The sequence below is a fragment of the Corythoichthys intestinalis genome, chromosome 22 (assembly GCF_030265065.1).
Source record: "Corythoichthys intestinalis isolate RoL2023-P3 chromosome 22, ASM3026506v1, whole genome shotgun sequence".
Classification (NCBI taxonomy): domain Eukaryota; kingdom Metazoa; phylum Chordata; class Actinopteri; order Syngnathiformes; family Syngnathidae; genus Corythoichthys; species Corythoichthys intestinalis.
Genome location: NC_080416.1, coordinates 30562498 through 31105320, shown reverse-complemented (window position 1 = coordinate 31105320; position 542823 = coordinate 30562498). Strand labels below are relative to the sequence as shown.

At 39.5% G+C, this 542823-nt stretch overlaps 7 protein-coding genes across 17 annotated transcripts; 3 read left to right on the top strand and 4 right to left on the bottom strand.

Annotated features, from left to right (window-relative positions):
• Window positions 1-12631: 12631 nt before the first annotated feature.
• gnrhr1 (gonadotropin releasing hormone receptor 1) lies at window positions 12632-40818 on the bottom strand. The gene is made up of 4 exons (XM_057828777.1): window positions 40595-40818; window positions 34046-34586; window positions 20602-20803; window positions 12632-13076 (listed from the first exon to the last, which is right to left on the bottom strand). Exons 2-4 carry the CDS (start codon window positions 34571-34573, stop codon window positions 12649-12651), a joined length of 1158 nt encoding a protein of 385 aa, XP_057684760.1. The 5' UTR covers window positions 34574-34586; window positions 40595-40818; the 3' UTR covers window positions 12632-12648.
• Window positions 40819-76226: 35408 nt separating this feature from the next.
• c22h18orf21 (chromosome 22 C18orf21 homolog) lies at window positions 76227-128323 on the top strand. The gene is made up of 5 exons (XM_057828627.1): window positions 76227-76431; window positions 89198-89220; window positions 89572-89792; window positions 126061-126245; window positions 126319-128323. Exons 1-5 carry the CDS (start codon window positions 76337-76339, stop codon window positions 126482-126484), a joined length of 690 nt encoding a protein of 229 aa, XP_057684610.1. The 5' UTR covers window positions 76227-76336; the 3' UTR covers window positions 126485-128323.
• Window positions 128324-128509: 186 nt separating this feature from the next.
• On the top strand, window positions 128510-153294 carry rp9 (RP9 pre-mRNA splicing factor). Its single transcript, XM_057828778.1, has 6 exons — window positions 128510-128811; window positions 132425-132455; window positions 132540-132669; window positions 143097-143188; window positions 143440-143501; window positions 152545-153294. The coding sequence occupies exons 1-6, from the start codon at window positions 128663-128665 to the stop codon at window positions 152720-152722; spliced, it is 642 nt and encodes a 213-aa protein (XP_057684761.1). The 5' UTR covers window positions 128510-128662; the 3' UTR covers window positions 152723-153294.
• A 40463-nt stretch (window positions 153295-193757) lies between these two features.
• elmo1 (engulfment and cell motility 1 (ced-12 homolog, C. elegans)) lies at window positions 193758-395435 on the top strand. Of its 10 annotated transcripts, none has more exons than XM_057827712.1 (24): window positions 193825-193929; window positions 229175-229332; window positions 295363-295497; window positions 304228-304268; window positions 304368-304437; window positions 304527-304577; window positions 308044-308213; window positions 310467-310502; window positions 315633-315732; window positions 315799-315950; window positions 323307-323385; window positions 323705-323746; window positions 325561-325611; window positions 325695-325817; window positions 331600-331728; window positions 331792-331896; window positions 334005-334113; window positions 359927-360063; window positions 379943-380106; window positions 388655-388767; window positions 388960-389067; window positions 392947-393029; window positions 393105-393182; window positions 394397-395435. In XM_057827712.1, the coding sequence occupies exons 3-24, from the start codon at window positions 295420-295422 to the stop codon at window positions 394595-394597; spliced, it is 2220 nt and encodes a 739-aa protein (XP_057683695.1). In that variant the 5' UTR covers window positions 193825-193929; window positions 229175-229332; window positions 295363-295419; the 3' UTR covers window positions 394598-395435. The 10 variants fall into 10 exon arrangements, with proteins under 10 accessions (XP_057683692.1, XP_057683691.1, XP_057683697.1 ...); XM_057827710.1 differs by having other exon boundaries at window positions 295360-295497; XM_057827709.1 differs by lacking the exon at window positions 229175-229332 and having other exon boundaries at window positions 193758-193929; window positions 394397-395434.
• Window positions 395436-401218: 5783 nt separating this feature from the next.
• pex1 (peroxisomal biogenesis factor 1) lies at window positions 401219-444505 on the bottom strand. 2 transcript variants are annotated; one of them, XM_057827706.1, is made up of 24 exons: window positions 444307-444505; window positions 439361-439510; window positions 439216-439299; window positions 439026-439140; window positions 436209-436816; window positions 431519-431637; window positions 430829-430959; window positions 428531-428643; window positions 428391-428470; window positions 426648-426783; window positions 421750-421846; window positions 421505-421675; window positions 421281-421435; window positions 417024-417213; window positions 416777-416943; window positions 416576-416710; window positions 413410-413474; window positions 413075-413217; window positions 410568-410671; window positions 410248-410424; window positions 406153-406365; window positions 402301-402468; window positions 402106-402236; window positions 401219-402033 (listed from the first exon to the last, which is right to left on the bottom strand). In XM_057827706.1, the coding sequence occupies exons 1-24, from the start codon at window positions 444406-444408 to the stop codon at window positions 401961-401963; spliced, it is 3627 nt and encodes a 1208-aa protein (XP_057683689.1). In that variant the 5' UTR covers window positions 444409-444505; the 3' UTR covers window positions 401219-401960. The 2 variants fall into 2 exon arrangements, with proteins under 2 accessions (XP_057683689.1, XP_057683690.1); XM_057827707.1 differs by having other exon boundaries at window positions 401220-402033; window positions 430829-430952; window positions 431518-431637.
• Window positions 444506-454081: 9576 nt separating this feature from the next.
• LOC130910987 (calaxin-like) lies at window positions 454082-463454 on the bottom strand. The gene is made up of 6 exons (XM_057828679.1): window positions 463397-463454; window positions 458795-458947; window positions 458622-458726; window positions 458407-458555; window positions 454214-454318; window positions 454082-454135 (listed from the first exon to the last, which is right to left on the bottom strand). Exons 1-6 carry the CDS (start codon window positions 463452-463454, stop codon window positions 454082-454084), a joined length of 624 nt encoding a protein of 207 aa, XP_057684662.1.
• Window positions 463455-486681: 23227 nt separating this feature from the next.
• On the bottom strand, window positions 486682-536586 carry LOC130910663 (synaptotagmin-like protein 1). The gene is made up of 13 exons (XM_057828149.1): window positions 536312-536586; window positions 524567-524706; window positions 521623-521774; window positions 513529-513661; window positions 513346-513397; window positions 507523-507630; window positions 507258-507427; window positions 498978-499080; window positions 498556-498717; window positions 495363-495441; window positions 495186-495282; window positions 488485-488690; window positions 486682-488420 (listed from the first exon to the last, which is right to left on the bottom strand). The coding sequence occupies exons 2-13, from the start codon at window positions 524701-524703 to the stop codon at window positions 488275-488277; spliced, it is 1545 nt and encodes a 514-aa protein (XP_057684132.1). The 5' UTR covers window positions 524704-524706; window positions 536312-536586; the 3' UTR covers window positions 486682-488274.
• Window positions 536587-542823: the final 6237 nt, after the last annotated feature.

Below are 542823 nucleotides of genomic sequence, written 5' to 3'. Positions count from 1 at the left end.
TTTTTTTTTTTACCACCCCCAATGGCTTTACAATATCAAAATAAAAGTATGTGACACTGCAGGCCGGATTGGACCTCCTTGCGGGCCACTTCATGTCCATAAGTAAATAATAAGTAAATAATAGAACATAATGCAAAAATAAATAGATAAATAAAAATAGAGATACCAATGCGAACCGTGTGTGGGCCTAAAAACCCTTATCAACAATAAGCCAATCGGAGAGCAGGATCATGTTACTGAGCATGTTGGGAAAGATTCTGACCAATAGGGCAGCAGGGTTTTAAAATTTTCTACATCTTTTATAGTCAGTATTATCTTTCGTAGGCTGAATAATCTTTCGTAATGTAGAGCGCAAAAGTTTTTTTCGGAAAGTGAAATTTTCATATACTGAAACTTTCGTATCTTGAGGTACCACTGTAGTAAAGTCTTCAATGTTGCACACCTCCAAAGAAAGCTACCTCAGAATGTCTGAGTCATAATTGAGAACACGTTGCTTGTCGCCAACCTACCTCACCCAGCAGAAAAAAAAACATATTCCCTTTTTGAATTCCTATTTGACCAGTGCCAATGCCAGGCCAGTCCTGAGAGAGCTCAATGGGTGGACCACCATGGGGAGAAACCGCAGTGGCACAGCCTGACCTTCTCCATCTCAGATGCCAAATGAAATGACTTTAACAGGCAGGCCACGCTGCCGAGTTGACTCTCCAGATGCCAAATTTGGTCGCCCTGGAATGCCTAAACACGTGGACTAGGCTTCTGCTTCACCATGTCAGCCTATCCAAAAAGTTTGATGAAAACCAAGCTAAATGACACCCAAAGACGTTAACATTTTGATGGTTTTCTTTCATTTGATTTTTTTCTTGACATGTTGTATTGTTCCTGTTTGAAAGGGGTCACCAGTCTTGCTTTAACTGAACATGAAACCTATTCTTCATAATTTCAAAAGAAAAAAAATCCTTCCTAGTGCCCCCTACAAACATGGAGCTGTTTTGTTTCTTCTGTTGTTTTTTTTAAAAAACACTACACACGTTTAAGAGTCACCAAATGAAAATGTCAGATATTTCGGAAGTTGTTTACATTGATATGAAAAAGTATCTGAACCTTTAGGAATTTTTCACACTTCTGCATTAAATCACCGTCAAATGTGACCTGATCTTTGTCAAAATCACACAGATGAAAAAACAGTGTCTGCTTTAACTAAAACCACCCAAACGTTTATAGGTTTTCCTATTTTAATGAGGATAGTATGCAAATAATGGCAGAAGGGGGAAAAATAAGTTAGTGAATCATCACAGTTAACATTTTGTGCCCCCCAATAACAACTAACAATAACAAGCAATAACTTCAACCAGACGTTTTCTGTAACGGCAAATCAGTCTGGCACATCGATCAGGACTGATCTTGGCCCATTTTTCTCTAGAAAAATGCTGTAGTTCAGTCAGATTCCTGGGATGTCTGGTATGAATCACTGTCTTTAGGTAATGCCACAGCATCTCAATGGGGTTCAAGTCTGGACTTTGACTTGTCCACTCCAGAACGTGTATTTTGTTCTTCTGAGACCATTCTGAAGTTGATTTACTTCTGTTTTGGATCATTGTCTTGTTGGAGCATCCATCCTCTTTATAGCTTCAACTGTCTGACAGACGGCCTCAGATTTTCCTGCATAACATCCTGATTTTTAATTCACTCTTCCATTTATGATTGCAAGTTGTCCAGGCCCTGAGGTAGCAAACAGCCCCAAATCATGATGCTCCCTCCACTGTGCTTCACGGTGGGGAGGAGGTGTTGATGTTGGTGAGTTGTTCCATTTTTCCTCCACACATGACTTTGTGTGTTAATCCCAAACATTTCAACTTTGGTTTCAACAGTCGACAAAATATTTTGCCAAAACTTCTGTGGAGTGTCCAAGTGCCTTTTTGCGAACATTAAACGTGCAACAATGTTTTTTTAGACAGCAGTGGCTTCCTCCGTGAAGTCCTCCCATGAACACCATTCTTGGCCATAGCTTACATATAGTTAATGTATGCACAGAGATTTTGAACGCTGCCAGTGATTTCTGTAAGTCTTTAACAGACACTGTAAGGTTCTTTTTTCCCTCTCTGAGTATCCTGCGCTGAACTTTTGGCGTCATCTTTGGTGGACGGCCACTTCTTGAGAGAAGCAACAGTGCCAAATTTTCTCCCTTTGTAGACAAATTCTCTGACTGTTGAGTGATGAACATCCAGACTTTTAGAGATGGTTTTGTATCCTTTTACAGCTTAATACAAATCAACAATTCTTGATCACATGTCTTCAGACAGTTCTTTTGACCGAGCCATGAAGCACATCAGACAATGCTTCTAATCAAGACAATTCTTACTAGGTGTGTGTTTTATAGTGGGCAGGGCAGCTTTAAATCACTCATCAGTTATTGGGCACATACCTGACTTAAATTGTTTGGTAAAAAAAATGGTTTCAATTGCTCTTTAAGTCTCCTTAGGCAGAGGGTTCACTCACTTATTTTTCCCCCTTCTGTCATTGTTCGCATGCTATCCTCTTTAAAATATAAAAACCTATAAATGTTTGGGTGGTTTTAGTTCAAGCAGACACTTTTTTTTTTACATCTGTGTGATTTTGACAAAGATCACATTTCATGGTGATTTTATGCAGAAATGTGAAAAATTCCAAAAGGTTCAGATAATTTTTCATATCACTGTATGTTCATACTGTATGGAATACTTATGTATTTGTTTCTTCTTCAAAGTAGTCAGACTTTCTCGCCAAAAATATTTAGATACCTCAAAGAATTATATAACCAAATACCTCTGGGGTTTTTTACCATCCATAGCCTTTACATTTATACTTCCTCACAACCAAAGCACAGAAATATGATGTTTAAAACTGGTTCTGAAGTTTTTTTCTAGATTATAAAGATAACTTTGTCTTTTTCCGAACACACCCGAAAGCTGTTAACTGATAAGATACCAAAAAAAAAAGTGTTTTTGTAGTGTGACGTTTGTAGTCTTCGAGATAGTTTTGTAAAGAATGGAAAGACTTTACTGCTTCTGTTTGGAATTTTTCCTACATTCCTTTTCTTCATCCTCCTTGTTAAAGAGGAAAAGTCGCCAAAACAAATGTTCATATTTTTTTGAATGTTTATTATTGTTGTTATGATTATTAGATTTGATACACTGGAATTATTTTCTATTGTGCGCCAATAGATTTTCCTTTCTATAGAATTGCAGAGTAGCGTTTGGGAGCAGAGTGAGTTTTCCAGAGAAATTTAAGGCTGATATATTTTTTTTGATAGCCAACTCACCTTGTGTCCAGCTACTAGTAGAGATAATAAACTTGTTAGGATGTAGAAAACGGGCAACTACAGTAACAAGGAGAAATGATGCTTTAATAATTCTTTAAGAGCTTCTTTGTTCTCTAAGCTGTCCGCTTATATTGAAGATTTGAAGAAAAAGCTTTAACTTGTTGTCACAGAGGTCTTTGACCATAATAATGAAAAGGTTGCAGACTGAAGAAAAAAGTTCCGAGGCCAAGCTATGACTTCCGTTTATTTTAGTTATCAATGCAATAACAACACACACAGTGTTAGCTCACAGATGGCACACTAAATTGAAAAATTGAGTCACTAACGGCAATAAGGTCACAAAATATTCAACTTTAAAAACGTCATCATAGTCACAATAAACTATAAATTTAGGTCAAAATATATGAAAAGTTGTTCATTAGTTTACCTTTGTAGTATCACACAATTTTAGAACTGAGCCCTTGTTATTTATTTATTTATTTTAAAAGGTCTTCCTACACTACAAACAAGAGCTTAACTAAAAGTGACCACTTTTTTTAACATATTGAAACCCTGAAAATATTTGAACTGGTTCAACGAAACAAACCCAACTTAACTCCTTCTGCGTAGCTTGGTCTCTGTTTTGTCTGGAAATGGTGTCTGAACTCCATGTCTGAACTCACAATTGTCATACACTCCAAAATGCCTAAAACCAAATAAAGACTTTCTGTATTCTGTGTCATGTGTATTTTATTTTCGCAAACACGTTTGGCCAGTTGTTCCACACTCAAAAAAATGCACATGCACTATTTTAACTTTTAAAGAGGTGTTTTTCATTGAATGTACTGTAATTTTCAGATAAACAACGAAATTACGTTCGATGAGTGAGCATCAGGCCGCTGAAGATGAACCGATGAACCAGGCTTGTGACAGAGAACACAAATACAGTGGGGCGAATAAGTATTTAGTCAACCACCAATTGTGCAAGTTCTCCTACTTGAAATGATTATAGAGGCCTGTAATTGTCAACATGGTTAAACCTCAACCATGAGAGACAGAATGTGGGGAAAAAAATTAGTGCTGCAACGATTAATTGATTAACTCAAGTGATTCGATTGGAAAAATGCTTAAAATCCATATTTGCTGATTTGAGTATTCGTTTAATGAGAGTGGCGTTCTAATGGTTTGTTTTGAAGAGTGTTTGCATTTAGTTTTATTGATTTGGATGGATACACTGCCCTCTTGTGACAACAGTAAATATGACTTAACTCATCTAACATGGCTGAATCCAGCTGCTCCCTGTTAAGACCAACATAAGCTAATATGTTTTTTGTTGATTTGTAACTTAATTATTGGTAAATTTAACTGTTTTTGTAGGAATATGTGTTTGAACAATTTGTTAAGCGTATTGTGAAAAAAAGTTAGCGTTTTATAACATTTAAGCTAGCAAACTTTTACTATGCAAGTTAGCCAGTTGTTCTTATGTTGTATTTAGATCCTCATTTATTTATTGTTTTTAAATAATGTTTGAGGCTAAGCTCAGGTATTTGGAATTTATTTTTAAATGATAGCACAATCCTGCATCGTTTCCATAAACACTCTTTTGAAAGTGCAAACTTCACTTACATCCGACATACTTACATCTCCTCAAATTATTCTGCAACGCATTAAATGTTCCGAATCCGATTTCTCGATTATTCAAACTATTTTATAGATTAATCAACTACTAAAATAATCGATAGCTGCAGCCCTACTTTAAATATAGTCTACTTGTTTACCTAAACTATCATCACCTTTTTATTATGTTGGGTGTGTTAGAGTAATACAATCAGTAAACCAGTAAATGCGGGAAAATACACTATTTACTTCAAATGGTTTCTTACTTTGTAAAAAAAAAAAAAAAAAAATTTAAAAATGAAATTTCATTACTGTTTAACTGTTTTCAGAGTCCCGTCATAATCTCAGAGTTTTTTTTTTTTTTTTTGCTTTGTTTTTTTTAAATAAAGTTTGACACACAATGCACCAAAAAGAAGGTAAGACAAAAAAAATAGCTACAAGGTAAGATTGTTTGGTCTTGAAGGAATTTAGTCCTCCCAGCCCAAACTGCACGGGGAGGCCGGCAACAGAATGGAAATGTGCTCCGCCGCTGACGCCCCCGCAGAGCCAGGCAGGAGGAAGCTAAACTCCGCGCGTTCCTGTGTTAACCCTTTGCACACTGACTCCATGTTTCAAAAGCTTGAAGAACACTCGCCGAAAACAGGTTGACAATTTATTCGTCGACAATGGTAAAAAACAAGGCAAAAACAGACGACGGAGGGACAATTCTGGATCCAAAACAAGGCTACATGTTTCTGAGCAGAAAAAATCTGTCTTATCTCAGTGTCCAGTCTTTTTGAAGTCTTTGCTGACGCGGGTCTTGTCGAAGGCGTTTCTGGGCATTGCTTTTGGGCCGCCCCCGCTGTGGCCGGTTTTGGGCGGCTTAGGTTCGTGCGCGGATTGGGACGCCCGCTATCAACTTTGCTGTCCGGGCTGGTTGTGCTTGTTTTAGGACAAAGCGCTTTGTCCTTGGAGTTTGCTGGGAGAGCAGATTTGCCAGAGTTGGTGCGTCACTCCTGTGATAAGACGGCATTGTGTATCTCTTTATATTAGTAGCGTAGTCCTACCGTAAATATGAAAATGATACTATTTCCTGATTAATTATATTACGTGTGTTAAAGTAATGCAAACACTTAGACGGTGTCATATGTATGTGTTAGACTATATATGTGTTAGACTAATGCAGACAATTATATGGTGTGTGCGATGACGATATCGTTTCCCCTTCAGTCTTTTTTGATATTGTTAGTAGTTAAGTTTATATGCCTACTTCTCCACCATAAATGATCATTAGCATAATGTGTAATATTACATGTTTTTAGATATTACTCAATAAATATTTTACTGTAAATTAAAGCGTTGATGGGGAAAAAAATGACTGAGTTATCATAGCATTTTACTATATTAAGCTAACTTTGGTAAATTTCCTTCATTACTGTAATGCATAGCTTTTATGAGAAATTGCAAAAAACAATGTCAAGTAAAATAATATTTAAAAACTGGGTCGGATAAACCAAGCCTTGTTTTGTAGCCAGTTTGACATCACTTTTATTAGGTACTGCATTGGATTCAACACATAATTTCCACATGATTATACAGTATCAAATAGTGTCTCATTCAGGAGAATATAAATTGCACACAGTATTTTGAGCATACAACGACTGTACCTCTATTAACAAATGCACAACAGGTTATCACTTGTTGATCCTTAGTTTAATACTGACTATTGACCAATGAGTATTAAATTTGCACATCACTTAACACATCCAGTTTTTCACAATCATGCAAGGTAATAGAAAATGTTAAAGAAATAGTCCTGCATATTTTGTGTGAGCACGTGTGCATATGTGTGGGGACTTTTATTACATTTGCCTGCCATAGATGTGTGCTTGATTGTTTTTTTAAGACAGGGCAAGCAGGCACCAGTTTAAAAAACAATTCTTTCAACTATTCCTTTGCCAAAACTGAATGACTGGGTGCATTGCGGCATTTACGATTCCTGTACGAAAAGTCGCATAGCGTTTAGATGACACTTTACAGAATAAACCCCTTTGACTTCCTCATTATATAAAAGAGGAGGGAAAACTACTGAGTTTAAAGCTCAACTGATGGTATACAGTGGTATGAAAAGTATCTGAACTTTTTTGAATTTCTCACATTTCTGCATAAAATCACCACCAAATGTGATCTGATCTTTGTCAAAATCACACAGATGAAAAAAAAGTGTCTGCTTGAACTAAAACTGCCCAAACTTTTATAGGTTTTTATATTTTAATTAGGATAGTATGCAAGTAATGACAGAAGGACGGAAAATAAGTAAGTGAACCATCACATTTAATAATTTTGTGCCCCCCCCCCCCCCCCCACCCTTTTTGAAAGGAATAACTTCAACCAGAGGGTTCCCGTAGCTGCAGATCAGCCTGCAGTCTCATCGATCAGGACTGATCTTGGCCCAGTCTTCTCTACAAAACTGCGGTAGTTTAGTCAGATTCCTGGAATGTTTGGCATGAATCGCTGTTTTTAGGTCATGCCACAGCATCTCAACAGGGTTCAAATCTGGACTTTGACTTTGGCCACTCCAGAACATGTATTTTGTTCTTCTGAAACCATTCTGAAGTTGATTTACTTCTGTGTTTTGGATTATTGTCTTGTTGCAGCATCCATCCACTTTTTAGCTTCAACTGTTTGACTGACTGCCTCATGTTTTCCTGCAAAAGATCCTGAAAAAAATTCATTCTTCCGTTAATAATTGCAAGTTGTCCAGGCCCTGAGGCAGCAAAACAGCCCCAAATCATGATGCTCCCTCCACCATGCTTCACGGTAGGGATGAGGTGTTGATGTTGGGGAGCTGTTCCATTTTTCCTCCACACATGATGTTGTGTGTTATCCCCTAACAATTGAACTTTAGTTTCATCAGTTCACAAAATATTTTGCCAAAACTTCTGTGGAGTGTCCAACTGCCTTTTTGCGAACATTAAACGACCAGCAATGTTTTTTTAAGACTCCGTGGAGTCCTCCAATGAACACCATTCTTGGCCATAGTTTTACATATAGTTATTGTTTACAGAAAGATATGTTGGACTGTGCCAGTGATTTCAACAAGTAATTGTAGCAGATACTCTGGGGTTCTTTTTTACCTCTCTGAGTATTCTGCACTGAACTCCTGGTGTCATCTTTGGTGGACGCCCACTCCTTGGGAGAGAAGCAACAGTGTCAAACTTTCTCCATTTGTAGACGACTTCTCTGACTGTTGACTGATGAGCATTCAGACTTTTAGAGATGGTTTTTTATCCCTACCCAGCTTTATACAAATCAACAATCCTTGATCGTAGGTCTTCAGACAGCTCTTTTAACCGAGCCATGACGTACATCAGACAATGCTTCTCATCAAGACATTTCTTAGCAAGTGTGTGTTTTATAGTGGACAGAGCGGCTTTAAACCACTCATCAGTGATTGGGCACACACCTTAAAATTGGTTTCAATTGCTTTTTAAGTCTTCTTAGGTACAGGGTTCACTTACTTATTTTTCCCCATTGTTTCATTGTTTCCATACTATCCTCAATAAAATATGAAAACCTATAAATGTTTGGGTGATTTTAGTTAAAGCAGGCACTGTCTTTTCATCTGTGTGATTTTGACAAGGATCAGATCACTTTTGATGGTGATTTTATGCAGAAATGTGAGAAATTCCAAAAGGTTCAGATACTTTTTCATACCACTGTAGCTGGGTTAGTTGTCACAATTTGTACACTTTCATGAATTATTTCCTCAGCAACCCATCTTACAATAATCATTCATTCATTACAGAGATGTTGAATAATTTGGGTTGGATGGAGCATTCCAACATTTTTTATTTATTTATTTATTTTTTATCATTAATGAAACTGTTGTTTTCATCAACGACGACGATAATGAAAATATTTCGTCAACGAACACTTTTTTCATGACAATGACGAGACGGTGACGAGTTAAAAACATGTTTAGTTGGACTAAAACATAACGATTCAAATGGCAGTTTTCGTCTGACGAGACACAAATGCGCAATAATTTCCTTTACCAAACAAATGTGACAACCAACCCTGTTCTGCCCTACCACCGCAAGTAGCGATTATGAAATTACCAATAGAAAGCTCACAAACGGTATTAATAACAAGTACACAAATAGTAGCACAGATGTATTTTAAAAACAGATTCATTATTTTCATACAAATTGTGTTTGATTGCTGAGTTGTTGTCACAGAGCAAAAGTGCAAACGAGATGAATTCACATCATATCACAAACCCCAGACATAAGAATAATTATGATAATATGCTAATTATACCCTAGAGGTTTTCAGCAGCATATTAATGACATCACAATAATTTGAGTATTGAGTTACTTCTAATGTAGAGGGCGCTTCACAATCGAAATTGGTAAAAAAACAAAATGAATTGTTTCAAGCCCACAACAAGGAAAACAACATTAAAAACTGCATTACAACAGCTGCATTGGAACCCCGCAAGTCAAAAATCAGGGATATTGCTGTTGCCATTCATTTGTGCATGGGGTAAAAGGTCGTGCAAATTCATAATTTGAAAAAGCAGTTGTCGAGAGTGCATTGTGATTTAGGTTTTATTTCTGTTTTCAATTTGTAAGCCAGTTGTTGCTGCATTATGATCAGAAGCAGTGCTCAATTTGTAAATCATAAGGTGCCGGAACGCAAATTACAAATGATAGCTCAGGGATGACAAGACGGGCACAGGTCCCGGAACATACGCAGAAAATGTCAGGGGCGTGATTTGTTTGTCCACCTTTTCAATACATCAACAAATCTCTGACTCTGTCAAATGACGCTAAATTTTTCTAAACACAATGCAATTCTTGGGATTTGTTCTGTAAATAAATTTGTGCATATTAGTTTTTTATTTTATACTGTAATGTCCGTAACTATGCACGGTCCCTTTAAGAGACACTTGGACTGGAGAGCTGTGAGGTAGTAGGCGAGAAGCAAAAGTTAGCGGTCGAATGTGGCGGCAGTCTGCTGTTATTTTGTTTATTGTTTTCTTACTGTAGCCACAATAAAGTGGAGAAAGCCATCAACGACTCCTCTCCTTTTTTCCCCCCATTTGGGGGTTATTACAATAAATTTTTTAAATACGTTTTTATATTATTATTATTATTATTTTCTACACACTAGAGGTGCCTGGTCTGCCCAAATAAGTCCTGGAACACAGGGAGGCCAAAATCATGAGGTGCCGGATTTTGTTCCAGCAGGATCCGGCACAAATTAACCCATGATCAGAAGTGACTGACTTTCACTTTTAATTAATCTTTGGTTAAATTCAATGTAAAGTTGTGTAATATGTAAATAAAACATGAATACAATCACAAAGAATGATAAAGTGAGGTTTACCACTTGGTGAATGACTGTGTGCATTAAAAAAAAAAAAAAAAGTGTTCTAGCTGGAAGAAGAATTTTTTGGGTCAATTATCAGTAACCACCAATGGTAAAACAATAAGAGTTCAAATACTTTGGCTCACTTTGTGAGTTTGTGTACATTCACTTATACTGCAGCATAGCTAAACATTTTTCAGATGATTATTACTTAAAACAGCCCCCATCAGATGCAAATTTATATAAAAATCATGTCAATCGTTTGTGCTACGTTTGTGCTTGTTTGTGCTGTAAAAAGTTTCCTTTGTGCTGCGAATGGTTTTAAGTTATTTATAATTCTTTTGTGGGTCAATCTGAGGTCAACCAGCTCCCCCATTTTGATTAAAAATGGCACCAATCATTCAGGCTTGGTTTGTGTTAGTTTGTCCTGTAAAAACTTATGTTTGTGCTGCTATCGTTTTTGAGATATTGAGATATTAATTTCGAGTGATGATGTCACTCGCAGCGTTTCCGTATACAGTGGCACCCCTTTGAATCCATTTTGCAGTAAATGGGGCTGCGAATCACATCATTATCCCCCATTTACTGCAAAATGGACCCAAAGGGGTGCCATTCATTTGTGCTAAATTTGCACTAGTGGTTGGGACACTCCTCTGTTATTGAGAGAGTTGGAACTCAGGTGGAGCCTACTTTTTAACTCACGCACTCTTCACTTTGCACTGTAAATATCTTTCACCACGGGCACCTACGCATTCATTCATGTCTTTGGGGAGAGTCGGAACGGGGCTGTACAGTCCCGGACCGGCTCTCCCTTGATTTTAATGCATCATACTGTGGGGTGTGGGGTGGCAGGGACCAGTTGGGGGCCGTTGATGTGACGGTTGCCTCTCATTCCCGCATACATTATACTGCATGGAAGGGCTTCGGTGAGGGGCAGTGGGATGTGCGGCTGGAAAGAACTTCTATGCGGCGGTTCCACTGCCCTCAGCTGGGCTATCCTATTTTGATGCATACACTGCACCACCCTTCCCACACAATCCCATTACGGTGCTGGGTAATGGCTGCCAGTCAGGGACCTAGCAGCCCCAGTAATAGGGCGGTAGGTGGGTCCCGGACATTTTATCCACGGTGTGGCTACTGGGGCGTGGCGTCCTCTTCGTCTGGGCTGGGAGTGAGAGGGGTCGGGTCTCCGGTCTCGGCCCGCGGCGGCTTCTCGACACTCTCCTGTTTCCGCCTTTTCTGCCCGGGTGTCTTCCTTGGGCTCTGGCACGGGTCGCTGGCTGAGTGCTGGTGGGTCGGCGGGGTATCGCCCACTCTGGGTGACCCTGTCCTGCCCCAGGCCTAGTGGGCCATGAGGGTCCCACGGGGTGCCGTGTCGGTTGGGGGGTTGCGGTGGTGGCTTGTGGGCCGGTGGGCGGTCGGTGGTGGGGGCAGACGTGAGGGTCGGTGGTGCGGGCAGACGTGAGGGTCGGTGGTGCATCCCCTCATCACTTCCTATTTCCTATATCATCTATTTTATAATTTGCACAACCTTGGTGTGTGATGCTTTAAAATCAAGGGGGAGCCGGGCTGGGACTGTATGGCCTCATCCCGACTCTCCCTGGAGGCACGAATGAGTATGTAGGTGCGAGGGTGAAAAATATTTACAGTGAATAGTGAGGAGTGCGTGAATTAAGAGGCAGCCTTCCGTAGGTGTGGCCCCGTCCCCAGAACCACCGGCCCCCTCATCCCATCCCTGAAGACCAGTTATTGGGGGCACGGATGATCCGTGGGACCACCCTGGATCCTTGGGAATGAGGGCAGTCCCCTTGCTGCGAGAGGAGGGATGGGCTGCGCTAGGTCACCTCCCCCCTCGATTGGCTGGGTAGGGGCTGCGACCCTGGTGCGGCCCCGTGGAGCATTTCCACTTGTCTGCAGCAGTATCACACGTCTGATAGGATTCACGCATGACTAGGTGCAATTCGACACACTCAATTAGAGAAACTATCAGTGCCAGGATTAGCGATCAAGCGGCATAGAATAGAATGTCAACATATCGATACTTACAAGTGATTCACACAATCACATCTCTTTTTGACCGCCCAGCCCCTCCTTTTTCTCCTCGGTCATTAGGCCCACTGCAGGGTGTCAACGGGAAATACAATTAGCTAGCGATAACACTATTATAATCATAGTTGGTGTAGGCGTTGAATGTATTTCTTCAAAAACTTTTTACAGCACAAATAAGTACAAAAAATAGCACAAACGATTGACATCATTTTAAAATAAATTTGCATCTGATGGGGGACAACTTCACGGAGGTTCCCCAAGCTTATAATGCACTCATTGTATTCCCTTGAGTATTTTTTTAAGAGACATTAGAGGTAACCAGGAAACAAATACAATTTCTTGAATTGGAGCTAAGCCTCTTGGTATCCTGGGTTACCACTGTGTGGGTTGGAGCTCAGGTCCGACTCCATCTCCCCGGCACCTCCGCCGTTTCTGCCCGAAAGCCGGTCCACAGAGCGCGGGGAGTCATTGCCGGCACGTCCGTGGCGGCAGCACGCCATCACGTCGGCCAGATCGGCCCGGAAGGAGGTTGTGTAGAAACCGTAGATGATGGGGTCGCAGCACGTGTTCAGATTTCCGAAGACAAAAAGTATGTGGTGCACATATTCTGGAGTGTGCTTGATCATGGCTGGTTGGAACCAGTACCAGATACCCAAAATGTAGTAAGGAGTCCAACAGATGACAAAGGAGCTAACAATCACTATCGTCATCTTGAGAGTCTTCATGCGAGCTTTAGGAATCATGTTTTTTCCACTACGTCGCAGACATCGCTCACCATCTAAAGACATAAACAGCGGTCAGTCCTTGCACAGAATATTTCACATCATAATTGTACTGAACGACAGCGATGCTTTGAGATACAAGTGTATTAAATCAAATCAAATTTAGAAAATTTTTCCAAATACAAGCTGTCAGCCAGTGTGCCTCAGTTGTGCCTCAAGAAATTCATATGCTCTGGAGTGCTTTTTTATCACAAGTTTTTCATGTAATGAATTGCGTTTTACATGTAAATCACTTAATTCGCTCCAAGCTATATACTAAAACACAACATTAAATTGTTTGTCTGTCTTTATTTCTAATGCTTTGTCACTCCTAGTGGTTCTTAAAGTGCCTATGACAACAAAAAGCATGTTTATGTCATATTTCAGGCGGTATTTTATGCTCCTGAATGAAATGGACCGCTTTGGTGTGTTTGGAAGCTATCGATTTATTCATCCAATTTTTTTAATCCCGCGCCATGAAAATGAGTGACTTCCTGGATTGAGGAAGGATGCGAATGTGACGTCAGCCGTGTCACCATCTCACAATAACGCCATTAGTAAGGACTGCAGTTTCAGTTGATTTTGCGGATTTTTGGGGGGGGCATCACTCCAGCCCAATGTGCTGCAGGCTTTTGTTGCTGCACCAGGGAGAGGCGTGTGAGCTTTTCAGGGTTTCAAAAAGTTCCCGTTCACTGAGAAGAATGGCCAAAACAAGTCCAACAATCAATACACAATTGGATCATTGGACCATCGAGGAAGTGAGTAAACTACATGTTTTGTATTATGTCAAATACTGGGATCATGGCACACGTTTTAATAAGGAGGTGGCCTGCATTTTGTGGGTGACATTGCTCCCTGTCCACCGAGAAGGCCACTCGGCCGACGACCGGCGGCTTGTCACACACCATGGTCACTTCCACCCTTTCGGTCCTCTTCGTGTGCCCGGGAATAGACCACTATGCTCGGCTTGGGCTCGGGCAGCCACACGTTCCTCCGACGTCGGCCGGTTTGTCCGGCAGTCATTCTCCAGCTGCGTCCACTGCAACGAACACTCATGCCCACAGCAGTGGAACAACGAGCTGAAACTTGCTCGCCGCCGGGGGCTGGCCGATCGGTGACGGCTGTCGCCCTCGCCACTGTGTGTGACATGAGTCGGGGTAGTTTTGTGTGATTTTTCATTTTCAAAAGGTGATAAAGATTGGAACAGCCGCTCAGCAGTCATTCCCCAGCTGCTTCCCCAGCAACAACCACTCCTGCCCACAGCAGGGGAACGACAATCAACCACGCCGCCGTGTAGGACATGAGTCGGCGTAAATTTGTGTGATTTTTCGTTGTCGAAAGGCGAGAAAAAGACTTGGAAAAGCCGCTCGGTTCAGATTAGCAAGTCAGCTAGCTGTCACGCCTCCGGTTTTGTTTACGCTCTTTCTTTTCTTTTACGCTCGAAGCCTGGGCAGGGAAATGACACAAGCCGTATTTTATCCGGTGGCATAAAATACCGTGCGGGAGAGGAAGAAATCGGCAGTTTTGACCATTTTGCAGTATTTTGCCCTGTCGTACGGAATAAATGCATTGTTAACATTTCATATTACATTTAGCACAAGACTGTTATTTGTCATTACCATACCATTTATTCAGCAATTGGGGAAAAATATTTAGATAAAAAGAATGTCCTGTAAAAATATTGGAGTAGAGATTGAAAGAATAATGACATTTTGCTGCTCTGTGTCGCATTTTCATCGTTCTGAATCTTCCCCCTAAATGGGCTGAATTCTAAATTAGCTGAAATCGTTAACCTAACGGCGTTATCATCCAGCTGGGGACGCTAGAGCGCTACAATGACAGGCGGGCCTAAACGGCAGATAAAAAAAGACTCATTTCTCGTCATCTACGCTTTGCCAAATATTTGTATATCGTCAAATTGTTTCAAAATATGATTTTAATTTACATTATAATGCTATTTAAGATTTTGTTATGCTGTCACAGGCACTTTAAGCGTACCTAGTTTGTTAGGTTCCAACTCATCCAACAGATGTTATCACATGACTACTCGAACTCAATGGAAACACGGAGTGCTAAAAGACGAGCTGACTTCGGTAGACATTGATTGCTATTTCATCTCGCTGGTTGCGTTTGGAAAAAGTGATATACATCTTTTGTGTCATATACATGAAACTTGTGTAGCATATTGAGGTGTGTATATTTCATTTGCTTACATTCATGGTAACAGTTTATTTGTGGTACGGGCATAACAGCTCACGCACGCAGTCAGATGGCGAATACATTTTTGAGTTAAAAAAAAAAAAAAAAATTATGTAGGAGTTAGTCCTCTTCAACTCCAGAGGGCGATAGAAGTAATGAACCGACAACAAACAACCGACACTGTGGGAAAAAGGAGGCAAACTCACTACAGTAGTACCTCTACTTATGTAATGAATTGGTTCTGAAAGTAGTTTCTTTACTTGAAAATTCTAAATACCCTATCCGTTCCAAGCCCTCCAAAATTGAGACATAAATCTTTTATAATGCATAAAAATGCATCAAAATATGTCACAAACACATATTACAATTAGATTATTGCACATTAAACATAAAATCTGAGTTGTGAATAATGTAAAAAAACAAGAATAGAGTAAAGAATCAAAGATAATACACTTATGTAAAGCGTTCGGAACACGAGGGGCGAATGAAGAGGACACTGGGATACACACATACATATACAGTAGAGGTCCCTCTTAGCCAATGGGATGCCAGGAATGCTAGGCAATAGCCAATGGCAGAGCAGCTATAAGTATGTTACGTTCAGACAACTATGGGAGCTGTGAGTAATACTGTATTTTTGCCTTTCGTATCCTGAAATTTCTTTCTTATAAGGAGGTAATATTTTCCCATTGAGTCGTGTCTTAACCTGAAAATTCTGTATGTAGAGAAGTTCTTAAGTAGAGGTACCACTGTACTAGGAAAGTTATGGCGAATGTACAGAGTGGGAACAACCAAATGCAGTATTACTTACACTTTTTGAAGTGTATTTATTGTGTATTTTCAAATTAGAAAATGTTTATTTTGCTCTAGCCCTAGGCTGATGTCATTGAAACACTGAGTGAGTATTTATTTTTGCATTAGTACAAGAGATGTTTTTTCAGTTTTGGAACTAATTGCACTTTTTATTTATTTTTAACCAATCATTGACTTCATTACCTATTAACGTGACACTTCGTCATTCTTTGCATCACGCCTTTTTAGAGGGGGCCGAGCTTCATTTAGTATAGTCAGGCGAAGACGGCACACACTCATGTCTAAGCTGGATTCAAGCTTGAATTTTTGAAGAACTACGAAAGGTGTACCGCATACAAAAAGAAAGGATTGTCTCAGGAGTGATTTGTTTGAGGTTTCAAGGTAAATATTTTTTTTTCGTACCATGCATGCGTGATTGAAGCATTTATTCGCAGGAATTTTCTTCTTTGTTTATACATGAGGCAGATAATTTTCGTAACTGACTAGCCACATAGTTGGCAATATTTACGCGAAATAAATGCTGCCTGTATGTTTTTTTTTGCTTTTAACCAAGAAGCGAGACTGTTTTACGTCCATATCTATGAAGAATTCGGGGATTTAAGCATTTATTCACAAGAATTTCTGCCAGAAAAGCTGTGTTTACGCCAGGCGGCCGCTAGCCTCATTCACTATCAGAGTAGCGTTGTACTTCAACAATATACGAAAAATAAACGCAAACTTAACGGTTTCTTTGCTTTTCACCAAGAATCGAAACTGTTTTATGTCCATATCTATGAAGAATTCGGGGATTTAAGCATTTATTTACAAGAATTTTTGCCAGAAAAGCTCTGTTTACGCCAGGCAGCCGCTAGCCTCGTTTGCTAACAGAGTAGCATTTAACTTCAACAATATACGTAAAATAAACGCTAACTACACGGTTTCTTTGCTTTTAACCAAGAATCGAGACTGTTTTAGTCCATCTCTATGAAGAACTCGGGGATTTAAGCATTTATTAACAATATTTTTTGCCAGAAAAGCTCTGTTTACACCAGGCAGTCGCTAGCCTCGTTCGCTAACAGAGTAGCATTTAACTTCAACAGTATACGTAAAATAAACGCTAACTACACGGTTTCTTTGCTTTTAACCAAGAATCGAGACTGTTTTAGTCCATCTCTATTAAGAATTCAGGGATTTAAGCATTTATTCACAAGAATTTTCACCAGAAAAGCTGTGTTTACACCAGGCGGCCGCTAGCCTCGTTCACTAACAGAGTAGCGTTGTACTTCAACAATATACGTAAAATAAACGCTAACAACATCGTTTTTTTGCTTTTCACCAAGAATCGAGACTGTTTTACGTCCATATCTATGAAGAATTCAGGGATTTAAGCATTTATTTACAAGATTTTTTGCCAGAAAAGCTCTGTTTACGCCAGGCGGCCGCTAGCCTCGTTCGCTAACAGAGTAGCATTGGACTTCAACAATATATGTAAAATAAACACTAACTACACGGTTTATTTGCTTTTAAACAAGAATCAAGAGTGTTTTACGTCCATCTCTATGACGAAGTCGGGGGTTTAAGCATTTATTAACAAGATGTTTTGCCAGAAAAGCTCTGTTTACGCTAGGCGGCTGCTAGCCTCATTCGCTAACAGAGTAGCATTGTACTACGACAATATACGTAAAATAAATGCTAACTGCACGGTTTCTTTGCTTTTTACCAAGAATCGAGACTGTTTTACATCCATATCTATGAAGAATTCAGGGATTTAAGCATTTATTCACAAGAATTTTCACCAGAAAAGCTGTGTTTACACCAGGCGGCCGCTAGCCTCGTTCACTAACAGAGTAGCGTTGTACTTCAACAATATACGTAAAATAAACGCTAACAACATCGTTTTTTTGCTTTTCACCAAGAATCGAGACTGTTATACGTCCATATCTATGAAGAATTCGGGGATTTAAGCATTTATTCACAAGAATTTTCGCCAGAAAAGCTCTGTTTACGACAGGCGGCCGCTAGCTTCACTCGCTAACAGTATATAGTGTATAATGATTATAAAGAGCTATTCTATTGTATAATAAGTTGTGATTGTATATAGAAGTTATTAATAATCTATTTACATATTATGTATAATTGATTCTCCTCAAGTATTACGTTACTGATGTTAAATTGAGTGATTTATTAGCTGTTGAAAACTTTTTAAGTAAATGAAAAAAAAATTAAGTTCCTATTTTGGTCAAAAACTTATAATGATATGTCAAATATTGATATTGATCCTGAAAATATAGGTGATTATCTCTGCATTTGGTGATTTTTGTGCATGTAGTGTAAAATCTGAGACTTTTACAGTCATTTTAAGTTGTTTTATACTTATATAAAAAAATAATAATTAGGATTTTATAAGGGAACGACTTTGAATTTTTTTGATGCCGCTGCTCTTGGAGACTAATATATGGCTAAGTTTGGTACCTTTTTTTGGTTTTAGGTTGGTAGTAGCTTTGGTTTTGTCCGTTTCTTGTGTCATGTCAATAGGTTATGAAGCCTATGACCCAATATAAAAATATATCTTATGTTTGAGTGTATATGCAATAGTAATGGTTTACAGTTAACTGTGTGTAATCCAGTACTTCTCAAATAGTGGGGCGCAGAGATACAGTTGCGGTCAAAAGTTTACATACACTTGTGAAGAACATAATGTCATGGCTCTCTTGAGTTTCCAGTTATTTCTACAACTCTGATTTTTCTCTGATAGAGTGATTGGAACAGATACTTCTTTGTCATAAAAAACATTCATGAAGTTTGGTTCTTTTATGACTTTATTATGGGTGAACAGAAAAAAGTGATCAAATCTGCTGGGTCAAAAATATATATACAGCAGCGCTAATATTTGGTAACATGTCCTTTGGCCATTTTAACTTCAATTAGGCGCTTTTGGTAGCCATCCACAAGCTTCTGGCAAGCTTCTGGTTGAATCTTTGACCACTCCTCTTGACAGAATTGGTGCAGTTCAGTTAAATTTGATGGGTCTCTGACATGGACTTGTTTTTTCAGCATTGTCCAAAAGTTCTCAATGGGGTTTAAGTCAGGACTTTGGGAAGGCCATTCGAAAACCTTAATTCTAGCCTGATTTAGCCATTCCATTACCACTTTTGATGTGTGTTTGGGGTCATTGTCCTGTTGGAACACACAACTGCGCCCAAGACCCAATCTTCGGGCTGCTGACGTTAGGTTATCTTGAAGAATTTGAAGGTAATCCTCCTTCTTCATTATCCCATTTACTCTCTGTAAAGCACCAGTTCCATTGGTAGCAAAACAGCCCCACAGCATAATACTACCACCACCGTGCTTGACGGTAGGCATGGTGTACTTGGGGTTAAAGGCCTCACCTTTTCTCTTCCAAACATATTGCTGGGCATTGTGGCCAAACAGCTCGATTTTTGTTTCGTCTGACCACAGAACTTTCCTCCAGAAGGTCTTATCTTTGTCCATGTGATCAGCAGCAAACTTTTAAGGTGCTGCTTTTGGAGCAAGGGCACGGCAGCCTCTCAGTCCATGGAGATGCAAAACACGCTTGACTGTGGACACTGACACCTGTGTTCCAGCAGCTTCTAATTCTTGGCAGATCTGCTTTTTGGTGATTCTCGGTTGAATCTTCACCCTCCTGACCAATTTTGCTCAGCAGCAGGTGATAGCTTGCGTTTTCTTCCTGATCGTGGCAGTGACAAAACAGTGCCATGCACTTTATACTTACAAACAATTGTTTGCACTTGTGCTCTTGGGACCTGCAGCTGCTTTGAAATGGCTCCAAGTGACTTTCCTGACTTGTTCAAGTCAATGATTGTTCAAGTCAATAATCACTCACAAGAAATTGCTAATTCGTGTTGCTGTATGTATATTTTTGACCCAGCAGATTTGATCACTTTTTCTGTTAACCCATAATAAAGTCATAAAAGAACCAAACTTCATGAATGTTTTTTGTGACAAAGAAGTATCTGTTCCAACCACTCTATCGGAGAAAAATCAGAGTTGTAGAAATAACTGGAAACTCAAGAGAGCCGTGACATTATGTTCTTCACAAGTGTATGTAAACTTTTGACCACAACTGTATGCTTGAGGTAGCGCATGTGACCTCGGGGAACATACTTTTTTACCATACTAGAATAAAGTGTATTTGCACATCCACTCAGCAGGTGGCAGTGGTGCTCTCTTTTCAGAGTGTGCACAGTATTGTATGTATGATGAATAATTTTTCATAATAAGAAGCGGGAAAAGCTTCGAAAAACCTTTTGTAAAATTTTCCGTATACTGAAAGTTTCGTATTTCGAGGTAACATGGTATTTCTTTGTTTTTGTTTTTTTTTGTTTTTTGCTTTGTGTTGCGAACGCCAACATGAGATACGAAGTCATTTGTCTAAACGGTATGTTTCCTGTGATTGCCTACATCACCACTATAGATATAATTTTAAAAGATTGAACTACATCTGAAGTCGCGTCTCCCACTTGCCATTTTGAGTCTGAATGAGTTTGAAATGAGACAACTTTCACACACCTTTGCTCTTGTGCATCTGCCCAGTTATCTTGGTGAGGATGCGTGTGTAGCAGAAGGTCATGACAAGCAGAGGGAAAACATATAGTGTCACAAAGTGAAACATGTTGTATGCCGTCTCCTGCCAGCGATGTTGGAAACTCCCGTGGGTCACACATTGAGTGAAGTCAGCTCCGTCTGCTTTAATGGCTCGAAAGATGAAGAGCTGAGAATGAGAGTGAAAAGATGAGGGATGCATGGGGTCACCGATAAACACTTGAGTTAGTCGCCGTTTGGTTGCAGTAAACAAATGTGACATTTGTTTATCTCATACAAACGTCAAAGAACTTTGAAAGCAACAGTTCTTTGGTCCGGTGTTGTGCATTAAATCCCTTTAATGCACATCTTTCATGGCGATAGTCTTAAATGTACAGGCTCAAAGCAATGAAAATATGCACTAAAAGGAAATATATCGCAAGGAAGTACAGTGACCACCTCATTATTGCAGGGGATAACATTACAGACCCATTGTCAATATAGAGAGAGAGAGACCAATGTTAAAAAAATGTTGTAGTTGTACACTACACTCAAAAAATACACATTCACTGTTTTAACTTTTAAATAGGTGTTTCTCATTGTATATTCACATTAGCTTTGTTTTTTTTTTTTTTTTTGGCTCATGACTTGACCCCGCCCCCTCCCACCACACAGACACACACACACACAGCCCCAACCGATTCATGTCGACAACAAGCCACCTTCTCCGCCCCTTTCGAAGAGGAGGGATATTCGAAGTTTTTTTGTTTTGTTTTTTTTCGGCCAGCAGCAGCCACTGTAAGTAATGTAAAAAGACTAGGTCTGTCAAATGATTCAAATTTTTAACCGAGTTAATCACAGCTTAAAAATGAATTAATCGTAATTAATCGCAATTTAAACCATCTCTAAAATATGCCATATTTTTCTGTAAATTATTGTTGGAATGGAAAGATAAGACGGATGTATACATTCAACATACTGTACATAAGCACTGTATTTGTTTATTATAACAATAAATCCACAAGATGGCATTAACATTATAAACAACAGAAAGACTTGTAATTCTTAAAAGATAAATGTGAGTACAAGTTATAGTAATTTTGATAGTTTGTATATTGTGACTAAATATTGCCATCTAGTGCATTTGTTCAGCTAAACGAAATGTTTGAATAGAGTTTGACCAACGTCTCAGTATTATTTTGCATAGCTATTTTGTGTGAGAATTCCAGTTCTCTTAGTATTGAGAGCTTTTCTTTTTGTGAACATTATTTTTTTGAGAGATAGAAATATTATTTTTGTTGTGCTTTCACTAAATGATACTGTAGTGACTTAACTGTTCTTAACTGGGAAGTTGGGCAACCATGACTGTCAGTGGTGGCTGCAAATGGTATATCTTCTCTGCATTGTGTTCAATATAGGGTGTTGAGAAAAAGATCATCTCCTGTCATTCTTCCCCACATCGCTCGCCACAAGAGTTATAATCATTGTGGAAGAGATGCCAAAGCTTATACCAATAAATAGCGCGGCTCCAATGAATGCCTGTATCCACTCCATTGCTTGTCTCTGCCTCTTAGCTCTCAATATACATAAAACGGCGCCATTGTAGTCTGTTCGCGGCAATGCGTGAGTGGGTCGTTCCGCGCATGCTTTAAATATTATAAAGTTTAAAGTATAAAGTTTTTAACGTGATTAATTCGAAAAATTAATTACCGCCCATTAATGCGATAATTTTGACAGCCCTAAAAAAGGCGTCAGTGTTGTGTAGATGGGGGAAACACCACTAATTTCGCTAAAGAAAGTCCAACCTGCATCGGAGTTAGCATAATATTAAACTGTGTGAACTTGCTGATGTGGGAAAATATTACGTGATTGTTTTATTCCCATAGCTAGAAGGCAGGGCCGGCCCAGCATATACGCAGACTATGCAGCTGCTTAGGGCCCCTGACCATGAGGGGGCCCCCAATCTGGCAATTGTTTAATTTATATTCTGTTTAATACAGTTTGCTTTATTTGACTTTTGTGAGTTTTGATACTTGATTACAAGCTTAAAAAAATAAATGTTCTTCCTTAACTTCTTCCTTTCCTCTTTTAGAAAAAGGTTTGGCGCCATCTACTGTAAGTTCTGACAATCATTTGGGGTGAGAAGTTTGAAGTATGCAGTGCAACAAAATCTGATTAATATACAAAATATGGACGTATGGGTTGGATTGCATGTATGGGTTTCACAGTACACTGTGACGAAATGGTGGGCCAAAAATATGGGCCCCTTTGCATTATTTTGCTTAGGGCCCCCAAATGGCCTGGGCCGGCCCTGCTAGAAGGTATATTGTTTTATTCCCATCGGTAGAAGGGATTCACACGAGATAACTTGTTTTGCACCATGGTATTGTTTTGCTTACACGCCTGGGTCCCATAGACTCTCACGAGATAACTTGTTTGGTTTTGACTTTAACCACTGGGAGCCTCGACTGGGGTGATTCTCATACCCTTACGGGAGGGGACTCGCACGATCTCGGGTGGTGCGTTTTCGTGGGAGCGAGGAGTGGCCACCCGCGCTCTCACGTCAGACGCACCTATAAGAATCGAGAGATTCCTCTGCCTCCCTGAAGTCTGCTGGCGGATCTGGTATGCAGCGTGTCCCTTTTTTTTGCCTTACTGGAGTGTTGCTGGCTTCCCACTCATTTTGTCACGGTAAGCGATTTGCATTTCTAAGGGACAACTTGGTTGAGCTGTAACGGTAACGCGGGGATCTGAGACTGACAAACCCAAATCTAGCGACCCGTTACTACTTTGCATGTCTGACCTGTTTTGATTGTGCAGGTTTGACCTGTTGATGCTTGCTTTTGTGGGATTGTAATCAATAAATCTCATTTATTCATTTATTCTGCATTTTCTAATGCAATAAACATCGTCTATCGAGCAAAAGTGTTTGCCTGTTGCTGACTCACCGCGAACCTAGAAATTTCGGAAAACACTTGATAATCTGCAAAGCTACTGCGGTCAGGCCAGCATCCACAAGGAACAACAAAGTTAAGCTAGCCATCCCTCATTTGGATCATTGTTTGCATAATGCCCATTACGGTAATGCAATGCGGTGGCTTCAGAGTGCAAGTCCCTTTATTTAAAAAAAATAAATAAATGGGGAGCTATCCAAGAAGCAGCTTATCTTTTGTGAGCATTATGGTCCTCAATAGTCATTCCCATTCACACTCGCAAAACCACAGGGTTGGATTGGTCCAATTAGCATCTTGAGTGTTTGTAGGGCAGGGGTGCCTTGGCTGATGGGGCAAGGGTAAACTGGTGTTATTCTAGCTGGCCTGTTGTCACTTTCAAGCCCAGAAGACAGGTTGTGGTGAAAAAGTCACCATGAACTAGACCAAACTACTGACAGGATGTGACTTTTGTTTTTAAGTTTTCACTTGTCCCTTCAACTCTTCTAGTTTTATCCTCTGTGTAAACCAAATGGAACATACTAGTTTGGTTTCTTTTTTTAAACTTAATGCATGGAACCATACTGTGGTCAGACTTACAGTATGTCTCACATATACTGTACTGTATGTGTGTGTAAACTGTATGGAGACAGAAGGGTGCCATTGGATGGTTGTCTGAGGCAATGAACACCTTTAGAGGTAATTTTCTCCCTCCCCTTCCGAATAGGCTTGTCCAGTTGGACAAAACAGTTGTTGCTTGTCGGGCAGTGGACCGCTCAGGCAGGCAATCAGGCGGACGACCTTTTTACATCTTCCAAAAGCTGCAGTTTGCCTACAGTACAAGGGACGGTGTAGTAAAAGAGCAAAAGATTTTTTACGTGGTGACATATGACACTTCGCCTTTTTAATGGGCTAGGTGTTATGTGCCTTCGCGCCCGCATGAAAGTGAGCCAATTCCTTTGCAAGACCCACCAAGAAGTCCATCCGTCTCTCTTATATTCAAGATGCTAATTGAAGCTATCCAGAGTGAAACCCCCCCTTTTCACCTAAGCAGTGACTCCACAGGAGTGGGTAGGGGGGTGGCCTGCTTGATTGCTTCTTTGAGTGGTCAATTGTTTGACAAAGCCCACTAGTCAGTTTGGTATCAGGGTCATTTGACACCTTTCTGGTATTTCTTCATATCCACCCCCCCCCCCCCCCCCCAAAGTAAAAAAAAAAAAGGATAGGGAACCAAGCGGGCGACATCTCTATGAATTTGTTTGGCTATGTGTATGCATGTAGGTGGGGATTCATATATGTGTGTCAGCACATTTCAGCATAGCAGGGCTGTCTCTGTTGCCCCTGACCTTGAGTAGGCAAGAGGCCTCCTCAAGACAAAACAAATATATAGGGTTAAAGCAAATATATGATAAACATCTTAATAATAATCTCATCAGGGTGCTCCAGTGTACCCCAGAAGTGGACCCACTCTTGGAAAGCTCCTCGTTTTTTAAATAAAGGTACTTGCACTTCAAAACGTTTCTTTAGTAGTTTTTGAAAACAAAGGTTTGAATCGAATGTTGTACTGCCTGAACCAATACACATGAAGGTTAGTATAAGTCAATACAGATTTATTTTTGCATTGATCATTTAGCCTATCAATTAATTAGGTTCATATTTGTGAGAAATGTAGCCCTGACCCTCGTTCAATAATCTGTTTGGTCTTATTAACTCATTTGCTCCCAAAAACGTATAAATACGTTCTATTTTTATTTTATACGTCTTTTACGTTTTTTATTTTTTTTACAAGCGACATCTTTGGGTTCTGATTCAATTTCGCTACAAAGCACAAAGCTGAAAATCCATTTTAAAGCAATAAAACTGGCCACTGGATGGCAGTAGCGCATTTGGTAAGGCCCGCAACCTGATTCAATGGCAACGAACGGCAGGGCCGCATGGCCAGGGCGCCGGCGGAAGACGACCGAATGGAGAACTAACTAGAGGACGCCCAGGATGCCAGGCACTGGACGACCGAGCAGAACGACCGGGACCACCAGAGCAGCAGACGATGCCATTGAGTCCGTGCTGCTCGCCGAGAAGACCCCGCAGGGACTAAAAAAAATCCATCTTTATGAGACAGGCGGCGATGACGGAAAAGTTTACTCAGCTGTCGCGGCCACAACAGCGTCATCTCTTAGTTAGTTATGTGTAAATAAATTGTTACTTTGCTATCAAAAGCTCTATTTGTCTTGTTGTCTATGTTATTTTGTAAAAGGAAAACATTATTCAGATGTTTGGGATGTAACTAAAGCAAAAAATAGCTGTGTTAAACTCAAAGTTATGTTTGAAATGTATGCTTTAACAAAAAGCTCAATTTCTCTGTTTTTTCATCAGAAATTGGAAAATTGCTCAAACTAATCTATTTTCCAAAACTGATTTCTGAAGAATGGAAAAAGATATGAACTTACTTTTTTCCTGCTGAAAGAAGAGAGTATAATCTTTCTTTTGGTGTGTTTCATGTTTATATAGCAATAGAACAGAATTTACTGCGGGCCTTGCAAAATCAGTCAAAATCCAGTAAAACGGCCGGGAGCAAAGGGGGTTGCACCGGTGAAAATGGCTGGGAGTGAATGAGTTAATGTCCCGTCCCTGGCAAAACGTGTACATACAGGCTATGCTGTTATATCGTCCCTACCAATGTTGAGACCAAACCTATATCCTTGTCTGAAACACAAAAAGAAAGTTGGTGTATTTGATCTGAGTAGTGCCTTTCTTTCCTCGACGTATTAAATTAAGGACCATCACTTGGACTTGTGACATGGTTTAGCTACTGGGCTTCAATTGACGCAGGCAGGGAGCCAAATGTAAACTCCTTGTCAGCCCATTATCCACCCTTCTCATCTATCAATGACTGAATCTGCTCGGGGCTTCAACAAGCTGCTCACTTTCTCTATTTTTAGCTCCTTGTATTCACAGAAGCGACTGCGGGGAACAAAGGCTGCAGAGGCCATGTGTCTTAGCTTTAACCTTTACAGGTATGCAGTACGTCATTTTTCAAGATGTTGTGTTTCAGGCTTAATCTTTACTATAAATTAGGGCTGTCAAAATCATCGCGATAACGGGCGGTAATTAGTTTTTTTAATTAATCACGTTAAAATATTTGACGCAATTAACGCACGTGCCCCACTCAAACAGATTAAAATGACAGCACATTGACATGTCCACTTGTTACTTGTGTTTTTTGTCTCCCTTTGCTGGTGCTTTGGTGCGACTGAATTTATGGGTTTAAGCACAATGAGCATTGAGTTATTATTGACATCAACAATGGCCAGCTACTAGTTTATTTTTTGATTGAAAATTTTACTAATTTTATTAAAACGAAAACATGAAGAGGGGTTTTAACATAAAATTACTATAACTTGTACTCAAATTTATCTTTTAAGAACTACAGGTCTTTCTATCCATGGATCGCTTTAAGAGAATGTTAATAATGTTAATTTATTGTTATAATAAACAAATACAGTACTTATGTACAGTATGTTGAATGTACAGTATATATCCGTCTTGTGTCTTATCTTTCCGTTCCAACAATAATTTACAGAAAAATATGGCATATTTCATCGATGGTTTGAATTGCGATTAATAACGATTAACTAATTTTTAAGCTGATTAACTCGATTAAAAATTTCAATCGTTGACAGCTCTACTATAAATATTTATTAGCCACATTTACCCACTACGAATAGAAATGATATCAATTAGGGTTGTCTGATATTACAGAGTAGAGATTCAGATTCAGTCATTCAATGATTTCAGATTCAGAGATTTATTTGTCATTGACACCAGCTCTCACAAGATGCAGATGTAGACAAAATAGGAGTCGCAGGCCTTGGGAAGAGATCAAGGGCAAGAGATAGGGCCATCTGCGCGGCTCTCTCCAGGAGAAGGGAGGGGTGGGGTAAGGGTGTTCGGGAAAGGGAAAGGAAAATTATAATCGAATTAAGCCGTATAATTTATATGTCCAAATACAGTTGGTCTTCAGTCAAATTCGCGCCCCTCATGCGTAGGCGAGATCTCAGGTCCCTTAAGTCATTGCCAATAGTTGTGCTCTGCCTCGATGGTTCCGTCACCTGCCCCTACAGCTCCGTCACCTGGCGCAAGGTAGCATCCACTTTCCTCCATCCTTCCTCGGTCCAAGCTTCGACTCGATCTTGAATCGCACTTTTTGATCCGTGGTCAAGTTTTTTGATTTCCTTCAAAGCTGCCGTCTTGGAAATTTTCCAGTCGAGCAGGGCACCTCCTAAGCAAACAGAACCCCACAACCGTCACACCAAATAGCCAAATATTCTCGATATCTCCACCGATAGGACAGAAAAAAAATCTTGAAAAAATCCCATGAAAATTCTTGTCAATTGCGCTAAGGGACCAACTACTCAGATCATTTTCGTATGAGAGACCAGCGCAATTGATACACAGAGGAAATACAAAAAAAGCAGAGAGACTAGACTGACGAAGATAGCAGCAAGCGGGAGCAGGGAGGAAACACGTCCGCCCCTGTCGAAGGCAGGAAGAAGAAGCCGATAATATCGGCTGATAAAAGCATTTTAAAAAGACACTGGATAATATTGACATCAGTTTTTCATTATCGGTTTTGGCCATATATGAATATGGCAGTGCTGTCATGTCCTCTTATTGCTTGCCTGTGTTTCTGGTGTTTTTTCGCCCTCTGCTGAATCTTAGGTGTTTTTATGTTTGATAATCCATGCACTTTCTGCTTGCGTAGTCATATGTCGACGCGAGCTCAATGCGAATAGAGAGAGCCAAATAGACGAGCAAGTCAGTACCCAATTGTGACGGATTGCTACTGAGCATGTGCGAACCCACGCCATTTTCTCTCGAGGGATGACGAAGATATAGATATGTACGTGATCAGTGTTGGGAGTAACGCCGTTATAAATAACGCCGTTACGTAATGGCGTTATTTTTTCAGTAACGGGGTAATCTAACTAATTACTTTTTCCGCCGTTACAACGCTGTTACCGTTACTGACGGTCAAAAGCGGTGCGTTACTTACTCTGAATAAATAGAAGAAACTACCAGCTGTGTCGAGTCGACTCTCTGCTCTGTTGATTTGTCATCCAAGACTTGGGGTGCGTTCAGGTTCGAGAATAGCGCACATACTTCTGACTCCAAGCTGTTTGTCCCTGCTCATTCAATTAGACAATGCTTCCCAAAGTTTGATAATGTTTCTCTGTTTGCTACACCTGATGCTAGCCTCGTTCCCATCCCCCACTATCAGCCAGCAATAATTCTGCTTCCATCTTGGGGACGGCAGACGTTTGGAAGGTGACGTGAATTGTCGGGAAACGAGCCTACCTAAATGCAGCCCCTCGAGAGATGCAATGGAAGTGATTGTGATTGGCTGAGGGTTAGAGTCCTATGTCGTGGTAAGCCAATCAGAGCCGGTGATTTCACAAGCAAACCGGAACAGCGCGTGCGGCAAACACACACACGCAAAACAGATGCACAGGGTCGGGATGGCAGAGCATTCAGGAGAAAAATTGTCCTTTAAGAGGTGGAGATATAGACACTATTTAAAGTTTGTCGAAATTAAAGGAAAGAACCTGCATGTAATGTGTAATTTATGTCCCCCAAAGCTTTTGTCGACATCTGTGGTAAGCAATTCAAATCTACTGAAGCACCTAACAAGTTAACTACCTGTCTGTTCTTCTCTATTCCACTGACTCAAATACTGCTCAGAAAATTTCAAATTCTTTGACATACAAGTTCTTTTTAAAGTAACGGAAATAGTTACTTTCCCTGGTAACTAGTTACTTTTACTATAGAGTAATTCAGTTACTCAGTTACTTTTTGGAAGAAGTAGTGAGTAATGTAACTAATTACTTTTTTAAAGTAACTTGCCCAACACTGTACGTGATAGATTAAACAATAAATATATTTTTTTTCTTTCTTTTCTTGTTTTGGGTGAAATTGGTCTCTGAAGGGTTTACTTGGGACGAGCGGAGTGGAAGACTGTTTAAAATGCACTGTTTAAATTCTTGAAAGACACTAGATGGAGGTATGCACCTGAAAGTTGCTCACTATCCGCTATTAATCAAAAGAAGATTATTTGTTTACATGCCGCGATGTTCCTAAGGTGATAAGGGGAGTCATGTGAACAGCAGGTCGCAATTCGGTAGCGGTACTGCGCACGCGCGTTAAAATTCTTCTTCTTGCAATCACTTTTCAGGTGCATACCGCCACCTAATGTACAAAATGTGCAGCACCCATCAGGGCTAGTTGTAGGCATCATATGTACACATCATGCTCCAGCACACCTCCCCTAATATTCCAACAGCGGAAACAGAAGTAGGCATCTCGTGCAATAGAATACTCCAGCCATGGTCGTGTGCGGAACCAGGCAGGAATTGAAGGATCTTAATGTTGTGCCAAATGCACGCTTTGAGTAGTTACCCAGTCTTGGTTGAAATTGTGTATTGTCATTTAAGTCACTGGGTAGCTGAGCACTTGTTGGTGGAGGTACAGGGTGTCGCAACCCAATGTGAGTATCGAAAAGATGTGAGTGGCGCATGCGTCGTAGTACATGCACAAGCTAACCGTGCATGCATTGATTTGCGACCTTTTTTCTGACAGTTTGGGTATGTGATGTTTTGGGGATTTTTTTTTTTTTTTTAAAACAGTGTTCATTAATACTTGATAATACTGATAATACTAGTACAAATAATAATGGCTGTATTTTGAGTTATTTTGTTGTTCTTTGTTCTTATGTATGTGTTTTTAATTGATTTGTTTGATTCCTATTTAGTACAAAATTTTATTTTGTTGCTAGAAAATGCAATTTCTTGGGAAATTGCAATGGTAGCTTTGGTTGGTATATCGGGTCAGTTCCTTTCTGAGGCATTTCGGGGTCACTTCCTGTTGATATCACATCAGTTCATGTTGATTTTGAGGGATGTTGGGGTCACTTCCTGTTCATTATGGGTTACTTCCCGCTGGTATGGGGACACTTCCGTATCACGTCACATTAAAATCGGGTTACAGTTTTCTCAATTGCTTTAGTACATTTCTCTGCTCAGACAACATTTAGTCATTTGTTCATTGCATAAGTATATACGTACATGCAAAATGGATTACCATGTTGTCAGAATATGTCAACATGTGTTACGTAAATTACTTTAACCAGCCAAAATTTATAATAGTTTGGGACAATGTTTCCACCACGCCAACACAATCAGGGAATGGTTTGCAACCCACAACAGAATGGTAATGGAGTTCCTCCTACCATACTCCCTATTCCTCAATCCCATAGGAGAATTTTTCTCCACATGTAGATGGTAAGTGTATGATCCCAGCCTCACACTCAGATGACTCTCCTGGATACCATGAATGCAGCATGCAGTGACATCACAGCAGATGCCTGCAGAGGCTGGGTAAGGCATTCAAGAAGATTCTCTCCATACTGTATAGACCCTACCCACATGACGTCACAACTCCTTCCTCCTGACTGGTGCCGCCCAATTGTCCGTCAACACATCATGTTTACCTGTTACGGCTACGTACATTCCTCCTATTTACGACGTGTTTTTCTGCTCGTTAACATTAATAATCAAAATGGTGAAGGCGTGTGTGGCGGTCGGTTGCAATAACAGAGAAGATAAACGGAGAAGACGGAGAGACTTGAAGTTCTACCGGATTCCGACAGACCCGGAGAGAAGAGAGCGAGATGGGCTGCTGCAATTCGACGAGAAAACTGGGCTCCAAACGATTACCACAGATTATGTAGTAGTCATTTTATATCTGGTAAGATGCATTTAATATATATTTAGAGGGTTTGGGGCTGACAACCACAATTAAGATCATTGCTAGGCTAATCGCTGACAACATACACGTATGTATGTAGTGAGAGTGCTATCGCTAAACCATATAAACATTAAAAGCAAACGACATGAAATACATTAGACTTGACAGTGGATGTTAGCAATAACAAAAGATTTTGAATTGAAAATTTCGTAACTCACCTTTCCAAGCACAAGATAGATTCCTGCCGAATTTTCGTGGACGAGGACCTGTTTCACCCAACCAGCAACGAAGTATTTATAAGACTCCAAGCTCTTGAAGTTTTTCAAACTTTCGTGAGAATAGGCTGATTTTGTGTGGACAAGATAGTTGTACATATCAGGGTAGCTAGCAGATGTCAGGCAAATACAGCGGAGACAGCAGGTCGAAAAACATCGATTTAGGCATCAAATATGGATCTGGCGAATGGATAAACTGAAGCTTTTCCACATAACGCCTTTTATGCAACGCATCAAGTGAGTTTACGGCATCCGAAAGCACCGGGTCTTCCATGAAATGCATTATAAATTGCTCGATCAATTGAGACCATTGATAATACAGACACAAAATGACGGACAAGGGGGCGGAACCATACAGCGGGCACATGATTTTGTGACGTCGGTGGGTAGGGTCTATAGCAAGAGAGGACATCTGTTGACGTGGATGAAAATTTGTGGCCAAACAGAGAGGAACGTCAAGATGTCTGGAAAGAATGGTTGAATAACAGCAACTGAAGTATTAGTGTGCTGATTGTCTTATGTTCACATTTCTAGTTTTTATTTATTTTATTTTTTTGTTCGGGATACTTTTGCTTTCTGTATCGCATTGACATGGTCTGTAAAGATTTTGTCCAGTCCCTTGCAATCAATCTCCCACACACAAAGGTGTAACTTGCAATTTTCATCAAAACTTACGTAAACCATCTTCAGCATCAGAGCCTTCCACCAGAGTAACTGTTATATTGAGAGCATGACAAAGCAATTTGACTGTGTTGTCTGCATACAATGAAACAAGGACTTTTCATTCAGACAGCACTGACGTGTTCATTGACACAGAAATTTAATTTGGAGCGAAAGACAAAGAATTATACTCACACCAAAAAAAGGATTATGCAGGTAATCCATGTTCTTTTGCTACTTGTGTGACGTGTTTTGAGAAATGCACAAACTCTTTCGAGAATTTAAATTCTCGTCTGGGAAACGTACTCAAGCAACTGAGAAAAACTGTAATATGGGCTATTGCTGGGCATTTTTATACTTTTGCTTGTGGTGTGCCTTGAAAATTTTTAAGGAAAAAATGCGCCTTGGCTTAAAATATGTTTAAATATACTGTAAAGGATATGGACATAATAAGAACTGTACAAATGTTAAATAATGTCTGGGTGGCAACTCAAACCTGGAAGCAAAACCAAGTGTACCCCAAACAATGGAAGGCAAAAACAAAAGAGGAAAAAAAACACACACAAAAAACACAAAAAAAAACAAAAAAAGTGACTCAAAGCCAATCCAAACAGAACTCACAAGGACATATCATCCGTTGGCTGTAAATGCACAGACAATTGACTTCAAATTCTTCAAATTCTGTAACGACATGGAACTGGTCGATTTGCCACTGTCCTGCCCAAGATCTTTACAATGCGGTCAGAAACTGGACAACCCACCTGCTCGGAAAACACCTTAAAGTCTGGATATTGTGGAGGATTGCTGGGGTAGATGGCGGCCGCTGTGTCTGACCACACTCGAAGTGGAACGATATTGAGGATGTTTCCTTTTGGTGCACTGCTGGCAGTTTCTGATTGTGCCAGGTGGGTCAGTGATCGCTGGGACGGTCCTTATGAAGTGCTTGCCGTCAGCCCGACTACAGTGAAAGGTGACGGACGCACTGAGTGAATTGATCCCAGTGAAAGCCCGGTTGCCTGAAGGACCTAGCGACGCCAGTCCCCCAGGCCATGAGTCCACAAACAGAATGGCGTTGCAACCTACTACGAAGCTGCGCAACCTTGAGATGAATGTTCGTCGGGAGTCAGCAAGGAACGAAAACTGCGACGAGGATTAAGTCGACAAAAGGAGGGTGTCGGACACGGTCCTCAGCTATTCCCTATCTTCTGGATTGAATCAATTGAATAAACTAATTACTGAATTATGAACTAATGTACTGGATCCAATCAACATAACAAGCACATTGCCACGATCGACAAGAGACTATTGGGAAAATGAACAATCAGAGGGGATGGTTATTATAGAATAAAATTTTTTTTTTTTTAAAAACCTGTGATGATGACAAAATCTGAATGTCAAAAATTGATGTTCGATATTTTCTGCATCCTATATGGTATACTGGGGACGAGTTTCAATAAGCTTTGGCTTCTCCCGTCAGCCCTTTTCTTTTCGGATTGAATTAATTGTAAACACATATAAATGCTGTATGTTTGTTTGGATTTGACATGCCTGAAGGGAAAATAAAATAACAAAATAAAATAAAAGTGACCAACAATAGTAAATTTGACATTTTGCATTTAACAAGCACCATAATCATTAAAAACTGTGCCTGTCTTTCATTTGCAAGACTGTATGGATGTGCCCGCTGAAGCAGACGTCTTTCGCTCACTCAGTTCGTTGTAGACTATGTGTTCTGAAATGTCACCAATAAGACTGATCGTAGCATACCTGTGGAGAGGCGAGCAACAAGCTCAGTGTCCAGGCGACCAGCAGCATGCGTTTGTTCCTCAGGCCAGCGTCCAAAGAATCCAGAGGATGAAGAATGGCACGATATCGATCAAGGCTCACCACGACCAATATGAATGCGGCCGAATGCATGGCAAACAGTTTCAAGAAGCACAACAGCTTGCACATGACATCTCCAGCATACCACTGGACCGTTATATTCCAAATAGCGTCCAGTGGCATCACCACGAACGTCATCACCAAATCGGCCGATGCTAAACTGGCGATGAGCGGGCGCAGGTGTGCCGCCAGGCGATAACCACGGCCCCAGCACACGCTGATCAAAACTGAGAGGTTGCTGAGAGCGGCAAAAACAAAGAGCACCAGAGTGGCAGCGACACGGCAGCGGGCGGCGACGGTGAAGGCTGGTGCTTCCCAGTGTGGAGAGGTGACATTCAGCAGAGAGAGGACAGAGCTGTTGAGTAGAGGATATGCTGTTGTGGAAACCCACACTGAAAGGTTTCCTGGCATCTTTGGAGTTTGACTGTGAAAACAAGAAATGTGTGTGTTAAAATCCAATTAACTTTTGGGCCCTATTTTTGTAAATTCCTTAAATGTTTAAAGGGAACGAGAGGCGCCGCTCTGATTGACGGTGAACAGTATCAGTATGGTTCACCGCAGCTAGTACTGCAATGGTTAATAGATTAAATCGAGTAATTCGATTAGAAAAATGCTTCGAATTCAATTTTGGTGCTTCAATTAATCGGTTAGTTAGAGTGGCATTGCTGTGGTTTGTTTTGAAAGTGTTGTACAGGCTTTAGTTTTATTCATTTTGGGAGGATCCACTGCCCTCTGGTGGCAACTGTGAATATGAGATAACTTCTGTCTGGCTGAAGAGCAACTGCTCCCTGTTAAAGAGAGCATAAGGCTCAGGTAAGTTTTTGTTAGAGCTAATATGTTTATTCATGCATTTATAATTTAGTTTATAGAGGAATATTTGGCATTTTTTGGTGGAAATGTGTTAAAAAAAAAAAAAAAGTTAGCATTTTATAGCATTTAAGCTAGCGGACTTTTACTTTGAAGTTATCCGTAATTTTCAGATTAGAAGTCGCTACCTTTTTCCTTCATTTTGAATCCTGCTGATTATAGTCCAGTGCGGCTTATTTGTTGATTTATTTGGGTTAATAGGCGACACGTGCCTCCTAGCATGCATTACAGAGCTACAGATGTAAATCAAAACAATAAAAATTCATGTTGTGTGCTAATTATTTATTCAGTTACTGTTCCAGTTGTTTCATTAATTGCTTGTTATGGTATTTGGTAACACTTAATTTGACAGTGGTGTCATAAGACTGTCATAAAATGGTCAAATTTATGACATGACACTATCATGGGCATTACTGAATGCTTATGACAGATTTCATTAGGTGTCCTTACTGCTATTGTTAATACTGCAATTATTGACATTCAATGGTAAGTTTGAATAACTTTCTCCTGAAAACATAACCAACACTATCGATTGTATGGGTCATTGATGATTTTCATGTGTGCATATGCGTTTTTTTATTGGCGTGCTATAATGGTGCCATTGACTCGCACTAGCTTAGCCACTACGAAGCCCTGAAACTGACAAATAACTTGCAAACCAAACGTAATTTGTTGAAATTACCTCCATTGACTAATTAAACCCCCGCTAATTAATGTAAAAAATCCTGAACTTCCACTTTAAGGATGACTGTGTTTCCCATGAGGACCAGCGCTGCATTTCCCACGAGAACCAGTGCACAACCGAACAGCGTCATAAAATCATGATCTCCCTGTCACCTGCAGATGGATTAAACAACATTTCTGTTTCCAGCAGCTGTGTGATGGACAAATAGTATTAAGGTAATGAATCCAATTGTGGCTAAACAATAGTAGGTGATGGTAAGCAACCCTGTGGCTTAGTGTGGCTAACCGGGTGGGCGGCACGCCAGCGAGTTAAATCCGGGCCCATGTTTATTCTGTATATCCTGGTAGCCTCTCTTTTTTTCCCTCCTCAGACCAAACTTTTTGTCTTTTTTGTTGCTCTGCCATCTTTGCAGAATTCGCGCGAAAGTGTTCACATCGATTTCCGTCTTTATAATCAATGGGAAAAGGGGGAAGTGACGTATGCCGTAAAGCAGTCAGCACATTTTTTTTTTTTTTTTTGGGTGGGGGGGCGTGGCAGGGTTCCTGCCACCCTCCTCAAAGTTAATTAGTGCCGGTGAAAGCAACACAGACCCACTCAAGATATAAAAGAGGTGTCATTCAACTAGTTGTCAGTCGACATATTATCACAAATGTTATGAAAATATTTTTATAAAGGTTGAAAAGTTACCTAGTGTTGCTTTAAACCAAGGTCGTAAGTTTGGTCTCAACATTGGTAGGGACGCTATTACAGCATAACCTGCATGTACAGTTTTTGCCAAGGACGGGACATTAATAAGACCAAACAGATTGGGGACATTTCTCAAAAGTAGCTGGTCACAACATAAAAATGAAAAAAGTTTAAAATTATTTTCATAGGGAGAAAGTCATTTTTCAAAATGCTTGCTTCTTATAAAGGAAATTTACAGTGGTTGTGTTTTTGTTGGGGGGGTGCATAAGCTGCAAAAAAAAAAAAAGTATTTATTTTCTACATCATTTTATATATACACTCACCGGCCATTTTATTAGGTACACCTGTCCAACTGCTCGTTAACACTTAATTTCTACTCAGCCAATCACATGGCAGCAATTCAGTGCGTTTAGGCATGTAGACATGCAGTTCAAACCGAGCATCAGTATGGGGAAGAACGGTGATTTGAGTGACTTTGAACGTGGCATGGTTGACTTGTTGGTGCCAGAAGGGCTGGTCTGAGTATTTCAGAAACTGCTGATCTACTGGGATTTTCACGCACAACCATCTCTAGGGTTTACAGAGAATGGACCGAAAAAGAAAAAATATCCACTGAGCGGCAGTTCTGTGTGCGGAAATGTCTTGTTGATGCCAGAGGTCAGAGGAGAATGGGCAGACTGGTTCGAGCTGATAGAAAGGCAACAGTGACTCAAATAACCTCTCGTTACAACCAAGGTAGGCAGAAGAGCATCTCTGAACGCACAGTACGTCAAACTTTGAGGCAGATGGGCTACAGTAGCGGAAGACCACGCCCGGTGCCACTCCTTTCAGCTAAGAACAGGAAACTGAGGCTACAATTTGCACAAGCTCATCGAAATTGGACAATGGAAGATTGGAATAACGTTGCCTGGTCTGATGAGTCTCGATTTCTGCTGCGACATTCGGATGGTAGGGTCAGAATTTGGCGTCAACAACATGAAAGCATGGATCCATCGTGCCTTGTATCAACGGTTCAGGTTGGTGGTGGTGGTGTAATGGTGTGGGGAATATTTTCTTGCCACTCTTTGGGCCCCTTGGTACCAATTGAGCATCGTTGGAAAGCCACAGCCTACCTGAGTATTGTTGCTGACCATGTCCATCCCTTTATGACCACAATGTACCCAACTTCTGATGGCTACTTTCAACAGGATAATGCGCCATGTCATAAAGCTGAAATCATCCCAGACTGGTTTCTTGAACATGGCAATGAGTTCACTGTACTCAAATGGCCTCCACAGTCACCAGATCTCAATCCAATGGAGCATCTTTGGGATGAGATTCGCATCATGGATGTGCAGCCGACAAATCTGCACCAACTGTGTGATGCCATCATGTCAATATGGACCAAACTCTCTGAGGAATGCTTCCAACACCTTGTTGAATCCATGCCACAAAGAATTGAGGCAGTTCTGAAGGCAAAAGGGGGTCCAACCCGTTACTAGCATGGTGTACCTAATAAAGTGGCCAGTATTTATATATATATATATATATATATATATGTATATATATATATATATATATATATATATATATATATATATACATATACATATATATATATATATATAACTACATTGGCAGTGTATCAAATACTTGTTCTCCCCACTATATATATATATATATATATATATATATATATATATATATATATATATATATATATATATATATATATATGTATATACACACACACACATATATAAATTAATTAATGAATACACAGTTAAATTAAAATTAACAGTAGAAAACATACAGGAAGACACCTCACTAAGTAGCTTTCTACTTGAGTTTTACAGGTTTGCAAGTTCAGACAGTTTAATTTTATGCTAACTCTGACGCATGTCGGACTTTCAATAGCAAAATTAGTGACGTGTTCCCCACCTCCACAACGCTGACGTCTTTTTACATTACTTACAGTGGCGGCTGCTGCTGGCCGAAAAAAACAAACAAAAAAACTTAATATCCCTCCTCTTCAAAGGGGGTGGAGGAGGCGGCATATTGACATGTATTTCTGTCGAGATTGCGTGAATGTGGGGGTTCTGGTAATCAGCCAATCAAACGTGCGTTTGAGGGGGTAAAATGGGCTGGCACTGCTAAATGTAACTGAACTCTTCATATAATGCAAAAAAGGTTGCTTAAAAGTTGTTGGGGACCATTTGAGCACCCTGAAAAGTTGGTAGTGTTATGACCCTACTGTCCCTAAGCAAACATACGCCCTTGCTTTAAACCAGGGGTCCCCAAACTATGGCCCGCGGGCCGGATACAGCCTGCCTCCACATTTGGTCCGGCCACCTGAACAATTTTTTTGTTGTTGTTTTTTTTTTTTGTTTTGTTTTTTTCAATAGTGTTATTTATTTCCTGGCTTTTTTCTGTGAAGAACCCAGAGAGGGTTATTTGGTTATTATCTATTTAATTAATATTATATTATATTATATTATATTATATTATATTATATTATATTATATTATATTATATTATATTATATTTCGGGCTGTCAAACGATTAAAATTTTTAATCAAGTTAATCACAGCTTAAAAATTAATTAACCGTAATTAATCGCAATTCAAACCATCTATAAAATATGCCATATTTTTCTGTAAATTATTGTTGGAATTGAAAGATAAGACACAAGACGGATGTATACATTCAACACACTGTACATAAGTACTGTATTTGTTTATTATAACAATAAATCAACAAGATGGCATTAACATTAATAACATTCTATTAAAGTGATCCATCGATAGAAAGACTTGTAGTTCTTAAAAGATCAATGTTAGTACAAGTTATAGAAATTTTATATTAAAACCCCTCTTAATGTTTTCGTTTTAATAAAATTTGTAAAATTTTCAAACAAAAAATAAACTAGTAGCTCGCCATTGTTGATCTCAGTAATTACACAATGCTCATGGTGCTGAAACCCATAAAATCAGTCGCACCCAAGCGCCAGCAGAGGGTGACAAAACGCCAAAAACCACAAGAACAAGTGGACATGACACTGTGCTGTCATTTTAATCTGTTTGAGCGGGGCATGTGCGTTAAATGCGTCAAATATTTTAACGTGATTAATTAAAAGAATTAATTACCTCCCGTTGGCGTGATAATTTTGACAGCCCTATATAATATAATATAATATAATATAATATAATATAATATAATATAATATAATATAATATAATATAATATAATATAATATAATATAATATATTATTTTTTATTTTATTTTATTTACTTTTGTTCCGTGACAAATTCAGAAAGGATTATTTGATCGTGGCTTTCTGAAAAACAATAATTTTTTACATTTAGGCACTCCTGCAATCGTCACACTTTTTCTGTTACAGACTGACCCGGCCCCTCATCAGAGAAGGAAAAAGTTATATGGCCCGCACAGGAAAAAGTTTGGGGACCCCTGCTTTAAACCCTTCATCCACCCCCAAAAAAATAAAACATTCTGGCTCCGTGGCGAGCTTTATGTCAGGGAGTTCTGGCAAGAAATTCTAGCCATATAATTGTCATGAATGTAGCCGAGAATGAGTTTGACATCGCTACAACAGAGCATCTTTGGGATGTGGTGGAACGAAGGATTCACATCATGGATGGACAAATCTTCAGCAACTGCGTGATGCTTTCATTTCAATATCGACTAAACTCTCTGAGGTACTGTACTGGTGCCTTGCTGAATCTATGGATTACGACAGTTCTGAAGGCAAAAAATGGTCCAACCTGGTACTAGTAAGGTGTACCTAATAAAATGGCCGGTGAATCTATAAGAATCAACTCATGTTTAATTGCAACACGAAGTCAACTCTCCTCCTGCAGTTGGGTTTCTGTTCTATACTATCAAATAAAAAACGGTGTAATAGCGCTCTCTTCTGGCGAACTGCAAGACGTCTCAATGCGCCAAAAGAAAGCACACGCAGTGCATGCAATATAGCACATTTACGGACGGTTACGTCGATAAATCCCTCTAAAAACGTGCCCACGCACCTACGATTGTGCTATTAAACAAACGGGGAAATTCAAGCCAAGCAGCCGAAAGGAAACAGTCCCCTAGTTATTCCACTCTTAAGAGGTCTGTGAATTAAACTGCATGAAATTACTACCCTGCTTCTCAAGATTGCAATCTAACATCGTCATAACTGCCATATTCTTACCTGTAAAATGTTCTTTTGGAAATTTACTGGTGGTGAGGTGACGTGAACACCTTCGGGAATCCGATTCCAGAAGGGAGCTGTCCAACGTGCTGAAGCATCACTTTGTCTCGTCTCTACTATCATCAGCCAATCTCGCGGTTTTTATCCACCTCTTAAATCATTCGTCTGTCTTTTTTTTTTTTTTTTATTGTTATTGGATTCGAAACACCTCTGTGGTCTCGGTCGTTAAGACCGCCTCCGGGCACGCGTTCTGTCCCTTCTTGCGATTTCATCGTGAAAGAGGAGCCCGGATAGATTCTGATTGGTTAATTGGGCTGCGTGACGTGGGGACTGCTGCAGTCTGGGCAACCTATGTGACATATTGAAGGTATCCAATTCTTGCATGGGGAATTTCCAGGAAAATTACTGCTGCTTTTGGGTAGAACTGAGTGGTGAGACTGCATCAATAAGTCATCAGTTTGATGCACATGCAGAAGAAGAGGGGGGGACAAACATAAATGCTGCAGTCTGGGCAGGGGTGGATTTAGAAAAACTGCTACAATGGTAACCAATCAGTGGATAACTATTGTCTGTTTATCTCAATCCATTTTGCAGTAATCTTTACTTCACAAAGAATGGGATTTCATTTATTATTTAAAGTAGGCTTTACTTCATATAATCAGTAGGTTTTGGTTGATTAGTCAAAGTAAGTTTTACTCCATTAAGAGTAGGGTTTAATTAATTACGTTAATAAAACTTTACTTCGTAAAGAGTAGTATTGAATTGGTTTTATAAAGTAATATTTAATGGTAACTTGCAAAGAGGTTTTATAGTAAATATTAACGGTCTGATTTGGACCTACTGTTACTTAATCATATTGAGGCAATCTTTCCGCATCTTTTTTTTTTCAAATAAACACTATATATTACAATTTACAGTGTACAGTATGCAGTAGTGGTGTTAAAACCCCGACACAATACCCAATCTTTACTGGCCCGCAGCAAAGGCAAGGCACTTTTATTTGTATAGAACAAATCAGCACAAGGTCATTCAAAGTGCTTTATATCCATAAGCAGAGTTTGACTTTTGTGGCAGGGGGGCAAAGCAACACTGTGTCAGGAATAAAATTAACTTAAAAGATACAGTGGGGACAACAAGTATTTCATACACTGCCGATTTTGCTGGTTTTCCCACTTGCAAAGCATGTAGAGGTCTGTAATTTGTATCGTAAGTTCTCTTCAACTGTGAGTGACGGAATCTAATACAAAAAAAAACTGAAAATCACGGTGTATGATTTTTAAATAATAAATTTGCATTTAATTGCATGAAATAAGTATTTGATACATCACAAAAATCGGACTTAATATTTGGTACAGAAACCTTTGTTTGCTATTACAGATACCAAATGTTTCCTGTATTCCTTGACAAGGTTTGCACACACTGCAGCAGGGATTTTGGCCCACCCCTCCATGCAGATCTTCTCCAGAACCTTCAGGTTTCGGGGCTGCTGCCGGGCAACATTGACTTTCGGCTCCCACCATAGATTTTCTATCGGGTTCAGATCTGGTGACTGGCTAGGCCACTCCAGGACCTTAAGATGCTTCTTACGGAGCCACTCTTTAGTTGCCTTGGCTGTGTGCTTTGGGTCGTTGTCATGCTGGAAGAGCCAGCCACGACCCATCTTCAGGGCTCTCACTGAAGGAAGGAGGTTGTCAGCCAAGATCTGGCGATACATAGCCCCATCCATCCTCCCCTCAATACGGTGAAGTCGTCCTATACCCTTGGCAGAGAAGCAGCCCCAAAAAATGATGTTTCCTCCTCTATGTTTCACAGTTGGGATGGTGTTCTTAGGGTTGTACTCATCTTTCTTTTTCCTCCAAACACGATGAGCCGAGTTTAGACCAAAAAGTTCAATTTTGGTCTCATCCGACCACATGACCTTTTCCCATTGCTCCTCTGGATCATCCAGATGGTCAGTGGCAAACTTCCGACGTGTCTGGACATGCACTGGCTTCAGCAACGGGGCGTTGCGTGCACTGTAGGATTTTAATCCATGACGGCGTAATGTGTTTCCGATGGTTTTCTTCGAGACTGTGGTTCCAACTCTTTTCAGGTCTTTGACCAGGTCCTGCCGTTTAGTTCTGGGCTGATCCCTCACCTTCCTCATGATCAGTGATGCTCCACGAGGTGAGATCTTGCATGGAGCCCCAGAACAAGGCAGATTGACCGTCAACTTGAACTTCTTCCATTTTCTAATAATCGCTCCAACAGTTGTTACCTTCTCACCAAACTGCTTGCTTATTTTCCTGTAGCCCATCCCAGCCTTGTGCAGGTCTATTATTTTATCCCTGATGTCCTTACACAGCTCTTTGGTCTTGGCCATTGTGGAGAGGTTGGATTTTGTTTGTTTGAGCATGTGAACAGGTGTCTTTTATACAGGTAACAAGTTCAAACAGGTGCAGTTACTTCCGGTAATGAGTGGAGAACAGGAGGGGTTCTTAAAAACGAGCTGAGAGCCGAAATATTTACTGGTTGGTAATGTATCAAATGCTTATTTCATGCAGTGAAATACAAATTTATTATTTGAAAATTATACAATGTGATTTTCTGGATTTTTGTATTAGATTCCGTCCCTCACAGTTGAAGAGAACTTATGATACAAATTACAGACCTCTACATGGCTTGCAAGTGGGAAAACCAGCAAAATTGGCAGTGTATCAAATACAGTACTTGTTCTCCCCACTGTATATGCTCAGTTAGTAGCTTAGCCCATGCTCCTAAATACAGGCATCCCAGCTATGTATGTGTGGGTGTGCGTGCAGGCGTGTGTGTGACCGCGTGTGTTTTTCTGTGGAGAAGTAGACGGAAACAGGCTGTTTAGGAAAGCAGGGCGGGGGGATATGACATATTATATATCTTTTTTTTTCACCGCTGATGTTTTTTGTGGGAACGAAGAGCACTCCCGTGCAAAGTGAGCACAAGTATTCGAAGCACTCATTTCTATTGTCATCGCATTAAGCATCTAAAAAAATAGTCCTGCAGAATGAAATGAATTACGCCATGAATGAATGAATGAATGAAGTGGTGTGACATTGTTGGGGCCGCATGGGTACTTTGAACAATGACCATTTTGAATTTGACTATGTTAGATCTGTTAATATTATTTCTATTGGCATGCTAAGCAGACACCATTCATTCACGCTAGCTTAGCCACTCCGGGGCCCTGAAACTAACAAAAAACTGACAAACTTCACAGAATTTGTGAAATCAACTCTACCGACTAATTAAACCCCCTCTAACTCAAGATTAAGCCTAACGTCAAAAATTCTGAACTTCCCCTTTAAACCAAAGACCTAGCCGTTAAAATGTTGTAAAAGCAATAAAACAACAAAAATGAATGAAATCAACAAGAACCTTTCAATGTATTTCACAATGGGTTATTTAGAGTTTCATTAAACCTCAGCTTTCAAAAGCTTCAACAACAACTGAGTTTGAACCGAGGATTGACCACGAACAGTGTCAAGATGTGTATATTTATGTACAGTGGGGCAAAGAAGTATTTAGTGAACCACCAATTGTGAAAGTTCTCCTACTTGAAAAGATTAGAGAGGCCTGGAATTTTCAACATGGGTGAACCTCAACCTTGAGAGACAAAATGTGGGGGAAAAAAACAGAAAATCACTTTGTTTGATTTTTAAAAATTTATTTTCAAATTAGAGTGGAAAATAAGTATTTGCTCACCAACAAACAAGCAAGATTTCTGGCTGTCAAAGAGGTCTAACTTCTTCTAACGAAGTCTAACGAGGTCTAACGAGTTACCTGTATTAATGGCACCTATTTTAACTCATTATTGGTATAAAAGACACCTGTCCACAATCTCAGTCAGTCACACGCCAAACTCCATTATGGCAAAGACCAAAGAGCTGTCGAAGAACACCAGAGACAAAATTGTTAAACTGCACCAGGCTGGGAAGACTGAATCTGGTGTAAAGAAATCAACTGTGGGACCAATTATTAGAAAATGGAAGACATACAATATCACTGATAATCTCCCTCGATCTGGGGCTCCCGGTGGCGTCAAAATGATAACAAGAACGGTGAGCAAAAATCCCAGAACCACACGGGGGGACCTAGTGAATGATCTACAGAGAGCTGGGACCACAGTAACCAAGGCTACTATCAGTAACACAATGCGTCGCCAGGGACTCAAATCCTGCACTGCCAGACGTGTCCTCCTGCTGAAGAAAGTACATGTCCAGGCCCATCTGCGGTTCGCTTGAGAGCATTTGGATGATCCAGAAGAGGACTAGGAGAATGTGTTATGGTAAGAAGAAACCAAAATTAAACTTTTTGGTAGAAACACAGGTTCTCGTGTTTGGAGGAGAAAGAATACTGAATTGCATCCGAAGAACACCATACCCACTGTGAAGCATGGGGGGTGGAAACATCATGCTTTGGGGCTGTTTTTCTGCAAAGGGACCAGGACGAATGGGGCCATGTATCGAGAGATTTTGAGTGAAAATCTCCTTCCATCAGCAAGGGCATTGAAGATGAGATGTGGCTGGGTCTTTCAGCATGACAATGATCCCAAACACACAGCCAGGGCAACAAAGGAGTGGCTTCGTAAGAAGCATTTCAAGGTCATGGAGTGGCCTAGCCAGTCTCCAGATCTCAACCCCATAGAAAATCTGTGGAAGGAGTTGAAAGTCCGTGTTGCCTAACGACAGCCCCAAAACATCACTGCTCTAGAGGAGAGCTGCATGGAGGAACGGGCCAAAATACCAGCAACAGTGTGTGAAAAGCCTGTGAAGAGTTTGGCCTCCGTTATTGCCAACAAAGGGTACATAACAAAGTATTGAGATGAACTTTTGGTATTGACCAAATACTTATTTTCCACCATGATTTGCAAATAAATTCTTTAAAAATCAAAAAATGTGATTTTCTGTTTTTTTTTCTCCACATGCTTGTACAATTAGTGTTTGAGTAAATTATTGAGTCACTTCCTTATCAGGAGCCCAAAATCATCAGAAAGTGACTGGTAAATGTCCCAAAAAGAAGAGGAAGTGAATGAAAATCAACGGGAAATGACGTGAAATGCCGCAAAATGAACTTACTGCCTGGCATTGGCTGCCACTGATGGCCATAGACGTCCAATCCGTTTGAAGTGGGAGGGATGGCAGCGAAGGAACATTCCCTCCCGCGATACAATAACGATGATATCATGATAGGGCAATACAACAATTAGCGATACACTGGTCAGGATATCATTCTACAATATTCTACTATACAAGTAATAAACAGAAAAATTTGCTATTTTCATCCCTCTGCTGTGAATTGGAATGAGTTTATCACGAGTAGACTTCCAATCCATTTGAACTGGGAGGGTCAAAATGAATTTGACGTCAAGCGCCGTCAATGGCATTCAGTGAGTTAACTTATTTGGCCAAAAATAAACACGTCCAGCCCGTATGAGATGGAATTGCCATGAATGTGGCCCACGAACCAAAATGAGTTTGACATCCCTGTACTTGACTACCCCAAGACCTGATCATAAGAATTCTTATGAGGATATGATGTGGCATTTCAAAATAAGAAATTGACTCATATTTGCTGGACCATTCTAATACTGAGATACATGAGAGTGGCCCATGTTATGGTTTGTAAAACTGAGGGGTTCCCAAATGCAAACAGACCACAGACTCATGAGCAAAACGTTTATTTGTTGTGAGCAGACTGATAAACCCGGAGGCAAAGGCCCAGGGAATGTGTCCGTTTCAGTTCAAGTACCGTCCGAGCATCAGAAAAGCCTGTGGGAAAAAAGTAGCAAATAGCACCATCTAGTGGCTTTATTTAAAAACACGTCACCATTAAACCAAATCAGAATGTTGCAAAATGGTGTTTATATCCCATGATTAGGTTGACAGTCATAACCAAATGTGGGTAGAGTAGTCTATTAATTTACTGAAGTAAGAGTAGCTATACTTCAAAATAAAGTTACTCAAGTAAAGTAAAAGTAGTCATCCAAAATATGTACTCATGTACTAGTAAAAAAAAAAGTATTTGGTGAAAAGAATACTCAAGTAATAAGTAACATTGTAGTAACATTTTTAGTAACATTAGTAGTAACACAAGTAACATTTTTTAAACAATAGTATTTTTTTCTCAGCACAAAGTTATCTTATTAAACTGAACAATAACTCATTACATCACCACAATAAGCCAAATAAATACAGAAAAAAAAAAATTATAATTGAATTATAGAATTCAATGCGAGAAGGAAAAAAAACTACAGAGAGGAAGCATCACTCGTCCAAGGAGAATGAGTGCCCTCTAGTGGAGAAAATAGTTCCTTTATAGTTCCTAATATGAAATTAAAAGGATCATATCTCCGTTTTTCTGTGGTCAGTCGGTGCCAATTAAAAACTGGGAGAGAGGTTAAAATCCGCACTTTTGAGTCATGTTGACGCCAGCGATCTGTGTCTAATACTTAAATTTTTACGGTGCTTTAAAGACGCCACGTGATTGAACAGGCTGGCGTGATCATAGAATGGAAAACTTGCATCTGTTTCGCATAATGGAGTCCTGTGATTATTGTTTCGACGTCTCATTGATGAAATTGGTAGCGCTACTCTTGACATCGCTGGCAAAAAAAATCTAATATGTGGAAGAGAAAAAAATGTAACGACTAGTGTAGCCCAAAGTAGCAGCGTAAGAGTAACATTTCTTCACAAATCTACTCAAGTAAAAGTAAAAAGTATGGCCTAGTAAAACTACACTTAAAAGCACGTTTTTCTAAAAAAGTTACTCAAGTAAATGCTACGCGTTACTACGTACAACTGGTACACATTTAGAGCGGAGTTTAGCATATTGCTATTCAAGTTTTTAGGATTGCTTTCTTGGTACGTTTTGTTGGTCTATTTATGGCAAGGCAAGGCAAGTTTATTTGTAATGCACAATTCAACACAAGGCAATTCAAAGTGCTTTATATCAAATGAAGATCCACGAGCAGAGATAAAATGATTTTCAAAAATCACATTAACTCAAAAGAAAGTTAAAAAAAAAAAAAAAAAAAAAAAGACAATTGAAACTGGAAAAAAAAATTATGCATAAAAATCACATTATCGCCAAAAGAATTTAAAAAATACAAAATTTAAAAAACTAATAATAATAATTGAAATAGGAAATGGAAATACAGCAACAATGAATAAAAAGCAAATAGCTTGAAATTTGAAATATATATACAGTACAGTTATAAATATACAGTAATAAACAAAAGTGTCTTTAGCCCAAATTTAATGGAGCTAACAGTTTGAGCACACTTCAGACCTTGTTCCAGAGGTGAGGAACATAGTAACTGCAGTGGTATGAAAAAGTATCTGAACCTTTAGGAATTTCTCACATTTCTGCATAAAATCACCGTCCAATGTGATGTGATCTTTGTCAAAATCACACAGATGAAAAAACGGTGTCTGCTTTAACTAAAACCACCCAAACATTTATAGGTTTTCATATTTTAATGAGGATAGCATGCAAACAATGACAGAAAGAGAAAAACAAGTAGGTGAACCCTCTACCTAAGAAGACTTAAAGAGCAACTGAAAGCAATTTTTACCAAACAATTTAAGTCAGGCATGTGCCCAATCGCTGATGAGTGGTTTAAAGCTGCTCTGCCCACTATAAAACACACACCTGGTAAGAATTGTCTTGATGAAGAAGCATTGTCTGATGTGGATCACGGCTCAATCAAAAGAGCTGTCTGAAGACCTGCAATCAAGGATTGTTGATTTATATAAAGCTGGGAAATGATAAAAAACCATCTCTAAAAGTCTGGATGCTCATCAATCGACAGTCAGAGAAGTTGTCTATAAATGGAGAGGTGACGCCAAGAGTTCAGTGCAGAATATCCAGAGAAGCATCGTTGCTTGTTTAATGTTTACAAAAAGGCACTTGGACACACAAGTTTTGGCAAAATATTTTGTGGACTGATGAAACCAAAGTTGAGTTGTTTGGGAGTAACACACAACATCATGTGTGGAGGAAAAATGGAACATTTGGGGCTGTTTTGCTACCTCAGGGCCTGGACAACTTGCAATCATTAATGGAAGAATGAATTCAAAAGTTTTTCAGGATGTTTTGCAGGAAAACCTGAGACAGGTTGAAGCTAAAAAGCGGATGGAACCTGCAACAAGACAATCATCCAAAACACAGAAGTAAATCAACTTCAGAATGGTTTCAGAAGAACAAAATACACATTCTGGAGTGGCCAATTCAAAGTCCCGACTCGAACCCCATTGAGGTGCTGTGGCATGACCTAAAGACAGCGATTCATGCCAGACATCCCAGGAATCTGACTGAACAACATCAGTTTTGTAGAGAAGAATAGGCCAAGATTAGTACTGATCAGTGTTGTTTTCTTTACCGATGACTATAACGAAAATATTTCGTCAACGAACAATTTTTGCATGACGTTGACGAGACAATAACGAGCTAAAAACGTGCTTTGGGAGACTAAAACATAATGAGACTAATGTCAGGTTTTGTCCGACGAGTCGACAACGAGAGGAAAATGCGCCATAGTTTTCATCATATGTTCATAATGTGTGACATTTTATGTGCAATTAGCCTGCATCGTAGCAGTGTCTGGTTGTGTCACTCATGTAACGTGCTGCTACTCTCCAGTCTTCAGGCTTGCACACACGGTAAGATTTGTTTTATCTTTGCTAGAGAGAATATGCCATGTTGCTTGAGCCTTTAAAGGTCTATGTTGAGTGATTATTACACACTAAATGTAACTCGTAAAGTTAGCATAGCATTCTCGTTTAAGGCTATGCTATGCTCATGTTAGCATTAGGCTAATGCTAATGGCGAGCGTAGTCTTAAACTTTCGGACAACTTTTTTATTACATACAGTTTGTGGCGTCCAGATGGGTATATTAGGGCTGTCAAAATTATCGCGTTAACGGGCGGTAATTAATTTTTTAAATTAATCACGTTAAAATATTTGACGCAATTAACGCACATGCCCCGCTCAAACAGATTAAAATGACAGCACAGTGCAATGCCAACTTGTTACTTGTGTTTTTGGGAGTTTTGTCACCATCTGCTGGCACTTGAGTGCGACTGATTTTAAGGGCTTAAGCATCCATGAGCGTTGTGTAATTATTGACGTCAACAATGGCGGGCTACTAGTTTATTTTTTCATTGACATTTTTACAAATTTTATTAAAACGAAAACATTAAGAGGGGTTTTAATATAAAATTTCTATAACTTGTACTAACATTTATCTTTTAAGAACTACAAGTCTTTCTATCCATGGATCGCTTTAACAGAATGTTAATAATGTTAATGCCATCTTGTTGATTTATTGTTATAATAAACAAATACAGTACTTATGTACCGTATGTTGAATGTATACATCCATCTTGTGTCTTATCTTTCCATTCGAACAATAATTTACAGAAAATGATTATTATATGATTACGATTAATAAATTTTTAAGCTGTAATTAACTCGATTAAAAAATAGAATCGTTTGACAGCCCTAGTATAAATAATTGAATTTTTTTTTCCTACCGAGTGTGTATTTTCACCACGTTGGCGTTGTCCTTGTAGACGCTACAATATGTGTGCGTATGACAATGTTTATTCAAAATAGTTGGAATCCTTAATTTTTGTTTTTGTAAAAAAAAAATTTAATTTACAAACAAAAACATTTCGACTAACGTCAACTAAAACTAGATGAAATTAGCCTTGAGTTTTCGTCAACAAAAACCAAACAAAGACCAACATATTTTGAAATGACTAATTTATGACTAAGACTAATAAGTATTATCGTCCAAAAGACAAAGACTCAAACGAAACTTCAAGTGCTGCCAAAAACAACACTGGTCCTGATTGATGTGCTAGACTAATCTGCAGCTACAGGAAGCGTCTGGTTGAAGTTATTGCTGCTAAAGGGAGGGCCACAAAATATTAAATGTAATGGTTCACTTACTTATTTTCCCCCTTCTGTCATTGTTTGCATACTATCCTCATTAAAATAGGAACACCTATCAATATTTGGGTGGTTTTAGTTAAAGCAGACACTGTTTTTTCATCTGTGTGATTTTGACAAAGATCAGATCACATTTGATGGTGATTTTATGCAGAAATGTGAGAAATTCCAAAAAGTTCAGACACTTTTTCATACCACTGTAAATGCTGCCTCACCCTGTTGGTTCTTTTTCTTGGAAAAAGGAGACCGGTTCCAGACGACTAGATGCTTCAAAGCCCCTTAAGTGTTTTGTAGACGAGCAGTAGTATTTCCTAGGATATCCTTTGACTCACTGGAAGCCAGTGTAATGATTTCAAAACTGGTGAAATATGGTCAAGTGTACTAAAGACTCTGGCAGCAGCATTCTGTACTAGCTGCAGCTTCCTGATTTTTTGTTTAGACCTGTATATATACCGTTGCAATAGTCCAAGCGACTAAAAATGAATGCATGCATATGTTTTTCCATGTCTTGTTTAGTCACAAGCCCCTTAATTCTGGCTATATTTTTTAGGTGGTAATAATCAGATTTATTGACGAACCTAAGATGCTATCAGAGTTTGGTCTGAGTGAATAATTACGCCAAGATTTCTGACTTGATTTGTAACTGTAAGTAGCATTGTGTCAAGGCGCGTGCTTATCTTTGACCTTTCCTTTTTTGGCCCAAAAATGATCACTTTTGTCTTCCCCCCCTTTCAGCTGGAGAACATTCTGGCACATCCATTCACTGATTTGATGAATGCATTTACTCAGGGAGACTAGGGACTATATTCATGTAGGGACACAGAAATGTAGAGTTGTGTGTCATCTGCATAGGTGTGATAGGAGATGTCATACTGTTACATGATCTGAGCTAGAGGAAGCATATAGATGTCAAATAAAAGTGGTCCAAGAATGAACTCTTGAGGAACCCCACATGTGAATTTGATACGTTCTGACTGATGGTTTCCGATTGACACAAAGAAATCCCTATCATGTAAATAAGATGTGAACCAGTGAAGAACAGATAGATAGAAATCCTTACAAGACATTATGTTGCGAAGGATTTTAACTCTCAAAGCCGATGAACAATTGATTGGACTTCACTATCCGTCAATTTGAGTTTTTAACAAAACTAACACATTTTTCTTATGTACTTCCTTAATCTAAGTACATGTAAGGCCGAGACTTGCATGGAACAACACTTCTTTATTCAGTGTGCTTCTCAGCATATACTATATCACCGAAACATCACAGAGATTCCTTTTATACTGCAATACCACACCCACAGGAAGTGCACACTATGGCAACAACAGTGTGACATAAATATGTCACATTTCATCCCCCCTTACATAACATGTCCCAGAAATAAACACAAAAATACCTCCTGTTTTTCCCCCATTACTTATTACTTATAAATCCAATCTATCAGGCGGTCGCCTATCGCGTGCAGGATAACGACGTTCAACAGTCACTTCCGATTTTTCACTTGTGGAAACAGGTTCCGATACCGTTTCAGGTTCCGTTTGTGCATTGGTTGAATTAGACACAATTACAGCAGGATTATTTTGGTTTGACACATCCGGTAAGCTAGACCTTTCTGGTATTTTTGGCACATCAGGTAAGCTAGACATATCTGGTATAATGACACTGCGAGCATCCTCACAATCAATAGACAGTTCTGGAGTAGTGTCTGGTGTTCCCAACAATTGATCCACATGGCGACGCCAAACACCATCAGCTGTCTGAACTGGCCCAGTAAACAGGCCCAGTTTGAGCAATGATGGTGGCAGGGGTCCACTTTTCCTTACTCTGATAACTCCGGGCCATAATAGAGTCACCAGGTGCAAAAACTCGGTTCTTTGAATGCAGGTCTCTGTACTTGACTCAATCGGGTTGTTTGCTGTGGGGGAGGAGAGTGATTGTGCCACAGTCATTGCGTGCTAAAATGCTTGCGCAACTGCATGCAGGTCACAGTGGTATTGTTAAAATGAAAGAAATGGCGAGAAGTTATTTTTGGTGGCCAGGATTAGATAAACAGATCGAAGAGACAGTAAAAAGTTGTTCATCTTGCCAGAAGATTCGCAACAATCCCCCTGCAGTCCCACTTCATCCTTGGGATTTTCCTCAGGACCCTTGGCACCGCATTCATATTGACTTTGCGGGGCCTTTTGAAAATCGAATGTTTCTGGTTGCTATCGATGCCCATAGTAAGTGGCCAGAGGTAGCTATCATGAAATCAACCACATCGGAAAAGGCAATTGAGAAGTTAGGGGAGATGTTTAGTCGTTTCAGAGCCCCTGCACAACTCGTGTCAGACAACGGGCCCCAATTTGTGTCACAAGAAATGGTTGAATTCCTGCAAGCCAATGGGGTTCAACACATTAAGTCGGCTCCCTATCACCCGGCAACCAATTGCTTGGCAGAGAGGTTGGTGCAGACCCTCAAACATGCTTTCAAAGTATCACAAGGGCAAAGTACACTCCATCAGAGACTACATGAATTTCTCCTCAAATACCGAACATCTGTGCATGCAACTACCAAGGTATCGCCAGCGAGCCTAATGTTTTCTCGAGAGATACGAACTGGCATGGATCTTCTGAAACCACCAACTCTGAGCGAGATTGTTCAAATGGATCAACGGAAACAAGTCAAGTACAGAGACCTGCATTCCAAGAACCGGGCTTTTGCACCTGGTGACTTTGTTATGGCCGGGAGTTGTCAGAGTAAGGAAAAGTGGGCCCCTGCCACCATTGCTCAAACTGGGCCTGTTTCCTACACAGTTCAGACAGCTGATGGTATTTGGCGTCGCCATGTGGATCAATTGTTGGGAACACCAGACACTACTCCAGAACTGTCTATTGATTGTGATGATGCTAGCAGTGTAATTATACCAGAAATGTCTAGCTTACCGGATGTGTCAAATCCAAACAATCCTGCTGTAATTGTGTCTAATTCAACCAATGCACAAACGGAACCTGAAACGGTATCGGAACCTGTTTCCACGAGTGGAAAATCGGAAGTGACTGTTGAACGTCGTTATCCTGCACGCGACAGGCGACCGCCTGATAGATTGGATTTATAAGTAATAAGTAATGGGGGAAAAACAGGAGGTATTTTTGTGTTTATTTCTGGGACATGTTATATAATAGCTTAGCTATCAAGCAGAGCAACAGTTTGAGGTGAACTGGTCATACTATATTTAATTTTCACTTTAACTCTTGTATAACATTTACATCCAACGTCACAAGAATGAAATTTGAAGGCTGGTTTAATAATCCAGAGGTGCGTTCGTCACTGTTGACCTTGTCAGGAACTTGAGAACTGCAGTCACAACTAAGAAGATGTTAGGCTTATTCATAGCTTAGCTATTCTTGGTAAGTATTACCATAGTGCTCACTTTTGCTATCAGTTTCATTTGTGAATGATGCATTGGAACCACCAGGTACTAGAGAATGTGAAAAGAATAAGTCAGATTGCAGAATATTTACACAATCCATACGGCTGTTTCCACTAAATGTTAACTTGGAAGTAATGAGGGATGGCCAATCCGCTGGCTGCAACACAAGACACGAGTGGAGAAGAGAGGCACAACACATGTCCTGTGTTGCAGCCCTCGGGCTGACCAATGGGCCACCTTTAGCTCCAAACGGTGACAACTGAAAGCCTGCAAAAAAAGAAAAAAAACAGATCAGGTCAATGACTGCTAATCTTATAGCAGTGTATTATAAGATTGTGTTTTATGGTGAGTAATACAGTAGTTGTCCTTGAAAAAACCCTTGAAGTGTGTAAGATGACTGCATCAAACCAAAATGGCAGACTTAATTTGTGGTTTTAGACAGACCATCTTGAAACTTTTTGCGAGTATATTTGGTGGCTGAATTTTAAAAAACTTTTTTTTAACCTTTCTGAAGTTGGCCCCCCATTAGATGCAAATTTATATAAAAATGATGTCAATCGTCTGTGCTACGTTTGTGCTGAAAAAAGTTCTGTTTGTGCTGCTATCTTTTTTATGATGTTTACATTTCTTTTATGGGTCGTAGACTTCATAATGATATTGACTGGTCAGATTCCATTGTCACTGTGCCACACCTTCAAGTAGGGGGCCATCCAACAATCCGCTTCAGTTATTGGCAGTGACACATGCAGCGATCCAACCAATTTATGTTGAAAAAGTACGAAAGCACTACCGCATACAAACTGGGAGGATTGTCTCAGGAGTGATTTGTTCGAGGATTCAAGGTAATTATTATATTTTTCTTTTTTTTTCACAAGAATTTTCAATGTAAAAAGCTATTTGTTGTAAGACTGCCACAACATTGTCTAACAGACTAACATCATTCTTCAACATATTTATGTAAAATAAATGCTAACTGCCTGGTTTTTCGCTATTTTAACAAAGAATCGAGACTGTTTCACATCCATAACAATAAAAAATTCATGGATTTAAGCATTTATTCATAATAATTTTCACCAGAAAAGCTCTGTTTACATAAGGTGGCCGCCACATTGACTAACAGACTAGCACTGTACTTTGACATATTTAGGTAAAATAAATGCTAATTGCACGTTGTTGTTTTTTTGTTTGTTTTTTTTGCTTTTAACCAAGAATTGAGACTGTTTTACGTCCATATCTATAAATAATTCAGGGATTTAAGCATTTATTCACAATTTTCACCGGAAAAGCTCTGTTTACATAAGGCGGCAGCTACATTTGCTTACTGACTGGCATCATAGTTCGCAATATTAATGTAAAATAAATGCTAACTGCACGTTTTTTTGCTTTTAACCAAGGATCGAGACTGTTTTATGTCCATATCTATCAAGAATTCAGGGATTTAAGCATTTATTCACAAGAATTTTCACCGGAAAAGCTCTGTTTACATATGGCAGCCGGTACATTGACGAACAGACTAGCCTCATAGTTCGCAATATTTACGTAAAATAATTTTTGGGTTTTTTTGTTTTTCTTTTAACCAAGAATCAAGACTTTTTTGCGTCCATATCTATAAAGATTTCAGGGATTTAAGCATTTATTCACAAGAATTTTCAACGAAAAACTCTTTGTCTGTGATTCCACTCGGTCAGCTTTGACGGCCACGCCAACAATGCAGGTCCCCTATCAATCAGCCCCGCGCCCGTCAATATCATTATGAAGTCTATGTATGGGTCAATCTGAGGTCAACCAGCCCCTTATTTTGATTAAAAAGGGCTAAAAATGGTGTCAATTGTTTGTGCTACGTTTGTGGTGTAAAAACTTTCATTTGTGCTGCTATCGTGTGGAGATATAAATTTTGAGTGATGACATCACGCAGCTCCCCATTTATTGCAAAATGGACCAGAAATGGTGCCATTCGTTTATGCCACGTTTGTGCTGTAAAATATTTTGTCTGTGCTGCTATTGTTTTATAGATATTGAGATATTTCTTTCGAGTGGTGACGTCACTCGCAGCTTTTCCGTATCCAACTCCCGTGGCTGAGGAAACGTACTAACTCTCTCAGTAACAGAGGGGTGTCCCAACAACTAGCTCAAACATAGCACAAACAAATAGCACCCCCTTTTGGTCCATTTTGCAGTAAATGGGGGGCTTAAGATATAAATTTTGAGTGATGACGTGACTCGCAACCATAACATTCATATAATTCATATAAGTCGACTCAAATTCCCTCACGCTTTGACGCACACACTGCCGAGAACAGCCTCTAGACAACGAAGATTGACCTAACGATGATTGACACATTTGTGCCTTTGATCGTAAAGCTAGAGCCTTCACTTGCCAGATCAAAGCTACAAACCGGTCAATCATCGTTAACTTTAAGTACCAAATGCAAGCTGCACTGGTGACCAAGAAACGAGGGTGAGAGGCTGTACAAGCATGAAGCAGAAAAACCTAAACATATTTTGAAAATCAAAAACCCGATCTTTTTCACCCGATTCCGATTCTCTGAAAAATGCCATGATCGGCCCGATTTTCGATTACGTGATCGGATCGAGACATCCTTATCCCCACCATAGGTGATCATTACTTTAAACATGTTTTTGACATTATACATTTTACTATAAAGAAAATATTAGGAAGCTCGAACTGTTGATGAAAAAATATGAGTGAATAATCATAGCATTCTGCTATTTAAAGTTAGCTTTCGGAAATGTCCTTCATTACCCTAATGCATAGCTTTCATGAGAATCACCCCACTGGAAAATTACCTTATACAGCCAGTTCAAACCAAAATAGCCTTTAGTAACATTTCGGGTATTTGTTTTTGTTCTTTCACCCATTGTGGATTTGACTAAGAAATCCTGTATGTTGCTAACAGAAACTGGCTTTCATGGACTTTCATGTTTTATGGACAGTCATGTGATGTCTAGAATTTTTGTTTGCCTTCATTACACAAGTAAATGTAAGTCATAAATCTTTCAAAATGAAAGAAGATACAGCAGCTTTAGTCCAGGGAAGCGTACCACCCAAAAATTGTCAACAATGATGAAGATTAACGACTGGAAATCTGATGTATTTCCGCAGTTAAACTCAACTAATGGGTGTTTAAAGGGTGTTGACATCTCATTCATCATTGGAGCACAGGCGAAAGCCTCTTTTAAGAGGAAACACGGCACAAAAAAAAAAAAAAAACACTCTTGTGACCCTAATTTCCTCAACAAGGTTAATGATGAAAATGGTCCTTAGAGGCAATGTTAAAAATGGAACCCAGAAACAGAGTAACAGATGAAGACTCAAAACTCACTTAACTGAGTTGAGTAATTAAAGGGCAACGAAGAGCTTTCTGGATTTTGGTGTAATTTTACGAATATAAACTTTGGACAAGTTCGTCAAAACAACCATGACATTATCAACGCATAATTCCAAGGATATTCAGCGTTTTTTTAGTTTTTTTTTTTGCACTCCGTTAAATGTCCCTTCCCAAACCCGGAAGTGTGACGTAAATTCCCCGACGCAACAGAAGACTAGTATCCACAGCTAGCATAGCAGCAACAACGATATCAGTGATATTTCCATCAAAGGTAACCATTCAGGATCGCTCTTCCGTGACGCTATCGATGGCAAAGGCTCCCAGGAAAGATGATCTACGATTAATTCCTACATGTTTGAACCTGAGGCGTCAGATGACGACGATTTACTTGACAAAGCAGACGTCATCATGACCCCAATTGACAACTCAACACTTTACGAATGGGAGAGTGAATGGTAAGCCTAAATCCAGCATCGTGATTTTTCTACTTGAGAGAATGCGATTACATGGTTGTATATTTTTTCCATGCTCTCCACATAGCTAAAACTCTTTAATTTTTCCAAATAAATGACAAAATGATTTTGCTTTTCAGGTGTTGCTGTAAACCTTCAAGTAATTAGCCTTCCAAGAAGCCTGTGTCATCAGGAGATCCCAGACGTGAGAGCCAAACTTGAGGAGGCTGAAGCACTGACAGGGGCATGAATTACGTTAAAAAATATAAAACCATACATTGTGAGCAACATTGACAAATTTTGTTGACTGTTTAATAGAGATGTCCCGATCCGATATTTGGATCGGATCGGACGCCGATATGGGCAAAAAAATGCGCATCGGTATCGGCTTGGCCAACACGGAAAAATTCCGATCCAGACTTCCGATCCCGTTTTTTTTTAAAGTCTGGTCCAGGTTTTCCAGCGCACCGATTTACATAATCCATTCCAGTTTTTGCTTCGGTTTCCCTAAAATCCGGTCCGTATTTTAAAGCACACCTTCAATACACTACATTTACATTACCGTCTCCCAATTTACCGAGAGACTTTATCGATAAAAATGTCAGCTGTGTGGGATCATTTCACCTTAAAGGACGACAAAGACGAAGAGGCAGAGTGCAACATATGCCACAATAAAGTCAAACGTAGTGGTAAAGCTGTAAGAAGTTTTAATATAACCAACCTAATCAAGCATTTAGCGAAATCCCACCACAAACAATATAAGAAATGGTTGTGTGTCTCCTTGTGCCCTGCGATTGGCTGGCAACCAGTTCAGGGTGTCCCCTGCCTACTGCCCGTTGTTAGCTGGGATAGGCTCCAGCACCTCCGCGACCCTCGTGAGGAATAAGCGGCATGGAAAATGAATGAATGAATGAATGTTAAGAAAACCGAAGACAAAAAGAAAGGTCCTACGCAACTAACACTGGCAGAAACTTTTGCTATGCGTGACAAACTGGCACTCGACAGTCCCAAACCCCAGGGAATAACAAGAGTCATTGCCGAAGAATTCATTCTGGATGACGAGCCATTATCTCTCGTGAGTAAAGACGCACCATCCAACACTTAGAACCACGGTACAACATGCCCAGCCGTCATTACATCCTTGAGCGATTCGGCCTTGGAAGGTTCGAGAACGAACATCGCAAACATCCAAATTCCGATTATTGAAATATGTCAAGTAAAGCGGAACTAATACACAGCGCGGTCTTCGGGACGCAATGAGAAACGGACCGCATTGCGCCCCGAGAGTAAACATCATTCTTGTCATAGACCCGGGTAATGCCAATGCTCAACTCACGGCTTTAGCTCAACTCATGCCGCTGGATAAAAAAACACAAGAATACCTGAATGCTGCTGACAGCCGCTACATACTACATCAACATCGTTTTACTGTAGATAATAGATATCATATGTATATAGAACTAGATGCAAAATGACAGACTTGACGGTGTTAGCAACATTGAAGTATTGAAAACTAGTTGCGTTAGTAAACAGCCGCCATCTTAAAGCAGGAGACTTCCCTAGTAGGCTGTTGTGAACCTTCCAAGCAAACCTAATTAACTTTTTATCTAAAATACTCCTAAATCGCTAAAATCACGACTTGAATCTATCTTCAAAACAGTTTTAAAACTTTCACATGTCGAAAGTAGACAGAAGGGAAATTATGGAATAACGGGAGCAATTTTAACAAATTTAACAGTTGATTCTCAAAATTAAATGAATTGAATGTAGTTTAAAGCTGCTGATACAGAATGGGGACTTGAGTATTTTATTTACTCTTTTAAAATGTTAACTTAATACTGAAATAGTTGTTTTTTTAAACGTGAGAGGCTTTTTATACAATTTTTGTAACTAATGCACGAAACATTAAAAGCATCTAATCGCTTGGGGGTTTGTGGGATTTTCCACTGAGGTTGTTTGTGTGTTTTGCTTTTTTAAGACAGTTTACAATATTATTTGCACGTTTTACTAACTGACTATGCCATTTCTGTTTGTTATTTATAATGTTTTGTGTTTGTCACTGAATAAACAGGTCAGTTTCTTGTTACCAACCGTTGTGTTATTCAAACTCACCTAATTCAGCTGGCTAGTTGTTATCAAGAGTACTAAAACCTTTTTCAACATGAGTCTGACAACTAAGTAAGGAGGCTAAATAACTTTAAACTTTAATACATGCTTAGATAGATCGGTATCGGCCAGTATCGGTATCGGATCGGAAGTGCAAAACAATATCGGTATCGGATTGGAAGTGCAAAAACCTGGATCGGGACATCCCTACTGTTTAATGTATTCTATTGGTAAATAATATATTGTAATTATATTGCATTATGAAACAACATTCAATAGGCCACAATAATAATAGTGATCCCAGATTCATGTTGAATTAGCATCAGCTTTTGCTGTCAGATTGTGACACAACATAGAAAGCTAAGTTATACCAAGCAAACAATGGACCACATCAAAGAACATAAATTTAGTAAGCAACACAAAGTTAGGATAGCAACGGACTAGCGCAACATTGAAAAATGATCATGGCAAAAGACGCAGACTGAGAAGCAGTTTAGAGTGGGAAATATGTATTTACTCTTTTCTGTAGCATTAAGTGTTCTCTATACAAAGATAAATCATTAAAATACCAAGGTAACTAGATTTTTCTTTTAAAAATGTGTACTGTATATATGACTAGTTTATGATTTCATTTCATTAAAATTTGCTACATTTATTTCTCCTAAGCCAATGTCATCTGAGGTCGCAGACGGAAGAAAGTTTCCGCCGCTTAATTTTTTATGTTTGGCTTCCTGAAGAAAAAATAATAATTACAGCAGCTTGAAAATATAGGATGAATCCTAATTTTAATAATTTTTAATAATTTCTTGGTGATCAAATAAAATGCCCCAGTCAAAGCAGCATCTATTTGATGCTATTGTTCCCTCTTCAAATAGGCAGACCTTGATGTTGATGCTGTAGTACAATAGTCATTGTTTTATTGAGATGTATTTGGTACATTAGGGCCTGGTAGGTGGATTGTTTTATATATAGGCTTTGTATTTACCCTGTGACAGGCCAAAAAACAATATGCCAAGGACCTACTGGGTGCTGGGGACATTTGAATTTACATAATACCTATTTATATATTCATAATATCTCATGAGTAGACGACCTGTCAGCAAACCTATCTACTTATGACAGGCCAACAGCAACAACAACAAAAAAAATGTCGCACTTCAACAAACAGGCAGTGGGATTCCCCCTCGTTTATCAACGGAAGTGCATCAAATTTTAAAATCAGGATAGCCAGTAAGGGTCTACTTACGTCTTTGTAAAACCAAGGTTGCATTGTTGTAGGTTTTCAAAGCTGTCGTCGCTGAAATGATGTAAACAATGAACCGACTGGGGACCTGTATGCATGCTCACAAAAACGGTCCAAACCTTTGCAGGAGAAGTTTTTTTTTTTTGGACCACTCATAGTCTCGAGTCTTCCTGTGAGCAATTCATCGCTACACATCAAGATGACGTGACGAATCTCGCGAGTAAAACCCAGAAAATGTTTGCAATATATGGCGAAGATAGCGTGGGGCTATATTTCCGTGTTCAGAGTGGTGGCGAAGTTCCCTGGAAGCTACGTCATCAGGTAGCGGTCGGCAGCGCGACGCGTCCCTCGTTGCTAAGGTGTTGCTATGGCCATAAATCAAAAACTACGCGGTCAATTATTATTATTTTTTTAATGTGAATTTTTGAGAAAGCGAATGATGCATTTAATACAATTCAACCGAGTAAAACACTCAAGAACGAAATCGAAAAGCTCTTCAGTTGCCCTTTAACAGCAGTGGTTTTGCTAGCATACATGGTGCCCTGGGCGACAAGACGCTTGCCACCCCCTGCCCAAAATAAAACCAACAACGGTTGACCCACCATAGACTTCATAATATATTGACGGGTCACTTTCACCAGACACTGCGCCATGCCTTTGCGTAGGAGGCCGGGCCACCCCACACCAGCTCAGGCCCCTGGCAGGGAGAGCAATTCTCAAATTCACTCTGCGTTCTAACGCCGGATTTATGTTGAAACAGGACAAAACTTAAGCCTAGAAGCAGGCACGAGTGTCTCAAGAGTAATTTGGTCGAGGATTCAAGGTAGTTATTATATTTTCCGCACCATGCATGCATTTTGAAACGTGAATACAATGGGAAAAATTGGCTGCTACTGCCACCATATTGGATTTCTCACTGGCATTATACTTCGAAATATTTTCGTAAAATGAATGATAACTGCCCAATTTTTTTTAATTTTTTTTTGCTTTTAACCAAGAATCTTGTGGGAAAGCCCATTGTGTGTGTGTGTGGGGGGGGTACTTTAGTTTAATTGTTGCGATGCTGGCCCTTAAAGAAGAACGAAGCTTGCTAGAGTAACTCTCTCCTTCCTAATTCATTCCCCAAGTTACCGTCATGTTTACTTACCATCTGAAAGTTGTGTGTAAATGAGAGAAGTATAGTGTTGAAGTGTGCCTTAACAATGTATAAACCCGTTTGGTTGATGACAGTTCCTCAGCTAACAATCCATGCTAGCCGCCCTGTGTTAATTGCTAATGCTAATCGTTGGCCGCTTTAACTACATTGTTGAGGCTAAAAGTTTGTTATGTTTCCAATTCACTTTTCAATCTAGGTTGTTATTCTAATTTCCTGCTTAATGTGTTGGCTGATTATTGTCCATGATGAGCATTATATGCATTATGGGAGCAGTATATATAATTCATATTTTTAATGCTGATCGTGTTAATTTAGGTAGTTATGTTTATACAGCATATGCGCGTGTGTATTGTATAACTGACATGTTGCATATGGTTATACTGTATTGCAGAAAACCACACACACCTATCCTCATCATTCTCTTAAGTAAACCAAAAATAAATCCTGAACGGCCTCTTTGAATCTCTGATCGGATTCACAACATCGGCTTTATTCCACGCACCCATAGAGAGATCCCAATCCGAATTAGCTCTCTTCAATCTAGACTGTTTTACGTTCATATCTATAAAAAATTCAGGGATTTACGCATTTATTCACAAGAATTTTCCCTTTAAAAAGCTCTTTGTTTTGCTACTTTGAAATATTTACATAAAATGATTGATAACTGCCCAATTTTTTTCCTTTTAACCACCATGGGGAAGGAGTGCTGCGTTGTGGGCTGCAAGACTTTCTACCTGACCAACAAGGCGGTTGACCAGGAGCTGGGGACCCTGATCAATCTCCACAAATTCGAGCTGCTTGCCAGGTCTCTGAAGAACATACAGAGGTAGGCACGAGAACGATGATCCAAGTGCCAAAAGTACTGCTGCTCTTTGAACTTCAAATAGAGAAAGGAGGTGTTGAGGAGGGAGGCTGTTTTAAATGCTGTTTTCAGAGGCCAACATCAAGTTTCTCCAGGAGATTGGTGAGATTTGCAAGGTATCTAACCACACTTTAGTTAAATTGAATCGACAGCAAGCTTTTTTATTTATTTTATAAAATGTTCCAGGTTTGGGCCAGCAAGGAAAAGAAAAAGAAGAGAGGGACAAAGACCGGCAGGCTGCCGATGCCCACCGCCTCGGCTCTGCCTCCTGCAGGGACATCATCCTCCGCAAGATCCCCGGGGTCAAGTACTGTATGTGTGCATGGGGAAGGCCAACTGTGAGCCGACGGGGCATTCTTTTGGCCAACGCCGCAACATGTGCGGCACCAATTACTGAACCAGCGTAAAGAACTTCAGAGTCAGCAATAGGCTGGCCCAGCGCCTGCACTTGCTAAAGCCCGTGGGGTTCTTCCCCGGGGACAGGCAGGCCGACCTGGACCGCATCAAGTTAGAGGAGACAGAGGATGAGATCTTGGCCGAGTTTGCCAGGGAGCTGGCCGACGAACGAGTTGCTCCTCGCCGCAGTGCGAAACTACGCCGGCTACCTGACCAGGAAGGTCCAGGCCAAGTAGGAGCTTGCCCAGCAGGTGAACATGGAGATCGCCGTGGAGCTCGAGAGTGGTGACCCGCCCTCTGTGATGTTCGACATCCGGGTCGAGCTGGTGGACAGGGGAAAGCTGGAGACAGGCTGGGCTGTCCTCAAGCGGTCATCTCTCCCCATGACCGATAGTGACATTGGAATTCAATAAATAATAAATTATGATAGTATATAGAATTTATAATTTATTTGTATATCATTTAGAATTGATTCTGCACGCTTTCCTCAACTATTACGTTTCTGATGTGAAAATAACAAGTAATTTATTAGTTACTGAACACTCAAATTTGCACTAATAAAAAACAAAACAAAACAAAAAAAAACTATTTTGGGCAAAAAATTATACGATATTTTAAATATTGCTAATGATCCTCAAAATATAGGTGATTATATCTGCATTTGGAGATTTTTGTGCGTCTAGCGTAAACTGAGAATTTTAGATTTGTTATACTTAAATAAAAAATAATTAATCAATTTCATTAGGGAATGACTTTGAATTTATTTTATACCGCTGCTCATGGAGACTCATATATGCCTAAGGTTATATAAAGCCTGTTTTGGTTTTAGGTCGGTAGCAGCTTTGGTTTTGATTTAAGTTTTTTTTTTTTTTTTTTTTTAAATATGCCTCCTATTAATCGGCCCCGCGCCCCGTGTCTCGTCAATTAATAGTGGAGTCTATGGACAAAATACAGTATACATAAGTATAATAAACAACCAAAACCCATTCGTAATCCGGGTTACGAACGAGTTCTGTTGCCACGCTGAAGACGTAACCCGAATTTCCGTGTAAATCGGAAGTACCCCGAAATACCCCCTAAATCTCAAAGTGACTATTCACAAACATGTATTATACGTTGTTTTACGCTCCTCGCCAAGACATTGGAGCTAAATCCTAGCTAGAAAGCGAGCTAAACTGTAATCTTTCCCCTCTCTCTTTCACTCAGCTGCGAGACTTCTTCGTGGGAGCAAATGGGCCCTTCCTTGTGTGTGTGCGTGCGCTATTCTCTAAATATGTTCTTCTTTGTGTAACATGTGCTCTTACTCGCGTGCAGTAGTACTACAGTACCTGCTCTACGCTTCCTGCACCGAAATAAAAGCATGCATCACAAAACAAAAGTCAACATTATAATCAAATACACATTTTTCCTAAGAACAGAAATCATACCGATAAAATAAAATAAAAAATAATCCCTTTCCCCCCCACATCCGTCTCCTTTTGTGGTTGCGTGCAGACATTAACGGCAGTCTGCAGGGGACGTCATTGCAACGCTAGGGGCGGCAATTATAATAGTAGACAATTACTCGCGTAAACCTTGCATGCATGTGCCCATAGTAATTTGCCGCCCAGTGCGACCGCCCAACCTGACCGTGCCAGGAACCACCATTGTTCAACAACTTTCATTACAAAAACAACCCTTTGGCCATGTATTCAGTCGGCTCTATAGCGCCCCTAACTGTGCTGTTCTGTTGTAGCTTGCTAAAATAGTTCCAACCTAGATTGAGAGAGAACAACTCTGAAGACATCAAAGGAGGTTAAGGACAAAGCAAGCAGAAGATAAATTTAAGATGCATTCAATTGAACTCCTCTGAGCTTAGTGAAATGGAGCACTTTCTTTTTTTCATTAGAAAAAAGATTGAAATATTCCCTGATTTTCTACTCCTTGCTTATTATTCTTCCCTTAGTGACAGAAACGTCTGTGTGAGTCTGCTCAATAAGCCTCTTTGTTCTCCAGTGTTCTGGATGCTGATGTCGTCCTAAAGTAAACACAAAGTAGTTAAAGCTTCATTTTGGATTATTTAGAGCCACAGTATTCGACGGAATAGCAAGTTTGAAAAGTTCTTCTTTCTGGAAAAACTCAAACTTGAGCTTGAAACTAAATTTTAAAGTGTGTTCATCCTGGGGAAATAACGTGGTGGCATTTGCGACCTAACATTTGGAGTAATTCAGCCACTGGAATAGAGGCTCAACAATTAATCGATTAACTAATCGACAACTAATCAATAAGCAAATTAATCGACAACTATTTTGTTAACCAATTAATTGTTTAGGACCTTTTTTTACCTTAAACTTGTCTAAATTCTTATTTTATTATAACATACATATAACTTATCAGTTGTAAACGTTATCAGATTTCTTCATTATATTTTGTTAAGTCAAGGTAGGACATGACAAAAAAAACGTTTTTTACTCTGGAAAACAATTCACATTTTTTGCCAATTTTCAGACATCTTACTGTCTTAACTACCCGTATTTTTCAGACTATAAGTCAAAGTTTTTTTTCATAGTTTGGCTGGGGGTGCGACTTATACTCAGGAGCGACTTATGTGTGAAATTATTAACACATTATTATATCAGTTCACATGTTATTTTGGTGTTTTGGAATGACACTGATGGTTTGGTAAACTTGTTAGCATGTTCTTTATGCTATAGTTATCTGAATAACTCTTAATAGCTACACTATGTTACTTTAACATACGTTCGCCACGTTTGCATTTGGTTGTTAATGCATCATGTAATATTGTCATACTGTACACTTATTCAGCATGTTGTTCTCTATTGTATTTTTATTAGGGCTGTCCAACGATTAAAATTTTTAATCGAGTTAATCACAGCTTAAAAATTAATTAATCGTAATTAATCGCAATTCAAACCATCTCTAAAATATGCCATATTTTTCTGTAAATTATTGTTGGAATAGAAAGATAAGACACAAGACAGATATATACATACAACATACTGTACATAAGTACTGTATTTGTTTATTATAACAATAAATCCACAAATGGCATTATTAACATTATTTCTGTTAAAGTGATCCACGGATAGAAAGACTTGTAGTTCTCAAAAGATAAATGTTATAGTTACAAGTTATAGTAATTTTATATTAAAACCCCTCTTCATGTTTTTGTTTTAATAAAATTTGTAAAATTTTCAATCAAAAGTAGAGTTAATATAATAATAAGAATAAAAATAACAATAATAAGAATTGAGTGACCAAAGTCTGAGTTATGCCAGTTCACTTTGCATTGTTGTTTAGCTGTGTCAGAATAGGGCCTCATTACTACAGACTGAAGTGCTTTTCTTTTTGTGAACATTAGTTTTTTTTGAGAGATAGAATATTAGTTTTATTGTGCTTTCACTAAATGATACTTATGTTTGTTGTGAAGGAGTTGCCGAAACTTATGCCAATAAACGGCGCAGTCCAAAGAACGCCTGTGTCCACTCACCTTTATAACAGATATATCTCTGTGCACATCTTACCCAAAATACAACAAGAGACACATAATTGCCACTAAAAGAAAGCAAACTTACCGAAATATGTGTTGAGCACAAATAACACAATGCAACTCACAACTCCTAATTCTCCCACTATTAGAAGGAATAACGTTAGTATGGAACGGCGCTGTGCTGCCCCCAAGCGGCCGGTGGCATTCTCTTCACTCTTAATGTCCATAAACGGTGTCATTGAAATCTGTTTGAGGCAATGCGAGAGCCGGTCATTAAATGTATGCGTTAATTGCGTCAAATATTTTAACGTGATTAATTTAAAAAATTAATTAACGGCCGTTAACGCGATAATTTTGACAGCCCTAATTTTTATTTCAAATTGCCTTTCAAGGTGACATACCTTTTCTATGTATTGGATTTGAGCAAGTAAATTTCACCCAAAAAATGCGACTTATACTCCGGTGCGACTTATATATGTTTTTTTCCTCTTCGTTGGGCATTTTATGGCTGGTGCGACTTATACTCAGGTGCGACTTATAGTCCAAAAAACTACGGTACTTGTCCAAAAAATGCAGCATTTTGGTTTAATGTGGCTATTTCTTGGTCATTTTTGCAATTTCCAGGGCTCATTTAAATATTTGTCCTTCATATTTTCTATTCATTCATTCATTCATTCATTTTCCATGCCGCTTTTTCTTACGAGGATCGCGGGGTGCTGGAGCCTATCCCAGCTAACTATAGGCAGTAGGCAGGGTACAAATTGCTACCAAACATGAATCGCCTAGATTCGACAGAAGGACTGAGGTAAATATCAAATTATTCACGTTTTTGTCATCCTTGTACACAAAGCATGACTTGTAATGAACAATAGAACTCTAATAACAGTTTACATATTGGATTTTACCCTAATTATGAACATTTTTAGAAGAATAAATCATAGAAGAAGAATAAAATACCCAAAACAGTTGGTAGGAGATGGTATGCCATAGACTTCTTAATGATATTGACATGACACATTCCCCAAATACTGCGCCACGCCTTCAAGTAAGGAGGCGTCCCACACTCCGCTTCAGTCGGTCCAAGTCGGTCGCAGTTATTCTCAAACACATGCAGTGATCCAAGACTGGATTTGGGTTGAAATAGTGGAAAAGCTGTACCGCATACAAACAGGAAGGATTGTCTCAGGAGTGATTTGTTCGAGGAGTCAAAGTAATTATTATATTTTTCGTACCATGCATGCATTTTGAAACGTTGTGAAAAAAATCAATGGGAGAAATTCACCGCTATGGCATTGGCGTCATAATTCACAATATTTACGTAAAATAAATGCTAACTTGCCGTTTTTTTGCTTTTAACCAAGAATCGAGAATGTTTTATGTTCATATCTATGAATAATTCAGGGATTTAGGCATTTATTCACAAGAATTTTCAACGTAAAAAGCTCTTTGTGGTGATAAGGAGGCGCCACAGTGGCTTAAAGACTAGAAGCCCATTTGACATATTTCCGTAAAATAAATGCTAACTGCCTGTTTTTTTTTTTTTTTTTTTTTTTGCTTTTAACCAATAATTTTCAACGTAAAAAGCTCTTTGTCTGTGTTTCCACTTGGTCAGCTTTGACGGAGATAGGCCCCCTGTTAATCGGCCCCACACCCCGTATCCCGTCAATATATTATGAAGTCTATGCAGTGACGTGCGGTAAGGTTCATGGTTGGTGAGGCACTGACTCCTTTAGTGTCAGATTTCCAAATATATAAACCAAAAAGGGTAGCTTATTCAATTGGCTACTGGTTATTTCATATCTCATCAGCATTCTTCACAAAACACGCGCACACGGTACATATTATCGATACGTAAAAGTAAGAAAATAACATGCATTTGCTCTACACCCTCAATGTGTTGGCCGTCGCAATTCTATAATTCATGCAACATAAATGAGAGTAAAGAGTGGTGTACAAAACCACAGAATTCACTTCTGACCTTTAGTGAAATATTCAGTTGTTTTTTAAACTTTTAATTCTGATACTTTAATCAATTTATTACAGATTGCTAAACAAAAAGTGTGAAAAGAAAAACAAAGGATATTTTATTTAAGTCCAAAATTCAGTTTTTAAATATTCTATTGTATTTTTCTTAATCTAAGCTCTCTCTCTCTCTTTTTTTTTATTTATTTATTTTTTTATGAGATTGAAATGAAAACTGTTTGTGGTCTTGCGCCTGTCCTTCACCACAAAAACCGCCGTTACTTTGGAAGGGCATAGGTTTGGTCTCAACTTTCGTAGGGACGATATAACAGCATAACCTGCATGTAGGTAGACTTTTTGCTGGGGACGGGACATTAATAAGACCAAACAGACTGGATGAAGGGGGCAAAGGGCCACATTTCTCATGTATATGAACCTAATTAATTAATAGGCAAAAATGATCAATGCAAAATAAATCCTGATAATAACTTTTACGTGCATTGGTTCAGATGATACACTGTTCGATTCAAATCTTTGTTTTCAAAAAATACTAAAGAAACATTTTGAAAACTTCCTGAATAAATGTCTGGTTTTTATTAGCAAACATAAACATAATGAAAATAATTCACTTAATAATGGTAGGATCAATTCTATCCTTACAACATATGGAACTATTGAAAGATCTAAATTCTCTATATAACTGAACATTATATCAAGCAAAAAAGGTAAGGTTGCTTAAAAGTTGGTGGGGACAATTTTAGCATCCTGAAAAGTTGGTAGTGTTATGTCCCTACCGTCCCTATGCAAACCTACGCCCTTCTTGTAAAAGTCCTCCTTATTTTCCTTTACTTTAAAAAAAATCTCTCCGCCTCAATGGAGAGGATTGCTTCAATTAGATCGTTCTGTGTTCTATTTGACATGGCAGAAAACACAGTGGATGTGTCCAAATGTCTAGCTAACCTTTCATCTTTCTTAGCAAAACCATGTAATCGTTCTACATATATGCCACGTTTAGAAGAGCTTACACGCTCATCGTTACCACGAAATGTTAACTCCTGTTTAGCTAGGATGCAGGTTGCATTAATGAGGTCTTTCAAACTCTTTCGGTTTTCCTTTACCTTGGGCGTTGTGGCTGCTACCGCTGAGCTTCCGCTGTTTGTCAAAGCCAAATCGATCCTTGAGCTTCCAAAAGTTTTTAAAGCAATCAGGCTTTAAATGTGAGTGGTCGAGCTCTCATGTTTGCTTAGCCTTCGTGGTAGTTTTTTAATGTCACAATATCTTGTGTTAGTCCAGACATTGGCAGAAGTTGAGAAGAAAAGGCAGGGAAAGCAGCAAGGGCGATTTTTCGAAGGACAGCCACATAGCCAGTCTTTTCGGGTGTACCACTCCGTTTGAAAACAGCGAGTTATCTTAGACTGTCCCGTAATTTGAAGCAAACCTTTTAGCTCCGGCGTTGGTCTACCTCTGTTAATCAGGTCCACTTTTGACTGAAAGTCCAGTTTTGAGAAATTTTAAAGTTTGGATATATAATCCTCTTCCATTTTGGGAGTCCGATGTAGACGTAGTAAACAATACAAAACGGCTCGCCGCAGTGCACTTGACTCGCCTGGCGCCGCCCATTACCTGTTGGCTCACGTACGCCCCCCTTCTGTGCGGCAGCGTATTATCTGCCGCAACCTGTGCCTTTTCAATGCGGTTTTATTTCCCATCAGCAAAACTAAATATGTCGCTAACAAACATTAAACTTTAAGGGTTAAAGACATTAGCCAGACTGTGGAAAATCAGGTCAAATAAACGCATCTGGAAACATTATAATGGCGACATGCAGATGTACGGCAACCAGCACGCTCCAATTCCATGTATCAACCCAGTTTGTTATGGATTGCGCAATCAGAGGTGAGGCTTTACTCGTTGCTGCCGCACCTCTCGTTTCATTTCGTTATTTGAACAGGAAATGGGCAAATTCTGCGATTTTGACTATAAAAAATGTTTGAAATGAGTCATACATTAAGAGCAATGGACAAATATTAATATAAATTTAATGCTATAATTATTTTTTTTGTCATGATGACAGGTGAAGCTCTGCCTCACCTGCCTCCCCTGACCGCACGTCACTGAGTCTATGGGTATGCAAACAACAACAAAAAAAATATTTTTGATAACAATGTATTTCATTATTTCAAGCTGTCATCCATCACAACATGCATTGTTGAGGGTCGGATTTAATGTCTACTGTCCTTTAAATAATACAAAGAACTTCTCCGAGGCACTTCAGACAACCTCCATTGTTTTACTCTCATGTTTTTGACGCTCTGACCTTGCCTCAGTGCTGTCTGTGTATAATTGATGGTACTGAAAGACAGAAATGAATGGATTCCAAAGCCTGCTGGGTGGAATAGTATTACAATTCAACTAAGGTGCATCCATAACTAAGGAGTAAAATGCCGTGCTGTGAATCATCATGCCTAACAGGCCGATCACAGTACATGCAGGCATGTCAGTGTGAGTAAGCTAAATGTGTGAAGCCCTGCGGGATGATGACATCACGCCTCTTCATCATTGCCACTTTGGTCACTGCGATTTAAGCGGAAATAGACAAAATGGTGTAAAAATGGCTTCTTTAGATCAAAATAGTAGACTTTCGGTATCTTTTGGGGCATAGGGTCTTGTATTTTTTAAATGGGCCTTAAATGGGCCTCTTTATGATAAACAAGGCTACCAAATTTGATGCTTTTTAGTGGCGTTGTCTGATAATGTCCGCTCATAAACGCATCTAAATTATTATCGGAAAATATCATTATGCATCTTGTACAATGAATATTTACAAGCCTGCAGCCTTTGTGCACAGGTTAGCAAAGCATCTGTGCTTAAAAGTCACCGCTGACTCTCTCCAAATAAAGATGCTTGGGATTTTTTTCTTGTACGCAAAGCACTGATATAAATTGTGTCAATGACTGATCTATTTTCTTTAAACAACCTAAACAACAAAGTCTAATAAAGAGGAGAGAAACTGTAATGAGTCAATTTATTTAATCAAACAGTTGTTCATTAATACAATCCAAATTCAACTTTAAAGCACACTCTCTTGTATGACAATTTACAGTTTGAATGGGAGTTTGTGTTGAAAGGAGACTTCAAGCCAGGGGTCGGGAACCTTATGTCTACGAGCTATATAAGGCTCTTTTGATGAGCACATATGGCTCTGTGCCAACCCTTCATCTTAAATGTGGAACTCGCCAGCTCGCATGACATGAACCATCTTTGATGAGCTGATGGCGCATTCGCACATAAATCTTGGACACTTCAAATATGCGTTGCAATAATATGCTTCAAGTCGGGTCGCGCGGAGATGGGCGAGATCGCCTCGTGCATTAAGTCACCACTCGGCCAGCAGCGGGGTCAGCCCCTCCCGACTCGATGCCGAGCAAACTGGAGTATATAAAAAAATACATTGGAGAAAATTAAACCATGAAAGGGAACCGCATGGTACCCCAAGTCACACTGACGCTTCACTTTCATGACTTTTTGGATTGTCAAATTGTCGCCACTTTTAGGAGAGCAAGACTCAGGAAACGACCGCCCCGAAAGGCTCCGCCTGTCTCGGCCACTGTTACTGACACGTCCCCCTGGTCATCCCCGATTGTGGTTTCCTATTCCAGGAAATATACGCGGCCCCACATGATGTTCCTATTTGTTATTTTCCTTGTGGTGAGTGCACAACTGTGCAACGATTGTAACAACCCAAGTAATGATGTTAGACCTTCTTTGTCGTTTTCTCAAGATTTATATCAATCGCAACTCGGCGACTGCTCGTAAAAGCAGAGCGTGACCACCCTCTGCCTCCCGTTTAATGCATTCAAATGCGTTCACGAAAGAAACAGTGCTTACAAAACGGACTCGGACAAGCTGCCAAAAGAACATAGAATATAAAGTGTGTGTTCATATACATACATACACATAGACACACACTGTATGGCTCTTGTGGAATCACATTTTAAAATATGTTGGGTTTCGGCTCTCTCTGTCTAAAAGGTTCCCGACCCCTGCTCTAGGCTGTTGCTGTATATGAACGGGTTTATGTGTGTGGTTTCTTTATAAAAAAAATAAATAAATAAATGAGACAACTTTACTCTCAAACAATACCTCAATTCTAATATGCTTCTCCAAAATGCAATACAAACAGACACTTTAGACACTGATTAGCATAATCGATAACTAGCTTAGCGCTCCGGGCTAAGTAGACACGTCTCATCAACAAAAAATATAAACGATACAATTGGCTTTATTTACTCACCTGACGGAGGTACACTGGATCTAACAACACAAAAGACAACCTAATCCTCAGCACTTCGTAATATTATTGATTCAGCATATTGATTTAGCAGTGAACTCTCTCTCCCTTGCTCTAATCACTGGCACGTGCGCAACCTCACATTACACACAAACAGGGGCACTGCCAGTGACTTTGGGTCCCATGAAAAGATATCACTTTGGCCTCACCACCAGTGCCGGGGGACACACACACATTCAGAGTATCAACTACGTAATTTCCTGCATTCTGGTGAATCTTTACACACTAATTTGTGCATTTTCTGCATTTAAGATGAAAATATATTTATTTAGACATACAGCGTATAGAGCAATAATGAATAGACTGATATCATCTATAAGAAATGTACTGAAGGCCATTTTTTACAATCCAAAATATTCTTATTGGAAATATTCTCAAAGGAAATACCATAATGAATAACTTAGAATAAATGTTTTGATTTAACTATACTGCAGTATACATTACAGTATACAGTATATAACTGTTTTAGTATGAAGAGCTTGCTAAGGGTTTGCCTGCTGGACTGATTAAATGTAAGCTAAAAGTGGAGCAAACACTAGCTAGCAAACAATTACAGTATTTCATTATGGAGTAGGCTTGGCCTCATCTGGAAACGATCTCCACTATAGGCTACAGCTCCGAAGCGATGTCCCTTGTTTAACAAACTAAATTCAATAAATTCTTGACAAACTGGATTCAAGACGATTTAAAAAAAAAAAAAAAAATTCCACACCAACTTTCAACATCTGTAGGATACCAAAAAATGCTGTCATTATTTGTAATTCATGTTTTTGAATAGGTGAATGTCGCTCATTGAGGCCGGGAAAAACCCGTATTTCTTACGGAGTGAGCTGGGACCTCGCTTCAGAGCTTTGTAATAGACATAGCGAGGTTGCAGATGGGACTGGAGTGGGCTAAGATAACAGGTTAATTTTCAGCACTACACTGACACAAGACACCAACCTTCCTTTGTGAAGTACTTTGTCACATCTTGTTGGCCTTTTCTACCCCTGTCTTGTTGTGCTGTCTTTTCTTTCCTCTTTTGATAACCCAATTTTGTTTTGAAAACATTTCTACAGTACTGCACACTCCGAGTCACTGACTGGTGTAAATGTGCACCGCTGCTCCTGGTCTGATCGAAGGAAGGGCGGACCAAACCATTTAATGAAAATACGGGGGTTGGGGGGTGGTTGGCAATACATATGCTCTCTGGGTGTTTTCTTTTTGCCAAAAACAAAACAAGAAAAAGAAACCCTTCGTTTTAGTCCTATTAAAATTATAATGATTAATATTTCAATTAGCAAACGATTACCTAATGTTCTAATTTTCTTTATGGGCCCCATTAGGGCATGGGCCCTTAGAATCAATATCACTTTTCTCCCCTATACGGCGCCCCTGCACACAAACAAGGACCCAAATGGGACTGCTCACAGCTACCGGGGAAAATCATTCATTCATTCATTTTCCATGCCGCTTTTCGATTATCAAATTCGTTGGCAACTAATTTATTAATCGATTTCAATTTTTTAAAATCGATTAGTTGTTGCAGTCTTACTATACGTGATCCAATTTCATCTTGCTGAAACAGTCTTTAAAAAAAGTCCAGGGGAGCTTGTTGCATTTCCAGAAGATGTTACAATCGATCTTATCAGTGCTGATGCTCACAGGGCAGATTACGTGACAGACCTCTACCGCGGTTAGATATGATGTGTCACATCATAAGTGCCATCTTCATGGCATATTACCAATTTAAAACAGGATTTCACACTCTAGATAGGGGGGAATTATCACCCGTGAGACTCCCAAGTCAATTTGAGTCTTCAGAGGAAAATTGTTTATCGGTCGATTATACACACGCAGGTACACAACCAAGCGCACACACACAAAGGAAGCCTGACAGCAACTGATAATGGTTAGATTTACTCAGCAATAAAACGAGGAGAACACTGGCCTTCATCTTCATCACTTTTGTGCTTCTGGCTGTGATTCAATAGAATCAAGTTAGATTCAGTCACCTGCCACAAAATTAGGAACACCTGTTAATCTAACCAAGTCCAATACATTGTTTTAAAATGTGCTTTTACAATGATTCACACTTTCATAAAGTTTTTTTTTTTAATATTAGGTCACCTTACATTAGAGGGTCAAAATATTAGAAACAACCATTATGTGCACCACACCTATATTTATAAATATCAATTTAGAAAAAAAAAATGAAAATTTGAATCAATTTATAACAGAGCAGTATGGCTGTACTAAATATGTTCAGTTCTACATGTTATCATGACACCATAACCACCATGACCAGCAACAGGCATGGAAATATGACATTAGTTTTACTTTTTTTGTTTTTTTGTTTTGAATTTGTCAAACAACGTACCTTTTGTCTGCAGATGCTTTGGAACTGGTCCTTGTCCTTATGAACCCAGACAGTGAGGTATTGTCACAGCTCCGGACCAAACTCCTTTCCCCAAAAGAGTTATTCTGGTTTCGAAATTGTTTGTCTTCACTGTTGATTAAGCTCTGAAGCGGGGTCTTTTGCTTGTCTTGGTGCTCACACATCGGCGGGCGGGGTTCACCTTCCTTCTTCTCCCGACTGCCGCCTCCAAATAGCCGATGACACATTTTTCCTCCCCGCAGTGTTTCACCGGGTGTCCGCCGGGAGTTTGGATATGTTAGAGCGACACCTTGAGTTGTCTCGCCGCTATCACAGCTCAGATTAAATTAAACGTACTTATTTACATTTATTAAATCACATATACTGTTTTGAAATCGAATATAGTGATACACCGTTTTTTAAAAAAAAATGATGAAATAAAACTGAAACGTTCCCCTTTCCGAACTCTATTTCCCAAAGTTCCAGTCGCTATCATACGTCATCGCTTCGCGACAGACCGTGCCTCCAGTCTACAAAAGCGTGAATACTAGGCCAGATGTACTCACGTACTTACTTCGTTTTTATGAAGGTTAAAAAAGCAACACCTCTGAAGAGTCTACTAGTGGAAAAATGAACTCGCACGAACAAAATTTGTCGGACTCCTTTCGGCTAAACGCGTCCATGCTGTTTCAAGAAAGCTGTCCGGAGGAATCCAGATATTTGCTGTAAGAAAACACAATTTCTCACTATTAAAACGTCACAATTAATACTCAGAGTCCTTAGTGGCATTAGTTTTTATTATGAAAATAAAGCACCAGGCTATGCACGGGGTTTTAAAAAGTTTTTTTTTTTTTTTTTAAGTGTTAAATCCAGTAATTTGAATTAAAGCCTAAAATGTCTAAAGTTATCCTAAAATTTCACAAAAGGTCTTTTATTTAGAACTTGCATGAACTTCAGTCTCGCTTTTAAATGTTTTGATTTTTTGAGGACGCTTTAACATAACTTCAAAGTGAAACTGCTTGTGCTGCTCGGTCGTTTTCTTTCATGTCTTCTGTACTTTTTTTTTAAATTAACGACACGACAGCATAAACAGCAATACAAACACAGAAATAGACAGAAAATAATCAATAATACAAACCAAAAAACAAAAGAACACAAATATGCCAGGGGGTACAGCGGGGAGAACAAGTATTTGATACACTGCCGATTTTGCTGGTTTTCCCACTTGCAAGCCATGGAGAGGTCTATAATTTGTATCGTAAGTTCTCTTCAACTGTGAGGGACAGAATCTAATACAGAAATCCAAAAAAACACATTGTATAATTTTTAAATAATAAATTTGTATTTAACTGCATGAAATAAGTATTTGATACATTACCAACTAATAAATATTTCGGCTCTTAGTTCTTTTTTAAGAACCCATCCTGTTCTCCACTCATTACCGGTAGTAACTGCACCTGTTTGAACTTGTTACCTGTATAAAAGACACCTGTTCACATGCTCAAACAAACAAACTCCAACCTCTTCACAATGGCCAAGACCAAAGAGCTGTGTAAGGATATCAGGGATAAAATAATAGACCTGCACAAGGCTGGGATGGGCTACAGGAAAATAAGCAAGCAGCTTGGTGAGGTAACAACTGTTGGAGCGATTATTAGAAAATGGAAGAAGTTCATGTTGACTGTCAATCTTAGTGATGGCCAAATGAAGCCTCATGAAGCAATGAAGCTTTGCAGCCAATTGGTTTGCACATGTAGCAAAGCTTCATGGTGCTTCATTTACCCTATGGCGCCATCAAGTGGTCTAGAAGCCCAAGAGGTCAACATTGTTAAGAATTCAATGGCTATTTGCTTAAGACAAAGATATGAATGTGCTTGTGTTAGTAATTTAGTATGTGAACAAAATACAACAAATGCTAAGGGTAATTAGTTATTCATTTTTATTTAGAAATAATAGCTTTCCCACAGTGGCTGGCTTTAAACAGTTTCTTTTTTTTTTTGGAAAATATTTCACCAGCTTTAGAAAATATTCTTTCACAAGGCACAGATGAAGCTGGGGTGCAGAGAAATGTGAGTGCCAGTTTATATAAATTTGGGTAGGTATTCTTTTGTGCCTCCCAGTACACTAATGGATTGTTCATTCTGTTGATGTTTGGTTCAGATAGGTACACACACACACACACACACACACTCACATTTATATTAAAGTAGTTTTTCTCCCTTACCTTATTGAAAGCAATCAAATCAAAATGTTCCCATACAGGGGAGGATCGCTCTTTTCGCGCAGGTTCCATCGCAAGAAAAGGACAAGGCTCGAAAAAAGATTGCACTGGTTGCACTGTTGCGCACAGATGTAACAAATACAGGAGCCCGAAATCCACAAAATGTGAGATAACAGGCGATCGCCATTGCGTTTTGCAACCAATTTATACCGTAGTCTGTCCTGTTTTTGCAATGAGCGCCAAACGTTGGATCACTTCCGAAGCACTCACGAGATTCAGCTGGCCGCCGGCGAGGCTTCCCACGTCATCATTTCCGGGTTTTGCCGAAATGAAGCGCGCCTCGCTACAAGCTTGGTGGAAACCCCCCTCCCATTACTCGACACAAGCTTCGGAACCTCGGCTCATTTCGTCCCATCACTAGTCAATCTGCCTCGTTCTGGGGCTCCATGCAAGATCTCACCTCGTGGGGCATCACTGATCATGAGGAAGGTGAGGGATCAGCCCAGAACTACACGACAGGACCTGGTCAATGACCTGAAGAGAGCTGGAACCACAGTCTCGAAGAAAACCATCGAAAACACATTACGCCGTCACGGATTAAAATCCTACAGCGCACGCAAGGTCCCGCTGCTGAAGCCAGTGCATGTCCAGACACGTCTGAAGTTTGCCACTGACCATCTGGATGATCCAGAGGAGCAATGGGGGGAAGGTCATGTGGTCGGATGAGACCAAAATTGAACTTTTTGGTCTAAACCTGGCTCATCGTGTTTGGAGGGAAAAAAAGGATGAGTACAACCCCAAGAACACCATCCCAACCGTGAAACATGGAGGAGAAAACATCATTTTTTGGGGCTGCTTCTCTGCCAAGGGTACAGGACGACTGCACCGTATTGAGGGGAGGCTGGATGGGGCTATGTATCGCCAGATCTTGACTGACAACCTCCTTCCTTCAGTGAGAGCCCTGAAGATGGGTCGTGGCTGGGTCTTCCAGCATGACAACGACCCAAAGCACACAGCCAAGGCAACTAAAGAGCGGCTCCGTAAGAAGCATCTTAAGGTCCTGGAGTGGCCTAGCCAGTCACCAGATCTGAACCCAATAGACCCTACTCACCTACGTCACAAAATGACGTGTCGCTGTATCCGGCCGCCATATTGTCTGTATTTTTTAGACCTATTCTCATTGTTTTCAATTAGTCGTGCAAGTTATAGAGCAATTCATGAAAGCCTCGGTGTTATCTGACGCTGTAAACTCATTGGATGCGTTGCATAAAAGGCGTTATGTGGAAAAGCTTCAGTTTATCCATTCGCCAGATCCATATTTGATGCCTAAATCGATGTTTTTCGACCCGCTGTCTTCGCCGTCTAAGCCTGACATCTGCTACCCTGATATTTACAACTATCTTGTCCACACAAAATCAGCCTATTCTCACGAAAGTTTGAAAAAACTTTAAGAGCTTGGAGGCTTATAAATACTTCGTTGCTGGTTGGGTGAAACAGGTCCTCGTCCACGAAAATTCGGCAGGAATCTATCTTGTGCTCGGGAAGGTGAGTTAGGAAATTTTCAATTCAAAATCTTTTGTTCTTGCTAACATCCACTGTCAAGTCTAATGTATTTCATGTCATTTGTCAATGGAGCTAGGGCTTTTAATGTTTATATGGTTTAGCGATAGCACTCTCACTACATACATATATAATATGAAGTGCGATAGCACTACTCCAGATTGTCCCTAGTTGAATTTGTTTTTTGGCTTTTGACCTCAATAGTGAAATTGTAAATTAATTGTATGACAAGTGTCTTATTATCCCCTTATAATTATATATTTTCAGGTAGTTCATTCACAACGTCTTAAGTGTATGTTGTCGGCAATTAGCCTAGCAATGATCCTAAAAGAGGAAAAATTGTGGTCAGCCCAAAACCCTCTAAATATATATTAAATGCATCTTACCAGATATAAAATGACTACTACATTATCTGTGGTGATCGTTTGGAGCCTAGTTTTCTCGTCGAATTGCAGCAGCCCATGTCGCTCTCCTCTCCGGGTCTCTCGGAATCCGGTAGAACTTCAAGTCTCTCCGTCTATCTTCTCTGTTATTGCAAACGACTGCCACACACGCCTACACCATTTTGATTATTAATGTTAACGAGCAGAAAAACACACCATAATACGAGGAAATTACGTAGCGGTAATGCATCAACAGTGACGAGTTGATGGACAATATGGTGCGGGGGCGTGGTTGTGACGTCATGTGAGTAGGGTCTATAGAAAATATATGGAGGGAGCTGAAAGTCTGTGTTGCCCGGCAGGAGCCCCGATACCTGAAGGCTCTGGAGAAAATCTGCATGGAGGAGTGGGCCAAAATCCCTGCTGCAGTGTGTGCAAACCTTGTCAAGGACTACAGGAAACGTTTGGTATCTGTAATAGCAAACAAAGGTTTCTGTACCAAATATTAAGTTTGATTTTTGTGATGTATCAAATACTTATTTCATGCAATTAAATGCAAATTTATTATTTAAAAATCATACAACGTCATTTTCTGGATTTTTGTATTAGATTCTGTCCCTCACAGTTGAAGATGTGATATAAATTACAGACCTCTACATGCTTTGCAAGTGGGAAAACCAGCAAAATCGGCAGTGTATCAAATACTTATTCTCCCCACTGTATAAACATACCAAACATTGCACATCAGAAGAAAAAATGAATAATACTATAAGCAACTATTCACAAAAAAGTCGCAGCTTTTCACAAACGTCAATTATTTTCTCGGCTTTCCTAATCTTTGATTTTTTTAACAGATTTATGTAGCATACCGTTTCATGTCTTCTGTACATATCGATTCTCGCAGTCGGCGTGATGTCACGATGACGTCATCTCGCATAGCAACGTGTCGCCATTTTGAGAGGGGGGCACGCACACGTAAACATCAGTAGACAAACATTGTCTGAAATTCATATATTTCAGCTGTGTTTTGCGTCTTTTTGTCATAAAAACGTCTTAAACATCGGGATGCCGATTGATCGGGACATCTCTAATTAAAACCCCTCTTAATTTTTTCGTTTTGATAGAATTTGTAAAATTTTCAATCAAAAAATAAACTAGTAGCTCGCCATTGTTGGCGTTGCCGAGCGGTGACGTCACATGGGCTCCCTGCCGTTCTTCCGCACTACAATGTCTTTCACTATGTAAGGTAGTGATTGAAATACACAACAAGGTGTCAATGGCGAGTTCTAAATTATTTAGAAATCAAGCCAATGAGTGTGTTTTGTCCCCCCGACTGATGCTGTAGTTCCCTGTTTACTTGTCCATCACGGTCATTTGAGTGCTGGCTTCACAATGTGCGAGACCTCTGATGGTTTGTATATTGTGACTAAATATTGCCATCCAGTGTATTTGTTTAGCTAAACAAAATGTTTAAATAGAGTTTGACCAAAGTCTTGAGTTTTATGCGTATTTTGTAGAGCTATTTTGATTGGAAATGCCAGTTCTTTACATTGTTGTTTTACTGTGTGAGAATAGAGCCTCATTTAAACAGATTGAAGCGCTTTTCTTTTTGTGAACATTATTTTTTGAGAGATAGGAATATTATTTTTGTTGTGCTTTCACTAAATGCTCCTTATGTTTGTTGTGAAGGAGTTGCCGAAGCGTATGCCAATAAACGGCGCGGTCTAATGAACGCCTGTGTCCACTCGCCTTTCTCTGCCTCTTAGCTCTCCATGTGCAAAGGACGGCGTCATTGTAATCTGTTTGAGGCAATGCATGAGCGGGTCATTCCACGCATGCGTTAAATGCGTCAAATATTTTAACGTGATTAATTTAAAAAATTAATTACCACCCATTAACGCAATAAATTTGACAGCACTAGTTGTTAGTTCATCAATATGTGTGATACAATATTTTCAAGCGAAATCAATTTGCTTTGGCACAACAGTTGATTAAGTTGACGTAAAGAAAATTTACTTTTACATGCGAAAAAATATATTTTTGTGGCAAAACTATCTTTACCACAGTAGGAGGAGGATCTCTTTTTCATGGACAAGGTGAATTGGTAGGGGCTTGAAAACATGATGGTTGCATGATCACAAATGTGCTCCCTCACTTATATACAGGGGGTGTCTCACTTTACCCCTGTCTCCCCTATGCTGGTGGGAAATGTGCTCTGATTTTTTCAATCCGAGAAAAGTTGGAGGGGGCTGCGTTGGGGGCGCCATTCCGCTAAATGCGCTGTCATCCAGAAATCTGCTGATACCATCTTTCCCGCTTTTCGCCACGACTAAACAGTGCACTTAAAAGGAGATGCGTGACTATGTAAATAAGGAAGCACTTGTTTATGACTCTCAAGAGCGACTCTGTAGTGGAAAAACAATTCTTCCTGGACTGGAATCAGCACTCCTTTTATAGATGTTACCTCCATGACTTGTTGTTTCCTTTTTTCTTTTTCTTTTTTAAACCGTGATATCCATTTAAAACGATATATCAGTTTTTGTTGGGAGCATATCGATAATCTTTTGGGATACAAATAGTCCCAAATGACTTTTTCTCCCGATTAGGCAGCAGACTTTTTAAATGATTAGTCGACTAATATATATATATTAGAGATGTCCCGATCCGGGTTTTTGCACTTCCGATCCGATACCGATATTGTTTTTCACTTCCGATCCGATACCGATACTGGTCGATACCAATACCAGCCTATCTGAGCATGTATTAAAGTTTAAAGTTATTTAGCTTCCTTACTTAGTTGTCAGACTCATTTTGAAAAGGGTTTTAGTACTGTTGATAAGAACTAGCCAGCTGAATTAGGTGAGTTTGAATAACACACAACAGTTGGTAACAAGAAACTGACCTGTTTATTCAGTGACAAACACAAAACATTATAAATAACAAACAGAAATGGCATAGTCAGTCAGTAAAACGTGGGTATACCATAATTTCCCTTCTGTCTTTTTTCGACATGTGAAAGTTTTAAAACTGATTTGAAGATACAGTCAAGTCAAGATTTTGCCGATTTAGGAGTATTTTCGATAAAAAGTTAATTAGGTTCGCATGGAAACACAACACAACACAACAGTCTACTAGGGAAGTCTTCTGCTTTAAGATGGCGGCTGTTTACTAACGCATCTAGTTTTCAATACTTCAATGTTGCTAACGCAGTCGAGTCTGTCGTTTTGCATCTAGTTCTATATACATATGATATCTATTATCTCCAGTAAAACGACGTTGACGTAGTTTGTAGCGGCTGTCAGCAGCAGTCAGGTATTCTTGTGTGTTTTTTATCTAGCGGCATGAGTTGAGCTAAAGCCGTGAGTTGAGCATTGGCATTACCCGGGTCTATGACAAGCATGATGTTTACCCTCGGGATGCAATGCGGTCCGTTTCTCATTGCGTCCCGAAGACCGTGCTGTGTATTAGTTCCGCTTTACTTGACATATTTCAATAATCGGAATTTGGATGTTTGTGAATCGTTCTCGAATCTTCCACGGCCGAATCGCTCAAGGATGTAATGACGGCTGGGCATGTTGTACCGTGGTTCTAAGTGTTGGATTGTGCGTCTTTACTCACGAGAGATAATGGCTCGTCATCCAGAATGAATTCTTCGGCAATGACTCCTGTTATTCCCTGGGCTTTGGGACTGTCGAGTGCCAGTTTGTCACGCGTAGCAAAAGTTTCTGCCAGTGTTAGTTGCGTTGGACCTTTCTTTTTGTCTTCGGTTTTCTTAACATACTTCTTATATTGTTTGTGGTGGTATGTCGCTAAATGCTTGATTAGGTTGGTTGTATTAAAACTTCTTACAGCTTTACCACCACGCTTGACTTTATTGTGGCATATGTTGCACTCTGCCTCTTCGTCTTTGTCGTCCTTTAAGGTGAAATGATCCCACACAGCTGACATTTTTACCAATAAAGTCTCTCGGTAAATTGGGAGACGGTAATGTAGTTTGTTGAAGGTGTGCCGTAAAATGCGGACTGGATTTTAGGGAAACCGAAGCAAAAACTGGAATGGATTAGGTAAATCGGTGTGCTGGAAAACCCGGACCGGAATTAAAAAAAAACTAGATCGGAAGTCTGGATCAGAATTTTTCCGCGTCGGCCGATCCGATACCGATGCACATTTTTTTGCCTATATCGGCATTCGATCCGATCCAAATATCGGATCGGGACATCTTTATATATATTAAATTAATCTCGCAATTAAGTTTTTGTTGACTCCAGTTAATTCACAAAAACATTTTGGAACATTTACATTCTTTATTAAAGTACAAATAAACACGTAAATAACAATAATAAATCACAGATAAACAATTAGGTCAAATGCTGTTAGCATTAACCATTGCAAAAGAATGGAATGTAAACCGATTCAGAACACTGATCACACATCTCATTTTTACTGATATATTCACTTGGTACTTTGTGTCCGATATAGATATTCAATAGGCGCATCGCTTCACCATTGTGGACGTCTGCATAGGGCTGCAGCTATCGATTATTTAAGTAATCGATTAATCTATCAGTTAGTTTGAATAATCGAGTAATCAGATTAGGAACATTTAATGTGTTGCAGAATAAATTTAAGGAGATGTTAAAAAAAAAAAAAAAAAAAGGCTTGCTAAGATTGCACTCTCAAAAGAGCATTAAATGCAAATACAAAATAAATTTTTTCAAACTATGCAGAATTGCTATTTCATTTCACAAGAGCAACAAATACATTTAGAAATAAAACACTTGAGCTTAGCCTCAAACGGTGTTAAAAAAATTAATAAATGAGGATCGAAGTACAACAAAAGAACAATTGGCTAACTTGCATAGCAAAAGTTCGCTAGCTTAATTGCTACGAAATGTTTTTTTTTTTTTTTTGCGATGCTCTTAAACCATTTTAACACATATGCCCACAAAAACAAAATAATATTGTTATAAAATAAATATACTTCTAAACTAAACTGACTAGCATAAACAATTGACATCATTTTTAGGCATTTTTTATCAAAATGGGGGGCTGATGATCTCAGATTGACCTAAAAAAGAATTGTAAATATCTTAAAAACGATAGCAGAAACAAAACTTTTTTCAGCACAAACAATTAACATCATTTTATATAAATTTGCATCTCACGGAGGCGTGGGGGGGATCAACTTCGCGGAGATGTTGGACTCATAAAAGAGTACATAGAAAATGCTGCAAATTACATTTAAAAGGGTATCTGGTTCCAATGTCTTTGAAATCCACTAAATCTCGAGCTAAACTTTTAATTTATGTTCTCTAAACAGTCTGTCTAATCCAAGTACAGTTTATTAAATTGGGACAGGATCAAAGGCTAAGGGTGTCCAATTCAGAAATGAATGATTAGATGCCAATCTTCCTCTGTCCTCGTACGTCTCACCTTCAGGCGTGAGAGCATCAACAAACAGACGCCACTGCAGCCGCTAGATTAAGTCCGACCCCAAACAACATCCAAGCCTCCCGACCGCACGTGCAACCTAGCTAAAAAAAAAAAAAAAAATCCCTTCATAGCTAATTTTAGGTTGACTTTACGGTGGCTTACTTCAATGCAAGCACAAATATGTCATCAGTGGGGCTCCAAATGTGGAGAGTTGATGCTTGTGATATATTTCGGTGGGTTGCCATGCATTGTTTGGCAGAATTCACGTTGCCATTCACTTATTTTAGACATGTGTATCCAAGTGTAGGGGTGTGACAATACATACAGTATATCGAAAAGGTGATATATCGTGTTACTTTGTAACCCAAAAGGTTATCGATATGCTCCCACCAAGAATCGATACATCGTTTTAAAAAGGTGTCACTATACAAAGAACTCCTGCCTGGCATTGGCTGCCAGTTACGGAAATAGACAACCAATCTGGATTGGAATCCAAACGGATTGGTTGCCTACTAGTAATAAACTCATTGAAATTCACAGTTCAAGGCAGAGGGGTGAAAATGGCTTGTTTTTCTGTTTATTGTTTTGTAGAATATCGTAGAATGATTTCGTTACCCATTCATCGGTTATTATTGTATCGCCATATCCTGAGACCATCGTTATCGGGAACCTTGTATCGCAAAAAATCGTGTCGTGAGGTACCCAGAGGTTCCCACTAGGACTGCAGCTATCGATTATTTAAGTGATCAAATCTAGCGATTAGTTAGTTTGAATAATCAAGGAATCGGATTGCAAACATTTAATGCGTTGCAGAATGCATTTTAGCAGATGTAAAACAAAGCAGTGTTTATGCCTGCAATAAAATTTATTTTGGCTTGCTAAGATTGCACTTTCAAAAGAGCGTTAAATGCAAATACAAAATAAAATTCCTGAGTGTGTGTTCAAAAAATGCAGGATTGCGCTTTCATTTCACAAGCGCAATAAATGCATTTAAAACAAATGAAAATACTAGAGCTTAGTCTCTAATGGTGTAAAAATAAAGGACGATCTAAGTAAAATAAATGAACAACTGGCTAACTTGCATAGAAAAAGTCTGCAAACTTAAATGCTATAAAATGCTAACCTTTTTTTTTTTTTTTTTACAAAGTGCTTAACAAATAGTTCAAACACATATTTCCACAAAAAACTGTTAAATATACTTTGAAAAACATCTCAAACAAATGCATAAACAAACATATTGGCTCAAACAAAAACATACCTTATGTTGGTCTTAACAGGGAGCAGCTGGATTCAGCCATGTTAGACAAGTTATTCACTGTTTGCCACTAGAGGGCAGTGTATCCACCCACCTAAATGCAACACTTTTAAAACAATCTATTACGTCACTCTAATTCAGGGGTCCCCAAACTACGGCCCGCGGGCCGGACACGGCCCGCCTCCACATTTGGCCCGGCCCCGTGAACAATTTATTTATTTATTTATTTATTTTACTTGTGTTATTTATTTCCTGGCTTTTTCTGTGAAGAACCCAGAGAGGGTTATTTTGTTATTATCTATTTAATTAATAGTGTTATTATTATATTATTTTATATTATATTTTATTACTATTTTTATTTTATTTACTTTTGTTCCGTGAAGAATCCAGAAAGGGTTATTTGATTGTCGCTTTCTGAAAAACAATACATTTTTACATTTAAGCACTCCTGCAATCGTCACACTTTTTCTGTTACAAACTGACCCCGGCCCGTCATCAGTAGGAATGGGAATCGAAATCCGATTCCAATTCAGAACCGGTTCCGAGTGTTTCGAGGCCTCGACACCACAATGAAAAAGCCTTAACGATCCCTAAAGACGCGTATTGCGTCGTGACGTGTCTTGTTGTCCAGACGCATCAAACTAGCATGGCGCCAAGAACCACTCGCTCCAAAGTTTGGCTACACTTCACCAGGAAAAAGGGTGAAAATGAAAGGTTATGATAGTTTAGCACGAGCGTTGCCGCCGTAAACATAACAATGACGTAGGTTCGAACGCTCGAAAGTGTGTCTTCACTTCACGAGGAAAATTTACAACAAAGCGACTTGCAGTCATTGCGAGATGGAAATAACTGCATCGGGAGGGAATAGACTGCACTGTCCTCACCGAGACGCTAAGGCTCAGTCCTGGCTATACAGCTAGCTAAACTCCCAAATGACGATGCAGAAGACGTTGGTATAATTTGCTGACTTTATTCAACCATCACTTGAAACTAAAAATAGAAATGAAACAAATCAATTTCGTCCCCAATAAGAAACAGGTTCGCATCAACGTAAATCAGCGATGATTAGCTGTAAACACAGTCATAACAAACAGTTAGCATGCGTTCGCTAGCATTAGCACATCGTTTAAACCACTACACAACTGGATTTAAGTGTCCGATCGCGAGTGGAAACACACAACAACAACACAGAAGATGATACATACAGGCGTTGGCTCTGTAGATATTTTACAAACATTAACAAAGAACGTAGGCTCGTGGCAGTGTTTCCCTTTCTCACTAACTCGCTCACTGGCTTGGATGCGGCATTTCTTCTTCTTTGCGTGAGGAAGCGCAAGGGCGCCACCACTTGAGCGTGAAAGCGCCATAAAAACTAAAAGGCATGCATTTCAATATACTGGTAAATAAAAACAGGGGTCCCCAAACTACGGCCCGCGGCTCCATATTTGGTCCGGCCCCCTGAACAATTCCAGAGAGCATTTTGAATTTTTTTTGTTTTTTTTCTCCCTCAGTAGTGTTATTTCCTGGCCTTCTTCAGTGAATAACTCAGAGAGGGTTATTTGGTTATTATCTATTTGATTAATAGTGCTATTATTATTATTTATCATTATATTGTTATTTTTATTTTATTTACTTTTGTTCCGTGAAGAATCCACAGAGGGTTATTTGATTGTGGCTTTCTGAAAAACAATAATATTTTTTACATTTCGCACTCCTGCAATCGTCACACTTTTTCTGTTACAAACTGACCCCGGCCTCTCATCAGAGAAGGGAAAAGTTATTTGGCCCTCACAGGAAAAAGTTTGGGGACATTTCCAAAGGCAGAACAATGATCTATATGCCAAAATATACCAATATTTTTTATTTCTATTAGAAAAATGTTTCAGTAAAATGTTACACATTCTTGTGCATTTGCCACTTATTGCCACAGTTAACATTGAGGCTTTGGGCCTCTTTTGACCTCGTTGTGAGTTTGTAAGGTTGTGACTTCTGATGAAACAAACTTGATGCCAATCAAAATGTTTGTTCTTCTTTTTCCCGAAATTAGAATCGATAAGAGAATCGATAAAGAATCGAATCGTTAAGCAATATCGATAATGGAATCGGAATCGTAAAAATCGTATCAATTCCCATCCCTAGTCATCAGAGAAGGGAAAAGTTATGTAGCCCTCACAATTAAACGAATCCTCTAAGCAGCAAAATTCGATTCAAAGCTTTTTTCTAATCGAATTACTCAAGTTAATCGATTGTTGATCACTAATTCCCACCCCTATCCAAGTGGAGGGACTAAAACTGGTGACTCCAAGCAAAAATGCAAATTTGTACTTTTAGCGACCTAGATTTATGTGTTTTTATTAAAAAATAAATTACACTGCTAGGACCAACCAAACATGACAAGTGTGAATACTTCTGTGGCATTAATTCTTGCAATCTTTTTGAATTAAACTTGTTATTGTTTCTTTCACACCGAAAATATTTTGATGTTCAACCAAAGACGTGGTCAACTTTGTTTTCAACCGAACCCAAAATGTCATGTGTGAGAGTTGGTCAATTCGACCTGCAATCTACGTAAATGTCTTTATCGAGATAATGGTGTTTTGTTCGTGTGTCTAATTTGTCCATTTTATTCTCCTTCACAGTGAGCAGTATTTCACGTGTCTAGGTGAGTCAACAGTTCACGCATCAGCATTTTTGTCTCATTTATATCAATGTTTGTTTTATGGTTTGGTGCCCTGCGGTCGTAAACAGCAGATTGCGCTAGCAAACGGTACCTTGTCAGTGTTGATAACCCTCAGTAAACCCACCAGCTGTCTTGGCAGAAAACTAACATGCACTCAGACTTGCGGCAGGCAAAATCACTGCTAGGCAGCGATGTGACGCTCAACTGCTTCGTCCAAGTCATATCATGACTGTTGACGCAACGAGTGGTGTGCCGTATGCTGCTAATTGCTAACATGAGATCATGAATTTGTTGTTTAGGATTTACTATCAGTTGCTATTCCTCATTCCACAGAAAAAAATTCGCCGGAATCCTTTGCATCGTTGGACAAAACTTCAGTGTGCCAGTACTGCTTCCAGTCGCTGCGGCCTGACAACCACCATGTGCGTCTACGACCCAAACGCCGGCCATCCATCAGGGTGCAGAGGCTCTTGCGGCAGATGGCCCAGGGTCGAGGGCTCACCCTAATGCAGAAACGCATCTTGCGACGCTTCTCAACGTCATCCTCAGTACTGGTGAGCTGTGTTGTTTTTGTCAACAATGACGATAACGAAAATATTTCGTCAACGAACAATTTTTCATGACGACGTGACAATGAAGAGCTAAAAATGTGATTTGGGGAACTAGAACATAATGAGACGAATGCCAGTTTTCATCTAACGAGACAAAAATGCGACATAGTTTCTGTCATATGTTAACAATGCTTGATATGGTGGTACCTCTACTTACAATTAGGGAGGTCCCGATCCAGGTTTTTGCACTTTCGATCCGATACCGATATTGTTTTGCACTTCCGATCCGATACTGGCCGATACCGACCTATCTGAGCATGTGTTAAAGTTTAAAGTTATTTAGCCTCCTTACTTAGTTATCAGACTCATGTTGAAAAAGGTTTTAGTACTCTTGATAACAACTAGCCAGCTGAATTAGGTGAGTTTGAATGACACACAACGGTTGGTAACAAGAAACTGACCTGTTTATTCAGTGACAAACACAAAACATTATAAATAACAAACAGAAATGGCATAGTCAGTAAAACGCGCAAAAATAATATTGTAAACTGTCTTAAAAAGCAAAACACACCAACGACCTCTGTGGAAAATCCCACAAATCCCCCAAGCTATTAGATGCTTTTAATGTTTTGTGCATTAGTTACAAAAATTGAATAAAAAGCCTCTCAGGTGTAAATAAACGACTATTTCAGTATCAAGTTAACATTTTAAAACCGTAAATAAAATACTCAAGTCCCCATTCTGTATCAGCAGCTTTAAACTAAATTCAATTCATTTAATTTTGCGAATCAACTGTTAAAGTTGTTAAAATTGCTCCCGTTATTCCATAATTTCCCTTCTGTCTACTTTCGACATGTGAAAGTTTTAAAACTGTTTTGAAGATAGATTCAAGTCAAGATTTTGCCGATTTAGGAGTATTTTAGATAAAAAATTAATTAAGTTCGCTTGGAAGGTTCACAACATCCCACTTGGGAAGTCTTCTGCTTTAAGATGGCGGCTGTTTACTAACGCATCTGGTTTTCAATACTTCAATGTTGCTAACGCAGTCAAGTCTGTCGTTTTGCATCTAGTTCTATATGCATATGATATCTATTATCTCCAGTAAAACGACGTTGACGTAGTTTGTAGCGGCTGTCAGCAGCAGTCAGGTATTCTTGTGTTTTTTATCCAGCGGCATGAGTTGAGCTAAAGCCGTGAGTTGAGCATTGGCATTACCCGGGTCTATGACAAGCATTATGTTTACTTTCGGGACGCAATGCAGTCAGTTTCTCATTGCGTCCCGAAGACCGCGCTGTGTATTAGTTCCGCTTTACTTGACATATATCAATAATCGGAATTTGGATGTTTGTGAATCGTTCTCGAATCTTCCACGGCCGAATCGCTCAAGGATGTAATGACGGCTGGGCATGTTGTACCGTGGTTCTAAGTGTTGGATTGTGCGTCTTTACTCACGAGAGATCATGGCTCGTCATCCATAATGAATTCTTCGGCGCAATGACTCTTGTTATTCCCTGGGCTTTGGGACTGTCGAGTGCCAGTTTGTCACGCATAGCAAAAGTTTCTGCCAGTGTTAGTTGCGTAGGACCCTTCTTTTTGTCTTCGGTTTTCTTAACATACTCCTCATGTTGTTTGTGGTGGTATTTCGCTAAATGCTTGATTAGGTTGGTTGTATTAAAACTTCTTACAGCTTTACCACTACGCTTGACTTTATTGTGGCATATGTTGCACTCTGCCTCTTCGTCTTTGTCGTCCTTTAAGGTGAAATGATCCCACACAGCTGACATTTTTACCGATAGTCTCTTGGTAAATTGGGAGACGGTAATGTAAATGTAGTGTGTTGAAGGTGTGCCGTAAAATGCGGACCAGATTTTGGGGAAACCAAAGCAAAAACTGGAATGGATTATGTAAATCGGTGCGCTGGAAAACCAGGACCGGACTTTGGAAAAAAAAAAAAAAACTGGATCGGAAGTCTGGATCGGAATTTTTCCGTATTGGCCGATCCGATACCGATGCGCATTTTTTGCCCATATCGGCGCCCGATCCGATCCAAATATCGGATCGGGACATCTCTACTTACAATATTAATTGGTTCTGGAAGTAGTCTCGTAACCCGAAAATTTTGTAAATAGAGATGTGTTTTACATGTAAATGCCCAATCCATTCCAAGCAAGTACATTTTTATTATTGGGGTAAAACCAGAATAAAACAACAGCCAAACACATTCGACTCATTCCATATACCTAATCTAACCATTAAAGGGAATTTAGGACTTAAAGACTTGTAGGCTCTAATAAGCCACAATTGTTCTCTTTTACTAAAATATGTTATAAGAAACACGCATATTATTGCCATTGATTTACAAATCCATAATATTTAGTACATGTTTTGACCTATGGAGGGCACCATGTTCTACACGCGCAATGCACGCTGGAGGTGTTGACGCGGTTGGGCTGGACTGGGAGAATAGCTGTGCTAAGCAAAGCTAGTATGACGACTGGCATGATTTTGTCACACTCTGCTGCTGGTCAGATTGTTTTGTTACAGAGCTATGGGATGAGTTCCCAATGTCGTACCTGCATCCAATTCCAGCTCTTTAGCAGTGTCTTTAAATCAATCATAGGCGGATTGCCAAGTATTGACTTGCTGCCATTTAACAGTTTGTTTATCCCTTCTTCGCTAGTTGCATCATTGCCTTGTCTTTTTCGTTTGTCTGACTCTCACCACAGTTTTCCCTCGTTTTTTTATTTCTTTATCCCGACCTGCCATCACAGACCCTTTTTGTGTTTTTTTTTTGTGTGTTCAGTTAACCCTTTTACGCAATCCCTATGTTATTGTTGTCTGCTGGCTTTCTGAAGTGAGCCGCATTTTCTAATTCCGTGGTCAAGCCAACCGCACTTTCTTATCACTTGCGTTTAAGGTTTTACTACACAGAGACCGACAACGAATGTGGGTTGCGATTGCTCTATAAGTAAACTCATGACTCGAACGTCACGCGGAAGTATAGTCCTGTGGTATACGTGCTTGCTGGAGATTCATTTAATTGCTTTTGCTGCTCTTTTTGTGAAATATCGACAGTGCTGTCCTGCTCATCACTTTTCCGCTCGTGTTCATATTGGTAGGGCAGAACGGACGACCTGTTTATGTAGCTGAAGAGTGACACTTTTTTTTTTTTTTTTTTTGTACACTGTGTTAGCCTGGCAGCACCACCCAGAGTGCATTGCGTCATCAACAACAATGTTGACCTACTATTATGACCTTTAGGGCAGCAGGATCTTATGGCGCGACATTTAAAAGCAGGAAGTACATATGCATCTTTTACAGTATTGTATAGTCTTTTCGCGTTTTGCGTCTTTCTATTTTTGGAACTTCTGAATTTTACAGACGAAAACATTTTGAGTAACTTTTAACTAAACTAGACGAAGACACATTTTGAAATGATTAAAATTTGATTAAGACTAGTAAGTATTTTTGTCCAAAATACTAACCAAAAATTAAAATGGCTGCCAAAAACAACACTGCTGGTGAGACTGCTGATGTCAGGGTTTGAATGCTGGCACTAATGTAACATTAGCGTTTTGACTTTTTACTTCATTGGTCACCAAGGACGACTGCCAGCTTCCTCGGCCGCAGGATTGGCAGGTTTGTCGTCTTTAGCAACTGCTTGTTTTTGCTTTATCGCCAAATGAGTTGTTTGTTTCAGATCTTTGGCTTGCAGGGTTTTCAGATCTCCACCCAAATTAACAGGCGAAGTTTGTATACCTTATATTGTTGTTGTGGAGATGTTCTCTTAAATCTGTCATTCTGCAACAAGCTCACTTGTCAACACAGATGGCGAGTATTTGCATCACGTGACTTCCTCGTAAACTAATACCCCTCTCTTAGCAGATATTTTTATCTTCTTTGGAACGCCACTTATTTAGCGCGTTTCGAGGCCAGCGAATCAGACCTCGTCTATATTGCTGGACCACTACAACTAAAAGATGGAATGCCTATCGACCACGTCAACACCAGATGACATGGAGATCATAATTAGTGCCCACTCGTAGCCTCTTAAAGAAAGGCGTGGTGTGTCACTTCAAATAGCTTAGCATAAGACATAGTATTGTGTTATTACAACTTGCAAACTGCTCTGGCAAAAGTCTAACATGGTATTTTGCTATGCTAACTGTTACTCGCGTATGTAAAGTATCTGGTGGTATAATCAGATTGACGGTCTTTCGACATTTAACAACATTCTGCAACAACATATAATATTGAAAGGCGTTCTTTGATCTCGTGTAACTCATTCACTGCTATTGACAGAAAATATGTACACTCCATTTTGCAATATTAATAGTATAGTTGTTTAACATTATCGGGTGGCCGGTAATATCGACCGATTAAGCATTTAAAGACCAAATGTGAAGTAAGGTTGGCCAACCATGTTTTTGAATAATTTTAATGGCTAAACAATTATAAGCATGTTTTCGTTATTTTATTTTTTAACGCAAAACTTCCAGATTCTTTGTTTAACCCATAGCAACGCCCTTGACAACGGAAATGCTTTTCTTCAACAATCTTTGGAAATGACGTCACACCGAGAACTGCGAGGGAAGTCCGCCATACACACAGTATTGTTGCATTGCTTCGCGGTAAGATGCCACGGCGGTGTGTGGCAATGTATTGTTCTCAATCTAAAGAAAAGTTGTATGAGTGGCTGAAGGATAGCAGGGCACGTAAATGGACATCTTTTGTTCGCACTAAGCGAATGAATTTCACGCCATCATCGAGTCGTGTTCTCTGCTACAAAGACTTCGAAGATACCTGCTTCCTCAACCGGTCTGCTTATGATCAAGGATTTGCAAAAAAGTAAGTGTGATTTTTGGATAGATGACTGATGACTTTGTCAAAGCAGAGCTGCCAACTGTTGTGGAACAGTGCTTAATTTGTAAATCATAAGGTGCCGGAACGCAAAGTACATATGACAGCGCAGGGATGACGGCACATGTACAGGTCCCGGAACATATTGTAATAGCCCGAATAGGGAAATAGAAAGGAGAGGAGTGAATGATGGCTTCCTTCACTTTATTGTGGCAACAGTTAAATAACAAATAACAAAAATAACAGCGGACTGCTGCAAAATGCGACCGCCAACTTCGCTCTCACGCCGCACTCTTCTCCTCACTTCCCGCTACGTCACCACTCTGCTGTCCGATGGCCCCTTCACGGGCCCGCACCCAGTTATGGACATTACATCATGCAGAAAATGGTGCTGAAAACAAAACGCAAATGCCCACTTGCCATGCTGTGGGACTTTCCTTTTTTTCTTTCTTTTCTATGTGCTTTTCTGACTCGTTTTGAACCATCTTCCTTCTTTTTGAAAAAAGACAGTAAATGCAACAGTCTTTTTGGCATGTTGAAATACCGTTTGATCCTGGCCGCTTGCTCCTAAGATGCCCCAAATTTCAAGTTTTTTTTTTTTTTTTTAATGTCAGGAGTGTGATTTGTTGGTCCAGCTTCTCAGTGCACCAACAAACCTCCGACTCTTTCATATGACGTTAATTTTCATAAACTACATGCAATTCTTGGGATTTGTTTTGTAAATAAATGTATGCATATTATTATTTTATACTGTAATGTCCTAACTGCGTGTAATATTCTGATGAAATGTTTTTCGAGGCACCCTGAAGTGCACGCAACGTTACTTTTGTTTTGGTCACGTGACGCGGGAGTGTGATAGAGAGGCACAGGTTCTATCTATCGCTCCGCACAGCCTGCTGAGAGCCCCAAGCTGTGTTCGTACTGTTAGCTCCATTTGTTAATAAAGAAACAAAGTTGTCAGCACGTCGTGTGTTCGATACCTTTGTCAACAAAAAGCTCATAACAAGACACTATGCACGATCCGTTTCAGAGACGCTGGGACTGGAGAGCTGTGAGTAATAGGAGGCGAGGGGGAGATGAGCGAGAAGCAAAACTTCGCGGTCAAATGTGGCGGCAGTCCGCTATTATTTTGTTTTCTTATTGTTGCCACGATAAAGTGGAGGAAGCCATCAACGACTCATCTCCTTCTTTCCCCCCCAACGTTTTTATATTATTATTTTATATGCACAAGAGCTGCCGGATCTGCCAAAATGAACATGAAGTCTGATTATTATATTTTTTAAACAATGTCATCAGATAGACAAAAACATAAAATTATGTGCAAATGCCTGCATCTTCAAATCATGAAAAAAATAACAGCCTATATCTTACTAATCTTGTAATCTCGAGGGGTCTTGTCTCCATTCCATGTCAGGTAGTCTAGGCACATTGTTTGCATCCTGATTAGCGTCTGGCTAATACATGTTAGGTCCAACATAAAATTCCAACCTCCTCTTCTTCCTCCAACTCTTCAAAAACTTGGATCTCCTCCCTTGCGCTCGATCTATCGCTTATATTGCTGCTTGAATCATTGTTTGAACGGCTTTGTATGTCGGCCGTATGGAGCGCTGCCATCGCTGTTCTCGGTGTGACGTATCACTTCCGGGTTCGTCCCCTTTCAGGCTCGAACTTTGGAAACGCGATTATTTTGTCAAATATACAACATATAAATTATTTTTTCATGCTTTATTTGTTGGACAATGTTTAATTACTTTGTGACCCTATTTGGCATGTTATGAAATTACTTCACATTTGGTCTTTAAAACAATATCGGAAAATATCGGCATTGATATTGCGCTATTATGTAAGTTAGCTTAAAAGTTAACGTACATGCCTGCAGGCTTTGTTTGTACATTGGCTGGTCACAGCTTAGCTCAGCAGCCAGGCTTGCATTTATGGTGCAAAAAGGAAAAAATAAAGAATTATAAACTCAACACATATGACTAATGTAATACCAGAAAGGAATCGTCACTAACAAAAGAAATAAAACACGTAATTTATATTAAGAAATCTGAGGAAAAAGGTTCCACTCCTATGATTGCCTGCCTGTTAGCTCTGTGTGAGCCATATGTGATGGCAGTGCCTTTTTACCACTTTGCACTTGCCATGATTATCTCAGAACATTCATTCATTCATTCATTTTCCATGCCGCTTTTCCTCACGAGGGTCGCGGAGGTGCTGGAGCCTATCCCAGCCAACTACGGGCAGTAGGCAGGGGACACCCTGAACTGGTTGCCAGCCAATCGCAGGGCACAAGGAGACATACAACCATTCACGCACACACTCATACCTACGGACAATTAGGAAACCGGAGTTCCCGGAGGAAACCCACGCAGGCACGGGGAGAACATGCAAACTCCACACAGGAAGGCCGAAGCCCGGGATTGAACCCTTGATCTCAGAACTGTGAGGCAGATGTGCTAACCACTAAGCCACTGTGCCGCTTATCTCAGAACATGATCCAAAAAACTGATGTTTGCACTATTTTAGGTTGAATATTAAATATTAGGGGTGTGCCATCTTAGGCACCCCACGAATCGATTCGATTACTATTCAGGGTGCTACGATTCGATTATTGAACGATGATCACGGTATTGACGATAATCACAGTTATCACTATTATCACGATTATCAATGCATCGTACATTACTAATTAATAGAGTAGCCAAACAAATTTATGTCCATTATTTATTTAAAATATCTTAATGATTCAACAGGAACGATGGAAACATGCCCATACAACAAAAAGCTGCCCTTAAGCTGCTTTTTTATTTTATTTTATTTTTTTACAAGAAAGTGCAAAAACATTAACCATTTTAAAGGGTGTACTTATTTCTCTCAACAATACAATAAAATTTACACAGGTGGAATGAATTCCACATTTTCTGGAAACAAGGTGTCTTTAGAAATAAGACTTCTTTTAACCAATATACTTTGTTTTCACAGATTTCTGTACTATTTCGCATGTTTGTAGCGTTACCGCTGTACTTAATCATGGTTTTACATGTTCTGCATATGAATAGGGAATGGGACGTACTACGTCATTGTTTGGACGCGCCTCCATGCTGGTAATATGATTCACTTCCGGTCCGGCAGACTCAATGCGGATTGTAACGTGTGGTAGTGCTAAGCTAATTCCTTCGGTGTATTAGAAAGAAATTATGAGTGTGTATTGTTGTGTTACCGGGTGCAACAGCTTCTCCTACGACAAAAAAAAAGACCGAGGAAAACTGGACTCACTTTTCACCGTTTTCCTGCATGGAGGACCAAATATCAGATCACGAAGGCACGACGGATGGCTGGGGCGCAGCGGTTCGTCGGAAAAGCATTTCTCTTGATCATATTTCTGCTGGAACGAGAGTGTGTTCCCGTCATCTCTACTCTTGTAAGTTGAACGATTTATCCGTTTTGGTTTCAATACGTTTTTTTGTTTTGTTTTGTTTTTTTACCATTGTGTAAATCTGCCTCGGTAGCAATGCTAACCTACTCCTCCTCACCTACCTGTTGTGTTCCTAGGAAAACCTGCATATGAAATGCTGACAACACATCCCGATTGGTCACCATATCTCTTCTTGGGTTATTCTGAGGTCAAACGCACCACATCGGAGCGTTATGAGAGGTTGGAAAGGCGAAGAGTGCACGCTGAAACTTCTGTTTGCTGTGCTCTTACAAACACGAGCCCAAGTGTTGTTGAGAAAAGTCAATAAAATATGAATACCAAAACATGACTCGAACAACTTCTTGACAAACTAACTGCTTGTTGTTTACTTCAGGTCTTCATAATAAACAGGTGTAATAATTACAAAGTCAGGTGACTTAATTTTGTTATTCTATTTGGAATATGCATTGACAATTTTTGGACAGTGTTGTAGACAAGAATTGGATTGATAAATTGCAATAGATTTATTTCAAGTAATGCAATTTCTCCAATACGATATTTGAATTGACAGTTTAAAATCTTTAAATTAGTGCAAACAAGGCCCACCCTCTGACGGGGGCAGCAAATATTATATAATTATAAGTAATACACAAATACAAGATTACAATAAACGTGTCTTTGTCAAAGCAGTTTAAAACACTATTTACTGGCCTTGGGTAAATTGCCAGACAGAATAAATATGTGCTTTAAAGTTCTTGCATTTCCATTTTAAGTATTGCAAGTACTAGTCTCCAACACAGTATTTGAACTGACAATTTAAAATCCTTTTAGTACAAAATGGCCCACACTCTGGCAGGGGGCAGCAAATATTATAATACATAATATAATACATTATAAAAAGCTATATACTATATAAATACAAGATCACAACAAAACCTGTATTTTTCAAAGCAGTTAAAAAACATCCAGTGGCCTTAGGTAAATAATGGTGTATAAATATGTACTTTACAGTTCTTGCATTTCTATTTTAGATATTGCAACTTTTCCAACACTATTTGAATTGACAGTCTAAAGTCTACATTAGTGCAAATAAGAATATTATCAATTAAAAATAATAATAGAATATATAAATTCAAAATTACAATGAAACGTGTCTTTGTCAAAGTGGTTAAAAAAACAACAACAAAAAAACAACACTTCACTGGCCTTGGTTAAATAGCCAGGCAGAATAAATATGTGCATTAAAGTTCTTGCATTTTCACAAGTTAAAAGCCTGCAGATTTTCGACAAGAAGGGCAGACCCAGATGGCGTCTGCTGCAGGGGCTTGTTTGAGTCCGACACAGGACAAATGGAACCACTCCATTGAACAAATTTTCTTTGTCAAATGATCCAAGAAGAGAGATGGTGACCAATAGGGATGTGTTGTCAGCAGGTTTACCTAGGAACACAACAGGTAGGTGAGTCGTAGTAGGCGAGCATTGCTACCGAGGCAGGTTTACACAACGGTGTAAAAAAACAAAAACGTATTGAAACCAAAAGTGGATAAATCGTTCAACTTACAAGAGTAGAGATGACAAGAACACACTCTCATTCCAGCAGAAAAATGATCATAAGAAATGCTTTTCCGACGAACTGCTGCAATCCAGCCATCCGTCGTACCTTTGTGATCTGATATTTGGTCTTCCATGCAGGAAAATGGTGAAAAGTGAGTCCATTTTTCCTAACCCCTTTTTTTTTGTCGTAGGAGACGCTGTTGCACCCGGTAACGCAACAATAAGCACCCATATTTTCTTTCTAAAACACCGAAGGAGTTAGCTTAGCACTACCACACATTACAATCCGCATTGAGTCTGCCGGACCGGAAGTGAATCATATTACCAGCATGGAGGCGCGTCCAAACAATGACGTAGTACGTCCCATTCCCTATTACATGTTAGCGAATTAGCTAATTAGCTTAGCGCTCGGCGCTAACTATTAACATCTCAAAAACAACTACAATAAAGGCTAAACAGTACATGTACGCACCTCTTATAGACGCACACGGGTCTTAGCAACACACTCAGCACACTTCTTTAAATTAAATGCCTTAAAACTACTCCTGAACATCTGAAAGACAAGGAGCAACGAACTATCTCTCTTTCCCTCTCACACTAAAAAAAAAAAAGCGGTCGCGCTTCTATTCCTGCCTTTCTCATACACAAATTTATTTTACAGTCTTTTAAAAAGGAGTAAATCGCTCTCTCCGTAACCGGCAGCATCTATCATGACGTTGTGCGTGCGTCTGTTAATGGTGTCCGGGAGGCTGACTCGTCTTGAATTTCTTTCCGCTACGAGCGGCTGTCATAAAGTTATGAGGGAAAATTATCGTTTTTGAACCTTTATGAATCGTAATCGAATCATCACGTGTCAAATCGCGATGCATGTAATAATAGGTTTTTTTTGGAACTCCTCTAATAAATATAGTTGTGCTTAGCACTTTTTGCATAACTTCAGTTGAAATTGTTCTCTTATTCTTCACAGAATGTTCATTTTATTTGGAAAACCTTGAAGTTGTTCCATTAGTCACAATTAAAGCATCTGGTGGGGCATCACAATACATTTAGCATAATATGTTAAATCCGCAACCATATATACGGGTACCTGTTTGATATCGGTATCTGATTTTTCGAGTTGGACAACATAGTGATATTGGTTATTGGTTAAGAAGTTATCGGACGACTCTTAATTATTACCATTTTGGTTTTAGGTATGTGATCAAATAAATTTCCCACAAAAAATGCAACTGGTATTCCAGTGTGTCTTATATATTGTTTTTCCCTCTTCTTTATTTTTTGAATGGTGTAACTTATACACAGGTGCGACTTACAGTCCAAAAATACGGGAAATTCCTCAATTTAGGATATGTAATCAAATCCCACCTCTGCTAAAAGCAAAAGCAAGCAGGAGAAAAAGAATAAAGCTGCTACAGACCGGTGTGGGCCTGTATGTATATAGGCCGCGAGGTGTGAATGTCTCTCCCATGGGTGTTATGGGACTGTCAGGATTCTTATCAGTCCCCGTGATGAAATTCTTCCATCCTCTGCAAGGTTGCTGGTCAGATTATCTCATAATAGGTTGTTAGTTGAACTGCAGAGAAAGAGCAAGAGACCATAAATGGAGAAAAAAACCTTTTCCCTGAACAGTGCAGGAAAAAAACCAACAATGGACTGAAGTTAAGTGGTTGAAAAATGCTGCATGAAAGAGCCGTTCCCTTCGTGAGTTGAGGTCAACCAAACATATGTAACAGTTTATTCCACTGCTACTTCACGACTGTCATTTTCTCATTTACCACGTATTCCGTAGCAATTTACCACAGCGCATCAGCCTCTCTTGCTGCCAGAATCCATCTGATTTGTTGGTTTTCAGAATAGTGCAAAGAACATCAGTTTTTTGGATCATGTTCTCACTGAGATAATCCTGGCCAGTGCAAAGTGTCAATAAGGCACTTCCACATCACATATGGCTCACACAGTGCTTCCAGAGAGGCAATCATCGGACCAGAGTCCCGACAATGCAAATGAGTGACAATTCCCAAGATACATTTTGCTGGGCTTTTGCGCAGTTTTTTAACTCATTCACTCCCAGCCATTTTCACCGGAGCAAGGCCCTTCGCTCCCGTCCGTTTTACTGGATTTTGACTGATTTTGCAAGGCCCACCGAAAATTCGTTTCTATTACTATATAAACATGGAACCCACCAAAAGAAAGATTAGACTCTCTTCTTTCAGCAGAAAAAAAGTTAGTTCAGATCTTTTTCCATTCTTTAGAAAACAGCATTAGAAAATAGCTTAGCCAATTTCTGATGAAAAAACAGAGAAATTGAGCTTTTTGTGAAAGCATACATTTCAAACATAACTTTGACTGATACACAGCTATTTTTTGCGTTAATTACATCCCAAACATCTGAATATTTTTTCCTTTTACAAAATAAGATAAACAACAAGACAAAGAGTTTTTGATAGCAAAGTAACAATTTATTTACACATAACTAACTGCAAGATGACGCAATTCTTGCCGCGACAGCCGGTTAAACTTTTCCCTCATCGCCGTATGTCTCATAAAGATGATTTTTTTTTTGTCTCTGCGGGCGCTTCTCGCGAGCAGCACGGACTCAAAGGCATCATCCGCTGCACTAGTGGTCCCGGTCGTTCTGTTCTGGTATCCCGGGCGTCCTCCCGGTTGTTCTGCTCGGTCGTCCACTGCCTGGCATCCGTTCGGTCGTCTTCCGCCGGCGCCCGGCCATGCGGCTCGGCCGTTCGTTGCCGTTGAATCGGGTTGCGGGTCTTACCAAATGCGCTACTGCCCTCCAGTGGCCAGTTTTATTGCTTTAAAATGGATTTTCAGCTCTGTGCTTTGGAGCTAAATTGAATCAAGACCAAGAGATGTCTTATTTGGAAAAAAAACGTAAATGGGACACTGAAACAATTAAATATAGAACGTATTTATACGTTTTTGGGAGCAAATGAGTTAATGATAAATTTTATTTTATTACTTTTTTAGTGACTATTTCTTCCTGGTACCACAGTAATATGTGATGAGTTTATTATATATATTTGTTCATTTCATTTGTGCACCATGAATACAAATGGCTTTTGTTCACTTCACAAATGCAAGCATCGTCGTTTGGAGACCTCTACAAGTAATTCTAAGCATAGCAGAATGAATAGAATAGTTGAATAGAATAGAATAGAATAGAAAGACTTAGTTATCATTGCTCAGAGTACAATGACATTTAAAGCTTTGCCATAACGTGCACCACATGAAAAAAAAAAAAAGCAAAAGTACAATAAAACCAATATCAAGAAACACAGGTTACAGTGTACACAGTTTGCGAATACAGTGAATAAGGGACTAGCAGCAAGTGGTGATGTAGTGGTAGAATTTCAATGCGTATATGACAATTTGCAGTACTCAGACTAGGAGGCAGATGGCTGACTTTGTTATGATAGTGCAAATGAGAATTTTTGCATAGTTATTGATGTAACAGTGCAAAAATGCTATAATGTCACTGTGAAAATATTGCATATATTACAAAGTACACAGATTAAGACATGTCTGAGAACATATTACTTAGTTAAACGCTTGTGACTGTGTTGTGGCATTAGAAGTGCAATGACAGTGTCGTTTCAGTGCAAACTTGAGTTGATGATAGTGACAGCTCTTGGAAAGAAACTGTTTCTCAAGCCCCTTTCACATACACCAAAACACAGTTTAAATCCTGGGATTTAAACGGGCAGGTCATGTATGTGAAAGCAATTTCCCGGGTCGACTGACACAGAGATGACGTGGACATTTACCGGGCCACATCTTAGTGTAATGTCCGGGACTATCCCGGGAAGCAGTGTGTGTGAAAGCAAGCGTTAAATTCCCGGGTCACAGTACGATGGCTGATGAAGTAAATATCATGGCGGGTCGATTGTCATTTCCTCTTTCTTCGCAGTAAGACGATAAGCGGTAAATTTCGCAATTATCAACATGGCAAACTAGAAATAGCTAAATTTAACTGAAAATGTAACAAAATTCAATTGCTACTGAACCGTATAGCCGAGGAAGAGAGTCCATCATCCTTCTTTGGAAATGTGTGGTTCATTTTGTTGCCGATGTTAGGGTCCGCAACTGCGGAAACAAGGTACCTCAAAGCAGAAATCAACGGAGGCATGCGTTCAAGGGTTTACTAAATACAAACAAAAATACACGTGATCGCGGAAAACGGGGAATAACACAATGAGTCTGTGACAGTAGGTCGACAGGGATCAATAATACTAACCTCAGTGGTAGGCTGAGAGCCAATAATACAACAAAACAAATACACTCAAATACCAGCGCAACAAGGGCGGCAGACAAACAAGCTAGCAAATGCATGAAATTCGAGAGTACAAGGTGACGAATTGCGCCCAGCAACTTAATATCTCGGCTGCTTTCTCTTGGATCACCTGGGCTTGAATACAGCCTTGATGAGCTTGAATTGGCTACAGGTACGACTTCGGGAATGCTCCCACAACAGCTCCGTAACAAAACACGATCGGACCAACACAATGTGACAGCCGATGCCAACCAAAAATGACGTACTGTCCGGGTTATAAAGCCAGCAGCCCTTCCCGCACAGAGAGCGCTGATTCGGCAACACGGGACAAGTGTCCAAACCGCGTCATTCCCAGGATCTCTCTCCATGTGTGAAGGCAATGATGCGAGTAAATCCCGCTTCACCTTACACGGGAATTTACCGGGATTTGTGTGTGAAAGGGGCTTTTGTAAGACGCATGTGACAATAGCCACGTTTACATGCTGACTTTTATTCATACCGATTCAAATCATTCCGAATGGAAATTTCAGATCAGCTGTTTACATGTCACTTCATCTATTCCGATCCAGCGTTTACATGTGACTGCCTTTATTCCGAAAGGACGTTTGACAACTACCGTCTGACATGCGCAGATTAATCAAAACAAAGCGTCATGTTGCAAAACATGGAGATCGATCGTCGGAGTGCTGCTGTTTTAACTTTAACCCACTTGTTGTGTTTGTGGGGTCGTATCCACTTCTGCTGTTTTGCTCTTTTGCCTTGTAGTAGCCGGTTTTCCACCGGTTTCTAATCTGGTCAACGCTCCGGTCTATTCAAGTTTCGTGTAACCTCTCGTGAACTTTTTTAAACAGTTCACTGTTCCTCGTTTTACGCCCGTCTAAGCGAGCAATTATATTCAATTCTTTTAAAGTTTGAATTAAATACAATCTTTCCGCCGGACTCCAGTTAGGTGCGCTGTGCTTGGAAGCCATGTTGCAAGTGACGTTACGTACGTCACAAAGTGACGTCACCACGTCAGTACGGAGCATGTGCAGAAAAAAACGCAACCAGACACCATTCCGCTTCCCTGTTTACATGATATAATTTTACTTCTAATCGGTTTGGGAAAAGGAATATTCCACCCCTGTGAATCGGAATGAAATTCCATTCGGTTTGGGCCTGTTCATTCCGAATGAGGTGTTTATATGGAACACATTTATTCGGTTTGAACAAATATTCCGATTGTAATTGGAATATTTGGCTCCATGTAAACGCTGTGCATTAGCTGTGCAATGACAGTGACGTTTCAGTGCAAACTTGAGTTGATTATGGTGACAACTCTTGGAAAGAAACTGCCTCTCAGTCAGTTTGTTTTGGCACTGAGAGTTGTAGATTGTATGCAAGGGATAAAGACTGGAGCCAATGACCTTTTGTGCAAGTGACAAGGGGGCAGACGTTTTCTCAAAGTTTGTGCATAGATATTGGTGTAACAGTGCAATAATGAGCAATGTAACTGCAAATATTTCATGTGCAGTACCCAGATTGAGACGGACTATTTAGACTTTACGACTCTCTAAAAGTGCCTTAGGGGTGTTTAGGAATGAGGAATGAGCTATCCAACTTATGCTTTACCTTGGCACTCATGGAACAAGGGTTGAAGCCTAGAATTCTTCTGACAGAATGCGGCATGACAACAGCGGTGGTGGTCCTTTGTCATTTTTTTTTTTTTTTTAGCTGTTGCTAACGAATAGTCCCAACTGTCCTCACGTGTGTATTTGTGTCTGGAAAAGCATTCCTGTCAAGTGCGTGCCAGCTGGGTTAGTCCCCGTTGAACACAATCCTTTGCGCATAAACAACCATGTCGTCACTTTCTGGACCAAACTAAAGCTACGCTTCCTACACCACTAATAAAAGTCAGCCGAGGAACTTGGCGTTCCCCGACGGAAGATTAACGGTTGGCACCGACGGAGGGGCCGGACTGGAGGGGCAATTTATGGCACATCGTCGACTGTAACTGAGCCTTACAACATGAGGCGCATTAATGGAATTATCCTGCTTTGAGAGCATGCACGTGTCGATAGCTACTTGCTAGAACTCCTTTCCAGATCCAAACATGAAAAAAGTAGGTTAAAATGTGGCAGAACTTTATTAAAATCAAGCTTTTCGCACCGAAATCCTGCACACGAAACCGGGCTGTCAAATGTACTGCTTGGGGCTCCGATCCGGCCCGTGGGTTTGTTCTGCACATTCATACTGTACATACAAAATCATATGCTTTTATGTTGACTTTGGAAATTGGGTCACAGAACCGTAGATTTGCGATTTTTTTTTGTGACTGAGGTCGTGCTTGGCTCATTTTAGTGTCCGCAGTTACATTCATTCATTCGCCCCCGCCCGGTCAAAATGGATTGGACATCTAGTACCGTCAATGGCAATAACAAGGAAGTCACCAAAAAATGGCCCATACCAACAGGAACCGACACCAAATCAAAAGTAAGTCACCTGGAAATGCCCGAAAAATCAACAGGAAATCATCCAAAATTTACAGGAAGTGAAACAGAAGTGCAGTGGTATGAAAAAGTGACTGAACCTTTTGGAATTTCTGACATTTCTGCATAAAATCAACATCAAATGTCATCTGATCTTTGTTAAAAACACACAGATGAAAAAACAATGTCTGCTTTAAGTAAAACCACCCAAAAATTTATAGGTTTTCATATTTTATTAAAGACAGTATGCAAACAATGACACAGGGGGGAAAAACAAGTAAGTGCACCATCACATTTAATATTTTGTGCCCCCACCCCTTTGGCAGCAATAACTTCAACTGATGACACCAAAGTTGAACTGTTTGGGAGTAACTCACAACGTCATGTGTGGAGGAAAAATGGAACAGCTCACCAACATCAACACCTCATCCCCACCGTGAAGCATGGTGGAGGGAGCATCATGATCTGGAGCTGTTTTGCTGCCTCAGGTCCTGGACAACTTGCAATCATTAATGGAAGAAAGACTTCAAAAGGATGTTTTGTAGGAAAACCTGAGGCCGCCTGTCAGACAGTTGAAGTTGAAGTTGACGTTGAAGTTGAAGAGGATGGATGCAGCAACAAGACAATGATCAAAAGCACAGAAGTAAATCAATTTCAGAACAATTTTAGAAGAACAAAATACATGTTCTGGAGTGGCCAAGTCAAAGTCCAGACTTGAACCCCACTGAGATGCTGTGGTTTGACCTCAAGACATGACAGACATCCCAGGAATCTGACTGAACTACAGCAGTTTTGTAGAGAAAAATCGGCTAGAAGTAGTCCTATAATAAATATATTTTTTTAATGTATATCAATCAGTCAATATCGTTGCGATGTGTTCCCCTGAAGAATGTAAACCCAACAGGTATTGTGCTTTGTCAGCAGATTAAACATTTGGTGCAACGGGAGAATAGACTTTTGTGGTCTTGGTCCATGAAACAACTTTCTTAGCCTGGCAATTATAAAACAGCAAGCCTATCAATAACCAAAAGGCCTCTCAATAACTTGTAAACATAACACTGTAAAATGCAAACATTTGCTAATTGCCATAGAAAGGTTTATACGTAACACAGTGAAGGAAAAATACGGCCTCTAGAACAGTTACAAAACTTTGCATACTGGCAAAACAGGAGTGGAAACAAACGCACACATCCCAATCCGACACCAAAAATATTATTAAAAGGACCGATAACATATATTGTTATTGGATTTATTGGGATGACGTCATAATTCCTATTATCGGACCGATAATTATCGAACCGATTATTATCGTGCGCCTCTACTTATTTTCACCCCATCTGTCATTGTTTGCATGCTATCTTCATTAAAATATGAAGACCAATAAATGTTTGGGTGGTTTTAGTTAGCACTGTATTTTCATCTTTGTGATTTTGACAAAGATCAGATCACATTTGATGGTGATTTTATGCAGAAACGTGAGAAATTCCAATTGCTTTTTCATACCACTGTAAATCTTAAAATGAAAAGGATGTCACGCAAAATTCAATTCACCTATACAAGAAGAACTGGCTGCGAATTAATGCTGCAACGATTAATCGATGAACTCGAGCAATTCGATTAGAAAAAAGTTTCGAATCGAATTTTGCTGCTTTGAGGATTTTTTTTTGAGTGGTGTTGCTATGGTTTGTTTTGAAAGTGTTTGCATTTAGTTTTATTAATTTGGGTGGATACACTGCCCTCTAGTGGCAACAGTGAATATGACATTACACATCTAACATGGCTGGATCCAGCTGCTCCCTGTCAAGACCAACGTATGGTTTTCATTTTTTGTTTGAGCTAATATAATTGTTTATACATTCGTAATTTATCATAGACACCTTGAGTACTTGTGTTGGCTATCACTGTGATCAACTCAAACACAAGCTGCGTTTTAACGATGGATTTAGGTGGAAATAGGACGAAGGTTTTACTGCATACAAGCAAGCAGGAGTGTCTCGAGTGATTTGGTCCAAGGTTCATGGTAATTACTATATTTTTCGCACCATGCATGCACTTTTAAACGTTGTGAATACAATTAAATCGGAAAAATTAGTGTAACTTTTGGCTTGAAATATTTACATATAATGAATGATAAATGCCTGTTTTTGTTTTTTTTTTTGTTTTTTTTTATTTATTTTGCTTTTAACCAAGAATCTAGACTGTTTTATGTTCATATCTATAGAAATTCTACGATTTAAGCATTTATTTACAAGAACTTTCAACTTGAAAAGCTCTTTGTTTTGTTACGGACGCCATGTTGGATTTTGTCTCTCTACAAAATAGCGGAATTCAACTTACCGTAAATAAGTTGTGATAGTATATAGAAAAATGCAAATTTTCCTTTGTTGAGAAAAGTTAAGAAGATTCTGCATGCTTTCTTCAATTATTGCATTTCTGATGTGACAATTGAGGGATTTATTAGCTGTTGAAAATTTGCACTAAAAAAAAAAAAAAAACGTTGCTATTTTGGGCAAAAACTTGTATCCTATAGGTAATATAGGTAATCATCTCTGCATTTGGTGATTTTTGTGCCTCTAGCATAAAATTAGAGAATTTTACAGCCATTTTAATTTTTGTTATATTTGTATAAAAGAAATAATCTGGATTTCATTAGGGAACGACTTTGAATTTTTTGATGTCACTGCTCATGGAGACTCATCTATGCCTAAGGGAGGTGCCTGTTTTGGTTTTAGGTTGCTAGTGGCTTTGGTTTTGAAAATATTTTGAAATTTAAGGCCCCCTACGTATCGGCCCCCAGCCCCGTGTCCCATCAACTGATAGTGAAGTCTATGGAGGTACAGTATATTTAGCAGTTTTTTTTTTGTGGGAATATGTTTTTCTATGATTTGTTAAGAGCATTGTAATAAAAACGTTAGCATTTTATAGCATTTAAGCTAGCGGACTTTTGCTATGGAAGTTAGCTAAATAAGCCAACTGTTCTTTTGTTGTGCTTTGATCCTTTTATTTATTTTTGTATACCCTTTGAGGCTAAGCGCAGGTATTTTAATTTTTGCTCTTGTGAAATGAAAGTGCAATTCTGCATATTTTGAAAAAACATTCATTCATTCATTCATTCATTTTCCATGCCGCTTCTTCCTCACGAGGGTCGCGGAGGTGTTGGAGCCTATCCCAGCTAACTATGGGCAGTAGGCAGGGGACACCCTGAACTGGTTGCCAGCCAATCACAGGGCGCAAGGAGACATACAACCATTCACGCACACAAACAATCGGGAATTTTATTTTGGATTCGCATTTAATGCTCTTTTGAAAATGGAATCTTTGCAAATCTTTGTTTTACATCTTCTAAAATGTATTCTGAAACGCATTAAATGTTCCTAATCCGATTATTCGAACTAATTGATAGATTAATTGATTACTTAAATAATCAATAGCTGGAGCCCTACTGCGAATGTTCATCTTCCAGTGCCATTGACGGCACTCAACGTCCAATCCAGCTGACTATGAGTGAACGAACGTCAATGGTAGCTCGTAAGTAAACCCTTAAAATAATGTAGTCTGACCAACATTAGCTCAAATGCCATAAATGTGGCCCGTGAACCAAAAACAATTTAACATCCCGCCCTAAAGTAGCTAGAATTTCATCTAATTTATAATTAGATTATAATTGAAATGATCTGTCTCAAGGAGATTTGTTTGAAAGTTGGATGGTGGTGGAAGGCCACAGCTGGGTGAACTGAACTCGCAGTCACATTGATCTGGTCTGCTTTCGCGCCTCTAATCGATATTGGCTTGGATCACTCCTTAAAACGTGGCACGGTTTGAAAACAACACCAGTGTGGCAAGGCCTTCATCCGCATCTTAATCCGTTACTCCGCTTTGGAAGGTCTCTCGGGTGGTACCGTCCTGCCAAGGTTAAATTAATCAACCCTCACTGACCCCATCACTGCACAGGGTGAAAGACAGGCGTTTATTAATAGCCTAAAAAGTCTGGTGTAAAATTGATTTATGAGGTTGGATTTGTGTGCATGTGCACATGTCTTTTCTTTGCTCCACAGGCAGATTATTTAGAATTATCGGAAAAAATGTGGGTGAGTTAGGCTATAAGCATGTGCTGGGATACCTATTCTTGGAAAAACGTGAGTGCGTGAAATATTGAACTGGTGGTAGTGTATCTCAGGGATGTCAAATGTGTGGTGCCCGGGCCAGAAACAGCCCACCACCTGCCTGTCTAATTCAGCCTGTGGGGCTGTTCTTCCTCAGATACACGTTGTAGCTCATTTATACTGTAGATGGATGGATGGATGGACGGACTGACTCAAGGTCCATATTACAACAACACAATACAGGGAAAATATTAAAAATAAAAACAATCTAATAGTAATAAAAAGTGAACAACAGAATCACATTCTTTAATTTTGACATAGGCGCCGACCATTTTTGTCCACAACTGCACTTGGCTCACTTGTGTGACCGGTCTCATGTTTGTTCATTCTGTCTAACGCCGTCAATTGCAACTGATGAATTAACAAAGAAGTGACCCAAAAACACCCACAAACAACAGAAAGTGGACCGAAATCAAGATGAAGTAATCTGGAAATGCCCCGAATCAACAGGAAGTGACAACTGAACAGGAAGTGGCACAAAAATGCCCTAAAATTAACAGGAAATCATCCAAAATGTACAGGAAGTGACACTGAGATAGCCCAAAATGTACAGGAAGTGACTTGGAAGTATGCTAAAATTACAAGGAATTGACCCAAAATTAACTCTTTGGGGTCCACCGACAACTGGCTGTGAATTCTCATATTTCAGTGCCATTGACGGCACTAGATGTTAGGACTGAGTAATATTGGTAAAAACTAGGGATGTACCGAACCTAAATTAATGGCAGAAAACCAAAAGGCCAAAAAATACACATTATTTTACAATTACTGCCCTTTGCCTTGGCATTGTTTCTACAACCCCAGGAAATTTAGTTTGAAAGGTGCCAATTCTGAAACCCAATGGGAGGGTGCGATGGCGGTTCTACGATTTTTCTGAAACGGGCCACAAATATTTTTACTCAGGCACCTGAACACATGTCTTAAGGCTCCCTTGAAACAGATTTGAGGTCAGTTGATTTATTTCCCTTCCAGGAGGAGCCTGTCTAGTAAAAAAAAGGCAGTTTCCTGTTGCCAGCTGGGGGCGCCACGCCTAATGGGTAATATTTTAATGTAGTCGTGTTCAGGCTGGGATACTTCACATACATGCCAAATATGAAATAGATTGAACGTTGTATGAGGGAGTCATTAGTCATTTTCTGAATTTGCTGTTTTGCCAAAAAAATGGCCGATTTTTGGCACCCCGCCCAGGTCAGGCCCTTGAATTAAAACACACCATTTTGACAACTTAGGATCTGTTATGTTATGCTATGCTTTTTTAAAAATTCAAGGGGGCGCAACTGAGCCATTTTGTTAAGTTTTTTCACAACGATGCAAAATTATCGAAATATACGCAAAGCCGCACATATGTGCAAATTTTGGTGAGTTTTTTGAGCAGGTTCAAGCCTCCAAATTGGCCATTTTCTTTTGCCGAGAAAAATTAATAATAATCCTTTGCATTACAATAGGGCTCTCGCATGCGTAGTGCTCGGGCCCTAATAATTATGATAAGTTTTATACATGTTACTGCCCCACCAAATTATTTTTAAACAAGAATAAAGTAGAAAAATGCTTTGTCTTTATTAAATGCTTCATTGAGTGAGTCCACTCACATCAGCTCAAGCTGCTCACTTACAACAAGTTGCCATAGCAACTGTTTAAAAAGTTAATGATTGACACATGCGGTGCTTTGAAGTTTCGGCTTCCAAGAGCCCATCGCAAGATCAGACCTTGTCAATAATCGTTAACTTTAATAAGCAACTCCAGTGCACTGCCTGACCAAGAAAAACGGCATGAGTGCGAGTGAGAGACTACGTGATTGGATCGAGACAGCTCTATAAACTACGGCATTTATTTATTTTTATTTTTTTTTAATTGGAAAAAAAAAATCCGCGATGGGCTGATGGCACAAAGTTTTAAGCGCAAAAAAGCGAGGGATCACTGTATAAAAGGGATCCATGATGCAAACATGCTGTTTTTATGAAGCAAAACAAATGTTACCAGGTTGGGAAAAAAACACACAAAAAAACGTGCATCCTGCAATGGGACTATTGCACGTGCGCACATCGAGATGTTCAAACTAGGGCTGTCAAACGATTAAAAATTTTAATGGAGTTAATCACAGCTTAAAAATTAATTAATCGCAATTAATCGCAATTCAAACCATCTCCAAAATATGCCATATTTTTCTGTAAATTATTGTTGGAATGGAAAGATAAGACACAAGACGGACATAAACATTCAACCTACTGTACATAAGTACTGTATTTGTTTATTATAACAATAAATCCACAAGATTGCATTAACATTATTAACATTCCTTTTGTTAAAGCAGACATGTCAAAAGTCCGGCCCTGGGGCCAAATGCGGCCCGTGGTCAAATTTAATCCGGCCCCCAGCCTCTGTCATAAATTCAATAGCGTCTGGCCCTCACACAGACTTAATAAATTGGTCAGCAGCAGTGCTACCAGCATATGAAGTAGCTTACACACTAAATGCTGCTCCTCATTTACCCACTAAAAGGCAGCAGCACTCTATACATTATTACCTTTTGTAACCCTTCTAATTTTCTAAAATGGCGATAATCAACAAAAAAAGAAAATTGAATGCGTTGGCCGACGCTTCAAGGATAGGTGGAAATTGGACTATTTCTTCACTAAAATACGCAACAACTGTGTCTGCCTCATTTGCAAAGAGACAGTCGCTGTTTTTAAAGAGTTCAATGTTAGGCGATATTACCAAACAAGACACGCTGACATGTACGACAAGATTACAGGGAAGATACGCGGCGAGAAATTGAAACAACTTGAAGCTAGTTTAATTTCACAGCAGTAGTATTTCGCAAGAACCCGAGAGCCGAAACAGAACGCCACAAAGGCTAGTTGCGAGATTGTCGAAATTATTGAAAAAAATAATAAATCAAATGTGACACACAGAATGGCTTGCTAAAATTTGCTTAAATATATTGTTACATGTAAAGGACTTCAGCCAAGGTCGGCCCCCCACATTTTTACCACACCAAATCTGGCCCCCTTTGCAAAAAGTTTGGACACCCCTAGTGTTAAAGGGATCCACGGACAGAAAGACTTGAAGTTCTTAAAAGAATTTGAGTACAAGTTATAGTAATTATTAGAGGTGTGCATCGACACCGCCCTCACGATTCGATTCGATTACGATTCGGAAGGCCACGATTCGATTCGGTTCGATTCGGCAATGCATTGCGATGCATTAAAGCCTGGGATGCATTAAAATTCTAAAGCAAAACATATTTTTTGTGAATCATGAGCCAACACAAGCGGACAGACATTAAACAACTTTTTATTGGCTCTTGTGTCACTCCTGGTCGAAGTCAAATGAAAATAGTATACTTTCATATATATCTTTGAAAAAAAAAAATCAGATCACAGCATTTAATTAGTGCTTATAATGAGACCAGGGCTTTCTCTTTTTTTTTTTTTTTTTTTTTTTTTTTTTTATACACACAGTAGCAGCCTTTCACACAGTGCAACATCTGAACTCCTGTGCAAAATCAGTAATAACAGTCACTGTATTTTAGTCACAACGGCACATCAATAAAAATATTCAAGTAAATATTAAAGAAAACGACAAAGAAAATATTGTAGTGCAGCAGTATCTTTATCGCAATATCAATCCAGGGATCAGTTCAGTTGCAAACAAAACATCAACTAAATTGCAATGTAGAACAAAAGTAAAATGTAGGCCTAGCCAATCTTATATCTATAATATTTCTCGCTCCCTCTTTCTCCGTTTCAGCCATTGTTATGTTATGTCCTATCTCTCTGCTCTCTCGATTACAACTGCGCTTGTCTGTGACGTTACTCCGGTAAGGAAGCGGATTTGGGTTCCTCGTCTCCCCTGCATAGAGGTTAGATCTTGTGCCCGAACCCGAACCGACCCGAAATGTTAAGCATTCACGTTTCGGTGGGTCGGGTCGGGCCGCCGCGCCAGACTAATAAAGTATTTAAAAAATAAAATAAAATAGTGCGCAGAGGGCTGCCAGCCCTCTTTTTCTTCTTCTCCTCCCGTTATTTCGTTGCGTGAATGCTTTTATAATTCTCATAAATATATGTAGACTATATAAATATTGAGTAAACTTGCGTTTTTTTCCTGCCAACTGAGAATTCGTTACGAAAGACACTTTTATTTACGCACACAAAGGCAAATGTGATCCTTTTGAATCTTCTCCTCTGTGTGTCTGTAAAACCGTTTATTTTTTTTTTTTAATCAAACTTTCCCAGCGTTATTTCGTTGTGTAAATGCTTCTATAAATTTCATAAAAATATGTAGACTATTTAAATATTGAGTAAACTTGCGTTTTTTTCCTGCCAACTGAGAATTTGTTACGAAAGACACTTTTATTTACGCACACAAAGGCAAATGTGATCCTTTTGAATCTTCTCCTCTGTGTGTCTGTAAAACCGTGTTTTTTGTTTTTTTTTTAATCAAACTTTCCCAGCGTTATTTCGTTGTGTAAATGCTTCTATAAATTTCATAAAAATATGTAGACTATTTAAATATTGAGTAAACTTGCGTTTTTTGTCTGCCAACTGAGAATTTGTTAGGAAAGACACTTTTATTTATGCACACAAATGCAAATGTGATCCTTTCGAATCTTCTCCTCTGTGTGTCTGCAAAACCGTGTTTTTTTTATATTAAACTTTCCCAGCGTTATTTCGTTGTGTAAAGGCTTTTATAACTCTTATAAAAATATGTAGACTATTTAAACAGTAAGAAAACTTGAAGAAATGAAAATAAATTGCTGCTGCTGCTGCTGCGTTTTTTTTTTCCGCATCACTCGGCTCGGGCATGCAAATCTATATTTAATTGATCTGGCCGGTCGGGCTTCAATACCAACGGCCGTGTAGGGTTGGGCTGGAATTTTTTAGGCCCGATCTAACCTCTACGGGCTTGCTTTGAATGTAAAGTAGCTCTCTCTACAGGTAAACATGAGAATAACAATACAAATGGGGAAACCAAATCCACTGCATCACCGGAATTGCGCAGGGAAGATTTTTGAACGTACTTATATATTTTAAAATGCGCTGAATCATTTCAGCGTGTTGCCCGCATCGAATCGAATCGTCCCTGCCCCGCATCGGGATGCATCGCCACATTGATTATTGTTGACACCCTTAGTAATTATGTATTAAAACCCCTCTTAATGTTTTCGTTTTAATGAAATTTGTAAAATTTTCGATCAATAAACTAATAGCTCGCCATTGTTGACTTCTCCGAGCGGTGATGTCACATTGGGCTCCTTGCCGTTCTTCCACAGTGTCTTTAACTACGTAAGCTGAAAGACACCACAAGGTGTCAATGGCGAGTTTTAAATTAATTAGAGATCTAGCCAAGGCAAAGTCTAAGTTTTATGTGTATTTTGCATAGCTATTTTGATTGGGAATGCCAGTTCTCTTTGCATGGAGCGTTTTTCTTTTTGTGAACATTATTTTTTTGAGAGATAGGAATATTATTTTTGTTGTGCTTTCACTAAATGATACTGTAGCGACTTAACTGTTCCGCTCACATGCATGATGGGAAGTTGGGCAACCATGACTGTCAGTGGTGACTGCGAATGGTATACAGTATGTTCTGCGTTGTGTTCAATTAGGCGTGTTAAGAAAAAGAACCTCTCCCGCTCCGCCCAAATGCATGATGGGAAATTGGGCAAACATAACTGTCAGTGGTGGCTGCAAATGGTATGCAGTATGTTCTGCGTTGTGTTCAATTAAGCATGTTAAGAAAAAGATTGTCTCTTGCGCCGCCCAAATGCATGATGGGAAGTTGGGCAACCATGACTGTTAGAAGTGGCTGCCAAAGCTTAAGCCAATAAAAGGCGCGGTCCAATGAACGCCTGTGTCCCCTCGCATTTCTCTGCCTTTTTGCTCTCAATGTGCTAAAACGGCGTCATTGTAAACTGTTTGAGACAACACATGAACAGGTCATTCCGTGCATGCGTTAATTGCTTCAAATATTTTAACGTGATTAATTTAGAAAATTAATTACCGCCCGTTAACGCGATAAATTTGACAGCCCTAGTTTAAACGATATATTGTGCAGGCCTAGTCTCGTCAATAGCAGCCAGTGAGTTAGCTTATTTGGCAAAAAATAAACTGGTCGGGCCCACATGAGATATAATTGTCAATGAATGTGGGCAATGAACCAAAATGTGTTTGACGCCGCTGGTTTATCTCACTACCCCTGTTAGCCTCAAGAAGAATGAAGCAGCTCGCTTTAAAAGTTAAATCGTCACGTGCCAGTCAGTTTCGGCTTTTTCTGAACTTTCACAAGGTATTAATCTATTGAATTGAAATAATAGTAGATACAGTTCTGTCATTATAACATTGTTTGTCATTCACATAGTGACATATGACAAACTGAAATATTTGGCTAACCTTGATGGAGCCACCGTTCTGTTTTTGTTTTTAAGCGCTCAACGTGTGGTCAATCTGAGGGCAAAATCCTCAGCCTAACACGAGCCAATCAAAGGTGTCACGTGCATGTATGCTCCATTTCAAGGGATTTAGAGGAAAATTAAAAGCGTACACGTGATAAGTGGCCACCATAAAGCCAAGGTATTATCTGGATAAAGTGGGTCGCTTTGTCTATAATCGAATATTTGATCGTTTCATGGTCATAAAAGGCAAACGATTTCAATTCTACAAGCTGAAGAGCCATTTTACACTCCGTTGTACTGTGTGGCTATGATGAGACAAATTTGAATTGACACTAATTGAGGCTCATTTGGTAGAAGTTCAGTAGCTGCACACATTCAATTGATTAATAAGTAATCTAACACTGACATGTTTGTGGCTTCAGACAAGCTCTAGGACAATGAGTATAAATAGGATGGTAATCTAGAGCCAGATTGCTGCTGTCCGTATATTAAAAAACTCTTCCAGCTTTATCTATTTCAACAGCTGTTGTGCCATTTGGACTCCTCGCGGTATTTTTTTTTTCTTTGCGACGCGATTGCAATCAGAGCCCAGCTGAGTTCTGCCAAGCTTTAGTTTGAAAAGGAAATAATGGGAAAACCTCCTTTGGTTGCAGCAACTGTTTTTTTCTTTTGCAGCGCAGGCTTATTTGTGATGAGTATTTTGAAAAGAGATTGCTTTTTGTGGTGGTTTTAGGTCCGATGTAAAACTACATTTTAGCTCGACAATTTCATCCTAACCTAAATTTGCTGTATTGATTTGAAGTAGCAGTTTTCAGGACACTTTTAAAGACCCTGTTCTAATTGCAACCAAAGTAGTTAGTAGAGTAGAGCACTTCTATGGTAAGACACCCCAAAAATATAATAAGCCATGCATCATACTATAAATTCTTCCATTTTGATTCCATTTTCATCATAGGCAGGTATCACTGAAATACAAACTAATTTGGAAATTCAATACCTGAAGCCAATTTCATTCAGCAACATTAAATTTGTTAGACATATCCATTATTAGTTGATCCTCAATAATTGGCACAGGAATCCATAACCGAGAAGACATACAGTAAGTGGTGTAGACCTGTGATTCTGGACCACAGCAGTATTTTTATGGTCATTTTGACCATTTACAGGAATCCTTCAAAACAAACTCCGGAGAGAGATCACTACCAAGTAAAGGTAGGCAGAGGGCAGTGTATCCTCCAACATTAAACAAAGTCAATGCTTTTGGAGTTTTTGGATAGTTATTTTCAACTTTAGGGGTACTTAACGGGTTAATTCCGATTTATGCGGAAATTCGAGTGACGTCGACAGCGTAGGAATGGAACTTGTTCAAGACCCGAGGACTACCCGTACTTAGCAGCATGGTATTTTGAAGAATGTCTATCTTGAATAGTTCTCACACCATGCCCCAAAAGGCAAGAATAGCCTACCATTTTGGTTTAAATCAGCCACTTTAGTCTAAATTTGGCCAATCCCAGAAACAAATTCATCCTAGAGAATAAGCCTGTTTTTTTTTGTTTTTTTTTTGAAAGATAACCGTCAGAAAACAAAGCAGTACTAGCATGGGTTGTATGCGAGTGCGCTTCAATGTTGACCCCCTTCCGGTTTACGATACGCTGTCCAAAAATAGCATTCGTGCTGTACGCAATTCAAGAATGAGTCCACTCAAATTCGCTCACGCTGCAGAGAACAGCCTCTAGACAACTAAGATTGGTTAAACGATGATTAACAGATTTGTGCCTCAAAGCGGCAAACCTGTCAATCATCGTTAACTTTCAGTAGCAAACTCCAGCTGCCTGTTGAAGAAGAAAAGTGGCAGGAGGGAGAGCGAGAGGCTGTACGAGCATGAAGGAGAAAAAACATGAATATATTTTTTTAATTAAAAACCCGATGCGTTTCACCCAATTCCGATCCTCTGAGAAATGGCACCATCGGCCCGATTTCTGATCACGTGATCGGATCGGCACACCTCTACACTGAAATGCCAAATATTAGCATTTTCATCAGTGTTTGGCAAAGTATGACCTTTAATGACTCATCATGAAACACAAAACTAATCAAGGCTGATTTATACTTCTGCGTTGCTTGGTTTGCGCCTCCAAAAAAATCCTAATTACGCGTCACGTCAATGCGTGGTGAACGTCAAAAGACTGTGATTGGTCTGCTCAGAATGCTGTCTCCGGTTCAACATTTCCATTTTCAAACATTCAAACACCTCCGCAAACGTGTTCTGTGTCGCCTACGCTTCAACATTTGTATTAACAACATTTGTTGTTCAATATTGATTAGCTGCAGCTCCAAATGCACGCGTTCCATCTCCGTTGCCATTGCTGATACCAGGGGAAAACTCAAGGAATTAGACAAGAGTCCCCCAAAACCGTACAAAGACAAAGACACACCCTTCGAGTAGGGGTGTAACTAGGGATGGGAATCTAAATCCGATTCCAAATCGGAACCGGTTCCGAGTGTTTCGAGGCCTCGACATCACAATGAAAAAGCCTTAACGATCCCTTTAACGATTCCTAAAGACGCGTATTGCGTCGTGACGTGTCTTGTTGTCCAGACGCATCAAACTAGTATGGCGCCAAGAACCACTCGCTCCAAAGTTTGACTAGACTTCACCAGGAAAGAGTGTGAAAATGAAAGGTTACGACGGGTAAGCACGAGCATTGCAGCCATAAACATAACAATGACAGCACGTAGGTTCAAACGCTCGAAAGTGTGTCTTCACGTCACGAGGAAAAATTACAACAAAGCGACTTGCAGTCATTGCAAGTTGGAGGTAACTGCATCGGGAGGGAATACGACTGCGCTGTCCTCACAGAGAGGCTAAAGCTCAGTTCTGGCTATACAGCTAGCTAAACTCCCAAATGATGATGTAGAAGGCGTTGGTATAATTTGCTGACTTTATTCAATCATCACTTGAAGAGTGAAACTAAGAATAGAAATGAAACAAATCAATTTCGTCCCCAATAACAAACAGGTTTGCATCAACGTAAATCAGCGATGATTAGCTGCTAATAACAGTATGGTTAGCATTCGTTCGCTAGCATTAGCACATCGTTCAAACCACTGCACAACTGGATTTAAGTGTCCGATCGCGAGTGGAAACACAACAGCAACACAAAAGATGATACATACAGGTGTTGCCTCTGTAGATATTAACATTAACAAAGAACGTAGGCTCGTAGAAGTGTTTCCCTCTCTCACTTCGCTCGCTCACTCGCTTGGATGCGGCATTTCTTCGGGTGCCCAAACTGTGGCCCGCGGCCCAAATACGGCCCGCCTCCACATTTGGTCCGGCCATTTTGAATTTTTTTTTTTTCTCAATCGTGTTATTTATTTCCTGGCCTTTTTCCTTGAAGAATTCAGAGAGGGTTATTTGGTTATTATCTATTTAATTAATAGTGTTTTTATTATTAATTATTATTATTATATTATTATTTTTATTTTATTTACTTTCATTCCGTGAAGAATCCAGAAAGGGTTATTTGATTGTGGCTTTCTGAAAAACAATAATTTTTTACATTTATGCACTTCTGCAATCGTCACACTTTTTCTGTTACAAACTGACCCCGGCCCCTCATCAGAGAAGGGAAAAGTTGTGTGGCCCTCACAGGAAAAAGTTTGGGGACCCCTGCTTTAACACATATTGCCAAAGGCAGAACAACAACCTATCTGCCAATATATACCAATATTTTTTATTTCTATTAGATAAATGTTTCAGTAAAATGTTACACATTCTTGTGTATTTGCCACTTATTGCCACAGTTAACATTGAGGCTTTGGGCCTCTTTTGATTTCGTTGTGAGTTTGTAAGGTTGTGAGTTCTGATTAAACAAACTCGATGCCAATCAAAAGGTTTGTTCTTTTTCCCCAAATTAGAATCGATAAGAGAATCGATAAAGAATCGAATCGTTAAGCAATATCGATAATGGAATCGGAATCGTAAAAATCCTATCAATTCCCATCCCTAGGTTTAACGGTACACAAAAATCTCGGTTCGGTACGTACCTCGTTTTGAGGTCACGGTTCGGTTCATTTTCGCTACAGTAAGAAAACAAAATGCAAAATATAAATGTGCTTGCTTATGCTTTCAACAATAGCAACATTAGCCTATACAAAGCTAGAATTCTGCTCAAAAAGTAGCGGGTATTTAAAGATAATCCAACAACAATTTGCCTTTCAGACACCGCGTATTGGTCAGCTTTCTTTCTCAAAGAAAGAAGAAAAAAGAAGTCCTGTGCTAAAGAGAAAAGGAATCCCAATGACAAAGATTTTAACATATATTTTACAAATGAAATGCCTCAATGAATCATTTTTTTTTCTTATGAACGGTTTTCAAAAGCTTTATTGGTGGATTTTCTCAAGTTAAAGCGCCACACAGAAATTAATAAATTTAATTGTGTAAGCAGGATCTGTGTATTATTCTTATTATTTGATTACAGGTGTTTTAGCTCATTTCCATTTATTTTATTTAAATGGGCTATTTTTTATTTTGTTATGTGTTTATATTTTACAAATGTGATGTAGTGTTCATTTATATTGTATATTTTATGTTCTATAACTTTAGTTCCTATGTGAATATTAGTTCCTATCTGTTTTGTTGTGGTAGGAGGGTTTTGTATTGAGCACGGGGCCGTGTTGGTTATTATTATAGCAGAGACGACGGCAGTAAATCAACAAAGACAAGTCCACTGTGCCCCGATCTACCACTCAAGAGATCTGATGGACTCAAAAAGTGGGTTACGATTGCATATTAGTTTGAAAATCGACCGGATCCACCGTATTTTTACACGAGTGACTTCCGGTCTGCCCGATCCAAGCTACCGGTTGTAGTATTGACCCAGGAGGGTCGCATCTCGCGTCAAATAACAAACTGTGCCGTTCTTTTCGCGTGCGTCGTGTTGAGCCGCTTCTGGGACGCGTCTAACACGCGGCCGCACTGCGACTGGCGTATATTGGCTGATTGACTTTAATGCCCGCGTTTCACTGCGTTCTTGCGGTGGCTACGTTGTCGCGCCGTTGACGTTTCTGGGTTATACTGTCCTACCGTGTTGGTCCTCATTATAGTAGAGAAGATGGAGTAAATATAATCTACACGAAGAAACTGTAACAGAACTTCGAATGCTCAATAGCGACATAGGTTCTACGTTGTTGCTCTGCTGTCAACAGAACGCAGAAGCGTACTGTGAATCAGGCCTTACTGAACAGCTTGAGGTCAGATCTTGAACAAACATTTCGTCTGTGATGACAGTCCTGCCGCCAAGACATTCGTAGTTGCCCACCCTGACGGTGACAGATCAAATGCAATTGTAGGCAATAGGTGCCCACCTCTGCTTAATATCAGTTAGGTTCTTTTTTTTTTTTTTTTTTTTTGCATAACCCTGCTTCCAAGTGCCAGTACCAAATTGTATTGTATTGTATTGTATTGTATATTGTACCTTTTAAAGACGTGTTTACACGTCACTGGACGAGTTTCCGCAGTGAGCAGTGTCGTGCTCAGTGCTGGGAATGCCACCAATAAATCCACCCCTGTGACAACGCACCGGCCAGTCGTTCCTGCACTGTTATCCCCCCCCCCACCCCCACCCCCGCCCTTCGTGGATAAATGGGTGGGCTCTTCAGCTATAAAGCTAGACTTGCACTCGCCAGCGTAGTAAACATTACTACAGAACAACCCAACGCTGTCACCTGTCGCGAAATGGCTACCTTTGTGTCGGTGAGTTTTTCCAACTGTTCTTAGCTCTTTGGTTGTGTATCAGCAGATGGTACGGTTTGACCCTTCTGACACTGAAAGTCGTCTGTGTCTGGATTTCACACTTACAATGCATGCTGAGGAAGTTCTGCACTTTCTGCAAGTTGTCAACCTCACCTTTGAGGTTGGCTCATTAAGAAGATTATCTGCTTAATGATTTTCTCTTAATCTGGTGCTGAGCGTAAACTGTAAAATCTGAATCTGATGCAAATGAGGGCCTAATTTAGATTGTGGAAGAGCAATGGCGCTCTTGGTTTTAACACAATGTTTATGGTCTTCAAAATAGGTTTAATGCAGTTTTTCCCACAAGGTTCTGAGAGTCCACCCGGAAAAGGTTGCCTTCCATGTTTCTGTTATAGCATCCATACCCCTGAATAGACCCCAGCACATAGCAACAGCCCCCTCTCATTCTCTCATTGGCTTGAATTCCAATGCATCCCGTCCCTCGCGGTCACTGTTTTCATAACTGTACGAAAAAGCTATGAGAGAATCTCAGCTGTTAAATGAATCACTTCCCGAGCTCCGTTGTGGAGCATTCCTCAGCAGCTCCAATGCTTGGAGTAGTGGTATGCGTCACACAAGGCTCATTAAAGCCCCTCTGTATAGGGTTTGTTGAGTCCCAGGGGTCTGAAATGAGTCACAACAAACTCAAAAGGCATCTACATTTGTTTACTGCTGCTTTCATGCTGCCTTCCTGGCATTTTGTTTCCCAATAGAGCTATGTTATGCTAGCAAAAATCTGCAAATAAAATTCATTGAGCTGATACTTATGCTAGTTAACGTTACAGTACAAAGGGACTCCACTAAGAGTGTGATGTTCATTTTGGTTGATGGGAGAGGGTGGTATTACTCTGTGTATTGTCTCATATCTGGCAATATGATTCGTATCACGATTCACAGGTCATGATTCGGTTCAATCCCGCTTAATCCGATACTACACTTTGAGACAATTATTGCGATATTTGTATATCACTTTAAAAAAAACTAATCAAAATGGACATAAAAGTCAAGTTTTATCAATGTATTACTGAAACCTCAACCAGCACTCGACATGTTTTTGTTTTATGATTAAACAACATATGACTTTCATTATAATATTTTCCCCTTTTTAGTGCAAACCTGCTTCAGTGCAAGCCAAGTTTAGTCCAAAACTGCTCAAATGCAGAATTCTAAATATTGGGGGGGGGGGGGGGGGGGGCATCTTAAAGGATATATAGCATGGCAACAGGGCTGTCAACAGACTTGCAGGAGCCCGGGGACAAGAGAACATTATGGGGACCCCAACCCAACCCTGCCACTGGCTTGTCACGACAACATACGCAGTACTTTTAACACTGACAATGACAGTGTACGTTTTCAAGTTATTTGATTTAAGATGGATAGTTAAATTTAACAGACCGTAATGTGATGCGACACAATATAAACAAACAATTTCCATCTATTGTCCCATTAGGCTACAATACAATACAGTACAATACAACTGAGAGTGCTATGCCTGCCTGCTAAGCAACGAAAGTGTAACTAAACATCCTTTGCCTGCCTCCTCCATATCCCTGGGGTTATCAAGCCCTCAAATAGTGATGCGCCTAGATTTTTTTGACAGCAAAGTCATTTATAACATCACTGAAATCCAGTTTTTGAGTAAGCTCACGGTCAATGGCGAGCATGGTGTTACCGGCATCCCCAAGGGGCCGCTGTCCCCTACAATATGACATGGCAATAATGAATAGCTATTTAATAGAATGGCAGGTAAAAACATTAGCTAAAGCATCCAGTTTTACCAACCACCTCGGGGCTAAAAGACCAAAAATAACTTGTTCAAGTTAGAACTGTGCAACATAGTGCAAGTCCATGCCTCAGTTTTTGCAGTAAAATCCAATCTGAGCCCAAATTTCAGACTTATACAGGTGCTTCAAGGCATCGCGTATCTCCATCTTCGCCATGTTGAAACTTTTGCTTCGTAGCGCCAAACCCCACGAGACTATTGTGCAGTGCTTCTCAATTATTTTCTGTTACGCCCCCCCACCCACAGGAAGACGTGAAAGTTTTGCACGCTCCCAAGTCTGCCGCGACTCTAAATAGTATTATTTGTCTATTGAAAAAGAAAAAAAATATACACAAACTTACAGTCAAGTATAACTTTATTAACGTTGTTTTGTCTTGTAACAGAAAAGACTTAAAGTCCATCAATTTTCTTGAATTAATAAATAAAAAAATTTAAAAATTGCGTCCAAACTGTAAAAATACACTCATTGTCCATTTGAAACTGAAAAATAAAATTAAATAAAATCAATAAATAATAATAAATTCCAATTGATTAGCAACATTTACTCATGAGGACAATATGGCAAACAATTTGACCGAAAGAACAAAAATTAATAGATCAAAAACGACAGTGTCGTTGGACAGAGGGACAGTTTTTATTTTTGCTGCAGGCAGTATCAGCTCCTTTGATATGGTGTGGGATTATTTTGCACTGAGCAACTTGGTATGCCACTTTGTATGATGCTAACATTGCTCGCTGGTTTACTGATGTAACACTGACAAAGCGGGACAATTGTTGGCAATATTCGACATGTTTTCGCTGAAAATCAAGAGGCTTATCAATGAAAATTGAGGTCTAATGTCTTTGTGACGTATTTATTTACTTGCATTCCTTCTGCAAACATTTTTAGACACAGTAATCAGACTTGGGTCTTTCCTCGTCTCCCACTGTATTAAAACTCTAAGCCAAACGCTACATACGCTTTGTGATATTTTCTTGTCTTAGCTCTTCAAATCTTCAGTTCTCTTTGCTGTGTGCTCTTGTTTGGTTCAAAAATTCTGCGCACACTCGGAAAATAGGATCGCCACTGCCACCCACTGAGTGGATATCTGTTCTAAACATGCACCACCATGGCTCTGCGCCCCTTGGTGGGTCGCGTCCCACCATTTCAGAAGTAGTAGTGTAAAGAAAATACCCGCGAAAACTCTCGAAAGATCTTGGTTTTCCTTCTGCAGATTGCAAGGCAAGGCTGCGCGCTGCCAACTAGTGGATGGGGGTAGAAGTGCAGCCACTGTATTGTTTATTTCCACCAAAAACACACGTGTAAGGATCAGTACAGTCCTTGTGTGTTTTTAATTTTGCTGATTGCAAGGCAAGGCTGCTGCGTGCTGCCAACTAGTGGATGGGGGTAGAAGTGCAGTCACTGTATTTTTTATTTTCACCAAAAACATGTTTAAGATCAATACGGATTTTTTCAACACCCTGACTCGACATAGTGGTGAAAATTGATGAACGAATGTCCAAGACTGGTTTTATAATTTCTTTTCATCCATGTTTCTCCTATATGTAGATGGCAACCTGCCACACCTGCAACAAAACAACCAGGTACAGAGGAATGAACCGGGATTATTTATCCACCTTCTACACCCCGGGCAGCAGTAGCAAGCACAAGACCCCGATGCCTGCTAACAGGACCCTATCAGCGAGCAAGACCAAGACCCCCAGCAAGGACAAGACCCCCCACCGTACCCCCAGGTGAGTTAGTCCGGCTGAAGTACAACTTTGACAAAACATAATAGATATTAACTACTTTTTCCTTATTGGCCAGGTCGTCCTCCAGCACACCTGGTTCAAAGTCCTCCACCACCCCTTCCAACAAGACCCCCTCCAAGGCCAAGAACTGGGTGGTCAAACGTCTCAGCAAGATCTTGATGCGTGAGGACAAGCCAGATAGCAATAAGGGCAGCTTGAAAGATTTCCTTTCCTCACTTTGAGTTACCTATTCTCCTTTTGTTAACAAAGTAAGCTGTTTACACAAAAGGAAGGGAAACTACTTTTGATTCCTGAGCTGCTACAGCGCCCTCACCGGGTGGGGTGTTGCAACAGTGCCGCCACAGACCTCAACGTGTCCTACTTAAGCAAGGATTTTGTTCAGAGGTTTTGGTGTGAAAATTCCTTCAGTCACCATTTGTGTTATACTTGAGGAATTGATCAGTATTGATCATCACCATGGGGATGGATATGCAGATTCTCAATATGCAAACTTTTGTAAGAAATATACAAGCGGTATTGCCATCTTTGCTTTATTTACTTTGAAAAAAATATTTTAGTTGTTTGTAAGCTTAAATTGGCACATTTGTTGTTGCTTTACAATATTGAGTTTATTTTTTTAAGTGAAGCAAAAAAAGTTAATTTTATATAATACTGTTTTGGGGGGAATGTCCCAGATCCAATCACATAGTTAGAAAACTGAATGATCAGGCCATTTTTCAGAAGATTGGAATCAGGTGATAAGGATCAACTTTTTAATTATAAAATATATTTTTTTAACAAAAATATACACTAGGGCTGCAGCTATTAATGATTTAAGTAATCGATTAATCTATCAATTAGTTTGAATAATCGAGGAATCATTAAAAACATTTAATGCGTTGCAGAATAAATTTTAGGAGATGTATAACAACAATTTATAGCAAAATTCCGCTTGCTTAAATGCTATAAAATGGTAACTTTTTACAGTGCTCTTAACAAATCGTAGAAAAACATGCTTAATATACCTCTAAACTCAATTACGTATGCATAAACAATCATTTTAGCTCAAAAACTTACAACTTTATGTTGGTCTTAACAAGGAGCAGCTCGATCCAGCAAAGTTAGATGAGTTATGTCATATTGACTGTTGCCACCAGGGGGCAGGTATCCACCCAAATCAGTAAAACTAAATGCAAACACTGTCGAACCATTACAACGCCACTCTAATTATATGAATCCTCAAAGCAACAAAATTTGATTCGAAGCTTTATTCTAATGGAATTACTCGAGTTAATCGATTAACGCAGTAGCACTAATATATACGTTTGATACTCTGCAGCACTCCCGGAAAAACCGGAAGTACTCTAAACTGTACAGTACTTTAACGTTTGGAACTTTTGTTCAAATAATAAAAAATATATTTTGAAAGTCTTTTTTTTTATTGTATCAGATCCAGACTCTGTATCGGCTGGTTCTCAAAATCAGGTGACTCGGGTGCAAAAATATGCGATTGTTTTTATATGTCACTGTGGGCTGTATGTGCTGGCTGCATATGATAACTGCTATATCTGCATTTGTTTTGCTTATATGTAAAATATAGAAATTGTTTTTTGTCATTTTTATTCTGTGTCAGGGTTTTTCTTTGTTTTTACTTTGGCCATATATTTGGATTTACGTTATTTGACTTACTGCCCTAAAATGCGAACATGTTTTTTTTTTTTATTGAATTTTGTAACAAATATACCTTTAATTGTAAGAGATATGTAAAACAAAGAGTAGTTTTTATTGTTTTTTTTCTTAATTGTGTGGGCATGGTATTGCCTTGCATGGCAGCAGCACCAATCACTGATCTATGAATATGTGCATGAATGGGTGAATGTGAAGATTTGAAGCGCCGTAAGACCTTTGCAAGCTCTGTCTATTTACAATTGACCATTTATTTGGCTGAATGTTTTCTTTTTGGTAAAAAAAAAAAAAAAATCAAAATTATACTCCGATATCTAGTTTTGCTGGTTAATGCATCATTTTTAATACCTCAAATGTATTTTTACATCACCTTAATGTGAAATAAAAACCTTTATAGAAACAAAATGGAGTTGCCTAATTATTTTTTTATTCTAAAATTAAGAAAATATGATAGTTACATCTTTTTCTTGAGCTTTTGTACAAAGTACGTACAGGTATTAGTACTAGTGCAGCGTCGTCAACTTCCTGCTGGGGGCGCTGGACTATTACGAAGCAGCTCTACTCACTCGCCGCACCGGAAGTTCACAACGTCACCGCATTGTTAGCATCACATTAGCGTAGCTGCTACTAGCCGCCGTTCTACTAGCTAGCTAGCCAATACGTCATGCAAAGTAGCTTTGCGCGTATTTAGCAATCATTTATATAATTATTGTATATTTAACGACAGTTACAAAATGTCGACTAGGAAAAGATCGAGGGAGCGCGACGACAAGCGCGAGCACAAGAAACACAAGACGACGTCCAAGGAAGACGACGAGAAGATAAAAAGTCAAATGAAGAGGCTCAACCAACAAGTACAAAACCTCAAACACATCGAGACATTGTGAGTCTTGCATTTTCGAATATCAAGCCAGTAGGGTTGGGTGATAAGGTAGTCAATCAAGATATGTATGTGGAAATAGTACTCAAAACATGCCCCGCCCCCCTTTTTCTAGGACTTGCATTATTGCTTTCTTGACCGTTTAAATTTTTCTTCTGAGCATCAGCTACCACAGGCATAATAAGATGTGTATTTTCCTTCAGCTAATACTTCAACTGCAAACATCCATGTAATACTATTAAATTAACTCACACTCGTGCAATTTAAGTTTATACACACACAAGCATAAAATTGTTGCCATTGCTCCGATCTTAAAAAATAGATCTTTAAAAAGCAAGATTGGAATTTGCCCAACTATAAGCCACAAAGGTTCTGGGCGAATGTTCGATATAGATTAAAGATGTTCAGTGTTTTAATTCCAGGTTCAGTTCGTTTGAAACCACATGCTTAGTATAGGTAGGGCGTATCATAGGGTGACCAAACGTCCTCTTTTGCCCGGACAAGTCCTACTTTCACGTAGTATCCTCGTCGTCCGGGCGGGTTTTATAAATTGATAAAAATGTCCGGTTTTTATGATTTTTCACGGGACCAATTCGAAGAGAATTTCTCCGGCCGCTGGGTGGCAGCAGTTGACATGGCTCCTACTAGAAGGGAGGGAAGGAGTAGTTCTTCTTGTTTTTGTTGGCAGTTTACCCCGATCATGAGGCATTACCGCCATCTATGGGTTGACGATTTGGCCACAACGCCTGCCCAGTTGTTCAGTTGTTAATGATAAATACGTATATAATGGCAACTGTTGACTTCTGTCGGAGCTTTGACTGTAAAATCCCGTTTGGTGTCGCATCATTGCGCTGCCGATGATTGTAAACTTTCATAGCAAAGTTTGATTTTTGCCTCAGCTAGCTATCAGTAAGCTAAACCACGCTAGGCATTATGGAAAACGTAGTTTTGAACTGCTACGTTTGGAAACATGCTGGTTGAATAGTTTGTCAGTTAACTTCTGTTATTGTTTGTCTGCAATCTAGAACATTGAATGAGAATATCAATTGAATGGGAATAACAATTTGCCAAGGACAATTGTCGTGATAGTAATTTATAAAAATGTTTAGTTGGCACATAGCCTACCTGTATGTAGCCTATGTGTATTGACTGGACTACATTTCCATGGGTCTTTATATATATATATATATATATATATATATATATATATATATATATATATATATTAGTCAGAGGTTGCACTAGACTTTTTCGTTGTCTGTCATTTTGACTGACAGGGTCCTAAAAATCCGGTCATAATCTATTTTTACCCGTCACTTAAATTTTTAAAATGATGATAATGACATTGTGGTGACCCTTTGTTTGGCATAATTCACCTTCCGTACTTGTGTGTCCATTTGGCCGAGCGTGTTACCGGTGTAGGTTCAAGCGCCTACACCGGCTACGACAGTCACATGACAGAGACACTTAAGAGCCGCGCGTGGTCCCCTCACTATCCAGTCGCTCTCGCTGTATGATTGGCCGAAGAGTTGAAATGCTCTCCCGTGAAATGCCTGTTTAAAAATGTTCCTGTTGTTACTTCTTGCGTTCGCTTATAAGTGCCCATTTAAAAAGGAAAAGCGATGGATGATACTACACACAGAGCGTATTATTAACAAATGTTAAAGTTGTATAATCATATAGCGAGAATAAGAAACGTCACTGAGGCCCCAGTAGGTAGGTAGCCTACCATATGTAGCATATGGAACAATTAAATTAACAGTTCACCTGCTGTGGCCTGAACGTAGTCTCACACTTTCCTCCTGGTGCGCATGGACTTGAATTGCGTGCCCGCTTGTGCAGTCCCTGTTTTTTCACCTCTTTTATCAACACCATCGTCGTTTTGGGGCTTTTTGAAGAAACTTCGGACACTCAGTTGTAGAGCTGAAACGAATACTCAAGCAACTCGAGTAACTCGAGTTTAAAAACTGATCCGAGTAATTTTATTCACCTCGAGGAATCGTTTATTTTGACAGCTCTAAGCATCACGTTTTGCTCGGACTACTTTTAATGCGGGACAACGCGCTGATGTCACGTGCGTAGAGGAAGAAGCAAAAAAAAAAAACTTACTGCAGCCGACAACCGCTACAAACGACGCCGACGTTGCTAAATACTAGCCCGCATATGCTACGTTAGTTGCAGGTAGCGTCCAATGAGTCTCATAGAGATCACATGTATGTTGAACTAGATGCCCAATGACAGACTAGGCCGCGTCTGGGCAGCGTTAGCAAACAGCCGCCATCTTAAAGCAGTAGAGCGCTAAGCGCTAATATATAAGATTAACGTTACTGTCACTACTAGCTCACATTACGTTAGCACTGCGGAGGGCTAGGTTTCAATTAATTAAGACCACTTTCAATGCGTGGCTAACGTGTCTTACATACAGGCTTTAACATAACATAGCGTTGTGGAGTGATGAGGGTGTCAAATAAAAACTCAATAATGCTAACTATCAATTTTAGCTCAGTAGTCATTGCTGGATAAAACACCAAGTAGCACTAGTCCCTAATGTGCTCCAATACAGCCTGTATCATACATTTATTTTGAGCAGTGCAAAAACTCAAAATCCTATCAGGACTTACAGTTTAGACTAACTTAAAACTTAACTAGAACTTAAAAATGGCTTGACACAAATAGAAATTCAATTGAAAAATGTGGGAAAAAAATCCTAACTTTTAAGTGATGTGTGTTATCAAGCGTAAAGGCATTTTTAGGTGTGTTTATATATATATATATATATATATATATATGTATATACTTTTTTAAAATAAGATCTAAAGGTTTTTTGAGTGAAAGCAGTGAATTAGTCTTTTTTTTTTATTCTAGTTACATCTGACATGCAATTGTTGGCTGTTTTCAACAATATACATAAAAAATAAAAGACATTGATTGACTGAAAATAATAAAATGTCTTGTTTTCTCATGTATATCTATAATTGCTCTTCACCTAAAAATATATTTGTTTTATCCGATTACTCGATTAATCGATAGAATTTTCAGTCGATTACTCGATTACTAAAATATTCGATAGCTGCAGCCCTACTCAGTTGCCTTGACATTTTTTCAGAGTAAGGCCAACGACGTCATGCATCAAGAGAGACAATAGCTAATTAATATGCTCACTCGCCACCCTGTGGTCTGGGGTGTGAATTGCAACCGGTCAAAATGACGGATGGACTTCAGTTTTTTCCGTCACCGTTTTAAAAAATCGGTCAATGACGGAAAATATTCGGTTAACGCGACCCGTGATATTAGTCATTATTTTTTTTATTTTTTTTCAAACTGCATTTTTCCATCCAGAGTGCGGGGGAACACTTTAAATATCTTTGAGTGAACTTCGAGTAAAATTTAAGTATCTTGAGGCCGCCGGGCTGAGTGTCCTCTTTTTTGGAAATCAAAATATGGTCACCCTAGCATATCTGCAGGAATGTAGATTGAACTACTGAAGCAAGTAAATTGATTTGTAAAGGGAAAAAAATGTCTTGAGTAAAATCACTTAATCATCCAGCCCTACCTATAAGTTTGGAGCTCAATTTGGAAAGTAACTGCAATTAACTTGTCTTTTGTTTTTGACTAGCTATGAAAAACCTCCACCTGGATACATTAAGGTAATATCATGATTCGCCACATTTGACCAAATCATGGTAGTGGTCTTGGGGTGACTCTGCCTCCTGTCCAACTTTGATTGAAAGGAACATGAGGAGAAGCCCGAGGACTGCATTCCTGCTGAACCTGGAAATGAGGGCGCGCGCAATTTCCTGGCCAATGCACCTACCAAGGGCCTGTGGATGCCGCTGGGCAAGGAAGTGAAGGTGATGCAGTGTAAGTGCTGTTCAGAGACCATGCGTTTCAAGTGCCCCAATTGAAAACAAGTGTTCAAGTGCACTTATTAAAATACTAATCAACTTTGGAGTGTTATTGGGGGCCATAACTAGAGTGTATTTTTAGTTGTATTCATTTTAATTTGATTGATGGTAGCCTGTAATGCAAAAGCTACGATCTCTAATATTATATTAATATACAGTGATCCCTCTTTACTTCGTGCACTCAGTCCATCGCGGATTTTTTTTTTTTTAAATTAAAAATAAATAAACAAATACAGATGACCTCTCCCGAGCCAATCGCGTAGTCTCCCTCTCTCCATCCCTTTCCCTGCTCTTTGTTCGTCAGAGAGTGAACTGGAGTTGCTTATTAAAGTAAACGATGATTGACAGACGGGTAGGCCTTGATCTTCCCAGAGACTCGACCTTCAAAGCACCGCGTGCGTCAATCATTGTTTAACTTGTTAAACAGTTGCTGTGGCAACTCATTGTGTGTAAGTGAGCAGATGGAGCAGATTCACTCAATGAAGCCTTTAATAAGAGAAGCATTTTTTTACTGTTTTAAAATGGATTGGGCGTCTACTTTTTTTCTTGTTTTAGAATAATTCTGTGGGACAGTAACATGTTTAAAACTTATCATTATTACATTTGAAGGGCTGAAAAAACATTTATTGAAAAATACATATACACACACATGTATATACATATATATACAGTGGGGCAAATAAGTATTTAGTCAACCACTAATTGTGCAAGTTCTCCCACTTGAAAATATTAGAGAGGCCTGTAATTGTCAACATGGGTAAACCTCAACCATGAGAGACAGAATGTGGAAAAAAAAACAAAATCACATTGTTTGTTTTTTTTTTTTTTAAAGAATTTATTTGCAAATCATGGTGGAAAATAAGTATTTGGTCAATACCAAAAGTTCATCTCAATACTTTGTTATGTACCCTTTGTTGGCAATAACGAAGGCCAAACATTTTCTGTAACTCTTCACAAGCTTTAACACACTGTAGCTGGCCTATTCCTCCATGCAGATCTCCTCTAGAGCAGTGATGTTTTGGGGCTTTCGTTGGGCAACACGGACTTTCAACTCCCACCACAGATTTTCTATGGGGTTGAGATCTGGAGACTGGCTAGGCCACTCCAGGACCTTGAAATGCTTCTTACGAAGCCACTCTTTTGTTGCCCTGGCTGTGTGTTTGGGATCATTGTCATGCTGAAAGACCCAGCCACGTCTCATCTTCAATGCCCTTGCTGATGGAAGGAGATTTTCACTCAAAATCTCTCGATACATGGCCTCATTGATTCTTTCCTTTACACAGATCAGTCGTCCTGGTCCCGTTGCAGAAAAACAGCCCCAAAGCATGATTTTTCCATCCCCATGCTTCACAGTGGGTATGGTGTTCTTCGGATGCAATTCAGTATTCTTTATTATTCAGTATTCACGAGAACCTGTGTTTCTACCAAAAAGTTCTATTTTGGTTTCATCTGACTATACCACATTCTCCCAGTCCTCCTCTGGATCATCCAAATGCTCTCTAGCGAACCGCAGGCGGGCCTGGATGTGTACTGGCTTCAGCAGGGGGACACGCCTGGCAGCTGTGGTCCCAGCTCTCTGTAGGTCATTCACTAGGTCCCCCCGTGTGGTTCTGGGATTTTTGCTCACCGTTCTTGTTATCATTTTGACGCCACGGGGGGAGATCTTGCATGGAGCCCCAGATCGAGGTAGATTATCAGTGGTCTTGTATGTCTTCCATTTTCTAATAATTGCTGCCACTGCTGATTTCTTTACACCAGGCGTTTTACCTATTGCAGATTCAGTCTCCCCAGCCTGGTGCAGATCTACAATTTTGTCTCTGGTGTCCTTCGACAGCTCTTTGGTCTTGGCCATAGTGGAGTTTGGTGTGTGACTGACTGAGATTTTGGACAGGTGTCTTTTATACCGATAATGAGTTAAAACAGGTGCCATTAATACAGGTAACGAGTGGAGCCTCATTAGACCTCGTTAGAAGAAGTTAGATCTCTTTGACAGCCAGAAACCTTGCTTGTTTGTCGGTGACCAAATACTTATTTTCCACTCTAATTTGGAAATAAATTCTTTAAAAAGCAAACAATGTGATTTTCTGTTTTTTTTTTCACATTCTGTCTCTCATGGTTGAGGTTTACCCATGTTGACAATTACAGGCCTCTCTAATCTTTTCAAGTAGGAGAACTTGCACAATTAGTGGTTGACTAAATACTTATTTGCCCCACTCTATAAATATATATACACTTTTTTTTTTAATTATACTTGATAAATCTCCAATGATAAATCTGAATAAATACATTGAACTCAAAAAAACTGCTTCGTGGCTTTTCACTTAACGCGGCGGGTGCTGGTCCCCATTAACCACGAAAAACAAGGGATCACTGTATATAATTATATATTAGGGCTGTCAAAATTAACGTGTTAACGGGCGGTAATTAATTTTTTTAATTTATCACGTTAAACTATTTAGCGCAATTAACGCACATGCGGAACGACCCACTCAAGCATTGCCACGAACAGACTACAATGGCGCCGTTTGAAGTATATTGAGAGCTAAGGGCAGAGACAAGTAAGTCGAGTGGACGCAGGTGATACCGGCACCCGCCAAGGGGGCCGCTGTTATTTTCAATGTGACCGGCATTGTCAGATTGAGCAGTGAGGAAGAAAATGGTCGAGTGAGAGAGGAAGCGAGAGAGAAGAGAAAGTGTGCAGTTAGCGCAGGCCCAAGTGCTGCGTCCCCCACATGCTTTTGTTTTGTTAATAAAAGTATTCACAAAAAGCCATCCAACGCCTCTCGGTGTTTATATGTACGCCGCCCATCTTCCTCAGGAGGAAATTGGACGAACTGAGCCAACCGACGACAACGAGCCAACATGAAACGCCAGTCCATAACACCGCCAATTTCCAAGAAGGGTGATGTTGGTAACGCAGATTATTGGCGCCGCGCTATTTCATGGAATAAGCGGTGGCATCCCTTCCACAACTGTTAAAACTATTGTGGCAAGCGACATGGGGAAGAATAACTGGAGATGATCTTTTTACTTAACACCATGTATTGTACTCAACGCAGAGAAGATATACCCTTTGCAGCAACCATTGTGACTCATGGTTGCTCAAATTCCCATTATGCATTTGGGCAGTTAAGAACATTTAAGTCGCTACAGTATCATTTAGTGAAAGCACAACAAAAATAATCTTCCTATCTCTCAAAAATAAAATAATGTTCACAAAAAAGAAAAGCACTCAATGCAAAGAGATCTGGCATTCCCAATCAAAATAGCTATGCAAAATAATACTCTATTCAAACATTAAGTTTAGCTCAACAAATACACTAGTTGGCAATATTTAGTCACAATAAACAAACTATCAAAATTACTATAACTTGTACTCACATTTATCTTTTAAGAATTACAAGTCTTTCTATCCGTGGATCCCTTTCACAGAAAGAATGTTAATGCCGTCTTGTGGATTTATTGTTATTATAAACAAGTACAGTACTTATGTACAGTATGTTGAATGTATATATCCGTCTTATCTTTCCATTCCAACAATAATTTACAGAAAAATATGGCATATTTTAGAGATGGTTTGAAATGCGATTAATTGCGATTAATTACGATGAATTAATTTTTAAGCTGTAATTAACTCCATTAGAAATTTTAATCGTTTGACATACCTATGATATATAATTTTTCCCTCAATGGCGTTTTAGTTGGCGCGCCGCCCAGCCAAAATCCATCGACATCATTCGGACACTAAAACGACTGGGATTCTCACGCGGCGCAGGCTCTCTTTCGTTTGACACCCCAAAAATTACCATTTGCTCACAAGCGGGATTTTTGGGGGAAAAAAGGAAAAATTCCTATCATGTCCAGTGGCCCTATTCTCCATTCATTTCAATGTCACAAAAACTTTCACTCCTATATTCACTGAACATTCACTCCTATTGATTTCCAACACACACCCTTAGAACTCATTGGTACACCTATAAAAATAACTCTATTGGTGGTCTATTTTTATTTTGACCAAAAACCTTCCTTTAAAGCCCATTGACATTCAACTGGGAACCTCGATTCAATTGACGCCCATGTACGTCCATGCCATTGATGCTTATGTACCTCCATGACCCAAAATTAACAGGAAATTACCCCAAAATGCCTTAAAGGCAACAGGAAGTCACGCGATATTAACAAGAACAGTGCTGTTTTCATAAACAATGACTGTAACGAAATTATTTAGTCAACAAACACTTTTTTCATGACGACGAGACAATAACGTGTTATAAACATGTTTTGTGAGACTGCAACATAACGAGACGAATGCCAGTTTTCGTCTGACGAGACAAGAACAAGATGAAAATGCGCAATAGTTTCCGTCACATGTTCACAATGTGTGACATTTTATATGTAGTTAGTCTGCATCGTAGCAGTATCTGGTTGTTTCACTCATTTAGGGTGCTGCACCCCTTCACCCCCAACTCGCCAGTGCCCTCTCCCCTCAAGGTTTGCACACACAGTAAGATTTGGTTTCTTATCTTGGCAAGAGAGAATATGCCATGTTGCTTCAGCCTTTAAAGGTCTGTGCTGAGTGATCGTCACACACTAAATGTAACTCTTAGCGTTAGCACAGATTTCACATTCGCATTAGCCTAATGCTAACGCTGCGCGTCCTCCTCTTAAACTCTCGGACAATTTTTTTTTTTTTTACATGCAGTTTGTAGCATCCAGGTGGGTATAATAATTGAAAATAATGTCCTGCTGAGTGTATTATCTCCAAGTTGGCATTGCCCTTATAGATGTTACTTTATGTGCTTGTCTGTCAATGTTCATTCAAAATAGTTGTAAACCTTTTTTTTTTCTTTAAAGAGTAATTTTTAAAAAAAAATTACAGACGAAAACATTTTCAGTATAAGTCGACTAAAACTAGACGAAAGTAGTCTTGAGTTTTTGTGGATAAAAACTAGACGAAGACAAAACATTTTGAGATTACTAAAATAGTTCATTTTCTTGTCATTAAAGTATTCTACCTTATTCATGAAAAAAAATCTATAAAAATAACGAGTAATGTTTTTTTTAAAAATAAATAATATCATTATAATTGAGATCTGCCATCCGCTAATATTGTGGTCTACATCACCCAAAATATAATGTCCACTTATATCTTTAACTGCGGTTAAAAGGTGACACTGCAAACATGAAAACTGTCTAATATTTTGGTTTTGCCCAAAAAAATTAAAATTTATTATATACACCTATGCATGGCGGAAAGAGAAGTGCACTTTTAAATTATTATTATTATTATTTTTTTTTTTTTTTTTTTTTTTAACGGAGTGTAAAGCTTACGGTTAGCGGCTTAGCGAACGTACTTCAGGTCAACATTTCAAAATAATACCACATCATGTTCAACATGTAAATAAAGATTTCTGGAGTTAATCTCACAGACTTCAGATTCTACTCTAAGAATAGTTTTAAAATGACACCCATTATGAAAAATCTGACTGGAAATGAATAATTTTGTTCCAAATTTGCTAACATGTACACTTTGCAGGACAAGATGACAGTCATTTTGGTTCAAATAAACACTTTTGATGGGCTCCAATTGGCAGAAAACAAAAATGGCGTTGAGTTTCTCACCTATTTCATATTCTGCACTTAGCTTGCTTTCAAATGACGTTATTCATTGTGTTTGTGTGTTTCTTATATTTTAATATTCATTGTTTTTAATATAGTTTGTGTTTTATTTAAGAATAGAATTGTCACTACATTAGTGGTTGAATTGGTTAAAAAAAAACTGACAATAATATCGGCTATCAGCAATGATTTATGAAACAATAAATCACCTACTAAAATTTGCTATCGCGACAGGCCTTAGTCTACATGACCCAAAATGTAATGTTCACTTATGTGAATGTCAGGTCTTTCTCTAATCCAATGTATTGTACAGGTTACATGTCACAAAAATTGTATGTGATGTCTCTAGAGCTACATTGCACAACTTGAAGTTGCGTTGAAAGCAAGGTAACAGCATTTTGGCCGTCTGCGACATGGCAGCCGCCTGGGAAAACAAAACAAACGTACAGCTGGGATCTTCATTGTTCTCCAACTGTCACACTGTAGTGCTAGCATGGTCTACTGTGACTCATATTCTCCTTCTCAGGCTTATCGGAAAGCCTCTGTTTGCTTTGTTGGAGGGAGATGTACTTACAATGGACTCTGACAAAAAATGGTATTGAACTAAGAACGGGATGATCAACAATCAATGAGAGGCTAATTTTATACTTATTGGCTGCCATTGACAGCGCTAGACATGAGTCAATTTTCTCTCAGGAAGTAGAGCTGAATCAAAACTCAGCCCAACGAATATCACGGCCTTTTACTTTTCTGAACACCCTACCGAACGCTAAGCTACCGCTACAAGTTACATTTAGTGTGTGATGATCACTCAGCACAGACCTTTAAAGGCTAAAGCGGGGGTCTGCAACCAGTGTTTTAAGAGCCACACGCGGCTCTTTAGCGCTGCCCTAGTGGCTCCCTGGAGCATTTTCAAAAATGTTTTGAAATGGAAAAAGTTAGGCGAGGGAAATGTATTTTTTTTGTTTTTATATTGTTCCTGTAGGTGTATGAGGACAGAAATGACACAAACATTCTTAACGTTTTCCAATGCTGTAAAAAGGTGTAGAATAAATATTAAATTTCTACATTTCTGTCAACGAAGATTTGCGTCATAGCCTGCGACACCTGTTTCTATCAGCAGGGCGGGATGCCAGTCAGGTGGCTATTGTAAACAAACCAGCAGCTGTGTGATGGGTCATGGATCCGAAAGGGAAAAAGATAAAATAACTGAGGAGAACAAAGGATTCAACGTTTCTTGAACCAAATCATTTGCATTCATTGCCAATGCAGAAGGATTGTCTGAACGTCTACTCTGTGGCGAGAAGTTGTTAAACAACAAAAAGAGTAATGTGGAAAGTGATTTCCTGGGAAGGCATGCTACGTTTGCAGCCGAGTACCCAGTTGGGAGTGAGAGCAAAAGTGCAGTGGCGTTATTTCGAAGAACTTAGAGGAGCACAAAAATAGATTTAAGAAGTGGATTGGATCGCCAAACTCCACTACTGCTGCAAGTTTTGTAGCAACCCAGGAGATAATAAAGCGTTGAAAACCATTCACAGATTGTGAGTATACGAAGGGGACATACAGTGTATCACAAAATTGAGTACACCCTCTTCTGAAAACGGTACACAAGAAAGCCCGCAAACAATTTGCTGAAGACAGCACATGGATTACTGGAACCATGTCGTATGGTCTGATGAGACGGGTGGGCTTTCTTCTGTACCGTCTTCAGAAGAGTCTTCCTCCTGGGGTGACAGCCATTCACACCAATTTGATGTAAAGTGCAGCGTATGGTCTGAGCACTAACAGGTTGACCCCCCCCCACCCCACACACACACACACACACCTCTTCAATCTCTGCAGCAACGCTGACAGCACCCCTGTAACGAGTCACATGACATTTTGGAGGGAAAATAACGAGCAGTACTCAATTTGGACGTTTAGGGATGTACGTTTTTTCAAAGGGGTGTACTCAACTTTTGTTGCCAGGGGTTTGGATATTAATGGCGATATTTTGAGTTATTTTGAGGGGAAAATAAGTGAACTCTATTATATAAGCTGCCCAAGACTACTTTTCATTGTGTCAAAGTGTCATTTTGTCAGTGTTGTCCCATGAAAAGATATACTTAAATATCTGCGGAAATGCGAGGAGTGTACTCACTTTTGTGATACACTGTACATAACTATATCAGAACACCTATTTTTAGACTTCAAAAACAAAACCGAGATAATACAGAAAATCAAAGACATGCCCAGATAAGGGGCATTTTATGCAGGTTCCATTTTGTTTTTCGAAATCTCAAAATAGAAATGACATGAAAAATCGGATTTCTTCATTGCATTTCTTTAATTTCATATAAGCAATGAAACAATTCATTAACTCATTCACTCCCAGCCATTTCACCCGGAGCAAGGCCCTTCGCTCGCATCCGTTTTACTGGATTTTGACTGATTTTGCAAGGCCCACCGAAAATTCTGTTCTACTGCTATATAAACATGGAACCCACCAAAAGAAAGATTAGACTTTCAGCAGGAAAAAAAGTAAATTCATATTCTTTTTCCATTCTTTAGAAATCAGCTTTAGAAAATGTTTGAGCAATTTTCCAATTTCTGATGAAAAAGAGAAATTGAGCTTTTTGTGAAAGCATACATTTCAAACATAACTTTGACTTAACACAACTATTTTTTGCTTTAGTTGCATCCCAAACATCTGAATAATGTTTTCCTTTTACAAAATAACAAACAACAAGACAAGAGCTTTTGATAGCAACTTCACAATTTATTTACACATACCGTATTTTTCGGACTACAAGTCGCAACTGCGTATAAGTCGTACCAGCCATAAAATGCCATACGAAGAGAAAAAAAACATCAGTCGCACCGGAGTATAGGTCGCATTTTTGGGGGAAATTTACTTGATAAAATCCAACACATAGAACAGACATGTCATCTTGAAAGGCAATTTAATACAAAAATACAATAGAGAACAACATGCTGAATAAGTGTACACTGTACAGTGCATGAACAACGAAATGCGAATATACTGTCCTCACCAGGACGCCACGGCTCGGTCCTGGCTATTCGGCAGGTTAAACTCCCAAATGACGATGCTGGACGTCCGTATAATTTGTTGAATCAATTTCATCCTCGGTACCAAACAGGTTCGCATCAACGTAAATAAATGATAATTAGGTGCTTTTACAGCAATGACAAAAACGGTTCGCATTCGTTCGCTAGCATTAGCACATCGTTCAAATAACTACACAACTGGCTAGTGTCCGATCGCGGTTGGAAAACACACAACAACAACAGAAAAGATGATACACACAGGTGTTGCCTATGTAGAGATATTTTACAAGCATAAACAATGAACATAGGTTCGCAGCCGTGTTTCTCTCTCGCTAACTCGCCCTCTCACTCAGAGCTACGTAGCTGTCGGTCTTCTTCTGGCGTGTGAGCGCTCTTCTTCATGTATACAAGTGCGAGTGCGCCCCCACGTGGGCGTGAAAGCGGCACAGACTAAAAGCATGCATTTCAATATAAAAAAGTCAATAATACAATTTAACACACATTGCCAAAGGCAGAACGTGAACGTGGCCATAGCTATTAAGTTATTCAGATAACTATAGCATAAAGAACATGCTAACAAGTTTACCAAACCATCAGTGTCACTCCAAAACACCAAAATAACATGTGAAATGATATCATAATGTGTTAATAATTTCACACATAAGTCGCTCCTGAGTATAAGTCGCACCCCCAGCCAAACTATGAAAAAAAACTGCGACTTATAGTCCGAAAAATACGGTAACTAACTGAGATGACGCTGTTGTGGCCGCGACAGCCGGGTAAACTTTTCCCTCATCGCCCCCTGTATCTTAAAGATGGATTTTTTTTTAGTCTCAGCAGGGTCTGCTCCGTGAAAAGCACGGACTCAACGACATAGTCCGCTGCACTGGTTGTCCCAGTCGTTCTGCTCGGTCGTTCAGCGTCTGGCATCCCGGGTGTTCTCTCGGTTGTTCTGCTCAGTTGTCCGCCGCCTGGTATCCTTCCGCCGGCGCACCGGCTGTGTGGCCCGGCATTCGTTGACGTTGAACCGGGTTGTGGGTCTTACCAAAAGCGCAACTGCCCTCCCGTGGCCAGTTTTATTGCTTTAAAATAGATTTTTAGCTTCGTGCTTAGGAGCTCAGTTGAATCAGAACCCAGAGATGTCTCTTATGGAAAAAAAAAACGTAAAAGATTTATAAATACGTCTTTGGGACACTGAAACAATTAAAAATAGAACGTATTTATACGTTTTTGGAAGCAAATGAGTTAATATTTTAAAGAAGTTAAAATTGAGGTGGCATCATACAACAGAGTAGTCACGTGGTGCGTTGGTTGCACTGCAGGAATCATTTTAATAGTAACACTGCTACGATGCCTGCTAACTGCACAAACGATAAGAAAATGTGATACATTGTGAACTTATGACGGAAACTATGGCGAATTTTCATCTTGTCTGACGTAAACTGGCATTTGTCTCGTTATGTTTTAGTCTCCCAAGTTTTTGCTCGTCATTGTCACGTCATCATCGTTATCGTCATTGTTGACGAAAACAACACTGATTAATAGCTAGATTTGTTTTGGGTTTTTTCCAAATGTTCTAGGCTCTGAGTCAGTTGTTGGTTACTATGGCAACTGGACCGAGACACGAAGGATAAAAAAAGATGATTGATCAAATGATTGATTTACTAATTAGTGTCACTTAAGGAGATTTTTTTGCGTCCTTTTATTTCATGGCAGGCTGGAGATGCAAACGCTACGGCCATCGCACAGGAGATCGCGAGTGTCCGTTTTTCATCAAAGGCAACCAGAAACTGGAGCAGTTCCGCGTGGTAAGTGCACCCAAAAAAAAAAAACGGATGTTGGCTGGTTTATCTAATGTAGCCTAATGGGACAATGGAGCACTCAGCCCCTGCAGTGATTACCATAAATGCAACTGTGTCATTTTTTCCCTCCTACCGCGAAAATGCTGAGTGACGGCAAAAAAAAGTAGAAAAAAACTAAATGCATTGCTTTACGAGGCCATTTCCTGGCTGCTATCTCGTCTCACGGGCGTCCATTTTGACATTTGATTCTTTCACAGGCGCATGAAGACCCGATGTACGACTTGATGCGGGAAAATGAAAGGAACGAGAAAGAAAGCAGGTAAATGAACAGTGATCCAAATATTATTGGGTGGTTGTGTGGTCACAGCCACAGCAGAAGCACACTGGTGTGAGTTGGCATATATTACAAAAAGGTCATTGAAAGGGCAGCCTTTGAAGTCTCCTGTGCATTTGTGTGCTCTACATTCAACATCCCTGAAAGGGAGTGAGAAAACCTCTCTTTCCAAGTCTCCTTGTGAACCAGTAATTAACCTCATTTTTAAAATTCATTTGGTGCCCTTTGCTATTAATATAAATGGCATTTTGATTCATTTCTGGCCTATATTTTTCCATAAAACCAGCTGTGAAACTGGCTGAAATTTCTTGCCGGAACTCCCTGAAATAAAGGTTGCCATGGAGCCTTATTTTGGGTGTGGGGCAAACATCCTAAAATCACGGAAATGCAAAGTAACTGACTTTGGCACAGTCATACCTACACACATAAATGCACAAATGTTAATGATCACTTTAGTCTAGGGCTCAAAACTTGTTTTCTAGTTACGGTTGCCTTGACACATTATGACATAATTCCCACGGAATTTGATTATTATTACAGGGTGTAAGCAAATCTTCGATTTTCCGAAATGAAGGCATTAATTTTCTTTCAAAGTACTCACAACATGTAAATCTGCCATGGAACGCAATAAACGTTGCTTTGTTTACTTAGAAGTTGTAAATATATTTTACTGTTCCTTGTCTGTCTATGTAGTGTATCAAAAACAATATCTGTAGATAGTGAAATATATTTTTGTCATAAGCTCTAGTGGTTACTGTATGTATACATAAATTTACATAAATTAGCACAAGCAACACACTTTGTAACCCCCATGCAATCCCAACTGCTCACTCTATGAAGTAATTTCAGATTTGTTTCAAAAGACTCCCATTGGCAGTGTATCAAATACTTGTTCTGCCCACTGTACATGTTTGAAGGTAACTGTTGATAATGTATGCAGAATGTGAACTACAGTGGGGCAAATAAGTATTTAGTCAACCACTAACTGTGCAAGTTCTCCCACTTGAAAATATTAGAGAGGCCTGTAATTGTCAACATGGTTAAACCTCAACCATGAGAGACAGAATGTGGGGGAAAAAAAAAACAGAATATCACATTGTTTGATTTTTAAATAATCTATTTGCAAATCATGGTGGAAAATAAGTATTTGGTCAATACCAAAAGTTCATCTCAATACTTTGTTGTGTACCCTTTTTTGGCAATAACTGAGGCCAAACGTTTTCTGTAACTCTTCACAAGCTTTTCACACACTGTTGCTGGTATTTTGGCCCATTCCTCCATGCAGATCTCCTCTAGAGTAGTGATGTTTTGGGGCTGTCGTTGGGCAACACTGACTTTCAACTCCCTCCGCAGATTTTCTATGGGGTTGAGACTAGGGCTGTCCCAAACGACTAATTTTCTCCCGATTAGTCAGCCGACTATTTTTACGATTAGTCGACTAATCTAATAATTATTTTTTTGTTTTGTTTTGTTTTTTTTACTAATTTAGCAATGAAATTTTTGTTGACGCTTATCAATTCACAAAAAACATATTGGAACACTCAAATTATTTATTAAAGTACAAATAAACACGTAAATAACAATAATAAATCACAAATAAACAATGAGTTCAAATGCTGATAGAATTAACTAGTGTAGCATCCCGATTGAAAAGATGGTCTCTTAAACTGATGGTTTACAACTTTTATTCCATCCTTGATGTGAACACACTGTAAGAGCTACGGTGCACACAAATAATTACCTTAATTTATTACCTTATCATTGACAATCTCTCCCTTGAGTGCAATCACTGTATATACTGTATATATTTATGACCTTTTAACCTTACATAATTTTCTATACCATAAAATAAACCATAACATGAAATAAACCTTTCAATTAGCATTAAGAACAATACTAATAGCACTTATAGGCCCATTGTCAATGAAACATTATTATTTAGTAAGGCGACAGCACCCTCTGGTGTACAAAAAAAAAAAAAAATACAAACTGCGTGAAGGCGCTTGAAGTGTTTATTCACGGCCGACGTGCAGCCAAGCTTGGCATTGAAGAGACAGGACAGAAGAGTGTACTCTCCTTTGTTTCTATGAAATAAGGCAATGTTTTGGACACTCTGGTGCGCTTTTTTTGGCTTTGTGCCGCTTTCCCCGCTTGCAAACAGAGCATCCGACATTCTAACTTTCCACGCATATATTTTTTTAACCCTTCATTAACCGTCGACGGGATGTTGTGCTCGTCGACGGATTTACGTCATCGATGACGTCGACTATGTCGACTAGTCGGGACAGCTCTAGTTGAGACCTAGAGACTGGCTAGGCCACTCCAGGACCTTGAAATGCCTCTTACGAAGCCACTTCTTTGTTGCCCTGGCTGTGTGTTTGGGATCATTGTCATGCTGAAAGACCCAGCCACGTCTCATCTTCAATGCCCTTCCTGATGGAAGGAGATTTTCACTCAAAATCTCTCGATACATGGCCCCATTCATTCTTTCCTTTACACAGATCAGTCGTCCTGGTCCCTTTGCAGAAAAACAGCCCCAAAGCATGATGTTTCCACCCCCATGCTTCACAGTGGGTATGGTGCAATTCAGTATTCTTTTTCCTCCAAACAAGAGAATCTGTGTTTCTATCAAAAAGTTCTATTTTGGTTTCATTTGACCATAACTCATTCTCCCAGTCCTCTTCTGGATCATCCAAATGCTCTCTAGCGAACCGCAGACAGGCCTGGTCGTGTACTTTCTTCAGCTGGGGGACACGTCTGGCAGTGCAGGATTTAAGTCCCTGGCGGCGCATTGTGTTACTGATAGTAGCCTTTGTTACTGTGGTCCCAGCTCTCTGTAGATCATTCACTAGGTCCCCCCGTGTGGTTTTGGGATTTTTGCTCCCCGTTCTTGTTATCATTTTGACGCCACGGGGTGAGGAGGGAGTTGAAAGTCAGTGTTGCCCAACAACAGCCCAAAAACCTCACTGCTCTAGAGGAGATCTGCATGGAGGAATGGGCCAAAGTACCAGCAACAGTGTGTGAAAGGCTTGTGAAGAGTTACAGAAAACTATCAGTTGAGGAGCAAAACGCACTTGTTGGCTGGAACTCTAATTAATTTAAAACTCGCCATTGACACCTTGTGGTGTATTTCAATTACTACCAATGATTATTATGTAGTTAAAGACACTGTGGAACAATGCCAGGGAGCCCATGTGACGTCCCGCTCGGCGACGTCAACAATGGCAAGCTATTAGTTTATTTTTTGATTGAAAATTTTACAAATTTTATCAAAACGAAAACATTAAGAGGGGTTTTAATATAAAATTACTATAACTTGTAGGCCTACTCACATTTATCTTTTAAGAACTACAAGTCTTTCCATCCGTGGATCCCTTTAACAGAAAGAATGTTAATAATGTTCATGCCATCTTGTGGATTTATTGTTATAATAAAAAAATACAGTACTTATGTACAGTATGTTGAATGTATATATCCGTCTTGTGTCTTATCTTTCCATTCCAAGAATAATTTACAGAAAAATATGGCATATTTTAGAGATGGTTTGAATTGCGATTAATTACGATTAATTAATTTTTAAGCTGTGATTAAGTTGATTAAAAATTTTAATCGTTTGACTCCCCTAATTGTATCCTTACTAGAACATATTACAGCCCTTTTCACACACATATCCAGGGAAATTCCCGTGTAAGATACGAGGGATTTACTTGCATCATTGCTTTTATGCATGTAGAGATGTCCCGAGAATGACGCGGGTACGACACTTTCATAGACAGTCCTGTGTTGCCCACTGCCGGTCTCTGTGCGGGGAAGGCTGCTGGCACGATTTTATAACCTGAACGTTGCGTCATTTTTGGTCGGCATTGGCTGTCACAATATTGGTCAAATCGTGTTTTGTTACGGAAGGAGCGTTCCCGACGTCGTAACTAAGCACTGGAGAGCCAGCCCGAAAGCCGCTGGGGGGAAGGAAGAATCCCGCTGGCTTTGTTTTGTTGTCTTATCGGCTCTCTGCCTACCGCTTAGGTTAGTATTATTGATCCTGTCGACCTACTGTCATGGACCCATTATGTTATTCCCCCGTTTCCGTGATCGCATGTATTTTTGTTTGTATTTAATAAACCCTTGAACGCATCCCTCAGTTGTTTTATGCTTTGGAGTACAACCTTGTTTCCGCAGTAGCGGACCCTAACATGGGCAAGAAAATAAACAACACATTTTCAAAGATGGATGATGGACTTTCTTCCTCGGCTCTATGATCCCGTAGAAATTTAATTTTGTTATGTTTTCAGTTTAATTTAGCTATTTCCAGCTTGCTATGGTGATAATTGTGATGTTTGTTTACCGCTTTTCGTCTTACTGCGAAGAGAGAGGAAGTGACAATCAGCCCGCCATGATATTTACGTCATCAGCCATCATGCTGTGACTCACGCACACCGCTTACCAGGAAAGTCCCAGACATTATACTAAGACGCGAGCCATGAAATTTCCACGTAATGTCCGTGTCAGTCGAGCTGGGAAATTGGTTTCACTCATCAGGGCTACCTGTTTAAATCGTGTGTGAAAGGGGCTCATGATTAAATTCGAGTTATTACAGACTTGACTGGGTTTTACCGCCTTATGCAGGACAATCTCCGTATTGCATTGTTGACTAAAACAAACACTGAACAAAGATGGCAGTGGTACTTGGCACCTGAGGGTTACACTGGGCCCCTTCTTGGCCCATTTCAGAATAATCCTAGAACTGCCACCGCATCCTCCAATGCGGTTTTAGTATCGGCACCTTTCAAACTAAATTTCTCGAGCCTCCAGAGTTGTAGAACCAATACCAAGGCAAAGGGCAGTAATCGGAAAAATAATGTAACAATTAAAAAAAAAAAAAAAAAAAAGAATTACCATAATTTTCGGGCTATAAGGCACCACCCACCAAATTTGACACGAAAACGGCATTTGTTCAAAGATCAGCTGCACAGGACTATAAGCCGCAGCTGTCCTCACTATATTATGGGATAATTACACCAAAAAATATTAACCGGTTACACTATATTTAACAGCAGCATCATATGACTGTCATAATAGCAAATGAACCACCATGAAGCTTTGAACCAATTGGCTGCAAAGCTTCATTGCTCCAGGAAGCTTCATTTGGCCATCACTGTTCCCTTGGAGGAGACAGTCAACCTCTGCTGCCACCTGCTGTCAACACTGTTCTTGTTCAACATGCTTCCTAGCATGCATGCATTGCAGCGCTACAGATGTAAATAGCAATCAAAAATAATGTTCAGTGCTTAATTTTTCTTCAGTTACGATTCTATTTGTTTCATTATTTTCTGGTTATGCAGGGTACCCGCGGGTTATTAAAAGTATTAAAAAAGCATTGAATTTAGTTTTGCATTATTAAAGGTATTAAAAGTATTAAATTAGCTGTTGTAAGTCTGGAATTTTTTCACCGTGGTCTTAATTTTCAAGAACATCTCAGTGCAACCTAAATTATATCCGTGACAAAGTTTTTTAAAATTTTTTTTAAATCCATAACGAAGATGACGCATAGAATTTTTACGATGCACTGCACTACAAATCGAAATGCAACTCGTGCGTGCCAAGCCAATCCATCCACTTCTACATCGGGAATGCGTCCGTTTGTCGGTGGAACGAAAACCCTGCAGGCAGAAGTATTGTGGATTCTGAACACCAAAACAGACCACCATTCATATACTTCAAATGAGTCCATTGGTGATCTGTTTCAGATATTACGTCATTTTTGGTCGGCATCGGCTGTCACAATGTTGGTCGTATTGCGTTTTGTTCCAGAGGGAGCGTTCCCGATTTCTTAACTGTCTTTTGTAACGAATTTTCAGTTGGCAGAGAAAAAAACGCACATTTTCTTCATGTTTAAATAGTCTACATATTTTTATGACCATTATAAATGCATTTACACAATGAAACAACACTGGAAAAGTTTGTTAAACATAATGTTGCTCAAATCATGTTTTTTTTCCGGAGGAAGCATTCCCAACTTCGTAACTGCAGCCAATTTAAGCTCATCAAGACTTTAAGATAGAGGTAAAATCGGGCCTAAAAAGTCCAGCCCGACCCGAACTGGTCCGCAGGTATTAAAGCCCGACCCGCGTTTTGTGTGATAACATTTGTGACGATGTCTGCATAAAAGCCTGTCTTTTATAACGAATTCTCAGTTGGCAGAAAAAAAACGCACATTTTCTTAATGTTTAAATAGGCTACATATTTTTATGATCATTATAAATTTATTTACACAACGAAATAACGCTGGAAAAGTTTGTTAAATATAAATAAACAGATGCGGTTTTGCGGACTCGCAGAGGGGAAGATTAAAATGGGCGTATAGGCACGCTCTGGCTCTGCAATGACTATAGACCCTACCCACGTGAGGTCACAACTCCGCCCTCCTGACTGGTGCCGCCCAATTGTCCGTCAACACATCGTGTTTACCTGTTACGGCTACGTACATTCCTCCTTTTTACGGCGTGTTTTTCTGCTCGTTAACATTATTAAAAATGGTGAAGGCGTGTGTGGCGGTCGGTTGCAATAACAGAGAAGATAGACGGAGAGACTTGAAGTTCTACCTGATTCCGAGAGACCCGGAGATGAGAGTGAGATGGGCTGCTGCAATTTGACAAGAAAACTCGGCTCCAAACGATTACCACATATTATGTAGTAGTCATTTTATATCTGGTAAGATGCATTTCATATATATTTAGAGGGTTTTGGGCTGACAACCACAATTAAGATCATTGCTAGGCTAATCGCCGACAACATACACGTATGTATGTAGTGAGAGTGCTATCGCTAAACCATATAAACATTAAAAGCCCTAGCTCCATTGACAAATGACATGAAATACATTAGACTTGACAGTGGATGTTAGCAAGAACAAAAGATTTTGAATTGAAAATTTCGTAGCTCACCTTTCCAAGCACAAGATAGATTCCTGCCGAATTTTCGTGGACGAGGACCTGTTTCACCCAACCAGCAACAAAGTATTTATAAGCCTCCAAGCTCTTAAAGTTTTTCAAACTTTCGTGAGAATAGGCTGATTTTGTTTGGACAAGATAGTTGTAAATATCAGGGTAGCTAGCAGATGTCAGGCAAATACGGCCAAGAGAGCGGGTCGAAAAACATCGATTTAGGCATCAAATATGGATCTGGCGAATGGATAAACTGAAGCTTTTCCTCATAACGCCTTTTACGCATCCAGTGAGTTTACGGCATCCAAAAGCACCGGGTCTTCCATGAAATGCATTATAAATTGCTCGATCAATTGAGACCATTGATAATACAGACACAAAATGACGGACAATGGGGCGGAACAATACAGCGATCACGTGATTTTGTGACGTCGGTGGGTAGGGTCTATACAGTGCCTTCTTTTTTTTTTCTTTTTTTTTTAATCAAAATTATTTATTTTATAACAAGTATTCCTCAGTTTATCATTCATACATCGTTCATATATAGTTATTTCAAAAAGTTAGCGAGAAAGAACCCTGGCCCGGCCCGACGTAATAATTGACATTTTAATTTTGGTCATGTTTTCAGTTTAATTTAGCTGTTTCCAGCTTGCTATGTTTATAATTGCGATGTTTCTTTACCGCTTTTTCTCTTACTGTGAAGAGGGAGGAAGTTACATCGGCCGCAGCTATGATATTTAAGTCATCAGCCATCTGCTGTGACCCGGGAATTTAACGCCTGCTTTCACGCACACCGCTTCCCATGTCAGTCGACACGGGAAGTTGTTTTCACACACAACTGCTGCACGGTTAAGTCCCGCGATATTCCCTTTGTTTTGGAGTATGTGATAGGGGCTCAAGTTACATCCAGATTCTTTAGGTTGCAGATTATGGGTATGCGAAGGCAGTGGACCGGCTTAACATTTCGGTTTGCCTTTCGAATGAGTGTGAATTTCGCCGTTTTAACTCAAGAGTTAGCCATGGTCACTGGGGTCTTGGTAGGTGCACTAGCGGCTAGCCTGTTACAGAAGATGGCTGGTCTGAGTCCTGTCCTCCTCCTCTTTTTGTCCATAATTATTGTGTGGGTGTTTAAAAAAAATCTGACAGACTTTATAATGTTACTTTAAATGTGTTTTAATTATATCTTCAATATATGTGCATTCTTTTGTCAAACACACTTAGTAATTGATTTTAAATTTGATGTTCAGTGCTTTATTTATTTAATATGATTCAATATGATCTAAATAATGGGTGCGAGAAAAGTATTAATTTTCAGTTGAAATGGCATTAAAAAAGGTCTTAAAAGTCTTGAATTTAGATTTATCAATCCTGGGGGGACCCTGTTAAGTATTTGCTAACATTTTATTTGACAGTTGCGCCATAAGACTGTCATAAGACATTCATAATTATGACATGACACGTTCATGAGCATTAATGAATGCTTATAACAGGCGTAATTTAGTGTTATCTAGCAAATTATGTCACTTTTGAATGGATGTAAAAGATCCAGGATGGACATAAATGACATAATTTGCCGGATGAGACTTAATGACATCTGTCATAACCATTCAGTAATGCCCATGATAGTGTCATGTCATAATTATGACGGTCATATGACACTGCTGTCAAATAAAGTGTTCCTATTAACCCAAATAAATCAACAAATAAGGACTATGGTGCAATGAGCCTGATTTCCAATCACAAGATCGGCTCGGGGACAACCCTTGTATGTTGTTATTATAGAAAGAATTTGTTGAAAACATTTAGCCACCACTTGTGTTTTGCAAGTTAAGCAGTCGCGAGGTTATGTTGACACGCGCATTTTAGCCACAAGACAGCCAATAAAACGCAAGAGATTCCATCTCTGATTTGAGCTAATCTTCCACTTAGTGGTTAAAATGCATCTCATGCTCATAAATCAACAAGTCCTCGAGCCAAAACTTTAAGACCGAGACGCGAGTAGACCACGCTGCGATCCCAGCTGCAGCTCGGACAAAGGAAGTGTTGCTGATGTTGTGTCTGACTCTTTAAACTATTCTCTTCTCCAGAATCCAGCAACTGCAACAGCTTCTCCAAGACACAACGTCATCCTCCTCGTCTTCAGACTCAGATAGTAGTGGCAAGAAGAAGAAGAAAAAGAAGGACAAGAAGAAGAAAGACAAAAAGAAGAAGAAAAAGAAGCGGAAGAAGAAGCATAAGCGCGAGTCGTCCTCCGAGTCTGACTGAGAAGGCAAGAAGACATCAAGAAATGTACTTTAGGAATTCTTCCTCCTACAGGTGACAACTTCCCTAGTGTCTAGTGCAAAACAGAGTGGACAAGATGTGACTCTTTTTCAGAACTTTACAGTCGTTTTTATAACCTCGCCATCTTCGGTTTCTGCGAAAACGCTCTGCGGAGTGCGCAACGGAAACCGCGCACCGCCACGTTCTGCAGTAAACCCTCAGGACGCGACTGCGCAGCATACTTGAGATGGTTTGAGGTTTGGGGGTTGTTTGCTCTGGAAAAGAGTTGACTCGGCGGGAGAGGAATGTACGCCAATGTTTCATGGTCTCCTGAGAATAAATACTTTTTTTTTTTCCATCGTGCTTGAAATCCCAACTTATAAAGATGTGACAAGGAACTTGCTGTGGCCTATATTTCATATTCTTCCATCTGGATGAAATTGAATGATCACCAACCCCCATCCCTTTATAATCTCTCGCTTTGTTAAGGCAGATGGTCATGTACAGTGGTATGAAAAAGTATCTGAACCTTTTAGAATTTCTCACATTTTTGCATTAAATTACCATCAAATGTGATCTGATCTTTGTCAAAAATCACACTGATGAAAATACAGTGGCTGCTTAAACTCAAACCACCCAAACATTTATAGGTTTTTATATTTTAATGAGGATAGCATGCAAACAAGGACAGAAGGGGGAAAATTAAGTAAATTAACCCTCTGCCTAAGGAAACTTAAAGAGCAATTGAAACCAATTTTTACCAAATATATTAAGTCAAGTGTGTGCCCAGTCACTGATGAGTGGTTTAGAGCTGCCCTGCCCACCATAAAAGACACACCTGGTAAGAAATGTCTTGATGAGAAGCATTGTCTGATGTGCATCATGGCTCGGTCAAAAGAGCTATCTAAAGACCTGCGATCAAGGATTGTTGATGTGTATAAAGCTGGAAAAAGACACAAAACCATCTCTAAAAGTCTGGATGTTCATCAATCGACAGTCAAAGAAGTTGTCTACAAATGGACAGAGTTTGGCACTGTTGCTTCACTCCCAAGGAGTGGCCGTCCACCAAAGATGACGCCAACAGTTCAGCGCAGAATACTTAAGAGAGGTAAAAAAAGAACCCTAGAGTGTCTGCTAAAGACGTACAGGAATCACTGGCACGGTCCAATATCTCTGTGCACACATCATCGATATGTAAAACTATGGCCAAGGATGTTGTTCATGGGAGGACTCCACGGAGGAAGCCACTGCTGTCTTTAAAAAAAACAAAAACATTGTTGCTCGTTTAATATTCGAAAAAAGGCACTTCGACACTCCACAGAAGTTTTGGCAAAATATTTTGTGGGCTGTTGAAAACAAAGTTGGATTGTTTGGGAGTAACACACAACGTCATGTGTAGAGGAAAAATGGAACAGCTGACCAACATCAACACCTTATCCCCCCGTGAAGCATGGTAGAGGGAGCATCATGATTTGGGGCTGTTTTCCTGCCTCAGGGCCTGGACAACCTGCAATCATTAATGGAATAATGAATTCAAAAGTTTTGCAGGAAAACCTGTCGCCGTCTGTCAGACTGTTGATGCTAAAAAGAGGATGAATGCTGCAACAAGACAATGATCCAAAACACAGAAGTAAATCAACTTCAAAATGGTTTCAGAAGAACAAAATACACATTCTGGAGTGGCCAACTCCACACTTGAACCCCATTGAGATGTTGTGGCATGACCTAAAGACCGCGATTCATGCCAGACATCCCAGGAATCTGACTGAATTACAGCAGTTTTGTAGAGAAGAATGGGCCGAGATTAGTCCTGATCGATGTGCCAGACAATCTGCAGCTACAGGAAGCGTCTGGTTAAAATTATTGCTGCCAAAGGGGGGACCACAAAATAATAAATGTGATGTTTCACTTACTTATTTTTCTCCCTTCTGTCATTGCTTGCATACTATCCTCATTAAAATATGAAAATCTATAAATGTTTGGGTGGTTTTAGTTAAAGCAGATTGTTTTTTCATCTGTGTGATTTTGACAAAGATCAGATCACATTTGATGGTGATTTTATGCAGAAGTGTCAGAAATTCCAAAAGGTTCAGATACTTTTTCATACCACTTTAAAGTGCATGTGACACGAAAAAGCATGTGTATTTCATAATACACGCGGTATTTTATGCTCCTGAATGATATGGACCGCATGGATATGTGTGGAAGCAATCGCTATAGTATTTTTAATCCCGCGCCATGAAACTGAGTGACTTCTGGCTTCGGTCTTGCATTGAGGAGGAGGGCGCTGTGACGTGTACGGGTAAAGGCGTCCTCTTCACTAAACAGCCGTACTGTTGTGTCTGAGGACTCGGCTGATTTTGCGGATTAATACGTTTATTTTTCGCATCACGCCAGCCAAACGGCTGCAGAAAAATCTTGCTTTATGAGGGAGAGGCGTGTGCGCCTTTTGGGAGTTTCAAAAGGTTCCCATTCACCGTGGATATTGGCCAAAACAAGCCCTACTACTGTGGGACCATTGGACTTACGAGGAAGTGAGTAAACATCTTGTTTTGTATTATGTCAAATATTAATACAGCGATTACAAAGTAAACACTACAAACTTTCTTTAAATAAAGGACTACTTACGTTTGATCATTGATAGGCATGTAAAAAGCTCTCCTCGTTCACATTAGCTGCACGTTAGCTGCACAACAACTGCAGCCGCCCTGTAAATTGCTCTCCGCCGGCGGTTTGCCGATCCGCGAGGACAATCGACAACCCAGTCGTCATGTCAAATAATCCGAGCTAGTTATGTGTGATTTTCCGCTTCGAAGACTTTGAAACATCACTCGGTTCGGGTTAGCATGTCGGCTAGCTGTCACGCTTCTTGGTTTGTTTACATTCTCCGAAGCCGGGGAAGGGAAATGACATATGTCCGATTTAGGTGTCGTAAAATATCGTTCGGGAGGTGCGACAGTAAAGGTGAAGTCGACAGTTTTGACCATTTTGGAGAAATTTTGCCATGTCGTCCTAAATAAGTGCATTTTTATTATTTCATATTCCATTTAGCACAAGACTGTTATTTGTCATGACCATGCCATTTACTGTATTTAGCAATTGGGGAAAATACTTGGATAAAACGAATATCCGGCAAAAATATTGGAGTAGAGAGACTGAAACAATGACATTTTGCGGCTCTCTTCGTCACGTTTTCCTCGTTGTGAATAATTCCCCCTCAATGGGCTGAATAGTAAAACCGATGAGCCCAGTCACCCGCCGACGTCATCCACCTGTTGGGGACGCTAGAGCCCTATAATGGTAGGCGTGGCTAACCGGCAGATTAAAACACTAATTTCCCGTCATCTGCGCTTTGCTAAATTGTTGTATATAGTTGAATCGTCTCAAAATATGATTCTAATTCACATAATAATGCTATTTAGGACTTTTTTTCTCCTGTCGTATGCTCTTTAAGTCTAGGTTTTTCTCAGAGGTTCCTTTTATTTTACCGTAAATAGCAGCAAATGAGGTATTGATCAATGGCGCCACCAGTGGCCAACAAATTTATAGAGGGGGCAGTGGCCACCCCCCTTGCCAGTAGAGGTAGTCCCGGTTTATGAACGAATTCCGTTCCTGCGCTGGCAATGTTACCCGGATTTCCGCATAAGTCGGAATTAACCCTTTAAATACCTCAAAACACTCTCTAAATTATAAAAGAAAAAAAAACTATCCAAAAACATGTATTATACGTCATTGTACTGTCCTCGCCAAGACGCTGGAGCTTAGTTCGAGCTAGAAAGCGAGCTAAGCTCCAGTAATGACTATGTCAGACATCCGTGTGGTTTGCTGACTTTATTCAGCTGCTCATGACATCAACACTTGGTAAATGAAACAAAAAACGAAATTAAATCAGTCTTATCTTCAATAAGGGCAATTTAAATTTTTGTTTACAAGTAGCTGCTGATACAGCACTAACAAACATTAGCATGTATCAGTTAGCGTCCACACATCATTACATACAGTGGGGAGAACAACTATTTGATACACTGCCGATTTTGCTGGTTTTCCCACTTGCAAAGCATGTAGAGGTCTGTAATTTGTATCATAAGTTCTCTTCAACTGTGAGGGACGGAATCTAATACAAAAATCCAGAAAATCACGTATGATTTTTAAATAATCAATTTGCATTTAATTGCATGAAATAAGTATTTGATACATCACAAAAATCGAACTTAATATTTGGTACAGAAACCTTTGTGTGCTATTACAGATACCAGACGTTTCCTGTAGTCCTTGACAAGGTTTGCACACACTGCAGCAGGGATTTTGGCCCTCTCCTCCATGCAGATCTTCTCCAGAGCCTTCAGGTTTCGGGGCGGCTGCCGGGCAACACGGACTTTCAGCTCCCTCCATAGATTTTCTATCGGGTTCAGATCTGATGACTGGCTAGGCCACTCCAGGACCTTAAGATGCTTCTTATGGAGCCACTCTTTAGTTGCCTTGGCTGTGTGCTTTGGGTCGTTGTCATGCTGGAAGACCCAGCCACAACCCATCTTCAGGGCTCTCACTGAAGGAAGGAGGTTGTCAGCCAAGATCTGGCGATACATAGCCCCATCCATCCTCCCCTCAATACGGTGCAGTCGTCCTGTGCCCTTGGCAGAGAAGCAGCCCCAAAAAATGTTTCCTCCTCCATGTTTCACGGTTGGGATGGTGTTCTTGGGGTTGTACTCATCCTTCTTTTTCCTCCAAACACGACGAGCCGAGTTTAGGCCAAAGAGTTCAATTTTGGTCTCATCCGACCACATGACATTCTTCCATTGCTCCTCTGGATCATCCAGTGGCAAACTTCAGATGTGTCTGGACATGCACTGGCTTCAGCAGCGGGACCTTGCGTGAGCTGTAGGATTTTAATCCATGACGGCGTAATGTGTTTCCGATGGTTTTCTTCGAGACTATGGTTCCAGCTCTCTTCAGGTCATTGACCAGGTCCTGTCGTGTAGTTCTGGGCTGATCCCTCACCTTCCTCATGATCAGTGATGCCCCATGAGGTGAGATCTTGCATGGAGCCCCAGAACGAGGTAGATTGACCGTCAACTTGAACTTCTTCCATTTTCTAATAATCGCTCCAACAGTTGTTACCTTCTCACCAAGCTGCTTGCTTATTTTCCTGTAGCCCATCCCAGCCTTGTGCAGGTCTATTATTTTATCCCTGATGTCCTTACACAGCTCTTTGGTCTTGGCCAGTGTGGAGAGGTTGGAGTTTGTTTGTTTGAGCATGTGAACAGGTGTCTTTTATACAGGTAACAAGTTCAAACAGGTGCAGTTACTTCCGGTAATGAGTGGAGAACAGGAGGGGCTCTTAAAAAAGAACTGAGAGCCGAAATATTTACTAGTTGGTAATGTATCATTTCATTTCATTTCATGCAGTTAAATACAAATTTATTATTTAAAAATTATACAATGTGATTTTCTGGATTTTTGTATTAGATTCCGTCCCTCACAGTTGAAGAGAACTTATGATACAAATTACAGACCTCTACATGGCTTGCAAGTGGGAAAACCAGCAAAATCGGCAGTGTATGAAATACTTGTTCTCCCCACTGTAAGCACGCTCCATGTATTCAACCCTCCTCTGGATGCTTCACAAGCAATAAATGTGCGCGCAAGCTGTCACCTCTGTCACTCAGCTGCTCTGTGTGTGGTGTGGGCGCATCTGTACATGGCCTCGCTTCCTGTTCTAGGCTTCCTGCGCCAAAACAAAAGTGCAACACAAAACAAAAGTCAACATTTAAAAGAAAAAAAACACGACAAGTCTCAGGCGTCGTAAAGTTGAAATCACGTAAGTTGGGTCCGTCGTAACCTGAGGACTACCTGTATATTGTAGCATCAGTTATTCATTTCATCCCAAATGCACAGCCAGGCAAGCCGCTTCTCCTCACCTTCACAGTAGTCACCCCACCGTGCCCCCGCTGCTGTTGCGCCCTCCGAAAGCAATGGCTCTGCGTGCGGCTAGGTAGCACAAATCGATGAGTACTTTATTTCAATGAGACACCAGTGAACGACACAAAAGTTCAGAGAGAAGGAGAAGACTACAAGTGAGTATATAAGCAGTGTTGTCACTAATGTGTTGCTAAGTACCGTTACTATTTTGTTATTGCCTCATAATGTATGTAGAATGAAAAATATTGTAATCATGTACAGTTGTAATCAAAAGTTTAAATACACTTGTGAAGAACATAATGTCATGGCTCTCTTGAGTTTCCAGTTATTTCTACAACTCTGATTTTTCTCTGATAGAGTGATTGGAACAGATACTTCTTTGTCACAAAAAAACATTCATGAAGTTTGGTTCTTTTATGACTTTATTATGGGTGAACAGAAAAAAGTGATCAAATCTGCTGGGTCAAAAATATACATACAGCAGCGCTAATATTTGGTAACATGTCCCTTGGCCATTTTCACTTCAATTAGGCGCTTTTGGTAGCCGTCCACAAGCTTCTGGCAAGCTTCTGGTTGAATCTTTGACCACTCCTCTTTACAGATTTGGTGCAGTTCAGTTAAATTTGATGGCTTTCTGACATGGACTTGTTACTTCAGCATTGTCCACAAGTTCTCAGTGGGGTTTAAGTCAGGACTTTGGGAAGGCCATTCGAAAACCTTAATTCTAGCCTGATTTAGCCATTCCATTACCACTTTTGATGCGTGTTTGGGGTCATTGTCCTGTTGGAACACCCAACTGCGCCCAAGACCCAATCTTCGGGCTGATGACTTTAGGTTATCTTGAAGAATTTGAAGGTAATCCTCCTTCTTCATTATCCCATTTACCCTCTGTAAAGCACCAGTTCCATTGGCAGCAAAACAGCCCCACAGCATGATACTACCACCACCGTGCTTGACGGTAGGCATGGTGTACTTGGGGTTAAAGGCCTCACCTTTTCTCCTCCAAACATATTGCTGGGCATTGTGGCCAAACAGCTCGATTTTTGTTTCGTCTGATCACAGAACTTTCCTCCAGAAGGTCTTATCTTTGTCCATGTGATCAGCAGCAAACTTCAGTCGAGCCTTAAGGTGCCGCTTTTGGAGCAAGGGCTTCCTTCTTGCACGGCAGCCTCTCAGTCCATGGAGATGCAAAACACGCTTGACTGTGGACACTGACACCTGTGTTCCAGAAGCTTCTAATTCTTGGCAGATCTGCTTTTTGGTGATTCTCAGTTGAATCTTCACCCTCCTGACCAATTTTCTCTCAGCAGCAGGTGATAGCTTGCGTTTTCTTCCTGATCGTGGCAGTGACAAAACAGTGCCATGCACTTTATACTTACAAACAATTGTTTGCACTGTTGCTCTTGGGACCTGCAGCTGCTTTGAAATGGCTCCAAGTGACTTTCCTGACTTGTTCAAGTCAATGATTCGCTTTTTCAGATCCATGTATGTATATTTTTGACCCAGCAGATTTGATCACTTTTTCTGTTCACCCATAATAAAGTCATAAAAGAACCAAACTTCACGAATGTTTTTTGTGACAAAGAAGTATCTGTTCCAATCACTCAATCAGAGAAAAATCAGAGTTGTAGAAATAACTGGAAACTCAAGAGAGCCATGACACTATGTTCTTCACAAGTGTATGTAAACTTTTGACCACAACTGTACAAAGAGCATTTTGAATAGAAAATGTAAGAAAGGTTCCCATTATGCGTTTGTTTCTATCGTAACCGCTCATAGTTACTTCCTGTTTTGGTCTCGAGTCACACGGGCTAAATGTTTTGGGACTGAGAAAGGCATGTATAGTGAGGGTGCACATTTGAGCCGAGTGCAGCCAACTGTTGAGATGTGCGAGGGAATGTTGATCTGTTTGCGTCCATGAATGAACGTAAGTATTTTTCCTTCATTCTGGAGGGTTCCAGCGATAGGATGGAGCAACTACAAGCACGGTTGTTTCGTAGCATTTCAGGGCCGGAATGCTGTTCCGAAAATATGACGGCAACTGTCAAAACGCTATGTTTAAAAAAAATGCTAAGCAGCCACACATGCATTTCATCTCCAGTAAGAAAACAATCTACCAACATCAGATTTACATACACAAGTGTTAACAACAAGCATAATAAAGTACTTGCGTAGCGTAATCTGTTTCCACCAATAGTTATTATTTTATTCAACGGACGGCATGGAGGTTTCCCCAGCTGCTGCAGTTATCTGAGTCAACAAAGCAAAACGCCTGGACTCATTTATCCGTTCAATTGGCTGACATACTGTACTGACATGTGATCCGCAGAGATAGTTACCTCTGATTGGTTTAAATGTGCATGTTTTCTGGAACGGCAAAAAAAAAAAATGTTCATTTCAATTCAATTTTATTTGTATAGCCCTAAATCACAACAAGGTTGTCTCAAAGGGCTTTGCAGAGGCAATATGATAACACAGTCAGAAACAGCAAATAAAGCAACAAAGATGAATAAATAAAGTTCAAGTCCTGGGCATCCCCCATCCTTAGACCCTCCATGTCGTCAAGGAAAAACTCCAAAAACTCCAGAGTCTTTGGGAGAAAATGAGAAACCACAGTCAGGAGAGATCCACTCCCAGGACGGATAGACAGGAAGCACCAGGACTGCTAATGGGAATTAGCAGGCGAAGTTACAGTCCGTAAAGATGCAGTGGAATAAAGGAACAAGAAGAGGTCCAGCTAGCCAGATGAGACGGGGGTAGCAATGAGGACGTCCATCCAGCCAGGGGTCCGGACAGTCAGGAGGCTGCAGCTGAAAAATAGCCCCTTCCCAGAGGGGAGGGGGGAAAGGGGACACCGGGTGATTAGTGATGAAGAGACTAGACAACGAGATATTAACATTGGAAAATAGAAATAAAGTAAGACAAGTGGTAGGTAGAGTGAGAAAAAGGAGATAGAACTCAGTGGCTGTACTTCCCCCAGCATTATAGCTTCTAGTGCAGCTTAGACTAAACTTTGAGTCTACTCTGACTTCAACTAGCCTGACCATAAGCTTTGTCGAATAGGAACGTTTTTAATCTAATCTTAAATGTGGAGACTGCCTCGGCTTCTTTAATATTAGCTGGAAGCTGATTCCATAAAACAGGGGCTTGGTGGCTAAAGGCTCTAGCTCCGACAGTACTTTTAGAAACCCTGGGAACTACCAGTAGACCTGCATTCTGAGAGTGGAGTGTTCTGTTGGGGCGGTATGGAACCAGAGCATCGGTGAGATAAGATGGCCCCAACCCATTAATGGTCTTAAATGTAAGAAGGAGGATTTTAAATTTAAATTCTAAACTCGACTGGAAGCCAGTGAAGGGCCTGGAGCCCAGGGGTGATGTGCTCTCTTCTATTGGTTCCTGTTAAAAGTCTTGCTGCTGCGTTTTGGACTAGCTGAAGACCTTTTAGAGAACTTTTAGGACAAGCTGCAAGTAGGGAGTTACAGTAATCCAATCCCGATATAACGAACGGGTGAATTAATTTTTCTGCATCGTTTTTAGATAAAATATTTCTAATTTTGGCTATGTTGCGCAGGTGAAAGAAGGCGGTTCTGCAGGTTTGTTTAATGTGAGCTTTAAACGATAAGTCAGGGTTGAATTGATGCGACTCACGTCGGGGAGTTCTGGCAAGAAATTGTAGTCACTTTCACACCTGATCTTTGGGATGTTTTGTTAGTCCGATTGAGTGTAATGTGCTTAGTTGCCGCCACATTTTGTGGCCAAATTGACCGCGTGTGTGTACGGAGTACTTCCGGGTTGTCCGCAGGCATTCGTGCCTACCCCCACTTTTCTGGTTATTGCACAATTCATTTGTTTGTAGTTGATTATTTTGCAGTCAGTTTGCATTGTTTTACATTGGCACTGATATGCTAACTCCTAACACGAAGTTCAGAATTTTTTACATTAGGCTGAAAGTGCCTGTGACGGCATTAAAAAAAATCTTAAATAGCATTATTATGTGAAATAGGATCATATTTTGACACGATTCGACTATGTACAACAATTTGGCAAAGCGCAGAAGACGAGAAATTAGTCTTTTAATCGCCTGTCATTTTGGCGCTCTAGCGTCCTCAGCAGGATGATGACGTCGGCAGGGTCACGATTTCATCTGATTTAGAATTCAACCCATTGAGGGGGAAGATTCAAAACGAGGAAAATATGACATAGAGCAGCAAAATGTCATCATTGTTTCAATGTCTCTACTCCAATATTTTTACAGGTTACTCTTTTTATCTAGGTATTTTTCCCCAATTGCTAAAATAAATGGTATGGTCATGACAAATAAGGCTTATGCTGAATGGAATATGAAATATTAAAAATGCATTTATTTAGTACAACAGGGCAAAATTACTGCCGACTACCGAACGGTATTTTATGCCACTGGAGTCATTTCCATGTTCGGCGTCGGAAACTGAGTAAAGATCATGAACAAAACAGGAGGCGTGACAGCTCGCAGACATGCTAACCCAAACTGAGCAGCTTTTCCAAGTTTTATTCTCGCCTCTCAGACTCATGTCTAACACTGCGGTGGGATTGATTGTCTTCACCGATCCCCTGCTGCGGGCAGGATTGTTCCTTGCCGGTGACGCAGTTGGAAAATGACCGCCGGACAAACCGGCCGACGACGGAGCGGGGCACTGCTCGTAGCCAAGCCGAGGAAAGCGCTTTCACGGCGGGCACGCCTTTATCAGCCGGCAACCATGGTGTGCGACAAGACTGCTGGTCGTTGGCCGTGTGGCTGTCTCGGTGGACAGGGAATATTTTCACCCACAAAATGCCAGCCACCTCATTAAAACTTGTGCCATAATTGACATAATACAAAACACGTACAGTGCCTTGCAAAAGTATTCGGCCCCCTTGAACCTTGCAACCTTTCGCCACATTTCAGGCTTCAAACATAAAGATATAAAATTTCAATTTTTTTGTCAAGAATCAACAAGTGGGACACAGTCGTGAAGTGGAACAAAATTTATTGGATAATTTAAACTTTTTTAACAAATAAAAAACTGAAAAGTGGGGCGTGCAATATTATTCGGCCCCCTTGCGTTAATACTTTGTAGCGCCACCTTTTGCTCCAATTACAGCTGCAAGTCGCTTGGGGTATATTTCTATCAGTTTTGCACATCGAGAGACTGACATTCTTGCCCATTCTTCCTTGCAAAACAGCTCGAGCTCAGTGAGGTTGGATGGAGAGTGTTTGTGAACAGCAGTCTTCAGCTCTTTCCACAGATTCTCGTTTGGATTCACGTCTGGACTTTGACTTGGCCATTCTAACACCTGGATACGTTTATTTTTTAACCATTCCATTGTAGATTTGGCTTTATGTTTTGGATCATTGTCCTGTTGGAAGATAAATCTCCGTCCCAGTCTCAGGTCTTGTGCAGATACCAACAGGTTTTCTTCCAGAATGTTCCTGTATTTGGCTGCATCCATCTTCCCGTCAATTTTAACCATCTTCCCTGTCCCTGCTGAAGAAAAGCAGGCCCAAACCATGATGCTGCCACCACCATGTTTGACAGTGGGGATGGTGTGTTCAGGGTGATGAGCTGTGTTGCTTTTACGCCAAACATATCGTTTTGCATTGTGGCCAAAAAGTTCAATTTTGGTTTCATCTGACCAGAACACCTTCTTCCACATGTTTGGTGTGTCTCCCAGGTGGCTTGTGGCAAACTTTAAACGAGACTTTTTATGGATATCTTTGAGAAATGGCTTTCTTCTTGCCACTCTTCCATAAAGGCCAGATTTGTGCAGTGTACGACTGATTGTTGGCCTATGGACAGACTCTCCCACCTCAGCTGTAGATCTCTGCAGTTCATCCAGAGTGATCATGGGCCTCTTGGCTTCATCTCTGATCAGTTTTCTCCTTGTTTGAGAAGAAAGTTTGGAAGGACGGCCTTGTCTTGGTAGATTTGCAGTGGTCTGATGCTCCTTCCATTTCAATATGATGGCTTGCACAGTGCTCCTTGAGATGTTTAAAGCTTGGGAAATCTTTTTGTATCCAAATCCGGCTTTAAACTTCTCCACAACAGTATCTCGGACCGGCCTGGTGTGTTCCTTGGTTTTCATAATGCTCTCTGCACTTTAAACAGAACCCTGAGACTGTCACAGAGCAGGTGCATTTATACGGAGACTTGATTACACACAGGTGGATTCTATTTATCATCATCGGTCATTTAGGACAACATTAGATCATTCAGAGATCCTCACTGAACTTCTGGAGTGAGTTTGCTGCACTGAAAGTAAAGGGGCCGAATAATATTGCACGCCCCACTTTTCAGTTTTTTATTTGTTGAAAAAGTTTAAATTATCCAATAAATGTTGTTCCACTTCACGATTGTGTCCCATTTGTTGTTGATTCTTGACAAAACAATTAAATTTCATATCTTTATGTTTGAAGCCTGAAATGTGGCGAAAGGTTGCAAGATTCAAGGGGGCCGAATACTTTTGCAAGGCACTGTAGCTTACTCACCTCACAATAGTCCCACAGTTGTCAGAATTGTTTTGGCCATTATCCGCGGTGAACGGAAACTTTTTGAAACCCCAAAAGGCTCACACGCCTCTCCCTGGTGCAGCAACAAAAGCCTGCAGCGCATAGGGCTGGCGAGATTTGAAAAAAAATAAATAGATAAAACGAAATAATCTGCAAAATAGGCTGAATCCGCAGTCGTTCTGCATACTGTAGTATTGGCTGTATACTGAAGATTTGCATTCTTCGTCAATCCAGGAAGTCACTCATTTGCATTGCGCAGGAAAAAATTTAATAAATATATCAATGCTTCCATACACGTCGGTTTCAACAAATTCCATGCTGTTAGTCAATTAATTGTTAGTTTCAGGGCTCCGGAGTGGCTAAGCTAGCGTGAGTCAATGGTGGTTAAAATCAATCCACTAATTAAACCCCCGCTAACTCAAAGATTAAGCCTTATGTGAAAAATTCTGATCTTCCCCTTTAAATTCAATGATCGGAAAGTCGATTACATGCGATGACATTTTTCTGTTGTCATTCTTATGTTGATGCAGCAAAGGGAGAAAAATTGGAAAAAGTAACCTATAAATTACTTTTAAAGTAACATTTACTTTGATAAGAATCAGTGAAGTATCCAGATTACTTTTTTGAGGCGTAATCAGTAATCGGTAATAAAATTACTTTTTCAGGTAATCTGTGACAACATTGTATAAATCAGAATATTCCTTTGTAAAAGAAGAAGGGGAAATATGTCCAACTGTAACGTGCTTTTTAAGAGCTAAATGGTGCTGTTAGAAACCTATTAGAGCAGCTTTTGACGTGTTTTCGACTTGAGTAACTGTGTTACGTAGCTGACACTAGCCGCTTCTGGTCAATTTTCAGACGATGAGACAGTCGACAGACATTTCTTTTTTTAAGAAGAAAATTAGCACAGAAGGAGAGAAAGACGACAAGGGAGCAACAGAGGCTTAGTGAGGAGGAGAGAAACAGACAGAGCAGCATGACAATGAAGCACAGCCAGCATCAGTGATAGAGCACAGTTATGATGAAAACAGCAGCAGAACAGCCAGTCAGCACCAACACTGGTCACAGAAGCGATGCAGGACGCCGCAAAAGCAGGTGTTAGACCTGTGCCTGGACCAACAGGTAAAGACTATGTGGCCCTTACAATGAAATTGATGGCTAATAGGGGTGTAACGGTAGACAAAAATCTCGGTTCGGTACGTACTGTACCTCGGTTTTGAGGTCACGGTTCGGTTAATATCGGCACAGTAAGAAAACAAAATACAAATGTGGCTTATTTTACTGATCACCCATTGATTACCTCACTTTTCTGCTTTCAATAATAGGAACATTAGCCTATACAAAGCTAGAATTCTGTTCAAAAAGTAGCGGGTATTTAAAGATAATAATCCAACAACAATTTGCCTTTCAGACCCCGCGTACTGGTCAGCTTTCTTTCTGAAAGAAAGAAGTCCTGTGCTAAAGAGAAAAGCAATCCCAATGACAAAGATTTTAAAACGTATTTTACGAATGAAATGCCTCAATGAATCATTTTTTTTCCCTTTATGAACGGTTTTCAGAAGCTTTATTGGTGGATTTTCTCAAGTTAAAGCGCCACACAGAAATTAATTAATTTAATTGTGTAAGCAGGATCTGTGTATTATTCTTATTATTTAATTACAGGTGTTTTAGCTCATTTCAATTTATTTCATTATGTGTTTATATTTTACAAATGTGATGTAGTATTCATTTATATTGTATATTTTATGTTGTATAACTGTAGTTCCTATGTGAACATTAGTTCCTACTTGTTTTGTTGTGGTAGGAGGGTTTTGTATTGAACACTGGGCCTTGTTGGTTATTATTATAGCAGAGAAGACAGCAGTAAATCAACAAAGACAAGTCAACTGTGCCCCGATCTACCACTCAAGAGATCTGATGGACTCAAAAAGTGGGTTACGATTGCATAGTAAGCCACGTTTACATGCTGACTTTTATTCATACCGATTCAAATAATTCCGAATGGAAATTTCAGATCAGCTGTTTACATGTCACTTCATCTATTCCGATCCAGCGTTTACATGTGTCTGCCTTTATTCCGAAAGGACGTTTGACAACTGCCGTCTGACATGCGCAGATTAATCAAAACAAATCGTCACGTTGCAAAACATGGAGATCGATCGTCAGATCAGCTGCTGTTTTAACTTTTCGAGTGGAAACAAAACTTCAGAATGACACGCCGTTCATTTAAAAAGTTGTGTGGGCTGGTGGAGGGATTCATGGATATAAACTTTCCGCCGGACTCCAATTAGGTGCGTGTGCTTGGAAGCCATGTTGCAAGTGACGTCCACGTCAGTACGGAGCATGTGCAGAAAGAACGCAACCAGACACCATTCCGCTTCCCTGTTTACGTACATGATATAATTTTACTTCTAATCGGTTTGGGAAAAGGAATATTCCACCCCTGTGAAACGGAATGAAATTCCATTCGGTTTGGGCCTGTTCATTCCGAATGAGGTGTTTAAATGGAACACATTTATTCGGTTTGAACATCTAAACCGATTCCAATTGGAATATTTGGCTCCATGTAAACGTGGCTTTAGTTTGAAAATCGACCGGATCCACTGTATTCCGGGAGCATCGGAGTGTTAGACCCGGTTCCCATCGATGCTCGATGCCCAACCCTAATGCCGCCTCCTCCGCCCCCTTTGAAGAGGAGGGATATTAGTTTTTTTCAGCTAGCAGCATCCACTGTCAGTAATGTAAAAAGACCTCAATGTTGCAGAGGTAGGGGAAACACTAATAATTTTGCTACTGAAAGTCCAACCTGCGTCAGAGTTAGCATATCATTAAACTGTGTGAACCTCCTAACCTGCAAGACTATTGCGGTCAGGCCAGCCACAACAAGGAACAACGAAGTCAAGCTAGCTGTCCCCGTTTGGGTCATTGTATTATGTCTCAATTCTTGGTTAAAAGCAAAGAAACCGTACAGGTAGCCTTTATTTTACGTAAATATTGCCAACTATGACAACAACAACAAAGACAAAATTCCTGCGAATAAATGCTTCAATCACGCATGCTTTGTACGAAAAATAATATTTACCTTGAAACCTCGAACAAACCACTCCTGAGACAATCCATCTTGTTCGTATGAGATACAGCTTCCGTAGTTAAATCCAATCGTAAGTAAATCCAAGCTTAAATCTGACATGAGGGCGTGCCGTCTTAGTCTATTACTAAATGAAAAGTAAAAAGTAAAAGAAAAATAAAGTGTTAAGTCAATAGATTTTTGAAGTCTATGATTGCGCTTTCAAAATAGCATTAAATGTTTACATTTAACGTTTAAAAATAAATTAAAATATTTGAAGTTAGCCTCAAACAGTATTAAAAAAAATAAAAGAGGATCTAAGTAATACAAAAGAACAACTGGGAAACTTGCATCACAAAAGTCTGCTAGCTTAAATGCTATAAAATGCTAACTTTTATTTTCACAATAGTCTTAACAAATCGTTCAAACACATGTTCCCACAAAAACGGCTGAATATACCTATAAAATAAATTATTTATGCATAAAAAAAATATTAGCTTATATTGGTCTTAACAGGGAACAGCTGGATTCAGCCATGTCAAGAGTTATGTCATATTCACTGTTGCCACTAGAGGGCAGTGTATCCCCCCCAACACTTTCAAAACAAACCATTAGAACGCCACTCTAATTAAAGGAATACTCGAAGCAGCAAAATTTGATTCGAAGCTTTTTTTCCTAATCGAATTACTTGAGTTAATCTAGTAATCATTGCAGAACTACTACCAATGTTGAGACCAGACCTACGCCCATTGTCCCTGATATCATAGTTCAATGTTTCGTTCCAAAGCCAAGGTCAAGAAAGTTACAGTTTGAGTTTAAGACTTGGTGCTATGTCCGAAAACATTTTGTCTTTCTAAGAGATGTTTTTTTGTGGGTTCATGCAAGATGTATGAATCTAAGCAATGGATACCACAAGAGCTGCCAACCTTTGTCGGTTACTTTCAGAGATAGAGTGGGGCAAATAAGTATTTAGTCAACCACTAATTGTGCAAGTTCTCCCACTTGAAAATATTAGACAGTCCTGTAATTGTCAACATGGGTAAACCTCAACCACGAGAGACAGAATGTGGAAAAAAAAAACAGAATATCACATTGTTTGATTTTTAAAGAATTTATTTGCAAATCATGGTGGAAAATAAGTATTTGGTCAATACCAAAAGTTCATCTCAATACTTTGTTATGTACCCTTTGTTGGCAATAACGGAGGCCAAACGTTTTCTGTAACTTTTTACAAGCTTTTCACACACTGTTGCTGGTATTTTGGCCCATTCCTCCATGCAGGTCTCCACTAGAGCAGTGATGTTTTGGGGCTGTCGTTGGGCAACACAGACTTTCAACTCCCTCCACAGATTTTCTATGGGGTTGAGATCTGGAGACTGGCTAAGCCACTCCAGGACCTTAAAATGCTTCTTATGAAGCCACTCCTTTGTTGCCCTGGCTGTGTGTTTGGGATCATTGTCATGCTGAAAGACACAGCCACGTCTCATCTTCAATGCCCTTGCTGATGGAAGGAGATTTTCACTCAAAATCTCTCGATACATGGCCCTATTCATTCTTTCCTTTACACAGATCAGTCGTCCTGGTCCCTTTGCAGAAAAACAGCCCCAAAGCATGATGTTTCCACCCCCGTGCTTCACAGTGGGTATGGTGTTCTTCGGATGCAATTCAGTATTCTTTCTCCTCCAAATACAAGAACCTGTGTTTCTACCAAAAAGTCCTTTTTTGGTTTCATCTGACCATAACACATTCTCCCAGTCCTCCTCTGGATCATACAAATGCTCTCTAGCGAACCACAGACGAGCCTGGACGTGTACTTTCTTCAGCAGGGGGACAAGTCTGGCAGTGCAGGATTTGAGTCCCTGGCGGCGCATTGTGTTACTGATAGTAGCCTTTGTGACTGTGGTCCCAGCTCTCTGTAGGTCATTCACTAGGTCCCCCCATGTGGTTCTGGGATTTTTGCTCACAGTTCTTGTTATCATTTTGACGCCACGGGGTGAGATCTTGCATGGAGCCCCAGACCGAGGGAGATTATCAGTGGTCTTGTATGTCTTCCATTTAATTGCTCCCACAGTTGATTTCTTTACACCAAGCGTTTTACCTATTGCAAATTCAGTCTTCCCAGCCTGGTGCAGGTCTACAATTTTGTCTCTGGTGTCCTTCGACAGCTGTTTGGTCTTGGCCATAGTGGAGTTTGGAGAAAGACTGAACGAAGTTGTGGAAAAGTTTCTTTTATACAGATAATTAGTTAAAACAGGTGCCATTAATACAGGTAACGAGTGGAGCCTCGTTAGACCTCGTTAGACCTTGTTAGAAGAAGTTAGACCTCTTTGACAACCAGAAATCTTGCTTGTTTGTAGGTGACCAAATATTTATTTTCCACTCTTAATTTGGAAATAAATTCTTTTAAAAAAAATTCCACATTCTGTCTCTCATGGTTGAGGTTTACCCATGTTGACAATTACAGGCCTCTCTAATATTTTCAAGTAGGAGAACTTTCACATTTGGTGATTGACTAAATATTTATTTGCCCCACTGTATTCCCACAAAAATGGCTGAATATACCTATTACATAAAAATTATGAACGCATAAAAAAAACATATTAGCTTATATTGGTCTTAACAGGGAGCAGCTGGATTCAGACATGTCAAGAGTTATGTCATACTTACTGTTGCCAATAGAGGGCAGTGTATCCACCCAACACTTTCAAAACAAACCATTAGAACGCCACTCAAACGAATACTCGAAGCAGCAAAATTTGATTCAAAGCTTTTTTCCTAATCGAATTACTTGAGTTAATCTATTCACCGTTGCAGAAGTACTACCAATGTTGAGACCAAACCTTCGGCTATGGTCCCCGTTATCATACTGCAATGTTTCGTTCCAAAGCCAAGGTCAAGAAAGTTACGGTTTGAGTTTAAGACTTGGTGCTACGTCCGAGAACATTTTGTCTTTCTAAGAGATGTTTTTTTCTGTGGGTTCATGCAAGATGTATGAACCTAAGCAATGGATACCACAAGAGCTGCCAACTTTTGTCGGTTAATTTCAGAGATAAATGAGCTGCTTTGAACTGGGCTTGGCTTGATGTTGCCATTGCCCCGCCTGGCACTGAAAGTCTCCCAGATGGAATTCAGGCCCCAGAGCGACACCGCTGTGAAGTTCAGTGAGATTTTATCCCGGTACTTTTGTCTTCTTCGTCAGATTAAGTGCCAAAACCGGGCCATTTTAGAAGACTGCAGGTAGAGTTTAATCTACGTGAGTAGAGCTGTTACTGTTAGTACGGGGAACAATGGACATCACCTTGGCAGCGGTACGCGTCCTGATCCAAGTGAAAGATTTCCACGCACTGGAACTAATAAAGCTGGCGTCTTGTTCCCTCGCAGCTGCGCTGGGCGTAGTGATTCGCTGCCTTTGACATCCCGCTGCGCAGCTTTAAATTCAAATGCGGCCCTGGATAGAAGGATTACTGTTGCCAGCTCTCGCCTCCAGTCAGAAAACATAGCCTCCATTTATGTTCCCGAACGCATCTGAGAAGAGAAGTGCTTTAGCATTGATTAGCGTTGATTGCCATGATGCTTCTTGAAGCATATCCTTAATCCTTTTTCTTGCATTTTTAACCTACCCGCTGGCAAAGATCATCAATATAATATAGTGTGATGTTTTTTTATGAATATTTAACAATATACAGTCATGTGAAAAAGTTAGGACACACTATGGAAGCCTGTGTGTTATATAACATATTTGGTTATATGGATATTTAATATCAATTTTAACAATGGAGAGATTCAAGTAATAGAACTAAAAAATTCAAACTAAACATTTTTTATAACTTTCTGTGAAATGTAATTTTAAATAAAGGCAATTTCTGTTGAGGAATAAATTAGGACACCCCCACATTCAATCCCACTTAAAATGGCTAAAATCAACACAGGGGTATCACATCAGGTGCACATGATTAGAACATAATTACCCAGTGTTTTGAAGGAGGCTTGCCTTATTTAAACCTTTCATTTAGTTTGGTGTGCCTTTGACTGTTGAAGTGAGAGAAAACACCATGGTGAGATCAAAGGAGCTGTATGAAAGAAGATTGTAGACGCTTATGGGTATGGTAAGGGATTTCAAAAGATCTCAAAAGAATATAAAATCAGCCATTTCACTGTCCGGAAAATAGTCTACAAGTGGAGGACATTCAAAACAACTGCCAATATGCCCAGGTCTGGCCGTCCAAGTTCACCCCGAGAGCAGACCGAATGATGCTAAAAATCAAGTCTCCAAATCCCCTAAAATGTCATCACGGAACCGACAGTAGGCTCTTGCAACTGTTGATGTGAAAGTGCATGCCTCTACAATCAGAACGAGACGTCACAAGTTTAACCCTTATGGGAGGTGCGTAAGGAGGAAACCTTTGATCTCCAAGAAGAACATGAAGGCCAGACTGAAGTTTGCCAGAGTGAATGTACACGACGACCAGGACTTCTGGACTAATGTTTTTTGGACTGATGAATCTAAAATTGAATTATTTGGACACCAGAACAGAGGACATGTTTGGCGTAAACCCAGTTTAGCATTCCAGGAAAAGAACCTCATACCAACTGCGAAGCATGGAGGTGTAGTGTCATGGTTTGGGGATGCTTTGCTGCCGCATGACCTGGACAGCTCACCATCATAGAATCTACCATGAATTCTATCATATATCAAAGGGTGCTCATAGACTTCAAAACCTACTGACATGACACGGGAAACGGGGTCGATTAGTAGGGGGCCTATTTTCAAAAACTTCAAATATTTACCAAACAAAGGCTGCTACTGACCTAAAACCAAAACAGGTACCTACTTTAGCCATATATGAGTCTCCATGAGCAGTGCCATCAAAAAATTAAAAGTCGTTCCCTTATAAAATCCCGATTAATTATTTTTTATATAAGTATCACACAACTTAAAATGGCTATAAAAGTCTCAGATTTTACACCGGATACTCAAAACGCACCAAATGCAGGGATAATCACCTATATTTTCAGGATCAATAGCAATATTTAACATATAAGTTTTAAACCTTTTTTTTTATTTACTGCAAGTTTTCGACAGCTAATAAATTACTCAATTTAACATCAGAAACCTAATACTTTAGGAAAACATGTAGATTAAATAATAAATAATATGTAAATAGATTATTGATAAATTCTACATACAATCACAACTTATAGAATAGAATAGCCCTCTATTATCATTTTACATTATATACTGTTCGCGAATGAGGCTAGTGGCCGCTTGGTGTAACAGGAGCTATTCTGGTGAAAATTCTTGTGAATAAATGCTTAATATATAAATGTCGAGACAAAATTTTAGACCTGCACCAGGCTGGGAAGACTGAATCTGCAATAGGTAAAACGCTTGGTGTAAAGAAATCAACTGTGGGAGCAATTATTAGAAAATGGAAGACATACAAGGCCACTGATAAGCTCCCTCGATCTGTGGCTCCATGCAAGATCTCACCCTGTGGCGTCAAAATAATAACAAGAACGGTGAGCAAAAATCCCAGAACCACACGGGGGAACCTGGTGAATGACCTACAGAGAGCTGGGACCACAGTAACAAAGGCTACTATCAGTAACACAATGCACCGCCAGGGACTCAAATCCTGCACTGCCAGAAGTGTCCCCCTGCTGAAGAAAGTACACGTCTAGGCCCGTCTGCGGTTTGCTAGAGAGCATTTGGATGATCCAGAAGAGGACTGGGAGAATGTGTTATGGACAGATGAAACCAAATTAGAATTTTTTGGTAGAAACACAGGTTCTCGTGTTTGGAGGAGAAAGAATACCGAATTGCATCCGAAGAACACCATACCCACTGTGAAGCATGGGTGTGGAAACATCATGCTTTGGGGCTGTTTTTCTGCAAAGGGACCAGGGCGACTGATCTGTGTAAAGGAAAGAATGAATGGGGCCATGTATCGAGAGATTTTGAGTGAAAATCTCCTTCCATCAGCAAGGACATTGAAGATGAGACGTGGCTCGGTCTTTCAGCATGACAATGATCCCAAACACACAGCCAGGGCAACAAAGGAGTGGCTTCGTAAGAAGCATTTCAAGGTCCTGCAGTGGCCTAGCCAGTCTCCAGATCTCAAGCCCATAGAAAATCTGTAGAGGGAGTTGAAAGTTCGTGTTGCCCAATGACAGCCCCAAAACATCACTGCTCTAGAGGAGATCTGCATGGAGGAATGGGCCAAAATACCAGCAACAGTGTGTGAAAAGCTTGTGAAAAGTTACAGAAAACGTATGGCCTCCGTTATTGCCAACAAAGGGTACATAACAAAGTATTGAGATGAACTTTTGGTATTGACCAAATACTTATTTTCCACAATGATTTGCAAATAAATGCTTTAAAATTCAAACAATGTGATTTTCTGTTTTTTTTTTTCCACAATCTGTCTCTCATGGTTGAGCTTTACCCATGTTGACAATTACAGGCCTCTCTATTATTTTCAAGTGGGAGAATTTGCACAATTAGTGGTTGACTAAATACTTATTTGCCCCACTGTACAAGAAACCCCTCAAACATCTCACCGCAGAATGTATTCTGCATTGAGGAGTAGGGCAAACTTTTTTCAGACAAATGTTAAAGACTGGTAGATGGCTACAAAAAGCGCCTCACTGAAGTTATTTCAGCCAAAGGGGATAACACTAGCTATTAGGTGGTACGGTGTCCTAACTTTTTCATCAGTTAGAATATGCATATTTGTTGATATATTTGGTTAAATGAGTAAAACAATGTTAATTTTTTGTTGTTTGCCTGCAATCAAATCACTTTATTCTCCAGAAATAAAGAAAAACAAGATCAGAAATTGATATGTGAACATTTTTTCACAAAGAACTGAATATTTCATGGAGTGTCCTAATTTTTCACATGACTATATGCTAATGTAGTCTTTTGTCACCTAGCATGATTAGCAAAAACAATCTAGTCAGGTTAATCTGCAACTTGAGGCAGAGGGCATTGCTGCCACCTGGACGAGTAGGAAGAGCATCTGTAACAAGATTTTTTTCTTCTTCTTCCTACCTGTCCTGTTCAACTGATTAGACACGTAGAATTGGAATCTGAGTGCCCTTAATTAACAGTTTTAGTGTGCCATATGGGAGTTTGATATACTCCCTTGGTGGTTGCTCAGATTGTTTTTTTTTATTAGAAGAAGGCAACGGACAGTAAGGACTGAGGGACAAGAAATTAAAGAGAAGAAGACCAAACAAACACAAAAAAATAAAACATTAAACCCTTATGCTACCTATCAACATAGCGCTGCTATTGTGATCTTATGATATTTACCAGTGGACACGGGAGGTGGGGGGGGCGGTGTGGGTGCTAACCAGCGGAAAAGAGGGAGGATGGTAAGTCAGAAAATAACATGATAGGCCATGGTGGAGTGTGCACAATTTCGATAACGTGAGTTTGGGAACCCAGTATTACAAAAATCATCTGAAAGTGTTGATAAGTTTACATCCTACTCTTTGCTACCTGATCGCTAATCCTGACACTGTCATACGTGGAGACTAGGGTTGTTCCGATCATGTTTTTTTGCTCCCGATCCGATCGTTTTAGTTTGAGTATCTGCCGATCCCGATATTTCCCGATCCGATTGCTTTTTTTTGCTCCCGATTCAATTCCAATCATTCCCGATAATTTTTCCCGATCATATACATTATGGCAATGCATTAAGAAAAAAATGAATAAAACTCGGACAAATATATACATTCAACATACAGTACATAAGTACTGTATTTGTTTATTATGACAATAAATCCTCAAGATGGCATTTACATTATTAACATTCTTTCTGCGAGAGGGATCCACGGATAGAAAGACATGTGACTTTGTATATTGTGACTAAATATTGCCATTTAGTGTATTTGTTGAGCTTTGAGTAAATGATACTGTAGCCATGCCCAAATGCATGATGGGAAGTGGAACCATGACTGTGTGTAGTGCTACCAATTGATATATCTTCTCTGCGTTGGGAAATAACATGAGGTGTTAAGAAAAAGATCAATTGCTACCTTGCTTCCCCACATTGCTTCCCATGATAATTCTACTCGTAGGAAGAGGTATTGTAAGGCTTTAGCCAATTAAAAAAGGGCTCCAAAGGCTGCCAAAATTCACTCTACTCATTTTACGCTGCCTTTTATCTCTCTATATAGGTAAAACGGCGCCATTACAGATTGAGCGCGACAATGCGTGAGTGGGTCGTGCCATGCATGCATTAATTGCGTTAAATATTTTAAGTTAACGTGATACATTAAAAAAATAATAAATAAATAAATAAATTACCGCCGTTATCGGGATAAATTTGATAACCCTACCTTAAGCCTAAACTAAAGACTCTGGATGAGTGTAACATATTATGTCTGTAACATTAAATACAATTAGAAAACGATTTAATTAAAAAAAAAAATATATATATATATATATATATATATATATATATATATATATATATATATATATATATATATTTTAAAAAAAGGCATGTCCGATATTTTTTTGCCGATTCCAATACTTTGAAAATGACATCGGGCCCGATCGATCGGGATGCCGATCAATCGGGACATCTCTAGTGGAGACACTTTGATGCGTATTAGTCTTCAAGAGAAATGGAAATAATAGGCGGGGGCGGTCAGGGAGCCCCGGCAACACCAACCAACGGGGGAGCGAGCGCCCCCTACTCACACACACAGTTTCTGCAAATAGGGCACTGCCATCTCTCCAGGACCCAGGGCGGTCCACAAGAGCATCTGCGTCCGCATCAACCAGACCTCAGGGAAAGGGCGAGGAGACATGCAACCACGCCCCTCACCCACCAGCACTAGTGCTGCAACAATTATTCGATTAACTCGATTGGAAAAACGATTTGAATTAAATTTTGCTGCTTCATCTATTCGTTTAATTAAAGTGGTGTTGTAATGGTTTGTTTTGAAAATGTTTGCATTTAGTTTTATTGATTTGGGTGGATACACTGCCCTGTAGTGGCGACAGTGAATATGACAACTCATTTCACACGGCTGAATCCAGCTGCTCCCAGTTAAGACCAACATGAGCTAAGTTTTTGTTCGAGCTAATGTTATTTTATTTATTTATTTTTTGCGTTCGTAATTTAGTTTATTTGTATATTTAGTCGTTTTCGGGGGGAATATGAGTTTGTTAAGAGCATTGTAAAAAAAAAAAAAAAAAAAAAAATGCATTTTATAGCATGTAAGTTAGCCTATTGTTCTTTTGTTTCTTGATGGAAAATTTTTGCCGTTTAGAAACCTTGACGTTTTTCATACTACGATATATCTCAAAACCGGTAATTGGCACATGTCTAGTCAGGGGTCTCCAAAGTATTCCACATAGCGCCGCAGTGGGTGCAGGATTTAATTTCAACCAAACCAGATTATACTTTTTCACCCATCTGTTTTTTTTTTTTTTTTACAAGTGTGATCAATTGATTGCAGACAGGTGCTGCTTGTTGTAGCAAAAACCTCATTGGTTTAACTGTCTGTGCTAGATTGATAGGACCAAAAACCAGGACCCACAACACCCTTGAGGACCAGTTTGGAGACCCCTGGTGTATGTGGTGCATCGATAGAGGTGCGGGAAAAATGTGGCTGGCGGCGGGAGGGAAACTGTCACATCACCCGCCCCGACCCTACCGACTTGGTGTATGGTGCAATAAAATTAAGGGGGAGCCAACCCGTTCCAATTCCCTCTGAAACCACTGAATAATGTGTATGTGCCCAAAGTGAAGAATATTTACAGTGCGTGAACATAGACTTCATAACCTGTTGACATGACACGGGAAACGGGGCCGATTCGTAGGGGGCCTATTTTCAAAAACTTCAAATTCAAAAATGTTCAAAACCAAAGCTGCTGCTGACCTAAAACTAAAACAGGCTCCTACCTTAGCCATATATGAGTCTCCATAAGCAGCGGCATTAAAAAATTCAAAGTTGTTCCCCTATAAAATCCAGATTATTTTTTATATAAGTATAACACAATTTAAAATGGCTATAAACGCCTCAGATTTTACACTAGATGCGCATAAATCATCAAATTCAGAGATAGTCACGTATATTTTCAGGATCTATCGCAATATTTAACATATTATATAAGTTTTTGACCAAAATAGCAACTTAGTTTTTGTATTTATTGACTGCAAGTTTTCAACAGCTAATAAATCACTCACTTTAACATCAGAAACGTAATACTTGAGGAAAACATGCAGAATCAATCATAAATAATATGTAAATTGATTATGAATAAATTCTACATACAATCACAACTTATTATAGAATAGAATAGCCCTTTATAATCATTATACACAGGGGTGCACATATTTTTTTTGCCCAGGTTCTCAGAGGAGGACCTGGAGATGTGACTTGGTCGTCATTGAGCTTGAGAGCCGACCCGCCTGATGCGATAAAATTATGACATGCTTTACTTAGAGCTAATTAACTTTAATTGATTATATTAACAATTAATGCTTGATTAACATCAACTGGCACAACAAAATTGCCATTACTTTGAAGTGAAATGTAAAGAAATAAACATAAAAGCTCCAATTCAAAATAAAGGGCATTATGCGACTCCCACATGAACTCCAAGCCTTTGTAAAAGTGGGATGTCCTCCTCATAAGACCTCATTGAACGTGCATGTTTAGCTTTGTAAAATGCGAGCAAAAACGGGTTTGTCAGTGCATGGCGCTGTTCATTACCTTTATTCCGCCACTTGTCCATAGCGCGAGTGGGGTCTTGTCTGACATCGATAGTTTGCTTAAATGCCACATGCTCTCTGTTTTTTTCATGCTTTTCAAAGTTTGGATGGCTGAAATTCTTTGACCCTACATAAAATGCGCTGCTCTTATCAGCGACATTGGGATTCTCACGGCACATTTTGTACCGCATTTCCGTGCGAGCATCATTTGCTTCTAGCCATGGTACCTCCTTCAGCCACTTTTCAGCAAAAGTCCTTTTTTTCGGTAGCTCCGGTGACGTCTCTCGTCTGTCTGTCTTTTGACGGGGGTGGGGGAACACGGAAATAATTACTCAGTGGGGTCTGCCTCTTCGACATTTTGAGAAGGTATTTTCTCGTGTCCGCCGCAAATACAGTGGTCAGCCATCGGTACGCAAAAGCGTATGTAAGCCATTGAGGGCCAGCGCGTTTGTCTACGTCCAGTACGCATGCGCGCATGCGGACCACTTATGTGCACCCCTGCTTAATTTATACACTATATACTGCTAGCGAATGAGGCTAGCGGTCGCCTGACGTAAACAAAGCTTTTCTGCAAAAATTCTTGTGAATAAATGCTTAAATCCCCAAATTCTTCATAGATATGGCGGTCTCGATTCTTGGTTACAAGCAAAGAAACCATGCTGTTAGCGTTTATTTTACGTATATTGTGGAAGTACAATGCCACTCTGTTAGCGAATTGGGCTAGTGGCCGCCTGGCGTAAACAGAGCTTTTCTGGCGAAAATTCTTGTGAAGAATATATATATATATATATAATCAACTCCATCGACTAATTAAACCCCCGCTAATTCAAAGATAAAGCCTTATGTGAAAAATTCAATTACATGCGATGACATTTTTTGTTGTCATTTTTATGTTGAGGCAGCAAAAGGAGAAAAATTGGTAAAAAGTAACTGACAAGTTACTTTTAAGGTAACTTAGTTACTCTGATAATAAAGTAATCGGTAAAGTAACTAGATTACTTTTTTGAGGTGTAATCAGTAATCAGTAATTAAATTACTTTTTTAAGTAAGCTTCTTTATAATGACAAAGCAGCGAATAGGAAGGGGCTATGGGGGAACAGAAGAAAAGAAACACAAACAACAACAAGAAATAACATTACAATAAAATTAAAATACATTGAACGCCTAACTACACTAGCTGCTAATATGTTGGTGCTATCTTCAGCTAAATGTATTTCCGGTTGAAACAATGTGGGAGGCCTGTTGACCTGGGAAAGAGGGGGAAGGGGGTAGGGAGTCTATAAGCTAAGTGATTGAAAGGGGTAGAGTGTACACAAATCAGCTCTGTGATCTAGAACCCAGTAATCATGTGAATCCCTTGTGAGTGTAGCCCCGTTGGCGACCGACCCTATGCCGCCCCATCGCCAATCCCGGCACCCATCGACCCATCAAGGACTTCAGGGATGGCAAGAGGGGACGCACCACCAACCCCACGCCCGTCCCTAACCCCGTCCGTCCACCCGGGCCACGAGCCACAGCCGCATGGCACACCACGGGGTCCCCAGCGGACCACCAAGGCCAGGGCAGGGCAGGGTCCCCCAGCGTAGCTGGCAACATCCAGCCAAAACACCGCCGCCCAGCTGGCGATCTGCGGCGGAGCACAGATAGGATACCCAGTTAGAGAAGAGAGGGGAAGGCGGAGCCAGGAGATTGCCGAGGAGGCGCCGTGGGGCGACGCGAGACCGGAGCCCCGACCTCCCCCGCGGCCGGCAGCCCAGGCAGAGAGGAGGCCACGCCCCGGGAGCCATACCATAGAAAAAAAGTGTGGGACCCACCTACCACCCTATTACTGTGGCTGCCAGGTTCCCGGCTGACTATTCCTAAATGAAGCTCGGCGGCTCGGCTCCCTCTGATAAGGCGTGACACAAAGAATGACGAAGTGTCTTGTCAATAGTAATGAAGTCTATGGCGTGAGATAAGAGGCAGGCTCCAGCTCAATGCGCCACCTGCTGGATCTGGTTGAGTACTGTCCCTCTTGCCCCTTCCCCAGAATATTGTGATGCTCCCATTAGGTTTGTTCTTATGTTTTGTTTTCTTTCTATTGCTTGACAGAAATGTTTGTTCTATTTCCGAATGATGTCACACATTTATGCGGTCACTTGTTACCCGCGAATCCACACCCATAAATGACTTTCATGCTTTTGTCAGTAAAGTGAGGGGAAAAGGACCTTCAACAGTAAAAGACATTTGAAAAAAGGCAGAAACAACTACTATGTGAGATTTATCCCTTGAAGGTAACCTGTAACTATTTGAATTAAAATATAAAACGAATCAAACAGTCATTGTGTGTAACGTGAGAATCACTGATGGCAGGTCATAGCCCGTTCAATAACTCTGAATTATTAAAAACATGGCGTCTCGCCAACCAAGCTTTTTTCTGCCATTACCAGTCGCTTAATTTGCGCTATCAGGTCCCTCGGCAGAGATTTACATTCGATTTCTTTACTGGATGTACATTAAAAAGGTAATAAATAGTGTAAGATGAATGGTCTTATTTTGCTATGCAGAATATGTAAGAACACACTCAACTGTTCTCTTTATGTTTTGTACACCAGTGCAACCATAGAAATAAATGGAAATTCATGATGAAAACATTTTGCTTGAATTTGTGAATTTTTATAAACAAAATTCTGACAATCAAGGTTTCAAAGAACGCAAAGAACTTTCTTAACATTTCTTTAGTTTTTCATACATCGTCATGGACTTAAAAAATTGATTACAACTAAGGGTGTAACGGTACATGTATTTGTATTGAACCTTTTCGGTACGTGGTGCTCGGTTCGGAACGGAGGCGTACCGAACGAGTTTCTGACGTAATGTAACCCTTACTTTTCGAGGCTGTGAGTCGATCGGGTTACAGTTTCTTTGTGTAGATTATATTTACTCCGTCTTCTCTACTATAATGAGGACCAACACGGTAGGACAGTAAGAAACGTCACTAGCGCAACAACGTGGCTGTTGCGAGAACCCAGTGAAACGCGGCCGTTAAAGTCAATCAGCCAATGCACACCAGTCGCGGTGCGGCCACGTGTTAGACGCGTCCCAGAAGCGGCTCAACGCAATGCACGCGAAAAGAACGGCAGAGTTTAAATTTTGACGCGAGACGCGACCCTCCTGCATCAATACTACTAGCTAACAGACCGGAAGTCACTCGTGTAAAAATACGGTGGATCCGGTCGATTTTCAAACTAATATGCAATCGTAACCCACTTTTTGAGTCCATCAGATCTCTTGAGTGGTAGATCGGGGCACAGTTGATTTGTCTTTGTTGATTTAGTTGTCTTCCTGTGTTCAATACAAAACCCTCCTACCACAACAAAACAAGTTGGAACTAATATTCACATAGGAAGTAAAGTTATACAACATAAAATATACAATATAAATGAATACTACATCACATTTGTAAAATACAAACACATATTAAAATTGATAATAGCCCATTTAAATAAAATAAATTGAAATGAGCTAAAAGACCTGTAATTAAATAATAAGAATAATACCCAGATCCTGCTTACACAATTAAATGTATTAATTTCTGTGTGGCGCTTTAACTTGAGAAAATCCACCAATAAAGCTTTTGAAAACCGTTCATCAGAAGAAAAAAAAAAATCATTGAGGCATTTCATTTGCAAAATACATGTTAAAATCTTTGTCATTGGGATTGCTTTTCTCTTTAGCACAGGACTTCTTTTTTCTTCTTTCTTACAGAAAGAAAGCTGACCAATAGGCGGGGTCTGAATGGCAAATTGTTGTTGGATTATTATCTTTAAATACCCACATTTATATTTTGCATTTTGTTTTCTTACTGTACCGAAAATGAACCGAACCGTGACCTCACAACCGAGGTACGTACCGAACCGAGACTTTTGTGTACCATTACACCCCTAATTACAACCCCAAAAAAATTAAAAACATTTGCTCCGAAAGAAGTCGATATGTTATATTACATTATAATAAATGGGTTGTTTCAGTCATGAAAACGAATAAATATTAAATTTCCAACTACATGATGTCGCAAAATAAAAGGTAAACCATCATTATTTTTAAAGACCAAATGTGAAGTAATTTCATAACATGCCAAATAGGGTCACAATTAAAGTAATTAAACATTGTCCAACAAATAAAGCATGAAAAAATAATTTATATGTTGTATATTTGAAAAAATCATCGCGTTTCCGAAGTCCGAGCCTGAAAGGGGACGAACCCGGAAGTGATACGTCACATCGAGAACAGCGATGGCAGCGCTCCGTACAGCCGCCATTCAAAGCCCTTCAAACAATGATTCAAACAGCGATATAAGCAATAGATCGAGCGCAAGGGAGGAGATCCAAGTTTTTGAAGAGTTGGAGGAAGAAGAGGAGGTTGGAATTTTATGTTGGACCTAACATGTATTAGCCAGACGCTAATCAGGATGCAAACAATGTGCCTGGACTACCTGACATGGAATGAAGACAAGACCCATCGAGATTACAAGATTGGTAAGATATAGGCTGTTATTATTTTCATGATTTGAAGATGCAGGCATTTGCACATAATTTTATGTTTATGTCTATCTGATGACATTGTTTAAAAAAAATAATGATCAGACTTCATGTTCATTTTGGCAGATCCGGCAGCTCTCGTGCATATAAAATAATAACATAAAAGCGTTGGGGGGGAGAAGGAGATGAGTCGTTGATGGCTTTCTCCACTTTATTGTGGCAACAATAAGAAAACAAAATAATAGCTGCCAGCTAGCATAATAATAGCTAGCACCACTGCCGCCACATTCGACCGCGAAGTTTTGCTTCTCGCTCATCTATCCCTCGCCTCCTACTACTCACAGCTCTCCAGTCCCAGCATCTCTTACAGTGCCTTGCAAAAGTATTGGGCCCCCTTGAACCTTGCAACCTTTCGCCACATTTCAGGCTTCAAACATAAAGATATAAAATTTTAATTTTTTGTCAAGAATCAACAACAAGTGGGACACAATCGTGAAGTGGAACAAAATTTATTAGATAATTTAAACTTTTTTAACAAATAAAAAACTGAAAAGTGGGGCGTGCAATATTATTCGGCCCCCTTGCGTTAATACTTTGGAGCGCCATCTTTTGCTCACATTCCAGCTGCAAGTCGCTTGGGGTATGTTTCTATCAGTTTTGCTCATCGAGAGACTGACATTCTTGCCCATTCTTCCTTGCAAAACAGCTCGAGCCCAGTGAGGTTGGATGGAGAGTGTTTGTGAACAGCAGTCTTCAGCTCTTTCCACAGATTCTCGATTGGATTCAGGTCTGGACTTTGACTTGGCCATTCTAACAACTGGATACGTTTATTTTTTAACCATTCCATTGTAGATTTGGCTTTATGTTTTGGATCATTGTCCTGTTGGAAGATAAATCTCCGTCCCAGTCTCAGGTCTTGTGCAGATACCAACAGGTTTTCTTCCAGAATGTTCCTGTATTTGGCTGCATCCATCTTCCCATCAATTGTAACCATCTTCCCTGTCCCGCTGAAGAAAAGCAGGCCCAAACCATGATGCTGCCACCACCATGTTTGACAGTGGGGATGGTGTGTTCAGGGTGATGAGCTGTGTTGCTTTTACGCCAAACATATCGTTTTGCATTGTGGCCAAAAAGTTCCATTTTGCTTTCATCTGACCAGAGCACCTTCTTCCACATGTTTGGTGTGTCTCCCAGGTGGCTTGTGGCAAACTTTAAACGAGACTTTTTATGGATATCTTTGAGAAATGGCTTTCTTCTTGCCACTCTTCCATAAAGGCCAGATTTGTGCAGTGTACGACTGATTGTTGTCCTATGGACAGACTCTCCCACCTCAGCTGTAGATCTCTGCAGTTCATCCAGAGTGATCATGGGCCTCTTGGCTGCATCTCTGATCAGTTTTCTCCTTGTTTGAGAAGAAAGTTTGGAAGGACGGCCGGGTCTTGGTAGATTTGCAGTGGTCTGATGCTCCTTCCATTTCAATATGATGGCTTGCACAGTGCTCCTTGAGATGTTTAAAGCTTGGGAAATCTTTTTGTATCCAAATCCGGCTTTAAACTTCTCCACAACAGTATCTCGGACCTGCCTGGTGTGTTCCTTGGTTTTCATAATGCTCTCTGCACTTTAAACAGAACCCTGAGACTATCACAGAGCAGGTGCATTTATACGGAGACTTGATTACACACAGGTGGATTCTATTTATCATCATCGGTCATTTAGGACAACATTGGATCATTCAGAGATCCTCACTGAACTTCTGGAGTGAGTTTGCTGCACTGAAAGTAAAGGGGCCGAATAATATTGCACGCCCCACTTTTCAGTTTTTTATTTGTTAAAAAAGTTTAAATTATCCAATAAATGTTGTTCCACTTCACGATTGTGTCCCACTTGTTGTTGTTGATTCTTGACAAAAAAATTAAATTTCATATCTTTATGTTTGAAGCCTGAAATGTGGCGAAAGGTTGCAAGATTCAAGGGGGCCGAATACTTTTGCAAGGCACTGTAAACGGATCGTGCATAGTGTCTTGTTATGAGCTTTTTGTTGACAAAGGTATCGAACACACCACGTGCTGACAACTTTGTTTCTTTATTAACACATGGAGCTACCAGTACGAACACAGCTTGGGGCTCTCGGCAGGCTGTGCGGAGCGATAGATAGAGCCTGTAGAAGTGGTGTCTAATGGCGTTAGGAAATGTAGTTTTTTCACACAAGCGAACAGATTACAAAGCACCACTTCAGTGTTGTCCCGAGACTACATTTCCCAGGATTCACTGCGTGAGCTGCGCCGCTCGCTGATTTGCTGCGAGATTGATTCAAGGGCTACGCTAAACCAACACGCATGTTGTCAACTGTCACCTGTCAGCGGCTCTCGTAAAACACAAACTAGAAGGCTATCATGCGATCACCTTGAAAGAAACGCCGAACCGTCCAAAAGCAATGCAATGCTTGAAGCATGAAGGTGGAAATACATAATACAAATACAAATAAATGTGCACAAACTCACCGGCGTTGTGTGTCTCTTACGGCAACGTGACCGTGAATTACCCTGATGCCGACCCACTTATATGCACATCCACACACCTTTCCTGATCTACAGTGGATTAACCCTTTCGGACAAGATCGTAGATGACGCACAATTTAAACACGCTTAACCTAGCGAATGCAACAACAACTATGATCGGGGATTGCCACGAGTTAGCTTTCGGCTAACGTCGCTAGCTTCTGTTCATTCCACAACAGTTGGCAGCTCTGCTTTGACAAAGTCATCAGTCATCGATCCAAAAATCACACTTTTTGGCAAATCCTTGATCATAAGCAGATCGGTAGAGGAAGCAGGCATTTTCGAAGTCTTTGTAGCAGAGAACACGACTCGATGGTGGCGTGAAATTCATTCGCTTAGCGCGAACAAAAGATTTTTTTTAACATTTACGTGCCCTGCTATCCTTCAGCCACTCATACAACTTTTCTTTAGATTGAGAACAATACATCGCCAAACACCGCCGTGGCATCTTACCGAGAAGCAATGCAACAATACTGTGTGTATGGCGGATTTCCCTTGCAGTTCTCGGTGTGACGTAATTTCCGAAGATTTCCGAAGATTGTCGAAGAAAAGCATTTTCGTTGTCAAGGGCGTTGCTATGGGTTAAACAAAGAATCTGGAAGGGTTGCGTTAAAAAAAATAACGAAAATATGCTTATAATTGTTTAGCCATTGATATTATTCAAAAACATGGTTGGCCAACCTTACTTCACATTTGGTCTTTAAATTCTTAAAAATTTGATGTATTTAAAATAGGGCTGTCAAACGATTGAAATTTTTAATCGAGTTAATCACAGCTTAAAAATTAATCATAATCGCAATTCAAACCATCGCTAAAATATGCCATATTTTTCTGTAAATTATTGTTGGAATGGAACGATAAGACACAAGACGGACATAAATATTCAACATACTGTACATAAGTACTGTATTTGTTTATTTTAACAATAAATACACAAGATGGCATTAACATTATTAACATTCTTTCTGTTAAAAGGGATCCCGGATAGAAAAAGACTTGTAGTTCTTAAAAGATAAATGTTAGTACAAGTTATAGTAATTTTATATTAACACCCCTCTTAATGTTTTCGTTTTAATACAATTTGTAAAATTTTCAATCAAAAAATAAACTACAGCAGTAGCTCACAACTGTAGACGTCGCCGAGCGGTGACGTCACATGGGATCCCTGCTGATCTTCCACAGTGTCTTTAACTACATAAGGTAGTGATTGAAATACACCACAAGGTGTCAATGACGAGTTTTAAATTAATTAGAGATCTAGCCAAGGCAAAGAGTAAGTTTTATGTGTATTTTGCATAGCTATTTTGATTGGGAATGCCAGTTCTCTTTGCATTGAGCGCTTTTCTTTTTGTGAACATTATTTTTTTTGAGCGATAGGAATATTATTTTTGTTGTGCTTTCACTAAATGATACTGTAGCGACTTAACAGTTCCGCCCAAATGCATGATGGGAAGTTGGGCCACCATGACTGTCAGTGGTGGCTGCAAATGGTATACAGTATGTTCTGCGTTGTGTACATTCAGCGTGTTAAGAAAAAGATTGTCTCTTGTCAGAGATAGGAATATTATTTTGATTGTGCTTTCACTAAATGATACTGTAGCGACTTAACTGTCCCGCCTAAATGCATGATGAGAAGTTGGGCAACCATGACTGTCAGCGGTGGCTGCAAATGGTACACAGTATGTTATTTAAATCAACAATTTATTTACACATAACCAGCTGAAAGATGACGCTGTTCCGGCCCCGACAGCCGGTTAAACTTTTCCCTAATCGGCGCCTGTCTCATAAAGATGTATTTTTTTGAGTCTCTGCGGGCTCTGCTCGCGAGCAGCACAGACTCAGAGGCATCGTCCGCTGCACTAGTGGTCCCAGTCGTTCTGCTCGGTTGTCCAGCGCCTGGCATCCCGGGCGTCCTACCGGTTGTTCTGCTCGGTCGTCCGCCGCATGGCATCCATTCGGTCGTCTTCCACCGGCGCCCCAGCCGTGAGGCTTGGCCGTTCGTTACCGTTGAATCGGGTTGCGGGTCTTACCAAATGCGCTACTGCCCTCCAGTGGCCAGTTCTATTGCTTTAAAATGGATTTTCAGCTTTGTGCTTTGGAGCTAAATTGAGTCAGAACCCAGAGATGTCTTTTTGGGAAAAAAAAAAACGTGAAAGACGTATAAATAAGTCTTTGGGACACTGAAACAATTAAAAATAGAACGTATTTATACGTTTTTGGGAGCAAATGAGTTAATTATTTCAAGTTGTAAGAACTCAAAGTAACCTGGATTATAGACAAGTTTCCTGAACGAAATATGGACGGCGCCATCTTGGAAAATGTCTGCTCCGAACTTCCGGTTTAGAAAGAACAACCTGAATTGCGGTTGAAGCAAGCAGTGTGTTGACAAAGTTAAAATTGCAAAATCAAGCCAGGGGAACCCACGGAATCTCCAAAAATGGATTCAGCACAAAGTAGATTGAGATTGTATAATTGTTCTTATCACTTCGTTGATCATTCGTTGACAAAATTATGACAACCTGTCAGCCTGTGTTGACGTGAGATATAGATTGATACGCCGGCCACTTCAGTGACCAAAATGAAGTGAAATTACACATTATAGTACATTTACAAATTACACATTATTATACTGTACTACAACCAGAGGTGTTTAGAGTAGCCAAATTTTTTTCTCAAGTATGAGTGGCGTTACTTCAAAATAATATTACTCAAGTAAAAGTAGTCATCCAAAAAATGTACTAAAGTACAAGTAAAAAAGTATCCAGAGAAAAGAATATTCAAGTAATTCTTAACATTGTGAGTAACTGCTTATTTTTGTTAGATTAGTTTTTTGTAAAAAAAAAAAAAAAAAAAAAATTCCCTCAGTACAAACTTATCTTTATGAACTGTTGTTATAATGACACTGTACAATAACCCATTACATAACCACATTAAGCCAATGATATGTATATTAAAAAAAAAAATTGAATTCCAGCAAGAGAGGGGGAAAAAAAGACAGAAATGACGCATTATTTGTCCAATGAGCATGAGTGCCCTGCCCTCTAGTGGAGAAAATAGTTCCTTGTTTGAATAGTGAATACTGTAATTCCTTCATTATGTAATTAAAAGGATCATATCTCCGGTTTTGCGTGGTCAATCGTTGTCTAATAAAAACTGGGAGAGAGGTGTAAATCCGCGCATCCGAGTCATGTTGAGGGCAGCACTCTGTCAAATACTTCATTTTGTACGGTGCTTTAAAAATGCAACGTGTTTAAACAGGCTGTCGTGATCATAGAACGGCAAGCTTGCGTCTGATTGGTGTAATGGAGTCATGTGACAATTGTTGCAACGTCACATTTAGTGAAATTAGTAGCGCTACTCTTGAAAATAGTATCGCTGGCACAAAAAAATCTAATATGTAGAATAAAGAGGAAAGATTAACGACTCTTGTGTAGCCCGAACTAGCGGAGTAAGAGTAACGTTTTTTCATTGCTAATCTACTCAAATAAAAGAAAAACATATGGCTTAGTATTGTACTCATAGAAGTCCATTTTTCTCAAAAAGTTACTCAAGTAACTGTAACGAAGTACTTGTAACGCGTTACTACCCACCTCTGACTATGACATATTACATAACCACGTTAGTTTTTCTATCCGTGGATCCCTCTCACAGAAAGAATGTTAATAATGAAAATGCGAGCTTGAGGATTTATTGTCATAATAAACAAATACAGTACTTATGTACTGTACGTTGAATGTATATATTCGTCCGAGTTTTATTCATTTTTTTCTTAATGCATTGTCAAAATGTATATGATCGGGAAAAATTATCGGGAATGACTGGAATTGAATCGGGAGCAAAAAAAAAAAGCAATCGGATCGGGAAATATCGGGATCGGCAGATACTCGAACTAAAACAATCGGGATCGGATCGGGAGCAAAAAAACATGATCGGAACAACCCTAGTTTAAAACGTTGTGAGATTAGTCACCAATTTGTAAGGGTCACTATTTGTAAGATTGCCAACCGTAGGCGGAGTTTGACTTTTGGGCCGGGGGGGGGCACATCATGCCAAAATGCAGTGTCAGCAATAAAATTAACTTTCAAGAATATTTATAGTACCGGTAATAAGTTGAAAATTTCCCATCATTCTTGAGGGGAATTCTAAATCAGGCTGCTTAGGACAGCGATACTTTTCGCCAAGATCGTCATCCAGTGAATATGGATTTGTGTTCTCACTATTCGATCAAAAAAAATGTGTTTGAATGCAAAAATAAATGTAAAACTCCCAAAAAATGCATTTGAAAGCAATTTTTCTTTGATTTTTTTTTTTTTTTTTTTTTTGATTGAAGCAACTTTTTTGATTGAAGTAATGTTTTGCGTTTGGGCCACATTTGTGTCTTTATTATTCAATCAAAAAATAAGTTGCTTCAAACAAAAAATATACATTTTCAATCGAAAAATCACTTCAATCAAAAAAAAAGAAAAATTCCAATCAAAGAAAAAAAAGTTTTTGAATGCGAAAAAATAAGAGACTCAAATATTTGCATTTGAACATTTCACACAATTTTTAATTAAAAAAGTTTTCTTTGATTTTAGCAATCTTTTTTGTGCTTAGGCCATATTATGGGTAGGACATTTAGTCTAAATCATTCAATCCCCAAAAAAGTTGCTTCAATTAAAAAAAATATTTTCAAACAAAGAAAAAATATCATTTGAAAAATAAAATTGCCCTCCCCCTATTTTTTTTTTTAATAATATGCAAAGGAAATAACCGTCTAAGGTGCATGCCACATGATCTGTTCGAAAAATAATTTTGACCCATTATAAAAATATCTTTTTTTGTTCATTTCTTTCATTTTTGTTGTTTGCTTTATTGCTTTACAACTTTTAGAAACTAGTCCTTCTCAAAAATTAGCATATTGTGATAAAGTTCATTATTTTCTGTAATGTAGTGATAAACATTAGACTTTCATATATTTTAGATTCGTTACACACAACTGAAGTAGTTCAGCAAAAAAGCAAAAAAGTCAAGAAAACCCAAAAATCCCTATCTCAAAAAATTAGCATATTTCATCCGACCAATTCAAAAAGTGTTTTTTAATACAAAAAAAGTCAATCTTCAATTAATTATATCATCTATGCACTCAATACTTGGTCGGGAATCCTTTTGCAGAAATGACTGCTTCAATGCGGCGTGGCATGGAGGCAATCAGCCTTTGGCACTGCTGAGGTGTTATGGAGGCCCAGGATGCTTCGATAGTGGCCTTAAGCTCATCCACAGCGTTGGGTCTGGTGTCTCTCAACTTCCTCTTCACAGTATCCCACAGATTCTCCATGGGGTTCAGGTCAGGAGAGTTGGCAGGCCGATTGAGCACAGCAATGACATGGTCAGTAAACCAATTACCAGTGGTTTTGGCACTGTGAGCAGGTGCCAGGTCGTGCTGAAAAATGAAATCTTCATCTCCATAATGCTTTTCAGCAGATGGAAGCATTAAGTGCTCCAAAATCTCCTGATAGCTAGCTGCATTGACCCTGCCCTTGATAAAACACAGTAGACCAACACTAGCAGCTGACATGGCACCCAAGACCATCACTGAGTGTGGGTACATGACACTGGACTTCAGGCATTTTGGCATTTACTTCTCCCCAGTCTTCCTCCAAACTCCTTGATTTCAGAATGACATGCAAAATTTGCTTTCATCTGAAAAAAGTACTTTGGACCACTGAGCAACAGTCCAGTGCTGCTTCTCTGTAGCCCAGGTTAGGCGCTTCTGCCGCTGTTTCACACATGCCTGTGCACGTTGGCTCTGGATGTTTCTACTCCAGACTCAGTCCACTGTTTCTACAGGTCCCCCAAGGTCTGGAATCGGCCCTTCTCCATAATCTTTCTCAGGGTGCGGTCACCTCTTCTGGTTGTGCAGCGTTTCCTGCCACGCTTTGGCTACGTTCATACTACAGGTCTTAATGCACGAATCCGATTTTTTCGTGCTTTTCCGACTTGAGTGACGCATTAACTTGATGGTCTGAACGTGACAAGTCGCATAGAACTGGACCATTTCAAATCTGATCTGGGTCACTTTCGTATGTGGTTCAAATCCGATCTGGGCCACATTTTTCCAGACTGTCGCGGCAGTCTGTACTGTCCAGTCTCTCAAATCGGAATTCATGCAGCAATTACGTCATCAAAAAGCGAGAGAGACGCCACGGAGCGGTGCAGCTGTGCGTTATTAGCGCCTAGCTTGCCTTGAGCACGGCTTTTTAGGAAGAGTCGAACTTGACAACAGTCATTAAAAAAAAATTAAAATGGGTTGAGGATAAGCCTGAGAATGATCGGTTTTCTGTCTGCTCCATATAAGCAATATTTCAACATTGCTTACACGGCCGAGAGTCGGGGCAAACTGCGCGTATGTATGTGTGACATGCACGGACAGTACGTGCATGCTATCGATCCATATACCTTGAATATAAGCCTAAACTGGGATTATTTATGTCTGTTATTTGTGTCCTCTTTTTAAAAAGCAAAATATGATAGCCCTGGAATGACGGATGACAGCCAGCGTGTGTGGTCATTTGTTTTGATGCTTCTGTGCATGCGGGTCGTCTTGCTCAGCGCGTGTCGGACTGCGAATTAGTGTGCATGCGTAATATTTGAATGGTCTCAATGGACAAAGGCAGTCTGAACGGGCACACCAAAACAACAGATATGACAAAAAATCGGATTCGTGCATTAAAACCTGTAGTATGAACGTAGCCTTTTTCCTTCCCACAGACTTCCCACTGAGGTGCCTTGATACAGCACTCAGAGAACAGCCTATTCGCTCAGAAATTTCTTTCTGCGTTAGCCTCTTTCTTGAAGGTGTCATTGATGGCCTTCTGGACAGCAGTCATGTCGGCTGTCTTGCTCATGATTGCGGTTTTGAGTAATGAACCAGTTTGGGAGTCTGGGAGTTTTTAAAAGCCTCAGGAATCTTTCGCAGGGGTTTTGACTTAATTCGTTGATTCAGATGATTAGGTTAGTAGCTTCTTCAGAGTACCTTTTCATGATATACAAATTTTTTGAGATCGGTATTTTTTTGTTTTTTCTTGACTTTTTTGCTAAAATCATCAATATTAAAACAATAAAAGCCTCGAACTACTTCAGTTGTGTGTAATGAATCTAAAATATACGAAAGTCTAATGTTTATCAGTAAGTTACAGTAAATAATGAACTTTATCACAATATGCTATTTTTTTTAAAGGACTAGTATATAGGAAAGTCAATTAAATGCAATGACACTTTTTGGCCACCAGGGGAGCCTGGCCCCCCCTTAAACTCCACTTATGTTGCCAACGGCCCCGGGTTGACAGGCATGGTTTCTTCTTCTTTAGAAATCTACTCAGGTAAAAGTAAAAACTACTCTCAGTAGTATATTTTTGTCAAAAACTTACTCAACTAAATGTAACAGAGTAAATGTAACGCGTTACTTCTCACCTCTTAAAATATTGAAAATGCATTCATGAATCTAAAACATTTTTTTTAACATTTCGATGATAATCAATCAATGTAATATCAATAAAAACATTCACATTTTGAATCAGCCTAGCAGTATCGGTATAAGAAAAATAATGCCGGTGTTCTGCAGTGCTATGCAATAGAAACTTGGCTTTTTCGCACACCAACACACCGCTGCATGTGATTGACTTGACAGATCTGCTCCTTTGTGGTTGTCATGAGGGAGTCGGCCTGCAGGGGGCAGAACAGATGAGGAAGTGCCCGCATCTCCACACGCACACAAACACAGGAAGAGAGAGAGAGAGAGAGAGAGGAGTGAGAGAGTGACACACGCACACACAACAGTCAGTCACACACACGGCACGCAGTAACTCCAGTTGAAGAAGTGTCCTCTCGTCGTTGCAGCAGGTACGTCGCGAATTTCTCCTCATTCTCACCATTTTATTTTGAAAGTGGTATTTTCCTTTCTCGACAAACCTTACGCAGCGGCGAGGTTTGCGCGTGCGCGCACGTGTGTTGCAGATTTTCACCGCTTTGGCGGACGCGCGTTTGCGTGTGTTTGTGTACGTCGCGTGAGACTTTTCCAAGTGACATTAGAAAGAAAGGCACCGTGCGAGTTGCGCCTTTCCTTTCTCTGGGTTTATGCTGCTGCGTGTGTTGACGCTTGCCTCTGCGCAAATGAAAGAGGTGGTGCGTGGAGCCCCCCCACCCTTACTTATCCCGCGTGTTCGTGGCTTTCTGTCGTCTTCTTGTTGTCATTCATAACATCCACCTTTTTTAAAATTACTTTATGACATCGTGGATGTGTTAAATAAGAGTGTGAGCTGCATTTAAAGTTTGTATGCGTCAGATTTCCTGTAAAATAATCATCTGGAATACATACAGGTGTGTAGGAACAAGTCAATCAAACGCACCTGTTTTAACAGGAAGCTGAATGTGCGTTATGCAAAATTGAAAATATTTATTGCATCGAAAGGAGATTTGGCTGAAAAAAATCGTTATACCCCTCATAACGGGTTTGGCAACGTATCTCTACACTTTTTAGCCCAAAAGGTTATTGATGTGCTGCCATCAAAAATCGATATATCGTTTTAAAAAGGTGTCACTGTATAAAAAAAAAAAAAAAACACCCAACAGGTTGTTCCAATAATCTTTCATTAGAACAGTGCTTCTCAATTATTTTCTGTTACGCCCCCCCCCCCCCCAACTCTCTGCCGCCACTGTAAATAGTATCATTTGTCCATCAAATTATTATAAGTACACCTCTGCATAACATTATGTCCTTTTAAGAGAAAAAGTAATACTAGTAGATCCAGGGCTCCGGACTATCATTTTTTTCTAGGAGCACTGTAGCCCCTAACTTAAAATTTTAGGGGCGCAAGCCGAAATTCAGGGGGGCACATTGGAAATCGAGGTGCTAAGTCAGGGGTCGGCAACCCAAAATGTTGAAAGAGCCATATTCGGCCAAAATAACAAAAAAACAAATATGTCTGGAGCAGCAAAAAATTAAAAGCAATATAATGAACGCAACACGTTGCATGTATCTATATTAGCCTAGTATTACAATGAGTGTAAGTTGGCTATAAATACATAATGAGCCTTCATGATTAAAGAAATAGAGTAATACAACACCTGGGGAAATGCTAATATTCCATCATTTATCCATCAACGCATGCCTTTTGGATTCATATCATGCCACTTTGTGTAATTACACACATCGCAACACCAAGAAAATGATAGAAATTTGGATCGATTGTCAAGCTAAAATGACTGGCGCCCGAGATCCCCGAAACTAGCATTTTGTGTGCGTGACGTCCCAACTAGGAAACACTGGGCTCAGTGCTTGGGTCCTGACAAAGTGCTAAATGGCGGCGATGATGGTGGACATAGGCCTGTCGCGATAACAAATTTTAGTGTGCGATAATTATTCTCATAAATTATTGCGATATGCGATATTATTGCGCCCCCCCCCCCCCCAATTTTTTAAACCAATTTACAATAACACAGTGCAAATACAGTATATATTAATAGATGAAGTACACCCATTTAAACGCGATATTTACTCTTAAATTCAAATATACTTTTTAAGAAATCCCAACTAAAAACAATAGACCATACCTCTTAAGTAAAAAACAACAATATTGATACCGCACAGAAACACAGAATAAATAAAATGTGTTTAAAAAAAAAAAAATTGCACTTAACAACTTCAGCATTTAGAAAAATGAAAACTTTTCCCGTCATAGCTTCTGCAATGGTGTTCCATAGGGATGCAATGATACAGTTAAGTCATGGTTCGGTACGAATTTTGATACGAGGGACACGATTTTCGATCCGATTCAATACATTTAATGCTCTGTAAAAAAAAATATAACAATTGTATTTTTTTTTTTTTTTTTTTTTTTTGCTAACGAGCAAAAATTAAATTGCCATCATATAAACATGCATTTTAGTGCATAATATTTCTGTGCTTACTTCTTACTGATATGAAAAAAAATTGTATAAAAGTGCTGAGAACAATCTTTACTGTTTGTAAAGTGAGGCAGGGCACACCGTTGATTGCTACAGCTCTCTTAGTAGCTAGGTTTACTACTTGAGCAAGACATCCTATTTATGGTCCAAATCCATTTGTGTCACGTACTGAATTAACAATATTTGCAACATTATCTATAGTCACTGGTATGGATTGATTTGGCCTTCTTAACCTCATGTGACAAATGACAGTTTAGAATTCATCGATGTAGTATATGGACTACATGTCCCATAATCACTCTGGGCTCACGTAGCCAATGGCATGGGAAGTAGCACATCTAGTTTGCCATTTCATGATATCTAGTGTGTGCGCGCAACCGCGCATTAAATAAGTTAGCAAGCGCCGCTGAAGTCACGTCTGCTCATTACTACACAACACCAGCATATGAGGGCTTTCATATACAGGACGAGTTTGAAGCACAGCGCTCTTACCGGTAATTTCATTCAGCTGTTCGTTGTCAAAGTGAGGTTATTCGTAGCAGCCAAGTCGGTAACAATGTTTTGGCAGACTTAATTGTAAATATCCAGCGTTGTGCTGAAAAATAGCCGCCCCGCGTGAAATGTCACTCCTGACGGGAGCGCCCACACGTCAACAACACCGGCGCGCCATAGATGGTCCACGGTCACTCCGGAGCACTGACGCGGCCGGTATACGTTGAACAATAGGATATAATGGGAACAATTGGCTCCGGCGCTAGTTTTTGGCGGACCTGGAACGAAGATGCATTTTGCGCAGTTGGTAACGAACTTTTAACAGCACGTCTGCCGCGCGCGCACACACACGTGCACGCGAGGCGATAAATCGCAGCGGAAAAGTTACCGCCTTCATTTTTATATATCGCGCGATAAATGGAATTATTGCATATTGCGACAGGCTTAGGTGGACAATTTTGTTTCTAGTTGCAGCGACGAATCCGACGTAACGGACGTTCTTCTAATAGTGTCGAGGAGAGTTTTGAACCTTTCTTTGGTGTTTTGGTTTGTCAATTTCAGCCCAAACGAAAGCCAATGCAGCCTAATGAAACGATCATTGAGGGGAGCAATCATCAGTGTTGTCACTTTTAAAAGTAATTTAATTACTGATTAGTGATTACACCTAAAAAAAAGTAATCTAGTTACTTTATTGATTACTTTATTATCAAAGTAACTAAGTTACTTTACAAGTAACTTATCAGTTACTTTTTACCAATTTTTTTTCCTTTTGCTGCCTCAACATAAAAATAACTGCAAAAAGTCATCGCGTGTAATTGAGTTTTTCACATAAGGCTTAATCTTTGAGTTAGCAGGGGTTTAATTAGTCAACCAGCCACTTGCCACGTTTACATGGAGCCAAATATTCCAATTACAATCGGAATATTTGTTCAAACCGAATAAATGTGTTCCATATAAACACCTCATTCGGAATGAACAGGCCCAAACCGAATGGAATTTCATTCCGATTCACAGGGGTGGAATATTCCTTTTCCCAAACCGATTAGAAGTAAAATTATATCATGTAAACAGGGAAGCGGAATGGTGTCTGGTTGCGTTCTTTCTGCGCATGCTCCGTACTGACGTGGTGACGTCACTCGGTGACGTAAGTAACGTCACTTGCAACATGGCTTCCAAGCACACGCACAGCGCACCCACACTTTTTAAATGAACGGCGTATCATTCTGAAGTTTTGTTTCCACTCGAAAAGTTAAAACAGCAGCTGATCTGACGATCGAGCTCCACGTTTTGCAACGTGACGCTTTGTTTTGATTAATCTGCGCATGTCAGACGGCAGTTGTCAAACGTCCTTTCGGAATAAAGGCAGTCACATGTAAACGCTGGATCGGAATAGATGAAGTGACATGTAAACAGCTGATGTGAAATTTACATTCGCAATGATTTGAATCGGTATGAATAAAAGTCGGCATGTAAACGTGGCTACTGACTCGCCCTAGCTTAGCCATTCCGGAGCCCTAAAACTAACAAACCACTGACAAATTGCACAAAATTTGTTTAAATCAACTCCAACAACTAATTAAACCCCTGCTAACTCCAAGATTAAGCCTAATGTCAAAAATTCTGAACTTCCCCTTTGAAATAAAGACCTAGCCGTTAAAATGTTGTCTCCAAAAGTTGTAAAGCAATAAAACAAACAATAACAATTAATGAAATGAACAAAAATCCTACAAAGTAAGGTTTTCATAATGGGTCAAAATCATTTTTCGAACAGATCATGAGACTAGCACCTCGGAGACTATCCTTTGCTTAGCTAAGCAAAAACTACACCAGAGGAGGCAAGATGGATATTTAGAATTTCTTTAAACCTAAGCTTTCAAACGCTGCCAACAACAACTTGAACAGTTGATTGAACTCGAACAGTGTCAAGATGTGTATATACATATATATACAGTATTGGCCAAAAGTTTGGAGACACCTGAAAGGTGGATATTTTGAAGAATGTAGAACACAAAACCTGTTTTCAGTTATTTCACTTCTTTTTTGCCGTTCCACATGTTCGTAGTTTTGATGTCTTCAGTGAGAATATACAATACTAGTGAAAATATATAAAACGCAAAAATCATGAAGTGTGTCCAAACTTTTGACTTTTGTTTCAGTCTTCAACATGCTTTTCCCCCAGTCCCACAAATGTAAAACTTCGACTATGATTACAAACTCTAAGTATAAAATGTACATAATTACACATATTATAAAGGCTGGTTACAAACTGTAGAAGTGCTGGCTGTCTCCGTACCTGTTGGCTTTGATTAGAGTTTTTTTGCATTGTGCTGTAATTCCAAGTGCTTCCTTGTTAAATTGGATGTCGAGTATATGGCGGTCGACAGTCTTTCTGAGCCTGCGCAGAGTTTGCAACGCACGGAGATATTTTTGGCATCTTTACTGGACGGATATGTGAAGTAATGGCTGTATCTCCATTGAGCAAATGTAGCCGTTTGTTGTATCTCTCCGGCTCCTTTACTGTTAGCATCCTGATAGGTAGCCACTAGCAAGGCTAAGTTGTTGACCGCCGTGGCAGACGGCGCGTGCACAGGCAGGATGGTAATACGCGTGACCCGTTTTTTTTCCCCCAGTTGAGAAAACGTGAGATGTGATGTCACTCCCAAACTCAAGCGCAGTATTTTCTTTTCAAATGCTCTTCGTACATAACATGACTACAATATTCTTCATTCGACATACAGTATGAGGCAACAACAAAATAGTTACGCACAGGCACCGAGGAAACTAACTTTAATCAGATTTCTGCCTTGGAAAAATGAACGCGTTAGATTGCTCGTTACTGAAAGAAAGTAATCAGATTATAGTAACGCGTTACTTACTGGCAATCACACTGATGAAACACTGGCAACAGATCGTGTGGGAAACACCAAATGGTTTGTTTTGCATTTCTTTTTGTGAAGCTGATACACAGTGACCGCAAAATAAAGTAATATATAGAATAATTATCATTTATTGTGCTATCATAGGTTTTCGCTCTGCCAACAGACACAAATATGAATGGGATTAAAGGATTTGTTGTATATATTTTACGAGCGATAATTTATACATGTGTCCAGTCCTATATCCAATGCATGATATGTTTTTTATAATAAAAGAGTACTCACTCCGGCCATTTCGAGCTTGGCTGCTCCCCTCCTTTGCTTTGCGTGGGGTGATGTGGTGGTCTCATCAGTGCCATTCGTCATCCTCTTTCTTGATATCTCGGGACATTTAGGTGCCTGCGCGTGTATGGTGGGCACCGCATCTGATTTCAGCATCAATTTCTTAGCAAAACCTGATTTCATTTGTCCATAGTTCGAATAGCTTTCAGGTGTAAAATGCGCACCACACAAAACTGTGGCTGGGTCTGCAAAATTAGTCCTTTTTGCACGGATGAACTTTACTCATTATCAGCGTAGTCCAGCTCTTTTTCTCGCGTTCAGGAACTCATGGGTACCACATTGCGACAAATGCCTATTTGTACACCACATAGCACGACAGGTTTGAACCATTTTAGCGATTTTTTTATTTTTTTTTATAAAACACGAGCGCAACTCTCGCGTCAATAAACAACGATGGCACCTGCCTCGACCTTTTGTTTCCTGGCTGTGATATCACAGCCCCAATCGGCTGTTTCCGGGCTACATTCGGAAATGTTCGTAATTTTCTATCTATTTGCGATAATTGCTCATGAATGTGATTTATTTTTTTGTTAACTTTATTAATATTTGTTATCTTGCCACATGACGGTTCTATTGATATCTCACAGCCCCTTAGTATTATAATTCTCTTTAAATGTTTATTTTCCTTGCGGTGCATTCTATATAGAATGACGCACGACGTGACTACTTGTTGTTGTCCGATACTGCCTCAAGTTTGACTTCATTACAATAGTAATGAATTATGTTTAATGGCTTTGCTAAAATTAAAGAAATGCAATAAATCAGAATTTTGATGTCATTTGTATTTTGAAGATTCGAAAAAAAAAACAACAAAATAGAATGTGCATAACGTGGCCCTTATCTGGCCAACAAACATCGTGCAACAAAACACAGCCTGCATTTATAAAAAATAAAACGACACCCTTTTGAAAAGGTAAAATATATAATCAGAGTTCATGTACCTGCATAAAAGCGATAAGTGTTCAGTGTCAATCACATCACACGACGCATCACAGAGAATGCTGCCGCTTAATTAATGTCCTTGATTTGCTGATTGGTGATGTTGCCCGCCATTTTTATGGCCCTTTTCTTAGTGCGAGAGGCATGTATTTGATTTTCTGTATTATCTCTGTTTTGTTTTTGAAGTCTGCAAATGCGTGTTCTGATAAGTTGATGATGAATGAATCCTTCATTTACCAGTCACCATCTGTGAACGGTTTTCCACGCTTTATTTATCCCGGGTTGCAACAAAACGTTTTGGAGATTGGAGATGCAATCCACTTTTTAAATCTATTTTTGCACTCCATTGATTTCTCCAGAAGTAATGCAATCGCACTTACTGGGTACTCTGCTGCCAAAGTTGTATGCCTTCCCTGTAAATGTCTTTCCACTATACTCCTTTTGTGAGTTGACAACTTCTCGCTGCAGAGCAAACATTCAACAAATCCTTCTGCATTGGCAATAAATGCAATTGATTGGGCCCAAGAAACGTTGACCTCTCTGTTCTCCTCAGTTTTTTTTTCTTTCTATTTTCCTCTTTGGAATCCATCATATAGCCCAGTGGTTCTCAATTATTTTCTGTCACTCCCCCCCAAGGAAGACGTAAATGTTTCGCGCCCCCCCAAACTCTCTGCCGCCACTGTAAATAGTATCATTTGTCTATAAAATTACTATTATAAATACGCATCTGCCTAACATTGTGTCCCTTTTTTCTAATAAAGAAAAAAAGTAACATAGATCAACTTATAATAAAGTATAACTTTATTATAAACATTGTTTTGTTTGTAACAGAGAAGACTTGATGTGCATCAATTTGCCTGAATTAAAAAAAAAAATTCACATCCAAACTAAAAAATACACTCAAGGTACATTTTTGACCATTTGATACAGAAAAATAAAATGTAATAAAATCAGTAAATAATACCAAATTAAAATTGATTAGAAACATTCACTCATGAGGACAATGTGCCAAAAAATTTGACCGAAAAAACAAATCTGAATAAAAGGGGGAAAAAAAGTGTCCTTGGACAGGACAGTTTTTATTTTTGCTGCTCACAGTATTAAGTCCTTTGCAATGATGTGGAGTTATTTTTCAATTAACATGCTAACAATGCTCACTGGCTTACTGATATAACACTGACAAAGCAGGACGATTGTTGGCAATATTCGGCACGTTTTCACTGAAAAAATCAAGCGGCTTAACAATGAGATTGGGGTCTAATGTCTTTAAGTGGCGTCTTAATTGATTTGGCTTCTTGCTGTCTGCTATAATTATTTTTAGACACAGTAAACAGTGGTCTTTCATCATCACCCACTGTATTAAAAGTCAAAGCTAAAAGGCAAACGGCACGAAAAAAGCGCATTCACGGCGGCCGAGGTAGAACCGTAGGTGAGGGCGGTCGTCGTGACGATCCCAAGCCGAAAATGGCACTTCTCGGGCGGCGACGTGAGAACCGGACAAGACAGTGGGTCGCTGCGTGAGTGAGTCCGGTCGGAAAACGGCTTTCGAAAACGGCGGTGGTACACTGCTCTTCATATGTGTTGTCTGTGTGTGCTGAGTGCTCTTCCTTAGTTCAAAAATACTGCGCGCACTCTGAAAATGAGAGCGCCACTGCCACCTACTGAGTGGATGTGCAAGTACACTTTATTCCAGTACGGCAAAAAAAAAAAAAAAAAAACACATAAAACATGTTCCCCGAGGTCACATGCGCCCCCCCTGGCATTGCTCTGCGCCCCCCCCAGGGGGGCGCGCCCCACTATTTGAGAAGTACTGATATAGCCGCTGGTGTTGTCTGTTTACAACAGCCGCCCTGCTGATAGAAACGTGCGTCGCAGACTATGACGCAAATCTTCGTTGACAGAAATGTTGAAATGTAATATTTATTCTACACATTTTTACAGCATTGGAAAACGTTAAGGTTGTTTGTGTGATGTTTGTCCTCCTACAGAAACCATGTTCTAACAAAAAATATATTTCCTCCCCCATCTTTTTTCCATTTTCAGACATTTTTGAAACGCTTTAGGGAGCCACTAGGGCAGCGCTAAAGAGGCGCATGCGGCTCTCAAAAATGCCGACCCCCATGCTGAGTTTTCCAATAATTTAACCAATAAGTACTTTCATAATAATTGCATAAAACGACAAACTTACAAATTTATTTTATTCTCTATCAGTTTTGACATCAACTAGTATCATGCTTACAAATTAGGTTAACATGGGAATTTTTTTTAGGGAGACCCTGCTGTAACATGGATGCGGAGTGTCCCATTTAAAAAAAAAATAAATAAATTTTATATATATATATATATATATATATATGAAAAAGAAGTTTAAAAAAGCTGAATATAAAGATGGTCATGGATTTAAGTCAGGGGTCGGGAACCTTTTTGACTGAGAGAACCAAAACACTCAACATATTTAAAAATGTGATTCCACGAGAGCCATACAGTAAGTGTGTTTGCGTGTGTGTATATATATATATATATATATATATATATATATATACACAGTGATGAGCAGAAGTATTTGCACCCCTTGTGATTTTGCAAGTTCACCCACTTAGAAAATACTGGTAGGTAGCGGTCTGAAATTTCAATCATAGATGCATTTCCACTCAAACTGACATAATCTATATAATTTTAAAATAATTTATTTGTAATTTACTGGGGTTCATAGGTATTTGTAGCCCTGAGAATCAACAATAATTATGACACTCAAAGAGTTGTCAGTCTACCTTTAAAAAAAAAAAAGTCCACCTTTACGCCATGAGGAGCGCCACAAAGCTGGAAAAATGCTATGGGACAATTGGCATAGCTCAGAAAGTTCTCCTGTTGAAGCCAGTACATGTGAAGGCCCGTCTGAAGTTTGCCTGGGACCATCTGAATGATGCAGAGGGGTCATGGCAGAAAGTTGTGTGGTGAATGAACAAAGAACAATCCCAAGAACACCATCCCCACTGTGAAGTATGGTGGTGGAAACATCATGCTTTGGGGCTGCTTTTCGGCAAAGGGGACATGACGACTGTACTGTCTAAAGCAGAGGATGAATGGTGAAGTGTATCATATTTTGAGCCAGTACGTCCTTTCCTCAGTCAGGGACTTGCAGTTGAGGCATGGCTGGATCTTCCAACATGACAACGATCTGAAGCACACAGCCAAGCTGACCAAGGAGTTGCTGCGTAAAAAGCATATCAAGGTTCTGAAGTGGCCTAGCCAGTCTCCACACCTTAATTCAATAGAAAATCTTTGGATGGAGCTGAAACTATGTGTTTCTCAACAACAGCCCTGAAACCTGACAGATCTAGAGAAGATTTGTGTGGAGGAATGGGCCAAAATCCCGTTTCCTGGTGAAGAACTACTACAGAAAGCGTCTGACCTCTGTTATTGCAAACAAAGGCCTCTGCACTGCACTAATATTCGCACTGATTTTATCAGGTGTACAAATACTTATAAGCCCCAGTAAATTACAAATAAATTATTGAAAAATCATTCAATGGGAGTTCCAGATTTTTTTTTAAAGATTGTATCTATAAGTGGAAATGCATCTATGATTGAAATATTACACCTCTACCTATGTTCTAAGTGGGTGAACTTGCAAAATCACATGGGGTGCAAATACTTGTGCTCCTCACTGTATATATATTCTATATTCTATGTTCTGTTGCCAGCTTGTCAGAGTAATTTTTGTGAGCGCTGTTTCTTTTGTGATTGCATTTGAATGCGTCACGTGGGAGGGAGAGCATGGTCATGCTCTGCTTTTACAAGCAGTCGTGTAGTTGCGATTAAAATCGTGATAAAAACGATGTTAAAATAGTTGCGTACTCAACACTTGGAAAATATCAAATAGAAACGTGTCAAATGTGGTGGGTGACTGCTCATAGTCCGAAAATTACGGTAATTGTCTATGCCAGAAGTGTCAAACCGGTCCTCAAAGGGCCGCAATGGGTGCTGGATTTCACTCCAACCAAACGAGATGAATACTGTTTCACCAATCTGGTGTCTTAAAAGTGTAATCAGTTGATTGCAGTCAGGTTTTAGCAGAAACCTCATTGGTTGAAGTGTCTGCTGGATCTGTTGAAACAACTGCGACCCTTTGTGGAATTGGTTTGAAGGCCCTAGTTTATGTCATCTTTAGGTTGCCATCACAATATCGATTCAAAGTGACTTTTGTGGTTACTGAAAATGTTTTTTATGTTGGCGTAAATTTTCATTTGTTAATTGTAAAGATTGATTTGAGCCAATAGAGCAGTTTTTTTGTGTTTTTCCCTGCTTTTAAAAAATGACTCAAACAAATATGCAGTATGCGGAATGTTCACTGCGGAATCTTCGCTTTTTTTTATTGAGAAACCACAGCAGTGACTGGCGTCAGCTCACGACATTCATTCAAGTTGTCTTTTTGCGGTCCTTTCATTATGTTCATTATTGTGGTTTTGGGAGGCAAACTGCGAACGCCGTCACATTCCGTCCACATTTTGGCGCGGAGACGTACGCTCCCCACGTCAACGACTGCTTTGAAGCCGAGGGGCTCTCTCGTTTGCGCACGCTTTGTGACGGAGCTCGGCGCGACTTTAGCCTGCAGACCCACGTTTGGCCGCGAACGCGGAGAAACATACAACTCGCACTCTTCTGTTTCAGAGGTTTCAAACTCATTTTGGTTCGCGGGCTGCATTTATGGCAATTGGATCACCTCTGTAAGGTTGGGCCCCCATCAGACACTAATTTATTTAAAAATTATGTCAAACGTTTGTGCAGTAAAGAGCTTTGTTTGTGCCGCTATAGTTTTCAAGACTTTTGCAATTCTTTTGTAGGTCAGTCTGAGGTCCACCGGCTGTGTTTTGATTAAAAATGGCTCAAAATGGTGTCAATCGTATATGCTTTGTCTGTGGTATAAAAAGTTTTGTTTGTGCTGCCATCGTTTTTGAGATATTGAGATATTAATTTTGAGTGATGATGTCATGCAGCACCCCATTTACGGCGGAACTTAAATGTAATGGTGCCATTCGTTTGTGCTGGGTTTGTGCTTGTTTGTCCTGCATAAAGTTTCATTTATGCTGCTGTCGGTTTATGGATATTAGGATAATAATTTCGAGTGATGACGTCAATCGCAGCCTCTCCGTAGCTGCTGACGGAGCATTCCAACTTGATAACAGAGGGGTGTCCCAACAACTAGTGCAAATGTAGCACAAATGAATGGCACGCCTTCAGGTCCGTTTTGGCAGTAAGTTACATCATCACTCGAAATGAATACCTCAAGCCCCCCATTTACTGCGCAAAAGGGACCCGAAGGGGTGCCATTTGTTTGTTATATGTTTGCGCTAGTTGTTGGGACACGTCTCTCACTGAGAGAGTTGGTACGCTCCGTCAGCTGAGGTAGTTGGATATGGAAAAGCTTCGAGTGACATCACTTAATTAGGGCTGCAGCTATCGAATATTTTAGTAGTCAATTCATCGATGGACTAGTTAGTTTGAATAATCGAGTAATCGGATAAGGAACATGAAAATTAAAATACATGAGCTGAGCCTCAATTTTTTTTTTTTTTTAAATGAGGATCTTTGTACAACAAAATAACAATTGGCTAACTTACAGAGAAAAAGTCTGCTAGCTTAAATGGTATAAAATAAGATGCTTAAGTTTTGTTTTTTTTTTCTTTTACAATGCTCTTAACAAATGGTTCAGACACATATTCCCACAAAAAAACAGCTAAATACACCTATAAACTAAATTATGAATGCATTAAAAAACATTAGCTCAAACAAAAACTTAGCTTACGTTGGTCTTAACAGGAAGCAGTTGGATTCAGCCAAGTGAAACGAAGCAGACCAGAGGGCAGTGTAATCAATAAAACTAAATGCAAACACTTTCAAAATAAACATGACAACGCCACTTTAATTAAACGAATACTCGAAGCAACAAAATTTAATTTGATTTTTTTTTTTTTTTTCTAATCGAATACTCGAGTTAATCGATTAATCGTTGTAGCACTGCTTTTAATATCTCAATATCTATAAAACGATTACAGCATAAACAAATGGCACAATTCCGGGTCCATTTTGCAATAAATGAATGGATACATGAAGTCATCACTCAAAATTAATAGCTCTATCTCAAAACCGATAGCAGCACAAACGAAGCATAAACAATTGACACATTTCTAGCCATTTTAAATGAGAATTGGGGCCTGGTTGACCTCAGATTGACTCATTAAAGAATTGTAAATATCTTAAAAACAATAGTGGCACAAGCAAAACTTTTTACAGCAACAGACGATTGACATCATTTTCATATAAATGTGTGTCTGATGGGGAGCTAACTTCGGGAGGTAATTGGATCTCATGTGTGAATGCCAGATAAGTTAACTCACTGAGTGCCAATGAGAGCGCTCCACGTCCAAACCATTGGGTTTAGCCTCCTCCCAGTCCAATTGGTTTGGACGTGGAGCGCCGTCAATGGCACTGGAAGATGAGCATTCACAGCCAGTCCTTCCAGTATAAGTGAACTGGACGTCTATCGCTGACATTGTAAGACGGCCCTGATTATAAGACGACCCCCTCTTATTCAAGACTCAAGTTTGAAAAAAGACTTTTTGCACACCAAATTTTTATACATAAAATAATTACAGTACATCTGAAACAAATAATTATAACAATATATTTGAGAGAAAAAGCATGTTATTTTGCCTCATTCAAATCTTAATATCTGAACATTTAAATATGGAAACTAAATGTAAATAAACCAATCTATTGTGATAAAACAACAAAATTGCAATAACTGCATTAACCATCAAAGTGAAGTCTCACTGTAACTGTAGTCTTGAAACATCTGAATAAGGAAAAGCATTGCAATAAAATAATGCAAACTGGTTAAACTAAAAAGAGTAGCTGAGATCTCTCATGACAGAACATGGCTTCAATGGTATCTGGCGCCATCTAGCATCGTGAATGCTTATAATGTCTGGACCGCAAATATAAGACAACCCCCTCTTTTTCAGTGTAATTTCAATGCAAAAAACACCATCTTATATCCGGGCCAATACGGTACTTCTAGGTCACTTCCTGTCAATTTTGGATCATTTCCTGTTGATTTTTTTTTGTGCTGATTCCTGCTGATTTTGGGGCGTTTTTGGGTCATGTTCTTGTTAACTCATTGGCTGCCATTGGAAGGTGCTAAACATCCAATCCATTTTGACTGGGAAGGGGTTAATGAACAAATGTAACAGCGGACACGAAAGTGAGCCAAGTACAGTAGTGTACGCACTCAATCACACAAATCTACGGTTTTATGGCGCCAATGTCAAAATAAAAGCATGTGATTTTGTGTGTATCATATGAAAGACCTACATGTCAGGCAAAACAACCCATACACTCCTATCTGTGCAAATGCGTGCGTGTGTGTGGCTTCACCGATACCTCAGTCTTTTAGCTGCACCGTGCCAGAAGAAATGTCCTTCCCCCTCGAGCTCAGGGGGGCTGCACGTCAAAAGGAACGCACGCAGATTTATTAGCTGCACTCCAATTAAATATTTTATTTGTCATCCCTCCAAAGTAAACATTGAGGCTATGGATACACCGCAGTAAGCTCGTAAAAACCGAAATGACTCTGTAGGAACTTTATAATGTGCATGCCAGGTAAGGTGATAGCGAAGACTTGGAAATAATATTTCCTTTGGTTTCATTTTGAATTTTACATGAATGAAGGGTTTGGGAATTGACTTATTTAGCACAGATTGCTCCGTTTTTGCCTAAAAACGGTGCTGTAAACCATTCAAAACCTGGAAAAGTCTGGGAAAATGATAACATTTTGTTGTGTCGTGACTTGACAACATATTTGCCAGATTTTTTTTTTTTTTGTGTAAAATTGGCAATGTGACGATTATAAAGCATGAAGGCTTTGGATTTTCCTCTTTGGGCTGCTTTGACATCCTAAAGCCAATTCATAATTCATCGTTATCAGGTGCAAAATATTTTTAAAATGATAAATAATACCGTATTGGCCCGAATATAAGACGGCCCTGATTATAAGACGACCCCCTCTTTTTCAAGACTCAAGTTTGGGGAAAAAAAAGACTTTTTGAACACCAAATTAATTTTTATACAGAAAATAATTACAGTACATCCGAAACAAATGATTATAACAATATATTTGAGAGAAAAAGTATGTTATTTTGCCTCATTCAAATCTTAATATCGGAACATTTAAATATGTAAACTAAAGTGCAATCACATTCATAAATGAATGGCTTCTGGTTTTTGAAATGTAAATTAAACCAATCTATTGTGATAAAACAACAAAACTGCAATAACTGCATTAACCATCAAAGTGAAGTCTAACTGTAACTGTAGTCTTGAAACCAATCTGAATAAGGAAAAACATTGCAATAAAATAATGCAAACTGGTTAAACTTGAGAGTAGCTGAGATCTGTTATGACAGAACATTGCTTCAATGATATCTGGTGCCATCTAGTGTCGTGAATGGGTATAACGTCTAGACCGCAAATATAAGATAACCCCCTTTTTTAGTCAAATTTCATTACAAAAAACACTGTCTTATATTCGGGCCAATACGGTAATTTTGCTGAGAACACGTGTGCCCGCAACATACTAACAGGCTAAGCACGCATGCCCTCTACTGGCAAATTCATAACCTACAGACAGCTACTCTTTACTGGATAGTAATTCTGATATTAATTCATCTGTCCTGATATTTTTTTAAATAGGGGTTTAAATTGGCATTCAAGGAAGAATAAATACTGGCCGATGCTACATAGCTACCAAGTTTCAAGATGATATGATCATGAATAATGGAGGTGTAAGACTTCAAATTAAGTGTCCACAAGAACAACAACCTTAGCGGCTTTAATCCTTGAAAAAAATCTCAATGTTAAAATGAAATATTAAATATACTTCAATTCTAGCTAAGCGTGTCACGATATGCATAAAGTGAATTTATCTCACGGTAAATAAAAATGAGGTCGGTAATCTTCATGACTGCGATTTATCACCGTGTGCGTGCGTGCATTTGTGCGTGCGTGTTCCTTTCACAGATGTTTATTGTTTCATGTCGTATTGTTTTTTTTTTGGGGGGGGGGGGGGGCTAAGATAAGCAAATGACCGTCTCTAAGGTGCTAGTCAAATGATTTGTTTGAAAAATAATTTTGACCCATTATTAAAAAAAAAAAAAAAAAAAAAAGGCCCGCAAACCGCATAGTAACATACATTGTCTCGTTGCCGAAACGGTGACAAAATCCGAACAGAGAAAGAAAAACGTAATGCACGAAAATACAGATTTTGAATGTACGGCGTACACATTTAAAAATCAGTGCTCACTTGTACAAATTACGCCGAAACCGTACAACTTGACAGGAAACGCTACTCTTACGCTGCTACTTTGGGTTTCAAGAGTCATTACGTTTTTTTCCCCCTTAATTCTACATACAGTATTAGATTTTACTTAAGTTTTTTTTTTTTTGTCCAGAGACGCCAACAGTGGCTCAACCAGTATCACCAGTGAGGTGTTGCAACAATAAACACATGTCTCAATTATGCCAATCACTCAAGATTGCTGTTGTAGGATCACGTAGGCCTGTTCAATCGTGTCGCGTAACAAATAGAATTTGACGTCGAGCGCTGCCATTGACATGACTCGAAAGCAGTCCCAGTTTTTATTAGCCACCGATGGACCACGGAAAACCAGAGATATGATCCTTTTAGTCTCATAATAGGAAATGTGTTTTCTCCACTAGAGGGTGCTCTGCTCTTTTAACAAATAAAGCTTCATTTCTGTACATTTTTTTCTCTCGCCAGAATTCAATGTTTTTTTTTTTTTTAATTGTATATCTTCGGTTTAACTTGCTTATGTAATATGTCATAGTCAGAGTTGGGTAGTAACGCGTTACATGTACTTCATTACATTTACTTGAGTAACTTTTTCAGAAAAATATACTTCTATGAGTAGTTTTACTAAGCCATACGTTTTACTTGGGTAGATTAGTAAAGAAAAAACGCTACTCTTACTCCGCTAGTTTGGGCTACACAAGAGTAATTAATTTTCCCTCTTTATTCTACATACAGTGTATCACAAAAGTGAGTACACCCCTCGCATTTCTGCAGATATTTAAGTATATCTTTTGATGGGACAACACTAACAAAATGACACTTTGAGACAATGAAAAGTAGTCTGTGTGCAGCTTATATAATAGTTAATTTATTTTCCCCTCAAAATAACTCAAGATATAAATCTATCCTGGCAATAAAAGTGAGTACACCGCATGGGAACTACGTACATCCCTAAATGTCCAAATTGAGTACTGCTTGTCATTTTCCCTCCAAAATGTCATGTGACTCATTACAGGAGTGCTGTCAGCATTGCTGCAGAGATTGAAGAGGTGGGGGGTCAGCCTGTTAGTGCTCAGACCATACGTCGCACTCTACATCAAATTGGTGTGCATGGCTGTCACCCCAGGAGGAAGCCTCATGTGAAGGCGGTACACAAGAAAGCCCGCAAACAGTTTGCTGAAGACATGTCAACAAAGCACATGGATTACTGGAACCATGTCCTATAGTCTGATGAGACGGGCAGGCTTTCTTGTGTACCGTCTTCAGAAGATGTAGAGTGCGGCGTATGGTCTGAGCACTAACAGGCTGACCCCCAGCCCCGCCTCTTCAATCTGTGCAGCAATGCTGACAGCACTCCTGTAACGAGTCACATGACATTTTGGAGGGAAAATGACAAGCAGTACTCAATTCGGACATTTAGGGATGTACGTTTTTTCAAAGGGGTGTACTCACTTTTGGTACCAGGGTTTTAGATATTAATGGCTATATTTTGAGTTATTTTGAGGGGAAAATAAATTAATTCTATTATACAAGCTGCACTCAGACTATTTTTCATTGTGTCATTTTGTCAATGTTGTCCCATGGAAATATACTTAAATATCTGCAGAAATGTGAGGGGTGTACTCACTTTTGTGATACAATGTATTAGAGCTGTCCCGACTAGTCGACATTGTTTGCCCGTCGACGGGTAATGAGGGTTTAAAAAAAAATTACATGCGGCTAAAGTTTAGAATGGCAGGCGCTCGCAATGCAAGCGGTTGCTACTGGCACCCCCAAAGGAACCGCTGTTATTTCAATGTGACGGACATTGTCAGATTGAGCAAAGAGGAAGAAAGTGGGCGAGCGAGAGAGAGGGAGCGAGATCAGTGAGTTGGGAAAGTGCGCAGGTACCGCGGAGTTCAGTGGCTGCATGCCCCACGTTTTTGTTTTGGTCAATAAAAGTATCCAAAAAGAGCCATCCGACGCCTCTCGGTGTTTTTATGCACACCGCCGCCTTCCTGAGGAGGAAATCGGACGAACTGACGACAACGAGCCAAGTGAATCGCAGGTTCACTCTTCACTAGGCGAGGAGTTGAAAACACCGTCAATTACCGAACAGGGCAGAATTGGTGACACGTGAAAGTGGCATAAAGCCAAAAAAGTGGACCAGAATAGCCAGAGCCTGGAATTATTTCAAGGAAAATATGGAGGGTGCCACTGCGTGTACTCTTTGCTAAGCTGAGCTCGCATACCATAGTAGCACGTCAGCTATGAACGAACACTTGAAGCGCCGTCACCGAAGTATAATTTTCGAAGACAACAAGAAACAACAAGCTAGCAGATTGTAAGTCCATACAACTTTTTAACGATTTTAAAAAAAAATGGAAGTTACCTTTATGTGCGTCGTATCAACGTGCATTTTTATTTAATAAAATAATTAATAGATATATATATATTCTTAATTATTATTACATTTATTAGGATCATGGAAGCTCCCACTTGGGGAATATATATACATATATCCTGTATATACATTCATTCATTCATTCATTCATTTTCCATGCCGCTTTTCCTCACGAGGGTCGCGGAGCTGTATATACATAATATAATAAGAATATCAGCACTGGCCTGCTTACTGTAATCCATGACTGCACTAATGTTAGTTACTTTATATTATAAAGTGTCATTGTGTATATACACATTATGTAGTATGCTATAAAATTAATACTATATATTTAATGTTTGTTACTGTGAGTATGTGTGCCTCTCATTCAAAATATTTGTGGTAATATTTCAGTGTGCCCTCTACTTTATCTATTTTCAGGTTAAAACAAACAAAAGTTTAACAGTTTTTCCCCTCCCCCAAAAATGCGGAATGCACACCAGAAAAAGCATCTGAACTCACACAAAGTATTCTGAAAATGGTTGTCTGGGACATTGCAATTCCATTTTAACATTTAGAACAATATAGACAATGACGTACCACAAAAAGAGTAAGAATTGTTTTGACTCCTGTTAAAGAGGTGAAGTCTTAGTGTTTCCGTTTACATTTTTTTCGCACTAGTTAATGCCAGCAGCATTTGACCTTATTGTTTGTGATTTATTATTGATATGTTATTTATTTATACCTTAATAAAGAATGTAGGTGTTCCAAAATGTTTTTTTTGTGAATTAATAAGCTTCAACAAAAATTTCATTATTAAAGTAGTAAAAAAAAAAATATATATATATATATATATATATATATATATATATATATATATTAGATTAGACGACTAATCGTAAAAATAGTCGGCTGACTAATCGGGAGGAAATTAGTCGTTTGGGACAGCCCTACACTGTATATGGACTACGTCTCCCATGATCACCCTGGGCTCACGCAGCCAATGGCATGGGACTTGGGGGGGAGATCTAACGTAGCACATCTACGTTACCATTTGACGATATCTAGTGTGAAGTACGTGAGTGTTGCCGGAGCATTAAAAAAAAAGTTAACATACATAGCAAAAGTCACATCTGCTCATTACTGCACAACACCAGCGTATGACCGGTGCCTGTCCCCATTTTGCGCAATGTGCAAAGAAGTTTTTAAATTAATAAAGATTTGTCTGCGAGCCAAATGCAGCCGTCAAAAGAGCCAGATCTGGCCTGCGAGCCATAGGTTCCCGACCCCTGGTCTAGAAGGTGTAGTAATTTCAAAATTTGCCATCAGCGAGTAATACGTTTCCGGTTCAGAGTTAAACCGCGCGGGCGATGACGTAACATATGAGGCTGCTATTTTCTACGCATAGTTTGCGTAAATGCAGGCGTACCTTGCAGAAGCGGGAGGGCCATAAATGTAAGTGTGGACAGGTATAAAAATAGTCGGCAAAATACCCTGGAGAAAATTATCTGTTGCCCAAGTGTTGTCATACAAATGCAACTGTGTTTAGTTACTAAAAAGCCTAAAGATGTATGCGGTGTCAGTTGGCATTTCTGAGAGCCTGGATTTGAAAATGTTCACATTTTCAAACGGCAACAACAACACTGTTCCTCAAAACACTTGAGAGGCTAAAATGGTGCCGCGTCTCCCCCCTCAGCTTGTTATCTTTTCTCATTAGCTTCCACTCTCGCAATATCCGACTGTCGTTCACGCCTGACACCCTCAAACCGCATCCCTCCGGTGTGTCGACTTCACCAGCTCTGTGCTACTTCCCAGCGGCGGGTGGCAGCTATGTAAATTGTTTTCCCCTTGATGTCAGCCCGGCCTGCTATCTGTCCATCTTAATGAACTCATTTCCCTCCCTCCTCCGTCCTCCCCCTGTGACTTTCAAGCAACAACATCTGACGACACACGCAAAAAAAAAAAGTTTTGAACGGCGCTGGCAGTTTGGGGTTACCTTCATTTGCAGCCCAACTTAATTGCTCCCAGCGGAAGCTAAAAAGGGTGACGAAATCGAGGGCGCGTGGGCGAGGCTAGGTAGGTCACGTTCTGAGCTTTAAATTTGTGAGCAAAATGCACGATTGGCGATGATTTACGATTCAACATGGGAAACGTTCACACGCTCCTCACGAGGATAAGCGAGCGCCGACGTCACCGGGGGCCCGGAATGACCTCGGAAAGTGATACGTCTCGCTGAATTCCAGCTGTGCCACTGCAGTGCTGGAAATGGGCAATTTGGAGGGAGGAAAGGAGCCGGGTGGGTGCAGTGGCGGGGTGTTCTGTCTATGTTACCACTTCACGCTGATATGCGGTATTTAGCGTCGCCCTGCTGAGAACTTGCAGCTATATAATCGTATTAAGGGTAAATTCAAAGAGACAACAAATAATGAAGTTGATAGATGCTAATGCCGTTGTGCGAGAAAACATGGCCGTGACGCGTTTTAAATAATTATTTTAAATTTACTGATTACTAGGGGTGGGAACCTCCTGGGTAGCTCACTATAATGATCTGACGATATGGCGATACAGGAAATGATTCTAGGGAATGCCACAAAATAGCTAATAAACTGAAAAACAAGGTGTTTTGATCCTTCTGCTGCGAATTGGAATGAGTTTAACACTAGTAGACGTCTAATCCATTTGAAGTGGGAACATTCGTTCATTCGCTGCCATCCCTCCCACTTCAAACGGATTGGACGTCTATGGCCGTCAGTGGCAGCCAATGCCAGGCAATGAGTTCATTTTGGGGTATTTCAGGTCATTTCCTGTTGATTTTTGGTCACTTCTTGTTTATTTTGGGCCATTTATGGGTCATTTCCTGGTGATTTTGGGTTACTAAATAGGAAGTGATTCAATAATGTCACCAAAAGCAACAGGAAGCAACCTGTAAATGCTGTAAAATTAACAGGACGTGACCTGTAAATGCCAGACAATGAGTTAATTTTGGGGCATTTCACATCATTTCTTGTTTTCGATCACTTATAGGGCATTTACGGGTCACATCCTGTTGATTTTGGGTTACTAAAAAGGGAGGTTACTCCAAATAATGAATAGGAAGTGACTCTGACAGGAAGTAACCTGTATATGCCGTAAAAGGAACAGGAAGTGACCTGTAAATGCCCACAAAAGACTGGCAGTGATTGCTCAGTTTTCAGTGCCATTGACGGAACTAGACGTCCATTCCAGGCAAAATGGATTAGATGTCTAGAGCCGTCAGTGACGGCCAGTAGGGCTGAATGGTATTGGAAAAAACTGACATTGCGATTTTTTTTGTTTTGTTTTTGTGTTTGTTTTTTTTGGAGGGTTTACAATATACTAGTATATTGCAATATTAAAACTAGAATTTTCTCCAGACTATTCAAGCTCTGTTTGGAAAGACTTTGGTTGACTCACTATGACCACATTTCATTAGAGATGTCCCGATCAGATCACATGATCGGAAATCGGGCCAATCGAGCCATTTTTCAGAGGATCGGGATCTGCTTTTTAATTTTAAAAAAATATATGTATTTATGTTGTTCTGCTTCATGCTTGTAAAAGCACCACACCCTCCCTCTGGCTAAGCAGTGCGGCCAAACTGTCCAGTGCAGCTTGCGTTAGGTACTTAAAGTTAACAATGATTGATTGATCTAGCCAGAAACGTCTCGATAGCTCTACGATCAAAGGCACAAATGTGTTAATCATCATTAAAGGGTATGTCATGCCCTGGGAAAATGTTAATATTCCATCATTTATCCATAAACGCATGCCTTTTGTATTCATATCATGCCACTTCGTGTAATTACACACAAGAAAATGAGAGAAATTTGGCTCGATTGTCAAGCTAAAACGACCGGCGCCCGAGATCTGGCAGATTGTGTGCATGACGTCACGACAAGTGAAGAGAGTGCCACCGGCCACTAGGGGGGCAGCGCCTGTCTGCATCAATATAATTCCTTCTAGTGAGGGGAGAATTAGGGGTGTTTTGAGCTGTTTATGCTGATGCATTGTGTTCGTCCTGCACATATTCCAGGTTCCCTCATGAAGAAACACCCCTCGTTGTCAATAAAAGAGAATTCAGAATTGACAGTGAGGGGTGTTTCTTCAACAAGAAAAAGGCTCAGTGCTTTAATACTGAATGGCGGCGATGATGGCAGACAATTTCGTTTCTAGTTTCAGCGACAAATCCGACGTAGAAGAACGTAACGAATGTTCATCTAACGGTGACGAGGAGAGTTACGAAGCTTTAATCGGTGTTTTACGTTACCAATTTGAGCCCAAACGAACGCCAATGCAGCGTAATGAAACGGTCATTGAGGGGAGCAATGACACTGATGAAACATCGGCAGCAGATCGTGTGGGAAACACCAATTTGTTTTGCATTTCTTTTTGTGAAGCTGATACACCGTGACTGCAAAATAAAGGAATGCATAGAATAATTATCATTTATTGCGCTATCATAGCTTTTCGCTCTGCCAACAGACACAAATATAAATGGGATCAGAGGATTTGTTCTATATATTTTACGAACGATAATGTATACATGTGTCCAGTCCTGTATCATGCGTGACATTTTTTTTATTCTAAAAGAGTACTCACTCTGGCCATTTCGAGCTTGGCTGCTCCCCTCCTTTGCTTAGCCTTAGCCTCCTTTGCTAGTCATCGTCCTCTTTCTTGATATCTCGGGACATTTAGGTCGCTGCACGTGTATGGTCGGCACCGCATCTCCTTTGAGCAGCAATCTTTTAGCAAAATCCGATTTCACTTGTCCATAGTTCGAGAAGCTTTCAGGTGGAAAATGCGCACCACAGAAAAGCGTGCCGGAGTCTGTGTCTAGAAAATTAGCCCTCTTTGCACAGACGAACTTTACCCATTGTCTGCGTAGTCCAGCTTTTTTTTTTTCGCGTTCGGGAACTCATGGATACTATATTCCGATAAATAACTATTTGTACACCACATAGCACAGCAGTTTTGAACCATTTTTGTGATGTTTTCGTCAAACAAACCCCAACGCTACTCTCTCGTCGTTAAAAAACAATGGCACCTGGCTCCGCCTCGACTGTCAATCACTTGTCGTGACATCCCCGCCCCATTCGGTTGTTTCCGGAACACTTTCGGGAATGTTCGTCATTTTCGATCTATTTTCGATAATTGCTCATTAATGTGATTGATTTTTTTGTTAACTTTATCAATATTTGTTATCTTGGCACATAACGGTTCTATTGATGTCTCACACCCCCTTTGCCGCTACATACCCTTTAAGCTTGATACACAGTCTGAAGTATGCAGTGGCAGCTCATTCATTGTGCAAGTGAGAGGCTGTTCTCGGCAGCGTGAGCGTCAAAGCAAAAAAAAAAAAAAAAGTTTTTGGTATCTGATCAGGACTGTATGTCAGCAGATTCTCAAAATCAGGTGACTCGGACTCTGGCGCAAAAACATGCGATCAGGACATCCCTAGTATTCATATAATACCTAAACATGTCAGGTAAATAAAACAACCTAAAATAATTGTCTGAGATAAAGGAAAATTTCAACTAATTCATGTAATATTGTTTAATTCAGGGTAAAGGGGGTCTGTCTGTGAATGGTCAAGATTGGTGTATATAAAAGGGATCCAGGAAGCCACGTCTCTGCACAATTGCTGCTTTTATGAAGAAAAACAAAAGTTTACATAAAAAACAAAACACAATCACATGTCCTGCGATGGTACTATTGCGCATGCGCACATTGCGATTGTGATGTCCAAACGATGTATTGTGCAGGTGTAGTGGCCAGTAAGGCAACATAGACACTATTCTGATAGTGTCTAGCAACCTAGCAACCAAAAGACCGCTAGCTTAAATGCTATAAAATGATACCTTTTTTTAAAATTTATTTTTACAAATGCTCTTTCCAAATTGTTCAAACACATAATCCCGCAAAACTGCTAAAGATATGTACCTTTAAATTCCAAATGCATAAACAATCTAATTAGCTCAAACAAAAACTTACAACCTTATGTTGGTCTTAACAAGGAGCAGCTGGATCCAACCATGTTAGATGAGTTATGTCATATTCACTGTTGCCCCCAGAAGGCAGTCTATCCAACTAAATCAATAAAACTAAACTCAAACTTTCCAAACAAACTATTACAACGCCACTCAAATTAAACGAATCCTCGAAGCAGCAACATTTGATTCGAAGCTTTTTTCTCATCAAATTACTCGAGTTAATCGGTTAATCTTTGCAGCACTAATTAAATATCTTGAACATTTAGCCAAGCAGCACTAAAATATTTTATTTTCCAATCCATGTCACCACAGCAAGTACGATTTAGCCATTTTTATCTCTGGAGCAGATATTTTCTAAAAATTTGTCGGCCAGTGATTTATTTGTATTTTGTTTTTTTCCATTTTTTTTTTTAAATCTACTTTTTAATGCATTTTGCCACGTTTCAAATATTTTATGGTACAAATGTGATTTTTAGTACTTTTCCCAGTTATATATTCAGATTATTTTGTAATGGTTTTTGATTGTAAAAAATGTATCTTTAATTATCTTAACTTTATCTTTATTAAATTTATATTTCATACAATTTTTTTGTTTTATGAAATTTATATTTCATACAGTTTATTTATTTATTTTTGTTTTGTTTAGTTTTTAAAGGGTAGTTGAAGAGCTTTTCGGATTTCGGTGTAATTTTACGAATATATACTTTGGACGAGTTTGTCAAAACAACCATGTCATTTTTAACTGCTAGGATAATTCGCGTTTTTTTTGCACTCCATTATTAGTCCCGTCTATTGAATATTTTAAAAATTAAGTATTCGACTGAAAATTTTATCGATTAATCAAGTAATCGGATAAAACATTTTATTTAGGTAAAATATTTAGGTAAAGAGCAATTATATACATGAGAAAACAAGACATTTCACCTAATATTGAACCATTTTCAAACAATCAATGTTTTTATTTCAGATGTACATTGTTGAAAACAGCCAACAATTGCATTTCAGATGTGACAGGAAAAAAAAACCCCAATAAATTCACGGCTTTCATTCAAAAAACTTCTAGATCTTATTAAAAAAAAAAAAAAAAATCTTATTTCTTACCTAAAAATGTCATTACGCTTGATAAAACACATCACTTAAAAGTGATGTATTTTCCCTACGTCAAGCTATTTTTTATTTTAAGTTAGGATTTTGAGTTTTTGCGTTGTGCAAAATAAATGTATGATATCTCCTGTATTGGAGCACATTAGGCACCAGCGCTACTTGGTGTTTTATCCATCAATGACTACAGAGTTAAAATTGACAGTTAGCTTTATTATGTTTTTATTTTACACCCTCATCCATCTACAGCACTGTGTTTTTACAGATTTAATAAAGCCTGTATGTAAGACACGTTGGCAAGGTATCGACAGTAGTCATAATTAATAGAACCCTAGCCCCCCGCAGGGCTAACATTACGTTAGCAAGGTACAGTAACGTTAATCTTATTCATTAGCGCTGAGAAGTCTACTGCTTTAAGATGGTGGCTGAGAGTCTGTCATTTCACATCTAGTTCCATATACATGTGATATCTATGAGCCGTATCAGACGCTACTCGGGCGCAGTTTGTAGCAGCTGTCGGCTGCAGTCAGGTATTATTGCTTCCTCTACGCACGTGATCAAATTTTAGAATTAGAAAAGCCACTAAGGGTCTACTTACGTCTTTGAAAAACCATGATTGTATTCTTTTAGCCTTTCAAAACTGTCGTTGCAAAAATGTTGTAAACATAGGCACGATCGGGGAGAAGTTCTTCCTCTTGACTCTCACAAAAGATGTCCAAATCCTTGCAGAGATGTGTTTTTTCAGCCACTCATAGAGGCTCGAGGGTTTGTGTGAGCAAGTCATCGCTACACATCAAGATCTCGCGAATAAAACACAGAAAATGTTTTCAATATATGGAGAGAAGAGCATGCTGCTATACTTTCGTATTTGAATGCTGGCGAGGTCTTGACGTCATCACGTAGCGGCCGGCAGCGAGGCGCGTCCCTTGTTGCTAAGGCGTTGCTATGGCAGTAACTCAAAAACTACGTGGTCAATTCAAAAAAAATTTGGGTAATGCGAGTTTTGAGAGAAACGCTCTTGAATTGAAGTCTTCACCTGCCCTATAAGTGCAACATGTTTCACATGTTTTACTTTTTTAAAAAGTATATTTGTGGGGTTTTCCCCACTTTTTTTCCCTAAAATATTCAATCTCTATATCCAGTAGTCTTTTTTTTTTTTTTTTTTTCCTATAAATTTAGCATTTTGCGATGGTATTTTGTAGGGGTGTAACGGTACACAAAAATCTCGGTTCGGTACGTACCTCGGTTTTGAGCTCACGGTTTGGTTCATTTTCGGTACAGTAAGAAAACAAAATGCAAACTATAAATGTGCTAGTTGTTTATTACACACTTTTGTGCTTTCAAAAATAGGAACAGTAGCCTATACAAAGCTAGAATTCTGCTGAAAAAGTAATGGGTATTTAAATATAATAATCCAACAACAATTTGCCTTTCAGACCCTGTGTATTGGTCAGCTTTCTTTCCGAAAGAAAGAAGAAAAAAAGAAGTCCTGTGCTGAAGAGAAAAGCAATCCCAATGACAAAGATTTTAACATGTATTTTACAAATGAAATGCCTCAATGAATCATTTTTTTTCTTATCAACGGTTTTCAAAAGCTTTATTGGTGGATTTTCTCAAGTTTAAGCGCGACACAGAAATTAATAAATTTAATTGTTTAAGCAGGATCTGTGTATTATTCTTATTTAATTACAGGTGTTTTAGCTCATTTCAATTTATTTTATTTAGATGGGATATTATTTATTTTATTATGTGTTTGTATTTTACAAATGTGATGTAGTATTCATTTATATTGTATATTTTATGTTGTATAACTTTAGTTCCTATGTGAATATTAGTTCCTATTTGTTTTGTTGTGGTAGGGGGGTTTTGTATTGAACACGTGTTGGTTATTATTATAGCAGAGAGGACAAGTGTAAATCAACAAAGACAAATCAACTGTGCCCCGATCTACCACTCAAGAGATCTGATGGACTCAAAAAGTGGGTTACGATTGCATATTAGTTTGAAAATCGACCGGATCCACCGTATTTTTACACGAGTGACTTCCGGTCTGCTAGCTAGTAGTATTGACGCAGGAGGGCCGAGTCTTGCGTCAAATAATAAACTCTGCCGTTCTTTTCGCATGCATCGGGCTGAGCTGCTTTAACACGCAGCCGCACTGCGACTGGTGTGCATTGGCTGATTGACTTTAACGGCCGCGTTTCACTGCGTTCTCGTGGCGGTCACATGTCGCGCCGTTGACGTTTCTTACTGTCTTACCGTGTTGGTCCTCATTATAGTAGAGAAGACGGAGTAAATATAATCTACACAAAGAAACTGCAACCCGATCAACTCACAGCCTCGAAAAGTAAGGGTTACATTACGTCAGAAACTTGTTCGGTACGCCTCCGTTCCGAACCGAGCACCAAGTACCGAAACGGTTCAATACGAATACATGTACCATTCGACCCTTAGTATTTTGAAAGATTAGACTGTTTTGTTTTTTTTCCCCCCTGCTCTCACAATCCAATCTCCCTGTCACACATTTCTTTATAGTGTGACAACAGTAATAGCATGATCCTTTTTGCTCAGTATGCTTGACGTGTAGATTTTTGATCATCACGAATTGCCCTCGTCAGTGATAACGCATTTATTTGCTCTTCCATTGTGTTGACTCGTGTGTCATAGCGGCGTGACTCAGTGATAAATGCATCTTTTTTTCGACCTCGCTTCCAAAACAATTATGCCTTCTCTCCCCTTCTAACATTTCGTCTAACACCCAAACAAGCTTATCGACCTTCAGCTCGTTGGCTTGCAAAGCGATTTTCTTTTCAAAGATATATTTGCGTGAGATCCCGGCGCATTTTCCGTTCGCCCGAATCCAGGCCACGCGTGAAGGTGATCCGACAAGGTCGCGGACGAGTCGACGGGGAAGCCTTGGCTTGAATGGCTTCATGACAGCTTGGCCTTTTGGCTGTCAGAATCAATCACAGCGCACGAGGACATCTTCATACCACCTTTTCTAAAATGACATTAGCTGTCAGGATTTTATGTGGGATTTTTTTTACTTGCTACGTTTTCCCCATTAACACACAAATGACAATTTGTTTTATTCAATGTTAACGTTTTTGGGCTCCAAAACGTTCTTGTCAAGTAAAGAGCGCAAATGTTCATTACATTTTGATGCATTTGACAGAAATCGAGTCACCTGATTTTGAAAATCTGCCGATACAGAGGCCCAATCACATACTGAAAAAAGTATTATCATTATTATTATTATTTTCTTTAACAAAAGTTCCAAATAGACTTGTGCTGATTACTGGTTTCAAGGTATACCGTGGTATGAAAACGTCATGGTTTTAAAACCACAAAAAATTTGTCATACTGTCCCTAGGTTATTAGCCATTTTTTATGTCCCAAAAATGCAGGGAGAAATCCCTCGTTTACAGCTGCAAGGCACAACCCTCCCCAGCTGGTTGTTGCTCAGTGTCGGTGATTCAGCTGTGCGACACGATGGCTGGAGGAAGTGAAACTCCAGAACTTTTTCCCCTATCGAAGAAAACGAAATCGCTGGTATAGGAATACTTCAGCTACACAAAAGTTACAGACGGCTGCGGCTTGGAAGTGGAGGGTCAACCAACATGTAAAACATGTTTGCGGAGGGTGGCTGCCGAGGAGGCAATACCTCCAATATGATTTTGCATTCATACAAAATTTTAAATTTCAGTTTGAAATACAAATGAGGGAAAAATGCTGGACCATAGATGATTGAACCCCACAGGAGGGCTATGTTGTAGCACGATAAACTACAGTGCAAAATAGTTTCATGAAATTAGTACGCAAATTTAAGAAACAAATGTTAATGAAATACATTGTTCGCAGCAGAAAAGACTTCCTCGAACAAGGGTCACTAACTCCAGTCCTCCAGGGCACTTTGCTTCCCACGTCTCCAACACACCTGACTCAAATATTCAAGATCATTATCAGGCTATTGGATAGCTTGCTGATGAGTTTACTACCCACAAAAATGGCTTTTTATAATGAGTAAACGCTATCATTAACGTTTCCTACCAGCTCCTAGAGTTGACTCCAGCATGTTTAGTGTGTCTAGCGGTGGTAAGACGTGTTTTTTTACTCTCTGGCAACTGTCTGTGTTGAGAAAGAGAGTGTGTGTGTGTGTGTGCGTGCGTGCGTGTGTGTGTGTGCGCGTGCGTGCGTGTATAACGTAAACATGGTACGAGTCATACACACGTGCTTTTTATGAAAAATAATTCAATTTTTTTTTCTGATTCTACTAATGTTGAGCTGTGGCTGTGGGTTTAGGCTCGCCTAAAGGACTGCATTTATTTTAATTGGAATATGTTATTTTTTTTGTTATTTATTTTAACTTAACATTATATGTACTTATGTTCAAGTTTGTTAATAAGTTTTGAAAAATCAAAATCCTGTTCAATGGAAAAAAGTTTTGAAACCCAGATATCTCTAACACATTTTAGAGCTGTAATTGCAATACTGTGATACCGTGATATTTAGGCTTAAGGTTATCATACTGTCAGAATCTTCAGGCATGAAAATCTCTCACCTTTCGGCGAAATTCGCCGTTTTGAAGTAAAAAAGGGCGACCTACGTGAATTGCGTAGATCCGAGGAGAAATTATTTTTGGGAGGGGGGGGGGGTCGGGAGGTTTTATTAAATTATTATTATTATTATCATCATGTGATTAACTTAGTACGTAAACTGATCGGTTCTTTAAAAAAGTGACACGGACAGTCAGCAAATCCTTCTAGATGCTTCGCTGATGAGAACCAATCATCGACCCAAGCTGCGGGCCATTATTCCAAACGCGCGCACTCATTACGTGAAACAAGGAGTGCTCGGCGAGCCTTTGGTTGCATTGCAAAGCTGCGAAAACAAAAAAGCAGGCCTTATCCACACCGGGGCAGACCAGAGCGCAGCATACACACTTGCCTGTATTTGCCAGCAGATTGAATTTGGTGAGTAATGGTTTCAATCGTTTTCACATTTTGCGAAATAAAAAAGTTAATGCCATTCGTTGCAGCTTGCGTTGAACACTGCCAGAGCTAGCCAAATCTCCCATGAAAAAAAATAGCTCCCGTTAAATTGGCGTCAAGCTTGTGTATTTAGCGGTAATATAAAGGAAGAAACACACTGTTGAGTCAAATTAAGCGGCATGCTCTCGGATTGAGGGGTCGCCTCGCATCGCATCGCTCCCGTCGTCCGCCTTAGACGCGTTATTTTCGGCTGGGACTTGAGCTGACGGCCGGTGTCGGCACAACACGGGCCCGACGAGTGGTGGGAATGACTCTTGCTTCTTAAAGCTTTTCAGAAATACAGGGATCCCTCGTTTTTCGCGGTTAATGGGGACCAGAACCCGCCGCAATAAGTGAAAACCGCGAAGTAGCCCCCCCCCATTTTTTGGTGTGTGTTCAATGTATTTATTCAGATTTTACATTGGGAAAAAAGATACATATATATGACATGTTTTTTCACTTTTTTCACCAAAGCATCATTTATAAATGGTTTTCAAGCACTTCAAAATGTAAGAATTATGATAAGTTTTAAACATGTTACTGCCCCACCGAATTATTTTCAAACAAGAATAAAGTAGTAAGAAAATGCTTGGCTTTATTAAATGCTTCATACTGAGTCTACTCAAACCCTCTCAGGCTTTGTTAAACGGTGATTGACACATGTGCAAACTTTTTCTTTTTATATATATTTTTTGTTTGAAGCAACTTATTTGATTGAATAATAAAAACACAAATGTCCTAGCCAAAATGTGGCCCAAACGCAAAACAACATTACTTCAATGGAAAAATTTGTTTCAATCAAGAAAAATAGTTTTCAAATGCTTTTTTTGTCTTAAATTTATTTTGCAATCAAAAACATTTTTTTTTTTATTGAAGTGACTTTTGGGATTAAAAGTATAACTGTTTTTTGATTGAAGCAACTTTGTTTTTGATAGAAGTAACTTTGTTTTTTGATTGAATAATAAAAACACAAATCTACCTCCATCGTTATTGAGAGAGAAAGAAATTAAGAAAGCTTTAAAACTAAAAGCCACCGGGGAGTCTGTTTTTTTTTTTTTTTATATATATATTTATATTTCATTACATAGACATGCCTCGTAGGGAAAGGAGATTGAGGGATAAAAAAAGGAGTTGGATGAGGCTGCTAAAGGCAGCGGATACCTCATCAGCTGGGTGAATAGCAGACCTGGTAAGAACAGGTTTGCAAGGATAGTCGGGTATTAAATACAATTATAAACACATTACAATGTTATTTTTCTATAAGATTTTATGTCATTGCTTTATTAATAATTAGGTGCTAGAGTTGTTAAGTATGGATAATAATGAAATAATAGTTTTGAGAAAACTGTGCTGTTGGTGGCTCAGTGACCATCTGATGTGGTTTGTTCTCAGATGAACAAGTTGAGGAAGGAAGTTTTGATGCAGAGGTTGAAGGAAGAAAAGTGCTAGACTGACTGAGTCACAGCCAGAAAGTGTGGATGACAGTTTTGATTTCTATTCACTGTTGCCCCCTCCCAATTAAAGTATGTCAGTCGCAGCCAATTATTATCTAAAGCTGGTTAAAATTGAAGTTATGTTGTTTTAAGGTGTATTAAATACTTGTCCATGTGCCCCTTTTGATCTACGAGCACCCGCCCCTCCACCGGTCTCTGCACGGCCCTGCTGAAACACAGTGTGGGTCGACAGAGCTCAATATTTTGTTGGGGTGTACAGTGTACTGGAACATATTTCCTCCACACCCTTCTCACCTTTTTAACCCCTAACCCATTTTCATGCCTGCTATACCGACATGTCTAGTTGTGAACATGTTACAGTACTGTACTTTTTACAGTATTTCCTCTTCCACTTTTTCCTATCTTTTAGCAATGCCATTTTATTCCTAGATTATTTTGTTACCTTTTAGTAGAGGTCGACCAATTTATCGACCAGCCGATATATCGGGTCGATGTATGGACCTTTTTCCAACATCGGCCGATTAACAACAACACACAAAAAAAGAGTCGATTAAAAAAAGGATTTTGATCAGGCATCTTTGTGGGCAACTGTGGCCGCCACTGACTGACGGTAGGACCCCGCAGCAGCTCGAAGGCTGTCTGCTATAAGAAGCTTCAAGCTTGCTTGTTTTGTAAATATTGTAAGATTTTCTTTTTTACCTTGCATGAGAGAATATGCAGTGTTGTTTTAGCCTTTTAAGGTGTTTACTGAGTTACTTTAAATCTAACTTGTAGCGTTAGCAAATCATTCGCTGCCATCCTCCCCCATGTAGAATGATTTACTGACCATGTATCGATCATAATTGCTGTATCGCAATATTGTGAGATTGTTATCGCGAGCCTTGTATAACGTATCATAAGTTACCCAGAGGTTTCCATCCCTACTTTATAATGTTAAAATGTTCCCATCCTTTAAATTGCCAGCAAATATTCAAGTGACCTAAAGTGTTAGCTTAATGTCGCCACATGTAGTATGTAAAGTGCATCAATGGTCCTATGTTTTCAAAAAGTGAAGTGAAAACGTTCACGAGGAATGTCACATGCTTGACGCGTCTCGTCCCCCCCCCCCCCGATGTTTCCACATATTGTACACAAACGGTATCCTGTTTTCTATTTGTGGCTTGAGCGCGTCTGTTTAGCACCTGGCTCTGGCCTGCGTGAGAAACCGCAAAGCTTGGGTCGCATCGGCGTCGCCTTTGGGCCGCATTGCTGCGTCTGTTGTTTTGTTGTCCGCAGGGAAACTCCCCCTTCTCCCCTGTGTATGTTTTGAATTTTTGCATATGAGTCACATCGGAATTTAGTGCTCGTATCCCAGAAGTGCAGGAAGTGCGGGGCAGTTTCACATCACAGCAAAGAAATGAGGAATCAGGAAGTGAAATGAGGTGAAGGTTCCGAACACGATTGACTAATCTCCTAATTAGAGACATATATTTTGTATTTTGCATCTTTTGTATATTGTTATTTACTTTATTTCTTTTGTTAACATGAGGACTAGTAATGGGGCAGACTGATAATTGAGAAATAGAAAAGTGGGGTAGGTTTTCACAAGCAAATGCCTTATCCTACTTCTTTTTTGTGATATATTGATTTAGACAGAATTAATAGATTCTGTTGTCATTATTATTACTGTCTTGTCTATTGTTGTTGTTATGTTAAGTGTCTCATTGGTTTTGTCAGATTTTTTTTTATTAGTTCTTTGTTCTTACATTTATTTCTTTTGGCATACAGTGGTATGAAAAAGTATCTGATCCTTTTGGAATTGCTCACATTTCTGCATAAAATCACCAAATGTGATCTGTCAAAATCACACAGATGAAAACACAGTGTCTGCTTTAACTAAAGCCACCCAAACATTTATAGGTTTTCATATTTTAATGAGGATGGTATGCAAACAATGACAGAAGGGGGAAAAACAAGTAAGTGAACCATCACATTTAATATTTTGTGGCCCTTCCCTTTGGCAGCAATAACTTCAACCAGAAGTTTCCTGTAGCTGTAGATCAGTCTGGCACGTCGATTAGGACTAATCTTGGCCCATTCTTCTCTACAAAATCGCTGTAGTTCAGTCAGATTCCTGGGATGTCTGGCATGAATTGCTGTCTTTAGGTCATGCCACAGCATCTCAATGGGGTTCAAGTCTGGACTTTTCCTTAGCCACTCCAGAAGGTGTATTTTGTTCTTCAGAAACTATTCAGAAGTTGATTTACTTCGGTGTTCTGGATCATTGTCTTGTTGCAACATCCATCCTCGTTTTAGCTTCAACTGTCTGACAGACGACCTCACATTTTCCTGCAAAACATCCTGATAAACTTTTGAATTCATTCTTTCATTAATTATTGCAAGTGTCCAGGCCCTGAGGTAGCAAAACAGCCCCAAATCATGATGCTCCCTCCACCATGCTACACAGTGGGGATAAGGTGTTGATGTTGGTGAGCTGTTCCATTTTTCCTCCACACATGATCTTGTGTGTTACTCCCAAACAACACTCCTAAACTTTGGTTTCATCAGTCCACAAATTACTTTGCCAAAACCTCTGTGGAGTGTCCAAGTTCCTTTATGCAAACATTAAACATTGAGCAACAATGTTTTTTTTAGACAGCACACAGCAGTGGCTTCCTCCGTCGAGTCCTCTCATTAACACCATTCTTGGCCATAGTTTTACATATAGTTGATGTTTGCACAGAAATAGTGGATTGTGCTAGTGATTTCTGTCGGTCTGTAGCAGACACTCTAGGGTTCTTTTTTTTACCTCTCTGGGTATTATGCGCTGAACTCTTGGCGTCATCTTTGGTGGACGGCCACTCCTTGGGAGAGAAGCAACAGTGCCGAACTCTCTCCATTTATAGACAACTTCTCTGACTGTCGATTGATGAACATCCAGACTTTTAGAGATGGTTTTGTATCCTTTCCCAGCTTTATACAAATCAAACATCTTTGATCGCAGGTCTTCAGACAGCTCTTTTGACCGAGCCATGATGCACATCAGACAATCCTTCTCATCAAGACAATTCTTACCAGGTGTGTGTGTTATAGTGGGCAAGGCAGATTTATGCTGGTCCAGGTAGTAGAGAGCATGTTAGCCCCCTCGTCCCTGTTGATGGTCCTCGTGCCTCGCTTGTGGATTTCAATGGCCTCCCTGATCCAGCGCTGATGTTTGTTTTTCTTCAGTGCGGATGACTTTGGCCTTTTCCCACAAGCAAGCAAACCGGGCCCGAGGACCATCAACAGGGACGAGAGGGCTTACGTGCGCTCTACTACCTGGACCAGCATCCTGGAAGAGTGTGAAGGGTCAACAGAGGACGTGACTCGCCTGTGTAATCTGACAGGTGAGTCACAGCAACGTCAGTGACACTGATGAGGCAGAAGTAGTCACTGAAATATGTCAGGTAAATAAAACAACCTAAAACAATTGTCTGGGTTAAAAGAAAAAAATCAACTAATCTATAAGTGTAGAGAAAATGAACTTAATACAGCTAAGGCTGGATCCAGCTGCTCCTTGTTAAGACCAACATAAGGTTATAGGTTTTTGTATGAGCTAATATGATTGTTTATGCATTCATAATTTAGTTTAGAGATATACTTAGCTGTTTTTTGTGGAAATATCTTTGAACGATTTGTTCAAAGCTTTGTTAAAAAAGAAAAAAAGAAAAAGAAAGTCAATTTTTCAAACTAATTTATAGATTGATTACTTAAATAATCCACAGCTGCATGCCTACTTGAGTTTCCTTGAAGACAAACATTGAGACATACCGAACGTAGCCTCTGCCTTCCTCAGGATTTTCCTACAGGCTGATGTGATAAAAGATGAAGAAATCATTTTTACAAAAATAACATAAAAAAAATATTTTAAAAAATAGGCGTGTTCCTCAGCCAATCCTTGTGGTAAGTGTCTTAAAGTTGCCACTGTTGTCATTTTGCACCCTAAAAATAAAGAACACAGAACAGGAATTGTCATTTGAAAATGCCACAAATTGCATGCTTTGCCTAAAATCCAACCACTCCCTGTTCGCGTGCCAAGCTAGGGGCGCACTGTATTTCTACCGTGTTTGACTCTGAGTAAGAATTGTTGTCTTTAGAAAGGATAGGACTCCAAAGTGCAGATACACACTATAGAAATTTGATGAATGTCTCAGACTTACAGCCATACACTACAATTACTACATACTATACAATGTGTACATGGCATGCTTGGATGGATGACATATTGCAATGACATCATATGCACAGCAACCAAAGACCGCCTTAAGGAATTGCTTCCCTCCTTGCGTGTGTGCGTGTCTGTCTCTGGCCTAGTGTGTGTCTGTGTGCATCCAGTTAACCCACAGAGACTAAAATGAACTCCTTGGAGTCCCAGACTCTGTAAATAGACCAGCGCGCCCACACCCACTTTGCGTTTTCCCTGCACGCTTTTTAAATGTGCCAGGGCGTGGAGGCAAGACTGGCACGGTCACCGTGGAGCATATGTTCAAATGCGTGTAGCCCGGGGGCATAGATCAATAAATAAATAATCGGCCAGTAGTCTAAAGTTGGAAAGCTGCGGCTCCGGCTAATTGATGGCTGACTGAATCCGCAGAAAGGGTGTGGATGGCAATTGTGAGTGTGCGTTTATGTATGTGTGAGAGAAAGTGTTTGTGTGAGCAAGCACAAGTGTGTATGTTGTGCCTTGCTTGTTATAGCGCTTCCTGGGTTGTAGACTTGTTACATGTTAGTGATGGCATATTAGCGTTCTAACGCAGGGGTGTCAAATGTGCGCCAGGGGGTCCAATGCGGCCCGCAGTGTTGGTCTGCCTTAAAGGAACGTTGTAGCTCATTCATAGTGTACATACAAATCGCTTGCTTTTTGTTTTGACTAGAGGTCGACCAATGTGGCATTTTCTAATGCAGATATCGATAGCTGAAAATATTTTCGGCCGATTGCTGATTTTGTAAGCCGCTATTTGATGCTTACCGTATTTTTCGGACTATATGTCGCAGCTGAGTATAAGTCGCACCAGCCATAAAATGCCCAATGAAGAGGAAAAAAACATGTAAGTCGCACCGGAGTATAAGTCGCATTTTGGGGGGAAATTTACTTGATAAAATCCAACACATAGAACAGATATGTCATCTTGAAAGGAGATTTAAAATAAAAATACAATAGAGGACAAAACATGAAGAATAAGTGTACAGTATGATAACGTTACATGATGCATGAACAACAAAATGCAAACGTGGCCGGTATGTTAACGTAACATAGCTATTAAGTTATTCAGATAACTATAGCATAAAGAACATGCCAACAAGTTTACCAAACCTTCAGTGTCACTCCAAACACCAAAATAACATGTGATATGATATAATAATGTGTTAATAATTTCACACATAAGTCGCTCCTGAGTATAAGTCGCACACCCAGCCAAACTATAGGGGGAAAAAAACTGCGACTTATAGTCCAAAAAAAATACTGTATACTTTTTTTTTTTTTTTTTTTTTAAAGCACATAGACTTATGCCTCTCGCAATTTGCAATAATTCCATTTATCACACGGTAAATAAAAATGAAGGCGGTAATTTTTCCACTGCGATTTTTTTGCCTTGCATGCACGTGTGTGCGCGCTTTCGGCAGACGTGCTGTTAAATGTTCGGCTTCCAACTACGCGAAATGCCTCTTCGTTCCCGGTCCGGAAAACAATAGCGCCGGAGCCAATCCGTTCCCATTATATCCTATTGTTCAACGTATGCCGGCCGCATCAGTGCTCCAGATTGACTGCGGACCATCTCCAGCGTGCCGGAGCCCACCGGATGTTTTAGGCTATTTTTTATTTTTGCGGGAGACGCATTCGTCAAAATGGGCGGAGCCGGGCCTGGAGTCAACAACCCAGTTGCTTATTCACGGTCTAACCAGCGAACATGGATGAAAAACGCTCCATCATGGAGGTGGAAAGTCACAAAGTGATTTACGATGCAGCAGATAATCACTATAAGCACAACATTAAAAAGCTGTATGGTGTCCTATTATGTGTTTTTCTGGCAAAGATATCAAACACACAACGTGCTGACAACTTTGTTTTTTTTTATTTACACACAGTGCTAACAACACTTCCTCAACCTGTGTCAATCCCTCTCTCATTACACATGGTGCTAACAACACTTCCTCAACCTGTGTCTCTCCCTCTCTCACTGCCGCGTCACATGAACAAAACAACATCACCGTTGCGTGTGCATCATGGTGCCGCGGAAAACATCCAATCAGAATATTACACATGGAACGCTATAGCAGAAGCTATGAGGGGAAAGGTTTTCATTTGCCTAAATGCTTAAGTTATTAAGTGCAATTTTTTTTTTTTTTCTTGAAAAGACATTTGTTCAGTGTTTCTGTGTGGTATTAATATTGTCTTACTGAAAAGAGGCATGGTTTTTAGTTGTGATTTCTTTAGTATTTTTTAATTTAAGAGTAAACATTTATCGCATTTAAATGGGTGTACTTGATCTATTAATATATATTGTATTCTCACTGTTATTGTAAATTGGTTTTTAAAAAAAATCTTGGGTAGGGGTGCAATAATATCTCGCAATAATTTGAGATAAATTATCGTACACTAAAATTTGTTATCGCGACAGGCCTACATAGACTATGAAATCAATTTTTTAAATAACATGCTTCAGCGCTTCTTATTTACAATGATAACTAGGACGTCACATCGAGATGTAAACAAGTGAGTTTAAGAGGATACTCGCCTTGCTAATGCTAACGCGAATGCTACGCTAACGCTACGAGTTACATTTAGAGGTAATTACTCAGTAAACACCTTAAAAGGCTAAACCAAAATAAAAAAAAAATCTAACAATATTTTCAAAACAGGCAAGCCTGAAGTTTCCTGTAGCAGCCTGCCTTCAAGCTGTGGCAGGGTCCTTCAGAGGTCCTACCTTCAGTCAGTGGAGCCCACAGTTGCCTGCACAGATGCCTGATCAAAATTCTTTATTTTTCTTTTTCTTTTGTTGTTTTTGGAAAAAAGTCCATACATCGGTCGACCTCTAATTTTGACATTGGTGCTGGTAAAAATTTGTGTGATCGAGTGCATGCTTGGCTGACTTTCGTGTCCGCAGTTACATTTGTTCATTTGCATGTGTGTAGGTGGCAGGAGGAGGCGCAGCACGTCACATGAGTGGCATGGCCAAACAATGCTAAGTACGTTCTAAATACACAAAAATAAGAAAATATCACACATTGTGAATTTATGACGGAAACTTTGACGAATTTTCATCTCGTTCTCGTTTCTTGTCGTCAGACAACAACTGCAATCCATATCGTTATGTTTTAGTCTCCCAAGACACGTTTTCAGCGTGTCATCGTGACGTTATCGTCACGAAAAATTTGTTGGTTGACGAAATATTTTCTCGTCATCAGCGAGTTTTTGTGTTTGAAGTGTCTCCTTTTAACCGCAACTTTGCGTTTTGGAGAAGACTGCCAATGTTTTATATCAGGCTAGAGTGGTTAGTATACATTGTCTTTTTTTCCATTAGCCTCAGTGTAGCAATGCTAACGTTTGTGTTACCTTATTTTGTACATCTCAACTTTAATTCTACGGTGTGTTGATGACCAATAAACATCTGTGAAAGGAACTGGAGTCTCATATGCTATCAACACGCACGTGTGCCGAGTACACGCAGCACATGCAAACATCCACGCACAAATGTACGCACGCGTGTGGTGATTAATCACAGCCATGAAAATTACCGACCTCATTTTTATTTACTGTGAGATAAATTAACTTATTGCATATTGTTACACGCTTTGCTAGAATTGAAGTATTTTTCAAATTTAATTTTAAGATTCAAATTTTTACAGGGCCACAGGTACATTTGCTAAGCCGCTAAACGTAAGCATTACACTCATGTTAAAGTGAACTTGTCAATTCTTGTCAATAATTTTTTTTTTTTCTCATCATTTGCAAATGCTGTAAACCAGCAAGTTTTCATGTTTGAAGTGCCACTTCTTAACCGCAAGTGTGTGTTTTGGAGAAGACTGCCAATGTTTTATAGCAGGCTAAAGCGATTAGTACATTGTTTTTTTTTTTTCATTAGCCTCAGTGTAGCAATGCTAATGTTTTACAATGTTTAATATAGATGTTTCCTTATTTTGTATGTCTGTACTTTAATTCTACAGCATATTAATGACCAATAAACATCTGTGAAAGGAACTGGAGTGTCACATGCAATCAACACGCATGTGTGCAGAGTGGACGCAGCACACACACACACAAATGTATGCACGCACGTGGCAATAAATTGGAGCCGGGAAAATTACCGACCTCATTTTTATCTACCATGCGATAAATTGACTTCCATATTGTGACAGGTGTATGTGAATGCTCATCTTTCACTGCCGTTGAGTTAACTTATTCTGCTAAAATAAACTATTCCGGCCTGTGAACTAAAATGAGTTTGACATCCCTGTTCTAAAGTTCAGATGTTTTAGTTCCTAGAAACACCAAAGATGTACAATGGTGTGTGTGTGGAACTGGAAAGTGTTGGCACTTGTCTGTGGGAGGAGATAGGGGCAGACAGCTGGCTGAGCAAGTGTGTGTAGTGTGTGTCCGTTTCAGCCACAGTGACTCCTTTGTTCCCGCTCGCTTGCGACATTCACCATCGTTGTCTGCTCATCCCTCAGGAGAGCAATCCTTTGACGGCCTTTAGTATCGGTGTTGCCTTCAAAAAAATCAGCTCCACAAGCCAGTTGGGTGTCATAACATGACATTTGGCGGGCATGTCTATTATGAGTAGATCCTTCAAAAAGTCTTAAACAGCCATGCCTGAAAAGACACAGGAAGACAATTGTTTTGGCGCTATTGCTTTCTATATTTGCTTTTAAAATTCTACCCCGAAAGACTGTTCTATATACTGTACTATAGTAAGAAACAGAAAAACAAGCTTTCATCCTTTTGCTGTGAATTGAGTTCATCACTAGTAGACGTCCAATTCATTTGAAGTGGGAGGGTGGCAGCGAATGAATTCGTTTATTTGCTGCCATCCCTCCCACTTCAAACGGATTGGACTTCTTTGGCGGTCAGTGGCAACCAATGAGTTTAATTTTGGAGCATTCCAGATCATTTGCTCTTGATTGTCAGTCACTTCCAGTGGTGCGGAAAGTGTGGTGCTGAGGGTGCTGCAGCACCCCCTGGTGTTGGGGAGAGAAAAGGGTTTTGGTAGACTTTTGTTGTTGTTGTTAAAAATAAATCATTGAAATATTAGCGTATTTATCTTTTGCGATTAAATATGCGGCGGAAAACACAGACAAGACTGAAAAAGCAGTTTCTGCCCTTGCACTTCTCTTTAAAAGTGCTGTATTTTACGCCAAAACAACTGCTGTGTTTGATAGAACAAAATGTCTATATGCTGCCATAGTAGATTCATTAAGCCCCCAAACTATTTTTAATGTTTCCGTTTTACCCTGGAAACACCGGTTTACAGACGTCGCGCAACCACTTTCGTTTCAACCCAGCCATAAAACGAAGGTAATTATATTTGTTATTCAAAATGTCTGTCATTTTTAGCTTAGAATCATTAATTGATGTTTAATATTTCGTTTAAAAAAAAAAAAATTAAAATTTACTCGCATATTTTTTACTTTTAAACAACGTCACAATGGAAAAAAATGGTGCCTGTAAAAAAGTCAAGATATCTACCTCATAACTATCACTTAATTGTATTTTTTTTTTGTTACTGTCACATTTTCTCTGATATGTTAGATGATAATCAATCCAAACAAAGAAAAATTGGGAAAAAAAAGTTTAAAATTGTAAATATTTGAAAAAGAAAATCTCGACCACTCATTGATGTCTGCGATTTCTGCATCGCGGCCCTTGTTATATTACCATGTTTTATCCATAAAATACCCCAAAAATCCAGTTGTGGCCATTCACAGCTGTGTCTTGACACTCGGTGATACATGCTATGATGCTACATGGAGTTTTTGGATTGAAACAAGGTTAAGTATGCGATATCTCGTTAGTCATGGCGTCTGTAATTCTGCTCTCGCGTGTGCTCACCTCCATATAGGGTTTTGCTGTTTAAAAACAAAAAAAAAATAACAAATTTAAATGCCCTCCTGTTCAAAATTTTTCCTCCCCCAGAAAATTGAGATTCTAAGCTTTCCAGTGATGTATCACACATGAAATTTGGCCATATTGGGGGTCTCAGAGCGGAACTTCAAGTCACCTGAGTGTTTTCTGCCATATATAATTTTTCCAATGTATATTCACCTGAGTTTTTGAACACCTGTAGGTCAAAAATAATAGTGGTGGATTCAGCATAGATTTGCCTTTGACCTAACCAGAATTTTCATGATGACATGAACATTATTATAATGAACAAAACAAAGACAAGAACACTTTTGACTTCAATTAATGTGCCCATATTAATATTTTCAAATAAATGTAATTTGAGTCAATCACAATCAATCAGTCAATCAGTCTTATTGACAATGTGTTCCCCAGAACAATAAGCACAGAACTAAAACATAAACCCAATAGGTATTGTGCTTTGTCAGCAGATAAAACATTTGGTGCAACAGAAGAGGAGACTTTGTTCGTCTTGGTCCATGACACAACTTTCTTAACCTGGCAATTATAGGACAGCAAGCCTATCAATCTCCAAAAGACCTCTCAATAACTTCTAAAAATAACAATGTAAAATGCGAACATTTGCTAATTGCCATAGTAAGGTTCATCACTCAGTGATGGGAAAAATAAGGCCTCTAGAACAGTAACAAAACGTTGCGTACTGGCAAAACAGCATTGGAAACAAACCCACACATCCCAATCCACCGATACCATGCCAAAAATAATATTAATTGGCCCGATAATATATAATGTTATCAGATTTATTGGGATGACGTCATAATTCCTATTATTGGATCGATAATTATCGTACACCTCTAGTTTTGGGGCATTTCAGGTCATTTGCTGTTGATTTTCAGTCACTTCCTGTTGATTTGGGGCATTTCTTCATCACTTCCTGTTGATTTTAGGTTGCAGAACCGGAAGTGACCTGGGAATCTCCTCAAACTCCTATAGCAGAAGAAACATCTTAAATAGCATTTTTATTGGAATTACATTTTGAGACAATTCAACTATATACAACAATTTGGCAAAGCGCAGATGACGAGAAATGAATCTTTAAATTTGCCGTTTAGCTCCTCCTGTCATTATAGCTCTCTGGCGCCTTCAACTTGGTGATGACGCCAGAGAATAAGCGATTTCAGCGGATTTAGCATTGAGCCTTTTTCGTCAGTCTTTTGGACGAAAATACTGATAAGACGTAGTCATATTTTAGTAATTTCCAAAATGTGTTCGTCTTCGTCTAGTTTTAGTCAACGAAAACTCAAATTTCATCTACTTATAGTTGACAATTCTCAAAATCTTTTTGTCTATTACCTAACCTGAATAAATGAATTAAGTTTCCAACAATTTCAAATCAACATGACAGATGAGTCTACAAGGATATCACCATTTTCATGATGATAATACATACTCAGTGAGAAAATTGCACGTTATTTGCAATTAGTTAACCTCACCTGGATGCCACGAACTGTATGTAAAATGTTTTCCAAGAGTTTGAGTCACTGCGCTAAATGCTAATGCTAACACGTCTCCTATGCTAACGCTACAAGTTAGTTTAGTGTGTTTATGTTGTGTTTATGCTTGCAACATTTATTTTGACTTGCCAAGATACCTTCAAAAAAAGCATTAAATGTGAATACAAAATAAAATTAATGTTTCTTCAAACTGCAGAATTGCACTTTCATTTCACAAGACCAATAAATGCATTTAAAAATAAAATTAAAATACCTGAGCTTAGCTTCAAACGATATAAAAATAATTGAGGATCTAAGTACAACAAAAGAACAATTCGCTAGCTTGCATAGCAAAAGTCGGCTAGCCAGTGCTTAATTCGTAAATCATAAGGTGCCGGAACGCGAAGTACATATGACAGCGCAGGGATGGCGAGACGGGCACAGGTTCCGGAACATAAGCAGAAAATGGTGCTGAAACAACATGCAAATGCCCACTTGCCATGCTGTAGGACTTGCAATCACAAAACGATAAAAAGCATAATATCCATTGCATAAATGTTATGACAACAGTTTAGAATTATTTAGGCTATACTCTGCACAGCATGGGCAATTGCCCACATAACCACAGGTGGAACTTACACAGTCGGCAATTAGTGTCTCAACAAGTCTAACTTGTAAAACAAAAAAAAAGATTGGCACGGCGGCCTATTTAGCTTACCATATTTAGTTGTCCAAAACATTCCTAGTTGTCGTTGTTACTTTTCTGACTCGTTTGTCTTTTAGGCATGTTATAATACCGTTTGATCCTAAAGTTTTTTTTCTAATTTATTTCAGAGGCTGATTTTTTGGTCCAGCTTTTGAGCATATCAACAAATCTCTTTCAAATAAATTTTTATAAACAACATTGTTACCAGCATCCCCAAGGGGCTGCTGTCCCGTTTCAGTGTGACATTCAATTCTTGTGATATGTTCTGTAAATGAATCTATGCATCTAACCATTTTATACATTTTTTAAAAATGTTTTTATATTGGAGCATCACCGGGGCCGCTATCGTAACAAGTGATGATAATGAGATCATCGCCTGTCATTCCCCTGCACATCGCTCGCTGCCATACTATCATTAATATCATTACACAAGAGGTGACGTATCGGACTAAATAAGTCCCGGAACACATGGAGCCCAAAATCAAGAGGTACCGGAACATGATCAAATTAACCCCTGCCGCTAGCTTAAATGATGTATAATGATATATAACGCTTTAACCCTCTTAAATGTTTCAAACACATATTCCCACAAAAAAAACTGCTAAGTATACTTCTAAATAACGAATGCTCAAACAAAAACATACCATATCTTGGTCTTAACAGGGTGCAGCTGTATTCAGCCTTGTTAGATAAGCGCTGGCGTTTTCACTGTTGCCACTAGAGAGAGACGTGTATCCACACGAATCACAAGTAAATGCGACACTTTCAAAACAAACCATTAAAACATCACTCTAAATTAAACGAATCCGCGAAGCAGCAAAATTTGATCCGAAGCTTTTTTTCTAATCAAATTACTCGAGTTAATCGATCAATCGTTGCAGTACTAGAGTGTTTTTGAAAAATTCAGTCCGCCAATGCGGTTGAACTTTCTATTATGATTGTACTAGTCCAAAAAGGTACAATTTCCCATTTCCTGAAGTATGTATCAGGATGAATTGAGATTTTTTTTCACTCGCTGCTAAATTTGAATCACATCTTTAAGAGAGATAGCCAAAACTAAATTGCGAGAAAGTTGAGTTTCGTTTCTTGGGTGTGGGTGGGTGGAGCGTGTCGGCCAAGCTTGATGACTCTCCATAAACTAGGTCACAAGCGTTTGCTAATGACTTCGCCGCTTGCGGGCCCGCCCGTTCGGCTGAGTTATGGTTTAATAAGTCGAGTAATTGTCTGCTCTGGTCAAGAGTGTGCTGTAAAGCGAGTTCATCACGGTCAGCTGGGAAAGAGAACGATTCCGCTTACCTTTTTATTAAACTTTCTCCTTTTGTGTGGGTGTGCTCACGTGGGCTTTTATAGCTCCCGGCACCCTATTGTTCACTTAATGCCTGAGCATCCCACCACAAAGAGGGTGCTGTACTGCTGTTCACATATAGATGGAAGCGTAAAGTTGTCCGGGATGCCTTGCGGCGATGGGTAATTAAGATCTGGGCTTTTGATTGATTCATTAAGGGATTCCCAAACTCACATGTTAGCCTTAATTATTACATTTTCAGGGGAAACCTCTGTAACCGACTCTGTTTCTGGCGTTGTGTCTGAGCCCTTTAGGACGAGTAAAAATAGACACAAATCAATCCCAAATGTTCCCTCCATGCTCTTTTGCATCTTAGCATAGGCTGGCGCTCAAAGTCAGCGGGGGGGATGGATGGGACGTGGCGGAGAAAAGCTTGGCCACGATGACTGGCGGGCTGGCACTTGGCAGCTAGTTTCATTTAGAAAAACATACCGGTGGCCCCGTTTTCTGAGCCTCGACACAGTTTGAAAGCTATTAAAGATGTAGTTGTGATGATGATGATGATGATATGACCTTTGGGTTATTACATGCTTCAGTGCGCATAGTAATCCTCTGAGCTGCAGAATTTAGCAAAGTGGAGAGCACGGCTCCAATGAGAGATGTGCGTCAAGTGAGCATGTATAGGTATGTACCCCTGCAGAGATGCTGCACGCCCTTTACCTGTCTAACACAGTTTTGAAATTTTATCGGTGCGTTTCTTGTGACCCGTGCGATTAAGTTAATGTGTACAGTATGTGGAAACTGGACCGTTTGCTTGGCATGTTTTCAGGTGAATTCTTCTCTGTTGTGTTGCTTTGTTGCATCTCTCCATTCTGGAGCTTTTTGTCGCTTTGTTACGTCTGGGGGTGGGAACGTCTGGGCACCTCACAGTACGATTTGCGATACAAGGCTTACGATAACAATGATCTCACGATATGGCAATTTGACAGTTATCGATACATGGGTCAGGATATCCTTGTAGTATGTTCCAAAAAAAAACCTAATAAACAGAAAAGCAAGCTGTTTTCATCATAAGCGGAGTTTAAAGGGGGGCCAGGGGGGCCAGGTATCATGACATGTAATTGCCTTTCCTATATATATAAGTTGTAAAGCAAACAACAAAAATGAATGAAATGAACAAAAAATATTTTTATAATGGGTCAAAATTATTTTTCGAACAGATCATGTGACTAGCACCTTAGACGGTCGTATGCTTTGCATATTATTTTTTTTTTTAAATTAGTGGAGAGCAATTATATTTTTCAAACGATTTTTTTCTTTGTTTGAATTTTTTTTTTTTAAATTAATTTAAGTAACTTTTGGGGGGATTGAATGATTTAGACACAAATGTCCTACCCATAATACGACCCAAACACAAAAATGATTGCTAAAATCGAAGAAAACTTTTTAAATTAAAAATTAAATGTTCAAATGCAAATGCTTGAATCTCAAATATTTTTTCGCATTAAAAAACTTTTTTTCTATGATTGAATTTTTTTTTTGTTTGAAAAAATATATTTTTTGTTTGTCCTGGCCAAAATGTGGCCCAAACGCAAAACATTACTTCGATCAAAAAAAAAAAAAAAAAAAAAATTCAAAGAAAATTAGCTTTCAAATGCATTTTTTTGAGTTTCAAATTTATTTTTGCATTCAAACATATTTTTTATCGAATATTGAAGACACAAATCTACCTCCATATGGCTTCCCCCAGGAGATACAATTTTTGACTGGGGTAACTAAATTGGCACGACACCGGCGGGCGTACCATATTTAATGGATGACGATCTTGGCGAATAGTATAGCTGTCCTAAGCAGTCTGATTTAGATATTCCCCTCAAGAATGATGGGAAACAAAAAACGCTCATTTTCAACTTATTATTATAAATATTCTTTTAAGTTAATTTTATTGCTGACACTGCGTTTTTAGGTCATCAACTTGCTATAGCCCTCCTGGCCGAAAAGTCAAACTCCACCTAGGTTTTCATCCTTCTGCTGTAAATGACAATTTTATCATTAGTAGATGTCCAGGCATGTGCTGGTATGAGATTTTGGAAGTGTGATAACATTAAGCAAAAATACAGCGGTTTCACGGTATTGCAATTATAGCTCTAAAATGTCTTATTTTTAGATTAATGGGTTGAAAAAACTTTTCCATTGAACAGGATTTTTTTTATTACTGAAGTTTTTAATGAAGGAAGACTTTAGAAAAGTAGGCTAATGGTAGAGAAGAAACTAGTTACCATCTTGGCATGCTAACTAGCCACGTTATCTGGCTCATTAACAAGCTTACGTATAGTATTTGTTTTACCGTCGCTAGACACACTCAACACGCTGCAGTGAGCTCTCGTAGCTGGCGGGAAACGTTTATGACAGCGTTTACTTAAATTTTGTGTAAAGTGACTGATGATGGTCACGTGAATGTGAAATCATGTTGGAGGTGTTGCGTTCCCTGGCAACCACCTTCTGCAAGCATTTTGGCTGTCCTTCCTCCTCTAAGCCACGGCCGTCTGTTTCTTTGAGGTTGTCGAAGTACTCCCATGCTAGCAACTTTGTCTTTTTTGAGGGCGGGCGAAAGCTCAGGTGTCATGTCACTAACAGACACAGGACAGCAAAAACCAGAGGGGGAGGGGTGAGCGCTGCCGCTCAAAGCCACGGATTTCTCGCTGCATTTTTGGGACATAAAAAAAGCTAACACCGTACTAGTGTATGACAAAAAAATGTAGTAGTTTTGTAACCGTGACATTTTTGTACCACGGTAAACATTAAACCAGGTAACCGGCTCATGCCAAGTTGGCGATAATGGCTGGTTTGCCAATGGAAAATACATGTAGAAGAAAACAGAAGAAAAAGAAGGTGGAGGTGGACGATGTGTGAAGTGGTTGCCGCTCGGCTGTCGGTGGGGTCTTCCCCTCCCGACTTGATGCCGAGCAAGCTGGAGTATTTTAAAAATGCGTAGGGGAAAATTAAAATTACCCCAAATCAAACAGGCATAAGATCGCTTTCACTTTCGTGACTTTTTGGACTGTCAAATTGTCGCCACTTCAAGGAGAGCAGGATTTGTGAAACAGGTGCCCGGAGAGGCTCCCCCTGTCTCAGCCACTGTTATGCACAAGTCTACACCTCAGTGTTTCTATTTGTTTATTTTTCCTAGTAAAAATGTGCCGATTAACGGTTTAACCCTTGAGAGTCGAAGGATGCGCCGGCGCGTCCTCAGCGCACGTCGTCTTTGAAGCGCCCTCACGTTTTAATTACATCACCCACATGCCGTTGGTTGGTCTAGTTTTAAAGTGCGGAAGTTGCGGTTTACTCTCGTTATTATTTGAAGTCAATCGACCAACTAAAACGTGAGATATTGTCATTTAAGTTTTATAGTTTTATTGTCCTCTCAAAAAAACATTAAAACGCTTCATGGATCATTTGTTTATGTCTATATTTCCATCATTTCTTGTCCTTTTTCAAAACGGAAGCTCCATGAAAAAAACACAAATCAAACGAACCCTTTCGAAGTCACAGTGGACGCACAAAATGTGTTTTTTTAATAAATATAACTGCCGTGCGAGGTTCCACCGAACGAGAGGGAGGAGTGTTCTGAAGCAGCGAGGTGGCGAGCGACGGCCATTTGGATCGAGCAGCGACTTTGTGTGACTTTGAGAATGAACTGAAAACTAAATTTAGCGCAAGCAATTGTGCTTTTTGATCAACTTGAGGAAGAGGATGGTCCAAATTCGTCATCATCGTCTTCTTTGGAAGAGTCCTCGAGTGAAGATAGTGACGGATTTGAACACGTGGGTGACGCCATCGACGAGCAGAAATAAGCAAACTCACTTTTTTTTTTTTTTTAATGCTGAAAAAGTTTCTTTTGAAAGTTTCTTTTGATATTGCAAGACAAAGTTAATTTTGATGCAATATAAGTGTGTGTTTGTGTATATAATAATAAAATGTGCATATCAGATCAAAGTCGTACGTGCACTGTGTGTATCCAAGGCAGGAATTTATAATTGTAGTGATCTTCTTTCTATATGAAGATTAGGAATGTAGCACATATTCAGCTATGGTATTCTTTCTATTGTCATACATATAGATTTCCATTATTATTTATTTCTGTATATATTTTTATTTTATACTTTATTATTTTCACAAATACTGACTTTTTTTCATATACATTTATAGTGAAAGTAAAGTGAAATGAAAATGGAAGGGTGGAAAGAGGACCGACACCCCATGGAAGTGTGGGCTGTGTGATGTCGCCCTGTGTCGAATTCCAGAATGAAACTGCTTTTCAGAGTGGCATGCCTGATAAAAATTTAACTTGTTTATTGTAAATATTTTTGAAAATACTTTTTTTTCCCAATGTTATATATATATATTTTTTTCCCCACAATCATTCTTCTCAATTTGTGTATATAAATGTGTGTTCAAGAAGCTTGATTGTGTGTACATAGTTTTCATCAGGTGATGGGCCGCAATACCTAAACTCATAAAGAGATGGCCTCTAAACACTTTTTGTGTTAGATGGTATATATTTTTTCACTGGTCGGTCTGCTGTATATAACCTGTTTTGACTAGAGCATGTATAAAGGCAAAAAACGCCTATGGCTATACCTGTTGTTTATGTTGAATTGTCAAATATAAGACTATTTATTCTAAATTTTTTTGGTTGAATGTTCATCCTAACATGTTGAATAAATATTACAAAGTTTCAAAACGGTTCGTTACGCATGTTTGGTTGTCAATTGGACATCAATATTAAAAATTTTGACAAAACGATTTTGGAATTTTTGGTCTTTTTGGGCCCAAAATGATGATTTATAATTGGTCAGTGAGGGAAACAACAGTTTGGACATGAAGTTCAAGGTGTCACAAAAAAAGGGACCAAACCAGGCCATCGTAAACAATTCTTTCTTTGAAATATAAAGGCAACTTCAAAGGCATGCAAAATCAGACAAAATAGGCCCAGACCTTAAAGGGTTAAACTAGGAGTGGGAACCTCTTGGTAACTCACGATACGATACGATTTGTGATACAAAGCTCATGATAACGATGATCTGACGAAATGGCGATACAACGATTATCAATACATTGGTCAGGAAATCATTCTAGGATATTCTACAAACAACTAATGAACAGAAAAACAAGCTTCTTTTAATTAGATTGAGTTTATCACTAGTAGACATCCAATCCATTTGAACTGGGAGCAGCGAACGTCTATGGCCGTCAGTTACAGCCAATGCCAGGCAATGAGGTAATTTTGGGCCATTTAAGGTCATTTACCTGTTGGTTTTGTTACTTCCTGTTGATTTTGGGCTATTTTATGGGTCACTTCCTGTTTATTTTGAGATACAGAACAGGAAGTGACCTGGGAATCACCCGAATGAATAGGCAGTGACTCAAACTCAACAGGAAATGACCTGCAAATACCCTAAAATCAACAGGAAGTGACATGTAAATGCCCCGAAAATCGGACAGAATAACTGTAAATGCTCTGGTTCCGAATGAACAAACTTTCCCAGTCTAAATGGACTGGGCGTCTAGCACCACCACTGCAGCCTTAAGATTTAACTGAGACACTATTATGGTGGAAGATTTTGGTAGCAACTTGTCGGTTCCTTTTTTTTTTTTTTTTTTTAAAACAGTGACACCAGTATCACGATATATCACCATTTTGTCACACCCATAGTTTCAACGTATACCGCGGTATGAAAACGTCGGTTTCAAAACCGCAAAAATTTTCCATCATACCGTCCCGACGGTATTAGCTATTTTTGTCCCAAAAATGCAGGGAGAAATCCTACACTTGCACTTGCAAGGCTCAACCCTCCCCCACCAGTTGTTGCTCAGTTTCAGTGACTAAGCTGTGCTACACAATGGCTGGAGGAGTTAAAACTCCTGAACCCATTCCCCCTTCAAAGGAAACGAAATTCCTAGTATGGGAATACTTCGGCTACAGAAAAGTTACAGACAGCCGCGGGTTAAAGGAGGAGGGCCAACCGACTTGTAATGTTTGCAGGTGGCTGCTGAGGAGGCAATACCTCCAATATGATTTCGCATTTATACAAAATTAAAGATTAGTAAACACTGTCATGAATGTTTCCAACCAGCAACGAAGGTTAACTCCAGTGTGTTTAGTGTGTCTTGCGGTGGTAAAACGTGTATTTTTTCTCTCTGGCAACTGCCTGTGTTGAGAAAGGAAGTATGTGTATAATGTAAACATGATACGAGTCATACACACGTGGTTTTTATGGTTAATAATTAGAGATGTTCGATCACGTCATTTTCAAAGTATCGGAATCGGCAAAAAAAAATCGGCCATGCCTTTTTTTTAATATATATATATTTTTTAATTAAATCGTTTTCTAATTGTATTTAACGTTACAGACTAGGCATGTGCCGGTATGAGATTTTGACGGTACAATAACCGTGAGCAAAAATACCGCGGTTTCACAGTATCACGGTATTGCAATTATAGCTCCAAAATTTTGAGATGTATGGGTTTAAAAAAAAAATAAAAAATAAAAATTTCCATTGAACAGGATTTTTTTTTTCAAAACATATTTGCAAATTGGAACATGAATATAATATGAAAATAGATAAATTAACAAAAAATAACAAATATTTTATATAAAATTAAAATAAATAGAACCTAGACTATACCCACAGCCACAGCTCAAGTTGCTCAATATTAGAGTAAGAACAAAATAATTGCTATAAAAAAGTAAAAACACTTCTAAATAAAAATATATACTGTATGACTTTTTTTGAGGGGGGAGCTCAAGTGAAGTTTCGCCATTTTCAGCCACTGTGTCAACTCTGGTCTACATGATGCCATGCCTTTGTGTTAAAAAGAACAAAGAATTCATAAGTTAATAATTTAGTTAAAAATGTATAAATTATTTTTATAAATTAGTTAAAATGTAAATATTGTCGAGGAAAGGTTTCATCTAAAAAAAAAAAAAAAAGTGAGGAGTGAGATCTCCTTTCTCAATTAGCGATCTTTGATGTGATCCTTTTTCTTTCCCCCTTCATTCAGGCTTGTTTCTCACTCAGCGGCTGTGAGACATAAAAGCTCGACGAAGCTGCTCTCCCAGCTAAGCCTAGCCTAACATTCGTCTTTGTAAGTTTTAGTTAGTTTGTATATTGAATTTGAAAGGAAAATGTGTGTTTTGTTTTTGGCTAACTTTTTAATGGTGCTACTGCTATCCTGTTGAACCTAATCACACGTGGAAAAATCGAATTGTACAACGTTTTAAACGTTTTCATTTGTATATTTCACCACGATTTGAGAGCTCAATAAATTGAAGAAAAGTACGCCTTGTGTTTGGAGGGTGTGTTTTTGGGTTTGCTGGCTGTTTAGCAGAATAGCGTCACTGACGCTCACGGCAACAAACGGGAAGGGTGAGCGCTGCCGCACCAAGCCACTTCGGCTGCATTTTGGCACATGAAAAATAGCAAATACCGTACTAAGGTATGACGGAAAATTTTAGTGGTTTTGAAACCGTGACGTTTTCACACCAAGGTAAACCGTGAAACCGGTAACCGGCACATGTCTATTACAGACATAATATGTTACGCTCTTCCAGAGTCTTTAGTTTAGGCTTAAGGTAGGGTTATTAAATTCATCCCAATAACGGCAGTAATTAATTTTTTAAAAAATGTATCACGTTAAAAGAGTTAATGCAATTAATGCATGCGCTGCACGACCCACTCACGCATTGCCGCGCTCAATCTGTAATGGCGCTGTTTTACCTATATAGAGAGATAAAAGGCAGTGTAAAATGAGTACAGTGAATTTTGGCAGCCTTTGGAGCCTTTTTTAATTGGCTAGAGCCTGACAATCCCTCTCCCTACTATTAGAAATATCATGGGAAGCAATGTGGGGAAGCAAGGTAGCGATTGATCTTTTTCTTAAGACCTTATGTTATTTCCCAACACAGAGAAGATATATCAATTGGTAGCACTACGCACAGTCATGGTTCCACTTCCCATCATGCATTTGGGCATGGCTACAGTATCATTTACTGAAAGCTCAACAAATACACTAGATGGCAATATTTAGTCACAATATACAAAGTCACAAGTCTTTCTATCCGTGGATCCCTCTCACAGAAAGAATGTTAATAATGTCATCTTGAGGATTTATTGTCATAATAAACAAATACAGTACATATGTATGTATGTGTTGAATGTATATATTCGTCCGAGTTTTATTCATTTTTTTTCTTATCGCATTGCCAACATGTATATGATCGGGAAAAATTATCGGGAATGATTGGAATTGAATCGGGAGCAAAAAAAAGCAATCGGATCGGGAAATATCGGGATCGGCAGATACTCAAACTAAAACGATCGGGATCGGATCGGGAGCAAAAAAACATGATCGGAAAAACCCTATTAATAATTCAATAATTTTTGTTCTGATGGTAATATTGAGCTGTTGCTGTGGGTTTAGGCTCACCTAAATTACTGCATTTATTTTATTTATATTTAGAAAATTTGTTATTTTAAAAAATTTTTTCATTAATTTTAACCCAACATTATACTTGTGTTCCGATTTGCTAATATTTTGAAAATGAAAATCATACTCAATGGGAGAATTTTTTTTTTTTCTCAAAGTAACACATTTTAGAGCTTTAATTGCAACACCGTAAAACTGATATTTTGGCTTACGGTTATCATACCGTCAGAATCTCATACCAGCACATGCCTAATTCCAATGTTAGGAGGTTTCATCTAATCTTTTTGTTGTTCATATATAGCATTAGTAGCGAACCGTTGCGCTTCCTTATCTTTGAATATGCTTATGCCTTTCTCCAAACCATGGCTGACCCTGCTAAAAGCAAAGTTAAATGTTACGCGTACATTTTTGACCTCCTGTACGCCTCTTTAGTGTGCTTTTACTGATTTTATTTATGACGCAAGGCGACTAACAGCTAGTTAGCACGCGTCGTTAGCGCTACTGGAGCTGTGGGTTATTCCCTTTTCGTTTGCAGTGCTTTGATTTCAAGGATGCCCGAATGTTGACCTTGTCCAAGAACTCCTTTACTGCTGGGAAAACCAGCAGCTCACACGTGTACGCGACCTATCCCGTCTACTTTTGCAGCGGAAATTTCCTGACCCGGCATGACCGATCGTTTACGTCCCATTTAACTCCACGACGCACATGCCAGCTTGCCACAAGCGTGTGCAGTTAAGCTCTTGACGTTTAAAAATAACATTAAAAAAGCTTTCGAATCATGTGTGCATTGTTAGCCTTTTGGCTTTAAAGCCAGCTAAGTCGCGTATAACACTAATGAAATCCTCAGTTTTGGGGATTTAGTTTGCCATTATGTGGCTTAAACAACAGATGAATAAATCACTTCATACTATCCTTACATAATCAATTATTTAAACGTTTTTGGATTAATTGTTAATCCAGAATGTTTTGTCTTCAAATATACTTGCTACTATGTTATCGTACTTGTTTATGACATTGCTCATGTTGTGACACTCAAAACTCATGCTAAATTCACCATTTGGTTGTGTAGCTACACTCCGACTGTTTTTTTTTCAAAGAAATGTTAAATCAAAACTCCCAAACAAGGATATTTGAACTAAAAAGTCTTGTTTGTATCCCAATGTGTTGAATGCATGCTCCTGTATTAGCAGAAATCTTTTTCAACAAGGTGCGTGCACAAGCGAGTGCTGCTGCGGGCCAGGAAACGTTACGTTTATGAAATGAGCCAAACTTAGCCTTAAGCTACGGCGTTGTTCTTGCATAAAGGCAGCTGAGTTTCTATTCCGGGAGGCGCACGCCACCTCATCGTGAAGATGGAGGCGCTTCTTCCACTCGCACCTGTCATCAACCGCCACCGCCTCTTAATTAGCATGTACAAGCCCCGCTGTCGTAATACGTCTTCGGGAATGTGATTATCTGGTTAAAGAATTGAACAAAAGATGGCATGTTGTGAATGATTCGGCTTTTTGTTCTTTTGTTTTGCCGCACCACTTTGTTTCAAAGCATTGTTACGCTTCGTAGCGCCGCTGGTTTTATTATAAACCACATGGTTAGGTTTCACGTTGAATTGTATTGGCTTGTATCATTTCATTAAGTTGAATTGCTTGGCCTCTGTCATGATGTAGTGTAGCGCTGCTTGGTTTTCGGGTTGTGCATTCATTTGGTTGAGATGCTTCTTTGTTACAAACCATAGTTATGCAGCTTTATTGCTTTGCTTTGTTGCGAAGCTTGTTTCTCCCATGTTGCACCACTTCTTCATGACGGTTTTCATTAATGGGGCCTTTTTGTGATACATACTTTGTCTTACACTTCTCTCTAAAGCTGCCATTTCCTGCACTTTATTGCAAAACTTCCTTTTAATGCTTCGTTTCTTCATAATACAGTGGTACCTCTACATACGAATTTAATTCGAAACCAGAACATTCGCAGACAACCTTTCCGATTTTCGGAGCATTTACTGGTCACTTCCTTTTTGAATTACTGGGAAGATTCGCTGGTCATTTCCTGTTCTGTAACCCAAAATCAACAGCAAGTTGCCCATAAACAGAGGTGGGTCTCTGCTTTTCCGTGGTCAATCGGCGCCAAATAAAAACGGAGAGAGAAGTTTAAGTCATGTTGAGGGCAGCGCTCTGTAAAATCATTTTTTACGGTGCTTTAACAACGCCACACGATTGAACAGGTTGGCGTGATCATAAAACAGTAAGCTTGCGTTTTAGTGGTATAACGGAGTCATGTGATTATTGTTGCGATGTCTCATTGGTGAAATTGGAAGCGCTACTCTTGGCATCGCTGGCAAAAAAAAAAAAAAAAAAAATCTAATATGTAGAATAAAGGTTAGCCCAAAGTTGAGGAGTACGTTTCTTGTTCACAAATCTACTCAAGTATAGGCACGAAACCTTTCGGTGAAATAGATCGGAGAAATTTTTTAAGGGGAGGGGGGGTGGAGAGATTTTTTATGTCGGACACTTGGTATGTAAGCGAGGAAAGTGGCACAAAGCCGAAAAAGCGCACCAGAGTGGCCAAAACATTGACTTATTTCAACGAAACAAAGGAGGGTTCACTGTTGTCCTGTCTCTTAAATGCCAAGCTTGGCTGCACGTCGGCTGTGAATGAACACCTAAAAAACCGTCACCTAGTTTGGAAGTCTATTTAACTAACTAACGACATGTTTTATTGACGTAGCTAAGCCTGTCGCGTTATGCAGTTAGTCCATTTATCGCACAGTAAAAAAAAATTGAAGGCTGTAATTCGTCGCGTGCGTGCATATATTGTGCATGTGTGTACACGTGCGTTTTGATGACATATGAGACTCAAGTTCCTTTCACAGAAGTTTATTGGTTATCAACCCGCCGTAGAAGTTCAAACATGCAAAATAAGGAAATATGTATATTAAACACTGTATACGTTAGCATTGCTACATTGAGGCTAATGGGGGGGGGGAAGACAACCTACTTTAGTCTGCTATAAAACATTGGCAGTCTTCTCCAAAACGCAAACTTGCAGTTAAAAGGTGACACTTCAAACATGAAAAATCGCTGGTTAACAGCATTTGCAAACGAAAAAAAGATTACAGACACCACATGCAAAGACAAAAAGTTTTTTTGCCGAGTGTAAAGCTAACTGTGAGCGGTTTAGCAAAAGTACTTCCGGTAAACATTTCAAAATAAAAGCATGTCATGTTCGTTATATAAATAACGATTTCTGGAGTTAATCCCACATACAGTACTTCAGAATTCAGATTCTACACTAAGAATTAGGGCTGTCCCGATCCAGGTTTTTGCACTTCCGATCCGATACCGATATTGTTTTGCACTTCCGATCCGATACCGATACTGGCCGATACCGACCTATCTGAGCATGTGTTAAAGTTTAAAGTTATTTAGCCTCCTTACTTAGTTGTCAGACTCATGTTGAAAAAGGTTTTAGTACTCTTGATAACAACTAGCCAGCTGAATTAGGTGAGTTTGAATAACACACAACGGTTGGTAACAAGAAACTGACCTGTGTAACAAACACAAAACATTATAAATAACAAACAGAAATGGCATAGTCAGTCAGTAAAACGTGCAAATAATATTGTAAACTGTCTTAAAAAAGCAAAACACACCAACAACCTCAGTGGAAAATCCTACAAATCCCCCAAGCTATTAGATGCTTTTAATGTTTCGTGCATTAGTTACAAAAATTGTATAAAAAAACCTCTCAGGTTTAAATAAACGACTATTTCAGTATCAAGTTAACATTTTAAAACAGTAAATAAAATACTCAAGTCCCTATTCTGTATCAGCAGCTTTAAACTACATTCAATTCATTTAATTTTGCGAATCAAATGTTAAAAGTTGTTAAAATTGCTCCCGTTATTCCATAATTTTCCTTCTGTCTACTTTCGACATGTGAAAGTTTTAAAACTGTTTTGAAGATAGATTCAAGTCAAGATTTTGCCGATTTAGGAGTATTTTAGATAAAAAGTTCATTAGGTTCGCTTGGAAGGTTCACAACAACCTACTAGGGAAGTCTTTTGCTTTAAGATGGCGGCTGTTTACTAACGCATCTTGTTTTCAATACTTCAATGTTGCTAGTTTGTAGCGGCTGTCAGCAGCAGTCAGGTATTCTTGTGTTTTTTATCCAGCGGCATGATTTGAGCTAAAGCCGTGAGTTGAGCATTGGCATTACCCGGGTCCATGACAAGCATTATGTTTACTTTCGGGACTCAATGCGGTCAGTTTCTCATTGCGTCCCGAAGACCGCGCTGTGTAGTAGTTCCGCTTTACTTGACATATTTCAATAATCGGAATTTGGATGTTTGTAAATCGTTCTCGAATCTTCCACGGCCGAATCGCTCAAGGATGTAATGATGGCTGGGCATGTTGTACCGTGCTTCTAAGTGTTGGATGGTGTGTCTTTACTCACGAGAGATAATGGCTCGTCATACAGAATGAATTCTTCGGCAATGACTCTTGTTATTCCCTGGGCTTTGGAACTGTCGAGTGCCAGTTTGTCACGCGTAGCAAAAGTTTCTGCCAGTGTTAGTTGCGTAGGACCTTTCTTTTTGTCTTCGATTTTCTTAACATACTCCTCATATTGTTTGTGGTGGTATTTCACTAAATGCTTGATTAGGTTGGTTGTATTAAAACTTCTTACAGCTTTACCACTACGCATGACTTTATTGTGGCATATGTTGCACTCTGCCTCTTCGTCTTTGTCGTCCTTTAAGGTGAAATGATCCCACACAGCTGACATTTTTACCGATAAAGTCTCTCGGTAAATTGGGAGACGGTAATGTAAATGTAGTTTGTTGAAGGTGTGCCGTAAAATGCGGACTGGATTTTAGGGAAACCGAAGCAAAAACTGGAATGGATTATGTAAATCGGTGTGCTGGAAAACCCGACCCGGACGTTGAAAAAAACTGGATCGGAAGTCTGGATCGGAATTTTTCTGTGTTCCGATCCGATACCGATGCGCATTTTTTTTGCCCATATCGGCGTCCGATCCGATCCAAATATCGGATCGGGACATCTGTACTAAGAATAGATTTAAAATTACACCTTTTATGAAAAATCTGATTGGCAATGATTATATATTGTAGTATACTTTAATATTAATGCCAGATATTTTTTTAAGAATTGTTTTGAATCATGTTGGAAAGGTGAAGTCAGTGTTCTGAATCTCTTTACATTCCATTTTTTGTCACTAGTTCATGCTATCAGCATTTGACCTCATTGTTTGTTTGCAATTTATTGTTATTTACGTGTTTATTGGTACTTTAACAAAGAATTGAAGTGTTCCAAAATGTTTTTGTGAATTAATAAGCGTCATCAAAAATTTCATTGCTAAATTAGTGGGAAAAAAAGGGAAAAAAGTATTAGTTTAGTCGACAAATCGTAAAACTAGTCGGCTGACTAACCGGGAGAAAATTACTGTATTTTTCGGACTACAAGTCGCACCAGCCATAAAATGTCCAACAAAGAGAACAAAAACATATATAAGTCGCACTGGAGTATAAGTCGCATTTTTGGGGGATATTTACTTGATAAAATCCAACACATAGAACAGATGTGTCATCTTGAAAGGCAATTTAATATAAAAATACAATAGAGAACAACATGCTGAATAAGTGTACAGTGTACAGTGCATGAACAACGAAATGTGAATATACTTTCCTCACCAGGACGCTACGGCTCAGTCCTGGTTATACAGCGAGCTAAACTCCCAATTGACAATGCTGGACGTCTGTATAATTTGCTGAATCAATTATGTACACGAAACCAAACAGGTTCGCATCAACGTAAATAAGTGATAATTAGGTGCTATTACAGCACTGACACACACGGTTAGCATGCATTCGCTAGCATTAGCACATCGTTCAAACAACCACACAACTGGCTTTAAGTGTCCGATCGCGGGTGGAAAACACACAACAACAACAGAAAAGATGATACATACAGGCGTTGCCCATGAAGAGATATTTTACTAGCATAAACAATGAATGTAGGTTCGTAGCCGTGTTTCTCTCTCGCTAACTCGCTCACTCACAGAGAGCTGCGTAGCTGTCTGTCGTCTTCTGACGTGTGAGCGCTCTTCTTCACGTAAACTAGTGCGAGTGCGCTCCCCACGTGGGCGTGAAAGTGCCACAAACTCAAAGCATGCATTTCAATATAAAAAAGTCAATAATAAAATTGAACACACATTGCCAAAGGCAGAACGCGAACGTGGCCATAGCTATTAAGAGTTATTCAGATAACTATAGCATAAAGAACATGCTAACAAGTTTACCAAACCATCAGTGTCATTCCAAAATAACAAAATAACATGTGAAATGATATCATAACGTGTTAATAATTTCACACATAAGTCGCTCCTGAGTATAAGTCGCACCCCCAGCCAAACTATGAAAAAAAACTGCGACTTAAAGTCCGAAAAATATGGTAGTCGTTTAGGACAGCCCGAGTTGTACGGTGTACCGGAACATATTTCCTCCACACCCTTCTCACCTTTTCAACCCCTGACCCATTTTCATGCCTGCAAGTAAAAGTAAAAAGTATGGCTTGGTAAAACTACTCTTAGAAGTACATTTTTCTCAAAAAGTTACACAAGTAAATGTAACGGAGTACATGTAACGAGTTATTACCCACATCTGCCCATAAATGCCCCCAAATCAACAGCAAATGACACAAAATGCCCCCAAATTAAACTCATTGGTTGCCATTGACCGCCATAGACGTCCAATCTGTTTGAAATGGGAGGGATGACCCTCCCAGTTCAAATGAATTGGACGTCTACAAGTGATCAACTCGGTTCAATTCAGTTTCTTGTATAGTAAAACATCCTAAAATGATTACAGTTGTTATATCACCATATTTTAAGGTCATCGTTATCAGCCTGGTATCGTATCGTGACCTACCCAGAGGTTCCCACCCCTATTTAATATCATGCAAGAGATTCTGCTATTGTGCGAGGAGCTTCTATTGATTTTGCCCTACACTCGCATGGTTTGACTGGTTACACAATGTGGAAACTAGAGCGAGTCATAATGACCTGCTTGTTTTTTTCCCCACTCCTCAAAGCAGGCCTCGTTTGCAAAGCAGTGGTTTTGAAAGCTAAAGTTAGCTTTCGCGTGGTTGTCCGCGTCCACTCGCCGTAATGGCGGGGGTGTGAGAGGACACTGTTTTATGATGGAGGCGGTTTTCCTCCTCCTGTTGTGAATGAAGAAGGCAACACATATATAGAGACGGTCAGACAATGGAACTATAGACCTGTTTCCATGACTTCCTCCTCCGCCCATCCAAAAAGAACCATTCATCCCCGCCTCGGTCACATGACCTGGCTGGATTTTTTTGGGGTGTGTGGTCTCTATCCAGCCCCACCCCTTCTGACACACACAGCCATAGAGGGTTCCTGTGAACTTTTTCATCCTTTGATGCGTGGCCTCCATCATTGTTGTTGCAATGATCAGTGAGTGGAAGTGCTGGCAGCGGGGGGGGACGAGGGGCTTACATCGAGTAAATGGGAGCAATGGGGGGGGGGTGTTCCCGCGAGGCAAACCATAATTAGTTTCTTCACTGCCAAAATGTCAAATCATTTATAGAACACGTTTTCATCATTTTGCGTGGTGTTTGATGGTCGTTCTTTTCATTATTAATTTGAACTCACTCATTAGTAGGGTTGTTTTCATCAATGATGACTGCAACGAAAACGAACATTTTTTTTCATGACGAGACGATAACTGGGTAAAACGTGTTTCGGGAGACTAAAACATAACGGGACGAATGCCAGTTTTCGTCTGACGAGATGAAAAAGCGCCATAGTTTCCGTCACATGTTCACAATCTGACGAGACGAGAACGAGACGAAAAAGCGCCATAGTTTCCGTCACATGTTCACAATGTGTTATCAAAAAAAAAAAAGTAAATTTGATCAAGTTATGATAAAGTATAATTTTATTTACATTTTGTTTTTGTAGCAGAAAAGAAAAGACTTAAAGCGTATCAATTTGCCCGAATAAAAAAAAGGTAATGCGGACCTAGACATGTGGCGATTACTGGTTTCAAGGTATACCGTGGTATGAAAACGTCAGTTTCAAAACCGCAAAGATTTTCCATCATACTGACCCAAAGGTATTACTGTATTTTTCGGACTATAAGTCGCAGTTTTTTTTCATAGTTGGGCTGGGGGTGCGACTTAATACTCAGGAGCGACTTATGTGTGAAATTATTAACACATTATCATATCATTTCACATTTTATTTTGGTGTCTTGGAGTGACACTGATGGTTTGGTAAACTTGTTAGCATGTTCTTTATGCTATAGTTATTTGAATAACTCTTAATAGCTAAGGCCACGTTCGCGTTCTGCCTTTGGCAATATGTGTTCAATTGTATTATTGACTTTTTTATATTGAAATGCATGCTTTTAGTTTGGCGCTTTCACGCCCACGTGGGGGCGCACTTGCACGTTTTTACGAGAAGAATAGCCATCGCACGCCAGAAGAAGACTGACAGTTATGCAGTGTCTTTGAGCTAGTGGGCGAGAGAGAGACACAGCTGCGAACCGACGTTCGTTGTTTATGCTTGCAAAATATCTCTACAGAGGCAACACCTGTGTGTATTGTCTTTTCTGTTGTTGTTGTTGTTGTTGTTGTGAGTTTTCCACCTGCGATCGGACACTTAGAGTCAGTTGTGTGGTTGTTTGAACGATGTGCCAATGCTAGCGAACGCATGCTAACCGTTTGTGTCATTGCTGTAATAGCACCTAATTATCATTTATTTACGTTGATGCCAACCTGTTTGGTATAGAGGACCAAATTGATTCAGCAAATTATACGGACGTCCAGCATCGTCATTTAGGAGTTTAGCTCGCTGTATAGCCAGGACCGAGCCGTAGCGTCCTAGTGGGGACAGTATATTCGCATTTCGTTGTTCATGCATCATGTAACATCATACTGTACACTTATTCAGAATGTTGTTCTCTATAGTACTTTTATATTAAATTGGCTTTCAAAATGACATATCTGTTCTATGTGTTAGATTTTATCAAGTAAATTTCCCCCAAAAATGCGACTTATACTCCGGTGCGAGTTATATATGTGTTTTTCCTCTTCGTTGGGCATTTTATGGCTGGTGCGACTTATACTCAGGTGCGACTTATAGTCCGAAAAATCCGGTAGCTATTTTTAATGTCCCAAAAATGCATGGAGAAATCCTTCGCTTCCAGCTGCAAGGCTCACCCCTCTCCCACCGGATGTTGCTCTGTGTCAGTGAATCAGCTGTGCTACACGATGGCCAGAGGAGGTGAAACTCCTGAACTTTTTCCCCCATCGAAGACAATGAAATCGCTGGTTTGGGAATACTTCAGGTACAGAAAAGTTACAGATGGCGCGGCTCAGACGAGGGCCATCCGACATGTAAGACATGTTTGCGGAGGGTGGCTGCCGAGGAGGCATTATCTCCAATATGATTTCACATTTATACAAAATTAAAGGTTGGCAAACACTGTCATTAAGGTTTCCCACCAGCTATGAGAGTTAACAGCATGGTCTTTTTTTTCTCTCTGGCAACTGTCTGTGTTGAGAGAGTATGTGTATAATGTAAACATGATACGAGTCATACACACATGCTTTTTATGGAAAATAATTCAATTATTTTTGTTCTGATAGTAATAATGATGAACTGTGGCTGTGGGTTTAGGCTCACCTGAAGGTCTGCATTTAATTTTATTTAGAATATATATTTTTTATTGTATTTTAACTTAACATTATGGTTATGTTCAAATTTGCTAATGTTTTGAAAAATAAAAATCCTGTTCAATGGAAAACAGTTTTTAAACCCAGGTGTCTCAAAGTCACACATTTTAGACAAGGGCATAGGTTTGCGTAGGGACATAAAACTACCAACTTTTTAGGATGCTCAAATTGTCCCCACCAACTTTTGAGCAACTGTATTTGCATTATATAATTACTTTAGTTATATAAGTATTTAGATTCTTACCATGTGTTAAAAGGATAGAATTGACCCTACCATTATTAAGTGAATTATTTTCATTATGTCCAGATTTACCCCTTTTCACTAGCTGAATGTGCCGGTCCATTTTTTTGTCCTCAAAAGCACGTTTGATTGGTTGATGAGTTACACAACATATTGACAACATGCCGCCTCCTAAGCCCCCTTCAAATAGGAGGATTTTTTTTTTCCCGGCCCGCAGCCACTGCAAGTGATCTAAAAAGACGTCAATGTTGTGAGGTGGGGAACATACCACAAATTTTGCAATTGAAAGTCCAACCTGCATCAGAGTTAGCATAACATTAAATTGTGAATTTTCTAACCTGCAAAACTTGAGTAGGAAGCAGCTTAGAGAGAAGTATGTTTGTCCTGTATGTTTTCTATTGTTTAATTAAAATTTGAGAAATGAGGTCAATCGAGGTTTACCCCTTTCTCCTAGGTTTTCATTTTTATTTTGCTTATGTGGTCTTAGAGCAGCCCAAAGGAGCTTTAATTTTTTTGTTGAGTTCTGCTGTGCTTGTGAACAAAAGCATTAGTGTTTTACCTGCAGGAAGGCTCCATTTTTATTTATTTTTGTTATTCCCTGACTGAAGTGTTTGCAGTTAAATATAGACAATGTTGAGTGGTCAAATGTATATTTTTTTGCATTCCTGAATAGTAAGGAGAGAATTAACAAGTTTGTATTTATTGTATATGTTAATATAATTGAAGTCATTTTCAAATATTGCAATTTAAATTTGCTAAAAAAAAAACCCAGACATTTATTCTGGAGGTTTTCAAGATCTTCTTTAGTAGTTTTTGAAAACAGGTTTGAATCGAACGGTGTTATCACCTGAACCAATACGCATGAAAGTTTGTATAATTCAGTACATTTATTTTGCATTTGTCATTTAGCCTATCAATTAATTGGGTTCATATTTGTGAGAAATGTTGTCCTGACCCTCGTTCAAACAAGTTGTTTGGTCTTATTAATGTCCTGTCCCCAGCAAAAAGTGTACACGCAGGTTATGTTGTTATAACGTCCCTACCAATGTTGAGACCAAACCCACGCCCTTGATTTTAGAGCTGTAATTCCAATACTGTTATACCGTGAAACTGATATTTTGACTTAAGGTTATCATACCATCAGAATATCATACCGGCACATGCCTACTCAAAGCACAATATGCCAAACAATTTAACCAAAAAGACAATTTATAAAACAAAAACGACAGTGTCATTGGACAGAAAGACAGTTTTAATTTTTGTAGCACTTGTATCGTCCACCATGTCTAGTGCTGCAGGCAGTGTCAGCTCGTTTGCTATAGTGTGGGATTTTTTTGCACTGAGCAGCTTGGTATACCACCTTATATGATGCTAACAGTGCTCGCTGGTTTACTGATGTAGCACTGACAAAGCAGGGTGATTGTTGGAAATATTTGGCACGTTTTCGCAGAAAAAATTTAAGCGACTTACCAATGTGATTGGGGTCGAATGGTCGAATGTCTTTATGTGGCATATTAATCGATTTAGCTTCATGCTGTCCGCTGCCAACATTTTTAGTCAGCATAAACATACCGACCTTTCCTTGTCATCCACTTAATTAAAATTGAACCCAAACTCTACATACGCTGTGTCATATTTCCTCGTCTTAGCTTTCGGGAGAGTTCAAATATCCCGCTCTGTGCTGTGTGCTCTTGTTTGGTGCAAAAATACTGTGCACACTCTGAAAATGAGAGTGCCACTGCCACCCACTGGTTGAATGTGCAATTACATTTAGTTTACATTCATTTACATTCTAGTACGGCAAAAAGTACTTGCCCCGAGGTCACACGCAACCCCACTATTTGAGGAGGACTGGGTTAATTTTTTTTTTTTTTTTTATTACCGTATTGGCCCGAATATAAGACGGTGTTTTTTGCATTGAAATAAAATTGAAAAAGAGGGGGTCGTTTTATATTCGCGATCTAGACATTATACCCACTCACGACGCTAGATGGCGCCAGATATCATCGAAGCAATGTTTTGTCATGACAGATCTCAGCTACTCTCCCCATTCACGACGCTAGATGGCGCCAGATATCATTGAAGCGATGTTCTGTCATGACAGATCTCAGCTACTCTTTTTAGTTTAACCAGTTTGCATTGTTTTATTGCAATGTTTTTCCTTATTCAGATTTGTTTCAAGACTACAGTTACAGTTAGACTTCGCTTTGATGGTTAATGCAGTTATTGCAATTTTGTTGTTTTATCTCAATAGATTGGTTTATTTACATTTCAAAAACCAGAAGCCATTCATTTAAGAATGTGATTGCACTTTAGTTTACATATTTAAATGTTCAGATATTAAGATTTGAATGAGGCAAAATAACATGCTTTTTCTCTCAAATATATTGTTATAATCATTTGTTTCGGATGTACTGTAATTATTTTCTGTATAAAAATTAATTAGGTGTTGAAAAAGTCTTTTTTTTTTTTTTCAAACTTGAGTCTTGGAAAAGAGGGGGTCGTCTTATAATCAGGGCCGTCTTATATTCGGGCCAATACGGTATTATATTTAAATTGAGCAGGATAGATGTCAATTTTATTCAATTATATTATGTATTAAAAATACATTGTTGATAAAGATTGTTTTTTCATGTGCTCATATCACTCAAATATGTATCTAATTCCTATTTGGGTAAAATTAGTATAATATTAAAATTATTAATCCTTTTCACATGCAAAAAAAAAAAAATTACTGGGTGATTGTTATCAAGCCGGCCTATTTTTTTTTTCTTCATTAGGAAGGTGGCAACCCTACTTACTGCCAGCCAGGGCATTGTATTCACATTTATGTTGTGGTAGGTAGTAAAAGAAGAAGAAATGTATTAAAAACACCCACTGACTACAAGAGACATCCAATCTATTTTGACTGGCAGTGATCAGTCAAAATGGATCGAAATGAGTCAATTTCCTTAATTGTATAATTGGGAAAACATTTAATGAGTTAAATTATTTTTTTGTTGCCTATGCAGACGGGAAACAGAATGCCACGTTGTGATTAATTTGTCATTTTGTTAAATTTACATGGTGTATTATTTTAGATTTATTGATCGTGGTAATTATTTCCTCTATTGCATTAACAGGAAGGCAACAGGCCTTTCCAATTCATAATTCATAAGCTTTGATTCCACTGGTCCAGATGACACATCGTCATCTGCCAGACGGCACGGGCGGGATTTCATCGACACCCCACCACCACTCTTCTAATAGCTCTCTCCCAACTCACACGCTCATATTTCCAGTTCATATGACTCCACTAGGGAACCAAGAATAAAGTGAAAATGACAGACTGTCAAACCCCGTACTGGCTCACACATGCCTCTCAAGGAGTAAAGTGGTATTACATAGTTGTGTAGGACTCCTTTGTCCCTTCACTGTCCCCGACTCTGATGTCAAATATTTATAGTGGCCCGAGGGAACACCTTAACAGAAGAGCCTTTAAGTAATGAATGGGGTCGCAACCCAGGCAGGAAGAATGTAATCAGCTCTGTCACTGGTCGCTTAATGGCTGCTCTTTGCTTCTTCGTTGCAGATATCGACTCCTTTTTATTCGTTTAAAGATCAAATAAGGTCACGCCGGAGGTAATGTAGGCTAATGTTTGTAACGGTAGTCCAGATCAATATATGAAGCGCGAGGGCACATTTGAATGACGCTGTGGCACTTTGGTTAGACCGTTAAACGTGGTAATAGTCGCTAATGTGAGTCGTGAACGACAGCGTTATTGATAACATCAGAAGAAAGCCTTAAAAATGATTTGTGACAGGATGGCACAAATGATTCCGCGGGGAGTTTGTGACTTTGTTACGACGAGTCATTCTGAACAATAGTTCCAGTCAAGCATATGACAACACTTAATTCAGATTCTTTTTTTCAACATCACTGTTTCAACCAGTCTTTCTGGCACTTCGATACAGATATGGGTGGTCCCCAGGTTACGAACGAGTTGCCTTCCCTACACTGGCGACGTAATCCGAATTTCCGCATAAGTCACGATATGGCGATATAACGATTATCGGTATATGGGTCAGGAAATCATTCTATATTATACAAGTAATAAACAGAAAAACGAGCTCTTTTCATCCTTCTGCTGTGAATTGAATTGAGTTTATCACTTGTCCAGACATCCAATTCATTTGAAGCAGGAGAGTCTCTGCCATCCCTTCCACTTCAAACGGATTGGACATCTATGACGGTCAATGGCAACCAATGAGTTTGATTTTGGGGCATTTCAGGTCATTTGCTGTTTACTTTAAGTCACTTCCTATTGATTTTAGGACATTTCTGGGTCACATCCTGATTTTATGAAATTTCTGGGTCACTTCCTGTTGATTTTGGGTTCCAGAACTGAAAGTGACCCAGGAATCTCCCCCAAATGAATCAGCAGTGACTCAAAATGATATAGTGTAATTTTGGAAGACAACAGGAGACAACAAGCGAGACAAAAAGCTGGCAGATCGTAAGTCCATCTAACTACCGTATTGGCCCGAATATAAGACGGCCATGATTATAAGACGACCCCCTCTTTTTAAAGACTCAACTTTGAAAAAAGACTTTTTGAACACCAAATTAATTTTTATACAGAAAATAATAACAGTACATCTGAAACAAATGATTATAACAATATATTTGAGAGAAAAAGTATTTAAAAGCACTTATTTTGCCTCCTTCAAATCTTAATATCTGAACATTTTAAATATGTTAACTAAAGTGCAATCACATTAGTAAATGAATGGATTCTGGCTTTTGAAATGTAAATAAACCAATCTATTGTGATAAAACAACAAAATTGCAATAACTGCATTAACCATCAAAGTCTAACTGTAACTGTAGTCTTGAAACAAATCTGAATAAGGCAAAACATTGCAATAAAATAATGCAAACTGGTTAAACTTGAGAGTAGCTGATATCTGTCATGACAGAACATCACTTCGGTGATATCAAGCGCCATCTAGCGTCGTGAATGGGGAGAATAGCTGAGATCTGTCATGACAGAACATCGCTTCAATGATATTTGGCGCCATCTAGCGTCGTGAATGGGTATAATGTCTAGACCGCGTATGTAAGACGACCCCCTCTTTTTCAGTCTTATTTCAATGCAAAAAACAGTCTTATATTCGGGCCAATACGGTAACGAACGACATTTTTATTGAAGTTGCTAAGCCTGTCGTGGTTTGCAATAAGTCCATTTATCGCACGGTAGATAAAAATGAGGGTGGTAATTTTCACCGCTTCGTTTTGTTGCCGCGTGCGTACATGCGTGCATAAATTTGTGCGTATATGCACACATGCGTATTGATGGCATATGAGACTCAAGTTCTTTTCACACATGTTTATTGTTCATTAACACGCCGTAGAACTAAAGTTCAGACATAGAAAATAAGGAAACACATCTATATTAAACACTGTAAACGTTAGCATTGCTACATTAAAGCTAATGGGGAAAAAAGACAACCTACTTTAGCCTGCTATAAAACATTGGCAGTCTTCTCCAAAACGCAAACTTGTGGTTAAAAGGTGACACTTCAAACATGAAAAATCGCTAGTTAACAGCATTTGTGAATGAAAAAAATGAAGGAAAAAAAAAATGTATTACTGACATCTATGACTGACACCAATGCAGGAATACCAATTCCAGTATCGATCACAAAAAGTGCTTTTTTTGTGGAGTGTAAAGCTTACGGTTAGTGGTTTAGCGAACGTACTTCAGGTGAACATTATTATTATTATTTTTTTAAAGAACCGTTTTGAATCATGTTGGAAAGGCGAAGTCACTAGATAATGCGATCAGCATTTGACCTCATTGTTTATTTGTGATTTACTATTGTTATTTATGTGTTTATTTGTACTTTAGTAAAGAAATTAAATGTTCCAAAATGTTTTTTGTGAATTGATAAGTGTCCAAACAAATTTCTTTGCCTGTTTAGTAAAAAAAAAAAATTATACATATATATATATATATATATATATAGGCCTATATAACATATATATATTTGTAAAGGGCGGAAAACAATCAGGTGACCTGAAGTTCCTCACTGAGACCCCCAATTTGGCCAACTTTCAAAATTGTCCGATATGCATGTGTGATACATCATTGGAAAGCTTAAAATCTCAATTTTCTGGGGAAAAAACAATTTTGAATAGGAGGGCATTTAAAAAAAAAAAAAAAAAAAATTATGTTTTTTTTAAACAGCAAAACCCTATCTGGAGGCGAGAGCAGAATTACAGACACCATGACTTTAATGAGATATTGTCGCGTACTTACCATATTTCGACCCAAAAGCTCCATGTAGCATGTATCACTGAGTGTGAAGACACAGCTGTAAATGGCCATAGCTGGATTTTTTGGGGATTTTATGGGTAAAACATGGTAATATTACAAGGGTCGCGATGCAGAAATCACAGACATCAAGGGGTGGTCGAGATATTTTTTTTTATATATTTATCCTTTTAAATGTTTGATTTCAATTTTTCTTTGTTTGGATCGATTATTTATTATCTAACATATCAGAGAAAATGCAACAGTAACGAAAAAAATAGAATTAACCGATAGTTATGTGGTAGATATCCGTGACTTTTTTACAGACACCATTTTTTTCATTGTGACATAATTTGTTTAAAAGTTTAAAATATGCGAGTGAATAATTTTTTAAAGTCATTTCTTTAAAACGAAATATGAGACATCAGTTAATGATTCTATGCTAAAAACGACAGACATTTTGAATAATATAATTACCTTTGTTTTAAAGCTGGGTTGAAACAAAAGCGGTTGCACGACGTCTATAAACGGGGGTTTTCAGTGTAAAACGGACAAATTAAAAATAGTTTGAGGACTTTATGCGCCATGAATCTGCTATGGCGGCATATTGACATATTCTATCAAACACAACAGTTGTTTTGTCTTAAAATACAGCAGTTTCCTTTAAAAAGGAGTGCAAGAGCGGAAACTGCTTTTTCAGTCTTGTCTGTGTTTTCCGCCATAGATTAGATGAGTCAACTAATTATAGAAATAGTCTGCTGACTAATCGGGGCAAAAATAGTCATTAGGGACAGCCCTACAATAAACAGTACAAAAGGTGTTATGTACATGTCATGCTTCATAAGCAACAAATGTGCACGCAGGCTTGCAGCTGTTATCTTTCCCCCCTCTCTCTCACTTGGCTGCACGACATCTTTGTGGGAGCAAATGCGCTCTTCCTCGTGTGTACATGTGCCCTTACTCGCGTGCAGGAGTACTACCTGCTCTACAATTCCTGCGCCAAAATAAAAGCATGCATCACAAAAGAAAAAGTCAACATTAACAACATTAATATTAAAAAAAAAAACAAAAAAAAAAAAAAAAACAACGTACTGGAGACAAGATGGCAGACAAGACTCCGGCGTGTCATGAAATCGAAATCACGTGAGCCGGCTACGTCGTAACCCGGGTACTACCTGCACTTTGTTTTGACAATCAGTCAAGCATCATAATGATGCTTGTTATATACTGTATGCAGTGTTGTATTTGGCAGCTTTTTTAATTTCCGTCTCTTTTTGGGCCGAAAATTCTTATTTGTCTTATGAGACCTACAGTATTACCGCTACAAAGTCATTTAATTTGTTCCAGGACCTGGTTTGGAAGTGAAAATGGTCGCATACCAACCGGGATTTTCCCATAAGAATACATTATAGTTCGATTAATTCATTCCACAGCCCAAAAACGTATACTAAATCCTTCATAAATCCCGCAGGTACATTCACAAGTAGCAATTACACATAGAAAAACAAATTAATTGTAAATACAAATCTTGAATAATAATAATACTAACAACCTGCAAGCAGGACTGAACGGGCCCTCACAGCTTGGCATAATTCGGACAGCACGGTCACTCGGACAGGGTGGTGGCAGATCGTCCCCCTCTCATCATCTCATGAGAATCTAACATGCTCGAAACTTGCCTCTTTTTTGGGGGGGGGATTAGAAATACATTCACACACCTAGAAGAAAAAAACCCTACTGAAGAGGGTCCTACCAAATAGGAGGTGCTACCGAGCTGATTATAATAATATAACTGCCTGCAAGCAACACTAAACAGGCCCTCACAGTTTGGTGCAACTTGGACGTCACGCAACTCGGACAGCACGGTCACTTGGACAGGTTGGTGGCAGATCGTCCCCCTCTCATCATCTCATGAGAACCTAACATGCTTGAAACTCGCCTCTTTTTGGGGGGATTAGAAATACATTCACACACATAGGAGAAAAAACCCTATTGAAGAGAGTCCTACAAAAAAGGAGGCTCAGCCACGCCCTTATTCAAAACCAAAATGAATCTTCTAATTGGGCCAATTCGACCAAGTGTGCCAAGTTTTGTGGGTCTATAAGCTGCCTAAGTCTAATGTGTAATGTACTGTTCTTGCTGAATGTGTATAATCATAAAAAGAAGTGCTGCGTTTGTTGGTTTGGTGGCACTAGACCGAATTAATCATTTAAGTCTCAGGTCGTCGTTTTAAATTTGAAGCTGTTTAAGCATAAAAAAATTTTTTTTTTTTTAAACTTGCCTTTCATAAAGTACGTTCTTTTAAAAAAAATAAGTATATTGGCTTACAAAATTGTCTTTGGATATCGCCAATTGGCTGGAAATGTTTCTAGGTATCGGCGTTTGAAAATCCCATGTCAGTCAACCTCTAGTAAAAAGTCACAACCTAGCACGTTGCTATTTTTAATGAGATTGTCTTTTAACTCATGGCAGCGCATGGATTCAAATAATTTGGTCATGTATGCAAACAACAAGCTGTGAAAGCAGAACAACGCGGTTCAATTTAGTGTTTTAGAAAGAACTTGGATAATATTTTCAAGACCTTTAGAGTTTGTGTTGACCTCAGCCGGGGGTTGCGAAGCTAAGGCGCAGAAGCTCACACCATCAGAGGCTGATGTAGCCTTCAGGCTAACACCACACACAATAGTAGAGAAAGCCTTCAAGCGTCAACACCTAATTGTTGCATTGTTTTCCTGTTTTTTTTTTTTTTTTCCTCCATCGCTGACCTTGATGCCGACTGATACACTTGCGTAACGGTGGCGGGGCGACGTGTTATTTTTAAGTGCGAAGAGAAAGGAGAAATGCGTGTGTGGGGGGGCATGATGTGTTCAGTGCAGTCTACCCAGATAGCAGACAGACGTTGAAAAGTTTTTGGATCAACATTCCGCTGTCGATCTTATATTGTTGAATCGTCACTTTTGCACCCTCAATGTTGTTTCAACGTTGAAATCTTATTATTAACTATATTGGAACAACGCTGAATCAGTGTTTTCGACCAGAATGCCCGCTCATCCATAATTAAATGACTTTTCAATCATATTTCCCGGCCAATCATAAATCAACTATTTGTCAGTTCATCAACTATAAAACAATGTTAACCCAACCATCGCCTGACATACCACAGAACAACGTTGTTTCAACGTCACTTGACGTCGAAAATTTCGATGTCAACCATACTGCTGATTTTGATGGAAAATCAACGTTTATTCAATGTTTGTCTGCTATCTGGGTAGTCCTTAATGTATAAACTAGATTTTTGTAATTTGAAAAGTAAAAAAATGTACGTAAAATGTAGTGCTGAGCCATTGCTTCCTTTTTTTTTTTTTTTTTTTTTTTTAACGGTGACACCTTTTTAAAATGATATATTGATATCATTTTGCTTAACTTTGTGCTGTAGAACGATACTATATGCCTAAAAGCTTTTTGAACTTTTTTGCCTATCCTGCAAATTTCCCAATGTGAGAGGAAGCATCATACCTTTTAAAGTTGCTTTATAACAACTGAAATGTGCAGGAAATGCACTCTATAACTACCAATGGTGGATCAGTTGAAATAAATCCCTTTTGTATCCAAAGAAGGGTCACCTGACCCTAATCAGCATATTTTTTGTGAGCATTGAGGTTCTCATTAGTCATTCCCATTCACACTTGCAAAACCACAGAGTTGGATTGCTGCAATTAGCATCTTGAGTGTGGCTTTGTCAGACAGTGGACCGCTCAGGCAGGCAATCTGGCGGACAACTTTTTAACTTCTTCCAAAAACTGCAGTTTGCTTACAGTATGTACTGTATATTGAAGCCTTTGTTTGCTGTGACAAAACAATCATTTAACTTTAAGCTGCTGTGGAAAGTTATTTGGTCATTGTGTGCTGCAACATATTAAACTGTAAATCTTGACAACTGAATGTTGGACTTGTCAAGACAAAGTAAAGGTCCAGATATTCTAACTCTCAATTTTCTAAAATGTACAGTCTGGTTAAACTAACAGTTCTGGATGCTAGTTGTACTTTCATGCCACATGGCCCTCTCATCATTTTTACAGTAACCCAGGAATGAATAAATCTGGATTTGCAAATTATGAAGACGTAAATTGCAGCTATCCAGAGTGACCCCCCCCCCACACACACACCTAGGCTGCTTGATTGCTTGTTTGAGTGGTCTATTGTTTGACAAACCCAACTAGTCAGTTTGTTATCTGAGTCATTTGACGCCTTTCTGGTATTTCTTTATAGCCCCCCAAAAAACCGGGACTTCCAGTGTTTAACTCCTCTTCCTATGATCATTATTGAAATTATCTGCTCAGGTTCTTTGGCTCTCTGGTCGTAAACTCTACCGAAAACAACCAATGTCTCCGGAATCGAATGACGTCGTCCCGCATTTTCGCGGATGCTGATTGATGCTCCACAGGCCAGCGTGTGCACACGAGGACACGTTAATCCAAGGCTGGCTTCCCACTCTGGCTTTCGCCCGCTCTGTTTTTGTTTGCCGTGGCAGACGGACGGTCATGGTTTAGAATGGGGGGGGGAGATTGTTTTTTCCAAATTGCTGTATTAACATGACAGGATAATCACCGTTGTGTTTGAGTATTTGCAAGTAAAGTAGAATGTTCCTCTTTGTGGATGGCGTCGTTGAATAATAAATGTTCCCCGGGGGCGCTCCGGAAGATTCTTTGCCTGACAAACGTCCTCTAGGAGCAGAGCGAAGCAGAGTCACAAATGATTTTTTTGTAAACAATATTTAACTCTTTCGATCCGATCATTCGCCGCCAACTCTCCCAGTTCAAATGGATTGGACATGTATCATTATCAGTGGTAACCAATTAGTTAAAAAATGGAATCAAAAGTGTATAAAAAGGTCATTTTTACTTGAATCGGAAGGTTTTTTTTATATATAGCGTTGATGTAATACAATGCTGGCCAAAAGTATTGGCACCCCTGCAGTTCTGTCAGATAATGCTCAATTTCTCCCAGAAAATGATTGCAATTACAAATGCTTTGGTCGTCATATCTTCATTTATTTTGCTTGCAATTAAAAAACACAGAGAATGGATTTAAAAAAAAAAAAAAAAAAATTTAAATCATAATCATTTTACACAAAACTCCAAAAATGGGCCGGACAAAAGTATTGGCACTCTTTGAAGAATCATGTGATACCTCTGTAATTTGTGTAATTAACAGCACATGTTACTTATCTGTGGCACATAACAGGTGGTGACAATAACTAAATCACACTTGCAGCCAGTCAAAATGGATTAAAGCTGACTCAACCTGTGTCCTTGTTTGCACCGCTTCGAGCATGGAGAAAAGAAAGAAGACCAAAGAACTATCTGAGGACCTTAAGAAGCAAAAATGTGAGGAAGCATGTGGCTACTAGTCCATCTCCAAAGACCAGAATGTTCCTGTGTCTGCCGTGCGCAGTGTCATCAATAAGTGTAAAGCTCATAGCAATGTGGCTAACCTTCCTAGATGTGGATGGAAAAGAAAAATTGATGAGAGATTTCAACGAAAGATTGTGCGGATGGTGTATAAAGAACTTCGACTAACTTCCAAACAAGTTCAAGCTGTCCTGCAGTCCAAGGGGTACAATATTATCAACCTGTACTATCCGTCGGTGTCTGAATGAAAAGGAACTCTATGGTAGAATACCCAGGAAGACCCCACTTCTGACCCAGAGACATAAAAAAAAAAAAAAGAACAGGCTGGAGTTTGCCAAAACTTACCTGAGAAACCAAAAATGTTTTGGAAAAATGTTCTCTGGTCAGATGAGACAAAAGTAGAGCTTTTTGAGAAGAGGCATCAACATAGTTTACAGAGAAAAAAACAGGGCCTTCAAAGAAAAGAACACGGTCCCCACAGTCAAACATGGCGGCTGTTCCCTGATGCTTTGGGGTTGCTTTGCTTCCTCTGGCACTGGACGGCTTGACCGTGTGCATGGCATTATGAAATCTGAAGACTACCATCAAATTTAGCTGCATAATATAGGGCCCAGTGTGAGAAAGCTGGGTCTCCCTCCGAGGTTTTGGGTCTTCCAGCTGGACAGTGACCCAAAACACACTTCAAAAAGCACTAGAAAAAGGTTTGAGAGAAAGCACTGGTGACTTCTAAAGTGGCCAGCAATGAGTCCAGACCTGAATCCCATAGAACACCTGTGGAGAGATCTGAACATGGCAGTTTGATGAAGGCACCCTTAAGATCTCAGAGCTGGAGCAGTTGGCCAAAAAAAGAATGGTCTAAAATTCCAGCCGAGCTTTGTAAGAATCTAATTGATGGATATTGGAAGCGGTTGTTTGCAGTTATTTTGTCTAGAGCTTGTGCTACCAAGTATTAGGCTGAGGGTGCCAATACTTTAGTCCGGCCCATTTTTGGAGTTTTGTTTAAAATGATTTTTTTCCCCTTGTCTTTTGTGTTTTTTCCATTGCAAGCAAAATAAATGAAGACATTCCTACCAAAGCATTTACAGTGCCCTCCATAATTATTGGCACCCCTGAAAAAGATGTGTTTTTTAGCTTCTAATATATATATATATATATATTTTTTTTTTTCATCTGACCAAAGCACGCGGTCCCAGTTGAAGCCTGGGACCGTGTCTATTTTTGTGTGAGACCAAGATTGAGCTTTTTGGCAACAAACACTCTAAGTGGTTCTGGCGTGCCACGAAAGATGCGCATGCTGAAAAGCACCTCATACCCACTGTGAAGTATGGGGGTGGGTCAGTGATGCTGTGGGGCTGTTTCACTTCCAAAGGCCCTGGGAACCTTATTAGGGTGCATGGCATCATGAATGCTTTGAAATACCAGGACATTTTAAATCAAAATCTGTTGCCCTCTGCCCGAAAGCTGAAGATGGGTCGTCACTGGGTCTTTCAGCAAGACAATGACCCTAAACATATGGCCAAATCTACACAGAAAAGGTTCACCAGACACAAAATCAAGCTCCTCCCATGGCCATCTCAGTCCCCAGACCTTGTTTTTTGGCAAAAGGGGGTTGTACAAAGTATTAACACCAGGGGTGCTAATAATTGTGACACACATTATTTGATGTCAAATAATTTTTTCTTTATGTGGGATTTTTCCCCACTGAATGAATGCACTTGTATTGAAGGTTGGATTTTTCTTTTTTTCCATTAAGGTCCCATATTATTTGAATTAAAAAAATATATATTAGAAACTAAAAACCACATCTTTTTCAGTGGTGCCAATAATTATGGAGGGCACTGTATAACTGCAATCATTTTCTGGGAGAAATTGTTTGTTATTATCTGTTATTATCTGACAGAATTGCAGGGGTACCAATATTTTTGGCCAGCACTGTATGTCAGTGGTCCACAACCTTTTTGTAGCACGGACCGTTGTGATGTGGGCCTTTTTGCACCACGGACCGGCAATGTGTGGCAGAAAAATACAGTAAATATTTAAAAAAAAAACAAAAAAAAAAACAACAACAACAACGCTAAAATCCACTATTAAGTGCAGAGAAAGTGTAATTCACCAGACACTGAATCAATCTTTTTTAGCAGCGGCCTCTCTTAAAACTTGATGGCAAATATCCTTGTTCGCAGGCATAATAAATTTTTCATCAATTGTAAAAGGTTTCTTGGCTTTAGCATTAAGGTTTGCCACAAGGTACTGTATGATGCTCTCAGTCCATTCGCTTTTGTTGATGTGGTAGCACTCACTAATTGTTCCTGTCCTTGGTGCTCGCGCTTTATTGTTTCAAAATTTCCAATAGCTTATCCACTATTCCAGTGTGCTTAGTCTATATGTGTCGAAGCTGCTTCATTGCCTCATTTGCTAACTTTTGGCTCAATATTATGCAGAGTGGACTTGGCGTTAACTCCTCTTCTGACTCGCCAGGGGGCCTTTTTGCCGTAAAAAGCTGTCTAAATACGTCTGTTTATCAGTCATCTTCGCAAGCGTGTTGGCTTATTATTTCCGGGAACAAATCTGATGCACCCACGTCATACGTCATTATCGAGGACAAGCACACCTAGATATAAAAGACGCTGGCTCCAATTGATTTCTATGATGACATTCTGTCCAGTTTTATTATATATATTGACCTGTGTTGTCAGTAACGCGTTACTGTAATCTGATTACGTTCTTTCAGTAACGAACAATCTCACGCATTCATTTTTCCAAACCAGTAATCTGAATAAGTTGGTTTCCTTAGTGTCTGTGCGTTACTATTTTGTTATTGTCTGATAATGTATGTAGAATGAAGAATATTGTAATCATGTACGAAGAGTATTTTGAATAAAAAATGTAAGAAAAGTTCCTAAAGGTTCATGGTAACCGCTCATAGTTACTTCCTGTTTTGGTTCGAGTCACATGCGCTAAGTGTTTTGGTACTGAGAAAGTCGTGATGAACGCGGGTACCTGCCACCTGTTAAGATGTGCGAGGAAATGTTAATTTGTTTGCGTCCATGAATGAACGTATTTTTCCTTCATTCTAAAGGTGTTCCAGCGATAGGTTGAAGCTGCTACATGAGCGGCTGTTTTGTAGCTTTGCGGTTGCAACGGTGGGTAGTCATTGCTCCAAGTCGGCAAGCATTGTTTACATCATATTCTTGTTGCACATTTACGCCGTGAGGTGACGTGTTCGTTTAGCTTCTTTGGGATGTGTTTTAAGTCCGATTAAGTGTAGACTGCTTGTGCGATGTTCAGTATTTTTCACATTCGGCTTAATCTTTGAGTTTGAGGGGGTTTAATCAGTTGGTGGAGTTGATTTCAATAAATTCCACGTAGTTTGTCAGTTATTTGTTAGTTTCAAGGCTCCTGAATGGATAAGCTAGCGCGAGTCAATGGTGGTTGGAACTAACTCCATCGACTTAATTAAACCCCAGCTAACTCAAAGATTAACCCTTATGTGAAAAATTCTAATCTCCCTCTTTAAATTCAATTATCAGAAAGTCAATACAGGTGATGACATTTTTTCTGTTGTCATTCTTATGTTAAGACTGCAAAGGGAAAAAATTTTATAAAAAGTAACTGATAAATTACTTTTGGAGTAACTTAGTTACTTCGATAATAAAGTAATCAGTAAAGTAACTAGATTACTTTTTGCAGGTGTAATCAGTAATTTTTCAAGTAATAAGTAACCACACTGCTATTGACTAATCTACAAGAGAATCGTTAGATAAGCTGCCAAACGAGTTCAAGGAATTGAAACGCACAGAACCGATTCTCTATAGGAATCGGTTCTCGATTCCCATCCCTAGAAAGAAGCTTTGAATTAAATTTTGCTGCTTCGAGGATTGGTTTGTTTTTAAAGTGTTTGCAGTTTTATTGAGTTGGGTGGATACACTGCCCTCTAGTGGCAACAGTGAATATGACACAACTTGTCTAACATGGCTGAATCCAGCTGCTCCCTGTTAAGACCAATATCAGGTAAGGTTTTGTTTCAGCTAATGTGTTTGTTTATGCGTTCGTTATTTATTTTAGAAGTATATTTAAGTTTTTTGTTGGAATATGTGTTTGAACAATATTAGCATTGCAAAAAAAGTTAAAAAAAAAAAAAAATCATAGCATTTAAGCTAGTGGACTTTTGTTATACAAGTTTGTTGTACTTAAATCCTCATTTATTTATTTTTTAATGGTATTTGAGGCTAGGATCAGGTATTTTGATTTATTTTTAAATGCATTTATTGCTCTTTTGAAATGAAAGTGCAATCCTGCATAGTTTGAGGAAACACTCGGGAATTTCATTTTTTATTCACATTTAATGCTCTTTTGAATGTGTAATCATAGCAAGCCAAAACAAATTCTATTGCAGTCATAAACACGTGTTTGTTTTACATATCCTAAAATAACTGCAAGAATAATGCCGCCGTAAAAATCTGAGACTTTTCATTTACATCTTTGTATGAAAGTTACAAAATCAATGGAACGTCTATTTCCCCCACTGTATGTCGCGTCAACATTTGGACTTGAGCAGTCCTCGCTTCCACGGCAGCCGACATATTTGCAGTGTGAGCTCAATAAACAGGATGTTAATTGACCTTTTTTTTCTAGTCTTTTGAACGACGTCACGCTTCCTTCACTCTTGTCGTGTGCGTGTCCGCGCCGATTCGTTTCCTCTTTTCTTGGCAAACGCCTACTTCCTCCTCACGCTCCCTCTTCCTGTGGACCGTCGGCCGCAAACGATCACAAGCGTGACAAAATGCTGAGGCCCAAAAGTTTAGTTCTCTGGATGACTTTTTGACTCGCTTGAGCAGTTTGGAATAGACTGGGAGCTGCTAGAGGTGAGCCACTTGCCGTCTGAGCTTCCAAGATTGAAGTTGTGATTTTTTTGTGGTGGTGGTGGGGGGGGGGCATAAAATAAGATTAATTTTCACCCCCAAAAATGTTATTACAAGAAAAAAATTAAACAATTTAACAGAAAATGGTCAACATTTTATGATAACAGATTATGGCTGCAGCTATCGATTATTTAAGTAATCAATTAATCCATCAATTAGTTTGTTCGATTAATCGAGTCATCGGATTTGGAACATGCAATTTAGGAGATGTAAAACAAAGGCTTGCTATGATTGCACTTTCAAAAGAGCATTAAATACAAAATAAAAATTCCAACAAGTGCAATAAATGCATTTAAAAATAAATTAAAATACTTGAGCTAAGCCTCAAACGGTATAAACAAAATTAATACATGAGGATGAAAGTACAACAAAAGAACACTTGGCTGAATTGCATTTCAAAAATCCGCTAGTTTAAATACTACAAAATGCTAATAAATTGTTCAAACATGTATTCCCACACACAAAAAACTGCTAAATATACTAAGTACACTAATACACTATCTAAACTACGTTCCGAATGCATAGGCAATAATATTAGCTCTAACAAAAACTTATGTTGGTTTTAACAAGGAGCAGCTGGATCCAGCCCAGTTAGATGAGTGATCTCAAATTCACTATTGCCACTAGATGGCCGATGATGATCCACCCAAATCAATCAAATTGAATGCAAACACTTACAAAACAAACCATTACAACGCCACTCTAATTAATTGAATCCTCGAAGCAGCAAAATTTGATTAGAAGCGTTAATCAATTAATCATTGCAGCACGATAACAGATATAAAGCTACATTACAAGGTGATATATAAGGTGAGGTGATTTTACCAGGAAAAAATGCCATATTATCGACAATAAAGACAAAAATAATGAATACTTCGTATTAGGGATGTCCCGATCCAGGTTTTTGCACTTCCGATCCGATACCGATACTGGCCGATACTGATACCGGCCTATCCGAGCATGTATTAAAGTTTAAAGTTATTTAGCCTCCTTACTTAGTTGTCAGACTCATGTTGAAAAGGATTTTAGTACTCTTGATAACAACTAGCCAGCTGAATTAGGTGAGTTTGAATAACACACAATGGTTGGTAACAAGAAAATGACCTGTTTATTCAGTGACAAACACAAAACATTCTAAATAACAAACAGAAATGGCATAGTCAGTCAGTAAAACGTGCAAATAATATTGTAAACTGTCAATGGAAAATCCTAGATGCTTTTAATGTTTCGTACATTAGTTACAAAAATTGTATAAAAAGCCTCTCAGGTTTAAATAAACGACTATTTCAGTATCAAGTTAACATTTTAAAACAGTAAATAAAATACTCAAGTCCCCATTCTGTATCAGCAGCTTTAAACTACATTCAATTCATTTAATTTTCCGAATCAACTGTTAAAGTTGTTAAAATTGCTCCCGTTATTCCATAATTTCCCTTCTGTCTACTTTTGACATGTGAAAGTTTTAAAACTGTTTTGAAGATAGATTCAAGTCAAGATTTTGCCGATTTAGGAGTATTTTAGATAAAAAGTTAATTAGGTTCGCTTGGAAGGTTCACTACAACAGCCTACAAGGGAAGTCTCTTGCTTTAAGATGGCGGCTGTTTACTAACGCACGTAGTTTTCAATGATGTGTTGCCAACGGCGTCGAGTCTGTCATTTTGCATCTATATACATATGATATCTATTAGACAAGCATGATGTTTATGCTGCATTCCAGAGAAGTAAGAAGTCGGATTTATCCCACTCGGATGGTACCAGTTCCGACCTCAAAGCGTTCCAAGCAAATGTAAACAACAATGATGGCTGATCGCGACAAGGTGTTTTTTTTATTTTGGCCATCCAAAGACATTTTGACCTCCAGCGAACCTGCTTTGCTATAAGCGATCAAATAGTAGAGGAAAAACGACGGCTGCGTTATTGCCCACACTGTAAACTGCCTTTTTTTAGTTACATCCTTTGCTGATCGTCAATATAAAATCATAGCACAACAAAGATGATGTCGGACTTTTCCGGCCTCCGACTAGGAAAATATCATTGGAACGCCACTCGAACTGGGAGGTCCAAGTCGCAAAGTCGGAGAAAAAATAACTACCCCGACTTCCAAGTTGTTTCAATCTGACGTCACTGGACAAAATGGCGCTCAAGAAAACGTATTGAATGATAACACAATAATAAAGTAAATCAAGTTTATTTGAGACGCCATGTATTTTTTTCTCATACAGTGAATTATCACAGTAGTAGTAGCAGTAGTTGGGGTTGCATTGTACATCCACCTGATGAAGCCGAGCTAAATGTCATGCCATGATTGACCAATACTGATCCGTATATAAGGTGCATCGGACTATAAGGTGCACTATTGGCTTTTGAGAAAACTCAATGCTTTTAGGTGCGCCTTATAGTGCAGAAAGTGCGGTCATGACTGGGAGGGGCGAATGATTGAACCCTCCCAGTCAAAATGAGTTGGACATCTAGCACCACCAATGGCAATAAAACCAGAGCATTCACAGCCAATCTTCCCAGGTTTGTGGGCATATACAGCTAACTTCCTATTCATTTTAGGGCATTTACAGGTCACTTCCTGTTGATTTTGAGTCACTGCCTGGAGACATTCTTGGGTCACTCCCTGTTCAGAAACCCAAAATCAACAGGGAGTGACCCAGAAATGCCCCAAAATGAACAGGATGTGACTGACAATTTGCTGCCAACTTCAACTTGCCACTTGAAATGGATTGGACATCTACTAATGATAAACTAATTTCAGTTCACAGCAGAAGGTTGAAAAGAGCCTGTTTTTCTGGTTATCATTTAGTTATTGTTATTAGTTGATCCAGTAGAATGATTTCCTGACCCATGAATCGATAATTTTTGCATCGCCGTTTTGGGAGAGAATCATTATTGTGAGCCTTGTATCGCAAATCGTATTGCATCGTGAGGTATCCAGTTCTTTTACATGTCCTGATATCCTAAAACAATCAAGTGGTAGAAATAGTTGGCCCTGTGGTGGCACCTCCGAACATTCTTCCACTTTCTGGAAATGCTTGCGATAAAGTCAAAAGTGGAAAGTTTCTTTCTGGTGAACATTGGACCTGCCGGGCCAAGTCTTGTAAATACTCCACCGCCTTGTTCCGACAATTGTTCCCGCCGGCCAGCTGGAACGCTCGCCGGCTGCGTTTCAGGTCATGTTTGCGGCTTTGGGAGTCTCGCAAGAGTCTCTTGCTTAGTGTGCGAGTGCTTTTTCTTGACAGGATATCCTGCTTGCAGCATTGTTGCGAGGCCCTTATGACACTTTTAAATGTTGTTTCAGAGCACAGCCATGTATGTTTTGAACCTCTTCACCCTTAAATGACACAATTCGACTACTGTATGTTTAATATACAGTGGTATGCAAGTTTTCCCTCATGAGTTATTTTTCTGATCAATTAGAATTTATTATTATTTATTGATTTTATTTTATTTTATTTTTTTCCACTATCAAATTATCAAAAAATGTACCTTTTTACAGCTGAGATGTGACTTTTTCAAATCAGGCAAATTGATAATCTACGTCTTTTCTGTTACAAACATAAGAATTTTAATAAAGCAATAATTTATTGTAAGATGACCTACATTACTTTTCTAATATAGAAAAGGACACAATGTTATGCACAGCTGTACTTATTATAATAATAATAATTTAATAGACAAATGATACTAGTTACAGTGGCCGCAGAGAGTTTGGGGGGGCAAAATGTTTGTCTTCCATGGTAAACAAAAAATAATTGAAGCACTGGATTAGGAGGATATTTACTTGCAATTGCACCAATTGACCACCAGTGTTGTTAATCTTACTTTTAAAAATGATTAGTTACAATTACAAATTACTTCTCCCAAAAAGTAATTGAGTTCGTAACTGTTACCTCAATGTAAGAGTAATTAGTTATTCAACAAAATAACTGATGTTACTTTTCATTAGGGCTGCAGCTATCGATTATTTTAGTAGTCGATTAATCGATGAACTAGTCAGTTCGAATAATCGAGTAATCGGATGAGGAACATGAAAAATTAAAATATCTGAGATGAATGAACTAAAGAACAATGGCTAACTTACATAGCAAAAATTTGTGAGCTTAAATGCTATAAAATGCTAACCCTTTTTTTTCCCCAAACAATTCTCTTAAATAGTTTAGACACATATTCCCACATTTAAAGAAACGGCTAAATATACCATTAAACTAAATTACGTATGCATTAAAAAAACATAAGCTAAAAAAAACTAGGCTTATGTTGGTCTTAACATGGAGCAGCGGGATTCAGCCATGTGAAATGAGGCAGACTAGAGGGCAGTGTATCCACCCAAATCAATAAAACTAAATGCAAACACTTTCAAAATAAACCATTACAACGCCACTTTAATCAAACGAATATTCGAAGCTGCAAAATTGAATTCAAATCTTTTTTTCTAATCGAATATTCGAGTTAATCGATTAATCGTTGCAGCACTACTTTTCATGTTCTATACGTTATTACATGTTCCATTCGATAACGTCTTTCGCATCATACATGTTTTTATTAACTGTTTGATTTGAACTGTTTTTTTATTGAAGATGAAAGGTACGTTTTAGTAGCTGTCCGTTGTTGTGCATGGAGAAATCCCTTGCTTGCAGCAGTAAGGCTCAACCCTCCTCCATCGGTCGTTGCTCAGTGTCAGTGAGTCAGCTGTGCTACACGAAGGCTGGGGGAGCTGAACTTTTTCCCCCCATTGAAGAAAACGAAATCGCTGGTATGGGAATACTTCGGTTACTGAAAAGACAGCCGTGGGTTAGAGGAGGAGGGCCAATATGTTTGCGAAGGGGGGCTGCAGAAGGAGGCAATACCTCCAATAAGAGTTCGCATTTATACAAAATTAAAGGTTAGTTAACACTGTCATTAGCGTTTTCACCAGTTAGTTAACTCCAGGTTGTTTAGTGTGTCTAGCGGTGGTAAATTGTTTTTTTTTTCCTCTCTGGCAACTGTGTTGAGAAAGAGAGTGTGTATATTATAAACATGATAGGAGTCAAACGCACGTGCTTTTTATGGAAAATAATTCAATTATTTTTCTTCTGATGGTAATAATGTCGAGCTGTGGGTTTAGGCTCACCTACAGGACTACATTTATTTTGATTTTATTTAGAATGTTTTAGTTATTTTTTGTAATTTATTTTAAATAGGGCTGTCAAATTTATCGCATTAACGGGCGATAATTATTTTTTCAAATTAATCACGTTAAAATATTTGACGCAATTATCGCATGCACGGAATGATCCATTCATGATTGCCTCAAACAGTTTATAATGACGCCGTTTTGATCATGCATTTGGGCGGAGCAGGACAACTTTTCCCTAAAACAAGCCTAAATGAACATGGCGCAGAACATACTGGTTACCATCTGCAGCCACCACTGACAATCATGGTTGCCCAACTTCCCATCATGCATTTGGGCGGAGCAGGAGACGTTCTTTTTCTTAACACGCCTAATTGAACACAACACAGAACATACTGTATACCATTTGCTGCCACCACTGACAGTCATGGTTGCCCAACTTCCCATCATGCATTTGGGCGGAGCAGGAGACTTTATTTTTCAGTCAAGTCGCTACAGTATCATTTAGTTTATTTTTTATGTTCGTTTATTTTTTTATTGAAAATTTTACAAATTTTATAAAAATGAAAACATTAAGAGGGGTTTTAATATAAAATTTCTATAACTTGTGCTCAAATTTATCTTTTAAGAACTACAAGTCTTTCTATCCATGGATCCTTTTAACAGGAAAAAATGTTAATAATGTTAATGCCATGTTGTGGATTTGTTATAATAAACAAATACAGTACTTATGTATAGTATGTTGAATGTTTATGTCAGTGTTGTGTCTTATCTTTCCATTCCAACAAAAATTTACAGAAAAATATGGCATATTTTAGAGATTGTTTGAATTACGATTAATTTTTAAGCTGTGATTAAGTCAGTACTTCTCAAATGGTGGGGCGCGCCCCCAAGGGCAATGCCAGGGAAGGCGCGAGTGACCTCGGGGAACAAGCTTTTTTTTTTTTTTTTTTTTTGCCGTACTAGAATAAAGTGTACTTGCACATCCACTCCGTAGGTGGCAGTGGCGCTCTCATTTTCAAAGTACGTGCAGTATTTTTGAAGTAAGCAAGAGCACACGGAAGAGACTCATGCAGAACTGGACTCACGCAGCGACCCACTGTCTTCTCCGGTTCTCACGTGTCCGGCCGAGAAGTGCCGTTTTCGGCTTGGGATCGTCACGACCACCGCCCTCACCTACGGTTCTCCCTCGGCCGCCGAGAATGCGCTTTTTTCGGGCCGTTTGCCTTTTGGCTTTGACTTTTAATATAGTGGGAAATGAGGAAAGAGCACAGTTTACTGAGTCTAAAAATGATTATAGCGGAGAGTCTGAAGCCAAATCAGTTAAGACGCCACTTAAAGACATTAGACCTCAATCTCATTGATAAGCCGCTTGATTGTTTTTCAGCGAAAACGTGCCGAATATTGCCAATTGTCACAATCGTCCCGCTTTGTCAGTGTTATATCAGTAAACCAGTGAGCACTGTGGTCAATCAGCGAAAATAAAAACTTTCCTTCTGTCCAAAGACACCCCCCCCCCCCCCCCCCCCCTTCTATTCAGTTTTGTTTTTTTCGGTCAAATTTTTTGGCATGTTGTCCTGAAGAGTAAATGTTTCTAATCATTTTGAATTTGTTATTATTTACTGATTTTATTACATTTTATTTTTCAGTATCAAATCGTCAAAAATGTACCTTGAGTGTATTTTTACAGTTTGGATGTGACTTTTTTTTTTACGTCAGGCAAATTGATGCGCGTTGTCTTTTCTGTTACAAGCAAAACAATGTTAATAAAGTTATACTTTATTATAAGTTGATCTATGTTACATTTTTTCTTTAATAGAAAAAAAGGATACAATGTTAGGCTGAGGTGTACTTATAATAGTAATATTAAAGACAAATGATACTATTTACAGTGGCGGCAGAGAGTTTGGGGGCGCGCGAAACATTTACGTCTTCTTGGGGGGGCGTAACAGAAAATAACTGAGAAGCACTGGATTAACTCGATAAAAAATTTTAATCGTTTGACAGCCCTAATTTTAACTTAACGTTATACTTATGTTCCAATTTGCTAATGTTTTGAAAAATAAAAATCCTGTTAAATGGAAAAAAGGATTTTTTTTTTTTTAAATGAGATATCTCCAAGAAACACACTTTAGAGCTGTAATTGCAATACCGTGATACCGTGATATTTTGGCTTAAGGCTTTCATACCGTCAGAATATCATACCGGCACATGCCTAGTGACTACTATGCACCAGAGTGTTAATAAGTGAAGTCTGTGATTGGCTAGCAACTAGTTCAGGGTGTACTTGGCTTCCTGCCCATAGTTTTCTGGGATAGGCTCCGGCACCCCGGCGACCCTTGTGTAGGAATGATTGACATGACAAAAGGGAGAATCTTGGTGGTGGGGGGGGGGGGGGGGGGGAATCATCCACAAAAAGCATTTTTTATTCTTCTGTTTAAATTGATGGACACCTCGCCTACCAAATTGTTCAAACGTCCAACTTTTTGTTCCAAACACGAGTCGGCGTCACGTCCTTATTGAAAGGAAAGTTTTGTCTTTTGCTTGCATTGTTTTGGTTGCAGCGCTTCCTCCGCTCGCCATTCGTCATCTGTCTTCCTTTCGACTCGATAGCCTTTTGTTGGGCCACTTTTCCTGCGGGCCAAGTAGAGGACGGACGTATTTGTTATTTAATAGTCGGGTGCCCTCTGTCCTTTTGGGAGCAGCGTGTCTTTGATGTGCACGCCTCTGCTGAAGGGGGAAACTTGAGCCGTCTTGTGGCCAAAGCGCAAAAGCGGAGAGGCAGCTTTGTTCGCGCTTGCTTTTCAAAGACACGCCGATGTCTCATGCAAGTACACGCCCCTTTGCGGAGGCTTTCGGCAGGCGTCGCTTGATGAGTGGCTACTACCCCTTTTTATTTTCTGAATTGCTGCCAGCTTGAAAGTTGAAAGACTTTTGGATTTTGTTGGGAACTTTTAACAAGATGAAAACATATTCATGTTGCTCTTTTGTTCAGTATTGGCTTTGATGTAGGAGTGCGCTTTCAAGTTGGTGACACATGTTTGTGTTTTGGAAGGACAACTAAGCACGATCAAATCAGCATGTCAAAGCAATAACACGAATCGTTTGGGTGGCATGATAAAACATAAAGGACTTTGTCATGAAATAACAGGTCCACGGGGTACGACGTACTCGACATACGTGATTTCGACTTGACAACGCTGGAGTCTCGTCCTCCATTTTGTCTGAAGTCGTTTTTTGTTCCTAAGTTAAAGTGCCTGTGACACGAAAAAGCATGTTTATTTCATAATACACGCGGTATTTTATACTCCTGAATGAAATGGACTGCTTGGACGTGTGTGGAAGCAATCGCTATATTTTAGTTTTTTTGAATCCCGCGCCATGAAAATGAGTGACTTCTGGCAACAATCTTGAGTTGAGAAAGAGGGCGCTGTGACGTGTACGGAGGAAGGTGTCCTCTTTACTATACAGCCGTACTGTTGTATGAGAAGGACTAAGGATTCAGCTGATTTTGCGGATTAATACGTTAATTTTTCGCATCACCCCAGCCAAACGGCTGCAGAAAAATCTTGCTGTACGAGGGAGAGGCGTGTGCGCCTTTTTGGGGTTTCAAAAGGTTCCCATTCACCGGTGGATATTGGCCAAAACAAGCCCTACTACTGTGGGACCATGGGACTTAAGAGGGAGTGAGTAAACATCCTGTTTTGTATTATGTCAAATACTGGGATCATTTTAATATGTAGGTGGCTTGCATTTTGTGGCCGACATGCTCCTTGTCCACCGAGAATGTCACTCGGCCGACGACGGGCAGCTTGTCGCACATCCCCCCGCCGGGAGAGCACTATACTTGGCTTATTCCCCTCTTCATGTGCCCGGTGTTCTGTCTTTGAATTAAAAATAGCTGCGAATACAGCGATTACAAAGTAAACACTACAAACTTTCTTTAAATAAAGGACTACTTGGATGGGCATGTGTTTAAGCTCTCCTCATACACATTAATTGCGCGTGTTAGTTGCAGAACAATTGCAGCCGCCCTCCTCCACTGAGTCTCTCGCTGTTTACGACTTCCCTGAACGATATTGGAAAAAACTATTGTTGCAATTTTTGGGGGGTTTGCGATATATTGCGATATTATATTGTAATATTAAAAAAAAAATGTATATATATTTTTTTTAAAGAAATTTTCACTAGATGACTTGAATAGCTGTTTGGAAAGACTTTGGATGCCTCACAATCACCATAGTGTACAGTGATCCCTCGTTTTTTGCGGTTAATGGGGACCAGAACCTGCCGCGATAAGTGAAAAACTGCGAAGTAGGGCACCCCCCAATTTTTTATTTTTTGTGTGTGTGTGTGTGTGTGTGTGTGTGTGTTTTTTGTGCTCATTATATTCATTCAGATTTAGCGTTGGAAAGAGATACATATAAGACATGTTTTTTTTCTCACTTTTCCCCCCAAAGTGATTTTAAAAAATGTATATAAATAAATGGTTTTTAAGCACTTCAAATGTCAAACTTAGGATCAATTTTAAACATTTCAGTCCATCCAACCGGCGGTCATTGTCCAGCTGCTTCCCCGGTGAGCTCTCCTGTTCGTAGTAGCAGGGGAACGAGCTTTAAATTGCTCTCCGCTGGGCGGTTTGCCGATCGGCGAAGACATTCGGCAACCCAGTCGTCATGTGAAATGATCCGGGCTAGTTATGTGTAATTTTCCGCATCGAAGACTTTGAAACATCACTCGGTTCGGGTTAGCATGTCAGCTAGCTGTCACGCCTCTTGGTTTGTTTACATTCTCCGAAGCAGGGGAAGGGAAATGACAAAAGCCTGATTTAGATGACATAAAATATCGTTCAGGGGCTGCGACAGTAAAGGTGAAGTCGACAGTTTTGACCAGTATGGAGTAATTTTGCCATTTCGTCTTGAATAAATGCATTTTAATTATTTCATATTCCATTTAGCACAAGACTGTTATTTGTCATGGCCATGCCATTTATTTAGCTATTGGGGAAAAATACTTGAATAAAAATAATATCCTGTAAAAAATATTGGAGTAGAGAGACTGAAACAATGATATTTTGCAGCTCTCTTCGTCGAGTTTTCCCCGTTGTGAATAATCCCCCCACAATGGGCTGTAAACAAAATCAGATGAAATCATGACTCCGCTGACGTCATCCACCTGTTAGGGACGCTAGAGCCCTATAATGGTAGGCGTGGCTAACCGGCAGATTGAAAGGCTAATTTCTCGTCATCTGCGCTTTGCTAAATTGTTGTATATAGTCGAATCATCTCAAAATATGATTCTAATTCACATAATAATCCTATTTAAGACTTTTTTTCTCCTGTCGTACACACTTTAATGTTAATGTTTACTTTTGTTTTGTGATGCATGCTTTAATTTTGGCGCAAGTGGAGAGTAGGTAGTACTTCCACACGCAAGTAAGGGGCATGTACGCACGAAGAACGCATTTGCGCACATGGGGAAGAGTGCATTTGCTCCCACGAAGAAGTCGCACAGCTGAGTGAGAGAGAGTGGGGGGAAAGATTACAGCTGCAAGACTGCGCGTACGCATTTGTTGCTTATGAAGCAACACCTGCATACAGTGCCTTGCAAAAGTATTCGGCCCCCTTGAATCTTGCAACCTTTCGCCACATTTCAGGCTTCAAACATAAAGATATGAAATTTAATTTTTTTGTCAAGAATCAACAACAAGTGGGACACAATCGTGAAGTGGAACAACATTTATTGGATAATTTAAACTTTTTAACAAATAAAAAACTGAAAAGTGGGGCGGTCAATATTATTCGGCCCCCTTGCGTTAATACTTTGTAGCGCCACCTTTTGCTCCAATTACAGCTGCAAGTCGCTTGGGGTATGTTTCTATCAGTTTTGCACATCGAGAGACTGACATTCTTGCCCATTCTTCCTTGCAAAACAGCTCGAGCTCAGTGAGGTTGGATGGAGAGTGTTTGTGAACAGCAGTCTTCAGCTCTTTCCACGGATTCTCGATTGGATTCAGGTCTGGACTTTGACTTGGCCATTCTAACACCTGGATAAGTTTATTTTTGAACCATTCCATTGTAGATTTGGCTTTATGTTTTGGATCATTGTCCTGTTGGAAGATAAATCTCCGTCCCAGTCTCAGGTTTTGTGCAGATACCAACAGGTTTTCTTCCAGAATGTTCCTGTATTTGGCTGCATCCATCTTCCTGTCAATTTTAACCATCTTCCCTGTCCCTGCTGAAGAAAAGCAGGCCCAAACCATGATGCTGCCACCACCATGTTTGACAGTGGGGATGGTGTGTTCAGGGTGATGAGCTGTGTTGCTTTTACGCCAAACATATCGTTTTGCATTGTGGCCAAAAAGTTCAATTTTGGTTTCATCTGACCAGAGCACCTTCTTCCACATGTTTGGTGTGTCTCCCAGGTGGCTTGTGGCAAACTTTAAACGAGACTTTTTATGGATATCTTTGAGAAATGGCTTTCTTCTTGCCACTCTTCCATAAAGGCCAGATTTGTGCAGTGTACGACTGATTGTTGTCCTATGGACAGACTCTCCCACCTCAGCTGTAGATCTCTGCAGTTCATCCAGAGTGATCATGGGCCTCTTGGCTGCATCTCTGATCAGTTTTCTCCTTGTTTGAGAAGAAAGTTTGGAAGGACGGCCGGGTCTTGGTAGATTTGCAGTGGTCTGATGCTCCTTCCATTTCAATATGATGGCTTGCACAGTGCTCCTTGAGATGTTTAAAGCTTGGGAAATTTTTTGTATCCAAATCCGGCTTTTAACTTCTCCACAACAGTATCTCGGACCTGCCTGGTGTGTTCCTTGGTTTTCATAATGTTCTCTGCACTTTAAACAGAACCCTGAGACTATCACAGAGCAGGTGCATTTATATGGAGACTTGATTACACAACGGTGGATTCTATTTATCATCATCGGTCATTTAGGACAACATTGGATCATTCAGAGATCCTCACTGAACTTCTGGAGTGAGTTTGCTGCTCTGAAAGTAAAGGGGACGAATAATATTGCACGCCCCACTTTGCAGTTTTTTGTTTGTTAAAAAAGTTTAACTTATCCAATAAATGTCGTTCCACTTCACAATTGTGTCCCACCTGTTGTTGATTCTTGACAAAAAAATTAAATTTCAGATCTTTATGTTTGAAGCCTGAAATGTGGCGAAAGGTTGCAAGATTCAAGGGGGCCGAATACTTTTGCAAGGCACTGTATAACACCTTTTGTACTGTATTTTGTGTGTTTTCAATTGTGGTGAGATACTTGGGGCACGTTTATGTGATTGTTTTTGATGATGTGCGGACGCTAACTGATACATGCTAATCGTTTGTGTGGTTTATTATTGCTTTATCAGCAGCTAGTTAAGAACGCAAATTTGAATTGCTGTGATTGAAGATGAAACTGATTCAATTTATTTTAGTTTCATTCTGCAGTTGATGTCATGAGCAGTTGAATAGATTACGCAAACCACACAGACGTCTGACATTGTCATTTCGGAATTTAGCTCGCTAGGACTTGGCTCTGTCTTGGCGAAGACAGTACAATGATGTATAACACGTTTTTGGATAGTTATTTTGAGATTTTGTGGGTATCTAGGGGTACTTAAAGGGTTAATTCAGATTTACGTGGAAATTGAGGTTACGTCGCCAGCGTAGGAACGGAACTCGTTCGTAACCCGGGGATTACCTGTATACATTTTTTCAGGCCCAAAACAGAATAAGTGGTGTTTTTTTTATGTTTTTAGCTAATTGTTCTGATTTTGTAAGCGATTTTCTTATTTCGGAGAAATTTGTCAAATTCTGGCTATAAATGTCATTTGATGAGAAAAGTGAAACCTACACTAGCAGCCACAATTTTATTTTGAAGATTTATAGAAAATACTATTCTTATTCATTATTTAAGAAAGATAAATATTTTGTAATCAAATATTAAATATGCATCATAACCCGTACCCCCTCCATCTACCCCATCACTCCAGTTCTCCAGCAGCTTCACTGGCTCCCGGTCCACTTTCGAATACACTTCAAAGTTCTCCTCCTCACATTTAAGGGCCATTCATAACCTCGCCCCTCCATACCTGTCCGACCTCATTCATGTTATTACTCCCTCCTGTGCCCTTAGATCCTCCTCCTCCATACAACTGTCTGTCCCCCCCGCTCTCCTCAGCACCAGGGGCTTTGGAATTCACTCCCACCTGACCTCAGGAACACAGATTCCCTTACCCTTTTTCAATCAAAACTCAAACCTCACCTGTTCAGACAAGCCTATCCTCAATAATCACTAAGTTCTGGTCTTTTTAACTGCCCGTATATCTCTTTTAGTATTGAAAATAGGGCTGTCGAACGACTAAAATTTTTAATCGAGTTAATTACAGGTTAAAAATAATTAATCGTAATTAATCGCAATTCAAACCATCTATAAAATATACCATATTTTTCCGTAAATTATTGTTGGAATGGAAAGATGAGACACAAGACGGATATACTGTCTACATTCAACATACGTTACATAAGTACTGTATTTGTTTATTATAACAATAAATCAACAAGATGGCATTAACATTAACATTCTGTTAAAGCGATCCATGGATAGAAAGACTTGTAGTTCTTAAAAGCTAAATGTTAGTACAAGTTATAGAAATTTTATAGTAAAACCCCTCTTAATGTTTTCGTTTTAATAAAATTTGTAAAATTTTCAATCAAAAAATTAACTAATAGCTCGCCATTGCTGATGTCAATAATTACACAATGCTCATGGTGGTGAAACCCATAAAATCAATCGCACCATAGCGCCACCAGAGGGCGACAAAACACAAGTAGCAAGTGGACATTACACTTTGCTGTCATTTTAATCTGTTTGCGCAGGGTATGTGCTTTAAATTCGTCAAATATTTTAACGTGATTCATTTAAAAAATTAATTACGGCCCGTTAACGCGATAATTTTGACAGCCCTAATTTAAAATTGCCTTCAACGTTTTATACTTTAATTTTCTCACTTTTAGTATGTTTAAATGTTTTAAATGATTTTACGGCGACCTTGAGTGCCAGAAAGGCGCCTTCAAATAAAATGTACTATTATTATTATTATTATCAAATATAAATTACAGGTCAAATGACATGGGATTTTCAAATGCCTATGTCGATATCTAAAATTTTCAGCCGATTACAGATATCCAAAGCCGATATTTGAGGCTGATATACTTTTTTTTTTTTTTTTAAACCACGTAGCTTATCAAAAGCAATTAAAAGAAAAAAGTTGCTTCAACTGATGCTGATTTTACAATGAAAATGATTTGCCATGAATATGCATTGAATTTTATTGTGAAAAAATAATGAAATCGTACTTGAAGATTTCCAACAAGACTTTGGTTTTCAAATAAAGTTTTCAAAATACTAAAATGAACTAAGAGTACTGAAAGATCAGACCTCACTCCGCATAGGTAGCCAAATACAAAGCATCATGATATTTCTGACCTCTGTGACCTTTGAACTCAATAACAAGCACTTTTCATTTGTTCTTGAGTTATCTTAAAGTCCAACAGACATACAAAACTCAATAACAAGCTCCGCCTTCCATGGGTTTCATCTACTGGCAGAGGTAATTAAGATTTCAAGCATTGATTAAGGGTATGAAATCAAGATTTCATGCTTGGGCTCATATTTCAAGTTAGGACTTGAAGCTGGGTAATAAGATAAAGTAATCCTTTATTGACCCCCTATAGGGGAAATTCGGGTATTTGCATTTTTAGCTCTTGTTATATGGGAAAAGATAACAAAAAGCCAGACAATTGAATGAAAAGAATGTTTCCTACATTACATGCATACTCGGAGTTTGGAGTGAGTTTTTGTGTAAAGAAAATGGATAGGTCGCTGGCGTCCAGTCAGTCTAAAAATAAACACTCCATGACTAACGTGCTAGTGCTAAGAACACAAATGTGTGACTCACACACTTTTGCTTCTGGGATTTATATTTCTTTCCCCTCGTGAGGTAGGTAAGGCATCAAGTCGGTTTGTGTTGTTCAATGAATGCCAGCGTGTGAATGGCGAAGCAGGGCAAAGGAGGGGAGGGACCAGCCTGCTGGCCAGTGACTCATTTTATTTGGTGGGGTTGCGACCAGCGAGCGACAAAAAGCCAAAGAAAGATGCGGCCGCTGCCATGGCGACCATTTGCCCAGAAAAACGATTATTACGGGCTGACTCACTTGACGCCGCACCACTCGCGCTCATAAGGTCTCATCAGGCACACGCTGATTACGCTCGGGGCTTCGGATTAGGGTTTTTAGGTCCCAAGAAAACTTTTCAAAGGTTTGGAGAGAAGCCTGGTTTCAAATTTTACAACTGTGATAGGGTTTCAAATGTGTGTTTGGTCCGTACAGTACAGTGTTGTTTTTGGCAGCCCTTTTAATTTTCGTCTGTCTATTGGACGATAATACTTATTAGTCTTAAGTAGTGATGCACGATAATACATTTTTCAACCGATAACGATAACCGATAATTTCCTCCTCATTCCAACCGATAACCGATAATGTCAAGCCGATAATTCTATTAAAAGATTTATGTAAAACTTTAAAGTATACACAAAAGAAAATATTACTGTGCAAAAATATAATTTATTGCTCTTTTTTTCAACATAAAATATGAACAAGTATTCACTTCCAACATCTAAATAATGACAGATTGTCTGACATTGTGTAATGGTAAACTTTTGGCAACAATTACTTACAGAGTAAATACCTAAGTTGCACAAAAATCCCTTTAAAAGTAAGCCATTCCTAACATGTATAACATTAATACACTGCAAAACACACCTCCTTAAAACTAGTCAGTTTTAAGTGTAAATCTATTGGAAATAAGTGAAATTATCTGACAGCGCTTCAAGTGTATTTCTCTCAGATTTCTTGGAAGAAAAATAGCTAGCTGAAAATAATCTTAACAGCCTTATTTTAAGCAATACATTATTATACTTAATCCTAAAAAAACATGGAGGAAGAAAAGATTTTGAATAATATTTGTGGCTACAGAATGTTATTGTTATTTCATTACAACAGGAATGTGCAAATTTAAATTGATAAGTGTTAATAAGTGTCAATAAGTTTTGATTATCTACTGTGACTGTAATTGAGCAGACAAAATTAGTTAAATTAATTAGAAAAGTGATTGCTAATGTTATATGCTTTATTGCGCACTGTGAAAATGATTAACTCAAAGAGCGAGATGTCATGTACCCATTCTGCAGCGCTTTGTTTACATTTGCGGCACTCACGACATGTGCTTTACAGCAGCTAAACTGATACACGGCAATACTATTTGGATGGAGTTGGAGCTCGCAACTCCGTGCGTGTTGTTTTGTGCCTGAGTTTTGTTAAGCCGAAAATAAAGGCAGCGTTACAAAGTCATCTGACCGCTCGTCATTTTACAAACTGAAAGCATTATTGACTGGCTGACTTCGTTTTCTCCATGTTTAAATTATCATCTAACCACTGTGCCGTCATGATAAGCTTACTTACTGGACATCACTTTTCCAAATATCCGTGGTGAAAATGTGATTGGCATGTTTTTCATGAAGAATGGTGGTCGTAGGGCTTTGGCTCTCGGGTCATTTCGGTAAAAAAAAAAAAAAATCGTGTCTCATCTCGGCGGCTACGTTCGTACTGGATAATCCGCCCGCACCGGCCTGTTCGCCGCGGCGTAATCGGGGCCTGGCTCTGCTCGCGCGCCGTGGGGGAATGCTCGAGAAACCGGGGTGTTCGCCGGAGGTCCTGAAGCCGGGGAACCGGGCTCTGCCCGCCCCGCCAACGGTGAGGCAGCGGCGGCCTGCCGGACCGGCCAGAGCGACGGGCTCCGTCGGAGGAGGGCTACTTGCAGACTATCGGTCTCCAGTCGTGCCGGTGTTTAGCCTTAGATGCGAGTTTACCACCCACCTTGGGCTGCTTTCCCAAACAACTCGACTCTGTATTGTCACAAGCCCCGTAGTTTAGCTTGTGTTTACAATAGCTTTAGCATTCCTGCTAGCAGCAGCCTCGTATTCGTTCCAAAAATCTTTGTGATGCAGTTTTATATGAATGCTGGGTTAGTGGTTTTGAATGAGGACGCTTTCTTTCGGCCTCGTGGAACTTCTGTGGTACGTTTCGCAGATGGCGAGAGCGTCGTTTTTTTCTAGTAACAGCCGCCATAATATTCAACTATTTCTTGTCGTGTAACTCCGCCTCCTTAACCCCTCCTCCCTCGGGCTTTCAGAGAGGGGAGGGGTTGAGGAGGCGGCGTGCTGAATTCTTCGGTTGTGCACATTTGGAGGCTAAATCAAGTATATAATTATCGGATTGCATTATCGGTAGAATTTTTTTATTATCTGGATTATCTGTGTGACGTCATAATTGCCATTATCGGCCGATAATTATCGGCGACCGATATTATCGTGTATCTTTAGTCTTAAGCCCCTTCCAGTCTTGTATCCCGCTAAATTTCCGTGTAAGTTGACACGGGATTTACCCGTGTCATGGCTTTCAGACATGGGGAGATGGACTAGGAGTACCCTGGTTGGACCGGTTCAGACTTGTCCCGTGTTGGCAACTTGGCGCTCTCTGTGCAGGGAGGGCGGGATTTTATAACCCTGACATTACATCACTTTTGGTTGGAATTTGCAACAAAATAAACCACAAGTTTCCAAAAATGGACGATTGACTGTCTCTCAGTAGCAATTTCAGTTGATTTTTTTTCTATTTTTCCTGTTTGCCATGTTGATACTTACGATGTTTGTTTTCCGCTTTTCGCCTTACTTCAAAGGAAGAGGAAATGACGATTGCCCTGCCATGATACAGTAATCCCTCGCTACTTTGCGTCCTCAGTCCATCGCGGATTTCTTTTTTTCAATTGTATAAATAAAAACAGATAAGCTGTCCCGATCCTATCACGTAGTCTCACTCCTTCCTGCTGCTTTTCTTGGTCAGGCAGTGCACTGGAGTTGCTTATTAAAGTTAATGATGACTGACAGACGTTAAAGTTTGATCTTGCTAGAGATGCTCGGAAGCCGAAACTTCAAATTGCAGCATACAGTATGTCAATTATCGTTTAGCTTGTTAAACAGTTGCTGTGACAGTAAGCAGCTTGAGCAGATTTGAGTAGACTCACTCAATGAAGCATTTAATAAAGACAAGTATTTTTCTACATTATTCTTGTTTAAAAATAATTCGGCGGGACAGTAACATGCAGTTTTTCACATATCAAGGCGGGTTCTGGTCCCCATTAACCACGAAAAACGAGGGATCACTGTATTTACGTCATCAGCCTCCACGCTGTGACCCGGGAATTAAACTGCTGCTTTCACACTTGTTGCGTCCTGGGTAAGTCCCGGACATTATATTATTCACACATGCAACGTCCTGGGTAAGTCCCGAACATTATACTAGGATGCGACACGGTGAATGTCCGTGTCATCTCCGTGTCAGTCGACCTGGGAAATTGCTTTCAGATATAAGGGCTACCCATTTAAATCCCGGGGTTTAACAGGAGTTCAGCGTATGTGTGAAGGGTGCTTCAGTCATATCTTAGACATCATATAATGTGTTTTTTCCTTCGTCTAGTTTTTGTTGACGAAAACTCGTCTAGTTTAGTCAACATTTACCAAAAATATTTTCGTCTGGAAAATTGAAAGAAAAAAAAAAAGACTCCGAAAATAAATAAATATACAAAGGTTTCCAACTATTTCAAATGAATATTGACAAGCACATATGGTGGCGTCCATTTACAGCAGAGGTGTCCAGACTATTCCACATAGGGCCGCAGTGGGTGCTGGATTTCATTCCTACAAAAAAGATTACATCTTTTCACCAATCTGGTGTCTCACAAGTGTAATCAGTTGATTGCAGTGAGGTGCTGCTTGTTTTAGCACAAACTTCATTGGTTGAACTGTCTGTGCTCAAATGGTAGGAACAAAAACATAGACCCACAGCGGCTCTTGCGGACAAGTTTGGACACCCACGATCAGGGGTGTCCATACTTTTTGCAAAGGGGGCCAGATTTGGTGTGGTAAAAATGTGGGGGGCCGACCTTGGCTGAGGTCCTTTACGTAGAACAATATATTTAAGTAAATTTTAGCAAGCCATTCTGTGTGTCACATTTGCTTCATTTTTTAAAAATGAATAATTTCAACGTTGTGGCGTTCTCTTTTGACTCTCGGGCTCATGCGAAATACTGCTGCTGTGAAATTAAACTAGCTTCAAGTTGCTTCAATTTCTCGCTGCATATCTACCCTGTAATCTTGTCGTACATGTCAGCGTGTCTTGTTTGGTAATATAGGCTCACATTGAACTCTTTTAAAAACAGCGACTGTCTTTTTGCAAATGAGGCAGACACAGTTGCATATTTTAGTGAATAAATAGTCCAATTTTCACCTATCCTTGAAGCATTGGCCATCGCATTCAACTTTTTTTTCTTTGTTAATCGTCGCCATTTTAGAAAATTGGAAGTAAAGAGTCACGTGGGGTAATGTTGCTTAGAGTGCTGCTGCCTTTTAGTGGGTAAATGAGCAGCATTTAGTGTGTAAGCTACTTCATATGCTGGTAGCAGTACTGCTGACCAATTTCTTAAGTCTGTGTGCGGGCCAGACGTTATTGATTTTATGACAAAGGCTGGGGACCTGGCCGGCCTATAGTCATGTCTGCCCATGATCTACAGGGACAAAGCCAACTTAGGGTTAATACACACAGTACATTATTTTCAATGAATTATACCCACCTGGCTGGACGCCACAAACAGTATGTTTAAAAAAAAAAAAAAAAAAGTTGCCTGAGAATTACAGGTCGCTCGCCATTAACATTAGCCTCTCTGGCAAGATCAAACCTTAACGCCGGCCAATCAACGTTAACTTTAAAAAGCAACTCCAGTGAACTTCCTGAACAAGAAAAACAGCAGGACGGAGAGTCAGACTGTGTGATCGGATCGGGACAGCTCTATAAAATACTGTATTCATTCATTCATTCATTCATTCATTCATTTGCCAAGCCAATTTCCCTCACGGGGGTCGTGAGGATGCTGGAGCCTATCCCAGCTAACTATGTGCAGCCTGAATTGGTTGCCAGCCAGTCGCAGGGCACAGGGAGACTAACATTCACACACACACACACACTCACACCTATTGACAATTTAGAGTGTTCAATCAGCCCACCATGAATGTTTTTGGGATGTGGGAGGAAACCGGAGTACCCGGCGAAAACCCACGCAGGAAGGCTGGAGCCTAAAAATATAATAAATACTGCATGTATTCATTTAGTTTTTATTTGAGAAAAAAATAACGCGATGGACTGAGGATGCAAAGTTTGAAGCGCAAAGTAGCGCGTGATCACTGTATATCACATTTTTGGATCTGGAGAAAATACTTTAACATCCTACTTGCAAAAGCAATTACTTTTGTACTTCATAAACCAATGGCAAGGGTTAAGTATCAAGTGTTAAGATCAAGGCACATGCAAATGGAAGCTGCAGGGTGCATGTTGAGGAGCATGATTTTCTTTCTATAAAGATTTATTCTGTTTCCTTCCTCAGCAGGAGCGGATGAGTCGAATCCGGCGTTAGACGACAAGGCACAGGAGCACAAAGGCCACCATGCCGCCGCCGCCCGACACCGTCAAGGTGGCCATTGAGTGGCCGGGGGCCTTCCCCAAGCTCATGGAGATCGACCAGGTAGTAACACATGCACATCCTGAATAATACAATTAAGACATGAGAATCTTTCTTTTATGGCCCAAAATTCCAAAATCCTAAACATTTGATGAAAATCTTAATGTGAAATAAAAAGCTATTTGGAAATACGTTGTGACTCACGCACGCACCGCTGGTTGGGCGTTGCCACGGCAACGGGCGCCACGCTCGGCCTCGGCGCGCCAACCTCTGCGGATGTTTGCGTCCTCGTGCCTCCCGGGCACCGGGATGCGGATGCTGCGTGCTCTTTCTCCTCTTCCTACTCATCCTCAGGCAGCAGCTCCTCCTTTGTCGTTGTCAACGCACACGTACATGTCGCCTCCCCCTCCTGACTACCTTCTCATCCACATACAAAAGGTGGTGAGAGTCATGCGATCAAGAGCGTAACGCTACATGTAAAAGTGAGGACGTCGAACCATTTCACAGGAAATGCGGGTGTAGGAACGCCCACTTTTAGGTGTGACAAAATTTCAAAGGTGATACTTAACCCAGTGAAATGCTTCAACACCCCCAAATTTTGCAATAATGTAGTTAAGTATAGAAACATCTGCATCTACAAGTGTGAGAAGTGAACGCTTTCAAGAGGTATTGTGTGTAAGGGGCGGAACCACTGGGTACCTCACGATTTGATTTGCAATACAAGGCTCGTGATAAAGGCTTTATAACACTTATCAAAACATGGCCCGGGAAATCATTCAACAATATATTATACAGCTAATAAACGGAAAACAAGCTATTTTCATCCTTCTGCTGTAAATTGATTTTATCGCTTGTAGACATCAAATTCATTTGATGATCCACTTCAAACGACTTCAAACGAAAAAAAACAGTGTCTGCTTGAACTAAAACCACTCAAACATTTATAGGTTTCCACATTTTAATGAGGATAGCTTGCAAACACTAGCCACGTTTACATGCTGACTTTTATTCATACCGATTCAAATAATTCCGAATGGAAATTTCAGATCAGCTGTTTACATGTCACTTCATCTATTCCGATCCAGCGTTTACATGTGTCTGCCTTTATTCCGAAAGGACGTTTGACAACTGCCGTCTGACATGCGCAGATTAATCAAAACAAAGCGTCACGTTGCAAAACATGGAGATCGATCGTCAGATCAGCTGCTGTTTTAACTTTTCGAGTGGAAACAAAACTAAAGTTGTGTGGGCTGGTGGAGGGATTCATGGATATAAACTTTCCGCCGGACTCCAATTGGGTGCGCTGTGCGTGTGCTCGGAAGCCATGTTGCAAGTGACGTTACTTACGTCACCAAGTGACGTCACCACGTCAGTACGGAGCATGTGCAGAAAGAATGCAACCAGACACCATTCCGCTTCCCTGTTTACATGATATAATTTTACATCTAATCTGTTCCACCCCTGCGAAACGGAATGAAATTCCATTCGGTTTGGGCCTGTTCATTCCGAATGAGGTGTTTATATGGAACTCTAACTTTATTCAGTTTGAACATCTAAACCGATTGCAATTGGAATATTTGGCTCCATGTAAACGTGGCTACTGACAGAAGTGGGAAAAGTAAGTGAACCCTCTGCCTTAGGAGACTTAAAGAGCAATTGAAACCAATTTTTACCAAACAATTTAAGTCAGGTGCGTGCCCAATCACTGATGAGTGGTTTAAAGCTGACCTGCCCACTATAAAGCACACACCTGATAAGAATTGTCTTGATGGAGAAGCATTGTCTGATCTGCATCATGGCTCGATCAAAAGAGCTGTCTGAAGACCTGCGATCAAGGATTGTTGTATAAAGCTGGGAAGGGATACAAAACGATCTCTAAAAGTCCGGATGTTCATCAATCGACAGTCATAGAAGTTGTCTACTAATGGAGAGAGTTTGGCTCTGTTGCTTCTCTCCCAAGGAGTGGCCGTCCACCAAAGATGATGCTAGGAGTTCAGCGCAGAATATTTAGAGAGGTAAAAAAAGAACAGTGTCTGCTAAAGACTTACAGAAATCACTGGCACAGTCCAGTATTTCTGCACAAGTCAACTACAGTATATGTAAAACTATGGGCAAGAATTGTGTTCATCGGAGAACTCCATGGAGGAAACCACTGCTGTCTTAAAAAAACAAAAAGGCACTTTGACACTACACAGACGTTTTGGCAAAATATTTTGTGGACTGATGAACCCAGAGTGGATTTTTATGGTAGTAACACACAGGGGTGAAAGTGGGCCAGAACGGTCAGGAACGCAGTTCCGGTATAAGATTCAGGGCCGGAATGCTGTTCCGGTACACGGTGCTTTGATTCCGAAAATATGACGGCAACTGTTGAAACGCTATGTAAAAAAAAAAAAAAAAAAAGAAAGAAAAAAAAGGCTAAGCTGCCACACATGAATTTCATCTGCAAGAAGAAAACAATCTACCAACATCAAATTTACATACACGCGTATTGACAACAAACATAATAAAGTGCTTGGTTGGTCTGATTGGTTCAAATGGGCATGTTTTCTAAAACAGCAAAAAAAAAAAAAAAAAAAGGTTAAATTGATGCGACAAAAAAGGGCAATACAACATAAAATGGATAAAATCTTTAAGAGCAACAAAAGAGTTGACGAAGCTTATTTATCATATTTAGTTTCATTTGCTCTGATGGGGAGGTTCAGAACATCTTAGCTGTCAATGTACACTTTGGATTTATATTTGTTCATTTATGTTGGGCTACTTATTCATTTCCTTATGATTTAAAAAAGTCAATGTTTGCGCGATTTTCAAAATAGATTCCATTTCACTCTGCATAATATAAGTCATTTGTACCTTTTTTCTGAATGTATTTCACATATCTTATTATTAAAAAAAAAAAAAAAAGTAAATGTTTACATTAACTTCAATTTTAATACACATCCTATGTTCTTAAGTAGTTAAAATTGAGATTTGGCCATTAGTATGTGAGGAAATGAGGGAAAATTAAAATTAGGAGATGGAGGTTGGGGTTATTGCTGTCTTTGTTAACTTTTATTTTGCAAATCATTGAAAAAATACAGTTTTGAATGACGATCAGTTTTTGTATGTGTTATAGAAATAACTGCTAAAACAGTTTTCTTTGCATTTCAGTAAAGAAGTTTGTCCTCCCCGCCCCCAATAAATAAATAAATAAATAAAATAAATAAAAAGATTTCTGGCTCCGTGGCGACGTTCACGTCTGGGAGTTCCGGCAAGAAGTTCTAGCCACTTTCACCCCTGGTAACACACAATGTCATGTATGGAGGAAAAATGGAACAGCTCACCAATATTAACACCTTATCACCACCATGAAGCGTGGTGGCGGGAATATCATTATTTAGGGCTGTTTTGCTACTTCGGGGCCTGGACGACTTGCAATCATTAATGGAAGAATGAATTCAAAAGTTTATCAGGATGTTTTGCAGGAAAACCTGAGGCCGTCTGTCAAACAGTTGAAGCTAAAAAGAGGATGGATGCTGTAACAAGACAATGATCCAAAACACAGAACTAAATCAACTTCAGAATGGTTTCAGAAGAACAAAATACACGTTCTGGAGTGGCCAAGTCAAAGTCCAGACTTGAACCCCATTGAGATGCTGTGGCATGACCTAAAGACAGCGATTCATGCCAGACATTCCAGGAATCTGACTGAACTACTGCAGTTTTATAAAGAAGAATGGGCTAAGATTAGTCCTGATCGATGTGCCAGACTGATCTTCAGCTACAGGAAGTGTCTGAAGTTATTGCTGCCAAAGGGGGGGGGGGCACAAAATATTAAATGTGATGATTAACTTACCTATTTTTCCCCCTTCTGTCCTTATTTGCATACTATCCTCATTAAAATATGAAAACCTATCAATGTTTGGGTGGTTTTAGTTAATGCAAACACTGTTTTTGCATCTGTGGGATTTTGACAAAGATCAGATCTTATTTGATGATTTAATGCAGAAATGTGAGAAATTCCAAAATGTTTAGATACTTTTTCATACCACTGCACTTGAGTAACGTTTTGAGAAAAATGTACTTCTAAGAGTAGTTTTACTAAGCTATACTTTTTACTTTTACTTGAGTAGATTGTGAAGAAAATACGCTAATCTTACTCTGCTACTTTGGGCTACACAAGAGTCGTTACTTTTTTCCTCTTTATTCTACATATTAGATTTATTATTTATTTTTGCCAGCATAGAGACGTGAGAGTAGAGATGTGCCTGGTGTATTACCGGGTAGCTCTACCGATTTCACTAATGAGAGAGACGTAGCAGTAATAATCACATGACGCCATTATACCAATCAGATGCAAGCTTGCCATTCTATCTTCACGCCAGCCTGTTCAATCATGTGGTGTCTTTAAAGCACCGTAAATAATGAAGTATTTTATATAGAGCACTGCCCTCAACATGACTCAAAGCGAGTATTTTAACCGCCCTCCCAGTTTTTATTTGGCACCAATTGACCACGGAAAACTGGAGATATGATCCTTTTAATTTCAAAATAGTTTATTATGAAGGAACTCTTCACTATTCAAACTCTGAACTATTTTCTCCACCAGAGGGCAGTCATGCTCTTTTGACAAGTAATGCTTCATTTATGTAATTTTTTTTTTCTCTTGTCAGATTTTTTTTTCTTTGGCGTAATGGGTTATTGTACTGTATTATTACAACAATGATCCACATAGATAACTTTGTGCTCAGAAAAAAAATACCATTGCTCAAAAAAAAAAAAAGCCAGCAAAAATATAAGCAGTTGCTCACAGTGTTACTCGAGTATTCTTCCGACGCAATACTATTTTACTTGAGGACATTTTTTGATCGACTACTTTTACTTGAGTAATATTATAATGAAGTCAAGGGCGTATGTTTGGTCTTAATATTGGTGGGAACATTTTTTTGCTGGCGACGGGACAATAATAAGACTAAACATATTTGGTGAATGGGGGTCATGGCTACATTTCTCACCAATATGAACCTAATTAATTGATAGGCTGAATGATTAATGCAAAATAAATCTATATTGACCTATACTAACTTTCACCCTGCAAATTTATAATGTTTTAATCTGATAATTTTTGTTAAATCTAGTCCAAAAAAAATTCTACATCTTTTTTTGAGTGTTAAAGGCTAGTTAACAGGTTAATGCGTTGGATTCTTCCACTTATTTTAACTTTACTATTTGTTCATATTAAGCCCATATATCAAAGTTTTTTTCATTTTTCACTTAAATCAAGAAAAAATGTTTTGAACAATATTCTTTGATAAAAAACGTTTCTGACAAGTTTTTCTTTTAAGATTAAATATACAAACTTTTTGCTTAAAATAAATCTGTTAAGCTTATTTTCAGCTAGCTGTTTTTCTTATTTCAAGAAATCTGAGTAAAATCGACGTGAAGCACTGTAACAGTAGCAAAATTAGTTGAGTGTCCCCCACCTCCACAACATCGACGTCTTTTTAAATTACTTACAGTGGCTGCTGCTGGCGGAAAAAAACTTCTAATATCCCTCGTCTTTGAAGGGGGGGTGGCATCTGTCGGGCTGTAAACGCGTGTGTGTGTATATGTGGGGGCAGGGGGGTGTTCAAGTATCAGCCAATCAAACGTGCATTTAAGGGAAAACAATGGACTTGCACATTCAGCGAGTGAAATGGGGTCAGTGTAAGTCTGAACAAAATTAAAGTACTGTAATTCACTTAATAATGGGAGGATTAATTCTATCGTCACAACATATAGGAAGACAATCTAAATGACCTAGATAACTGAAATCATTAAATAATGCAAATAATGCTGCCAAAAAGTTGGTGGGGATAATTTGATCATCCTGAAAAAATGGTAGTGTTATGTCCCGACCGTCCCTATGCAAACCTACGCCCTTGTATCAAGTAACACTACTCTTGAGTAAAACCTTTGGCTACTCTACCCACCTCTGATTTTCAGTCACTTCCTGTTGATTTTGGGTGACAGAACACTGGCCTGGGAAACCGCCATGAAGTTGGCCCCGCCATCAGACCCGAATTTATAGAAAACTTTCATTCTTTTGTGCAGAAAATTTCAATTGTGCTGCTATCGTTTTTTGAGATATTAACAATACTTTTATAGGTCAATCTGAGGTCCACCAGCCCTCCCATTTTGATTAAAAATGGCTTAAAAAGGTGTCAATCATTTGAGCTATGTATGTGCTATAAAAATTTTCGTTTGTGCTCCTATCGTTTTTCAGATATTGAAATAATATTTTCGAGTGATGACATCACACAGCCTCGCATTTATTGCAAAATAGACCCGAAATGGTGCCATTCGTTTATGCTATGTTGGTGCTATAAAAAATTTCTTTTGTGCTGCTCTCATTTTTGACATACTGAGATATTAATTTCGAGTGATGACGTCAATCGCAGCACCTCCGTCGCAGCTGGCGAAGTGTACCAACTCTCTCAATAATAGAGGGGTGTCCCAACAATTAGCACAAACGTAGCATAAATGAATGGCACAATTTCGGCTCCATTTTGCAATAAATGGGAGGCCATGTGACATCACTCGAAATTAATATCTCAATAACGATAGGAGCACAAACGAAATTTTTTACAGCATAAACCAGTACAAACGCACCCCAACGATTGACACTATTTTTAATCAAAATGGGACTGGTTGACCTTTTGATTGACCTATAAAAGAATTGTTAATATCTCAAAATGATAGCAGCACAAACAAACAAAAATCTGCACAAACGAAAGACAGGAACCTGGAACCTCCCCAAAAACTCAACAGAAAATGACATGTAAATGCCCTAAAATTAGGTGATCGGTAATTGCCCTAAAAATCAGAATGACTGGCTGCGAATGCTCTAGTGTCGAATTGTCCATCTGAGTCAATGGATTGGGTGTCTACTAGGGGTGTGCCATCTTAGGCACCCCGCGATTCGATTTTTGAACGATGATCACAGTATTGACGATTAACACGGTTATCACGATTATCGCGATTATCACGATTACCGATGCATCGTACATTACTGATTAATAAAGTGGCCAAACAAATTTATGTCCATTATTTATTTAAAACATCCTTATGATTCAACAGGAATGATGGAAACATGCCCATACAACAAAAAGCTGCTCTTAAACTGCTTTTTTATTTATTTATTTTTTGCAAGAAAGTGCAAAAACATTAACCATTTTAAAGGGAGTACTTATTTCTCGCAACAATACAATAACATTTACACTGGTGGAATGAATTCCACATTTTTTGGACACAAAGTGTCTTCAGAAATAAGACTTTTTTTAACCAATATACTTTGTTTTCACAGTGTTACCTCCCCTGTGTAACTCTTGGAGTGATAGGTGGAAATCAACACTGCTCTTGATCACTTTTAACCTGTGGCATTTATTGCCGGGCGCGCACACACTCATTACAGCGCACGCACTTTCTTCTCTCCCTGCCCGCCCACGCGCGCACACGCCTCTCGGCTCCCAGGCAGCACTTGCAACAACAGATTTCTGTACTATTTCGCATGTTTGTAGTGTTACCGCTGCACTTAATCATGGTTTTACACGTTCTGCATATGAAATACATGTTAGCGAATTGGCTAATTAGCTAAGCGCTCGGATCTAACTATTAACATCTCAAAAACAACAACAATAAAGGCTAAACAGTACAAGAAGGTCCATGTACTCATCTCTTATAGACGCACACAGGTCTTAACAACACACATGGGACATTTTTCAATTGAAATGCCTTCAAACTACTGCTAGACGTCAGAAAAACAAGGAGCAACGAACTATCTCTCTTCCCCTCTCGCTCTAAAAAATAACTTGTGCACAAAAGCACGACTGCCTGCCTGTCTCATACACAATTTTATTTTCCAGTCTTAAAAAGGAGTAAATCTCTCTCCCAGTTACTGGCAGCACCCATCATAACGTTATGCGTGCGTCCATTAACAGTGTCCTGCCGGCAGACGCAGAATTTCGTTCCGCTACGAGCGGCTGTCATAAAGTTATGAGGGAAAAACGTCGTTTATGAACCTTTATGAATCGTAATTGAATCGCCTCGTGTCAAATCGAGATGCATGTAATAATCGATTTTTTGGGAACTCCTCTAGTGTCTACCGCTGTCAATGGCAGGCATTTTTTTGGACACCTTTTTAAAACGATATTTCGATAACCTTTTGGAATATGAAGTACCATGATATACTGTATCACCATTTCGATATTTTGTCACACCCTTAAGTGTAAGTGTTGTAACCCAATGATCAATGTTTAACAGAGAAGAAAAAAAAAAATTCGGGTCAGCATTCAGCTTCAATAGTGAAGTAAGATGTTCTATTAGCGCAAGCCTTTTGCTAGCATTTGTCATGCCTGTCATTTACAGAACGTTACAGGTTTATGCCGTGTCTGACACTTAAGGCGTCCATGCGGAAACTCCAACAGGACTTCGGTTCCGCACGCAGTGCTTCACGCGTGCTAATAATAAACCGAAACGGTTCAATAATTCCACTTGAACAGTTACTCCCTTACTATTTGTACTTTTATTAGTCTGTGCACCTTAGATCATTAGTACCATTAAATAGGACAAAATAAAACAAAAATATTATTTGGCATTTCCTGTAGTCTCTCTGGTGTTTTTCATGGCCTGTTGACAACAACATGATAATCCTGAAATTATGACTCTTTGAACCATTCTAAGTGTCCCATCTGGCCACCCCTGTGAAAACGTTCTGGAGGCGCCACTTGTTCTTTCATTGTTCTTTATTTGTTCTCCTTCTTGATCTTGCAGAAAAAGCCTCTCTCTGCCATCATCAAAGAAGTGTGCGAGGGGTAAGTCAGTTTCTCAACAAATTTGGCTCTCAGGAAGAAAATGTGGTCTTCTCTTACTTTTTTAGTGCAAACTACAACTAATCAACATTTTTGTTGCAGTTGGTCTCTGGGCAACCATGAAAATTTTGCACTGCAAATTGCCGACACCAATTTCTACATCACAGAAAAGGTTGGTTGTGTTTAAGTTCAGAAAAAACTGCAACATTTGACGTCTTAAAATCCTTCATGTTTATGATTAAATTTTGTTGTTTGTTTCAGAATCGCAATGAAATCAAGAATGGCTCCATCCTGCGCTTGACCACATCGCCTGTAAGTCAAAGACAAAAGTGTGGCTATTAAAGTGCCTGTTACACCATAAAAAAATCTTTAAATAGCATTATTATGTATATTAAAATCTTATTTTGAGACGATTCGACAACAATTTGGCAAAGTGCAGATGACGAGAAATGAGTCTGTTAATCTGCCGTTTAGCTACACCTGTCATTATAGCGCTCTGGCGCCGCCATCTGGTCGATGACGTCGGCAGAGTGACGATTTCAGCTGATTTAGAATTCAGCCTAATGGAGGAGATTCAGAAGATTCAGAACGAAAAAATATAATATCATCATTGTTTTAATCGCTCCACTCCAATATTTTTACAGGATACTCTTTATCTAAGCATTTTTCCCCAATTGCTAAATGAATTGTATGGTCATGACAAACAAGTCTTGTGCTGAATGGAATATGAAATATTAAAAATGCATTTATTCAGTACGACAGGGCTACATTACTGCATAAAGGTAAAAACTGCTGACTTCTTAAACCTCCCGAATGGTATTTCATGCCACCGGAGTTGGTCCGGCTTTTGTCATTTCTCTGCCCCGGCTTCGGAGACTGAGGAAAGAGCCTAAACAAAACAGGAGGCGTGAGAGCTAGGCGATATGCTAAACCAAACTGAACGGCTCTTCCTCGCCTTTCGAAAACGAAAAATCACACAAAATTACCCTGACTCATGTCACACACGGCGGCAGGGGTGATTGTCTTCACCGATCGGCCAGCATGTTTTGACTCGTCATTCTGCTACGGCCCTGGCAGTCAGGCAGTGCTCGTTGGAGGACACAGAGGGGAATGAACGATGAAAACGGTGCAGTCTCGGTGGACAAAACCGGCCGACGTCTGAGTGCGTTGCTGCCTGAGCCCAAGCCGAGTATAGCGCTCTTTAGGCAGGCACGTAAAGAGGATTGGGAGGGCTGAAAATCTCAACACTAGAACCGGAGATGAGAGCAGGTGCTCCCCAGGCCTAAGCCGAAGATAGCGCTCTATAGGCGGGCACGCCTTTATCACCAGGCGACCATGGTGTGTAACAAGCCGCCGGTCGTTGGCCAAGTGGCCTTCTCGGTGGACAGAGAGCATTGTAACCCACAAAATGCAAGCCATCTCCTTATTAAAACGTTTGCCGTGATCCCAGTATTTGACATAACATAAAACACGTACCTTACTCACTTCGTCATCCCTCCACTGGTCTCTAGATGTCGGACTTGTTTTGCCCATTCTTGGCGGTGAAAAGGATTTTTTGAAAATCCCAAAAGCCCTGACACCACTCTCCCTGGTGTAGCAACAAAAGCCTGCAGTAAATTGGGATGGCATGACGCAAAAATAAACGAATTAATTCGCAAAATCTGCTGGATCTGCAATCCTTCTGCATACTATAGTAATGGCTGTATTGTAAAATGATTAGTCCACTGACGTCACATTCTCTTTCTTCCTCAATCGAGACTCTGGCCGGAAGTCACTCATTTTCATGGCGCGGAATTAAAAAAATTGAATAAATATATCGATCGCTTCCACACACGTCCAAAAGTCAGTTTCATTCACGAGCATAAAATATCGCGTGTAATATAAAATAAACATGCTTTTTTGTGTCACAGGCACTTTAAAACTCATCCGCTGCTATTGACAGCGCACTGACGTCCACTGGTAGCCCATCCCAGTCGAAATTGATTAGACATCTAGCGCCAATGGCAGGCAGCCTGTGAGAACGTCCTGATCACACTTTTGAGTCAAACCCTAATCTTTCCTGTCTTCCCCCTTGGGTGTTGATCACTGTCAATGGAAGTATATTAATTCATATTTTACCAAAAGAAATGCGATTGTTGATGTTGAATCTCATCCTGGTGGAAAACCTGGGTGTTAAATAGGGGTGTGACAGTATATCGAAAAGGTGATATATCGTTATACTTTGTAGCTCAAACGGTTATCAAGATATGCTCCCACTAAGAATCGATATATCGTTTTGAAAAGGTGTCACTGTTTGAAAATAAAATGGAATCAACAGGTTGCTACCAAAATCTTCCGTTAGAAGTGTCTATGTTAGCTTAAAGGCTGCCATTGACACAGCATCCAATTCCTCGAAACTCGACCGTACGCCAAGCGCCGTCATGTCGCTCAAACCAGAGCATTCACAACCAGTGTTGTTAATCTTACTGAAAAAAAGTAATTAATTATAGTTACAAATTACTTCTCCCAAAAAGTAATTGCGTTAGTAACTCAATTACCTGAAAGTAAGAGTAATTAGTTACTTGGCAAAGTAATTGTTGATAATTACTTTTTTTTTTCCTCAAAAAAAAAAAAACAAAACATTGGCCACACTATGTGAAGTTTTTTGTGAAGGTTTTTGGTACACTAATTCTTTACACTAATTTACCCTTTACCCTGAATCAACTGTTAAAAGTTGTTCAAATTGCTCCCATTATTGCATTAGTTCCCTTCTCTGTACTTTCGACATATGAAAGTTTTAAAACTGTTTCATCATTTAAAGATAGATTCAAGTCAAGATTTTGCCGATTTAGAAGTATTTTAGATAAAAAGTTACTTAGGTTCGCTAGGAAGGTTCTCTACAACAGAGCCGTCCTAAAAAGTCTACTGCTTTAAGATGGCGGCTGTTTACTAACGCATCTAGTGCCGTGTCTGTCATTTTGCATCTAGTTATATCTATTAACAGTATATGTGATGTCTACCATGTCTACCATATCTACCATAACATGCGGGCGTAGTTTGTTGGCTATCGGCTACAACATGTATTATTGGAGCTACCTAGCATCGCATTTGCTCGGCGTCACAACTTTCTTGCCTCCTCCCCACTCCTGCTCTGCTCTGTCGTCTCGGTGAGTCTGTCTCCCTCAGACTTTTCGACCAGTATAATAACGCATAGTAACGCATGCCTTTCCGTCCTCAGTAACGGTAACGGCGTTGCCAAGATGAGAAAAGTATTTAATTAGGTTACCCACTACTGAAAAAAATAACGCCGTTAGTAACGCCGTTATATTGTATCGCCGTTATTAACAACACTGTTCACAACCTTCACAACAATTCACAACAAGTCTTTCGTGGGCTGTAACAGGTAACTTCCTGTGCCTTTTAGGGCAATAACGGGTTACTTCCTGTTGATTTTGAGTCACTTCCTATTTATTAACGGACATTTTAAGTCCCACAAATGCCCCAAAAGGAAAAGTGACCGAAAATCAACAGGAAATGACGTGAAATGCCCCAAATTTAGCTTATTGCCTTGCATTGGCTGCCACTGATGGTGATAAACTCCTTCCAATTCATAGCAGAAGAATGAAAACAGCTTGTTTTTTCTGTTTATTAGTCTTTTTTTGTAGACCCATGTATCGATAATAGTGGTCTCGCCATACCTTAAGATCGCTATTGTAAGCCATGTTCCGCAAATCGCATGTCAGCTACCCAGAGGTTTCTAAACCCTAGTGTTGAATATACTATGTGCCCGGTCCCGCAGCACCAGACGGCGGCGCAGCTCCACGAGCGTATTCAGTCGTCCAGCATGGACGCCAAGCTGGAGGCGCTGAAGGACCTGGCCAGCGCGTCGCGGGACATCACCTTCGCCTTGGAGTTCATCAGCATGGACGGCATCTTGCTGCTCACGCAGATGGTCGAGAGCGGCACCGAGTAAGTCTGAAAGTGCCGTGTGTGTTGTGTGAGCGTAAAAGTATTGGGACGAGCAGGGGGGAAGGAAATGGAGAGGCGAAAAAGCAGACTTTGATTGACTGTGCTTGTGATTCAAAGCGCTTAGATCTTAAATTCACATAAAATAATACAAATTGTTCCTGTGTAAAGACTGGTAAAATGTTTAGGAAGGTGTTAGACTAGCGGTTGTTAACCTGGGTTCCATCGAAGCCTTGGGGTTTGGTGAGTAGGTCTAAAGGGTTCGGCTAAGATTTAAGTCCCCCATCCCGTTTTTTTTTTCCACACTAGATAAATGAATCTTGTCAATCAAAATATTTTTTTTAACTGTTTGCCTCTGCATCGCTGAAACCGATGACGTAGTGAAAGGCAAGGATTACGGCAGAAGGCATAGACCTCTATGAAGTTGCCCTCCCCATCAGATGCAAATTTATAGAAAAAACGTCATTTGTTTTTGCTCGTTTGTGCTGATTAAAAATGGCTAAAGATGCTGTCAAAATGAATGGGAAATTGCTAAGCCGTCAATGGCATGGACGTACACGGACTGCAAAAATGCCATATACCCCCAAAAAATGCTATATACAAAAAAATCCAGATACCAAAAGCCACTTTGCCATATACAAAAATCCATTTTGCCTCATACCTAAAAAAATGCCATTACCAAAATTCATTCTCCCACATACCCCAAAAAATGCCACATACCAAAATCCATTTTGCCACATGCCCCAAAAAATGCCGCATACCAAAATCCATTTTGCTACATACCAAAAAATGCTGCATACCAAAATCCATTTTGCCACATACCAAAATCCATTTTGCCACATACCCCAAAAAAGGCCACATACCAAAATCCATTTTGCCACATATCCAAAGAAATGCCACATACCAAAATCCATTTTGCCACATACCCCAAAAAATGCCACATACCAAAATCCATTTTGCCACATATCCCCAAAAAAATGCCACATACCAAAATCAATTTTTCCACATACCAAAAAATGCCCCATACCAAAATCCATTTTGCCACATACAAAAAAAATGCCACATACCAAAATCCATGCTGCCACATACCCCATAAAAAGCCACATACCAAAGTCAATTTTCATTCACGCTCTTTCTCCAATCGTTTGTGCGGTACAAATGTTCATTTGTGCTGCTATGATTTTATAGCTATTGAGATATTGATTTTGAGTGATGTCATTCGCAGCTTTTCCGTATCCAACTCCCACGGCTGATGGAGTGTACCAACTCTCTCTCTCTCAATAAGAGAAGGGTGTCCCAACAACTAGCGCAAACGTAGCACAAACAAATGGGTCCATTTTGCAGTAAATGGGGGGCTTGAGATCTTAATTTTGGGTGATGACATGACTCGCAGCCCCCCATTTACTGCAAAATGGACTCGAAGTGGGGCCATTTCTAATCAAAATAGGGGTCTGGTTGACTTATAAAAGAATGGTAAATGTTTTAAAAACGATAGCAGTACAAACGAAACTTTTTACAACACAAACGTAGCACAAACAATTGACACCATTTTTAGATCCGCCCCTGCTTACAGTTGCCCTCCATATGACTTATTCGTTTTTTAACGCAAAATCCTTGAATTGACGGTCTGCGTAACTGAATTATTGCTCGCAATTAAAGAGAGAATTGATCAGGCCTACCTCATGAATCCAGTGTTGTGTCCCAAGACTTTAGTGCACGAGGCTGTCTGGACTGAAGGTTAATCAAGTCAGGGCATTTTTTTATTTTTTGCTGAGGTGGACTTTTTCATCCGTGATGGGGAATGCATGCATTTACATTCCTTGCCAGCAGTTACACACACATACACACAAACGGCCCTACACAGCCTTGAGGTAGCGCTGGCGGTGGGATTTTGCCAAGTTTGGGGGAAAAAAACCTCGGCTCGTTCAAACAAACCAGTTTGTGTGCAGGCGGCGCAGACGCTCTTATGTTGACACCTCATTAAATCTCCTCTTATGCTAATGACTGTGTGTAAGTGTTTTTGTGTGTGTAGTGTCTATGGAAATTTTAGTCAAAGGTAGATAGTACCCTCTACTGGCACAAGCGTGTGCCTGCTGCTGGATTGTTATCAGCGTTTGTTTTTATTCATTGTTTTACCAAACTCACACATGCATATATCACTTTCTTTTTTACATTACATTATCATTACATTACACTTTTTTGTTTGTTTGTTCATACATGACATTTTTGACGGCAAAGTTTTTGAAATGTTTGCAGGCGCTATCAGAAACTCCAGAAGATTATGAAACCTTGGTAAGATTCTTAGAAGCGCCCGTGTGCGCTTCTTCTATCTAACCCGACCGAGTCTGCATGATTAAGACCGGCTGCCCCGATGCCTTCTGGGAAATTACAATCATTCAAGGCGTTCTTTTTGTGTTGCATGTATTTTTTTCCCCCCCAGGTCATTCTTTAATCTTCATGCAACGGACGACCAAGATTTTTTCCCCCTCTATTATTATAGATTTTTTTGGTGTAGTTTGTTGATTGGTTGAGGAGTTAAATCTTGGTGGTCCGCTCATTGCTATTCAGGGTTTCTATGGGCTGATTGATTCTATATTTTGCTTATTTCTGTCACCGCGGAAACATCTTTCACCATCTTTCTTCAACTGTTTCTTTACAACTTTTTACTCCTGTCAACGAACTGCACTTATATAAAAATTATGGACATAGCTTGTTAATGACCAGAGGTGGGTAGAGCAGCCAAAAATTTTACTCAAGTAAGAGTATCGCTACTTCTGAATAATACCGTATTGGCCCGAATATAAGGCGGCCCTGATTATAAGACGACCCCCTCTTTTTCAAGACTCAAGTTTGAAAAAAGACTTTTTGAACACCAAATGAATTTTTATACAGAAAATAATTACAGTACATCCGAAACAAATGATTATAACAATATATTTGAGAGAAAAAGCATGTTATTTTGCCTCATTCAAATCTTAATATCTGAACATTTAAATATGTAAACTAAAGTGCAATCACATTCGTAAATGAATGGCTTCTGGTTTTTGAAATGTAAATAAACCAAACAACAAAATTGCAATAACTGCATTAACCATCAAAGTGAAGTCTAACTGCAACTGTAGTCTTAAAATTGAAACAAATTTGAATAAGGAAAAACATTGCAATAAAACAATGCAAACTGGTTACACGAGAGTAGCTGAGCTGTCATTACAGAACATTGTTTCAATGATATCTGGTGCCATCTAGCGTCGTGAATGGGGAGAGTAGCTGAGAGCTCTCACGACAGAACACCGCTTCAATGATATCTGGTGCCATCTAGCGTCGTGAATGGGTATAATGTCTAGACCGCGAATATAAGATGACCCCCCTCTTTTTCATTCTTATTTCAATGCAATAAAACACCGTCTTGTATTCGGCCCAATACGGTATTACTCAAGTAAAAGTAGTCATCCAAAAATGTATTCAAGTACAAGTAAAAAAGTATTCGTTGAAAAGAATATTCAAGTAATAAACAACAGTAGCCACGTTTACATGCTGACTTTTTTTCATACCGATTCAAATCATTCCGAATGGAAATTTCACATCAGCTGTTTACATGTCACTTCATCTATTCCGATCCAGCGTTTACATGTGTCTGCCTTTATTCCGAAAGGACATTTGACAACTGCTGTCTGACATGCGCAGATTAATCAAAAAAAAGCGTCACGTTGCAAAACATGTAGATCGATCGTCAGATCAGCTGCTGTTCTAACTTTTCGAGTGGAAACAAAACTTCAGAATGACACGCCGTTCATTTCAAAAGTTGTGTGGGTGCGCTGCGCGTGTGCTTGGAAGCCATGTTGCATGTGACGTTACTTACGTCACCAAGTGACGTCACCACGTCAGTACGGAGCATGTGCAGAAAGAACGCAGCCAGACACCATTCCGCTTCCCTGTTTACATGATATAATTTTACTTCTAATCGGTTTGGGAAAAGGAATATTCCACCCCTGTCCTGTGAATCGGAATGAAATTCCATTCGGTTTGGGCCTGTTCATTCCGAATGAGGTGTTATATGGAACACATTTATTCGGTTTGAACAAATATTCCGATTGAAATTGGAATATTTGGCTCCATGTAAACGTGGCAATTGTAACTGCTTACAATTAGGGTTGTTCCGATCATGTTTTTTTTGCTCCCAATCCGACCCCGATCGTTTTAGTTTGAGTATCTGCCGATCCCGATATTTCCCGATCCGATTGCTTTTTTTTTTTTTTTTTTTGCTACCGATTCAATTCCAATCATTCTCGATAATTTTTCCCGATCATATACATTTTGGCAATGCATTAAGGAAAAAAATGAGTAAAACTCAATTCAATTGCTCCAAGTATCTTTTTTTAATGTCCAACATGACATTGTTCCACTGCTTTGGATCAAAACAAAGCTTATCAGCACTGTGCCATAAAATATGTAAACAATAAACATAACCCCCTCCGCTTAAAATAAAGTTACATGACGTCACATCCATGTTCCAAGTTTTTTTTGGTGCCACACTATGTGAGTGCGACAATAAATGGCAGGGGTGGATGTTTGTTGTTATTATGAACCAATCTATAAACCAAAACTGAAGACTCTGGATGAGTGTAAGACATTTTGTCTGTAACGTTAAATACAATTAGAAAACGATTTAATAAAAAAAAAGAAGACACTATATATTAAAAAAAGGCATGTCCGATATTTTTTTGCCGATTCCGATACTTTGAAAATGACGTGATCGGGACATCTCTACTTACAATGTCAGATTTTTTTTCCATCAGCACATCTTCATCGATATGAACCGTTATTATTATACTGTATTATAGCACATTGGTTCCCAACCTGCTAGCTTATAGCCACATATTATACAGAATAGACTTGGTTGTGGGTTCCTCTTCTGGCTCAACAGGTGGCCTTTTCCCCGTAAAAAAGCTGTCCAAAAACGTCGCAACACAAAGCCAACATCAGCTAACGTTACTGTTTACATTGACTGATGCTGGGCTACTATAGGTGTGCAAACCAATCACTAGAGGGCAACATACGCAAATCTCTACTCAGTTTAGTCAAGAGGCATAGGCCAGATTGTGGTCGGTAACAAGTTATTATTTCTCTGCGGCCCGGTAGCAAATGCACCCCGGCCCTGTGGTTGGGGATCCCCGGCTGAGCCTATTACATGACTGTGTTATGCCCCAAAAAATGACGCACAAAAAAAAAATCGTCAAATACAGACCAGTTACCTGTCCAAAGAGCATGAGTGCCCTCTAGTGCAGAAAAAAACATTGCTACCTCTGAATGGTATAATGGAGTTATGTTGCCTCATCTCATTGGTGAAACTGGTGAGCTAGTGTAGCCCAAAGTAGCGTGGTAAGAGTAGCGTTTCTTCTTCACATATCTACACAAGTAAAAAGTAGGCTGAGTAAAACTACTCTTAGAAGTACGTTTTTCTCAAAAGATTACTCAAGTAAATGTAATGGAGTAAATAAATGCGTGACTAACCACCTCTGTTAATGACAAACCTGTTCAAAATACTCTTATATGCATTTAGCAAATTAAAAAGTCCCTCAATAGCCTATTTTTCTAATATGCTGTCAATTGACAATGTAAGAAAACATTACATTAAAATACTTTTTAATTTAGTAGACCATTTCTTTATTATTTTAGAGGGGAAAATATGTGTAATAGCTTCAAAACATAATATACCAGTAATCATAGACTTCAAAATGATATTGAAGGGGCGCGGGGCTGATTAATAGGGGGCCTGCATTGTTGGCGTGGCCGTCAAAGCTGACCAAGTGGAATCACAGACACAGGTTTTTTCGTTGAAAGTTCTTGTGAATAAGTGCTTAAATCCCTGAGGTATAGATATGGACGTAAAGCAGTCTCGAATCTTGGTTAAAAGCTCAAAAACTGCTGTTAGCATTTGTTTTATGTAAATATGTCGAAATACGATGCTAGTCTGTTAGTCAATGTAGTGGCCGCCATATGTAAACAGAGCATTTCCGATAAAAATTCTTGTGAATAAATGCTTAAATCCCTGAATTTTTATAGATATGGATGCAAAACAGTCTCAATTCTTGGTTAAAAGCAAAAACAAAAAAAACGTGCAGTTAGCATTTGTTTTACGTAAATATGTCGAAGTACGATGCTAGTCTGTAAGTCAATGTAGCGGCCACCATATATAAACAGAGCTTTTCTGGTGAAAATTCTTGTGAATAAAAGTTTAAATCCCCGAGTTCCTTAAAGATATGGCTGTAAAACAGTCTTGATTCTTGGTTAAAAGCAAAGAAACCGTGCAGTTAGAGTTTATTTTACGTATATTGTCGAAGTACAATGCTACTCTGTTAGCGAATGAGGCTAAACAGCTTTCTTGTGAATAAATGCTTAAATCCTTGAATTCTTTATGGATATGGACGTAAAACAGCCTCAATTCTTGGTTAAGAGAACAAAAAACCAGGGAATTAACATATATTTCACGTAAATATGTTGAAGAATAATGCTAGTCTGTTAGACAATGTGGCGGCAGCCTTACAACAAAGAGCTTTTCACGTTGATAATTCTTGTGAAAAACGAAAAATATAATAATGACCTTGAATCCTCGAACAAATCACTCCTGAGACAATTAACTGAAGCGGATTGTGGAATGGCCCCCTACTTGGAAGTCGTGGCGCAGTGAAGGTATCTGACCCGTCAGTATCATTATGAAGTCAATGCAGTAATGTCAAAATATGTCATTTGATTGTACGTTTAATACACAAAAATTAAAATTTGCTAATCAAACGCTCGCATGCGTTAATAAAAACATGGATTGCCATTAGCAATAACAGCAAACCATCAGTTTCTTTAATAACTCACTTACAGTTTTACTCTTTGTATCCCTTTAATCTTAAACAGCTTTATATAAATTTATTCGTTTTGTCATAAATTACTACATTCTGTTGTGAGCGGCGTCTTTCTCTCATGAATTCCAATAAGTTGTGTGCAGGTTTTCATTTCCACGCCAGAGGTCACTATTGCATTGGCTTTTACTGGATGCCTATTTTGTCCTGAAAATGTCAAGTGAAATCTTGTAAAGTTGAAGCGATCTGACAGTTGAGGCTTTGCAACTTTTTGGAGGCGTGGCAAACATTGAGCCAATGAAACATAAAACATAATTGACAAAACAAAGTAAGTGTGTTACTTCTATTGTTTCCTTCTTTTGCATGAGCTCGCACTTGAAAATACGTGAAAATCTTAAAAACCGCTGTCCTGCGCTGCCGCTTTTCCGTGTGTCTTCTCCAACAAGCTCGGAGCTTTTTCTTCTGTCCGCTGCTGCCGCTCGCTTCTCTTCCTTATTTTCCAAACTGGCTAAACCTGACGACACTGCAATGTGTCACTGATTGTGTCTTAATGTCCGTGTATGTTTCGTAGTTTCGGCGACCTGCTTTCCTTCACGCTCACCGCCTTCGTGGAGCTGATGGACCACGGCATCGTCTCCTGGGATACTTTTTCCGTGGCTTTCATCAAGAAGGTGTGCTCCAGATGCAAACGGGCGAAACATCGCCAAGAGTTTAAATGCCTACCTTTCCCGTCGCAGATCGCCAGCTACGTCAACAAGTCGGCCATGGACACGGCTGTGCTGCAGCGTTCGCTGGCCATCCTGGAGTCCATGGTGCTTAATAGCCAGGATCTCTACCACAAAGTGGCGCAGGAGATCACCATTGGGCAGCTCATACCGCACCTACAAGGGTAAGAAATGGCAAGGCAAAATCTGGCTCCTTGATGAGTGCATCTGGTTCACCCCCAACCCGTAATTTTAAATGTAGAACCGGCCGGCTCCCTTGACATGAACGAGCTGTGATGAGCTGATGGTGTATAGGTATAATAAAAATAACTTGACCTGCAAGCAGGACTGAACGGGTTCTCACAGTTTGCCACAACTCGAACGGCACACAGCTCAGGGTGGTGGCTGATCGTCCCCCTCTCATCATCTCATGAGAAATGCTCAAAACTCACCTCTTTTTTTGTGTGGAACCTCTTTTGTGTTGTGGGCATGGTTGACCATGTTTTTGTATATCCTTAGATGAGAAATAAATTCACACACACACCTAAGTGAAAAAATCCCTATCGAAAAGGGTCCTACAAAAAAGGATGCGCACCTGAACTGTGAAGCCACGCCCAAATTGAAAAACCAAAATGAATCTTGTATTTGCGCCAATTTGAGCAAGTGTGCCAAATTGCATGGCTTTATAAGCTGTCTGAGCACCTGTAGAAATCTACTTCCTTTTAATAGCAAACAAAGGGTTGCCTTGGCAACAGAGACATGTGAACATGGAGCTTAAAATGTAGTACAGTGATCCCTCGTTACTTCACGCTTTAAACTTCGCGCCCTCAGTCCATTGCGGATTTTTTTTCCAAAGTCTCCCTCCCTCTCCCTGCTCTTTGTTCCTCCAGGCAGGTAGTACACGTGCAATGGATTTGCTTGCTAAAGCTAACGATGTGGACAGATGTTTGTGTTTGATCTTTTCAGAGTGGCGGGCATCAAAAGCGCCGCATGCATCAATCATCGTTTAACTTGTTAAACAGTTGCTGTGGTAACTCATTGTGTGTAAGTGAGAGGATTTGAGCAAACTCACCCAACGAAGTGCTGCCTTGGAACAGACAGATTCTGTGTGCGCATTGCGCAGGCGGGGGGGATAAGAAAGCGCGTGCTGGATTGAATGTGTGTGTGGGGCGACGTTCAAGGCAGCCGGACGTGTTGTGTTCGCGGCAATAAACGCCACGTTAAAAGTGATCCTAAGCAGTTTTTAATTTCCACATTTCACTCCAAGAGTCACAGCCAAGGGAGGTAACAGAAGCATTTAAAAAAGCCAAGCATTTTTCTACTACAGTAGAGTACTTTATTCTTGTTTAAAAATAATTCTGTGAGACAGTTATTAATGTTGCACCGATACCAATATCGGCAGGGGGTGCCGATCCGGCCCAAAATGGTGGTATCAGTGAGTACCAACAAATAGGGTGCCGATACCATTTACTGGCATCACTTGAACGCAGCTGTATTGTCCTCACCAAGAAGCTACGGCTCAGTCCTGGTTATACAGCGAGCTAAGTTCCCAAATGACGACGTAGGACATTGGTATGATTTTTTTTTTTTTTTTAACTTTATTTTACCGTGATCCTGACGTCATTACTTGAAGAATGAAACTAAAAATAGAAATGAATCAAAGAGCTTCGTCCTCAGTAACAAACATGTTCGCAGCAATGCAAATCCAAGATGATTAACTGCTAATACAGTTCTGACAGACACATTTTTAGTCTGTAGTGTTTGGATGATGTGCAGATACATGCGTTCGCTAGCATCCGCACATCATCCAAACAACTACACTACTGGCTTTAAGTGCCCGATCGCCAGTAAAAACACATAACAACAATACAAAAGATGATACATACGGCGTTGCCTCTTTAGGTATTTTACAAGCATCAAAAAAGCACACAGGCTCGCAGCTGTGTTTTCCTCTCTCACTAGCTCGCTCACTTGCTCGGATGCTATCTACAGAGGCAACACCTGTATGTATAGTCTTTACAGTGCAGGATAGGTTAAAACTTCATTAGTGGCTTGCAAGTATAAAGTATAAAATCTAAATAAATATTAAAATTTGTGTGATAGTCGGGATCAATTATTATTAAACTATTATTATTATTTATCACCCATACCAGGTATGCTATAAAAATTTCTACTGGATGCACTTTGTATCAGTCTTTTTCCTGTTTCACAGAAGTAAGGAGCAGCCTGACAAAGCCATGATAGCAATTATTTCACATCCATGTATATAGCTCTTCGTATAAACAGTTGCCTATTTATTAGGGCTGTCAAACGATTAAAAATTTTAATAAACAGTTGCCTATTTATTAGGGCTGTCAAACGATTAAAATTTTTAATCGAGTTAACTACAGCTTAAAAATTAATTAGTCGTAATTAATCACAACTAATCGCAATTCAAACCATCTATAAAATATGCCATATTTTTCTGTAAATTATTGGAATGGAAAGATAAGACACAAGATGGATAAATACATTCAACATACGGTACATAAGGACTGTATTTGTTTATTATAACAATAAATCAACAAGATGGCATTAACATTATTAACATTCTGTTAAAGCGATCCATGGATAGAAAGACTTGTAGTTTTTAAAAGAAAAATGTTTGTACAAGTTATAGAAATTTTATAGTAAAACCCCTCTTAATGTTTTCCTTTTAATAAAATGTGTAAAATTTTCAATCAAAAAATAAACTACTAGCCCGCCATTGTTGATGTCAGTAATTACTTACACAATGCTCATGGGGGCTGAAGCCTATAAAATCAGTCGCACCCAAGCGCCAGAAGAGGGCAGCAGAACTCCATAAAACACAATTAACAAGTGAGCGTTTCACTGTACCGTCATTTAAATGTGTCTGAGAGGGGCATCTGCATTAATTGCGTCAAACATTTTTACGTGATTGATTTAAAAAATTAATTAACGCCCGTTAACGCAATAATTTTGACAGCGCTACTATTTATATACAGTATATGGCCGAAAACACAGACAAGACTGAAAAAGCATGTTCTGCTCTTGCACCCCTCTTTCAAATAAACTGCTGTATTTTAAGCCAAAAGAACTGTTGTGTTTGGTAGAACAATATGTCTATATGCTGCAATAGCAGATTCATGCCGCATTAGGCCCCCGAACTATTTTTAATTTGTCCGTTTTACCCTGGAAACCGCCGTTTCCAGACGTCGTGCAACTGCTTTTGTTTCAACCCAGCCATAGAAAAGTAAGTACCGGATTTTCCGGACTAAGTCGCACCTGAGTATAAGTCTCACCAGCCATAAAATGCCCAACGAAGAGGAAAAAAACATTTATAAGTCGCACCGGAGTATAAGTTGCATTTTTGGGGGAAATTTACTTGATAAGATCCAACACATAGAACAGATATGTCATCTTGACAGGCAATTTAATATAAAATTACAATAGAGAACAACATGCTAAATAAGTGTACAGTACGATAATTTTACATGACGCATGAAGAATGAAATGCGAATATACTGTCCTCACCAAGACGCTACGGCTCGGTCCAGGCTATACAGCGAGCTAAAGTCAAATGACGATGCTGGACGTCCGTATAATTTGCTGACTTTATTTTGGCCATCGTTATGACACCATCATTTGAAGAGTGAAATTAAAAATGGAAATAATACAAATCGATTTCGTCCTCTATACCCAACAGGTTCGCATCAATGTAAATAATGCAATGACACAAACGGTTAGCATGCGTTTGCTAGCATTAGCACATCGTTCAAACAACCACACAACTGGCTCAAAGTGTCCGATTGCGAGTGGAAAACACACAACAACAACAACAGAAAAGATGATTCACACAGACGTTGCCTCTGTAGAGATATTTTACAAGCATAAACAATGAACGTAGGTTCGCAGCCGTGTTTCTCTCTCTCTTCCTCTCGCCCACTCGCTCAGACGCTGCGCATGTGGCACTGGCACTGCGTAGCTGTCCGGCTTCTTCTGGTATGGGAGCGCTCTTCTTCGTGTAAACAAGTGCAAGTGCGCCCCCACTAGGGCGTGAAAGCGGCACAAACTAAAAGCATGCATTTCAATATAAAGTCAATATTTGCCAAAGGCAGAACGCGAACGTGACCATAGCTATTAAGTTATCATAACTATAGCATAAAGAACATGCTAACAAGTTTACCAAACCATCAGTGTCACTCCAAAACACCAAAATAACATGTGAAATTATATCATAAAGTGTCAATAATTTCACACATAAGTCGCTCCTGAATATAAGTCGCACCGCATCCCCAGCTAAACTATGGAGAAAAAAAAAAAAACTGCGACTTGTAGTCCCCAAAAAATACGGTATGTTCCGTATTCAAAATGTCTGTCATTTTTTCTTAGAATCATTAATTGAAGTCTAATATTTCGTTTAGGAAAAAAAAAACTTTAAAAAATTATTCACTCGCATATTTTAAACTTTTACGTCAATTATGTCACATGAAAAAAATGGTGTCTGTATAAAAGTCACGGATATCTACCCTATAACTATGGCTTAGTTGTACTTTTTTTTGTTACTGTCGCATTTTCTCTGATGTTACATTGTCCCCCCCAAACGGAGTGGTATTGGAATGTATCTGTATCACCCGATACTGCACAACCAGGTATTGATATCGGGCCCAAAAATGGTATCTGTGCAACACTAATAATTATTACATTTGAAGTGCTTAAAAAACATTTATTAGAATATATATTTTAAAAATTACAATTATATGTGGAGAAAAAAAGTGAAAAACATGTCTTATATGTATTTTTTTTCCTAGACTAAATCTGAATAAATATATGGAACACACAAAACAAATTTTTTTGTGGGGGGGGCGTGCTACTATCTCGGTGGGTTCTGGTCCCCATTAACCGTGCAAAATGAGGGATCACTGTCTTAAAAAAAGTCTTGTAACTAAACTATAATAATAATCTAACAAATCAGGTTCTAATGTGGTGGTTGTGTTTTGCATGCTGTTCCTGAACGCACCGTGTGACTGATGAGAGAGATGTACGGTGGAGTGGTAGTCGTTAGGGATGGGAATCGAATCCGATTCCAATTCGGAACCGGTTCCGAGTGTTTCGAGGCCTCGACATCACAATGAAAAAGCCTTAACGATCCCTTTAACGATCCCTAAAGGCGCATATTGCGTCGTGACGTGTCTTGTTGTCCAGACGCATCAAACTAGTATGGCGCCAAGAACCACTCGCTTCAAAGTTTGGCTACACTTCACCATGAAAAAGGGTGAAAATGAAAGGTTAGATAGTTTAGCACGAGCATTGCCGCCGGAAACATAACAATGACAGCACGTAGGTTCGAACGCTCGAAAGTGTGTCTTCACTTCACGAAGAAAAATTACAACAAAGCGACTTGCAGTCATTGCGATATGGAAATAACTGCATCGGGAGGGAATAGACTGCACTGTCCTCACCGAGACGCTAAGGCTCAGTCCTGGCTATACAGCTAGCTAAACTCCCACATGACGATGCAGAAGATGTTGGTATAATAATTTGCTGACTTTATTCAACCATCACTTGAAACTAAAAATAGAAATGAAACAAATCAATTTCGTCCCCAATAACAAACAAGTTTGCATCAACGTATGTCAGCGATGATTAGCTGCTAACACAGGAATAACAAACAGTTAGCATGCGTTCGCTAGCATTAGCACATCGTTCAAACCACTACACAACTGGATTTAAGTGTCCGATCGCGAGTGGAAACACACAACAACAACACAGAAGATGATACATACAGGCGTAGGCTCTGTAGATGTTTTACAAACATTAACAAAGAACGTAGGCTCGTGGCAGTGTTTCCCTTTCTCACTAACTCACTCACTCGCTTGGATGCGGCATTCCTTCTTCTTCGCGTGTAAGCGCGCACTTCTTCACGTGAGCGCGCTCTTCTTCGCGTGAGGAAGCGCAAGGGCGCCACCACTTGAGCGTGAAAGCGCCATAAAAACTAAAAGGCATGCATTTCAATATACTGGTAAATAAAAACAGGGGTCCCCAAACTACGGCCCGCGGCTCCATATTTGGTCCGGCCCCCTGAACAATTCCAGAGAGCATTTTGAATTTTTTTTTGTTTTTTATCTCCCTCAGTAGTGTTATTTATTTCCTGGCCTTTTTCAGTGAATAACTCAGAGAGGGTTATTTGGTTATTATCTATTTAATTAATAGTGCTTTTATTATTATTATTATTATTATTTATTATATTATATTATTATTTTTATTTTATTTACTTTTGTTCCGTGAAGAATCCACAGAGGGTTATTTAATTGTGGCTTTCTGAAAAACAATAATTTTTTTACATTTACGCACTCCTGCAATCGTCACACTTTTTCTGTTACAAACTGACCCCGGCCTCTCATCAGAGAAGGGAAAAGTTATTTGGCCCTCACAGGAAAAAGTTTGGGGACATTGCCAAAGGCAGAACAACGACCTATATGCCAAAATATACCAGTATTTTTTATTTCTATTAGAAAAATGTTTCAGTAAAATGTTACACATTCTTATGCATTTGCCACTTATTGCCACAGTTAACATTGAGGCTTTGGGCCTCTTTTGACCTCGTTGTGAGTTTGTAAGGTTGTGACTTCTGATTAAACAAACTTGATGCCAATCAAAATGTTTGTTCTTCTTTTTCCCAAAATTAGAATCGATAAGAGAATCGATAAAGAATCTAATCGTTAAGCAATATCGATAATGGAATCTGAATCGTAAAAATAGTATCAATTCCCATCCCTAGTAGTCGTAGAGTTTTCATATTGTTGTTGGCTTCGGCTACGGTGGACACCAGCTGTGTTGACTTGCACAAGTTCTGAAATAAATAATTAAAAACCTGACGAAGCTGACGACTTCCTTGCCGATGTTACAATCATAGTAATAATAAACCGGGGGGGGCCTTGTTATTGTTAACTTATTGATACTGGTGAACAGAGTTCGGAAGAGACCGGCCATATTGTCGAGCCAGTTTACTCACACGCACACGACACTCATAATTTACTATCATTTCATTCTCAATTTCAATAGTAAGTGTCACCTTTTCTTTTTTTCACCGCCTGCATTAACCCTTTTTGGACCCATGTTGATTTCTCTCACAAGAAAATCCACTGTGCACACGTCTTGCCGGAAAACTATGAACTTGTGACACTGTACTAAATCGTTGAATTTTGAGCACGTCGTAAAATGACAAGTCAAATTTAATGTCAGATGCCGAAAAGATTATATGTCGATGCGATCGTATGTAGAGATACGACTGTATACTGCGGTGAGGGTTGAATCATTTTATACAAAACTGTAAATGATATACACTGGATGGCGTCAAAGTAATTTTCTAACAAAGGTCATCCTCGGACCAGCATCACATCAGAAAAAAATCTGCTCATTTGTGAAGGTCAATGCACAAGTATTCATAAAACATTCAAGTAAATAAAAGTCCTAATATTTAGTGAAGTGAACTTAAAGGGAGCGAAAATACAGTAATGCTGTTGTTTGGTGTGTTCCAGGACGGACCAGGACATCCAGACGTACACCATCGCTGTCATCAACGCGCTCTTCCTGAAAGCGCCCGAGGAAAGAAGACAAGTAAGTTGACTTTTCTTCCATTTGGCCTGCAGATCTCACCGGCGTCAACCCTCCTTCCCCTCCTCTTGCATCAGCACAGTCCAGCCAGCTGTGATCTTTAATAATGAATGAACTTCCAGCTCCTTCGCTTTTTCCCGGTCGAACATGCCAGAATGCCGCATTGGAATGACATCACTGTGTTAAAAATAAAAAGCCATCCTTTTTGCCAGCTTTTCCCTCTCCCAAGCTTCCCCTTTTTGTGAACGTGGTCACTTTGGCTCACCTTGTGGTGTGTTCTTTTTCTGACTTTGTTTCCTCACGGCGCACGACAACACGCTAGTTTGATGAGCACATTGTGGACATCCTAAATTGTCCCCTGACAGTAAGTGCAGCACTCCATTACACTAGTTGTTATGGTACTCCAAGTAGTAGCCCCCCCCCCCCCCCCCACACCCAACAGATTGAGGCACGCTATGGCCTTTTTATGTTGACTTTTTTTTTTTTTTTTTAATTTAAATCACAACAGGGCCACACTGTGAAGGAATATTATACTTATATCTAAACATCCCCACAAAATCCTACTGTGGAATAATTTACTCATGATTTTTATGATATTGTTTGTAAGAAAAACAGTACTATGTTTATTTACAACAAAAATATCAAGCAGGACATGCTAAAAATACTGTATTTCAATTAGAATAATTGTAATCCAACAACTCTAGAATATGAAAAAAAGGCACAATATGACAAATAAGCTTGATTTTTCATGTGTTCAATGTATTTTCTCTGGAACAAATATTGACATAAATATATTACAAACATTAAAGCTGGCAGCACGGTGGCTGAATGGTTAGCACGTCTGCCTCACAGTTCTGAGATCAAGGGTTCAATCCCGGGCTTCGGCCTTCCTGTGTGGAGTTTGCATGTTCTCCCCGTGCCTGCGTGGGTTTCCTCCGGGAACTCCGGTTTCCTCCCACATCCCAAAAACATGCATGGTAGGCTGATTGAACACTCTAAATTGTCCATAGGTGTGAGTGTGTGCGTGAATGGTTGTGTGTCTCCTTGTGCCCTGCGATTGGCTGGCAACCAATTCAGGGTGTCCCCTGCCTACTGCCCGAAGTTAGCTGGGATAGGCTCCAGCACCTCCGCGACCCTCGTGAGGAATAAGCGGCATGGAAAATGAATGAATGAATGAACATTAAAGCTGTTAGAGAATGACTTTTTAAATGATAAACAATATCCCGATGTCCAACTCCAAAAATCCGATACCGATATCAAACAGATACCGATATAAGCGGCCGTGGCCTTACGTTTTATGGCTAATTGTATTGTGATCAAGTTCCCTCTAATTTTTCATGTGTCTGAGCAGACACAAGCTTCCTGAGCACACTGAGGACCACTGTGAGCAACATCAGATGTTTACGCTGTGGCCACACACCAGTATCAGGCCTGTTCAAAACCTTGGATCACATGGCTTATTAAAAGAATGAAATTACAGCCCTCGCTATATCGCACGTCAAACTTCACGCCCTCGGTCCATCGTGGATTTTTTTCAATTAAAAAAATTGATGGATGGATGGACATATGCATGCATACATGTCCAAATCATTGATTTCTTTTATATATATTTCATTAATAATTATTACATTCGCAATGCTTGAAAACCAATTAACAATTATTACAGATGTGAGAATTCTGCTTTAACCATAGGAAAGGTCCTGCATTGGCCTGGGTGAGTTAATAAATAAAAATACTGACGATCCTGACATTTTCCAATATTGTTTTAAATGCTTTTCCCGGCCGATATTATCGGACAACTCTCATAAACTTTAAATATTGAACACATTTTAACAATTTAACTTGTTGGCTACTCAATTTTGGACATCTGTCATTAGCAATGGCACTAAAAGAATTAAATATAACCACTGAATCATATTTGTTCTTTACAGTATGGCCCTAATATTGCAATAATTTGACTATACATCCTCCATTTTTTTAAATCCCATTCATTGTAAATTCTCATTTGAAATTGTAGTTCTATTCCATCCCTGCTGACCGCCAATGGGCGCTGCTGAAACCTCTGGCAGTCATCCGGGATTCATAAAACCGCAGTACATTATAAGTTTTGTTTGAAGGAGATTTAGATTTTTTTTTTCTTATTTTTTTTTTTTGCTTGATTCTTGTGTCTTTGTGCAGGAGATGGCTCACATCTTGGCCCAGAAGCAACTGCGCTCCGTCATCCTCAGCGTAGGCCCTCCAAAATACTTGGCACATTTTTTTACCATTGCCTCTGCGGGGGAGCTTACGTCTTTTCTGGTCCTGTTTCCTAGAGCGTCATCCGAGGCCCCACGCCCATCAACGACGAGATGGCGCATCAGCTCTACGTTCTGCAGGTTCTCACCTTTAATCTGCTGGAGGACCGCATGATGACCAAGATGGACCCCCAGGACCAGGTGAGTGTGCACATCCAAGCAACACAATTGGTATAAATTTGAGATTTTGGTGGGTCGAATCCAAACCGAAGGGGGGTGAATCAACATATTATGAGAAATGAATCACTGTTATTTAAAGAAAATTAATGAATTTCTCTAGAAATACAGTGGAGAAAATAAGTGTGTCAACCCCCCGCTATTTTTCAAGTTCTTCCACTTGGAAATCATGGAGGGGTCTGAAATTTTCATTGTAAGTGCATGTCCACCGTGAGAGAAATAATCTAAAAAGAAAAACCCAGAAATTACAATGCGTGATTTATTTTTGTCATACAGCTGCAAATAAGTATTTGAACACCTGTCTGTCAGCTAGAATTCTGACCCTGAATGACCTGTTAGTCCGCCTATTACAGGTCCACCTCCACTCAATGTATTATCTTGAATCAGATGTACTGATTTGAGGTTGATAGTAGCATAAAATGCCTGTCCACCCCATACAATCAGTAAGACTCAAACTTGTAACATGTTTTTGTTTTTTCCCTGCCTTCGACGGGGGCGGATGTGTTTCCTCCCTGCTCCTGCTATCTTCGTCAGTCTAGTCTGTCTGCTTTTTTTGTATTTCCTCTGTGGATCAACTGTTGCTGGTCCCTCATACGAAAATGGATCTGATTAGTTGGTCTCTCAACGCAATTGACAAGATTTTTTCAACAAGACACAGTGCACCAGGAGAGCAGTCTTGCCCAGATGGTACCTTCGCCGCTGGATACGTGAGAGATTCATGGGATCATGGAGGCCAGCGTGTCTTACTGTCCTGTCTGTGGAAGATATCGAGGATATTTAGCTGTTTGGCGTGACGGTCGTGGGGTTCCTTTTGTTTGGCTTAGGAGGTGCCCTGCTCTACTGGAAAGTTTCCAAGAGGGTAGCTTTCAAGGAAATCAACAAATTGACCTCGGATCAAATGGTGCGATTCAAGGCATTGGAAGACCGCGTCGAGGTTCTGATCGAGAACTGGCTCAGTGGACTCACGGTTCGGTCCGAGGAAGGATGGAGAAAAATGGATGCTACCTGGCGCCAAGTGACGGAACTGTCGAGGCAGACCGCGACTATTGGCAATGACTTAAGGGACCTGAGTTCTCAACTACAGCCTGAGGAGTGCGAATTTGACTGAAGACCAATTGTATTTGGACATTTTAAATTACTCATTCGGCTTAATTCAATTATAATTTTCCCTTTCCCGAACACCCTTATCCGAACCCTCCCAACTCCTGGAGGGAGGCAGATGGCCCTTTCTCTTGCCCTTGATTCTCTTCCCAAGGCCGGTTGCAGGGCCCTGCAACTCTTATTTTGTCTACAGACACGTACAAATACTGATACACTACACCAGTGCTTCTCAATTATTTTCTGTCACGCCCCCCCAAGGAAGACGTAAATGTTTCGCGCCCCCCCCCCAAACTCTCTGCCGCCACTGTAAATAGTATCATTTGTCTATAAAATTACTATTATAAATACGCATCTGCCTAACATTGTGTCCTTTTTTTCTAATAAAGAAAAAAAGTACCATCAACTTATAATAAAGTAACTTTATTAACATTGTTTTGTTTGTAACAGAGAAGACTTGACGTGCATCAATTTGCCTGAATTTTAAAAAAAAATTCACATCCAAACTAAAAAATACACTCAAGGTACATTTTTGACCATTTCATACAGAAAAATAAAATGTAATAAAATCAGTAAATAATAACAAATTAAAATTGATTAGAAACATTCACTCATGAGGACAATGTGCCAAAAAATTTGACCGAAAAAACAAATCTGAATAAAATACAAAAAAAAAAGTGTCCTTGGACAGGACAGTTTTTATTTTTGCTGCTCACAGTATTTACCTCCTTTGCAATGGTGTGGAGTTATTTTGCAATGAGCATGCTAACAATGCTCACTGGTTTACTGTTATAACACTGACAAAGCAGGACAATTGTTGGCAATATTCGGCACGTTTTCACTGAAAAAAATCAAGCGGCTTAACAATGAGATTGGGGTCTAATGTCTTTAAGTGGCGTCTTAATTGATTTGGCTTCTGGCTGTCTGCTATAATTATTTTTAGACACAGTAAACAGTGGTCTTTCATCATCACCCACTGTATTAAAAGTCAAAGCTAAAAGGCAAACGGCACGAAAAAAGCGCATTCACGGCGGCCGAGGTAGAACCGTAGGTGAGGGCGGTCGTCGTGACGATCCCAAGCCGAAAATGGCACTTCTCGGGCGGCGACGTGAGAACCGGACAAGACAGTGGGTCGCTGCATGAGTGAGTCCGGTCGGAAAACGGCTTTCAAAAACGGCGGTGGCACACTGCTCTTCATATCTGTTGTCTGTGTGTGCTGAGTGCTCTTCCTTAGTTCAAAAATACTGCGCGCACTCTGAAAATGAGAGCGCCTCTGCCACCTACCGAGTGGATGTGCAAGTACACTTTATTCCAGTACGGGGGGAAAAAAAAAAAAAAAAACATGTTCCCCGAGGTTACATGCGCCCGCCCCCTGGCATCGCTCTGCGCCCCCCCAGGGCGCGCCCCACTATTTGAGAAGTACTGCACTACACACACTCACACACAATGCCCCCCCCCTCCTGTCCGCCACCGCCTTTTTCTTACTATCACTGACCCCCCCACCCCTTCCTCCAGCCATGACTGGTAGTTCTCCTTTTTTTCGTACAAAAAAATCCCTGCACGTGACCTGTGCGTCGTGTCATACCCTGCTATGTTGTATGATATACAGTATGTGTGTAATGTAACTTCTGTAACTGCTCTACTTGTAACTTGCTCTGTAATTTCTGAAGAAGAGAGAGAAGTTGGCACCGCAGAAGGTCTGCAACGGCCCGATGCTTATCGAACGGAATTTCGTTGCCATCTTGTGAGAGCTGGTGTCAATTAGGGCTGGGCGATATGGCCTTAAGCACGTAAATTGAGCAGATTTACCTCGATAACGATAAATGACGATAAATTCGCCCAAGCGGACTGTTATATAAATTGAAAATCTGAATCAGTGCATGAAATACAGATTAACCGTTTGTTGATTTATTTACTAGCTTTCAATTTAATATATTTAACAATTGTACATGCAGTCTAAACATTAAGTATACAAAAATTTATTGTAAACGATAAGAATTCAAGTTTGAACATTTATAACAGCTTGTATGGCTTGAAGAATGTACATTGTCAAAATCAATATGCCTGTGCAAACATGTCATTGTAATACGAATTACTTACAGCTTGAACAGTACACTTCAAAAAGACTTTATTGTTAATTGCTGCTGTGACATAATTACTCAACACAAGTGTTTACTTCAAGGTTTCAGGTTTTTTTTTCCCCAGTGCATTTTTTAATAAATGCAAGCACACATGAACCCCCACACAGACACACACACATTAAAGCTGCATTGATCTAATGACACAGAATTAAGCACATACAGAAAAATAGCTGGGGCCATTAAACGGTCATATTATAATTTCCACTGTTGGATTGTACTTTATGCTGAATGCTTTACCATCACAAAAGCTATCAGAGAAATCACACAGACATACTAATTGCTAGATGCAGTCCGTGCCCAATCCACTCATTAAGTTCAGCTGTTTCGACAAGGTTAGAGCCGCTATCCGACTCCATCACGTTCATTTGTAGCGTTAACCGCTAGCGTTAGCCTGTGGCTTGGCCACCAGTAGAAAGCATTGAAAGCATCCTCTTTGGAAATCGTGAGAACAAGGGAGGAGAGCGGGTGAAAGCCCGTCTGGATGCCGCCAAGAGTCTATTTAATGTCGGGTGAAATTTTGGCGAACCTCTCTTAAGCCACACTCCATCACGTTTGCTTGTTGCGTTAGCCGCTAGCGTTGGAAGAAGCTAAACATGACGGTCAAGCTCAATCGGCGTGGAGCCCCATGTAAGATATCACCTTATGGGGTCTCAAAAAGAAAAGTGAGAAATCAGCCCAGAACTAAAGAGTTGGGACCACCGTTTCCAAGGTTACTGTTGGTAATACACTAAGACGTCATGGTTTGAAATCATGCATGGCACGGAAGGTTCCCCTGCTTAAACCAGCACACGTCAAGGACAATCTTAAATTTGCCTATGACCATTTGGATGATGCAGAGGAGTCATGGGAGCAAGTTTTGTGGTATGAGAGTAAAATATTACTTTTTGGTCATAATTCCGCTAACCGTGTATGGAGGAAGAATGATAAATACTATCTCAAGAACACCATCCCTACTTTGAAGCATGGGGGTGGGAGCATTATGCTTTGGGGTGGTTTTTCTGCGCATGCGACAGGACGATAGCACTGTATTAAAGAGAGGATGACTGGGGCCCTGTATTTTGAGAATTTGGGGAATGCCGTCCTTCCTTTAGTCAGAGCATTGAAGATGGGTAGTGCCTCGGTCTTCCAGCATAACAATGATCCGAAGCACACTGCCAGGAAAACCAAGGAGTGGCTCCGTAAGAAGCATAACAAGGTTCTAGCATGGCCTAGCTGGTCACCAGACCTAAACCCAATAAAAAACCTTTGGAGGAAGCTCAAACTCAGCGTATCACACAAATAAATCGTTAAAAAAATCATACAATATGATTTCTGGATTTTTTTTTTTTTTTTTTTTTTTTGATTGTTTCTCTCACGGGTGACATGCACCTATGATAAAATTTTCAGACCCCTCCATGATTTCTAAGTGGGAGAACTTGCGAAATAGAAGGGTGTTCAAATACTTATTTTCTTCACTGTATGTGATTTGGCAAAAATGTAATCATAACCTCTTAAATGAAAAATAGTCATTTTATGAGGGGGAAAAACTTGGAATCAAAACTAAGTCATTGCACTGCTCATGCCACAACATTGTCACATGCATCTCACTAAGTAATATGTTCAGACATCTGTCTCAATCTGGGACTGCATATGCAATATTTGCAGTTAAAGTATAGCATTTGTGGACTGTTACAGCAATATCTATGCACCAACTGTCATATCAAGTCAGCCATCTGCCTCCTTCTCTGACTACTGTAAATTGTCATGCATTTACACCACATCACCACAATGCTGTTAGTCACTTATTTACTTTATTCCCAATCTGTGTACACTGTAACTTGTTTTTTTAATTAGCCTTATTGTACTTTTGCTTTTGTTTGATGTGGTGCACATTATGGCAAAGCTTTAAATCTCGTTGCACTCTGTGCAATGACAATAAATGATTTCTATTCTATTCGAAGTTACAGAGCCTTTTCACACTTGCGTCAGCTCAGTGTGAAGAGTGGTCCGTGGCAATCGCATAACGGGAGGAGCCACATATTTACGATTGTCCAGTAGTTCATAACTGGGGTTCAATCGCTATGAAAATAGTATGTGATGCAGTGTTGTTTTGGCAGCCATTTTTATTTTCGTTTTAGTCTTTTGGACGGATACTTACTAGTCTTAGTCATATTGTAGTCATTTCAAAATGTGTTTGTCTTTGTCTAGTTCTAGTGAATAATTCTCAAAATGTTTTTGTCTATAAACTTCAAAATTTTACTGTGAGGTTCAAGATCATGTTCAAGATCCCACTTTTTGCAAAGAATGGTGAAGAAAAATTAGTCCCTTTCCAAATTTTGCTATGACTACCGTAAACATCTAGAAGTTTTTTTTTTTTGATACTGAGAATTAAAAAAAAAAAAAAAATTAAATGAACACTTTTACACGTGGCAAAAATGTGTTCATATGGTATGACATTGTTATGCTTTTGAAGATTTTCATTGACGAACAAGTAAAGTGATTTTCTAATGCTGCGTGTCTTTTCACAGGCTCAGCGTGACATCATCTTCGAACTGCGTCGGATCGCCTTCGACGTGGAGTGCGAGGCCAACAACGGCGGCAGCATGGAGAAGCGTAAATCCATGTACACGCGAGACTACAAGAAGCTGGGCTTCATCGTAAGGCTGCTCGTCTTAGCGCTTGCTGTACTTTGGTCTTCTTACATGTGTTTGTTTTCGAAGAACCATGTGAACCCGGCAGTGGATTTCACCCAGATTCCTCCCGGAATGCTGGCACTGGACAACATGCTGTATTTCGCCAGGCACCACCAGGATGCTTACATCAGGGTCAGTGCACTCTTTAAGCAAGTACCGTAATTTTCGGACTATAAGACTCACCTGACTATAAGCCTCCAGCCACGAAATTTGACACGAAAACGACATTTGTTCATAGATAAGCCGCCCTGGACTATAAGTCGCAGCTGTCCTTACTGTTTATCGGATATTTACACCAAATTATATTACCCGGAAACAATTTATTTGACAGTGGCAACATAAGACGAAATGAATCACCATGAAGCTGTGAATCAATTAGCCAAAAAGAAAATATTCAAAATAAAAAAATGGTTTGAACTTCATTTACCTACCCCCTTTTTTGATTGAAAAAAAAAATGCATTTTTTTCTGGCCGTTTTGGCATTTTCTGACAGTTTCTGCCCAAATCAGTTTTTCATATTTGTAAATTTTTGGTTAGTGTTCATCATTACCATTCAAAACCAAATATTAACAACAATGGCTCTTATTAAAAAAAAAAAAAAATTTTTTTTTTTAAATATCATGTAGTTTCCCATAAACTCTTTATTTTTCTGGCAAGTAAAGATGACAGCCTTTGGCGTTTTTGGGGCATTTCCACCATATCTGTAAAAACCCAATTTTTTTAAGATGCGGTAGTTTGGAGTTTTGGTATTTGTCAAAGGATTTACCGTATTTTTCGGACTATAAGTCACACCTGAGAATAAGTCGCACCAGCCCAAAAATGCAGAATGAAGAGGGAAAAAAATAAGTCGCACTGGACTATAAGTCTCATTTTGGGGGAAATTTACTTGATAAAATCCAACACATAGGACAGATATGTCATCTTTAAAGGCAATTTCAAATAAAAATACAATAGAGAACACGCATGCTGAATAAGTGTGCAGTATGATAATGTTACATGATGCATCAACAACAAAATGCGAACGTGGCCGGTATGTTAATGTAGCATAGCTATTAAGAGTTATTCAGATAACTATAGGATAAAGAACATGCTAACAAGTTCAACAAACCATCAGTGTCACTCAAAAACACAAAAAATAACAAGTGAAATTTAATAATAATGTAAAGTCGCACCCCCAGCCAAACTGTGGAGAGAGAAAAAAAAAACTGACTTATAGTCCGAAAAATACGGTAGTCACAAAACTGTTTTTATTTTAATTTATTATTATGATACAATTATTTGATGTACCGTAAATGTACTGTATGTTATCCCTTTCAGGGACAGTGGTCACGATTCAAAATACATGAAGTCTATTCAAAATTTATGAGCTTACCTCATTTACTGCTTGTTTCTCTTTGGCACTCATTTCTTAATTGGTGATTACTTGATTTAGTAAATGTGCATGAGCAGATTTTGTACTATTTATTTTCTTCATAACAAACTGTATAAATGTACGTATTTTCTAAATACAACTCATAGACTTCATAATGTATTGACGGGGCGCGGGGCCGATAAATCATACAATGTTAGTAAATGTAGCTAGCGGCCACCTTATGTAAAAAGAGCTTTTCTGGTGAAAATTCTTGTGAAGAAATGCTTAAATCCCCAAATTCTTTATAGATATGGACGTAAAACAGTCTCGATTCTTGGTTAAAAGCAAAAAAAACAAAAAAACGTGAAGTTGCCATTTATTTTACGTAAATATTCGAAGTACAATGCTAGTCTGTTAGTGACTGTAGCTAGCGGCCGCCTTATGTAAACAGAGCTTTTCCGGTGAAAATTCTTGTGAATAAATGCTTAAATGCGTAGCAGTTATTTTTCGCAAAGATTGCTAAGTATAATGTCAATGCAGTAGCAGCTAATTTCTCCCATTGATTTTTTTTTCACAACGTTTTAAAATGCATGCATGGTACGAAAGATATATTAATCCTCGAGCAAATCACTCCTGACACAATCCTTCCTTTTTGTGTGCGGTACAGCTTTCGTACTTTTTCAACAGAAATCTGGCGTTAGATCGCTGTGTGCGTGTGTTTGTGAATAGCTCCTCTTTATGTGGGCGGCCCCCTCCTTGAATGCGAGGCGCAGTGCATGACCGATCTGATCCGTCAATACCATGATGAAGTCTATGATACAACTTTAGATAATTTTACTGATTTTTTTTTAAGTCATTTATGTTTTTCCTTGTTTTGTTGGCATCGTAGATTGTCCTGGAGAACAGCAGTCGGGAAGACAAGCACGAATGTCCGTTTGGCCGCAGCAGTATCGAACTTACAAAGATGCTCTGCGAGATCCTTAAAGTGGGAGAGCTGCGTAAGTTGTGCGCGCACACACGCTTTTCCCACCACACGCTTCCAAGGGCTTTTGGGATTTTTACTAAAAAGAAACCCTGATTATTTTCGCTGAAACCCAATTTTGCATTATCGATTACAATTTCTTGGCAAAATACAAATAATGACTATTCAGAATGTCTTCTATTTTAACTTATTTTTTCTTTATTATAATTGAAAGTGCCAGTGAATTTAACTGTTAATACACACACAACAATCCCTTGGGATTAAAAGCATTTTTTATACAACAGACCCCAGCTCTGATCTTATAGGGATCCTCTATTTTTAAGACAAGTAATTCTTATAAGATAAATGTTAGTATGAGTTATCATAATTTGATATTAAAACCCCTCTTAATGTTTTTGTTTTAATAAAGTTTGTAAAATTATTTTAAGTGATAGGTCGCCATTCTTGCTACGTCGCAGTGCGCGACGTCACCGGCCCCGATGCCGAAATTCCAGCGTGTCAATAGTTAGCTTTCCCAACATGTCGTCAGTTCTACCCTTCCTATTTGAACCAGATCTGAAAAGTAAGGAGCAGGACAGCACTGTCGGTCGTTCACAAGACGAGCTTCAGGGAAAAATGCGTGCAGCAAATACCTGATCAGACAAAAGTTGGGCAAAACTGGTGATGCACTCGCTGTCTCAATGGCAACAGAGTGACAGAGTGCGGTTGGGAACTCCGGGTTTATTAGCAGATATTCAAGTTAAGCATATTGCGTTTTCAAACATCCCAATATAATTATGTAGATTGTTAGCATCCAGAGCTGTCGTGTGCTTACAGTACAGGCCAAAGAGCACACCTTGTGTAATCCATGTCTTGTACATTGTAACGCGTGGTAGCTAGGATACGTGTATAAAAGTACCAAAAAGGGGAAAAGCTTCCACTTATGCACATTTATTCACAAAAAAATATTTCCACCTTGACCACTCTTCACTGTGGAGCTCAGCAGTACGCAAACCCGTGTTCCCTGACGAACGCCAACATTGTTGTAAGGTCCACGTCAGTCACTGTCATCACTGTAGCGTGCCATGGTGCTTTAATTATTTAGTATGATTTGGGGAAAACTCCCACGAAGAATAGTCAACAAAAAAGATCGCAATAGTAATCCAAATCCGCGTTTTTTACTCACTCGAAGATCCAGGAATTAGACCGATCCCATGGCAATGTTCCAGCCGTGATCAGGCCGTCGATTCCACAAAATAGACTGATCCGAAAAGCCGCGTTGGGACCGACGAATCAAAACAATGGACAGATCCGAAACCAATATTGCAGACACGGTGGGACCTTGCTTGACTGAGGATCCAGGATACATGTTCGGGCGCCAGTTGCAACGCGTGGTGGGTAGGATACGTGCACACAGGGACCAAAAAGGGGGAGAACCTTCCACTTATGCACATTTATTCACTAAAAATAATAATTCCACCTTGACCACTCACTTCACTCCCCTTGTTTCCATTTGACTGGAAATTGCATCCAAAAGCAGCATATCGTGACATTTTACTTCGCGAGTTTAGGCAGGATACGTGCACACAGGGACCAAAAAGTGGGAGAACCTTCCACTTATGCACATTTATTCACTAAAAATAATAATTCCACCTTGACCACTCACTTCACTCCCCTTGTTTCCATTTGACTGGAAATTGCATCCAAAAGCAGCATATCGTGACATTTTACTTCGCGAGTTTAGGCAGCAATAAGCAATTGTTGAACACGCTACACATTTGGAAAGATGCCATTGACGTCATCACTGCGAGCCCGCAAACCATGGCGTCAAATAACGGTCAAAATATGTACTAAATATTATAAAATATTGCCATTGATTTAACATTTTATGTGTTTCTAACAACATATTTTAGTACAAGAGAACAATTATGGTTTATTAGAGCCTAGATGTATTTAAGTTAGAGGATCACTTTAAAGGGATCCACAGATAGAAAGAGTTGTAGCTCTTAAAAGATAAATGTTAATATGAGTTAGATCTATATTTAGTAAATGTTTTGACCTACGGAGGGCGCCATGTTTTATGGACGCTCAAGGGTGATGACGAAGTTTGTCACTCACTAGACGAACACTACTGGTGTTCTGTAATTTCTTCTACACGGTGAGAATTCCAACATATTCACATCGGTTAAAAGCGGCGAGTACTTAATATTTGTGTTTTTATTGAGGCTTTTATTACCTTTTCATTGCCTCAAAATACATTTTGCATGTGTTTCCCTCTCATACAGATTGTTGATCTGTTGACCACATTAGCCACGTAGCGTATTTAAACCACCCTTATTTGATATGACTACGTTTAAGTATTTTCTTCATAGACTTCATAATACATGATACGGGAAACGGGGCCAATTCGTAGGGGGCCTATTTTCAAAAACTTCAAATTCAAATGTTTTCAAAACCAAAGCTGCTACCGACCTAAAACCAAAACGGGCACTTACCGCAAAAAGTTTTGTGAATAAATGCTTAAATCCCGGAATTCTTCATAGATATGGACGTAAAACAGTCTCGATTCTTGGTTAAAAGCAAAGAAACCGTGCAGTTAGCATTTATTTTACCTACGGCGGAAAACACAGACAAGACAGAAGTTTCTGCTCTTGCACCCCTCTTTAAAATAAATTACTGTATTTTAAGCCAAAGAACTGTTGTGTTTGATAGAACAATATGTCTATATGCTGCAATAGCAGATTCATGCCGCATTAAGCCCCAAAACTAATTTTAATTTGTCCTTACCCTGGAAACCCCCGTTTACAGACGTCGTGAAACCGCTTTGGTTTCAACCCAGCCAAAAAAAGAAGGTACATAATTATATTTTTTACTCAAAATGTCTGTCATTTTTAGCTTAGAATCATTATTTGATGTCTAATATTTCTTTAAAAAAAAAATAAATAAATAAAAAAAAAAAGATAAACTACTTAAAAAAATTATTCACTCGCATAATTTTTACTTTTAAACATATACATATACGTAACAATAAGTCACGCATATCTACCTCATAACCAGTGATGTCACGGATTACTTTAAAAAGTAATTTAATTACTGATTACACTTTAAAAAAGTAATCTAGTTACTTTACTGATTACTTTACTATCAAAGTAACTAACTTACTTTAAAAGTAACGTATGAGTTACTTTTTACCAATTTTTCTCCTTTTGCTGCCACAACATAAAAATAACAGAAAAATGTCATCGCATGTAATTGAGTTTTTCACATAAGGCTTAATCTTAGAGATAGCGGGGGCTTAATTAGTCAATGGAGTTGATTTCAACCACCACTGACTCGCTTAGCCCTTGCTTAGCCATGTTCGTTCATAGTTTTAATGTCTTCAGTGAGAATTTACAATAGTAGTGAAAATATATAAAACGCAAAAATTGTAGTTTTTCCAAACTTTTGACTTTTGTTTGTTTTCAACATGCTTTTCCCCCAGTCCCACAAATGTAAAACTCCGCCTTTGATTACAAACTCTTAAAAAAAAAAAAAAAAAAAAAAAAAAAAAAACTAAAAACTATAAAATGTACATAATTACACATATTATAAAGGCTGGTTACAAACTGTAGAAGTGCTGGCTGTCTCGTCACCTGTCGGCTTTGTTTCGAGTTTTTTGGCGTTGTGCTGTAATTCCAAGTGCTTCATTGTTGAATTGGATGTCGAGTTTTTAGCTGTCGACAGTCTTTCTGAGCCAGCGCAGTTTGCAACACACGGAGATATTTTTGGCATCTTTACTGGATGGATATGTGAAGTAATGGCTGTATCTCCAGTGAGCAAATGCAGCCGTTTGTTGTATCTCTCCGGCTCCTTTACTGTTAGCATCCTGATAGGTAGCCAGGCTATGTTGTTGACCGCCGTGGCAGACGGCACTCACACAGCATGGTAATACACGTGACCCGTTTTTTTTTCCCGATGAGAAAACGTGAGACGTGATGTCACTCCCAAACTCAAGAGCAGTATTTTCTATTCAAATGCTCTTCGTACATGACTACAGTATTCTTCATTCTACATACAGTATGAGGCAACAACAAAATAGTAACACACAGGCACTGAGGAAACTAACTTTAATCAGATTACTGGCTTGGAAAAATGAACGCGTTAGATTGCTCGTTACTGAAAGAAGTAATCAAATTACAGTAACACGTTTAGTAACGCGTTACTGACAACACTGCTCATAACTATGGCATAATTTTATTTTTTTGTTACTGTCGCATTTTCCCCGATATGTTGGATGATAATCGATCGATCCATCCATTATCTTCCGCTTGTTCCGGGGTCGGGTCGCGGGGGCAGCAGCTTTAACAGGGAAGCCCAGACTTCCCTCTCCCCAGCCACTTCAACCAGCTCCTCCGGCGGGATCCCAAGGCGTTCCCAGGGCAGCCGAGAGACATAGTCTCTCCAGCGTGTCCTGGGTCGTCCCCGGGGCCTCCCGCCGCTGGGACATGGCCGGAACACCTCTCCAGGGAGGCGTCCGGGAGGCATCCGAACCAGATGTCCGAGCCACCTCAGCTGGCTCCTCTCTACGCGGAAGAGTAGCGGCTCGACGCCGAGTCCCTCCCGGATGACCGAGCTTCTCACCCTATCTCTAAGGGAGAGCCCGGACACCCTGCGGAGGAAACTCATTTCGGCCGCTTGTATCCGGGATCTTGTTCTTTCGGTCACGACCCAAAGCTCGTGACCATAGGTGAGGGTAGGAACGTAGATCGACTGGTAAATCGAGAGCTTTGCCTTTCGACTCAGCTCCTTCTTCACCACTACGGACCGCTGCAGAGTCCGCATTACTGCAGACGCCGCACCGGTTCGCCTGTCGATCTCCCGCTCCCTCCTATAATCGATCCAAACAAAGGAAAAAAAAAAAAAAAAAACATTTAAAGGGGTAAATATATGTAAAAGAACATCTCGACCACTCCTTGATGTCTGCGATTTCTGCATCACGACCCATGTTATATGACCATGTTTCACCCATAAAATCCCCCAAAAATACGGCTGTGGCCATTCACATCTGTGTCTTGACACTCGATGATGCATGCTACATGGAGTTTTTGGATCGAAACAAGGTAAGTACGCGATAATATCTCGTTAAGATCATGGCATCTTTAATTCTGCTCTTTCGTGCTCTCACCTTCAGTTAGGGTTTTGCTGTTTAAAAAAAAAAAAGTTTTTAAAATGCTCTCCTGTTCAAAATTTTTCTTCCCCCAGAAAATTGAGATTTTAAGCTTTCCGATGATGTATCAGACATGCATATATGACAATTTTGAAATTTGTCCAAACTGGGGGTCTCAGAGTGGAACTTCAAGTCACATGAGTGTTTTCCGCCAAATATTGTTGAAGTACAATGCTACTCTGTTGGCGAATGAGGCTAGCGGCCGCCTGGCATAAACAGAGCTTTTCTGGCAAAAATTCTTGTCAATAAATGCGTAAATCCCCGAATTCTTCATAGATATGGACGTAAAGCAGTCTCGATTCTTGGTTAAAAGCAAAGAAACCATGCAGTTAGTGTTTATTTTACGTATATTGTCGAAGTACAATGCTACTCTGCGGTTCCCGTTCTCCCATTGATTTTTTTCACAACGTTTCCAAATGCATGCATGGTACGAAAGATAAAATATTTACCTTGAATCTTCGAACAAATCACCCCTGAGACAATCCTTCCTGTTTGTATGCGGTACAGCTTTTGTAGTTCTTCCATAAATCCAAGCTTAAATCTGGTTTGGAAAGAGCTTGTGCCGTCTTCGGGTGACTGTTCCTTAATGAAGCTCGGCGGCTCGGCTCCCTCTGATAAGGTGTGACGCGAAGAATGACGAAGTGTCACGTCAATAGTAATGAAGTCTATGATTTTCTTAAGGCATCTTTAGTATGTTCTACCTCTATACAAAACAAGCTGAAAACGCACAGTAGTACTTTGGGTGTCAAATTCGCCTCTCGTAGACGTTTCGCTGGTGTAGCACATTTTGGCAGAGCACCGGTTTTGTCCTACTCTCGTCTCGTCTCATCCTGTCTTTCCTGTTCATTTTGCTTTTGCTGCTCATTTTGTGAAATATCGACAGTGCTGTCATGCTTATTAATATTCCTCTCGGGTTCAAATTGAAAGGGTTGAACAGATGACAGGTTTACGTCGCTACAGTCATACTCTGGAAGCCGGGCAGCGTAACCATGTGACGTCACCGCCCTGTGATGTCAACAACAATAGCGACCTACTATTAAGCTAATTTTACAAATTGTATAAAAACTAAAAACATCAAGAAGGGGTTTCAATATCAAATTATTGAACTCATAATAACGTTCATCTTTTAAGAACTACAAGTCTTTCCGTCCGTGGATCCCTATAAGTAAATCATTAGATAACACTTACTCATGGCATTGTGCAATTTATGTCCAAAGATGACTGGGCAACAATAGCAGAATCGCCAGTAGCCATGGTTGTTGTTGTTGTTGTTTAAGACAGCGTGCCCTCGAAGGAGGAAGCAGAAATGCAGAGGAAACTACGACTGCTTAGATAAACTAAAACGGTGCGGTTTTGAAAATCGAACGTACCGATTTGAACGTTTTTAACATCGTTACAACCAGAAAAGTTTTGGTTTGTTTTGGTTCAAAATCAATGAATCAAACTGCCTTAGTTGGAAGTGCTAAGTGTAATAAAGCACTGCCCCCACGAATCAAAACTGAAACCCCACTATCTTTTTAAGTATCAATTCTTTGTATTTTTCATATCCATTGTAGTAGTAGTTGGTTAGCCTTTTTTTATTTAATCATATTTTTTAATTTTTAGAGAATTTTTTGGTTTCATTTTTTTTTTTATTTTGGAGGTTTGAATAGTATTTAATTCCTTTTGCTTTTGTTGAAAGAGGCATTTATATTGTTTCATCTTTGTTAATAAGCTCACATTGGACTCTGTTGACAGCAGATGGTTTTTTTGTTTAGCTTTTTTTTTCTTTTTCTGGCCGGCTCGCGTGTCTCTCCCTCTGCCTCGGCTTTATTATTTATTGATATAATTATTTATTTTTCCATCCTTTCTCCATCTGCCGGGCCGCTCCCGGCTCCACCATCTGCCGCGCCGGCTCGCTGGCATCCGAACGTTCGCTGCAACTTTTAACAATCTCGAGCTCTGTTTGTCTGTCTCTAGTCATTGTTTGGATTCTATCATGCTTTAATGGTCAAAACTGTCAGGAAGTTCTGTACTGTGAACAGTTAGAATGTTGTATGTACAGTTTGATGTAGCTTTCGTAGGCTCTTCACTTGAAGGAGAAGCGACTCTTCGATGTGAAAATCCCACCAGTAAAGCAAATTATGTAAAAAATGTAGGGCTGTCAAACGATTAAAATTTTTAATCGAGTTAATTACAGCTTAAAAATTAATTAATCGTAATTAATCGCAATTAATCGCAATTCAAACCATCTAAAAAATATGCCATATTTTTCTGTAAATTATATATATATTCTGTAAAATAAATTGTTGGAATGGAAAGATAAGACACAAGATGGATATATACATTCAACATACGGTACATAAGGACTGTAGTGGGCATTTCACTCTACTGTCATTTAAATCTGTCTATGCTGTCCTCACTCCGACGCGTCTGCTTTTTCCAAAGCTAGACAGCTAGTGAACGACGCCTTAATAATCAGACTTCTTCCTTTTTCATCTGATTTATTAATAAAATAGCCTCAAACCATTGTCCTCTTTAGACTGTCGTAAAACTACAAAAAAAAGTACACAAGCATTGCATTAGCAACAACGTTAGCTTAGCACGCTGTACAGGTTCAGTAAACATAAACAAAAAGCGTCTCATACAAAAAATATAACATTTTGCTTACTAACATAATATGTACATTCTTTACAATCTTTACAACAACCATACTTGCGGACAAATCTTGTCCAAGGATCATATAAGCACATTACAACGCAGGCGTCAGCCCGAGACGTCGTGCAGCCATATTGAACTGGCAAGTAAACAATAAACCATGTCGCAAAGCGACCACAAGAGTTCGCTGTTAGACAGCACAAAAAGCCTTGCTGTAAAACTTACCAAAAGGCAGAATACTGTCTGAGCGGGACATGTGCGTTAATTGCGTCAAATATTCTAACGTGATTAATTTAAAAAATTAATTACCGCGCGTTAACGCGATAATTTTGACCGCCCTAAAAAAAATGATGTCAATCGTTTGTGGCGGTTTGTGCTGTAAAGTTTTATTTGCGGTACTATAATTTTTTTTTTTTTTTTTTTTAAAACCTGTCCTGTTCAGCTGTTTGACACAGAGAATGGAAGTCTAAGTGCCCGGATTCTGAACAGTTTTAATGTTTCACATTGAGAGTCTGACATACTCCCATTGTGATCATTCAAAATACCTTTTTATTATGACAAAGCAGCGAACAGGAAGGGATTATGGGGGGACAGAAGAAAAGAAATACAAGAGAAGAAGGAAAAGAAACACATACACAAACAACAACTAGAAATACATTGAATGGTACTATAATTTTAGTAGTGCTGCAATGATTAATCAATTAACTCAAGTAATTCGAATCAAATTTTGCTCCTTCGAGGATTCGTTTAATTACAGTGCCGTTGTAATGGTTTGTTTTGAAAGTGTTTGCATTTAGTTTTATGGATTTGGGTGGATACACTGACCTCTAGTGGCAAATGTGAATACGACATAACTCCTATAATATGCTGAATCCAGCTGCTCCCTGTTAAGACCAACTTAAGGTGTAGCACTGCAACAATGAAATAATTACCTCGAGTAATTCGCTTAGAAAAAAAGGTTCGAATCAAGTTTTGCTGCTTTGAGTATTCGTTTGAATCGCGTTGTAATGGTGTGTTTTGAAAGTGCATTTTGTATTGATTTGGGTGGATACACTGACTTCTAGTGGCAACAGTGAATATGCCATAACTCATTTAACATTGCTGAATCCAGCTGCTGTCTGTTAAGACTAACATAAGGTAAGTTTTTGTTTGAGTGTGTAAAAGCTCTCGCATACTCTACACTTCCGGCGCCAAAATAAAAGCATGACTCACCAAACAACAGTCAACATAAAAGAAATTAAAACAAGAAACGCAGGCACCAAAAAGTCGAAATCGCGTAAGTCGGGACCGTTATAGCCCGGGGACTACCTGTATTATGAAAAAATATTTTGACAGATACATTTCCAATAGTTCTTTCTACAATTAGTTTGTCCATTAATCTATACCTGTTTTTATATTTATTTATTCGAGTTTATAAGAGATGTTTCTGAGTCTAGAAAATTCAGGCACTTCTCGACCTATTATTTTCTATTTGTGTGATTCAATGCTGTAGGCATTTCAAAGAAGTTCAGTGTTTGCATTATTCAATTATTTTACACCAACTTTTACTGCAAATGAATATTTGCTCCAAAAATAGGTTATCGGCCCCTCTACTACTAATCAGTACCATTCCTGAAAAACCAGTGTTGTTCAATCTCTTGTGCAGAGCGATGCCAGCGGCGGCACACGTGACCTGAGGGAACATACTTTTTTACTGTACTAGAATAAACTGTAATTGCAAATTCACTCAGTGGGTGGCAGTGGCACTCTCATTTTCAGAGTGTGCGCAGTATTTCTGAACCAAACGAGAGTACACAGCACAGATGCACTGAAGATATGAAGAGTTAAGACGTGGAAATATGATTAAGCATATGTAGCGTTTGTCTTTTGACTTTGACTTTTAATGCAGTGGGAGACGAGGAAAGACCAGTCTGTTTATTTTGTCTAAAAATGCAGCGGACAGCAGGAAGACAAATCAATTAAGACGTCACTTAAAGCCATTAGACCCCAATCACATTGATAAGCCGCTTGATTGTTTTACATAAAAAATGTGCTGAATATTGCCAACAATCGTCCCACTTTTTCACATTGTTACATCAGTAAACCAGCGAGCACTGTTCGCATCATGTAAGGTGGCATACCAAGTTGCTCAGCGCAAAATAACACCACCAAGCAAAGTAGGTGATCCAGCTTGCAGCAAAAATAAGTGTCCCTCTGTCCAATGATACTTAATTAATTAATTAATTTTTATTTCATTCAAGTTGTTTGGCATATTGTCCTCATGAGTTAATGTCGCTAATCAATTTGAATTATTATTTATTGATTTGACTCAGTTTTATTTTTCGGTATCAAATGGTCAATAAATGTACCTTCTGTGTATTTTTATAGTTAGATGTCAAGTTAGATGTTGATGTCAATAATTATACAATGCTCATGGGTGCTGAAGCCCATAAAATCAGTCACACCCAAGCGCCAGCAGAGGGCGACAAAACTCCAAAAAACACAATTAACAAGTGGACATTGCACTGTGCTGTCATTTTAACCTGTTTGAGTGGGGCATGTGCGTTAATTGTGTCAAATATTTTAACGTGATTAATTTTAAAAATTGATTACCGCCCGTTAACGCGATAATTTTGCCCAACCCTAAAAATTTTTTAATAAAGTTATACTTTATGTAAGTTGACCTAGATTACTTTTTTCTTCAATATTAAAAATGACAAATGTTATGCAGAGGTGTACTGATAAAAATAGTAACTTTATAGACAACTGATATCTCATTGATATTTACAGTGGCTGCACAAAGTTGGGGGGATACAAAACGTTTACGTCTTCCTTGGGGTGGGGCAGAACAGTAACTAATAGAAAAGCACTGACTTAAGCTATAAAAAAATGCTAAAATGTTGGTGATACTCTGATATATTATGAAAAAGGGTATTATGATGGATACATTCCCTATACCATGTATTTAAATAAGCATAAACTTATCAAAACCTTGTTTGTGTTGATAATGGCATCAGGGTAAAAAAAAATATATATATATGATTAAAATAAAATCCATAAAACCGTAGCAGCACAAATGACAGTTTTTACAGCACAAAGGTAGCACCATCAATTGACACTGTTTCTAGCCAGTGTAGATAAAAATGGAGGGGCTGCTTGACTAAGGGTGTAATGGTACATGTATTTGTATTGAACTGTTTCGGTACGTGGTGCTCGGTTCGGAACGGAGGCGTACTGAACGAGTTTCTGACGTAATGTAACCCTTACTTTTTGAGGCTGTGAGTCCATCGGGTTACAGTTTCTTTGTGTAGGTTATATTTACTCCGTCTTCTCTACTATAATGAGGACCAACACGGTACGACAGTATAACCCAGAAACGTCAACGGCACGACAACGTGGCCGCCGCAAGAACGCAGTGAAGCGCGGGCGTTAAAGTCAATCAGCCCATGCACACCAGTCGCAGTGCGGCCACATGTTAGACGCAAAAGAACGGCAGAGTTTATTATTTGATGCGAGATGCGACCCTTCTGCGTCAATACTACTACCGGAGGATCGGGCAGACCGGAAGTCACTCGTGTAAAAATACGGTGGATCCAGTCGATTTTCAAACTAATATGCAATCGTAACCCACTTTTTGAGTCCATCAGATCTCTTGAGTGGTAGATCGGGGCACAGTTGACTTGTCTTTGTTGATTTACTGCTGTCTTCTCTGCTATAATAATAACCAACACGGCCCGTGTTCAATACAAAACCCTCCTACCACAACAAAACAAGTAGGAACTAATATTCACATAGGAACTAAAGTTATACAACATAAAATATACAATATAAATGAATACTACATCACATTTGTAAAATATAAATACAAATCAAACAATAGCCCATTTGAATAAAATAATTTTAAATGAGCTAAAACACCTGTAATAAAATAAGAATAATACACAGATCCTGCTTACACAAATAAATTTATTAATTTCTGTGTGGCGCCTTAACTTCAGAAAATCCACCAATAAAGCTTTCGAAAACCGTTCATAAGAAAGGAAAAAAATGATTAATTGAGGCATTTCATTTGTAAAATACATGTTAAAATCTTTGTCATCGGGATTGCTTTTCTCTTGAGCACAGGACTTTTTTTCTTCTTTCTCTCAGAAAGAAAGCTGACCAATACGCGGGGTCTGAAAGGCAAATTGATGGATTATCTTTAAATACCCCCTACTTTTTGAGCAGGATTCTAGTTTTGTATAGTCTAATGTTCCTATTGTTGAAAGCACAAAGGTGTGTAATAAACAACTAGCACATTTATATTATGCATTTTGTTTTCTTACTGTACCGAAAATGAACTGAACCGTGACCTCAAAACCGAGGTACGTACCGAACCGAGATTTTTGTGTAACGTTACACCCCTATGGTTGACCCTTAGATTGAGCCATAAAAGAAATGTAAATATTTTAAAAACCAGAGCAGCACGGACAAAACTTTTGACAGCATAAACGTAGCATAATCGATTGGCATCATTTTTATATAACTTCACAGAGAAGAAAAGTCCCCAAGCAAGAAAATGTGAAGAGCCCTGATTGGTTAAGGAGGTCGCTCGCCTGCCAGGACCACGACGACGCAATTAGCCGCTAAGCTCGTTAGAGACGATTAGGGCAGATGTTCCCACAGTGCTTAAACGCTACTCGGCAACATGACTGTTCATGCGCTTTTGCTTTGATTTCCAAGTTGATATATTTAGAAAAGGGCAAGTCTATGGGAATATGTACTCGTGGTTTCATTTTTATTGTGTTCAATGCTAACGCACGTACAGTATTTGTCATTTAGAGCAGTAGTCCCCAACCTTTTTTGCAGCATGGACCAGTATTATGTGGTTCTGTTTTTAATGAACTGGCAATGTGTGGCAGAAAAATACAGTAGAAATAAACGACGGGTGCAGGGAAAATGTAATTCACCAGAGGCTGAATCAACTTTTTTTTTAACAGTGGTCTCTCCTAAAACTTGACAGCAAATGTCTTTTGGTCGCAAGCATAGTACGTTCTTCTCCAATCGTGAAAGCCTTCTTGGCTTTAGCATTACGGTTCGCCACGAGGTAGGATGCTCTCAGTGCATTTCTTTTTGTTGATGTGGTAGCACTCGGTAATTGTTTCTGTCCTTTGTGTTCGCGTTTTTTTGTTTCAAAAATTATAAAGCTTATCAATTATTCCAGGGTACTTTTACACCTCATGCCGAAGCAGCTTTGAAGGCTTCATTGCCTCGTTTGCGAACTTTTGGCCACATATTATGCAGAGTGGACTTGGCGTAGGCTCCTATTCTGACATGCCAGGTGGCGTTTTACCTGTTAAAAGCTGTCCAAAGACATCTGTTTTTCAGTCATCTTCGCTAGCATGTGGGCTTATTATTTCCGGGAACAAATCTGATGCGCCGATGTCATAGCGCACATAGATATATATAAAAAAAAATAATAATAGATGCTCGCTCCAATTGATTTCTATGACAACATCCTATCCAATTTTATGATTAGATCTACTGACTAATCCGAGTAATACAACCGGAAGTACCACGTCCGCCATTGCTGAGGTGTGTCGCCAACAGCACACATGCAGCTGCAGGGAGCTTCCAATACTGTTTACATTAGCTCCTTTCACACACACCTGAACACTATTGTTAGATTTGAAGCTAGGTTTATGTATACCTAGCTTCTCAAGGAATACAAAACCTAGTTTCTGAGAGTTATCGCTATCAACGATTCCACGAACTGTACTAATTTTTGCGAGTCGCCGCTTGAAGGAAACAGTTGCAAAACCTACTTCGGCACACCTTTACGAGTTACCGCTTGAAGGAATTTAACCTATTTTACACACACATTCATACAGCAAAAGCTAAACCTACCTCCCGCTTGTTCTTCTGCTGTAGTTCGGAAACGTGTCAATCCTTGGATGCCAACAAACCAGAAAAATCACCTCAGTAAAAAATTGAAAATTGATGGTGATAAATTTTGCTGGCTGGTGTCGTCCAGATATGTTGCGTCCCGGCTCGAAAGGACCAGGAAAATGTTAGATTTGATGCTAGGTTTATGTACGCCTAGCTTGGCTAAAAAGAACACGCAAGATGTCGATGTAGCTTTTGTGGAGGTTGGTAGTTGCTCCCCTCAGCTGCTGTGATAGCAATCTTATTTATTAAGGGGGCAAACAATAGGATGGGAAGGTTCAGGAAAGCAACATAGAATAGAATATATGGACTACATGGGGGCTACATGGCCCAGGACAAAGGAAAGGCTAACTAGACAGAAGTTATCCTATCTGGTGACTAACTCTAATAAGGAAAGCATAAATGTTAACTTTATGCACAACAATTCCAACAACTGTTTAAATCCCAGGATTTAGACGGTTAGCCCTTATGTGTGAAAGAAATTTCCTGAAGTCAACTGACACAAAGATGAAGCAGACATTTACCGAGTCGCGTCTTAGTATAATGTTCGGGACTTTCCCGGGAAGTGGTATGTGTGAAGGCAGGCATTAAACCCCGAGTCACAGCACAAAGGTGGATGATTAAAATATCATGGCAAGCCGATCGTCATTTCCTCTTTCTTCACAATAAGACGAAAAGTGGTAAACATCATAGTTATCAACATGGCAAATTGGAAATAGCAAAATTAAACTGAAAACATAACAAAATTAAATTGCTAATGGATTGTAAAGCTGATGAGGAGAGTCCATTGTCCATATTTGGAAATGTGTGGTTTATTTTGTTGCCGATGCCAACCAATAATGACGTAATATCCGGGTTATAAAATCGCCCCAGCGGCAACATGGGAAAAGTCTGTGAATGTGTCCAACACGCGTTATTCCCGGATATTTTGCATGTCTGAAAGCCATGACACGATAAAATCTCGTGTCACATTACACAGGAATTTACTGGGATATTAATCTGAAAGGGGCTATTGACTGACGCTGGGCTGCTACTGAGGTGTGTAAACACCCCAGTAATGGCGGCCACCATTAAAAGGCGACGTCCACATATCTCAGACTAGTCAATAGAGTAGGCGGGCAGATTGGTGTGTCAAGAGGCACAGGCCATAATGCGGTCGTTAATAAATTATTTATTATTTCTGTGCGGCCAGGTAGCATATGCGCAATGGACCTGTATCGGTGGTTGAGGACCATTGCTTTAGATCGTGTTTTTTAATGAGAAGATTTACATGAAACTGGGAGGAGCATGGTGTTGAGTGCTGTGCTGCCATCTGGAGGCACCTATGCTATGCACAGTTGATAACCCTTTTGGGTGGGATTATTTGTCAATTTACACACAAATGGTGATGAATTACCAGATATACCAATCATTTGCTGCCATATTCTCCCAGTCGAAATGGACTGGACATTTAGCGCTGTCAACGGCAGCCAATGAGTACCCTATAGACAAGTTTACTGAGCAAAATATAGGCGGCGCCATCTTGGAAAATTTCTGCTTAGAACTTCCGGTTTAGAAAAAAAACTCATGAGTTGCGGTTGAAGTTAGTAGTGTGTTGACAAAGTTAAAACAGCAAAATCAAGCCAGAGGAAGCCACGGCATCTCCAAAAATGGATTCAGCACGACATAGACGAGACGTAGATGAGATTGTATGATTGTTCTTATCACTTCGTTGATTATTCGGGGACAAAATTATAACAACCTGTCAGCCTGTGTTGAAGTGAGGTATAGATTGATACGCCGGCCACTTGAGTGACCAGAATGAGGTGGAATTACAAATTACATTTGCCGAATGCAGAAGGGCTGACACGGATATTGTTCTTACATGGAAATACTACAAGGTATGTACATATAAACAAAAATACTACTGTACATCATTCTTTTTTTTTAAATTGCAGATATTGATGACAATAAAACATTTGGACAACATGATTCCATTTGTTTTATTTAAAACAATCAGTGCTTGTGCAAAACAGGTCAATAAATCACAATTTATAGAATTATTAGGAAAAAATAGCACAGTAGAATGTGATATCAGTCAGCAGAGCCTCACCAAACTTTGACCCGACATTACGCAGACCCTCGGCGTCCTACAGACGGGCTTTCTCCTGCTGTCTTCGGTAATTCCAGCTCCAATAGTTTATCTTAAAGTTTCTGCAGTTAAAAAGCTTGTAGTTAGATCTCGTCTGTCCCAGCCCCTCTGCCGCCCCGGGTGGAACGCACGTAGTCTCGATATTCTAGTATATCCATCAACATACAGTAAGTGTTACTGTGAGGCACATCAACTTGTCTTCCCTTGCTTAACAGCGTTTTCCACCTGTAAACAAACTAACAAAAAAACTTGTAATACTTGCATTTATGCGTTAAAGTAATTGTGGCATGCTACACACACTGATTAGCAACAGGCTAGCAGCAGATACAGTAGTTGTAGTAAATAATATTAAAGATCATCATAATTACAATCACAATCATCATCGTTTTAACTAGGGATGTCCCGATCCAGGTTGTTGCACTTCCGATCCGATACTGATATTGTTTTGCACTTCCGATCCGATACCGATACTGGCCGATACCGACCTATCTGAGCATGTGTTAAAGCCTCCTGACTTAGTTGTCAGACTCATGTTGAAAAAGGTTTTAGTACCCTTGATAACAACTAGCCAGCTGAATTAGGTGAGTTTGAATAACACACAACGGTTGGTAACAAGAAACTGACCTGTTTATTCAGTGACAAACACAAAACATTATAAATAACAAACAGAAATGGCATAGTCAGTCAATAAAACGTGCAAATAATATTGTAAACTGTCAGTGGAAAATCCCACAAACTTCCCAAGCTATTTGATGCTTTTAATGTTGCGTGCATTAGTTACAAAAATTGTATAAAAAGCCTCTCAGGTTTAAATAAATGACTATTTCAGTATCAATTTAACATTTTAAAACAGTAAATAAAATACTCAAGTCCCCGTTCTGTATCAGCAGCTTTAAACTACATTCAATTCATTTAATTTTGCGAATCAACTGTTAAAGTTGTTAAAATTGCTCCCTTTATTCCATAATTTCCCTTCTGTCTACTTACGACATGTGAAAGTTTTAAAACTGTTTTGAAGATAGATTCAAGTCAAGATTTTGCCGATTTAGGAGTATTTTATATAAAAAGTTAATTAGGTTCGCTTGGAAGGTTCACAACAGCCTACTAGGGAAGTTTTCTGCTTTAAGATGGCGGCTGTTTACTAACGCATCTGGTTTTCAATACTTCAATGTTGCTAACGCAGTCGAATCTGTCATGTAGCATCTGGTTCTATATACCTATGATATCGATTATCTCCAGTAAAACGACGTTGACGTAGTTTGTTGCGGCTGTCAGCAGCAGTCAGGTATTCTTGTGTTTTTTTATCCAGCGGCATGAGTTGAGCTAAAGCCGTCAGTTGAGCAATGGCATTACCCGGTTCTAAGACATGTTTACTTTCGGGACGCAATGCGGTCAGTTTCTCATTGCATCCCAAAGACCCCGCTGTGTATTAGTTCCGCTTTACTTGACATATTTCAATAATCGGAATTTGGATGTTTGTGAATCGTTCTCGAATCTTCAGTGGCCGAATCGCGTGTTGGATGGTGTGTCTTAACTCACGTGAGATAATGGCTCGTCATCCAGAATGAATTCTTCGGCAATGAGTCTTGTTATTCCCTGGGCTTTGGGACTGTCGAGTGCCAGTTTGTCATGCATAGCAAAAGTTTCTGCCAGTGTTAGTTGCGTAGGACCTTTCTTTTTGTCTTCGGTTTTCTTAACATACTCCTCATATTGTTTGTGGTGGTATTTCGCTAAATGCTTGAATAGGTTGGTTGCATTAAAACTTCTTACAGCTTTACCACTACCCTTGACTTTATTGTGGCATATGTTGCTCTCTGCCTCTTCGTCTTTGTCGTCCTTTAAGGTGAAATGATCCCACACAGCTGACATTTTTACCGATAAAGTCTCTCGGTAAATTGGGAGACTGTGATGTAAATGTAGTGTGTTGAAGGTGTGCCATAAAATGCGGACCGGATTTTAGGGAAACCGAAGCAAAAACTGGAATGGATTATGTAAACCGGTGCGCTGGAAAACCCGGAGCAGAGTTTTTTAAAAAACTGGATCAGAAGTCTGGATCGGAATTTTTCCGTGTTCCGATCCGATACCGATGCGCATTTTTTTGCCCATATCGGCGTCCGATCCGATCCAAATATCGGATCGGGACATCTTTAGTTTTAACAATATCAAAGGCAACAAGTCATTTCATGCGCAAGATTATTTTTTATTTTTTGAGCACCGGACACATGAAAATACAGGAATAGGAAGAACCTAGCGGCAACATGGCTACAAAAACAACCGGTCTTTGTGGTGGCACGAGCTTGGTTCCACATCTGTCTTCATGAACATGTTGTCCTCCCCTGTCGTGATGATGGCAGATGGATGCAGTATTTCCAAATTGTCATTTTTAAGGGATTTTGATGAGTAATGTTACTCCAGCTCCACTTTTGTTTTGGATGGAGATATTTTAAAACAGAAGTTGCTTGCAGACATAAGGAAGTTAAAGTTCCTGTGACACGAAAAACCATGTTTATTTCATAATACATGCGGTATTTTATGCTCCTGAATGAAATGGACCACTTTGTTGTGTGAAGAAGCGATCGATATAGTTATTAAGTGTTTTTAATCCCGCGCTACGAAAATGACAGACTTCCAGCTTCGGTCTTGCATTGAGGAAGAGGGCGCTGTGACGTGTATGGGAGAAGGAGTCCTCTTCACTATACAGCCGTACTGTTGTATGAGGAGGACTAAGGATTCAGCTGATTTTGCGGATTAATACGTTTTTTTTTCGCATCACGCAAGCCAAACGACTGCAGAAAAATCTTGCTGTACGAGGAAGAGGCGTGTCTGCCTTTTTGGGGTTTCAAAAGGTTCCCATTCACCGGTGGATATTAGCTAAAGCAAGCCCTACTACTGTGGGACCATGGGACTTACGAGGAAATGAGTAAACATCGTGTTTTGTATTATGTCAAATACTAGGATCATTTTAATATGTAGGTGGCTTGCATTTTGTGGCTGACATGCTCCTTGTCCCCTCGGCCGACAACCGGCAGCTTGTCGCACATCCCCCCCGCCGGGAGAGCACTATACCCGGCTTATTGCCCTCTTCATGTGCCCGATGTTCTGTCAAATTTTCCGACGATCAGAAATTGCAACTTTGTGTTAAAAATAGCCGCGAATACAGCGATTACAAAGTAAACACTACACACTTTCTTTAAATAGAAGACTACTTACGTTTGATCATGGATGGGCATATAAAAAGCTCTACCCATACTGTACACATTAGCTGCACATGTTAGCTGCACAACAGCTGCAGCCGCTCTCGTATGACTCTTGCTTTTTACGTCTTCGCCGTATAGTAAAGCATTATTTTACCATATTCGCGGTCATTGTCCAGCTGATTCCCCGGCGAGCTCTCCTGTCCGTAGAGCAAAGGAACGAGCTGTAAATTGCTCGCCGTCGGGTGGGTGCCGATCGGCGAAGACAATTGACAGCCCAGTCCTCATGTGAAACCTTCCGGGCTAGTTATGTGTGATTTTCCGCTTCGGAGACTTTGAAACATCACTCCGTTCGGGTTAGCATGTCGGCTAGCTGTCACCCCTCTTGGTTTGTTTACATTCTCCGAAGCCGAGGAAGGGAAATGACATAAGCCCGATTTAGGTGGCATAAAATATCGTTCGGGAGGTGCGACAGTAGGTGAAGTTGACAGTTTTGACAATTATGGAGTAATTTTGCTATGTCGTCCTGACTAAATGCATTTTTATTATTTCATATTCCATTTAGCACAAGACTGTTATTTGTCATGACTTTGCATTTTATTTAGCTATTGGGGAAAAATACTTGGATAAAATATCCTGTAAAAATATTGGAGTAGAGAGACTGAAACAATGACATTTTGCGGCTTTCTTCGTCGCGTTTTCCTCGTTGTGAATAACTCCCCCTCAATGGGCTGAATAGTAAAACCGATGAGCCCAGTCTACCGCTGACGTCATCCACCTGTTGGGGACGCTAAAGCCCTATAATGGTAGGCGTGGCTAACCAGCAGATTAAAAGACTAATTTCTCGTCATCTGCGCTTTGCTAAATTGTTGTATGTCTTCGAATAGTCCAAAATATGATTCTAATTCACTTCAATCAATGCTATTTAAGACATTTTATTTTTTGTCGTACGCACTTTAAATCACTTTTGAGTGGTTCCAGCCAAAATGGATTGGACGTTGCATGCCTTCAAAGGTAGTGAAATACAAGCATTCACAGATAGTCCTTACGGTTTAACTGAATTAGAGGTTGTCATTAGAAGCCAAAGCATTAATTTCGGGTCATTTCCTTGTAATTTTAGGGTACTTATAGGCAGTGTTGTTAATCTTGCTTTAAAAAAGAACGTTAGTAACTCAGTTACCTCATTGTAAGAGTAATTGGGTACTTCACTGTATTTGTCCTGGAGCCACTAAGCTGAGAATCTCCACCAAATGACACTTTGCTCAGTGATGTCTCTGCGGTGTTTGCTGTAGCCTGGTTACCACGCACGCACACACAAGACTGGACTGTAAAATAGTGCTGACGTTGCCTGCTGGACACACACACACATTTTCTCCTTGTCACAGTGGGGCATAAGGCTGGCAATTAAAGCAAGGATGACATCTTTCACTGTGCATTCATCATGTGGCTTCGCTACAAGGTGACTCTCTTTACACACATACAGTGGACTTTGGCAGATGTCAGGGGTGGCGCTGTGCCCGCTAAAGTCCCCCACCCCCTTAGCCCTTCAGGCTTCATTTGCATGGCGTCCAGCCTGTTAACGAGCTTACGTCACACATTTACGGGCCCTGGAGCACACGCACTAAGGCACAAAAATAGAGCGCCACTCAGATGACAGCGGGGGTCCGCTGACCTAAGCCAAGACACGCACGTCCCATGAGGAACACTTGATGTCTGCTGATTCGAGCACTGCATCTTTTCTTTTTTTTAAACATGGTTTTTGCTGTTTATGCATAAGACCTTCCGCTGTGAGTTAACTAGTTTGTCATGAGTAAACGTTAGAGGTGGGAATCTTTGGCCACCTAACGATTCGATTACGATTCAGAGGCTCCGTTTCGATTATAAATCGATTATTGATGCACCACAAACCCCTCCCTTTTTTTTTTAAGTATCAAGTTAACCGTTAAAAACAGTAAATAAAATACTCAAGTCCCCTTTCTGCATCGGCAGCTTTAAACTACATTCAATTAATTGAATGATGTGAATCAACAGTTAAAGTTGTTAAAATTGCTCCCGTTATTCCATAATTTCCCTTCTACTTTCGACGTGAAAGGTTTAAAACTGTTTCATTACTTAAAAATAGATTCAAGTCAAGATTTTGCAGATTTTATTATTTTTTTTTTTTAGATAAAAATTAATTAGGTTCGCTACAACAGAGCCTTCTAGAGAAGTCTACTGCTTTAAGATGGCGCCTGTTTACTAGCGCGGGAAAGTCTGTCATTTCGCATATAGTTCTTAGTACAGTGCCTTGCAAAAGTATTCGGCCCCCTTGAATCTTGCAACCTTTCGCCACATTTCAGGGTTCAAACATAAAGATATGAAATTTAATTTTTTTGTCAAGAATCAACAACAAGTGGGACACAATCGTGAAGTGGAACAACATTTATTGGATAATTTAAACTTTTTTAACAAATAAAAAACTGAAAAGTGGGGCGTGCAATATTATTCGGCCCCTTTACTTTCAGTGCAGCAAACTCACTCCAGAAGTTCAGTGAGGATCTCTGAATGATCCAATGTTGTCCTAAATGACCGATGATGATAAATAGAATCCACCTGTTTGTAATCAAGTCTCCGTATAAATGCACCTGCTCTGTGATAGTCTCAGTGTTCTGTTTAAAGTACAGAGAGCATTATGAAAACCAAGGAACACACCAGGCAGGTCCGAGATACTGTTGTGGAGAAGTTTAAAGCCGGATTTGGATACAAAAAGATTTCCCAAGCTTTAAACATCTCAAGGAGCACTGTGCAAGCCATCATATTGAAATGGAAGGAGCATCAGACCACTGCAAATCTACCAAGACCCGGCCGTCCTTCCAAACTTTCTTCTCAAACAAGGAGAAAACTGATCAGAGATGCAGCCAAGAGGCCCATGATCACTCTGGATGAACTGCAGAGATCTACAGCTGAGGTGGGAGAGTCTGTCCATAGGACAACAATCAGTCGTACACTGCACAAATCTGGCCTTTATGGAAGAGTGGCAAGAAGAAAGCCATTTCTCAAAGATATCCATAAAAAGTCTCGTTTAAAGTTTGCCACAAGCCACCTGGGAGACACACCAAACATGTGGAAGAAGGTGCTCTGGTCAGATGAAACCAAAATTGAACTTTTTGGCCACAATGCAAAACGATATGTTTGGCATAAAAGCAACACAGCTCGTCACCCTGAACACACCATCCCCACTGTCAAACATGGTGGTGGCAGCATCATAGTTTGGGCCTGCTTTTCTTCAGCAGGGACAGGGAAGATGGTTAAAATTGACGGGAAGATGGATGCAGCCAAATACAGGAACATTCTGGAAGAAAACCTGTTGGTATCTGCACAAGACCTGAGACTGGGACGGAGATTTATCTTCCAACAGGACAATGATCCAGAACATAAAGCCAAATATACAATGGAATGGTTAAAAAATAAACTTATCCAGGTGTTAGAATGGCCAATTCAAAGTCCAGACCTGAATCCAATCGAGAATCTGTGAAAAGAGCTGAAGACTGCTGTTCACAAACACTCTCCATCCAACCTCACTGAGCTCGAGCTGTTTTGCAAGGAAGAATGGGCAAGAATGTCAGTCTCTCGATGTGCAAAACTGATAGAAACATACCCCAAGCGACTTGCAGCTGTAACTGGAGCAAAAGGTGGCGCTACAAAGTATTAACGCAAGGGGGGCCGAATAATATTGCACGCCCCACTTTTCAGTTTTTTATTTGTTAAAAAAGTTTAAATTATCCAATAAATTTTGTTCCACTTCACGATTGTGTCCCACTTGTTGTTGATTCTTGACAAAAAATTAAAATTTTATATCTTTATGTTTGAAGCCTGAAATGTGGCGAAAGGTTGCAAGGTTCAAGGGGGCCGAATACTTTTGCAAGGCACTGTATATGTGATATCTACCATAGCCGTATGTTTGTAGCAACTAGCAACTGGGCGCTGTTTGTAGCGGCTGACGGCCGCAGTCAGGTAATGTTTTTTTTTTTTTTTTTTTTTTTTTTTTTATCTAGCGCCATGAGTTGAACATGATATTTACTCTCGGTCCGTTCCTCATTGTGTCCTGAAGACCGCGCTGACTGTGTTTTATTTCCCCTTTCCCAGCTATAATTCAATAATCGGAATTTGGATGTTTGTGAATCGTTCTCGAATCTTCCACGGCCGAATCGCGAATAATCTGAGAATTTTTTCGCACGCCTCTGGTAAACGTCCATATCATTTGAACTGGAAGGGTTAACATTTTATTTATATTAGTATTTACATGTTTCAAAATATTTGATGTTCTAATGATAACATGCATTTATAGGGTTTTATGTCCACTTATTGATATCATATACAGTATAGACAAAAGAAATGTATGTAAAAAATAGAGAGGTGTGACCGCTGCGGTTTTTCACTTGACGTGGTTATGATCCCCATTAACAGGGATTAGAGAGGGATCACTGTAAACCTTTTCAAATGATTAGAATTAATTTCTTTTATATACACAGTGGGGCAAATAAGTATTTAGTCAACCACTAATTGTGCAAGTTCTCCCACTTGAAAATATTAGAGAGGCCTGTAATTGTCAACATGGGTAAACCTCAACCATGAGAGAGAACGTGGAGAAAAAAAAAACAAAACAGAAAATCACATTGATTTTTAAAGAATTTGTTTGCAAATCATGCTGGAAAATAAGTATTTGGTCAATACCAAAAGTTCATCTCAATACTTTGTTATGTACCCTTTGTTGGCAATAACGGAGGCCAAACGTTTTCTGTAACTCTTCACAAGCTTTTCACACGCTGTTGCTGGTATTTTGGCCCATTCCACCATGCAGATCTCCTCTAGAGCAGTGATGTTTTGGGGCTATCATTGGGCAACACGGACTTTCAACTCCCTCCACAGATTTTCTATGGGGCTGAGATCTGGAAACTAGCTAGGCCACTCCAGGACCTGGAAATGCTTCTTACGAAGCCACTCCTTTGTTGCCCTGGCTGTGTGTTAGGGATCATTGTCATGCTGAAAGAACCAGCCACGTCTCATCTTCAATGCCCTTGCTGAGGGAAGAAGATTTTCACTTAAAATCTCCCAATACATGGCCCCATTCATTCTTTCCTTTACACAGATCAGTCGTCCTGGTCCCTTTGCAGAAAAACAGCCCCAAAGCATGATGTTTCCACCCCCACGCTTCACAGTGGGTATAGTGTTCTTTGGATGCTATTCAATATTCTTTCTCCTCCAAACACGAGAACCTATGTTTCTACCAAAATGTTCTATTTTGGTTTCATATGACCATAACGCATTCTCCCAGTCCTCTTCTGGATCATCCAAATGCTCTTTAGCGAACCACAGACGTGGACTGGACGTGGACTTTCTTCAGCAGGGAGACATGTGCAGGATTTGAGTCCCTGGCGGCGCATTGTGTTACTGATAGTAGCCTTTGTTACTGTGATCCCAGCTCTCTGTAGGTCATCCACTAGGTCCCCCCGTGTGGTTCTCGGATTTTTGCTCACCGTTCTTATCATTTTGACGCCACGGGGTGAGATGTTGCATGGAGCTCCAGATCGAGGGAGATTATCAGGGGTCTTGTATGTCTTCCATTTTCTAATAATTGCTCCCACAGTTGATTTCTTTACACCAAGTGTTTTACCTATTGCAGATTCAGTCTTCCCAGCCTGGTGCAGGTCTACAATTTTGTCTCTGGTGTCCTTCGACAGCTCTTTGGTCTTGGCCATAGTGGAGTTTGGAGTGTGACTGGCTGAGGTTGTGGACAGGTGTCTTTTATAAGGATAATGAGTTAAAACAGGTGCCATTAATACAGGTAATGAGTGGAGCCTTGTTAGACCTCGTTAGAAGTTAGACCTCTTTGACAGCCAGAAATCTTGCTTGTTTGTAGGTGACCAAATATTTATTTTCCACTCTTAATTTTGAAATTATTCAAAAATCAAACAATGTGATTTTCTGCTTTTTTCCCCCCACATTATGTCTCTCGTGGTTAAGGTTTACCCATGTTGACAATTACAGGCCTGTCTAATCTTTTCAAGTAGGAGAACTTGCACAATTGGTGGTTCACTAAATACTTATTTGCCCCACTGTATACAGGGTTTATGCAGGTCATTAAAGAGCATTAGAAGTCATTAGATGGATTTTGATGTTCCTGATGACTTCATCAATAAATTGTATGAATCCTTGCCGAAGCCCATGGAAGTCATACAAAATATTAAATTTGGATCTCACAGCACCACTACTTAATTCGCTTATGTAACATATTTTTGTATTTGAAGTACATTTTTTGTTCAATTTATACACTACTTTCTGTCGGCGAAAATTTGACCTTTTATGTCTTTATTAAATGATAAATCTTTTTTCAGTGAAACAAATATATTTTTGTACATTCAACATCATTTTAGAGGGTCTCAGCTTTCATCTGAGCCAGTTCTGAAACCAATTGAATAATTAAAAGTCAGATTATTAGCTATTGTTTCTACAAAATGGATAAGCGACAAGACTTTTGTCAGGGACTGTATATGAAAATGTTACGCATTGTGAACATGAAAGAAACGATGTCCCATTTCTCATCGCTGTTGAAAAACTGGCATTCTTCTTATGTTCTAGTCCCCCAAACCGCTTTTTTAGCTTGTCATCGTCATGAAAAAAATTGTTCGTCCACGAAATATTTTCGTTATCGTCATTGTTAACAAAAACAATGTAGATTCACGCAGTTTTGAGTCGCCAGGTGAATATGACTATTTGTGTCCATGTCATTGTCATGCAGCGGGTGAGAACTGCCACGACTTCCATCCGATGTTCTTTACGCACGACCGATCCTTCGAGGAGTTCTTCTGCATCTGCATCCAGCTGCTCAACAAGACTTGGAAGGAGATGAGAGCCACCAGCGAAGACTTCAATAAGGTGAATGTCGTGCATCGGTGCTTTTTAAACAAATAAACGTGAACCATTTTTGTTTAAAGCAGCCATTTGCTACTCGGAGTAGCCACCTTGTTCTATTGTATTATCGAGTAGCTGTTTCATTCACAATACAAAAGAGGAATTGAATACATTTCATTGTCTACACCATGACTGTCAGGCATGCATTTTAACAGCCGATGCTAGACCAGGCAGCCGCTCCGTTGCTATAGCGACCCTCCTCCAATTACAACGACGATGTTAGACGCCGTTCAGGCCCGCGCGCTGTATTGTATTGTTACCGTGTTTGCGCGAGCGTCTTCATCCTCCCTCTTTCCATCTCCTGTATGATGTAGCGACTCCCTTCCTCCCCCGCCCCCCCTTCACACACATACATCATGTGATCCTCTGGCCTCATCTCAATTGGTGTGTGTGGCGGTGGCGTGCATCCAATCAGGGCTCTTAAGCCCGTAGATCAACATAAGGTTGATGCTTTTGCTGAGAGAAAGAGAGAGAGGGGAAGGGAAAGGAAACGAGGCAGGTACAGCGTTGGAAATTTTCCTACTTCCGAAGGAATACAATCAGAGACTAAAACGATACAGGAGCCACCTCCGCCGGTGCGATTCGCACGAGCCGTCAGCCGCCATCAGCTAGACGGCCATCTGCCTCCCACCCCACCCGCGCTCCCTCCCTCCTTCCTTCCCCATCGCCCGTCCGAGCTGCGGAGGATTCCGGATTCGGTCGCGCACAGGCTCGCCACCATGGAGCTGACATGTGAGTAGAAAGCACGCATGAGGCGGAGGAAGCGGGGGAGGGGGTCAATCAGCCGCGCCTGACAGGGAGAGGAAGCGTTTGTGTTACCTGAAGGAGGAGGAAGATGGAGGTTGATCATTTCGTCGACCCAAATTGCAATATAATCTGCTGGATTAGCACTGTTGTGTGCGTGGAGGGGGTAGACTTTGTTATGAATGGGATTAAGGCACACACACATAAGGACGCGCTTGTCACCTCAGGAATTCTGTGGTGGCGCTCCACGTTTCATCCGTCCGCTGATGTTTTTATCCAGAGCCGGGAGGGAGGGGGTCAACAAGGGATTAGCGTGATCCCTCAGCGCCGACTCCATACTTTCTATTTCCATGCGCGCTTTCCTTCTGATCCGATGCTCAGCAGAGTCTTCTCTTGATTTAGGATTTGCGGTTATTCCCAAATATTCCTAGTTATAAACAATTCTAGACTAGCACAATTTTGAAATGACAACTCTTTTCAATTGTTGAACCTTAAAAAGCTTTGCGGTTTGGGAATACTATCTCAATATATGATGGTTACAGAGTATAACATCTAGGGGTGGGAACCTCTTGGGACCTCACAATTTGCGATACAAACCTCACGATAACGATGATCTCACGATATGGCGATCCAACGATTATCGATACGTTCATTGGTAAGGAAATCATTCCACAAAACAACTAATAAAAAGAAAAAACAAGCTGCTGTGAATATGAATGAGTTTATCACTGAGCCGCTGCCATCCCTCCCGCTCCAAACGGATTGGACGTCTGTGGCGTTCAACGGCAACCAATGAGTTGAGTTTGGGGGCATGTCAGGTCATTTGCTTTTGATTTTTAGGCACTCCCTGTTGATATTGAGGAATTTCAGGGTCACTTCCGGTTGATTTTGGCGTATTTATGGGTCGCTTCCTGTTGATTTTGGGCTACGGGAACAGGGGGTGACCCGTAAATCTCCCCGAATGAATAGGCAGTGACGCAAACTCAACAGGAAGTGACCCGTAAATGCCCTAAAATGAACAAAAAGTGACTTGTAAATTCCCCCAAAATCAGAGAGACTGGCTGCGAATACACTGGTTTCGGATGAATGAACATTAATTCGCCTCTCCCAGTCTAAATGGACTGGGCATCTCGTGCCGTCAATGGCAGCCATAGAGTTAGCAGATGGACACCATGGTTACTGGTAGCAACTTGTTGGTTCCTTATTCTTAAACAATGACACCTTTTTAAAAACGATATCTGGATTCTTGGCAGATGCATATCGATAACCTTTTGGGATACAAAGTATCACGATAACTCACCATTTCGATAGTTTGTCACACCCCTAATAACATCAGTGTTGTTTTCATCGACGATGACGATAATATTTTTTCAACGAAAACTTTTTTTGACGAGATGATATTGAGCTAACAACTAAGCTTGAGAACGATACACCGATACGACCGGATATCCGGTTTTACAGGTGAGAGATGCAGCTGTATCGATAGTAAAGTTACCATTCGACAGTAATTAGCCATTAAATATTCAATAAACCGATAGTAGAGATAGAACTCGGCCATCGCGAGCACAAGAATCAGCTTCTAATGCCTAGTTCAATGCATTGCTTAATGTGAAAATTTAGCTTTTCCTTCACATGCTGCGCTTGTGTCATTCACCACACAGCGCACTTAGATTGAGACCGCACGCATGATATAATATGGACTAGGGCTGCAGCTATCGAATATTTTAGTAATCGAGTAATCGACTGAAAATTCTATCGATTAATCGAGTAATCGGATAAAACAAATATATTTTTAGGTGAAGAGCAATTATACATATACATGAGAAAACAAGACATTTCATCTAATCTTGAACCATTTTCAGTCAATCAATGTCTTTATTTTCGTTGTATATTGTTGAAAACAGCCAACAATTGCATCTCAGGTGTAACTAGAATTTAAAAAAAAGACTAATTCACTGCTTTCACTCAAAAAACTTTTAGATCTTATTAATATATATATATATATATTACCTAAAAATGCCGTTACGCTTGATAACACAAATCACTTAAAAGTTAGGATTTTTTCCCCACGTGTTTCAATTGAATTTCTCTTTGCGTCAAGCCATTTTTAAGTTCTAGTTAAGTTTTAAGTTAGTCTAAACTGTAAGTCCTGATAGGATTTTGAGTTTTTGCAGTGTTCAAAATAAATGTATGATACAGGCTGTATTGGAGCACATTAGGGACCAGTGCTTCTTGGTGTTTTATCCAGCAATGACTACTAAGCTAAAATTGATAGTTAGCATGATTAAGTTTTTATTTTACACCCTCATCACTCCACAATGCTATGTTATGTTAAAGCCTGTATGTAAGACACGTTAGCCACGCATCGACAGTGGTCATAATTAATTGAAACCTAGCCCTCCGCAGGGCTAACGTTCCGTGAGCTAGTAGCGACAGTAACGTTAATCTTATTTATTAGCGCTTAGCGCTCTTTATTAGCGCTCTTTGTTAGCGCTTAGCGCTGTACTGCTTTAAGATGGCGGCTGTTTACAAACGCTGCCCAGACGCGGCCGAGTCTGTCATTTCGCATCTAGTTCAACATACATGTGATCTCTATGAGACGCGCCAGACGCTGCCTGTTACCAATGTAGCATTGTGCGGGCTAGTATTTAGCAACGTCGGCGTCGTTTGTGGCGGCTGTCGGCTGTGGTAAGTTTTTTTTTTTTCCCTTCTTCCTCTCCGCACGTGACAGCGCGTTGTCCCGCATTAAAAGTAGTCCTAGCAAAACGTGATGCTTAGAGCTGTCAAAATAAACGATTACTCGAGGTGAATAAAATTACTCGGATCAGTTTTTAAACTCGAGTTACTCGAGTTGCTCGAGTACTCGTTTCAGCTCTAATATGGACAAGCACAACTCACGGTCGGGGTTGCCTCAGAAGAACCGCTACTAGTCGCCGTCATTACCCGATCGTCACGGGCGTGTCATAACAACACGAGAGCTAACAAAATCACTGTAACGCACGCTCCGCTAAAACAATGGACAGTTTGAGCACTGACGCCAGCGACGTGCAGCGATTCAACGCACCCAGGAAAACAAAAGTCGGACTTTGAAGTGATGCAGGCAGCCAGATCTGTTCGCATGGGACAGAGCTAGTGTGAAGTATGGAGCGGTACAGAGATCGTGAGTTTCTAACCCTGAAAAATAACCTACTACAATGTTGGAAAGGGCAGCACAACCCTCTGGAGATTTTTTTTTTCCACGAAACGGTCTACTTAAACATGAACATGTGGATTAGTTGATCTCCCTCAAGAAAAAATCTTCCCTTCAAAAAAGATATGGACAGTGATGAGGAGTAAACAATGTGGAAACACAGGCATAAGTGAAAGACTTTGCTGTGTATAAGGTTAAAGTAATGATTATTGACCTGTCTGTCTAAAATGCCATATTTTTATTCCCCCAATTATACCAGTGGTAAAGCATAATTTATTATTTATTTATGATTACATTGCAGGTTAAATTTTTTAGAGCTGCTGCATATAATTAATATTTTTTGTTTGTAAGATGCTTACGTTGAAAGTTTGCACTTAAATTACTTACCTCTTGTGTTCAAAACACCAGGAAATACAGTAATTGAATTACTGCACTTTATTGTTGTCACTGGAGTTTTATTATCAATCCCATCCAACAAAATGACGGTCATATGGTAAGCCTTAATTTTTTTTTCATAAAAAAATAAAACAACATTGGTATGAAATTTTGTTGTTTAATTTTGCTATTAGAAATGTGGTCTTTTTTTTATATGTTTAAAATACTGTACGAACACACACAACAAATGATTACTATCGTATCGTTTTCACTCTGTATCGAACCGTAATGTTCTTAAATTGTATCGAATTGTATCGAATCGCTCGGCCATAAAAATGTATCGTTTTTTTAATCGAATCGTAACCTGTGTATCTAGCTACATATCGAATCGGCTTTATGCCAGAGATTCCCAACCCTACTAAAAACGTGTTTTGTGACAAAACGAGCGGAATGCCAGTTTTCGTCTAACGAGACGAGAACGAGACAAAAATGCGCAATGGTTTCTGTCACATGTTCACAATGTGTGACATTTTATGTGTACCGTAATTTAGGTATAGGTATAAAAAGAAAAAAAGTGAGATAATATGCGGGATAACACTAAATGGCATCTGTTATAAGCATTTATTAATGCTCATGACAGTGTCATATCATAATTATGATTGTCTAATTACAGTTTTATGGTTCCACTGTCAAATAAAGTGTTGCCAAACACCATAACTAGCAAATCATGAAACAGTGAACAGTAACTGAAGAAATACATTGCACAGAACATGAATTTTGATTGTTATTTTACATCTGTAGCGCTGCAATGCATGCTAGGAAGCATGTTGGACAACAACAGTGTTGACAGCAGAGGTTGAATGTCACCCCCAAAGGAAGCAGTGATGGCCAGGTTCTTGAAGCAATAATGCTTTGCAGCCAGTTGTTTCAAAACTTCATTCATTTGGTCTTATGACAGTCGTATCATGCCACTGTCAGATAAAATGTTACTGGTTAATATCTTTTGGTGTAAATATCCCATATTGGTGCTTGAGCACCTACATCTTTGCTCCAAAATGCCCCTTTTACTGGGCTTTTTTTTGTGCATATGTGTGTGCTGGCCGACTTGAACACCGAAAACACACACACAAAAAAAAGGGGGGGGGGCCGTCTAAGCCACCGCATAACCCCCGCACGCTCTCCTCTTTGACCTAGGTGTGTGGTGAGGATTCCAAGGACATCTGGTGGTTGGAAACTAAGTGTTACCCTTATACGACTCGTAGCAAAAAATATGGAATCACCTCTGGCTTTAATGACAGCTTGCAGTAACTGAGGCATGGACTTGATGAGTGACAAACAGTATTCTTCATCCAACTCACTTTGATTGCAGTTGCCAGATCATCCTTGCAGGTCGGAGCCTTGCTGTGGACCATAGTTTTTCAATTTCCACCACAGGTTTTCAATAGGGTTAAGATCTGGGCTATTTGCAGGCCATGGCATTGACTGGATGAGTCTTTCTCCAAGGAATGCTCGAAAGCTGTCTAAAAGTTCAATCTAAACTTGCACATTTATTGAAGATTTAACCACAGCCGCCATCTCAGTGCCTTTGCCTGACATCCAGCCCCATATCATTAAGGACTGAGGGGAATTGTGATGTTTTCTTCAGGCAGTCTTTGTAAATCTCACTAGAACGGCACCGAACAAAAGTTCCAGCATCATCACCTTGTCCAGTGCAGTTTCTTGACTCATCACTGAAAGTAACCTTCATCCAGTCATTCACAGTCCATGACTGCCTCTCCTTAACCCATTGCAGTCTTGTTCTTTTCTGTTTAAGTGTCAATGATTGTTTTCTTTAAGCTTTCCTGTATGAAAATCCCATTTCCTTTAAGCGGTTTTGCACAGTTCTGTCACATACCTCGACTCCAGCTTCCTCCCATTTCTTCATTTGTCTTGTTGTACATCTTGTTTTCAAGACATGGCCTTTAGTTATTTGTCATGACGTTTTGATGTCTTCCATGGTCTACCAGTACCCTTAACTTTAACAATCTTACCATGCTGTGTGTACTTGGTCCAGATTTTTGATACAGCTGACTGTGAACAGCCCACATCTTTGGGAACCATACGTGTAGCGTTACCTTCTTCAAGAAGTTTGATAGTCCTCTCCTTGGTCTCAAGAGACATCTCTCTTATTGGAGCCATGATTCTAATGAATCCACTTGGTCCAGCGGCCCTCCAAGGTGTGATAAGTGCACTGTTTTTAACTGCTGACTAACGAGCCGATCTAATCTGAGGCCCAATTAAGGAAAGGAACTGGACTGGGTGTGTTTGTATTTTCTACTCAAAATGGAGTGATTCCGTATTTTTTTTCTTAAGAACGGAGTGATTCGATATTTATTTCCAAGCACCTGCTCTATAAAAGATTTACTGACCACCACAATATTTTTAATTCATTTCTTTTAGTGTTTCTGAATGCCAAGGAGTTGCACTTTTGAACTAATTCATTATTTTTTCAAGCTTTTTATCTGAGTTTGTTCAACATAATAAAATATCTGAGTGCTCATCCGAGACTGGTAATTCCATACTTTTTGCTAGGGGTTGTAGACCATTCAAGCAAATAGTGAAAATTCTTACACCAGGTTTCTTTTTTTTTTTTTTTAAATAATTATACGTAATTTTCTCTTATATAGTTTTCTACTTTAATAACTGTAATTACACCTGCCTTTGTCCATTGAGCTCGTTCCAGTATCATGCATGCGCATTAATTCTCAGTCCGAGATGCACTGAGCAAACTGACCCGCGTGTGCAGGAGCATCAAAACAAATGACCACACATGCTGGCTCAACGTCATTCATGACCGATCTGACCCGTCAATACCATTATGAAGTCTATGCAGTGTCTTAAGTGTCTGTATTGTTATGGAGAAGGATATTAGCACTTCAGTTATTATTTGATAGTAAAGTTGTCTCATTTTTTTTTTAATAAAGAAATATACAGTAAACGCACTCTTATAACAGCTTAGTCTCATTTCAACACATTCAAATTAAAAATTGTCATACAAGACAGTGTGCTTTGGAATTGGATTTGGATTGTATTTATGAATAACTGTTTGAGAAAGAAAACTGTTTCATCAGTCTACTTCATCTGTATTCGATTTTGTTTAATTTATTTAAAGTAAATAAATGACACATTTACACAATTTATGTCAGCGCTTTGCCCACAAGAAAAAGTCAATCGGCAGCACTTTTTTTGTAATTTGAAGGAACAGGACTTTTGTCTAATTTGTGTACTTTTTGTTTTATACTCAGAACCTTTATTAAACACTTTAACGTGTTTTATTTACTTAAAACAGTACAGTTGTAGACTACAGTATCATTAAGTCAGAAGCAGTGATAAAATTATTTTTCAAGGAAATAGTCATCCATTTTGTCCTCATTGTTACGTACTTACAACATGTCTAAAAGAAGATAAATTGTGAAGCTAATTGGGAAAAAAGCGACATTTATCCGATTAATCGATAAATTAATCGTCCGACATAGACTTCATAATGTATTGACAGGACACGGGGCGCATGGCCGATTCATAGGGGGCCTATCTCCGAGTGGAAACACAAACAGCTTTTTCCGTTGAAAATTCTTGTGAAAAAATGCTTAAATCCCTGAATTCTTTATAGATATGGATGTAAAACCGTCTCAATTCTTGGTTAAAAGCAACAACAACAAAAAAAACCGTGCAGGTAGCATTTATTTTACGTAAATATTGCCAACTATGAGGCTAGTCAGTAAGGAAATTGGCAGCCACCATATGGAAACAAGGAGCTTTTTCTGTTGAAAATTCTTGTGAATAAATGCTTAAATCCCTGAATTCTTTATAGATATGGATGTAAAAGAATCTCGATTCTTGGTTAAAAGTTTTTTAAAAATGTGCAGGTAGCATTTATTTTATGTAAATATTGCGAACTATGAGGCTAGTCAGTAAGGAAATTAGCAACCACCATATGTAAACAAGGAGCTTTTTCTGGTAAATTCTTGTGAATAAATGCTTAAATCCCTGAATTCTTTATAGCTATGGACGTGAAAGACACGATTCTTAGTTAAAAGCAAAAAAAAAAAAAAACGTGCAGGTGCATTTATTTTACGTAAATATTGCGAAGTACAACACCAATGCTGTAGCGGCTAATGTCTCCCATTTATTTTTTTTTTTACAACATTTCAAAATGCATGCATGGTACGAAAAATAATGAAATTACCTTGAATCCTCGAACCAATCACTCCTGAGACGATCCTTCCTGTTTGTATGCAATGCAGCTTTTGTTCTTTTTCAACCTAAATCCGGCGTTAGATTGCTGCATGTGACCGACTGCTAATAAATGAAGCGGTGCGTTGGTCGGCCCCCTTCGGGAAGGCATGACTTAGTGAATGAGGAATGTGTGATGTCAACACGTTATGTGTACTATGCGTCCGATTAATCAATTATAAAAATAGTTGCCGCCCTACGCAGAACATGTGCTTCCACAGTGTAGTAGCACGACTCCCACCTTGCGATCCCCTTTGCTCTTTTTTGACTGTTTCGCAGCATCTTTTTCCTTCTTCAACTATTTCTTCCTGCCCAGCCCACCTCCCCCACCTTTTGTTGCGTTCAGACGGGCTATTTTTATCATCCTGCTTCACCTCCCACTCCCTCTGCGAGCTTCTCTCTAGCTGCTCGTTTTTGGGTTGGGGTTTTTTTGTGATTCTTTGGTCTTGCTGTTGAACTCGGACAGAAGCTGAGAGGGCTGCTGTGCGCCTCGGGTTCTTTTTAGATTATTTTTTAAAACCCTTGTGTGTTCATTATGTGCAAGTGGAAGTGGCCTACACTAATATTTAAACACGCCAGACTGACCCGAGATCATCATCCATTAGCATGAGCAGCAGCAGACAGCATTTTCTCTTTATTCAGTTTGTATGCATCAACGGTCTGGAGTGTGTGTGTGCGTGTTTCTTGTTGTTGATGCATGCTGGGATATGGCTCAGTCCTATCATTCATTTTAATGATGCTCCTTGTGTTGTGTAGATTCAATGTGACACGCTTGGGGTAGCTCGTGTGGGGATGGGCAGGAGCTTTGCTTGGTGTTTCATACCATGTGACAATGTGGTGTCATTTCTTCAGAAGAAAGGAATTGTGGGGAAGATGTGCCAGAAGGAGGCTACAGTCAGTAGAGACAGCAAAACCACAGTCCACTAAATTTGTATTGGAGAAATATAATAGATAACGGTTTGGGAAAACATTCCCAGCTTCAACCTCAATGGATAATCCATATAAACATGTATACAGACATGCTCTTTAAGTAGATTATAATCAGGGGTGCACATAATTTTTTTGCCCAGGTTCTCAGAGGAGGACCTGGAGATGCGACTTGGTCCTCATTGAGCTTGAGAGCCGACCCGCCTGATGCGATAAAATTATGACAAGCTTTACTTGGAGCCAATTACCTTAAATTAATTTTATTAACAATTAACACTTGATTCACATCAACTGGCACAACAAAATTGCCATTACTCTGAAGTAAAAAGTAAAGACATATACAGGGGTACGCATATTTTTTTTGCCTCCCACATTAACTCCAAGCCATTGTAAAAGTGGGATGTCCACCTCTTAAGAGCTCATTGAACGTGCATGTTTAGCTTTGTGAAATGCGACCAAAAACACGTTCGTCAGTGCATGGCGCTGTTCTTTATTAATTTTATTCCGCCACTTGTCCATAGGGCGAGTAGGGTCCTGCCTGGCATCGATAGTTTGCTTAATTGCTATCATGCTCACTGTTTTTTTCGTGATTTTCAAAGTTTGGATGGCTGAAATTCTTTGACCCTACATAAAATGCGCTGCTCTTATCAGCGACATTGAGATTCTCACGGCAAGTTTAGCACCACATTTCCATGAGAGCATCATTTGCTTCTAGCCATGGTACCTCCTGCAGCCACTTTTCAGCAAAAGTCCTTTTTTTCGGTAGCTCTGGTGACGTCTCTGTCGTCTGCAGTGTTGTTAATTTTACTTTAAAAAAGTAATTAATTAGTTACAAAGTACTTCTCCCCAAAAGTAATTGCGTTAGTAACTCAGTTACCTGAATGTTAGAGTAATTAGTTACTTGGAAAAGTAACTAGTGGTAATTTTCTTTTTTTTTTTCTCAAAAAAAAACATAACAAAAACAGGTCACGCAATGTGAAGTTTAAAGGGTTTGGGGGCAAATTGGCCCTAGCCCAATTCTTTACCCTCCACTTAACTAGACACAAGGGTATTGCGATAACTAGATAGTAACCTTTGCTATGTGTGGAAGTCATTTAAAGTTGTGAATCAACCGTTAAAGTTGTTAAAATTGCTCCCGTTATTTCATTAGTTCCCTTCTGTCTACTTTAAACGTGTAAGTTTTAAAACTGTTTCATCATTTAAAGATAGATTTAAGTTAAGATTTTGCCGACTTAGGAGCATTTTAGATTTAAAAAAAAAAAAAAAAAAAAAAAGTTACTTAGGTTCGCTATGAAGGATCTCTACATCAGAGCCTTCCTGAGAGGTCTACTGCTTTAAGATGGCGACTGTTTACTAACACATGTAGTCATTAAAACATGTTGCCAATGCAGCTGTGTCTGTCAATTGCATCTAGTTCTATAATATGATATCTACCGTGTCATGTGGGCGTAGTTTGTCGGCTATGGCTACAGTCAGGTATTATTGGAGCCACCTAGCATCGCGGTTGCAATGGCGTCTTCCCCACTCCTGCTCTGCTCTCTCGTCTCCGTGAGTCCGTTTCTCTCAGACTTTTTTTATTCAACCAACTTAGTAACGCATAGTAACGCACGCCTTTTCCGCCTCAGTAACAGTAAAGGCGTTGCCAAGATAAGAAAAGCAATTAATTAGATTACTCATTACTGAAAAAAATAACGCCGTTAGTAATGCCGTTATATTCTAACGCCGTTATTAACAACACTGGTCGTCTGTCTGTCTTTTGACGGGTGTGGGGGAACACGGAAATAATTATTCAGTGGGACCTGCCTCTTTGACATTTTGAGAATAGATTTTCTCGTGTCCGCCGCAAATACAGTGGTCAGCCATCGGTACGCAAAAGCGTATTGAAGCCGTTGAGGGCCAACGCATTTGTCTGCGTCTAGTACGCATGCGGCCATGCGGACCACTTATGTGCACCCCTGATTATAAACACATACAGTGGGGCAAATAAGTATTTTGTCAACCACTAAATTGTGCAAGTTCTCCTACTTGAAAATATTAGAGAGGCCTGTCATTGTCAACATGGTTAAACCTCGACCATGAGAGACAGAATGTGGAGAAAAAAAAAACTGAAAATCACATTGTTTGATTTTTTTTTTTTTTTTTTTTTAGAATTTATTTTCAAATCATGGTGGAAAATAAGTATTTGGTAAATACCAGAAGTTTATCTCAATACTTTGTTACATATGTACTCTTTTTTGGCAGTAACGAAGGCCAAACGTTTTCTGTAACTCTTCACAAGCTTTTCACACACTGTTGCTGGTATTTTGGCCCATTCCTCCATGCAGATCTCCTCTAGAGTAGTGATGTTTTGGGGCTGTCGATGGGCAACACGGACTTTCAACTCCCTCCGCAGATTTTCTATTAGGTTGAGACCTGAAGACTGGCTAGGCCACTCCAGGACCTTGAAATGCTTCTTACGAAGCCACTCCTTTGTTGCCCTGGCTGTGTGTTTGGGATCATTGTCATGCTGAAAGACCCAGCCACGTCTCATCTTCAATGCCCTTGCTGATGGAAGGAGATTTTCACTCAAAATCTCTCGATACATGGCCCCATTCATTCTTTCCTTTACACAGATCAGTCGTCCTGGTCCCTTTGCAGAAAAACAGGCCCAAAACATGATGTTTCCACCCCCATGCTTCACAGTGGGTATGGTGCAATTCGGTATCCTTTTTCTTCCAAACAAGAGAACCTGTGTTTCTACCAAAAAGTTCTATTTTGGTTTCATTTGACCATAACACATTCTGAAGTCCTCTACTGGATCATCGAAATGCTCTCTAGCGAACCGCAGACGGGCCTGGACGTGTACTTTCTTCAGCAGGGGGACACGTCTGGCAGTGCAGGATTTGAGTCCCTGGTGGCGCATTGTGTTACTGATGGTAACCTTTGTTACTGTGGTCCCAGCTTTCTGTAGGTCATTCACGAGGTCCCCCCGTGTGGTTCTGGGATTTTTGCTCCCCGTTCTTGTTATCATTTTGACGCCACGGGGTGAGGAGGGAGTTGAAAGTCCGTGTTGCCCAACAACAGCCCCAAAACATCATTGCTCTAGAGGAGATCTGCATGGAGGAATGGGCCAAAATACCAGCAACAGTGTGTGAAAAGCTTGTGAAGAGTTACAGAAAACATTTGGCCTCTGTTATTGCCAACAAAGGGTACATAACAAAGTATTGAGATGAACATTTGGTATAGACCAAATACTTATTTTCCACCATGCTTTGCAAATAAATTCTTTAAAAATCAAACAATGTGATTTTCTGTGCCCCCCCCCCCCAACACACACACACACATTCTGTCTCTCATGGTTGAGGTTTACCCAACCTCTCTAATATTTTCAAGTGTGAGAACTTGCACAATTAGTGGTTGATGAAATAATTATTTGTCCCACTGTACATATACTAGTACTTCTAAAAAAATTAGCATATTTTGATACAGTTAATTATTTTCTGTGATGTACTGAAAAACATTCGACTTTCATAGATTTTAGATTCATTACATACAACTGAAGTAGTTCAAGCCTTTTATTGTTTTAATATTGATGATTTTGGCAAAAAAAAAAAAAAAGTCAAGAAAAACCAAAAATCCCTATCTCAAAAAATTTGCATATTTCATCCAACCAATACAAAAAAGTGTTGTTTTTTTTAATACAAAAAAAACTCAACCTTCAATTATATCAGCTCTGCACTCAATACTTGGTCGGGAATCCTTTTTCAGAAATGACTGTTTCAATGCGGCGTGGCATGGAGGCAGTCAGCCTGTGGCACTGCTGAGGTGTTATGGAGGCCCTGGATGCTTCGATAGCGGCCTTAAGCTCATCCACAGTGTTGGGTCTGGTGTCTCTCAACTTCCTCTTCACAATATCCCACAGATTCTCTATGGTTTGGGGTTCAGGTCAGGAGAGTTGGCAGGCCAGTTGAGCACAGTAATGCCATGTTCAGTAAACCAGTGGTTTTGGCACTGTGAGCAGGTGCCAGGTCGTGCTGAAAAATGAAATCTTCATCTCCATAAAGCTTTTCAGCATATGGAAGCATGAAGTGCTCCAAAATCTCCTGATAGCTAGCTCCATTGACCCTGCCCTTGATAAAACACATTAGACCAACACCAGCAGCTGACATGGCAACCCAGACCATCACTGACTGTGGGTACTTGTCACTGGACTTGAGGCATTTTGGCATTTCCTTCTCCCCAGTCTTCCTCCAAACTCTGGCACCTTGATTTCCGAATGACATGCAAAATTTGCTTTCATCTGAAAAAACTGTTTTAAACCACTGAGCAACAGTCCAGTGCTGCTTCTCTGTAGCCCAGGTCAGGCGCTTCTGCCGCTGTTTCATGTTTAAAAGTGGCTTGACCTGGGGAATGCGGCATCTGTAGCCCATTTCCAGCACGCACCTGTGCACGGTGGCTCTGGATGTTTCTACTCCAGACTCAGTCCACTGTTTCTGCAGGTCTGGAATCGGCCCTTCTCAACAATCTTTTTCAGGGTGCGGTCACCTCTTCTGGTTATGCAGCGTTTCCTGCCACACTTTTTCCTTCCCACTGAGGTGACTTGATACAGCACTCTGGGAACAGCCTAGTCGCTCAGAAATTTCTTTCTGTGTCTTACCCTCTTGCTTGAGGGTGTCAATGATGGCCTTCTGGACAGCAGTCAGGTCGGCAGTCATTCCCATGATTGCGGTTTTGTGTAATGAAGCAGGCTGGGAGTTTTTAAAAGCCTCAGGACTCTTTCGCAGGGGTTTTGAGTAAATTCGTTGATTACGATGATTAGTTTAGTAGCTTCTTTAAAGTAACCTTTTCATGATATGCTAATTTTTTTAGATAGGGATATTTGCTTTTTCCTGACTTTTTTGCCGAAATCATCAATAGTAAAATAATACAAGGCTTGAACTACTTCAATTGTGTGTAATGAATCTAAAATATATGAAAGTCTAATGTTAATCAGTATATTACAAGAAATAATGAACTTTATCAAATTATGCTAATTTTTTTTAGAAGGACCAGTATATGAAAGTCTAATGGTTATCGGTACATTACAGAAAATAATGAACTTTATCACAACATACTAATTTTTTGAGAAGGACTAGTGCCCATATAATTGCAAAACCACTTGCGCATTGCATTAATTTGTCCCTACTTCACGGTGTAGTGCCAAAACAGACCAAAATTGCCAGAATCACTCCAGTGTACAAATCTGGAGATAAAAATAACATGAACAACTATCGCCCAATTGCCGTTCTACCAACTCTCTCCAAGGTACTAGAAAGAGTCGTGTACAATAGACTAAGCGAATACCTAGACAAGTTTCACATTCTAAACAGTTCACAATATGGCTTCAGAAAGAAGAATTCAACGTGCATGGCCATTCTAGATCTTGTTGAAAAAATTAATGATGCCTTTGAGCAAGGCAACTTTGGAGTTGGCATTTTTTTGGATTTATCTAAGGCTTTTGACACCATTGACCATAATATTTTACTGGATAAGATACATCACTATGGTGTTAGAGGAATAGCATACAACTGGTTCAAAAGTTACTTACTCAGTCGACAGCAATATGTAAGTATTAACAATCACGTTTCACAAAAAAAGGAAATAAAATATGGAGTCCCCCAGGGATCAATTTTAGGCCCACTACTTTTTCTTATTTACATTAATGACCTTGTTAATTCTTCTGACATACTACACATGATTTTGTTTGCTGATGATACCAACTTGTTTCTTTCACATAAAAACCCGTTAGACCTACAGCATATTTTAAACGCAGAGTTAATAAAGATAGATAGCTGGCTCAGGTGCAACAAACTTTCCCTCAACATCAATAAAACCAATTACATAGTATTTAGATCAAACAAGAAAGCAGTTGACACAAACAGGATTTGTCTGAAAGTAAACGATAACAATTTATTACAAGTTGATTCCACCAAGTTCCTGGGAGTCTTCATTGATAAGTCTCTCAACTTCAAATGCCATATAGAACACCTTTTATCGACACTATCTAAATACGTTGGACTATTCTTCAAAATAAGACACCATCTCCCTTTAACCACACTTCTTACCTTGTACAAAACCTTGTTTGAGCCCCATATCAACTACTGTAACATCATATGGTGCAACACGTTCTCCAGTCACCTAAAGAAATTAGAAACTCTACAAAAGAAGATAGTACGGGCCATGTCCTGGGCTGGTTTCAATGCTCCCACCCACTCCTTATTTTATAGTTTACGCCTTCTCCGACTCACTGATTTGAACACATTTCATAACGCATGTACAATGTTCCAAATTGTAAATAATATGAATAGCAGACTGTCTGAGCTCATTCCAGTCTGGACTCCTCTCCATACTCATAACACCAGAAACAAAGACCTCATCAGTGGAAAAAAGAGAAGACTTGTTAGCACCAGCCTGAGCATTACAAATAGAGGCCCCCAGATTTGGAATGAGCTCGACGAAAATCTAAAAGTGTTGAAATCCATCTCCATCTTTAAAAATAGGCTAAAAAGTATTCTGATCAGTAAATATAACAATTCCAACATACCTAGGTTATAAACTTTCTTCTAGGGAAGTATTTCTTTTTTTTTTTTTTTTTTTTTTTCTCTGTGTGTGTGTGGGCGTGTATGTGTGTGTGTATATATATATATCGAGTTATTGTACATTATTATGTTTTAGTATGTGAACAGTGTAAAAAAACTGCAACTCACCCTTCTGCTCATCTGATAATGATCTGATAATGTTTCTTGTGATTGTCTTAATGTATGCAGGCTCCTGACTATAAGCTTTTAGTAGCTTCTTAAGGAGACCTGACTCACACATAATCTTGGCTCAGCACTGAGATATTATGTACACTTTGTAAATATGAATGTGTGTGTGAATAAATTGAAATTGAAATTGAAAATTGAAAAATTGAAATAGTAAGTATACTGCACTGGCCTTTGAAATTTTCTTAAGTTTCTCATTTAATTAAAAAAGGTTTTGGACACCCATCCTAGTACATCATAAATAACGAAAACTTTAAGATGATCCCCTTTTGTCTACTGAAGTCTTTGATAGTCAATATGCATGCCCAAGACATGTAGGTGGATGTACATTAACAAAGGAAATTAGTATGTGAGTAAATGGAGACTTAATTTAGTCCTGTGTTTTATTTTATCAACAAACATATATCTAATACATCGATATCATCCAATAATAAGCAAATCAAAAGGCAACAAGGGTCGAAAAGATAATGGACAGCATGCGAGTGAGTTAGCCTGCTGTGCATAATTCTTGCGCTAGCGTTCGACTGCAATGTATGTCTTTTTGTGGCTTTCCGGTAACTCGAGGTGAGAGCCTGAGAGAGCATAGTTAAAGACACCTTGATTTTAATGAGATATTATCGCGTAACTACCTTGTTTCAATCCAAAAACCTCAGTGTAGCATGTATGACAGAGTGTCAAGACACAGCTGTGAATGGTCACAGCTGGACATTGTGGGTATTTTATGGGTGGAACATGGTAATATAACAAGGGTTGCGATACAGAAGTCACAGACAACAAGGAAAGGTCAAGATTTTCTTTTTTTAAATATTTACCATTTAAAATTTTTTGTTTGTTTGGATCGATTGTTTAAAATATCGGGGAAAATGCAACAGTAACAAAAAAAAAAAAAAAAAAATACAATTAAGCCATAGTTATGGGGTAGATATCAGTGACCGAGTTAGATACTATTTCTTTTGTTGTGACGTAATTTGTGTAAGTTTAAAATATGCGAGTGAATATATATACATATATATATATATATATATATATATATATATATATATATATATATATATATATGTATATATATATATATGTATATATGTATATATATATTTTTTTTAAAATTTTTTTAACTAAATATTAGACATCAATTAATGATTCTAAACCAGGGGTCCCCAAACTTTTTGCTGTGAGGGCCACATAACTTTTCCCTTCTCTGATGAGGGGCCGGGGTCAGTTTGTAACAGAAAAAGTGTGACGATTGCAGGAGTGCCTAAATGTAAAAAAATATTGTTTTTCAGAAAGCCGCGATCAAATAACCCTTTCTGGATTCTTCACGAAACAAAAGTAAATAAAATAAAAATAATATAATAATAATAAATAATAACAACACTATTAATCAAATAGATAATAACCAAATAACCCTCTCTGAGTTCTTCACAGAAAAAGGCCAGAAAATAAGTAACACTATTGAGAAAAAAAAAAAAAAAAAAAAATCAAAATGCTCTCTGGTATTGTTCAGGGGCCGGACCAAATGTGGAGGCGGGCCGTAGTTTGGGGACCCCTGTTTTAAACTATAAATGATCGACATTTCGAATAATAAATATAATTACTTTCCTTTTATGGCTGGGTTGAAACAAAAGCGCAGTGTCTGTAAACGGGGGTCTCCAGGATAAAACGGACAAATTAAAAATAGCTCTGGGGCATAATGCGTCATGAAATTGCTATGGCAGCATATAGACATATTGTTCTATCAAACACAACAGTTCTTTTGGCCTAAAATAAAGCAGTTTATTTTAAAGAGGGGTACAAGTGTGTTCAGCATGTGGCTTCTGCCATAAATGTATAAAAAAAATATATGTGTATATATAGTATTCAGTATATATGTGTATATAAAAGTGTGTATATATAGGATTATATACAGTACAGGCCAAAGGTTTGGACACATTAGTCATGGGTTTTCTATATTTTCATGACTATTTACATTGTAAATTCTCACTGAAGGTAATAAAACTATGAATGAACATGTGGAATTATATACTTAGCAAAAGAAAATGCAAAATAAGTAAAAACGTATAATATTCTAGTCAAGTAGCCACTCTTTGCTCCGATTCCTTTTTTGCACACTCTTACCATTCTCTTGATGAGCTTCAAGAAGGAGTCATCTAAAATCGTTTTTGACTTCACATGGAATGCCTTTTTTTTAGGGTTGATAAGTGGAATTTATAGCTTTATAAATAGGGCTGGGACCTTCATTTGCATTGCATTGAATGAGGTATGTCCAAACATTTGGCCTGTACTTTATATGAATGTGTATATACAGTGCCTAGCTTAAGTATTGACCCCCTTGGATGTTTTCCCCTTTGAGTTCACAATAATTGTGGTCAAAACAATTTGCCATTTTCAACACATTTTATTGGAAAACCTTTTTTAATGTCAAAATAAAAACAGACTTCTACAGAGTCATATCTGTGAAATTCAAATATAGAAATGAAAATAATTATTTGCACAATTATTCACCCCCTTCAAGTCAGTATTTCGTAGATGCACCTTTGGCTGAATCACAGCAGTAAGTCTCTGTGGATAAGTCTTAATCAGTCTTGTATATCTGCCCACTGCAATTTATTTTTCTCTGCCATACTGCTCAAGCTCTGTCAGGTTGTACAGGTATCAGGCATGAACAGCACTTTTCAAGTCCAGCCAAAAAGTCTCTATAGGATCGAGGACTGGGCTTTGACTCGGCCCACTCCAGAACATTTACCCAGTTCTTTTTCAACCATGCCTGTGTAGCTTTTGCAGTATGCTTTGGATCATTGTCTTGCTGGAAAATAAATCCCTTCCACGCCGTAGTTCTCTTGCAGACTGAAGATTTATCCCTGAGGATTTTGGTGTATTTTGCAGCATTCATTCTGCCGTCTATCTTTACAAGCCTCCCAGGTCCAGCTGCTGAGAAACATCCCCATAGCATGACGATGCCACCACCATGCTTCACAGTTGGGATGGTGTGCTTTTGGCGTTCGCATTATTCACATTAAGACAAGACTTTCTGGCAGCAATATAAGTGGTCTTTTGGAATACATGAAATGTAATTGTCCTTGTTTCGTGTTAATATGGAAATTTAACTTAGTATATCCTAACCATACAGCCACTACAGACCTCATTTTCAGTCCAATTGCTTGTATCTTTAGAAACTCAAACATTGAGGCACCAGAGTAGATGTGTATACACCATACTGTAGGTTTGTGTTTATATAGAGCATACACGTATTTATGTGTATATACAGTACATGTGCCTGCATTAATGCCTGCCTCTCTAGGTTTTCTTACCTACATTTAAAACTCTTTTATCCTTTGTAACCCGCCGCCAGCTGAGCCCATGAAATTTTTTAACGTGACAATTTAGCAGACGATTTAAGAAGATTATCCACGCTACCCCGTGTCGTCTCTGCGCTTTCTCCCGCTTATTCGCGATTAGTAAGGGTCTTTGTTGGCTCCCCGACAATATTAGCCTCTGTGGCACGCCTCTTTCGTTTGATTTTGTGTCACTGAGCCCGCTCTTTCCTGTGGCGCAGGTCATGCAGGTGGTTCGGGAGCAGATCATGCGAGCCCTGACGCTGAAGCCTAACTCGCTGGACCAGTTCAAGAGTCGCCTGCAGAACCTGAGTTACGCGGAGATACTCAAGATACGACAGTCAGAGAGGATGAATCAGGAGGACTTCCAGTCCCGCCCCATCCTGTAAGTCTGCCTATCGCAGAAGATAACACGTGTTCATGTGCATATTGTATGGAGGAGAACGGGATTGGTTGTCACAAGGGTTTGTTGTCTCAATCGCTATGACGCGACCACATGAAGGCAGTGTCGCGTAATAGCGGCATTGAAATGATCATAATTATGCCTGTAATTAAATCTACATTGTGTTTACTGTAAAGTGATGCGATAAGAGACTTTTTGAAGGATTAAAATTATATGAATATATAATATATATATAAAAACTATTCTTTATATGGGCTTTTACAAGTTCTTCTAGATATGAACATGTTCCCATCAAAAACTATGAAGATAAAGCCACAGTTTTTATTCACATTTATTAGCTAGTTCTTGCTAGCTATTAGTATTAGAGGTGGGTTGTAACGCGTTACATTCACTCTGTTACATTTACTTGAGCGACTTTCTGGGAAAAATGTACTCCTTAGAGTAGTTTAACTACGCAATAATTTTTACATGAGTAGGTTTGTGAAGAAGAAACGCTACTCTTATTCCGCTACTTTGGACTAAACTAGTCATTACATTTTTTCCTGTTAAATCTATACATTTTTATTTTTGCCAGAGATGCTGACAATGTCTGTCTGTTTCACCAATGAGATGTCGTAACAATAACCACATGACTCCATTATACCAATCAGAAGTATCAGAGGTAACAATGTTTTTTCTCTACTAGAGGGCACTTATGCTCTTTGAACAGGTTATACAGTATTTCATAGTAGGGTTGTTCCGATCATGTTTTTTTGCTCCCGATCAGATCCCGATCGTTTTAGTTTGAGTATCTGCCGATCCCGATTTTTCCCGATCTGATTGCTTTTTTTTGCTACCGATTCAATTCGTCATTCCCGATAATTTTTCCCGATCATATACATTTTGGCAATGCATTAAGAAAAAAATGAATAAAACTTGGGCAAATATATACATTCAAACATACAGTACATAAGTACTGTATTTGTTTATTACGACAATAAATCCTCAAGATGGCATTTACATTATTAACATTCTTTCTGTGAGAGGGATCCACAGATAAAAAGACTTGTAATTCTTAAAGGACATATGTGACTTTGTATATTGTGACTAAATATTGCCATCTAGTGGATTTTTATGAGCTTTCAGTAAATGATAATTCAGGCATTTAACTTCTGCCCAAATGCATGATGGGAAGTGCACCCATGACTGTGCGTAGCACTACCAATTGATATATCTTCTCTGCGTTGGGAACTAACTTAAGGTGGTAAGACAAAGATCAATTGCTACCGTGCTTCCCCACATTGCTTCCCATGATATGTCTGTTCTTAAGGAGAGGGATTGTAAGGCTTTAGCCAATTAAAAAAAGGCTCCAAAGGCTGCCAAAATTCACCCTAATCATTATACGCTGCCTTTTATCTCTCTATATGGGTAAAATGGTGCCATTACAGATTTAGCGCGACAATGCGAGGGTGGGTCGTGCAGCGCATGCATTAATTGCGTTAAATATTTTAGTGTGATATATATATTTTTTTTTTAATTAACGCCGCTATCGGGATAAATTTGATAACCCTACCTGAAGCCTAAACAAAAGACTATGGATGAGTGTAACATATTATGTTTGTAACATTAAATACAATTAGAAAACGATTTAATTAAAATATATGTATATATATTTAAAAAAAGGCATGTCCGATATTTTTTTGCCGATTCCGATACTTTGAAAATGACGTGATCGGGACATCTCTATTTCATAGTGTTGTTATGGTCTGAATTTGACGATTTTTGTGTCATCTTTGTCATGTATTAGGTTATAGTACAGTATAATAACAACGGTTCATGTAGATCAGTACTTCTCAAACAGTGGGGCGGGCCCCCGCAGGGTGGCGCAGAACAATGCTGGGGGTGGCGCATGTGACCTTGGGGAACGTACTTTTTTGCCGTACTAGAATAAAGTGTAATTGTACATCCACTCAGTGGGTGGCAGTGCCGCTCTCATTTTCAGCGTGCGCGCAATATTTTTGAACCAAACAAGAGCACTGGAGATATGAAAAGCTAAGACAAGGAAATATGACGAAGCGTATGCAGCATTTGACTTTTGGCTTTCACTTTTAGTACAGTGGGAGATGAGGAAAGACCGGACTATTTACTTTGTCTAAAAATGTTCGCAGCGGACAGCAGGAATTATTTTTTTCAGCGAAAACGTGCCGAATATTGCCAACAATCCTCCCGCTTTGTCAGTGTTACATCAGTAAACCAGTGAGCACTGTCATATAATCATATAAGGTGGCATACCAAGTTGCTCAGTGCAAAATAACTCCACAACGTAGGAAAGGAGCTGATACTGCCAGTAGCAAAAATAAACTGTCTCTCTGTCCAATGACTTTTTGTTCTATTAATTGTTGTTTTTTTCGGTCTAATTGTTTGGCATATTGTCCTAGTGAGTTAATGTTGCTAATCAATTTGAATTTATTATTATTTATTGACTTTTTTAAATTGTATTTTTCAGTATCAAACAGTGAAAAAATCTTGAGCGTATTTTTACAGTACGGATGAGTATTATTTTTTTAACTTTATTGTAAGTTGAACTATATTTTTTCTTTAATATTAAAAAGAACACAATGTTATGCAGAGGAGTATTTTATATACAAATTATACTACAGTATATTTACAATGGCGGCAGAGAGTGGGGGGGGGTGGAATGTTTATGTCTTCCTGGGGGGGCATAACAGAAAATAATTGAGAAGCTCTGATGTAGATGAAGTTGTGCTGAGAATTTTTTTTTAACCAGACATTGTAAGCTGTTACTCACCGTGTTACTTATTACTTGAGTTGACATTTCAACAAATGCTTTTTTTACTTGTACTTGGGAACACTTTTGGATGACTACTTTTATTTGACTAATTTTCAGAAGTAACACTACTCTTACATGAGTAAAAAAAAATTGGCTACTCTACACACCTCTGGTTAGTACAGTATATATATTTTAGCCTAAAACCAGTTTGGTATGGTTGTCACCAGTGTTGTTTATAACAGTGTTAGAGTATAACAGCGTTGCTAACGGCGTTATTTTTGTCAGTAGTGAGTAATCTAATTACTTTTCCAATCTTTGCAACGTCGTTACAGTTATTGAGAACGTGAAGTACTACAATTTGGTTGAATGACGAGAGATGTCTGAGAGACATGGGAGGTGGGAAGGTGGTTGTGACGCTGTTGCGAACGCAATGCTAGGTGGCTCGGAGCGTTAGCATTAGCATTTAGCGTGGCAAGCATCATTTTAAACTTTAGGGCAACTTTTTTTAAATTTTACATAACAGTTCATGGCGTTCAGGTAGGTACAATTAATTGAAAATAATGGACTATTTTCCTCTTCAGTATGCATTATCATCAACAAGTGGGCGTTGTCCTTGTAGATGCTACAATATAATATGTCTTTTATTAGCAAAAATAGTCACTTGCCGTAAACTTTTCTTGAATGACATATCCATAAACCTTGTGTGATGTTTTTTTTTAAAAAAAAACAACTACAGCAGAGACAGGAGATTCAGAGCCTCACCGGCATATTGAAAAATATATCTAAATATATTAGGGGTGTGACGATACACACAAGTCATGTTTCGGTGCAGGTTCAGTACAACAGGAAAACAAAAAGGCTTTTTTTCCTCACAGCATTTGAAAGTTAGTATGTATACCATTACACTCTTATATAGGTGAAATGTTAAAAAATGTAAAAAAGGGGTGACCCTTTTGAATGAAAAAGAGTTCAATTCAATCAGTTAATATGAACATATTTGATGTGAAAGACATTATCGAATGGATCATGTAATAATGTGTAGAACATGAAATGTAACGTTAGTTACTTTGCAGAGTAACTAATTACTCTTATGTTGAGGTAACAAATTCAATCACGTTTTGGTAGAAGTAAATTGTAACTGACAAATTATTTTTTTAAAGTAAGATTACTGTTTGTCAAGCCATCAATTTTTATTGTCACTCTACAAGGCCTTTGTAAAAATAGAAAAAACAATTAATACTATATACTATATACTTAATACTAATACAGTGTGTATATATACAGTGCCTTGCAAAAGTAATCGGCCCCCTTGAATCTTGCAACCTTTCGCCACATTTCAGGCTTCAAACATAAAGATATGAAATTTAATTTTTTTGTCAAGAATCAACAACAAGTGGGACACAATCGTGAAGTGCAACAACATTTATTGGATAATTAAACTTTTTTAACAAATAAAAAACTGAAAAGTGGGGCGTGCAATTAGGGCTGGGCGATATGGCCTTAAACATGTATCACGATAAATTGAGCAGATTTATCTCGATAACGATAAATGACGATAAATTCGCCCAAGCGTACTGTTATATAATTTGAAAATCTGAATCAATGCATGAAATACAGATTAACTGTTTCTTGTTGATTTATTTACCAGCATTCAATTTCATATACTGTATTTAACAATTGTACATGCAGTCTAAACATTAAGTTTATAAAAATGTAATGTAAGCAATAAGAATTCAAGTATGAACATTTATAACAGCGTGTATGACTTGAACAATGTACATTATCAAAATCAATATGCCTGTGCAAACATGTCATTGTAACACAAATGACTTGCAGCTTGAACAGTACACTTCAAAAAGACAACTTGTTAATGGCTGCTGTGACATAATTATTAAATACAAGTGTTTACATTATGGTTTCAGGGTCCCCCCCAGTGCATTTTTTAATAAATGCACGCACAAATGAAACCCCAAACAAACAGAGAGAGACACACACACATTAAAGCTATATTGATCTTCTTCAAATGAAACGCTTAAGATTTTATGATAGCAATAATGACACAGAAATAAGCACATACAGAAAAATAGCTGGGGCCATTTCTCGGTCATTATAAGTTTCGCCGTTGGATTGTACTTTAAGCTGAATGCTTTACCATCACAAAAGCTATCAGAGGAATCACACACAGACAGATACAAAATAATGCCACATAGTAATTGCTAGATGCAGTCCGTGCCCAATCCACTCATTAAGTTCAGCCGTTTCGACAAGTTAGAACCGCTATCCGACTACATCACGTTCATTTGTAGCGTTAGCCGCTAGCTAGCGTTAGCCTGGCTACCAGTAGAAAGCACTGAAAGCACCATCTCTGGAAATTGTGAGAACAGCAGGGAGGACAGCGGGTGAAAGCCCGTCTGGATGCCACCAAGAGTCTACTAAATGTCGGTTAAAAGTTTGGTGAACCTCCCTTAAGCCACACTCCATCACGTTTTGCTTGTAGCGTTAGCTGCTAGCGTTAGCTTACTGGGCTTTTGTTTGATTGGCTCCTTGATGATCACGTGACTCCCTACGTAAGCCCATTGACGGTTTCTTAAAGGGGAATGAACATAGACGGACAACACAGAATCAAAGCGGGATGAAAAGACTATATTTTCTTGTTTTATTAATTTACCGAATTTACCGACATGGTCAAAATTCCGTCGGTCATCGTTAAGAATTTCGGTGACGGTAAATTTTCGGTTTACCGCCCTGCTCTACGTGCAATATTATTCGGCCCCTTTACTTTCAGTGCAGCAAACTCACTCCAGAAGTTCAGTGAGGATCTCTGAATGATCCAATGTTGTCCTAAATGACCGATGATGATAAATAGAATCCAAATGTGTGTAATCAAGTCTCCGTATAAATGCACCTGCTCTGTGATAGTTTCATGGTTCTGTTTAAAGTGCAGAGAGCATTATGAAAACCAAGGAACACACCAGGCAGGTCCGAGATACTGTTGTGGAGAAGTTTAAAGCCGGATTTGGATACAAAAAGATTTCCCAAGCTTTAAACATCTCAAGGAGCACTGTGCAAGCCATCATATTGAAATGGAAGGAGCATCAGACCACTGCAAATCTACCAAGACCCGGCCGTCCTTCCAAACTTTCTTCTCAAACAAGGAGAAAACTGATCAGAGATGAAGCCAAGAGGCCCATGATCACTCTGGATGAACTGCAGAGATCTACAGCTGAGGTGGGAGAGTCTGTCCATAGGACAACAATCAGTCGTACACTGCACAAATCTGGCCTTTATGGAAGAGTGGCAAGAAGAAAGCCATTTCTCAAAGATATCCATAAAAAGTCTCGTTTAAAGTTTGCCACAAGCCACCTGGGAGACACACCAAACATGTGGAAGAAGGTGCTCTGGTCAGATGAAACCAAAATTGAACTTTTTGGCCACAATGCAAAACGATATGTTTGGCGTAAAAGCAACACAGCTCATCACCCTGAACACACCATCCCCACTGTCAAACATGGTGGTGGCAGCATCATGGTTTGGGCCTGCTTTTCTTCAGCAGGGACAGGGAAGATGGTTAAAATTGACGGGAAGATGGATGCAGCCAAATACAGGAACATTCTGGAAGAAAACCTGTTGGTATCTGCACAAGAAAGACCTGAGACTGGGACGGAGATTTATCTTCCAACAGGACAATGATCCAAAACATAAAGCCAAATCTACAATGGAATGGTTAAAAAATAAACGTATCCAGATGTTAGAATGGCCAAGTCAAAGTCCAGACCTGAATCCAATCGAGAATCTGTGGAAAGAGCTGAAGACTGCTGTTCACAAACACTCTCCATCCAACCTCACTGAGCTCGAGCTGTTTTGCAAGGATGAATGGGCAAGAATGTCAGTCTCTCGATGTGCAAAACTGATAGAAACATACCCCAAGCGACTTGCAGCTGTAATTGGAGCAAAAGGTGGCGCTACAAAGTATTAACGCAAGGGGGCCAAATAATATTGCACGCCCCACTTTTCAATTTTTTATTTGTTAAACAAGTTTAAATTATCCAATAAATTTTGTTCCACTTCACGATTGTGTCCCACTTGTTGTTGATTCTTGACAAAAAATTAAAATTTTATATCTTTATGTTTGAAGCCTGAAATGTGGCGAAAGGTTGCAAGGTTCAAGGGGGCCGAATACTTTTGCAAGGCACTGTATATATATATATATATATATATAATATATATATATATATATATATATATACACACACTGTATATATATATATATACTGTATATAGACCCTGCCCACCGACGTCACAAAATCACGTGCTCGCTGTATGGTTCCGCCCCCTTGTCCGTCATTTTGTGTCTGTATTATCAATGGTCTCAATTGATCGAGCAATTTATAATGCATTTCATGGAAGACCCGGTGCTTTCGGATGCCGTAAACTCACTTGATGCGTTGCATAAAAGGCGTTATGTGGAAAAGCTTCAGTTTATCCATTCGCCAGATCCATATTTGATGCCTAAATCGATGTTTTTCGACCCGCTGTCTCCGCCGTATTTGCCTGACATCTGCTAGCTACCCTGATATGTACAACTATCTTGTCCACACAAAATCAGCCTATTCTCACGAAAGTTTGAAAAACTTTAAGAGCTTGGAGGCTTATAAATACTTCGTTGCTGGTTGGGTGAAACAGGTCCTCGTCCACGAAAATTCGGCAGGAATCTATCTTGTGCTTGGAAAGGTGAGTTACGAAATTTTCAATTCAAAATCTTTTGTTATTGCTAACATCCACTGTCAAGTCTAATGTATTTCATGTCGTTTGTCAATGGAGTTAGGGCTTTTAATGTTTATATGGTTTAGCGATAGCACTCTCACTACATACATACGTGTATGTTGTCGGCGATTAGCCTAGCAATGATCTTAATTGTGGTTGTCAGCCCAAAACCCTCTAAATATATATTAAATGCATCTTACCAGATATAAAATGACTACTACATAATCTGTGGTAATCGTTTGGAGCCCAGTTTTCTCGTCGAATTGCAGCAGCCCATCTCGCTCTCTTCTCTCCGGGTCTCTCGGAATCCGGTAGAACTTCAAGTCTCTCCGTCTTCTCCGTCTATCTTCTCTGTTATTGCAACCGACCGCCACACACGCCTTCACCATTTTGATTATTAATGTTAACGAGCAGGAAAACACGTCGTAAATAGGAGGAATGTACGTAGCCGTAACAGGTAAACATGTGTTGACGGACAATTGGGCGGCACCAGTCAGGAGGAAGGAGTTGTGACGTCACGTGGGTAGGGTCTATACACCGTTTTTTTTTTTTTTTGTTCTTTTTTAACATAAGTATAGCATTTTGACAGTGGGAACTCCAACCTACTGCATATTTAGAAAGCGCAGACCCCGTCCTTTGTCTCTTTCAAACGAGATGTTGATCATTTCTGGTTATTTTAATTTTGTTTTGAATACCTCTAAATTCTTGAGTGTAATGAGGTGTTTTGCACAAGAACCTGAAAAAATGGTGTACTGCATTTTGTGGAAGCAACAATGGAAAACCTGCTCTAACTTAATGTAATGTTACGGTGGTTGTTTTTTAATGCTCCTTCTTTATTAATCTACTTTAAAAATGTTAAAGGGACTATATGGTGTGTCAAGATGCCTCTGACTGATCATACATAACTTTTCTAAGGCATGATGATGTGAAAATATTCATGAAAAAAATAAAAATTGCAGCAAGCAACTCACAATTTTGCTTGTGCGGTCTTTGCAGGGAGCTGAGGGAGAAGATCCAGCCGGAGATAATGGAGCTGATCAAACAACAGAGGCTTAATCGACTGTGTGAAGGAACGTGTTTCAGGAAGATCAGCAGTCGCAGGAGACAAGGTGAGCTCCACTTGCGAGCGTCCCCCACACCGCCCACGTGTCCGTCTGCTCCTGCGCACGAGCGCCACCGAAAGCGTCTTTTCAGGGCTGCGTTACCCGAGTGCGAGCGAGCATCCCTGCATGCCAACGTGCTGACTCATTAGCATATCGCTAAACAAACTATTTAAAGTCATACTGTTTTTGTTCTTGCAGACAAATTCTGGTACTGCCGGCTGTCCCCCAACCACAAGGTCCTGCACTACGGGGATCTGGAGGAGAGTCCCCAGGGGGAGGTACCCCACGACTCCCTGCAGGACAAACGTGAGTTCCGCCATTTTAGAGTAACGACCTGTAGACCAGGGGTGTCAAACTGGTTCACGGGCCACATTCTTTGCAATTGGATCTCATGTGTACCCGGACCAGTTTATTTCTGGCCGAATGATTTTATTCACTGGATGCCATTAATGGCGCTCGACGTCCAATCCATTTGGGCTGGGAGATGCAAATTACGCAGTTAATGGCGCTGAACAATGTGCATTTACAGCCAGTCCTACCAGTTTAAGTGAATTGGATGTCTGTTGTTAGTGCAAATTATGATAGATACCTAGATAGATACAGATACATAACATCACTTCCTTTTAATTTAACAGAATAGAAAGCCTTCCTTGTCGTTGTACAGAGTACAAGGAGATTTAAAGCTTCACCATAACGTTCACCACATAAAAGCAAAAATACAATAAAGGTAATATAAAAACACGGGTTACAGTGTACACAGATTGGAAATAAAGTGACTAGCAGCGAGTACTTATGCAGTAGCATAGACTTCACCATCAGTTGACAAGACAGCTCCGACAAACATTGCGCCATGCCTTCCTGTTGGGGGTCGACCCAGGCAGAGCTTTTACTGTGATAAACTCAAACACGCTGCATTCCAGCGCCAGATTTAGGTGAAAAAAGACGAATGTTTTACTGCATACAAGCAGGCAGGAGTTTCTCAAGAGTGGTTTGGTTGAGCATTCATGGTAATTATTATAAAAAGGAGCCCCATGCATGCACTTTGAAACGTTGTGGGAAAAAAATGCACGGAAAAAGTTTGCCCAACTTTAGCTTGAAATATTTACGTAAAACGAATGATAACTGCCAGTTTTTTGCTTTTAACCAAGAATCTACCGTTTTACGTCCATATCTATAGAAATTCCGCGATTTAAGCATTTATTGATAAGAATTTTCAATTTGAAAAGCTCCATTTCGTGACGGCCGCCATGTTGAATTACGCAATACCGTAACTTTTGCTTGAAATATTTACGTAAAATGAATGATAAGTGCCCGTTTTTTGCTTTTAACCAAGAATCTAGACTGTTTTACGTCCATGTATATAGAAATTCCGCGATTTAAGCATTTATTTACGATAATTTTCAACTTGCAAAGCTGTTTCATGACGGCCGCCATGTTGGATTACACAATACCATAACTTTTGCTTGAAATTTTTACGTAAAATGAATGATAACTGCCTTTTTTCCTTTTAACCAAGATTCTAGACTGTTTTACGTCCATATATAAAGAAATTCCGTGGTTTAAGCATTTATTAACAAGAATTTTTAACTTGCAAAGCTCCATTTCGCAACGGCCGCCATGTTGGATTGCACCATACCGTAACTTTTGCTTGAAATATTTCATAAAATGAATGATAACTGCCCGTGTTTTGCTTTTAACCAAGAATCAAGACTGTTTTACGTCCATATCTAAAGAAATTCCGCGATTTAGGCATTTATTTACAAGAATTTTCAACTTAAAAAGCTGTTTTGTGACGGCCACCATATTGGATTTTGTATCTCTACACAACAGTGGAATTCAACCTAAATAAGTTGGGATTGTATATAGAAAAATGCTAATTTTGCTTTTGTTGAGTAAAATTAAGATGATTCTGCATGCTTTCCTCAAGTATTATGTTTCTGATGTGAAAATTGATATTAGCTTTTGAAAACTTAAAAACATATAAGTTGCTATTTTGGGCAAAAACTTATATGTTAAATATTGCTATTGATCCTGAAAATATAGCTAATCATCTCTGCATTTGATGATTTTTGTGCATCTAGCGTAACATTTGAAAATTTTATAGCCGTTTTTTAATTTTGTTATACTTGTATAAAAAATAATCAGGATTTTATTAGGGAACGACTTTGAATTTTTTTATGTCGCTGCTCATGGACACTCATATAGACCCCAATCACCAACGTCACACAATGATGTGTCGCTGTATTGTGCCGCCATATTGTCCGTCATTGTATGTGCGTATTCTCAATGGGCTTAATTTATCGTGCAATTTATAGTGCAATTCATGGAAGCCCCGGTGCCTTCAGATGCTGTAAACTCATTGGATGTGTTGCATAAAAGGCGTTATGTGGAAAAGCTTCGGTCGATCCATTCGCCAGATCCATATTTGACGCCTAAATCGATATTTTTCGACCCGCTGTCTTCGCCGTCTTTGCCTGATATCTGCTACCCTGATATCTACAACTATCTTGTCCACAGAAACTCAGCCTATTCTCACGAAAGTTTGAAAAACTTTAAGAGCAGCACTCTAAGCAACATTACCCCGTGTGACCCTTTACTTCCTATTTTCTAAAATGGCGACAATCAATTAAAAAAAAAAAAGTTGACTGCGATGGCCGACGCTTCAAGGATAGGTGGATATTGGACTATTTCTTCAATAAAATACGCAACAACTGTGCCTGCCTCATTTGCAAAGAGACAGTCGCTGTTTTCAGAGTTCGATGTGACGCGATAATGGTATTACCGAACAAGACACGCTGACATGTACGACGAGATTACAGTGAAAATACGCAGCGAGAAATTAAAGCAACTTGAAGCTAGTTTAATTTCAGAGCAGCAGTATTTCGCAAGAGCCCGAGGGTTGAAAGAGAACGCCACAAAGGCGAGATTGTTGAAATTATGAATTAAAAATAATAATAATAAAGCAAATGTGGCACACAGAAGGGCTTGCTAAAATTTCTTTAAATATATTGTTCTACGTAAATTAGCCAAGGTAGCCCCCCACATTTTTACCACACCAAATCTGGCCCCCTTTGCAAAAAGTTTGGACACCCCTGTTTAACAGATGATCCGTAGACGAGGCCAGCTTCTTTCACTTGGTACCAGCTAAATATTATTCAAAAACTAATTATGGTGGAAGAAATAAACATCTTGAATTTGAAACTGTATGTTTTCGGCGATTAGCCTCGCAATGATCTTAATTGTGGTTGTCAGCCCAAAACCCTCTAAATATATATTAAATGCATCTTACCAGATATAAAATGACTACTACATAGTCTGTGGTGATCGTTTGGTGCCAAGTATTCTCGTCGAATTGCAGCAGTCAATCTCGCTCTCCTCTTCAGGTCTCTAGGAATACGGTAGAACTTCGTCTCGCCGTCTGTCTTCCCTGTTACTGCAACCAACCGCCACACACGCCTTCACCATTTTGATTATTAATGTTAACGAGCAGAAAAACACACCGTAATAAGAGGAATGTACGTGGCGGTAATGTGTAAACACGACGAGCTGACGGACAATATGGCGGATCAAGTCAGGGGGGCGGAGTTGTGACGTCATGTGATTGGGGTCTATATGCCTAAGGGAGGTGCCTGTTTTGGTTTTAAGTCGTTTGCAGCTTTGGTTTTGAAAATATTAGAACGGTATGGATTGGCTCCGTGTCCTGTCAACTGATAGTGAAGTCTATGGTAGTAGTTGTTTAGCCACAACTGGATTCATTACCTCATCACTATTCATCCACCAAACTGCCGCTGGAAACAAAAATGTCGTTGAATCCAACTGCAGGGGACCAAGATTTTATGATTCTGTGTGCTGGTCCTAATGGGAAATACAGTCTTCCTTAAGGCAAAACACTACCGCTTTTGTCCACCTGTGCCACTAAAATCTCCCAAAACTGAAAGTTCCCTAGTGTTGCTTTAACTTATTGGCTGCCACTGGGCGCATAATCCATTTTGACTGCAGACACAGAAGTGTGCCAAGTGCAGTGGTACATGCACTCACAAATGCCAATGCCAAAAGCATGCAATTCTGCCTGTACAGTATGTATGAGCAACAACATGCCTGTCAGGCAGATTAAACCCGCGGGTGGGCCATAGATTCTGTAGACAGATACATCGACATTTAACCACAACCAGTGTTTCTCCACAGTGCCCGTGGCAGACATTAAGGCCGTCATCACAGGAAAAGACTGTCCTCACATGAAAGAGAAGGGTGCTCTCAAGCAGAACAAGGTGCGCTAATGTAACAGTAGGCAGGATTGTAAATGTATTGTTGATTAATATGTCATAAATTTTATTTCCCTGCAGGAGGTGTTGGAGTTAGCCTTCTCAATCCTTTATGAGTCGGATGAGTATTTAAACTTTATCGCACCAGACAAGCACGAGGTGATTTGTGATGCTTTTTTAAAAATATTTTTGATGGCAATGTTGTTGCTGTGCAGTACTGCTTTTGCAGACATATTAGTCTGAGTCATACTTCAATCATTTAAAAAAGGGTTTTTCCTCATCTTGTCCAAAAATGAATTTGAAAAGTAAAGGTTTCCAACAATTTCGAATGAACATGAGCACATATTATAGCGTCTACAAGGACATCAACTTTGTGAGGGTTTTCCAATGGTAACGAAAACACAAAAGTTTTAGCAGATGTTATGCTAACGCTATGAGTTACATTTAGTGTGTGATGAACACTCAGCAAAGACCTTTAAAGGCCAAAAGAAGAAAAACATTGTTTATACGTCTTTGGTAGGGAATAAGTTAACTACCAGTCATTGGTAATGGTCAGCGTGAGAGGGTGGCGTGATAACAAATTTTAGTAGGCGATACATTGTCTCATAAATTATTCTATAAAGAAAAAACACACACACAATGCATAACGAGTCATTTTAAAGCTAGCTAAGTGGAGATAAATTAGGTGAGAAACCCAAAGTGTTTATTTGATGCAGAGTGTACATATTAGCACATTTGAAGCCATTGTCAGATTTTTCATAATGGGTGTCATTTTAAAGCTAGTATTAGTGTAGAATCAGAAGTATGTGAGATTAACTCAAGAAATCTTTATTTACATGTTGAACATGGTGTGCTTTTTTTTTTTGAGATGTTCACGCGAAGTACATTTGATTAGCCACTAACCGTAAAAAAAAGTACTTTTCGTCATACATGTGGTGTCAGATTTTTTTCACATCGTTTGCAAATGCTGTAAACCAGCGAGTTTTCATGTTTGTAGTGTCGCGTTTCAGAGAAAACTGCTAAAGTGATTAGTACATAATTTTTTTCCCATTAGCCTCAATGTAGCAATGCTAACATCTATGTGTTCCCTTATTTTGTATGTCTGAACTTTGGTCATCAGCACGCTGTAGAGTTAAAGAACATCTGTGAAAGGAACTGGATTTTCAAATGCAATTAGCACACGGGAAAATTACCGCCCTCATTTTCATTTACCGTGCGATGAATTGACCTATTGAATATCGCAACAGGCTTACAATAAGAAAATGTCACACATTTATGAATATATGACAGAAACTGGCATTTGTTTTGTCATCGTCAATGAAAAAAAAAATTCTGTGAATATAATTTTTTTTTTTGTCCTTACTTTCATACAGTACTGCGTGTGGACCGATGGTCTGAACGCGCTCCTGGGCAAGGAGATGACCAGCGACTACACCAAATCCGACATGGACACGCTGCTCTCCATGGAGATGAAGCTACGCCTACTGGACCTGGAAAACATCCAGATCCCTGAAGCGCCGCCCCCTATTCCCAAAGAGCCCAGCAACTATGACTTTGTTTACGATTGTAACTAGCTTTTGCTTAGCCCTGCTGTACTCACTGGACCTTTTTTTTCCCCGCCTTTCTTGTTTTCCTACCTTAAAACTGGATGATTCCAAGAACTGTGATTGAGGGTTTTTTCCGTCCGTCACCATGGAGATGCGAAGAAACCAGGAAGTCTTACCTTAAATTTTTTCTATGATTTGTCCTCAGGGCTTTTGTGCAGGGAGGGGCGGCCATGTTAATTGTAGTCCACTTATTTACTGTCACATGACACTCCGAGTTCCACCGTAATTGTGGCAGCTAAATGTTTCCCCACACCACAAACTGGTCACTTCTTGTCCGCTCAAGACTGTTACAACAGTGTTTGCTGTCACAAATTCCCTAAACGACTGCTGTATGCCACATTCCTGAGCAATATTTACTTTATCATTTTGTGTTCTTAATTGTAAAGCTGTTAATGAAGATTTCTGGGAGGAAAGGGAAGCTCATGTCTTGAAGAAAAAAATTGAAAGTTAATGTATTGTTTTTATTTAAAAAAAGATCATGGTTGTGATTTCTAGTATGATTTTTTTTATATATAAAAATACAGTATTTACACCCCCTTACATATGCATTCCTCCAATTCCCTTTCTATTTAAACCAGTCACATTTTGTCTTTAGGATTTTTCCCAAGTCCCACAAAACTGCTGTTTACATTAAAGGTTGAAAGATGTAAAGTGCATTACTCTCTTTGTTAATGACAAATTCACCATATCAGTGCTCTGGAAAGGTAGAAATTAAAAGAACCCCAAAAGAGTCAAAAATAACATTGTGTTATATTGATAAAAGCGTTTTTCACAATGTATTTGACAGAATACATAAGACCAGAGATTAAGAGTAACGCATTACATGTACTTCTAAGAGTAGATGTGCCTGGTGTATTACCGTGGTAGCTCTACCGATTTCACCAATGAGACGTCACAATAATCACGACTCCATTACACCAATCAGACGCAAGCCTGTTCAACCGTGTGTTTTGAGCGCTGCTCCCATCATGACTCAAAAGCACGGATTTTCACCTCTCCCAGTTTTTATTTTGCACCGATTGACCACAGAAAACTGGAGATACGATCCTTTTAATTTCAAAATAGTAGTGCTGCAACGATTAACTCGAGTATTCGATTACAAAAAATATTCGAATTAAATTTTGCTTCGAGTATTCGTTTAAAGTGGCGTTTTATTGATGAGGGTAGATACACTGCCCTCTAGTCTGCCTCTTTTCACATGGCTGAATCCAACTGCTCTCTGTTCAGACCAACGTAAGCTAAACTTTTGAGATTTTTTTTTATGCTTTCTTAGTTTATAGGTGTATTTAGCAGTTTTTGTGGGCATATGTGTCTGAACCATTCGTTAAGAGCATTGTTTAAAAAAAAAAAAAACTAGCATTTTTTAGCATTTAAGCTAGCGGACTTTTTCTATACAAGTTAGTTCTTTTGTTGTACGTAGATCGTTTTTTTTTTTTTTTTAAATATATATATATACCGTTTGAGGCTCAGCTCAGGCATTTTAATTTTTCATGTTATCTGATTAGTTGATTATTCGAACTAAGTAGTCCATCGATTAATCCATCCATCCATCCATTATCTTCCGCTTAGTCTGGGGTCGGGTCGCGGGGGCAGCAGCTTTAGCAGGGAAGCCCAGACTTCCCTCTCCCCAGCCACTTCAGCCAGCTCCTCCGGCGGGATTCCAAGGCGTTCCCAGGCCAGCCAAGTGACATAGTGCCTCCAGCGTGTCCTGGGTCGACCGAAGGGCCTCCTGCCGGTGGGACATGCCCGGAACACCTCTCCAGGGAGGCGTCCAGGAGGCATCCGAACCAGATGCCCAAGCCACCTCAACTGGCTCCTCTCAACGCGGAGGAGTAGCGGCCATCAATTAATCGACTACTAAAATATTCGATAGCTGCAGCCCTCCAAAATAGTAATTATGAAGTGACGCTTCACTATTCAAACTCCGAACTATTTTCTCCACCAGAGGGCAGTCATGCTCTTTGGACGAATAATGCTTCATTTATGTAGCTTTTTTTTTTTTCTTCTTCTTGGCTTAATGTGATTATGTAATGGGTTATTGTACAGTATCAATATAACAATAGTCCATATAGATAACTGCTAAAAAAAAAAAAAAAAAAAAATCAAGCAGTTACTCCACACTTGAACACACTTTTCACCAAATACTCTACCTGTAGTTTAGTACATTTTTTGGACGACTTACTTGAGTAAAAATTCGGGCTGTCAAAATTATCGCGTTAACGGGCGTTAATTTTTTTAATTAATCATGTTAAAATGTTTGACGCAATTAACGCAGATTACCCGCTCAGACAGATTTAAATGACGGTACAGTGAAACGCTCACTTGTTAATTGTGTTTTATGGAGTTTTGCCGCCCTCTGCTGGCGCTTGGGTGCAACTGATTTTATAGGCTTCAGCACCCATGAGCATTGTGTAAGTAATTATTGACATCAACAATGGCAGGCTACTAGTTTATGTTTTGATTGAAAATTTTACAAATTTCATTAAAACGAAAACACTAAGAGGGGTTTTAATATAAAATTTCTATAAATTGTACTAACATTTTTCTTTTAAGAACTACAAGTCTTTCTATCCATGGATCGCTTTAACAGAATGTTAATAATGTTAATGCCATCTTGTTGATTATCTTTCCATTCCAAAAATAATTTACAGAAAAATATGGCATTTTAAAGATGGTTTGAATTGCGATTAATTAATTTTTAAGCTGTAATTAACTCGATTAAAAATTTTAATCGTTTGACAGCCCTAGTAAAAATTTTTGGCTACTCTACCTTCCTCTGTATAAGACTGAGTCGGTGATTGGCTGGAACATAGAGTTTGGTAGCATCTAACTGTTAGGTAAACTTAAGAGAAAGCATCTCATCAAATACCCACTGCTGGTGAAATTCTTGCACAGGCTGAAGTAAAGGGCTTTTATTACTATCCAACTGGTGTTCAGCAATTCCTTCCTACGCGGCGAAACATTCTACACAATGCTCAGCGCGCTTGCGCAAGCATCCGCATGCATGCGCACATCAGTTAGAAGCAGTTCTTTTAATTTTTTTAGTACCTTTTCATTGCCTCAAAAATACTTTTTGCACGTATTACCCTCTCATACTTTTAACCATTGTTTTTTTGTGTTACCTTTGAAGCAGTTGACCACATTAGTCACGTAGCGTATTTAAACCATCCTTATTTGATATAACTACATTTTAGTATTTTCCTAAGGCATTTTTTAGTACGTTCTGCCTGTATGCATCTGAACAAAACAAGTTTAGAGCGCACGGTAGTTCTTTGGGTGTCAAATTCGACTCATGTAGAACGTTTCGGCGATGTAGCAGGCTTTGGCAGCAACAACTTTAAAATCTTCCATCCACTAAGCATTATCATTGTTATTTAACAGTTTTTGGTAGAACACAAACACTATAAAATGCCTGCTTAAGGTACTTGTGGTGGTTGAAGACAACAGTTTGCAATTATGTGCTGAAATAATTTAATAAAAAATAAATCAACACATAACATTATTTAATTTTGTATACAGAAAAATGTCAATTTTTCAAATTGGTGTTATACAAACACACTGCTCAAAATAATTAGAACACTTTTTAATCCGAGTATAGCAACAGTCAAACTTTGCTATGGTTTAGTACAATAAGTTTATGGCATGACTACTTCCTCTTTTTGTCACATTTTTTACCAGTCGCCGTTTAATCCAGCTGGGAGCGACTTGGCTCGGCTTTGTCACTGCTAGAACTCGGCCCACTCGCCTGGCTCTCACTCAATTCTACCTGATTTTTCTTGCACAAGAAAAAAGTTATTTTGAGGAGCAGGAGAGATCGTAACAGCCTTGTAAAGGGCTTTACTAGTTTCAGCGAGAATTTTTTTGTAGTGAACTATAGGTCCTCACAAGCGTACATTGTGATCTCATTTAGATTAGCAATTGGGGACGTCAGACCTATTTTTCCCCAGTTTTCCAAACTTCCAAGAAAGCGCATTCGTATAAGTTTCATCTGCCGTGTCGTGTGTCTACTTTTAGCGAACAAAATGCTATTACGACACCAGCGCTCACTGCCGCCGGGACCCATTGGACAGGGTCAAATCTAGAAAAATATTTATGGGGTGGCAAGAAGGAGTCAGGAAGTTTTTGAGGGGTGGCAAATATTTCACGACGGTATAATACATTATCGATTATTTAAATACAACTCATATTTAACACAATCAGTTCCAATTTACCTGAGATCAAGGGCTCAATCCCGGGCCGTCCTGTGTGGAGTTTGCTTTTTCTCCCCGTGCCTGCGTGGGTTTTCACCGGGTACACCGGTTTTCCCCCACATCCCAAACACATGCATGGTAGGCTGATTGAACACACTAAATTGGCACTAGGTATGAGTGTGTGCGTGCAAATGGTTGTTAGTCTCCTTGTGCCCTGCGATTGGCTAGCAACCAATTAAGGGTGTACCCCATAGTTAGCTGGGATTGGCTCTAGCACCAGGGAGGATAAGCGGCTCGGAAAATGTATGAATGAGTTCCACTTTACTTAAATAAATTAGTTTTTATGTGTATGACAATTTTGTTGATGAAACATTTTATTGAAGAAAACTTTATAATCTTTTTGATCGAATTACATTCAATTATGCAACGAATTGATATATTGATCCACATCGACTAAGGCCATGTCTACACATAGCAGGGTTTTTTAAAACAGAGGACCCCACCGTAATACTTTCGGAAAAAATAATTAGGTCAACACCAGCACAATTGTAGATATCAAAACAAAGCTTCAACAGCCAACCCCATTCATTTGTTTTTAAAAACATTCATAACAATGGGCGAAAAATAATTTTCAAAAATAAACCCCCCATCCTTCGCTTGTGTTCTTCAATATGAAGCACTGCAAGAGTTTGTAAATAACTGGAAGCTAAAAGCACCTGTCTAATTATTATATCTAAACCCACTGCAAAGGTATCCATGTTTACTCCGAATGTAAACATTGGTCTCATGTATGACGTTGTGAAGTTTGTCACAGTGATGTTTCCACAGTTAGATCTTCGGTTATCAGTGTACAGATGATGGCGCTAGAAATGCAGAATTCGCACATCTTCACCTTTAAGTTTTTAAGGATCCTCATTTTCAATGCCCAAAATGTGCATGTCTGTGTGGATGATAGGCCAAACCGAAGAAAAAGTTCTTCTTTTTGCCAAATACCCTGCTACGTGTATACATGGCCTAATTGTTACACCCATTGTGTCAATACATAGACTTTATGATATATTGTCGGGGCGCGGGGTCAATTAATAGGGGGTCTATCTCCATCAAAGCTGACCAAGTGGAAACACAAAGAGCTTTCTACTTTGAAAATTCTTGTGAATAAATGCTTAAATCCCTGAATTCTTTATAGATATGGACATAAAACAGTCTCTATTATTTGATAAAAGAGCAAAGAACAGGGCAGTCAGCATTTATTTCACGTAAATATGTCGAATGTGCTGCTAGTCTTTAAGCCACTGTGGCGCCGCCTTATCACCACAAAGAGCTTTTTACGTGGAAAATTCTTTGTGAATAAATGCTTAAATCTTTTAAAATTAAATCTTTATAGAAATGAACGTAAAACAATCTCGATTCTTGGTTAAAAGCAAAAAAACGGGCAGTTAGCATTTACTTTGCGTAAATATTGCGAATTATGACACCAATGCCGTCGCGGTTAATTTCTCCCCTTGATTTTTTTCACTACATTTGAAAATTCATGCATGGTACGAAAAATATAATAATTACCTTGACTCCTCGAACAAATCACTCCTGAGACAATCCTTCCTGTTTGTATACGGTACAGCTTTTGTACTTTTTCAAACTAAATCCGGCATTGGATTGCTGCATGTGTTTGAGAATAACTGCGACCGACTGAAGAGGAGTGTGGGACGGCCCTCTACCTGAAGGCGTGGCGCAGTGTGTGGGGAATGCGTCCATTCAATATCATTATGAAGTCCGTGGTCAATATATAGCAGATGTAATGAATCAGTTTGCAAAGAAATCGTATGTAGACACTACAAAAAGGCATAAGTGACATTTAAAAACTAATGGAGAAAGTTTGATAAAATTGTTTTTATCACTATCATTATTATAAGGATCCTCACTGACATCACTACTTAATTGATGGCAGTACATGTCAAACTGACCGAGGGTTTCCTTGCCCCCCCCCCCCCCCAATCGGCGCCGACTGGGATGGGAACAGGGGTGACAAAGCCTGTCTTTTAGGGTGGCAGTTGCCCCCCCGCCCAATGCCACCCTGGTGGATCCGCTCCTGTTCCTGTCCATGGGGTTTTAGAATCGGCAACTTTCAAACAAAATTTTTTAGGGCTGCAGCTATCGATTATTTTAGTAGTCGATTAATCGATGAAGTAGTTAGTTCGAGTAATCGAGTAATTGGATTAGGAACATAAAAAACTTAAAATACCACAGCTGAGCCCCAAACAGTATAAAAAAAATAAATGAGGATCTATGTACAACTAAAGAATAATTGGCTAAAGTCCGCGAGCTTAAATGCTATAATATGTTAACATTTTTTTTTTTTTTTTACAATGCTCTTAACAAATGGTCCAGACACATATTCCCACAAAAAAAAAAAAAAAAAAAAACGGCCACGTATACCTATAAACTAAATTACGAATGCATAAAAAACATTAGCTCTAACAAAAACTGAGCTTATGTTGGTCTTAACAGGGAGCAGTTGGATTCAGCCACGTGAAATGGAGCAGACTAGAGGGCAGTGTATCCACTGAAATCAATAAGACTAAATGCAAACACTTTCAAAACAAACCTGACAACGCTACTTTAACTAAACGAATAGTTGAAACAGCAAAATTTAATTTATTATTTTTTTTCTAATCGAATACTCGAGTTAATCGATTAATCGTTGCAGCTCTAAAAATTTTCAAGCCTCTGGGGCTGTGGAACCAATGCAAAGGCCAAGGGCCAAATCGGAAAATAATTAAATGAAATAAAAAATTATATGCATGAGTATTTTTCGGCCAAGAGTTTCCAATAGTCTGTTTTCGGGTTCGGTGAAGAAATTTGCTTTCGGTACATCCGTAATCGAATTGTTAATTATACATCACCGATTTCATTATCAGGAAAGATATTCAAGATCATAAATTTCCCACCCCGGATATGCTTTTGAAGTATTCTTCTAATTGGTTTGAGTAGTGTATATATAGACCAAATAAATCACTTGAAAAATTATGTGATAACAACAGACAGGAATCAAGCACCCTAACAAAATATTTCTTTAAATTCTTTGCAATGTACAGTAATTACAGGATGAATAATCGAAACAATTGCCCCTTTTGTGTGTACCGTCAGGCTAACGTCACGCGTTGTCCTGGTTGGAACGTTTGCGTGGTGGTTCTGCCTCCTGAAAAAGCCTCGTAGCTAAAAACACAACATGGCACACTTGTAAAAATTGGTTAGCCTTTGTAATGTGAGCAATTTTGCGCCACCCACAGCATTTGGTATCTGCTCCAGTCGTCTTTTCCAAGCGATGGCCTGGTGGCGTCCAGAGCGGCGAGTACGTGGCAACGACGCAGCAGAATGCCAGGCAGGTCGGCTTTGGACCGGGCACGCACTCGCTCCCCCTAAATAAACACATTTACAGAGCGCAAGTGAACGCAACACAGCGGAGGAAAGGGGCTTGCGTACGTTCGCTCTGCGGTGGTTTAGCTTGATGCATGCCACTTCCTGCTGGAGGCGCTGTTGCTGCTCGTGGCTGAGAGGCTGGAAGCCGCTCTTGAGTGAGGGCATGGCGAGGGGTGGCAGTGGGAGACTGGACTCTGGCGTCGGCACTTCAGCGTCCTGTACGGAGACGCACTGAGGGGGTAAAAAATTGATAATTTGTATTTTATCACAAATGTTAATTGATTCACCCCCAGGTCATTGTGTATTCATGATATTTCACATGTGTTGTAGTAATTTGTTAAAAAAAAAAAAAAAAAATGTATATTAAAAACCACCCATTACCAGCAAAAGACCTCCAATCTATTTTGACTGGGACGGGCTGGCGGCCAAAGAATTCATGATGAAAACTATACACTAAGGGTCTCAAACTTATCCGGGGTCCGCTAGAGATGGCGTCTGGGTGAGGGGGGGCCAACAAAAGTATTTAACATAAAAAGGTTTTAATGAGAATGTTGGTGCCAGGATTAGGGATCAGGTCGCATAGAATAGGATATGCGCTACGCTTGTGATTTGGAAATGATAACCACTGCAGATAATCCGGCGAGAACTATTGTGATGCCAGTTCTGAAATAACTAGACCAAACTTGCTCTTCACAACAGTTGCTTTCAATAAGTGTCAAGGTAGTTTCTACAAATACAAATTAACAGAAAAACGATAAGTCGCACTGTACTTATTTCGTCTATGCTATGCTAATCAGGCTAATTACGCAGATATACAGAAAGCTACAAATATAACTGCATGCGCTCAAATATATACATATGAACAACTTAAATCTTTCAATCAATCCACATATGTATTTTATTGTACTTAGTTGCGAATGCACACACAGACAACATTTAGATGATGAGAAGCTTGCACATTTTGGCTACGTTCATACTACAAGTCTTTATGCACGAATCCGATTTTTTCGTGTTTTCCCGACTCGAGTGAGGCATTAACTTGACGATATGAATGGGACAAGTCGCATAGAAGTGGACCATTTCAAATCCGATCTGGGTCACTTTCATATGTAGTTAAAATCCGATCTGGGCCACATTTTTCCAGAACGCCGCGGCGGTCTACTGGTAAGATTCAGATTCCAAGAGTCAAATTCCCATTCTCCGCATCCAAGCAGCTGAACAGGACCGGTTAACCCTTCAACACCTAAGCCTATTTTAGCCGAATTTGCATGCATTTGATGTTGTCTTTATATTTCAAAGAAAACAATGTTTACAATGGTCCCTTTTTACAGGGCACCTTGAACTTGATGTCCAAACTGTTGTTTTCTTCACTGACCAATTATAATCCACATTTTGGACCCAAAAGACAAAAAAATCCCAAAACCTTTTTTCAAAATTTGTAATGTTGATGTCCCATTGACAACCAAACATGCTCGACCAACCGTTTTGAAGCTTGATAATATTTATTCAACTTGTTAGTATAAACATTCAATAGAAAAAAATAAGATAGTTATAATATAAGATAGTTATAAGATAGTTTTATGTTTGACAATTCAACACAAACAGCAGGTAATGGTAAATGGTGTTATACTTATATAGTGCTTTTCCACCTTTCAAGGCGCTCAAAGCGCTTTATGGTCATAGGCGTGTTTGGCCTTTACACATACTATGGTCAAAACAGGTTATATACAGTGCAAAATAGTGAGAAAAAAGATTATATATACAGTATATCATCCAACACACAAAGGGTTTGGAGGATATCTCTTTGTGAAGTTAGGTGTTGTACCCATCACCTTATCAAAAGAATATACGTACATGCAATCAAGCTTCTCGAACACACATCTACATACAATTGAAAATATTATAATGAAGAAAAATATGTATAACTTTGAAAAAAAGTATTTTAAAAAATATTAGTAGTTCAGTTCAATTCAAATTTTTCAGGCATGCGACCCAATAAAGTTTTTTTTTTTGCACACTCAATAAAGCTTCTTCTTGAACAGGTCACGGAGCTGCGTCACACACAATGTCACGCAGCTTACTCTACTCTTTCGCCGTTTGCGCGCTGCTGTCACTTCTACTCGCCGAGACGGCGACTCATCCAAAGAAAACAACGATAAATACGGCTCATCTTCTTCCTTGAGTTAATGAAAAACGCATTAGATTGCGCTAAATGTAGTTTTCGATTCATTCTGCACGTTTCAAAGTCGCTCGCTCAAATCAACCGGCCGTTGCTTGCTTCGCATGCCTCCCTTTCATTAGTTAGCGCCTCGCTTGGAAATTTATTAAAAATGATCACATTCGGTTCGTCCTTCTTGACGTCACAACGGCTCTTGGGATATGTAGTCTTTCGTGCTGCTTTCGGTTTTGAAAAAGGACAAGAAATGATGGAAATATGGAGATAGATGCATGGTCCATGCAGCGTTTTAATGCATATTTATGACTGCAATAAAAATATAAAATTCAAATGACATTATCTCCTGTTTTTCTTGGTTGATTGACTTCAAATAAAAACTGGCGTGGACATCAACTTCCGCACTTTCAAATGAGACCAACCAGCGGCACGTGGGTGACGTAATTACAGCGTGACGGAGCTTCAAAGACGATATGCGTAAATGCGTCGCTGCCGACACGTTCGATGTTAAAGGGTTAAAAGAAGCCCCGCGGCGGCTCCTTGGCGTTCTCCTGCTTCCACCTTCCCCTTCTCTGCCTAGGTATCCGCCCTGCGCTCCGTGTCCCGGGTCGCTGACTGGACACAGGTGTGTCGGCTGGGTGTCGCCTGCTCCGGCAGGGGGCCCTTCCCTGGGCCTGGTAGGCCATTGGGGGTCCCGTGGCATGCCGTGCCAGTTGGGGGGGGCTGCAGCTGTGGCTCGTGGGCCAGGTGATTGTGGGGTTGGAGGTGCGTCCACTCTTCCCATCCCTGAAGGCCGGTTGATGGGGGCACGGTTGGCCCGGGGGATCACCCTTGATCCCTGGGAGGTGACGATGGCCCCTTTGCTGGGCTGCGTAGGCTACCACACCTCCCCACCCCCAAAGGACTGGCTGGGTGGGGCCGTGGCCATGGGGTGGCACCCTCGTCTGCGTGGCTGTTTGATGGGGCTCGTGCACGGCTGGATGTTATTGGGCGCGCTCAGGTGGGGGGCCTTGGTGCCGGGATTGGCGATGGGGCAATGTAGGGTCTGTTGCCAACGGGCTTACACTCACAGGGCATTCACACGATTACTGGTTTCTAGATCACAGAGCTAAATTGTGTACACTCCACCCCTCCCAATCACTTAATCTTATAGACACCCCCCCCCCCTTCTTTCCCTGGTCAACAGGCCCCCCACATGGTGTCAACCGGAAATACATACAGCTGACGATAGCACCAACATAGTCATAGTTAGTGTAGGCGTTTAATGCATTTCTTGTTGTGTTTCTTTTCTTGTTTTTTTTTCTTCTGTTCCCTCATAACCCTTTCCTGTTGGCTGCTTTGTCTAAATAAACAAGGTATGTTTATGATCAGAATGGGAGTATGTCATACTCTCAAGGTGAAACATTAAAACTGTTCAGACCAACCGGACACTTAAGACTTCCATTCTCCGTGTCAAACAGCTGAACAGGACAGGTTTAAAAAAAATATAATAATAAAATGAATAAATAAATAAACAAACTGGTAAGACTGGCTTCTACTAGGACTCATGTTTCAGTGCCATTCAAAGCGCTGGCCGTCCAATCCATTTTGACTGACATTTGACTTTCCAGTCAAAATCGATGGGATGGAATGGGACATCTAGCGCTGTCAATGAGAGCTAATGAGTTAAGTGAGTATTCTATAAAAAGTCAAGTGTTTAGTAGTTATTAGTCAAATTTTCTAAAAACCCTCCATAAACTTACTTCAGCAGACTCCGACTCAAAGGAGCTTCCAAAGTAGATCCTCCAGGCGTCACCTGGATGTTCTTGTTGTTGCCGATGTTCGTCCAAACGCTGTAGCTCGGCAGACTCCGGACAGCTGCCCTCGTCTCCTTCGCCGTCATCCACGAGGTCATCAGAACCGCTACTATTGTTTGGGAAGATCATGGAGGACAGGCTCATGTCGCACGTTGTCTCCTGAAACAAAGAAGAAGTCATTACCTCCACCCAGACCCAACAGTTGTGTGATAGCTGGTTCGAAGGTATACCGAGGTTTTAAAAAGTCAAAATATCAGACACCGCACAAATAGTAATGAGATATTTTTCAAGCCTAAAATCGGCACTCTGCAATACAATTTCAAAGTTTTTAATATTTATTCTTCAGTTTTAAATGACGATGGATGTTTTGTTACTCTATAAAGTATTCTGTGCTGTATAGCACGGATTATAACAGATTATAAAAATACAATGTCAATAAACTAGGAGGTGTCCTGATTCAATCACGTGATCAGGAATTGGGCCAATCGCGCCATTTTTTCAGAGGATCAGAATTGGGTGAAAAGGATCTTGTTTTTAATTTAAAAATTATACAGTGGGGAGAACAAGCATTTGATACACTGCTGATTTTGCTGGTTTTCCCACTTGCAAGCCATGTAGAGGTCTGTAATTTGTATCATAAATTCTCTTCAACTGAGAGGGACGGAATCTAATACAAAAATCCAGAAAATCACATTGTATAATTCTTAAATAATAAATTTGTATTTAACTGCATGAAATAAGTATTTGATACATTACCAACTAGTAAATATTTCGGCTCTTAGTTCTTTTTTAAGAACCCCTCGTGTTCTCCACTCATTACCGGAAGTAACTGCACCTGTTTGAACTTGTTACCTGTATAAAAGACACCTGTTCACATGCTCAAACAAACAAACTCCAACCTCTCCACAATGGCCAAGATCAAAGAGCTGTGTAAGGATATCACGGATAAAATAATAAACCTGCACAAGGCTGGGATCGGCTACAGGAAAATAAGCAAGCAGCTTGGTGAGAAGGTAACAACTGTTGGAGCGATTAGAAGAAAATGGAAGAAGTTCAAGTTGACGGTCAATCTGCCTCGTTCTGTAGCTCCATGCAAGATCTCACCTCGTGGGGCATCACTGATCATGAGGAAGGTGAGGGATCAGCCCAGAACTACACAGCAGGACCTGGTCAATGACCTGAAGAGAGCTGGAACCACAGACATAACAACGACCCAAAGCACACAGCCAAGGCAACTAAAGAGTGGCTCCGTAAGAAGCATCTTAAGGTCCTGGAGTGGCCTAGCCAGTCACCAGATCTGAACCCGATAGAAAATCTATGGAGGGAGCTGAAAGTCCGTGTTGCCCGGCAGCAGCCCCGAAACCTGAAGGCTCTGGAGAAGATCTGCATGGAGGAGTGGGCCAAAATCCCTGCTGCAGTGTGTGCAAACCTTGTCAAGGACTACAGGAAACGTTTGATATCTGTAATAGCGAACAAAGATTTCTGTACCAAATATTAAGTTCGATTTTTGTGATGTATCAAATACTTATTTCATGCAATTAAATGCAAATTTATTATTCAAAAATCATACAACGTGATTTTATGTTTTTTTGTATTAGATTCCATCTCTCACAGTTGAAGAGAACTTATGATACAAATTACAGACCTCTACATGCTTTGCAAGTGGGAAAACCAGCAAAATCGGCAGTGTATCAAATACTTGTTCTCCCCACTGTATCTATATTTTTCTGCTTCATGCTCGTACAGCCTCTCACCCTCCCTCCTGCTGCTTTTTTGGGCCACCAATGCAGCTGGCCTTTGGTATTTAAGTTAACGATGATTGGCAGGTTTGTTGCTTTGTTCCAGCAAGAGAAAGCTCGGTAGCTCTACGATCGAAGTCACAAATGTGTTAATCATAGTGTAGGAAAAGAAGAAGATTTTTTTTTTTTTTAATTTTCACATTATGAAGGTAGCACGGTGAGACAGTGGTTAGTGCGTCCACCTCACAGTTCTGGGATCGTGGGGGCAATCCTAGCTCCGGCCTTCCTGTCTGGAGTTTGCAAGTTCTTCCTATGGGTTTTCTCTCGGTTCCAGCCACATCCCAAAAAAAAGTGCATGGTATGCTGATTGAACACACCAACTTGTCCTTGTGTGAGTGTGTGCGTGAATAGCTGCATGTCTATATGTGCCCTGCAACTGGCTAGCAACCTGTTCAAGGTGTACTCTGCATCTGCCTGGATTTAGGTGTGAAAGAGCCCCAGCACCCCCGCAACCCTCGTGAGGATAAGCAGTTCAGAAGATGAATGAATGATATGGAGATGATTAAAAGTAGGCCCTCACAATATATCGTTTGAATGTCGCCATTCGCAATGTGCGCACTAGTCACATCGAATGACATGCAATTGTTTATTTTTTTTAACATGAAAACTTTTGTTTTCATAAAAGCAAGTGTGCAGATCCTGGATCCCTTTGATATACAACAAGTCTGGATTAAATGGCATTGAATAAATTAAGGATATCCCCAATCCAATCACATGATTGGAAATCAGGCCGATCATGCCATTTTTCAGAGGATCGGAATCGGGTGAAAAGGATCAGGTTTTTAATTAAAAAAAAAACATTTATGTGTTTCGTCTTCATGCTCGTACAGCGCCACAACCTCTCACCCTCCCTCCTACTGAGCAGTGCGAGAAAAAAAAAACAAAAAACAGTTTTTCTTGGTCACCAGTGCAGCTGCGGTTTGGTACTTAACATTAATGGTGATTAACAGGTTTGTAGCTTTGATCTGGCCTGAGAAGCCTCGGTAGCGCTACAATGAAAGGCACTAAATGTGTTAATCATCGTTAAACTTTAAGCCCAGTCTGAAATGTTGAATGTTTACTCATTCATTGTGTAAATTAAGGCTGTTGTTGGCATCGTGAGCCTATAAACGTGGGTGAATTCGATTGGACTCCTCTCATATTAGTTATGAAGCAATTAAGAGTGTGATTAAAAGTATGCCGTTAAAGGTGATGCTATGAAAAATGTGGGTGCGCCTACAAAAAAAGTTGGGTGCAACCAATGCAAAAACTAAGTGTGGAGCCATGGCAATATACGTACATCACAATGTTTTTTTTTTCCTAATTTCGTTCAGGCCTATCCCAAAAAGAGCTATTCAAGTTATCTGGAGAAAATTCTTGTAGTTTTAATATTGCAATATAACATTGCAATAAATCGCAAACCCCCCAAAAACGCAATGATAGTTTTTTCCAATATCGTTCAGGCCTAATTAAAAGTATGGCATTAAAGGTGGTACAATGAAAAATGTGGGTGCGTCTACATTTTGTGTTTGGTGCACCTTAAGAAAAAGGCACACCAGTGTAACCAATACAAAAAGTGTGGAGCCTTGGCAATATATATCGCAACGTCCATTTTTTTCCAATATCCTTCAGGCCTAATTTATATATTTTTTGTGCTTTTTAAGGGCTAAAAAGTAACAAGATAATCATGAAATACAATATAATTGCCAAAAGATACAAACATATATACGTTTTGTATTCCGCAACACTCCCAGGAAAAGTGGAAGAGGAAGTACTGTAAAAAGTACAGTACTGTAACATGTTTGGAACTTTTTTTCATATACAGTTAAAAAAAAAACACCTATTTACTTACACAAGTTAAAAACTACTTCCAGAACCAATTAATTTTATAAGTAGAGGTACCACTGTATGCGATCAGGACATCCCTACAATAAACGCTAAATTATTGAAATTAAAATGAATAATAACAGAAATAAACTCTGGCTCCAGCCCAATAACACTCTAAAGTTGTTTTTTTTCTAATAGTATGTTACTTACTGACTGCCATTGACGGCACTAGACGTCTAATCTAGCGCCGTCAATGGCAGGTGCTCCCCGCAAGAGTTAAAAAAAAAAAAAAAAAAGTTATAATTTGTGCATGAATGGATTCATTTTGACACTGTGTAACCACAAGATTTTTGAGACCTTGAAATTGACCCATGCTTCATTTTGTGCTCATTTGTCATTCCCAGACAAAAAGGTTAACATATTCAACGCCACTTACCTGCAACATGCTACCATCCAGACTGCTATTTAGCGTCTCCAGCTGGGCGTTGTAGAGGAGGGCCTTCAAGTCGGCACCGGTGAATCCATGAGTCGCCTCCGCCAGATTTTCCAGGTCCACGTCAGGGGCCAAAGAGATGCCAGTGCTCAAAATCTTTAGGATGGCTAAGCGGTCCTCCTACATGTGCATGAGGATGTCAAAATATTTCCTAGTCAGAGTGTGTGTTGTGGCATTTGGTAAAATTTATATTTAAAAACAGCGAGAGTCAATGGCAACCAAAGAGTTAACAAAGGGGGTGACTTGCTGTGACATCATCAGACCTTTCCAGGCGGGGGGCAGTAGAGTGACTTGTCGAGTCGCCCTGGGCGCAGCAGAGCTGGATCGATTAGGTCCGGACGATTGGTGGCGGCCAGCACGTAAACGCCTGAAAGGCAAGACAATTGTAAAGCGAACACAAACACCAATTTTTTTTAAACACCCATACACACTAGTGGTGGGACCCTCTGGGTACCTCACAATACGATACGATTTGAGATACAAGGCTCACGATCTCGATGATCTCACGATAAGGTGATACAACAATTATCGATATATGGATCAGGAAATCATTCTATGATATTCTACAAAACAACTATCGGTGATAAAAAAAATAATTTAAAAAAGCCCTTTTCATCGATCCATCAATTTGATCCCTCCCACTTGATACGGATTGAACATCTATGGCTGTCAGTGGCAGCCGATGAATTCATTTTGGGGCATTTTACATCACTTCCTTTTCCTCTTCGGGCATTTACAGGTCACATCCTATTGATTTTGGGTTACTGAAAAGGAAACGACTCAAGAATGGGTAACACTTTAGAATAAGGGTCCCTTAATTAACATTAGTTAATGCATTTTTAGACAATAACTAATGTTTAAGTAACATTACAATAATTAATATAATTGCTTATCTAATATTTATTAATATATTAATTAACATAAGTTAATGCATTAGCTAATGCATTAGTTAATGCATAACCAGACAGTAACTAATGGTTTGGTAAAATTAAAAATATATACAGGCCTATATAGGGTTAGTGTTTGTTAATTTAGCATTTAAAATTTCTTAGTTAAGGGACACATGTACTACACTTTACAATAAGGGTACAAAAAGTAATGGTTTATAAAGGTTAAGGGGGGAACCTAAGCATTTATAATTTCTTAGTTAAGGGACACATGTGCTACACTTTACAATAGGGGTCCAAAAAACATTCAGTAATGGTTAATTAAGGTTAATACTTATGAGGTACGTTCACGTAGGGCTGGGCGATATGGCCTTAAGTACGTATCACGATAAATTGAGCAGATTTACCTCGATAACGATAAATGACGATAAATTCGCCCAAGCAAACTGTTATATAATTTGAAAATTTGAATCAATGCATGGAATACAAATTAACAGTTTCTCATTAAATGTATTTACCAGCTTTCAATTTAACAATTGCACATGCAGTCTAAACTTTAAGTATTAAAAAAAATCTTGTAAACAATAAGAATTCTTGTGTGAACATTTATAACAGCTTGTATGACTTGAAAAATATCATCACTTGAATTTCATTAAATTCATTCCGCATTGTTATACACTAGATAGTGGCATACGTTTAGCTATTTAGAATAGATACAAATATGACACATCCACCCGCCCCCCAGAAATTATACTTAATTAAAAAATAAAATGTTTCACAAACCTTTCCTTTCTTTTATTCGGCTCAATTATTTACATCTTATGATTTTGGAAATCCTTACAGTATGCAATAAATAATATTCCTGTTCCCAAGCACTGTGCTTACTGTACTGTAATTTTTTACAAAAAATAAACAATACATAGTAACTCCCCGTCATCTAGGACGAGCCACTTACAAGACTAGCACTGTCGTGTATTACAAATACTGCTTTGAACACATCTTCACACACAAAAGCAATGACACAGGCTTAAAGAGGTCAACTTTAATTGTGTAAATCACACTTAATGACGACACGATCCCCTGGTTGAAATAGACGACATCCACTTAATTCTATTGAAGATATGTAATGCTGAGGCAATTTGTCAACTTTACTTTTAAAAAGAAACGTGCACTGTTTATCCAGTAGATGGGGCTCTTGCAGTGTGTCAAACAGTGATTCAATTTAGGGCAATTGTCTTAAAAGTGGTTCATTGTTTCAGAAAGCCTTGGTTTTTCCATCCCTATCTGGAACCCGTCAAGAGTTTACTTAATGTCAGGTGAAAGTTTGGCGAAGCTAACTTAAGCCCGACTTCATCCCGTTTACTTGTAGTGTTAGCCGCTAGCGTTAGCTGCTAGCGTTAGCCTACCGGGCTTCTGTTTGATTGGCTTCCTGAAAACCATGTGACTCCAAACGTAAGCACAATGTCTGCTTTCTTAAAGGGGAATGAACATAGCCGAACAACACAGAGTCAAAGCGGGATGAAAAGACTATATTTTCTTCTTTTATTAAATTACCGAATTTACCGACATGGTCAAAATTACGTCGGTCATCATGAAGAATTTCGGTAACGGTAAATTTTCGGTTTACCGCCCTGCTCTACGTTCACGTGAAATAATACTTAAGGTTAAGTTAGCAGCACCCAAGGACTCACAAAGCAATGTTTCTCATTTTAAAATAACAATCACTTACTAGTACCAGTATACATTATTAACTATTAATGCACTAATGTATATGTGATTTAATGTTATGTAATGTATTACATATATATTATAACCCAACCTTAAGCCCTTGGTATCGCGATATATCACCTTTTCGACATATTGTCAACCCCTAATACACACACCTTCGAGTCCCTCTGCTCCATCCAACTGAGTCAGCAGTTGGTTGACGACACGGTCGGTGACACCGGTGCTGTCGTGACCCCTCCTGGGCGCCAAGGAATCAAATTCGTCAAAGAAGACCACACAAGGCTTCGCCGCCTGAGCCCTGTTAAATAAGATAAAGTAGACTTCGAGGCACCAGTATAAAAATGGATGGACAATTAATGTGTCGGTGCCATCTATTGGATATGTTCATGAATCACAGTTTTATTAATCATCGGTGAATTTGTAGGAGATGCCAGTGAAGTGCGGTGAGGAGAACACAAAATAATGGAATAGCAAGATGTATGTTGGTCACCTTTGGAAGACGTCTCGGACCGCTTTTTCACTTGCTCCAATGTATTTACTGAGGAGCTCTGGACCCTGAAACACACATAATAGCAACTAGCAAATACAATAACATCTGAAGCACACTAAAATACAAATACACTAAAGGCCTTTTCACACTAGCATCAGCCCACAGTGGGAAGTCAACGGCAAGCGCACAACGGGAGGAGCGACGCAGCCTGACGTAGTTGCTGTCAGGAAGTGAAAAGTGGCAAGCATATTTACTATTAAGCCTGAACGATATATCGTTTAAACATCGCTACCGCGATGTGTGCGTGCGATAGTCCCATCGCAAGGACGTGCGATAGTTTTTATTTTTTTTTAATCCACATACGCCCTGCTTTCTGCTCTGCGCAGAGCCTCACACGCTCTTTGAACCTCACAGTCACTGCAGCACTTGCTTATTAAAGTTAACGATGCAGGTATCTTTGATCTTGCCAAAGAAGCGGACATCACAGCGCAGCAGCTGTAAATCATCGTTTAACTTGTAAAACCGTTTCTGCAAGGAAGCCGCTTTGGAATGAATGTCTGTGCGTGTGTGGAGACGTTTGAGACATGCCAGAAGTGATCATGAGGCGTTTGTCATTTCTGCATGTCCATCAAGAGTCACAGCTAAGGTAGATAAACAGAAGTATTTAATAAAGCCAAGCATTTTTCGACTACAGTACTTTATTCTTGTCCAAAAATGATTTGGTTTAACAGTTATGTTTAAAACTGATCATAATATAAAATAAAATTTGAAGTGCTTAAAACCATTTATTAATATATATATATATATATATATATATATATATATATACTTTTTAAATTATTAAATTTATTAGGATCATGGAAGCTTCCACTTGGGGAAAATATATACATACAGTATATCCTGTATATACATAATATAATAAAAAGCAAAAGTTTTAGGCAGGTGTCCTGCCTAAAACTTTTGCACAGTACTGTATATATATATATATTTTAAATCATACTTTGGGGAAAAGGTGAGGAAAAAAAACATGCCTTATATGTATCTCTTTCCAATGCTAAATCTGAATGAATACATTGAGCACACACACACAAAAAAATAAAAATTTGGGGGGCGGGGTGCACAACTTCGCGGTTTTTCACTTATCGCGGCGGGTTCTGGTCCCCATTAACCGCGAAAAACAAGGGATCACTGTACACTGGTCATTGAGAGTCATCCAAAGTCTTTCCAAACAGCTATTCAAGTCATCTAGTGAAAATTTCTTAAAAAAAAATATATATATATATATATATATATATATATATATATATATATTAGGGCTGTCAAAATTACCGCGTTAACGCGCGGTAATTAATTTTTTAAATTAATTACGTTAAAATATTTGACGCAATTAACGCACATGTCCCGCTCAGACAGTATTCTGCCTTTTGGTATGTTTTACAGCAAGGTTTTTTTGTGCTGTCTAACAGCGAACTCTTGTGGTCGCTTTGCGACATGGTTTATTGCTTTCTTGCCCGTTCAAAATGGCTGCACGACGTCTCGGGCTGACGCCTACGTTGTAATGTTGTGCTTATATGATCCTTGGACAAGATTTGTCCGTAAGTATGGTTGTTGTAAAGAATGTACATATTATGTTAGTAAGCGAAATGTTATATTTTTTGTATGAGACGCTTTTTTATGTTTAGTGAACCTGTATAGCGTGCTAAGCTAACGTTGTTGCTAATGCAATGCTTGTGTACTTTTTTTGTGTAGTTTTACTACGGTCTAAAGAGGACAATGTTTTGAGGCCATTTTATTAATAAATCAGATGAAAAAGGAAGAAGTCTGATTATTAAGGCATCGTTCACTAGCTGTCTAGCTTTGGAAAAAGTAGACGCTTCAAAGTGAGGACAGCATAGACAGATTTAAATGACAGTAGAGTGAAATGCCCACTACAGTCCTTATGTACCGTATGTTGAATGTATATATCCATCTTGTGTCTTATCTTTCCATTCCAACAATTTATTTTACAGAATATATATATAATTTACAGAAAAATATGGCATATTTTATAGATGGTTTGAATTGCAATTAATTGTGATTAATTACGATTAATTAATTTTTAAGCTGTAATTAACGCGATTACAAATTTTAATCGTTTGACAGCCCTAATATATATATATATATATATATATATATATATATATATATATATATATATATATATATATATTTTTTTTTTTTTTTTTTTTTTTTTTTTTAAATCGCAATATAATATCGCAAACCCCAAAAAAATCGCAGCAATAGTTTTTTCCAATAACGGTCAGGCCTATTTACTATAGTCCCAAACACCAATGTGTTTAGTTTTCATTGTTCCACAAGAAACCAGCAACTTTTCCATTTCTTAGAGTAGGGTGCATTATAATAGCCATGTAGTTTCTGTCAAGGTAAATAGTTTTTTTTTTTGGGATCGTGAACTACATTTTCACAAACATGCACATGGAGGTACCATTTAGCTTAGCAAGAAGAGGTACGAGTCATTTTTTGAGTGTCCTAGAGCACGCAAAACTTTAGAAAAGCGCATTCATCAAGGTTTCGTCATCCGTGATTTGTGTACATCTGTCTGCTGAAACAGATCAACCCTGGGTTATAAAACGATAACGCTAATTATGGTCATATCATTTTTGTCAACATAAATAACGAAAATTCGATAAAAGTTGATAAACCATAATTACACCACTCGAACACCGGGGGGCGCTGATGCGACGTAAACGCTAGCTCTGAGAGGATATTTACGGAGCCCCTAAGGGACATCGACAGAAATAAAATACATTTAAACCACCTGGTGCGCACCAGATGGTATGTTGAGCGCACTAGAAACTATCTGGAGCGCACCAGAAACAATCTAGTGTGCACCCGATAATATTTTGTGAGCACTAGAAACTATCTGGTGTGCACGAGAAAACTATTGGTTATTGGTAATGGTTTGGTTGTTATTGTTAATAAAGTAATATTTCAGCAAATTTTGGCCGAAACTGCTACCACCAATAAATAAAATAATAGAACTGAATATTTTTAAAAGTGCAGATGGATTTTTTTTTTTTTTTTTGATGGGTGGCACGTAAAATGTCCTCTTTTTCGGGTCTCTTCAAAGTCTATTTTTTGAGGTGATAGTAGCACAAATACATACTTTAATACTGATGAAGTTCATGCCACTGTCTTTGGCAACGGCTCGCGCTAGTAGAGTCTTCCCAGTGCCTGGAGCACCATAGAGCAAAACTCCCGAACGATGTCGGATGGGGAGCTTGGAGAAGAGGACGGGATACTGAAAACACAACGCTCATGTTATCGTACATGGACGTCCACTATATGTCAGCGCTCTTCAGCTAACCTTAGCAGGGAGCAAGATGGTGTCCATCAACTGCTGCCGCACCTCCGCAAGCCCCCCTACAGACTTCAGCCCCTCACCACTCGGAGTATGGAGGTCCGCCCCCCAACGGGATGGCGGTGTAAAGTCCCTGAGAGCCTCGTTAAAGTCCTGCTGCAACAAACACGAACCTGCAAAATATGCACAATGTCAAATAATGGAGAATATAACGAATTTGAAGGGGTATTATATCGGTATAAAAGGACATTACCAGGATTGTTGTTTTGTAGTTGGCGAGCGGCGTTAGCATGTAGGGCTCGCTCCAACAATAGCAGCAGATCTTGAGGCAGGTATCCCTCGGTCTCCCTGACAACAGTTGACAGATCCAAGTTGACAGAATTGGATTGACACGAGCCACACCTCGTTTCAATGGCACGACAAAGGATGTCACTTCTCTGGGCCTACACACACAAACACACATTGCAGACAGGACGTTTTCAACCACAAAAGATTGTATGTGTGGTTGTCTAATATAGTTGAGTTTCTGTTTCTGATTTGGTTGGTAATAGTCTGTTGTGTGTTGTATTGTGTCAAACATCATCATACTATGACTCAACGGAAGCTCGGACTGGTCGTCAAAGGTGGTGGGTTAGGGTGCATCTTGGCCAGAGGAAGAATGAGTTTATATTGTTAAGCAAATGGTAAAAAAAATGGCACCACTGCTCCATATAGATCTTGTATAGATCGATGAGGTTTCTGGACTGTTACTAAGAAACATGGAGTTTGAGCTTCCTCCAAAGATTTTCTATTGGGTTTAGGTTTGGAGACTGGCTAGGCCCCTCCAGAACCTTGATATGTTTTTCATGAATACCTTCTTTGTTACCTTTGTACCTTCTTCTTTGTTATTGTGGCTTTCTGCTTAAGGCCATTGTAATGTTGGAAGACCCAGTCACGACCCATTTTCAATGCTCTAACTGAGGGAAGGAGGTTATTCCCCAAAATCTCACAATACATGGCCCTGGTCATCCTCTCCTTAATACAGTGCAGTCGTCCAATGCCATGTGCAGAAAAACATCCCCAAAGCGTGATGCTACCACTTCCATGCTTCACAGTAGGGATGGTGTTCTTGGGATGGTACTCATCATTCTTCCTCCTCCAAACACTATGAGTGGAATTAAGACCAAAAACTTCCATTTTGATCTCATATGACTCGGGCTGCAACTAACGATTATTATTCATATTGATTATTCGGACAATTATTTAAATGATTAATCGAATAAATGACATTTCTTTCAATTACCTACACTATTTACTTTAAAGTTGTTTTAGGCATGTTAAGACAAAATGGATGACTATTTCTGTCCAAAATATTTTATTACAGCTTCCTGACTTATAGAGCATATGACACGAGAAAAAGAGTCTAGAATGTCATTATTATGTGAATTAGAATCATATTTTGAGACGATTCGACTATATACAACAATTTAGCAAAGCACAGATGACGAGAAATTAGTCTTTTAATCTGCCGGTTAGCCACGCCTACCATTATAGGGCTTTAGCGTCCCCAACAGGTGGATGACGTCAGCGGTAGACTTGGCTCATCGATTTTACTATTCAGCCCATTAAGGGGAAATTATTCAGAACGAGGAAAACGCGACGAAGAAAGCCGCAAAATGTCATTGTTTCAGTCTCTCTACTCCAATATTTTTACAGGATATTCTTTTTACCCAAGTATTTTTCCCCGATAGCTATATAAATGGCTTGAGAAGGACCAGTCAGCCCGTTGAGGGGGAACTATTCACAATGAGGAAAACGCGACGAAGAGAGCGGCAAAATGTCATTGTTTCTGTCTCTTTACTTCAATATTTTTACAGGATACTCTTTTTATCCAAGTATTTTCCCCAATTGCTAAATAAATGGCATGGTCATGACAAATAACAGTCTTGTGCTGAATGGAATATGAAAAAATAAAAATGCATTTATTCAGGAAGACATGGCAAAATTACTCCATAATGGTCAAAACTGTAGACTTCACCTTTACTGTCGCACCTCCCGAACGATATTTTATGACACCTAAATCGGACATATGTCATTTCCCTTCCCCGGCTTCGGAGAATGTAAACAAACCAGAAGGCGTGACAGCTAGCCGATATGCTAACCCGAACCGAGTGATGTTTCAAAGTCTTCAAAGCGGAAAATCACACATAGCTATCCTGGATTATTTGACATGACGACCCGGTTGTCGAATGTCTTAGCGGATCGGCAAACCGCCCGGCGGAGAGCAATTTACAGTTCGTTCCCCGGAGGAGGGTGGCTGGAGCTAACGCAGCTAACGTGCTGCTGCTAATGCATTAGGAGAGCTTTTTACATGCCTATCAATGATCAAACGTAAGTAGTCCTTCATTTAAAGGAAGTTTGTAGTGTTTACTTTGTAATCGCTGTATTCGTATTTGATATAATACAAAACAAGATGTTTACTCACTTCCTCGTAAATCCAATGGTCCCACAGTAAATATCCACGGTGAATGGGAACCTTTTGAAACTCCAAAAAGGCGCATACGCCTCTCCGTCATACAGAATGATTTTTCTGCAGCCGTTTGGCTGGCGTGATGCGAAAAATAAACGTATTAATCCGCAAAATCAGCTGAATCCTTCGTCCTCATACACAACAGTACACTGTAGCGTGAAGAGGACGTCTTCTACCGTACACATCACAGCGCCCTCCTCCTTAATGCAAGACCGAAGCCGGAAGTCACTCATTTTCCTGGCGCGGGATTCAAAAAACTAAATAAATATAGCGATCGCTTCCACACACATCCAAGCGGTCCATATCATTCAGGAGCATAAAATAATAATTATGAAATAAACATGCTTTTTCGTGTCACAGGCACTTTAATGGTAGTCGACAACTGTATCAATTATCAAATTCGTTGGCAACTAATTTATTATTCCCTTTAATTGATTAGTTGTTGCAACCTTATTAAGAAGCTAGTTTAGACAGTAAAATGTCCAAAAATTGGCAAAAATGTGAATTGTTGTTTTCCAACGTAAAATCAGATTTTTGTTCATGTCCTACTTTGACTTAAAAATATAATGAAGAAATCTGATATTTACAACTGAGAAGTTATATATGTATATACCGGTATATATTTGTTATAATTTCAAGAATTCAGAAATGTTTAAGGTGAAGAAGGTCCTAAACGATTAATCAGTTATCAAAATAGTTGTCGATTAATTTGCTAATCGATTAGTTGTCGATTAATTGTTGAACCTCTACATATGACCACATGACTTTCTCCCATGACTCCTCTGGATCATCCAAATGGTCATTGGCAAACTTAAAACAGGCCTGGAGATGTGCTGGTTTAAGCAGGGGAACCTTCTGTGCCATGCATGATTTTAAACCATGATGTCTTAGTGTATTACCAACAGCTACTAGTAACCATTGACCAGCACCTCCTGTGTGGTTCTTGGCTGATTCCTCACCATTCTAAGGATCATTGAGACCCTACGAGGTAAATCTTGCATAGAGCCCCAGTCCGAGGGAGATTGAGAGTCATGTTTAGCTTCTTCCATTTTCTAATAAATGCTCCAACGTTGGATCTTATATCACCAAGCTGCTAGACAATTGCCCCGTAACCCTGTCCAGCCGTGTAGAGGTCTACAATTCTGTCTTTGGTGTTTTTGGACAGCTCTTTGGTCTTGACCATGTTAGGAATTAGAGTCTTCCTGATTTTATGGGGTGGACAGGTGTTTATATGCAGCTAACCGCCTCAAACAGGTCAAAAAGTCAGATTCAAAACGTCCACCTCCACTCCACTAATTCGTTAGACTTTTAAAAGGCAACTAACAGGTCTTTGACGCCCAAAATTCTAGCTAATAGATAGGCGTTCAAATACTTATTTGCACTAGCATAATATAAATTGTTAAAAAAAAAAAATCATACAATGTGATTTCTGGATAATTTTTTTTAGATCGTCTCTCACAGTGGACAAGCACCTACTATAAAAATTTCAAACCCGCCCATCATTTCTAAGTGGGAGAACTCACACTTAAAAATCGCAGGGTGTTTCGCTCAAAACCCACTGCTCGTGACCGAAAGAACAAGGTTCCGGATACAAGCTGCTGAAATGAGTTTCCTCAGCAGGGTGTCCGGGCTCTCCCTTAGTGACAGAGTGAGAAGCTCAGTCATCCGGTCGCAAGCCAACTGTAGTGGCTCGGGCATCTGGTTCAAATGCCTCCTGGACACCTTCCCTGGAGAGGTGTTCCGGGCATGTCCCACTAGCGAGAGGCCACGGGGACGACCCATGACAGTATTTCAAGAAATCTGAGAATAAATTACTTAAAGCATGGCTGATAATTTCACTTATTTCTAATAGATTTACACTAAAAACAAGAACATTGAACTACTTTTAAGGAGGTTTTTTTGTAGTGTATTAAGTTATACAGTATCATAGACATACTTTACATAGACAAAATAAACAGGCAGAAAGAAGACTGACAAACAAATCGAAAAACTGAGAGCTACCTGCTCAGGGGGGTTTATGTGAGTGAAGCCCTGGAAGAAATGCCTTCCTTGCACTTGAGTAAGAGTGCTGTGTAAGGAGCGTTCATCCTCACTGGTTACAATCAAACAAATCAGCGCATCACGTTCCACCATCTCATCCACTATGTCCATCAAACCTGCAAACAAAAACAATTCATCACAATAACATGAAAACATAAGTCACCATTAATGTACTGTGTATTTACTCTGAGCGACGTGTAGGTGGAGCAGCTCCTCGGGTCCTTCCTCGTGCTCGGGTGAGGTGGGCGCTCTGGCCACGTCATCCAAGTCATCCAACAGAACCACAGAAGGTTGCCTCCATTCCGCCTCGGTGAAAACCTCCTGTAATGTCCGACGAATCGTCTCTGCCCTTTTGCCTTATGAAAAAAAAAAAGTATTCATTAAATTTAAGAAAAATAAAAATGGCATGGTAGTAGGAGCAGGGAAGCACCTTGTAACATTTTACATTCCACCACTTCCACATGCGCATCCACGTCGTCTGCTGCTTTCCTGCAGAGGGCGCGAGAAAGGGCGCTTTTCCCACTACCCTAACGAAAACATGTGCACTTTAATAGGGACATCCCACTCGCTCGGTACCCAATTCAAAGAAATGCATTATCAATCCCATCAATATATTGTGGAATGATTTTCTGACCCATATATCGATGATTGTTGTATCGCTATATCGTGAGATCATCGGTATCCTGAAACTTGTATCACAAACTCAATCGTATCATGAGCTACCTAGAGGGTCCCACTCCTTATGTTTACAGCCCCCCCCCTTTTTTTATAATTGCAAATGAATATGAAAAAAAAATAAGTGGAAAAAATGAGAGAAAAAGAATATTTCAGTTTCCTTTTTTTAATTGGAAAAATGAGCAAGAAAAATTAGCTATTAACAGAATCAAAAATAAGGACAAAGTCCAATAAATGTCTCGAAACGATTCATGGACTATCAAAATAACTGTCGATTCATTTGCTTATCGATTATTCGTCAATTAATCGTGGCAGCCCTAGTTTTAATGCCTTGCCGAAGCCAGGCGTGCAAACCATTTTGGACCTCCCAGTCAAAACGGGTTGACCGTCTGTCAATGGCAGCCAAATGAATTACTGTAATTTTCGCCACCCACCAAATTTGACACGAAAATTGCATTTGTTCATAGATACAGTGTATCACAAAAAGCAACATCAAAGGCATGAAAATTCGGCCAAAATAGGCTTAGGTGTTAAATGGTTAATATTGACAACTTTTACTAAGGGGTGTACTCAATTTGTTGCCAGGGGTTTAGACATTTATGGCTATATTTTGTGTTATTTTGAGGGGAAAATAAATTTTTAAAAAACTCCCATTTTATAAGCTGCACACAGACTACTTTTCATTGTATCAAAGTGTCATTTTGTCAGTGCTGTCCCATGAAAAGATACTTAAATATCTGCAGAAACGCGAGGGGTGTACTCACTTTTGAGATACACTGTAAGCCGCACCAGACTATAAGCCACTGTACTTTGGAATATTTACACCAAAAGATATTACCCGGTAACACATTAACAGCGGCCTAATTATACTTTCATAAGACCGTCATAATTATGACATGACACCGTCATGAGCAATAATGAACGCGTATGACATGTTTTATTTCACTTTTGAGTGGATGAAAAAGATCCGAGCTGGACATAAATTAGGTAAGTGACAAAATTTGCCGGATGACGCTTAGGCTAGGTTTATATTGTAGGTCTTAATGCACGAATCCGATTTTTTCATGTTTTTCCGACTCGAGTCAGGCATTAACTTGACGGTCTGAATGGGACAAGTCGCATAGAAGTGGACCATTTCAAATCCAATCTGGGTCACATCTTTCCAAAATGTCGCGGCGGTCTGAACTGTCAAGTCTCCCAAATCAGTATTCATGCAGCAATTACGTCAACAAAGAGCGAGAGGGACGGCGCGCAACGGTAGCAGTGCAGCTGCTTTTGGGGAAGGGTCAGGCTTGACAACAGTCATAAAAAAAATAAAATGGGTTGAGGATAAGCCTGAGAATGATCGGTTTTCTCTCTGCTCTATATGAGCAATATTTTAAGATCGCTTACACGGCCGAGAGTCAGGGCAAACTGCCCATATGTGTGTGTGACATGCACGGACAAACTTTGAAAATAAGCCTAAATGGGGATTATTTATGTCTGTTATTTGTAGGGCTGTCCCAAACGACTAATTTTCTCCCGATTAGTCAACCGACTATTTTTACGATTAGTCGACTAATCTAATAATTAAAAAAATATATATATATATATTTTTTTGTTTTCTAATTTAGCAATGAAATTTTTGTTGACGCTTATCAATTCACAAAAAACATATTGGAACACTTAAATTATTTATTAAAGTACAAATAAACACGTAAATAACAATAATAAATCACAAATAAACAATGAGTTCAAATGCTGATAGAATTAACTAGTGTAGCATCCCGATTGAAAAGATGGTCTCTTAAACTGGTGGTTTACAACTTTTATTCCATCCTTGATGTAATCACACTGTAAAAGCTACGGTGCACACAAATAAAACAACACAATTAGAAATTAACAAAAGCTTTTCACCTTTTTCCTTTTAAACCTTATTTATATATCAATGAATTGCCTATATGAATTGCCTTTACCTTAATTTATTACCTTATCATTGACAATCTCTCCCTTAAGTGCAATCACTGTATATACTGTATATATTTATGACCTTTTAACCTTATATAATTTTCTATACCATAAAATAAACCATAACGTGAAATAAACCTTTCAGTTAGCATTAAGAACAATACTAATAGCACTTACAGGCCCATTGTCAATGAAACATTATTATTTAGTAAGGCGACAGCACCCTCTGGTGTACAAAAAATGAAAAAAAAAAAAAAAAATGTACAAACTGGGTTACGGCGCTTGAGGTGTTTATTCACGGCCGACGTGCAGCCAAGCTTGGCATTGAAGAGACAGGACGGAAGAGTATACGCTCCTTTGTTTCTTTGAAATAAGTCAATGTTTTGGACACGCTGGTGCGGTTTTTTGGGTTTGTGCCGCTTTCCCCGCTTGCATACAGAGCATCTGACATTCTGAACTTTCCGCGCATATATTTTTTTAACCCTTCATTAACCGTCGACGGGATGTTGTGCTCGTCGACGGATTTACGTCATCGATGACGTCGACTATGTCGACTAGTCGGGACAGCTCTAGTTATTTGTGTCCTCTTTTTGGAAATCAAACTATGATTCGCCCTGGAATGACGGATGACGGATGTCATTTGTTTTGATGCTTCTGCGCATGCGGGTCTTCTTGCTCAGCGCATGTCAGACTGCGAATTGGTGCGCATGAGTAGGGATGGGAATTGATAGGATTTTTACGATTCCGATTCCATTATCGATATTGCTTAACGGTTCGATTCTTTATCGATTCTCTTATCGATTCTAATTTGGGGAAAAAGAAGAATAAACGTTTTGATTGGCATCGAGTTTGTTTAATCAGAAGTCACAACCTTACAAACACAACGAGATCAAAAGAGGCCCAAAGCCTCAATGTTAACTGTGGCAATAAGTGGCAAATACACAAGAATGAGTAACATTTTACTGAAACATTTATCTAATAGAAATAAAAAATATTGGTATATATTGGCAGATAGGTTTTTGTTCTGCCTTTGGCAATATGTGTTAAAGCAGGGGTCCCCAAACGTTTTCCTGTGAGGGCCACATAACTTTTCCCTTCTCTGATGAGGGGCCGGGGTCAGTTTGTAACAGAAAAAGTGTGACGATTGCAGAAGTGCATAAATGTAAAAAATTATTGTTTTTCAGAAAGCCACAATCAAATAACCCTTTCTGGACTCTTTATAATAATAATAATAATAATAATTAATAATAAAAACACTATTACTTAAATAGATAATAACCAAATAACCCTCTCTGAATTCTTCAAGGAAAAGGCCAGAAAATAAATAACACGATTGAGAAAAAAAAAAAAAAATCTAAATGGCCGGACCAAATGTGGAGGCGGGCTGTATTTGGGCCACGGGCCGGAGTTTGGGGACTCCTGGGTTAACGTGTATTATTTTACCATTACATTGAATTGCATGCCTTTTAGTTTTTGTGGCGCTTACACGCTCAAGTGGGGGCGCCCTTGCGCTTCCTCACTTGAAGAACGCGCTCACGTGAAGAAGAGCGCGCTTACACCCAAAGAAGAAATGCCGCATCCAAGTGAGTGGGCGAGTTAGTGAGAGAGGGAAACACTTCTACGAGCCAACGTTCTTTGCTAATGTTAATATCTACAGAGGCAACGCCTGTATGTATCATCTTTTGTGTTGTTGTTGTTGTGTTTCCACTCGCGATCGGACACTTAAATCCAGTTGTGTAGTGGTTTGAACGATGTGCTAATGCTAGCGAACGAATGCTAACCATACTGTTATTAGCAGCTCATCATCGCTGATTTACGTTGATGCAAACCTGTTTGTTATTGGGGACGCAATTGATTTGTTTCATTTCTATTCTTAGTTTCACTCTTCAAGTGATGGTTGAATAAAGTCAGCAAATCTCCACCTTGCAATGACTGCAAGTCGCTTTGTTGTAATTTTTCCTCGTGAAGTGAAGACACACTTTGGAGCGTTTGAACCTACGTGCTGTCATTGTTATGTTTATGGCTGCAATGCTCGTGCTTACCCGTCGTAACCTTTCATTTTCACACTCTTTCCTGGTGAAGTGTAGTCAAACTTTGGAGCGAGTGGTTCTTGGCGCCATGCTAGTTTGATGCGTCTGGACAACAAGACACGTCACGACGCAATACGCGTCTTTAGGAATCGTTAAAGGGATCGTTAAGGCTTTTTCATTGTGATGTCGAGGCCTCGAAACACTCGGAACCGGTTCCGAATTGGAATCGGATTTCGATTCCCATCCCTACGCATGAGTAATACTTGAACGGTCTCAATGGACAAAGACAGTCTGAATGGGCACGCCAAAAAAACATGTATGACAAAAAATCTGATTTGTGTATTAAGACCTGCAGTATGAACCTAGCCTTAATGACATCTGTCATAAGCATTCATTAATGCCCATGACAGCATCGTGTCATAATCATGACTTTATGACGCCACTGTCAAGTAAAGTGTTACCTACTAACCCAAATAAATTAACAAAAAGTAGCGTCTTATAGTCTGAAAATTACGGTAACTATAAGGGTTGGCCGACATAATGGGCCATCAAGGGAAACTAACTGTGATGTGCTAAGCACTGTATTTGTGATTGGATTTGTTTCTGTTTGTTTTATTTCTAACTCAACAACAGTACAACATGAAGTAATATGCGCTGTAAACACAAATAGCCTCACTTGTGCGCCAGTAATGAGCAGGGCACCTCCTTTGAGTCCTCGTCCAATGACTCCAAGCAGCTCTCTGGACAAAGGAGACGCCAGCAGACTGTACGAGATGAACTCAAAGCTTCTACTGCTCAACTCGTCCACCCCACTGACAAGATACAGAAACAAACACTGATGAATATTTTAGATTATATATTTCCATATACAGTGAGGAGAAAAAGTATTTGCACCCCTTGTGATTTAGCAAGTTCACCCACTTATAAAATAGGTAGAGGTCTGAAATTTATTATAAGTAAATAATAAATATTGATTGATTAATTAATAATAAATAATAATTTATTGAAAAATCATACAATGTGAGTTCCGGATTTTTTCTTTAGATTATGTATCTATTGGTGGCAATTTCACCCATCCAAGTGCTCTATTTGGCGTCTGCAACTTGTTCAGAGTGCTCCTGCCTAATTTTTAAATAGTATATCTAGACGTGAACATATTACCCCCGTGCTATTTGCAGAGGTGGGTAGAGTAGCCAAAATTTTTACTCAAGTAAGAGTCATGCATTTAAGTAGTGCTTGGTACGATTTAGGCCAGACATGTCCAAAGTCCGGCCCGGGGGCCAAATGCGGCCCGTGGTCAAATTTCATCCGGCCCCCAGCCTCTGTCATAAAATCAATAACATCTGGTGCGCACACAGACTTAATAAATTGGTCAGCAGTACTGCAACCAGCATATGAAGTAGCTTACACACGAAACGCTGCTCCTCTATTTACCCACTAAAAGGCAGCAGCACTTTAACCCTTTATTGCCAAATGTATCGCATTTGATACACCTAAAATTTCATGATTTTCAGACTAATTTAGAATTTTGACATTTCTTTTTAAAAAAAAAAAAAAAAAAAAAAAAGGATGGATGCAAGTCGACATTTGCATCTGTAGGTTCCATGAGAAAAAAAACATGATTTAGCATGGGTTATAGATATTAGAGCGCTTATTACACATATTCATTTTGACTTTCCTTTTCACAAATTTGAAAAAACGGTTTCATTAGGACCCTATTTTTCAAATTTTGGGATTCTCTGATAATAGCTTCATGTTGCAGGTATTTAAGGGCTAAGCAACATTACTCCGTGTAACCCTCTTCTTCCAATTTTCTAAAATGGCGACAATCAACAAAAAAAAGTTGACTGTGACGGCCGACGCTTCAAGGATAGGTGGAAATTGGACTATTTCTTCAGTAAAATATGCAACAACTGTGTCTTGCCTCATTTGCAAAGAGACAGCCGCTGTTTTTAAAGATTTCAATGTGAGGCGATATTGCCAGACAAGACACGCTGACATGTACGACAAGATTACAGGGAAGATAAGCAGCGAGAAATTGAAGCACTTGAAGCTAGTTTAATTTCACAGCAGTAGTATTTCGCAAAAGGCCGAGAGTCGAAAGAGAACGCCGCAAAGGCTAGTTGCGAGATTGTTGAAATTATTCATTAAAAAAAATAATAAAGCAAATGTGACACACTGAATGGCTTGCTAAATTTTGCTTAAATATATTGTTCTACGTAAAGGACGTCAGCCAAGGTCGGCCCCCCACATTTTTACCACGCCAAATCTGGCCCCCTTTGCAAAAAGTTTGGACACCCCTGATTTAGGCTATTAACATGTAAAACGCGGCTCAATATATGAAAAAAATCATGATACAAAAGTAACTCTGGAACGGATTAATTTCATATGTCGAGGTATTAGTGTATTCTAGACAGACCCTAGAGAAGAAAGCGATGGAAGATCTTGTTTCGGTGGGTCAATCTCAACTGGTGGTGCAGACACTGGTTCTCGTACTACCTGGACAAGGAACAAAGTGAGATGGTGAAGGATATTTGTACCAGAACAAATCCAACCAACCTGGATATGTTTCTTCTGTAAGACTGAAGGTGAAAGGAGAAAGAGTTGGTCGGGTGGTTCACTCTCAGGTTCGGATTCTGGTTTCAGCACTGTGACAGTGAACTCTAATTTGTCTAGAAAGAAAACGTTTCGGTGTTATTCACAGTGTCTAACTACGAACGCCCTTACATTTGTTACGTTACAAAAATACTTTTGGCTGTACCTTCTCTCGTAACTCATTACATTTTCTCATTCTATAACGGCCCTAGTTACAGACAATATGAAGTAGGGCTGCAGCTATTGATTATTTCGGTAAGCAATTAATCTTTCAACTAGTTAGTTCGAATAATCGAATCATCAGATTAAGAACATTTAATGTGTTGCAGAATGAATTTTAGGAGATATACAATATATACAGATTGCATTAAGTGTGAATAAAAAATTCCCGAATGTTTCTTCAAGCTATGCAGAATTGCACTTTCATTTAAAAATAAATTCAAATACCTGAGCTTAGCCTCAAATGATAGAAAAATTGATAAGGCTATAAGTACTGTACAACAAAACAGTTGGCTAACTTGCATAGCAAAATTCCGCTAGCTTCACGGTTATAAAATACTCGCGTTTTTTTCCAATGCTCTTAACTAATCGTTCAAACATATATTCCCACAAAAAATTGCTAAATATACCTATTAACTAAATTATGAATGCATGAAAAACAACATATTAGCGTCAACATATTAGCATAAACAAAAACCTACATTATGTTGGTCTTAACAGGTAGCAGTTGGATTCAGCCATTTTAATGAGTTATATTCACTCTTGCCACTAAAGGGCAATTTATCAACCCAAATAAATAAAACTAAATGCAAACACTTTGAAAACAAACCATTACAACACCATTAATTAAACGAATACTCGAAGCAGCAAATTTTGATTCGAAGATTTTTTTCTAATTACTCAAATTAATCGATTAATCTTTGCAGCACTAATACGATATATATATATATATATATATATATATGTGTGTATATATATGGCGGAAAACGCAAAGGTGACTTGAAGTTCAGCTCTGAGACCCCCAATTTGGTCAAATTTCAAAATTGCCCTATATGCATGTGTGATACATTATTGGAAAGCTTAAAATCTCAATTTTCTGGCAGAAGACAAACTTTGAACAGGAAGGCATTTAAAAAAAAAAAAAAAAAAGTGAGAGCATGAGAGAGTATTATTAAAGACACCATGATTTTAACGAGGTATTATTGCATATTGTTTCGATCCAAAACTCCGTGTAGCATGGGTCACCGAGCGTCAACACTGTGATAGCTGTGACTTTTTGGGGAATTTTATGGGTGAAACACTGTAATATAACAAGGGTCGCAATGCAGAAATCTCAGACATCAAGGAGCTGTCGAGATGTTTTTTTTTTTCAAATATTTACCCTTTTAAACTTTTTTTCCCAATTTTTCTTTGTTTGGATCGATTTTTTATCTGAAATATCGGGGACAATGCGATGGTAACAAAAATAAAGCGACAGTTATGAGGTAGATAGCCGTGACCTATTTACAGTCACCATTTTTTTCATTGTGACGTAATTTGTTTAAAATTTTAAAATATGCGTGTGAATAATTTTATAGTCTTTTTTTTAACTAAATATTAGACATCAATTAATGATTTGAAGCTAAAAATGATAGACATTTTGAATAATATAATTATTTACCTTCTTTTTATGGCTGGGTTGAAAAAAAGCGGTTGCGCGGTATCTGTAAATGGGTGTCTCCAGGGTAAAACGGACAAAAAAAAAATAGTTTAGGGGCTTAATAAGCCATGAAACTGCTATAGCAGCATATAGACATACGTATTGTTCTATCAAACACAACAGTTCTTTTGGCTTAAAATACAGCAGTTTATTTGAAAGGGGGGTGCAAGAGCAGAAACTGCTTTTTCAGCCTTGTCTGTGTTTTCCGCCATATATATATCACAATATATACACATACACAACACCATTTTAATTAAATGAATCCTCGAAGCAGCAAAATTTGATTCAAATCTTTTTTCACATATACAAAACTCGGGTTGAACAAACACTAGGACACGCTGCAAAGGCAAGTGAGCATTACACTGAGAGTGGAGGCTTTTCAGGGTGGAAAGTAAGGTAACAAAGTAGTTACGGAAGTAAAGTAACAAAGGAGTTACTTTCATAATTGAATAACTAGTAAAGTAACTAACTACTTTTTAAAAATATCTTGAACAACACAGGTTATGTAGTTGAAATGAGCATATCATAAAGGTGTTTTATAAAGACTGGCAGATATGAATCACCGTCAGTCGCGTGTAGGAGGACGGAGCCAACTCGCGGTGTCAGGCAGGCCAGAGGTCTGTGAGTCTGAGTGTGCAGCCAGCTCAAGAAAGCTGTCTGGATATCTTCGTCCTCCTCCGCCTCAGTCTGGAATTCCAGTGAGGAAAAAATGTGTTCATTACCGCCCCCAAAAGAAAGAAATGTACTTAATTTTGCAATATAAATAATTTTTTTAAGAAATAAAAAAAGATTTTCACTTTTCACATTAGCCTTTTTTTTTTTAACCAAGAATTAGTAATAGAGTGGTACCTTGACACATCTCTTTTATTTCTCGTCTGTTCAGGAACAGTATGCAAAACACAACCGCCACATTAGAACCCGATTCGTTACATTATTATGATTTGTATTTATAATCAATTTGTTTTGCCATGTGTAATTGCTATTTGTAATTGTATCTGCAGTATTTATGAAGGATTTAGCATAGGTTTTCGGCCTGTGGAACGAATTCATCGAATTATAATATATTCTTATGGGATAATCACACTCGACATGTGACTATTTCGACTTACAAACCAGGTCCTGGAACAATTCGTATGTAGAGGTACCACTATATTACTTAGGTCATACTAAAAATGTTTCATCTAAAAAAATATTCTTCCTTTGTAAATCTGCACACGATACCATACATTAACATGAATTCCTTTAAACTTACTAGTGGTTTTTGAGGCCATAGTTGGATGGAGGATGCTACTTTAACTGTCGATGTCACTGGCTTTATTCTTACTGTAGAATGTGGGAGGATGTTGAGTCTGGCAGCCAATACTGGAGGAATCTGTAGCACAATCAAATAATAAGCAGCAATGAGATATAAAATGACAAATCAGCACGACGACCTTATACCGCCAATATCTTGATATGTTGGGCAGCAAGTAAAAGTACAAGCCTGTAGCCCTTGTGCACTTACTGGTCAGTTTAGAACATCAGCTATGCTTAAAGTGCATGTGACACGAAAAAGCATGTTTATTTCATAATACATGCGGTATTTTATGCTCCTGAATGATATGGACCGCTTGGATGTGTGTGGAAGCGATCGCTATATTTATTTAGTTTTTTTAATCCCGCGCCATGAAAATGAGCAACTTCCGGCTTCGGTCTTGCATTGAGGAGGAGGGCGCTGTGACGTGTACGAGAGAATGACTCCTCTTCACTATACAGCCTACTGTTGTGTATGAGGACTAAGGATTCAGCTGATTTTGCGGATTAATACGTTTATTTTTCGCATCAAGCCAGCCAAACGGCTGCAGAAAAATCTTGCTTTATGAGGGAGAGGCGTGTGCGCCTTTTTGGAGTTTCAAAAGGTTCCCATTCACTGTGGATATTGGCCAAGCCCTACTACTGTGGGACCATTGGACTTACGAGGAAGTGAGTAAACATCTTGTTTTGTATTATGTCAAATATTAATACAGCGATTACAACGTAAACACTACAAACTTTAAATAAAGGACTACTTACGTTTGATCATTGACAGGCATGTAAAAAGCTCTCCTCGTTCACATTAGCTGCACGTTAGCTGCACAACAACTGCAGTCGCCCTCCTCCGGGGAACGAGCTGTAAATTGCTCTCCGCCGGGCGGTTTGCCGATCCGCGAAGACAATTGACAACCCAGTCGTCATGTCAAATAATCCGGGCTAGTTATGTGTGATTTTCCACTTCGAAGACGTTGAAACATCACTCAGTTCGGGTTAGCATGTCGGCTAGCTGTCACGCCTCTTGGTTTGTTTACATTCGCCGAAGCCGGGGAAGGGAAATGACATATGTCCGATTTAGGTGTCATAAAATATCGTTTGGGAGGTGCGACAGTAAAGGTGAAGTCGAGAGTTTTGACCATTATGGAGTAATTTTGCCATGTCGTCCTGAATAAGTGCATTTTTATTATTTCTTATTCCATTTAGCACAAGACTGTTATTTGTCATGGCTATGCCATTTATTTCGCAGTTGGGGAAAATACTTGGATAAAAAGAATATCCTGTAAAAATATTGAAGAGACAGAAGCAATGACATTTTGCAGATCTCTTCGTCGCGTTTTCCTCATTGTGAATAGTTCCCCCTCGACGGGCTGAATGGTCCTTCTCAAGCCATTTATTTAGCTATTGGGGAAAAATACTTGGATAAAAAGAATATCCTGTAAAAATATTGGAGTAGAGAGACTGAAACAATGACATTTTGCGGCTCTCTTCGTCGTGTTTTCCTCGTTCTGAATAATTCCCCTTCAATGTATAGTAAAACCGATGAGCCCAGTCTCCCGCTGATGTCATCCACCTGTTGAGCCCTATAATGGTAGGCGTGGCTAACCGGCAGATTAAAAGACTAATTTCTCGTCATCTGCGCTTTGCTAAATTGTTGTATATAGTCGAATCGTCTCAAAATATAATTCTAATTCACGTAATAATGCTATTTAAGACTTTTTTTTCTACTGTCGTAAGCTCTTTAAGGTGACTTCTAGATGTCTCCAAACAAAGATTCTAAGTAGAGGTGTTGTAAAAATCGATATGAATCAGTTGTCAGTCTGTTTGTAAGATCCAGAGTACAATCAGTCTGAACGCATGGATCATTCAAAAACCGCCACTGAACTACTTGCACTTACATTGTATACATAAATTAGTAAGTTTATATTCAACGTAACAGAGGGAAATAGCAGGTCAAATATCATTCAAACTCAAAACTAAAATTATCACATAAACTAAATAGAACTATCAAGTCATCAAACAACAAACAGTAACTGAAGAATAAATATCACACAACATGAACTTTAAACGTTTACATTTATAGGACCGCAATACATGCTGGGAGGTATGAGGCATAAAGCTACAATATAGTGGACTACAACAGATGAAATCTACAGCGTTCATCAACTTAAATGGAAGGTTTGGAAATCATTTAGTTTTTTAACAAGCATGGAAAGGTAGACAAATGTACTGATGGCCAAATAAAGCTTCTTGAAGCAATTAACCTTTACAACCTATTGATTTGCACATGGCTCAAAGCTTCATGGTGGTTCCTTGGATGTAAGGTATAGCACCACCAAGTGGTCTTGAAGCCAATGAGGTCAACGATGGTAATTCTATGGCAATTTGTTTAAGAGAATGACATGAATGAACTGTGTTACTATATGAACAAAATGCAATTAGTGCTATAAGGACAATTCATTAAAAATAAAGTTTCTTTTTTGGGGGGAAAGTATTTCACGAGCAAAGAAAATATTTTAATAATATACTCTACATGCATGCACTTGTTTTATCCATGTGGCAAATAAGAATGGGAAAAGTGAGGGGGGGAAAGCTGTTATGGCTGTTTTTTGCCGAATCAAATGATTGAAAAATATCAATTACCGTATTGGCCCGAATAAATGACGGCCCTGATTATAAGACGACCCCCTCTTTGTCAAGACTCAAGTTTGAAAAAAAAGACTTTTTGAACACCAAATTAATTTTTAACAGAAATTACAGAACATCTGAAACAAATAATTATAACAATATACAGTATATGAGAGAAAAAACATGTTATTGTAATCTTAATATCTGAACATTTAAATATGTAAACTAAAGTGCAATCACATTTGTAAATTAATGGCTTCTGGTTTTTGAAATGTAAATAAACCAATCTATTGTGACAAAACTACAAAATTGCAATTGATTTTTATTTTTTATTTTTATTTATTTTCCCGTTAGGCATGACAAATCCAAACAAACATACAGCATTTATACAATACAATTTTACAATTAATTCAACCCGAAAAGAAAAGGGCTGACGGGAGAAGCCTAAGCTTATTGAAACCCGTCCCCAGTATACCATATAGGACACAGAAAATATCAAATATCAATTTTTGACATTCAGATTTCGTAATGATTACAAGTTTTTTTTTTTTTTTTTTTTTTATAATAACCATCCCCTCTGATTGTTCATTTTCACAATAGTCCATTGTCAATCGTGGCAATGTGCTCGTTATGTTGATTAGATCCAGTAGATTAGTTCATAATTCAGTAATTAGTTGATCCGATCCAGAAACATAAAAGTATTTATCAGGATCGAATATGTCATTTGGTTCATTGGAACAATCTTCAAATGGGTCTTCCAACTGTAATTGTGATAAGAGCATAGAGTCCGCTACTTGGGTCATGATTAGTTTTCATAAGCTGCCAGATCTTCGACTTGCTTGATAACTTTCGTTTTCTGGTCTTGTGTTTTGACGAAAATTCTGCAATCTGCGGTCCACGTACTCTCAATCTTTCCCGCTTTCTTCAGTTGATGTGCCTTTCTTGCTATTTCAGCGTTGCGGCGGGTTAGATTCTCATTGAAGAAGATGTTGGATCCTTTCAGGAGACGACCTTGTTTGAGGAGAGCTATCTTATTCTTTTGATCAGTAAGCTTCATAAGTATCATTGGGGGTTTATTCCCTCGTGAAGCTAGCGGAAAGCATTGTTGAATGAATTGCTGTTCCACTCTTATTCCCAATTCTTGTAACTTGTCAGTCACCTGTTTTTCCACCGTTGCATGGTTTGGTTCATGATCACCCTGAAGAACTTGCGAATATGCGCGTGTTCTCACTTTGATACCGGTGATGAGGAGATCATTTGCACGTCCACTTTGATCCAGATCCTCTGCCAAAGCTTCCAGTTTTTGATACGATCATCTCTCTCTTTCATTGTCTTCTTCAGTTGCTCGTTTTCAGCCCGCAGCAATTGGAATTCCTTCAAGATGTCTTGATTCTGCTTCAAGAGGTCCCGATTTTGGACCAAGAATTCAGAATTCAGGAATTCAGCCATAATTTGCTCTAATTTTAGCTCTAATTTTTGCATAGAAGATTTTAAATCTTCCATTTCTTCATTCTTGTCTGTCTTTTCTCCTCTTTTCGGTGCATTAGGCATATTTGGGAGGTTTTCTCTTCCAGCTGGCGCCTGAGTTATCAGAGACAGATAACGGAGCCAGGAAAATGCGTCTTTCGCCTTCGAGTGTCTGTGAGTCATAATGCAATAACTGCATTAACCATCAAAGTGAAGTCTAACTGTAACTGTAGTCTTGAAACAAATATGAATAAAGAAAAACATTGCAATAAAATAATGCAAACTGGATAAACGAGCGTAGCTGAGATCTGTCATGACAGAACATCGCTTCAATTATGTCTGCCGCCATCTAGCGTCGTAAATGGGTATGATGTCTAGACCGCGAATATAAGACGACCCCCACTTTTTAAGTCTTATTTCAATGCAAAAAACACCATCTTATATTCGGGCCAATACGGTACATCGTGGCATTATGCTATCGTGATATAAAATAGCCCATTACATTACAGAGGATTTTTCCCATATCCCACACCACTAGTAAGAAGTATTTGTCAGTCTTACCCAGCATGTCCCACAGTGGATGGTTCCTTCTGTGTATCTTAGCTCGTCAATATCATGGCACACCAAGCGCACCACCGTGGCCTCCTGTTTCAGCTCCTGATCTTTCACCTCCTCTACGCCATCTGCCGGCGCATTTTTCTTCTTCTCTACCTTGGCTCTTTCCTTGGGTGAGGGAACTTTGGATAGCAGGCCGTACGTCAGCTCCGGTTGACCTCCAGCGACGTCTAAATCCGACGTGTAGCTGCACGGGAAGATGTGAAGAACGCCTGGCGCTACATGACTAGCGGTGGTGAGGGAAGGAGGAGATGCGCCGCACACTCTGTAAAGGGCGTCCGGCAGCAACGCGGGGACTTCCGGTACGAACGGGACCTCCCTAACTGGGTCACTTGAGCCTTTTGTCAAGTACCTAAAAAGACTTTTTAAGTCCGTGATGCCACCCCACTGCTGATTCAGAGGAGGTGAGGTTTGCAAGGGTGGTCTAGGTGTAGAAGGGGTGTCCCAATGGCTGTGATGAGGCACCTCGGGGTGCCTGGTGTGTTTTTTAGGGGTTACCATGAGCTCCGAGAAGGGCTCCAGCCGACCGTAAGGCACTGAAGGTAACAAGGACGCTGTGGGAAGGGAGGCCAAGTCAGTGGTTAATAGGGAATTTGCTAACAGTATGTTACAATCATTACAAAAACATATTTTTTTACTCTAAGGAATTTATATAAAAGCTACCGAAATAAAATCTGTTTGCTGCTTTACCCAAATGTATTCAAAGCAATTGTAGAACTTGAGAATGTATCTTAAATTGACACTTTTCTTTGGTTCTCTTTAAAATTGTTTTCCTCAGAAAATCAAAATGCAAAAAAAAATGTTGCATGACAAAAATATGACGAGCAGGAATATTAATCACAGTGAAAACAAACTAAATCCGTAAAACTACAACTTTTTTCTTCTGGAAAAAAAACCTCAAATGCGACTTTACTTTTTTTTCCTTTCAGGTCTGTCTAATAAGTACTTGTACGTTACATAAGAAAATTAGAATTTTCTTTTAATAGGTAAAATCTTTCTGGATAAAAATGTTTTAATTTACAAGAAAAATAATGTAATGATTATTTTAACATATTACAAAAACAACTTGTTTTCCATGAAAAAATATTTTAAAAAATGTGTTATTTTTTATTGTTGGCCCATAATATCATGTGGCAGATAAATTCTAAATATTATCGGAAATTATCAGCATCAATTTTGTGCCTTTGTGAATGCTGAGTTATAAGTTAAGGTCCAAGCCTGCAGCCTTTGTGCATGGGCTTTGCTTAGAACAGTACTTCTCAAATAGTGGGGCCCGCCCCCCCCGGAGCGATGCCGGGGGTTAGGGCATGTGACCTCGGGGAACATATTTTTTTGCCGTACTAGAATAAAGTGTAATTGCACATCCACTCAGTCGGGTGCAGTTGCGCTCTCATTTTCAGAGTGTGCGCAGTATTTTTGAATCAAACAAGAGCACACAGCAAAGAGCACTGGAAACTTAAGTGTGAGACGAGGAAAGACCAGTCAGTTTACTGTGCCTAAAAATGTTTGCAGCAGACAGCAGGAGGCCAATTCAACTCAGACGTCACAAAGACATTAGACCCCTATAAAATTGATAAGCCACTTGATTTTTTTTCAGCGGAAACGTCCGGAATATTGCCAACAATTGTTCCGCTTTGTCAGTGTTACATCTGTAAACCACCGAGCACTGTTAGCATCATATAAAGTGGCATACCAAGTTGCTCAGTGCAAAATAGCCCCACACCATAGGAGAGGAGGTGATACTGCCTGCAGCAAAAATATAATATGTCCTTCTGTCCAATGACACAGTCGTTTTTGTTCTTTTTTGTTGTATCTGTAAAATTGTTTCGCATATTGTCCCCATGAGTTAATGTTGCTATTCAATTTGAATTTATTATTATTTATTGATTTTATTTTTCAGTATTAAATGGTCAAAAAATGTACCTTGAGTGTATTTTGGATGTGACTTTTTTTAAATCAGGCAAATTGATGTGTTTCGGTTACAAACAAAACATTGTTAATAAAGTTATAATTTATCGCAAACTGATCTAATATATTCCATTTCTTCTTTCACATCAAAAAGGGCACAATGTTATGCAGGGACGTACTTATAATAATTTTATAGACAAATGATATAATTGACACTGGCGGCAGAGAGTTGGAAACGTTTGGGTCTTCCTGTGTGTGTGTGGGGGGGGGGTTCAGAAAATATGTGAAAAGCACTAGCTAAGAGTGATCTTCAGATGTCTCCAAACTAAGATGTTTTGGGATTTGTAACCTGAGGGACAGACTATAATCACTCATGGTGCAAATAAAATGAAATGAAATGAATTGAAAAAAAATTATAAACTCATATAAAAATTATAAACTCATCACATATATCTACTGCATATTGAAATACTGTGTCATTGGGAAACTCCTCCTGGCTTGCTTGTTTTGCACATTATTGTACTCCAATTCACAGCCATTTTATTCACATTTTATCATTTTATTCCGTTTTATTTTACTTTATTTGTATTTATTCCATTCTCAACACTGTGGGTAAAATGCAACATTTTGTTCTGTATTCGCTCGTGCATACCAGAATGTCAAGTATCTATCTATCTAAGCATCCAGTGGGGAATCACAAAACAATTGGCAATAATATGTTAAGTCGTAGAACACATATATCGGTATCGGATTTGGAGTTGGACAACATCAGGATATCAGTTAAAAAGTAATTATCAGACAATTATCTTTTTTTTTTCAATGATGAAAAAAATCTTTTTTTCCATTTATTTTTACCTATCTGAATGTAAAGAACTGTGTGGCTGTCCACCCACACAGGCAAAACAGCATCTGGGAATACCACTCTAATCTGATCCAGAAGATGCTCCTCGAGCGCACCACTGTGGAGCTCCTGGAAGTGTCAGGGCACATGAAGAACAATCATGGTACAAAATGTTTCACTTGCAAAGGCCATGCGAGAACCTACCAAAATCTCCCAGTCATCAGCTGAGAGTGGCTCCACAAACACTTGACGCACTGATGACACTTGCGGACATGCCCTCAAGAAGCCCTGAGAAACAAAATGTGTATCTCACCCTGGAGTGGTGGCATTAAAAAAGGCAGACTTTTACCTCCTCTCCTTCCAGCAGGCCCAACTTTTCTGCGAGATGTCGGCACATCTCCACATGGTGGTTATCAAAGTTGGAGGAGCTGCGGCTAAGAGTCCAGCTGAGAAAAACAGGAGGTCCATCATGACTCCAGGACAACTCCAAAGCCTGGTTCTAGGACACAAATCACTGACGTTACGCTGGAGAAAATGAAGCAGTAACAGTTATCTACTACAGGGGTGTCAAAACTCATTTTGGTTCGCGGGCCACATTCATTGCCAGACCAGTTTATTTTTCGCCAAATAAGTTAACTCACTGGCTGGATTGGAAGACTAGCGCCATCAATGGCCCTGAAATATGAGCATTCACAGCGAGTCCTCCCAGTTTAAGTCGATTGGACGTCTATTATTGTCAGTGTGTGAAAAAATATTTTATTTATGCTTATAAAAATACAAACATTAACTGCTGTGAAACTATATGCGTTTTTTATACTTTCATGTGAGACTGTGTCCATGTTCATGTCCACATATATTTCTTTGAACATAATACAAAGAGTTTCTGTCGACTGCCTTAGCTGATTTTACTCCCTCTTGTACCAGCCAGAGCTAGTTTTCAAGGTCATAACTCATTATGTTTTTCTGTGGAAAATCCCCAGGTTGGGCTGTAATAAGTTTCACTTCTGTTTCACACTAAGCATCCTTAGGCAACGCCCTTTCAATAGTATAAAGGAACTTGGCTCACTTTGTCTCACTGTGCTCCTGCGTGTTCACAGCTCCTGGTTGGAGCACACCATTGTACCCCTGATATATATCTTGTGTTCTATAAAGTCTTCGAAGCAGGCAATCCTTGGCTGTTTATTCATTTCTCATTTGAACTATTGAGTTGATACTTGTCTTGAAGTTCAAACTTGAACTTCCCTGACATAGTGGAAGCCTAAGAATTATTTTTGGGTCCATTCCTTGAAATTTTAGGGTACTTATGGGTCAGTTCCTGTACATTTTGGATCATTTCCTGATGATTTTAGGGCATGTCCAGGCCACTTTTTGTTAATTGTTCACTTCCTGTTGATTTGGTGGCATTTCCAGATTACCTCCGGTTGATTTTGGGTCACTTCTTTTTGGTTTCGGGAGATTTTTCGGTCACTTCCTTGTTAACTCATTGATCGCCTTGGACGGAGGGAGATGTCCAATCTGTTTTGACTGGGAGGGGAAGAATGAACGAATGTGACTGCGGACACAAAAGTGAGCCGAGTGTAGTAGTGCACTGCCTCCTTCCTCCCTTGTCCACAATCTACAATAGCGTACCGCACGAATGCTATTTTTAGAACGTGACATCACATCGTAAAGCGGAAGTGGGACATTATAGACATGCACTCTCATACAAACCATTATTATATTTCTCTCCAGTAATCTTTCAAAAAAGAACATGCCGAGTAAAACACTGCTGCTATGGGACTTATGGAAACGACTCTAGACATTACGACATATGAAAGATGTTTTCTTCATACATTTCCCGAAACCAAAAACTCGGGAGGAAAAAATGAAGAATGGATCAACTTGAGCGGCCGTCCAAAAGACCAGATTAATGCCAGCAAGGTGAAGCCATTCATATTTCATATGTAATAACCATTTTGTTGGGGGCCATGGTCCTACAGAGGACAAAGAGGTAAGCCATTTTGATATTTTTACCCATTTTTTAGCAAGGCGTTATGCCGTGCTACTTCTGTCTGACAATGAATGACCTGAAAAAAATTTTAATTGTACCTGACTGCCACTGTTGTTACCTTTTCTGTTGTAAAAAAACAACTTTGGTAAGGGGAAATTGTAAAAAAAATTATAGACTTAAGATTTGTTATTAATGAAAAAATGTAACCCTTTATTGCCACATGTATCAAATTTGATACACCTAGAATTTCATGATTTTGAGAGTAATTCAGAATGTTTTTTTCTTTTCTTTTTGAGAAAAAAAAATGAAGGATGCAACACATGCATCTGCAGGTTCCATGAGAAAAAAAAAACGGGATTTAGCTAGGGTTATAGATATTAGAGCGCTTATAACTAGGGCTGTCAAAATTATCGCGTTAACGCGCGGTAATTAATTTTTTTAATTAATCACGTTAAAATATTTGACACAATTAACGCACATGTCCCGCTCAGACAGTATTCTGCCTTTTGGTAAGTTTTACAGCAAGGCTTTTTGTGCTGCAGCACAACAGCGAACTCTTGTGGTCGCTTTGCGACATGGTTTATTTTTTTCTTGCCAGTTCATATGGCTGCACGACGTCTCGGGCTGAAGCCTACGTTGTAATGTTGTGCTTATATGATCCTTGGACAAGATTTGTCCGTAAGTATGGTTGTTGTAAAGAATGTTTATATAGCGTGCTAAGCTAACGTTGTTGCTAATGCAATGCTTGTGTACTTTTTTTTTGTAGTTTTATGACGGTCTAAAGAGGACAATGGTTTGAGGCTATTTTATTAATAAATCAGATGAAAAAGGAAGAAGTCTGATTATTAAGGCGTCGTTCACTAGCTGTCTAGCTTTGGAAAAAGTAGACGCTTCGGAGTGAGGACAGCATAGACAGATTTAAATGACAGTAGAGTGAAATGCCCACTACAGTCCTTATGTACCGTATGTTGAATGTACAGTGGGGAGAACAAGTATTTGATACACTGCCAATGGATTTTCCCATTGGCAGTGTATCAAATACTTGTTCTCCCCACTGTATATATCCATCTTGTGTCTTATCTTTCCATTCCAACAATTTATTTTACAGAATATATATAATTTACAGGAAAAATACGGCATATTTTATAGATGGTTTGAATTGAGATTAATTGCGATTAATTACGATTAATTAATTTTTAAGCTGTAATTAACTCGATTAAAAATTTTAATCGTTTGACAGCCCTACTTATTACACATATTCATTTTGACATTTCTTTTTACAAATTTGAAAAAAAGGTTTCATTAGGACCTTATTTTTCAAATTTTGGGATTCTCTGATAATTGCTTCATGTTGCAGGTCTTTAAGGGTTAAAGTGTTCTTTGGCTGTCATTGAGTAGCATTTGCGATCGCTACACAAAAATGTAAATTAATGTAAATTACACCCAAGAGCGGTCAGAGACGCAAGACAACTAGAGGATATAATATAAAAGAAAGACAGGGCATATGGTGGTAAAGGATAGATTGTTGAAACAAGAGAGGCAATGCACACAAGAAAAAGGTGTCGATAAAAAAAGCTATCCCTGGATCAGGTCGGCTCTTTTTCCCCGACTTTTTCAGCCCTCGACACTCAAGCCATCACTTTAACTGAACTTTTGTATATTCTTCCACATCTATACCAGTGAATTTGGCACCAGGGACATCATTTTCGGACAGAATTGGTAGGTTTACCTCAGTAAACATCTCGTTCGTGCACTATTTCCATGCTTTTACTATTAGGGGCAAATGGGAGGTTGACCCGCCTAGCAACAATTGCTAACGTCATGAATATTAATGAGCAAAAGTGATGTGTTGCTTGCAGTGCGCCATAACGGTCCAATCAAGAATAACGTGACACAATAACCGCCAAGAATACAAGAACCTTGTTAGCACGGGAAATAACTTTGGTGATAGCAATATAGAATTGTTACTGTTAATGGTGTGTCCTGTAGCCTTTTTAGGGAAGAAGTGACTATTTTTGGTCATTAAAAATATAAAACCTCATAAAAAGACTTGACGTCCACAAACATGGATCACATTGGCCTACATGACCCAAAGTGAGTTCACTATTAATCATTAGAGGTGTGCAAAATTTCCGATTCTTAGATTATTCGCGATTCGGCCGTGGAAGATTCGAGAACGATTCACAAACATCCAAATTCCGATTATTGAAATATGCGAAGTAAAGCGGAAGTACACAACACTCAGCGCGCCGCGCGGTCTTCGGGACGGAACGGAGCGAGAGTAGCTAAACATCATGCTTCCCATTACCCGGCCCCTCGAGTAATGCCAATGCTCAACTCACGGGTCTAGCTCAACTCACGGCTCTAGCTCAACTCATGCAACGAGATAAAAAAACACAACAACATACATGACTGCTGCCGAAAAGCTGTACATCCATATAATGTTAAGGTGGATATCATTTATATAGGACTAGATGCATTATAGATTCGGTAGTGTTAGCAGCACATCTACAAAAAGCTAGATGCGGGCGTTATAAACGGCCGCCATCTTAAAGCAGGAGACTTCCCTGCAAGGCTGTTGTAGCGAACCTTCCAAGCAAACCTAATTAACTTTTTATCTAAAATACTCCTAAATCGGTAAAATATTGACTTGAATCTATCTTTAAAATAGTTTTTAAACTTTCACATGTCGAAAGTAGACAAAAGGGAAATTATGGAATAACGGGAGCAGTTTTAACAAATTTAACGGTTGATTCACAACATTAAATTAATTGAATGTAGTTTAAAGCTGCTGATACAGAATGGGGACTGGAGTTTTTTATTTAATGTTATTTTTGTATATTTGTTTACTGCTATATGTTAACTTGATACTGAAATAGTAGTGTGGTTTAGCCTGAGAGTATTTTTGAACAATTTTGGAACTAACGTACAAAACATAAAAAAAAAAAAAAAAAAAAAAAGAGAGAAAAAAAAAAAGGAGGAGGGTGCATCAATAATCGTTTTATAATCGAATCGGAGCCTCTGAATCATAATCGTAATCGAATCGTTAGGTGCCCAAACATTCCCAGCTCTATTAATCATTATTGTATTTTATTAAATAAATTTCTATACATTTCTTGTATAAATTGATAATAAAACCAGAAATACACTCTTGTTACAGCTGCCAAAATGCTCATGTTTCAGTCCCATTGACGGGGCTAGACGTCCAATCCATTTTGACTTGGAGGGCTCAAGTCCAGCGCCGTCAACAAATTCATCTCAGGTGCTTCTCAAGTAGGAAACCAGGCTAACTGTAGTTAGCTTACCTCGCTCAGAGAGAGATGGGAAATTAACTTGGCAGGCACATGGAGGAAACAATTTTTCGCGTTGTTAAACACAACCGTCACGGGTTGAATTCCGCTGAACATTTCGTCTCCTGCATGGGTTTAATTGTAAATGTGACACAGCCGTGCCAAAGTTTCTCAAGCTAATGTGCAAACAACTCCACAGATGCTCTGACAGCGATTGGCTATGAAGGCGGAAGCTTAGGTGGACGGTGTTTCAAAATAAAATCCTATTCTCTTCGACCACCAATATCATCGCAGCTTTCGAACGTAAGCAAGATTTTATTTTGAAGTTTAGTTTAAGGACATGTACTTCTGGAAAGATGGCGTGAAACGTCAACAAAACATTCGCTCGGCACAGTCGAGGGTGCAAACTTTGTGATTAATTGTGATTAAATGGGATAATTAAATTGTGAAGTCAAAGTAGTACCTACGGAATGTATAAAATAGCGGTGCAAACATTTTAAGGCCAAGTTAAACGTTTAGGTTTTTTTATTTCCTTGACCATAGGCGGAGTTTGACTTTTGGGGGGGGCAAACACAGTGTCAGTAATAAAATTAACTAACAAGAATATTTATAGTAATAAGTTGTTAATGAGTGTTTTTTGTTTCCCATCATTCTTGAGGGGAATTCTATATCAGGCAGTTTAGGCAATACTTTTCGCCAAAATCGTCATCCATTGAATACGGTACGCCCACCGGTGTAATGCCAGTGTAGTTACCCCAGTCAAAAAATATTATCCCCTGGGCGGAGCCATATGGAGGTAGATTTGTGTCTTTATTATTCAATCAAAAAAAAAAAGTTGCTTCACTCAAAACATATATTTTAAACCAAAAAAAAAGTCGCTTCAGTCCAAAAAAAGTGTTTGAATGCAGAAATAAATTTGAAACTCAAAAAAAAGCATGCGAAAGCTATTTTTTATTGAATTTTTATTTATTTTTATTTTTTTTTTGAAGTAATGTTGATTTGTGTTTGGGCCACATTTTGGCTAGGACATTTTTGTCATAATTCAATCAAAAAATAAGTTGCTTCAAAAAAATATATATTTTCAAAAGGAAAAATCCCTTCAATCAAAAAATAAAAATTTCAATGATGGTTAAAGTTTTTGAATGCGAAAAAAATATTTGAGATTGAAAAATTTGCGTTTGAACACTTAATTTTTCATCGAAAAAGTTTTCTTTGATTGAAGCAATCCTTCTTGTGTTTGGGCCATATTATGGGTAGGACATTTGTGTCTAAATCATTTATTCCCCCAAAAAGTTGCTTCAATCAATTAAAAAAAATTAAAATTACCGTCTAAGTTGTTAGTCACATAATCTGTTCGAAAAATAATTTTGACCCATTATAAAAATATATGTTTTTGTTCATTTCATTCATTTTTGTTGCAGTTTTTTGCGTTACAACTTTTATATATACAGTGGTACCTCTACATACGATCGCTTCGACACACGAACTTTTCGACATCCGACGTAAAATTTGACTTGCCATTTGTTTCTACATCCGACGACATGCTCAAAATACGACGACAATGGCAGCGCCGCAGACGAATGCATGGCGGATTTTCTTGTGTGACAAATCAACACAGGTTTCAGAAAAGGTTGGTACAGGTGGTGAAACAAGGAAAAAGTTGACGCTTACCTTCTAAATGAAGATGCAAATGACAGAAAAATATGAGCGTAGGGTGGGCATCCGTGAAATGGCTCAACAATACATCTCCACGGTCCTCCTCCGACCATCGTTCGCCAGTCTTTATAAGTTAAGCTGACAATTCTTATTGTGGTAACATCTCCAGAGAAATCGCCAGCTTCGCCACGTTTTCATCATTTCTTTCACAACTTATTCAACACAAAACGCCTGCTGTCTGCCGCAATTGACGATGTTCTCAAGAAAGCATTGAAAGCGAAAGTAAACTTTCACCCGCTCCCCTCCCTCTTTGTCACGTCAGCGCCGCAGTGCCTTCAGGTACAGAAAAAAACGTCCGCCTTATTAGAACCCGTTTCGTTACACTATTACAGGAATTATTATTATTATTATATTATTAATCCGATTTTTATTTATTATTTATTTGTTTTGCTATATGTAATTGCCATTTGTAATAGTACCAGCAGTATTTTTTAAGGATTTAGTGCAGGTTTTTGGGCTGTGGAACGAATTAATGGAATTATAATGTATTCCTATGGGAAAATCCTGCTCGACATACGACCATTTCGACTTACAAACAAGCTCCTGGAACGGATTAACTTCGTATGTAGAGGTACCACTGTATAGGAAAGTCAATTACATGCAATGACACTTGTCGGCCACCAGGGGGCCTGGCCCCCGCTTAAAATCCGCTTATGTCCTTGACTGATATTTTCAGAATAAGAAAACACGGTGTGGGCTCGTACAACACGATATCGTGTCTAGAACAGGGGTCGGCAACCCATAATGTTGAAAGAGCCACATTTGACCAAAAGTAAAAAAAAAAAAAAAAAAATGTCTGGAGCCGCAAAAAGTGAAATGCCTTATAATGAAGTCAGCACATGCTGCTGTGTGTAACTATATTAGCCTACTACCAAAATGATTAAATTGGCTACAAATACAAAATGAGCCTTCATGATTAAATGTTTATTTTTCCTGCGGTGCATCCCATACGCTGCAAAACCACACCCCTCCATAACTAAAACTACTTAAATTTCTTTGTTTTTGGTGTAATTTGAGTGAGATCATCTGCCAGTGCTTCAAGGAAATTTTTCTTAGATTTCTTGAAATAAGAAAAATAGCTTGCTGAAAATGAGATTAACAGATTTATTTCAAGCAATAGATTAGTATGTTTAGTCTTTTTTAAAAATAAAAAAAGCTATAAAAAAAAAAAATAGCTAAATTCAAGAATAAATATTGTTCAAAACATTATTTGAAAGCACGTTTTTCTTGATTTAGGTTAAGAATGACCAATTTATGTTCTTTATGTTCTTAATACAATACGGGGGGCGGGATTCAATAAGCTTCGGCTTCTCCCGTCTGCCCTTTTCTTTTCAGGTTGAATTAATTGTAAACACATATAAATGCTGTATGGTTGTTTGGATTTGTCATGCCTGAAGGGAAAAAAAAAAAAAAAAAAAAATATATATGTATATATATATATATATATATTTTTTTTTTTTTTTTTTTTTTTTTTTTAAAGAACAAATGGTAATATTTACTTCAAGTAATCTGACACATTAAATTGTTAATTAGTCTTAGACATGCAAAACAAGATGGAGAAAACTATTTGACTAGATTTAAGAAAAAAATAATCAGATTAAGACATTATAAATTTGCAGTGAACAGAGAATGATGCACCACGTGATTATTCTGTTGAACGATGCCATTTTAATTTGAACTTCATGACAATATTAATGAATTAGAATCATGTTTGTCCTCCTTCAGAAATCATGTTAAAACAAAAAAAAAATATTTTTCCATTTCAAACAAAGTTGCTGACCCCCGGTCTAGAACAACACTCAATTTTGGAGTGGCCATATTATTGTTTATTGTTATCATCATCCGTATCATTGACAGTTACAAGATAGCATTGTGATTAGATTAATTAACCCGAAGAAAAGACAGGGGCTGACGGGAGAATCCTGGGCTTATTAAATCCTGTCCCCAGTAAACCAAGGGACACAAATCTCCGCATGATAGTGTAGACATTTCACATTGTGATACAAGTGCTATATATATATATATTTTTTTTTTTTTTTTACGAATTTATGAATTATTTTCCAGTAGTCATTGATTAGACGTGGCACTCGGGTCATTCAGTCAATCATCCGTTTGCTCATTGATTCAGTGATAATTTATCTGTTAGGAAATCATCCAGTTGATGGAGGACAGCCGAGGGAGACACGGAAGCCCTCATCCGCTGCATCCCGCACAGGTGGTTAACTCCTCGTCAGCCCTAGCTTGGTTCACGCGAACAAGCCTCTCTTGGTCCCGAATCTCCGTGATGATTTTCGTCACCATTTGAGCTGTGGCAACATTAGACGCTGTTAGGTCCATCTTCACATGTGATAAGTCATCACAGGCCTTGCAGGCCCCGGCAGTGATAGCATCGTACATATTGCGAGCAAGCTCCATTACTTCTCTATGGTGTCGCACCACTTTCGCCAAGAAACGGAGCATCCAAAGGGCACCAAGACCCAGCAGGAGAGCGGAAGCCATCAGTGTGCAGAACACGTAAAATTCTTCGACATCCTCAATGTCAAGCACGGTCAAACATATGGCCCTCCATCTCCCCCGGCTATCCTCTGTAAATCCAGACGTGAAAGTGTTGGCCGGACATGGGCGTTGCCTCGATGTAGGTCGCATTGCTGGAAAGATCTTGTCCAAGGTACTTAGAGACCAATTGAGCAGTTCCATGACACATAAGATTGGTACAGGATTAATCACAACTAGGTAGCGTTCGCGTATGTCAGCAGATGAATAACAACTGAGGTTCTGTCGTTGTGACAGAGCTGATGATTAAAGCATGGTATATCTCACTTTATCTTTTGTCTCTCTGTCTCCTCCACTTTTTGTTATGGGAACACTATGTAGTGTTTGTGTGTCTGGCTTAACGCCCTGATTTTGAACCTTGTACAGTTCCTATCCATGCTAGAGGTCAGACTCTATAACGATATAGAGTAAGCTCTTTATATTTCTTCTTAAAAGCTGCTAGGGTCCCCGTGTTAGTCAGTGTGGGGTCTAGAGCATTCCAGAGGCGGGCCCCAATGATTGGAATTGAAAGTATCGTATCAAGTGGGATATGTTTAAGTTTTTCGTTTGTTGTCTTCACTTAAATGTCATGGTGGCTGCTCGGTTGAATTTTAAACTAAATTTGATTTTTCTCCTTGTTGTGTGATCCGGGGATTTGTTTTTTGAAATTAGACGACTAGTAGAAGATTCATAAGAGTCATCACTATTTACTGACAAGACTGTGCTACTTTCAATCGTACAAAAAAATTCAATGTGCATTTTCTTAAGGCAATTAGACAGAAATACTTGTTTTTTTTAAATCTATGAACATTATGTTATAATATTACGGAAGCCTATTGATGCATAGACTTCATAATTTATTGACGGGTCAGCTCAGTCATGCACTGCGCCTCGCATTAAAGTAGGGGGCCGCCCAAATCAAGAGGAGCTATTCAACAACACGCACGCAGCAATCTAATGCCGGATTTCTGTTGAAAAAGTATGAAAGCTGTACTGCATACAAACAGGAAGGATTGTCTCAGGAGTGATTTGTTCAAGGATTCAAGGTAATTATTATATTTTTCGTACCATGCATGCATTTTGAAAAAAATCAGTTGGTGAAATTAGCCGCTACTGCAGGGGTCCCCAACCATTTTTGCACCACGGACCGGTGTTATTTGGGTCCTTTTTTCACGGACCGGTGTTCTGACAAATTTTGCAACCCATCAAAAGTTGCAACGATGTGGTTCTGCGCATGAGCGCAACGTTAAACATAGCCGCAAAATGCACTCCAAACTTTCTTGAAAGAAAGGAATATTAACTTACGTTTGATCATGGAACGACTTGTAGAAAAGTTCTCCTCAGATACATCCTGCCATGTAAGCGGCACACAACTGCACACCGCTCTCACCATTAACGACTTCGCCTTGTCATTAAACAGAAGCCCGCTTCACAAAAATACGATGTTGGAAATTGTAGCAAGGTTTTCACAGATCTTATAGCAATGTCAGGATATTCCAGAATGACTTTAATCCAGAACCTCGGTAGAGTTGTTGTCTCAAATGTACGTTTAATAAGGTTGCCGTCATTTGCGATCTCTACAACATGCTCGTGGTTTCACCACTCGGTTTATTCACAAACGGGTCACAAATCCGCTCCTTCGCAGTTCGTGGGTCTTCGAGGTTGTAGGCTCGTCAGGTGCCCTTTTCGCTGTAAAAATATCTCCAAAAACGTCTGTTTTTCAGTCATCTTCGCTCGTGTGGGGGCTAATTATTTCCGGGAACAAATGTGCTGTGCCCGCGGCCTAGCAATACGTTATTATCGAGGACAAGCGCACATAGATACATTATATACACAAACAAGATGTACTGCTAGCAGTCCAATCCAGGGGTCGCGTTAACCGAAAAATTTCCGTCGTTGACCGGTTTTTTAAAACGATGACGGAAAAAACTGAAGTCCGTCCGTCATTTTGACAGGTTGCAATTCACACCCCAGACCACAGGGTGGCATATTAATTAGCTATTGTCTCTCTTAATGCATGACGTCGTTGGCTATTCTGTTAGAATATTGTAGCGTCACCGGGGTCTGGCGGCGGCACCTTGATTGACACATCAACGCGAGGTTCTTATTGGTGCACCCGGTGTGCCAGCGCGTCATCCAATTGGTGGACTAGATTGCCGCCTGTGTATAGACCCCAATCACATGGCGTCACAACTCCGCCCCTCTGACTGGAGCCGCCATATTGTCCGTCAGCTCGTCGTGTTTACACATTACCGCTACGTACATGCCTCCTATTACGGCGTGTTTTTCTGCTCGTTAACATTAATAATCCAAATGGTGAAGGCGTGTGCGGCGGTTGGTTGCAGTAACAGAGAAGATAGACGGAGAGACTTGAAGTTCTACCGTATTCTGAGAGACCTGAAGAGGAGAGCGAGATGGACTGCTGTAATTGGACAAGAAATCTGGGCACCAAACGATCACCACAGACTATGTAGTAGTCATTTTATATCTGGTAAGATGCATTTAATATATATTTAGAAGATTTTGGGCTGACAACCACAATTAAGATCATTGTGTGACGTTGGTGATTGGGGTCTATATAGTTGCGTCTTTTTCTTTAGGGGTGGAGTTGTTGTTTTGTTGGTGTTGTTGGCGGTAAGCAGAGTGAAAAGAGGGAGAAAAATACCACGACTTCCGTGTCTAATTTTTCGCCGCCAAGCAAGCGTTACATTTACAATATTAATTAAAAGTGAATGAAAACTAAATACTATTGAATATGTCATCATTATCATTTTAAAAATTTAAGTGACGGGTAAAAATAGATTATGACCGGATTTTTATGACCCTGTCAGTCAAAATGACAGACGACGAAAATGTCTAGCGCAACCTCTGGTCCAATCAATGGATTTCTATGACGACATTCTAATCTATCCCGTCGTATTATATCTAGAGTAGACAGGGATATATGTGTGTTAAGCAGGGGCACAGGGTTAATTCGGCCAGAATTCGGTCGTTATTAAATTATTATTTCTGTGCGGCCCGATAGCAAATGCGCCACGGACCGGTACCAGTCCGCGGCCCGGCAGATGGGGACCCCTGCGCTACTGCATTGGCATCATAGTTCACAATATTTACATTGGTTTTTTTTTTTGCTTTTAACCAAGAATCGAGACTGTTTTATGCCCATATCTGTAAAGAATTCAGGGATTTTGTTAGGTTTTGTTTTTTTCCCTCCTAGTGTGACTTATTCCTGTGATTGCCCATTAATTTCACTTGGTGTGCCTGCTCGTAGTGTATCCTCCAATCTGCATCCTCCTGTGTCAACCACCTGTTCCTCATTGACTCATTACCCCGTGTCTGTGTCTATATAAGCTCCTCGTTTTTGTTGAGTCTTGCTGCGACATTGTGCATGTCCACGTTCATGCCAGCGTTTTTTACCCCCAGTTCCTCGTGTTCCTCGTCCTGCTTGAAAGGAAGTTGATTTGTTAGCCTGACTTTTGTTTGTTTTTGGATAACCCGGTCGTTTTGTTGGTACTTTGTTTTTTGTTGGCCTTAATTAAAACTTTATTGCATCGCCTTTTCTGCCTCGCCTCCCTGTCCCTGCTCTTGGGTCCACACAACCGCCTGCTCGCCCACGTTACTTGACAGATTTGAGCATTTATTCACAAGAATTTTCACCAGAAAAGCTCAGTTTATATCAGGCAGCCGCTAGCTACAGCCACTAACAGACTAGCATTGTACTTCGACATTTACGTAAAATAAATGCTAACTGCATATTTTTTTACTTTTAACCAAGAATCGAGACAGTTTTACTTCCATATCGATAAATAATTCAGGGATTTAAGCATTTATTCACAAGAATTTTCAATGAAAAAAGCTCTTTGTCAGTGATTCCACTAGGTCAGCTTTGACGGCCTCGCGAACAATGCAGGTCCCCTATTTGTCTGCTCCGTGCCACGTGTCCCATCAATACATTATGAAGTCTATGATTGATGCTACCCCAAAAGAAAAGGTCCAGTCCAGTGATCCCTCACTTATCACTGTTAATGGGGACCAAAACAGACCGCGTGAAGTGAAAAACCGCTAAGCAGTTTCACCCCTCCATTTTTAATATACCTTCCTTTTTGTGTATATATGTAATATCAATAAGTGTATATAAAACCTTATAAATGCATGTTATCGTTAGAACATTAGAATAGTTTGAAATATGTAAATAAAATATTAATGATATAAATACCATAATAAAACAATGTATAAATAACACACTGCACTTTCATTCCCTCTCATATAATACATGTGCAAGTGTACGTACATATGTAGATGTAAATAAAGTGTACATTTCACAGCTGTTTAAGTTTAAAAATCTGCAATTCAATGATGGCGAAGTTCACCCGCAAAGTAGCGAGGAATCACTATATCACATTTTTGCATGTTATCATTTAAGACATATTAATTATAATGTATAAAGGTGACTATCATGTAAAAACGTGATACTATCATGTCAATATCATGTAAAAATTAGGACTGTCAAACGATTAAAATTTTTAATCGAGTTAATCACATCTTAAAAATTAATTAATCGTAATTAATCGCAATTCAAATCATCTATAAAATATGCCATATTTTTCTGTAAATTATTGTCGGAATGGAAAGATAAGACACAAGAGGGATATATACATTCAACATACTGTACATAAGTACTGTATTTATTATAACAATAAATCAACAAGATGGCATAAACATTAACATTCTGTTAATCTATCCATGGATTGAAAGACTTGTAGTTCTTAAAAGATAAATGTTAGTACAAGTTATAAAAATTTTATATTAAAACCCCTCTTAATGTTTTCGTTTTAATAAAATTTGTAAAATTTTCAATCAAAAAATAAACTAGTAGCTCGCCATTGTTGATGTCAATAATTACACAATGCTCATGGTGCTGAAACCCATAAAATCAGTCGCACCCAAGCGCCAGCAGAGGGCGAAAAAACTCCCAAAAATACAAGTAACAAGTGGACATGACACTGTGCTGTCATTTTAATCTGTTTGAGTGGGGCATGTGAGTTAATTACATCAAATATTTAACGTCATAAATTTTAAAAAATTAATTACTGCCCGTTAGCGCGATAATTTGGACATCCCTGGTAAAAATGTGATACTATCATGTCATTATCATGTAACAACGTGATAACTATAATGTAAAAACGTGATACTATCATGTCATTATCATGTAACGTGATAACAAATCATGTAAAAACATTACACTGTATTTGTGTGTGTGTGTGTGTGTGGTGGTGGTGGAGCAGCCGTAGAATCCGTAGAATATAAAAAATAAAAACTTCTCATATTATGTTCCTGATGCAGAAACTCAATAAAGATCACTGCAGCCAAAACCACACATGGGTATTTATTGACAATATCAATTAACAAAAATGACTTCGCTAGACATAAAAAAAAAAAAATTAAAATTAAATTTAAAAAAAAGGCCTCTTTATTTAGAAATTAAAAACAGTAATTTGGGTGGGGGGTTTTTTGTCTGTTTTTTTTAAGTTGGTTGTCAACTTCATCTTCGTTCTTTTTTATCATGGAAAACACGCTGCTCGAACATCTCAATCTTCTGCAAAAACATGTATAAGATCAATCACACTTTCACCTAGTATGTTATCATTGCATATAATTGTGATCTTTTTCTTACTGTGGCATTGGGCAGGCATGTCCCAAAAGCCTCAAGCACTATGTCCAGCTCTTTCACTGACTTTGCATAGTCATCAAAAGACAGTTTGTCATCACTGTCGTGGTCCTATAAACAGGAATAGCATTGTTTTCACGATTAACAATCCAGGGTTTTGCCCTGCATCTCAAAATCGCAGAACTGTTTCAAATGACTCGTATGCAAAACTGATTCCTCAGGATTGCGATACATGGGTCAGGAAAGCATTCTACGATATGCTACAATAAACGGAAAAACAAACTGTTTTCATCCCTCTGCTGTGAATCGGAATGAGTTTATCACCAGTTGACGTCCTAATCCATTTCCACTAAAAGGATGGCAGCTAATGAATGAAGTATAGAGCCGTCAGTGACAGCCAATGTCAGGCATTAGGTTCATTTTTGGCCATTTCATGTCATTTCCTGTTGATTTTCGGCTATTTTCTTTTCCCTTTGAAGCATATACAGGTCACTTCCAGCTGATTTTAGGGTATTTACTTATAGACTTCGTAATATATTGACGGGTCACTTTCCCCAGCCCCTGCGCCACGCCTTCAGGTAGGGGGCCTGCCCACACCCAGCATCAGTTAAGGCTGAGTTATGCTTCGCCGTCGGTCGTAGTTACGCTCTAACACATGCAGCGATCCAAAGCCGGATTTAGGTTGAAAGTGTACAAAAGCTGTGCCGCATACAAACAGGAAGGATTGTCTCAGGAGTGATTTGTTGAAGGATTCAAGGTAATTATTATATTTTTCGTACCATGCATGCATTTTGAAAATTTGTGAAAAAAATCAATGGGAGAAATTAGCCGCTACAATATTGGCGTCATAATTAGCAATATTTGCATGAAATAAATGTTAACTGCTCGTTATTTTTGTTTTTGTTTTTTGCTTTTAACCAAGATTCGAGACTGTTTTATGTTCATATCTATATAGAATTCAGGGATTTAAGCATTTATTCACAAGAACTTTCAATGTAAAAAGCTCCCTGTAAAGGGAGATGGTCCACAATTTCATTCTACAACTGTATAATGACAATAAAGGGCTATTCTATTCAATAATAAGTTGTAATTGTATATTGAGTTTATTAATAATCTATTTATATATTATTTAATTCTGCATGTTTTCCTCAAGTATTAAGTTTTCTGATGTGAAAATTGAGTTATTTTTATAGCTGTTAAAACCTTGCAGTAAATTTAAAAAAAAACAGCAAAAGTTGCTATTTTGGTCAAAAACATATCTGATATGTTAAATATTGCTCTTGATCTGTTAATATAGTTAATTATCTCTGCATTTGGTGATTTTTGTGCATCTAGTATAAAGTTTTAGAATATTATAGCCATTTTAAGTTTTGTTATACTTATATAAAAAATAATTCATCGATATTTTATGAGGGAACGACCTTGAATTGTTGTTATGCTGCTGCTCAGGGAGACTCATATATGCCTAAGGGAGGTGCCTGTTTTGGTTTTAGGTCAGTAGCATCTTTGGTTTTGGAAATATTTGAATTTTAAGTTTTTTTAAAAAATAGGCCGCCAATGAATCGGCCCATGCCCCATGTCCAGTCAATAAATCATGAAGTCTATGATTTACGGGTCACTTCCCGTTGATTTTGGGTTACTGAAAAGGAAGTGACTCAAGAATGTCCTCAAATGAATGGGAAGTGACTAAATCAATAGGAAATTAACTGTATATGCCCTAAAATGAACAGAAAGTGACCTGTAAATGCCCACAAGACGGGTGAATGCTCTGGTTTCAGTGCCATTGACAGCTTGAGTTAACTTCCTGTTAATTTTGAGTTAGCCAAAAGGAAGTGACTCAAGAATGTCCTCAAATGAATAGGAAGTGAAAAGAAACACCACATATTTTACCACCACTGAACACGCTGGAGTTAACTTTCGTAGCTGGTGGGAAACATTCATGAGTGTTTAGTAACCTTTAATTTTGTACAAATGTGAAATCATAATGGAGGTATTGCCTCCTCGGCTGCCACCCTCCGCAAACATGTTTTACATGTCGATTGGCCCTCCTCTTCTAAGCTGCAGCCGTTTATAACTTTTCTGTAACCTAAGTAATCCCATATTGGCTATTTCTTTTTCTGCGATGGGGGGGAAAAGTTCAGGAGTTTCACCTCCTCCAGCCATCTTGTATCACAGCTGACTCGTGCACATTGAGTCACAACCGGTGGGGGAGGGTTGAGCCTTGCAGTTGCAAGGTTTTTTAGGACATAAAAATCGCTAATACCGTAGGGACAGTATGACGGAAATTTTTTGCGGTTTTGAAACTGATGTTTTCAGACCACGGTATACCTTGAAACCGGTAATCGGCACATGTCTAACCACGTCATATCACCTTTTGAATATATTGTCAAACCCCTACTAATTACTCGGTCCGAGGAAGGATGGGGAAAAGTGGATATTATCTTGCGCCATGTGACTGAACTGTCGGGGCTTGTGATTGAACTGTCGAGGCAGACCGCGACTAATGGCAATGACTTAAGGGACCTGAGATTTCGCCTATGCCATGAGGAGCGCGAATTTGACTGAAGACCAACAGTATGTGGGCATATTAAATTACTTATTCGTCTTAATTTGATTATAATCTTCCTTTCCTTTCCCGAACACCCTTATCTTCTCCCCATCCCTTCTCCTGGGAAGAGCCGCGCAGATGTTCCTATCTTTTGTCCCTGATCTCTTCCCAAGGCCGGTCGCAGGGCTCCGCAACGCTTAAGCTAGGTTCATACTACAGGTCGTCATGCACGAATCCAATTTTTTCGTGTTTTTCTGACTCGAGTCAGGCATAACTTGACAATTTGAACGGGACAAGTCGCAGAGAGGTGGACCATTTCAAATCCGATCTGAGTCACTTTCGTATGTGGTTCAAATCCGATCTGGGCCATATTTTTTCAGAACGTGACTGGCGGTCTGAACTGTCAAGACTCCCAAATCGGAATTCATGCAGCAATTACGTCTGCAAAGAGCAAAAGGCACGGAGGGCGGCAGCCATGTAGGCATTGGCGCCTAGCTTGAACTCAGCTTTTAAGCATAGCCGTACAATTTTCGATTTTCATTCTGTGCGCCGAATTAGCAATATTTCGTTATTGCACACATGGCCGAGTCAGGGCAAACTGACGCACCCACGTCATTTCACGCACACACGTCAACGCTCGTGTATGCGTGTATGCGTTCTATCAGTCCATATAAACTTTGAATACAAGACTAAACGGGGATTATTAATGTCTGTTATTTGTGTCCTATTTTAGGAAATCAAAATATGATCCCACTGGAATGACATACAGCTAGCATGTGTAATTTGTTTTGATGCTTCTGCGCATACGGGTCTCTTTGCTGAGCGCATCTCGGACTGCGAATTAGTGCACATGCGTAATACTTGAACAGTCTCAATGGACAAAGGCAGTCTGAACGGGCATGCCAAAAAAACAGATATGGCAAAAAATCGGATTTGTGCATTGAGACCTGTAGTATGAACCGAGCCTTATTTTTTCTACAGGCACGTACAACTACTGATACACTTGCTCACTCACACACAAGCCCCCCCTTCCAATCCGCCCCCGCCTTTTCTTGCTATCACCCCCCCCCCTCCAGCCAAGGCTGGTAGTTTTCCTTTTTTTTGGACAGAAAATCCCTGCACATGACCTATGTGTCATGTCATACCCCTGCTATGTTGTATGATATATGTGTGTGTACTTGTAACTTGCTCTGTAATTTCTGAAAAAGAGAGAAGTGGCGGCACGGAACAAAGTCTGCAGCGGCCCGATGCTCATTCATCGAACGGAATTTCCCTGCATCTGTTGTCATCTTGTGAGAGCTGGTGTCAATAACAAATAAAATCTCCGAATCTGAATCTACTAAACAGTCATTTGGAAATGAGGCCATTTCCTTAGGAATATGAGCATTGTCCCTGATGAGTGTGGGTGAGCTACAAAGGGGCAATTGCCCCAAAACTTATGGCTCAAAGCCTTCTTGCAAAATAGGAAGGAAGAGGGAGGGAAGTGCTTGGCATTTTCCTCTCCTACTCCGCAAATTAGCACCTCGTTGTCATGACAAAAATGTGACCAGTGATTAGTGTCAAATGACTCATCTCTGGATTGAAGAGGTACAGTATATGAGTCAAATGAAACAGGGCTGGGATTGCTAGAGGCACTAGCCAGACATCTCACCATCCTCTTGAGCGTGATCTCCACCAGGTCTTTGATACCGTCATAAGGATCCTCCTCACCATGCAGCCTTAGGCAGTTCCTCACCATGAGTAGCATCTCCTCCCTTGAGATGTAGTCATCTCCGCTAAGGTCGTATACATGGAAGCAGTCTGGGAGGAGAGAAGGCGGTTTAGCGTGGAAAGCTGAAAATCACTCTGCGATTTGATCCCTCCTACATTTGATTCTTTCATCCAAGGTGCCACGAAGGAACACGCACAGGCCCTCCACCCACTCTTTAGCGCTGACGAAGCCATCGTTGTCCTTGTCGAACGTCTTGAAAACTGTCAATCGGATCACATGTCACGCTCCGATCCAACCAAAGATATTCTCCGTCTGTCAAAGGCGATACCTCTTTCCATGATGGTGTTGTTGGTGAGCCCGAATTCATTTGTCAATATGCTTCGGAACTTCCTCTCGTTCAAGGTGCTCTTACCGGTGCCCGTCGTCTGTCCGATTATAGAGAAAAATTCCCGAAGAAGGCACTCAACTTCCGTCTGACTGACTGAAAAGGAAAAAGGTTATTAAGGAAAACTAACGAAATGACGAAAACTACAATTGAAAAAAACATTTTGCGTTAATGCATAAATAAAAACAATAATATCATAACAATTCTAAGTATATTGTGTGTTCCAAAAACTATAACGTACTGAAACTAAAGACAACAATCCCAATATTTTATCCCAAGACAAAAATGGCCATTCAAAATGGCTGGATACACTGGAATGACAATGAGTATAGATTTTTTTATATCTAAAATTCATTATTTTTCTCGATATTGGTTCATTTTTCAATATATGAATTCATTTTTATTTCAAATTTTATTCTTATTGTTGCAACAATTTCACTGCTAACCTAGGACCTCATTGCACTATTTCTCTTGTTGCACATACACTCACCGGCCACTTTATTAGGTACACCATGCTAATAACGGGTTGGACCCCCTTTTGCCTTCAGAACTGCCTCAGTTCATCGTGGCATAGATTCAACAAGGTGCTGGAAGCATTCCTCAGAGAGTTTGGTCCATATTGACATGATGGCATCACACAGTTGGTGCAGATTCATCGGCTGCACATCCATGATGCGAATCTCCCGTTCTACCACATCCCAAAGATGCTCTATTGGATTGAGATCTGGTGACTGTGGAGGCCATTTGAGTACAGTGAACTCATTGTCATGTTCAAGAAACCAGTCTGAGATGATTCCAGCTTTATGACATGGCGCATTATTCTGCTGAAAGTAGCCATCAGAAGTTGGGTACATTGTGGTCATAAAGGGATGGACATGGTCAGCAACAATACTCAGGTAGGCTGTGGCGTTCCAACGATGCTCACTTGGTACCAAGGAGCCCAAAGAGTGCCAAGAAAATATTCCCCACACCATTACACCACCACCAGCAGCCTGAACCGTTTATACAAGGCAGGATGGATCCATGCTTTCATGTTGTTGATGCCAAATTCTGACCCTACCATCCGAATGTCGCAGCAGAAATCGAGACTCATCGGACAAGGCAACGTTTTTACAATTTTCTATTGTCCAATTTCGATGAGCTTGTGCAAATTGTAGCCTCAGTTTCCTGTTCTTAGCTGAAAGGAGTGGCACCCGGCGTGGTCTTCTGCTGCTGTAGCCCATCTGCCTCAAAGTTCGACGTACTGTGCGTTCAGAGATGTTCTTCTGCCTACCTTGGTTATTTGAGTCACTGTTGCCTTTCTATCAGCTCGAACCAGTCTGGCCATTGTCCTCTGACCTCTGGCATCAACAAGGCATTTCCGCCCACAGAACTGCCGCTCACTGGATATTTTTTCTTTTTCGGACCATTCTCTGTAAACCCTAGGGATGGTTGTGCGTGAAAATCCCAGTAGATCAGCAGTTTCTGAAATACTCAGACCAGCCCTTCTGGCACCAACAACCATGCCACGTTCAAAGTCACTCAAATCACCTTTCTTCCCCATACTGATGCTCGGTTTGAACTGCAGGAGATTGTCTTGAATCATAAATAAAATGTATTATCATTATTATTATGTCTACATGCCTATATGCACTGAGTTGCCACCATGTGATTGGCTGATTAGAAATGAAGTGTTAACGAGCAGTTGGACAGGTGTACCTAATAAAGTGGCCGGTGAGAGTATGTATGTGTGCACATATATATATATATATATATATATATATATATATATATATATATATATATATATATATATATATATATATGTATACATATATACAGTGCCTTGCAAAAGTATTCGGCCCCCTTGAATCTTGCAACCTTTTGCCACATTTCAGGCTTCAAAAATAAAGATATGAAATTTAATTTTTTTTTCAAGAATCAACAACAAGTTGGACACAATCGTGAAGTGGAACAAGATTTATTGGATAATTTACACTTTTTTAACAAATAAAAAACTGAAAAGTGGGGCGTGCAATATTATTCGGTCCCTTTACTTTCAGTGCAGCAAACTCACTCCAGAAGTTCAGTGAGGATCTCTGAATGATCCAATGTTGTCCTAAATGACCGATGATGATAAATAGAATCCACCTATGTGTAATCAAGTCTCCGTATAAATGCACCTGCTCTGTGAGTCTCAGGGTTCTGTTTAAAGTGCAGAGAGCATTATGAAAACCAAGGAACACACCAGGCAGGTCCTAAATACTGTTGTGAAGAAGTTTAAAGCCGGATTTGGATACAAAAAGATTTCCCAAGCTTTAAACATCTCAAGGAGCACTGTGCAAGCCATCATATTGAAATGGAAGGCGCATCAGACCACTGCAAATCTACCAAGACCCGGCCGTCCTTCCAAACTTTCTTCTCAAACAAGGAGAAAACTGATCAGAGATGCAGCCAAGAGGCCCATGATCACTCTGGATGAACTGCAGAGATCTACAGCTGAGGTGGGAGAGTCTGTCCATAGGACAACAATCAGTCGTACACTGCACAAATCTGGCCTTTATGGAAGAGTGGCAAGAAGAAAGCCATTTCTCAAAGATATCCATAAAAAGTCTCGTTTAAAGTTTGCCACAAGCCACCTGGGAGACACACCAAACATGTGGAAGAAGGTGCTCTGGTCAGATGAAACCAAAATTGAACTTTTAGGCCACAATGCAAAACGATATGTTTGGCGTAAAAGCAACACAGCTCATCACCCTGAACACACCATCCCCACTGTCAAACATGGTGGTGGCAGCATCACTGTTTGGGCCTGCTTTTCTTCAGCAGGGACAGGGAAGATGGTTAGAATTGACGGGAAGATGGATGCAGCCAAATACAGGAACATTCTGGAAGAAAACCTGTTGGTATCTGCACAAGACCTGAGACTGGGACGGAGATTTATCTTCCAACAGGACAATGATCCAAAACATAAAGCCAAATCTACAATGGAATGGTTAAAAAATAAACGTATCCAGGTGTTAGAATGGCCAAGTCAAAGTCCAGACCTGAATCCAATCGAGAATCTGTGGAAAGAGCTGAAGACTGCTGTTCACAAACACTCTCCATCCAACCTCAATGAGCTCGAGCTGTTTTGCAAGGAAGAATGGGCAAGAATGTCAGTCTCTCGATGTGCAAAACTGATAGAAACATACCCCAAGCGACTTGCAGCTGTAATTGGCGCAAAAGGTGGTGCCACAAAGCATTAACGCAAGGGGGCCGAATAATATTGCACGCCCCACTTTTCAGTTTTTTATTTGTTAAAAAAGTTTAAATTATCCAATAAATTTTGTTCCACTTCACGATTGTGTCCCACTTGTTGTTGATTCTTGACAAAAAATTAAAATTTTATATCTTTATGTTTGAAGCCTGAAATGTGGCGAAAGGTTGCAAGGTTCAAGGGGGCCGAATACTTTTGCAAGGCACTGTATATATACACAGTATATATATATATATATATATATATATATATATATATATATATATATATATATATATATATATATATATATATATATATATATATATATATATATATATATGTATATATATATTGTATAGATATGTATATTGTATACTATAAATGTATGGTCAAATTAAATAAAATTTGATGTATAAAAACTAGATAAATGTTAGGTTCAATAATATTTATATAATATACGGTACATATATAATAATAATATATAGAAAAAATACATATATCATTTATATCATAATTATTATATTTGCAGTGCATAAAAAAACATTTATGAATTTTTAAAAAAAAAAATTTATGTTTTTGTCTAGTTTTTATTATACTTTGATGGGAAAAGGGGAAAAACAGGTCTTATTTGTATCTCTTCTCAATGCTATTAAATCTGAATAAATACATTGAACACACAATTTTTTTTTGGTTTTGTTTTGTTTTTTGTAGCTCTGCCACTACTTTGCGGATTTTCAATTTTCGCAGGGGTGGGCGGTCCCCATTAACTATGAAAAACAAGAATCCACTGTGTATACACACACACACCTATAAACACATATATATAAAGCAAGTATGTAATATGTTATACATCGTACTGTGTTTTTAATTAATTTTAGGATTTTTAGATTTACAGTCACTTCTTATTAATTTTGGAGCATTTTCAGGTCACTTTCTTGTTAACTTATTGGCTGCCATTGACAGCGCAAGCTGTCCAATCCACTTTGAATGGCAGCAGACGATGGAGAATTTTTGCAGGTCCGGTACATATTAGTTATTTCATACTTATTTTCAATGAAACACACTTAGCAAAATTTCATCACAACCTTTTACCATACGTAAAATCAATTAAGGGGCCTGTACCCTTGAATTTACAATAGACTGTAAATGATAATACACACACACACAAGAATAAGTTGAATGAATACTTGGCCTTTGACTTTAGTGATTTATACTGGCACCCAATAAAAAAAAAATGACCCGAGCCTATTATCCTGTGGTGCATTTCTAACTACCAGCACCCCTGTTACGACGACAGGAAAATTATGCGTGGCACTGCTACTCACAGTGGTCCACTTGTTTCGAGATGATCTTGGCAAGATTTTGAATAAGCCTCTTGGACATTTTTGTCCCAAAGTTTGACCTCAAAAGAGACGACCTGGAGTCGGACTTTGACTTGGAGTCACCTTAGAAAGCACCTAGCAGACATACAACACAAATGAACACAACTTCACAAAGAACTTTTATTGGTTTTAGATGGATTTTCTTGGTTCACCTGGCTGGGCAACGTCATCGCTTACTAACTTACTACCATGTTAGCATATTTATCCAATTGGCAACCAGAGGCTTCGTTGCCGGGGTGACAAGGGGGGAAGCAGGGGAGGGAGGGGAGAGTTGGGGAATGCTCCCCAATGAGCACACGCTTCACCTCTAACTTTTCAGTGGGGGTGGGTATAGTTTAAAAAAGTTGGGTTTAAATAAGTTGGGTTTATATGTGTGTTTTATTGAACGGCAGCAATTTGAGGGATACTCTCCATCAGTTAGTATGTAAAGCCTCTAAAGTCTCTAAAACAGGCCTTTGATGATGTCACCACACAGCATGATGCGTTAACTGCTATTCATTTTGGAGGGGTTTTTTGTGGGTATGTTTTGGAATTCTCTCAATATTAAACAAATATAGTGGGGACTTGAGATCTGAGTAAAGTTCATTAATTGAACAGCATACACTTGTATCTGAAGTCCTGAAAATGTTCACTCTTTCTTAGGCAGGTGACATTTTTGGTAATGCAAAAAAACTTTTATTTATTGTGTTATTATATGTATTGTGATGTTGTATCGTCTTCAGAAGAGGCTTCCTCCTGGGGTGACAGCCAAACACACCAATTTGATGTAGAGTACTGCGTATGGTCTGAGCACTAACAGGCTGACCCCCATCTCTTCAATCTCTGGAAAATGACAAGCAGTACTCAATTTGGACATTTAGGGATGTAAGTAGTTTCTATTCGGTGTACTCACTTTTGTTGCCAGGGGTTTAAATATTGTGAGAGAATTTTATTCATGCTTAAAACACAACCATTATACATCATATTTTGTATGCTTGTGTTATGCTTGCATGAGAGCATTGTAGCATTAATCTGTTGAGTGTGCCTTCTCATGGCCTCGACGACAGTAGACTGTATCACCATATGCCCAAATATGGACTGTTATGTTCCTATGTTTTTCAATATGCCCTGAATGAATACAAGGGAGGACTGTGATTTCTTATCATCTTTCTAGCCGGGACCGGTGTTCAAGGTCTTAGCTCAAAGATGTTTTTGTATGGAAAAATACCCAAGTTTGTTGATGATGAGTTTCATTTGACAGTGGACTTCGGCACCGCCCTTTCAACAGTATAAATGTCCAGCCTGTATTGTACTTCTTCGTACTTTCTGGGTGATCACAGCTCCAGGCTGGGTCACATCGGTTTGTACCCAAGAGCTCTTGTCTATAAAACCTTCGAAGAAAAGCAATCCATGGTTGGGGTGGTATTCATTTCTGTAATTGAGCTATCGAGGTGACATTTGTCTTGGAGTTCAAATTTGGCCTTCCCTGACAGATATTAATGGCTGTATTTTGAGTTATTTTGAGGGGAAAATAAATTAACTCTTATTATATAAGCTGCACACAGACATCTTTCATTGTGTCAAAGTTTCTTTTTGTCAGTGTTGTCCCATGAAAAGATATACAGTACTTAAATACCTGCAGAGAAGCGAGGGGTGTACTCGCTTTTGTGATACACTGTATATTCAAATCGTTCTTAATACAATTCGTCATTAATAGATGCACGTTCTGTCTGTCTGGTGGACACGGCAGTCGCCAGAGACTGCAAGGCCAGGAGCACCAACCTGCGCACTGCCTGGATTGACTAGATGAAAGCCTATGACTCAATGCCACACACATGGATACTGGAATGCTTGAAGCTGTATAGTATCAACAGGACACAAAGGACCTTCCTCCAGAACTCAATGGGGGTATGGAGGACAACTGTAGAAGCCAACTCAAAGCCAGTTGCACATGTGAGCATCAAATGCGGTATCTACCAAGGAGATGCTCTGTCACCCCTGCTGTTCTGCATAGGCCTAAACCCCCTCAGCCAGATCATCCTCAAGAGCGGTTTCGGGTACCGGTTCCGAAGTGGAACAACCATTAGTCACCTCCTCTACATGGATGATATCAAGCTGTATGCCAAGAACAAGCGTGACATCGACTCCCTGATTCACCTCACGAAAATATACAGCAATGACATTGGGATGTCATTCGGACTAGATATGTGTGGGTGAATGGTATCCAGAAGAGGGAAGGTGATCTCAACTGAAGGGGCTGAACTACCTGAAGGCAACGTAACTGATGTGCAGGGCAGCTACAAATACCTCGGGATCCCACAGGCAAATGGGAACCATGAGGAAGCAACTAGGTCTGCTAGAACCAAATACTTCCAGAGGGTGAGGCAGGTCCTCAAGAGTCAGCTGAATGGCAAGAATAAGATCCAGGCCATTAACAGCTATGCCCCAACAGTAATCAGATACCCTGCTGGCATTGTATCCTGGCCGCTGGAAGAGATGCAGGCTACCGACATTAAGACAAGGAAGCTCCTCACAATGCACGGAGGGTTTCACCCTAAGTCCAGGATCCTGAGGCTCTACACAAAGCGGAAAGAGGAAGCTGGAGGAAGAAAGAGGACGAGTGAGCATCAGAGCCACTATCCAGGAGGAAACTACATCCCTCCAAGAGTACATCATGAAAATGGCCCCCAGTGATGACCTGCTCGGTGAATGCCTCAGAGATATCATGGAAGGACAAGCCCCTGCATGGTATGCACTACCGACAAATTGAGGGGGTTGCTGACATGGGAAAAGCATACCAGTGGCTGGAAAAGGACAGACTGAAAGACAGCACGGAGGCACTGATCATGGCAGCACAAGAACAGGCCCTAAACAGAAGATCAATAGAGGCCAGGGTCTATCACACCAGACAGGACCCCAGGTGCAGGCTATGCAAAGAGGCCCCTGAGACAGTCCAGCACATCACAGCGGGGTGTGAGATGCTGGCAGGCAAGGCATACATGCAATGACATAACCACGTTGCAGGCATAGTGTACAGGAACATCTGTGACCCCGGAGTCAAGGTGGACGACACCTCCAAAGGTGGTCGAGAATAACCGAGCTAAGAGCCTATGGGACTTCCAGATCCAGACAGACAAACTGGTGATGGCCAACCAGCCTGATATAGTGGTGGTGGATAAACATCAGAGGACAGAAGTAGTGATAGAGGTAGCAATCCCAAGCGAAAGCAACATCAGGAAAAAAGAACACGAAAAGCTGGAGAAGTATCAAGGGTTGAAGGAAGAGTTGGAGAAAATACACTAAACACTAGGGGCAGTCACCCCCAAGCTGGGTGCATGGCTCCAACAGATACCAGGAACATTGACCGACATCTCCGTTCCGAGGAGCGCAATCCTAGGGACAGCTAGGATCCTGGGCAGAACCCTCAAGCTCCCAGGCCTCTGGTAGAGGACCTGAGCTTGTAAGGAAAGACTGTAGAAGGATTTTTAAAGAATATATATAAAGAGAAAAATGTATACATTAAAGTATAAGCACAAAAAAAGCATGTTTATTTCATATGAGACGCAGTATTTTATGCTCCTGAATGAAATGGACCGCTTGTATGTGTGTGGAAGCAATCGATATATTTAGTCAAATTTTTTTTAATACTGCGCCATGAAAATGAGTGACTTCCGGATTCAGAAGGAATGCTAATGTGACAGCCATCACTACCTTATGCAGAAGGGACTGCAGATTCAGCTGATTTTGCGGATTAATTCGTTTATATTTTGCATCACGCCAGCCCAATGTGGTGCAGGCTTTTGTTGCTACACCAGGGAGACTGGTGTGAAGCTTTTTGGATTTCCAAAAGATCTCCAAGATTTCCAAAACAAGTCCGACAATCAAGAGACCAATGGACAGATGTGAGTAAGCTATGTGTTTTATGTTATGTCAAATACTGGGATCATGGCAAACATTTTAATAAGGAGGCGGCTTGCATTTTGTGGCTGACAAGGCTCCGTGTCCACCGAGAATGCCACTCGGCCGACGACTTGTTGCACACCATAGTCACCGGCCCATAAGCGTAAGTGCTTGGGCAACCACGGGCTCTCGTCTGGGATTCTCCATTGTGTAGAGACTTCCACCCCTCTCTACCCTCTCCGTGTGCCCAACGAGAGTCGGCGAGCCCCCCGCTCTCATCTCTGGTTCTCAATTGTGTCCAGACTTCCACCCCCTCGGTCCTCTTCGCGTGCCTACCTATCGGTTCTTGTCTCGTGACGTTTCCGGCGCAATGCATTGCACAAAAACAATCCCGCGACGTTATCCTTTGCTAGGCATCCATTCTGCGTGGTAATCGCTGAAAATGATACTCGTGTTGTGTGAAAGACTGCCATTTAAGGTCCCATGATAGAAACTGGAGGTGTGCATCGGCACTGCCCTCACGATTCGATTCGATTACGATTCGGAGGGCCACGATTCGATTCGATTCGATTCTGAGGGTCATGATTCGATTCGGCAATGCATCGCGATGCCTTAAAGCCTGGGATGCGTTAAAATTCTAAAGCAAAGCATATTTTTCGTGAATCATGAGGCAGACATTAAACAACTTTTTATTGGCTCTTGTGTCACTCCTGGTTGAAGTCAAATGAAAATACTTTCAGATATACAAAAAAACAGATCACAGCATTTAATTGGTGCTTTGAATGAGACCAGGGCTTTCTCTTTTTTTTTTTTTTTACACACAGTAGCAGCCTTTCACACAGCGCAACATCTGAACTCCTGTGCAAAATCAGTAATAAGTCACTATTTTAGTCACAACGACCCATCAATAAAAATATTCAAGTAAATATTAAAGAAAACGACAAAGGAAATATTGTAGTGCAGCAGCATCTTTATCGCAATATCAATCCAGGGATCAATTCAGTTGCAAACAAAACAACTAAATTGCAATGTTGAACAAAAGTAAAATGTAGGCCTAGCCCACTATATATGTGCAATCAACTTAGAAATGCAATCAGTAACTACCACATAACAATAAAAAATAATTAATTAAAATGAAGTGCAGCAGCATTTTAGCAGCCATAACAATCTGTTTCAACATAAGGAAATATCAGTTTTTTTGCAATCGAGAGAGCAGAGAGATAGTAAAGGTTAGATCGGGCCTAAAAAATCCAGCCCGACCGGACACGGGCCGTTGGTATTGAAGCCCGACCCGGCTTGGAGTGACGCGAAAAAAAACGCAGCAGCAGCAATTTATTTTCATTTTTTCGAGTTGGCAGAAAAAAACGCAAGTTTTCTTAATGTTTAAAAAGTCTACATATTTTTATGATCATTATAAACACATTTACACAACGAAATAACGCTGGGAAAGTTTAATAAAAAATAAAAAAATAAAAAAAACGCGATTTTGCAGACACACAGAGAAGATTCAAAAGGATCACATTTGTGTTGCCTTTGTGTGCATAAAAAAGTGTCTTTCGTAACGAATTCTCATTTGGCAGAAAAAAAACGGAAGTTTTCTTAATGTTTAAATAGTCTACATATGTTTATGATCATGATCACTTTTACAGAAAGCATTTGACACTATTAACCATGGCATTTTAATTAATAAACTTGAAAATTATGGGATCAGGGGGGTGGTACTACACTGGGTGAAGAGTTATTTAAGTAACAGAAAACAATATGTGAAGTTGGGTGACTATGCATCATCATGCTTGGACATTGCTTGTGGCCAGTGTTGTTAATCTTACTGAAAAAAAGTAATTAATTATAGTTACAAATTACTTCTCCCAAAAAGTAATTGCGTTAGTAACTCAATTACCTGAATGTAAGAGTAATTAGTTACTTGGCAAAGTAATTGGTGATAATTACTTTTTTTTTTTTCCCTCAAAAAAAAAAAAAAAAAAAACATTGGCCACACGATGTGAAGTTTTTTGTGAAGGTTTTTGGTACAATTGGCCCGAGCCCAATTCTTTACCCTAATTTAGCCTTTACCCTGAATCAACTGTTAAAAGTTGTTAAACTTGCTCCCATTATTGCATTAGTTCCCTTCTCTCTACTTTCGACATATGAAAGTTTTAAAACTGTTTCATCATTTAAAGATGGATTCGAGTCAAGATTTTGCCGATTTAGAAGTATTTTAGATAAAAAGTTACTTAGGTTCGCTAGGAAGGTTCTCTACAACAGAGCCGTCCTAAAAAGTCTACTGCTTTAAGATGGCGGCTGTCTACTAACTTATTTAGTGCCATATCTGTCATTTTGCATCTAGTTATATCTATGTACAGTACATGTGATATCTACCATGTCTACCATATCTACCATAACATGCGGGCGTAGTTTGTAGGCTATCGGCTACAACATGTATTATTGGAGCTACCTAGCATCGCGTTTGCTCGGCGTCACAACTTTCTTGCCTCCTCCCTACTCCTGCTCTGCTCTGTCATCTCGGTGAGTCCGTCTCCCTCAGACTTTTCGACCAATATAGCAACGCATAGTAACGCATGCCTTTCCGTCCTCAGTAACAGTAACGGCGTTGCCAAGATGAGAAAAGTACAGTGCCTTGCAAAAGTATTCGGCCCCCTTGAATCTTGCAACCTTTCGCCACATTTCAGGCTTCAAACATAAAGATGAAATTTAATTTTTTTGTCAAGAATCAACAACAAGTGGGACACAATCGTGAAGTGGAACAACATTTATTGGATGATTTAAACTTTTTGAACAAATAAAAAACTGAAAAGTGGGGCGTGCAATATTATTTGGCCCCTTTACTTTCAGTGCAGCAAACTCACTCCAGAAGTTCAGTGAGGATCTCTGAATGATCCAATGTTGTCCTAAATGACCGATGATGATAAATAGAATCCACCTGTGTGTAATCAAGTCTCCGTATAAACGCACCTGCTCTGTGATAGTCTCAGGGTTCTGTTTAAAGTGCAGAGAGCATTATGAAAACCAAGGAACACACCAGGCAGGTCCGAGATACTGTTGTGGAGAAGTTTAAAGCCGGATTTGGATACAAAAAGATTTCCCAAGCTTTAAACATCTCAAGGAGCACTGTGCAAGCCATCATATTGAAATGGAAGGAGCATCAGACCACTCCAAATCTACCAAGACCCGGCCGTCCTTCCAAACTTTCTTCACAAACAAGGAGAAAACTGATCAGAGATGCAGCCAAGAGGCCCATGATCACTCTGGATGAACTGCAGAGATCTACAGCTGAGGTGGCAGAGTCTGTCCATAGGACAACAATCAGTCGTACACTGCACAAATCTGGCCTTTATGGAAGAGTGGCAAGAAGAAAGCCATTTCTCAAAGATATCCATAAAAAGTCTCGTTTAAAGTTTGCCACAAGCCGCCTGGGAGACACACCAAACATGTGGAAGAAGGTGCTCTGGTCAGATGAAACCAAAATTGAACTTTTTGGCCACAATGCAAAACGATATGTTTGGCGTAAAAGCAACACAGCTCATCACCCTGAACACACCATCCCCACTGTCAAACATAGTGGTGGCAGCATCATGGTTTGGGCCTGCTTTTCTTCAGCAGGGACAGGGAAGATGGTTAAAATTGACGGGAAGATGGATGCAGCCAAATACAGGAACATTCTGGAAGAAAACCTGTTGGTGTCTGCACAAGACCTGAGACTGGGACGGAGATTTATCTTCCAACAGGACAATGATCCAAAACATAAAGCCAAATCTACAATGGAATGGTTCAAAAATAAACGTATCCAGGTGTTAGAATGGCCAAGTCAAAGTCCATACCTGAATCCAATCGAGAATCTGTGGAAAGAGCTGAAGACTGCTGTTCACAAACACTCTCCATCCAACCTCACTGAGCTCGAGCTGTTTTGCAAGGAAGAATGGACAAGAATGTCAGTCTCTCGATGTGCAAAACTGATAGAAACATACCCCAAGCGACTTGCACCTGTAATTGGAGCAAAAGGTGGCGCTACAAAGTATTAACGCAAGGGGGCCGAATAATATTGCACGCCCCACTTTTCAGTTTTTTATTTGTTAAAAAAGTTTAAATTATCCAATAAATTTGGTTCCACTTCACGATTGTGTCCCACTTGTTGTTGATTCTTGACAAAAAAATTAAAATTTTATATCTTTATGTTTAAAGCCTGAAATGTAGCGAAAGGTTGCAAGGTTCAAGGGGGCGAATACTTTTGCAAGGCACTGTAATTAATTAGGTTACCCACTACTGAAAAAAATAACGCTGTTAGTAACGCCGTTATATTGTAACGCCGTTATTAACAACACTGCTTGTGGCGTCCCTCAGGGTTCAGTGTTAGGTCCGAAACTGTTTATTCTTTACATAAATGACATATACAAAGTTTCAAGCAAACTAAAATTAGTTTTATTTGCAGATGACACTAGTATCTTTTGCTCTGGGGGGGACTTACATGAACTCCTGGGGAGGGTTTCTGATGAGATTTGTAAACTGAAAGCATGGTTTGATAGAAACAAATTATCATTAAATTTAAGTAAAACTAAATTTATGTTATTTAGCAGCCACAATAAATATAGTCAAGTACAGATACAGATAGACGGGGTGAATATTGAAAGGGTCCATGAAAATAAGTTTCTTGGGGTTGTAATTGATGACAAGGTTAATTGGAAAGCTCATATAAAACATATACAAAGTAAATTAGCAAGAAGCATTTTAGTTCTGAATAAAGCAAACCACCTTCTTGATAATAAATCACTCCACATTCTTTACTGCTCTTTAATCCTGCCATATTTACACTACTGTGCAGAGGTCTGGGGTAATACTTATAAATGTACAATAAATTCACTATCCATTTTGCAAAAAGGAGCCATAAGAATAATACATAATGCTGGTTATAGGGATCATACTAATATATTATTTTTAAATCCAGAACTTTAAAACTCACGGACTTGGTTCATTTTCAAACAGCTCAGCTCATGTATAAGGTTATCCACATTTTACTTCCTGGCAATATACAGAAGTTGTTTTCTAACAGAGAAGGTCATTACAGTTTGAGAGGGGAGCTTCACTTACAGCATCAGAGAGTACGGACTACATTAAAAAGCTTTTGTGTTTCTGTTCGTGGAGTAAGGCTGTGGAATAAGTTAGATGAGGGGCTCAAGCAATGTCCAAGCATGACTCAGTTTAGGAAGTGGTATAAACACATGGTTTTCACAGGGTATAGGGTAGAGGAAGGCTTTTAATATGGGGGGTTTTCACATATCTGTTATTGGCTGGTACTTTTTATTTCATTTCATTTTTATTTTGTCTTGCATCTTATGTATATGGTTGCATTATTTCTTTGTTGATATGAGGCCTAATTAAATAAGGTGGACTGATATTATTGAGGAATAGAAAAGGGGGTTAGGTTTTAATAAGCAAATGCTTCATCGTACTCCTTTTTGGACACAATGAATAAATTCTAATATTTATTATTATTATTGTCTTAAATATTGTTGCTGTTATCTCAAGCATTATAATTGGTTTGTCTATTTTTTTGTTTTGTTTTGTTTGTTTGTTTATTATTTTTATTTTCTCATGTCCAAAATAAAGCATTCTCATTCTCAAAAGTTTAATATTAAGAAAAAACAAACAAAAAAAACATGCGATTTTGCAGACACACAGAGGAGAAGATTCAAAAGGATCACATTTGTGTTGCCTTTGTGTGCATGAATAAAAGTGTCTTTTGTAACGAATCGCAAGCGCCACAGCAGAGGAGAAGAAGACAAAGCGGGCGGCGCCACTGCTTCATGTGCGTGCACAAGCAAATGCACAATACAGAGAGCCTGCTCTGGTTTTATCCCCTTTTTTTTTTTTTTTTTTTTTTTTTTTTTTTTTAAATAATTTATTAGTCCGGCGCGGCGGCCCAACCCGACCCAACCAAAACGTGAATGCTTAACATTTTGGGCCCGACCCATTCGGTTCGGGCACAAGATCTAACCTCTAAGAGCTAGAACACAACATAACAATGGCTTAAGTGGAGAAAGAGGGAGCGAGAAAGACATTGAAAGCAGACATCTGGAGACATTTTGGCTTCTAAGAGGTTGGTGGGAAACTTGACCAGAGTTATGCAGTGTGTAAAAAATGAAACATGAGAATAATAATACAAATGGGGAACCAAATCCGTTGCATCACCGGAATTGCGCAGGGAAGATTTTTGAAAGTACTTATATATTTCAAGATGCGCTAAATCGATTCGGCTTGTTGCTCGCATCGATTCGAATCATCCATGCCCCGCATCGGGATGCATCGCCGCATCGATTATTGTTGACACCACTAATAGAAACGGATGCAAAAAGGATGGGATACGTTTTTTAGCATTCCCGGCTGGAAGAGAAAGTATGGACCTCAGATAGATGAGTTGACCAAGAGGCGTCAGTTGGGTGCAGCAGTGAGAAGAAAGGCTTTTCATTCATCAACAGAAAAAATGTCCGTCTGTTCCCTACATTTCCATAAAGGTAAGTAACTGGAAGTGTTAATGTTCTTCGGATGCTGATACTGACTGCATTTGAACGCTTATGGCGTGTGGTTGTGTTATTTACTTTGGCCAACCACGCTAGTGTCTAAGAGTGGCTAACTGTAGCCCTACTGGTTAACTGTGCATAAGCCATAGGCGTTCACTGTATGGTACGAGTACACACAAAATCAGTTCAAGGGTAACAAAGAAAGTAAGGGTAGTAATGAAGATGTAACAGCACACCATGAATGATTATAAGTAGAGATGTCCCGATCCCGTCATTTTTAAAGTATCGGAATCGGCAAAAACATATCGGCCATGCCTTTTTTAAATATTTATATATTTTTTAACTAAATCGTTTTCTAACTATTTAACGTTACAGACATAATGTGTTACACTCATCCAGAGTCTTTAGTTTAGTTTAGGCTTAAGGTAGGGTTATCAAATTTATCCCGGTAACAGCGTTAAATTTTTTTTTTTAAAATGTGTCACGTTAAAATATTTAACACAATTAATGCATGCGCTGCACGAAACACTCACGCATTGTCGCGCTCAATCTGTAATGACACGGTTTTACCTATATAGAGAGATAAAAGGCAGTGTATAATGAGTAGAGTGAATTTTGGCAGCCTTTGGAGCCTTTTTTTAGTTGGCTAAAGCCTTACAGTCCCTCTCCCTACGATTAGAAATATCATGGGAAGCAATGTGGTGAAGCAAGGTAGCAATTGATCTTTTTCTTAACACCTTATGTCAGACATGTCCAAAGTCTGGCCCGGGGGCCAAATGCGACCCGTGTTCAAATTTCATCCGGCCCACAGCCGCTGTCATAAAACCCATAATGTGTGGCCCGCACATAGACTTGATAAATTGAGCAGCATATGAAGTTGCTTACACTTAATGCTGTTCCTCATTTTCCTACTAGAGGGCAGCAGCACTCTGAGTGACATCACTGTGTGTGAAGCTTTACCCCCAATTTTCTAAAATGGCGACAATAAACAAAAAAAAAAAAAAAAAAAAAAGGAAAGTTGACTGTGAGTGCCGGTGCTTCAAGGGTAGGTGGAAATTGGACTATTTCTTCACTGAAATACAGTTGTGGTCAAAAGTTTACATACACTTGTGAAGAACATAATGTCATGGCTCTCTTGAGTTTCCAGTTATTTCTACAACTCTGATTTTTCTCCGATAGAGTTATTGGAACAGATACTTCTTTGTCACAAAAATATTCATGAAGTTTGGTTCTTTTATGACTTTATTATGGGTTAACAGAAAAAGTGATCAAATCTGCTGGGTCAAAAATATACATACAGCAACACGAATTAGCAATTTCTTGTGAGTGATTATTGACTTGAACAATCATTGACTTGAACAAGTCAGGAAAGTCACTTGGAGCCATTTCAAAGCAGCTGCAGGTCCCAAGAGCAACAGTGCAAACAATTGTAAGTATAAAGTGCATGGCACTGTTTTGTCACTGCCACGATCAGGAAGAAAACGCAAACTATCACCTGCTGCTGAGAGATAATTGGTCAGGAGGGTGAAGATTCAACCGAGAATCACCAAAAAGCAGATCTGCCAAGAATTAGAAGCTGCTGGAACACAGGTGTCAGTGTCCACAGTCAAGCGTGTTTTGCATCTCCATGGACTGAGAGGCTGCCGTGCAAGTTGGAAGCCCTTGCTCAAAAAGCAGCACCTTAAGGCTCGACTGAAGTTTGCTGCTGATCACATGGACAAAGATAAGACCTTCTGGAGGAAAGTTCTGTGGTCAGACGAAACAAAAATCGAGCTGTTTGGCCACAATGCCCAGCAATATGTTTGGAGGAGAAAAGGTGAGGCCTTTAACCCCAAGTACACCATGCCTACCGTCAAGCACAGTGGTGGTAGTATTATGCTGTGGGGCTGTTTTGCTGCCAATGGAACTGGTGCTTTACAGAGAGTAAATGGGATAATGAAGAAGGAGGATTACTTTCAAATTCTTCAAGATAACCTAACGTCATCAGCCCGAAGATTGGGTGTTCCAACAGGACAATGACCCCAAACACACATCAAAAGTGGTAATGGAATGGCTAAATCAGGCTAGAATTAAGGTTTTCGAATGGCCTTCCCAAAGTCCTGACTTGAACTTGTGGACAATGCTGAAGAAACAAGTCCATGTCAGAAATCCATCAAATTTAACTGAACTGCACCAACTCTGTCAAGAGGAGTGGTCAAAGATTCAACCAGAAGCTTGCCAGAAGCTTGTGAATGGCTACCAAAAGCGCCTAATTGAAGTGAAAATGGCCAAAGGACATGTTACCAAATATTAGCGCTGCTGTATGTATAGTTTTGACCCAGCAGATTTGATCACTTTTTTCTGTTCATAAAAGTCATAAAAGAACCAAACTTCATGAATATTTTTTGTGAAAAAGAAGTATCTGTTCCAATCACTCTATCAGAGAAAAATCAGAGTTGTAGAAATAACTGGAAACTCAAGAGAGCCATGACATCATGTCCTTCACAAGTGTATGTAAACTTTTGACCACAACTGTACGCAAAAACTGTGTCTGCCTCATTTGCCAGGAGACAGTGGCTGTTTTTAAAGAGTTCAATGTCAAGCGACATTACCAAAAGCGACACGCTGACATGTATGACAATATTGCAGGGAAGGAACGCTACGAGAAATTGACGCAACTTGAAGGTAGTTTGTTTAAGAAAAAAAAAGTTAAGTGAATATTCAACTGCATGTGATATGCATGTTTCAAATGAACCAAAACACATGCTTAAGACTGTTGAAATTATAATCAAAAAGCAAATGTGAAACAGAATGGCTTGCTAAAATGTGTTTAAATACGTTGTTGTTGTACGTAAAGAACCTCAGCCAAGGTCGGCCCCCCACATTTTTACCACACCAAATCTGGCCCCCTTCACAAAAAGTTTGGACACCGCTGCCTTATGTTATTTCCCAACGCAGAGAAGATATATCAATTGGTAGCACTACGCACAGTCATGGTTCCACTTCCCATCATGCATTTAGGCATGGCTACAGTATCATTTACTGAAAGCTCAACAAATACACTAGATGGCAATATTCATGGATCCCTCCCACAGAAAGAACGTTAATAATGTAAATGCCATCTTGAGGATTTAATGTCATAATAAACAAATACAGTACTTATGTACTGGATGTTGAATGTATATATTCGTCAGAGTTTTTTTTCTTAATGCATTGCCAAAATCTATATGATCGGGAACAATTATCGGGAATGATTGGAATTGAATTGGGAGCAAAAAAAAAGCAATCGGATCGGGAAATGTCGGGATCGGCAGATACTCAAACTAAAATGATCGGGATCGGATCGGGAGCAAAAAAACATGATTGGAACAACCCTAATTATAAGTATGGGAGACGTGTTGGGAAAAAAAATGCCATATTTACCTCCTGCTTAGGCTACTGATATGCTTGACCAAGCACTCTGTGGAGGAGACTACAGATCTAAATCACCAGAAGAATCTTCTGCTTGTTTGTTATGCCTAATGATCAGGTAATCTTTAAAAAAAAAAATCAGTTGTATATACATCAGTGCCATGTGAAGGAATTTCCCACCAGTTTAGACAAACTACAAAGCTTTGAAATCCATTTTGACTAATGTTAGCCTGTTGTATGACTGATACGACTTTTGTAATTGCAGGAAAACCAGCATATGAAATGAATGAGCCAGACCCTGACTGGGCGCCATCCTTATGCCTGGGACACACATCTTTTCAACCCACTAACGTGGACCGCTCTTCTAGACGAAGTAGGCGTGAGCAATTGAGGATGGAGGAAGATGTTGGTGAGCTACAGGAGGAGCCTTCAGCGCCCTTCAGATGCTCCTTCTGACTTTCATGCGCCTGCGTTTGGACCTGCCTGGTTTCCCGTAAGACTGTGGACAGTGTTCAATGACATGGTGCCCATTTTACATGCTAACTTGAGACGAGCAATTGTTTGGCCCGACAGCGAAACACTTTATAAAATGCCTCACAAGTTTGTTGAGTCCTTCAGACGCAGAGTTGCAGTGATTATTGACTGTTTTGAAATTGTTACTGCGAAACCATCAAATCTTAAGGCCCGTGCGCAAATGTTTTCTAGTTACAAGCATAACTACACCATGAAATACCTAATTGGAATCAAACCAAAGGGGGGAATTTGTTTCATGTCAAAAGGTTGGGGTGGTCGCACAAGTGACAAACATATCATCTTGAACAGTGGTTTTCTTAATAACCTTTTGCCCGGGGACATTGTCTTGGCTGACAGAGGCTTTGATATTCAAGAACATGTGGGTATGTTATGTGCAGAGGTCCAACTCCCTGTGTTCACAAAAGGTCGCTGTCAGTTAGCTGATAGAGATGTGGAGGAGACTAGGAAGATAGCACATTTGAGGATCCATGTTAAACAGGTAATTGGTCATCTCTGCCAGAAGTATAAGATCCTAACAGGAACTATACCTATAAACTTGGTTCTGCCATGTGACAGCGAAGATTGCACACTGTTGGATAAGATTGTTTATGTATGCGGCGCCCTTACAAACCTTTGCCCAACTGTTGTGTAGTTTGTACTGTTATACGTGAAAGGTACCATTTACTATGCTAACCGTTATAGTCAGCCTTTCAAACTTAGCTGTTATTGATTTTTTGTATTTTGTTGTGACTTGGTTGTACTTAATAAAACATCATATTAAGTCATCTTGAATCCTATTTTTTGTAAGGACAGCATTTGTGTGTCAGAATACTGTATTTTATATATACATACAGTATATATACATATATATATATATATATATATGGGAAAACCAATTGGCAGTGTATCAAATACTTGTTCTCCCCACTGTATGTATATATATATATACATATGCATAATAATCACAAAGGACAAGACAGTTTACTACTTTGGCCAGGTACTTTTAATGTTGCAAAATTGTCAGTTAAAACAAATCACAAACTACCAATTACCAGATTACAGATTACAATTACAGAGAGCAGAACCAACACATGTCTTTAGCTGTGTCATGCTGTAGACCAACACAGGTTAAATGGTACCACAGTTCTCATTATCACACGCAACCATGTCATCTTTGGTCTCCAGACCACGGCAGTGGCACCATAACTGACGTCATAACTGACAAATACCGATCTTTCGCTTCCTTCTCAAGCTTCTCCGCATTAGGAGTCTTGTCGTTCTTTTTTCCATTTTGATGTGACATTCGCGTGCTTACATGCAAAATTGTCAACAAAACAAACGTGACTGCGGCGAATGTAGTCCTGGTCACTGAGATACACGAAAGATGGCGGCTCAGGTGGTCGTGACGTAGGTGACAACAACCGATAGAGCGCTATAGACCCTACCCACCGACGTCACAAAATCACGTGATCGCTGTATTGTTCCGCCTCCTTGTCCGTCATTTTGTGTCTGTATTATCAATGGTCTCAATTGATCGAGCAATGTATAATGCATTTCATGGAAGACCCGGTGCTTTCGGATGCCGTAAACTCACTGGATGCGTTGCATAAAAGGCGTTATGTGGAAAAGCTTCAGTTTATCCATTCGCCAGATCCATATTTGATGCCTAAATCGATGTTTTTCGACCCGCTGTCTGCGCCGTCTTTGCCTGACATCTGCTAGCTACCCTGATATTTACAACTATCTTGTCCACACAAAATCAGCCTATTCTCACGAAAGTTTGAAAAACTTTAAGAGCTTGGAGGCTTATAAATACTTCGTTGCTGGTTGGGTGAAACAGGTCCTCGTCTACGAAAATTCGGCAGGAATCTATCTTGTGCTTGGAAAGGTGAGTTACGAAATTTTCAATTCAAAATCTTATGTTCTTGCTAACATCCACTGTCAAGTCTAATGTATTTCATGTCATTTGTCAATGGAGCTAGGGCTTTTAATGTTTATACGGTTTAGCGATAGCACTCTCACTACATACATACGTGTATGTTGTCGGCGATTAGCCTAGCAATGATCTTAATTGTGGTTGTCAGCCCAAAACCCTCTAAATATATATTAAATGCATCTTACCAGATATAAAATGACTACTACATAATCTGTGGTAATCGTTTGGAGCCCAGTTTTCTCGTCGAATTGCAGCAGCCCATCTCGCTCTCTCCTCTCCGGGTCTCTCGTAATCCGGTAGAACTTCAAGTCTCTCCGTCTATCTTCCCTGTTATTGCAACCGACCGCCACACACGCCTTCACCATTTTGATTATTAATGTTAATGAGCAGAAAAACACGCCGTAAATAGGAGGAATGTACGTAGCCATAACAGGTAAACACGATGTGTTGACGGACAATTGGGCGGCACCAGTCAGGAGGGCGGAGTTGTGACGTCACGTGGGTAGGGACTATACTCGGCTTGAGTTCGGGCAGCCACGCGCTCTGATGTCGGCCAGTTTGTCCACCAAGAATGTGCCATTTTTGGCGTTCATTCACCTCTGCATCAACGGCAGAGGCGTCGCGACCCATTAGGCAAACCCGGCAAATGCCTAGGGCCCCTAGCCAGAAGGGGCCCCCAGAGGGCCAACAGATTTAGCACACGCAGCTTTACTGCACTGTTGCAGCAACAAGTGTAGGGAGTGTTTCAATACCATGGAATAATTTGGCAGATTATCTAACGATTCTGTTATCAATCCCAATTAGCACTACCCATGTCACGTAGATTATACATGTTTAACAAATTCCAATCAGCTATTAATACCACATGATTGCTTAAAGTGCATGTGACACGAAAAAGCATGTTTATTTCATAATACACACGGTATTTTATGCTCCTGAATGATATGGACCGCTTGGATGTGTGTGGAAGCGATCGCTATATTTATTTAGTTTTTTTGAATCCCGTGCCATGAAAATAAGTGACTTCCGGCAACAGTCTCGAGTTGAGAAAGAGGGCGCTGTGACGTGTACGGTAGAAGGAGTCCTCTTCACTATGCAGCCGTACTGTTGCAGGAGAAGAACTAAGGATTCAGCTGATTTTGCGGATTAATACATTTATTTTTCACATCACGCCAGCCAAACGGCTGCAGAAAAATCTTGTTGTATGAGGGAGAAGCGTGTGCGCCTTTTTGGAGTTTCAAAAGGTTCCCATTCACCATGGATATTGGCCAAAACAAGCCCTACTACTGTGGGACCATAGGACGTACGAGGAAGTGAGTAAACATCTTGTTTTGAATTATGTCAAATACTGGGATCATTTTAATATGGAGGTGGCTTGCATTTTGTGGCTGACATGCTCCTTGTCCCACATACCCCCGCCGGGCGAGCATTGTACTCGGCTTTTGCACTCTTGGTGTGCCCGATGTTCTGTCAAATTTTCCACCTCAGATCAGAAATTGCAACTTTGTGTTAAAAATAGCCGCGAATACAGCGATTACAAAGTAAACACTAAAAACTTTCTTCAAATAAAGGACTACTTACGTTTGATCATTGATAGGCATGTAAAAAGCTCTCCTCATGCACATTAGCTGCACGTTAGCTGCACAACAACTGCAGCCGCCCTCCTCCGGGAAACGAGCTGTAAATTGCTCTCCGGCGAAGACAATCGACAACCCAGTCGTCATGTCAAAACATCCGGGTTAGTTATGTGTGATTTTCCGCTTCGAAGACTTTGAAACATCAATCGGTTCGGGTTAGCATGTTGGCTAGCTGTCACGACTCTTGGTTTGTTTACATTCTCCGAAGCCGGGGAAGGAAAATGACATAAGCCCGATTTAGGTGTCATAAAATATTGTTCGGGAGGTGCGACAGTAAAGGTTAGGACGACAGTTTTGACCGTTATGGAGTCATTTTGCCATGTCGTCCTGAATAAGTGCATTTTTATTATTTCAGATTCCATTTAGCACAAGACTGTTATTTGTCATGACCATGCCATTTATTTAGCAATTGAGGAAAAGTACTTGGATAAAAAGAATATCCTGTAAAAATATTGAAGTAGAGAGACTGAAACAATGACATGTTGCAGTTCTCTTTGTTGCGTTTTCCTCGTTCTGAATAATTCCCCCTCAATGGGCTGAATAGTAAAACCGATGAGCCTATTTTCCAGCTGACGTCATCCACCTGTTGGGGAATCTAGAACCCTATATTGATAGGGGTGGCTAACCGGCAGAGTAAAAGACTAATTTCTCGTCATCTGTGCTTTGCTACATTGTTGTACATTTTCAGATGGTCTCAATATATAATTTTAAATCACATATTAACACAATTTATGACTTTTTTCTCATGCCGTATTTTCTTCCAAAACTAAACAAGTATTCTCTGAAAAATCCTTGCCAGGTTGCACTTGGTTATTTTCACAGGTCACCTCATTATTCATGTGACTACTTAAAGAAATGGTTATTTTTCCAAAAAAGTGTATTAATGGGTCTATCGTATTACTCGTCGAATACTCTAAGAAAAATATAACATACATGCATCTAAAATAATCCTAAACAATTTTATTAGCAAATTTAATACTCATTTCGGTCGGTAGTCCTCCAATCAGTGTTTTTTTACGGAATAATTTGAATTTGGTGGGTCGTAGGGCCAATCTGACTACTGATTTCACACAAAGGTATATACCTCTGCATCCGATGGTGGTATTTTTGTTTTGCTACTCTTTCTTCTATTGCTCCAAGTCCAACTGTCCCCCTTACTTGCACAAGCTCGAAGGGCCTCATGTTGCTTGTTGCCTGGGGCCCCCGGGGACCCTTGCTACACCTCTGATCCACGGCGATGAGCACCACTCGCCCGCCGGTGTTGTGCCGAAAAATGCACCCCCTGCGTGAAATGCACTCCCTCTCTCGTACAGCGATTAGACTCCAAATTCATTCGAACCAATCAAGCTAATTACTTCTGTAATCACTATCATTGTTTGGATTGTCATCGAGCACGTACAGAAATTTTGAACAAGTTAAAAGTATTTACTTTGGCGAAATAAAACAGCTTTTTCTTACCAATTGAAATAACACAGCCTCTCTATACCATTCGACGGACACGGAAACACCTTTTACTGTGAATATGTATTATTGAAAAATGTTATTTTCGTTACCATAGACCTTATTACAGCCATATAAACTGTCGATTTCTCAACAGACGAAACAGATGGCGTTTTCTGCAGATTTTTTTTTTGTCATTATTACACCACACTTAACATATGAATACAATTGCTTTAACTAATAAATCTCATAACTGGGTGATTCTCATAGGGATATGGTCGGGAAAAGACTTATCGCTGTACGAGTGACGTGTGCGCGCTCCCGTAGGGGGTGCATTTTACGCAGGGGTTTTTTCGGCACAACCCCGGGGGTCGCAGCAGAACGACGAGCCGAAACTTGCTCACCACCGGGGCTAGGCTTGCCACCCGTCCCTTGAAATACGGAATCGTTCCGTAATTGGGATTTAAAAGTTGCGTTCCGTATTGAACCAAAACGGAACGCAGTTTATTCCGTATTTCACAATTGTCCCATGGGGCGACCCCGCGCGACCCGACGGCGCGCCCAGCCCATGCACGTCTGGCACAGACAAACACACACCTGCGCTCATGAGTGAACACTGAGCCAACAATAATGAACAAAAACGGCAGGAGATATTAAAGACAGCAAGATAGTTATCTGCCTGCCCGCTGCTGTCTGCCCTGCACTGCGCTCCACTTCCGGGTTCGTTGCCTAGTTAACATCGCTCGCTCTGCTTAGTGCACCGCCCCACGCGTTTTCAAAACAAAAATGTCTTCAACACCAGACGCTAAGGACACCCCACCTCATCCTCAAAAGAGGAAACGTCTCCAAAAAAATAGACTGGAGTGGGAAGACTCTGGTAACCCGTGGCTTCATAGAGTTACTGATGATGATTATAAAGTGAACTGCAAGGCAGGCAGGAAAGTTTTTGCACTGTCTCACGGAAGTGTAAAACAGCATGCTGCAGGGGACCTCCACAAACGGAATATAAGATCCCAGAAGAGCCTTCGTCACAATTCTTTGTACCTGAAACATCCCCTGAGCTTGATTTGGTATGTTATTATGCTCTTGTGTATGGATAACATATAGGCTATATTTATATTTACCTTCATACATCTTGCATTGATGGGAGCATAGCTAGGCTATTTCAGTTGCTACTATGGTTGATTATTTTCAGGAATTTTTTTTTTTTTTGGAAACATGCATTTCTTATCAATCAATATGGAATGAATTTATGTACTCATAAAGAACATCTTATTTTGTTATGCTAACTAATGATCCTCATTTGGAATTATTCCTAATAGATTAACAGCAAATAAACACTGAATAAATAGTCCGACTGCGAATATATACTATCTATTGATTGATAAATAGTGATACCAAAATTAAAGCAATAATTTGACATCATCCCACTCCTACCCTCTAAATTACTGCAGCTAAGGTGACACAGGTATAGCACACAGTAAAACGTGGCCAGAGCTACAATAGTGCTGACTGTGGACACATGCTCAATTAGATGATTTTATGTGATTCCAAAATGTTGAAGAAAATGACTTTGGGGAGAACAAAGCAAGAGGCACTGTTGAAACAAGTCCTGGGTCCAAAGGCAGTGGGTGGTGTGCTCAAGATCTTAACATCACCCATCCCATTCTCCATACAGACTAATGCCTCGAATAAATTGAGCAGGAAGATGTTTCCCCTTGCTGTCCAGTACTTCAGTCCAGAGTCTGGGGTCACCAACAAAATGCTGGACTTCATAGAGAATGCAGACGAGTCAGCTGCTGGAAGTTAGCTTTCCTGGAACATTCCCTTAAGAAATTTGGCTTGTCAATGGGTCACCTGACCGGATTCAGTGCTGACAACACAAATGTTGATTACGATATTCTTAACTTTGTTTTCACTAACCTGCAGAAAAGAAAAAAAAACAGTCTGCTGCAAGGAAACTGCCATCCCCACATAGTGCACAATAGTTTTCTCATCTAAAAATAGATACATTTCTATGCATTTTAGGAGTTTTGGGGATGCCCCTTTTTTTTTTTTTTGCCATTAAGGCTTTGGGCGCGTTGGGGGCGTCCCTTATTTCTATCTCTGAAAGGTGGCAACAGGGGTGAAAGTGGCTAGAATTTCTTGCCGGAACTCCCCGACGTGAAGGTCGCCACGGAGCCAGAAATTTTGTTTATTTTCCTTTTTTTTGGGGGGGGGGGGGGGGGGGGGGGGGGGTCAAACCTCCTAAAACTACTGAAATGCAAAGAAAACTTTTGGCACAATTATTTCTAATTTCTGTCATACATACATAAAGTGATTTTCATTCAAAATTGTATTTTTTCAATGACTTGCAAAATAAAAGTTAACAAAAACAGCAATAACGCCAACCTCCATCTCCTAATTTTTATTTTCCCTCATTTCCTCACATACTAAATGCCAAATCTCAATTTTAACTACTTAAGAATATAGGATGTATATTAAAATTGAAGTTAATGTAAACATTTACTTTTGCTATTTTTTTTTAAAATAATAACAAAGATATAAGTAACATACATTCAGAAAAATAAGTACAAATGACATATTATGCAGAGTGATATAGAATATATTTTGAAGACCACGCATTGATTTTTTTAAATCATAAGGAAATTAATAAGTAGCCTAACATAAATGAACAAATATAAGTCCAAAGTGCACATTGAGAGCTAAGATGTTCTGAACCACCCCATCAGAGCAAATAAAACTAAATATGATAAATAAGCCTCCTCAACTCTTTCCTTGCTCTTAAAGATTTTCAGATTTTTCTGTTGCATTGCCCTTTTTTGTCACATCAATTCAACAAACTTGTATTTTTTTGCTGTTCCAGAAAACATGCACATTTGAACCAATCAGAGCTAACCATCTCTGCTGATCACATGTCAGTATGTCAGCCAATTGAACAGATAAATGAGTCCAGGCGTTCTGCTTTGCTGCGTGCATTCGCACATTGATGTGACTCATCATCATCAGACTCATATAACTGCAGCAGCTGGGGAAACCTCCATGCCGTCCGTGGAATAAAATAAATAATATCGGTGGAAACTGATTATGCTACACAAGCACTTTATTATGCTTGTTGTTAACACTTGTGTATGTAAATCTGATGAGGGTAGATTGTTTTCTTCTTGGAGATTAAAAGCATGTGCGGCAATTTAGCATTTTTTTTTTTTAGATAGTGTTTTGACAATTGCTTTCATATTTTTGGAATCAAAGCACCGTGTACCGGAACAGACTTCCGGCCTGAAACTGATACTGGAACTGCGTTCCTGCCATGAATCTTATACCGGAACTGCGTTCTGACCGTTCTGGCCCACTTTCACCCCTGGGTGGCAACCCTACTGGGGGCTGGCCGATCAATGAGGGCTATCACCCTCGCCGCCGTATGAGTCAGAGTAGTTTTGTGTGACTTTTCGTTTTCAAAAGGTGAAAAAGAGACTTGGAAGAGACGCTTGGTCCTGATTAGCACGTAGCCTAGCTCTTACGCTTCCTCTTTTGTTTACGCTCGTTCCTCCGTCTCGAGTCGCCTGGAAGGAAATGACAAGAGCCGCACTAACTACAGTGGCATAAAATACCGTTCGAGAGGTTAAAGTTGGCATTTTGACTATTATGTGGTAATTTAGCCCTGTCGTACTGAATAAACACAAATATAATACACATACACACAATAAACACTCTTTTCTCATTATCTGTGCTTTGCCAAATTGTTGTATATCGTCGAATCGTCTCAAAATATGATTTTCCATTCAATAATAATGCTATAAAATATTTTTTATGGTGTCACAGGAACTTTCTTTTCAGGGAGTGGTCACTAGACTCACTACAATGAACATCAACACAAAAACCATGATTATCTCAACTTATTCACTGCTTGCCCAGGTCAAAAACATTTAGAGAACACCAATTTATTTTAACTAGGAGGGGGTAGAAGGCAAATTTATTTGTACAGCACAATTAAACTCAAGAGTACCACTTTACAGTTACAGTCCCTTAATTAACATTGCTTTACTGCAGGGGTGTCCAAACTTTTTGCAAAGGGGGCCAGATTTGGTGTGGTAAAAATGTGGGGGGCCGACCTTGGCTGACATCCTTTATGTAGAACAATATATTTAAGCAAATTTTAGCAAGCCATTCTGTGTCACATTTGCTTTATTTTTTTTTTAATTAATAATTTGAACAATCTTGCAACTAGCCTTTGTGGCGTTCTCTTTCGACTCTCGGGCTCTTGCGAAATACTGCTGCTGTAAAATTAAACTAGCTTAAAGTTGCTTCAATTTGTCACTACGTATCTTTCCTGTAATCTTGTCATGCATGTCAGCGTGTCTTGTTTGGTAATATCGCCTCACATTGAACTCTTTAAAAATGGCGACTGTCTCTTTGCAAATGAGGCAGACACAGTTGTCGCGTATTTTAGTGAAGAAATAGTCCAATTTCTACCTATCCTTGAAGCGTCGGCCGTCTCGGTCAAATTTCTTCTTTTAGTTGATTGCCGCGATTTTAGAAAATTGGGAATGGTGCTTAGAGTGCTGCTGCCTTTTAGAGGGGTAATTGAGAAGCAGCATTTCGTGTGTAAGCTACTTCATATGCTGGTAGAAGTTCTGCTGACCAATTTATTAAGTCTGTGTGCGAGCCAGACGTTATTGATTTTATGACAGAGGCTAAATTTGACCACGGGCCGCATTTGGCCCCCGGGCCGGACTTTGGACATGTCTGCTCTACTGTATGAATCATGAGTTTTCTGTAGACCTGCCCAATCACAGGTGAATGTATTGTATGTTCATTTGTTTCTGTCCCTCGTAGCCCTCGTAGAAAAACCTTAGAATATTTTTGCTCCAATTGAATACAATGGATTTTATGTTGAATATTCCGGTTTGTGTGCCTTGGCTACTTGGGGGCAGCACAATACACACATAGGATATACAGTACATGGAGCCGTTCAAAAATGTACTAGTTGTTCTTCACAGAAGATAAAGAATATGCCTGATAATTGCCATATTAACTAGGTATGTTTCTCCACCATTTGTTGAAAACGGTTACACTATCCGATTTGCATTGCGCAGAATGGACTTAAACAAGGTCTCATTGTCTTTATTTTACATCTACGGTAGTTTGACAACACATTTCAACCAGGATTAGCAATAAACAAGATTTTTAAATAATTTCTCACTATTTGTCCATTTCTATGAAGGAAAAAAATTGATAGCCCCAGACAAATGTTGCATTTTTAGTGTAACTTGCTTACAATTTTGCATTTTAAAAAAGCGACCGTTAATAAGCAAGCAGGAAAAACAGGTTGAACATTTAATCACATAACAAGGAAGATCACATGGTCACAACTACACAAGTAAATGCAGGCAAAGTCTTATCTGCCTCTTTCATTTAACAAAATCTACTCTGGAAGGAATTATTTAAAAGGGCTACATAAAGTCTTTTCAGTCCATGTGCGGCACACGCACATCAATTGGTGGGGCGATGCGTCAAGTTTGTCCTGATGGGCAGCGCGGCTTCGATCCAGTGGTTAGGGTTTCTGATCATAGAAGTCCACACAGAGATTTCTTCATCCGTGGAGTCCATCCACTTGACCTTTTCGCCGTAACTTTGACCTACTCGCCAACAACGCTCGATTATTTTGATGTTTCCATGAAGTTTGCCTGTATTGTTTTTTACCTGTCCCGCAGCTGAGGCGAATCCCGCCGATCATGTGCACCTTGAAGCCCTCGCGCTGCCACACGCTCAGCTCGGCGCAAGCCTCCTCCAGGTCGCTGCTCTGGAAACCGTCGTACACCATGGTGTGGTTGTACGACGGGCTCACGGAGCGCTTTACCACCTGTGTCTTCTGGCCGCTCTGGCAGCCGACGTCCGGAAGGATGTAACTATTGGTCGGATGGAAGAAAAATACAGTCACATTAAGGGTCATTCCAGAATTGGAGGACATTTTGGCTCCCAAATTCTGGAAAAATTAGCCTTCACCATGCAGGTTTTCTGCTAAATATTCATCAGCAATGGGTAGAGGTGTGCATCGGCACTGCCCTCACGATTTGATTCGATTCGGAGGGCCACGATTCGATTCGGTTCGATTCGGCAATGCAATGCGATGCATTAAAGCCTGGGATGCATTAAAATTCTAAAGCAAAGCATATTTTTCGTGAATCATGAGCCAACACAAGCGGACAGACATTAAACAACTTTTTATTGGCTCTTGTGTCACTCCTGGTTGAAGTCAAATGAAAATAGTATACTTTCATATATATTAAAAAAAAAAAAAAAAATCAGATCACAGCATTTAATTAGTGCTTTGAATGAGACCAGGGCTTTCTCTTTTTTTTTTTTTTTTTACACACAGTAGCAGCCTTTCACACAATGCAACATCTGAACTCCTGTGCAAAATCAGTAATAACAGTCACTGTATTTTAGTCACAACGACCCATCAATAAAAATATTCAAGTAAATATTAAAGAAAACGACAAAGAAAATATTGTAGTGCAGCAGCATCTTTATTGCAATATCAAAACATCAACTAAATTGCAATGTAGAACAAAAGTAAAATGTAGGCCTAGCCTATCTTATATCTATAATATTTCTCGCTCCCTCTTTCTCCGTTTCAGCCATTGTTATGTTATGTCCTATCTCTCTGTTCTCTCGATTACAACTGCGCTTGTCTGTGACGTTACTCCAGTGAGGAAGCGGATTTGGGTTCCTCGTCCCCCCTGCATAGAGGTTAGATCTTTTGCCCGAACCCGACCCGAAATGTTAAGCATTCACGTTTGGGTGGGTCGGGTCGCCGCGCCGGACTAATAAATTATTTAAAAAAAAATAATTTTAAAAAATGCGCAGAGGGCTGTGGCGCAGCCCTCTTTTTCTTCTTCTCCTCCTGTTATTTCGTTGTGGGAATGCTTTTATAATTCTCATAAAAATATGTAAACTATTTAAATATTGAGTAAACTTGCGTTTTTTTCCTGCCAACTGAGAATTCGTTACGAAAGACACTTTTATTTATGCACACAAAGGCAAATGTTATCCTTTTGAATCTTCTCCTCTGTGTGTCTGTAAAACCGTGTTTTTTTTTTTTTTAATTAAACTTTCCCAGCGTTATTTCGTTGTGTAAATGCTTTTATAAATCTCATAAAAATATGTAGACTATTTAAATATTGAATAAACTTGCGTTTTGTTTTTCTGCCAACTGAGAATTCGTTACGAAAGACACTTTTATTTATGCACACAAAGGCAAATGTGATCCTTTCGAATCTTCTCCTCTGTGTGACTGCAAAACCGTGTTTTTTTTTTTTTTTTAAATATTAAACTTTCCCAGCGTTATTTCGTTGTGTAAATGCTTTTATAAATCTCTTAAAAATATGTAGACTATTTAAATATTGAGTAAACTTGCGTTTTTTTGTCTGCCAACTGAGAATTTGTTAGGAAAGACACTTTTATTCATGCACACAAAGGCAAATGTGATCCTTTCGAATCTTCTCCTCTGTGTGTCTGTAAAACCGTGTTTTTTTTTTTTTAATTTTAAACTTTCCCAGCGTTATTTTGTTGTGTAAATGCTTTTATAAATCTCTTAAAAATATGTAGACTATTTAAATATTGAGTAAACTTACGTTTTTTGTCTGCCAACTGAGAATTTGTTAGGAAAGACACTTTTATTTATGCACACAAAGGCAAATGTGATCCTTTCGAATCTTCTCCTCTGTGTGACTGTAAAACCGTGCTTTTTTTTTTTTTTTTTTTTTTAATATTAAACTTTCCCAGCTTTATTTTGTTGTGTAAATGCTTTTATAAATCTCTTAAAAATATGTAGACTATTTAAATATTGAGTAAACTTGCGTTTTTTGTCTGCCAACTGAGAATTTGTTAGGAAAGACACTTTTATTTATGCACACAAAGGCAAATGTGATCCTTTCGAATCTTCTCTGTGTGTCTGCAAAACCATGTTTTTTTTATATTAAACTTTCCCAGCGTTATTCCATTGTGTAAATGCTTTTATAACAATTATAAAAATATGTAGACTATTTAAACAGTAAGAAAACTTGAAGAAATGAAAATAAATTGCTCCTGCTGCTGCTGCGTTTTTTTTTTTTTTTCTGCATCACTTGGCTCGGGCATGCAAATCTCGTTAATTGATCTGGCCGGTTGGGCTTCAATACCAGCGGGCCGTGTTGGGTTGGGCTGGAATTTTTTAGACCCGATCTAACCTCTACGTGCTTGCTTTGAATGTAAAGTAGCTCTCTCTACAGGTAAACATGAGAATAACAATACAAATGGGGAAACCAAATTCATTGCATCACCGGAATTGCGCAGGGAAGATTTTTGAACGTACTTATATATTTTAAAATGCGCTGCATCGATTCAGCGTGTTGCCCGCATCGAATCGAATCGTCCCTGCCCCGCATCGGGATGCATCGCCGCATCGATTATTGTTGACACCCTTAGTAATGGGTAATGGTAAAATTCTTATTACTGGATTATGTTTAATATTTACAAATATTTGGTGAAATCCAAGGGCGTAAGTTTGCATAGGGACAGTAGGAATATAACACTACCAACTTTTCAGGATGCTCAAATTATCCTCACCAACCTTTAAGCAATCTTATTTGTATTTACGGCTGCAGCTATCGATTATTTTAGTAGTCGATTAATCGATGAACTAGTCAGTTCGAATAATCGAGTAATTGAATAAGGACGATGAAAAATTAAAATACCTGAGCTCAACCTCAAACAGTATAAAAAAAAAAAAAATGATGATATATACTGTATATATATATATATATATATATATATATATATATATACACACACAACAAAAGAACAATTGGCTAACTTACATAGCAAAAAGTCCGTTTTACAATGCTCTTAACAAATGGTTCAGACACATTTTCCCCCAAAAACAGCTATCTGTAAACTAAGTTACGAATGCATAAAAAAAAAAAAAAAAAAAAAAAAAAACAGCGCAAACAAAAGCTTAGCTTATGTTGGTCTTAACAGGGAGCAGCTGGATTCACCCATGTGAAATAAGGCAGACCAGAGGGCAGTGTATCCACCCAAATCAATAAAACTAAATGCAAACATTTTCAAAATAAACCATGACGACACCACTTTAAACGAATACTCGAAGCAGCAAAATTTAATTCGAATCTTTTTTTTTTAATCGATTACTCCAGTTAATTGATTAATCGTTGCAGCACTATTTGTATTATATAATGAATTCAGTTATATAGGTAATTTAGATTGTCTTTCTATATGTGGTAAGGATGGAATAGACCCTATCATTATTAGGTGAATTATTTTCATTATGTTCAGATTTACATTCTCCCCTTTTCACTTGCTGAATGTGGCGGTCCATCCCTTCCCCCCGCCCCTCCCCAAACGTACGTTTAATTGGATGATGACTTGACCCCCCCCCCCCCCCCCCCCCACACACACACACACATCCCCGACAGAAATACATGTCAGCAACATGCCGCCGCCTCCGCCCTTTCAAAGAGGAGGGGTATTAAAATATCTTTTTTGGCCAGCAGCAGCCACTGTTTGTATTACTGTTGTAATAATATAATAAAAGTAATTAGTTACTCATCAAATTAACTTAGCAGTAACTTAACAAAGTAACATTACTTTTCATGTTCTACACGCTATTACATTATATATTCTATAACATCTTTCACAAAAAATATATTCGTATTAAATGATTGAATTGAATGATTTTTTTTCATTTAAAAAAAAGTCACACATTAGACTTTTTTTTTTTTTTTGAGAAAAAAAAAATTCACCTTTCGTACTAAAAACTGCTACTTTTTCCCCTCATTTTGAATCCTGCGGTTTATAGTCCAGTGCAGCCGATTTGTTGATTTATTTGGGTTAATAAGTAACACTTTCTTTGACAGCTGTGTCATAAGATATGACACTATCATGGGAATTAATGACATTATAAATTATGTCACTAACTCCATTTATGTCCAGCTCGAATCTTTACATCTATTCAAAAGTGAGATAATTTGCCAGATGACACCAAATGACATCTGTCATCAGCATTCATTAATGCTCATGGCAGTGTCATGTTATAATTATGATGGTCTTATGACAGTCTTATGGCGCCACTGAAAAATAAAGTGTTACCAAATACCATAACTAGCATTCAATGAAACAACTGGAACAGTAACTGAAGAAATAATTAGCACAGAACATGAATTTTGATTGTTATTTACATCTGTAGCGCTGGAATGCATGCAAGGAGGCATGTTAGATGGCAACAGTGTTGACAGCAGGTGGCAACAGGTTGACCGTCTTCCCCAAGGGAGCAGTGATGGCCATTTTTCATAAATGCCATTTTTGTGTCAAATTTGGTGGGTGGCGGCTTATAGTCAGGTGCACCTTATAGTACGAAAATTACGGTAATCAGATTACTCACTACTGAAAAAAACAACTCCATTAGAAACGCTGTTATACTCTAACGCTGTTATTAACAACATTGGGCATCACAATACAATAAGCCATGATATTTAAATCAACGACGACATATATCGATATCGGTTTGATATTGGTATTGAGATTTTTTGGAGTTGGAGAATATCGGGATATCGGTTACACACTACAACTACCAAGGGGAATCAGTTGGTTTAAAAATCCCTTTTGTATCCAGGGAAGAGTGTTCTGACCCTAGTCAGCATATATTTTGTGAGCATTGAGGTCCTCATTAGTCATTCCATTCACACTCGCAAAACCACTGGGTTGGATTACTCCAATTAGCATTTTAAGTGTTTGCAGGGAAGGGGTGTCTTGGCTTTGCCGCACAGTGGACCACTCAGGCAGGCAATCGGGCGGACAACCTTTTTACATCCTCCAAAAGCTGCAGTTTCCCCTCACTGCTGGCCAAAAGTATTGGCACCCCTGCAATTCTGTCAGATAATGCTCAATTTCTCCCAGAAAATGATTACAATTACAAATGTTTCGGTAGTAATATCTTCATTTATTTTGCTTGCAATGAAAAAACACAAAAGAGAATGAAAAACAACCCTCCAAAAATGGGTTGGACAAAAGTATTGGCACCCTCAGCCTAATACTTGGTAATATAACCTTTAGACAAAATAACTGCGAACAACCGCTACCAGTATCCATCAGTGAGTTTCTTACAATGCTCTGCTGTAATTTTAGACCATTCTTCTTTGGCCAACTGCTCCAGGTCTCTAAGATTTGAAGGTTGCCTTCTCGAAACTGCCATTTTCAGATCTCTCCGCAGGTGTTCCATGGGTTTTAGGTCTGGAATCATTGCTGGCCACTTCAGAAGTCCCCAGTGCTTTCTCTCAAACCATTTTCTAGTGCTTTTTGAAGTGTGTTTTGGGTCATTGTCCTGTTGGAAGACCCATGACCTCTGAGGGAGACCCAGCTTTCTCACACTGGGCCTTACACTGTGTTGCAAAATTTATTGGTAGTTTCAGACTTCATAATGCCATGCACACGGTCAAGCAGTCCAGTGCCAGAGGCAGCAAAGCAACCCAAAAACATCAGGGAACCTCCGCCATGTTTGACTGTGGGGACCGTGTCCTTTTCTTTGAAGGCCTCGTTTTTTTTCCTGTAAACTCTATGTTGATGACTTTTCCCAAAAAGCTCGTCTTTTGCCTCATCTGACCAGAGCAATTTCTTCCAAAACGTTTTCGGCTTTCTCAGGTAAGTTTTGGGAAACTCCAGCCTGGCTTTTTTTATGTCTCTGGGTCAGAAGTGGGGTCTTCCTGGGTATCCTACCATAGAGTCCCTTTTCATTCAGACGCCGAATGATAGTACGAGTTGACACTGTTGTTGTCAATCTCTTTTGTGTTTTTTCATTGTAAGCAAAATAAATGAAGATATTACTACCAAACCATTTGTAATTTCAATCATTTTCTGGGAGAAATTGGGCATTAATATTCCAAATGTGAATTGGCAGGCCTCCATGTTAACCCATAAAGTGGCTCACAAGGAAATGGAATTTTACTAAGCAGCTGTATAATCTGTTTGACTTTGCTTCAGAGAAGAAGCTGATCCCTTGCACTCTTATCAAATAAAGTCAGAAGGACAAACGATACAGAAATGAATGTATCAAGTAAAACCAACAAATACATGGGAACAAATATCTCCACAGTCAAAAGTAATGACAACCAATGGAGATTTTTGTGGGACATGATTAGGGCCACTGAAAATGTTCAAATTTTGACAGAATTGTATGGTTATCTTTTTTTTTTTTTTTAATTTCCCCAGAAAAGTGTATTTACTTTTAAACCTTTTATATTTTGTATGTGTATTATTTAAAATGTGAAGGTTTGGATGTAAAATTCTGTCTTGAGAATTTCTTAAGACAAGCACCACCTTGCTGAAATTAAATAAGCAAATAAACAAACCTTCTCACAAATGAGTCAAGAGCGCCCCCTTTTTTGGACATCAGGCCCTGAGCCTCTTGAAGCCAAATGTGAAGCTCCCCCGTGAGGGGCAGACCACCTTAAAATGCACACAAAGGCGACGTTATTGATCATCATTGGCTGTATTCAGATGTAAAAGCTTTTGTTCGCTTTGCTGACCCTCAAATTCCTCTGGGATGAACTTGATGGAGAACAACAGAGTCCCACGACTCCTCACGCTGTCTGGCCTCAAGTAGAACTGCCACGTAAGGATGACAAAGAGAAGCTTAGTTGAAATTCAAAGTGTGTCTCCGTCTCCTAAGGCGGAAGGCAGTGACGTATATTCTCCGGCGAGGCGCAACATGATGTAATAGGACACTTTATTAAGTATCCATACACGGTCATGCACATAATCAGATTGCTTTGTAATATTCATTACACTCAAAAGGCAGTTGTTTCTCAGAGGCCTAAGAAATTTGCACAATTAAATATTTTGAGAAAACCGTCTTTACTGTGTACATCATTTTTACTAGGTGTCATCTAGTCCAAGGGTGTCAAACTCATTTCGGTTTGCGGGCAGAGGTGGATAGTAACCATGCAGAAATATTCCAATGGGGCACATGCCCCAGTATTGATTTACAGTCCCCCAGTATAAATTTCACCAGTAAAAAAAAAACAAAAGAAAACTTTGGAGTTTGGAGTCTACATAGCATAATCTACAGAATATGCCTATGGTCATAGTACTTTATACACTCCACTTCATATACACCAGGGGCAGACTGGGACTAAAAAGCAGCCCTGGACTTTGACTCAGCCCAGCCCACATGAATCGCTGTACAAAGGGAATGCCCCCCCGGGAGAAATGTTTCGTGCACTTTGAGAAAAAAATGAAGCGGCTATGAAGAACTAAACCTTGCATTATTATACATATTAACTTGAATACTCACTGAGAAATTATTAACAATTTCAATATCAATAAAAATACGATAAACATTTCAAGACAAATCCTGTATACATAACTTTCATTGGAAACTATTAACCAGAAAACAAAACAATATATAAATGACTAAAAATATACATCATATCAATTTAACTACCTCAACTTTAAAGTAAAACCATTCATTGTATTAATATTTTGTTATATTTCGTCTGAATTAATATTGCATACGGTGTTCTACAGCTAAAATAGTTTTCTTAGGAGAGGTATAGCAGGACTAGCATACTGTAACTTGACATGATTGCAAACAGGGACATGGACTAGCTGGCACTAACCCTTTAATTGCCATTTATTTCATTTAAAATGTAGCTACCTGGTGGATAACAATTGCCAATATACCTAGCAACTAACCCTCTTCCTCCCTACTTACTTGCCCTGCGCTTCTCTGAGGAACTTCCACCAGCTCATCATTACCTTCTCCCTCGTCTGTTGTCTCTCCCTGCACCGGCTGCACGTGAGAGCGGCTGCCGCTCCCACTCTCACCATCGCCGGGGGCTTGGCTGTTGCTAGTCGGCGTGGCTGTTGCGGCCAGACTGCTGCTTGCGAACATGTGTGTAAACTTGTGACATTTCGATGCTTTGCCTAGAGTTTCTTCAGTTTTTCCTCTCTAACCTTCTCCGTGCCACCCTTCTCTGTTGTTTTTTTGCCACCACCATCCATATTGTTTATCCACGCTCGTCACTATTTTGCTTCCACAAGGAGTAAGGCTTTACCAAAGTAGGCTACTCTGTGCTTTCTTCGTTCTTCTCCTACCAGATTGGCAGTTAACAGCCAGGCGCATTGCTGCCACCTGTCGGATTGGATGCGAACTGTAGATAATCATAGAGGATAGGGGGGATAAAAACAGTGATGTATGTATGGCAGCCGGCGGCCATCCAGAGGGCCGGCGGCCGTTCTGTGATCCTCCAGAAGCTACAGATTACCAGTCCGCCCCTGATATACACTGTAATGTCTTAGTCAGATTATTTTTCTAAAATCTACTCCACTGGTTCTTAACCTGGCTAAAGTTACCCAACCCACACGTGCATTAACCAAACCCTTTGGAATAGCATACTGAACAAATGCTATTTTTAGACCGCAAGGCTGTGTAACGTCACTATGGTAAACCGGAAGGGGGTCAACATAGAAGCGAGCTCGCATGCAACCCATGCTAATACTATTCGTTTTCTGCCGGTAATCTTTCAAAAAAGAACATGGCAAGTAAACACTGCTGCTAATGAACTTGCAGAAACGACTCTAGACATTATGAAATATGAAGGATGTTTTTTTCATACGTTTCCCAAAGCCCAGAGGAAAAAATGGATCAACTTGTGCGGACGTCCAAAAGACCAGTTTAATGCCAGCAAGGTGAAGCCATTCACCGTCATATGCAGTAAACATTTTGTTGGGGGCCACGGTCCTACAGATGACAATGCTGATCCATTGCCTGCCACAGCCTGCCCCTAAGAGGTAAGCCATTTTGATATTTTTACTCATTTTTTAGCACGGCGTTTTGCCGTGCTGCTTCTGTCTGACAATGAATGGCCAGAAAAAAAATAATATGGTATCTGACTGCCACTGTTGTTACCTTTTCTGTCATTCATTGTTATGAATGAAAAAAATTACAAGTGATCGTTGGCTGTCACTGAGTAGCATTTGTGATCACTACACAAAAGTAGCAATATAAATTACTCCCAAGAACGGTCAGAGACGTAAGACAACCAGAGGATAAAATATATTAAAAAAGACAGGGCATATGTTGGTAAAGGATAGCTTGTTGAAACAGGAGAATGTCATTGTCAGTGGCGTAAGGCAATGCACAAAAGAAAAAAGTGTCGTTAAAAAAGCTACCTCTGGATCAGGTTGGCTCTTTTTCCTGTCTTTTTCAGCCCTCGACACTCAAGCCATCTCTTTAACGAAACATTTGTATGTCCTTCCACATCTTTACCGGTGAATTTGGCACCAGGGACATCATTTGCGGACAGAATTGGTAGGTTTAGCTCAGTAAACATCTCGTTCGTACACTATTTACATGCATCTAGCATGAGGGACAAACGCAAGTTTGACCCCCTAGCAACAGTTGTTAACGTCATGAATATTAATGTGCAAAGGTGACGTGTTACGTGAGGTACGCCATTGGAATAAAGCTTGTAAATTGGGTACTAACCAGTCCAAAACCTAGTCTAAAACGCCACTTTACCTAGATTTAGTCAGCGTCCAAAAATAGGGCTCTGCGTGTCTTAACCTTCACCGAACCCCTTGGACTGACTCATCGAACCCCTGGGGTTCGATCAATGCATGAATGCATTTTTTTTGGATGATTTGGAATTTATGGATGATAACTATGAATGGGTCTGTTTATCCAAATCAAGCATCTATTATGTGTTTGTGTGTCACCCGTGGCTGCAGGTCTTGCCAAAGCGGCTGCATGAAATCCCAGTCCCAGAGGCCCAGCACCACCTCCGCCTCGCCCAGAAACACATTCCTGGCCAGGGGCTCCGAGTGCCACACCGACAGATTCAATGTCCGGCTTTTCAACTCGTTTTCGCGCACTTTGTACTGGCAAGTGACAGAAAACATTGATCAGTATTAGTACATCAGCATACAGTATGTACCTTACCAGCCACAATATTAGGAACACTTACATTCACATTAAAACAGATTTTTGAAATTAGTGCTAATGGTTATTTTTTTGGGAGGGGAAAAATTTGATGAAACTTTTGTACCCGTACATAAAAGAAAATGGCTTTACTGTAAACAGCTCTATATTTCAGCTTATTGGCTAATGTACCTAACGTTGTCTCCAGAGAGCGTCTTACTTTCAGCGTCTGCTCGAAAACAGGGTTCTGCGTCCGCTTCTTCACTGCCGTTTTCCTCTTACCGCGACTAGACATGTCGGGCAGCAGGTAGCATTTGACGTATCTGAAAAAAAGTTACAGCCTTAGCTTGATAGTGAGTGATTCCATGAATTCAAGTGGAAAAAATATTTGACTGAAACCTTTTTTTTTAATTTAACATTGTCGAGACTAAACATCGTCCTCGCCCCCGCTTGCAGCCCCAACGCAGAAGTAACACAGAAAGAGTCGAATCACGGGTGTATGTGTGTGCCCCCCAAACCTCAGTTGCTTAACTATTTGTCTCGCGACGTAGCATTAGTCTCTGTGCAGCGCTAAATTAGCCGCTAACCATGAATCAATTAATAGATGTAACGTGGCGACCAGCACCCAACCGGTGTCAGTAGGAAAAATAAATAAAACATATATTATAGTGCATGTTTAATGCTAGTGCTGCTACTACTAATGTTGCTGCTTAAATGGTGTGGTACTTATATAGCGCTTTTCCACCTTTCAAGACGCTCAAAGCGCTTTACACTATCTCACCATCCACCTACTGGTGACGCAGCACCAGGAGCAACGTGGGGTTCAGTGTCTTGCTCAAGGACACTTAGACGAGTTCATCAGGGCGGAGAATTGAACTCACAACCTCTGGGTTGGGAGACAACTACTCTACCACTGAGCCACGCCACCTCAACAAAAAATATATTGTGTTGGCCCGAATATAAGACGGAGCTGATTATAAGATGACCCTCCCTTTTTTAAGTTTGAAAAAAGACTTTTTGAACACCAAATCCATTTTTATACTGAAAATAATTACAGTACATCTGAAACAAATGATTATAACTATATATTTGAGAGAAAAATCATGTTATTTTTCCTCATTCAAATCTTAAAATCTGAACATTTAAATATGTAAACTAAAGTGCAATCACATTCGTAAATGAATGGTTTATTTACATTTCAAAAACCAGAAGCCAATCTATTGTGAACTAACAACAAAATTAAAATAACTGCATTAACCATCAAAGTGAAGTCAAACTGTCACTGTAGTCTTGAAACAAATCTGAATAAGGAAAAACATTGCAATAAAATAATGCAAACTGGTTAAACTTGAGAGTAGCTGAGATCTGTCATGACAGAACATCGCTTCAATGATATCTGGCGCCATCTAGCGTCTAGACCGCAAATATATAACGACCCCCCACTTTTTCCCCGTCTTATTTCAATGCAAAAAACACCGTCTTATATTCAGGCCAATACGGTACTTGAAACTCACCTGGAGGGGGTGCGTTTGTGAACTGAGTTTGTGTAGTAGAAAGTGAATAATATGCTCCAAGAAAACTGTCGGCTTCTTCGTTTGAGTATGGGTACACAGATATTGATGTTATTGTATTAGGATGCTATAATGTGGTACGATTCACCCTTTCTGCTCTTCTTCTAATTTTTCTTCTTATGGTTGTCTTAATGTACGCAGGCTCCTGTCTATAAGCTTTGACTAGCTTCTTAAGGAGACCTGTCCTAGTTCAGCATTATGAGATGACGTACATTTTGTGAATATGTAAGTGTGTGTGAATAAATTGAAATTTCTAGGTCACTTCCTGTTGATTTGGGGTTACTGAGGAAGGAAGTGACTCAAGAATGTCCCCATAAGAATAGGAAGTGACTCAAAATCAACAGGAACTCACCTCTAAATGCCCCAAAATGAAAAGAAGGTGAACTGTAAATGCCCACAAGACATGCTGTGGTTTCAGTGCCATTGATGGCGCTAATCCAGTCAAGATGAATTGGATGTTAAGCATGTTCAATGGCAACCATTGAGCTAATGGAGCTAATGTAAATACTTTTCTAATGGAAGATTTTGGTCTCTCCCTGTTTGTTACTGTGACACCGTTTTAAAACGATATATCCAGGGGTGAAATTTGCTCGAATTTCATGCCGGAACTCCCTCACAAAAAGGTCGCCACAGAGCCAGATGTCTTTTTTTATTTATGTAGTTTATGTAGTTTATTTATGGGGGTAAATAAAATAAAACTTTCACGTTTTAACATTTGCATTAGGCTACTGCATTTACTGCATTACACTTACTGTAACAAGGTATACATGAAAATTTGATTTTCATTCAAAATTGTATTTTAAAGTATCATACATGAAATAAATAAGTACAAATGACTTACATTGTGCACAGTGAAATAGAATTTATTTTGAAGATAACACAAACATTAACCTTCTTATATTATAAGGAAATAAGTAGCCTAACATTAGCTTGGTACTCCAGACTCATCGCTGTTCCAGCTATTGAGTCTGGCCACCATTAAGCGGATAAAATTTCCAGGGCGGCGCAAGTCACAGCAAACAGACAGCGGAGTGGACCAATCAGCGACGGGCGGATGTGACGTTAGAAACGCGACAAGGGACTTGCGCGCGAAAGTAAACATACAAGGAGAGCGGAGTTTATTCAACATGGCTAGCGTGAGACAGACTGTTGTCAATGACTTGTGTCGATGTGTTTTTGGTAATTTAAAACTGATTTTACCGTGGATTGGAACATATTCTCGGCTCTCCTGTTCGCCATCTGTGTTGTTGTGGAGACGACTTCCGACGCGGAAGAGTGACGTTGCTCGTTAAGAACACATCAAGCAAATAAACGAATCTGATTTGACGACTGATTTTGTACTTGCTCGAGAGGCCGTTATTGGCTGGGTCCCAGACTATTCTTTCAGTGTTTGAAAAATACAGGGAGAACAGTCTGGCCGTGCCAGGCAAGCCTAACATAGGCAAATGAACAAAAATAAGTCGAAAGTGCACATAACCGAATGTATCACATTTGAGGCAAGCGTTTCTGGACCATATTGCAGTAAAAAATTGTTTAACACCTTATTGTGTTTGTTTTACCACGAGAACTGCATGTAATGCTTAATGTATCTTTTATGATACAAATTTGAGAACATATACTAGTCTCAAAAAATTAGCAGATTGTGATAAAGTTCATTATTTTCTGTAATGTACTGATAAACATTTTACTTTCATATATTTTAGATTCATTACACACAACTGAAGTAGTTCAAGCCTTTTATTGTTTTAATATTCATGATGATTTTGGCAAAAGTCAAGAAAAAACAAAAATCCCTATCTCAAAAAATTTGCATATTTCATCCGACCAATACAAAAAAAGTGCTTTTTAATACAAAAATAGTCAACCTTCAATTAATTATATCATCTATGCAATCAATACTCAGTCGAGAATCTTTTTGCAGAAATGACTGCTTCAATGCTGCGTGGCACGGAGGCAATCAGCCTGTGGCACTGCTGCGGTGTTTTGGAGGCCCAGGATGCTTCGATAGCGGCCTTAAGCTCATCCACAGGGTCGGGTCTGGTGTCTCTCAACTTTCTCTTCACAATATCCCACAGATTCTCTATGGGGTTCAGGTCAGGAGAGTTGGCAGGCCAATTGAGTGCAGTAATGCCATGGTCAGTAAACCATTTACCAGTGGTTTTGGCACTTTGAGAAGGTGCCAGGTCGTGCGGAAAAATGAAATCTTCATCTCCAGCTTTTCAGCAGATGGAAGCATTAGGTGCTTCAAAATCTCCTGATAGCTAGCTGCTTTGACCCTGCCCTTGACAAAACACAGTAGACCAACACTAGCAGCTGACATGGCACCCCAGACCATCACTCACTGTGGGTACTTGACACTGGACTTCAGGCATTTTGGCATTTCCTTCTCACCAGTCTTCCTCCAAACTCTGGCACCTCGATTTCCGAATGACATGCAAAATTTGCTTTCATCTGAAAAAAGTACTTTGGACCACTGAGGAACAGTCCAGTGCTGCTTCTCTGTAGCCCAGGTCAGGCGCTTCTGCCACTGTTTCAGGTTCAAAAGTTGCTTGACCTGGGGAATGCGGCACCTGTAGCCCATTTCCAGCACACGCCTGTGCACGGTGGCTCTGGGTGTTTCTACTCCAGCCTCAGTCCACAGTTTCTGCAGGTCCCCCAAGGTCTGGAATCGGCCCTTCTCCACAGTCTTTCTCAGGGTGCGGTCACCGCTTCTGGTTGTGCAGCGTTTCCTGCCACACTTTTTCCTTCCCACAGACTTCCCACTGAGGTGCCTTGATACAGTACTCTGGGAACAGCCTGTTTGCTCAGAAATTTCTTTCTGTGTCTTAGCCTCTTGCTTGAGGGTGTCAATGATGGCTTTCTGGACAGCAGTCAGGTCGGCAGTCTTGCCCATGATTGCAGTTTTGAGTAATGAACCAGGCTGGGAGTTTTTAAAAGCCTCAGGAATCTTTCGCAGGGGTTTTGAGTTAATTCGTCGATTTAGATGATTAGGTTAGTAGCTTCTTTAGGGGCAGTTTACATGGTGACTCTGCGACACAAAGACGCAATGACCGAGTAGCGGAATCGCATCGCGTTCATATTGTGTCGGCGAAGACGAAAAATTCTGAATCCTGCCTCCAAAGTGGAAGAATTCGGTTGCGGGGGATTGAGGGGAGCTTGCTTCGCATGAATATCAATAGCTCCCGCGGCGCGAGACCGCGCCGATAACGTCAGCACTCGTACATGTCACATTGGGTGCGCGCAGCGGTGCTACTAAACATTAAAAACAGGAAATATGGCGGAATGTCGGCTTTAATTTACCGTTTTAATAAAATTTTTAAATTAAATATGTTGAATGTTTCTATTTTTGTGCCTTTTTGAACAAAAGAAAAATGCCATTGCTTTGAGTGGGCGGGCATATTTTTTTCCGGGCTGAGGAGCTTGTTGGGGTCAAAGTGCATAATTCGCTGTCGCCTTGTAAATCTGCACTGCCCCCTCGGGCCTGGCATGAATACTACATCGTTTTCATGCGGAATTTCGACATTGTTCGAATGGAGACAGGCCTATATAAATGCAAATTTGAAATTTTTCGTATTCTCGGAGAGTCACCATGTAAACGGCCCCTTAGAGTACCTTTTCATGATATGCTAATTTTTTGAGATAGGGATTTTTGTTTTTTCTTGACTTTTTTGCCAAAATCATTAATATTAAAACAATAAAAGGCTTGAACTACTTCAGTTGTGTGTAATGAATCTAAAATATATCAAAGTCTAATGTTTATCAGTATATTACAGAAAATAACAAACTTTATCACAATATACAAATTTTTTGAGAAGGACCACAGACTACAAATTAATTTAAAATATGTTCAATTTTTTAAGCTTTCAAAAATTTAAACAAACCTAAATTTTCTGTTCATTATTTCTGGGGTCAAGCATTATAGGTTAACATGATGGCACTCGCTGGGAGAACTCCGGCTGTCCGTGGAATAAATAATAAACAGTGGAAGGCAAAAACAGACGACGGAAACAGATGACGCTACACAAGCACTTTATGCTTGTTGTTAATACTTGTGTATGTGAATCTGATGTTTGTAGATTGTTTTCCTCTTAGAGATGCCTGTGTGGCAGCCAGGCAGGTTGTTTTTAGCATGGGGTTTTGACAGTTGCCGTCATTTTTTCGGGATCAAAGCACCGTTCCCGGAACTTCTTTTCGGTACGGCGTTCCTGCCCACTTTCACCCCTGGATATATCAATTCTTATTGGGATATATCAATAACATTTTGGGCTACGAGTCGCTGACGAATGCCAAGGTTGCGGAAACCGTAACGTATAATATATATCAATCGCAAACTGTCGTATTTAGTGTAGGGCCAATAATAAAACAAATCCACACCATTAGAAGTTTTACGGCAGACTAAAGTGTTTTCGCTGGCATTAAACACATAGTCTGGAAATTTTATACCAACTACAATTTTCCATTAAACTTAAGACAATGTAAGACCTTGATTATCCAGATTTTAAAGGGAACCTCAGACTTAAAGACTTGTAGGCTCTAATAAGCCACAATTGTTCTCTTTTACTAAAATATATTAGAAACACAGAAATTAAGGCTATTGACTTAAAAATCTATATTTAGTACATGTTTTGACCTACAGAGGGGACCATGTTTTATGCGCACAATGGAGGCTCGGGGTGATGACATAGTTTGTCACTGTCACTAGACGAACACTACTCTTCCACACTATTCTGAAATTCCTTCCTCTGAGGCGAGACATCCGTGTGTGTTTTAGTGTGTTTTAATTGAGTCTTTCATCACCTTTTCAATGCCTCAAAACACTTTTCGCATGTTTCCCTCTCATACTTTTAAGTATTGTGTTTTCTTGTGGTAGCTCCAAAGCAGATTGTTGATCTGTTGACCACATTGGTCACGTAGCGTATTTAAACCACCCTTACTCGATATTACTACATTTAAGTATTTTCTTAAGGCATCTTTAGTATGTTCTGCCTGTATGCATCTAAACAAAACAAGCTGAAAGCGCACGGTAGTACTTTGGGTGTCAAATTCGCCTCTAGTAGGACGTTTCGCTGGTGTAGCACATATTGGCGGAACACTGGTTTTGTCCTACTCTCGTCTATTCTCATCTGGTCTTTCCTGTTCATTTTGCGTTTGCTGCTCGTTTTGTGAAACGTCGACAGTGCTGTCATGCTCATTAATGTTCCACTCGGGTTCCCATTGAAAGGGCTGAACAGATGACATGTTCATGTCACTAGTCATACTCTGGAAGCACGGCGTAACCATGTGATTTCACCGCCCTGTGACGTCAATAACAATGGAGACCTATTAGTTTAACTAATTTTAAAAATTGTATAAAAACTAGTGCTATCAAATTTATCGCGTTAACGGGCGGTAATTAATTTTTTAATTAATCACGTTAAAATATATGACGCAATTTGAGGCAACGCATGAACGGGTCATTCCGTGCATGCGTTGCCTCAAACAGTTTACAATGATGCCGTTTTAGCACATTGAGAGCGAAAAGGCAGAGAAATGCGAGTGGACACAGGCGTTCATTGGACCGCGCCTTTTATTGGCTTAAACTTTGGGAACTTTTTCACAACAAATATAAGTATTGTGGCGAACGACGTGGGGAAGAATGACAGGAGACAATCTTTTTCTTAACACGCTTAATTGAACACAACGCAGCGCATACTGTGTACCATTTGCAGCCACCACTGACAATCATGGTTGCCCAACTTCCCATCATGCATTTGGATGGAACAGTTAAGTCGCTACAGTATCATTTAGTGAAAGCACAACAAAAATAATATTCCGAACTCTTACAGGAGACAATCTTTTTCTTAACACAACGCAGAACATACTGTATACCATTTGCAGCCACCACTGACAGTCATGGTTGCCCAACTTGCTATCATGCATTTGGGCGGAACAGTTAAGTCGCTTCAGTATCATTTAGTGAAAGCACAACAAAAATAATATTCCTATCTCTCAAAAAAATAATGTTCACAAAAAGCGCTCAATGCAAAGAGAACTGGCATTCCCAATCAAAATAGCAATGCAAAATACACATAAAACTTACTCAGACTTTGCCTTGGCTAGATCTCTAATTAATTTAAAACTCGCCATTGACACCTTGTGGTGTATTTCAATCACTACCTTACGTAGTTAAAGATACTGTGGAAGAAAGAAGTCGAAGAGCCCATGTGACGTCCCACTCGGCGACGTCAACAATGGCATGCTATTAGTTTGTTTTTTGAATGAAAATTTTACAAATTTTATTAAAACGAAAAAACATTAAGAGGGGTTTTAATTTAAAATTACTATAACTTGTATTCAAATTTATCTTATGAGAACTACAAGTCTTTCTATCCGTGGATCCCTTTAACAGAAAGAATGTTAATAATGTTAATGCCATCTTGTGGATTTATTATTATAATAAACAAATACAGTACTTATGTACAGTATGTTGAATGTTTATGTCCGTCTTGTGTGTTATCTTTCCAACAATAATTTACAGAAAAATATGTATATATACCTGTATATATGCATATTTTAGAGATGATTTGAATTGCGATTAATTACAATTAATTAATTTTTAAGCTGTGATTAACTCGATTAAAAATTTTAATCGTTTGACAGCCCTATTAAAAACGAAAACATCAAGACGGGTTTTAGTATCAAATTATTTTAACTTATTCTCATGAAGAACTAGTCTTCAAGTCTTTCTATATGCGGTTCCCTTTAAAACCTTTTAAGGACCTGCGGGAACCCTGCAATTGGACAAAAAAAACAAAAAGCTGACGCCTACACGCACACTTGTGGGAATAAACCACTTGAATTGCAAGGAACAAATATCAAAACTGAAGTTTTACAGAGGCCAACGCTTTTGAAAGTGTTTATGTCAGCACAATGCTTCGACCGAAACTCACGGGTCAGAACGGTTGTCGTCAGTAGCCGCCGAGATGTCCTCGCAGCGGTGCACTTTGACGCATAGCTCTCCCTTGTGGCGGTCATAGGCCAGGGAGAACTGGACGCGGCCACGCACCTCCACCACTCCAAACACCCCCGAGCTGAACAGGCTCATCATGCCGCCACTAAGCTACTCACGACACATATGATACAGAAACTTGCGTCACTCTGTGCTGACTCATCGATAAATTGATTAAGAGCGTGCAACTGTGTGTGTGTTTGTACCGAATAGCTGGAGTGGAAATGAGGGTTTTTTTGCAAAGATGAAGGTTCCTGGTCTGTTAGGATACTGCCCAGAGACACAGACTCCCTCTTGTTATGTGGATGGACTTCCTAAAATAGCAAAAGAAAAAAATTGTCTTTCTAGCACCAGGGTTTTTACAAGTATCAGCAAATTTCCTTTAATGATTTTAATGCCACTTTAAATTTAATGCCCATGCCTAACTGCAGATAGTTTTACACACACAAATTGTGAGTAATGACTTAATAATGAATTTTTAACAGATACAGTGGGGCAAATAAGTATTTAGTCAACCACCAATTGTGCAAGTTCTCCTACTTGAAAAGATTAGAGAGGCCTGTAATTGTCAACATGGGTAAACCTCAACCATGAGAGACAGAATGTGGAAAGAAACTTAAAATCAGATTGTTTGATTTTTAAAGAATTTATTTCCAAATTAGAGTGGAAAAAAAGTATTTGGTCACCTACAAACAAGTAAGATTTCTGGCTGTCAAAGAGGTCTAACTTCTACTAATGAGGTCTAACGAGGCTCCACTTGTTACCTGTATTAATGGCACCTGTTTTAACTCATTTTCGGTATAAAAGACACCTGTCCACAACCTCAGTCAGTCACACTCCAAACTCCACTATGGCCAAGACCAAAGAGCTGTCGAAGGACACCAGAGACAAAATTGTAGACCTGCTCAAGGCTGGGAAGACTGAATCTGTAATAGGTAAAACGCTTTGTGTAAAGAAATCAACTGTGGGAGCAATTATTAGAAAATGGAAGACATACAAGACCACTGATAATCTCCCTCGATCTGGGGCTCCATGCAAGATCTCACCCCTTGGTGTCAAAATGATAACAAGAACGGTGAACAAAAATCCCAGAACCACATGGGGGGACCGAGTGAATGACCTACAGAGAGCTGGGACCACAGTAACAAAGGCTACCATCAGTAACACAATGCGCCGCCAGGGACTCGAATCCTGCACTGCCAGACATGTCCCCCTGCTGAAGCCAGTACACGTCCAGGCCTGTCTGCGGTTTGCTAGAGAGAATTTGGATGATCCAGAAAAGGACTGGGAGAATGTGTTATGGTCAGATGAAACCAAAATAGAACTTTTTGGTAGAAACACAGGTTCTCGTGTTTGGAGGAGAAAGAATAATGAATCGCATCCAAAAAACACCATAACCACTGTGAAGCATGGGGGTGGAAACATCATGCTTTGGGGCTGTTTTTCTGCAAGGGGACCAGGACGACTGATCTGCGAAAAGGAAAGAATGAATGGGGCCATGTATCGAGAGATTTTGAGTGAAAATCTCCTTCCATCAGCAAAGGCATTGAAGATGAGACGTGGCTGGGTCTTTCAGCATGACAACGATCCCAAACACACAGCCAGGGCAACAAAGGAGTGGCTTCGTAAGAAGCATTTCAAGGTCCTGGAGCGGCCTAGCCAGTCTCCAGATCTCAACCCCATAAAAAAATCTGTGGAGGGAGTTGAAGGTCCGTGTTGCTCAACGACAGCCCCAAAACATCACTGCTCTAGAGGAGATCTGCATGGAGGAATGTGCCAAAATACCAGCAACAATGTGTAAAAAAACTTGTGAAGAGTTACAGTAAACGTTTGGCCTCCGTTATAGCCAACAAAGGGCACATAACAAAGTATTGAGATGAACTTTTGGTATTGACCAAATACTTATTTTTCACCATGATTTGCAAATAAATTCTTTAAAAAAAATCAAACAATGTGATTTTCTGTTTTTTTTCCCCCACATTCTGTCTCTCTGGTTGACATGTTGACAATTACAGGCCTCTCTAATATTTTCAAGTGGGAGAACTTGCACAATTAGTGGTTGACTAAATATTTATTTGCCCCACTGTAACAGATATCCCGATATTGTCCAACGCCAGAATTGATATATGCAGTCATGGACTTACATTTTAAGGCTAATTGTATTGTGATGCCCCACTGGATACCTTAATAATTATAAATGTAACAACTTCAAGGTTTTCAATTAGGATTGCATAAAAAAATGAGAACTAAAGTTATGGTAAAAAGTGTCCATAATGCACTACTATATTTGTTGTTGAAATCAAAATAGTGCAAACATCATTTTTTTGGACCATGTGCAAGTGCAAAATGGCAATAAGGCACTGTCATATAACATACACTGCTGGCCAAAAGTCTTGGCACCCCTGCCATTCTGTCAGATAATGCTCAATTTCTCCCAGAAAATGATTGCAATTACAAATGCTTTGGTAGTAATATCTTCATTTATTTTGCTTGCAATGAAAAAACACAAAAGAGAATGAAAAAAATAAATCATTATCATTTTACGCAAAACTCCAAAAAAGGGCCTGACATAAATATTGGCATCCTCAGACTAATACTTGGTAGCACAACCAAGACAAAGTCAAATAGACAAAATAACTGCGAACAAACGCTTCCGGTATCCATTAATGAGTTTCTTACAATGCTCTGCTGGAATTTTAGACCATTCTTCTTTGGCCAACTACTCCAGGTCTCTGAGATTTGAAGTCCAAATTGCCATTTTCATATCTATCCACACATAGGTGGAGTTTGACTTTTGGGGCAAGGGGGGGCACAACATGTTGATGACCCCAAAACGCACAACTCAGTGTCAGCAATAAAATTAACTTACAAGAACACTAATAATAATAAGTTGAAAACCAGCGTTTTTTTGTTTCCCATCATTCTTGAGGGGAATTCCAAACCAGGCTGCATAGGTTATACTTTTAGCCAAAATCGTCATCCATTGAATATTATACGCCCGCCTGTGTCGTGCCAATGTAGTTACCCCAGTCAAAAATTGTATCCCCTGGGTGGAGCTACTGGGCTGCACTGATTTGATTGATTTCCATATTTTGGTGATGTAGTTATCTACGAGGTTTTAAAAACATAAAACCAAAAAAAAAAAAATATTTTTTTTCTGTCGTATAATGTAACATATGTGCTGAAAGTAAAAAAGGCAATGTTTAACTGTTTTACACGTAGGATGACCTATAACTGTTATTATTGTAATTCAAGTCCTGTATGGAGTTTCTCCAGTTTAATAAACACCGGTGTCCAAAACATATAACTGTGGTGGTTATTTTCTGTCTTAAATTCATTGTTTAAGTCGACATAACTCATAACTAATGAGTGTGTGCGCTCCCGTGGCCAGGGGACACAATTTTTGACAGGGGTAACTACATTGGCAAGACACCGTTTGTGGCTCTGTTGCACAATTAGCGTCTTTAGTGGGACAAATTGAAACTCCGCTCACCATTTTGATGATGGTCTGTAGCGTTTCATGGTCCACATTTTCTTTCGTTCTTTGTTCTTGTTTGGTTTGAAAAAAATTACGTATATCAATCTTGCCTCTTCGGTCCTCGGGTGGTTTTGGCTAACGCAAAGCAAATGACCGTCTTAGGTGCTCGTCACATGATATGTTCGAAAAATAATTTTGACCCATTATAAAAATCTATTTTTTGTTCATTTCATATATTTTTGCTGGTTGTTCTTTTGCTTTACAACTTTTATAGACAATATTTTTCTTAATTTTTAAAACCATATACAGTGATACCTCAGCTCACGAACGCTTAAGCTCACGAACTTTTCGCCTCAAGAACATTAAATTCGCGAGCATATAGTCTCTGCTGACGAACTAGTTTTCGGCGGACGAACCGATTCACGCGGTCGAAAAGCGCCACGAGAAGCTGACGCACGCTCACGGCGTCCCAGTTCGTCCCCTCACTTTCGTTGAGTGCGGACGTGGTTTGTGTTTGATAGACATTTTGGACCATATTGAGTGTACTTTTGCTATTATGGGACCGAAAAAGAGTTACCTACAGTCCTTATGGAAGGTGACTCGTGTTACCAATTCGCCCTCGACTGGTAATTGGCGGTGCTTTCAGCTTCCCACCGTAGTGAGAAGTGGACCGGCGAGTCACGTTGGCTCGTTGTCGTCGGTTGTCTTCGGTTCGCCCGATTTCCTCTCCAGAAAGGTGGCGGCGTGCATACAAACACCCAGAGGCGTCGGATGGCTTTTTGTGGGCACTTTTATTAACAACCAAAAGCATGTGGGGGGCACAGCAGTGGAGTCTACGCTAACTGCGCACTTTGCCGGTAACACTCTCCTTCCAAACAGTAACTCCCTCCCTCCCTCCTCCTCCCACTCCATTCCATCAAGCCATCAACTACCATCACAAAGGTAAATAAAACGACTTTATTATACAGTACAGTTTATTTCTTTAATTATAATACAATAGCACATTTATTATACATAAAATAAGGTATATTTTTGTGTAGTTGTAAGGCTTATTTAGTAGAAAATTATGTTTTATGGGGACCTGGGAACGGATTATTCTCATTTTAATGGTTTCTTATGGGAAATAAATGTTCGGAAGACGAACTTTTCGCCTTACACACACTTTCTGGGAACCAATTATGTTCGTGAGCTGAGGTATCACTGTACTGTATAGGAAAATCAATTACATGCAATGACACTTTTCGGCCACCGGGGGGGAAGCCACCCCCTGAAACCACTTATGTCTCCACAGGTGTTCTATGGGATTCAGGCCTGGACTCTTTGCTGGCCACTTTAGAAGTCTCCAGTGCTTTCTCTCAAACCATTTTTTTAGTGCTTTTTGAAGTGTATTTTGGGTCATTGTCCTGCTGGAGGACCCATGACCTCTAAGGGAGACCCAGCATTCTCACACAGGGCCCTACATTATGCTACAAAATTTGTTGATAGTCTTCAGACTTCACAATGCCATGCACTCTGTCAAGAAATACAGTGCCAGAGGCAGCAAAGCAACCACAAATCATAAGGGAACCTCCACCATGTTTGACTGTGGAGACTGTGTTCTTTTCTTTGAAGGCCTCGTTTTTTCCCCTGTAAACTCTATGTTGATGCCTTTTCCCAAAAAGCTCATCTTTTGTCTCATCTGACCAGAGAACATTCTTCCAAAAACATTTTTGTCAGGTAAGTTTTGGCAAACTCCAGCCTGGGTTTTTTTGGGTCTCTGGGTCAGAAGTGGGGTCTTCCTGGGTCTCTTACCATAGAGTCCCTTTTCATTCAGACGCTGACGGATAGTACGGGTTGACACTGTTGTACCCTCGGACTGCAGGACAGCTTGAACTTGTTTGGATGTTAGTCGAGGTTCTTTATCCACCATCCGCACAATCTTTCGTTGAAATCTCTTGTCAATTTTTTTTTCCCGTCCATTTCTAGGGAGGGTAGCCACAGTGCCATGGGCTTAACACTTATTGATGACACCGCGCAAGGTAGACACAGGAACATTCAGGTCTTTGGAGATGGACTTGTAGCCTCGAGATTGCACACGCTTCCTCACAGTTTTGCTTCTCAAGCCCTCAGAAAGTTCTTTGGTCTTCTTTCTTTTCTCCACGCTCAATGTGGTACACACAAGGACACAGGACAGAGGTTGAGTCAACTTTACTCCATTGTAACTGGCTGCAAGTGTGATTTAGTTATTGCCATCACCTGTTATGTGCCACAGGTAAGTAACAGGTGCTGTTAATTACACAAATTAGAGAAGCATCACATGATTTTTCAAAGGGTGCCAATACTTTTGTCTGGCCCTATTTTGGAGTTTTGAGTAAAATTATAATGACTTATTTTTTTTCCATTCTCTTTTGTGTTTTTCATAGCCAGCAAAATAAATAAAGACTTTACTACTAAAGCATTTGTGATTGCAATCATTTTCTGGGAGAAAATGAGCATTATCTGACAGAATTGCAGGGGTGCCAATACTTTTGGCCAGCACTTCAATTGTCAAAGCAAGTCTTCATTTACAGACCCTCGTTCCAGTTCTTTTCCTACTGGGTGTGGAGCCAGAACCGGATGGACAACTGAAAGTCAAATAAAAAAGTTGAAAAAATGTCATTTAACGTCACACTAAAGTTTTTTTGTTGTTGGTGACAGCAGTATAGTAATAATAAACAAAATGATGACTGTCTTTCTTAATCTATTTGATACTGACTGTGGGCTGTCCTCTCTCGACTCAATCAATCGCGTCTCCTCCGCCACCTGCAAAGAAGGGCTGCTGGATGGTTCATCCTCCTCCTCCACCTCACCTTCGCCATTTTGCATGCTGACCACTGAAGCCGCTGTTACTATGGCGACACAAAAAAAGCGTCAAGAGTAGTTACATTTCTTCAAGTTTTCAAAAGAATCTATCTATCTATCTATGAATATGTTAGTGCTATCGTAAGCTAATTGTATTTCCGGTTGACACCATGTAGGGGGCCTGATGACCAAGGAGAAAAAGGAAGGGGTGGGGTCGGACAGAGATATGATTGTGAGGGGTGGAGTGTGCACAAATCAGCAATGTGAGGTGTGGAACCCAGTATTATGTGAATCACTTGTACAGTAAGTGCGGATATGTTGACATCCTTTTCTATGCTGCCTGATCGCTAATCCTGGCACCGATAGTTTCTCAATTTGAGTGTGTCTAATTGCACCCAGTCATGAGTGAATCCCATCAGACAGTCCTGCAAATGAGTGAAAATGCTGTGCAGGGGTTGCTGAAGGACCACGGCCCTTCCCTAGCTAATAAGGGGGAGGGGGGCAGCGCAGCCCATCCCAAGGAGCAAGGAGACTGCCGTCATCCAGGAGGGTCCAGGAGCGCCCCCATCAACCGGCCTTTAGGTAGGGGATTAGGGGACGCACCATCACCACCCACGCCCACCCCCACCACCGCCTAACCACCCGGCCCACGAGCCACCGCCACAGCCCCTCAACCAACGCGGGACCCCACTAAGCCTGGGACAGGACAGGACCCCCACCCTGAGTAGGTGAGACTCTACGACCCACCGGCACCCAGCCAGCGACCCTTGCCGGAGCCTAAGAAGGATACACAAACGGAAAATGAGCAGGAGAGTGCCAAAAAGCCACCGGGGGGCGGTGCGGGACCGGAGCTCCAACTTCCCCCGCCCCCGTGGCCGGCAGCTCATGCAGAGAGGAGGACATGCCCCGGGAGCCACACCATGGAGAAAAAGTGTGGGACCCACCTACCGCCCTATTACTGTGGCTGCCATGTCCCCGACTGGCAGCCATTACCCAGCACCATTATGGGATTGTGTGGGGAGGGTAGTGCAGTGTATGCATTAAAATAGGAGAGCCCGACTGAGGACAGTGGGACCGCCGCATGGAAGTTCTTTCCCGCCGCACGTCCTTTCAGCTGTTTGACATGGAGAATGGAAATCTGAGCGTCCAGTTGGTCAGAACAGTTTTAATGTTTCACAATGGAGTATGACTGGAGTACTCCCATTGTGATCATTCAACATACCTCGCTTATTATGACAAAGCAGCGAACAGGAAGGGGTTATGGGGGAACAGAAGGGAGAGAAAAAGACAGAAGAAACACAAACAAGAAATACATTGAACACATACACTAACTATGAATATGTTGGTGCTATCGCCAGCTAGATGTATTTCCGGTTGACAACATGTGGGGAGCCTGATAACCAGGGGGAGGGGGGGGTGTCTAGAGGATAAGTGATTTGGAGGGGTGGAGTGTGCACCAATCAGCCCTGTGATCTAGAGCCCAGTAATCGTGTGAATCCCTTGTGAGTTCGTTGGCAACCCACCCTACGCCACCCCACCGCTAATCCCAGCACTGAGGTCCTCGACCCGAGCGCGCCCAATCACATCCAGCCATGCGCACATCCCATCAAACATGCGATAGCCATGCAGACGAGCGGAGGCACCGTGCAAAAAACAAAACAAAAAAACGTGTAATTCTTCAATTATGTATGTTAGTGATTAAAGGGTATTAAAACACTAAGGGGCTGTGAGATATCAATAGAACCGTTATATGGCAAGATAACAAATATTAATAAAGTTAACAAAAAAATAAATCACATTCATGAGCAATTATCGAAAATAGATCGAAAATTACGTGCATTTCCGAAAGTATTCCGGAAACAGCCGAATGGGGCGGAGACGTCATAACAAGGAAACAATAGGTCGAGGCAGGTGCCATCGTTGTTTATCGACGAGAGAGTTGCGTTCGTGTTTCATCAAAAAACCGCTAAAATTTTTCAAACCTGTCATGCTATGTGGTGTACAAATAGCCATCTGTCGCAATGTAGTACCCATGAGTTCCCGAATGCGAGAAAAAGAGCTGGACTACGCAGACAATGAGTAAAGTTCGTCAGTGCTTAGAGGGCTAATTTTGCAGACCCAGCCTCTGGCACGGTTTTGTGTGGTGCGCATTTTACTCCTGAAAGCTATACGAACTATGGACAAATTAAATCAGGTTTTGCTAAGAAATTGATGCTGAAAGCAGATGCGGTGCCCACCTACAAGTGCAGCCACCTAAATGTCCCGAGATATCAAGAAAGAGGACGATGACTGGCTCTGGTGAGACCACCCCACCACCCCAGGCAAAGCAAAGGAGGAAAATGGCCAGAGTGAGTACTCTTTGACAATAAAAAACATATCACGCATTGGATATAGGACTGGACACATGTATAAATTATCGCTCGTAAAATATATAGAACAAATCCTCTAATCCTATTCATATTTGTGTCGGTTGGCAGAGCGAAAACCGATGATAGCACAATAAATGATAATTATTCTATACATTACTTTATTTTGCGGTCACGGCGTATCAGCTTCACAAAAAGAAATGCAAAACAAACCATTCGGTGTTTCCCACACAATCTGTTGTTGCCGGTGTTTCATCAGTGTGATTGCTCACCTCAATGATCCTTTCATTAGGCTGCATTGGCTTTCGTTTGGGCTCAAATTGATAACCCAAAACACCAAAGAAAGGTTCATAACTCTCCTCGTCACCATTAGAAGAATGTTTGTTACGTCGGATTCGTCGCTGCAAGTAGAAACAAAATTGTCCGCCATCATCGCCGCCATTCAGTACTAAGCACTAGGGATGTCCCGATCCAGGTTTTTGCACTTCCGATCCGATACCGATATTGGCCGATACCGATACCGGCCTATCTGATCATGTGTTAAAGTTTAAAGTTATTTAGCCTCCTTACTTAGTTGTCAGACTCATGTTGAAAAGGGTTTTAGTACTCTTGATAACAACTAGCCAGCTGAATTAGGTGAGTTTGAATAACACACAACGGTTGGTAACAAAAAACTGACCTGTTTATTCAGTGACAAACACAAAACATTATAAGTAACAGACAGAAATGGCATAGTCAGTCAGTAAAACGTGCAAATAATATTGTAAACTGTGTAAAACGTGCAAATAATATTGTAAACTGTCTTAAAAAAGCAAAACACACAAACAACCTCAGTGGAAAATCCCCCCCAAAAAACCAAGCTATTAGATGCTTTTAATGTTTCGTGCATTAGTTACAATAATTGTATAAAAAGCCTCTCAGGTTTAAATAAATACTATTTCAGTATCAAGTTAACATTTGAAAACAGTAAATAAAATACTCAAGTCCCCATTCTGTATCAGCAGCTTTAAACTACATTCAATTCATTTAATTTTGTGAATCAACTGTTAAAGTTGTTAAAATTGCTCCCGTTATTCCATAATTTCCCTTCTGTCTACTTTCGACATTTGAAAGTTTTAAAACTGTTTTGAAGATAGATTCAAGTCAAGATTTTGCAGATTTAGGAGTATTTTAGATAAAAAGTTAATTAGGTTCGCTTGGAAGGTTCACAATAGCCTAGGGAAGTCTCCTGCTTTAAGATGGCGGCTGTTTACTGACGCATCTAGTTGTCCATACTTCAATGTTGCTACCGCCGTCGATTTTGTCATTTTGCATCAAGTTCTATATACATACAGTACCTTGCAAAAGTATTCGGCCCCCTTGAACCTTGCAACCTTTCGCCACATTTCAGGCTTCAAACATAAAGATATAAAATTTTAATTTTTTGTCAAGAATCAACAACAAGTGGGACACAATCGTGAAGTGGGACAAAATTTATTGGATAATTTAAACTTTTTTAACAAATAAAAAACTGAAAAGTGGGGCGTGCAATATTATTCGGCCCCCTTGCGTTAATACTTTGTAGCGCCACCTTTTGCTCCAATTACAGCTGCAAGGCATTCGGGGTATGTTTCTATCAGTTTTGCACATCGAGAGACTGACATTCTTGCCCATTCTTCTTTGCAAAACAGCTCGAGCTCAGTGAGGTTGGATGGAGAGTGTTTGTGAACAGAAGTCTTCAGCTCTTTCCACAGATTCTCGATTGGATTCAGGTCTGGACTTTGACTTGGCCATTCTAACACCTGGATACGTTTATTTTTGAACCATTCCATTGTAGATTTGGCTTTATGTTTTGGATCATTGTCCTGCTGGAAGATAAATCTCCGTCCCAGTCTCAGGTCTTGCGCAGATACCAACAGGTTTTCTCCCAGAATGTTCCTGTATTTGGCTGCATCCATCTTCCCGTCAATTTTATCCATCTTCCCTGTCCCTGCTGAAGAAAAGCAGGCCCAAACCATGATGCTGCCACCACCATGTTTGACAGTGGGGATGGTGTGTTCAGGGTGATGAGCTGTGTTGCTTTTACGCCAAACATATCGTTTTGCATTGTGGCCAAAAAGTTCAATTTTGGTTTCATCTGACCAGAGCACCTTCTTCCACATGTTTGGTGTGTCTCCCAGGTGGCTTGTGGCAAACTTTAAACGAGACTTTTTATGGATATCTTTGAGGAATGGCTTTCTTCTTGCCACTCTTCCATAAAGGCCAGATTTGTGCAGTGTACGACTGATTGTTGTCCTATGGACAGACTCTCCCACCTCAGCTGTAGATCTCTGCAGTTCATCCAGAGTGATCATGGGCCTCTTGGCTGCATCTCTGATCAGTTTTCTCCTTGTTTGAGAAGAAAGTTTGGAAGGACTGCCGGGTCTGGGTAGATTTGCAGTGGTCTGATGCTCCTTCCATTTCAATATGATGGCTTGCACAGTGCTCCTTGAGATGTTTAAAGCTTGGGAAATCTTTTTGTATCCAAATCCGGCTTTAAACTTCTCCACAACAGTATCTCGGACCTGCCTGGTGTGTTCCTTGGTTTTCATAAGGCTCTCTGCACTTTAAACAGAATCCTGAGACTATCACAGAGCAGGTGCATTTATACGGAGACTTGATTACACACAGGTGGATTTTATTTATCATCATCGGTCAATTAGGACAACACTGGATCATTCAGAGATCCTCACTGAACTTCTGGAGTGAGTTTGCTGCTCTGAAAGTAAAGGGGCCGAATAATATTGCACGCCCCACTTTTCAGTTTTTTATTTGTTAAAAAAGTTTAAATTATCCAATAAATGTTGTTCCACTTCACGATTGTGTCCCACTTGTTGTTGATTCTTGACAAAAAAATTACATTTCATATCTTTATGTTTGAAGCCTGAAATGTGGCGAAAGGTTGCAAGATTCAAGGGGGCCGAATACTTTTGCAAGGCACTGTATGATATCTATTATCTACAGTAAAACGATGTTGACATAGTTTTAAGCGGCTGTCAGCAGCAGTCAGGTATTCTTGTGTTTTTTATCCAGCGGCATGAGTTGAGGTAAGGCCGTGAGTCAAGCATTGGCATTACCCGGGTCTATGACAAGCATGCTCTCATCATATTCTCGGGACGCGCAATCAGTTTCTCATTGCGTCCCGAAAACCGCGCTGTGTATTAGTTCCGCTTTACTTGACATATTTCAATAATCGGAATTTAGATGTTTGTGAATTGTTCTCGAAGCTTCCATGGCCGAATTGTCAAGGATGTAATGACGGCTGAGCATGTTGTACCGTGGTTCTAAGTGTTGGATGGTGCGTCTTTACTCACAAGAGATAATGGCTTGTCATCCACAATGAATTCTTTGGCAATGACTCTTGTTATTCCCTGGGCTTTGGGACTGTCGACCAGTTTGTCACGCATAGCAAAAGTTTCTGCCAGTGTTACTGTAGTTGCGTAGGACCTTTCTTTTTGTCTTCGGTTTTCTTAACATACTCCTCATATTGTTTGTTGTGGTATTTCGCTAAATGCTTGATTAGGTTGGTTGTATTAAAACTTCTTACAGCTTTACCACCACGCTTGACTTTATTGTGGCATATGTTGCACTCTGCCTCTTCGTCTTTGTCGTCCTTTAAGGTGAAATGATCCCACACAGCTGACATTTTTACCGATAAAGTTTCTCGGTAAATTGGGAGACTGTAATGTAGTGTGTTGAAGGTGAGCCGTAAAATGCGGACCGGATTTTAGGGAAACCGAAGCAAAAACTGGAATGGATTATGTAACTCGGTGCTCTGGAAAACCCGGACCGGATTAAAAAAAAACTGGATCGGACGTCTGGATCGGAATTTTTGTCGTGTCGGCCGATCCGATACCGATGCGCATTTTTTTGCCGATATCGGCGTCCGATCCGATCCAAATATCGGATCAGAACATCTCCACTAAGCAGTGAGCTGGTTGTTTCCTAGTAGTGACGTCACGCACACAATATGCTAGATTTCCGGTATCTCGGGGGCGGGTTCTTTTAGCTTGACAATAGATCCTAATTTCTATCATTTTCTTGGTGTTGCGATGTGTGTAATTACACGAAGTGGCATGATATGAATCCAAAAGGCATGCGTTTATGGATAAATCATGACACATTAGCATTTCCCCAGGTGTTGTCATACCCTTTAAAATACGCCACAAGGTGTCAGTGGTGAGTTTTGAATTAATTAAAGATCAAGCCAATGAGTGCGTTTTGTCCCTTGACTGACGTCGTAGTCTTCCTTTAATCCTCAGTGGGGTGTAAGGCAGAGAGAAAGGAGAGTGGACCAGGCGTTCAGATTCGTAGCTCGGACCGCGCCAATTATTAACCTAAGCTTCGGCAACTCCTTCACAACAGACATAAGTATCATACTGGTAAAATACAATAAAAATGATATTCATATCTCTCAAAAACTAAGGTTCACAAAAAGAATCAATCTGTATTGATGAGGCCCTATTCTCACAAAGTTAAACAACAATGCAAAGGGAACTGCCATTCACAAATTCACAATCAAAATAGATATGCAATATACACATAAAACATTCAGACTTTGGTCAACCTCTATTTAAACATTTTAGCAACTCGTTTAGCTCAACAAATACAGTGTATGCCAATATTTAGTCACAATTTATAAACTATGATGCTGGGAGCCATTATCAGGAGTCTTGTTTGTTGTGAAGACAACACAGTGGACCTGCACTAAACAGGAAAAAAAACGGCGTCGGTCGAGGGACAAAACACACTCATTGAATTGATCTCTTATTAATTTAAAACTCGCCATTGACACCTTGTGGTGTATCTAAATCACTACCTTACATACGTAATTAAAGAGTGTGACCATGTGACGTCAACAACAAAGGTGAGCTACGAGTTAATTTTTTTATTTAAAATTTTACAAATTGTATTAAAACGAAAACATTAAGAGGGCTTTTAATATCAAATTATCATAACTCGTACTAACATTCATCTTTTAACAACTACGTCTTTCTGTCCGTGGTACCCTTTAATGTATACATTGTGTCACTTCCTATTGATCTGGGGTCTTTTTTGGAGTCACTTACTGTTGATATTGCGTCACTTCCTTTTTTATTTTGGGGGATTCAACTTCCTGTCGATTTTGTGGCATGTCAGGGCAACTTTCTGTTCATAGTGCATCACTTCCTGTTAATTTGAGGGCATTTCAGGGCAACTTTCTGTTCATATTGGGCCCCTTATTATTGATTACAGGTTACCTCCTGTTGATTTTAGGGCATATCGGGGGGTAACTTCCTGTTCAAATTGGGTAGCTTCCTGTTGATATGGAGGTATTCTGGAGTTACTTCCTGTTAATATCAGGTCACTTCTTGTTGATTTGGGAGCATTTCAGGGTCACTTCCTGTTGATTTGGGGGGCATCTGAGTGTGTCTCCAGTTGATATCGGTCACTTCATGTCACTTCTTCTCATTGAAAATCTGAATAGGGCCATTGGAAATGAATGAGAAATTTTGTTCATTAAAAATGAATAGGGAAGTTTTTGGCAAATTTTGGCTGAACAGTACGTTTTTGCCTCAATATCCTAATTTTTTTGCTGTGTAAAAGATTTTGACAAAAACTAGTGAAGTGGTATTTTGACTGACCCTTGGCCTTGGGCTCTCGCCGTCGTATGGTGGCACGCACCAGCTCCGTGCCGGATACTCTATTTCGGTGCCGCCTGCTGGACGCCTCACGGAACCACGCCCCAGACTGCGAGTGCAGCTGCGCCGGGTCGACTCTAGACCGCGCCAGCATCCTGTTGACACAGCAAACACGCACATGACGGCAACTTTCTTATTTGACTATCCTCGAAGGTAATCAGGTAATTATTTAAATGAGAGTGTCGTCATGACAAAGCCGAAGCATTTAGGTGTGTCCTGTTATAAATACCTTGATCTTTTTACCTCGTTTGAACGACTCCCAAATGTTATGACAACATAGTGATCAATTTCTTGAATCCGTAAGTAACCAAAAATACTTCCTGGTGTTGAACAGGAAGCAAAATATCACACCTCCAAACGTATGAAAGGCCTTGTTCACCTAAACTGTTGTTTGTCAGGCAATTTGGTAGACATGTCTATTGTTACAAAGCAGCCATTTTGGGAAAATAAATTCCCTTGATCTACTGATTATCATGAATTTGTAACAGGAAACACACACAATAATAAAGTCTAAAGCAGACATGTCAAACTCACTTTGGTACACAGGCCACATTTATGGCAATTACATCTCATGTGGGCCGGACTAGTTTATTTTTGGCCAAATAAGTTAACTCACAGGCTGCCATTGACGGCGCTTCACGTCCAATCCATTTACATGATATTATGTAAAAATGTGATAACTATCACGTAAAAATGTGGTAATTATGGTAAAATGTGGTCATTAAAATGTAAAAATGTGAGGCGGATGTGCTAACCACTCAGCCACCGTGGCACCTAAAAAAAAAAGACGTGATAATTTAGTAAAAATATGATAATTATAGTGTAAAAACTATCATGTAAAGACATGGTAATTAAAATGTGAAAATGTGAAAACTCACGTAAACACGTGCAAATCATCATGCAACAACCTGCTAATTATCATGTATAAACATAATTATGTAAAAACTGAAAATATGTGCTAGTTATCATGCAACATGATAATTATGTGAAAATGTGAAATCATGTAAAAATGTGATATCACGTAAGAACGCGATATACATCATGTGATATTTATGTAAAAATTGGATAATTAATTTTTTAAATTGTAATTAAAATGTAAAAAAGTGAAAGTCCATGTAGAAACTTCATAGTTATCATGTAAAAACATGAAATTTAAAAGGTGATGTTAAAAATGATAGGTGCACGATTCTAAACACTCACCTTGATTTTTGTGGTACAGCCACAGCTTAAACTTTGCCATTTTTGTTCATGTTGGGTCCCAGCTAGATTTCCTGTTTGATTTTTTGCTTACTTCTCCTACCCTGGACTGTGCGTGTTCGTGATCTGGGTCTCTACGTGCTGTCTCGTCTCATTCAGTTTTTGAAAACCTTACCTCAAAATTAAAATACTACGCTTGCCATAACCATTTGGTTATTTCTAAACCTCCGAACAAGAGAGCTAATACATTCGCAACTGAAGAGCACCTGAGAGCACGAGGCCTCCGATACGTTCTGAAATATTTCATTAGCCTCTGACGCTAATGAAATATTTCGGAACGTGACGGTCTAGATCACCATAACAATAATGGTCACTTTGTTAGCGGACCCTCGTCCTCAGGAACTTTTCCTTTCCAAAATACTGTACTTCAATAACAACGAGTGACATCAGCGCCGAACAAATTCTATGCTAGGAGTAGGACGCGACCGATTCGGGTCAAAAACACGCCATAATGATTGTTGTATATAGTCGAATCGTCTCAAAATATGATTCTAATTCACATAATAATGCCATTTAAGACTTTTTTTCTCGTGTCATATGCTCTTTAAACGTTACATCAATGTCAGTATATTAAGGTCGTTTTCACAGTCTTAAACCAGGAGTACATTCATTAACTTCAAATGACCTTTCTGTGGTTTTTGTCTCCCGATTTCCATCTGTGAGCCAAGCCGACGTACCAGCCGCAAGCTTTCAATAGAACTGATACGCTTGTCAAAATAAAGCGTGTAAAGGAACAATTTGTATTTTACGTGCTATTTTAGACGACTTGTGGTAAATCGTGCGAACAAATGAGCTTCATATATTCATTTAGGAGTCATGTTAAATTATACAAATTAAAAATTAGAATGGATCTTTATATCTTAAAAAAAAAAAAAACGCATTTGCATGGCGTGGCGGCTTTTATTTTGGTGTGGCGGCCCGCCATGATAATTCTTATGTAGGGGAAACGCTGTACACTCCGTAAAAAAATGCACTCATCTTCCAATTTTCATCAGTAAAAGATTTTTTGTTTTTTTCACATTGTTTGCAAATGCTGTAAACCAGCGGGTTTTCATTTTTGAACTGTCACCTTTTTATCGCAATTTTGCGTGTTGGAGTAGACTGCCAATGTTTTCTAGCAAGTTAAAGTGGTAAGTATATCATCTTTTTTTTCCATTAGCCTCAAGGTAACACTGCTGACGTTTTACGATGTTTAAAACCAATGTGTTTCCTTATTTTGTATGTTTGAACTTCAATTGTACGGTGTGTTGACAACCAATAAACATCTGTGAAAGGAACTAGAGTCTCATATGCAATTAACACGCACGTGTGCCAAGTGCACACAGCACACCCACGCATAAATGTATGCACGCATGCGGCGATAAACCACAGCCAGGAAAATTACGGACCTCATTTTTATTCACCGTGCGATAAATTGACTTATTGCATATCGCGACATGCTTAGTGATGACAAAGGTAAAACAGGTCATAAATGTAAATGGCATATGGGCAGCATGGTGATGATTCGGGTTGAATTTGGCTACTAAGAGTGTTCTCTATTATTTGCATGTTTTTACTTGTACAGCCAAATGCACTGCAGTGTGAAGCAGGGTGTAGCTAATGTTGTGGTCGGTTTTGTATCGCCTCTGACCTTATGCGCCCTTCTTCATGTTGTCGCAGCTCCATGTCTCGCCGCAGCACCTGCAAGATGTTGTCCTGCTCCTCCTCTGTCAAATAGCTTAGGTCTAGCGATCCCACGCCACCCTCGGCCTCTACATCTGCCTCCATTGCCTGTATGAAAAAAAAACAACAATCAAAAATCACACAAATTCCATTAAAAAAAATTACAAGACACATCTGGGACTTTTTTTTCATAGGTTGCCATTTGGACGTAACAGAGTGGACACTAACAAAGGTGACATTTTAACCTTTTGTACATGTTAGCCCTCAGCCGAGCATTGCTAGTATAATAGCTAACATGACAACTGTAACTATCGCTAATGCTTGTAAAGCTATTTGCATACGGGTCAACAGTTTTTTTTTATAAGATGCTATTTGGACATAACTGAGTAGACACAAACGGTGGGGACATTTGTTAGCCGTCAGCCTAGCTTTGCTAGCATAATAGCTAACATGACTTTGGATACTTGATGAGAAATCTATCATTTTACAAATAAACCTTTGGAAATGATTTAAATTAGGGCAGTCAAAATTATCGCGTCAACGGGCGGTAATGAATTTTTTAAATTAATCACGTTAAAATATTTGATGCATTTAACGCACATGCCCCGATCAAAGAGATTAAAATGACAGCACAGTGTCATGTCCACTTGTTACTTGTGTTTTTTTGGTGTTTTGTCGCCCTCTGCTGGCGCTTGGGTGCGACTGATTTTATGGGTTTCAGCACCATGAGCATTGTGTAATTATTGACATCAACAATGGCGAGCTACTAGTTTATTTTTCGATGGAAATTTTTACAAATTTTATTAAAACGAAAACATTAAGAGGGGTTTTAATATAAAATTTCCATAACTTGTACTAACATTTATCTTTTAAGAACTACAAGTCTTTCTCTCCATGGATCGCTTTAACAGAATGTTAATAATGTTAATGCGATTTTGTTAATAAATCTTGTTGATTTATTGTTATAATAAACAAATGCAGTACTTATGTACAGTATGTTGAATGTATATATCCGTCTTGTGTCTTATCTTTCCATTCCAACAATAATATATTAACTCGATTACAAATTTTAATCGTTTGACAGCCCTAATTTAAATCAATTAATTTCTTTGATGTGTACAGTGGTATGAAAACGTATCTGAACCTTTTCGAATTTCTCACATTTCTGCATAAAATCACTATCAAATGTGATCTGATCTTTGTCAAAATCACACAGATGTAAAAACAGTGCTTTAACTAAAACCACCCAAACATTTATAAGTTTTCATATTTTAATGAGGATAGCATGCAAACAAGGACGGGGGGAGAAAAATAAGTATGTGTAGTCTAAGGAGACTGAAAGAGCAATTGAAACCAATTTTTACCAAACAATTTAAGTCATGTGTGTGCCCAATCACTGATGAGTGGTTTAAAGCTGCCCTGCCCACTATAAAACACACACCTGGTAAGAATTGTCTTGATGAGAAGCATTGTCTGATGTGCATCATGGCTCGGTCAAAAGAGCTGTCTGAAGACCTGCGATCAAGGATTGTTGATTTGTTTAAAGCTGGGAAAGGATACAAAATCATCTCTAAATGTCTGGATGTTCATCAATGGACAGTCAGAGAATTTGTCTACAAATGGAGAGAGTTTGGCACGATTGCTAGTGGCCATCCACTAAAGACGACAACAGGAGTTCAGCGCAGAATACTTAAAGAGGTAAAAAGAAGAAGTCTGCTGAAGACTTACAGAAATCACTGGCACAATCTGTGCAATCTCTGTGCACATATTAACGATATGTAAAACTATGGCCAAGTGTTCATGGGAGAACTAAACGGAGGAAGCCAATGCTGTCTGAAGAAAAAACATTGTTGCTCGTTTAATGTTTGCAAAAAGGCAATTGGACACTCCACAGAAGTTTTGGATGAATATTTTCTGGACTGATGAAACCAAATTTGAATTGTTTGGGAGTAACACACAACGTCATGTGTGGAGGAAAAATGGAACAGCTCACCAACATCAACACCTCATCCCCACCGTGAAGCATGGTGGTAGGAGCATCATGATTTGGGGCTGTTTTTGCTGTCTCACGGCCTGGACAACTTGCAATCATTAATGGAAGAATGAGTTCAAAAGTTTATCAGGATCTTTTGCAGGAAACCTGAGGCCGTCTGCCAGACAGTTGAAGCTAAAAAGAGGATGGATGCTGGAACAAGACACAATGATCCAAAACACAGAAGTAAATCAACTTCGGAATGGTTTCAGAAGAACAAAATACACGTTCTGGAGTGGCCAAGTCAAAGCCCAGACTTGAACCCCATTGAGATGCTGTGGCAGGACCTAAAGACAACGATTCATGCCAGACATCCCACGAATCTGACTGACCTACAGCAGTTTTGTAGAGAAGAATGGGCCAAGATTAGTCCTGATCGATGTGCCAGACTGATCTGCAGCTACAGGGGGGCCACCAAATATTAATTGTGATGGCTCACTTATTTTATTCCCCCCCCCCCCCTTCTGTCATTGTTTGCATACCAACCTCATTAAAATATGAAAACCTATTAATGTTTGGGTGGTTTTAGTTAAAGCACTGTTTTTTCATCTGTGTGATTCTGACATTTATCAGATCACATTTGATGGTGATTTTATGCAGAAATGTGAGAAATTCCAAAATGTTCACATACTTTTTCATACCACTGTAGCTTTAACTGAGTGAACATGTTATGATCAATTATTCTGAAAGTACTTCATAAAACTGCAAAACCGGATTTTAAAAGGAGGTAAAAAAATAAAATTGCTTACCACTGTTGAATTTTCCACCTCTGGTGTGATGTCATTAATAAATGGGGAATTTTCTTAAAGGGACACTAACACAACCTAACAGAATGGACATTGGGGTCAAACAGAAACACATTTTTTTTGTTTTGTTAATTAAATAATCTATTTCAATTTAAAAACAACACATGCTTAAATATTCAAGTAGGTTTTTTTTTTTTTTTTTTTTTTTTGCTTTTAACCAAGAATCGAGACTGTTTTACGTACATATCAATAAAGAATTGAGGGATTTAAGCATTTGTTCACAAGAATCCTCAACGTAAAAAGCTCTTTGTCTGTGTTTCCACTCGGTCAGCTTTGATGGAGGTAGGCCCCATATTAATCCGCCCCCCGCCCCGTCAATATTTTATAAAGTCTATGGGTCGGTAGATCAGAGGCATTAAAATGGCATAAAAACGAATTTGCTTTTTTTTTTTCTTTACAAAAACAGCTAAATGTCCTATAATGCAGTTTGAAGTCAAAAATGAAGATTATTGTCATGATATTTCGATCTACCTTTGGCGTCTTCAAATAGGTAAGATATACTTGCATTGTAGCCATATTATTGTTTATTGTTGCTGTTTAGCTGCCGCCAAGCAGAGCGCTGTTGGATATTCGTGTGCAATTCATTTTAGTGATGTGAAAAGGGGTAGTTAAACTGAGGCTTATAGAGCATACGACAGGAGAAAAAAAGTCCCAAATAGCATTATTATGTGAATTAGAATCATATTTTGAGACGATTCGACTATTTACAACAATTTAGCAAAGCGCAGATGACGAGAAATTAGTCTTTTAATCTGCCGGTTAGCCACGCCTACCATTATAGGGCTCTAGCGTCCCCAACAGGTGGATGACGTCAGCGGGAGACTGAGCTCATCGGTTTTGCTATTCAGCCCATTGAGGGGGAATAATTCAGAACGAGGAAAACACGACGAAGAGAGCCACAAAATGTCATTGTTTCAGTCTCTCCATTCCAATATTTTTACAGGATATTCTTTTTATCCAAGTATTTTTCACCAATAGCTAAATAAATGGCTTGAGAAGGACCAGTCAGCTCGTCGAGGGGAAACTATTCACAACGAGGAAAACGCGACGAAGAGAGCTGCAAAATGTCATTGTTTCTGTCTCTTTGCTTCAATATTTTTACAGGATATTCTTTTTATCCAAGTATTTTCCCCAATTGCTAAATAAATGGCATGGTCATGACAAATAACAGTCTTGTTCTAAATTGCGAATGAAATAATAAAAATGCACTTATTCAGGACGACATGGTAAAATTACTCCATAATGGTCAAAACTGTCGACTTCACCTTTACTGTCTCACCTCCCGAACGATATTTTATGATACCTAAATCGGACATATGTCATTTCCCTTACCCGGCTTCAGATAACGTAAACAAACCAAGAGGCGTGACAGCTAGCGGACATGCTAACCCGAACCGAGTGATGTTTCAAAGTCTTCGAAGCGGAAAATCACACATAACTAGCCCGGATGTTTTGACATGACGGCTGGGTTGTCGATTGTCTTCGCCGGAGAGCAATTTACAGCTCGTTCCCCGGTGGAGGGCGGCTGCAATTGTTGTGCAGCTAACGAGCAGCTAATGTGCATGAGGAGAGCTTTTTACATATCTATCAATGATCAAACGAAAGTCGTCCTTAATTTAAAGAAAATTTGTAGTGTTTACTTTGTAACCGCTGTATTCGCGGCTATTTTTAAACCAAAGTTTCAATTTCTGATCAGTCGGAAAATTTGACTGAACACCGGGAACATGTGCACAATAAGCCGAATATAGTGCTCTCCCGGTGGGTGGATGTGCAACAAGCCACCGGTGTTGTGCCGAAAAATAGCCGCCCCGTCCCAGTATTTGACATAATACAAAACACGATGTTTCCTCACTGTCCAATGGTCCCACAGTAGTAGGGCTTGTTTTGGCCAATATCCACGTTGAATGGGAACCTTTTGAAACTTCAAAAAGGCGCACACGCCTCTCCCTCATACAGCAAGATTTTTCTGCAGCCGTTTGGCTGGCGTGATACGAAAAATAAACGTATTAATCCGCAAAATCAGCTGAATCCTTAGTCCTCATATACAACAGTACGGCTGTATAGTGAAGAGGACGCCTTCATCCGTACACGTCGCAGCGCCCTCCTCCTCAATGCAAGGCCGAAGCCGGAATTCACTCATTTTCATGGCGCGGGATTCAAAAAAACAAATAAATATAGCGATCGCTTCCACACACATCCAAGTAGTCCATATCATTCAGAAGCATAAAATTCCGTGTGTATTATGAAATAAACATGCTTTTTCGTGTCACATGCACTTTAAAATATTCTAAATAAAATTTTAAAATGCAGTCCTTTTAGTGAGACTAAACCCACAGCTCAACATTATTATTACCATCAAAACAAAAATAATCAAATTATTTTCCATAAAAAGCACATGTGGATGATTCGTATCATGTTTACATTATGCACAGTCTTTCTCAACACTGACAGTTGTCAGAGAGAAAAAAAACACGTTTTACCACCGCTAGACATACTAAACACGCTGGAGTTAACTCTCGTAGCTTGTGGGAAACGTTCATGACAGTGTTTATTAACCTTTAATTTTGTATAAATGCGAAATCGTACTGGATGTATTGCCTCCTCGGCAGTCACCCTCCACAAACATGTTTTACATGTCGGTTGGCCCTCCTCTAAGTAACAGCCATCTATTACGTTTCTGTAACTGAAGTATTCCCATATGAGCGATTTCCTTTTCTTCAATGCGGGAAAAAGTTCAGGAGTTTCACCTCTTCCAGCCATCGTGTAGCACAGCTGACTCACTCAACCTGAGCAATAAACGGTGGGGGAGGGTTGAGCCTTACAGCTGCAAGCGAGGGATTTCTCCATATATTTTTGGGACTAAAAAAATAGCTAATACCTTAGGGACGGTATGACGGAAAATTTTTGCAGTTTTGAAACCTTGATATTTTCATACCACGTTATACCTTTCAACCGGTAATAGGCACATGTCTACTGGACCTTTTAGTTTTCAAATGTGTTCTTGTGTCATTGCGATATCTAGCTGCACTAATTTGCGTTACAATACACGGGTGCTATTATAATTTTATTTCCAATACAACAACTCCAACACACACTTTAGGTGAAATAGAACGCTGTCTTTGTAGTAGCCTAGTAGCAGTACGTCAACTATCCAGCATGTGAGTGCACTGCCATTGTGCACGTCTTGTATGTATAATTTTAAAATTATATTAGTTTGCCGGTAAAATATTGTCTATAAAAGTTGTAAAGCAATAAATACAACAAAACAATAAAAATGAATGAAATAAACAAAACATGATATTTTGATAATGGGTCCACAAAAAAAATTTCGAACAGATCATGTGACTAGCACCTTAGACGGTCATTTGCTTTGCTTAGCCAAGACCACCCGAGGACCAAAGAGGTAAGATGGATAGACGTAATTTTTTTCAAACCTAAGCTTTCAAAAGCGACAACAACTACTGAGCAAGAACCAAGGATTGAAACTGTGGACCGTGAAACGCCAGAGAGCACCACCAAAATGGTGAGCTTTAATTTGCCTAACTAAAGACGCTAATTGTACAACCGAGCCTCCACTGATGTCTTGCCAATGTAGTTACCCCTGTCAAAAATTGAATCCCCTGGCCTCGAGAGCGCACACACACATACATTAGTTATAAGTTATGTCGACTTAAACAATTGAAGACAGAAAAGAACCGCAGTGTTATATTTTGGACATCGACGTTTATTAAACTGGAGAAACTCCATACAGGACTTGGATAACAGTAATACCAGTTATAGGTCATCCTACGAGTAAAACAGTAAAACATGGCCTTTTTTTTTTTTTTTTTTTTTTTTTTTTTTTTTTTTTTTTAACATTCAGTACATATGTTACGTAATGTTACGTGATGGATGGGCCATGTTTTAAAACCTCGTAGATAACTACATCACCAAAACACGGAAATCAAGCAAATCGATGCAGCGCAGCGGCTCCGCCCAGGGGATACAATTTTTGACGGGGGCAACTACATGGACAACACCGGCGGGCGTACCATAGTCAGAGGATGACGATCCTGGCGAAAAGTATAGCTGTCCTAAACAGCCTGATTTAGAATTCCCCTCAAGAATGATGGGAAACATAAAAACGCTCATTTTCAACTTATTATTATAAATATTCTTGTAAGTTAATTTTATTGCTGACACTGCGTTTCGGGGTCATTAACACGTTGTGCCTCCTTGCCCAAAAGTCAAACTCCGCCTATGGGTACCCCCTAGGGCGTAGGTTTGGTCTCAACATTGATAGGGATGCTATAACAGCATAACCTGCATGTACACTTTTTGCTGGGGACGGGACATAAATAAGACTAAACAGATTGGGTTCATTTCTCAAAAATAGCTGGTTCCTACATAAAAATGAAAAAAAAAAAAATTTTTTTTATAGTGAGAAAGTCATTTTTCAAAATGGTTGCTTCATATAAAAGAAATTTGGAGTGGTTGTGCTTTTTTTGGGGGGGGTAAAATGTGCATGGGCTGCAAATAAAAAAATATATTTTTCAAATGCTGTAGAAAATAAATACATTTTAACAATGGATAAATGCACAAAATGCACAGTTACAAAACATACAGGAAAACACCTCTCTAAGCAGCTTTCTACTCGAGTTTTACAGGTTAGCAAGTTTAATGTTATGCTAACTCTGATGCAGGTCGGACTTTCAGTAGCAAAGTAGTGGCATGTTCCCCACCTCCACAACATTGACGTCTTTTTACATTATTTACAGTGGCTGCTGCTGGCCGAAAAAAAGAAGAAAAAAAACTAACATCCCTCCCCCTCAAAGGGGGCGGAGGAGGCGGCATATTGACATGTATTTCTGTCGGGATTGTGTGAATGAGGGGGTTCTAGTCATCAGCCAATAAAATGTGCGTTTGAGGGGGGAAAAAATGGACCGGCACTGTTGAAAATGGGTAAATGTAAGTCTGAACATAATTAAGGGTATTAAAACACTAAGGTGCATGTGAGATATCAATAGAACCGTTATGTGGCAAGATAACAAATATTAATAAAGTTAACAAAAAAATAAATCGCATTCATGAGCAATTATCGAAAATCGATCGAAAATTACGAACATTTCCGAAAGTATTCCGGAAACAGCCAAATGGGGCGGACACGTCATAACAAGGAAACGAAAGGTCGAGGCAGGTGCAATCGTTGTTTATCGACGAGAGGGTTGCGTTCGTGTTTTATCAAAAAATCGCTAAAATGGTTCAAACCTGTCATGCTATGTGGTCTACAAATAGCCATTTGTCGCAATTCAGTACCCATGAGTTCCCGGACGCGAGAAAAAGAGCTGGACTACGCAGACAATGAGTAAAGTTCGTCCCTGCTAAGAGGGCTAATTTTGCAGACCCAGCCCCCGGCACGGTTTTGTGTAGTGCACATTTTAAAACCTGAAAGCTGTTCGAACTATGGACAAATGAAATCAGGTTTTGCTAAGAAATTGCTGATGAAAGCAGCCACCATACACGCGCAGTCCCACGATATCAAGAAAGAGGACGACTGGCTCTGATGAGTCCACCCCAGGCTAACCAAAGGAGCGGAGCAGCCAAGCTCGAAATGGCCAGAGTGAGTACTCCTTTATGATAAAAACATATCACGCATTGGATATAGGACTGGACACATGTATAAATTATCGTTGGTAAAATATATAGCACAAATCCTCGAATCCTATTCATATTTGTGTCTGTTGGCAGAGCAAAAACCTATGATAGCACTATAAATGATAATTATTCTATACATTACATTATTTTGCGGTCACGGTGTATCAGCTTCACAAAAAGAAATGCAAAACAAACCATTCGGTGTTTCCCACACAATCTGTTGTTGCCGGTGTTTCATCAGTGTGATTGCTCACCTCAATGATCCTTTCATTAGGCTGCATTGGCTTTCGTTTGGGCTCAAATTGATAACCCAAAACACCAAAGAAAGGTTCATAACTCTCCTGGTCACCATTAGAAGAATGTTCGTTGCGTCGGATACGTCGCTGCAACTAGAAACAAAATTGTCCGCTATCATCGCCGCCATTCAGTACTAAGCACTGAGCCAGTTGTTTCCTCGTAGTGACGTCACGCACACAATATGCTAGATTTCCGGGATCTCGTGGGCGGGTCTTTTTAGCTTGACAATCGATCCAAATTTCTATCATTTTCTTGGTGTTGCGATGTGTGTAATTACACGAAGTGGCATGATATGAATCCAAAAGGCATGCGTTTATGGGTAAATGATGGAATATTAGCATTTCCCCAGGTGTTGTCATACCCTTTAAGTTAATGCACTTAATAATGTTAGGGTCAATTCTATCCTAACAACATATGTGAAGACAATCTAAATTACCTTTATAGCCAGGGGTGCACATCATTTTTTTGCCCAGGTTCTCAGAGGAGGACCTGGAGATGTGACTTGGTCCTCATTGAGCTTGAGAGCCGACCCGCCTGATGCGATAAATTTATGACAAGCTTTACTTAGAGCCAATTAACTTTAATTAATTATATTAACAATTAATGCTTGATTAACATCAAATGGCACAACAAAATTGCCATTACTTTGAAGTGAAATGTAAAGAAATAAAAAGCACCAATTCAAAATAAAGGGCATTATGCGGCTGCCACATTAACTCCAAGCCTTTTTAAAAGTGGGATGTCCTCCTCATAAGACCTCATTGAACGTGCATGTTTAGCTTTGTAAAATGCGAGCAAAAACACGTTTGTCAGTGCATGTCGTTGTTCATTACCTTTATTCCGCCACTTGTCCATAGGGCGAGTGGGGTCCTGTTTGACATCGATTGTTTGCTTTCCGTAATTTCCCGAATATAACGCGCACTTTTTTCCCCCAAAATCAACTTGTAAACTCATGGTGCGCATTATAAACGGGTACATGGATGGAGACAGAAATATACAGTATATGTATTACATATATATATATAAACCGATTTTTTTTCATTGACACGGCCACGTTGTGTTGAAGAAACGTATGCGGCGACCCGTTGCCGACCATTACGGTACGTGACGTCACCATTTTGTTTCGGTAATACTTCACACTAATCGGCCGAATGATTTCGTCTGTGTTAAATTCTGCTTTTTTCACTCTTTATAAAGCACAGAATTTAGTTTCTTGAACTCATTTGAGTCGACGTTTATTGCAGCTCCACAATTCGGAGCATAACAAATGTAAGGACACACACTTCCTGTGTCCGTCAACTATATCGGTCCCTCGGGAAACTCAAACCCAAATAACAATAGTTCAGTAGTTTTACCGTATCAATCCATGGAAGAAACATTTATTCATCATGAGGAAACGAGCAAGTTATACAGCAGCCTTTAAAAGAAAAGTCGCATCCGTTTTGTTTTCTCCTAGATTCTGGTAAGTTGGAGAAGTTGTCAAATCATATTATTACCGTAAATATTGTCAGTTTACGGTAATGTTTTGAACTACCAATGTGCTATGCTTGTGCTGTGTTTCACCAGTCAGTAAAATGACATCTCTGTATCTGTACACGAGCTCTGTTTTCTTGTATTCTTCTATTTATTGGTGCTAAAATTAGGGTGCGCGTTATAAACGGGTACAATAATTTTCCCCAAATTTTACAAGTAAATTTGGGGTGCGCATTATACACGGGTGCGCCTTATATTCGGGAAATTACGGTAATTGCCACATGCTCTCTGTTTTTTCCGTGGGTTTTCAAAGTTTGGATGGCTGAAATTCTTTGACCCTACATAAAATGCGCTGCTCTTATCGGCGACATTGGGATTCTCACGGCACATTTTGTACCGCATTTCCGTGCGAGCATCATTTGCTTCTTGCCAGCAAAAGTCCTTTTTTTCGGTAGCTCTGGTGACGTCTCTGTCGTCTGTCTGTCTTTTGACGGGGGTAGGGGAACACAGAAGTAATTACTCAGTGTGGCCTGCCTCTTCGACATTTTGAGAAGTTATTCTCTCGTGTCCTCCGCAAATACAGTGGTCAGCCATCGGTACGCAAAGCGTATGGAAGCCGTTGAGGGCCAGCGCGTTTGTCTACGTCCAGTACGCATGCGCGCATGCGGACCACTTATGTGCACCCCTGTTTATAGCTGAACTCATTGTATTTTGCAAATAAGGTTGCTTAAAAGTTGGTGGGAACAATTTGAGCATCCTGAAAAGTTGGTGGTGTTATGTCCCTATGCAAACCTACGCCCTTGGGTACCCCTCATTTGAAAGTGCTCATCTCAGCTGATGTGTTTACTTGCAAGGTCTACAACATTTCGACTGTTCCTCTGATTGTAATTTCCAAACAGGAAGTAAAGTGGCGATAACCGCACGATGACCATAATACCTCATCCTCAGACAGAGACACTTAAATGACCACGACCGTCTATTAGTTCATTGATTATTCATTGATCACTATGACTCAGCAGTTCTTCCCCATTGCATCATTCACCTGCTTTTCAGCGCAGTTGAGTTTTTTCCCCTTGTCTACTTCCTGCTAACATTCACTTTAAAAATTTACACGTAGTATAGCATTTGTGTGTGAGTTGCCTCGAGGCTGTTGAGGATGCAATTGGCGCATGCGCAGTGAAAGCAACTGAGTTGGTCCAACCGGAACTTAACTAACCTCAAATCAACCTGAGGCGACGCAAAACTAAAGCGCAAAAAAATTGACAAACTGACATTCTCAGCATATTTTAGCGTGTTTATTAACATGTTCGTGTGTTAAGTCGCCAGGACGTGCACGGAAACATCGTTTGTTTGGCGTGTTTACCGTCTCGGTGATTAGCACACGCGGGAGACAAAACACCTGTCACCATTTTAAAGTGACAGTGACACGTTAGCAAAGTAGCATAACAAAATGTAAAAAAGGAGAATTTACCTTTTAGCGGACCGTCTCCGTTGGCTCCATGTGAGAAAAGTTGGTCGCAAACTTGCACTGAGCTTTGTCATGGACTGTTTCTGTGTTATGTGTACGCACGTTGTGTCAACTCGGTGAACACGCCCAGCCTCTTGCTGTGGGTGTGTGTGCGTGTGAACTCCGAAAACACACTAACTCATAAATAAAGCTGACCATATGAATGACAACGACATTGTTTTTCTTCTTTTGTTAACACTTTTGGACAGGAGCCACGGTCACTGTGGTTCTTTGTGGGTCCATTCAAGCCTATTTGGTTGTGGTCCAAGCATTGAGACTGAAAAACTGCCACTCAGAGGCCTCGTTTGGGGATTCTTTTCAATCTGCTGCATGCTAGGAACTACTCAGGACATTCAGAACATGTAAAATTAAACTGGAATTTAAAATGTAAAACTGTGATCCAAGGGTGTAGGTTTGGTTTTAAAATTGGTAGGGACGCTATAACATCGTAACATGCATGTACACTTTTTGCTGGGTCGGGACATTAATAAGACCAAACAGATTGGGTACATTTCTCAAAAATGGCTGGTTCCTACATAAAATGAAAAAATGAGAAAAAGGAAATACAACTAAGTGACTGTACTTCATAGGAAGAAAGTCATTTTTTAAAATGCTTACTTCATATAAAGGAAATTTAGAGTGGTGGTGCGTTTGAAATTTTTTTTTGGGGGGGGGGGGGTTAAATGTGCATAGGCTGCAAATATATATATATTTTTTAATGATGTAGAAAATAAATACATTTTAATTAATGAATAAATGCACAAAATGCACAGTTGAATCAACATTAACAGTAGAAAACATACAGGAAGACACTTATCTAAGCAGCTTTCTACTCGAGTTTTACAGGTAAGCAAGTTCACACAGTTTAATGTTATGCTAACTCTGATGCTGGTTGGACTTTCAGTAGCAAAATTAGTGGTGTGTTCCCCACCGCTACAACATTGACATCTTTTTATATTACTTACAGTGGCTGCTGCTGGCCAGGAAAAAAAAAACTTATACTATCTCTCCTCTTCAAAGGGGGCGGAGGAGGCGGCATATTGACATGCATTTCTGTCGGGATTGCGTGAATGTGGGGGTTCTAGTCATCAGCCAATCAAATGTGCATTTGAGGGGGAAAAAATGGACCGGCACTACTAAATAGCAAGTGAAAAGGGGTAAATTTCAGTCTGAACATAATGAAAGTAATTCACTTAATAATGGTAGGGTCATTTCTATCCTAACAACACATGGGAAGACAATCTAAATTACCTTTATAGCTGAACTCATTTCTTAACGCAAATAAGGTTGCTTAAAAGTTGGTGGGGACAATTGGAGCGTCCTGGAAAGTTGGTAGTGTTATGTCCCTACCGTCGCTATGCAAACCTACGCCCTTGCAGTGATCCCTCGTTTTTCGCATTTAATGGACCCCCCACCCTATTAAAATCCAAAATCCACAAAGAAGAGGCAGTGTGTTCAAGTTTTTTATTCACATTCAACAGCATTGGAAAAAGATACAGAATATAATAATCATACCGTAATTTTCGGACTATAAGCTGCTACTTTTTTCCCTGAAGTGAGATAATCTGCCGGATGACACAAAATGACATATGTCATAAGCATTCATTAATGCTCATGGCAGTGTCAAGTCACAATTATGATGGTCTTATGACAGTCTTATGGCGCCACTGTCAAATATGTTACCAAAATACCATAACTTGCAATTAATGAAACAACTGGAACCTTAACTGAAGAAATAATTAGCACCGAACATGAATTTTGATTGATATTTACATCTGTAGCAATGCAATGCATGGTAGAAGTCATGTTGGACGACAGGTGTTGACAGCAGAGATTGACTGTCTCCCCCAAGGGAGCAGTGATGGCCAAATGAAGTTTCTTGAAGCAATAAAGCTTTGAAGCCAATTGGTTCAAAGCTTCATGCTGGTTCATTTGGTCTTATGTTTTGGTGTAAATATCCCATAATACAGTGAGGACAGCTGCAGCTAATAGTCCAGTGTGCCTTAATTGTTGATTCATTTGGGATGATAGGTAACACTTTATTTGACAGCGGTGTCAAAAGACAGCCATAATTATGACATGACACTATCATGGGCATTAATGAATGCTTGCGACGGTTGTCATTTAGTGTCATCTGGCAAATTATGTCACTAACTCCATTTATGTCCAACTGGGATCTTTTACACCCATTCAAAAGTGAGAAACTGTCAAATAAAGTGTTACCAAATACCATAACTAGCAATTAATGAAACAACTAAAACAGTAACTGAAGAAATAATTAGCATAAAACATGAATTTTGATTGTAATTTACATCTGTAGCGCTGCAATGCATGCTAGGAGGCATGTTGAAGGACAACAGATGGCAGCAGAGTTTGACTGTCTCCCCGAAGGGAGCAGTGATGGACAGATGAAGCTTTTTGAAGCAATGAAGCTTTGCAGCCAATTGGTTCAAAGCTTCGTGGGGTTTATTTGGTCTTAAGACAGTCTTATGATGCCGCTGTCAAATAAAGTGTTACCGGTTGATATCTTTGGTGTAAATATCCCATGATACAGTGAGGACAGCTGCGGCTTATAGTTCAGTGTGACTTATTAGTTTATTTATTTTGGATGATAGGTAACACTTAATTTGACAGCGGCGTCATAAGACCGCCATAATTATGGCATGACACTATCATGGGAATTAATAAATGCTTACGACTGTTGTCATTTAGTGTTATCTGGCAAATTATGTCACTAACTCCATTCATGTCAAACTGGGATCTTTTACATCCATTCAAAAGTGAAATGCTGTCAATATATTACCAAATACCATAACTAGCAATTGATGAAACAACTAGAACAGTAACCGAAGAAATAATTTGCACAAAACATGAATTTTGATAGTAATTTACATCTGTAACGCGCAATGCATGCTAGGAGGCATGTTGGACAACAGCAGTATTGACAGCAGATGGCAGCAGAGGTTGACTGTCCATCCCAAGGGAGCAGTGATGGCCAAATGAAGCTTCTTGAAGCAATGAAGCTTTGCAGTCAATTGGTTCAAAGCTTCGTGGGGTTTATTTGGTCTTATGACAGTCTTATGATGCCGCTGTCAAATAAAGTGTTACTGGTTAATATGTTTTGGTGTAAATGTCCCATCATACAGTGATGACAGCTGCGGCTTACAGTCCAGTGTGGCTTATTTGTTGATTTATTTGGGATGATAGTTAACACTTTATTTGACAGCGGCGTCATTTGACTGCCATAAGACCGTCATAATTATGACATGACACTATCATGGGCATTAATGAATGTTTACAATGGTTGTCATTTAGTGTCATCTGGCAAATTATGTCACTAACTTTATTTGTATCCAGCTGGGATCTTGCTGATGATCTGATCATTTGATTCAGGTGTGTTCAAGGAGGGAGACATGGAAAACAAGCTGGATAGGGGCTCTCGAGGACCGGACTTGGGCACCCCTGTTTTACATCTTTTCAAAAGTGAGATACTGTCAAATAAAGTGTTACCAAATACCATAACTAGCAATTAATGAAACAACTACAACAGTAACTGAAGAAATAATTGGCACAAAACATGAATTTTGATTGTAATTTACATCTGTAGCGCTGCAATGCATGCTATGAGGCATGTTGGAGGACAACAGGTGGCAGTGGAGGTTGACTGTCTCCCCCAAGAGAGCAGTGATGGACAAATGAAGCTTCTCAAAGCAATGACGCTTTGCAGCCAATTGGTTCAAAGCTTCTTGGGGTTTATTTGGTCGTATGACAGTTTTATGATTCCGCTGTCAAACAAAGTGTTAACGGTTAATATCTTTCGGTGTAAATATCCAATGATACAGTGAAGACAGCTGCAGTTTATAGTCCAGTGTGGCTTATTTGTTGATTTATTTGGGATGATAGACAACACTTTATTTGACAGTGGCGTCATAAGACTGCCATAATTATGACATGACACTATCATGGGCATTAATGAATGCTTGCGACGGTTGTCATTTAGTGTCATCTGGCAAATTATATCGCTAACTCCATTTACGTCTAACTGGGATATTTTACATCCATTCAAAAGTGAGATACTGTCAAATAAAGTGTTACCAAATACCAAAACTAGCAATTAATGAAACAACTAGAACAGTAACTGAAGAAATAATTAGCACAGAACATGAATTTTGATTGTACTTTACATCTATAGCGCTGCAATGCATGCTAGGAGGCGTTTTGGAGGACAACAGTGTGAACAGTAGGTTTCAGCAGAGGTTGACTGTTTCCCCTAAGGGAGCAGTGATGGCTAAATGAAGCTTCTTAAAGCAATGAAGCTTTTCAGCCAATTGGTTCAAAGCTTCTTGGGGTTCATTTGGTCTTATAACAGTCTTATGATGCGCTGTCAAATAAAGTGTTACCGGTTAATATCTTTTGGTGTAAATATTCCATGATACAGTGAGGACAGCTCCGGGTTATAGTCCAGTGATGCCTATCTATGAACAAATAAAATGCCGTTTTTGTGTCAAATTTGGCGGGTGGCGGCTTATAGATAGGTGCGCCTTACAGTCCGAAAATTATGCTAATAATAAATATATAATAATAATAATAATAATAATAAATAAGACTTATATATAGAGGTGGTTGTTCGTCTACTAGTGCCCTGCAACTGGCTGGCAACCGCTTCAGGATGTACCCCGCTTACTGCCCATAGTTGGCTAGGATTGGCTCCAGCACACCCATGACCCTCGTGAGGATAAGCGGGTCGGAAAATGGATGAATGAATACATAGAGATGGAAGACATGTTTTCCCCCTTATCCCCCCAAAGTACAATTAAACCAAAAACTCTTATATATATATATATATATATATATATATATATATATATATATATATATATGTATATATATATATGTATATATATATATATATATATATATATATATATATATATATATATATATATATATATATATATATATATATATATATTAGGGCTGCAGCTATCGAATATTTCAGTAATCGAGTAATCGACTGAAAATTTTATCGATTAATCGAGTAATCGGATAAAACAAATATATTTTTAGGTGAAGAGCAATTATAAATATACATGAGAAAACAAGACATTTCATCTCATTTTGAACCATTTTCAGTCAATCAATGTCTTTATTTTCGATGTATATTGTTGAAAACAGCCAACAATTGCATCTCAGATGTAACTAGAATTAAAAAAAAAAAAAAGACTAATTCACTGCTTTCACTCAAAAAACTTTAGATCTTATTACAAAAAATATATATATATATATATCTTACCTAAAAATGCCGTTACGCTTGATAACACACATCACTTAAAAGTTTGGATTTTTTCCCTCGTCTTTCAATTGAATTTCTCTTTGTGTCAAGCCATTTTTAAGTTCTAGTTAAGTTTTAAGTTAGTCTAAACTGCAAGTCCTGATAGGATTTTGAGTTTTTGCAGTGTTCAAAATAAATGTATGATACAGGCTGTATTGGAGCACATTAGCACCAGTGCTACTTGGTGTTTTATCCAGCAATGACTACTAAGCTAAAATTGATAGTTAGCATGATTAAGTTTTTATTTTACACCCTCATCACGCCACAATGCTATGTTATGTTAAAGCCTGTATGTAAGACACGTTAGCCAAGCATCGACAGTGGTCATAATTAATAGAAACCTAGCCCTCCGCAGGGCTAACGTTACTTCAGAACAGTAACGTTAATCTTATTTATTAGCGCTTAGCGCTCTTTATTAGCGCTTAGCGCTCTACTGCTTTAAGATGGCGGCTGTTTACTAAAGCTGCCCAGACGCGGCCGAGTCTGTCATTTAGCATCTAGTTCAACATACATGTGATCTCTATGAGACGCATGAGACACTACCTGCACCAACGTAGCATCGTGCGGGCTAGTATTTAGCAACGTCGGCGTCGTATGTGGCGGCTGTCGGCTGCAGTAAGTTTTTTTTTCCCCCCTTCTTCCTCTCCGCACGTGACAGCGCGTTGTCCCGCATTAAAAGTAGTCCGAGCAAAACGTGATCATTAGAGCTGTCAAAATAAATGATTACTCGAGGTGAATAAAATTACTTGGATCAGTTTTTAAACTCGAGTTACTCGAGTTGCTCGAGTACTCGTTTCAGCTCTAATATATATATACAGTGATACCTCAGCTCACGAACATAATTGGTTCCCAGAAAGTGTGTGTAAGGCGAAAAGTTCGTCTTCCGAACATTTATTTCCCATAAGAAACCATTAAAATGAGAATAATCCGTTCCCAGGTCCCCATAAAACATAATTTTCTACTAAATAAGCCTTAAAACTACACAAAAATATACCTTATTTTATGTATAATAAATGTGCTATTGTAGTATAATTAAAGAAATAAACTGTACTGTATAATAAAGTCGTTTTATTTACCTTTGTGATGGTAGTTGATGGCTTGATGGAATGGAGTGGGAGGAGGAGGGAGGGAGGGAGTTACTGTT

Coding starts and splice junctions, on each gene's coding strand:
- gnrhr1 (XM_057828777.1), bottom strand. CDS start 34,573: ATGCCAGGAAACCTTTCAGTGTGGGTTTCCACAACAGCATATCCTCTA. Junction 20,804..34,045: donor TGTTGCTCGCCTCTCCACAG/GTATGCTACGAT, acceptor TCTCATTCTCAG/CTCTTCATCTTTCGAGCCAT. Junction 13,077..20,601: donor GCAGATGCACAAGAGCAAAG/GTGTGTGAAAGT, acceptor TTATGTCTTTAG/ATGGTGAGCGATGTCTGCGA.
- LOC130910663 (XM_057828149.1), bottom strand. CDS start 524,703: ATGGAGGCAGATGTAGAGGCCGAGGGTGGCGTGGGATCGCTAGACCTA. Junction 495,442..498,555: donor GGCAAGACCTGCAGCCACGG/GTGACACACAAA, acceptor CTTACGTGGCAG/TTCTACTTGAGGCCAGACAG. Junction 488,691..495,185: donor CTTGACTCATTTGTGAGAAG/GTTTGTTTATTT, acceptor TCCGACCAATAG/TTACATCCTTCCGGACGTCG.
- c22h18orf21 (XM_057828627.1), top strand. CDS start 76,337: ATGAACTCGCACGAACAAAATTTGTCGGACTCCTTTCGGCTAAACGCG. Junction 76,432..89,197: donor GAGGAATCCAGATATTTGCT/GTAAGAAAACAC, acceptor TCTCCTTCACAG/TGAGCAGTATTTCACGTGTC. Junction 126,246..126,318: donor ACCCCCCACCGTACCCCCAG/GTGAGTTAGTCC, acceptor CTTATTGGCCAG/GTCGTCCTCCAGCACACCTG.
- elmo1 (XM_057827712.1), top strand. CDS start 295,420: ATGCCGCCGCCGCCCGACACCGTCAAGGTGGCCATTGAGTGGCCGGGG. Junction 315,733..315,798: donor CCGTGGCTTTCATCAAGAAG/GTGTGCTCCAGA, acceptor TTCCCGTCGCAG/ATCGCCAGCTACGTCAACAA. Junction 315,951..323,306: donor CTCATACCGCACCTACAAGG/GTAAGAAATGGC, acceptor GGTGTGTTCCAG/GACGGACCAGGACATCCAGA.
- LOC130910987 (XM_057828679.1), bottom strand. CDS start 463,454: ATGTCCAAGAGGCTTATTCAAAATCTTGCCAAGATCATCTCGAAACAA. Junction 458,948..463,396: donor CTCGAAACAAGTGGACCACT/GTGAGTAGCAGT, acceptor TTTCCTTTTCAG/TCAGTCAGACGGAAGTTGAG. Junction 454,136..454,213: donor CATGCCTGCCCAATGCCACA/GTAAGAAAAAGA, acceptor ATGTTTTTGCAG/AAGATTGAGATGTTCGAGCA.
- rp9 (XM_057828778.1), top strand. CDS start 128,663: ATGTCGACTAGGAAAAGATCGAGGGAGCGCGACGACAAGCGCGAGCAC. Junction 128,812..132,424: donor CTCAAACACATCGAGACATT/GTGAGTCTTGCA, acceptor GTTTTTGACTAG/CTATGAAAAACCTCCACCTG. Junction 132,456..132,539: donor CTCCACCTGGATACATTAAG/GTAATATCATGA, acceptor TTTGATTGAAAG/GAACATGAGGAGAAGCCCGA.
- pex1 (XM_057827706.1), bottom strand. CDS start 444,408: ATGTTCAGCGGAATTCAACCCGTGACGGTTGTGTTTAACAACGCGAAA. Junction 436,817..439,025: donor AGTTCTTTACATTCAGATAG/GTAAAAATAAAT, acceptor CCCTTCCCACAG/CGTCCTTGTTACCTTCAGTG. Junction 410,672..413,074: donor TGGAGCAGAGGGACTCGAAG/GTGTGTGTATTA, acceptor CTTGCCTTTCAG/GCGTTTACGTGCTGGCCGCC.